This window comes from Chlorocebus sabaeus, chromosome 9, assembly GCF_047675955.1.
Source record: "Chlorocebus sabaeus isolate Y175 chromosome 9, mChlSab1.0.hap1, whole genome shotgun sequence".
In the NCBI taxonomy this organism is placed as follows: domain Eukaryota; kingdom Metazoa; phylum Chordata; class Mammalia; order Primates; family Cercopithecidae; genus Chlorocebus; species Chlorocebus sabaeus.
In genome coordinates, this window is record NC_132912.1 from 71,865,736 (window position 1) to 72,358,150 (window position 492,415).

Genomic DNA, 492,415 nt, shown 5'->3' on the forward strand with positions numbered 1-492,415 from the left:
ATACAAAATTAGCTGGGCGTGGTGGCAGGTGCCTGTAATCCCATCTACTTGGGAGGCTGAGGCAGGAGAATTGCTTGAACCCAGGAGGCGGAGGTTGCAATGAGCTGAGATCGTGCTATTGCACTCCAGCCTGGGCAACAACAGTGAAACTCCGTTCATAATTTAAAAAAAAAAAAATTCTAGTCTTGTTCGTCGTCTTAGAGGTCTATCTGCAGACTGACCTGGATCCTAAATTCTTCTAGTTTCCTTCAGTATCTGGCTATAACTCTCCAAACTATTATTTCCAATTTTTTTTCCACCCTTATGGCTTAGAGTCACAAAATATTAAAACTGCTCATTTTCCCAGAGCCTTGCTAGCCAAAGCTGGAAAATGTGATACAAACTTAAAAGAAATCAACTTTGTGCTTGCTACTGGGTGGACCAATCAGAAACTTCATCAGAAACACCAAATGTCATTACCAGAGACATTCAAACTCTAAACCAGGAAATCCATTGGGTTGCTATCCTCAAGCCCAACATCTAAAAATCTTATTGACTCACTGCCCTCTAGATTCAGAAACTGGGTTTCTATTAATCGTTATTTTTCTTTATTTTCATAGAAGTTCCCCCTTATTAAATTCTTGACCGCTAACAATCCAGTGAATATTCTCTGCTACCAAGGCCCAACAGATGATTCTTTATCCTTAAAGAATAAAAGGCGATTGAATGAAAAAATAGACTTAAATTGTGCAAAGGAAAGAAAAGAGAGGCAACTAGTCTGGGCAACATGGCAAGACCCCGTCTCTACAAAAACAAAAACAAAAACAAAAATTAGCTGGGCGTGGTGGCATGCACCCTGTAGTACCAGCTATTTTGGAGGCTGAGGTGGGAGGATCACTTCAGCCTGGGAGACGGAGGTTGCAGTGAGCCTAGATGGCGTCACTGCACTCTGGTCTGGGTGACAGAGTGAGACCCTGTCTCAAAAAAAAAAAAAGAGGAAGGAAGGAAAAAAGAAAGAGAAAGAAAGGGAGTGAGGGAAAGAAAGAGAGAGGAAGGAAGGAAGGAAGGTTGGCTAGTTGATTGGGAGGCCGAGGTGGGTAGATCACCTGAGGTCAGGAGTTTGAGACTAGCCTGCACAACATGGTGAAACCCCATCTCTACTAAAAATGCAAAAATAAGCCAGGTGTGGTGGCACGCACCTGTAGTTCCAGCTACTCCGGAGGCTGAGGCAGGAGAATCCCTTGAACCCGGGAAGTGGAGGTTGCAGTGTGCTGAGATTATGCCACTGTACTCCAGCCTGGGTGACAGAGCGAGACTCTGTCTCAAGACAGAAAAAAAAAAGAAAAAAAAGAGAAGAGAAGAGACTGATAGAGATTCTCTGCTTGACCAAACTTTAGTCAGGCTCCTGACCTTGACCTAGGCCCACCTGTGCACTTTATTCTAAAACCCAGTTTTACTTGTATTTACTGTTTTTTGAAAGACAGGGTCTTCCCGGGCGGGCGCAGTGGCTCAAGCGTGTAATCCCGGCACTTTGGGAGGCCGAGACGGGCGGATCATGAGGTCAGGAGATCGAGACCATCCTGGCTAACACAGTGAAACCCCATCTCTACTAAAAAATACAAAAAAACTAGCTGGGCGCGGTGGCGGGCGCCTGTAGTCCCAGCTACTGGAGAGGCTGAGGCGGGAGAATGGTGTAAACCCAGGAGGCGGAGCTTGCAGTGAGCTGAGATCCGGCCACTGCACTCCAGCCTAGGCGACAGAGCAAGACTCCGTCCCCAAAAAAAAAAAAAGACAGGGTCTTCCCATGGTGCCCAGGCTGGTGTGCAGTGGCTATTCACAGGTACAATCATAGCACAATGCAGCCTCGAACTCCTGGCCTCAGGCATTCCTCTGGACTTAGCCTCCTGAGTAGCTGGGATTAAAAGTGTGCACCACTATACCCAGCTCAAATCCAGTTTTAGCAAAGAACCCTGTTAAGTAAGTTTGTCAAGAGCCCCTCCAACCCTGGACTTAGCCTCCTGAGTAGCTGGGACTAAAAGTGTGCACCACTATACCCAGCTCAAATCCAGTTTTAGCAAAGAACCCTATTAAGTAAGTTTGTCAAGAGCCCCTCCAACCCCTTTTTTTTGTTTTTATTTTTGAGACATACTGTCACTCTGTAGTCCAGGCTGGAGTGCAGTGGCATGATCTCAGCTCACTGCAACCTCTGCCTCCTGTGTTCAAGCAATTCTCATGTCTCAGCCTCCCGAGTAGCTGGAATTACAGGCACGCACCACCATGCCCAGCTAATTTTTGCATTTTTGGCAGAGACAGGGTTTCACCATTTTGGCCAGGCTAGTCTTGAACTCCTGACCTAAAGAGATCCGCCCACCTCATCAGGCTCCAAAAGTGCTGGGATTACAGGAATGAGACACTGTACCCAGCCCAAGAACCCCCCACACTTGATATCTAATCACCCTCAATATCTGATCAAGTTCCTCATCCTCCACCAACCACCAGAGTGCTGTTTCATCACCTCTACCTGTCTTCAGCAATAATCCTGTTAAATGAGTTTAGTCAGAATTCCTGGACTTTGATGTTACCTGTTAGTAATGTTCTTTTCCTTTCTTTTTTGAGAGAAGGTTTCACTCTGTCACCCAGGCAGCAGTGCTGGAATGCAGTGGCATGGTCACAGCTCATTGCGGCCTTGATCTGCTAGATTCAAGAAATCTGTCCACCTCAGCCTCCCAAGTGGCTGGGACTGCAAGCGTGTGCCACCACGCCTGGCTGATTTTTGCAATAATTTTTTTGTAGAGATGGTCTACTTTGTTCCTCAGGCTGGTCACGAACTCTAGCCTCAAGTGATCTACTTTGTTGCTCAGGCTGGTCACGAACTCTAGCCTCAAGTGATCCTCCTGCCTCAGTCTCCCAAAGTGCTAGGATGACAGATGTGAACCTGGTCCTTAGTAACTTTCTATCCACTGACCCTAACCTGCTCCTTGGCTATAAATTCCCCCCTTGCTCATGTTTTATTCAGAGTTTAGGCCAACTCTCTTTCCCACTGTAAAATCCTATTGTAGTGGTCCCTATACATAATCGTAATGGTCCCAAGTAAAGTCTTCCTTATCGTGCTTCAAAATATGTCATTCTTTTTTTTCTTTTTCTTTTTGAGACGGTGTCTCGCTCTGTCACCCAGGCTGGAGTGCACTGATGCAATCTTGGCTCACTGCAACCTCCACATCCAAGGTTCAAGCGATTCTCCTGCCTCAGGCTCCTGAGTAGCTGGGAATACAGGCGCCTGCCACCACACCTGGCTAATTTTTGTATTTTTAGTAGAGACGGGTTTTCACCATGTTGGTCAGGCTGGTCTCGATGTCCTGACCTCATGATCCGCCTGCCTTGGCCTCCCAAAGTGCTGGGATTACAGGCGTGAGCCACCGCGCCCGGCCCCTTTTTTTTTTTTTTAATGTAATATATGGACATTGTAAAAAGGCTTGAGTGACACACATCTCACACATGAAAACTCAACGATCACAATTATGACTACAAACAGATTTTAAAAACTTCTCTTTAACACAATAGATATACCACGTTTTGCTTATCCACACATTAGTTCATCTATTAAGTTTTTCTACTTTGGGGCTAGTATGAATAATGCTGCTATGAGTTGAAGGAAACCAGAATATGTCATCCCAAAACATGCCTCTTTGACATAACAATTACTTCGAACTGAGGGCAATTAATAGCTTGTAGAAAAGATAATGCTGCCTAGGTGCCGTGGCTCACACCTGTAATCCCAGCACTTTGGGAGGCCGAGGCAGGCGGATCACAAGGTCAGGAGTTTGAGACCAGCCTGACCAACATGGTGAAAACCCATCTCTACTAAAAATACGAAAATTAACTGGACGTGGTGATGCGCACCTGTAATCCCAGTTACTTAGGAGGCTAAGGCAGGAGAATGACTTGAGCGGGGGAGGTGGAGGTTGCAGTGAGCTGAGATCATGCCACTGCACTCCGTTCTGGGCAACAGAATTGAGACTCCGTCTCAAAAAAAAAAAAAAAAAGTTAATACTAAAAAAATTACCAAAATAATAATAAAATTTATTTTATTTATTTTTATTTGTTTTTTTGAGATGGAGTTTCACTCCTGTTGCCCAGGCTGGAGTGCAATGGTGCGATCTCAGATCATTGCAATCTTTGCCTCCCGGGTTCAAGTGATTCTCTTGCCTCAGCATCCAAAGTAGCTGGGATTATAGGCATGTGTGACCAAACTCGGCTAATTTTTTGTATTTTTAGTAGAGATAGGGTTTCACCATGTTCGCCAGGCTGGTCTCCTGCTCTGGACCTCAGGTGATCCACCCGCTTCAGCCTCGAAAAGTGCTAGGATTACAGGCGTGAGCTGCCAAGCCTGGCCAATAATAATAATTTTCTTTTTCTTTTTCTTTTTCTTTTTCTTTTTTGAGTCGGAATCTCGCTGTGTCGCCCAGGCTGGAGTTCAGTGGTGCGATCTCAGCTCACTGCAACCTCTACCTCCCAGGTTCAAGCAGTTCTTCTGCTTCAGCCTCCTGAGCAACTGAGACTACAGGCGTGCACCACCACGCCTGGCTGATTTTTTGTATTTTTAGTAGAGATGGTTTCACCATATTGACCAGGCTGGTCTCAAACTCCTGACCTCGTGATCCACCCACCTCAGCCTCCCAAAGTGCTGGGATTACAGGTATGAGTCACCACCTTGGCAATAATTTTTTAAAAAGGCAATTAAGAATACAAAATTAGCCAGGCGTGCTGCATGTCTGTAATCCCAGCTACTCAGGAGGCTGAGGCAGGAGAATTGCTTGAACCCAGGAGGCGGAGGTTGTGGTGAGCCAAGATCGTGCCATTGCACTCCAGCCTGGGCAACAAGAGCAAAACTCGGTCTCAAAAAAAAAAAAAAAAAGGCAATTAAGAAACAGGAAAATGAGCTAGGTGGAGTGGCTCACACCTGTAATCCCAGTACTCTGGGAGGCTGCGGTGGGTGAATCCCTTGAATCCAGGAGTTTGAGACCAGTGTAAGTGACATAGAGAAACATGTCTCTACAAAAAATACAAAAATGCCAGGCTTGGTGGCTCATGCCTGTAATGCCAGCACTTTGGGAACCCAAGGCGTGTAGATCACTTGAGGTTGGGAGTTCGAGACCAGCCTGACCAACATGGAGAAACCCCATCTGTACTAAACATGCAAAATTAGGGCCGGGTGCGGTGGCTCACACCTGTAATCCCAGCACTTTGGGAGGCCGAGGTGGGTGGATCATAAGGTCAGGAGATCGAAACCATCCTGGCTAACATGTGAAACCCCGTCTCTACTAAAAATACAAAAAATTAGCCGGGCGTGGTGGTGGATGCCTGCAGTCCCAGCTACTCGGGAGGCTGAGGCGGGAGAATGATGTGAACAGAGTGAAACTCCGTCTCAAAAAATAAAATAAAATAAAATAAAAATAAGTGGGGGTGGTGGTGCACGTCTGTAATCCCAGCTACTTGGGAGGCTGAGGCACAAGAATCACTCAAACCTGGGAGGCAGAGGTTGCTGCAGTGAGTGGAGATCACGCCATTGAACTACAGCCTGGGCGACAGTGAGACCAGAGAAAGAAAAAAAGAAAAGAAAAGAAATTGTTCCATATCCAAATAGAAATTGCTTCCCCTCCCCCACCCTTTTTTTTTGTTTTAAACCGTTGAAGTACTTATTCTTGTGTGAATTTGCCATATGATATTTACTCAATCTAAAATGGATGGGTATTTAGGCCCTTTTTTATTCTTTTTTTTTTTTGGAGATGGAGTCTAGTGCAGTGGTTGGATCTTGATCTCAGTTCACTGCAAGCTCCAGCTCTGGGGTTCAAGAAATTCTCCCGTCTCAGGGCCGGGCGCGGTGGCTCAAGCCTGTAATCCCAGCACTTTGGGAGGCCGAGACGGGTGGATCACGAGGTCAGGAGATCGAGACCATTCTAGCTAACTCGGTGAAACCCCGTCTCTACCAAAAAATACAAAAAACTAGCCGGGCGAGGTGGCGGGCGCCTGTAGTCCCAGCTACTCGGGAGGCTGAGGCAGGAGAATGGCGTAAACCCGGGAGGCGGAGCTTGCAGTGAGCTGAGATCCGGCCACTGCACTCCAGCCTGGGCGACAAAGCAAGACTCCGTCTCAAAAAAAAAAAAAAAAAAAAAAGAAATTCTCCCGTCTCAGCCTCCCAAGTAGCTGGGATTACAGGCACATGCCACCATGCCTGGCTAATTTTTGTATTTTTAGTAGAGACGGGGTTTCACCATGTTGGCCAAGCTCGTCTCGAACTCCTGACCTCAGGTGAACTACCTGCTTCGGCCTCCCAAAGTGCTGGGATTACAGGCATGAGCTGCTTATTCTTCTTTACTTTCATAGGCAGTGCTGCAATAAACAACTTTGTGATTATGTGATTTCACTTGTGTATAATTTTATCAATAGAATACCTTCTTAAGGCTGGGAAAAGTGGCTCATGACTATAATCCTAGCATTTTGGGAGGATGAGGTGAGAGAATTGCTTGAGGCCGAGAGTTCAAGACCAACCTCACCAACATAGCAAGACCCCCGTCTCTAAAAAATAAAAACCTTCTTAAAAGGATTGCTTGGTCACAGTTTTCATGCATTTATGATTTTAATAGTTACTGCCAATTCTACATCCATAAGAATTATACCAATTTATGGCTGGCTATGGTGGCTCACACCTATAATCCCAACACTCTGGGAGGCCGAGGCAGGCAGATCATGAGGTCAGGAGTTTGAGACCAGCCTGGCCAACATGGTGAAACCTTGTCTCTACTTAAAATACAAAAATTATTCAGGCATGGTGGCACGCACCTATAATCCCAGCTACTTAGGAGGCTGAGGCAGGAGAATCACTTGAACCTAGGAGGCAGAGGTTGCAGTGAACCAAGATCGCGCCACTGCACTCCAGTCTGGGCAACAGAGCGGGACTCCATCTCAGAAAAAAAAAAAAAAAAAAGAATTATACCAATTTATACTCCACCAGCACTTTATGGGAGCACTGAGTAATGGTGCTTTATGGCATAACAAACCATCACAAAATGTAGTGGCTTAAAATATCAATATCTGCTAACTCTGTGGAATGACTGGGCTCAGCTATCTGGCTATTGCTTAAGGACTCTCATATTCTTGTATTCACATGGCAGCTGGAGCTAGAGTTACCTGATTCTCACATGCCCAGTGTTGTTTCTTAAGTCAGAATCTAGCACTTCAGTACTCCATTACTCTCAGCTTCTCTTTTGCCCAGAGCAACCTGGCCTTCACTCGTAGTACCTTGGGGCTCCAAAGTGAAGAAGGGAACACTGTCAACTCAAATTCCAGAAGGTGGAAGAACAGTTGCCACCACTCCATGGGGATATGTCATGCACAAAAAGAGAGGAAAGGAATGGATGGTGGCCATCGCTGGCATCTTAATGTAGTAATAGTATTTTTCTTACTATGCATGAAGATATCTTTTTATACTTGTAAGAGACATTTGTATTTCCTTTTCTATTAGCCAATTTTTCCTATCCTTTATTCTATTTCCATTAGGCCACTGATCCTTATTCATTCTTGATAGCTCATTATTTTAGTCTTCTGTTATATGAGCTTCAAATTTTTTTTTTTTTTTTTGAGACGGAGATTCGCTCTTGTTGCCCAGGCTGGCGTGCAATAGTGTGATCTCGGCTCACCGCAACCTCCGTCTCCCAGGTTCAAGCAATTCTCCTGCCTCAGCCTCCTGAGTAGCTGGGATTACAGGCATGAGCCTCCACGCCCGGCCAAGCTTCAAATATTTAATGTTAGGTTTTGACTTGTTTTGTTTTTCAAATTCGATTTTGGGAAAATTTTTTGTACAGAAGGTTCCATTTTCACTATTTTTTGTTTTTTTTTTCTGGACAGAGTTTCACTCTTTTTGTCTAGGCTGGAGTGCAATGGCATAATCTCGGCTCACCTCACTGCAATCTCCACCTCCTGGATTCAAGCGGTTCTCCTGCCTTAGCCTCCCGAGTAGCTGGGATTACAGGCCACCACGCCCGGCTAATTTTGTTTTTTTAGTAGAGACAAGGTCTCTCCATGCTGGTCAAACTTCTGACTTCAGGTGATCCACCTGCCTCAGGCTCCCGAAGTGCTGGGATTATAGGCGTGAGCCACCTCGCCCAGCCATTTTTGTATTATTTTAGCAGTGACGGGGTTTCATCATTGTTTGCCAGGCTGGTCTTGAACTCCTTACTTCAAGGGATCTGCTCCCCTCTGCCTGCCAATGTGCTGGGATTGCAGGCGTGAGCCACCATGCCCGGACTATTATTTATTTTTTAAATTTAAAATTTTGTTGAGACAGATTTTCTCTCTGCCACCCAGGCTGAAGTGCAGTGCTGCTATCACAGCTCACTGCAGTCTCAACATCTCCGACTCAAGCAATCAGCAATCCTCCCATCTCAGCCTCTCAAGTAGCTAGGACTACAAGCTCAGCCTACCACGCCCAGACATTTTTATTTTTTATTTATTTATTTTTTTGAGACAGAGTCTCACACTGTTGCCTTGGCTGGAGTGCAATGGCACAATCCTGGCTCACTGCAACCTCCACCTTACAGAATCAAGCAATTCTCCTTGCCTCAGCCTCCGAAGTAGCAGGTATTACAGGCACCCACCACCACACTGGATAATTTTTTTGAATTTTTAGTAGAGACAGAGTTTCACTTTGTTGGCCAGACTGATCTCGAACTCCTGACCTCATGATCCGACTGCCTTGGCCTCCTGAAGTGCTAGGATTACAGGCGTGAGCCACCACACCAGGCCTTAAATTTTTGTAGAGATGAGATCCCACTATGTTGCCTGAAATATTCTCAAACTCCTGGCTTCAAGCAGTCTTCCCCGCTTGCCTCCCAATGTGCTGGGATTATAGGTGTGAGCCACCATGCCCAGCCTTATTATTTTTATATAGTTAAATTGGTAATTTTTTCTTTTATGCCTCTTAAATTTTGTGACATGCTTTTCCCACTCTGAAATTATAAAAAATAAATGTTCCGATTGTTTCTTATACAATTTTTATGTTGTTTGTTTTTATTTAGAGATGGGATCTTGCTATGTTGCCCAGGCTGGCAGGACTTAAACTACTGGGCTAAAGCAGTCCTCCTGCCTCTGCCTTCTTGGTAGCTGAGACTACAGGCATACACCCTCATGCCCAGTAACATATAATTTTTTTTTTTTTTTTTGAGATGCAGTCTCACTGTTGCCCAGGCTGGAGTCCAGTGGCGCAATCTCAGCTCACTGCAACCTCTGCCTCCCAGATTCAAGTGATTCTCCTGCCTCAGCCTCCCGAGTACCTGGGATTATAGGCACCCGCCACCACAACCAGCTAATTTTTTGATAGAGACAGGGTTTCACCATGTTGGCCAGGCTCGTCTTTAACTCCTGACCTCAGGTGATCCACCCGCCTTGGCCTCTCAAAGTGCTGGGATTGTTGTGGGTGTGAGCCACCACACCCAGCCAATCTTTTTTTTTTCTTTTGAGGCAGGGTCTCACTTTGTTACCCAGGCTGGAGTGCAGTGGCTCCATCTCAACTCACTGCAGCCTCAACCTTTTGGGTTAAGTGAGCCTCCCGCCTCAGTCTACCAAGTCGCTGGGACTACATGTGCTTGCCAACACACCCGGCTAATTTTGTTGTACTTTTTGTAGAGATGGGGTTTCCCTACCTTGCCCAGGCTGGTCTCAAACTCTTGAGCTCAAGCAATCCACCACCTCAGCCACCCAAATTGGTAGGATTACAAGCATGAGCCACCACACCTGGCCTGTAATGGAATTTTTATGAAAAGTAAACTAGAGGCCGGGCGTGGTGGCTCAAGCCTGTAATCTCAGCACTTTGGGAGGCTGAGGCAGGTGCATCACCTGAGGTCAGGAGTTCGAGAACAGCCTGGCCAACATGGTGAAATACCGTCTCTACTAAAAACACAAAAATTGCCGGGCGTGGTGGCTCACGCCTATCATCCCAGCACTTTGGGAGGCCGAGGCGGGCAGATCACGAGGTCAGGAGATCAAGACCATCCTGGCTAACACGGTGAAACCCCGTCTCTACTAAAAAGACAAAAAAAAAAAAAAAAAAAAATTACCCTGGCGTGGTGGTGGGATCCTGTAGTCCCAGCTACTTGGGAGGCTGAGGCAGGAGAACGGCGTGAACCTGGGAGGTGGAGCTGGCAGTGAGCCGAGATCGTACCACTGCACTCCAGCCTGGGCAACTGAGCAAGACTCTGTCTCAAAAAAATAAATAAAATAAATAAATAAAATAAAATAAATAAATAAAAAATACAAAAAAATTAGCTGGGCATGGTGGCAGGCACCTGTAGTCCCAGCTACTTGGGAGGCTGAGGCAGGAGATGGCCTGAACCCGGGAGGCAGAGCTTGCAGTGAGCCAAGATCACACCACTGCATTCCAGCCTGGGCAACAGAGCAAGACCCTGTCTCAAAAAAATAAAAATAATACAATAAAATAAATAAAAAATACAAAAAAATTAGCCAGGCATGTTTTTTTGAATTTTTAGTAGAGACAGAGTTTCTACTCTGAGAGCTAATTTTTTCTAAAAAAATTAGCTGGGCATTAGGCGCCTGTAGTCCCAGCTGCTCGAGAGACTGAGGCAGGAGAATGGCGTGGACCCGGGAGGCAGAGCTTGCAGTGAGCCAAGATTGCATCACTGCACTCCAGCCTGGGCAACAGAGCAAGACTCCATCTCAAAAAAAAAAAAAAAAGTTAGCCAGGCGTCGTTTGTGCACACCTGTAATCCTAGCTACTCAGGAAGTTGAGGCAGGAGAATTGGTTGAACCTAGGAGGCAGAGGTTGCAGTGAGCTGAGATCGCCCCACTGCACTCCAGCCTGGGCGACAGAGTGAGACTCTGTCTCAGGGAAAAAAAAAAAAAAAAAAAAAAAAAATTAATATTGTGGTCTTTAAAATACTGTTGGCTTCAAGGCGCATGTAATGCCTGTAATCCCAGCACTTAGGGAGACAGTGGTGGGCGGATCACCCGAGGTCAGGAGTTTGAGACCAGCTTGGCTAACATGGTGAAACCATGTCTCTACTAAAAATACAAAAATTAACCAGACGTGGTAGTGCACCCCTATAATCGCAGCTACTCAGGAGACTGAGGCAGGAGAATCGCTTGAACCAGGAGGCAGAGGTTGCAGTGAGCTAAGATCGTGCCACTGTACCCCAGCCCAGGCGACAAAGTGAGACTGTCTCAAAAAAAAAAAAAAAAAAAACAGTAAAATACTGTTGGCAAACTGCATTCAGAATTAAGTTTAAATTTAGCAGACTTAAGGAAAAGTATTAAGTTTATTGAAACAATTGTAAAGCCAAGTAAGGACATGAGTAACAGCTCTGCCAATTACTAGGGCTGTGAACTTAATAACTTCAAGTTTCAGAATAGATCTATGTAATGAGGTTGATAAGAGTTCTTAATAGAATCACCATGGGAATTACATAATTTACATAAAGTGTAAGATTTCTAGCATGTAGTAAGCATTTCATAAATGCTAGCCATTTTGATTTTATGGTGAGCACATGCATACGTTTAGTCATCTCCAAATACTAAATCTTATAGTCCTTTGTAGTTAAAATGTGTGAATTTTATTGAATATTAAAACTTTTAAATGTGATTTTTAGGAGGAAAGAAAAATTAGACTATCAGGTGCAAAATAGAAGTATAAAATTTATTTAAAACCACCCACAAAGTTCTGTGTAATCAGGAATGATACAATTTGCAATAGTTTTTTTTTAAAAAAACTCATGACAAAGATTTAAAATATATTTTCAATTACAGTATTCATTTAGCCTTATTCAGTTAGAACAATTAAAAAAAACCTTTATGCTCTAAATAAATGACACACAAGGAAAATATAACAATTTCCACAACTACCTTTACATGTATGTTTCAACACTAGTACATTTCAATGCATTTTGCTACATAAACATGAAATCATGTACAACTGCTGTGCACCAAAATTTAGCTTAATTAGATCTTTCAAGTAACATGCAATTCCAACTCACAAGTCTTCAAGTACTGCTAGTAAGTGTTCCCTTGTTTGCAGAGGATTAAATGTTGATCGTGAATTGACATTATCTTAATTAAAATGATCACTTTCCTTTCTACATGGTGAAGTGCTTTTTCTTTTACTGCTTCGCCCATATGTTAAGAATGAAATCGGATATTTGTGAAGTTTTAAAAGCATTTCCTTGCTAAGATATTTCATTGTAAAGGATACTTAATATAGTAGGATGCAATAGGTAAAAGTACCCCAAAGCAAAAATTCAAGGGTAAATAATAAATAGTAAACATATCCTGAAGAGAGAAAGAAGTCAGCTAAAAGACAGGAATATTAGCTTATGAAATTAGTATTTCTGTATTGGGAATTCAGTATTATTCTATTTCACCATGGTAAAGAATCTGCTTATATTTTACTCCCACCAATGATAGACATTCTGGCTTCTCCTTTGAATTAAGGTAATGGTACGCAAGTGAATTTACTTGGTAATTAACCATATAGCATGAGAAAAAGATAAACTAGAAGTTAATGATTTTCTTCCTGCCAAATAGCTTTGCAAGTTTCTTGTTAGGGAACACTTCATGATTTCTTAATAACCTAACTAAATATGACCATCCACCCACACATCACAATGTAAAAACTGCCCTTAGTTTATACTATAAACCACTTCTGGAAAAATATTTATCTTAAAGCACCTATCACAATGTTATTTCATAAAAGTTAAAAAAAATATGAACATACATTGCAATAAAATATTTAATTTTTTTCAGGAGCTATTTTTGTAAAGTCCCAGTTGTCAACTATTTCATCATCACAAACAGGCATTAATGAGGACAGGCAGTTACTGAACTGAATCACCAAAAGGGGAATTTATTTGAATATCTAGAGTTGTTTGGCCTGTTTGTGTGTGTGACTCAGAATGTGCTAATTAGATAGCCAAAACATCCTACCTCTTTATATTTATAAAGATATTTATATTTATAAAGAGGTTATTTTAAAATTTACAAATACATCTCATTTTTCATTATTTAAAACTTTACAAATACATCTTATTATTTTTCTTAACTCTCTGAGCAAATCTCTGGGTTAGCCTTTGACCCACAGATTTTATGTGGCAAGAATCAAAGCAAAGCAAACAAAACGAATTCAATTAAGTGGGAGACACTACTATCTCTTAGAGAGGGAGTCTTGGTCTGTCTTAGAGATACCAACAATTTGGCTTTTTTTTTTTTGAGTTGGAGTCTCACTCTGTCACTCAGGTTGGAGTCCAGTGGCACAATCTCGGCTCACTGCAACTTCCGCCTCCCGGGTTCAAGCAATTCTGTGCCTCAGCCTCCCAAGTAGCTGGGATTACAGGTATCCGTCACCATGTCCGGCTAATTTTTGTGTTTTTAGTAGAGATGGGGGTTTCACCATCTTGGCCAGGCTGGTCTTGAACTCCTGAACTCGTGATCCACCCGCCTTTGTCTCCCAAAGCGCTGGGATTACAGGCGTGAGCCACCACACCTGGCCCAATTTTGCATTTTTACGATCAGGAATTGGGAACTAAATTGTTTACCTACCACATTTCCTTCAAAAACCCCTGCATTTCAAGATAACAAATACATTAAATTTTGATTGTGAGGTGCTTACCCTAGTTTTTAAAAAAAGTAATATTAAAAAATATATTATTTAGGAAATTTCTCCCTGTTTTAGTACTACAGGGATATTTTTTTATAGAAAGAGCTTTTTATAAGGAGGAAAAAATATAAAACTTCATAAATCTAAGCCCTATTGTGGAATTTAGGTAATTTGGGAGACCTTCTTTAGTACACATAAGAAACTAGCTGGCTAAATAAATAATGGAAACAAAATACTTCAGAAGCATGTTTTTTGCAAATGAACAAATTTTATATTCTCAGCTCAGGTGTGACAAAATTTCTACTCAGCAACATCCTTTCTAAGTCATTGTTCATGATGCAGAAATTTAGCAGTCTACCGGTAATAAATATTTTAGTCTCCGATTGATTGACTTGCTGTGTAACTTGGAGCCAGCCATTTACTATTCTTGCCATCTGCACATTCCTCACCTCTAAGATGGGAACAATGTTCTCCGTCTAACCCTCAGTAATGGGCAGAAAAAGCTCCACATAGTAAAGCAGTTTGATAATCTAAAACATTATATAGCATGAGGATTATACCTTTGATTACTACCGTTGCTTTCAAAATGGCTCCTAAATTTTAGCAGCAATTTTTCAGATAAAATTAGTACAGAGTGGAGAGAATATTAAAAATATTTCTTGCTTTTAAGCAGGTAGAGTTAACCCTCAGATTGCTGATAGGAGCACAATGCTTCTTCCGTTCTGTCCCTTAATTTCCCCTTCTTATGGTCAAAAGCGTTTCTGATGGTTTACTTGTGCCTCCTCTTCCAATTACTTTCAGTTCATTTCCTAATCTTTCTCACCCAGATTATAGAATAATTCCTATTCCTGCCAAAAACCAAAGAATTCCAATGGAGTAAATTTACATTAGATGTAGTAAAGCCATACAGAAGAACTTAGAATATTTAACTTCATACACAATTTTTACATAGAACACTCAAAAACTAATAAATAAGAGTTAAACATTGTTGGGATTGGTAAAGTAAGAGAGAGCACTCAATATTAACCTGTGGTCTTATGGCTGCTTAACTATTATTCCTAAAAATGGAATTTGCCTAAAACTGAAAAGAGTTGAATACAAGTTTGTGATTTCTTATGATGTTACACCTAAAAGAACTTGCGGGACACAATGGAAAAGACAGCTTTACCAAGATGGTTGCTATTTTTTAAATGAGCCATGTGTATTTGTGTAGGGGATCAGAAGAATGGAGACAGGACAGAGAAGGGGAAGCAACAGATTTTTAATTTAAAGAAAATCAGAAAAATAACACTGTAAAAAGAATGAAAGTGCGCTTAGTGATATTGCAGCTTCAGTAAAATGAGAAAAAAGAAAAATAACAAGTAGAGTGTCTAGTCAAGTGTTATAAGGTTCATACCTTGCCAAATGGAGAAGAAGCCAAATTAATTTCCAACATTGTTTCTCCTAAAATGAAAATCTGACAGCTGTAAAATTTCTTTCTTATGAACAAGACAAGGGTCATGACTTACATAACAGCTGCCAAGGACAAAATTTCTATTTTTAGGAAACCTAGCTTTATACTGTTAACGAAGGGTTTTCAAAGTTGCACTCAAACATAAATTGGTTAAATCAGCTAATGTTTTACATCTAATAATGACATTCCTACCTTGGACCTAGTTTTGCTCCAACATAAAAGACATCTATAGCTGAACAAACTAGAAGAAAACTCATGACCCAGGCAAGATCATAAGTATTACAGTAAAGGTAGGAAAGAAGTACAGCTGATAAAGAAGTGATTGGTGGGGCGCAGTGGCTCACGCCTGTAATCCCAGCACTTTGGGAAGCTGAGGCGGGCAGATCATTTGAGGTCAGGAATTTGAGACCAGCTTGACCTACATAGTGAAATCCTGTCTCTACTGAAATACAAAAATTAGCTGGGTGTGTTGGCGGGCACCTGTAATCCCAGCTACTCGGGAGGCTGAGGTAGGAGAATCGCTTGAACTCGGGAGGCGGAGGTTGCAGTGAGCCGAGGTCACGCCACTACACTCCAACCTGGGCGACAGCGCAAGACTCCCTCTCAAAAAAAAAAAAAAAAAAAGAAAATAATTAATGATGGAATTTTAGAGCTAGAAATATTAAATGTTGCATACTATCAAATGAGAAATTAGAACATACTATAAAGGCCCTTAAAGAGAAGTGAAAATGAGGAGTGGCAAAATTAGGAATATCTTTGGATTACTTGAGTAAAATATATCCCTTTTGAAGCAAACAATGGTATATGATTGGAAGCCCAGAAGAAACAGAGAATTAAAAAGTCATCCAGACACTGAAAGGTAGAAAATTAAAATTTGTAGCAAAATAATAATAATAATAATAATAATGATATAAAATTTGTAGCTATCAATGTGGAAAAAAATATAGTGATGATATCCTGCATAAAAGTCAGCTCTACCATCTCAGGAAGTAATAAAGGAACTCAGTTTCCATTTTATATATATAGGAAAAGCAAGAACATGCCAATAAATCTCAATACATTCTAAGAAAACACACAAATTTAATTTCTGATGAAGGACATACTGACTCTGACTTTCCGAATTGCATTCCAGAGCAATGGATGACATCATTTTCTAAAGCTGTTAAAACTTAGCTCAACATGGAGCATAATTTGATTTGGATAAATGCAGACTCCTTCAGCAATTATGTATTGATTACATTCACTTGGTTGAGTGTGCCACACAACTGGTGTTCAATATACTTATGGGCAAGTTTAGGAGCTATGTGCAATAAAATAGTATTCCAATACATGTAGACAGCTACATCAAAATAAACTATGCTGGGACTTAATTGTGAGGCTAACTAGGCAAAGGGCATGAATGAACTCTGTAAGCATGGCTGGGTTGTATATACAGTGGAAATACTTTCCTTAATTATTTCAATCATCCACGCTTTTATAACTTCTTGTATATGCTTAACACTAGTTTCAGGGGAATTGAAAGTCTCTACAGTATAAGCATTTGATACTTGTTTATTTCCCAGTGGTAAAATACCCTTTGGGTAAGAAAATCAAGTTTCCCTACAGTTCTCAACACAAAGTGGCCTTCATCAGTTTAAATTCTAATTACAATCTAGCATTAAGATTTACTCTCTGGGCCCCAGTGATTCAACTATGTGATTTCTCAGGTGTCTTCCATTGCTATGAAAGGCCACTACTATATGAACTTATTTCAAAATTCTGTTGACATAAATCTCTATAAAAGATCAAAACTCACAGTTGTATTAAATATAGATAAAAAAGATTTCCATGCATCAAGGTGTGAAATTGAAGGTAATAACTATGTATCTATTAAAGGTTGCATCCAGCTACTGATTTAGTTGGCATATGCAAAGGAAATGCTATGCCCACTGTCAATGGAAGTTTCATGCAATAAAGTCCCACGTCCCAGATAAAAAGTCAATATAATTTTTGTTTTAAAAACTGGTCCAGGGTTATTTTCACACATGCTATTGTGAAATGGTTTCAGTAGAAGTCCACTGTAATAATGTTAGAAAGTAGGTTAGTCATGTGAATTAAATCAGTAGCTTATTTACACAGGGTATGCATTCAATTAAATATGTATTGAGGTTATGTCTTAAGTAAATTACTTATGGATCTCATCTAGTTGAAGTTCTATATTTAATAAATGAAATTATCAACATGCAGACTGAATAACAAAGATGTTGGAATGTTATTTAAGATGTAAACATGTTGCAATAATTTGCCTACAGCTATGCCTTTTCAGATAGCCTCACTTTCCAGTAAGAATGTATTTCAATTATGTTTATGACCTGGTCTATTTGGTACTTCGTAGATGAATTGGAAACAAGAGGTAGGTGAGACTGACAAGCACAAGAAAAAAAAAGGAATTTCAACAATGGCTCAAGAGCCATTAGAAATGGAATTTCAGGCCAGGTAGAGTGGCTCATGCCTACAATCCTTGCACTTTAGGAGGCTGAAGCAGTAGGATCGCTTGGGGCCAAGAGTTTGAGACCAGCCTGGGCAACAGAGCGAGACTCTGTCTCAAAAAAAAAAAAAGGAATATCAAGTACAGCATAATATTTTGTAGGATTCTGCAATAGGCAGGAATTGGAATTATTCTCTCATTAAAGTTGGTAAGTTTGTAGCATATTATGAACTGAGTGGGCTAATGAGGTCATGTATCAGCGAATTCAATGATCATACTATGAACAAACGCAGATTTAAAATCCAATTTAAGTGTTATAAGAGAAGTATAAGAAAAGGTGATCATTACAGTAAAACATAATAGAGGGGTAGAAATAATGTTAGATGACCAGTTTTATGAGAGAAAATGTCATTTCAAACAAATTTATTTCCTTGCTTCATGAGAAAGAGCATTCTAAAAGTGGTGTAGCCAGCATACAATCACAATGCTGCAGAACATCGAATAAGCTTTTTAAAAATCACAGGGCAGAGAATGGGATGGTAAATTGTTAAAATCAGGAAATAGAGTCCAACAAAGTAGGAATCCATTTGGTTCCCACAGTGGGGTAATCAGCTTAGGAAGTCCATTCATGATGTTAACTACAACAATGGAATGGAAACATTTCAGTTGATACTAGATATTTTCAAATACTTGTTTTGATAAACTGCAACAAGCATCACAAATCCCAACAGTTCCAAAAATTAACATTGATGTTTCAAGTTTAGATTGTTAAGAAACCTATTCAGAGACAGATCAATTTGAATTACTGCATACGTTACCATGGATTATATTGAAGATAATTTGTTACTTCTTTTTAAAAAATATTTCTGAGGGTAGTTTTTATTCTTCAAGTTTACTATGTCATAGGTGGTGATTCAAAGAAAAATAAAAGTGATATTTAGATTTTGCAGGCGTTCAATAAGTGTAGACTCGAAGAATGAGTAGATGAGTCAATGCATAAAGAGCCATAAAACTTTATCCATTAAATCTGGTGAAGAAATAATTTCTAGTGGGAGCTAAGGCCTAAAATCTAAAACATAATCTCGCAAGGGTGTATTCCTGATAGTCTAATACTAGTAAATATCTTGCTGAAGCAGCTGAAGCAATAAACAATCACTTATTTATATACTTATATGTATATAAGAAACCTTAGGCTCACAAAAATATACATGTCTTAAAACAGAAATCTAAGGCACACAAAATACTAAAACAAGTCAATGAATTACCCTATTTTACATATTCAACAAGCAGAAATCTACTTGTACACGATGGTCTATCAATGGACATTTTGTTATTTACAATCCCTTCATATTCCTTTGCTTGGATTAGTCAAAAGCTCAAAACAGATACTTTGCACCATATATTATTTTAATAAGTTACAATGAGTTTTTCTTTAGAGAGCCTGCTGGAACTGTTTACTTTTGCACCAAAATTGTAAGTGTTAGCGGTTGTGGGCTTCCTATGGCATTTCCAAGGGAGAAGCACCATTAGGTTTTCCATACTCCCAAGGAATCTGACACTTTGAATGTTTTAGCACCTCTGCATTTTAACAGAATCAAGTATTTCATTGAAAATTCTCCTTGTTCGAAACATGTTGTCCGGGTAATCCTTTTTGTTTTGCAATAAAATGAGTCAATAAAGTAATAGGAAGAAAATGGGAAGACTAAAATAAACTTAATGCCTACTTTCCTGTTACCTAGAACATAGGCAATTATCAGAAAAGATGAGTTATCATTTTCCCAAATCTAGTATGCTAAGATAAACAAACGAATTAGCTCTTAATGGACAAAGCCATGTTTACAGTACCATTCCTTTTGTTTGACTTGGGGTTGGGGAGGCATGTGATGATAGTAGGGAATTTGTTTTCAAAATATTTCAACAAGAATTTGTTTTTTCCTAATTCTGTATCAGACTTCAGTACAAAATATCTGTCTACTTAGTTTTTGTATTTTATCACCTTGAGACATTAGAAGCATTTGACTCTTCTGAAACCTATCCTGTGCCATTATCTCCTTTTGGAAACACCTCTCATGGATTATACTAAGAAAGGTGGGATGAAACTAAATTGAGGTTGTTCAATAAGAAGAGACCACACTTACCTAGTTCCAAAAAAAAAAAAAAAAAAAAAAAAGTTAATCAATATTGGTGATATGCTTCCTAATTCCAATTTTAGAGATAATTAACAACTTCTCATTATCTAACTATTTTATATACTGCAAGTTGCTAATACTTGAATGTGAGAGGACACAGTAAAAGAACACAAACCATATACATGATTAGAATACATACTGCAGTTAACAAGATGGAACTCTACACAGCAAGGATAAATGATTTCTCTTGTATGCAAATATGCACAAACAATAGACAATAGGATTCTTATACTATATTATTTCAAGTTACTTTTAAAAATAGAAAGTGCTTTTAAAATATATATTTACAATTTATGAACAGCCTCCAACCATTACTAACAACAATGATGTATTTTACACAGGAGAAATATTTTAAGAGAGAAAATATTTCATAAGTTTATTTCAAAGGAATATGCCAATTTTCTAGCAATGATTGGAAGATGTTGGAACGATGGCACCATGAAATAATAATTCAGCTTATTTTTAACTGTGTGGATGTGGTTAAGCACCAGAAGCTGTGTAGAGTTAACACTGTGTGTCTTGATTTTACATCATAGAACATGAACCTGTTAAAATCCTCTAAAAATGACTCTTGTTTCATAGTAAACAGACTTAATTTAAAGCACCAAACTGAGTGATTCTATCAAGGTTAATGCCTAACTGAAACATTTCTTTATGTATTTAAAACTATAAAACTTTTATTTTTGCTTAAAATGTGCACCTTCTACCAATTGTCAAAATATAGTCACAGTTAAGAATACCCACCCCGTTTTGTTATCATTATTATTTTTTTACCTCAGACTTGAAATGGGTGAGATGAAGATATAGTAAACGACAACATGACTTTCTTTTAACAGCACCTTGAAAAAATACACTGCACTAGCAAAGGCATTAAGAGGGGGAGAAAAGCCTTCAGACCCAATGGTTATAGGGCCCTGCAACATGTGTGAGAGCATAAGGGGACACGGTGACAACATTGTCATGGGTTAATGTTAATGCTTTATGAGAAGGAATTTGGTTCAATTCATTTACTTCAGAGGACAGTTCTGGACCTTCATTAGCTGCCTGGTCTTTTTGCTCTGAGGCCTTCATTTTCTTATTCTTAGCTTCTTTAGCCTCAAACTTAATCTTGTTTAGTTCAAAACCGTGTTGGGGCTTATTCAGGTTTTTGTGCTGGTAAAAGACAAGGGAGAGGCGGGTTGGATGATTACGGTTGGGGTGCTCAACAGGAGTGGTAGCGTGCAGCTCGCGCCGGGCACACTCAATCAAAACCGAGCCGTGAGCAGGTGCGATGGCCACCCCACCAATATTTGCATCCAAAAAGATGTGCTCACTGTCTGACCAATACTCATCAATGTGGGGCAACTTCTCCTCAGCAGGTGACAGGGGGTCATCAGATAGGGGTTCGTCTGATGGAGGCTCATCTGCTTCAGAATGCTGCTCATCTTCTTCCATTGGAGAAGAGTCAAGGTCTTGAGGAGAGGTGAGGAAGGAGGGCTGGTGGTTTGGCTGATGAGACGTTAGCGGCTCAGTCACACCAGTGGGAGGCTCAGAATTAACGAGGGGCTCCATCACAGGAGCAGACAGGGTGGGGAGAGGAGCAGCTTCGCCAAGCTGTGAAATGCCAGGGCCTTCAACAGCAGCTGCATTGGCACCACTGAGTCTTCCCGAAGACATTGTACAGTGGGGAGTGCTGCTTCTTTCTGAAAACCCACACGAGGCTGCTGTGTCATTCTTCAACAGAGCTGGTGTGGCTGAAGCAGTCTTCGGGGACCAGGAGAAAACTGGAGATGCCTCTTTCACTGGATGAGGAGCGGGTGGCATCAGCGAATAAGTTTTAGTGTTGTCTGAACTTTTTAAGATAAAATGGGGTTCGGTTTCACTTTTTACTTCAGGTTGCACAGTCTCAGTTTTACTCCCTAAACAAGGACACCAAACGTGAAGAAAAATACAAATTACTTTTGGTAGGGGTTGTCTTTTAAAAAGTATTTTCAAAGACAGGTACAGAGAATTTTATAAGAAAACACTGATGTTGTGTTGGTCGGTTTTGTTCTGCTCATTTCAAATCACAAACACGAATTAAAAATTTTATGTAGTTTCGTACACTTTTTCATCTAGTAATTTTCCTTAAAGAACTCTTCCTTTGGGAAAGAGGCACAAATAAGTGCAAAAATCTAGCCAAAAGGATGGCTGGTCATTGTTTGAAATAGTAAAATATTAGAATTGACCTAATTTGGTAGGAAGTAAATAATACAACTAAATGTTGTAATATTGTGCAGGTATTATAATACAATGATATAGAGCAATATTCAACTATTCAAAGAGATATTTAGATACGCTTAAGGCATAGTATGACCCTATATTTTAAAAAGTAAAAATAAGTAATAGTTTATAAATATTTCTAGGTAACAAAACCATCATAACTGTCAAAGTCCAAGATTAGGCAGAGAGAAGTCAAGCAAAACATTGTAGTAGAACATAAATCTTTGTGACCCTCAAAAGCAAGAGTATTTCAGCTTAGTGTCCTTCTCATTAAGGAAGTAGAGCATTACTCTCAAGATGTCAACTGTGGGTTATTTGCTCTGACATATCCACACAAATGTCACATCCAATGGGAATATTTTCCTTGGGGACATTCTCCTTGTTATGAAGTTCTTTTTTTTTTTTTGAGATGGAGTCTCGATCTGTCGCCCAGGCTAGAGTGCAGTGGTGCGATCCCGGCTCACTGCAATCTCTGCCTCCCGGGTTCAAGCGGGTCCCCTATCTCAGCTTCCCAAGTAACTGGGACTATAAGCACACACTGCCACACCCGGCTAATTTTTTGTATTTTAGTACAGACGGGGTTTCCCCATGTTGGCCAGAATAGTCTCAATCTCCACCATGCCTGCCTGGCTAATTTTTTGTATTTTAGTAGAGACAGGGTTTCACCACATTGACCAGGATGGTCTTGAACTCCTGACCCCATGATCTGCCTGCCTCTGCCTCCCAAAGTGATGGGATTACAGGCGTGAGCCACCACGCCTGGCTCCTGTTGTGAACTTCTAAAAAAAATATTTGGAAGTGCAAAACTAGCAAATCTTAGGACCAAGAAAAGGTAAAGCAGCCATGTTTTAAAGTAATTAAAAATATAATACATTGATAATATAATAAACATTGATCAATTTCAGAAGCTCTGCAGTTCTCCTCTCAGATGCTACAACCTGGAGTCATGAGAGCTCTGACTTCTAAAGATAATGCATATATAAGACCCAGCAATGGTACATCAGGAAACCTCTGCTGTTATCAGTGGCACTATTACTATAGAGGTTAAGAAGTCCACAGAAGGTAAATGATGGGAAGGAAAGACTAAATGACCGAGGGGTAGAATTACAAAAGAAACGGACATTATGGCCCAAGTATTGCACATTATGCTTACAAATATCTGGGACTATACATTTCTTCTCAGTATTTGTCTGTATTACATTTCTTTCAGCATTATATAAATGCCTGCACTGCCAACTCTGTGCATGTTATAAAAACAAATAAACAACTACTCATAAATGTAAAAATAAAAGAAGCTAAGGAATATATTATAATGTTAATTTTGAATGTCAGTATGAATTCATGATTTTTTTTGTTCCTTCTATAGGCTCATCAAAGAAACGGCTGATTTTAAATATGGGGCAGAATTATATAGATGAGCCTGGAACAACTTGTTACAGAAGTTAAGAAAGCTATCAAAGACAATTGAGATTGTGGCAAAAGAACTGAGAAGCCAGCCTGGCGTGGTGGCTCACACCTGTAATCTCACCACTTTGGGAGCCTGAGGTGGGTGGATCACTTGAGGTCAGGCGTTTAAGACCTGTCTGGCCAACATGGTGAAACCCCATCTCAACTAAAAATACAAAAATTAGCTGGGCATGGTGGCGGGCACCTGTACTCCCAGCTACTCGGGAGGCTGAGGAAGGAGAATCACCTAAATCAAGGAGGTAGAGGTTGCAGTGAGCCGAGATGGTACCACTGCACTCCAGCCTGGGTGACAGAGTGAAACTCCGTCTCAAAATATATATTAGGTGAAAAGCTGATAAGAGCTGGGTGTGGTGCACACCTATACTTCTAGCTAATAGAGAGGTTCCCATGGGATCCCAGGAGTTTGAGGCAGCATTGTGCTATGATTGTGTCTGTGAATAGCCATTTGTGTTCCAGCTTTGGCAACATAGCAAGACTCTGTCTCTCAAAAAAAAAAAAAAAACCCCAAAATCCAAAACCAAAACTAATGAGACTTTATAATCAACAAATCAAGCCAGGCGTGATGGCTCATGCCTGTAATTACACCAATTTGGGAGGATCATGTGAGTCCAGGAGTTCCAGATCAGCCTGGGAAACAGGTGAAACTCTATCTCTATAAAAAATACAGTAATTAGCTAGGCACAGTGGCACATGCACTACAGTCTCAGCTACTTGGGAGGCTGAGGTGGGAGGACTGCTTGAGCCTGGAAGGTTGAGGCTGTGGTGAACAAAGATCACGCCACTGCATGTATTCCAGCCTGGGCTACAGAGCAAGACCTTGTCTCCACAAACAAAAACAAAACAATTGGCCGGGCGTGGTGGCTCAAGCCTGTAATCCCAGCACTTTGGGAGGCTGAGGCGGGCGGATCATGAGGTCAGGAGATCGAGACCATCCTGGCTAACCCAGTGAAACCCCGTCTCTACTAAAAAATACAAAACATTAGCCGGGCATGGTGGCGGGTGCCTATAGTCCCAGCTACTCGGGAGTCTGAGCTCACAGTGAGCTGAGATCAGGCCACTGCACTCCAGCCTGGGCGACCTAGCAAGACTCCGTCTCAAAACAAACAAACAAACAAACAAAAAAACCCCCAAAACAACAACAACAAGAAAAACAAAAACAGCAACAATAACAACAACCCACAATACCACTGTTGAAAGTGGCGTTTAGTAATATTTGTTTAATTATTGCTTAAATTGAGGGTAAAGGTGATCAAGGAAGGCATCCAGAAAGTCATGTCTCTTATCTATGCCAACAACAATGAGCAGGGCTTCAAATTAGACGGGGAAATTCACAGGAAAAATGATAAGAACATGTTAAAATTAGCTGGACACAGTGGTGTGTGCCTGCAGTTCCAGCTACTCTGGAGGAGGCTGAGGTGGGATTATTGCTTAAGCCAAGGTGTGCCAAACCAGCCTGGGCCATAAAGTGAGACCCCTCCCAATGCCATAAAAAAGAATATGTGAAAGTTTAAAAAAGGATAAGTAGAAAAAATTACCAAGAAATACTGATGGGTCACTTTTTTGTTGACTTTTGGTTCTGGCATATGTAAAAATATATTCAGTGTCTTAGTTTCAACTCTAAACAAATAATGTGCAAGGCAAAATCCAAACGCTTCTATCCATCAAAGTTGTGCAGAGATTAGCAGGTTCCACAGGGCTCACCTAAGGCTGGCAGTGGCGAAGCCTTACTGTTGTTTGTTGTTGTTGAGTTATTCTTCCGCTTGACTCGGGGAATAGGTTTCTTCTCCACTGCCCTTATCTTATGCGCAAGAACCTCCGTCATCATCGCAGCCCTCTTCTTCCCAGAACGGGGAACAGGCTGAGTGAAACACGTTCTTTTTTTGCGGCGGGGTGCCAGGACCTCGATGGCCCCGGATTTGATCTTGGCTTCCATTCCCTCCTTGGAGCCAAACTCATCTGTGTCTGAAAGCTTATAAAGAGGTAGCACATGGAGCTGCTCATCTTGAGGAATAACGCCCAAAGAGCGGTTATCTTCTCGAGTTAAAGTACACACCTGATAGGGAGAAAAACATGAAAGGGGAAAGATATACGGGCCATGCACATTCATTGTGGCTATTCCTACCTTCGTTTTGTTACTTTTGGGAAAGAGATTTGTATTCCCATTTTATATTCAGTTGGTTGATGATGGTATATTATTATTTTATATCAAGCCACCCAACTCTGTTCAATCATAGTAACTTCCTAGCTGTTTGTAGGCAGATCAGAGTAATATTTAGTTAATTTTCTAAGTAAATTATAATATTACAAAATACTTACCTTTTTTTTATATTAAACATTCTTGTTACATTTCATCTTACTTCATTGCCTAAATTAAGGAATGGCTATTGAACTGTGTTTATTGTGTTCATTTTAACTATAACTTTTTTTTTTTTTTTTGAGACGGAGTCTTGCTCTGTCTCCCAGGCTGGAGTGCAGTGGCTCGATCTCCACTCACTGCAAGCTCCGCCTCCCGGGTTCACGCCATTCTCCTGCCTCAGCCTCCCGTGTGGCTGGGACTACAGGCGCCCGCCACCGCGCCCAGCTAATTTTTTTTTGTATTTTTAGTAGAGACGGGGTTTCACCGTGTTAGTCAGGATGGTCTCGATCTCCTGACCTCGTGATCCACCCATCTCGGCCTCCCAAAGTGCTGGGATTACAGGCGTGAGCCACCGGGCCCGGCCCATATTAAATATAACTTGTTAGGAAGATACGATTTTAGCTCACAGAGCACCCTATTTCCGGTATTTCAAGAATGTCACATTCCTTGGATAGTGGGGACATAACTGATTTCTCTTTCCAGAAAGACTTACATGCTAACAGTTTAAAAAAATGTTTTTAATTTTCTGTTCCATTGTTGCTCTATTCCAGTGAGGAGCCATATCAATAAATATCAATAAATTTGCCTTTCTTTGGATATGAAATATTAATAGCCAATTTTTAATCTTAAATGCAACCTATTTTAGCCCTCCTCCTTACATTAAAGGTTATATTTATTATAGAGAAACGAAAATACAGAACTATAGACACTATAGTGATTCCTGACTTTTGATACCTAATATTAATATTCTGCTTTAAAAACTAACATTTTATTATAAAACTATTTTAATTGTAATTAATTTTCCTTAAGTGATCTGCCCACCTCGGCCTCCCAGAGAGCTGGGATTACAGGTGTGAGCCACTAGGCCCAGCTAAATTAATTTTCAAATATTAAAAATCCAGCAGAAACCTATCAAATGTTTTCTTTATTTTATATTAAGAACACATATCCTGGAGCTATAAAACCTTTCAATGATAGCAAAGACTGGAGATAAATGAAATAAACAGATTTTATTTCCAAAGCATTTTTGGATTCATGATAGAACTTGATAGATACCAAGGTAAAGCAAAGTTAAAGGTTAAAAAAATTCAGTTTTTTAAAAAAAATATCTGTAGTCACATTTTTCAGCAAAGTCTAAAATATAAATATATGTTTCAGCTTCAAACTCCTGGGTTTGAGTGTTTCTCCTGCCTCAGTCTCTCGAGTAGCTGGGAATACAGGTGTGTATCATCGCGCATAGCTAATTTTTTTTTTTTTTTTTAATTGTAGAGACAGGGTCTCACAGAGCTGCCCAGGCTACACTCAAGATCCTGGATTCAAGCAATCCTTCCACCTCAGCATCCCAAAGTGCTGGGATTACAGGCATGAAGGCATGAGCCATGGTGCCTGGCCAAAGCCTGTAATATTAAACTGTCATGGTAGTAATCTGTTTATACTTAATAATAGTCATGCTAAAAATCAGAATGTCACATCAATAAATGTTTACTGGAACCAATTTAATTGGCCACAGAGAGACTAAGAAGCACATAAGGAGTTGACATAAGGAGCATAATTAGAAAGGATAGTTACTACAGGAGAAGAAAGTAAACCAATTAAAAAAAAAAAGAAAAAGAAAGAAAGTATGGTAAAACAGGGTGAAGGGAGAGGGAGTGGTAGAATTTCAAGAGTTCACATGTTTGAAGATGGGGGAATTTGGAGTGATGTCAAGTTCTGGATAAGACCCTCATTGCGTGAGTAATTCAGGCACTGGAAGTCAAAGGGCACAGAGAGGAGAAACTGAAACTTAGCTTGACTCTGAACTGACTTCAACCTGATCACAGATATTCTGTAATTCAGGTAAAATGTCCCAGCCAAGTGATGGTGATGAACCACTGCCTGGTTCATATTTACCAGGCTGGATTTACATAACTTCAACACTTGAAAATAACATTGGTCTCAAAGATCTACAAAACATTTTTGTATACAGAAATGATATGCAAAAAAAAAAAAAAAAAGAAGGAAAAAGAAAAAAAAAAAATGGTTATTGTGGCTTAATCTATCACTAATACTCTTCTACAGACCAAGCAAGAAAGAAAGACTGCCTGTTGATACATCCGATCATATACTTTCGATCACACTGTAAGATGTTATAGCTAAATCTAAAAAAAAAAAAAAATTTTTTTTAAATTGTATATTTTAAAGAGACAGGGTCTTATTGCCCAGGCTGGTCTAGAACTCCCGGGACTCAAGCAATCCTCCTATCTTGGCCTCCTAAGTAGGTGGGATTACAGACGTGAGCCAACATGCTCATCCTGCAGCCAAGACTTAATGAAGGTTTCAGAATTATCTGGCAAACCTAAAACACTGGTGCAGCAGAAAAACAAAAGCAATTGCTGATCTCGCTTTACTAGATGACAGGAAGATAATTAGGTGAAGCAAACAGACAAAAAGACTATTACAAGATTTTCCACTGGGTCTTCTGCCTAATTTACGTATTTCTTAATTGACTTCAGGCGATGGACATGTGATGATTTATGTAACTATAAACATAGTAGGCATACCTGAATGCAAATATTGATGATAACTGGCATAGTTGCCTCACAAAAACCCTGAAGTGCAGATGGCAAAAGCAAATATTAAGTAACTTGCTCAACTTCATACCTACTAGTTTGATAGCAGAGAATTGTTACTTTAAAAAATTGGCTGGTCACGGTGGCTCACACCTGTAATCCCAGCACTTTGGGAGACCAAGGCGGGTGGATCACGAGGTTATGAGAACAAGACCATCCTGGCTAACACAGTGAAATCCCGTCTCTACTAAAAATACAAAAAATCGGCTGGGCATAGTGGTGGGTGCCTGTAGTCCCAGCTACTCGGGAGGCTAAAGCAGGAGAATGGTGTGAACCCAGGAGGCAGAGGTTGCAGTGAGATGAGATTGCACCACTGTACTCCAGCCCGGGCAACAGAGTGAGACTCTATCTCAAAAAAAAACAAAAAACAAAAAAAGTACTCCTGCCTCCCAGCAAACACACCACAATTAAATATATAACATAGCCTTTCAACAAAATGTTTGAGGCTGGTCCTGTTACTTTTTAGAAGTACAGAGATAATGTATTTAATGAAGACCTGTACTATACACTTATTTCTTATTTTTAAACTTTTTTTCTTTTTATTTATTTCTAATAGCACATAAATTAAGACTTCTCACAGTAATAATCATCATATTATTAAGGACTGCAGCCTAAGCATATAGTGATGGAGCTTTTAGAATACAAATTCACACAGGTACATACCACAGTGCTTCCATTATTCATGTTGTGAATGTCCCTGTGGGGATGAGCACAGAAGTCCAGGCAAGCAGTGACCCCAGAGAAGGGACGACCTTCCTTACTGCCAAGCCGACATTCTCGGGCAACATTTTCATATTCCACCTAGAAAAGCAAGCATGGAGCACAATCTTAAGAGAGAGAAGGGAATCATCTGCCTTCAGTAAAGAGTAAGAGTAAAAATAATTTCCTCACAAAGTTTCTAATTAATTATACTTCGTAATTTCTGAGACTAAGTGTATTATTGTCGTGAAGGTGTAGTTTAGCAACATTCAGGATAAAGCACTTGACAATACACGGAGTAAAAGGAAAATCAATGACTTTACAAGGGAAGGCAGGGTGAGGATACTAATTGTTGTTGGAGATGAATAAGCAAGTAAAACAGACTCAATCATTCCATTAGAAAGAAAGACCAATAAGGCCAGGCGCAGTGGCTCACGCCTGTAATCCCAGCATTTTGGGAGGCCGAGGCAGGCAGATCATGAGGTCAGGAGATTGAGACCATCCTGGCTAACACGGTGAAACCCCATCTCTACTAAACAAAATACAAAAAATTAGCCGGGCGTGGTGGTGGGCACCTGTAGTCCCAGCTACTCAGGAGGCCGAGATAGGAGAATGGTGTGAACCCGGGAGGCAGAGCTTGCGGTGAGCCAAGATCGCGCCACTGCACTCCAGCCTGGGTGACAGAGCGAGACTCCGTCTAAAAAAAAAAAAAAAAAAGAAAGAGAAAAGAAAAAAAAAAGAAAGACCAATAAAATCGCATTAATCATATACACAGAGTTTTCAATATTCATAAAAAGAAGATACACACACATTTCATGAACATTCTAGAAAGTGAATTTGTAACTCCTTTTAAAATGAAAAGGTGGAGGCTGGGCGGGGTAGCTCACGCCTGTAATCCCCGCAGTTTGGGAGGCTGAGGCGGGCAGATCACTTGAGGCCGGCAGATCACTTGAGGCCAGGAGTTTGAGACCAGCCTGGGAAACATGGTGAAACCCCATCTCTACTAAAAATACAAAAATTAGCCAGGTGGCGCATGCCTGTAGTCCCAGTTACTCGGGAGGCTGAGGCAGGAGAACTGCTTGAACCCACTGGGAAGCGGAGGTTGCAGTGAGCCAAGAGACTGACTCCAGCCTGGGCAACAAGAGCAAGACTCTGTGTCAAAAAAAAAAAAAAAAGAGTAGATCAATATGTCCATTATATATATGTATGTTAGATATATATGCTATGTATGTATATATTTCTTCAAATTTGAAAATTTTTCTATTAACAATGACCTTTTTTTTTTTTAAAAGACAGTTTCGCTCTGTCACCCAGGCTGGAGTGCAGTGGCATGATCTCAGCTCAGTGCAACCTCCGCCTCCTGGGTTCAAGTGATTCTCCTGCCTCAGCCTCTTGATTACCTGGGACTACAGGTGCACATCACCATGCCTGGCTAATTTTTGTATTTTTAGTTGAGATGGGGTTTCACCATGTGGGCCAGGCTAGTCTCAAACTCCTGATCTCAGGTGATCCAAATGCCTTGGCCTCCAAAATTTCTGGGATTAGAGGCGTGAGCTAATGAGCCCGGCTAACAATGACTTTTTAAAATATAAAACAGTCTGGCATATCTGTAATCCCAGCATTTTTGGAGGATGAGGCAGGAGGATCGCTAGGAGTTTGAGCTTAGGAGTTTGCCGTAAGCTTTGATCGTGTCACTGTACTGCTGCCTAGGCAACAAAGCAAGACCCCATCTCAAATTTTATAAACAAACAGCCGGGCACGGTGGCTCAAGCCTGTAATCCCAGCACTTTGGGAGGCCGAGACGGGCGGATCACGAGGTCAGGAGATCGAGACCATCCTGGCTAACACGGTGAAACCCCGTCTCTACTAAAAAGTACAAAAAACTAGCCGGGCGAGGTGGCGGGCGCCTGTAATCCCAGCTACTCCGGAGGCTGAGGCAGGAGAATGGTGTAAACCCGGGAGGCGGAGCTTGCAGTGAGCTGAGATCCGGCCACTGCACTCCAGCCTGGGCGACAGAGCCAGACTCCATCTCAAAAATAAATAAATAAATAAATAATAAAAAAATAAATAAATAAAAAGTTCATACCAATACATACCTGATTTTGGTAAGCTACTGGAGCATACTGCTTATAAATTGGAGCTAATCGTGTAGCCAAACTCTGTAAGTTATCTTCAAGGTTTTTTTCCTATAGGAAAACATAATCCATTAGTTATTTTATAATTGCACCTTTGTGTGTTTAAGGTACAACTGAACCATAAATCATGGGTGATGGTGGTTAATGCACAATTCATTCTTACCCTGATGAAATAGCTACCACAGAAAATCGCATTGCTTCTTTTCTCCATCTAAACTATTAGACATTGTTATGTTTTAATGAAGTCTTTTGAAATGAAAATTCTGTTGTAATTAGAAATTTAAATAGTGTTAGCGATAAATTACAATACTGTTCATGTTGTGAAAAATGAGAGCTATGTTTTATATTTATTCAATAGTATTGGGCACTTGGAATAAATGAAAACAACGTTCCTGTTGGCAAGGGGAAATGGCAAGCAATTTGGTTACAATGTTAACAATTTTCTATAACGAGAAGAGAGAGTACATATATAAAACACCTACTCTGTGTGACATACTGTTTCAAATGGAATCCATATGTCTTTATGAATTAAGCACGTGTCCTTATGGACCATGAAATAGGAATATTATGCATGATCTCAACAAAAGAGCAAGGTCAGGATAACTGAGAGGTTTAGTAAATGCCTGCAGATCAAAGGAAGTAAGTGGGCAAGTGGTTGTCTACAGTTCTCTTTTCTACACTATAATAACTACAAATTGAAGAAGACTTGGAAGGACTATGAGGACCATTAACACTCAAGAAATCTGGATTGCTACTGATAGAGATGTCAGATTTTTTCAAAGGAAAACTACCACAAAAGTCTCTATTAAAAAAATCCATGATGACAGTATGAGAAATGAAACAGAGAAGGGAGCCTTTGGAAACACAGATAGTTGAAAGAACACTGGAAGTGTTTCAGAGATGATTATATTCTGCATCAACTTAGATATCCGGTAAAGGAACAGTCACCTTTTAGGAAATCAATTGGAAGGGTATAGAGGGCCAGGCGTGGTGGCTAATGCCTGTAATCCCAACACTGTGAGAGGCCAAGGTAGGTAGAATACTTGAGCTCAAGAATTTGAGACCAGTCTGGGGAACTTGGTGAAACCCCACACCTCTCCAAGAAGTAAAAAAAAATTAGCCAGTCGTGATGGAGCCTACTTGTAGTCCCAGCTACTTGGGAGGCTGAGATGGGAAGGTTGCTTGAACCTGGGAGGCAGAAGTGGCAGTGAGATGAGATCATACCACTGCACTCCAGCCTGGGTGACAGGGCCAGATCTTGTCTAAAAAAAAACAAAGTATAGAGAACATGGACTAAAAAGTGTGAGTGAGGCTTTTGCCTCATGTGCTCATGTGAGATTTGGTGGAAGGAGATGCCATCAACACAGAAAGGAGACCATTATACGAATCAATTAACCTTTGGTATGCATCAAATTATTATAAAAGCCAAAGTTATACAATAATTTAGACACAACAGTTCAATTATTTAGTGGTTTCTGACAACCCTCAATCTTAGCAACCGTAAAGTGTGACTCATAATCATTTTGGTTTCCTATTGATTTATATTGACTAGATTATACAAAAAAATTCATAGGATCCATTCACAGATTTGTCTGTTAATCAGGCTACTTTTATCCTACCCATTGTAGTTTAAAAACCAGGAAAGTCAGCTGGGCACAGTGGCTCATGCCTGTAATCCCGGCACTTTGGGAGGCTGAAGTGGGCGAATCACCTGAGGTCAGAAGTTCAAGACCAGCCTGGCCAACATGGTGAAACCCAGCCTCTACTAAAAATACAAAAATTAGCAAGGTGTGGTGGCATGTTCCTGTAGTCCCAGATATTTGAGATGCTGAGGCAGGAGAATCTATTGAATCTGAGAGGTGGAGATTGCAGTGAGCCGAGATCATGGCATTGCACTCCAGACTGGGAGAAAGAGGCAGACTCTGTCTCAAAAAACAAAAACAAAAACAAAACAAAAAAAAACCAGGAAAGTCATGACCTTACTTTAAAAACATGCCCTAGCTAAACTCATACACTAATTATTATGTTTATTTGGGAGAAACGTTAGAATTATGATTTAAATACCCATTAAAACAATTCTATTTATGTCTTCAATCATTGGAAGTATCCAGTGGGCTGGGTAACCCCGTTTTACTACCAGTGGAATAATGCAGAGAAATGTTAACAGTTGTGTACTGCTATTGATATGAACACTGTGAAAGTCACATGTAAATTCTATGCTTTTTGTATGCAGCATCAGGTTTAAATTCTTCAATATTCTCACATCACCTTATTCTATTTTGTAATAATATTTATTCTGTTATGGACCACACAGAGTCACAAGTCCTACTGAGGAACAGGTCAACTCAAATTACCTCATTTATTCTGTAGAAGCACTGAAATAAAGTAGACAACCAGAAGCAACTCATAGCTTGTACAGTTCACTGTGATTATTTTTCTTTTTTCTTTTTTTTTTTTGAGACGGAGTCTTGCTCTGTCGCCTGGGCTGGAGTGCAGTGGCTGGATCTCAGCTCACTGCAAGCTCCGCCTCCCAGGTTTGCACCATTCTCCTGCCTCAGCCTCCCGCGTAGCTGGGACTGCAGGCGCCCGCCACCTCGCCCAGCTAGTTTTTTGTATTTTTTAGTAGAGACGGGGTTTCACCGTGTTAGCCAGGATGGTCTCGATCTCCTGACCTCGTGACCCGCCCATCTCGGCCTCCCAAAGTGCTGGGATTACAGGCTTGAGCCACCGCGCCCGGCCCCACTGTGATTATTTTTCATTTTTTAGTTTTTTGAGATGGAGTTTCACTCTGTCGCCCAGGCCGGAGTGCGAGTACAGCAGCACAATCTCGGTTCACTGCATCCTCCACCTCCCAGGTTCAAGCAATTCTCCTGCCTCAGCCTCCTAAGTAGCTGGAATTACAAGCATGTGCCAGCATGCCTGGATATTTTTTTTCATTTTTAGTAGAGACGGGGTTTCACCATGTTGGCCATGCTGGTCTTGAACTCCTGACCTTAAGTTATCCACCTGCCTTGGCCTCCCAAAGTGCTGGGATTACAGGTGTGAGCCACTGTGCCTGGCCCTATTAGTATTATTTTACTATTACAGCCTTATTATTCATCTTGTAAGTTCCTGACTTTCTAATTATTTCATTAGAATGAACGTGCATGTCAGATACAGGGGGAATTACCTATCAGGTATGTTCCTATTGGTGGTCAAGATTAACTCCCTCTCCTACCTTATTTTGTGTGTGTGTGTGTGGTGGCGGGGATACAGTGGTGCAATCTCAGCTCACTGCACCCTCGGCCTCACAGGTTCAAGCAATTCTCCTGCCTTAGGCACTTGAGTAGCTGGAATTACAGGTGCCCACCACCATGCCTAGCTAATTTTTGTATTTTCAGTAGAGACAGAGTTTCACTGTGTTAGCCAGGCTGGTCTCAAACTTCTGACCTCAAGTGATCCACCTGCCTTGGCCTCCCAAAGTACTGGGATTACAGATGTAAGCCACCACACTAGGCCTCTGTTAGCACTCTTGTCTGTATCTAATCTCTAGGAACATCATATCATCATCCATAGCTATAATTACCACTTAGACCATTTCTTAAGTTCCAGATTCCCATTATTATTGACCTGACATTCCCATGTAGATTTCCCTTAGGAATTTCAATACCAGTATATCCAAAGTGAATTACTGATCCCCCGCTCTACAAACCTGGTCCTATTTCCAGTGTGCCTGATGATAAAGATGAAACCCCTCCTTATAATTTAAGTCACCACTACACTATCCCCTCCATGGATTGTGCTCATGGATAGTTGGCTCCTCTTGCTAAATCTACTCTTGGTTACATTTAGTCTATTGTTCAAACAGCATCTAGAGGGATCTCATTCAAGGGCAAGTTTAAGTATGTCACTCTTCTCCTTAAAACTCTTTGATTTTGGCTGGGCGTGGGCCAGGCACAGTGGCTCACATCTATAATCCCAGCACTTTGGGAGGCGGAGGAGGGCAGATCATCTGAGGTCGCGAGTTCAAGACCAGCCTGGCCAATATGATGAAACCCCATCTCTACTTAAAAAAAAAAATACACATCCTGGCTAACATGGTGAAACCTCGTCTCTACTAAAAATACAAAAAAATTGGCCAGGCGTGGTGGCGGGCGCCTGTAGTCCTAGCTACTCGGGAGGCTGAGGCAGGAGAATGGTGTGAACCTGGGAGGTGGAGCTTGCAGTGAGCCGAGATCGCACCACTGCACTCCAGCCTGGACAACAGAGCAAGACTCCATCTCAAAACAAACAAACAAACAAAAAAGGCCAGGCCAGGTGCGGTGACTCACGCCTGTAATCCTAGCACTTTGGGAGGCCAAGGTGGGTGGATCACGAGGTCAGGAGATTGAGACCATCCTGGTGAAACCCCGTCTCTACTAAATATAAAAAAAATTAGCTGGGTGTGGTGTTGGGCACTTGTAATCCCAGCTACTCAGAAGGCTGGGGCAGGTGAATCGCTTGAACCCGGGAGGTGGAGGTTGCAGTAAGCTGAGATCAAGCCATTGCATGCCAGCCTGGGCAATAAGAGTGAAACTTTAAACAACAAAATAGCTTTATAAAATAGCCTAGGTATTAATTGGGCACCTGGCAAGGAGTAGGGACTGTCACTGATCTTGGGCTAAATATTTTTCCTTAAACAGCCAGAGAGGGCCGATTTTATCTTAATTTCTAAAAAGCTGCCTGACCACTGTGTCTCATGCCTGTAATCCCAGCACTTTGAGAGGCTGAGTCAGGCGGATCACTTAAGCTCAGGTCCAGTGAGTGAGCCGAGATCACACCACTGCACTCCAGCCTGGACGACAAAGTGAGACCCAGATTCAAAAAATAAAAATAAAAAAATAAAATAAAAAACTACATTGATAGTTTGCTGCTTTAGCCTTCATCTTCAAAATCGTCCCATCCGTTCTTAAAATGAGCTATCCATTTGTAAACTGCAGATTTCTTTATGACATTGCCCATAAGCTTTTTAGAATGCATCAACAATTTTATCATTCTTCCACCCAAGCTTCACCAGAAATTCGATGTTTTTTCTTGCTTCAATTTTAGCACAATTCATGTTGCTCTGATAGAGGCAGTTTATAAACTGACATGTTATCCTTCTTAGTGCTTCAAACGAGACTCCATTCAGGCATGTTACAAGTTAGGATGAGTTTATTTTGGTAAAAAAAATTACGAAATCCATGCATAGTTTATTCATAATATGCATTTTCCTTGAATGTTTTGAAGATCCTTTTTATTTATAAACTAACAGATACTTCTTTCCCCTCACAAATATGACTTTTTATTTGCCACTATTATAAGTCTGAACTTTAAACAGATTCTTGGACTGGTGGTTCATATCCATCAGCTCGTTCTACTTTAGCACCTGTTTCATCCTCAGCGGCTTTTCCAGAGCTACTACCTTCACAATAAGCTCCATGAGTTTCCCCAATTCAAAGCTAGGCTTCTTCAGCACTTTAACCTTTCTAACAAAGACATCATGGAGAGGACAGATTGGCAAGAATTTTTTCTATGTCTTTTCCAATCCTCAATTTATTGACCACTTCTTTCAAGTAATTTGTCTGCACCTCTTGGGTCATGATTTCCATTATCTTGTTCTGGATTTGGCCGAACCGTTGGTGTTAAGCATAAGAGGTCTTCCATATCTGATTGTTGCATTTTTTAGTAAAACTAACACAGAACACATGAAGCAAGTAAGCACCAGTCGTCTTGATATTGACATGAGCTTCAATCATTGTCTGCCATTTCTTGACCATGGAACACATTTTGTCATGGGTAAGATCCATGCCAGGGAAGCTAATCAGGCAATTATTGCCCTGAACATCTTCAGTAATCAGCTTGAATTTTCTAAATGCAACTTTATCATTCTGCAAATCAGCAAGACTCACTTCAAACACATGACCCTTGAGGCCATCAGATTCAATTATGGTTCCTTGGGTCCTGGTGACTTGTGTCTTCCCAATATTTCTTATATTGAACACGGCAGATGCTTTCACATTATACCAATCTTTCTTAGAAAACGGATCAAGCACTTTCTTCTTGGCTCCTTTTGTGCCACCTTTCATAAGGGGCTTATTCTTGCCAACAACCATGGTGCTGCTCAGAGAGCCAAAAAGAGACAGATACTTTTATCATATAATATTTAGAAAGAAAACTTAGCTGATTGGCTCAAGACAACCTCCCACCTCAGCCTCCTTAGTAGCTGGGACTACAGATCTCACCTGAGATCCAGAGTTCAAGACTAGCCTGGCCAACATGGTGAAACCTCATCTCTACTAAAAATACTAAATTTGTTGGGCATGATGGTGGTGCATGCCTGTAATCTCAGCTATTTGGGAGACTGAGGCAGGAGAACTGCTTGAACCTAGGAAGTGGAGGTTGCAGTGAGCCGAGATCATGCCTTTGCACTCCAGTCTGGGCAACAAGAGTGAAACTCTGTCTCAAAATAAATAAACAAATAAATAAAAATTTAAAAATCTGATAAAAAATGCATCATAGAGACTCTTAGAGTAACTACAATGATATTAACCTTTTAAATATTTTAATGTTACTGTTGTTACATGTAAGAAAGGAAGTATTGTTTTCAGATAGGTCTAATTATTTTCTTATGTCTATGTATGTGTATAGTGGCTTGTAATATAAAATGTTTTTTTACTCTTGGTCACTACTCAAAGATTAAAAGATATCAGTCTTATAGTTAATCAGTATATAAATCCTCACTACACAAACAAAGCATAACACATTAGAATACTTAGTTCCTATTGGTGCCCCACCCCCTCCCACTGCCTACCCACCCACAAGCTGATAAAGGCTTATGGAGTTATAGGTTATTTTTATTTAAAATATATAAGTATTGAACTTATTTAACTTAACACCAAGTTTGACTAATTTCTTTGCTCACCATGGCCTCGTGTCCCGGACTGATTCGTTCCGGTTTCATATATCTTCTTTCTGGATTACGTCCTTTAGTAATTCTTTCATAGTAGGTCTGTGGGTAGTAAACTTTCTGAGTCTTTGAAATTTTGGCAAATGGGCTTTTCCTATTTTGGTTGAGTATAAAATTCTAGGTTCTTTTAATGATGATTTTGCTGGGGTGGGGTAGTAGAGCAGGAGGAGGAAGCCAGGGACAATTGGAATTTGGGGTGATAGCTAAAGTCTTTACCTAATTTGTTTAGAGTCTTAATTAATTTATTTACTTATATAATATAAATATAATTTTACTATTTGATTACTACTTTTCAATATTTAGTTGTTATAGTGTTTCAGAAAATGTTAAAGGAGTGCACTTAAATATTCAATGTGTAATTCAAAAATACATTATTTGAATAAAAAAGAACACTTACATGTAAGGGAGAGCTTGGATCAATTCTAAATCTCCTGGGGCTTGGGCTTCTACCAAACTTACAACCATTAAAGTACATACTCCATGAACAGCCAAAAGAGAATGAAGCTCCACAAGTCTCTGGATCAATTCCTTGACATGTACAGGTACGACTGTAAGATTGGAATTACAAGAGAGTGAATTGATGAAGCATTACAACACCTCAGACACAACATTTCAGGTTTATATAGTTTTAGAAGGTTGGATGGCTAAAGAACCGGTTATAACACTTATCTATTATATTACTTATTTAAAGTAGTTTAATTTTTTTTTTTTTTTTTTGAGATGGAGTCTTGCTCTGTAGCCCAGGCTGGAGTGCAGTGGCCAGATCTCAGCTCACTGCAAGCTCCGCCTCCCGGGTTCACGGCATTCTCCGGCCTCAGCCTCCCGAGTAGCTGGGACTACAGGCGCCCGCCACCTCGCCCGGCTAGTTTTTTGTATTTCTTAGTAGAGACGGGGTTTCACCATGTTAGCCAGGATGGTCTCGATCTCCTGACCTCATGATCCACCCGTCTCGGCCTCCCAAAGTGCTGGGATTACAGGCTTGAGCCACCGCGCCCGGCAAAAGTAGTTTAATGTTAACAATAAAAAGCTAACTTTTGTTTTTTCAAGAAATCTGACTAGGGGACCAGGGCTAACTGTACTTTATTATAACCAAATTTTTAGCAAAAATATTGGTCATGATTGCAATTCCAAATAAATGGAATAAACTATACAGATCTAAAATATCCACAATATTGTTTGATTTGGAGATGTCTGAGATAGGGAAATAAAGAACCTGGGTTTTTCTTTTTTTTTTGTTTTTTGTTTTGTTTTGTTTTGTTTTTGAGATGGGGTCTAGCCCCGTCACCAAGGGTGGATTGCAATGGCACAATCTTGGCTCACTGTAACCTCCGCCTCCCAAGTTCAATCGCTTCTGCTGCTTCAGACTCCCGAGCAGCTGAGATTACAGGTGTGTGCCATCATGCCCAGCTAATTTTTGTATTTTTAGTAGAGACAGGTTTTACCAGGTTGGCCAGGGTGGTCTCAAACTCCTGACCCCAAGTTATCTACCCTCCCGAAGTGCTGGGATTACAGGTGTGAGGCACTGAGCCTGGAAAGAACCTGGTTTTTAAATCTGGGTTTTAAATCCTGGATTTGTTCCATATCACAAATGAGAATTAGAACATTTTATTACCTCTTTGGAATTCAGCTGCTTTATATCTAAAATGAGACTAATTTTCTGAGGATTGAAAAACAATATATATTTTATATAAAAACAGTTTCTTGGCCAGGTGTGGTGGCTCACGACTGTAATCCCAACACCTTGGGAGGGATCATGAGGTCAGAAGTTCAAGACCACCCTGACCAACATGGTGAAACCCCATCTCTACTAAAAGTACAAAAAATAGCCTGGCGTAGTGGCAGGAGAATTGCTTGATCCCAGGAGGCTGAGGTTACAGTGAGCCGAGATTGTGCCACGGAACTCCAGCCTGGGTGACAGAGCAAGACTCCATCTCAAAAAACAAAAACAAAAACAAAACAGTTTCCCAATTTTAAAAACTTTAAAAAGTGCATAATAGAAAAAAATGGAGCAGAAAACCAGTTTCATTTAATTAAATCTTAAGCGTATAACTTTTAGGGCATTTCTAAAGCCTTAAACTAAACTATATGGTAAGAATGACAATGAAAGTGGCATATATTCTTCTTGCAGTTATAAAACTGTATGCTCTTCCAATCCCACTGCTGGGTGTATACCCAAAGGAATATAAATCATTCTACCATAAAGACATATGCATATGAATGTTCACTGCAGTGCTATACACAATACCAAAGACATGTAATCAACCTAAATGCCCATCAATGACAGACTGGATAAAGAAAATGTGGTACACATACACCACAGAATAGTATGGAGCCATAGAAAAGAACATACTCGTGTCTTTTGTGGGAACATGAATAAAGCTAAAGGCCACTATCCTTAGCAAACTAACACAGGAACAAAAAATGAAATACTGTATATTCTCACTTATAAGTAGGAGTTAAGTCTGAGAATTCATGGACAACAGACACTGGGGCCTACCTGAAGATGAAGGGTGGGAAGAAAGAGGATCAGAAAAAATAACCATTGGATACTAGCTTAGTAGTTGACTGGTGAAATAATCTGTACAACAAACCCCTGTGACATGAATTTAGCTAAATAAACAACCTGCAAACGCACTCTTGAACCTAAAATGAAAGTTAAAAAAGGATTGCATGCTTTTAAATTCCTTCAGAAAGAAAGGACAAAAATAACATTAAAAGAATAAGTAAAAAATAAAATAAAATTGCATAATGCTTATAACTTAGTATACATTGTACTTATGTAATGATTAAAATATACAAACAATAAAGAAACCAAATATTTTTAAAAAGTGAAAGTAATATAAAAATTCAGAAAAAAACTATTTTTTATGTTTTCACTATGAAAGTCTGGAAAATGCCTGATATGTAACTTAACATCGCTTATAAGAAAGACTACAATGAGCTGGGCGCGGTGGCTCAAGCCTGTAATCCCAGCACTTTGGGAGGCCGAGACGGGCGGATCATGAGGTCAGGAGATTGACACCATCCTGGCTAACATGGTGAAACCCCGTCTCTACTAAAAAAAAAAAAAAAAAAAAAAAAACCTAGCCGGGCGAGGTGGCGGGTGCCTGTAGTCCCAGCTACTCGGGAGGCTGAGGCAGGAGAATGGCGTAAACCCGGGAGGCGGAGCTTGCAGTGAGCTGAGATCCGGCCACTGCACTCCAGCCTGGGCAACACAGTGCGACTCCGTCTCAAAAAAAAAAAAAAAAAGAAAGAAAGACTTCAATGAAATTCATTAAATGAGATGCAAATGGAATGGTTAAAAAATTTTGAATAGAATAAAATTAAAGTTGTCAACCAAATAGAAAGATATTTATTCATATCATTGAAAAAGACATGGGAGGAGAGAAAAATGTTGTTTTACTATGTACTACTATTTTAAAAATAAAACACAGAGGAAATATGATAAGTTGTGAGATCTAAAAGAGCATCCTCAGATTATTTTAAATGGTCAACAACACCAATAGTGGGACAAATTGCACTCAGTGTAATAGTCCAGGTTACATTTCATTTTTAAAATTTTTTTTCTTTCGTTTCAGCCATCTTTGGCTATAGGTTGTATTTCATAGCCTGGCTTGAGTCAAGAAGAAACAGATAAACCAAATTGATTAACAGTCTACAGAATTAGCCTTTTTGCTTCAAAAATTTCAATGTCATGAAAGACAAAAACTGAGAAAACAAAAAGGATTAAGGGAGCAAAAGGACAAAATAACTAAATGCATTGAATCATGGACAGGGGAAAATTATTGGGAAATAGATGATACTTGAATATGAACTAAGATGAGATCACAGTATTTTATCAAATTTAAATTTCCTGAATTTGATCATTATATAGGAATATACAAGAGAACTATATCCTCATTTTTAGGATAAATACATTCAAGTATTATTTAGGGGAAAAGACAAAGTCTACATCTAGCTCTCAAATGATTAAGAAAGAAATAAGTCAACAACAGTAACGTGTTTATATGTGTACATAAACAAATGTAACATAATGTTAACAGTTGTGGAATCTAAGTAAGGGTATATAAGAGTTCACCGGGCCAGGTGCGGTGGCTCACGCCTGTAATCCCAGCACTTTCGGAGGCTGAGGTGGGTGGATAACGAGGTCAAGAGTTCGAGACCAGCCTGGCCAGCATAGTGAAACCCCATCTCTACTAAAAACACAAAAATAAATAAATAAATAAATAAATAAATAAAATAAAATAAAATAAAAAATTAGGCGGACATGGTAGCTGGCGCCTGTAATCCCAGGTACTTGGGAGGTTGAGGCAAGAAAATTGCTTGAATCCAGGAGGCGGAGGTTGCAGTGAGCCAAGATTGTACCACTGCACTCCAGTCCGGGCTACAATGTGAGAATCTGACTCAAAAAAAAAAAAAAAAAAAGAGTTCACTGGGCTGGACGCAGTGGCTAGCACCTGTAATCCCACCACTTTGGGAGCCTGAGTCGGGCGAATCACAAGGTCAGGAGATCAAGACCATCCTGGCTAACATGGTGAAATTCCGTGTCTACTAAAAATACAAAAATTAGCCAGGCATGGTGGCGGGCGCTTGTAGTCCCAGTTATACTTGGGAGACTGAGATAGGAGAATGGCATGAACCTGGGAGGCAGAGCTTGCAGTGAGCCAAGATTGCATCACTGCAACTAAACCTGGACGACAGAGTGAGACTCCATCTCGAAAAAAAGATTTCACTGGAGTATTCTTACATCTTTCTGTATTTGTGAACTGTTTTTTTTGGGGGGTGGGTTGGGGGAAGACTTGGTCATGCTCTTTCAAGTGCACTGGCAAAATCATAGCTTACTTTAACGGCAAACTCCTGGCCTCAAGCCATCCTCCCTCCTCAGCTTTCAAAGTAGCCAGGAACACAGGCACACATCCCTATGCCTGGTTTTAAAAATGCTGTGTAGGGATAGGTTCTCAAACTCCTGGTTTCAAAAAATCCTCCTGCTTTGATCAGGCATACACTGATCCACTACATCAGGCCCATGAAGTTCAATCTCTCTCTCTCATTTTTTTTTTTTAAAGAGACAAGGTCTTGCCATGTTGCTCAGGTTGGAGTTCAGTGGCATCATCATAGCTCACTGCAGCCTCAAATTCCTGGGCAACAGCTACCTTTCCACCTCAGCCTCCTAATTACCTAGGACTATAGACATGTGCCACCATTCCCAAACAGTGTTTTTTAAAAAATACTTTTGTAGAGATGGAGTCTTACTATGTTGCCTGGTCTGGCTTTTGAACTCTTGGCCTCAAGTGATCCTCCCTTGTCGGCCTCCCAAAGCGCACGCCTGTAGTCCCAGCTACTCAGGAGGCTGAGCCAGGAGAATCACTTGAACCTGGGAGGCAGACGTTGCAGTGAGCCGAGATCGCACCACTGCACTCCAGCATGGTGACAGCAAGACTCTGACTCAAAAAAACAGAACAACAAGAACAACAAAACTTATCTCCTCTTACAACTATTTAACAGTGATTCATGAAATGTATGAGAGATTTAAATTTCAAAAATTTATATTTTAAACAAGTATAGTCATTTCTCACTTGATGCCAATAGGCTGTTGGAAATCGTGATTATAAGTGAAACCACATACAGCAGTTCCCCGAATATCACTCAATATTGCTACAATATTGATGAGAAAAATATTGGTTTCATTATATGTTGCTTTGCTTAAAGTCACCAAAAAAAATGCCTAAATACCACTTGAGATCCAAACCCAAATAAGGAAAAAGATGGGTATGTTTGATTGCATTAAAAACAAAACCTTTTGCGGGAGATAACATAGCCAAAGGAAAAACACAAACTGAGAAAAATATTTGCAAATTATATCACAGAGTAGAGAGAAAATAGATAAACGGAAGAATTCTCTGCAAAAATGGGCTAGGTTATTTAACAGGTGGTTAAAACAAACTAACAAAAAGCCAAATGGTTCTTAATCATATGAAAAAAACACTCTCATTCATAAGAGAAATTCAAGTCAAAATTACCCTGATGTCATTTCTCTTAATAGGCAAAGACTCACATTTGCCAACATAATCATTGGTAAGACTACAGAAAAACAGATACTCTCTTACATTGAATAGAGGAAATGCAAAATGATATGACACTCCTGTGGAAGACCATTCTTTTAAGTCAAAATCCCTTTCCTCCAGACTCTTCCCAAAAAGGGAAGCAATGAAATAATATTCTTTCCTTTTTTGTTTCGAGACAGAGTCTTGCTCTGTCGCCCAGGCTGGAGTGCAGTGGCACCATCTCGACTCACTGCAAGCTCCGCCTACCAGGTTCATGCCATTCTCCTGACTCAGCCCCGCGAGTAGCTGGGACTACAGGCGCCCACCACCTCACCTGGCTAATTTTTTGTATTTTTAGTAGAGACGGGGTTCCACTGTGTTAGCCAGGATGGCCTTGATCTCCTGACCTCATGATCCTCCTGCCTCGGCCTCCCAAAGTTCTGGGATTACAGGCGTGAGCCACTGCACCCGGTCACAGTGAAGTAATATTCTAAAGGAGAATGATTTAAACTGACCTTAACTCACTATAAAATACTCTCTCTGTACAGAAATGTTCATTCTTTTTAATTCCACAATACTCAAATCCTATTCTCCCATATAATATACATAGTTGGTAGCTAAATAACATTTTACCATTATGTAATAGAGATCTGAATGGCAAGGCAGTATACAACAGATTTAATTACTTTTCATTGAGGGTGCATCTTCTGTCGGTAGGGTGCCCATTGTATGACTTTAGATTCTCTGTGAGCTCTGTGTATAACCTGTCAGCCATTGGAAGAGGGATGCCATCCCACACCATGATGAGCACCACCATCACAGCAGTTGGACAGTGGTGGCCTGTACGCTGCCGGACCAAGCAAAGAACTTTTTCTTCATCACTGCTTCTTCTTAAAACCTGAAAAAACAGAATATATTCATCTATGGAAGACAAGTATGCCAAATTTGAATGCAATGGATATTCCTTTTGACGTTCTGCATGATTATATTTTAGTTTATTTACTTAATTTATACAATTTGTTCTACAGATGGGGTCTAACTATGTTACCCAGGCTGGTCCCAAACTCCTAGCTTCAAGCAATCCTCCTTCCTTGGCCTCCCAAAGGTCTGGGATTACAGACATGTGCCTCCATGCCCGGCCATATTTCAGTTTTTTTAAAGTTACTGCTTCTCAAGGGATAAAAGCCTGTAGGACTTTCCACTGCCTCAACAGTTCCCTCTCCACGAGACTCATCACAAGAGTACCTCAGCCTATATGACTAACAAACAACAGGCAGAACAAAAATCTGTGATATGTGGTTATTATTTGTAGAAGTAGTAAAAGGCAGTCTGTGTTTTATTTCACTGCTGTTCTAGTTTGCACAGCAGACAAGAGAGGGCTCGGTAGAAAACTTAACTGCACTGAAATTCCACAAATGTCACAAAGGAACAAATGTGGATGATCGAAAAAACCATCTAATGTAATTAGATGGAAATAACCAAGAACTCTCAACATTAAAAATAAACTTGACAACTGAATTTTGGCCATCTGAGGAATGTCACAGATTTTCCTTTGGGTGACTCATTTTACTATCAAGAATTAATATACACAAAGGAATGCCTCTGTGATTTTTGTGATTTTTACATGCTATTGGAAGGATGCATTATATGCTTTTAATTCATAAGACTAATGTGGTCTAGTTGACTTGGTGAATGCAAAATAGAAAAATTAATTGTAAATATTTATTTATTTATTTAATACTGCATCCAATTATTGGGATGTTAAAAAGACTTCAGCAGTATTTAAAATTTGCTTAGTGGTCCGAGTGTTAACTACAAAAAAAAAAAAAAAGTCTATACAAATGTTGTCACTACATAAAACCATCCAACCATTTAAAACTGCCTCCATGTATCAAAAATTTACAAAGTGCAGAGATTGACCACATTAATCAGCACATAACCAGAACATGATGAAAATGCCCATCCATGTAACCAGAATGGAGCAACCAATAGCATAACTTTTTGTTGCTATAATAATATTACAAAACTTGAGATGAAACTTCTTAAGAAGTTAGTTACCCAATATCACTTTCTTCTGTCACTCCAGATGGTTAACAATCATTGCTACCAAGTCATTCCTTGAGTAGAGTTGGCTTTAGGACCTTCCCCCTAGACACAATTATTTACATTAAATTTTTTTCTGTATTTATATGTCCTCTTACAGCCAAATAATAACACACTGCTTGCAAATAATCTCAAATACAAAATTATATATGTTGTATCAAAATTATATCGGTTAATATTCAAGTTGTCAAAATTAACAACAAATTTATATTAATAAAATTTTTGTATGGGAAATGCTAAAAAGCTTTTTACTGATATTTGTGCCTTTTCTGGATATTCCAAATTTCCATCAGTGTACAATAGAAAATTAAGCACAATGGTTAGGAGTCTTTAAATTCAAATCTGAGTTCAATAAACTGCTTAAATATTAAATCTGTCTGGGCCGGGCGCGGTGGCTCAAGCCTGTAATCCCAGCACTTTGGGAGGCCGAGACAGGCGGATCATGAGGTCAAGAGATCGAGACCATCCTAGCTAACCCGGTGAAACCCCGTCTCTACTAAAAAATACAAAAAATTAGCCGGGCGAGGTGGCGGGCGCCTGTAGTCCCAGCTACTCGGGAGGCTGAGGCAGGAGAATGGCGTAAATCCGGAAGGTGGAGCTCGCAGTGAGCTGAGATCAGGCCACTGCACTCCAGCCTGGGCGACCCAGCGAGACTGTCTCACAAAAAAAAAAAAAAAAAAAACTAGCTGGGCATGGTGGCGGGCGCCTGTAGTCCCAGCTACTCGGGAGGCTGAGGCAGAAGAATGGCATAAACCCAGGAGGCGGAGTGCAGTGAACTGAGATCCGGCCACTGCACTCCAGCCTGGGTGACAGCAAGACTCCGTCTCAAAAAAAAAAAAAAAAAATTTAAATCTGTAAGACCACTGGAAACTAAAAATATTATTAAAATAAACAAAGGACTAACTATATGCAGAGGAGTATAAATTCATGGAATAGACACTATTATAATTATGTCAGTTTTCCCAAAATTGATCTCTAGATTCAATGCAATCCCAATCAAAACCCTATCAGAGGTGTGTGTGTGTGTAAACTGACCAATTGTTCCAACGTTTATGGAAGAAAATGAATCTTGACCCCTACCTCACACTGATCAACTTGAATATAATGTATATCTAAACACAAAAAATAAAGCAATGAAGAATTTTAGAAGAAAACATAGTCATGACCTATGAGTGGGCAAAGCATTTTAAAATGGCTTACCAAATCCGCTAATTGAAAAGATAAAAAAGGCTGGGTGACGCAGCTCACGCTTGTAACGCCAAGATTTTGGAAGGTAGAGGTGAGAGGATTGCTTGAAGCCAAGAGTTCGAGGCCAGCCTGGGCAACATACTGAGACCCAGTCTGCATAAAAAATAAAATAAACCCGGCATAGTGGCATGTACCTGTAGTCCCAGCTACTTGGAAGGCTGAGGTGGGAGGATCCCTTGAACATGGGAAGCCGAGGTTTCAGTGAGCCCAGATGTCACCACTGTGCTCCAGCATGGGCGACAGAAACTCTGTTCCCCCGCAAAAAATATAATAAAAAAATAAAGAAGGCAAGCAGGAGGATCACTTGAGATGGAGAGTTCAAGGCTATCATCATGAACTTCAGCCTAGGCAACAGAGTAAAAAAAAAAAAAAAAAAAGCAGGCCAGGTGCAGTAGCTCACGCATGTAATCCCAGCACTTTGGGAGGTGGTTGGATCACTTGAGGTCGGGAATTTGAGACTAGCTTGGGCAACATGGTGAGACCTTGTCTCTTCAAAAAACACAAAAATGAGACGGGTGTGGACACCTGCCTGCAGTCCCAGCTACTTGGGAGGCTGAGGCGGGAGGATCCCTTGAATCTGGGAAGCCAAGGTTGCATTAAGTCCAAATCTCGCCACTGCACTCATGTGTGACAGAAACTGCCTCAAAAAATAAATAAATAAATAAGGCAAAGCAAACAAATAAACAAAGAAGGCAAAGCAAACAAATAAACAAAGAAGGCAAGCAAAAGGGCAGGAGGAAATATTTACATTACATATACTTGACATAATATATATACACACACATTATATATATTTACATTGTATATATTTGGCATAATATATATGATACAACATACACAGAGAATTGCCCCCATAGAAAATTGGCAGAAAAAAATTGAATAGGCACTTCATAATACAGAATACGGAAATAGATGATGAGCATACGAATATATGCCCAACAATATTTGTCACCTAGCAAAGTAAAACACAGTAAAAAGGAGCTACCCAGGACAGCACCGTGGCTCATGCCTTTAGCACTTTGGGAGGTGGAGGTTGCCGCGAGCCAAGATTGCACCACTGCACTCCAGCCGCACGACGGGAGCAAGACTCCATCTCAAAAAAAAGAAAAAAAGGAAAAAAAAGAAAAAAGAGGTACCTATGTTGGTGGAAAGAAGAAAGTGTTGTTATAAAGATACTATTAAATTTCCAAGAGGCAACTGTAGCTAAGATTATTCTTGAATACTCAATGCTTGGGACAGAAGCAGCTCAAAGCCCCATAGAGGTTTTTGTTATAGCAGGCAAATTTGGCTTCTAGTCATGTCACATGCATATAGGAAACAGAAAAACCAAGTAGTTAAACAGCTTTTTAATTACCCTGCTTACAAAAACCAGGAGAACACTGAAGGTATACACATTCTAGTTGTTTGTACAAAAATACACTATCTATTCCTAATGTCAGTGAATACTGTGGTGACATTTAATTATTTTTCCACTATATTCACTAACTTCTTGCTGGTATACAGACTTCAAAATTGTTCTACAGTCCTATTTGAAACAGACAATATGATATATGACTGGTATTAAAATAATAGGACACAATTATTATAGCTATAATAGTCTTTCTAGAATATTTTTCAAGAGAATCACAGAAAAATCTACTTGATTTTTAAAGAGAGTAAAACAAGTAGATTCCTATATACTGAAGATACAGTAGCTTTACTACATACCAGGAATAACCAGATAGAAGTTTGATTTAAAGGCTGATATCTCAGTAAGTTTGTTAAAAAACAGAAAGATGCCAAAAACATAAGAACAAAACTATAAAAAATATAAAGAGAAGGTTATAAAAGAAAGTTCACTTGGAAGAACATGACAGTGTTCCTAAATGAGAAAGCCAACCCTAAATGTCTAGCCACAAATCTCTCCCGCAATCTATTCAAATTTAGCGTGTTTCTAAGGTTCATATGGAAGGGTAAATGCGCATCATGTCAGGAAAATTTGTTTTTAAAGAATTAGAGGGTACAAGCGCAGTTTTTTAACATGGATATATCGGGCAGTGGTGAAGTCTGGGCTTTTAGTATACTTACTTCCAAAATAGTGAACATTGTACCCAATAGGTAATTCTCCAACCCTCAAGAGAAACATTTTCTAAACAAATAAGGGAATTGCTCTTCTAAATTGAAGTTTGTTCTTTTAAAATTGTTCTTTTTTTGTTTTCTATTCTTTTTCTTTTGGAGGCAGTGTCTATGTCACGGTGGCTGGAGTGCAGTGGCTTGATCATGGCTCACTGTATGCAGCCTTTAACATCATTTAAAAGCTCTCCGGGCTCATGTGATCCTCCCAGCTAACCCTCCCAAGTAGCTAGAACTACAGGCACTTGCCACTGTCCTTGGCTACCATTTTGCATTTTTGGTAGGGACGAGGTCTGGCTATGTTGCCCAGGTTTGTCTCAAACTCCAGGGCTCATGTGATCTGCGCATTTCAGCCTCCCAAAGTGCTGGGATTACAAGTGTGAGGCCCCACGCCCAGCCATGATAAAACCAGCTATGGTCTATTATACATATACATATTATACATATTATACATATGTGGTCTATTATACATATTTACAAAAGTGTAATAGAAGATAACCTAAAAAAAGGTTATGAAGAGTGAATTCATGGAAGAAATAAAAATTAATAATTAGTAAAGACACCTACCTTTGCTAGTTACAATGCAAATTGAATCATGATGTCAAGTTTCACCTTAGGTGTACAATGACAAAAATTATCACTCTTAACTTAGTATTTTGTTTCTATTTTTTTTAACTATTAACAACAGGCCAGGTATGGTGGCTCATGCCTGTAATCTCAGTAATTTGGGAAGTCAAGACAGGTGGATCACTTGAGGTTAGGAGTTTGAGACTGGCCTGGCCAACATGGTGAAACCCTGCCTCTACTAAAAATACAAAAATTAGGGCAGGGCACAGTGGTTCAAGCCGTAATCCCAGCAATTTGTGAGGCCAGGGCAGGCGGACCAGCTGAGGTCAGGAGTTTGAGATCAGCTTGGTCAACATAGTGAAATCCTGTCTCTACCAAAAATACAAAAGTTAGGCAAGGGTGGTGGTGCAACCTATAGTTCCAGCTACTGCGGAGGCTGACGTATGAAAATCACTTGAACCAAGAGGTTGCAGTGAGCTGAAATCGTGCTGCTGCACTCCAGCCTGAGCGACAACAGTGAAACTCCATTGCAAAAAAAAAAGAAAAAAAAATTTTTAAAATTAAAAACCCCACAATACTTGGTATTTTTTTTTTTTTTTAAACAAAGGAATGAAAAGAAAAAAGTTCTGGCTGGGCATAGTGGCTCATGCCTGTAACCCCAACACAGGAGGCTGCGGTAGGATTTCTTGACCCTAGGAGTTAAAGGCTAGCCTGGGCAATGAAATGAGACCCCGTCTCTACAAAAAAACACAGAAAACTAGCTGGCGTGGTAGTGAGTACCTATGGTTTCAGCTCCCTGGTAGGCTGAGGAAGGAGGATTGCGTGAGCCTGGGTTGAGGCTGCAGTGAGTTGCGCCACTGTACTTTAGCCTGGGTGACAGAGCAAGACCCTGTCTCAAAAACCAGAAAATTTTCACAGCCTAACTCTTAGTTTGAGTATACCCAAACTGCTAAAAATTATAATCTCTAAGCACAGGCCAAAATTGTAAGGGCTTTTAAAATTTGAAATATATCCATAATGTGTATATATAATTTTTAAATTTAAAAACTAATATTAGAAAGAACAAGATTACACAATTTAAAAAATTTTTAAGGTTTAAAAAGTAAAAAAGGCCAGCGTGGTGGCACACACATGTAATCCCAGCACTTTGGGAGGCCGAGGCGGGTATATCACCTGAGGTCAGGAGTTCAAGACCAGCATGGCCAACGTGGTGAAACCCCATCTCTACTAAAAATACAAAAAAAATTAGTCGGGCTTGGTGGTGGGCACCTGTAATCCCAGCTACTTGGGAGGCTGAGGCAGGAGAATTCCTTGAACCCGGGAGGCAGAGGTTTCAGTGAGTCGAGATTGCATCATTGCACTCTCGCCTGGGCAACAAGAGTGAAACTCTGTCTCAAAAAAGTAATAATAATTTTTTAAAAAGTAAAGAGAAAAAAAAACTGGCCAGGCACGCCTGTAATCCCAGCTACTTAGGAGGCTGAGACAGAAGAATTGCTTGAAATCAGGAGACGGTGGTTGCAGTAAGCCCAGATTGTGCCATTGCACTCCAGCCTGGGCAACAAGAGTGAAATTCCGTCTCAAAAAAAAAAAAGGAAATAAAAGGTTAAATTAAAAACCAAACTAAGTTCAAGTATACAAGCTGTAAATTATAATTTTTTTAAAAAGGATTATTTTTTAAAAGCAAAAAATAAGTCCCTGTAACACAATCTTATTTGTAAGGTTTCCAAAGGGAATAGGGTGCTTTGTCAGTGCCACAAATGTAGCATACAAATTCCAGATCAGATTCAGATCTAGGAGCAACATTCATGTCAAGTGTAGCGGGATCGTATCTTTCCAAAGAAACGTCACTTTTGAGTTTTATCAATAATCATATGAGACAAAGTAGACTAAATTTTTAAAAAAAAATTATGGTGGCCAACCCCTCCCAAGAAGTCACCAGTTAACATCATTTAAAGCTATCTACATATTACAAGAAAATGAGACTTTTACAATACAATTCAACCTTTGTAAAGGGGTTAATGACTGAGTTCACACAACGGGGTTCTGAAGTTTTGGTAATGTCTTGATCTGGTCAATGGTCACATGGGTATGTTTACTTTGCACAACTTCACTGGGCTGTACCTTATGGTATGCACACTTTTCTGTGTGTATGTTATACTTGAATTAAAATTTCCTTAAAAATGAACTCTATAAGTGAGTAAACAAACTAACATAAAAAGAGTACTAATGGGCCAGGCGCAGTGGCTCATGCCAGTAATCCCAGCACTTTGGGAGGCCAAGGGAGGTGGATCACTAGAGCTTCGGAGTTCAAGACCAGCCTGACCAACATGGAGAAACTACTAAAAATACAAAGTTAGCCAGGCATGGTGGCGCATGGCTGTAGTCCCAGCTACTCGGGAGGCTGAGGCAGGAGAATTGCTTGAACCTGGGAAACAAAGGTTGCAGTGAGCCAAATTCGTGCCATTACACACCAGCCTGGGCAACAAGAGCAAAATTCCCATCTCAAACATAAATAAATAAATAATAATAATAATAGTAAGTCAGTTTAATATTATCGACAGTTAACATTAACTTCTTGCTCACTGACTAAATTTTATCACTGACAAATAAAATGGCTAGCTCACATTAGGAAGATATCGTAGGCACCAAACAAGTAGCCCAGGGTACCACCTCATCTCTTTATCTTCCTGTCATGATAATATACAAGGAGGTGCCTTATTGGGCAGAAACAAGCAGCACTATGGTATAGTTCAAAGATAACCAAGGCACGTAATTAGGTAGAACCTTAGAAGAACTAACAAAGACAACAAAAAAGGGAATGGTTTTGAAGATTGGATAAATGTATAAATCCAAGAAAGACGGTTTGAGGACTTTTGCATATTTTAGCTTCACCCCTAAACTTGGGTCACATCAGACAAGAGGGGTAAATATAACATTCTCTTGCTGGGCGCAGTGGCTCATGCCTGTAATCATAGCACTTTGGGAGGCCAAGGTGGCTGGATCACTTAAGGTCAGGAGTTCAAGACCAGCCTGGATAACACGGTGAAACCCCACCTCCACTAAAAATACAAAAATTAGCTGAGTGTGGTGACACACGCCTGTAATCCCAGCTACTTGAGAGGCTGAAGCTGGAGAATGGCTTGAACCTGGGAGGCAGAGGGCCAAGATCACACCACTGTACTCTGTCCTAGGCAACAGAGAGAAACTTAATCTCAAAAGAAAAAAAAAGAAATCACTTGTAGGTATTCATTGCCACACCTGCTCTATTGACTAATACACAATTCCACAGAGGGGAACTAATCATACGATGCCCAATGTGAAGCACTCAGGCATTGGAGCCAGCGAGGCCATCCACTGTTTGACTCTTCTCCCTACTTCTGCCATTACCCCAGAAGCTTAAGAGGGGAAGTATACAAACAGTTATACTCCTGCCTCAGCCTCCTGAGTAGCTGGGATTACAGGCTCACACCACCACACCTGGCTAATTTTGTATTTTTAGCAAAGACAGGGTTTCACCATGTTGGCCAGCCTGGTCTTGAACTCCTGGTCTCAAGTGATCCACCCGTGTCAGCCTCCCAAAGTGCTGGGTTTACAGGTGTGAGCCACCGCGCCTGGCCAGCTGGGAAATTCTTAAATGTGATTTACTCATGACATCCAGCTAATTTTTAAAATACTATTTTTTCATGTTTTCTTCTTAAGAAAGGCTCTCATGCTATCACCCAGGCTGGAGGGCAGTGGTGCAATCTCAGTTCACCGCAACCTCTGCCTCCCAGGTTCAAGCGATTCTCCTTGAACATCTAAGGTGCATCTAAGAAACTACACTACCCTTTTCTTCAAAATCTACTGAAGTACAAGATAACTTGTTCCTGACAAGATCCAAGGTGACAGCAGAGAAAAAGAGTCAAAAATCTCTACCAAAGACTATAATTATGTGAGAGTATTAATGACCACCTGGCAAGGAAACATTTCAAGAGAAGAATAAAACAGTGTTGAGAACATAGTCAAAACAATGTAAGAATGGCTCAGAAAATGGTGCTAGCCAGTTAGAATTTTCTGTTAGACTTTTTGTGTGTGATCATTAAAAAGAGAAGTAATAGATCTCTCTTTGAAACAAAGAATACAAGAGGGTTGTTGCGGTGGCTCACGCCTGTAATCCCAGCACTTTGGGAGGTAGAGGCCGGTGGATCACTTGAGGTCAGGAGTTTGAGACCAGCCTGGGCAACATGGTGAAAGCTGAGGCAGGAAAATTGGTTGAACCTGGGAGGCAGAGGTTGCAGTGAGCCGAGATTATGCCACTGCACTCAAGCCTAGGCAACAGAGCAAGATTAAAAAAAAAAAAAAAGGAAGACAAAAGAAACACAACTTAAAAACAAAACAAAACAAAACAGGCGGGGGGCAGTTTAGGATAGAACTCTAAAATTACTAACAAATCTAATCGTATACATGAAGATTTTAAAAAATGAAAGCATGAAATGATGCTTGATATAGATTAATGTTTTATAACAAGTACACCAAAAATGTACACTATCCAAGATGAAAAGTAAATTTGGAGCAATGTAATTCACTGACTGCATGTGTGTGTGTATTCCATTGCTTAGTTCAAAATTTTTGACCTTCATTTCCTCCCTCACCCACATATAGTCCACCCAATTGCACTAGTGTCATTCAAAATAACCTCACGGTAAAGTTCTACAAACTATGTAGAATACAGACAGATCTAATTCTCTCTTTTTTTAAATTGTTTTGAAATTTTTCCCACCTTCCTTCATGGACTTTTTTAAATTCCAATTTTCATTCAACCTCTACCTAAAGTTCAAGCGTGGGGTGGACAAATCCAGCAGATTCTCAGCTCTAATCCTCAGTTTCTCATGCCTCAGAAAATAGCTAATGAATACCACAGCCATACTATTTAAAGATACCAATTCAAATTCAAGATACTCAACTTTCCGTTCTCTCTGTAGGCAGGGCTCATTCTTTCACTCAGGCTCGAGTGCAGTGGCCCGATAATGGCTCACTGCAACCTCCTCCTCCCAGGCTCAAGCAATCGTCCCGCCTCCCGAGTAGGTGGGACCACAGGCACACACCACCACAGTCGGCTAATTTAAAAAAATTTTTTGCCAGGCGCAGTGGCTCACGCCTGTAATCCCTGCACTTTGGGAGGCTGAGGTGGGAGGATCATGAGGTGGGGAGATGGAGACCATCCTGGCTAACACGGTGAAACCCCGCCTCTACTAAAAATACAAAAACAGCCGGGTATTGTGGCGGGCATCTGTAGTCCCAGCTACTCCGGAGGCTGAGGCAGGAGAATAACGTGAACCCAGGAGGCGTAGCTTGCAATGAGCAGAGATCGCGCCACTGCACTCCAGCCTCGGTGACAGAGCGAGACTTCGTCTCAAACAAACAAACAAAACAAAAAAATGAAAAAAAACAACCAAAACAACTTACTTTATTTTCATAGAAATGCAATAGTACTGCTTGGTTTTGTTACCAAGATTACACTTTTGAATCGTCATTAGTAGATAGCAAATTTTTCATTACGTTGCTCAGCAGCTGTGCTTTATTTCATTTCTTATCATTGGATTATTTTTGCATTTGTGAAAAGAGCCAGGTATACATTAGTATACACTAAGGTATTCTCATTCTGAGAAGACATATTGCACAAGAGAAAATAAGAGCAATTTAAATACACGTGCTTCACGAAAAATGCCAAATACCTCTTGTACCTAATAACCCTAAGGATTTAAATAGAATGTTGCTGCTGGGCATGGTGGCTCACGCCTATAATCTCATGGCTTTAGGAGCCTGGGGCAGGCAGAGGCTTGGGGCTGGGAGTTCGAGACAAGCTTGGGCAACATAGCAAACCTCGACTCTACAAAAAATAAGAAAAAATTAACCAGGCATGGTGGCACACCCCTATAGTCCTCGCTACTGCACAGGTTGACATAGGAGGATCACTCGAGCCTGGGAGTTCAAGACTGCAGTGAGCTATGATTGTGTTAGTGCAGTGGTCACCAACCTTTTTGACACCAGGGACCCGTTTCATGGAAGACAATTTTTCCACGGAGGTGGGGCCAGGGGCAGAGGTTTTGGGATGATTCAAGTGCATTACATTTATTGTGCACTTTATTTTTATTACTATTATATTGTAATATGTAATAAAGTAACTATACAACTCGTCATAATAAAGAATCAGAGGTAGCCCTGGAGCTTGTTTTCCTAAAACTAGACGGTCCCATCTGGGGGTGAGGGGGGACAGTGACAGATCATCAAGCATCAGATTCGCATAAGGAAAGCACAACCTACATCCCTCACATGTACAGTTGACAAGAGGGTTTGCAGTCCTATAACAATCTAATCTCATTGCTGATCTGACAGGACTCAGAGCTCAGGTGGTAATACTAGCAATGAGGAGTGGCTGAAAATACAGATGAAGCTTCACTTGCTGTCCTGCCGCGAAGTCAGGTTCTTATTGGCCCATGGCCCAGGGGTTGGGGTCCCCTGGGTTAGTGCACTCTAGTTCAGGTAACACAGACAGATGGATATCCAAAACCAACAAATAAAATTTCACTAGGGAAAAATACTAAATAGAAAGTTGCTACCAAAATCTTTAAGCTACAGGGTTTATATTTGCCTTCTTAAGGAAAAAGAAAAACCCAAAAAACTATACATTACAATTATTTATATCACTGTCGTTATTATTATATTAGAAAAGGTTTTAAAGACAGGAAAAAGAAATCACCCCCAATCCCACCAATAAGCCTCGTTGCCTTTCCTTCAGACTCACTGTAGGAGAAGCCAGCTGCCACATCACGAGGACATATTCATTCCTTGCCACTTAATAGACAAAGGAGTGAACAATTCAGAAATAGCTAACAGATACAGCTCAACAAATCTGTAACAACTATCAGCCCCAGATATTGGGAACCAATTGTGTGATTTATTTCAAATATACAAGGTACTATGGATAGGCCAGAAACAAAAGAACAAAACAAAATAAAACTGTACTGTTTGAGAAATATATAACTAGCAGGGAAAGGTGGAGAGCAAGAAAATTATTATCACAAAGCCAGGATGGGAGATTTATAACTGTGGCTTCTGAGAATCTAGTTGATTTTCTTTTGCTTTTTTTCTTTTTTTTTTTTCGTAAAGTGATGTGGGGTCTTGCTATGCTGCTCAGGTTGGAGTGCAGTGGCTGGCTATGGATTCACAGGAGCCACCATAGTACACTGTGACCTTGATCTCCTGGCCTCAACCTCTCGAGGTGATAAAAGACACTGTAGTTTCCTCCTTGCTCTCTTTTGATCCACTCACTCTGGGGGAAACCAAGCTGCTGTGTTATGAAAACATTTAAGATGAGGAGGAACTGAGGCCTCCAGCCAACAGCCATCAAAGAGTTAAGGTCTCCTGTAAGAGAGCTTGGAATTGGGTCCTCTAGCTGCACCACCCTCCCCCCCGTCAAGTTTTCAGATGATTGCATCCTGACAGGAGCCTATGCCAGAGGCAGCACTTGGATTCCTAACCCACTAAAACTGAAGAGATGATACCTGTTTACTATTCAAAGATGCTGAACAGTGACAGATAAAGAATACAGGTTTTATCAGTTAATTCCTTAAATACTATATATAAAACATAAGCCAGATAACACATCTCTATCTAAAATACTTATAAGTTTTCATGTTACTCATGGGCTAAAACCGCAGCTCCTCACTATGGCCTACAAAATCATTCACCTTTTTACCCCCACCCAGTTCTATTAACTATCTCCTTAATTTCGTTTTCCATTTTTGGTTTTTTGGTTTTTTTTGAGACGGAGTCTCGCTGTGTCGCCCAGGCTGGAGTGCAGTGGCCGGATCTCAGCTCACTGCAAGCTATGCCTCCCGGGTTTACACTATTCTCCTGCCTCAGCCTCCCAAGTAGCTGGGACTACAGGTGCCCGCCACCTCTCCCGGCTAGTTTTTTGTATTTTTTTAGTAGAGACGGGGTTTCACCGTGTTAGCCAGGATGGTCTCAATCTCCTGACCTCGTGATCCGCCCATCTTGACCTCCCAAAGTGCTGGGATTACAGGCTTGAGACACCGCGCCCGGCCTATTTTGGGTTTTTTTTGAGAGAGAGTCTTACTCTGTCGCCCAGGCTGGAGTGCAGTGGCTTGACCTAGGCTCACTGCAACCTCCACCTCCTGGTTTCAAGCGATTCTCCTGCCTCAGCCTCCAGAGTATCTGGGACTACAGGCTCGCGCCACCACATCCAGCTATTTTTTTTATTTCAAGTAGACACGAAATAGTTTTACCATGTTAGCCAGGATGGGCTCGATCTCCTGACCTCTGGTGATCTGTGCCCCTCGGCCTCCCAAAGTGCTGGGATTACAGGTGTGAGCCACTGTGCCCAGCCTATCCCCTTAATTTCAAATGACTCTGCTTAGATTTTTTTAATGTACTCTTATTTCTTAACCCAAGACCTTTGTTCGTGCTGTTTTCTCTGCTTAGGAGTGCTACTCCCTGCATATCCTCTGCGTACTTAGCTCCTTTTTGTCACTCCTTTCTCAGTTTAAATGTTACCTTCCCTGAAACGCATTCCCTGACAACCCATGCTTTTTTTTTTTTGGAGAGTTTTGCTCTTGTTGCCCAGGCTAGAGTGCATTGGCCTGATCTTGGCTCGCTGCAACCTCTGCCTCCCGGGTTCAAGCGATTCTCCTGCCTCAGCCTCCCAAGTAGCTGGGACTACAGGTGCCCACCACCATGCCCAGCTATTTTATGTATTTTTAGTAGAGACAGGGTTTCACTATGTTGGCCAGGCTGGTCTCGAACTCCTGACCTCTGGTGATCTGGCTGCCTCAGCCTCCCAAAATGCTGGGATTACAGGCGTGAGCCACCTTTCCGGCCAACAACCCACACTTAATGGGAAAACTCTGGAAACATCCCCATGGGAAGAGAGAAACAAAGTAAGGAGACCATCATTACTAAAGCAATATAAAATTAGAGTTAGTCTGTTGGATTAACTGTATTAGAGGATACACAAGAGAAATATGTACAAAAACAAGAAACATGTAAATTCTACCTTAAATAAATTCTATTTTAAAACAGTCTTCAAGGACAAAAGAAGGCATACGCAAATGGAAAGATGCAATATGTAGAAAAGGAAGACTGAATATGAAAATATATGTAAATTCTCCAAATTCTATTAATATGATTCCAATAAAAATACCAATAGGATTTTATTCTTGTAATGAAACATGGTGTTTATACATTAATATGATAAAATAAACCAGAATGGTCAGACCACTTTTGAAAAATTAAAAGGAATTAGCCTATTAGACATGGAAACATTATAAAATCTAAATAGAGCAATCTCATGCTGATTAAAGACAATGATTTAACACAACAGGGAATCTACACATATAAGCAAATACACATCAATAATGAAGAGATGTACAATTAAATGAGTGGTGTTGGATAATTGAGTAGCCATCTGGAGAAGTGTACATAGCTACCAATACTCTAAACCAGGATAAATATAAAATACTTCAATATAGAAAAATAAAATAAAATCATTAAAATACTACAAAAGGAAATGAGAGATTTATAACCTACAAGTGGTAAAGGTTTTTCTAATTAAGACACAATATCCTAAAGCTATAAAAGATGAAAAAGCTGATTACAGTTTAAAAAAAAAAAAAAAAAAAAAAACTAACTGGTAAAACCACAACAAACTGAGAAAATATATTTGCAACTTTCATCACAAATGACCAATTTTCTTGAAAAATCTATCAAAAAATCTGGCCAAGCACAGTGGCTCACGCCTGTAACCCCAGCACTTTAGGGGACTGAGGCGGGAGGATCACTTGAGCTCAGGTGTTTGAGACCAGCCTGGGCAATGTAGCGAGACCTCCTCTCTACTTAAAAAAAAAAACAAAAAATTGCTGGGTTTGGTGGCAAGTGCCTATAGTCTTAACTACTTGGGAGACCAAGGTGGGAAGATTGCTTGAGCCTGGGAGATCAATGCTGCAGTGAGGTGTGATTGCACCACTGCAATCCAGCTGGGGCAACCAAGACTTTGTCTCAGAAATTAAATAAACAAATGAATAAATAAAATAAAGGTCACTCTGGCTATTGTAAAAGTATAAATATCAGCTCTGGAATAACAAGCTTCAAAAATATATATATAAACAGGAAATACTTACCCACTTAGCAATTGGACACCCATGAGAGCTTTTCCCTTCTTTACCGGTGTACACTACTATTTCTATTCTTATTGCGTTTCCTTTTTGACCATACCTGAGTATAAAACACAGTGAAGGGAATGTACTAATTAATTGCAATCTGTACTTGAAGGCTTTGGCTTTGAAGATCTTAATGTATTTAAGATATAGATGTACAGAAGCTCAAAAATCAAACACTCCTCATAATTTACTTTTGTTAAACATTTGCTTTTGTGTGGCAGGTATTTTAATTTGTTAACCAGTCCTACTCACTTATCCTTAAAGATCACTCTTTAAAAAATAGGCTGACTGCAAGACAAGCAATGGGAATGTAGGGTATGCAGTGTCAAGGGTGGTAATTTGACCTATTTCTACCATTATACAATAATATAAAAAGTACTTCTGAATTTATCAAAGACAATTAGTCTTGTTTTGTGGGTGCTCTTTTATGTGCCCAACAGCTTGTATGATGGGTGGCTCAGTAGGGACATGAGGACACCCCTCTTTTGTTGGGCCCTAAGAAACATCCAACCCATACTCCTGAATGTTTTTCAATCACGGCGTTTGTTCTTAGAGATGATTTATCTCCATTGAGTCAGATTCACAGTAAAAATGATTTTAACAGGGAAGCGTATTTCCTCACCTATTCTCCATGATTTCCCTGACAGCAGCAACACTTGGTCCTGCCCCAAGGTGTGTATAATATGGGCCTTTGTCTTTTTGTATAACTCGATCTGTGGAAGGAATAAGATTATTAGACCCAAAGCTTTACAGAATTGCATAGGGGACAGGAGAAGCTATTTTTATACTTTTTGTTCCCCCTCAATTCAGAACCACGAATCTTGACAAGGTTTTGGTAAGACTTGGTAATTAAAGTCAAGGACAACAGCCCATGGAATTTAACTTTTAATGTTCCTTTCTTCCTGCCCCTAACGAATTCTTTCTTCCTCTGAAAATCAGAGGAGAAAAAAAGTATTTTAAGATGTGGGTCATATTTATACTCCTATCTCCTGCTTAAAAAAAATCTGTATTAATTGAGGTGTAATATTAAAAGTTATCCAAGAACAATGTTAAAGGTTGCCCTCAGAATCCTATTTAAAAATTGAGCAATTTCATTGCAGACAATTTTATTCAACTACACACTTGCACAATTACAAAAGAATGTTCCTTGTTACAAATATTTGTAATATCAAAAAAGCAAAACACTCCTAACATCTGTCAATAACATGTGGTTTAAATAAATTATGGGATGTTTATATAGTGGAATACAATAAATCGATTGAAACAATAATATTTATAAAACATTTAAAAATCCATGATATCATTATATTAGAAAACCAAGTAGAAAGATTGTTTTAAATTTTTGTAAAAATGGAAACAAAATTAAAATCAATAATGTTCTTTTGTATAGAATGGGAGTATGGGAAGATGTTTGCATCATATTTCTGCACCACTTGAATTTTTGTGAGCATGAATTTTGTTTCTTAAAAAATGCTATTTTTAAGTTGGCCCCTTAGACTCATGTGTAACAAGAATTACTGGGGAATTTCTGCATTTCATGAATGTCTAGCCATGAAATTCTACACCAAAAAAAGCTGAGTCCACTGCAGGTACTTATTCAACTCTGAATGCCCAGCTGTCTATTCCTGTATGCTGTGACTAGTTATTTTGCATAAGGAAAGGGTCTTCAAACTAGACAATCATCCTTTTAGAACCATGCACATAGAAAAAGCAGTCTAGCTCAGGTATATAAACTTTAAAGGCTCGTATTTGTTGAACTACAGGCCTTATTTCCATTTGTAAGGATATTTAGAAAAGTGTTCTCTCCCCCAACCTTTTTCTTTTTTTTTTGAGATGGAGTCTTGCTATGTCGCCCAGGCTAGAGTGCAGTGGCGCGATCTCAGCTCACTGCAAGCTCTGCCTCCAAGGTTCACACCATTCTCCTGCCTCAGCCTCCCGATTAGCTGGGACTACAGGCGCCCACCACCATGCCCGGCTAACTTTTTGTATTTTTTAGTAGAGATGGGGTTTCACCGTGTTAGCCAGGATGGTCTCAATCTCCTGATCTCATAACCTGCCCGCCTCAGCCTCCCAAAGTGCTGGGATTACAGGCGTGAGCCACTGCACCCAGCCGAAAAGTGTTCTCTCTTATATAATTCACATTTATTAAGCACCAGAGTGTACGTTATAAGGATTGGTTTTGGAGTTGAGACTGCTGTCTCTGAGTCCCAGTTCAGTTACTGGACAGCTATGAAATTCTCTGTGCCTTGGTTTCTGCATTTGTATAATGGGGATGATAAGCCCTCCCTTTGAAGAGTTGCTGTGAACATTACAAGTCAAGGCAAGGCACAATATCAGACTTGTAGTAAGAACTCCAGAATGGAAGCCATTATCATGATTATATTCTTCTCTCCTTAATTCAAGAACCTTGTTCTCCTAATTCAACTCCACTAGACAGCATTGTCACTCTTTCCAAATTGTGAGATTCTTCTCAGAATAGCCTATCCTTGGTAACTGGCACATGGTAGTTTGTCAAAACTGTGTGTTAGCTGGTGTGGTGGTTCACGCCTGTAATCCCAGCACTTTAGGAAGCTGAAGCACGAGGATCACTTGAGCCCAGGAGTTCAAGACCAGTCTGAGTAACAAAGTGAGACCCTATATCCACAAACAAACAAAACAAAAACCTAAAAAACACTGTGTATTGAACAATGAGCAGAGAAATGGAATGATATTATTTCAGAACAACGTGTACTTTGGAAAAACAAGAATTCAGTATTATTACTACACAACACTATCTTTTCTACTGTTGTTAAAAAATCAGTGTGATGTACTTATCCTTCCCATTGAACCACCCACTTCTAATAAAAACATCACCTTTGGTCAAGGCAAATCTTGAGTCTTTGTGATTTGGAGCCATATTTTAAGTAAGACTTCTAATAACTAAACCTATTTGGATGAGGTTCAAAACAGATTTTTTCACAAAAAATTTATTCTATCATAGTTGTATGGTAAACAAAATAATGGGGCTTCAAGCAACCTAACGAACTTTAATGACACAATCTATTTAATTTCCCTATTTTTTACAGCTATATTAGAGTCAACAGGTTTCTTAGAAGAGTGCTTACTTGAAATTTGACCACACACAGTAACTAATCATTAAGCTTTCATATGTTTCAAATACTGAGGAAATTTCTCATAAGATCTGCCTGAGAATCTTTACCCAGCAAGATTTTCTCAGAGCTTTTAACACACTACTAAAACTAATTGGTTCAGAATGTTCTCTTTCAATGACTCCTAAGGCACAAAAATGTAGAAATATATTGGTTAGGGATCAGTCCATGAGTCAGCTATTAGCACATGACTCATGTTAGCACACTGGTTATTCTTTGATTTTTTGAAATAGGAAATCAGTATTAAACAAATTTGTTAATATGTTAAAATTCAAAAAGGTTTATGAATTCTTCAAGTGGCCAAGATTATGGAATTTCTTTATACGCAGGTACACTTTGTATTGCAGAGAAATAGAAATATATTATTTCAGAATATCAAGTGCTCTTTGGACAAAAAAGACAGTATTAGATCTTGTACTGGATAGAGCATAAAAGCACTAGACACTGAAAAAGACATAAACCAGCTTCAATTCTAGAGTAGGACAGCAACTGCCAGCTATATATTTTATAACTGTTAACTTATACATATGTTTTACATTCTCTATATGTATCTTCTATTTCACACACACAAAAATATAATGAAAGGCTTGTAAGTTGAAATTTGTTTGAATATAGGAAAAATAAATAAGCCGTAATAAACTATTAAGTTATCTCTTTCTTTCTTTCTTTCTTTCTTTCTTTTTTTTTTTTTTTTTGAGACAGGGTCTCGCTCTATTGCCCAAGCTGGAGGGGAGTGGTGCAATCTCGGCTCACTGTAACCTCTGCCTCCTAGGTTCAAGTGATTCTCCTGCTTCGGCCACCTGAGTAGCTGGGATTGCAGGTGTGCACCACTATGCTCAACTAATTTTTGAATTTTAAGTAGATACAGGGTTTCACCATGTTGGCCAGGCTGGTATCGAACTCTTTTTTTTTTTTTTTTTTTTTTTTTGAGACGGAGTCTTGCTCTGTAGCCCGGGCTGGACTGCAGTGGCCGGATCTCAGCTCACTGCAAGCTCCGCCTCCCGGGTTTACGCCATTCTCCTGCCTCAGCCTCCGGAGTAGCTGGGACTACAGGCGCCCGCCACCTCGCCCGGCTAGTTTTTTTTTTTTTTGTATTTTTAGTAGAGACGGGGTTTCACCGGGTTAGCCAGGATGGTCTCGATCTCCTGACCTCGTGATCCGCCCGTCTCGGCCTCCCAAAGTGCTGGGATTACAGGCTTGAGCCACCGCGCCCGGCCTGGTATCGAACTCTTGACCTCGAGTGATCCATCTGACTTGGCCTCCCAAAGTGTTGGGATTACAGGCAAGAGCCACTGTACCTGGCCTAGGAAATTCATTCTTATGCTACGCACAATAAATTGACAGACATTCAGCCTTGAGAGAAATATCAGCCTATTTTTCCACTTCAGCAGGTTTACCTTTTCCAAATTTGTTTTTCCAAATTATGAGTTGAATATTCCATTCTTGTGAGCAGAACCAAAAGGTCCCACAGAAAAATGGTTATAGATTTACTTAATCCATCTTAGTTAGAGTAAGAATGGGGAAAAAATATCACACAAAAAGAGATGAATCAGAATTTGCTTGTCATGATTGAGGTAATTTGTGCAGGTGAAATAAGAATACATCCACACAAGTACTCACCAAGACAGTTGCAGGTGGGCAGTTCAGAATCTTTAGTTACAGACACTAGGTTTTTTGTAGGGTTAGTAAAGAAGTTCATAGCATAATCATTAAAATTTTTCTGTGCACTGTCCACTGTGGAAAACTCTGATGTTCCAACACTGGATGAACACACTTCCTCTTCACTTTTGGTAGAAACCACTGTAATTCCACCTGAACACACTACATTTACATTCCTGAGAGTTAGTGCTGACTCCGGTAAGGGTGTTTCTTGAGAGATATCAGGCAAGGTTGGCAGTCTCTGATCCATGAGTTGCTCCTTAACAACCTGCTGAAACTGTATTTGGTCATCGCCTGCCATCACATTAGCACACTGGTGAGGCGGAGAGGAGGGCTGGGTCAAAGGATGGGCTTTCTGATTGGCATTCACCGTTAACTGTACCTGAGAATTATAAGCTTTATCAGTGAATGCCTTCCCGTTGGATTCCATTTTAAGATGAAATAAACTGAGTGAATCCAATGGTTCAACCTTCATCTTTTCCTCTGCTGATTCAGGATATCTCTGTAATTTTATCTGAGTGAGTGGAGGAAATACTGTTTTGGGTTGCATAATGGACCTCGTTTGAGCCAGTGGTTTCCATATTTTGGTTGAGGAAGAAATTTTCCCAAATACAGTAGGAAAATCATGGGGACAAAATTGCCCAAAATTTTGAAATTTCGATGCTATCCAAATGTCGCATATTGTGCCATACATATAGGACAACTTTTCCCACTTCTGCTGATCATTTTCTTGATAACTTACAACTGTGGGCTTCTTTTTCCGCCGATCTCTTGATGGGGTAGATTTTGTCTTTTTCTGGGTTGGGTTCTTTTGCTTTGTTAATGATGAACCATGATTATTGTGTACACTTGAAGGCGGTTTCTGTTGTATTGTGCCCTTCTCCTGATTGTATTTTTGCTGTGCATTACATGTGACAAGGCTTGTTGGTGTACTTTCAACATTTTTGTCCTCTGATTTTATGTAATTGAACTTAATTATTGAAGCAAGTTGTGTCAACTGTGTTGCAACGTCTTCCTCAATTTGAGTATGGGTTGCATCCTGACATGATAGATCATCTGAGTCCAAATTTTTGCTGCTGTCCAGTAACTGGTTGCAATACTCCACTTCATTATTTCTTGGTGGCAATTGATGCAAATCATTGGAACAATTGTCAAGAGTAATTATCCCTTGAGCAATACTTTTATTGGTGTCAATCTTGGGTGAATTTGATTTTGGTATAAAAAGAGATAATGAATTGGTGACTTTTGAATATTCATGTGACTTTGTGGATGCTTGGTTAGTAGCTGAGCTGATATGTGAGTTGGCTTGCCCATTGAAAACCACCGTGTTGCATGAACTTTGTTTTTCCAAAGATGGACAGTGATGAAGTTTTTGTGGCTCTCCTTGTAAGTTTGGGTCTTGGAGGTCTTTTCTTACAGTGTAAAGGATAGCTTTGCAGCTATTAAGCAAACTGGCTGTTCTCTGCTCTGATTCTTCATCCTTCTCTGACTTTGATGGGGAGGAATTCTCTGACGGGGCTTCTGAGAGTTGAGTCAGGGCCTCTATGGCTACCACTTGCTCCAATGTTAATCTCCTATCTTTCATTAACGATAAGAGACTTGGTTGAACGGGAGATCCATCTTTTGGTTCTTTACTTGGTATATTCTCAGGAGTTTTTGGTTGATCACCTTCATTGTGTATACTAGCATGACGATGTATGTTGGAGTGTGAAGAATGTGGAATGGAATTGCAGTTAAAGCCAGGCTGCTGGAAAACTAAAACGTTACTTCTCCCCTTGAGATGATCACAACTCATATCAGTAGCAACGGAGCTCATAGCGTTATTATGGTTTGCAGTGTCTTTTAGGAATTTATAAGAACTGTTTTCCAATGTCTTGCCGAATTCTTCAATGTTGAATTTTTTAAATGAAACATTTGTTTCAGCTGGTAAATAGTGTACATGTTTAATGCCATTTCTTACGGTTTGTACAAACAATTTTGGAGATTTGGTTCGTTTCTTGTCAACTTCAGAGTTTTTTGATTTTTCAGCTTCTGGGACATTAGCACTAAAATCTCCTTTCACATGATCAGTTAAATGTGATTTCTTGTTTTGTGTCCACTTCTCCACCTCGATGCCTGTCATGCTGTCTTCATTTTTAGTTACATTTTCAACAGGATGTGGGTTCAATTCCAATTTTTGTTCTTCCCCATGACCACATCTACTGTAGTCCATGGATTCTGACTTGGGGCCATTTACTGGTTTGTTGTCAAAATCTGCCTGTAAAATACAGAAATTACTCATGTCATCTACTTAAATATCTGAATAACAGCCATAAGAAGATTAAAATGTAATAGCAATTAAATGTAGCCCCTGTAGATACAGCCTAAAATATTATTTTCACTTTTCACATGTTCAGTGAAGTCATAAAATACCAAAAGGGCATAATATACAAAAAGAAAAGACAACTAGGCTAGGCGTAGTGGCTCACACCTGTAATTCCAGCACTTTGGGAGGACAAGATGCGAGGATCACTTGAGCCCAGGAGTTCAAGACCAGCCTGAGCAAGATGGTGAAACCCAGTCTCTAGCAAAAATACTAAAAAAAAAAAAAAATTAGTCAGGTATGGTGATGCACACCTGCAGCCCCAGCTACTTGGGAGGCTGATGGTGACAGTATCACTTCAGCACAGGAGGTGGAGGTTCCAATGAGCCAGAACTGTGCTACTACACTCCAGCCTGGGTGACAAAGTGAGACTTCTTCTCCAAGAAACAAAAGCAAAGGCCAGGGGTGATGGCTCACACCTGTAATCCCAGCACTTTGGGAGGCCGAGGTGGGCGGATCACTAAGTCAGGAGTTCAAGACCAGCATGGCCAATATGGGGAAACCCTGTCTCTACTAAAAATACAAAAATTAGCAGGACGTGGTGTAGTCCCAGCTTCTTGGGAGGCTAAAACACAAGAATCTCTCGAACCCAGGAAATGGAGGTTGCAGTGAGCCAAGATCATGCCACTGCACTCCAGCCTGGGCGACAGAGCAAGACTCTGTCTCAAACAAACAAACAAACAAACAAAAACAAACCCCACAGAACTATCAAAATATCATACCCGCTAATATTTAGATGTGTTCATTTTTTCCCCCAAATAATATTTTTAAAGTTAAAAAAATTAAAATAAAAAGTTTCTTTGTAGAGACAGGGTCTTACTATGTTGCCCAAGCTGTTCTCTAACTTGTGGGCTCCAGCAATCCACTCACCTTGGCCTCCAAGTAAAAATTTAAACTAGGCCACGTCTGTACTTGACCTAGGAGGCAGAGGTTGCAGTGAGGCAAGATTGCTCTACTGCACTCAGGCCTGGTGACAGAGTAAGACTCCATCTCAAAAAATAAAAAATAAATAATAATTTAAAAATTTTAAACTATAGGCTAGGCACGGTAGCTCACGCCTGTAATCCCAGCACTTTGGGAGGCTGAGGCAGGCAGATCACAAGGTCAGGAGTTTGAGACCACCCTGGCCAATAAGGTGAAACCTCATCTCTACTAAAAATACAAAAAAAATTATCCAGGCATGGTGGTAGGCACCTGTAGTCCCAGCTAATCGGGAGGCTGAGGCAGGAGAATCCCTTGAACCTGAGAGGTGTTGGTTGCAGTGAGCCAAGATTGTGTCATTGCACTCCAGCCTGGGTGACTGAGTGAGACTGTCTCTTAAAAAAACAAAAAACAACAACAACAAAACCCCACAATTTAAACTACTTTTACATCAGTAGTGTTCATTAGACAATATCTATTTTATTTATTTATTTTTATTATATGTTTTAATTAATTAATTTTTTTTTCAGACAGAGTCTTGCTCTGTTGCCCAGGCTGGAGTGCAGTGGTATGATCTCAGACCACTGCAACCTCTGCCTCCTGGGTTCAGGCAATTCTCCTCCTCAGCCTCCCAAGTAGCTGGGATTACAGGTGCCCACCACCACACCCAGCTAATTTTTGTATTTTTAATAGAGATGAGTTTCACCATGTTGGCCAGGTTGACCTCTGGTGATCTGCCCACCTCAGCCTCCCAAAGTGCTGGCATTACAGGTGTGAGCCACCGTGCCCAGACATACCTATTATTTTGACACAAACTGTTTTCAAATAGAACATACACATAGAAAGGTGTACAAATCACAAGTACATAGCTTTTTAAACTTTCACAAAATGAGTTGTTAAGTATACTTGTAGTCCATTCTCATTGTATAATAAGTTCACTGATTAAATACATAACAAGGTTATCATTTTTTCTGCTGGACATGGGCATTGGGTTATTTTTAGTGTTTGGGTCTTTAAAGTAACTGCTATAGTTTCAATTTCCTTCCTTCCTTCCTTCCTTCCTTTCTTCCTTCCTTCCTCCCTCCTTCCCTCCCTCCTTTCTCAGGGTCTCACTCTGTCACTCAGGCTGGAGTGCAGTGGTACAATCATGGTTCACTGCGGCTTCAACCTCCCAGGCTTACATGTTCCTCCTAGCTCAGCCTCCCAAGTAAGCTGGGACCACAGGCACATACCACCATGCCTGGTTAATTTTTTTGTATTTGTTGTAGAGACAGGATAACACCATGTTGCCCAGGCTAGTCTCAAAATTCCTGGATTCAAGTGGTCTGTTCACCTTGACCTCCCAAAGTGCTGGGATTACATGCACGAGCCACTGCACCCAACCTAATTTTTCTTATTGAGATGAATTTACATGACATGAAATCCATCACTTTACAGTTGAAAAGTATACAATTCAGCTGGGCGTGGTAGCTCATAGCTGTAATCCCAGCACTTTGGGAGGCCTAGACAAGCGGATCACCTGAGGTCAGGAGTTCAAGACCAGCCTGGCCAACATGGCAAAACCCTTCTCTACTAAAAATACAAAAATTAGCTGGACGTGGTGGCGGGTGCCTGTAATCCCAGCTACTCAGGAGGCTGAGGCGGGAAAATCGCTTTAACACGGGAGGCAGAGGTTGCAGTGAACCAGGATTGTGCCACTGTACTCCTGCCTGGGCAACAAGAGTGAAACTCCACCTCAAAAAAAAAAAGAAGAAGGAGAAGGAGGAGGAGGAGGAGGAGCAGGAGGAGGAGGAGGAGGAGGAGGAGAAGAAGAAGAAGAGGAGGAAGAAGAAAAGTATACAATTCAGTGGTTTTTAGTTTATTTGTACTGTTGTGCAACCATAGCCATTCTCTACTTCCAGAGCATTTTCAAAACCCCAAAGAGAAATGCTGTGCCCTGTTTAAGCAACAGCTCCCTATTCCTTCCTCTAATCCTTATTTATCTACTGTCTTTTCTTTTTTTTTTCTGAGACAAGGTCTCACTCTGTTCCCCAGGCTGGAGTGCAGTGGCACGATAGCAGCTCACTGTAGCCTCAAAGTCCCAGGCTCAAGTTATCCTTCTACCTCACCCTCCTGAGTAGCTGGGTCTACAGGCGCTTGTAACCACGTCTGGTTAATTTATATTTTTCCTATTTTTTGTAGAGACAGGATCTCTCTATGTTGCCAAGCCTGATTTTGGAGTGCTGGGCTCAAGCAAGTCTCCTGCCTCAGCCTCTAGAGAAGCTGCGACTACAGACTAATTTTGAAAAACCTTGAAACAGCTCATCAGATATACCACAGGAATTGAGACAGTGGAGTGTTTCCATTGATATTAATTGTAAAAAGAATGATAACTCCAATTACACAGTGTATACACATTTGAAAACTTCATATTGTACACGATAAATATATACAATATTTCTTTGTAAATTCAGTAAAAGAATGAATGAAAAAACAATGAGCCGGGTGCAGTGGTATGAACCTGTAGTCCTACCTGCTGGGTAGGCTGAGGTTAGAGGATCCCTTGAGACTGGGAGTTCAAGGCTGCAGTGAGATACTATTATGCCACTGTTCCCCAGCCAGGTTAAAAAAATGAGACACCGTCTCAATAAATAAATAAATACATAGGCCGGAAGCAGTGGCTCATGCCTGTAATCACAGCACTTTGGGAGGCAAATGCAAGTGGATCACGAGGTCAGATAGAGACCATCTTGACCAACATGGTGAAACCCCGTCTCTACTAAAACACACAAAAAAATTAGCCGGGCATGGTGGTGCACGCCTGTAGTCCCAAGTACTCGAGAGGCTGAGGCAGGGGAATCTCTTGAACCTGGGAGGCGGAGACTGCAGTGAGCAGAGATCACACCACTGCACTCCAGCCTGGCGACAGAGCGAGAATCTGTCTCAAAAAAATTTAAAATATTAAAAAATGGTAATCTCTTGGGAATAGGAGACCACTAGACTAGGTTGCCTAAGGAGATGTGAACTGGCCTAGGTCACAAACATAGAAATTCAACACTATAACTGATCAGTGATGGAATCACTGCACTCCAGCCTGAGCAACAAAGTGACACCCTGCCTCTTAGGCAGGAGAATCACTCGAACCCAGGAGGCAGAGGTTGCGGTGAGCCAAGATTATGCCATTACACTCTAGCTTGAGCAGTAAGAGTGAAACTTCATCTCAAAAAAAAAAAAAAAAAAAGAACAAAAATGCCTAAGATTAAACAGATTATCATGTTGCCAAAAGACACATTGTTTACACCAAGGTTCAGCAAACTTTTCTGTAAAGGGTCAGATAGTAAATATTTTAGGCTTCATGTGCCATACAACCTGTCACAATTACTCCTGTTGTATCTAGTAAGCAGCCTCACAAATATTATGCAAACTAATAAATGTGGTAGTATCGCAATAAGTCTATTTATGGACACTAAAATGCAACCATCATATAAATATTACATGTCACACACATACATAAGAGATGTAAGAAAAAGAATATTTAGGCTGGGCCTGGTGGTTCATGCCTGCAATCCCAGCACTTTGGGAGGCCGAGGTGGGCAGATCAGAGGTCAGGAGATCAAGACCATCCTGGCTAACACGGTGAAACCCTGTCTCTCCTAAAATACAAAAAATTAGCCGGGCATGGTGGTGGGTGCCTATAGTCCCAGTTACTCGGGAGGCTGAGGCAGGAGAATGGGGTAAACCCTGGAGGCGGAGCTGGTAGTGAGCCGAGATCGTGCCACTGCACTCCAGCCTGGGCGAGAGAGTGAGACTCTGAGAAGAGGACAGGACAGGACAGGACAGGACAGGACAGGACAGGAAAGGAAGAAGGAAGGAGGGAAGGAAGGAAGGAAGGAAGGAAGGAAGGAAGGAAGGAAGGAAGGAAGGAAGGAAGGGGAAGGGAGGGAAGGAAGGAAGAGGAAGGGAGGGAAGGAAGGAAGGGAAGAAAGAAAGGAACAAAGAAAGAAAAAGAATATTTAGTCCAGGCATGGTGGATCACGAGAGGTCAGGAGTTCAAGACCAGCCTAGCCAAGATGGTGAAACCCCCTCTTTCCTAAAAATATAAAACTTAGCTGGACGCAATAGCAGGTGCCTATAATCCCAGCAACTCGGGAGGCTGAGGCAGGAGAATCACTTGAACCTGGGGGCAGAGGTTGCAATGAGCCAAGATTGAGCCACTGCACTCCAGCCTCAGCGACAGAGTGAGACTCCGTCTCAAAAAAAAACCAAAAAAACAAAAAAACAAAAAAAACTTTAAAGGTAGAGAAAGTCTTCCAAAGCATGAGTAAAGGGTGAGAAGCTATAAAATAAATGACAGGCAGGGCATGTCGGCTTCCGCCTGTAGTATCAGTACTTTGGGAGGTCGAGGCAGGCGGATCATCTGAGGTCAGGAGTTCAAGACCAGCCTGACCAACATGGTGACACCCCCGTTCTACTAAAAAGACAAAAATTACCCGGCGAGGTGGCACATGCCTGTAAATCCCAGCTACTCGGATGGTAAAGCATGAGAATCTCTTGAACTCGGGAGAAGGAGGTGGCAGTGAGCCAAGATAGCACCACTCCACTCCAGCCTGGGCGACAGGCCGAGCCTCCATCTCAAAAAAATAAAAAGTTACTAGTATTTAACACTAATAGGATTGCAAAAAGAAAAGTCTTAGTTTCTGACTCGATACTTTTAATTTTACAGATGTGCATATCCAAGAACACTGAGAATTTCAATGTATGTATTCATCTATAGGAAAGATCTTGAGGTCCTTCTAAGATTTGTGTACGTAAAGGGCGGGACATAGCAGCTCATGCCTGGATTCCCAGCACTTTGGAAGGTCGTGGCAGGTAGACTTGACTCCAGCATGCTTGAAGTTTGAAACCAGCCTGGGTGACATAGTGAAGCTCGGTCTCTACTAAAAATTAGCCAAGCGTGGTTGTGCACGCCTATCGTCCCGAAGCGGGAGGATCACGTGAACCAGGGAGCCGAGGGCGAACCACTGCACTGCAGCCTGGGCGACAGAGACCCTGTCTAAAATAATACTTCTTCTTCTTCTTTTTCTTCTTCTTCTTCTTCTTCTTCTTCTTCTTATTATTATTATTATTATAGTAATCTTCGAGACAGTCTTGCTCTGTATTATTATTATTATAGTAATCTTCGAGACGGTCTTGCTCTGTCGCCCCGGCTGGAGTGCAGTGGTGAGATCTCGGCTCACTGCAACCTCCCTCTCCCAGGTTCAAGCGATTCTCCCACCTCAGCCACCCGTGTAGCTGGGATTACAGGCTCGCACGACCACACCCAGCTAATTTTTGTATTTTTAGTAGGGACTGGGTTTTGCATCTTGGCCAGACTGGTCTCGCACTCCTGACCTCAGGTGATCCGCCTGCCTAGGATCACCACTACACTCTAGGCAGGCAGATCACCACTACACTCTAGCCTGGGCAACAGAGTGAAACTCTGTCTTAAAAAAGAAAAAAATAAAAGAAAAATCTTCATAAGACATTCGCATTAATTAATGAGCTTAATTAAGAACTCTTGAGCTTTGTTATTAGTTATATTTCATATCTTTTTTTTTTTTGAGATGGAGTCTCGCCCTGTCGCCCAGGCTGGAGTGCAGCCGAGGGATCTCAGCTCACTGCAAGCTCCGCCTCCCAGGTTCACGCCATTCTCCTGCCTCAGTAGCTGGGACTACAGGCGCCCGCCGCCATACCCGGCTAAATTTTTGTATTTTTAGTAGAGGCGGGGTTTCACCATGTTAGCCAGGATGGTCTCAATCTCCTGACCTCGTGATCCGCCCACCTCGGCCTCCCAAAGTTCTGGGATTACAGGCACGAGCCACCGAGCCCTGCCTGTTTCATATCACTTTTAAAAATTATCCTAAGAGGAGAACTTGCTCTGGGACTATCCTACCCACTCTGAATCAAGAATAATGCTGAACTCCTTAGATCAAGTCTGGGTCTAGTAGTTCCCAAGCCTGCTCCATTTTCTCATTTTTCCAGATTCCCATTGTCTTGATAATCTTATACCCAGTCTAAAGGAGTAATGTGGTGTTTTATTCTGAAATGACCGAGTCATTTGAACAGAATCTGACTATAGCCCCTCCGCCACGAACACACAGACACAGACACACAGACACACACACACACACACACTCCATACATGCAGTATTTCCTGCTTCAAGAAAAAGCTACTCCAAAAACAACAACAACCAATAAAGAAACAGCTACTCAAATCATATAGAAAAATAAAGCCTTTCAAAGTCTGTTCGTTGACATGGTCAAATAAGATCTTTACTAGAGGTAGCTCAGGGTTTGTTAACTGTTTTTTATCTTCACCCATAACCATTCCCTCCAGCATTTTTTAGACATTTTTTTCCCCTAATAACCCTCCCCATGAAATTTTAATACCACGGACATACCATTTGGGTACTGTGACCCAATTGTAATGTCTCAGATTGTCCTCCACTCACCAACATCCAATTTTCATTTCTCTTGAGAATGCATAAAAATATCAAATTGTTGAGGAAAGACCAAATTATTAACAAAGTATTATGTGAAACACGACCATGGGCAGCCCACAAAGTATTTATGTCTAGTCAGAAGTGACACTGTCAGGACCTATGCTGTCAGCCTGAAAACTGAGTGTTTGTGGAAAAAATTCAGAGACAACCACTGGTGCCTTCATAATGTTGACTTTAAGATACTGTATTCACTTTCTCCCACTGACACTACTAAGAAGTATAGAGGTCAGGGCCTGTTCTGCAACCAATCACTGTACAGTGCCCAGTACGACTGACGGTTTAATTAAACCAAATTTAAATAAAAAGAAAAGATTGGCTGAGCATGGTGGCTCATACCTGTAATCCCAACAGTTTGGAAGCCGCAGTGAGTGTATCACTTGAGGTAAGGAGTTCAAGACCGGCCTGGCCAACATGGCAAAACGGTGGCTCTACAAAAACTACAAAAATTAGCCAGGTGAGGTGGCACATGCCTGTAATCCCAGCTACTTTGGAGGCTGAGGTATGAGAATCTTCTTTTTTTCTTTTGAGACGGAGTCTCACTCTGTCACCCATGCTGAAGTGTAGTGGCGCCATTTTGGCTCACTGCAACCATCCCCCAGTTCAAGTGATTCTCCTGCCTCAGCCTCCTGAGTAGCTGGAATTACAGGTGTGCCCTATCACACCAGGCTAATTTTTGTATTTTTACTAGAGACGGGGTTTGCCATGTTGGCCTTCCAAAATGCTGGGATTACAGGGTGTGCGCCACTGTGCCTGGCCATGAGATCTCTTGAACCTGAAAGGCAGAGGTTGCAGTAAACCGAGATGGCACCACTGCACTCCAGCCTGGGGGCAACAGAATAAGGCTCTGTCTTTAAAAAAAAAAGAAAGAAAGAAAACAACTGGCTACCCACCGAAGATTCACCTAAGGAGAAATCTAAAATGAACATTTAAGGCAAAAACAACAAAAATATCTTCAAAGAAGACCTGTACAACAGTTTTTCCCAAAGAAGTGAAATGAACTAATTTGACTAATTCGGAATTTCAGCCATCAATTTATTTTTCTTTTTTTTGGGATAAAAAGAAAGCTGGCCGGGAGCAGTGAATCATGCCTATAATCCCAGAACTTTGGGAGGCCGAATCACCAGAGGTCAGGAGTTCAAGACCAGCCTGGCCAACACAGTGAAACCCCATCTCTACTAAAAACACAAAAATTAGCTGGATGTGGTGGCATGTGCCTGTAATCCCAGCTACTTGAGAGGCTGAGGCAGGAGAATCACTTGAACACGGGAGGCAGAGGTTGCGGTGAACCGAGATTGTACCACTGCACTCTAGCCTGGGCGACAGAGCGAGACTGTGTCTCATACATACACACACACACACACACACAGAGTAAAATAATAGAAAACAAAAGAAGTCAGCTATTAAACCAAGTGTCGAATACCTAATATTCTTGGAGCTTTGCCTCTGATCTGTTTCCCTACTCTGACTATAGCCATCAGCTGAGAGATTCGAAGTCCATAGAAAGTCAGGGTCAAAGAAAGTGCTGCCCCAAAGGTGGGTCTGAGAAACTGTGTGGCCCTAGACTCCACTCTCCTTACCTTGGTGATACAGGGCCTCATGGCTCCTCCACATCTAGGCTGGATGAGAGTCACAGCAGAGACTTCAGAAGTTTCCAAAATCTCTTCACTAAAGCCAGGCTTCTTTTCTTTTCACTTTATCACCAGGGTGTAGTGCAGTGAGAGGATCCCAGCTCACTGTAACCTCGATCTCTTAGGCTCAAGGGATCCCCTGAAGCTCAGCTACTTTTGCTTTTGTAGAGACAAGGTCTCACTATGTTGCCCAGGCTAGTGGTGTCAAATTCCTGAGCTAAAGATATCCTCCTGCCTTGGCCTCCCAAAGTGCTGGGATTACTTTGATATTCTAATTTTCTCATTCCTAACCCCAACAAGAACTCCACCCTCATCTGGCCAGGGCGTCTTAGAACTCAAAAGAAATCCTTTCAAATCAGGGGTGGGGTGAAGGGCGGAGGGGAAGTTGAGCAGGAGGGGAAGTTGAGCAGGTTGTTAATCGAGGGAGGGATCAAAAACGTCTATTTAATTTTCTTTTAATGTGCAAATTAAAGATTGGCTCCGAATGTGTAGAAAATCATGACTGACCTAAGAGCTAATGCTCTCTGTTCACAAGTATTCCTGGCCATCCTCCTTTTTCTTTGGGGCTATGAGCCAGTATAATTTATTTCCAAAGGAGGAAAAACCTAAGACCATCCAATCTGCCTCAAACTGTCATTCTACTAATTTCCCTCCTTATTCAAATATCTTAAACTTCTACCCAAATTATAATTGAATTATCAGTCAGATTCAATTCTTAAATACCACAGACTTAACTTGCTCATGACCCCTTAAGGGTCTGGTTTGTAGACCTCCAAGGAGAATTTTCACTTAAAACTCTCTAAAATGTAGATCTCCCTTGAAGCTTCACTGTCACACCTCTTGGCCCCTTGATGAGCCTACTCCTGGAGGACTCTACTTTATTTTCACTTTTTTGTTGTTTTGATTTTGGTAGAGACTGAGTCTCAGTTTGTTGCCCAGGCTGGGATTACAGGCATATGCCGCCTTGCCCAGGCCCTAGAGGACTCTAAAGCAAAACCTAACTTCTCATTCTTCACACTTTCCATGAACAATCCTCTACCCATGCTTAAGGTTAATAACCAACTCTGGTGATTAGTATAGTATTCTTTTCAGTATCTTAACTATTTTGTATATTTTTTAAAACATGGGTTTGGCAGGAATCAAACCACAAACTTTGGAGCAGAGCTAGTAATAACATGTATTAAAGAGGTTCATTGTGAGAATTACATGAATCAACATATTCCTATAAACTGTGGGTTGTTGTTGTTAAGAGACAGGGTCTTGCTATATTGCCCAGGCTGATCTCAAACTCCTGGGCTCAAGCAGTCCTCTCACTTCAGCTTCCCAAAATGCTGGGATTACAGGTGTGAAACACCAGACCCAGCCAAATTGCTGGACTTTAGTATATGTTGAAATGAACTGACTTATTTAAAGGAAAAATGCATATTAGATAGTTCTTCCTTTTCTACTTGTCCTCCAACATTTAAGAAAAACCTACTAACTCCGGTCTCAAACTCACAATTAATAAAAGAATATTGGGCCAGGCACGGTGGCCTATGCCTGTAATCCCAGCACTTTGGGAGGCTGAGGTGGGCAGATCACGATGTCAGGTGTTCAAGACCAGCCTGGCCAACATGGTGAAACCCAGTCTCTACTAAAATATACAAAAAATACAGCCAAGTCTCTACTAAAATTACAAAAATTAGCTGGGCGTGGTGGCACACATCTGTAATCCTAGCTACATGGGAGGCTGAGGATGCAGTGAGCTATCACAGCACTGCACTCCAGCCTGGATAACAGAGTGAGACTCCATCTCAAAAACAAACAAACAAAAAAGAATATTTATGAACACCTATTATTATGTACTGAGAATCTACTACTTGCCAGGTATCATTATGAACAGCACCTTCGTAGGAATTCTCTCATTTGCATCTCCTAATAAGTAATATCAATATTTCCACTCACTGAACCTTTCTTATTCAGATCAGCATCAAGAGCCAGGCCTCAAACCAGAGGTCTAACAACAAGGTCCTAATGTCTAGTCCCCAGGCACTGTTCTAAAATTAACAATTCAGTAGCGAATAATAAGTGTTAACATTCACAATGAATTCCACTGGATACTAATGCTAACTAAGATGCACTGAATTAAAGTTACTTTTTTTGGTAGTTTACTTTCTTAGACTGTATGGATTATTAAATTTCCAAATCCACTGGCCTGTTTTATTCATTTGTGTGTGAAAGGATGTTAACTGTGAGTTGTAGGAGTATAGCATTGCTATTCAAAATATTACCATCTTAAGTCCAAAATCAATATTTACAGTAACACTGAGCTCTGAGCAAGCTGTTAGGGAAAACGGGTAAATTTAGAACTCAATTTAGAATCCAATTCTTAACTAGGTGCGGTGGCTCATGCCTGTAATGCCAGCACTTTTGGAGGCCAAGACAAGAGGATTGCTTGACTCCAGGAGATCAAGACCAGCCTAGGCAACATGGCGAAGCCCCATCTCTACAAACAATTTAAAACTCAGCCAGGTGTGGTGGTGTGTGCCTGAAGTCCTAGCTACTCAAGAGGCTGAGGCAGGAGAATCGCTTGAGCCCAGCTGGTCAAAGCTGCAGTGAGCTGAGAATGAGACTGTCTCACAAAAATAATCCGTCCCTTGAGGATGTGGTCAAAGGTCATAGTCCATTTTCCCTCCAAATATTTCTTGGACTACAACCCTCCTCATTTCTGCATAATCCTGATATGTTCTATATTTTTATCTTTTTCTTCATATTTTATAATTTCATATAACTGGGAGACTAAGATCCAGTGAAAATTTATTAGCATTAAAAAATTCCCCAGGGCTGGACATGCCTGCAATCCCAGCACTTTGGGAGGCTGAGGTGAGCAGATCATTTGAGGTCAGGACCAGCCTGGGGTTTCACCTTCAATATGGTGAAACCCTATCTCTAAAAAAATTTTTAAAGTAACAGCAAAAACTGCAGTTACTTTTGCACCAACCTGATACAAAAATTAGCCAGGCAAGGTGGTGCATGCCAGCGGTCCCAGCTACTCAGGAGGCTAAAGTGGAAGGGATCACTTGAGTCTGGGAGGCAGAGGTTGCAGTGAACTGTGGTCACACCACTGCACTCCAGCCTGGATGACAGAGGGAGACCATCTCTCAAAAAACAAAACAAAGCAACAAAAAATCCCCCAGTATAAATTTCCATATTAATTTTTAAAAAACCAAATTAAAAGACCATACAACTGTAGATTAATCAGACAAGATTAAATCACACTAGTTTTACAAATAAGGTTTACGTTCACTCATACTGTAAAGGCTCAATATAGAAGGCAGACTTCAACAACCCTTTGCTTTTTTGAGACGAAGTCTCACTCTGTCACTCAGGGTGGAGTGCTGTGGTGATCTTGGCTCACTGCAACCTCCGCCTCTTGGGTTCAAGTAATTGTCCTGCCTCAGCCTCACTAGTAGCTGGGATTACAGGCGTCGGCCACCATGGCCAGCTAATTTTTGTATTTTTAGTAGAGACGGGGTTTCACCATGTTAGACAGGCTGCTCTCGAACTCCTGAACCTCACGTGATCTGCCCTTTTTTTTTTTTTTAAATTCAAATACCATTTAAATGCCCCTTAAGAGCTCAGGAGATTCTTCTTATGACAAATCTTGTTTTTTTAAGACAATTGTTCTTTCTTTTTTTTTTTTTGAAAGGGAGTCTTGCTCTGTCGCCCAGGCTGGAGTGCAGTGGCTCGATCTCGGCTCACTGTGAGCTCCGCCTCCCGGGTTCCCGCCATTCTCCTGCCTCAACCTCCTGAGTAGCTGGGACTGCAGGCACCCGCCACGACACCCGGCGAATTTTTTGGATTTTTAGTAGAGACGGGGTTTCACCGTGTTAGCCAGTATGGTCTGTATCTCCTGACCTCGTGATCCGCCCGCCTCGGCCTCCCAAAGTGCTAGGATTACAGGCTTGAGCCACCGCGCCGGGCCAGATCCTGTTTTCTACTAGGGTTTAGCCAGTATCAAGTCATCCTTCGTGGAATGCTCCCTCATGATCAAAGATAACTTTAGGGACCTTGCCTAACTCCAAGCAGAAGGCCATCAGATAACTAGTTAATTCATGATCCGACAAGGCACCAATCAAGGTTTAGGCCTTTAGTTCTTTCACTGTTGGCCCTGTGGTCTTGAGGCTCTAGTCAGTTCCTCTAATGTTAACCCTTAAAGAAAAAAGTAGTGTCTATTTATGCCTCAGCTTTCTAAGAACACTAGCTGCAAGAATACTGAGTATTTATTTACCATCAGCACTTAGCTGGTGGTAATATGCACAGAAGTGTTTACACATTCCTAAGAGAAAAATCAGAGAGCTTTCGGGAGCCAAAGTTTGGAGATCTGTAAATCTTCCCCTGCTGGCTCTTTCCCCACAGACAATAACAAGCAAGTCTTTCCTATCTTAAGAAAACAAAACCTGGGTGGTGGTTCACGCCTGTAATCCCAGCACTTCTGGGAGGCTGAAGTGGGCGTATAAGGAGATCCAGACCATCCTGACTAACACGGTGAAAACCAGCTCTACTAAAAATAGAAAAAGAAAAGAAAGAAAGAAAACAAAATCTTCTGGGGATAGTTAGCTAATACTCTACCACATTGTACCATTTTACAACCAAAGTCCTCCAAATAATTGTCTGCAGTCACTGTCTGTCTAACATGCACTCTTTGATCTACTACAATTAGGATTTTGTTCCCACCACTACATTGAAACTATTCAAGATTCACCAACGTAGTCCCCACTGCCAAATTCAATGGAATGCCAGAATCATCACATATATATATATATATATATATTTTTTTTTTTTTTTTTTTTGGAGACAAAGTTTGGCACTGTTGCCTAGGCTGGAATTCAGTGGCAGAATCACAACTCACTGTACCATTGAATTCCTGGGTTTGAGCCTCCTCCTGCCTCAGCCGCCCTAGTAGCTGGGAATACAGGCACGCACCACCATGCCTGGCTAATTTTTAAATTTTTTGTAGAGACAAGGTCTCATTATGTTGCCCACACTGGTCTCAAACTCCTGGGCTCCAGGGATCCTCCTGCCTCAGCCTCCCAAAGTATTGGGAAAAAAGGCTGAGTGCCCCAGCACCTGACTAGAATATATTTTGTTACTATTATCACTTCTTTAGGATCCTCGCTTCAATTCTCCACTCTTTATTTCACTTACCTTTGCTGGCTCCCATGTCCACCTATAAATGATGGTGTTCCCCTTTGCCCTCTGTCCAATCTCTCCACTTGTCCACGTACTTGGCATACACTTATTTGCTGATAACTCCCCTATCAAGACAAGATCTTTCTCCTGAATTCTGAACTCAGTCAACCACCAACTGGATATCTTGGCCAGACACAGTGGCTCATGCCTGTAATCCCAGCACTTTGGGAGGCCGAGGTGAATGGATCACCTGAGGTCAGCAGTTCGAGACCAACCTGGCCAACATGGTGAAACTCCATCTCTACTAATAAAACAAAAATGAGCTGGGCGTGGTGGCAGGCGCCTAAAATTCCAGCTACTCAGGAGGAGGCTGAGGCAGGAGAATATCTTGAACATGGGAGGCAGAGGTCGCAGTGAGCCAAAATAGCGCCACTGCCCTCCAGCCTGGGCAACAGAGCAACACTCCGTATCAAAAAAAAAAAAAACACAAAAAACAAAACAAAACTCAACCATGTCTAAAAGTTATGAGTAATCTCTTTCCCATATCTGCTTTAATCCCAAAACCCACTTAATAATAACCCAAAACACCTCAAAATATCCCCATTCAGCCACCAAGTTCAGCAGAGTCGATCTATTTAGCACCTCTTCCATCCCGCCCATGTCCTCTACTCATACTCCTGCCTCAGTGCCTTCACTCAACAAATGTAGAGTACCTAAAACATGCTCTAGAAACGGTTAAGAAAATAAAAAAGATACCAGATTTATGGAGATCTCACTCTAGTAGTTGTTCTGACAAACATTTTCCGAACCTAATCTTCTATCAACTCACACCCTTTCAGGATTAGTCTCAGAATTGAGTGTGGCTTTAAGTATGTAGCACTTCCAGTCATTCATATTGTTTTAAGTAAGCACTGTCCAACAGAACCAGATGAAATTAATATTAACAATATATTTTTGGCTGGGTGCAGTGACTCATGCCTCTAATCCCAGCACTTTGGGAGGCCAAAGTACAAAAAATTAGCCGGGTGTGGTGGCGGGCGCCTGTAGTCCCAGCTACTTGGGAGGCCGAGGCAGGAGAATCGCTTGAACCCCGGGAGGCAGAAGTTGCAGTGAGCCAAGATCACACCACTGCATTCCAATCTCGTGACAGAGGGAGACTCTGTCTCAAAAAAATAATAATAATAATAAATTAAAAATAATAATATATTTTTATTTAAGGCAATATCAAAAATATCAACATTTCAAAAATACAAACTAAATATTTGATTGTATTTCTATATATATTTTAAAGTATAGGTTACAATTAATACATCTCAATTTGATGCTAAATTTTTATTTATTTTATTATTTTGAGACAAGATATTTCTCTGTCGCCCAGGCTGGTGTGCAGTGGCACAATCTCGGCTCACTGAAACCTCTGTCTCTCAAGTTCAAGCGGTTCTCCTGCCTCAGCCTCCCAAGTAGCTGGGGTTACAGGCACCTGCCACCACACCCAGATAATTTTTGCATTTTTGGTAGAGATGGGGTTTCACCATGTTGCTCAGGATGATCTCAAACTCCTGACCTCAGGTGATCCCCCCCACCTCAGGCTTCCCAAGTGCTGAGATTCCAGGCATGAGCCACCGCACCCCGCATACATACTAAATTTTTAGTGACTAAAATAAAATGCAGTGATACCAAAATGATGAAGTTCTGTTTTAGAGAAAAATGTTTTCTATTGCTTCAGTTTTCAAATTTAAATTGATTGAAATGAAATCACAAATGAAATCACAATTTCTTAGCTGCCCTACCCAAATTTCAAACATTAGACTGCAGTTTTAAGGGGCTCCTTTTAATATGAAACTCTCATTCCTTCAGGCTGCATTCTGCATCTGGCTAAACATCAACATCACCAAGGGGGGCGTTTTAGAAAACCACAGCCTCTGCATGAATTCCTTAGGATTGGAGCCTTGCCAAATGTTATTTCAAGCAGCCTTGCTTCAAGTCCTAGAATGCCCTTGTTATTCGATCCTTCCCCCATCCAACAGCCCCAAAATCACCCATTCATCTCTAAGAACTGGACAAAGGTGACAGTAAACTATGCATTTCTTAACCAGCTTCAGTTAGATTAAGCAACCCTCCCTTTACTATCTCTACACAGCCCTCTATCAAATCCATTGATTGTACTTACTGATTTGATTGCAATGCTATCCCTTCCTGGACTTCAAGGACAGATCTTGGTGCTTGTCCCCCAGGCTCAAAATTGTTTTATTTGGGAAACAACTGGAGAAATCTAAGGATGAACTTTGATAATGTAAAGGAATTGCAATACTGGCATAATCATGTAGAAAACTCTTATTATTAAGATATTTAAACTTAATGATAACACCTTCCAGTCATTCACACAGAGAAAAAGAGTTTTCTTGAGATAAGAGATATAGTGGCCTTTATTGCATTCTTCTCTCAATTTGTTTTATGTTAAAAAACTGTCATTTCAGCCGGGCGCAGTGGTTCATGCCTGTAACCCCAACACTTTGGGAGGCAAAGGCGGGCGGATCACCTAAGATCACAAGTCCGAGACCAGCCTGGCCAACATAGCGAAACCCATCTCTACTAAAACTACAAAAAATTAGCTGGGCGTGGTGGTGGGCGCCTGTAATCCCAGCCGAGTGAGCTAAGATCACACCACTGCACTCCAGCCTGAGCAAAGAGTAAGACTCTGTGCCCCCCAAAATAATAATAGTAATAATAATAATAAATGTTTGTATACTCATAAGAACATAACCAAATGTATGTTATTTGGTAGTGGGGTAATTACCAGGAACTTTGCTTTCTACATCATATATTTTGATGGTGTTTAATTAATTTGTATAATGACACTAAATAATTTTATAATAAACCTGATTAATTTTGTAATCAGATAAAATCAAATACAAATTTTTTGCAAAAAAACAATGTTTTGACTACATGCCCGTGCCTAGGAATCTTTCCTCTGGGAATTTAGCCCAAAGAAATCATAATACTTAAGAACTACATTGTCAAGCATCCACTTAGAAATGGTAAAACGTTATATAGACGACTAAGTGAGACCAGGCGCTGTGGCTCACGCCTGTAATCTCAGCACTCTGGGAGGCCGAGGATGGCAGATCACCAGAGGTCAGGAGTTGGAGACCAGCCTGGCCAACATGGTGAAACTCTGTCTCTACTAAAACTACAAAAATTGGCCGGGTTTGGTGGCAGTGCCTATAATCCCAGCTACTCGGGAGGCTGAAGCAATGAGAATTGCTTGAACCTGGGAGGCGCAGGTTACCTTGAGTCGAGATCAAACCACTGCACTCCAGCCTGAGGGACAAAGTGAGACTCTGTCTCCAAAAAGAAAAAAAAAAAAGAGTAAGAGAATGATTATCCTATCAAGACCAGCCTGCCCAACATGGTAACACCCTGTCTCTACTAAAAATACAAAAAGGAGCCAGGCGTGGTGGCGCACGCCTGTAGTCCCAGCTACTTGGGAGGCTAAGGCAGGAGAATTGCTTGAACCCAGTAGGCAGAGGTTGCAGTGAGTGGAGTTCGCACCACTGCACTCCAGCCTGAGTGAGAGAGTGAGACTCTGTCTCAAAAAAAGAAAAAAAAGAAGTAAGTTTCTTATGAATTAGAAGGAAGACAATATGGGAGGGAGACATACATAGAGGATTCAACAATATTGGCAATGTCCTATTTCTTTTGTGTGTGTTTTATTTTTTGTTTGTTTTAAGACAGGGTCTCACTCTGTGAACCTGGATGGATTGCAGCGGCCAGATCACCGATCGCAGCTCGATGCAACTTCAACCTCCTGGGCTCAAGCCATCCTCACACCTCAGGCTGCAGAGTAGCTGGGACTATAAGCACATGCCACCACACCTGGCTGGCAATGCTTTCTTTCTTTCTTTTTTTTTTTTTTTTTTTTTTGAGACAGAATCTCTCTCAGCCGCCCCGGCTGGAGTGCAGTGGTGCGATCTCAGCTTACTGCCTCCGCCTCTCAGGGGTTCAAGAGATTGTGCCGTCTCAGCCTCCCAAGTAGCTGGGATTACAGGCACCCGCCATCATACCCGGCTAATTTTTGTATTTCTTTTTAGTAGAGACGGGGTTTCACCGTGTTGGCCAGGCTGGTCTTGAACTCCTGACCTCGGGTGATCCATCCGTCTTGGCCTCCCAGAGTACTAGGGTTACAGGTGTGACCCACCGCGCCCGGCCACTTTATTTCTTAACTGCATGGTGATTGAGGGTTCTTTTTACTCTTTATTTTTTGGAGACAGAATCTTGCTCTGTCACCTAGGCTGGAGTACAGTGGCGTGATCTTGGCTCACTAAAACCTCTGCCTCCTGGGTTCAAGTGATTCTCCTGTCTCAGCCTCCTGAGTAGCTAGGATTACAGGCACGGACCACCACACCCAGCTAATTTTTGTATTTTATTAGTAGAGATGGGGTTTCACCATGTTGGCCAGCCTGGTCTTGAACTCCTGACCTCAGGTGATCCAGTTGCCTCGGCCTCCCAAAGTGTTGGGATTACAGGTGTGAGCCAATATACCTATTCAAGTGTTCTTTTTCTAATAATTCTTTTTTTTTTTTTTTTTTTTGAGATGGAGTCTCGGTCTGTCGCCCAGGCTGGAGTGCAGTGGCCAGATCTCAGCTCACTGCAAGTTTCGCCTCCCGGGTTTACGCCATTCTCCTGCCTCAGCCTCTCCAGTAGCTGGGACTACAGGCGCCCGCCCCCTCGCCCGGCTAGTTTTTTTGTATTTTTTAGTAGAGACGGGGTTTCACCGTGTTAGCCAGGATGGCCTCGATCTCCTAACCTCGTGATCCGCCTGTCACGGCCTCCCAAAGTGCTGGGATTACAGGCTTGAGACACTGCGCCCGGCCTTCTAATAATTCTTAACTATACAATGTCTTATAGACAGACTTGCATGAATATTTCACAACCTAAAGTTTAAGCCTCGGCAATAGAATGAGAATATCTCAAAATAAATAAATAAACAAATAATAAAATAATAAGGGGCCAGGCGCGGTAGCTTGCATCTGTAATCCCAGCACTTTGGAAGTCTGAGGGCAGATCACTTGAGTTCAGGAGTTCAAGACCAGCTTGACTAACATGGTGAAACCCCGTCTCTACCAAAAATATAAAAAATTAGCTGGATGTGGTGGCACGTGCCTATAATCCCAGCTACTGGAGAGGCTGAGGCAGGAGCACTGCTTGAACCCAGGAGGCACAGGTTGCAGTGAGCTGAGATCATACCACTGCACCCCAGTCTGGTGACAGAGCGAGACTCTGTCTCAGAAACAAAATAATAATAATAAAATAATTATATATATATATATATATATAAAAGAAAAAGACAAAAATAAATGTCTAGGCCCAGTGCAGTGGCTCACACCTGTTATCCCAGCACTCTGGGAGGCTGAAGCAGGAGGATCCCTTGAGGCCAAGAGTTGGAGACCAGCCTGGGAAACATAGAAAGACTCTATCTACATAAACAAACAAACAAACAAGCAAATAAATAGTATCTAGGTCCCAGCTGCTAATGCCACTGTGCTCCAGCCTGGGAAACAGAATGAGATCCTGTGTCCAAACAAAACAAAACAAAAAACAAAAAAAAACGAGTAAAGAGAAAAAGAGAGAGACAAAGTAAAAAAGAAAGAGTTTTAAAAAGATATTAGACCATACAGAAAAAGACACCGTATTTTTCCTCCCCCTTTAAGTATTTCTTTTTTTTTTTTTTTTCTTTTGAGATAGGATCTCATTCTCACTCTGTTGCCCAGGCTGGAGTGCAGCGGCACAATCTCGATTCACCTCACTCTGGACCTCGTGGGCTGAAGTGATCCTCCTACCTCAACCTTCTGAATCGATGGGACTGCAGGCATGTAGACACCATGCTGGGCTTTTTTGTATTTTGTAGACACCGGGTCTCCTCATGTTTCCCAGGCCGGTCTCAAACTCCTGGGCTCAAGCGATCTACCTGCCTCAGCTTCCCAAAGTGCTGAGATTACAGGTGTGAGGCATTACACTTGGTCCACTCTTAAGTATTTCCTCAAGGATCATAAACAGAGAAATTCAAATCTGGGACTGCATTACTTCAATATTATGAATTCCATAGGCCCAAAAAGATTGGTGTTACAAAACTAAAAACAATTAATCTTAAAATCATACAATCAAAGGAAGGTTGCAAAGACCAACACAGCTGAGTGTAAGGCTTTTTATGAAAATAAGTAAAAATAACACCAGAAAACCATGTGATTTCCTGATATGTGAATACTGAAGGTTTTCTGTTAAAGTTACAGCCTGACCCTAAAATATCTTTAATCTACATCACTGTGGAATGTTGCCAAGTAGCCTTTTGTGACCTGCTTTTAAGTGACTTTGATGCCTGCTAACAAATGAGATGATAGCGGCAAAAACTAATGGGACTTTTGAGAACACAAGTTTCCTGTGTGATGAAGCCTCGGCAGGCATTGTACATTTGAACATTAATAATAAAGCAAGTTCTACAAGGCTTCTTGGTATTTTCTTTGCAAAACTAATTCAAACAAATCTGCTTGAGACAGTGCAATCATAGGGACTAGATATTGGATCAAATACAGTCAACAAAGGACCCTTGCCAGGAGTGGGCAAACTTGGCTAGTAGAAATTCAAATAAAACCTAAGACCTTCTAAATTTAGCAATTAATTGAAAACGAGTAAAATACAAGTGTTGGGCCAATAATAAATGAGACCGATAACTACAGGCTACTAAAAGGGAAGAAAATTTAACCGACGTAGTAAGAGAACATATAGTAAGAAAAAGAAGCCGGGCGCAGTGGCTCACGCCTGTAATCCCAGCACGTTGAGAGGCCGAGGCGGGCGGATCACGAGGTCAGGAGATCCAGAACATCCTGGCTAACACGGTGAAACCCCGTCTCTACTAAAAATACAAAAAATCAGCTGGGCGTGGTGGCTGGCGGGCGCCTGTAGTCCCAGCTACTCGGGAGGCTGAGGCAGGAGAATGACGTAAAGCCGGGAGGCGGAGCTTGCAGTGAGCCGAGATCACGCCGCTGCACTTTAGCCTGGGCGACAGAGCGAGCCTCCGTCTCAAAAAAAAAAAAAAGAAAAAAAGAAAAGAAAAGAAAAGAAAAAAAGAAAAGAAAAGAAAAGAAAAAAAGAAAATAAGGCCAGGCACAGTGGCTCATGCCTGTAATCCCAGCACTTTGGGAGGCCAAAGCGGGCTGACCACCTGAGGTCAGGAGCCCGGGGCTAGCCTGGCCAAAATGGCGAAACCCTGTCTCTACTAAAAATCTAAAAACACAAGAATTAGGCCGGGCGCAGTGGCTCACGCCCGTAATCCCAGAACTTTGGGAGGCTGAGGCGGGCGGATCATCTGAGGCCGGGACCCCAGACCAGCCTGACCAATATGGAGAAACCCCGTCTCCACTAAAAATATAAAATTAGCTGGGTGTGGTGGTGCATGCCTGTAATCCCAGCTACTCGTAAGGCTGAGGCAGGAGAATCGCTTCAACCTGGGAGGCGGAGGTTGTCGTGAGATGTGCCATTGCACTCCAGCCTGGGCAACAAGGGCAAGACTCCGTCTACAAAAAGAAACAAACAAACAAACAAAAACAAAACAAGAAAAACCACAAGAATTAGCCAGGCGTGGTGGCACGCTCCTACAATCCCAGCCACCTGGGAGGCTGAGGCAGGAGAATTGCTTGAACCCGGGAGGGGGAAGTTTCAGTGGGTCGAGATTACGCCATTGCACTCCAGCCTGGGCAATAGATCGAGACTACATCTCAAAAAAAAAAAAAAAAAAAAAAAAAAGGAAAGAAAGAAAATATGTGTGTTAAAACTATTATATTATATTGCTTTATGAAAATATTTCACAAATGGGGATGGCAGGAAACATGTACACAAGTCAGCTGAAAAATATGGAAATGTCTGGGGGAGAATAATCCAAGGCTGAAATTCAAAGGAAAAGTGCTGGAAAAGGATTTGGGGTGGCAGCAGACAACACATCACACAGCAGTGTAGCTGTTATTAGAAAACAACTCCAGAAAATGAAATAATCTTCTTTATACATGCCAAGGAAAAGTCGCTTTGAGTTACTTTGGCATCAGTAATATTGAGTCTTGCAAGTGAGACGTCAGCTAAACGAGTGTGGTGGAATCGTCAGGGATGGTCTGTTTCCATCATTTACACTGAATTTCTACACACCTTACCCATTGCCTGGTGTTCTTGCTGGATTTTACTAATTATGTGACAGATACACCAGAGGCTAACCCTGACTATGCAAGCTTAGTAGTTATGAAGTGGCCATCTGTGTTTTCTGCTTAAGCCGTTGAGAGGATCTCAAAGGTAGAAGAGACCTTCAAGGGCATCGAGTCCATCTACTGATGCCAGGGGTGTACTCTGTTAACTCTATTAAGTGATTCCTCAACCTTTGCAAGTATCCAAAGCGACAGGAAACTAACTACCTCGAAACAGTATGTAATAGGCTGTTTCCTCCTCCCTTCTATCCAACAGTCTTATTTTTATACTTTAGAACCTGAGATGTCAAGTCAAAAACACTTTTCTCTTTAACCTTTCATATATCCGTCAGTAATAGTTTATAGCCCATAGAATAAAATAAATAGCTGTAAGTTTATACTATACTAATATAACAAATACTTGATGAATAAAGAAATGGGAGAAAAAGGACAGCACTTTTTTACTGTAGAATTTCCATTAATAGATGTAGAAGGAATGGTAGAAACAGAAAATTGGCCGGGCGCGGTGGCTCACGCCTGTAATCCCAGCACTTTGGGAGGCCGAGGCGGGCGGATCACGAGGTCAGGAGATCGAGACCATCCTGGCTAACACGGTGAAACCCCGTCTCTACTAAAAATGCAAAAAAATTAGCCGGGCGAGGTGGCGGGCGCCTGTAGTCCCGGCTACCCGGGAGGCTGAGGCAGGAGAATGGCGTGAACCCGGGAGGCGGAGCTTGCAGTGAGCCGAGATCGCGCCACTGCACTCCAGCCTGGGCGACTGAGCCAGACTCCGTCTCAAAAAAAAAAAAAAAGAGAAACAGAAAATGACCATTTGGTGAACACCACATTAATAAGTGTTGGAGGCAAAGTAGATGCTAAATACAATTAAAGGACTTGCATAGTCTCCACATATCTCCCCACAATATATTAATATTTGTTAATTACAAGGGGAAACAGTAATTTTACAGAGGTGAAACCTGGCCAAGGATCTCTGTAAAACCCTTAAGCCAAGAGATCAAAGTTAACTCAGATAATGTGATTTTCTGACATGATACACAGCAGGGCACCTAACTCCTGTGGATTATTGCCAAAAATGCATATCCTAAATTTAATTATGAGGAAGTACCAAACAAGCCCAATTAGAGTAGCCAAGAGCACTAACTCACGCCTGTAATCCTAGCACTCTGGGAGGCTAAGGCGGGAGGGTCCTTTGAGGGAAAGAGTTTTATACCAACCTGGGCAACACGGCGAGACACTGTCTACAAAAATTCTCTTAAAAACCAATTTCAGGGACATTCTACAAAATAACGGACCAAGATTCTTTAAAACTGCCAATGTCATGAAAGGCAAACACTGAGAAAACTATGTTGAAAGAGAACTGTGGAACTGTTCAGCGCTGAGGAACTGTGTGGAACTATGTTGGAGATCAAGGAGAAATGACAACTAAATGCAATGAGGGGCCGGGTGTGGTGGCACACGCCTGTAATCCCAGCACTTTGGGAGGCCGAGGCAGGCAGATCACCTCAGACTAAGAGTTCCAGACCAGCCTGGCCAACATGGTGAAACCGTCTCTACTAAAAAAAAAAATACAAAAATTAGCTGGGCCTGGTGTCAGACACCTATAATCCCATCTACTCTGGAGGCTGAGGCAGGAGAATTGTTAGAACCTGGGAGGTTGAGACTGCAGTGAGCTGAGATCATGCCACTGCACTCCATCCAGACTGGGTGACAGAGCAAGGCCTTGTCCAAAGAGGGAGGGAGGGAGGGAGGGAAGGAAGGAAGGGCATAGGTATCCTACATGGAATCCTGCACCCAAAAGAGGACATTCGAGGGAAAATTGACCAAATTTGAGTTACATCTTTAACATAGTTAATAGCACTGTGTTACTGTTAATATCCTAGTTTTGATTGACAGTGAGGTTATGTAAGATAACATTTGGGGATGTTGGGTAAAGAAATTCTTTGTACTATTTTTGCAATCATTTTATAAATATCAAACAACATCCAAATAAAAAAGAGACAAACATATAACTATCTTAGCTTAGAGCCCATACTCCCGTTCCCACGACCATTTTTCTCCCTCAAGGCTTAGGTTTAAACAGAACTTTTATATATAGGGAATGGATTTTACAATGTACACAATGTTGATCACTCAGTTCTTAATCCCAAGGTTAGCCTTTGTGTTTTTCATTATAATTTGAAATTTCTTTGGTTTTATTAAAATCTCACTACAGAAAAAAATTGAAAATGCAACAGATGTAGAGAAGGTTTAAGAAACACCCCAAATCATCTACTCAGGGGAAACTAGTATTTAATCAGCCAGATTCCTTTTTATTTTATTTTATTTTGCTTATTTTTTTTTTAGATGGAATCTTGCTCTGTCACCCAGGCTGGAGTACAATGGTGCAATCTCAGCTCACTGTAACCTCCGCTTCCTGGGTTCAAGCGATTCTCCTGCCTCAGCCTCCTGAGTAGATGGAACTTCAGGCAAACACCATCAAGCTCAGTTAATTTTTGCATTTTTAGTAAATACGGGGTTTCACCACGTTGCCCAGGCTAGTCTCAAACTCCTGAGCTCAGGAGGTTGAGGCAGGAGAATGACTTGAACCCAGGAGGTGTAGGTTGCTGTGAGCCGAAATCGTGCCATTGAACTCCAGCCTGGGCAACAAGAGTGAAACTCCGTCTCAAAACAACAGCAACAAAAACACAACACAACACCTAGGCTCAAGCAATCCTCCCACCTTGGCTTCCCAAATTGCTGGGATTACAAGCATGAGCCACCATGCCTGGCCAACCATTTTTAACACCAAAACCTTAAGTACCCAAAGAAAAAGATAAACTGAACACCACCAAAATTATGATACCATAACTAACAGAATAAACCATACATTTGCAAACCACACATTTGATATAGGACTTGTGTGTAGGATACATAAAGTACTATTATAATTCAATAATAAACAGTCAAATGGCTCAATTTAAATATGTATAGACAGTTCTCCAAAGAAAACATACAAATGGCCAAGAAGTACATGAAAAGAAGCTAAATACCATTAGCTATTCAAGATACCAGTTTGCCACCCACTAGGAGGCTAAAACTTTTAAGATGGGCATTAACAAGTGTGGGCCAGGATGTAGAGAAACTGAACCTTTCATCCATTGGTAGTGGGAACGTAAAAGGATGAAGCTGCTTTGGAAAGGTCTGGCAGTTCCTCTTAAAGTCAAGCATAGAGTTAACATAGGAACCAGTAATTCCACTCCTTGGTATGTACCCAAGAAGAATGAAAACATGTCCACACAAAAACTTCCACATAAATGACTATAGCAGGATTCTTCATAGTAGTTAAAAAGTGTGTGGGGGGGGGGGTGGGTGGGAGGGGGCGTGGTGTACAAATGGCCAACGACTGGAGGATACAGAAATAAAATGAGTTATATATGTAATACATACATTGAAACATTACTCAAGAAAAGTCGTGATATATGCTATAACATGAGTAAACTTGGAAAGCGAAAGTCTGTCACAAAGTATCATGTACTATGTATGCCATTGTTTGAAATGTCTGGAATAGGCAAATCCAGGGACAGGAAGTATACTAGTGGTTGCCAAGGGCTGGGGTGAATGGAGGGATTGGGGAATGACAGCCAAGGAGAACAGGGTTACTTCGTGTGGTAATGAAAATGTTCTAAAATTGATTGTTGTGATAGATGCACATTGGTGAATGTACTAAAAGCCATTGAATTGTAGACTTCATTTTATTTATTTATTTTTGAGACAAAGTCTCACTCTGTCGCCCAGACTGGAGTGCCTGGATCACTGCAATCTCTGCCTCCTGGGTTCAAGCAATTCTCCCTGCCTCAGCCTCCCAAGTAGCTGAAATTACAGGTCCCTGTCACCATGCGTGACTACTTTTTGTATTTTTAATGGAGACGGGGTTTCACCATATTGACCAGGCTGGTCTCGAACTCCTAAACTCAAGAGATCTGCCCAGCTCGGCCTCCCAAAGTGCTGGGATTACAGGCATGAGCCACCATGCCCAGCCTGAATAGTACACTTTTAATGAGTGAATTGTATGGTATACAAATCATATCTCAATGAGACTGGGGAAACCAGTCATCAAAACTCACTGAGTAATATATGTGTGATCTGAGTATTTCACATTATGTAAAATTCACTTCAAAAACTAATGACACCTGCACAGCATGGTAAATATAACTATCAGTGCATTGTGCACTGCAAACTTGCTGAGAGAGTACATTTCAAATATTCTCACCATAAGTTATTTAAGGTGATAAATATGTTAATTAGATTAATTTTCCACATTGTATTCATAAAAATGCAATGTTGTTTTTTACCCCATAAATATATGCAACTATTGTTTGTCAATTTACAATGAAAATAAACTTTAAAAATAATTCTGCCATTCAAAATGAATGAGTGTGGGTGAGTGCATTTGGCTCACACCCGTAATCCCAGCACTTTGGGAGGCCGAGGTGGGCAGATCACTTGAGCTCAGGGCAAAAAAGTGAGACACCTTTGTCTCTACAAAAAATATTTTAAAAAGCCAGGCGTGATGGCGAGCATGAGTGTTCCCAGCTACTTGGGAGACTGAGGTGGGAGGATCACTTGAGCCCCGGAGGCGGAGGTTACAGTAAGCTGGGCTTCTACCACTGCATACCAGCCTGGGTGATAGAGTGAAACTCTGGCTCAAAAAAAGAGAATAACGGAAGGGGTGGACACATGTGTCTATACTACACATATGTAACTATAGAGATATTTGTATGTATGTAGACTATACCTAGAAGCATACCCACAAAACTATCAAGACTATGCACCTCTGATATATGAGACTAAGATTGAAAGAAGGAACAAGTATACAGGAGAATGTTTACTTTTCCTTTGTACCTTTAATTCCTTTCAACAGTGTTGTCTTCTATAATTTAAAACTACTATTCAATGAATTCATTGAATTTCCTTTTACTTAATTATTTGTTTGCTTTTTAAGAGACAGGGTCTAGTTCTGTCATCCAAGCTGCAGTGAAGTGGCAAGATCATAGCTCATTGCAGCCTTGAAATCCTGGCCTCAAGTAATCCTCCCAGCTCAACTTCTGAAAGTGGTGAGATGACACCATGAGCTACCAGGTCAGGCCCAGATTTTCTTTTCAATCATACTGATTAATCTGCATTTTCTTTCATAACAAATTAACTTTGACTACACTTTGACATGTCGCCCTTGGATCATCAGTTGTACATAGGATTGTACTATACTTATGCTATTATAATAAGCTAAAAGTTTCACTCAGAGGTCATTTTTGTGTTTGTACATGCCCTGAAGGGCATTTTCTGCTATTTGTTTCCTATCTGGTACATAAATAAATCTTTTTTCTTTTGTTCACAGCTAGGTGGTCCCAGATTGGAGGAGTAGGTTGTCACTGATTAATTGGTTATCTTCTATTTTACTTTATCTCCATTGACTTTCAGCATTGGGCTTCTTTTGTTTGTATTAAGGTCCTGGTAAGATAAAGTTGTGTGGAAGATAAGAGCAGGAAGGGCAAGATAAAGAAGGAATGAAGTCTATGTCACATTCCCTTGGAATTCTATGCCTAGTTAGCCTCATTCGCTAAAACCTTTTTTTTTCAACATCCCAGTTACTACAGCCACATTTTACCATACAGTAACCTGACTCCAACTTTCTCAAACCAAATTTAGCCATTTTAACTACACTGTGTAATCGGATATTGATTAAGTGAGGGTATAAACTAGATTTCATGAGTGGAGTGACACAAGAAGCCATAAGCATTTTTCACTATTACTTAAAAGGTTTACTCCTTTACTCTTAAAAACTCAAGAGATACCATTTCTATGCCCTCCCCACCCCCAAAATTCAAAGCCAGGTATGGTGACTAATGCCTGTAATCCCAATACCTCAGGAGGATCACTTGAGCCTCCATAACATTATGTGTCTCCAGATATCATGCTGCAGATATCACAAACACACTTCTGTGATATTCTTGTGAAAATGCATAACTTGAATGTAATCATCAGCAAATGCAAAACTCAACTTGAGGGAAATTCTACAAAATGAGGGAAATTCTTCAAAAATAGCTAACCTATACACTTGGAAAATATCAGATAGAAAGACTAGAGATCTAGGAACTAAAAGCAATGCATAATGAGCATCTGAAGTACAAGGTATTAGGACAATTGGTGACATCTGAATAGGTTCTGATGCGTAAATTAGATAATAGCATTGTATCAATGTTAATTTCCTTATCAGTACATTAGATAATACAGCATTGTATCAATGTTCATTTCCTTAATTTGATGATTGTACAGTAAGCTAAGTAAGATGTCCTTATTTACAGGAAATACTCTAGTAAGGAGTTTAAAAAACACCCTTAGACTCACACCTATAATCCCAGGTGGTGGCTCACACCTATAATCCCAGCACTTTGGGAGCTCGAGGCGGGTGGATCTCCTGAGGTCGGGAGTTTGTAGACCAGCCTGACCAACATGGAGAAACCCAATCTCTACTAAAAATACAAAATAATCTGGGCATAGTGGCACATGCCTGTAATCCCAGCTACTTGGGAGGCTGAAGCAGGAGAATCGCTTGAACCTGGGAGACAGAGGTTCTGGTGGGCCGAGATCGCACCATTGCACTCCAGTTGGGACAATAAGAGCGAAACTCTGTCTCAAAAAAATAAAAAATAAAAAACACCATTCTTGCCCGGATGTGGTGGCTCATGCCTGTAATCCTAGCACTTTGGGAGGCCGAGGCAGGTGGATCGCTTGAGGTCAGAAGTTCATGACCAGCCTGGCCAATATGGCGAAACCCCATCTCTGCTAAAAATACAAAAATTAGCCAGGTGTGGTGGTGGGCGCCTGCAGTCCCAGCTACTTGGGAAGCTGCGGCAGGAGAATTGCTTGAACCTGGAAGGTGGAGGTTACAGTGAGCTGAAATCGTGCCACTGCACTCCAGCTTGAGTGACAGAGCGAGACTCCATCTCAAAAAAAAAAAAAGAAAGAAAAGAAACACCATTCTGAAACTTACTCTCAAAGAATTCAGGATAAAAAACTATGTGTAGAGAGAGAAAAAGAAACCTCAGGGAAGGGTATAAGGGAATACTGTGTACCATGCCAAGAATACTGTGTACTATGCCAGGCTGGGCACGGTGGCTCACACCTGTAATCCCAGCCCTTTGGGAGGCCAAGGCAGGTGGATCACGAGGTCAGGAGTTCGAGACCAGCCTGGCCAACATGGTGAAATCCTGTCTGTAATAAAAATACAAATATCAGCCAGGCATGGTGGCACACGCCTATAATCCCAGCTATTCAGGAGGCTGAGGCACAAGAACTGCTTGAACCCGGGAGGTGGAGAATGCAGTGAGCCGAAATCATACCATGTTGGAGTGCCAACATGGGCAAAAAAGTAAAACTCAAAAAAAAAAAAAAAAAAAAAAGCCATATGAATTTTAAATTTTTAATGAAACACACAAGAAAGAAGTGAGATGAGAACGGCTGGGTGTGATGGCTCACGTCTGTAAGTCCAGGAGTTTAGGAGGCCAAGGTGGGTGGATTGCTTGAGCTCAAGAGTTTGAGACCAGCCTTGGCAACATGACAAAACCCTGTCTCTATAAAATATACAAAAATTAGCCAGGTGTGGTGGCATACGCCTGTAATCCCAGTTACTCGAGAGGCTCAGGCACGAGAACTGCTTGAACCCGGGAGGTGGAGAACGCAGTGAGCACACCTGTAGTCCCAGCTATTCAGGTGGCTGAGGCATGAGAATCGCTTGAACCTAAGAGGCGGAGGTTAGGTCGCAGCGAGCTGAGATCGTGCCACCGCACTCTACCCTGGATAACAGAGCAAGACTCTTGTCTCAAATAATAAAGGAGTGAGAAAACAGGATGCTTTTTCATTTCAGAATTTAGCAAATCACATTTCTTGGGCAGTGAATTTGACTGAGTTTTTTGAAAAGTCAGGACAGAAAAATAAATTTTTTCCTTTCACCACTTTAGAAGGAAAACACAGTATTTATACTGTCTTTTATTTCTGACCATGAATAGCACATAAATTAATCTTTAGTAATTCCCCCTAGAAATTCTATTGAGCAGAAATTAGATGTTAGACCTTATAGTATAATTGTATCATTTGTGATAACGTATAGCATCTTAGAAAATGTGGCCCAACTAAATCAGCATGGTCAGCATGGTCCTAAGCTGTTTTAGTGAAGTGATCAAATATCAGAGGCTTTAAATAAACCCTGGACAGGTGGATTAAATTTCTCATGAAATGTTCCAATCTTCAGTTCAGCTATTTTATACTGTCCATTAAGTGAGAGCATAAACCAGATTTCATGGGTGGAGGGACAAAATTAACATTTTGAAATAACTTCTACTTATCTTAATCAAATAAGGTTCACCAAAATACTTCAACCAGTAATTTTTTTATTTTTATTTTTTTGAGACAAAATCTCGCTCTTGTCCCCTAGTCTGGAGTGCAATGGTATGATCTCGGCTCACTGCAACCTCTGCCTCTGCCTCCGCCTCCCAGGTTCATGCCATTCTCCTGCCTCAGCCTCCCGAGTAGCTGGGTTTACAGGTGTGTACCACCAAGCCCACCTAATTTTTTGTATTTTAAGTAGAGACAGGGTTTCACCATGTTGGCTAGGCTGCTCTCGAGCTCCTGACCTCAGGTGATTCACCCACCTCGGCCTCCCAAAGTGCTAGGATTACAGGCTGAGCCACTGCGCCCAGCCGACCAGTAATGTTTTTGTCAGTGCTTCCCCATTACTTTATCACCACTTTTTTTTTTTCATGTTGTTTTCTCAAATAGGCATTCTTTTATCTTCATTCCCTGAAACCACCTGGGGTGGATGCAGCAGATCAGTTTAATCTCTGAATTTACCCAATTACATTGTTTTTTCCAATCTGCTAATCTCCTGTAATTAGGAACTTTGGACAGTCTCCAACAAAGACTCCAACAGTTAAACATAGATTGGACAACCTACCTGAAACCTACTGAAATTTACTGTCAGTTACCCAAATCAATTGACCTTCAAATCAAAAGATTTTATTACAAAATGGGACAAGTAGTCTATGTAACCATCACGAAAATGAAAGACAACTTTTATGTAGGTTTGGGTCCTTTTAAATGTAACATGTCAGAGAAAAATTAATCACATTAAAATAAATGTATTAAATATGTATCTTGATTTGCCATAGCAATTAATTAGAGACTATCAAGTCTGGAACAATGATTTGAGGAACTAGTTTTTCCTTTATACCAAGATGCCATTACACAAATTTTGTAGTTCTGACTTAACTGACGAAAGTGAAGCTATAATGTGTATGAATTCAATTATTCATTAAAAAGATAAATGCATTGAGTTGTAAACACAAGATATTCTGTTGAAACTATGGAGAACACAAAGGTGAATACTACTCTACCCTTAAAGATTTGTAATGATTAATAAAAGCAGCCAGGTGTGGTGGGTCAGGTCTATAATTCCAGCACTTTGGGAGTCTGAGGTGGCCAGATGAGTTGAGCTCAAGAGTTTGAGACCAGCCTGGGCAACATGGTGTAACCCCGTCTCTATGAAAACTACAAAAATTAGCTGGGCATGGTGGTGTGTACCTGTAGTGCCAGCTACTTGGGGGACTGAGGTGGGAGGATCACTTGAGCCTGAGAGGTGAGGCTACACTGAGCCGAGATCTCGCCACTGCATTGTGGCCTGGGCGACAAAGTGAGACTCTGTCTCATAAACAAAACAAAAACAAAAAAAAACCCACACGCATAAAATAATAAATGCAATTAAAAACCTAAGCAAATTAATAGACTAAAAAGGACTTTATTTTATTTTTTAGTTTTGAAACAGGATCTCAACACGTTGCCCAGGCTGGTCTTAAACTCTGGGTATCAGTGGATTCTCCAAACTTAGCCTCCCACACTGCTGGGATTATAGGACTGGGTCCTAGCATCTGCTGATCACATTAAAACAAATGACTGGCTGGGCCCGGTGGCTCATGCTGGTAATCCCACCACTTTGGGAGGCTGAGGCTGGTGGATCACCTGAGGTCAGGAGTTCGAGACCACCCTGGCCAAAATGGTGAAACCTCATCTATACCAAAAATACAAAAATTAGCTGGGTGTGGTGGTATGCGCTTGTCATCCCAGCTAGTCAGGAGGCTGAAACAGGAGAATCACAAATCACTTGAACCCAGGAGGCGGAGGTTGCAGTGAGCCAAGATAGAGCCACTGCACTTCAGCCTGGGTGACAGAGTGAGACTCCTGGCTCACTGCAAGCTCCGCCTCCCGGGTTCACGCCATTCTCCTGCCTCAGCCGCTGGAGTAGCTGGGACTGCAGGCGTCCGCCACCACGCCTGGCTAAGTTTTTGTATTTTTACTAGAGACAGGGTTTCACCATGTTAGCCAGGATGGTCTCAATCTCTTGACCTACTGATCCGCCTGCCTTGGCCTCTCAAAGTGCTGGGATCACAGGCGTGTGCCATCGCGCCCTGCCGGGAATATTTTCTTTTCTTTTTGTCCCTCCCTCCCTTCCTCCCTTCCTCCCTTCCTTCTTTCCTTCCTTCCCTCCTTCCCTCCCCCGCTCCTCTCCCCACCCCCTCCCCCAGCTACTCAGTAGACTGAGGCAGGAGAATCACTTGAACCCGGGAGGCAGAGGTTGCAGTGAGCCAAGATCACACCATTACACTCCACCCTGAGCAACAGAGTGAGACTCCCTCTCAAAAAAAATAATAAAGAAAGAAAGAAAAGAAAAAAGAAAGAAAGAAAGGATCTCTGACAATTGGCCTAGGCTGGAGTGCAGTGGCATGATTACAACTCACTGCAGCCTGGAACTCCCAAGCTCAAATGATCCTCCCACCCTAGCCTCCTGAGTAGCTGGAATGACAATCATTAAGCCACTATGCCCAAACCACTTGTGTTTTTCTTGAAGAAATGGAGTCTTGCTATGTTGCCCAGGCTGGAGTGCAGTGTCTTTTCACAGGAGCTCTCACAGCATACCACAGTCTTGAGCTCCATAGTTCAAGCAATCACCTTGCTTTAGCCTTCTAAGTAGCTAGGACTACATGAGTGTGCCACTGCACCTGGCTGAAATCCACATTTTTTGGAAATATCCCTTTTTTTTTTTTTTTCCGAGAAGGAGTCTCGCTCTGTCACCCAGGCTAGAGTGCAATGGCATGATCTCGGTTCACTGCAACCTCCGCCTCCTGAAGTCAAGCGATTCTCCTACCTCAGCCTCCTGAGTAGCTGGGATTACAGGGGTCCACCACCATGCCCGGCTAATTTTTGTATTTAGTAGGCGGGGTTTCACCATGCTGGCCAGGCTTGTCTCGAACTCCTGACCTCGTGATCTGCCTCCTTCAGCCTCCCAAAGTGCTGGAATTACAGGCATAAGCCACTGGGCCCAGCCTAGTTCACTTAATATTTTTATGAATATAAATTACACCTTTACTTGTAATTATAATCACTATCAAAAAATTACTAGTTGGGCAAGGTAGCTCATGCCTGTAGTGTTAATACTTTGGGTTTGCTTGAGCCCAGGAGTTTGAGACCAGCCTGGGTAACATGGCAAAATTTCCTCTCTACAAAAAACATAAAAATTAGGCGGGTTTGGTGGTGCACACCTGTGGTCCCAGTTATTTAGGAGGCTGAGGTAAAAGATCAATTGATCCAGGAGGTCAAGGCTGCAGTGAGCCATGATCACACCACTACACTCTAGCCTGGGTGACCGAGCAAGACCTTGTCTCAAAGGAAAAAAAGAATAAAAGTAAAAACAAAGAAAACCACAGAATGCCAAGCTGTTCTAAACATTTTTTTTATTTTTATTTATTTATTTATTTATTTATTTATTTATTTATTTATTTATTTTTTGAGACGGAGTCTCGCTCTGTGGCCCAGGCTGGAGTGCAGTGGCGCGATCTCGGCTCACTGCAAGCTCCGCCTCCCGGGCCCACGCCATTCTCCTGCCTCAGCCTCCCGAGTAGCTGGGACCACAGGCGCCCGCCACTGCGCCCAGCTAATTTTTTGTATTTTTAGTAGAGACGGGGTTTCACCGTGTTAGCCAGGATGGTCTCAATCTCCTGACCTTGTGATCCGCCCGCCTCAGCCTCCCAAAGTTCTAAACATTTAACGTATTTTTATTTTTGTGTTTTTCTTATGTTTTGAGAAGGAATCTCCCTCTGTCACCCAGGCTGGAGTGCAGTGGGTGATCTCAGCTCACTGCAACCTCCAGCCCCTGGGTTCAAGCAATTCTCCCACCTCAGCCTCCCGAGTAGCTGGGACTACAGGCAACCACCACCCTGTCTGGCTAATTTTTGTTAATTTCCTTTTTTTCAGTAGAGATGGGGTTTCACCATGTTGGCCAGGGTGGTTAAGCTCCTGACCTCAAGTGATTCACTGCCTCGGTCTCACAAAGTACTAGGATTACAGGCAATGAACCACCATGCCTGCCCTTTTTTTTTTTTTTTTTTTTTTTTTTTTTTTTTTTTTTTTTAAGACGTAGTTTCACACTGTCGCCCAGGCTGGAGTACAGTGGCGCAATCGGCTTATCGCAAGCTCCGCCTCCCGGGTTCACATCATTCTCCTGCATCATCCTCCCACGTAGCAGGGACTACAGGCGCCCGCCATCCAGCCCGGCTAATTTTTTATATTTTTAGTAGAGATGAGGTATCACTGTGTTAACCAGGATGGTCTGGATCTCCTGACCTCGTGATCCTCCCGCCTCGGCCTCCCAAAATGCTGTGATTATAAGCTTGAGCCATCGTGCCCGGCCTTATTTTTTATAAATATATAAAGATGGAGTTTTGTCATGTTGCCCAGGCTGGTGTCAAACTCCTGAGCTCAGGCAACCCACTAGCCTTAGCCTCCCAAAGTGCTGGGATTACAGGTATGAGCCACTGTGCCCTGCCTAACATATTTTAAATAAGTCACCCAACTCCCCAATGATCCTATGATATGGTGTATATGTACATAAAATATTTAAAAATAAATAAAATATTTTAAAATGCTCTTCACACTGTGTGTATATATATACATATATACACATATACACATATATATACATATATATACACATATATATATAAATAAAATAACCAAACTCCTAGAATAAGTTTACTATTTAATATCTGGTTTCCTAGAATTCTGAAAATGATCTATGCTTTAATCAAATTCATGTGACATCACTAAATTTTACACATAGATGATAAAGACTTCAGAAGTACAGAAAAGGAGTTACTATTTAAAACTATGGGCCAACACTTGAGGAGGCTAAGGCAGGAGGATTGCTTAAGCCCAGAAGTTCAAGATCACCCTGAGCAACACAGTGAAACCTGGGCTCTGCAAAAAAATTTTAAAAATAGTCAGGCTGGGCCAGGCGCGGTGGCTCAAGCCTGTAATCCCAGCACTTTGGGAGGCCGAGACGGGCGGATCACGAGGTCAGGAGATCGAGATCATCCTGGCTAACACGGTGAACCCCCGTCTCTGCTAAAAAATACAAAAAAAAAAAAAAAAAAAAACTAGCCAGGCAAGGTGGCGGGCGCCTGTAGTCCCAGCAACTCGGGAGGCTGAGGCAGGAGAATGGCGTGAACCCGGGAGGCAGAGCTTGCAGTGAGCTGAGATCTGACCACTGCACTCCAGCCTGGGCGACAGAGCTAGACTCCGTCTCAAAAAAAAAAAAAAAAAAAAAAGTCAGGCTTGGCAGGGCACGGTTGCTCATGCCTGTAATCCCAGCACTTTGGGAGGCCGAGGAGGGCAGATCACCTGAGGTCAGGAGTTTGAGACTAGTCTGACCAACATGGAGAAACCCTGTCTCTGCTAAAAATACAAATTAGCCAGGCGTGGTGGCACATGCCTGTAATCCCAGCTACTAGGGAAGGTGAGGCAGGAGAATCGCTTGAACCTGGGAGGCAGAGGTTGTGATGAGCCAAGATCACGCCATTGTACTCCAGCCTGGGCAACAAGAGCAAAACTCCATCTCAAAAACAAAAACAAAAACAATTAGGCTTGGTGGCACACACTTGTCATCCCAGGTACTCAGGAGACTGAGGTGAGAAGATCACAAGAGCCCAGTAGGTTTCTGCTGCAGTGAGCAGAGCCACTGCACTCCAGCCTGGGTGACAGAGTGAGACCCTGTCATAAAAACATATAAACCAACAAACAAAACTATGGGCCAGGGACGGTTGCTGATGCCTGTAATCCCAACACTTTTGGAGGCCAAGGCAGTAGGATCACTTGAATCCAGGAGGTTGAGACCACCCTGGGCAACATTTGAGACCCTTCCTTTATATTACAAAACTTTTTTTTAATTAAAAAATAAATATGGCCACGCATGTTGGCTCATGCCTGTAATCCCAACACACTGGGAGGCCAAGGTAGGCAGATCACCTGATGTCAGGAGTTGGCGGCCAACCTGGCCAACATGGTGAAACCCTGTCTCTACTAAAACTACAAAAAATTAGCTGGGCATGGTAGCACACACCTTTAGTCCCAGCTATTCAGGAGACTGAGGCAGGAGAATCGCTTGAACCCAGGAGGCGGAGGTTACAGTGAGCCAAGATCCCACCACTGCACTCCTCCCTGGGTGACAAACCAAGACTCTATCTCAAAAATAAATGAATAAATAGGCCAGGCGCGGTGGCTCACACCTGTAATCCCAGCACTTAGGGAGGCCAAGGTGGGTGGATCACGAGTCAGGAGTTCGAGACCAGCCTGGCTAAGATGGTGAAACCGCATCTCTACTAAAAATAAAGAAAATTAGCCAGGCGTGGTGGCGGGCACCTGTAATCCCAGCTACTCGGGAGGTTGAGGTAGAAGAATCGCTTGAACCTGGGAGGCGGAAGTTGCCGTGAGCTGAAATCATGCCTGGGCTACAGAGTGAGACTCCATCTCAATAAATAAAATAAATAAATAAGACACTATTGGCTGGGCACGGTGGATCACGCCTATAATCCCAGCACTTTGGGAGGCCGAGGAGGGTGGATCATGAGGTCAAGATATTGAGACCATCATGGTCAACGTGGTGAAACCCCAGTCTCCACTAAAAATACAAAAATTTGCTGGGTGTGGTGGTGTGCACCTGTAGTCCCAGTTACTCCAGAGGCTGAGGCAGGAGAATTGCTTGAACCCAGGAGTTGGAGGTTGCAGTAAGCCGAGATTGCGCCACTGCACTCCAGCCTGGTGACAGAGTGATACTCTGTCCCCCCTCCAAAAAAAAAAAAAAAAGACACTGTTACCTCTGTTACCCACATTCTCTTGCATAGGCCATTTTGGTTGGCAAACCTTACCATCAAATGGTTGAAAATTTATATATATATGTATATATTCTATATATAGAGAGAATATACACATATATATGAATGACATTGAAAGACATTCCATTATTAAAATTATTTCACTTAAAAATGAATTAAGAAGGCCAGGTGCAGTGGTGCATGCCTGTACTTTGTGAGCCTGAGGAGAATGGATCACTTTGAGCTCAGAGTTCTAGACCAGCCTGGCAAAACTGTCTCTACAAAAAATACAAAAATTAGCCGGGCGTGGTGGCGTGTGCCTGTGATCCCAGCTATTTGGGAGGCTGAGGCTACAGAATCTCTTGAACCTGGAAGGCAAAGGTTGCAATGAACCAAGATTGTGCCACTCCGCACCAGCCTGGGCAACAGTGAGACCTGTCCCAAAAATAATAATAATAAATAAATAATTAAGATCCAAACAAAAATTCAATTAAGTTATTAGTTGACTCTTTTTATCTGACTCATGAGAATATATTCTAGTCAGTAAATGGAGAGCTATACAGTAAAGAAAGTACAACTCAGAAACAGTATGAATCCGGCACTATCAAAATACAAACACATACCATATGAGCCTAAGTATTCAAGATACAAGGCATATGCTCTTTTGTGGACTAGGAAGAATTCAAGTCTTTTTTTTTTTTTTTAAATAGCCTGAATGAAATTTTCCTTAAACCCGTCCAACTCCATTTGGCTTTTATTCACTTTGATTCTCGTTTGGGATCATTCCTAGAAATCACAGAATGGACATGAGTCTTGAGTCACTGGAAATATACATGCTCCAGTGATCAACGAATGCCTGTGTTTGAGCTGGCTTAGTGAGAACTCAGCCCTGAAATCCAGTCTGATCTCCGGGCAAAATGCTGTATTACAATTTCTGGGTATACAAACCAGAAGCCCATGTGTGTCTTTGATTGTGTGAATAAACACTGATGGGTGAGCACACGTCCTTAACAGTTTTTGCCAGTTTATGACAAAATGAGTTCAATAAAGACCATGTGTTGTCATAAAACTAAATTATTAAATTTCTATGACCTTCCTGTATTCTGATATTATCTTCTCATTTAAAAAAAATAAAGCTGGTATCCCCTTGTGAATACTTTCAACACCTACTCTGAATTTTTTCCTCACTGGCCCATTAAATCCAGAAGTCTGGGATTAGTTGCCTGGGACTATAAGGAACTATCACAATGACACGGTTTTTCTTTGTTTTGTTTTTTTCCTGAAGGATGGTCAAGCTTAGTATTTGATCTAGTACTTAAATTTGCAACATGTTGCTACAATAGAATGTTGCATTATAACCCTCCCTTTAAAAACTCTAAAGAAATTACTTTACCAGTGACTTATTTTACTAACTGAAACAATGTTATAGACAAATAAGCAGAAGAAAATCATTAGCAACTATGTTATCTTTCATTTGTAAGGTTTTTTTGTTTGTTTGAGAGGGAGTCTCCCTCTGTTGCCCAGGCTGGAGTGCAGTGGCACAATCTCGGCTGACTGCCACCTCCGCCTTCCATGTTCAAGCGATTCTCCTGCCTCAGCCTCCCAATTAGCTGAGATTACAGTCACCTGCTACCACACCTGGTGAATATTTGTATTTTTAGTAGAGACAGGGTTTTACCATGTTGGCCAGGGTGGTCTTGAACTCCTGACCTTAAGTGATCCACTCGTCTCGGCCTCTCAAAGTGTTGGGATTACAGGCATGAGCCACCGCACCTGGCCTATTTATAGCTTAATAGAATTTTAAAATAAACAATGTAACTCAATTGTATCTAATTCAGTAATTTTAGCAGGGGAGGGTAGCTGTAATTCTAGCTACTCAGGAGAATGAGAAAGGACAATAGTTTGAGCCCAGGCGTTGAAAACCAGCCTGGGCAGCACAGCAAGACCTCAGCTCAACAAACAAACAACAAACAAACATAACCAGCATATAATTTAGTCATTTTAAACCAGCACTGGTCTAGTATATATAAAAATAATTTATGGGCTAGGCATGGTTGCTCATGCCTGTAATCCCAGCATTTTGGGAGGCTGAAGTGGGTATATCACTTGAGGCCAGGAGTTTGAGACCAGCCTGGCCAGCCTGGCAAAACCGCGTCTCTACTAAAAATACAAAAAAAAAAAAAAAAAAATGAATTAGCTGGGCGTGGTGGCACATGCGTGTAATCCCAGTTACTCAGTAGGCTGAGGAAGGAGAATCATTTGAACCCAGGTGGCAGAGGTTGCAGTGAGCCAAGATTGCACGACTGCACTCCAGCCTTAGCGACAGATTGAGACTCTGTCTCAAATAAATAAATTCAATAAAAACAATTTATAAATTATTGGAATATTAAGTAACTTTCCCTGGATGATGTTTTCCTTCATCATCTCGGCAATTTTTGCTTGTTTCCTCACTGTAACCTCCACCTCCTGGATTCAAGTGATTCTCCTACCTCAGCCTCCCGAGTAGCTGGGATTGCAGGCATGAGCCACTGTGCCTGGCTAATTTTGTATTTTTAGTAGACATGGGGGCTTCTGTCTGTTGGTCAGGCTGGTCTCGAACACCCCACCTCAGGTGATCTGCCCGCCTCGGCCTCCCAATGTGTTGGGATTACAGGCATGAGCCACTGCGCCCAGCCCCACTTGTTCTTTATCAGCGTTATCAAGGAATGAAGGAAACAGAGAAGAACAAGTCAGTGCCGAACCCTGCAGGAAGATCCCTTAGTTTCCATTTTGCCTTTCTAAAATCAGCCTCTGGAGACATTCTCCTGGTTTAATATCCACTGACATTTCTTCATATTTGTTCACCCAGCTCTTCCAAATACTACTGTGATGATATTTTATAATTAAATAGCTAGAAAATATTCCTTACCAGCCAAAAAGACTAATTACAGAATGTAGAAATGCATCCCCTCAAGGATGCTCATGCTCATTTCGAAATAATTTTAGATTTACAGATGAGTTGCAAAAATAGTATAGAGTTCTTACATACTCTTCAGCCATCTTTGCCTAATGTTACCATCTTACGTAATCATGGTTCTAGTACTATTGTTCACCCTACCATGCTACCCCTGTGGTCAGTAGTCATGCTCAGTATGTTGTTTCCCTTCCAGGCCTACATTCCACCTTCCGGCTGACCAGCATGTACTGCATCAGAAGTCTCCCCTTTCACTCTGGCTCCCCATTGGGATCAACCAATCAAAGCAGCAGGAGACTGGAGAGCAGGGCATTTATCCCACACCCACCCCCTCCTTGACTCCTTGCAAGAGCATCTCTTTACCAAAGGTTCCAGCCCATGCTTCCTCTACTCAGCTGGAGCTACATTACCTGGTTCCCAGTCACCATCCCCCTTCAGGCCTAGGATTAGTAATAGCTCTGGCTTCATTAGACCTGGATTTCTTTGCCATCCTTAGTTCTTTCCTTAACCCTCCCCACACCATTTAAAGTAATTCGTTTATTAAACTCTGTTCAAACCCCCAATCGACTGTGCTGTCTGATTTTCTCCAGGGACAACGACTAACAATCTAACAAAATTAATATCACCTTAAAATCAACTTTCTTAAAGGGAATATACACTCCTACTTACCTGCCCCCACCACACACACACAAAGTAAAAGTTATTTACACAAAGGTTTCTTCCAAGAGGAATTCTAAACCACATCACTTAAGAGGCCAAGTTCATGATTCAAGGACTGGAATTAGACCACATCTCTACCTAGATCAAGAGTCAAGGAAATGCTTGTGTTTCCAATAATAACATTGCTAACAAGATGTCATCTATGTATGAAAATAACTAGTGATCACCAATAGGCTTGAATAGGAAGCTGATGCTGAGCTACCCCCACCCACCACTGGTGCACCATTAGCTGATACCCATTCTGGCCTTTAGAGTGCTTTGGCCAGAACTATCATTTCAGCTACAGGAAGAATCTCTAATCAGGACTTAGATCACTATTTAGTTTTTAATTTTGAAGTACAATAGAATGAATATAGGTATAAATAAGGATAATAGTTTCCTTTTTTTTTTTGGAGACAAGGTCTGATTCTACCGCTGAGGCTGGAGTGCATATAGCTCATGTGATTATAGCTCACTGCAGCCTCCAACTCCTCGGCTCAAGCGATCCTCCCTCCTCAGGCTCATGAGTAGCTATGACTACAAGTGCATGCCATCGCATCCAGCTAATTTTTAAATTTTTCATAGACACAGGATTTTGCTATGTTTTGCGGGCTGGTGTTAAACTCCTGGCCTCAGGCAATCCTCCTGCCTTGGCCTCCCAAAGTTCTGGGATTACACGGATGAGTCATCACACCTGGTGGATAATAGGTATGTTTTTAAGAGGAGAGGGATGTAAGACATTCCAGCCAATTTCAGCCCCACAACTGGATTCAGTAGTTATCAGGTTCAGATCAGTGTAGGATGAAACAAGTCTCAAATTCTATACCCAACTTCTTGAATCACGTTCTTCACCTATCCAACTACTTTCTAATACATGATGAAAATGAAAAGTCAATCAGGATACCTGCAGCATCCACACTGACAAAGAGTAAATGATCCAGGAGATTTCACAGGAAGCAGACTAAATTTCTGGAATAATGCCAAATGTAAAGACAGCAAATTATGACGGAAGATCAAATCATAACCTGTGAGATTCCCATCACTGGTCCCCCAGGAAGCATCCTCCTAGAACGTTGAAGTCCTCACTCATAAAACCTTAAGCTGACAGTTGTATTCCTCTCCCACTCTCCCTCCCAAACACAGGTTTCATTTTCTTATGTCTCCTATAGGATTATATAATATTCTACATTTGCTCTATGAATTTTATACACATCAAGCTAAAATCCAAAAGTTTTTTTTTTTAGCATTTCTACTGTGAAGCAGAGAAACAAAGCTTTCTTTGGATGAGAAAAAAAAATTATGTCTAACAGAAAGTGTAGAAAAACATTTTTAAATGCCAACATCAGAAATTTTTTTCCTTTTAGAATATTTTCCTGCTCTTGTACAACAATTGCTAACTATAGAGGAACGTGAGCAACAATTTGGTTCTGCTTGCTGTTGCAGATGAAATGTGGCCACCCACAGGTACTTTTTTTCTTTTTCTTTTAAGTCAGAGTCCACTACCATGATTCCAAAAAGCAACACAAGGTATATTTACTTTTTAAATTTATTTCAGGTGACAGGACACTCACAATCTAACAAAATAAACATAGAATTAAATTGCATTCTCAAAGTCCAATTCTACTTCCTAGCCAAGGCAGGAGAAGATATAGATACTAGGCTTGGTCTGTATTAGTTTTCTCCACATAGTCTATCCCTTTCTCCTGCTAACCCCCATGGACAACTCCAACGAATGAGAGCCATTTATAAGAGTAAGACTACAACTATTTCTCACAAAATGCCTGAGATGGATATAGCCAAGACAGAAAGTATAGAAGGAGGTTTTAATGATAAACTTCTATCTTTGTTGGAAGGAAAAGGAGAAAAAGGGAGTTGATGGATCAGCACAAAGAAGAAAAACAGAAAAGGGTTTAATTTACCTTGAGAATAACCATGATTCTATTTGTCCAGGCCCAGTGAAAATTTGTGTCAAGCAATTTCATTCATTTCACAGTGCCTAGCACATTGCTGACTATGTGGTAAATATTAAATAAATACTTGTTGGTTGATGAAACTGGTACATGAAAACGCTGTATATACACAGGAAGCAGAAACTCAATGTGGTCAGGCAAATTTGAAAGCAGGGCAAGGTTTGGTTCTCCGTGTCAACATTTTCAAGTTATACACTGGGGCAACAAATGAAATAAAATTCTGCCACATTCATAGTTCAACATGTTGTTCCTCTTTGAGTGCTAAAACTTTATATGTAAAAAAGGAAAGCTAGGATTAGGTAAAACTATTTTAAATTAAATGTACGCAAAATAATTAAAGACAAGTCATTTTATTGCTTAGTATTTCTTCATGAATTTAAAAGGTGGCTTGCAAAGGTTGCTTACATTTGTAATAGCAATACACCACTTGAAATCTTAAACACATAAGCACCTATTTGCTAGACTAAAGCTAGCCTTGAACTTTTAGTGATGCCATATGCTTTTAAATTAACCCTTCTAAACACTGTACAAATCTCATCACACAGACTGTGAGCTTATAACGGAATTAGGTTACCACTAAATACTCATCAGGCAAACTACAGAAAATAAAGAAAACATGCATATTATTATGGCTCCATGAAAGCCAAAATTAAAGATGATATTATGAGAATTTGAGATTAAACAACTATAATTTGGCTGTAAGATCTCCATGACTTACACATTAAGTTTAACTAAAATCTCTAAGGACCTTTTTCTTTGGAAAAGAATCATACATTTTAAAATAGCCTTTAATGGACAGTCTATTAAAATCACAATGGATCATAGATGTCAACTTCAAATAGTGCCTTTCTTCTAAAGGGCTTAAGTTTACACACTGGTGCAACACCACAAATGCAGATGCTACAAAGGGAGCTATAAAGAAAAACAAATTTTATTCACAACCCTCTGCATACAAACTTTTCCTTCTGTAGACTTGTGTGGAGTTGAAAATAAAGGATGCTAATATGCACATTATGCAGCACATCAAAAGAAAAAAAGAGAAAACACTTTAGTTGAGTGGAAATTCATCCATCTACTGAAAATCTGGGAGAATTCACATATACTGTACTCCAGATATACCCAAGTGCAGAAAAATACTATATGAAATGGAAAAATAATGAAATATTATTTAATCAACAGCTGATTACCTTTAAAACTTTGGGCTTCTTTTCCCTCTGGGGCCTCTTGTTTTCCTTTATAACCTAAAAAAAATCAAATTGCAAAATGAGCCTCTGTTTAAGAAATAAAATCAGCTCCCACATCCCCAAAATTTTTGGCTATTTCTCTGTAAAACTATTTACACCATTTAAAATCATCAACATGTTTGCTAGGCAGAACCTAAAGAGCGTATGTAAAATGTATACTTTAAAAGTCACTAAAAAAAATCTTGCATAAAGATTGAGTAGGGAAATACCCTTTTTTCCCCTTAAAGTCTGTCTTAATTAGCCTCTGCATTCTTCACAGCGAAGCCCACGAGGTAGCCATCTTGCTTGCTTCTGCAGAGGAAGCCTCTACAGTGGAACAGTTCTGCAAACTGCTTTTTGGTATTATTATCATGGTGTTTAAAGGCAGCCCTGGCCTGCCAGCACTGTAGACGTGCTGGGCATGCCTTTTGCAAAAACAGCCCCACAAAGAGTGCAGCCAATGGCAATGCAGAGCTTAGCAACTCCAAAGTGATCTTCTCAGCCTAGCCCTTCCTAGACAAAGGATCTCCTGTGCGGCTCGGCTCTCACCACAGGACACAGGCAGCCACAAGCTGCGACATGGAGTTCGCTGCAGAGGATCTGGTCGCGCCGAAATCACAGGAGGCTTCAGCAAAAACAATGCACACAAATCCCCCAGGTCACCACCATTGGATCGATGGCAGAGCCTTCCTGATTAGTAACCTCTTGGCGGCTCCGAGAGCAGGTCTGCATGGGGGAGGGGTGCGCTGCTGTGCCTCCAATGTACAGGAGACATAACTAGCCTAGGGGGGCATTTGGGCTTGCTGAAACTCTGGAAGGTATTGTGCATTTTTACTTTATAAGGCAAGGCTAAATATTGGCGATATTTAAGGCAGGGAGGTTATGTGAGGACAGTGTAGGCTCAGCTGTTGGGCTGCATGTCTCATTCCTCGGGAACCACACCTCTTTGCAGCAGGCGCCTTGCCCAGAAACACAGCAATTTGATTTCTGTCAATAAATGTCCAATGACAATGGCGAATTAAAAAATAACAGTAAAGCCACTGAAAAGGAAAAGGACAGGATGAGGACAAAAAGAAGGGGAGGAGTTTTCAAAATACACTTGCCACTCTGAGTGGCTAGAGAGAAAGGACTTTCTCTCTCTTGCTCTGGGCATTTCTGATGACCTTCATTTCCAAATAAAAATTCTCCCCTACCAGAAGGAAAATTAGGACTCATATCTTTGGGATAAAAGGATACTTTTGGCTCTTCTGTCTCCCAAGATCAACTGTCACTGAGCATCTATATCCGCAGACCTGCCAAGCAAGTCCGTGGGGCCGGTCTGCGCACCAGACTCGTGGTCAGACAGAACCACCCACTTCCTAGGGATCAGGACCTGAGCCAGGGGTAGAACAAGCCACCATCTCCCAACACACACCTGGACTGCCCCCACACACAGTGGGTGGTAGGCAGTGGGACAGCTGGCACCACAGCTGGCACCTGCCAGACACTGGGAAAGCTGGACCAGGAGCCGTGCCCCCCACCACCCCTCTTAACCACCTGGCATTGCAACAGCGGCAGCAGAGCAGGACAGCTGTGGTGAGCTGGCTGGTCTCAAGGTCACTGCCAAAATGCAGTGCAGAGGGCGGTCACAGTCCCATCACAGCCACCTTGACAGCTGCATAGATCTGGGGAAGACAGCCCTAGCTCCAGCCTTGCAGGGCCAAAGTTTCAGCAGCACATTTGGGGGATTGGCAGGAGGGCCTCCCCGGCTGCTCAGCCAAAGATGGGTTTTCCACTTGCAGTTGGATTCAGAACAGATTCCCACAACCAGAAATCGGGAACAGAGTGAGGGCCGGAAGGCCTGCATTTCATCACCCTTGATTCCTAGCCTTTCAGTTTGCCACAAAAGCATGCTTTTCATTTTGGAACGTGAAGTCCAGCATGCGCTGTTTTTCCACTTTTAAATTACCTCTCACTCACCCACTCCTCACCCACATTTTTAACAATCTCATGTAAGAAAAAAACTACTGGCCGGGCACGGTGGCTCATGCCTATAATCCTAACCCTTTGGGAGGCTGAGGCAGGAGGATCATCTGAGGTCAGGCGTTTGAGACCAGCCTGGCCAACATGAAACCCTGTCTCTACTAAAATACAAAAATTAGCCGGGCATGATGGTGGGTGCCTGTAATCCCATCTACTCAGGAGGCTGAGATGGGAGAATCGCTTGAACCCGGGAGACAGTGGTTGCAGTGAGCACCACTGCACTCCAGCCTAGATGGCTGAGCGAGACTCTGTCTCCAAAAAAAAAAAAAAAAAGAAAAAAAAGAAAGAAAAAAAAATAAATAAAGCCTAATGGATAGAATATGGTGTTCTCAACTCTTCCTTCAACACTTGTAACAAAACAAATTGGACTCTGAATTATGCACATTCACCAGTGCAACTTTGAACACACTAAGCCCACACTACCTCTAAGAAGCTCTCTGTGAGGAATAAAGCAGCATTGAAACAGGCAGAAAAATCATCAAATACAGTAAGATTTGAAAATAGGTACAAAATATTTTAGCTGTACATCCCCCCATTTTTGGTGATTAAAAAAAAACTGTGATGAAATATATGTAACATAAAATTTATCATTAACTTTTTTTTTTTTGGAGATAGAGTTTCACTCTTGTCACCCAGGTGCAATGGCATGATCTCAGCTCACTGCAACCTCTGCCTCCCAGGTTCAAATGATTCTCCTGCCTCAGTCTCCTGAGCTGGGATTACAGGCATGCACCATCACACCTGGCTAATTTTTTGTATTTTTAGTAGAGACGGGGTTTCGCCATGTTGGGCAGGCTGGTTTCAATCTCCTGACCTCAGGTGATCCGTCCGCCTCGGCCTCCCAAAAGTGTTGGGATTACAGGAGTAAGCCTCATTTTAACAATTTTTTTTTGAGACGGAGTCTTACTTGGTCACACCGAGGCTGGAGTGCAGTGGTGCGATCTTGGCTCACTGCAACCTCTGTCTCCCAGGTTCAAGCAATTCTCCTGCCTCAGCCTTCCAAGTAGCTGGGATCACAGGCACCCACCATCATGTCTGGCTAATCTTTTGTATTTTTTAGTAGACACGGGATTTCACCATTTTGGTCAGGCTGGTCTCGAACTCCTGACCTCAGGTGATCCACCCACCTTGGCCTTCCAAAGTGCTGGGATTACAGGGGTGAGCCAACATGCCTGGCCCATTTTAACTATTTTTAGGTTTATTGTTCAAGGACATTAAGTACATTCACAATGCTGTGCAACTATCACCTCTCCATTTCCAGAACGTTTTCCTCCTTGTAAACAGAAACTCCATACCCATTAAACAGTAACTCCTCATTTGCCTTCCCCCAGCCCATACTAACTTCCATTCTACTTTCTGTCTATGAAATGGACTACTCTAAGTACCTCCTATAATTGGAATCATATAGTATTTTTCGTATAGTATTTTTCTTTCTGTTTCTCTTTCCTTCACTTATTAATAGCATAATATTTACAAGGTTCATCCATGTTGTAGAATGTATCAGAATTTCATTCATTTTGAAGGCTGAACAATATTTCTTTGTATGTACATAACACGTTTTGTTTTTCCATTATTCTGTTGTTAGACATTTGGATTGTTAGTACTTTTTGGTGATTGTGAATATTACTGCTATGAATACAGGTGTACCAGTAGGTATACAAGTAGTATATACCTCAGAGTGGAATTGCTGGATCATATGATAAGGCTATGTTTAACTTTCTGAGGAACTACCAAATTGTTTACCAGAGCAGCCGCACCGTTTTACATTCCCATCAGCTATGCACAAGGGTAGCCCTACGTTTCTTGAAGTGCCTTGCATTTCAGTTACACATCATGCCTCTTCTCTTGAATGTTTGAATATAACTTTAAAAACATCAACATTTTTTCCAGGTTAGTTGTTCAGCATTTAGTAAAGTGGCCATGGTATATTATGATATAATTGTATAATTTAAATCAATCAGCCAGGTGCAGTGGCTCAGGCCTATAATCCTAGCACTTTGGAAGGCTGAGGCAGGTGGATCACTTCAGGTCAGGAGTTTGAGACCAGCCTGGCCAACATGGTGAAACCCTGTCTCTACTAAAAATACAAAAATTAGCCAGGAGTGGTGGTTCACACCTATAGTCCCAGCTACTCAGGAGACTGAAGCAGGAGGATCACCTGAACCTGGGAGGTGGAGGTTGCAGTGAGCCGAGATCATGCCACTGCACTCCAGCCTGGGCAACAGAACGAGACTCTGTCTCAAAAAAAAAAAAAATCAATCCATTAGCTGTGTGTTCACTAAAATAAAATAAAATGAAATCAGGCTCAGAGGGTTAGGTGTACAGAATATCTATATTGGTGAGAGGTCTGTTTTTTAAAGACCCAAAGACAGGTGTTTTCACTGTATAGAACACTCATGAAGCCATACAACATTGCACTTGACAACCTAAGCAAACATCAAAGGCCTGTGTGCACTCTTCTGTAAAATTAGATAATAAATAAAGCCAAGGCTCATCCTAGCTGTATATGAAAGTTAATTAACGTGACCAGAACTAACATTAACTTCAAATATCAAATTGACGCTTCACCATGAAGATCTATACTTGTTTGAACACAGAATGGATTGGTAATCTCTATCAGGTGTTTCAATTCCTATACTAAGTGATTTGATGGTCTGAGCTCTGGGCGAGTTTTGATGGGAGACAATAGTCAGAAATTCTGAGCAGAGGCCAGGTGGCTCACATCTGCAATTCAAGCACTTGAGGCCAAGGTTGGAGGATCACTTAAGCCCAGGATTTCAAGGCCAGCCTAAGCTACATAGCGGAGACTGCATCTCTACCAAAAAATTAAATATTAGCTATGAAATAATTCCCAGAGGCCCAAAGAGGTAACAATATCTCAGCTTGCATAGCAGGTTAGAACTTGACTTGAGCACGTACCATAAGATGTTTATTAATATACAGAAAAAATATGAAAATATATAGAACTTGAGTTGCTCCCCACTTCTAACCATCTATACAGCTCTCTCTACAAATTCTCTTCATTTTCAATATCCAACAAAACACATTTGTAAATATCCTAAAATAACCTTAAAAGAAATATCTTCGGCTGGGTGTAGTGACATGTGCCTGTAATCTCAGCTACTCGGGAGCCTGAGGCAGGAGAATTGCTGGAACCCAGAAGGCGGAGTTTGTAGTGAGCTGAGATAGCGACACTGCACTGCAGACTGGGCAACAGGGCGAGACTGTCTCAAAAAAAGAAAAGAAGAAGAAAAAAATATATATATATATATATGTATGTTTTGGCCGGGCGCAGTGGCTCACGCCTGTAATACCAACACTTTGGGAGGTCACTGCAGGCCGATCACAAGGTTAGGAGTTCAAGACCAGCCTGACCAACATGCTGAATCCCTAACTCTACTAAACATACAAAAATTAGCCAGACATGGTGGCGCTTGCCTGTAATCCCAGCTACACCGGAAGCTGATGCAAGAGAATTCCTTGAAACCGGCAAGGGGAGTTTCAAGCAATTCGGCAAGTAAGCCGAAATCACGCCAGTGCACTCCAGCCTGGGTGGCTGAGTGAGACTATACCTCAAAAAAAAAAAAAAAAAAAAAAAAAGTGTGGGTTGGGCGCGGTGGCTCACGACTGTAATCCCAGCACTTTGGGAAGCTGAGGCGGGAGGATCACGAGATCAGGAGATCGAGACCACCGTGGCTAACACAGGGAAACCCCGTCTCTACTAAAAATACAAAAAATTAGCCGGGCGAGGTGGCGGGCTCCTGTAGTCCAGCTACTTGGGAGGCTGAGGCAGGAGAATGGCGGGAACCCAGGAGGCGGAGCTTGCAGTGAGCTGAGATAGCGCCACTGCACTCCAGCCTGGACGACAGAGCGAGATTTCGTCTCAAAAAAAAAAAAAAAAGAATAAGTGTGTGTGTGTTGTGCCCTCAGGATTAAAACTATGAATAATTCCAAAACTGTACTTCTCTTTCTGGGTATATGCACCTCTGGATCAACAAGAAACTCGAAGTACAAACTATTTAGATTAAAACAACAGCAGCATACTAGGAGAAATCTTCTTCCAAATTAGTCTCAGGAGTAATTCACCTTTCCTCAAGACTGAAGACCGAAACACAGTATCATTCCAATGTGTCCTGCACTCTCCTCTCCCAAGAAATCCTTTATTTTTCTTCTGATTTTGGGGGCTACAACTTTTGCAGTGATAACTGAAGATATTCCAAGTACCATCTATTATAAACTTCCAATCAATAAGAATAAGTACACACATGTACTATGTACCCATAAAAATTAAAAACTTTAAAATAATTTAAGGAATAAGAAAATAATGTCTCGTACCTTTCAGATTTTTTTTTTTTTTTTTTTTGAGATGGAGTCATCGCTCTGTCGCCCAGGCTGGAGTGCTGTGGCCGGATCTCAGCTCACTGCAAGCTCCGCCTCCCGGGTTTACGCCATTCTCCTGCCTCAGCCTCCCGAGTAGCTGGGACTACAGGCGCCGCCACCTCGCCCAGCTAGTTTTTTGTATTTTTTAGTAGAGACGGGGTTTCACCGTGTTAGCCAGGATGGTCTCGATCTCCTGACCTCGTGATCCGCCCGTCTCGGCCTCCCAAAGTGCTGGGATTACAGGCTTGAGCCACCGCGCCCGGCTTTTTTTTTTTTTTTTTTTTTTTTTTTTTGATAAGGTCTCACTCTCTTGCCCAGGCTGGAGTCCAGTGCTCCAGTCATAGCCCACTGCAACCTCGAACTCCTGGGCTCAAGCGGTCCTCCCATATCAGTGTCCTGAACAGGCCTGTGCTACCATAACAAGCTAATTTTTTTCTTCTTCTTCTTCTTTTTTTTTTTTTTTTTTTTTTGAGGTAGTGTCTTGCACTGTTGCCCAGGCTGGAGTACAATGGTGAGATCTTGGCTTATTGCAACCTCTGCCTCCCGGGTTCAAGCGATTCTCCTGCCTCAGCCTCCTGAGTAGCTTGGATTATGGGCACGTGCCACCATGCCTGACTAATTTTTGTATTTTTAATAGAGATAAGGTTTCACGATGTTGGCCAGAATGGTCTTAAACTCCTGACCTCAAGTGGTCAGCCCACCTCAGCCTCCCAAAGTGCTGGGAGTACAGGCGTTGAGTCACCATGCCCGGCCTCTCTCACAGATTTAAAAAAACTAGTTTGGTTTTATTTCCTGTGACACATAGGAACCCGAAAGACTAACACTGGAGAATCTCCTTGCAAGACTGCGTTGAGTACATAGTCGGAATGTAAGTGGTTGGTCCCCTAGCAGAGCCTTTCCTGATGGATCTCTCCCTGACCCCTTTCCCTGAGGCTACTGTTGCTCTTCCCCCACCCTCCCAAGCGGCCAGATCTACCAATTCCCTCCAGCAGTTCTGCTTACTGCTGGTAAAAATAGCTGTTCCTTGGTGGCTCTTCTAAAGCAAGAATTGAGGAAAAAGTAGGTGAATAATCTTCAACAGTTACCAACTGAGACAAACTGTTGTAAGAATGGGGCTGAAATTATTGCCTCTCCCAAATTTCTCAACTCTTCTTTGTACCAACTAGAAACTGGAAGGCCTACTCCCTGTGTCAGTCTAGATTCAAACTTTGGACAGAAAAATCCAATAACAGGGCTGGGCACGGTGCCTCATGCCTATAATCCCAGTACTTTGGGAGGCCAAGGTGGGAGGATCATGTGAGGTCAGGAGTTTGAGACCAGCCTGGCCAACATGGTGGAACCCCATCTTTACTAAAAATACAAAAATTAGCCAAGTATGGTGGTACATGCCTGTAGTCCCAGCTAGTCAGGAGGCTGAGGCAGGAGAATCGCTTGAACCCAGGAGACACAAGTTCCAGTGAGCTGGAATCTTGCAACTGGACTCCTGCCTGGGCAACAGAGAGACTCTGTCTCAAAAAAAAGAAAAAATAGCTCAGGCGCGGTGACTCATGCCTGTAACCCCAGCACTTTGGGAGGCCAAGGCAGGTGGATTGCCTGAGGTCAGGAGTTTGAGACCAGCCTGGCCAATATAGTGAAACCCCGTCTCTACTAAAAATGCAAAAGATTTACTGGGCGTGGTTGTGGGCGCCTGTAATCCCAGGTACTTAGGAGGCTGAGGCAGGAGAATGACTTGAACCTGAGAGGCAGAGGTTGCAGTGAGCCAAGGTTGCACCATTGCTCTCCAGCCTGTGCAACAAGAGCGAAACTCTGTCTGAAAATACTACTACTACTACAAAAGTTAGCAGGGCATAGTGGCGCACACCTGTAGTCCCAGCTACTCAGGAGCCTGAGGCAAGAGAATCCCTTGAACCCTGGAGGCATAAGTTGGAGTGAGCAGAGATCTCGCCACTGCACTCCAGCCTGGGCAACAGAGCGAGACTCCATCACAAGAAGTGAAAAAATTAAAAATTAAAAAAAAAAAAAAGTAAAACACTTTATTTTTTCCCTACCGTTTCAGAGAACTTAAAATTATTGAAGAACCTTAAAAGACCCCAGGTCCAAAAATGTTTTCTTTAAAATGTATTAATTTGTTTTTGACAATGACCTTCCCCATTTAATAACCAAAACCCCTTAAAACAATGTAATATATGTTGAGCACCTCTTTTTTTTTGAGATGGAGTTTCACTCTGTCGCCAGACTGGAGTGCAGCGGCGCGATCTCAGCTCACTGCAATCTTCACCTTCCAGGTTCAAGCTATTCTGCCTCAGCCTCCCGAGTAGCTAGGGATTACAAGTGCATGCCACAACGCTCAGCTAATTTTTTGTGTGTATTTAGTAGAGACGGAGTTTCACTACGTTAGCCAGGATGGTCTCGATCTCTTGACCTCATGATTCACCCGCCTTGGCCTCCGAAAGTACTGGAATTACAGGCATGAGCCACCGTGCCCGGCCTTGAGCACCTCTCTTATGCAGACATAGTGCTGAGTGTATAACTGGAGGAATGTCATTGTTGCCACCCAACCAGAAACTACCATCTTATAAGAGACACAAACAAATAACCACATATTCATGACGTAATGTAGAATGAGATGAGCCCAGGAGGTATATAGTACCCAGGAGGCTTCCCAGGGGAAGCAACATTTCCCTCTGAAACCCAAGGCTGGGCAGGTAGGAGTTGGCAAGATATAGAGGGATGGAAGAAAGCAGTGTGCCCCACATGGAGGTAACAGCACCCATAAAGACACTGGAGTACTGTGGTTGCTGAGGTAACATTCCAGTGTGGCTGCTAAGGGGCCATGGGGAGATATGCATGTCAATAAATATGCCACCACTTGGGTGGCAAGGTTATTGAGCATGCATATGAAGAGATACCAGCCTTTACTTCTCTACCATTCCCGTTAGAATTATTTTTGTTGTTCTGTCTTTCAGTTGTCCATAATTGTTTCTTTGAGAAGCCAAGAATAATGCACCTGTTAAGATGATTATCAAATATACAAGTTACCTTTTCAAGAGGAGAACTAAAGAGAGGTGATTGGTTTGTCCCAGACCTGAAACTCTTTTGTTTTTAAGCTAGAAAACACCCTTTTATAACTAAGTCTCCTAATCAGAGGAAAGCAATTATTTTGAGAATAGCTATTATGTAGGCTGTTTTTTGTTTTTTGAGAGGGAGTCTCACTCTGTCACCCAGGCTGGAGTGCAGTGGCACGATCTCGCTTCACTGCAAGCCCTGTCTCCCAGTTTCATGCCATTCTCCTGCGTCAGCCTCCCGAGTAGCTGGGACTACAGGCACCTGTCAGCACGCCCGACTAATTTTTTGTATTTTTTAGTGGAGATGGGGTTTCACCGTGTTAGTCAGGATGTTCTTGATCTCCTGATCTCGTGATCCGCCCGCCTCGGCCCCCCAAAGTGCTTGGATAACAGGCGTGAGCCACCGCGCCTGGCCTTTATGTAGGCTGCTTTTGTTGAGATGAGACCAGTTATTCAGAAAGGGTTTACTTCTTTAGTTTCTAAACTCATTTACTCAAGTTTCAAACAATTTATGGAGAAGCAAGATTTGACTGCCGACAAATGAGTTACTCTCTCAGCTGGATGACCCTGTACTGCACAGATGCTTCTGATGCTGGAAGTAGGGGATGCTCTTACTTTGTTCATTCCAGAAATAGAATACAGGACACCAGCTATGTTCAAGGGCACTGCTTAATGGCTGTCATTCTTACTGAATAGCACTTTTCCATGGAACATAACTCAGACAGAAAAAAGAGAGGAACCAAAAAATAAAAAGACCTATCATTGAACTTATAATATTTACAACAGTAGAACTCATAATATCTACAATTAACTTTCTTGCTTGATTTTCCTGATATCCAAATAGTCAATGACACATTAGCTCTTTTTGTTTAAAATGCATAAATGGGATGCGGTGGCTCATGCCTGTAATCCCAGCACTTTGGGAGACCAAGGCAGGTGGATCACCTGAGGTCGGGAGTTTGAGACCAGCTTGACCAACATGGAGAAACCCCATCTCTACTAAAAATACAAAATTGGCTGAAGGTGGTGGTGCATGCCTGTAATCCCAGCTACTTGGGAGGCTGAGGCAGGAGAATCACTCAAACCTGGGAGGCAGAGGTTGCAGTGAGCCAAGGTCATGCCATTGCATTCCAGTCTGGGAAAGAAGAGCAAAACTCTGTCTCAAAAAAATTTTTTTTAAAAAGAAAGAAAATAACTTTATATTTTTAAAAATTATTTATTTATTTAGAAGCAGGGCCTTGCTCTGTCCCCCAGGGTGGTGTACACCAGTGCAGTCATGGCTCAAGGGAGACATGTGGTGAACTCCTGGGCTCAAGTGATCCTTCCGCCTCAGACTCCAATTCTTTTTATGTTTTGTAGAGACAGGGTCTCAATATGTTGCCCAGGCTGGTCTCAAACTCCTGGCCTCAAGTGATCATCCCATCTTGGCCTCTCAAAGTGCTAGGATCTTATACAAGATGAGTATATCCTTGGGGAGATCCAAATCCCAGTGACAGGACCATGAGCAAGTCAACCTCCAGTAGACTCAATGAGGGGAAATGCTAACATTACAGTTATATGCAATATTGGATATGGAAAGCATGTAGTAGCTGGGCGTGGTGTCTCATGCCTGTAATCCCAACAATTTGGGAAGCCAAGGCAGGAGGATTGCTTGAGCCCAGGAGTTTGAGACCAGCCTGGGCAACATAGTGAGACCCACCTCTAAAAAACAAAAACAAACAAACAAAAACACTAGCCGGGCATGTTGGTACATGTCTCTGGTCCCAGTTACTCAGGAGGCTGAGATGGGAGAATCACTTGAGTCTGGGAGGTGGAGGCTGCAGTGAGCCATGATCACACCACTGCACTCCAGACTGGGGAACAGAGCAAGACCCTGTCACTCACACACACACACAAAAGAAAAGCATGTGTATGGCACTTGACTCTCAGTCTGTGCAACTGCAGCTATGGAGAACCATGGCTGTAACTAATTAAGAAAACGATGTACACGTAAACCATACAATGAGCAGTTAAAATTCATTTAATATAAAAATTGGAAGGCTGGGCATGGTGGCTCACACCTGTAATCTCAGCACTTTAGAAAGCCAAGGCAGACAGAAGGCTTGAGGCCAGGAGTACGAGACCAGCCTGGCCAACAAAGTGAAGCCCCATTTCTGCTAAAAATACAAAAAATTAGTGAGCATGGTGGTGCATGCTTGTAGTTCCAGCTACTTGGGAGGTAGAGGCATGAGAATTGCTTGAACTCGGGAGGCAGAGGTTGTAGTAAGCCGAGATGTCATTACTGTATTCCAGCCTGGGTGACAGAGTGAGACACTGTCTCCAAAAAAAAAAAAAAAAAAAAAAAAAATTGGAGATATTAACATTAAATATTACAGCATTTTGGGGCACTGGAACCTCTTCCAGATAAATAGAGTACTAAGGCTGGGCTAGGTGGCTCACTCCTGTAAGCCCAGCACTTTGGGAGGCCGAGGCAGGTGGATCACTTGAGCCCAGGAGTTCAAGACCATCCTGGGCAACATGGTGAAACCCCATCTCTTCTTATAAATTTCTTTTTAAAGTATATATATACACGCATATAGATATATACATCTAAGTATTAAACAAGTTGGCTGCTAGTGTCGGGATAGGCTAGCTCCATGCTAATTGCTTAACATAACCTTACACTTACTAAGTTAAAGAGAATAAGAAACTTTCACTTCTAGTGATAATGAAATTGATAATTTGGGAGAAACCTCCTGCTGAAGACAATTAGAAAAGTTGGACAGGGCCGGGTGCGGCGGCTCAAGCCTGTAATCCCAGCACTTTGGGAGGCCGAGACGGGCGGATCACGAGGTCAGGAGATCGAGACCATCCTGGCTAACACGGTGAAACCCCGTCTCTACTAAAAAATACAAAAAAACTAGCTGGGCGCAGTGGCCGGCGCCTGTAGTCCCAGCTACTCGGGAGGCTGAGGCAGGAGAATGGCGTAAACCTGGGAGGCAGAGCTTGCAGTGAGCTGAGATCCGGCCACTGCACTCCAGCCTGGAGACTCCGTCTCAAAAAAAAAGAAAAGTTGGACAGAACACAAAGCCATCTTCTTGAAGGAATTGGAGAGTGAATCATTACCATGATAGTGAAGAACTACCAGACCATGATTCAGAGGGAAATAAGGTCCAGGGAGTGTAAAAACCTTTTTTTTATTTTTTTTTATTTTTTTGGGACAGGGTCTTCTGCCCAGGTTGCTGTGCAGTGGTGCAATCATAGCCTACTGCAGTCTCCATCTCCTCAGCTCAAGCAATCCTCTCACCTCAGTGTCCCTACTAGCTGGGACTACAGACACCCACCACCATGCCCAGCTAGTTTGTATATTTTTTGTAGAGATGAGGGTCTCAGTTTGTTACCTGGGCTTGTCTCAAACACCAGGGCTCAAGAGATCCTCCTCTCTCAGCCTCCCAAAGTGCCAGGATTATAGGTGTGAGCCACCACACCCGACCTATATATACACATTTGTTTTTTTGAGACAGGGTTTCACTAAAAGTATTTTAAGTAAAATTAAAAATGGAGAGAAAGAGTTAAACACAGTTAAAGGAACACCTTAATATTAAAATACAGCAGCAGTAGAATTGACAAACTCAAAGAGTTCAAGTATTTAAATCATGTTAACATTTTTGGTTTTTTTTTTTGTGAAATGAACCTAGAAGATGCTAACATCTCTCCAAATTTAACAAGTCTAAAATATGACAGCAATAACCTCAGCATGACTTATTCCTTAACCAGTCCACCTCTCAGTCTCACTACTCTCCATCCTCTGGGCCCTTCACATTTTCCTCATTGCTTTAGCTCAGAGATATGGTAACTAAAATGAACACATACCATTCAACCCAGGGATTCTAATCCCAGATCAACTATGTTCTTAAGCAAGTTACCTGACCTCTCTAAGCCTCAGAGTCTTACTTTATAAATTAAAGCAGAATGTATATTTCATAGGATTGTTGTAAGATTGTATGAGACAATGAGCATGTGAGTTCTTAATGCTATACTGCTCACTTAATAAACACTGAATAAGGCTGGGCATGGTGGTGCACACCTGTAATCCCTGCACTTTGTGAGTCTGAAGCGGGTGGATTGCTTGAGTCTAGGGTAACACGATAAAACTCCATTTCTATTTCTACATATAAAAAATAAATAAAAGCTGGGCACAGCGGCTGACGCCTCTAATCTCAGCCCTTGGGAGACCGAGGCGGGTGGATCACTTGAGGTCAGGAGTTCGAGACCAGTCTGACCAACATAGTGAAACCCCATCTCTACTAAATATATAAAAATCAGCCAGGCGTGTAATGGTACGCACCTATACTCCCAGCTACTTGGGAGGCTGAGGCACGAGAATCTCTTGTACCTGGGAGGCGGAGGTTGCGCCATTGCACTCCAGCCTGAGTGATAGAGTGAGACTGTCTCAAAAAACAAAACAAAACCAACAAGATGTGTTTCTATTTCCCATTCTGCATAATAAGAATCCGAATACTTATACCTCATGGGTTAGGGTTACTGTCAGCACTGAATACAGTAATGGAAAGTCTTATCACCGTGTCTGGCCCTCAAAAAAATGTCAGTTTCCTTCCACCTTCCTTTCCTTTGCCAGCTTCCTGTGTGTATTTCAAGCAGTTTCAATTTTGTTAAAATTGCGTGTACCTAATTAGTAATGAAGTAATGTGAATTAGTAATGTACCTAATTAATAATAAAGGTTATTGGTTCTTTAAAAAGAAAGAAAAAAAAGTAGAACACTATTTTGATTTTCGTGTTTTATTAGTCTGTTTGTTTTACCAACTCATAATGCAGTATCAGGGTCTCTAGAAAATGGGAAATAAGGAAAGCAACTTAACTTCTATGTTGCCCAGTAGACAATTCTCTCTGCAATTCTGTAATAACTCCTGTACAAATTACTTACTCCTCCAAGGATAGAAGAAACCAACAGACACCCGCTTTTTTCTCTAAATCTAACCTATATCCACTCCATCCAAAATTCCATGGCTTGGATCAACTCTGGCCTTCCACTGTCTTGTCCTCCCACTTCCTCCTCCCTTGATCCTACTTTTACAGAAAACTCACCACAATATGGTGTTGCGTATGAAATATGATATGAAAATGAGCTGTATAGTGTAACTGTCTAGAACACAGTAGAAACACCAAAACCCTCTTATTATACAAGCACAAGAAAATAACTGTGGCATAGTCATCTCGCTGGAAACCACAACTATAACTCTGCATCACATGGGAACAGTGAAACCAATTCATTCATAAAGTATCTTAATCCTCCAGCAGAAAAATGCTTTTGCAGATACTGAGAAATGGTACATATGGAATACTTAGGAAGACTTAATTACTTTCCTCTACATAACATGAATAAAATGGCAAGATGGAAAACAGGTGAAAGTAATGAAATAAAAACAAAAATCTCTTCAAACATATGTAATACCCACCACTTTTAAGCACCTATTGTATAGCAGACGCACTGCAAGACACTTTACAGAGATCATCTCTGCTCCTCATGGCATCTCTGCTTTGCAATATGACTATCACAATGTTACAAGTAGGTCCACTCTCACACTGATTACCATGTAGGAAATAACTAAATTCTTAGCAAACTGTTTTCTCCTTAACCATAGAAACAATATTCAATTGCATTCCTTCAAATCCGTTAAAAAACTGATGTGAGGCTGGGCACGGTGCCTCATACCTGTAATACCAGCACCTTGGAAAGCTGGAGGAAAGATCATTTGAGGCCAGGAGTTCAAGACCAGCCTGGGCAACATAGTGAGATCACATCTCTACAAAAAAATTAAAACAAAAACAAAAACAAAAAACGTTAGCTGGCTGGGCGCAATGGCACATGCCTGTAATCTCAGCAACTTGGGAGGCCTAGGCGAGCAGATCACCTGAGGTCTGGCGTTTGAAACCAGCCTGACCAACATGGTGAAACCTTGTCTCTGCTAAAAATACAAAAATTAGCTGGGAGTGGTGTTTGGCGCCTGTAATCCCAGCTACAAGGGAGGCTGAGGCAGGAGAATCGCTTAACCCCGGGAGGTACTAATTGCAGCGAGCCGAGATTGCACCACTGCACTCCAGCCTAGGCGACAGAGCAAGACTCCTTCTCAAAACGCAAAAACATAAGCCAGGAATAGTGGCACACACGCATAGTCCTAGCTAGTTAGGAGGCTGAGGCGGAAGGATCCCTTGAGCTCAGAGGTTCAAGGTTACAGTGGGCTATGATCACCACTGTAGCCTAGCCTAGGGACAGAGCAACTCTATCTCAAAAACGAATTTTTTTTTTTTTTTTTTTTTTGAGATGAAGTCTGTGTCGCCAGGGTGGAGTACAGTGGCACGATCTCGGCTCACTGCGACCTCGGCCTCCCAGGTTCACGCCATTCTCCTGCCTTAGCCTCCCGAGTAGCTGGGACTACAGGCGTCTGCCACCATGCCTGGCTAATTTTTGTACTTTTAATAGAGACGGGGTTTCACCACGTTGGCCAGGATGGTCTCGATCTCTTGACCTCGTGATCGCCCACCTCGGCCTCCCAAAGTGCTGAGATTACAGGCGTGAGCCACTGTGCCCAGCCCAAAAAAACTTTTTAAGTGGTCTGATTCTTTCATTTATTTTTATTTCAGGGAGTGGACATACAATTTACTTTCTCTGAAATCTAATACAAGCTATGGGTAATCTCACCATAAAAAATGCATATAAAGGCAATATGCTGCATATAATTCTGAGGGGGTGGGATCACAGACCATTGAAGCCTATCCAGAGTAAGAACCTCTGATGTAGAAGTTGCAGTTTTATGATTTCTAAATCATATGAAAGAATGATGTTGGAATCATTTAAACTAGGATCAAATTCGCCTAGAAATACTTGGCCAGGCACAGTGGCTCACACCTGTAATCCCAGCACGCTGAGAAGCTGAGGCAGGCGGATCACCTGACGGCAGGAGGTCAGGACCACCCTGGTCAACATGGTGAAATCACATCTCTATTGCAAACACAAGACCTGACGCAGCGCCTCACTCCTGTAATCCCAGCACTTCGGGAGGCCGAGATGAGAGGATCACCTGAGGTCAGGGATTCAAGACCAGCCTGACCAACATGAAGAAACCCTGTCTCTACTAAAAATATAAAATTAGCCTGGCATGGTGATGCATGCCTTTGGTCCCAGCTACTCGGGAGGCTGAGGCAGGAGAATCGCTTGAACCCGGGAGGCAGAGGATTCAGTGAGCCAAGATCGCGCCATTGCACTCAAGACTGGGCAACAATAGCAAAACTCCGACTCAAACAAAACAAAACAAAACAAAAACACAAAATAATAAGCTGGGCGTGGTGGCAGATGCCTGTAGTCCCAGCTACTACGGAGGCTGAGGCAGGAAAATTGCTTGAACCCGGGAGGCAGAGGTTGCAGTGAGCTTAGATCTCACCACTGCACCCCAGCCTGAGCAACAGGGCGAGATTTTGCCTCAAAAAAAAAAAAAAAGATAAGAGGGATATGTGTAGAATAAACTAATATAGTGTTGTTTTGGTGTACTAGCTGCTACAGTATACTACATATGGAATAAAATGTATGGTTTACAGTATACTTTTTTTGTTTTTTCCCTGAGATGGAGTCTCACTTTGTCACCCAGGCTGGAGTGCAGAGGCGCGATCTCAGCTCACTGTAACCTTCACCTCCCGGGTTCAAGCAATTCTCCTGCCTCAGCCTCCGGAGAATCTGGGATTACAGGCGCATGCCACCACACCTGGCTAATTTTTGTATTTTTAGTAGAGACGGGGTTTCACCATGTTGGCCAGGCTGGTCTCAAACTCCCGGCTTCAAGTGATCCGCCAGCCTTGGACTCCCAAAGTGTTGGGATTACAGGTGTGAGCCACTGCACCCGGCCTGCTTGCTTTCTTTCTTTCTTTTTTTTTTTTAACAGACATCGTCAAATGAAAAATAGGCTGACTCATGTATTTGTAAGATTTTATTCACTCATGGCCGGGCGCGGTAGCTCACACCTGTAATCCCAGCACTTTGGGAGGCTGAGGCGGGTGGATCACCTGAGGTCAGGAGTTCACGACCAGCCTGGCCAACATGGTGAAACCCTGTCTCTACTAAAAATAAAAAAAAATCAGCTGGGCATCGTGGGGTGTGCCTATAATCCCAGCTACTTGGGAGGCTGAGAGAAGAGAATTGCTTGAACCTGGGAGGCAGAGGTTGCAGTGAGCCAAGATCTCGCCACTGCATTCTAGCCTGGGCGACAGAGCAAGACTGTCTCAAAAAAATTTTACAAAGAGGCTGGGTGCGGTGGCTCACACCTGTAATCCCTGCACTTTGGGAGGCCGAGGCGGGCGGATCACGAGGCCAGGAGATCAAGACCATCCTGGCTAACACGGTGAAACCTCGTTTCTACTAAAAATACAAAAAATTAGCGGGTGCGGTGGTGGGCGCCTGTAGTCCCAGCTACTTGGGAGGTTGAGGCAGGAGAATGGCGTGAACCCAGGAAGCGGAGCTTGCAGTGAGCCGAGATCGCGCCACTGCACTCCAGCCTGGGCGACAGACTGAGACTGCCTCAAAAAAAAAAAAAAAAAAAAGATGTTATGCACTCACTAATTCAATCATTTGTTCGACAAATATTTCTTGAGCACCTGTTATGTGCTGCTAGCACCCCGTAAACCCAAGGCTTGGGCTTTGGAAGTTAACATAAGCATGTCTTTTTCTTTTTTTTTTTTTTGGAGACAGAGTCTCTGTCGCCAGACTGGAGTGCAGTGGTTCAATCTCACCTCACTGCAACCTCCACCTGCCGGGTTCAAGCGACTCTCCTGCCTCAGCCTCCCGAGTAGCTGGGACTACAGGTGCACACCACCACACCCAGCTAATTTTTGTATGTTTAGCAGAGACGAGGTTTCACCATGTTAGCCAGGATGGTCTTGATCTCTTGACCTCGTGATCTACCGGCCTTGGCCTCCCAAAGTGCTGGGATTACAGGTGAGAGCCACTGTGTCCAGCCAGGCATCTCACTTCTAGTGCTCTGTCTGCAGGAGAACATCAGGACCTTCTTTAAAAACAGTGACTTGGTGTTAATGGTACACAATTAAATCAGTAAAAAGCAAAATTTCTCTTTTGTTGCACTCATAGCAGACATGAAAATCTGATGATAATTAGCCAACGCCTTCTGGATATGTCTTGAGCACTGGGTCTCATTGTCAAGGTAGTGCCCTGAATTGTTTAGATTAGTCTGATTCATTTGGAAGTTGTGTCTTATTTTAGTATGATAATAATACAAAAAGAGATGCTTTCTCCTATCCTTCCTCATAACATTTGTGCCATTATCCATCATAGTCCCATAATGGCTGGCTACTTGAAAAGTACTTTTGCAGCTTTGATATAGTCAATTCTTGAAATACCACTCTGGAATAAAAAAACCAAAAGGTTGACCAACAGAAAGAGATCTGAATTTAAGCTCTATAGCAAAATAAACATGTACGATAATAGGGTGCTCAATATTACATCATAGTGTAACTTGGATTATGCTGACACTAGATGAAAATGTTGGGCAGTTTTACAAATTTTTCTTCCTAGAAAAGATAATACATACAAAATGACGGGTAAGATTTGAACTACTGTGACAAAATTTCAAAAATTAACACCCATGGGTCAGAGTCAGTCAACATGCCTTTATATTCACATTCTTGGAGGTTATACACGAGTATCTACTAAACAACAAAAGTTTGGTGTTTTTTATTTTTTTTTCCCGAAGTCCAGTTCTGTGGTGCAGTATGCTACTGAAGTCTCAGTAGTGATACAAAGAGATTCCTTAAAGACATATTTAAGTACATATAACATCTGCCCTCAATTGAAAGAGTTGGTAGCAAAAATTTGTTCCATATGCCATATGTAACATATGCCAAAATGAGATACGGCTGTTTGAAAACTGAGAAAAGCAACGGCCAAGAGAGGCTAGCCCCGCCCCCACTACCACCAAAAGGGATAAAATGATATGAGTGTGTCAAGCAATTTTGAAATGACAGCCCTGGAGCTAGACTATCAACATGTGGAAAGATCCGCACATAAAATAGTGGATAGTCAGTGGTTCAATTTGTATCATACTAACACTACTTAACTTTTTAGCTCCTGAGACACAGCCCACGTAGGTATTACAATTTTTTTTCCAGTGGAATCTGCATTAGTTAAGAGGCTATCATGGTAATGAATATGGCGCATTAGATGACTTAATAGTGTCATCCCAGGTGCAGTGGCTCACCCTGTAATCCCAGCATTTTGTGAGGACAAGGTGGGCGGATCACCTGAGATTAGTTCAAGACCAGCCAGACCAACGAGGAGAAACACTGTCTCTACTAAGAATACAAAATTAGCCAGGCGTGGTGGTGCATGCCTGTAATCCCAGCTACTCGGGGTGGTGCATGCCTGTAATCCCAGCTACTCAGGAGGCTGAGGCAGGAGAATTGCTTGAACCCAGGAGGCGGAGGTTGCGGTGACCAAGATCATGCCATTGCACAATAGCTTGGGCAACAAGAGCGAAACCCCATTTCCAAAAATTAAAAAAAAGTGTCATCTAATATGCTGCTATTTAAACTAACCAAGTACACAATAGCCCTTTAATATTTTAGACAAAAAATACACTAACCAGAGTAAATATGAGAGATTATTTCAGTTTGACTAAACTTGCAAACTAATTGTCCAGTCATTCAATGAAAGTTAATTAAATGCATGATACTACACCAAAATTACCTGGCTAGAGATATATAAAGACCCTGTCTTTAGAGATACACTCTAAAACTTTAGATTGCTTTCCCTTTTTTTTTTTGAGACACAGTTTCTGTCGCCCAGGCTGTAGTATGATCTCAGCTCACTACAACCTCCACCTCCTGAGCTCAAGCTATCCTCCTGCCTCAGCCTCCTGAGAAGCTGAGACTATAGGCACATGCCACAATGCACAGCTAATATTTTTGTATTTTTTTTGGAGAAACAGGGTTTCACTGTGTTGCCTGGGCTGGTCTCCAATGCCAGGGCTCAAGTGATCTGCCTGCCTCGGTCTCCTAAAGTGGTGGGATTACAGGCATGCGCCAGTCCCCCATGGCCAATTTTGTTTTCTTTGGCTTTCACACATACTAAAAATTACTTGTGAAAGTGTAGTCTAGCCAAAGCACCTACTCTCTTTATATATATATATATATATATATATATACTTTTTTTTTTTTTTTTGAGACAAAGTCTTGCTCTGTTGCCCAGGCTGGAGTGCAGTGGCGCAATCTTGGCTCACTGCAAGCTCCGCCTCCCGGGTTCACGCCATTCTCCTGCCTCAGCCTCCTGAGTAGCTGGGACTACAGGTGCCCACCACCATGCCTGGATAATTTTTTTGTATTTTTAGTAAAGATAGGGTTTCATCATGTTAGCCAGGATGGTCTCGATCTCCTGACCTCATGATCTACCTGCCTCAGCCTCCCAAAGTGCAGGGATTACAGGCGTGAGCCCCCGTGCCCAGCCCAAAGCACCTACTCTCTAATGTCTGCGAATAGCTCTACAATCCCCCCTTCCTTTTTTGTAACAATCTCTCACTGTTCAATAAATAGGGTAGTGCATATATTTCAAAATGCTAAATTACAAACGCACAGGAGGAAAACCCCAACTGAAAGCAAATTCCTAGATGACTGAGCATGACAAAGCTAGCAGTTTTAATTATCTGTAATTCTGAATATCAAGAAGAGTAAGCTGAATTAGGCTTGACAGATGACAAATTAAGTTTTTTTCAAGACCAAAAGATACCTCTCAGAAGATTACATAACACGCTGTCATGCAATTAAAGAATGGGAGACTACAATGTAATCTATGTTTAGGGGCTAAACATATTTTATTTCTTACAGGCAACCCTCAAACAAGAATTAATTCAGAGAGACTCCTTCAGAATTTTTCTGTATTTTCTGAGACACAGTCTCACTGTCACCAAGGCTAGAGTGCAGTGGAGTGATCACAGCTCACTGCAGCCTCAACCAATCCGCCACCTCAGCCTCTTGAGTAGTTGGGATCACAAGTGTGGGCCACCACCACGCCATATATATATATATATATATATATATATATATATATTTTTTTTTTTTTTTTTTTGAGATGGAATTTCACTTTTGTTGCCCAGGCTGGAGTGCAATGGCACAATCTTGGCTCACCACAACCTCCATCTGCTGGGCTCACACCATTCTCCTGCCTTAGCCTCCTGAGTTGCTGAGACTACAGGCGTGCCCCACCACACTTGGCTAATTGTTTTTGAATTTTGGGTAGAGATAGGTTTTCACCATGTTGGCCGGGCTGGTCTTGAACTCCTGACCTCAAGTGATTCACCTTCCTTGGCCTCCCGAAGTGCTGGGATTACAGGCAGGACTCACCATGCCCAGCCTTCTACAAAATATTTTTAAGCTGGCCAGGCATGTGCCTGTAGTACCAGCTACTGGGAGGCTAAGGTGGGCGAATGACTTGAGCCTGGAGGTCAGGGCTGCAGTGAGCCATGACCATGCCACCTCACTCTGGCCTGGGTGACAGAGCAAGACTCTGTCTCAAAATAAATAAATAAATAAATAAATAAAATTGAATATAATAAAAATGCATTGGTTCATACTGAAAGATAAGATAAAAATAATAAAATAGGCCAGGTGAAAGAGTGAGACTCAGCCGGGTGCAGTGGCTCATGCCTGTAATCCCGGCACTTTGGGAGGCCGAGGCGGGTGGATCACCTGAGAACAGGAGTTTGAGACCAGCCTGACCAACATGAAGAAACCCCATCTCTATTAAAAATACAAAATTAGCTGGGCGTGGTGGTGTGAGCCTGTAATCCCAGCTACTGGGTAGGCTGAAGCAAGAGAATCACTTGAACCTGGGAGGCAGAGGATCCAGTGAGCTGAGATCGCACCACTGCACTCCAGCCTGGGCAACAAGAGTGAAACTCAGTCTCAAAAAAAAGAAGGAAAGAGTGAGAGTCTGTCTCAAAAAAAGAAGACAGAGAAAGGAAAAAGGGCATGACTAGGGCCTGGAGACTGAGGCAAGAACGTGCACTGGGGGAATGTATGCAGTCGGATACTGCTGCAGCAAGTAGAAGGTGAAGATACACGAAGGCAGAAAAGACAGAAGTGAGTTTTGCAAGAATCTTAAAGGTCCTGTATTCCCTGCTAATGAATCTAGGCTTCATCTAATCATTCGAAGGCCCGGAAGGTTTTGCTCTATTTCTTTTGTTTTATTTTGAGTGAAATATATCACATAAACAGAACACTACATGTAGTTAGATCGAAGAATCATGTTTTTCAGAAGGAAAACTTGAACTACCCTAAGGAGAGCTTATTATTCAGCTTCCTGATTTCCCTGGTGGCTAGAATGCTCATGATTATGTTTCCAGTGCATAGCCTAGAAGAAGTGCAATATATACTTGTTGATAATAAAGATAGCACTGAAATTATTCTGTTTAAGAAATACAGGCCTCGCCGGGCGCGGTGGCTCACGCCTGTAATCCCAGCACTTTGGGAGGCCGAGGCGGGCGGATCACGAGGTCAGGAGATCGAGACCATCCTGGCTAACACGGTGAAACCCCGTCTCTACTGAAAATACAAAAAATTAGCCGGGCGAGATGGCGGACGCCTGTAGTTCCAGCTACTCGGGAGGCTGAGGCAGGAGAATGGCGAGAACCCGGGAGGCGGAGCTTGCAGGGAGCCAAGATCGCGCCACTGCACTCCAGCCTGGGCGACAGAGCAAGACTCCGTCTCAAAAAAAAAAAAAAAAAAAAAAAAAAAAGAAATACAGGCCTCACTATAGCAGTGGCCAAGAAAATGGAGAGGTGGTAGTGTTCAGAACTTGTAGAACAAAAGAATTTAGATGGATGAACGAAGGAGGCGAAGACACTGAATATTCTATTTTGGGTGATCACGTGTTAATGGCACTGAACCAAACATGTAATGCAAGAGAAAGAGCAGGTTTGGGAAAGAATAGAACAAATGTGTTTATATCCATTAGAGATAGAGTGTTTTTTACAATGATGTCATTTGGCAATGCTACAAACCAGTAGCTTACAAGGGAGGTCTCTCTACTAGAGATATTGCTAAATGTTACTTTACCAATATCTTTAGTAAACCATCAGTAACTGGCCACATTTTATCTGTTACCACATGTGTGAAGTGACATGATTTGAGTGAAAGAAGATTATACATTTCAGTAAGGTAATTATTATTATTTTTTTTCAGACAGGGTCTTGCTTGCTATGTCACTCAGGCTGGAGTGCAGTGGCACGATCATAGCTCACTGCAACCTCAGCTTCACAGGTTCATGCAATCTTCTCACCTCAGCATCCCGAGTAGCTGGGACCACAGGCATGAGCCACCACTCTTGGCTAATTTTTTCTTTTTTAAAATTTTGGGGCTGGGCGTGATGGCTCATGTCTGTAGTCCCAGCACCCCAGTTTAGACCAAAAATCAGCAATTAGCAACACTATTCAAAGCAAAAGCATCCCCTCTGTCCCCCAGGTGTATCCATCACTCAGCATCAAATAAGATCTTTCTCTATTTTGCTCCTAAAAATGTCTTAACGGGCGGCTTTGTCCAAATCCCAGCTAAATGTAAAAATTCTTATCAGGACTCGCTAAAAACTTCAAAATCTGTCCTTGCCATGGTCAGGGCTTTAAAAAAAGAATAAAAATATTATAAAGAATCAAAACTCAGCCAGGCGCAGTAATCATAGCACTTTGAGGCTGAGGCAGGCAGATCACCTGAGTCAGGAGTTCATGACCAGGCTGGACAACGTGGTGAAACCTCAACTCTACTAAAAATACAAAACTTAGCTGGGCATGGTGGCAGGCGCCTATAATCCCAGCTACTCAGGAGGCTGAGGCAGGAGAATGGCTTGAACCCGGCAGTTGGAGGTTAAGTGAGCTGAGATCACACCACTGCACTCCAGCCTGGGCGACAGAGCGAGACTCTTTCTCAAAAATAAATTAAATTACTTTAAATTAAATTTTGGTGTAGAGGCATATGTCGCTATGTTGCCCAGTTTATTTATCTCAAAGTCTTGGGCTCAAGCAGTCCTCTTGCCAGCCACCACTCCTGACATGCCTTGGCCTCTCAAAGTGCTGGGATTACAGGCTCAGTAAGCTTTTTGACAAAGTATTTTAGAAACACTTTAAATGCTCATCAATACATGATTTATTAAATGTCTGATCTCTCATTTGCAGTGTCTCAGACAAATAAAAAATCCGCGTTATTTCTTTATTTATTGAGACAGGGTCAGGCTCTGTCCCTGAAGCTGGAATGCAATGGTGCCATCATAGCTCACTGCAGCCTTGAACTCTTGGGCTCAAGCTATCCTCCCACCTCAGACTCTCATGTAACTGGGAATACAGATGCATGCCAACATACCCAGCAATGTTTTTTTTGTTTCTTGTTTTTTGAGACAGTGTCTTGCTCTGTCACCCATGCTGGAGTGCAATTGCGCAATCTCGGCTCACTGCAGCGCGCCCCTCCAAGTTCAAGAGATTCTCCTGCCTCAGCCTCCTGAGTAGCTGGGATTACAGGTGTGCATCACCATGCTCTGCTAATTTTTGTATTTTTAGTAGAGATAGGGTTTTACCATGTTGGCCAGGCTGGTCTCAAACTCCTGACCTCAGGTGATCTGCCCACCTTGGCCTCCCAAAGTTCTGGGATTACAGGCGTGAGTCAACGCACCCGGACCACCTATGTGGTTTTTTTTTTTTTTAAATGAGGTCTTGCTATGTTGCTTATGTTGGTCTCAAACTCCTGGCCTCAAGTAATCCTCTTCCCTCAGCCTCTCGAAGTGCTGGGATTACAGCCGTGAGCCACCATGAGCAGCGAAAGTCAGCTTTTTTTTTTTTTTTTTTTTTTTTGAGACGGAGTCTTGCTCTGTCGCCCAGGCTGGAGTGCAGTGGTGCCATCTTGGCTCACTGCAAGCTCCGCTTCCTGGGTTCACGCCATTCTCCTGCCTCAGCCTCCCGAGTAGCTGGGACTACAGATGCCCGCCACCACGCCCGGCTAAGTTTTCGTATTTTTAAGTAGAGACGGAGTTTCACCGTGTTAATCAGGATGGTCTCGATCTCCTGACCTCGTGATCTGCCTGCATTGGCCTCCCAAAGTGCTGGGATTACAGGCATGAGCCAATGTACCCAGCCAAAGTCAGCATTTTTAAACTGATAATTTAAGTCAAGAGTGAAATACAAGGCCAGGAACAGTGGCTCATGCCTGTAATCGCAGCACTTTGGGAGGCTGATGCAGGCAGATCAACTGAGGTCAGGAGTTGGAGACCAGCCTGGCCAACATGGCAAAACCCTGTCTCCATTAAAAATGCAAAAATTAGCCAGGTATGGTGGCGGGCGCCTGTAATCCCAGCTACGCAAGAGGCTGAAGCAAGAGAGAATCACTTGAACTTGGGAGGCAGAGGTTGCTTGAAATTGGGAGCCGAGATTATGACACTGCACTTCAGCCTGGATGACAGAGTGAGACTCTGTCTCAGAAAAGAAAATGAAAACCAAAAAAGAAATAGAAACAGTTTACTGAATTTTAAGTTCACAACCCTTTTTTTTTCTTTTTTTTTGAGACAGGGTCTTATTGCTGTCACCCAGGCTAGAATGCAGTGGCACCATCACTGTTCACTGCAGCCTTGACTTCCCAGGCTCAGGCGATCCTCTCACTGCAGCCTCCCAAGTAGTTGGGACTACAGGAACGTGCCATCATCCAGAGCTAGTTTTGTATCTTTAGTAGAGATGAGGTCTTGCCATGTTGCCCAGGCTGATTTCAACCTCCTTGGCTTAAGCAGTCCACCTGTCTGAGCCCTCCCAAAGTGCTGGGATTACAGACATGAGCCACCATGCCTGGCATAAACCTCACAATACGTTTTTTTTTGTTGTTTTTTTTTTGTTTTTGAGACAGGGTCTCTCCCTGTTGCCCCTGCTGGAGTGCAGTGGTGCAATCTCCACTCGCTGCAACCTCTGCTTCCCAGGTTCAAGTGATTCTTGTGCCTGAGCCTCCAGAGTAGCTGGGACTACAGGCATGCACCACTACTCCTGGCTAATTTTTATATTGTTAGTAGAGATGGGGTTTCGCCAGGTTGGCCAGGCTGGTCTCGAACTCCTGGCCTCAAGTCATCTGTCCATCTCAGTCTCCCAAAGTTCTGGGATTACGGGTGTGAGCCACCGTGACCAGCCTCACAACATTTTTATTTATTCATTCATTTATTTATTTATTTTTCATTTTTATTTTTTGAGATGGAGTTTCACTCTTGTTGTCCAGGCTGTAGTTCAGTGGTGCGATCATGTCTTACTGAAACCTCCACCTCCTGGGTTCAAGTGATTCTGCTGCCTCAGCCTCCTGAGTAGCTGGGACGACCTGTGCACACCATTATGCCCGGTTAATTTTGTACTTTTAGTAGAGATGGGGTTTCACCCCACGTTGGTCTCGAACTCCTGACCTCAAGTGATCCACCACTTTGGCTTCCCAAAGTCCTGGGATTACAGGTGTAAGTCACCATGCCCGGCCACAATATTTATTTATTTATTTTTGAGACAGAGTTTCGCCTTTGTGGCCTAGGCTGGAATCTTGGCTCACTGTAACCTCTGCCTCCTGGGTTCAACTGATTTTCCTGCCTCAGTCTCCAGAGTAGCTGGGATTACAGGCAACTGCCACCACACCCAGCTAATTTTTGTATTTTTAGTAGAGATGGGGTTTCACCATGTCGGCCAAGCTGGTCCCAAACTCCTGACTTCAAGTGATCTGCCCGCCTTGGCCTTTCAAAGTGTTGGGATTACAGGCATGAGCTACCACACCAGGCCTACAATACTTCTAAGTTCGTCTATTCTACTATACCTGCATTCATAATAGACATAATAAACGTAACTTTAATGTGTAATCTAAAAATCATAAAACATCATATTTGACAGGTGTTTCAAAAGGCCGAAAAAGCAATATTGAGTTTTAACCAAGCTCCCTAAAAGTTTTTTTTTTTTTGAGACGGAGTCTTGCTCTGTCGCCCAGGCTGGAGTGCAGTGGCCGGATCTCAGCTCACTGCAAGCTCCGCCTCCCAGGTTCACGCCATTCTCCTGCCTCAGCCTCCCGAGCAGCTGGGACTACAGGCGCCGGCCACCTCGCCCGGCTATTTTTTTTTTTTGTAGTTTTATTAGAGACGGGGTTTCACTGTGTTAGCCAGGATGGTCTCGATCTTCTGACCTCGTGATCCGCCCGTCTCGGCCTCCCAAAGTGCTGGGATTACAGGCTTGAGCCACCGCGCCCGGCCAAAAGTTTTTAAATAAATTCTAAATCAACAGATCCTTTAACTACCTTAGGTTCATTAACTATAATAAGAACTAATGTTTGTATATTACTTGAGTTTACAAGCCATTTTCCTTTAATCCCAACAACCCTATGCGGTTAGTAGAACAGGTAGAAATCACTCACCAAAAGTTGAGACAAAAGCTGTATTATTGCTATATCTCCAAAGCAAAGTTTCAAGATTAGGGATGCAACTGTATTCTTTGAAAAGGAAAGATGTTTAATTCCTCTGGTTTTTCAGGCTGCTATGGAGTTAATGAATTTGTTCCACTCTTAATTTTTAAATCTGTGACTGCCAAAAAAGACACACAACTAGCCAAAAGAGGCATAGGGGAAATCTTTGCAAAACCACATTTCATACAAGTTCTCTACATTTCCATCAAATCCTGTAATGAGAAAAAACTGTATGTTCTAGTTTTCTGGGACAAATTCTAAAAATAAGCTAGCTAAGGCATCACTGCATAAGACATACTTCAGGTAGGTCCAGGAATTCTTGTATGGATAACTTAAAGTAACATTGTACCAAAGTAAAAATATGTAATAGTGAAACAATTCACTATTACACAGAGACACTAGAGGTGTCTCTGCATATAGATCACTATACCAAGTATCAGCTGTCTCCCCGCCCTTTGACTGTCTGCTTACCTCCAGAGGCACAACGACAGATGGTTTCTTTTTCAGCTCCTCACATTTTCTTTTCTTACAGATCTGATGGCTGTTCTTTCTGTTCTTGCAGTAAGTACATTCACCACAGTTGGTCTTCTGCTGGCAGGGTTCGCAGACCCCACATCGCTTTCTTTTCTTCTTTTCCAAAGTGGGTAGCAAAGTGGTATAGGAAGAAGAGGAGGTACTGACCATTGGCACTGGCATAGTCACCACTGTGGTGTTGACAACATGAACTGTGCTGGTTACACTGACCTGGGAGCTCCCTCTGTCTGATTTGCTGGGACCAGCCTGAGAGAGTTGGGCCACACCCAGTGAAGTATGGAAGAGTCCTCTCTCCGGGGCTAATGGGAACCCCTGAGTGTTAGCTGGCAGGAAGCTTATATGAACCTTCTTCTCATTTTCTACATTGCTTATAGCCATTACTGGAGGTAATGAATTTTTCTCTGAGATTGATGATGATTGAGGAGTGTGTCCTGAGCCCAAAGGCAAAATCTGTATAGCACCCTGGACTGCAAGTCCATATGAGACAGCGCCTTGCGGCTCAGGCCATTTGGAAGGAGCATTAAAGGTAGCAACTGGATTTGGAGAAACAGGAAGGAAGACAGGCAAGTCTGGGACAACACTCCCACTCATACCAAGAGTTTCCTGTTGGTCTAAAATAGTACCAAAGACCTCTCCTTGGACTGGAATAGCACCACGAATCTCTGATAGATCTGGGGTCTCACCCAGGGCCTCACCATGAACTGGGTCAGCACCAGGAAGTTCCCATTGATGTGGGATAGCACCAAAGGCCTGTCCTAGGAAAGAGGTGGTATCAGAAACTTCCTGTTGATTTGCAGTAGCTTTGAAGGCCTCTTGATGATCTGGTTTAGCACCAAGGGTTGCTTGTTTTGAGCCTGCCAAGAGGAATTTTATTACAGAGGTAGGAGACGTAGACCCACCAAGAGCCAAGCAGTTTCTAAGGTTCAATTCAGGTATAACCTTATTAAGACTGGAGGTGGGGTAGCAATTATGTTCACTTTTAATGGGATCCAGGTAAGAATCAGATAACTTAAGAGATTCTACTCGTGAACCCAACTCTTCTAACTGAATGCTGGGGTTTCCTTGAGAGGTAACTTTGGGGGTTGCTCTTTGGGGAAAAGGAGCACACACTGTGTCCTGAGCAAACATTTTTGGGGAACCACTGGTATCATTAAATGTCTCTTCAGAGAATAGTCCTTCATCACAGCATGTCCCTTCCAGTGGCCCAGGAAGGATCTCAGCTGCAGGGCCACTGTGGGTAGGGATATTGATTTTGGAATCCTCAACTCTTTGGGACCAAGACTGAGTTGTCTCTTGGCTCTTACCTTTAAGTAAAGAGGGATTTTGCATACTGATTAGAGTCTCTATATCAGGAAGGACTTGGGTGTCTTGCATTGGAACCGAATCATTTTCTGAGTGCTTTACTCCCAAATCAGGGAGTATCTTATAATCACAATCATGTTGCTTTTCTAAACCCTTAGAAAGTGGAACCTTTTTGGATTTGGCTATGACCAGTGGGGGTTGGGAGAGTCGCCTGCTAAGAGAGGTGCTTCGTAGCGCCATTGTAAACCCATTGCAGGTTAAGGACTCTGGGTTCTGAAAAAGAACCTCAGTCCTATCCGAATTCATGCGTGCTGCTCCAGCTCTTGTCAGAAGGCTTCTGACTGGCATGGGTGGTTTAGGTTCTGTTTTTCTCTTAACATCTCTTTCTTGAATTAATTGCTTTAATTTTCCAGGGCTTAAAGTCTTGACTGATGCCACATTTTTGTTGGCTCCCTTGGTTGTCTTTCGTAGTTGGCTGTTTTTCTTTTTTTTGTTTACATCTTCCTTCCTGACTAATCTGGAAGGCCTTGCATGGCGGGATCGAGACATAGCTACAGAGTAGGAAAAAATGAAAGGGCACAGGAAACAGAGTCATTGGTCCTTTGGAAAGTCTCACTTCTGAGGAGAATCTGGATGCACTGCTCTTGAGCTCAGTCACACAAGGTTTTGGTCTGAAATAACAACAGAAAACACTGAAGTGAGTCTTTTTCCTATGCATTTCCCTATTTGAAATAGAATATTCACTACTAATTGTTTTATTTTATTTTTTTGAGACAAGATCTCATTCTGTTGCCCAGGTTGGAGTGCAGAAGAATGATCACAGCTCACCACAGCCTGGACCTCCCCAGGCTCAAGCAATCTTCCCACTTCAGCCCCCCAAGTAGCTAGGACTGCAGGCTCACACCATCACACCTGGCTAATTTTTGTATTTTTTGTAGAGACTGGTTTTCGCCATGTTGCCCTGGCTGGTCTTTAACTGGGCTCAAGTCATCCACCTACCTTGGCCTCCCCTAGTAATGGGATTACAGGTGTGAGCCAGCATGCCCAGCCACTTAAAAGTAAGGACCAAGAGCGGTGGTTCATGCCTGTGATCCCAGCATTTTAGGAGACTGAGGCAGGAAGATAACTTGAGGCCAGGAGTTCAAGACCAGCTTGGGCAACATAGGCAGACTCCATCTCATAAAAATAAAAATAGCAGCCAGGTGTGGTGGCTTATGCCTGTAACCCCAGCACTTTGGGAGGCCAAGGCAGGTGGATCACGAGGTCAGGAGTTCGAGACCAGTCTGGTGAACACGGTGAAACTCTGTCTCTCCTAACAATACGAATATTGCCAGACGCGGTGGCTCACGCCTGTAATCCCAGCACTATGGGAGGCCGAGGCGGGCAGATCACAAGGTCAGGAGATTGAGACCATCCTGGCTAACGCGGTGAAAACCTGTCTCTACTAAAAATACAAAAAATTAGCCAGGTGTGGTGGTGGGCACCTATAGTCCCAGCTACTCAGCAAGCTGAGGACGAGAACGGCGTGAGCCTGGGAGGCGGAGTTTGCAGTGAGCCGAGATCGTGCCACTGCACTCCAGCATGGGTGACAGAGACAGACTCCGTCTCAAAATAAATAAATAAATAAATAAATAAATAAATAATAAAAATTAAAATAGTGGCCAGGCGCGGTGGCTCACGCCTCTAACCCCAGCACTTTGGGAGGTCAAGGTGGGCGGATCACGAGGTCAGGAGTTTGAGACCAGCCTGGCCAACATAGTGAAACCCCGTGTCCACTAAAAATACAAAAAAAATTAGCCGGGCGTGGTGGTGGGCACCTATAATTCCAGCTACTCGGGAGGCTGAGGCAGGAAAATGGCTTGAACCTGAGAGGTGGAGGCTGCAGTGAGCTGAGATCGTGCCATTGCACTCCAGCTTGGGCAACAAGAGTGAAACTCCATCTCAAAAAAAAAAAAAAAAAAAAAATAGCTGGGCATGGTGGTGTGCACCTATAAACCCAACTACTCAAGAGGCTGAGGTAGGAGAATCGCTTGAACATGAGAGGCAGAGGTTATAGTGAGAGGAGATTGTGCCATTGCACTCCAGCCTTGGAGAACGAGACTCCATCTCAAAAAATGAAATGGAATGAAATGAAATGAAATGAAATAACAGGGCTGAGCGTGGTGGCTCATGCCTCTAATCCCAGCACTTTGGGAGGCCGAGGTGGTTGGAACATGAGGTCAGGAGATCGAGACCATCCTGGCTAACATGGTGAAACCCCGTCTCTACTAAAAATACAAAAAATTAGCTGGGCGTGGTGGTGGGTGCCTGTAGTCCCAGCTACTCCGGAGGCTGAGGCAGGAGAATGGCGTGAACCCGGGAGGCGGTACTTGCAGTGAGCCGAGATCGCGCCACCGCACTCCAGCCTGGGCGACAGAGTGAGACTCTTGTCTCAAAAAGAAAATTTTTTTTTTTTTTAATTTTTGGTAGAGACGGGGTTTCACCATGTTAGCCAGGATGGTCTCAATCTCCTGACCTCGTGATCCGCCCGCCTCGGCCTCCCAAAGTGCTGGGATTACGGGCGTGAGCCACCACTCCCGGCCTAAAATTTTTTTTTAATAATTAAAATCATGGAACTGAGAATTGTTTACTGCAAAAGAAAATACAGTCAACACAGAAAGTACTAAAATATCCCAGGAGAATTAATGCAGGGACAGAAAACCAAATATCTTTTGCTCTCACTTATCAGGTACTCATGGATATAAAGATGGCCATAATAGACACTGAGGACTACTAGAGAAGGAGGGAGGGATGAAGACAAGGGTTGAAAAACTATCTAGTACTGGCTGGATATGGTGGCTAATGCCTGTAATCCCAGCACTTCGGGAGGCCGAGGCAGGTGGATCACTTGAGGTCAGGAGTTCGAGACCAGCCTGGCCAACATGGTGAAACCTCGTCTCTACTAAAAATACAAAAATTAGCTGGGCATGGTGGCGGGCACCTGTAATCCCAGCTACTCGGGAGGCTGAGGCAGGAGAATCACTTGAACCTGGGAAGCAGAGGTTGTAGTGAGCCAAGATCGCACCACAGCACTCCAGCCTGGGTGACAGAGCGAGACTCCATCTCAAAAAAAAAAAAAAGAAAAACTATTGGGTACTATGTTCACTACCTGGGTGACAGGAGCAGTTGCACCCCAAACCACAGCATCACACAATATTCCCATGTAACAAACCTGCACATGTACCCCCGAACCTAAAAGAAGAGTTGAAATTATTAAAAAAAAAGAAAAAATACTAAAGTATCCTTTAAACCTTAGATTCACTATAAAGCTTCTTTAGTTGCTTCAACAAATGATTTAAGTTGATGAAGTTCCTCAAATAAGGTAAGCATGGGGTTTTCTCTGTATTAGAAACCACACCCCTTGTAGTTTCATGCATGATCTTATTGATTTTTATGTATTTATTTTTTTGAGGCAGGTCTCCCTCTGTTGCCCAGGTTGCAGTGCAGTGACATAATCATACCTCACTGTAACCTTGAACTCCTGGCCCCAAGCAACCCTCCCGGCCTCCCAAAGTGCTGGGATTGCGGGTGTGAACCAGCATGCCCAGCCATTATATGTGTTTTAAAGCTTAAATCCCAATCTTTACAAATGTAGATACTTTAAAAATTATCTCTTTCCTGAGCACATCCCTATACAGGGAGAAGTATCATCTGTTTGACAGTAAAGCTGGTTAAACCAGAAGAAGAGGTTTGTATAACGTAAGAAACTCTCCTCCCTGGAGATCCAACACTTCCTACCACATTCCAATTAACAATCCACAAATTTTGAGCTTTTCACATGCACACCAAAACAGCATAAAATCTTAGGAGACAGTATTGACAAATTAGGTTACAGATAAGACACACAGGTCCAATACATCTGTTGAGTACCCGCTATGTCTAAGGAAGGCATTGTGGTGGACACTCCCCAAACCCAGAAATGTCCCTCTTTTCTTTCTCCTGACTCAATTCAAAGACTGCTGGTTCTAAAATCCCTTCTAAAAGATCCCACAAGTCTTTTTCTTTTCTTTTTTTTTTTTTTTGAGAGAGGGTCTCACCTGAACTGGAGTGCGGTAGTGCAAACTCAGCTCACTACAGCCTCAACCTCCTGGGCTCAAGCAATCCTGCCACCTCAGCTGCCTCAATAGCTGGGACCACAGGCATGTGCCACCACGCCTCCTGAGTAGCTGGGACTACAGGTGCCTGCCACCACGCCTGGCTAATTTTTTGTATTTTTAGTAGAGATGGGGTTTCACCGTGTTAGCCAGGATGGTCTCGAGCTCCTGACCTCGTGATCCACCCGCCTCTGCCTCCCAAAGTGCTGGGATTACAGGCATGAGCCACGCGCCCAGCCAGGATTTTCGCTCTTATTGCCCAGGCTGGAGTGCAATGGCACGATCTTGGCATGTTGAGCAGGCTGGTCTCCAATTCGCGACCTCAGGTTATCTACCCACCTCAGCCTCCCAAAGTCTGAGAAAAATTAAAAATAGATTAAAAAAACAAACCCGGTCAGGCACAGTGGCTCACGCCTGTAATTCCAGCACTATGAGAGGCTGAGGCGGACGGATCACCTGGGGTCGGGAGTTTGAGACCAGCGTAACCAACATGGAGAAACTCCATCTCTACTAAAAATACAAAATTAGCCAGTCGTGGTAGTGCATGCCTGTAATCCCAGCTACTTGGGAGGCTGAGGCAGGAGAATCACTGGAACCCTCCCCGGTTCAATCTGTTTAAAAATTACTGATCTGACCCAGGTAATCCTGGGACCCACTGGTTAGTTTCAGGTCTAGAGATGATCTCACATCAAAAAGTCCTGGGTTTGAATCTGTGATCACCAGCTATGTGTCCAGAGAACTACTTAACTGAGTCCATGTTCCTTCATCTAAAATGAGGTAGTTTTGAGGTTTCAATGGGCTCCCACAGGAAAAACCTAGTGGCATTGGTTTCATCCTTGTGGTATCTGTGGTTGAGTGTAAGGGGACATGGGTAGCAGAGTAAAAAGATGGACGTTGGAAGTAGGCTGACCTGGGTTCAGTTTTCAGTTTATAAATATTAGTAGATTGTGACAAGTTTCTTGGTATCTTTATACCTATGTTTCTTCGTGTGTAATACAAAAGAAAGTCTAATAGTGTTGACCTCACTGGGTTATCATGAGAATAAAATGAAATAATATGTGTAAAGGCTTAGCACAGGGCTGGCGCATGATAGGTGTTTCATAAATAGGAGCTAAAAAAAAAAAAAAAAAAGAAGGCTATTTGCAACTTCAAAATACAAAAAAAAAAAAAAAAGAGAGACAAAGAGAAAACAAGTGGTAGTTATCATTATTATGGAACCAGTTTAACCCAGACTTTGCTATATTCTCCAGACCAAGATCTCCTTTTAGTTCTGTTCCCACCTTACGCACTAAGTAGGTTACACACATAAGAGTTCCCAGAGCACACTACATTTAGTCAATGTAATTTGTCTTTAAGACTTTTAAAATAGACATTAGCGATAACATCAAATACACAAAAAATAACATTTTGATAAATCTGTACTAAATACAAACACTAGGCCAGAGAATACTTCACTTGAATTCTTGGCATCTAAGCTTACTGCTTTCCCCTTCTTCCAAAAAAAAAAAAAAAAAAGTTTTGGCTTGCAGTAATTCAGTCTTTGGCTGTGAAAAACTGAAGGATATTTTCTCCAAAGACCACTGCTTTTTGTACAAGATTTTCAGAAAACAAGACATTCCAATTCGAATTTCCAAAAAGTCAACAAATACCTTTATCAGGATGCATTTTTCATTACAAAAAGCAATTCATTTTAACCTCTCAAAATTCAACACTATCATTAAAAGCATGCTTTCTCTCTTGTATCAAGATTATACTGCTAAAAAATTATTAGGAGTATATAATCTAGTCATTGTAATCAGCCACAAAAATTAAAATTCATATATGTAGGCAAGTAATCTGGGTATGCCAGAGGGTGTCATGGGATCTGCTTTGAAAGTGGTTTACAATTTGATCTCTGTCTCTCCTATATTCTTTTATATTTTTAAATTGAAGTGCTTTAGAAATTCAGACTTGTAATTAAGATAATCTTTATCATTCAAACCTTATCTCCTAAAAAACAGCCTGTCAAGGAAATAGAAAAGGTATGAACAACATGGATTGCGAAGATGTGGCCTCTTTAAATGGTAACAACCTTTTTACGAGATCACGAAAGAGGCCAATGACCCCTGAAAAACCCAACTGCAGGGGAGAAAATCACTGAGTACCACCCAGCCAAGGAATCAGAGACAACCAGAAACAAAATAAGGACTCCTTCCGGCAAGACCCTGATTTTTATCACTCTTGGCTCCACTATTGAAACATAAACTTCTTTTGTGACAAACTAAGTTGTCCCAAGAGCCGAACTCATGGAGTAAGGGTAGCAAGCTTATCCTGAAATTTGTGGAGGCAGGGGGAAGAGAATGTAGTCCACTCCATTAAATAGGTCCACATTTAAATATGTAATTACCTCAAAGACCTCTGGGAATTAATTTCTTTTTTGTAAACAGTATTAAATGATTTACTTCCATTTTTAGTGCTTCTATCATAGAGTATTCAATTCATACAAAAATGTGTGTGTGGCTGTGTGTGTGTGTGTGTGCATGCATATATATATATATATATATATATATTTTTTTTTTTTTTTTTTAACAGGGTCTTACTCTGTCGCTCATGTGTATCAAGGATCACTGTAGCCTTGACCTCCTGGGCTTAAGTGATCCTCCCACCTCAGCTTCCCAAGTAGCTGGGACTACAGGCATGTGCCACCACACCAGGTTAATTTTTTCTTTCTTTTGTGAAGACTCACTATGCTGCCCAGGCCACTCTCAAACTCCTAGCTTCAAGTCATCTGCCCTCCTGAGCCTCTTAAAGTGCTGGGACTACAGGTGTGGGCCACCATGTCCAGCAAAAATGTGTATTTTCAAATAAATACTCACATGAACTAAAATATTTCCAGCAGTCAAATCTCCCCTGTGTACACTCTTCCCTAATTCTACTTCCATTTTTCATTTCTGATAAAAATTGATATTTCAATGCTTCTCAATATTCGTGGTTTTTTTTTTTTTTTTTTTTTTGAGACAGGTCTTGCTCTGTTGCCCAGGCTGGAGTGCAGTGCTGTGATCATCACTAACTATAGCCTTAAACTCCTAGACTCAAGTGATCCTCCCATCTCAGCCACCCAACTACAAGCACAGGCCACCATGCCTGGCTAAGTTCTTTTTATTTTTTGTAGAGATGAGGATTGATCTCACTATGTTGCCCAGACTGGTCTCAAACTCCTAGCCTCAAGTGATCCTTCTGCCTCAGCCTCCCAAAACACTGGGATTACAGGCATGAGAAAGTTACTTTTATTCTAACCTGGAATGTCTTCAAGAGTCCATGAAAGTGCTGCAGAGATAGCTTCATGATAAAATGATATGAGAAGAAAATAAGACTGGAGACCCTGTTATTAAGCACATATCATTGGCCCAAGAGGGGAATCATGTGCAATTAATGGACACCATCCTGTGAGTTCTTACTGTCACGGAAGGGAAAAACAAAAAACCATTTCTGTGATGTAAAACATTACTCAATCAACAGATTTTTACACCAGAGAGCACCAAGACCCCCAAACAACAACAGAACATTATTTTGGTCAGGCACGGTGGCTCACGCCTATAATCCCAGCACTTTGGGAAACTGAGGCAGGTGGATCACTTGAAGTCAGAAGTTCGAGACCAGCCTGGCCAACATGGTGAATCCCTGTCTCTACTAAAAATACAAAAATTAGCCGGACATGGTAGTGCATGCCTGTAATCCTAGCTACTTGGGAAGCCGAGGCAGGAGAATCACTTGAACCCAGGAGATGAAGGTTGCAGTGAACTGAGATCACACCACTACACTCCAGCCTGGGCCACAGAGCGAGACTCTGAAAACAAAAACAAAAAAGGAAAACAATAGAACATTTTCCCCCCTAAAATGTCTTTGTGACAAGGGAACTACAGAGTATGCGATCCAAAATTATAGGCCAGGAGATAATAACCCAACTAAATTTTTAAAATAATTACCTTGCGGCCGGGCACGGTGGCTCAAGCCTGTAATCCCAGCACTTTGGGAGGCCGAGACGGGTGGATCACAAGGTCAGGAGATCGAGACCATCCTGGCTAATACGGCGAAACCCCGTCTCTACTAAAAATACAAAAAACTAGCCGGGTGAGTTGGCGGGCGCCTGTAATCCCAGCTACTCGGGAGGCTGAGGCAGGAGAATGGCATAAACCCGGGAGGCGCAGCTTGCAGTGAGCTGAGATCTGGCCACTGCACTACAGCCTGGGCGGCAGAGCAAGACTCCGTCTCAAAAAAAAAAAAAAAAAAAAAATTACCTTGCTTAGAGAATGAAAAGCTGGCTTCTTAAAGTCTAAGGGTTTTCTGTAGAGAACTGGCGGGTGTGGTGGTTCTTGTCTGTAATCTAAGCATTTTGGGAGGCTGAGGCAGGCAGATCACCTGAGGTCAGGAGTTCAAGACCAGCCTGGCCAACACAGTGAAACCCTGTCTCTACTAAAAATACAAAAATTAGTCAGGTGTGGTGGCACATGCCTGTAATCTCAGTTACTCCAGTGGCTGAGGCAGGAGAATTGCTTGAACCCGGGAGGCAGAGGTTGCAGTATGCCAAGATCACACCACTGCACTCTAGCCTGGGAGACAGAGACTCAAAAAACAAACAAACAAAAAACAAACAAACAAAAAAACTAGTATTGATAGCAACATGTCAGAAAGATCCTCTCCCACCTATATCCGTCCTTTTTCTGGATTGCCCCAAAATCCTCTGGGCAAAAATGCTTAATTGATGTAACGATCCAGGCTGCATGTTAATTTAAAGTCATATTTCAATTCTTTCCACTACCAGCAGTGGCCAAAAATGTGGTATTTGCACACATAGAGCTAGTTGCAAGAGACTGATTTCATAGGCCCCTCATTCAGCTCCACAGAACTTAAAGGCTCTTGCACTTGGCTGAGAAAAACAAGATTTAGAACATTTATTTTAAAAAGGCAGCACCTGGCTCAGTTTCCTCCAGCAACTAAGTTCTACCTCGAAAGGAAGAGTAGGCAGGCAACTGCTTGCAGTTCCTAGATAGTTTTCTACCACAGGAAGTGTAAGAGCCCTCGGCACATGTAAAAGCTGTTCAGGGAAACTCACTAGAATGCCAGCACATTTAGTCAATGGCTGCTTCCATATGTAAAACACCCCTCTGCCCTGCAGAGAGGAAGGGGGAAAAGGGGGGGAAAGGGCCAAGAAAAGGGAAGGGAGACGTTAGAATGGACATAGAACGGTCCTTCCGAAGACAAGAAAGGCATAAAACACATTAGGAGGAAGTAGAAGAAAAAGCATGAGAAGGAAGAAAATGCCCAAAAAGAAAACAAAAAAGGCCAAAAACGAAAGAAGGGAAAGAATTTTATAGTAAAAAACTGAGGAAGGGGAAAAATTACTTACAGTAAAAAGTGAGGAGGGGGTTCGACATCTATAGTAATAAATCTAGAATATTAAAAGACAACTGGGATCAAAAGGCCAAAGACTAAAAGACCAAGGGGAGAGGGGAAATCAAGTGTGCAGGAAAGGAAAGATACGGACGCTCAGAAGGTGGGGGAGGGGAGACAAATCAGATGGGAGAAGGAAGAGAAACAAAGGGCAGGGACAGTGGAGACCCAACCCTCCCACCCATCCATTCTGGAAGACCAGCCCGGAGAGCGATAGTTAACTCTCATTAAAATGGAAAGTGGCAGTCCTAGAGTTGTAAGCCTGGACTCCTCATCTTTGCAAAGAGAAAATGACACTGTCTGCCATTTCCCTATATCTTGATTCTGAAATTTGATTGAAACTACAACTTAGCTTTAAAGACAGAGAGGTTGACAAGCTAATTAAAACCCCTTAATTGGGGAAAAGGGGGACCCCTATGACCAATACCGATAAAATCGGGAAACACACCAAAAACCACCTAAGTCTTTTGATTCTCGGTTTGATTCACCTAAGTCTTTTGATTATTAACTCATACTAATCTCCTTATTTCCGTACCTATCTACATGTACCCCTGCCCCTGGTTTAATTGTAGTCATAAATTCGTAATATGCTCCAAATAACCGTTGCCCTAACGGGTTAAGAAGCTCCTTTTCCATATTTTTTCGTATCCTGAGGCCTAATTAAACCATTGCTTTTATTTTACTTTATATTGGGGGTGGGGACGCCGAGCACACTCAGGTCCAGGGGAGACCTGGGGCTGCTGCTATACAGCGCCGCTCTTCCCAGTGGCGCGCGCGGCTCACCCCGCCGGCCCAGGTCTGTGTACCTAATCCTGTTCTCGCTCCAAGGTCTTAAAGCACTTTTCAAACATTTCTTCAAAAACCAGTCATTACTAGGACGTATTGTGCAGCTCGTTTAGTGCCCCAGAGTGGAACCGGGGCGGAGGGGAAGAGGCACCCTAAGAGAGGTATGCAGAAAGGTTGGTTAATTTGGGAGAAGGACGAGTTGGGGGCGCGGGAAAGACTCCGAGGCTGAACATTTAAATGTTCTTTTGGAGACACTTTAGTTTTTAGTGGATCAGAAATGCCCAGCGTGGGTTTCTCGTTCACGTGGAAAGGTTACCAGCGCTGGCCAGTCCCCTTCCAGACCACTTCTTGTAGAGTATATATATATATATATATATATATAGAGAGAGAGAGAGAGAGAGAGAGAGAGAGAGAGAGAAGAGCCCGGGGCGAGCGAGGGGGGACTGGAGCGGGGGAGAGGGAAGGAGGGAAGCACAGAGAGGGGAAGAGCATTTTCTCTCTGGGGGCGGTAGATTGCGCGGCAGCCTCCTCGCCCTGGGGCGAGGACCAGGCCCCTCACGTGCTGCACGACTAGCCCCAGCACCAAGCTCCGCGCACCTCCCACCCTCAGGGCCCGCTCCGGGATCCCGCCAGACGGGGACTGATGGGATCGCAACGCCAGCGCGTCCTGCGACCCAGTGGTGCTCACAAATGAGTTTCTTAAATGCCATTTTGACAGAACACACTCTACTCCGTATTCCCTTCTTCCCTGATCCTTAACAACTCCAAGTCAACTCCTAGCAAGATTCCACCACTGCCTCCACTCCAAACGTTTCATCCCTGGAGCCGTCCTCCCACAACTCTCGGGGAGACAGGCGCCAAAGCGTTTCCCCATCAACCTGTCTCTCATATAAATATGGAGGGAGGAAGAAAACTTGTTTAGGGGGTACCCTTGAGCACGGGACAGCCCGGGCTCCCCACTCACAACTTGCACAGACTCTAGCCTCTCCTTACCCCGAGGAGCCCGGACCTCCGACTCCCCAAAGGGGCCAGGGAACCACTGGCACATTCAGCCATCTGCCCCAAGCCACACTTGCCCTCCCCCAGCCCTTTTTCAGCGCAGCCGGGGGTCAGAGCCCCAGTCGCCCCCGCTGCCCCCTACCCGGCGCTGTGTCGGGGCCTCCCGGGCGGGTGGCCGAGACCTCCGGCCGGGGGCATTGTTTACCTCCAGCAACAAAAGCGCCCCGAGCGTCCCGGGGTGGGGGGGTCGCGGCGGGGAACGAGCCCACCCCTGCGGCCGCGGGAGAGCCAAGGACGCAGAGCCTTGGCCAGTCCAGCCCGCGCCGAGCGCCGCCTCCCGGACCCCCCTCGGGCCTCGGCGTCTGAGTCCTCCCTCCCCGCACCCCTGCCCTCTGCCCCGGCCCCAACTCACCGCTGGCCGGGTCACACTCCCAGGGCAGCGCACGGCCCCCAGCTCCAAGCCTGCATCAGCCCTCGGGCAAACTTTCCAACTCGCGCTCCTCCCCACAACTTTGGAGCCCGGGGCCCCGGCTGGCGCGAGAGGCGCGGGCGGGTAGGGGAGGGCGCCTATCGGCTCCCAGTACAGTCAAAGCCGGAGCCCCCGAGGTGGGGAGTCGGTTCCCAAAGGTCCACAGTGGAGAGGCAGGTAGGGCTGCATGACTTGGGCGGGGCAGGGGGGTGTCCCGGGGGGCAGACCCGGGAGTAGAGGGGCCAGCGGCTGCGCGCACAAAGCGGCGCCGGAGCAGACTGCGCGGCCACTCCCCGCCAGGTCAGCCCCCCGGAGCAGCAGTGTCTCCCCAGGACAGACCTCAGGGAGTGAGGCTGGGGCTCTGCCTTCGCTGGACCCTGCACAGTTGAGCGACAGGCAAAACGCGAGCTGGATTTACCCAAACTGGAGCTGGAATCCCTCCTCGACTCCCTCTCGACCCCCTCCCCTCCCCCTCGTTCTCCACCTCTCTCAACACACACACACTCTCTCTCTCTGTCTCCGAAGAAGTAGTAGAGAGGTGTCAAGATTTTGTCATTACCTTTTTTCCCAGGAGAACTCTAGAAAAAGTTTTTAGGATCTCTAAATTGCATGTTTATAAACGTATGAAGAAGGTGCCAGGTCAGAGATGACACCATTGAGCAATATCTAGGTCGCCAGCAACGGAAAACCGCCCTCAACACCAAAGAGAGAAACCAGATGAGGGCTATGTTCCCTGACTCTGGGCTGGATGTCTGCAAAGTTCATCATAATGTTTCTGTTAGCTATTTGGCCCCGGACCTCAGTGGTGGTCGTATTCACTTTATGAATGAAGAAATGAAAGTGCAAGAAGAGCTAAGTTTTCCGAATGAGGAGGAATAACCAGTGGCATTATGCCAGAATTAAGACTGACTAGGGCATCTGAATTTTTCTCTAAATGTTTGATGGCTATTGCTTCTTCCAGCAGTCATGACACAGACAAGGGAATCCAGGACTTTAATGGGGTCACTGTGGTAAGGAAAATGCTCTTCACGGAATCTTCATTCCTTCCAGGTCAAACTTCAAGTGAAGAGAAAGGATTCAGTCCCTCATTGCCTTTCACAGCATTCTACCCCCATTCTGCACTTAGATTTTATTCTTATACACATAAGCATAACCAGGCTGTTCTCGGAAAGATTCCTAAACTTTTAACCTTCCTCACTGATTGATTCATACAAATGTATTCTTACACTACAATGTAGGCATAGAAGAGAATTTACCTCCTACACAGAAAGAACAGAGATTCCAGGCTGGCAGAGCAAACTGATGACTGCATTCGTGTTTTCAATGGCACAATCAGACAAAGTACCTTGGCTGAATAAAATCAGAAATGTGGCATTTGAAATCAATCTTTTTTTTTTTTTCTTGAGACGGAGTTTCACTCTCGTTGCCCAGGCTGGAGTGCAATGGCGTGATATTGGCTTACTGCAACCTCTCTCCCAGGTTCAAGTGATGCTACTGTCTCAGCCTCCTGAGTAGCTGGGATTACAGGTGTGCGCCACCACACTCAGCTAATATATATATTTTTTTCTTTTTTTTAGTAGAGACAGGGTTTCACCTTGTTGGTCAGGCTGGTCTCAAACTCCTGACCTCAGGTGATCTGCCTGCCTTGGCCTCCCAAAGTACTGGGATTACACGCGTGAGCCACCCCACCAGGCCTGACATAAATTTTTTTTTTTTTTGGAGACGGAGTCTGGCTCTGTCACCCAGGCTGCTGGAGTGCAGTGGCCGGATCTCGGCTCACTGCAAGCTCCGCCTCCTGGGTTTACGCCATTCTCCTGCCTCAGCCTCCGGAGTAGCTGGGACTACAGGTGCCCGCCACCTCGCCCTGCTAGTTTTTGTATTTTTTAATAGAGACGGAGTTTCACCGTGTTAACCGGGATGGTCTTGATCTCTTGACCTGGTGATCCGCCGGTTCTCGGCATCCCAAAGTGCTGGGACTACAGGCTTGAACCACTGCGCCCGGCCTGAAATAAATTTTATATGACCCATTGATGGTATAGTGGTTAGCATAGCTGCCTTCCATGAAATAAATCTTATGGACAAAAATTGACCCTTCTAAATCAATACTTCAAAAAGCTTACTTATTACTACCTTGTTGGAAACATTCTACCTAGGCTGGGCACGGTGGCTCACGCCTGTAATCCCAGCACTTCGGGAGGCCGAGGTGGGTGGATCACGAGGTCAGGAGATCCAGACCATCCTGGTTAACGGTGAAACCCCGTCTCTACTAAAACTTCAAAAAATTAGCCGGGCCAGGTGGTGGGCACCTGTAGTCCCAGCTACTCAGGAGGCTAAGGTAGGAGAAGGGCGTGAACCCGGGAGGTGCAGCTTACAGTGAGCCGAGATCCTGCCACTGCACTCCAGCCTGGGTGACAGAGGGAGACTCCCTCTTAAAAAAAAAAAAAAGAGGCCGGGCGCGGTGGCTCAAGCCTGTAATCCCAGCACTTTGGGAGGCCGAGATGGGCGGATCACGAGCTCAGGAGATCGAAACCATCCTGGCTAACCCGGTGAAACCCCGTCTCTACTAAAAAAAAATACAAAAAACTAGCCGGGCGAGGTGGCGGGCGCCTGTATTCCCAGCTACTCGGGAGGCTGAGGCAGGAGAATGGCGAGAACCCGGGAGGCGGAGCTTGCAGTGAGCTGAGATCTGGCCACTGCACTCCAGCCTGGGCGACAGAGCGAGACTCCGTCTCAAAAAAAAAAAAAAAAAAGAAAAAAAAAAAAAAAGAAACATTCTACCTAGATTTTTAAAAAAAAAAAAGGAATGCAGGGAGAGTTTGACTTAAAAACTTGATTTTCAAGGCTGGGCACACACCTATAATCCTAACACTTTGAGAGGCTGGGGCAGGAGGACTATTTGAGCCCAGGAGTTTCAGGTTGCAGTGAGCTTTGGTAAAGCCACTGCACTCCAGCCTGAGTGACAGGGCAAGACACTGTCTCAAAAAAAATCCTTACTTTCAGGTGGGCATAATAGCGCGCACCATCCCAGCTACTTGGGAGGCTGAGGCAAGAGGATTGCTGAGCCCAAGAGTTTGAGGCCATCCTGGGCAACCATAGCAAGACCCATCTCCCTGCCCCCAAAAGAAGGAAAAGGAAAAATCCAACATAACGTAATTTTCATGAAGAACAAAAGGAAAAGGACTATCATAAAATAGCGATATCATGGCTTTTGTCAATTAACTGGATTAACTTTAAAATGTATTGAAATACGAAAATCATACCACTACATAGAATGATGTCCATGGTAACACTCATTCGCCTAACGTACCTTGAGTCCCTACTTAGTGCCAGACACAGTTCCAAACTCGGGGAAACAAAAGTGAGCAAAAGGAAACCTCGGTCCTTGCAGAGCTTGCATTCCATCGTGTTGCAGGAGTCGGGGCACAGAAAATAAAGAAAACAAATGAGCAGAATATATAGTGTATCAGATAGTGATAGCACCGGGATAAAGTGGGGGAGAAAGGCAGGCAAGAGGACGGGGAATGCTGGGGAAGATTGCAACTAAAAAAAAAAATAGCCAGGTGCGGTGGCTCACGCCTGTAATCTCAGCACTTTGTGAGGCCAAGGTGGGCAGATCATGAGGTCAAGATCAACTCCATCCTGACCAACATGGTGAAACCCAGTTTCTACTAAAAATACAAAACTTAGCTGGGCGTGGTGACACGCACCTGTAGTCCCAGCAACTCGGGAGGCTGAGGTAGGAGAATTGCTTGAACCCGGAAGGCGGAGGTTGCAGTGAGCCAAGATGGCGCCACTGCACTCCAGCCTACAGCCTGGTAACAGAGCAACACTCTGTCACACACACACACACACACACACACACACACACAATACACAGGGTTCAGGGCTCAGTGGCTCATGCCTGTAATTTCATCACTTAGGGAGGCAGAGGCGGGAGGATCACTTGAACCCAGGAGATCGAGACCAGCCTGGGCAACTTAGTGAAATCTCTACTAAAAATATAAAAATTAGCCAGGCATGGTGGTGCATGCCTGTTGTCCCAGCTACTCCGGAAGCTGAGATGGGAGAATCGACTGAGCCTGGGAGGTAGTTGCAGTGAGCGAAGATCGCACCACTTGCATTTCAGCCTGGAAGAAAGATCAAGACCCTGTGTCAAAATAAAATAAAATAAAATAAAATAATAAAATACCCAATGAGTGCTTCTAAAAGGATTCTAATTGCATGTGTGCTTCTAAAAGAATCGTGTGTGTGTGTGTGTTTTGTTTTGGGTTTTTCTTTCGAGATGGAGTCTTGCTCTGTCACCTAGGCTGGAGTGCAGTGGCCTGATCTCGTCTCACTGCAACCTTTGCCTCCCAGGTTCAAGCAATTCTCCTGCTTTAGCCTCCTGAGTAGCTGGGACTACAGGCACGCACCACCACGCCTGGCTAATTTGTGTTTTTTTTAGCAGAGACAGGATTTTACCTTGTTGGTCAGGCTGGTCTTGAACTCCTGACCTCAGGTGATCCACTTGCCTTGGCCTCCCAAAGAGCCAATGCACCTGGCCTGTTTGCTTTTGAGAGGGAGTCTCACTCAGTGGCCCAGGCTGGAGTGCAGTAGTGTAATCTTGTCTCACTGCAACCTTCACTTCCCAAGTTCAAGCGATTCTTGTATCTCATCCTCCCAAGTAGCTGTGATCACAGGCATGAGCCACTGCCCCCGACCAGGATTGTAATTTTGAATTCAGCAATCAAGGAAGACCACATTGAGTAGATCTGTAAAAAGTAAGGGAGGAAGCTGGAGGAAGATTTCAGGCTTAGGAAAAAAGCAAGTGCAAAGGCTCTGAAGGCTCAATTGTGTCTGCGTAAATAAAATATTTTCATCATGTTTCACAATGGTGAAAAACTGGAAACCATCTAAATGTCCATCAGAAAAGGACAGGTCCCTCCCACTGGCCAAGTCTGGGACAATTTCGAGTTTGGGAAAGAGTTATCTTGGAGAAACAAACTGAGAGTCCTCAGCATGTAGATGATATTAAAAATCACCTTGGCAGCCAGCAACCTGATTGGGCTCCTCTATCAGGAAAGGGGCCAGATGTTTCCATAAAGTCTAAAAGGTTTAACAAGTCATGGGAAATTAAACAATAACATGAGGTGTCTACTCAAGGAGAAAAAAATAAAGTGCAATTCTTTCTGGACATCAATAACAAAGAATAAATGTTTAGGCAATTTTCCACTATCTTTTTTTTTCGAGATGGAGTCTTGCTCTGTCACCCAGACTGGAGTGCAGTGGCGCATCTCAGTTCACTGCAGCCTCCACCTCCCGGGTTCACACCATTCTCCTGCCTCAGCCTCCCAAGTAGCTGGGACTACAGGTGCCCGCCACCAAGCCCAGCTAATTTTTTGTATTTTTTAAGTAGAGATGGAGTTTCACCGTGTTAGCCAGGATGGTCTCGATCTCCTGACCTTGTGATCCATCCGCCTTGGCCTCCCAAAGTGCTGGGATTACAGGCGTGAGCCACCGCGCCCGGCCTCTACTATCCTTATAATTAACTTACTCCATTTTCTCCCCCAAGTAACAGCAAGAATTCATGTCTTTTTTCCAGTCACTTCTTTTAAAAAGAGGTGTGAGGCCAGGCGCGATGGCTCAAGCCTGTAATCCCAGCACTTTGGGAGGCCGAGACGGGCGGATCACGAGGTCAAGAGATCGAGACCATCCTGGATAATACGGTGAAACCCCGTCTCTACTAAAAAATACAAAAAAAAAAAAACCTAGCCGGGCAAGGTGGCGGGCGCCTGTAGTCCCAGCTACTTGGGAGGCTGAGGCTGGAGAATGGCGTAAACCCGGGAGGCGGAGCTTGCAGTGAGCTGAGATCCGGCCACTGCACTCCAGCCTGGGCTACAGAGCGAGACTCCATCTCAAAAAAAAAAAAAAAAAAAAAAAAAAACTAGCCGGGCGAGGTGGCAGGCGCCTGTAGTCCCTGCTACTCAGGAGGCTGAGGCAGGAGAATGGTGTGAACCCGGGAGGTGGAGCTTGCAGTGAGCTAAGATCCGGCCACTGCACTCCAGCCTGGGCGACAGAGCAAGACTCCGTCTCAAAAAAAAAAAAAAAAAAAAGAGGTGTGAAAATTATGTCATAAGAGTATTGGAACTGCACTTATCTAACTCATCCAAACCTAACTCAAGTTCCCTCTAAAGTTATTTCTCATTTTACTATTGCTCTATCTCTAAAACAGCTTAGCTACTCTGCTTACTAAATTGTCTTAGTTAGTGACCTGACAGGGGTGGAAATTATATGTATAATATAGCATAACCTCCTCAAACACACATATACACACAGAGATTCTTTCCTAAAGAATATAACCTCAGTGGGGTATCGTGGCTCACACCTGTAATCCCAGCACTTTGGGAGGCCAAGACAGGTGGATCACGAGGTCAGGAGCTCACGACCAGCCTGGCCAAGAAGGTGCAACCCTGTCTCTACTAAAAATACAAAAATTAGCCAGGCATGGTGGTGGGCGCCTGTAATCCCAGCTACTGGGGAGGCTGAGGCAGGAGAATTGCTTGAACCCGGGAGGCAGAGGTTGCAGTGAGCTGAGATCACACCACTACACTCCAGCCTGGGTGACAGACCAAGACTCCGTCTCAAAAAAAAGAATATAATCTCCATTGGACAAAATTTTAAAATTTGGCAATACTAAGTGTTAGGAATCTTATACGGTCCTGGTAGTATAAATTATATAGTAACTAAGGAAGACAGACTCATTATTTCCTATAAGGCGATCAGCATCTGATTAGAGAGAGAGAGAGAGAGAGAGAGAGAAATGAATTGGGGCTAGATGGCCCGTGCCTGGGGACCAGCTACTTAGGATGCTGACATGGGAGGAGTTTGAGACCAACCTGAGCAACATAGGAAGACCCTAACTCAGTAAATAAACAAATAAAATAAAAAATAAAATAGGCTGGGCGCCATGGCTCATGCCTGTAATCCTACCACTTTAGGAGGCTGAGGCGGGTGGATCACGAGGTCAGGAGTTTTGTTTTGTTTTGAGACGGAATCTCCCTCAGTCGCCCAGGCTTGAGTGCAGTGGCGTGATCAGCTCATTACAATCTCCGCCTCCCAGATTCAAGCAGTTCTCCTGCGTCAGCCTCAAGAGTAGCTGGGACTACAGGCGCACATCGCCACGCCCAGCTAATTTTTTTTGTATTTTAGTAGAGACGGGATTTCACCATGTTGTCCAGGCTGGTCTCAAACCCCTGAGCTCAGGCAATCCACCCACCTCAGCCTCCCAAAGTGCTAGGATTACAGGCGTGGGCCACAGCGCCTGGCCACGAGGTCAGGAGTTTGAGACCAAGAATAAAGAAGCAGCAGAAGCCAGCAGTAGCATTGGTAAAGATCTAATGCTGTCACATCGGCTAAGAATCCAAAGGAGAAAGAAAAATGTCAAGTAGAAAAAACTCAAGGAGGCCGGGCGCTGTGGCTTACACCTGTAGTCCCAGTTACCCAGGCGGCTGAGGCAGGAGGATTGCTTGAGCCCAGGAGTTGACGGCTGCAGTGAGCTGTAATGGCATCAGTGGGCTCCAGACTGGGTGACAGAGCATGACTCTGCCAAAAAAATAAAATAAAATGAAATAATTCTTAGAAAAGAGGCCGTGCGTGGTGGCTCAGGCCTATAATCCCAGCACTCTGGGAGGCTGAGGCCAGTTGCTCACCTGAGGTCAGGAGTTCAAAACCAGCCGGCCCAACATGGTGAAACCCCGTCTCTACTAAAAATACAAAATATTACCCGGGCGTGGTGGTGGATGCCTGTAATTCTAGCTACTCGGGAGGCTGAGGCAAGAGAATCGCTTGAATCCAGGAGGTGGATGTTGCAGTGAGCCAAGATTGCACCATTGTACTCCATCCTGGGCAACAGAGTGAAACAACATCTTATGGGGCGGGGGGGGGGGGGGGGGGGGGGGAAGAAAGGACCCAAGGGAATGACCAGAGAACTACCAGAGGAGAGAATTTGCACTGAGCAGATGTTTAAGAATTGGCATTTATTGGTCACAAATTAAGGGAAAAAAGTTTTTTCTCTCCACTCGCACTGAATGCAGCTCAGAATATTTATCAGATTTATGGGGGTTTTCACACACACACACACCCCCCAAAACTCTCCAGCAGACGCCAACTGGGTATCCTCTAACTCAATTCAATTCTGATGGTATCTGGAGCCCACAGATAGGGGCTCAGTCCCACAAGACTGCCGCCATTTTGAGATACCAATTACATGTCCCAGACAGTGACCTGTGCTTCTGACTGCCTATAAATCAGGGGTCCCACTACCCTGCTCCTCGAGTTTGATAATTTGCTAGGATGGTTCACAGAACTCAGGGGAAATGCTCTACTTACGTTTACCAATGTATTATGAAGGACACAGATGATCACTCCAAGAAGACATGCAAAGGGCTTGATTGTCACAAAGCTTCCGTACCCTGACTGCGAACAACAACCTCCCAGCAACTCCAAATGTTCAGCGACTCCCTGTTCAAAAGTCTCTATAGAGCATCCTCTCCGGAACCCCTCCCTTCCCCACCCCCTCTGCCTTTCCAATCCTCTAATCACCCGTTGAGCAGCCCCAGCCTAAGGCTACCTTGGGACCCCACCCTGAATCACTTCTTTAGCATAAACTCTGGTGTGATGAAGGGGTTTGCTAAGACATTCCTAGCACTCAGGAAATTCCTACGGTTTTAGGAGCTGTGTGACAGGAGCTGGGGACTCAGACTAAATGTATTTCATATCACAGTAGTTCACTCCTTACCAGAGGTCGTCGGTGGTCTCATAAGATTCCATGGAAAATTAAAGAAATAAACTATATATATATATATATATATATTTTTTTTTTTTTTGAGATGGAGTCTCACTCTGTTGTCCAGGATGGAGTGCAGTGGTACGATCTTGGCTCACTGCAACCTCTGCCACCCTGGTTCAAGTGATCTCCTGCCTCAGCCTCTTGAGTAGCTGGGATTACAGGGGCCTGCCACCCCGCCTGGCTATTTTTTTTTTTTTTTTTTTTTTTGTAGTTTTAGTAGAGAAGGGATTTCACTATCTTGGCCAGGCTGGTCTCGAACTCCTGACTTCACGATTCACCCGCCTGGGCCCCCCAAAGTGCTGGGATTACAGGCGTGAACCACTATGCCTGGCCAGGAATAGGTTTTAAAATACTTATTTTATCTTATTAAATAATAAATTAAATTTTAAATAAAATAAAATAAAAATTGCTAAAAATCAAGTTTCGGCCGGGTGAGGTGGCTCACACCTAAAAATACAAAAAAATAACTGGGTGTGGCCGGGCATGGTGGCTAACGCCTATAATCTCAGCACTTTGGGAGGCTGAGGCAGGCAGATCACGAGATCAGGAGTTCAAGACCAGACTGACCAACATGGTGAAACCCCATCTCTACTAAAAAAAAAAAATACAAAAATTAGCCAGGCGTGGTGGTGCATGCCTGTAATCCCGGCTCCTCAGGAGGCTGAGGCAGGAGAATTGCTTGAACCTAGGAGGTAGAGGTTGCAGTGAGCTGAGATCGGGCCACCGCACTCCAGCCTGGGCGACAGAGCAAGACTCCGTCTCAAAAAAAAAAAAAATTAGCCAGGTGTGGTGGTGGGTGCCTGTAGTCCCAGCTACTGGGGAGGCTTAGGCAGGAGAATCGCTTGAACCTGGGAGGCAGAGGTTGTGGTGAGCTGAGATCTGGCCACTGCACTCCGGCCTGGGCAACAGAGCAAGACTCCGTCTCAAGAAAAAGCAATAGTTTCTAGCTGTCATCTGGGCTGAAGTACCGTGTGTGATTATAGCTCACTGCAATCTCCACCTCCTGGACTCCAGTGATCCTCCTGCCTCAGCCTTCTGAGTAGTGGGACAACAGAGATTTCTTACTTACCTTTCTTTCCTTTCCTCAGCGTGCAATTTCTTTTCTTACTTGAAGTTTCTTCTCTATGTTATGTGGCTGCCCATTAGCTTGTATCCTTGAACCCATAGCGTGTATGTTACTTTATCTAAGCACCTCTTACTCCATTAATGAGTCCCTGTCTTTCTAGCATTGTCACAGTCTCCTCTTCATTAATTCCTTCTCCTCTGCTGTTTATAGATCTTTTGTGCTTACCATTCCCAGGTGGTCCCTTTACTTGACCTTGTTTTCTTATTTCTTTCCCTGAGAATCTCTCCCGCAGCTCCTCTCCCCACCCCTCCCCTTCCCTTCTCTCTCTTTGACAAGGTCTCTTGTAGCCCAGGCTGGAGTGGACTGGTATGATCACAGCTTATTGCAGCCTCAGCCTCCCTCCCAGTTTCAAGTGATCCCCCGCCTCAGCCTCCCAAGTAGCTAGGACTACAGGCAAGTCTAATGCCCAGCCTAATGTTTGTACTTTTTAGTAGAGACAGGGTTTCAGCAGGGCGAGGTGGCTCACACCTGTAATCCCAACACTTTGGGAGGCCAAGGCAGGCGATCATGAGGTCAGGAATTCAAGACCAGCCTGGCCAACATGGTGAAACCCCGTCTCTACCAAAAATACAAAACTAGCCTGGCATGGTGGGGGCCGCCTGTAGCTGCCACCTCCCCACCCAGCTACTCTGAAACCTGAGGCAGGAGAATCGCTTGAAACCAGGAGGCAGAGGTTGAAGTGAGCCAAGATTGCACCACTGCACTCCAGCCTGGGCAAAAAGAGTGAGACTCATAACAAAAAAAAAAAAAAAAAAAAAGAGACGGGGTTTCCGGGGTTTCACCATGTTGGCCAGGCTCATCTTGAACTTCTGACCTCGTGATCTGCCCGCCTCAGCCTCCCAAAGTGCTGGGATTAGAGGTGTTAGCCACCACACCCGGCGTCTGACAGAGCCAGACTCTATCTCAAAAATAATAATTTTTTTTTTTTAGAGATGGGATCTTGCTCTGTTGCCCAGGCTGGTCATGAACTCCCAGCCCCAAGTGATCCTTCCACCTCAGACTCCCAAAGTGCTGGGATTTACAGCCATGAAGCCATTATGACCAGCCAAGAATTTCTATTTGCTGCTTCTTTTTTCTACAATACTCATTTATTCCTGAGTCCACTGTTGCACTCTCCTAAGGCTATAGTCACCACATCTTCATTCTCCTTTGTTTAAAAATGCTTCCTCCCTGGATCTCTGTGACAGCTAATAGGCCACCTACATGTCCAACCAAATTGTCTTCACCATCTTCTCTCTCTACCTGCTCCCTCCTTTGGAGACTTCCTGGTACTGCAAGCCCTTCAAGAGTCCTGGTCTCAGAAGACTTCTGAAGCTGAATTTCTAGTCCTGGTTTGTAGCTCTGGTATTACCACTAAACTCTGAAGCCATGTCTTGTGTTCCTGCTCTATTTTCCATTCATTTTCACCTGAGTGATGCTGAGACTTCCTCCCCTCTGACGCTTCATTTATGTTGTATGTCGTAACCTCCACACATGCCTATTCAGGCACTAAAAATGACTGAATGAGTGGCCAAGCAATGGCTCACGGCTGAAATTCCAGCACTTTGGGAGGTCCAGGTGGATGGATCGCATAAGCACAGGAGTTCTAGACCAGACTGGCCAACATGGTGAAACCCTTCCTCTACTAAAAATACAAAAGTAGCTGGATATGGTGACAGGCGCTTGTAATCCCAGCTACTTGTTGGCTGAGGCAGGAGAATCACTTGAACCCAGGAGGCAGAAGTGGCAGTGAGCTGAGATCGTGGTACCGCATTCCAGCCTGGGAGACAGACCTTGACAAGACCCTGTCTCAAAAAAAAAAAAAAAAAGTTATCTTAATAAAACCTATCTTAGTTACCTCATGAGTTTCTCCTAACATTTTCTCCGGCTTTGTGAATGGAGATGATGGAAATGTTGGGACAGAGGGATGGATGCAGATCTGCCTAGAATGTCCTTCTTCCTCCTGCCTGTCCTCTTCTTCCCTTATCTAACTTTCTTTTTTTGTCTCTTTTTTTTTTTTTTTTTTTTTTTTTGAGACAGAGTCTCGCTCTGTGGCCAGGGCTGGAGTGCAGTGGTGCGATCTTGGCTCACTGCAACTTCCACCTCCCAGATTCAAGTGATTCTCCTGCCTCAGCCTCCTGAGTAGCTGGGATTACAGGCATGTACCACCATGCCTGGCTAATTTCTGTATTTTTAGTAGAGATGGGTTTCACCGTGTTGGTCAGGCTAATGGCTAATCTCGAACTCCTGACCTCTTGATGCACCTGCTTTGGCCTCTGAAAGCACTGGGATTACGGGCGTGAGCCACCACGCCCAGTCTTCATCTTCTTCTTCTTTCTTTCTTCTTTCTTTTTTTTTTTTGAGACAGAGTCTTGCTTTGTTATCTAGGCTGGAATGCAATGACACAATCTCAGCTCATGGAAACCTCCGCCTCCCCAGTTGAAGTGATTCTCCTGCCTCAGCCTCCTGAGTAGCTACGATTACAGGCACGTACCACCGTACCCAGCTAATTTTTGTGTTCTTAGTAGAGACGAGGTTTCACCATGTTGGCGAGGCTGGTCTTGAACTCCTGACCTCATGATCCACCTGCCTCGGCCTCCTATAGAGCTGGGATTACAGCATAAGCCACCATGTCCAGCCTATTTTTTGTATTTGTAGTACAGACACGGTTTCACCATGTTGCCCAGGCTGGTCTCGAACTCCTGAACTCAGGCAATCTGCCAGCCTCAGCCTCCCAAATTTGCTAGCGCTACAGGCGTGATCCACCATGTCCAGACTAATTTTCGTTCTTATCAACCTGGCAAACTTGTCCTTATTCCTCAAAACCCGACTCACAGAGCTCCAAGTCTGTGAAACCTTATATAATTACTGAGGCAGAATTAGGAGCTCCATAGCCTTATGGATCTCTGAGCTGCTTCTGCAACATTTCTATGTCTCTCTCATTGCAATTCTCACACATTCTACTCCAGTTACTCACCAAATTGTATACGTTGCATGGGGTTGTCTTTTCTTTTTTTTAAGATGGAGTCTTACTCCATCACCCAGGCTACAGTGCAATGTCGATATCTTGGCTCCCTGTAACCTCCACCTCCCAGGTTTAAGCAATCTTCCTGCCTCAGCCTCCCCAGTAACGGGGATTACATGTACATGCCATCACGCCAAGCTAATTTTCATATTTTTAGTGGAGACAGGGTTTCACCAGTTTGGCCAGGCTCACCATGGATCTCACTATGTTGCTCAGATTGGTCTCAAACTCCTGGACTCAAGCAACCCTCCTGACTCAGCCTCCCAAAGTGCTGAGATTAAAGGCTTGAGTCACCATGCCCATTTGTGGTGTTAGATATTTAATGTATAGATTTGGTGGGCTGTAGAAAAAGACTTGACCAAAACATGTCCCGTTTTCATTTCATTTTATTTTTTTTGAGGCAGGGTCTTGCTCTGTCACCCAAGCTGGAGTGCAGTGGTGCAATCTTAGTTTACTGCAATCTTGAACTCATGGGCTCAAGCCATCCCCTCCTACTCAGCCTCCCAAGTAGCTGGGACTACAAGCGCATGCCACCACACCCAAGTTTTTTTTTTTTTTTTTTTTTCAGAGATGGGATCTCAATATGTTGCCTAGGTCAGTCTTGAACATCTGCCCTCAAGGGATACCCCTACCTTAGCCTCCAAGGTGTTGGGATTACATGCATAAGCCACCGTGCCTGGGCAGTTTTCTGTGGTTTTTTTTTTTTTTTTTTTTTTTTCTGAGACGGAGTCTTGCTCTGTTGCCAGGCTGGAGTACAGTGGTGTGATCTCGACTCACTGCAATCTCCGCCTCCTGGGTTCAAACGATTCTCCTGCTTCAGCCTCCCAAGTAGCTGGGACTACAGGCATGCACCACCACACCCAGCTAATTATTTTGTACTTTTAGTAGAGACAGGGTTTCACCATGTTGGCCAGGATGGTCTTGATCTCTGGACCTCATGATCCACCCGCCTTAGCCTCCCAAGTTGCTGGGATTATAGGCGTGATGCACTGCGCCTGGCCTGGGCAATTTTCATGAAAAAAATATAATAATAACCATATTACTCAAGCCAAAATAAAAGATAAATCTGAAACTTTTTTTTTAAGTCCCTGCTTTCAACTGGGTGCAGTGGCTCATGCCTGTAATCCCAGCACTTTGGGAAACTAAAGGCATGTGGATTGCTTGAGCCCTGGAGATTGAACTCACCTGGGTAATATAGTGAGCCCTCCTCTCTACAAAACAAAAAAGGAGTCGGGGCTGGGTGCAGTGGCTCACAGCTGTAATCCCAGCAATTTGGAAGGCCAAGGCAAGTGGGTCACTTGAAGTCAGGGGTTCAAGACCAGCCTGGCCAACATGGTGAAACCCTGTCTCTACTAAAAATAAAAAATTGGCCTGCCATGATGGCTCACGCCTATAATCCCAGCACTTTGGGAGGCCGAGGCAGGTGGATCATGAACAAGGTCAGGAGTTCCAGAGCAGCCAAGTCATGATGGTGAGACCCCGTCTCTACTAAAAATACAAAAATTAGCTGGGTGTGGTGGTGCACGCCTGTAGTCACAGTTACTCAGGAGGCTGAGGCAGAAGAATCATTTGAACACAGGAGGCGAAGGTTGCACTGAGCCAAGATCACGCCACTACACTCAAGCCAGGGTAACAGAGTGAGACTCTGTCTCAAAAACAATGTGCAGCTCCTCATCTTTCATTCATCCCCCTCCTCAGAGATCATCATGGCTGACAAATTCTTGTGTATGCTTCTGGGATTTGTCATGTCATTTCTTCTGATGTACTAAAATCCTGTACTTTATGTGACTATAAAAGAGAATGAAGACATCCTGTTTCTTTATTATTATTATTGAGACAAAAAGTCTCGCTCTGTAGCCCGGGTTGGAGTGCAGTGGTACGATCTTGGCTCACTGCAACCTCTGCCTCCTGGGTTCAAGCGATTCTCCTGCCTCAGCCTCCTGAGTAGCTGGGATTACAGGCGCCCGCCACCATGCCCGGCTAAAACGGAGTTTCCCTCTTGTTGCCCAGGCAGGAGTGGAATGGCAAGATCTTGGCTCACTGCACCCTCTGCTTCCCAGGTTCAAGTGATTCTCCTGCCTCATCCTCCCGAGTAGCTGGGATTACAGGCACTTGCCTCCAAGACGGGCTTTTTTTTTTGTATTATTATTATTTTTTTAAACTAGAGATGGGATTTCCCCATTTGGCCAGGGTGGTGTCGAACTCCTCACCTCAGGTAATCCACCCACCTCAGCCTCCCAAAGTGCTGGGATTACAGGCGTGAGCCACTGTGCCCAGCAGACCCCCAATTTTTTTTTTTTTTGAGACACAGTCTCGCCGTGTTGCCCAGGCTGAGGTGCAATGGTGCGAATTCAGCTCACTGCAACCTCCACTTCCCAGGCTCAAGCAATTCTGCCCCAGCCTCTCCAGTATCTGGGATTACAGGCAGGCAGCACCATACCCAGATAATTTTTTATATCTTTAGTAGACGGGGTTTCACCATGTTGGCCAGGCTGGTCTCGAACTCCAGACCTTATGATCCGCCCGCCTTGACCTCCCAAAGTGCTGGGATTACAGGTGTGAGCCACCGTGCCTGGCTGTTCCCTAAAGTTTTTTAAATGAATAAGGCATCTGTAATATATGATGCTTATTTCTGATAAATATAAATAAATAAAAGTTAATGAGCTGAGCATGGTGTCTCACACCTGTGATTCCATCACTTTGGATGGCTGAGACAGGAGGATTGATTGAGCCCAGGAGTTTTAAACTAACCTGGGTGACATAGAAAGACAATGTCTCTAATTTTTATTTATTTATTTAGGCAGAGTTTCGCTCTTGTTGCTCAAGCTAGAGTGCAATGACACAATCTCGGCTCACTGCAACCTCCACCTCCCGGGTTCAAGCGATTCTCCTGCCTCAGCCTCTCGAGTAGCTGGGATTACAGGCACGTGCCATTATGCCTGGCTAATTTTTTGTATTTTCGGTAGAAATGGGGTTTCACCATGTTAGCCAGGCTGGTCTTGAACTCCTGACCTCAGGTGATCTGCCTGCCTCGGCCTTCCAAAGTGTTGGGATTACAGGTATGAGCCACCATGCCCGGTCGGCTTATTTTTATTTATTTTTTAAGACAGAGTTGGCCAGGCGCAGTGGCTCAAGCCAGTAATCCCAGCACTTTGGGAGGCCAAGACGGGCGGATCACGAGGTCAGGAGATCGAGACCATCCTGGCTAACACGGTGAAACCCCGTCTCTACCAAAAAAATACAAAAAATTAGCTGGGTGCGGTGGCGGGCGCCTGTAGTCCCGGCTACTCGGGAGGCTGAGGCAGGAGAATGGCGTGAACCCGGAAGGCGGAGCTTGCAGTGAGCTGAGATCTGGCCACTGCACTCCAGCCTGGGTGACAGAGCAAGACTCCGTCTCAAAAAAAAAAAAAAAAAAAAGACAGTCTCACTCTGTCACCCAGGCTGGAGTACAGTGGTGCAATCTCAGCTCACCACAACCTCTGCTTCCTGGGTTCAAGCGATTCTCCAGCCTCAGTCTTCTGAGTAGCTGGGACTACAGGCATGCACCACTGCGCCCAGCTAATTTTTAAATTTTTTTTTTTTGAGATGGGGTTTTACCATGTTGGTCAGGCTGGTCTCAAACTCCTGACTTCCTGATCCGCCCACCTCAGCCTCCCAGAATGCTGGGATTACAGGCATGAGGCACTGCGCCCGCCTCTAAATTTTATATTAAAGAAAATGAATTGGCTGGGTGTGGTGGCTCATGCGTATAATCACAGTAATTTGGGAGGCCAGGCAGGGTGGATAATTTGAGGTCAGGAGTTCTAGACCAGCCTGGCCAACATGGGGAAACCCCATGTCTACTAAAAATTTAAAAATTAGCTGGGTGTGCTGTCGCACACTGGTAATCCCAGCTATTCATGAGGTTGTGGCAGGAGAGGCTACTCATGAGGCTGTGGCAGTTGAATTGCCTGAACCCAGGACACGGAGATTGTTGTGAGTTGAGATTGTGCCACTGCACTCCAGCCTGGGCGGCAGAGCAAGACTGTTTCAGAAGAAAACAAAATAAAAGAAAAATTAATGATCTGTGGTCTAAAATAGACTGCATAATAGAAGACAAAGATAGCTAAGATCTGGCCAGGCGCAGTGGCTCACGCCTGTAATCCCAGCATTTTGAGAGGCTGAGGAGGGCGGATCACCTGAGGTCAGGATTTCGAGACCAGCCTAGCCAACATGGCAAAACCCAGTCTCTACTAAAAACACAAAAATTAGCCAGGCGTGTTGGTGGGTGCCTGTAATCCTAGCTACTCAGGAGGTTGAGGCAGGAGAATCGCTTGATCCCGGGCGGCAGAGGTTGCAATGAGCTGAGATTGTGTCACTGAACCCCAGCCTGGGCACCAGAGCAAGACTCCATTTCAATTAAAAAAAACAAAAACAGGCTGATGTGGTGGCTCATGCCTGTAATCCCAGAACTTTGGGAGGCCAAGAAGGGCGGATCACCTGAGGTTGGGAGTTCGAGACCAGTCTGACTAACATGGAGAAACCCCGTCTCTACTAAATATACAAAATTAGCCGGGCATGGTGGCACATGCCTGTAATCCCATCTACTCAGGAGGCTGAGGCAGGAGAATCTCTTGAACCTGGGAGGTGGAGGTTGCAGTGAGCCAGATCGCACCATTGTACTCCAGCCTGGGCAACAAGAGCGAAACTCTGTCGCAAATAAATAACAAACAAACAAAAAAGATAGCTAAGGTGCAAGACAATACTTATTAAAAGATACATAATTTCCCCCCATTTCATAACATGTTGGGGTACGTGTCAAATGAGGGAAAGCTTTCAAAGAAGGCTTTTTAGGTAGTTATTATTATATATGGTCTGTATGGTAATTTTACGTTGTCTGTACTCAAAAGTCGTTTGTCATTTTGGGGATAAGAATAACTTTATCTGAAATGCTAATTCGCTGACTAACCCCGAGTCTGGGAATGCCTCCAAAATGTCTAGGTGATGTATTACTCTTTATATAGGATACCTATTCATTGTAAGTTTCACCTTTCCTTCAAAGCAACCCTTGGTACATCATAGCCACCTACAAATTCCTTCCAGAGCACAGTTACCTTTCCCCAAGATCTAAGCCCTGGACCTGGGGGTTTGAGGTGAAGAGCTCTACCTGTCTGTAGCTGCCCAAGACCATGCTTCTGTCTGTAAATTCTCCCAATAAGTCATCCCGTACTGACAAACTGGATTTATCTGCCCCCTTTTTTAATTTCTCAGCTCTTCTGCATTTGAGGATGGCTTTGCATATATAGCCCTTACATGAAACAAGTGGTGATCCAGTCAGGAGCCAGGAAACCAAAGCATGAGCAAGAAGAAAGAAGCATCCCTGGGGAAATCTTGGGGATTTGTAAAAAGCCATATGACTCACTGTGGTGAGAAAGGTCAGTGAGCTGCTATGACAGTGACTTGGCCACTGTTATGGTCTATTTCAGCGACCATAGAAGTACAGGTAGCGGCCGGGCGCGGTAGCTCAAGCCTGTAATCCCAGCACTTTGGGAGGCCGAGACGGGCGGATCACGAGGTCAGGAGATCGAGACCATCCTGGCTAACACGGTGAAACCCCATCTCTACTAAAAAATACAAAAAAACTAGCCGGGCGAGGTGGCGGGCGCCTGTAGTCCCAGCTACTCGGGAGGCTGAGGCGGGAGAATGGCGTGAACCCAAGAGGCGGAGCTTGCAGTGAGCTGAGATCCGGCCACTGCACTCCAGCCTGGGCGACAGAGCTAGACTCCATCTCAAAAAAAAAAAAAAAAAAAAAGAAGTACAGGTAGCAGCTACAGCAAATATCTGAAAGTTAGAAGAATTGCAATTAGAAAGGGATATAAGAACTTCCAGGCCGGGCACAGTGGCTCCTGCCTGTAATCCCAGAACTTTGGGAGGCTGAGGTGGGTGGGTCACCTGAGATCAGGAGTTTGAGACCAGCCTGGCCAACTTGGTGAAACCTCATCTCTACTAAAAATACAAAAAAATTAGCCAGGCGTGGTGGTGTGAGCCTGTAATCCCAGCTACTCAGGAGGCTGAGGCAGTAGAATCGCTTGAACCCGGGAGGCGGAGGCTGCATTGAACCACCATTGCGCCATTGCACTCCAGTCTGGGCAACAAGAGTGAAACTCCGTCACAAAAAAAAAAAAAAAAAAAAGACTTCCACATCTGTGTTAGTGTCTGGTTTGGCAGATAAGCTTGAAACACAGGAGGCACAGTTGGAAACCTTAGCTTGACACTTTGTACAGTTGGGAGGGAGAAAGCTGTGCTAATGCAGGCTGCCCTTGCCAAACCAGACTGGGATGCAAATATTTGGAATTGTTGGGAACCAGCTAGTGAGCCAGATAAAGACACAGAGGTTATCTGGGAGGTGGAGGATAATTATCATCCCCTTTTGAAGGCATGCAGCAGAAAGCAAAAGCCCAATATGTACATCCTGGCCATAAGCAATAGCCTCTGCAGGAATCTTCGATGATCCAAGATTACTCCTCAGAAGAATCATTAGACCTAGCAAAAATTTCCAAACAGCTGCTGAGAGAAAGCTCAGCCACATGGATGGTGCGGCTATGGGACACTGGTAGGGATGGCATTTCTCTAGCAGAGAACAAAGCTGAAAAAAATGATTAATATAACCAACTCATCTCACTTTGAGACAGTGTTTGTATTATGCTAGAACTGTCTTGGGTAACTGTAGACTTGTGGACTGGGATTATAGTGACCATGAGAGAGGCTCAGTCAAATAAAAGAGACTTCTCTGGACACAGCTCACCATGGGAGTCTTTGGAAGAAGCACAGAGCACTTTAAGAGAGTGGGGCATGCAGTAGGCCCAACAATTTTTTTTTTTTTTTTTTTTTTCCCCTGAGATGGAGTCTCACTCTGTCACCCAGGATGGAGTGCAGTGGTGTGATCTCATCTCACTGCAGTCTCTTGCCTCCCTGGTTCAAGAGATTCTCCTGCTTCAGCCTCCCAAGTAGTTGGGATTACAGGTGCCCACCACCATGCCCTGCTAATTTTTGTATTTTTAGTGGAGATGGGTTTCACCATGTTGGCCAGGTTGGTCCCAAACTCCTGACCTCAAGTAATCCTCCTGCCTCTGCTTCCCAAAGTGCTGGGGTTACAGGCATGAACCACCTTGCTCAGTCAGCCACTGGGTCCAGCCCCGACAATTTGAAGGACCAGAAAAGACTGTGCTTACCACAGGCGTGAAAAGAAAATTGTTACAGAATGCTTCCCAAGAGTGGCATGGCCTTCTCTTATCCCTCTTGAGCCCCCTTATGGGACAAGATATATATAATGTGCGATAAACCATAGCTAATCTTGGAGAGACAGAACAAGGAAAAGATAAAGTCAGATTGGTTACTAGAAAATTAAATTAAATTAAATTTAAAAACCAAGTCTGCTAGACCAAAAAGGGAAGCCAAAAAAGCCCAATTAGGATTACCAGGAAACAAATGTGGTATAATTTGATTTCACCCAAGATAGAAAAAGAGAAAATAGGCTGGGCACAGTGGTGCATGCCTGTAATTCCAGCACTTTGGGAGGCCGAGGTGGGTGGATCATGAGGTCAGGAGTTCAACTAGCCTGGCCAAGATTGTGAATCCCATCTCTACTAAAAATACAAAAATTAGCTGGGCACGGTGGCAGGCGCCTGTAATCCCAGCTACTCAGGAGGCTGAGGCAGGAGAATCACTTGAACCCAGGAGACAGAGACTGCAGTGACCCGAGATCAGGCCACTGCACTCCAGCCTAGGTGACAGAGTGAGACAAAGACAAGACAAAAAAAGGGAAAAAAGAAAAAGAGAAAACAGATCCACAGCCAAATGCAATGTTGGTGGGCCTTTGGAAAGACCTGACTCTTGACCAACAAATTAGGCCCCTCCCTAGTGCCCCACCAGGAAAGGGGAAAGTAACAAAAGAAACTCCATGTAAAAAACCCTAAACTTGGTCAGTCGCGGTAGTTCATGCTTGTAATTCCAGCACTTTGGGAGGTCGAGGCAAGCAAATCACCTGAGGTTAAGAGCTCGAGACCACCCTGGCCAACACGGTGAAACCCTGACTCTACTATAAATACAAAAAACGGCATGGTGGCATGTACCTATAGTCCCAGCTACTCTGGAGGCTGAGGCAGAAGAATTGACTGAACCTAGGAGGTGGAGCCTGCGGTGAGCTGAGGTTGTGCCACTGCACTCCAGCCTGGGCAACAGAGTGAGATTCTGTCTCAAAACAAAATAAACAAAAAAAGAACCATCCTGGCTAACACAGTGAAACCCCGTCTCTACTAAAAATATAAAAAATTAGCCAGGCGTGGTGGCACATGCCTGTAGTCTCAACTACTTGGGAGGCTGAGGCAGGAGAATTGCTTGAACCCGGGAGATGTAGGTTGCAGTGAGCCAAGATCATGCCACCGCACTCCAGCCTGGGTGACAGAGGGAGAATCCGCCTCAAAAAAAAAGAAAAAGAAAAAGAAAAAGAAAATCCTAAACTCTGCATTCCAAGATTCCAAAGGTGGACTCCTCTCCAGCCTGAAGACCAGGGATGGGGCCAAGGTTACCTTCACCTACAAGCAGTAGAGGGCAGCCATAGGTCCCATGTGGAGCTCACAATCTATTAGAGTCCAAAAAACACACAGAGAACCTTGACTTTAGTGGACACAGGTGCAGAATGCAACTAAACCCATGTCATGTTAGATTTCTCTAATGTCTTTTTTTTCTTTGAGACAGAGTTTCACTCTTGTCGCACAGGCTGGTGTGCAATGGCATGATCTTGGCTCACCACAACCTCTGCCTCCTGGGTTCAAGCAATTCTCCTGCCTCAGCCTCCCAAATAGCTGGGATTACAGGCACGCGCCACTACGCCTGGCTAATTTTGTATTTTTAGTAGAAACGGGTTTTCTCCATGTTGGTCAGGCTGGTCTCGAACTCCTGACCTCAGGTGATTTGCCTGCCTTGGCCTCCCAAAGTTCTGGGATTACAGGCGTGAGCCAATGCACCCAGATGCTAATGTCTTCTTCTTCTTCTTCTTCTTCTTCTTTTTTTTTTTTGAGACAGAGTTTCACTCTTGTTGCCCAAGCTGGAGTTCAACGGTACGATCTCGACTCACTGCAACCTCTGCCTCCTGGGTTCAAGCGATTCTAATGCCTCAGCCTTCTGAGTAGCTGGGATTACAGCCGCTGTCACCACGCCCAGCTAATTTTTTGTAGTTTTAGTAGAGACGGGGTTTCATGATGTTGGCCAGGCTGGTCTTGAACTCCTGACCTCAGGTGATCTGCCCACTTCGGCCTCCCAAAGTGCTGGGATTACAGGCGTGAGCCACCACACCTGGCCATTAATGTCTTCTTTAGCATCCCTTTGCATCCTGACTCACAGGACCAATTTGCTAGGGTTTTTTTGTTGTTTGTTGTTGTTGGTGGTTGGTTGTTTCGAGACAGAGTCTCATTCTGTCGCCTAGGCTGGAGTATAGTGGCGTGATCTTGGCTCACTGAAACCTCCACCTCTTGGGTTCAAGCAATTTTCCTGTCTCAGCCTCCTGAGTAGCTGGGACTACAGGCAGGCGCCACCACACCCAGCTAATGCTTGATTTTTAGAGGTGGGGTTTCACCATGTTGGCCAGGCTGTTCTGGAACTCCTGACCTCAGTTGATCCACCCATCTTGGCCTTCCAAAGTGCTGGGATTATAGGTGTGAGCCACCGAAGCCTGGCTGTTTTTGTGTTTTGTTTTTTGAGATAGAGTCTCCCTTTGTGGCCCATGGTAAAGTGCAGTGGCGTGATCTCAGCTCACTGTAACCTCCACCTCCCTTGTTCAAGCGATTCTCCTGCCTCAGCCTCCTGCGTAGCTGGGATTACAGGTGTGTGCCACCATGCCCAGCTAATTTTTGTATTTTAGTAGAGACAGGGTTTCACCATGTTGGCCAGCCTGGTCTCGAACTGCTGACCTCAAGTGATCCTCTGGCCTTTGGCCTCCCAAAGTGCTGGGATTACAGGCATGAGCCTCCATGCCTGGCCAATTTGCTTTTACTTGGGACAGCCGAGATGGACATTTCAAGTGTTGCCCCAAGGTTATTTACATAGACTCACTATTTGTCATGGTATGATTGTTAGAGGTTTGACTCTATCTCCACCACCACTTGCTGTCAGATGGTTTCATTACATTGGCAATATTATGCTAATCTCTGAAGATTTGTCAGTGTTACAGCAACAGCTTGACACTTGTGCACCCTTCTCCAATCCAGAGGATGGGCCATCAACTTGCAAAAGATACAAGGGCCAGGACCATCTGTAAAGTCTTTAGAGTGTCAGTTGATCGGTTAAGACACACCTTATCCCAGGCACAATCATTGGCAAAATATAAAAATTTTCCATGCCTAAAACAGGTAAACAGTTACAAAATTTCCTCAGTCTTTTGGGATACTAGCAGACATCATTCCACATTTAGCTTAATGTTTATATCCCCTACACTGACTAGTAAAGAAGGTATCTAGTTAGTGCTGGTATAGAAAACAAGAGGAAACATTTGAGAAGGCTAAAATGCTAGTGGTTCAGGTAAAAGCCTTAGGTTCCCCTTTTCCAGGATGGCGATGTCTTTAGATGTGACCATAAATGCTGAGGGGACCAGTTGGGCCCTCTGGCAAGTCCAACATGGGAAAGCAGTTCCTCTAGGATTTTGGTCACAGCTCTGGACCAATAGTGCTGAAACCCACTAATTCCCCACTTGAACAACAGATCCTGGGGGATGTAGCAAGTGAAACCCAGAACTGCTGCTTTGCCAATAATAGTAAGGCCGAGTCTCCTCGCCAGGCATGGTAGCTCAAACCTGTAACCCTAGCACTTTGGGAGGCTGAAGGGGAAGGATCACTCGAGGCTGTGAGTTCCAGGCTGCAGAGAGCTTTGATGGTGCCACTGCACTCCAGCCTAGGCGACAGAGCAAGACCGTGTCTCAAAAAACAAAAACAAAAACAAAACACACACACACACACACACACACACACACACACACAAACAGGTTTCCCTATCAAAGGCTGGATGGAAGCGTTGTTTGCCAGGACTGCCTCAGCTATTGCCCAGGCCTCCACTTTACAAAAGTGGCATGCATACCTGCAACAATGTAGTGCCCTCGCCATGAGTCCGTTGAGAGACGAATTGCATGCTATCTTTTTTTTTTTTTGAGACGGAATTTTGCTCTTGTTGCCCAGGCTGGAGTGCAATGGTAAGATCTTGACTCACCGCAACCTCTGCCTCCCAGGTTCAAGTGATTCTCCTGCCTCAGCCTCCCGAGTAGCTGGGATTACAGGGATGCGCTACCACAGCCGGCTAATTTTGTTTTTGGTTTTTTTTTTGGTAGAGACGTGGTTTCACCATGCTGGTCAGGCTGGTCTCAGACTCCCGACCTCAGGTGATCCACCCGCCTTGGCCTCCCAAAATGCTGGGATTACAGGCATGAGCCACTGTGCATGGCTGTGCACGCTATCTTAAAGTTAGTACACTATGAGACCAGGGCTGCCCCTATTGCAGAGTGTGTACATGGAGGCATGACCCTCATTCTTGAAAACACTTGGTACTGAGATGGGTTGAGCAGAGGTAACCTGTATGGATGGACACACAGTAGCTGCAGCTGCCCATACACAGGCAGATACCTTATGGTTTGAGAATGCAGCAAAGCAGTCAATAGGCAGAACTTTGAGCTGCACAATTGGTTTGTACCCATGAACGATGGCCTATAGTTCTCTGTACAAATAGTTGCGCAGTATTCAGTGATCTTTGCCAGGAGTGGTGGTTCATGTCTACAATACCAGCACTTTGTGAGCCAAGATCACTTGAGCTCAGGAGATTGAGACCAGCCTGAGCAAGATAGTGAGGCCCTCGTCTCTACAAAAAGATTAAAAATTGGCTCTGTGTTGGCCGGGCGCGGTGGCTCAAGCCTGTAATCCCAGCACTTTGGGAGGCAGAGGTGGGTGGATCAAGAGGTCAGGAGTTCGAGACCAGCCTGACCAACATAGTGAAACCACGTCTCTACTAAAAATACAAAAATTCGCCAGGCATGGTGATGGGCGCCTATAGTCCCAGCTACTCGGGAGGCTGAGGCAGGAGAATGGCGTGAACCTGGGAGGTGGAGGTTGCAGTGAGCCAAGTCATGCCTCTGCATTCCAGCCTGGGTGACAGAGCGAAACTCTGTTTCAAAAAAAAAAAAAAATTGGCTCGGTGTTGTGGTGCATACCTGTAGTCCCAGCTACTAGGGAGACTGAGGCAGGAGGACTGCTTGGGCCCAGGAAGTTGAGGCTGCAGCGAAACATTATTGTGCCAGTGGACTCTAGCCTAGGTGACAGAGCAAGACCCTGTCTCAGTAAAAAAAAAAAAAAAAAAAAAAAAAAAAAAGGACCTTATAACTTGGCTTGCCCGGTTGGTTGGGATGACTGGCACATACTGTGGGAAGCTGCCATGTGGAAAGATATTTGGGAAAAGCTACAAGAACTCACTGCAAATCTAACTATGTATCACGTTTCTGCACGCCGGTCAGATTCAACCCCCATCCCCCACCCCTGTAACATGGAGGCTGGTACCATGGCAAAAAGTAGAACCCTGGCTCCCTTGAAATTCTCTGAGCTAGCTGATTGGCACATAAATACAGTGGGCATCAGAGTGTATGAGTGGAATGGCGAATAGCAAAGGGAGCAGGATTGCCCCTCTGCTATGCAGACTTAGCAGCAGCAGTAACACACTGTTCGGTTTGATCCCACCTGTGCCCCCACTGCATTCCACATAGATCTGGACACATATATGGGACAGCCACTCCTGTGAGAGGCTTCAGATAGACTACAATGGACCTCCGCCAGTAAGGTTGGGATAGAAGTACATACTAACATGGAGACACCACCACAGGATGGTTACAGGACTTCCCTTGTAAAAGGGCAAACCAAATAGCCACCATTAAGGGCTTGGAACAACTCAGTGTAATATATGGATACTCTTGATGCATTTGTAGTGATGTAGGCACACATTTTACTGGGCATGATGTCCAAGATTGGGCACTTGAAAGGGATATAGACCAGATATTTCATTTGCCATATAATCCCCAAGTGGCAAGGTTTATTGAAACAAAAAATAGCAATCTGAAGGCACACAGTGAATATTTTTGCAACCCAAAACATTGCATGGGTGGGAGAAGGTTTTGCTTCAGGCAAACCTTAATTTGGCCTTAATTAGAAACCTTAATTAGGGCCGGGTAAGATGGCTTATGCCTGTAATCCCAGCACTTTGGGAGGCCAAGGCAGGCGGATAACTTGAGGTCAGGAGTTCGAGACCAGCCTGGCCAACAAGGTGAAACCCCGTCTCGGCCGGGCGCGGTGGCTCAAGCCTGTAATCCCAGCACTTTGGGAGGCCGAGATGGGCGGATCACGAGGTCAGGAGATCAAGACCATCCTGGCTAACCCGGTGAAACCCCGTCTCTACTAAAAAATACAAAAAAAATCTAGCCGGGCGAGGTGGCGGGCGCCTGTAGTCCCAGCTACTCGGGAGGCTGAGGCAGGAGAATGGCGTGAACCTGGGAGGCGGAGCTTGCAGTGAGCTGAGATCCGGCCACTGCACTCCAGCCTGGGCGACAGAGCGAAACTCCGCCTCAAAAAAAAAAAAAAAAAAAAAAAAAGAAACCCCGTCTCTACTAAAAAATACAAAAATTACCCGGGCATGGTAGTGTGCGCCTGTAATCCTAGCTACTCAGGAGGCTGAGGCAGGAGAACTGTTTGAACCTGGGAGGGGGAGGTTGCAGTGAACCGAGATCGTGCCACTGCACTCCAGCCTGGGAGGTAGAGGGAGACAACATCTCAAAAAAATAAAAGAAACCTTAATTTGGGCCAGGGGTGGTGGTTCACATCTGCAATCCCGATGCTTTGGGAGGCCAAGGTGGGAAAATTGTTTGAGGCCAGGAATTGGAGACCAGCCTGCTGGGCAACATAGTGCAATCCTGTCTCTACCACAAAAAAAAAAAAAAAAAAGAGAGAGAGAGCAATCTGGGCATGGTGGTGGCACACAACTGGAGTCCCAGCTACTTATGAGGCTGAGGCAGGAGCATCACTTGAACCCGTGAGGTCTAGGCTGCAGTTAGCTATAATGGCACCACTGCACTCCAGCTTGGGCCACAGAACAAGACCCTATTTCCAAAAAAAAAAAGAAAAAAAAAAGAAATCTTAATTTGGTTGAAATACATTCTGTGCAGGTATCATACCATGGACTCAGTACCACCACTGGGGAGGGTCTATTGACCACACTTACAAAGAAAGTCTGGGCTGGACGTGGTGGCTCATGCCTGTAATCCCAGCACTTTGGGAGGCCAAGGCAGGCAGATCACAATGTCAAGAGATCAAGACCATCTTGCCCGACATGGTGAAACCCTGTCTGTACTAAAAACAGAAAATTTAGCTGGGCATGGTGGTGCACACCTGCAGTCCCAGTTACTTGGGAGGCTGAGGCAGGAGAATCGTTTTAACCTGGGAGGCGGAGGTTGCAGTGAGCTGAGATCATGCCACTGCACTCCATCCTGGGCGACAGAGTGAGACTCTGTCTCAAAAAAAAAAAAGTCTGACCAGATGCATGTCTACCAGTGCTGATAACAGGCCAACAGCAAATGTTATTTAGGACTCCCCAAGACCTTGATCCACGGGAGGAGACACTTTTTTTTCTTTTTTTTTTTGGAGACAGAGTCTCGCTCTGTCGCCCAGGCTGGAGTGCAGTGGCTGGATCTCAGCTCACTGCAAGCTCCGCCTCCTGGATTCACACCATTCTCCTGCCTCAGCCTCCCAAGTAGCTGGGACTACAGGCGCCCGCCACCTCGCCCGGCTAGTTTTTTGTATTTTTTAGTAGAGACAGGGTTTCACCATGTTAGCCAGGGTGGTCTCGATCTCCTGACCTTGTGATCCGCCCGTCTCGGCCTCCCAAAGTGCTGGGATTACAGGCTTGAGCCATCGCGCCCGGCCTCTTTTTTTTTTAAGACGGAGTTTCGCTCTTGTTGTCCAGGCTGGAATGCAATGGCGTGATCTTGGCTCACGGCAACCTCCGCCTCCTGGGTTCAAGCTATTCTCCTGCCTCAGCCTCCCAAGTAGCTGGGATTACAGGCATGTGCCACCACCCCAACTAATTTTGTATTTTTAGTAGAGATGGGGTTTCTCCATGTTCGCCAGGCTGGTCTTGAACTCCTGACCTCAGGTGATCTGCCCGCCTTGGCCTCCCAAAGTCCTGGGATTACAGGTGTTAGCCACAGCGCCCGGCAAGGGGAGGAGACACTTGAATGAGGGTTGGACTGGCAACTTACCCCAGGTTGAATAGGGCCTTTCTTGCCAAAGAGCAAGGGATTTCCTGGCCAGTGTAAGTGGTCTGCATTGATCCTGTTGGAGTCTGGGCCAAAATGCTCCACACGCCAATACATTGGAACAAGGCTTCTTTTAAAGAGAACCTCGGTCAGCCGTCTGACATGGTCTTTTGTTGCTCCTGTAGCCTTACACATAATACTGGCACCTTCGTCCCTTGGGCAACATGTTTGGTATGCACCCTCAGGCCATAATCCTCAGGCTGCCTGTGTCCTCACTAACAGAGATGAAACTACCACAGTCATTCTGCTTGATGGAGAAGAACTCTCCCACCAAGTATCTACTAAGCATTTGTATTTCCACTCATAGTCTTCTGTTCCTCCTGGTGCTCTGCCCTACAGAAGGAGAAATGAACCTCTTTCTAGAGTGTGTTTCTCTACCCTTTCTTTCTCCCAGTGGCTCTCCTCCTGGTTTGGCTACGGGTAAACGTGGTGACAAAGGCATTTTTAATTCTGTGCCTTATATTCAACCTATGATATCTTGTCTGTTGTATTGTTGCTGCAGTCTCTGCTTACAACTAGAAAACAAACTGAGACAACATGTCACCCATGCCATGGAAATAACTTCAGTGTCTCCCACAAAGCTCAGGGGCCATTGCAGAAGTAGGTGCATCAGATTATAATAGATGCATTAGAGGGGTAGAGTGTGGTGACAAGAGTGATTTTATTTTGGCCAGGTGCAGTGGCTTACGCCTATAATCCCAGCACTTTGGGAGGCCAAGACAGGCGGATCATGAGGTCAGGAGATCAAGACCATCCTGGCTAACACAGTGAAACCCCGTCTCTACTAAAAAAAAAAAAAAATACAAAAAATTAGCCAGGCATGGTGGCGGGTGCCTGTAGTCCCAGCTACTTGGGAGGCTGAGGCAGGAGAATGGTGTGAACCTGGGAGGCGGAACTTGCAGTGAGCTGAGATCCGGCCACTGCACTCCAGCCTGGCAACAGAGCGAGACTCCGTCTCAAAAACAAAACAAAACAAAACAAAACAAAATTAGCCAGGCGTGGTGGCGCATGCCTGTAATACCAGCTACTTGGGAGGCTGGGGCAGGAGAATTGCTTGAACCTGGGAGGTGGTGATTGCAGTGAGCCGAGATTGTGTCATTGAACTCCAGCCTGGGCAACACGAGGGAAACTTCATCGAAAAAAAGGAAAGAAAAAAGCCACGAGCTTGGGTGAGATCTCTAAGAGCAAATATAATCATAGAAGAGAAGAGACCCATAGACTAAGCTCTGGAACACTGGAACATCTGCAAATGCACGTTTTGCAGAGGCACATGCACAGAAAAAGAAAGAGATCAGTGTCTGTAAAGGGAAGGCTGGAATAAGTATTTAGTAAAAATATAATAGGTAATTTCTGAAAGGGAAGATAAAAGTTCAGTACAACTTTGGTCACAAAGATTGGGAATGAGTTTTGTCCAGGCTGGAACTGATGTGGGGTCCACAGTGAGAGAGAAATGCTTGTAAATGGTGGTTAATAAATAGAGTCTTGGACGCAGTGGGACCAGGGAGATGAACCTGGAAGGTTCCTCAGAGTTTAGGGCAGAGACTTGAGGTTGGTAGGAAGCAGAACTCAGTGGAATTTGTAAAAAGTAAAATAGAGGTTCCTCTTCAACGACTTTGTCTAATTGGGAATAAATAATAACTTCTCTTTCTTTATTTTGAGACAGAGTCTCACTCTGTTGCCCAGGCTGGAGTGCAGTGGCGTGATCTCGGCTCACTCAAGCTCCGCCTCCTGGGTTCTCACCATTCTCCTGCCTCAGCCTCCCAAGTAGCTGGGACTACATGTTCCTCTTCCTTATTTAAAAGTGTTTTTACCTTTCTCAACATTCTACAAGTTACTTACTCCTTCCTTTGTTCCCCTCTACCTATGCCTCTTTTAAAAAGTTCTAAGTTACTAGCCAATCGAAACAAATACAAAATGTGAGGTCCTGTTCCTGTCAATGGAAACCAGACACAGCAGTAAGGTAGACGGGACAGGTCATAAATGACCCTGTCTCCTTTGTTTGGTGTACTCTCCTGGCAAAACTGCTGGCGAGTGTACCCTTTCTGCAAAAAGTAAAAATGGCCTTACTAAATAAATTAAATTTATATTCAAGTGCTATTTATTTACGGCACCAAAAAACAAACATTTCAAACAAATTGGAGAACTAAGTGGAAGACAGATTCAGGATTGCCTGAAAAGGCAGAACTATTTGTGAAATGTATAGAGCCGAAAAGAAAGAATCACCTGCTTTAGCAAGATATTATATACATATATATATATATATTTTTTTTTTTTTTGAGACAGAGTTTTGCTCTTGTCACCCAGGCTGGAGTGCAACGGTGCGATCTCAGCTCACTGCAACCTCCACCTCCCAGGTTCAAGCGATTCTCCTGCCTCAGGCTCCTGAGTAGCTGGGATTACTGGCACCCACAGGCACCCACAACCACACCCGGCTAATTTTTGTATTTTTAGTAGAGACAGGGTTTCACCATGTTGGCCAGGCTGGTCTCGAACTCCTGGTGGTCTGCCAGCCTTGGCCTCCCAAAGTGCTGGGATTACTGTGTGAGCCACCGCGCCAGGCCTGGTTGTGATATATTTTTAAAAATATTTTGCAGAGGTGGTAGGGGTGGAATGGAAGCTTAGTGGGGATTTAGGGATGGCAGAAACTGATGTTCAGTGAGGAGCTCTGACAAAGCAGAGCTGATTTGGTGGGAGATAAAAGCAAGTCCAAACATGCCTGAAAAAGCGAGAAGCTGGAGGTTAGAAAGGCTGTATCCTAGGGAGGTCAGAATACAGCTGGGAGAGCCGGGCGCAGAGGCTCACGCCTGTAATCCCAGCATTTTGGGAGGCCGAGGAGGGCGGATCCCATGAGGTCAGGAGTTTGAGACCAGCCTTGGCCAATATGTCAAAACCCCTTCTCTATTAAACATACAAAAATTAGCCAGGGGTGGTATCGCATGCCTGTAATCCCACCTACTAGGGAGGCTGAGGCGGGAGAATTGCTTGAACCCAGGGGGTGGAGGTTGCAGTGAGCAGAGATCTCGCCACTGTACTCCAACCTGGGCAATAGAACGAGACTGTCTCAAAAACAAACAAACAAACAAAAAAAACACGATAGGCGATTACCGGATTACTGGTCAGTGGTCAATATAGGTCAAGGGAAGAGATGGGAGATAACTTTCTAAAAAAAGTTGTGGGCTGCCGGGCGCGGTGGCTCAAGCCTGTAATCCCAGCACTTTGGGAGGCCGAGGCGGGCGGATCACGAGGTCAGGAGATCGAGACCATCCTGGCTAACACGGTGAAACCCCGTCTCTACTAAAAATACAAGAAAATTAGCCGGGCGAGGTGGCGGGCGCCTGTAGTCCCAGCTACTCGGGAGGCTGAGGCAGGAGAATGGCGTGAACCTGGGAGGCGGAGCTTGCAGTGAGCCGAGATCGCGCCACTGCACTCCAGCCTGGGGCACAGAGCAAGACTCCGTCTCAAAAAAAAAAAAAAAAAAAAAGTTGTGGGCCTTTTTTTTTTTTTTTCCTGAGACGGAGTCTTGCTCTGTGGTCCAGGCTGGAGTGCAGTGGCGCGATCTTGGCTCACTTGCAAGCTGCGCTTCTCAGGTTCATGCTATTCTCCTGCTTCAGCCTCCTGAGTAGCTGGGACTACAGGCACCCGCCGCCACGCCCGGCGAATTTTTTGTATTTTTAGTAGAGACGGGGTTTCACCGTGTTAGCCAGGATGGTCTCTATCTCCTGACCTTGTGATCCATCCGCCTCGGCCTCCCGAAGTGCTGGGATTACAGGCGTGAGCCACCGCGCCTGGCTGCTGCTGCTGCTTCTTTTTTTTTTTTTTTTTCCCCAAGGCGTAGTCTGGCTGTGTCGCCCAGGCTGGAGTGCAATGGCGTGATCTCGGCTTACTGCAACCTCTGCCTCCTGGGTTCAAGCAATTCTCCTGCCTCAGTCTCCCCAGTATGTGGGATTACGGGCGCCCACCCAACGCCAGGCTAACTTTTTTGTATTTTTAGTAGAGACGGGGTTTCACCATGTTCGCCAGGCTAGTCTTGAACTCTTGACCTCAAGTGATCCGTCCGCCTGGGCCTTCCAAAGTGCTGGGATTACAGGCGTGAGCCACTGCGCCCGGCCAGGTTGTGGGTTTTAATGGGACGGTCTCACTGCCTACGGTTCCCTTTTTCCGTCCGAAAAGAAGGGGCCTGAGCAGTAAACTGACAGTGTCTATGCCGGGTGAGGCGCTATGGGGAAGTTTACGAGCCTGGGTGACGCCCCCTTCCGCGTCCTGGCCCCGCCCCTACCGCTTGAGCCCCTTGGCGCGTGACTCAGGTCCCGCCCCTGCTGTACGCCATCAGCTCGCGCCGTGCCGCCGGGTGTCACTCTGCCCCGCTGGCGGGGCGGTCAGCGTCCTGTCACCGCCTGTTCGGGCTATGGTCCCGTCCGGTGTTTTGTAAGTTGGCAACCTAGGCTGCTGACGCGACCCTGGTCCTGATGGCGGCGGCGGCCGCGGCAGCCCTGGCGGCGGCAGATCCCCCTCCTGCAATGCCGCAGGCGGCAGGGGCCGGAGGGCCCACAGCCCGCAGAGACTTCTACTGGCTGCGCTCCTTTCTGGCCGGAGGTGGGTCCATGCCACGAAGAGCCAGCCGCGCTCTGGGTGGCGGGGTCAGGATTGTGGGCAAGTGGGATGCAAGCGGCCTTTATGACATTCCTGGACTCTGGCTGCTTCAATGCTCTGCTAGACGTCTGCCCTGACCTGCTGTAACCTCTTTCTAGTAATCACTTGACTAATGACAGTCAGGTAATGGGGAGTGGAACCTTTGGCTCTCCGGCAAAGGCTGGGGAGGTGGAAGGTCTGAATCAGGTACCCATTTTTCAGGGCTGGATAACAGGGAAAAGAGGAGGATCCCTTACAGAGACCCTGGGGTTTTAGTGAAACATGCGGGGCACTCCTTTCTTTTATAAAAACCATGAGTGACCCAGTGTAGACTTGGATTTTGCTGTTTGCTTAAAGGAAAACAAATATTGGAGATCAGCTTTTTAATGACGACTGGAAAATTGTGCAAAACTATCTAGAGCCAAAACTGGTTCCAGTGATTCTAGTAAACTGTGCCACAGGCCGGGCTCGGTGGCTCAAGCTTGTAATCCCAGCACTTTGGGAGGCCGAGACGGGCGGATCACGAGGTCAAGAGATCGAGACCATCCTGGATAATACGGTGAAACCCCGTCTCTACTAAAAAATACAAAAAAAAAAACCTAGCCAGGTAAGGTGGCGGGCGCCTGTAGTCTCAGCTACTTGGGAGGCTGAGGCTGGAGAATGGCATAAGCCCGGGAGGCAGAGCTTGCAGTGAGCTGAGATCCGGCCACTGCACTCCAGCCTGGGCTACAGAGCGAGACTCCGTCTCAAAAAAAAAAAAAAAAAAAACCTGTGCCACAGTACTTGACAAGCCCTATTATTGGTGTGACTTTGGGATCAAAAAGTTCATATTGTCGCTTAGGAATTTCCTGGGCCTTCAAGCTCCACCCTTCCTTAATTACTTCTCTGGGTTGTCATTACTTATTTAAGATTCATAAATTTAAAAATTCCACATTGAGTTTGTGTGCAGTGGTGCACTACTGTAGTCCCAGTTACTAGGGAAGCTGAGGCAGGAAGACTGCTTGAGCCCAGGAGATTGAGGCTCCAGTAAGCCATGATCATACCACTATACTCCAGCCTGACCTACAGAGAAAGACCCTTTCCTAAAAGAAGAAAACAAACAAACAAACAAAAAAACGATAAAAATTTGCTGGGCAGAGTGGCTCACACCTGTAATCCCAGCACTTTGGGAGACTGAGGTGGGCAGATCACTTGAAGTCAGGAGTTTGAGACTAGCCCGTCCAACATGGTGAAACCCTGTCTCTACTAAAACTACAAAAATTTGTCAGGCGTGGTGGCACTCAACTACTCAGGAGACTGAGGCAGGAGAATCGCCTAAACTGGGGAGGTGGAGGTTGCAGTGAGCCGAGATCCTGCCATGCACTCCAGTCTGGGCAACAGAGCCACACTCCATCTCAAAAACAAAACAAAACAAAGCAAACACTCACATGAGGATTTGTAGAAAGATCATTTCTGAAGACTGCAGCAGTATTAAGTTTTTGTTGTTGTTGTTGTTGTTTTGAGACAGAGTCTCACTCCCTCACCCAGGCTGGAGTCCAGTGGCATGATCTCGGCTCACTGTAACCTCTGCATCCTGGATTCAAGTGATTCTCCTCACTCACCTTCCCAAGTAGCTGGGATTACCGGGGAATGCCACCAGGCCCGGCTATTTTTTTTTTTTTCTTTTTCTTTTTCCAGATGGAGTCTCACTCTGTCAGCCAGGCTGGAGTGCGCGGCACGATCTCTGCTCACTGTAACCTCTGCATCCGGGTTCAAGTGATTTACCTGCTTCTGCCTTCCAAGTAGCTGGGATTAGAGGCGTGCACTACCATGCCTGGCTAATTTATTTATTTATTTATTTTTGAGATGGTGTCTCACTCTGTCACCCAGGCTGGAGTGCAGTGGTGCCCTCTCAGCTCACTGCAACCTCTGCCTCCTGGGTTCGAGCAATTCTCCTGCCTCAGCTTCCCGAGTATCTAGGACCATAGGTGTGTGCCACCACACCCAGCTAATTGTGTATTTTTAGTAGAGATTGGGTTTTCCACGTTGGCCAGGATTGTCTTGATCTTTTGACTTCGTGATCCACCCGCCTTGGTCTCCCAGAGTGGTGGGATTACAGGTGTGAGCCACCGCGCCTGGCCCTAATTTTTATATTTTTAGTAGAAACAGGGTTTTACTGTGTTGGCCAGGCTGGTCTCGAACTCCTGGCCTCAAGCATTCTGCTCACCTCTGCCTCCCAAAGTGCTGGGATTAAAGGCGTGAGCCACCAATCCAGGCCTCAGAATTTAATTATTTTGTTCTTCTGCTGATGAAATGACATTTAGGCCAGGTGAGGTGTCTCACGCCTGTAATCCCAGCACTTCAGGAGGCTCAGGTGGGGAGATCACCTGAGGTCAGGAGTTCAAGACCAGCCTGGCCAACATGGTGAAACCCCATGTCTACTAAAAATACAAAAAAAAAAAAATGGCCAGGCGTGGTGGCACATACCTATAGTCCCAGCTACCTGGGAAGCTGAGGCATGAGAATTCCTTCAACTTGGGTGGTGGAGGTTGCTGTGAGCCGAGATTGCTCCACTGCACTCCAGCCTGGGCAACAGAGCGAGACTCCCTCTCAATTAAAAGAAAAAAAAAAGAAATGACATTTATTCACATGGAAATGAGTCCCAGCTATGTCCCTCCAACTTGCTTGGTATAAATCAGAGAACAAAATATCTATCGCTGGGTGCAGTGGTTCAGGCCTCTATATCCAGCACTTGGGGAGGCTGAATTGGGTGGATAGCTTGAGCTAAGGAGTTGGAGACCAGCCTGGGCAACATGGTGATACCCAGTCTGTACAAAAAATACAAAAATTAGCCGGGCATGGTGGTGCCCACCTGTTGTAGTCCCAGCTACTTGGGAGACTCAGGAAGGAGAATCACTTGAACGCGGGAGGCGGAGGTTGCAGTAAGCCCAGATTGCACCCCTGCACTCAGCCTGGGCAACAGAGCCAGATTCCATGAAAGGGGAAAGAAAAGAGCTATCATTGTTGGCTAAGTAAAATGCACTTTGACAAACATGTTGTGTAATGACCACCACAGTCAAGATATAGAGTAGTTCCAAAATATTTCCACTTTTCTTTTTTTTTTTTGAGACATTCTCGCTTTGTTGCCTAACCTGGAGTGCAGTGGCCTGATATCACTGCAACCTCCACCTCTCATGTTCAAGTGATCTCCTGTCTCAGCTTCCAGAGTAGCTGGTACTACAGGTGGGTGCCACCACTTCTGGCAATTTTTTTTTTTTTTTTGAGAAGGAGTCTCACTCTGTTGCCCAGGCGGGAGTGCAGTGGTGCAATCTTGGCTCACTGCAACCTCCACCATCCAGGTTCAAGCGATTCTCCTGCCTCAGCCTCCCAAGTAACTGGGACTATAGGCATTTGTCACCACAGCCGGCTAATTTTTTGCATTTTTAGTAAAGATGGGGTTTCACCGTGTTAGCCAGGATGGTCTTGATCTCCTGACCTCGTGATCTGCCCGCCTCGGCCTCCCAAACTGCTGGGATTACAAGTGTGAGCCACCGTGCCTGGCCTAATTCTTGTATTTTCAGTGGAGACTGGGTTTCACCATTCTGGCCAGACTCAAATTCCTGACTTCAAGTTATCCACCTGCCTTGACATCCCAATGTGTTAGAATTACAGGCATGAGCCACTGTGCCAGGCTTTATTTCCACTTTTCTTTGACATCCCTCTCCTCTCATCTGCAACCCCTGTCAACCACTGATCTGTTTTTCTATCTCTATAGTCTTGACTTTTCCAGAAAGATATATAAATCGAGTCATACAGTATGTAGCCTTTTGAGTTTGACTTCCATCACTTACCTTAATGCATTTAAGATTCATTCACATTGCACGTGTAAGTAATATATTTCCTTCTTTTCTTTTTTTTTTTTTTTTTTGAGACAGAGTCTTGCTCTGTTGTCCAGGCTGGAGTGTGGTGGCATGATCTCGGCTCACTGCAACCTCTGGCTCCCGAGTTCAAACGATTTTACTGCCTCAACCTCCCGATTAGCTGGGACTACAGGTGCGTGCCATCACGCCCAGCTAATTTTTGTATTTTTAGTAGAGACGGGTTTCACCGTGTTGGCCAGACTGGTTTCCAACTCCTGACCTCAAGTGATCTGCCTACCTTGGCGTCCCAAAGTGTTGAGATTACAGGCGTGACCCCCCACACCGATCCTCATTGTGTTTATTTTTTATTTATTGAGATGGAGTCTTGGTTTGTCACCCAGGCTGGGTGCAGTGGCACCATCTCCACTCACTGAAATGTCCGCTTTTTGGGTTCAAGCGATTCTGCCACCTCAGACTCCAGAATAGTTGGGATTACAGGCATGTTGCTTGGCTAATTTTTATACTGTTAGTAGAGATGGGGTTTTGCCTTGATGGCCAGGCTGGTCTGGAACTGAGCTCAAATGATCCTCCTGCCTCATCTTGCCAAAGTGCTGGGATTACAGGCATTAATCACCACAACCGGCCCGGTTTTAATTAGAAACTGTCAAAGTATTTATTTATTTATTGAGACAGAGTCTTGCTCTGTTGCCCAGGCTGGAGTGCAGTGGTGCTATCTTGCCTCACTGCAAGCTTCGCCTCACTGCAAGCTTCGCCTCACTGCAAGCTCCGCCTCCTGAGTTCACGCCATTCTCCTGCCTCCACCTCCCAAGTAGCCGGGACTACAGGCGCCCGTCACCACTCCCGGCTAATTTTTTGTGTTTTAATTAGAAACTGTCAAAGTATTTCTAAAGTGTCTATTTCATTTTGTATCCCCACTGCCTTATTGGCACTTGATATTAAATGTCAGTATGTGTGTGTCTGTGTGTTCCTTTTTTTTTTTTTTTTTTTGTTTTTGGAGACAGAGTCTCACTTTGTCACCAGGCTGGAGTGCAGTGGCGTGATCTTGGCTCACTGCAACCTCTGCCTCCCAAGTTCAAGCGATTCTCCTGGCTCAGCCTCCTGAGTAGCAAGGACTGCAGGCACATGCTACCACGCTGGCTAATTTTTTGTAGTTTTAGTGGAGACGGGGTTTCACCTTGTTAGCCAGGATGGTCTCAATCTCCTGACCTCACCATCAGCCCGCCTCAACCTCCCAAAGTGCTGGGATTACAGATGTGAGTCACCATGCCTGGCCCTTTGCCTGGCTATTTTTTTTTTTTTTTTTTTTCTTTGAGACTGAGTCTCCCTCTGTCTCCTAGGCTGGAGTGCAGTGGCGCGATCTCAGCTCACTGCAAGCTCTGCCTCCCGGGTTCACGCCATTCTCCTGCCTCAGCCTCCCGAGTAGCTGGGACTACAGGCACCCACCACCGCGCCTGGCTAATTTTTTGAAGTTTTTAGTAGAGATGGGGTTTCACTATTAGCCAGGATGGTCTTGATCTCCTGACCTCGTGATCCGCCCGCCTCAGCCTCCCAAAACTGGGATTACAGGCGTGAGCCACCTCGCCCGACCTTTTATTTATTTATTTATTTTTTTGAGACAGAGTTTTGCTCTTGTCACCCAGGCTGGAGTGCAATTGTGCGATCTTGAATCACTGCAACCTCTGCCTCCTGGATTCAAGCGATTCTCCTACCTCAGCCTCCCGAGTAGCTGGGACTACAGGCATTCGCCACCACGCCCAGCTAATTTTTGTATTTTTAGTAGAGATGGTGTTTCTCCATGTTGGTTAGGCTGGTTTCGAACTTCCGACCTCAGGTGATCCGCCTGTTTCGGACTCCCAAAGTGCTGGAATTACAGGTGTGGGCCACTACGCCCAGCCTAATTTTTCTATTTTTAGTAGAGACAGGGTTTCGCCAAGTTGGCCAGGCTAGCCTTGAAATCCTTACCTCAAGTGATCCTCCCACCTAGGCCTCCCAAAGTGCTGGGATTATAGGTGTGAGCCATTGTGCCCGGGTGAATTGCTTATTACAGATTGTCTATCTAATATTTTTTGAACATGGATGACTGGTGGTAACTGAAACTGCAGAAAGTGAAATTGCAGATAAGGGGGTTCTACTGTAGTGTGAAAGCAAGGTAAGATACTATTAAATAGGCTGGGTGTGGTGGCTCATGCCTGTAATCCCAGTACTTTGGGAGGCCGAGGCAGGCAGATCACGAGGTCAGGGGTTCAAGAACAGCCTGGCCAACATGGTGAAACCTCGTCTCTACTAAAGGTACAAAAAAAAAATTAGCTGGGCGTGGCAGCAGGTCCCTGTAATCCCACCTACTCAGGAGGCTGGGGCAGGAGAATCACTTGAACCTGGGAGGCGGAGGTGGTAGTGAGCCGAGATCATGCCATTGCACTCCAGCCTGGAAAAAAAAAAAAAAAAGATACTATTAAATAAAACTACTTATTGAATACATTCTAAACAATTTCTCTCTCTTTTTTTTTTTTTTTGAGACGGAGTTTCATTCTTGTCACCTAGGCTGGAGTGCAGTGGTGTGATCTCAACTCACTGTGACCTATGCCTCCCGGGTTCAAGCGATTCTCCTGCCCCAGCTTTCTAAGTATCTGAGATTATAAGCATGTGCCACCACACCCAGCTAATTTTTGTATTTTTAGTAGAGATGGGGTTTCACCATGTTGGCTAGGCTGGTCTTGAACTCCTGACCTCAGGTGATCTGCCTGCCTCGGCCTCCCAAAGTGCTGGGAGTACAGGCGTGAGCCACTGCACCTGGCCTAAATAATTCATTATACAGTTAATTCGTACACAACTGAGAAGATAATATATAATATTCTAAAACCAAATGCATATTATTTTTAGTTTATCCACAATTTTGGATAGCCATTATTATGATTTACTCTTTTTTTTTGAGACAGAGTCTCACTCTGTCACCCAGGCTGGAGTGCAGTGGCGCAATCTGAGCTCACTGAGACCTCTGCCTCCTGAGTTCAAGCACTTTTCTGCCTCAGTCTCCTGAGTAGCTGGGATTACAGGTGCCCACCACCACACCTGGCTAATTTTTGTATTTTTAGTAGAGACAAGGTTTCACCATTATGGCCAGGCTGGTCTTGAACTTCTGACCTCGTGATCCACCTGCCTCAGCCTCCCAAAGTGCTGGGATTACAGGCATGAGCCACTGTACCCAGCCTTTTTTTGTTTTTTGAGACGGAGTTTCGCTCTTGTTGCCCAGGCTGGAGTGCAATGGCGTGATCTCGGCTCACCACAACCTCTGCCTCCCAGGTTCAAGTGATTATCCTGCCTCACCCTTCCGAGTAGCAGGGATTACAGGCATGCGCCACCACGCCAGGCTAATTTTGTATTTTTAGTAGAGACAGGGTTTCTCCATATTGGTCGGGCTGGTCTCGAACTCCTGACTTCAGGTGATCCGCCCGCCTCGGCCTCCCAAAGTGCTGGGATTACAGGTATGAGTCACTGCGCCTGACCAACTATTATTTTCATTAGTTCGGATAAGAGAGCTTTGATATGGAAACATAGTAGATATAATATTTGAGTATAAATATACATTTTATTTATTTATTTATTTTGTTTGTTTGTTTTTTTAGACAGAGACCCACTCTGTCGCTCAGGCTGGAGTGCAGTGGTGTGATCTCAGCTCACTGTTACCTCTGCCTCCTGGGTTTACGCAATTCTCCTGCCTCAGCCTCGCAAGTAGCTGGGACTACAGGCATGCACCACCATGCCCGGCTAATTTTTGTGTTTTTAGTGGAGGTGGGGTTTTACCATGTTGGCCAGGCTGGTCTTGAACTCCAGACCTCGTTGTCTGCCCGCCTCAGCCTTCCAAACTGCTGCAATAACAGGCGTGAGCCACCGCTCCCAGCCACAATTTATTTTTGGATATCTCAGAATGTGGATTTTTAAAGTTAAAATTTTATTTGTGTCTGTGTGTGTGTTTTTTTTTTTTTTTTTTTTTTTTTTTTCCCCCTTTTTTAAGATATAGTCTCTGTAACCCAGGCTGGAGTGCAATGGCGTGATCTCAGCTCACTGCAACCTCCGCCTCCCGGGTTCAAGAGATTCTCCTGCCTCAGCCTCCCGAGTAGTTGGGATTACAGGCAGCCGCCACCATGCCTGGCTAATTTTTGTATTTTTAGTAGAGATGGGATTTCACCATGTCGGCCAGGCTGGTTTCGAATTCCTGACCTCAAGTGATCCGCCTGCCTTGGCCTCCCAAATTGCTGGGTTACAGGCATGAGCCACCGTGCCTGGACTTGTTGTTTTTTAAAGACTGGATCTTGCTCTGTTACCCAGGCTGGAGCCAAGCCGCGCAATTATAGCTCTCTGCGACTTCCAACTGTGGGCTCAAGTGATCCTCCAGCCTTAGCCTCTGAGTATTGAGGCATACCACCATGTCTCGCTAATTTTTTTTCTTCTTCTTCGAGACAGTCTCACTTTGCTGCCCAGACTGGAGTGCAATGGCGTGATCTTGGTGCACTGCAACCTCGGCCTCCTGGGTTCAAGGGATTCTCCTGCCTTAACCTCCCAAATAGCTGGGACTACAGGTGCCTGCCACCATGCCTCACTAATTTTTTTTGTATATTTGATAGAGACGGGATTTTACCATGTTGGCCAGGCTGGTATCGAGCTCCTGACCCCAGGAGATCTGCCCGCCCCAACCTGCCAAAGTGCTGGGATTATAGGCATGAACTACTGCGCCCGGCCGATTTTTAAAAATTTTTTTATAGAGATGAGGTCTCACTGTGTTTCCCAGGCTGGTCTCAAACTCCTAGTCTCAAGTAATTTTTCCACCTCGACCTCCCAAAGTGCTGGGATTACAGGTGTGAGCTACTGGGCCTGGCTTATTTTTCACCTTTTTATAAGAGGAGGCACCCATTTTATCAAGTCATTACTAGATGTACAATATTGTAGAGAAGTCTATATAGTTGATTTAGAAGCATGCCAAGCTCGAGGGGCTGGCCTGGACTCTGACCTATGCTAAAGCCCATGTATGCACTTTATTCTACTTTCATCTATACTTTTTCCCAGTGGCATATGGTAGGGTCAAAATACATATTTGCTGAATGTATAAATGAATGACTAATTTTATGGGTAAAAGTTGGTTGTTTCAATGAAAAAATGATCCAGAAGAAGAGGAGGTTACTTCAAACAGAACCTGGCAATCGGATAAATACCTTCAAGTGTCTGTCTCCATAAAAATCTTCCAGAAGAAGAGGAGGTTACTTCAAACAGGACCTGGCAGTTGGATAAATACCTTCAAGTGTCTGTCTCCATAATCACATTTTAGCAAGATTCCCAGTGTTCCTCAGGTATTAGATGCTGATTTACACAATAAAACTTACTAAAGTAGTGTAATCATGCTCACTTATTAAGTTACAGGGAGTGGGGACCAGGCATCTGCATGTCCATGCTGTAGGCAGATTTACTCATGGAGACTAAATTAGAGATTAGAGGGTTTGCTGGCTGAACAACTAATGATTTCTATCTGGAAAGAAATGGTACGCAATTTCTTCCTGACCTTTTGAAAAATTTTTAGGTATTGCTGGATGCTGTGCCAAAACAACAGTTGCTCCATTGGATCGAGTAAAGGTTTTATTACAAGCTCACAATCGCCATTACAAGCATTTTGGTGAGTTAATAGATGCTAAAGATAAAAATGAATGAAAATATTGTGGAAAGTGGGCAAAAAAGGGAATTTAAGTTTGGGGATGCAAAAAGTAAAGTAGAGGTTCCTCTTTAAAGACTTTTTCCCCATTTAATTAGGAATAAATACTAACTTCTTTTAAAAAGCAAAATTTATTCAAAGACTTGTGCTAACATTCTTAAATATCTGCTAGCCATGATAAAAAAAAATCAAAGTACTTTATTTTCTTAGCTCCCACAATTTAGTGTAAATATTTGCCCTGGCATGCTTATTCTGCTCCAAGCAAGCATTAGGTCATAGCCTGTTCCTCTTCCTTATTTGAAGGTGTTTTGCAAGCATTAGTCACAGCCTGTTCCACTTCCTTATTTAAAGGTGTTTTTTGACCTTTCACAGGATTCCACACGTTAATTTCTCCTTCCTTTGTTCTCCTTTGCCTCTTTTAAAAAGTTCTAAATTGCTAGCCAATCGGGACAAACATAGGATGTGAGGTCCCATTCCAGTCAATGGAAACAGGACACAACAGTAGGGTGGACAAGTCAGGTTATAAATGACCCTGTTTCTCCTTTGTTCGGTGTACTCTCATGGCAAAACTGCTGGTGAGTGTACCCTTTCTGCGAAAAATAAAAATGACCTTGCTAAGTACTTTAAATATATGTTCAAGAATTGTTTCTTTACGGCACCAGGAAACAAGCATTTCAAACGGGCAAATTTGCTCTTTGTTTTTTCTCTGTAGATTCAGGAACTTGAAAGGGGGCAATTAAAAAAAAAAGGAAAGGGGGCAAATTTTCCAAAGAATATTTTTCTTATCCATTATAATCCTTTCATTTGCAGTAGTGGTTATATATATTATCATTTTAGGATGCTGATATTTTCCTAGCCCAAATCTTGGAATAATTGAAGTAAATGTTACGTGTTTATTGGGATTAATTAGTCACATTGTTCGCAGGCACACATAACAACTCAGTCTGATTTTTTATTATTTATTTATTTATTTATTTATTTATTGAGACGGAGTTTTGCTCTTGTTGCCCAGGCTGGAGTGCAATGGCGCGACCTTGGCTCACTGCAACCTCTGCCTCCCAGGTTCAAGTGATTCTCCTGCCTCAGCCTCCTTACTAGCTGGGATTACAGGCATGTGCCACCATGCCCGGCTAATTTTGTATTTTTTTTTTTTTTTTTTTTTGAGATGGAGTCTCGCTCTGTCGCCCAGGCTGGAGTGCAGTGGCCAGATCTCAGCTCACTGCAAGCTCTGCCTTCTGGGTTTACGCCATTCTCCTGCCTCAGCCTCCCAAGTAGCTGGGACTACAGGCGCCTGCCAGCTCGCCCAGCTATTTTTTTGTATTTTTTAGTAGAGACGGGGTTTCACTGTGTTAGCCAGGATGGTCTCGATCTCCTGACCTCGTGATCCACCTGTCTTGGCCTCCCAAAGTGCTGGGATTACAGGCTTGAGCCACCGCGCCCGGCCTAATTTTGTATTTTTAGTAGAGACGGGGTTTCTTCATGTTGGTCAGGCTGGTCTCTAACTCCTGACCTCAGGTGATCTACCTGCCGTGGCCTCCCAAAGTACTGGGATTACAGGCGTGACCCACTGCACCTGGCTTCAGTCCGATTTTTTAAATGCAATAAGAGATAGGAGATGAGATTTAAAAATGTAAAACTGAAATAATTACTCCTTTTTTTTTTTTTTTTTTTTTTTTTTGAGACGGAGTCTCTTGCTGTCGCCCAGGCTGGAGTGCAGTGGCCGGATCTCAGCTCACTGCAAGCTCCGCCTCCCAGGTTCACGCCATTCTCCTGCCTCAGCCTCCCGAGTAGCTGGGACTACAGGCGCCCGCCACCTCGCCCGGCTAGTTTTTTGTATTTTTTAGTAGAGACGGGGTTTCACTGTGTTAGCCAGGATGGTCTCGATCTCCTGACCTCATGATCCGCCCGTCTCGGCCTCCCAAAGTGCTGGGATTACAGGCTTGAGCCACCGCGCCCGGCCAATTACTCCTTTTTAACACTTAATTAAAAAAAGCATTCTAGAAATCTTTGTGCAAGAAGAATCCAGTGCTTGCTTTTTTTTTTTCTCTTCTTGTTTTTTTGGAGACGGAGTTTCTCTCTTGTGGCCCAGGCTAGAGTGCAATGGCACCATCTCGGCTCATCACAACCTCCACCTCCTGGGTTGCAGTGCTTCTCCTGCCTCAGCCTCCCAAGTAGCTAGGATTACAGGCGTGCACCACCACGCCCAGCTAATTTTTGTATTTTTAGTAGAGACAGGGTTTCTCTATGTTGGTCAGACTGATCTCGAACTCCCAACCTCAGGTGATCTGCCCGCCTCGGCCTCCCAAAGTGCTGGGATTACAGGTGTGAGCCACTGTGCCCAGCCGCTTGCTTGGTTAAAAATTAAAAAATGAAGACTTTAGGCCGGGCTCAGTGGCTCATGCCTGTAATCCCAGCACTTTGGGAGGCTGAGGCAGGAGGATCACTTGAGGTCAGGAGTTCGAGATCAGCTTGGCCAACATGGTGAAACCCTGTCTCTATTTAAAATACGGAAATTAGCCGGGCATGGTGGCAGGCACCTGTAATCCTAGTTAATCGGGAGACTGAGGCAGGAGAATTGCTTGAATTCGGGAGGTGGAGGTTGCCGTGAGCTGAGATTGAGCCATTGCATTCCAGCCTGGGGGACAAGAGCGAGACTTCATCTGAAAAAAAAAAAAAAAAACAAGACCTTAGTTGTTCCTTTAAAACCAGCCATTCGATTAACATGGACACTTTAATAACTTGTCATTGGTGAGAATAAGAATTGTTTAGTCTTTTGGAGGGCATTTTGGTAATATACGTAAAAGTCTCAAGAAGTATCTATTCTTTGACCTTGCGGTTCCAGTTTTAGGAGATTATTCTAAGGAAGTAAACAGAAATGTGGTCAATAATCATATGCAAGGATCAAAACATTAATTATTATTATTATTATTATTATTTTGAGATGGAGTTTCAGTCTGTTGCCCAGGCTGGAGTGCAGTGGTGTGATCTCTGCTCACTGCAACCTCTGCCCCCTGGGTTCAAGCGATTCTCCTGCCTCAGCTTCCTGAGTGGCTGGGACTACAGGTGTGCGCCACCATGCCCGGCTAACTTTTATATTTTTTAGTAGGTATGGGGTTTCACCATATTGGCCAGGCTGGTCTGGAACTCGTGACCTCATGATCTGCCCATCTCAGCCTCTCAGAGTGCTGGGATTACAGGTGTAAGCCACCACACCCAGCTTGTTATTGTTACTATTTTTTTGAGACAAAGTCTTGCTCTGTTGCCCAGAGGCTGGAGTACTGTGGCATGATCTTGGCTCACTGAAACCTCCTCCTCCAGGGTTCAAGCCATTCTCATGCCTCAGCCTCACGAGTAGCTGGGATTACAGGTACCCGCCGCCATGACTGGCTAATTTTTGTATTTTCAGTAGAGACAGGGCTTCGCCATGTTGGCTGGCCTCGAACCCCTAACCTCAAATAATCTGCCTGTCTTGGCCTCCCAAAGTATTGAAATTATAGGCATACGCCACTGCTCCCGGCCAAAACATTATTTGTGTTAGTTTTTTTCTTTCTTTCTGAGATGGAGTCTTGTTCTGTTGCCCAGGCTGGCTCAGTCTCAGCTTACTGCAACCTCTGCCTCCTGGGTTCAAGCTATTCTCCTGCCTCAGCCTCCTGACTAGCTGGGATTACAGGCGTGTGCCACCATGTCCGGTTAATTTTTGTATTTTTACTAGAGATGGGATTTCACTGTGTTTACCAGGCTGGTCTCGAATTCCCAACCTCAGGTGATCTGCCCGCCTTATCCTCCCTAAGTACTGGGATTAAAGGCATGAGTCACCATGCGTGGCCACTGTGCTTGATTTTTATAATATCGTTTTATAGAAAGATGTTTAACAGGGTGAATAACAATCAGTTATTTTTCCAACTGCATTTTAAAAGTGTCATTCTTACAATCCTGAATGGATATTTATGTAGTATATTAATTGTAACTCATTTTCTTGTCAGTATTTTTTCTTTTCTTTTTTTCTCTCTCTCTCCTTTTTTTTCTTTTTTTGAGATGGTCTTGCTCTATTGCCCAGGCTGGAGTGCAGTGGCGCGGTCTCAGCTCATGGTATCGTCTGCCTCCTGGGTTCAAGCAATTCTCCTGTGTCAGCCTTCTATGTATCTGGGATTACAGGCATGCATCACTGCACCCAGCTAATTTTTGTATTTTTGGTAAAGACAGGGTTTCATTATGTTTGACCAGGCTGGTTTCTTATTTTTTATTAAAAAAAAAAAAATAGAGAGTAGGTCTCACTTTTTCCCCAGGCTGGTCTTCAACTCATGACTTCAAGTGATCCTCCTGCCTTGGCCTCCCAAAGTGCTAGGATTACTGCGTGGGACCTTACTGCCCAGCCAAAAAAAATTTTTTTTGAGATGGAGTCTCGCTCTTGTTGCCTAGGCTGGAGTGCAATGGCGTGATCTCAGCTCGCTGCAAACTCCGCCTCCCAGGTTCAAGCGATTCTCCTGCCTCAGCCTCCCGAATAGCTGGGATTATAGGTACCTGCCACCATGCCCAGCTAATTTTTTGTATAGTTAGTAGAGATGGGGCTTCACTATGTTGGCCAGGCTGGTCTTGAACTCCTGACCTCAGTTGATCCACCTGCCTCGGCCTCTCAAAGTGCTGGGATTACAGGCATGAGTCACCACTTCCAGCCCCAGCTGACATTTTTAATACTGAGGAAGTCTGTACTTTGAAATAGGAAAATTGCAACTATCTTCATATCCAGGAGTGAATTATCATTTATCTTTAATTTAGTTTTTTATTAGACTTATTTATGTATTTATATATGTATGTATGTATTTATTTGCGACAGGATGTCTTAAATTTTTTGTAGAGACAAGATCTCTCTATATTGCCACGGCTGGTCTCAAACTTCTGGGCTCAAGCTGTTTGACCCACCTGCCTTGGCCTCCCAAAGTGCTTTGATTACTGGCATGAGCCACTGTGCCCTGCCTCTGCAATGAATTCTTCCTCACACAGTTTATTGCTCATATATATAAAGAATCAAAATTAAATATGTGTAAGCCTAGCCAATACGGTGAAACCCTGTCTCTACTAAAAATACAAAAATTGTCCAGGCATGGTGGCGCAGACCTGTAATCCCAGCTACTGAGGAGGCTGAGGCAGGAGAATTGCTTCAACCCAGGAAGTAGAGGTTGCAGTGAGCCAAGATTGTGCCACTGTACTCCAGCCTGGGCGATAGAGTGAGACTCCATCTTAAAAAAAAAAAAAAAAATTAAATGTGTGTGGTTGCATGTGCCTGTAGTCCCAGTACTCTTGGGAGGCTGAGGTGGGAGACTTGCTTGATCCCAAGCATTTGAGGCTGCAGTGAGCTGTGATTGTGCCACTGCACTCCAGCCTGGGCAACAGAGTGAGACTCTGTCTCCAAAAAAGAAAGAAAGAATTAGACCTGTGAACTTGTTGAGAGATTATAAAAAACTGGAAAGGAAGGAAATTATTTTATTTTGTTGTCTAAATTGAGGATAAAATGGAGAAGAATGATATTACCCAGTGTCTTGGGGTGTTTTACAATGACCCTGGGTATCAGTGTCTGAACAGGATTCTTTTATTCCTTTAACCTCCTCCCTGTGCTGATGTGTGTTGTTTTGTTTCCTGATTTGCAGTCATTAGGTTACATATTCATATTAGATTTCACGCTCTATAGGGCTACATGCTGTGGGTTACAGTGTACCCTGGTTACAGTATACCCTACAGGGCGTATAAAATTTGGAGTGAATTCCTGGAGTGCAACAGTGAACTATTATAGTAGTCTTTGGAATGTCCTCTATTTTTAATATATACAAGCCCCCTCAAAAAAATAAATCTGTTTTGGTGGCTTTTAATTTAATTTAATTTTTCATTTTTGAAACAGAGTTTCACCCTTGTTGCCCAGGCTGGAGTTCAATGACATAATCTTGGCTCACTGCAACCTCTGCCTCCCAGGTTCAAGGCCAGATTCTCCTGCCTCAGTCTCCCAAGTAGCTCAAATTACAAGTGCCTGCCACCAAGCCTTAGTATGTTTTGTACAGATGGGGTTTCACTATGTTGACCAGGCTAGTCTCAACTTCCTGACCTCATGATCTGCTGGCTTCGGTCTCCCAAAGTGCTGGGATTATAGGAGTGAGCCACTGCACCCAACCTTATTATTATTTTTTTAAATGCTTTTAAGCATTTTATTTCAGGTACCTCTCCACTTTTTGTAGGTATAAGATGGTTTTTTTTAATTTTGCTTTTTTCGAAAATTTTTTTCATGTGTTTATTTATTTTGAGACGGAGTCTTGCTCTGTCGCCCAGGCTGGAGTGCAGTGGCATGATACCGGCTCACTGCAACCTCTGCCTCCCAGATTCAAGCAATTCTCCTGCCTCAGCCTCTCGAGTAGCTAGGACTACAGGCACATGCCACTATGCCTGGCTGATCTTTTGTGTTTTTAGTAGAGATGGAGTTTCACCGTGTTAGCCAGGATGGTCTCGATCTCCTGACCTGGTGATCTGCCCACTTCGGCCTCCCAAAGTACTGGAATTACAGGCGTGAGCCATTGCGCCCTGTCCATTTTTTTATTTTTTGAGATGTAGTTTCACTCTTGTCACCCAGGCTGGAGTGCAACAGTGCGATCTTGGCTCACTGTAACCTTGGCCTTCCAGGTTCAAGCAATTCTCCTGCCTCAGCCTCCCGAGTAGCTGGGAGTATAGGTGCTCACCACCACACCTGGCTAATTTTTTGTTTTTTTGGTATTTTTAGTAGAGACAGGGTTTCATCATGTTAGCCAGACTGGTCTCGAACTCCTGACCTCAGATGATCCACCCACTTTGGCCTCCCAAAGTGCTGGGATTACAGGCGTGAGCCACTGCACCCAGCCCCTAAAATTTTGCTTTTTTTTTTTTTTTTTTTTTTGAGACGGAGTCTGGCTCTGTTGCCCAGGCTGGAGTGCAGTGGCCGGATCTCAGCTCACTGCAAGCCCTGCCTCCCGGGTTCACGCCATTCTCCTGCCTCAGCCTCCCGAGTAGCTGGGAGTACAGGCGCCCGCCACCTCGCCCGGCTAATTTTTTTTGTATTTTAGTAGAGACAGGGTTTCACCGTGTTAGCCAGGATGGTCTCGATCTCCTGACCTCGTGATCCACCCGTCTCGGCCTCCCAAAGTGCTGGGATTACAGGCTTGAGCCACCGCGCCTGGCCAAATTTTGCTTTTTTAAACATGATTTTTCACAGATGATAAAGATATGTTATCGGACAAAACTATTACTTCTACTCCAACTTCTTATAAAAAGTGTGACATTACTTCCAAGGCATCAAAGACGTGTTTTTATTTTATATGTCTTTTATTTATGTATTTATTATTTTTTGAGATGGAGTCTTGCTCTGTTACCCAGGCTAGAGAGCAGTAGTGTGATCTTGGCTCACTGCAACCTCTGCCTCCTGGTTTCAACCTTAGCCTCCCAGGTAGCTGGGATTACAGGTGCGTGCCACCATGCTGGGCTAATTTTTGTATTTTTAGTAGTGACGAGGTTTCACCATGTTGGTCAGGCTGGTCTCATGGTGGCGCTTGCCTTTAGTCCCAGCAATTCAGGAGGCTGAGGCAGGAAGATTGCTTGGGCCCAGGAGGTAGAGGCTGCTGTGAACTGTGATCACACCACTGCACTCCAGCCTGGGTGACAGAATAAGACCATGTCTCAAAAAAAAAAAAAAAACTGTATTAAAAAAGACAAAGGCCAGGTGCAGTGGCTCACGCCTGTAATCCCAGCACTTTGGGAGGCTGAGTTAGGCTGGTTGGTGTCAAATTCCTGGGCTCAAGCGATCCTCTCACCTTGGCCCCACAAAGTGCTCAGGCTATTGGCATGAGCCACTGTGCCTGGTTGTACTTCTTATTTTATATTAAAATTATTTTCCTCAAATTATAAGGAAGGAGTATATTTAAAATTTCTCCTTATCCCAATTTGTTTTGTTTTTTTGAGACAGAGTTTCACTGATTGCCCAGGCTGGAGTGCAGTGTCACAATCTTGGCTCACTGCAACCTCCGCCTCCCGGGTTCAAAAAGTTCTCCTGCTTCAGACTCCCTAGTAGCTGGGATTACAGGCACCTGCCACCACTTCCAGCTAATTGTTGTATTTTTAGTAGAGACAGAGTTTCATCATGTAGGTCAGACTGCCTTAGCCTCCTGAGTACCTGGGATTACAGGCGCAGGACACCATGCCTGCCTAATTTTTGTATTTTTAGTAGAGACGAGGTTTCACCATATTGCTCAGGCTGGTCTCAAACTCCTGACCTCAGGTGATCCACCTGCCTTGTTCTCCCAAAGTGCTGGGATTACAGGCATGAGCCACCACGCAACGCCAGGATTCTTCTTAACAGGATGTTAGTACATTTAGATATCTGCTTATTGTGAGATACTTTTGGGATATATCTTTTGGATGTTAATAAGTACCTACAATTTTAATTACTGAGAAGGGCTGAAAAGGTTATTTGCAGTCTAAAATTTGAAATGAGCCTGGTGATTTACTTTCATATTTGATCAAAAGTTTGCTTGAAAAATTTGAAAGGGAACTTGAATTTAAATTGTTGAATAATGGAAGTAGTCATGTGTTTTTGAGAAGTCTGTATACTGCTTGTAGGATTAGTGACTGATGTTAATAAAGTAATAAAGATATAACTATATATAGATGTATCTATATCTATATTTTTTACTTGTCAGTTAGAAAGCTCAGAATATCACTGTATATAGATTACAACTCAGCCCTTTGTTTATCATTATTCCTAAAGTGTCCTAATAATGAAAATTTGCCCCCACACTTAAAGAGTATTAATAGGTAGTCTTTTTATTTGCTTGTTTTATTTAAAAGTCTCTTTATGTAAACAAACAAAACACATGTATCTGGGTAGGCCTCTGAAACTTGCCTTCATCCTTCCAGATAAGAGTAGATCATCTTCAGGGCCAGGCATGGTGGGTCACGCCTGTAATCCCAGCACTTTGGGAGACCGAGACGGGTGGATCACGAGGTCAGGAGTTCGAGACCAGCCTGGCCAACATGGTGAAACCCCGTTTCTACTAAAAATGCAAAAATTAGCAGAGCGTGGTGGCGGGCACCTGTAATCCCAGCTACTTGGGAGGCTGAGGCAGGAGAATCATTTGAACCTGGGAGGCGGAGAGTGCAGGGAGGCGGAGGTTGCAGGGAGCCCAGACCACACCGCTGCACTCCAGCTGGGGCAACATGAATGAAACTGTCTCAAAAAAAAAAAAAAAAAAAAAAGAGTAGATCATCTTTAGTGCAAACCCAGACCTTGCATATATTTCTTTTGTTAATATTTTTTAGATTGCTATAGTTTAATATAATTTGCTATTATTATAAATAGAATTGGTTGTAATTTGTAGCTGTTTCTACAGTAGGTTTTATATTATATGGGGTGTGCTTATTTATATTATTTGGATATATTTTGTATTTTTAGTAGGTTTAGCTGTTTTATAGAAATTACTATTCATGTAATCCCTTAAGCAAAATTATGTCCCAAGTGATGGCACATTAATCTATATCTGTGGTTGTCATGAAAATTTAGATTTAGGTAGTTTTCTCTGTTTTAACAGCATTTTTCCTCTAAAAATAGGAGTATTTTCTGCATTGTGTGCTGTTCCTCAAAAAGAAGGATTCCTTGGATTGTATAAAGGAAATGGTGCAATGATGATTCGAATCTTTCCCTATGGTGCAATCCAGTTTATGGCATTTGAGCATTATAAAACGGTAGTTAAACTTTGATCTTTTCTCTTTTGCATTCTTGAATATCATGCATGCTTGACCAGGCATTTGCTTTGGACATTTAAAAATATGTAAAAGTTTCATATTTTAAAATTTTAATTTTTTTTTTTTTTTTTAAATTTTTGAGACAGAGTCTCGCTGCCCAGGCTGGAGTACAGTGACACTATTTTGAAAGGCTCACTGCAACCTCCACCTCCTAAGTTCAAGCAGTTCTCCTGCCTCAGCCTCCTGAGTGGCTGGGATTACAGGCCTGTGCCACCATGCCTGGCCAATTTTTGTATTTTTAGTAGAGACAGGGCTTTGCCATTTTGGCCAGGCTTGTCTCGAACTCCTGGCCTCCCAAAGTGTTGGTCTTGCAGGCATGAGCCATGATACCGGGCCAAAAAGTTATTTTTGATATAGCAATGCCTTTTTAAAGGAGTAAGACTTGTGATAGCTTAAGCTTTTAAATATAAATTGTCTTTGGAGTTACTGATTCCATAATTGTTAGTCAGTTATGAGTTATTTATTTATTTATTTTTTGAGACGGAGTTTCACTTTTGTTCCCTAGGCTGGAGTGCAATGACATGATCTTGGCTCACTGCAATCTCTGCCTCCTACATTCTTACAGGCATGCACCACCATGCCTGGCTAATTTTTTATTTTTAGTAGAGGCGGGGTTTCACCATGTTGGTCAGGCTGGTCTGGAACTCCTGATGTCAGGTGATCCCTCGCCTTGGCCTCCCAAAGTCTTGGGATTACAGGCATAGCCACTGCACCCGGCCAAGTAAATTCTTTATGTTCACTCCTCATGAATGAAAGCTAGAGTATCTTTAAAGAAGATAATAAATCCATAAAATATTAATATATTTTTAATGTGTTTCCCTTTCCTCCTTCCCTCCTTCTAGTCTAGTCTAGTCTAGTCTAGTCTAGTCTAGTCTATTCTTTCTTTCTTTTTTGAGATAGTTTCTCTGTCTCCTAGACTGGAGTGCAGTGACGTGGTCATGGTTTACTGCAGCCTCAACCTCATGGGCTCAAGCAGTTCTCCCACTTCAGCCTCCTAAGTAACTGGCACTAGAGGCATGTGCCACCACCCCCAGCTAATTTTTCTTTCTTTCTTTCTTTCTTTTTCAGTGGTGGAGAGGAGGCCTGGCTAATTTTTTAAAAAACATTTTGTAGAGGTGGGGTCTCACTGTGTTGCCCATGCTAATCCGGAACTCCTGGGTCCAAGCCATCCGTGGGCTCCAGCCTTTAGTGTGCTTTTTGTTACTCAATTGTAGGAGAGGAACACTGTGACTTTGGATTTTCTTATTAAATAAAATAGTGCAACTGGCTGGGCGCAGTGGCTCACACTTGTAATCGTAGCACTTTGGGAGGCTGAGGTGGGAGGATCAGCTGAGGTCAGAAGTTCGAGACCAGCCTGACCAATATGGAGAAACCCCTTCTCTACTAAAAATACAAAATTAGCCAGATGTGGTGGCGCATGCCTGTAATCTCAGCTACTCAGGAGGCTGAGGCAGGAGAATCGCTTGAACCCAGGATATGGAGGTTGCAGTGAGCCAAGATTGTGCCATTGCACTCCAGCCTGGGTGCATCACGAGGTCAGGAGATCGAGACCATCCTGGCTAACATGGTGGAACCCAGCTACTCAGGAGGCTGAGGCAGGAGAATGGTGTGAACCCAGGAGGTGGAGCTTGCAGTGAGTGGAGATCCCGCCACTGCACTCCAGCCTGGGCGACAGAGTGAGACTCCATCTCAAAAAAAAAAAAAAAAAAAAAAGAACAAGCAGCAGAGATCAGAGCAACACTCTAAGCTTCTAAGCTAGTCAGCCAGAGAGAATTGATACCATTTGTATATCAGGACTTCATTGTCTATAGAGCATTAAAAAAAATAAAAATAAAAAATTAGGCCAGGTACGGTGGCTTACGCCTATAATCCCAGCACTTTGGGAGGCCGACGTGGGTGGATCACCTGAGGTCAGGAGTTCAAGACCAGCCTGACCAATATGGTGAAACCCCGTCTCTACTAAAAAATAAAAATTTAGCCAGGCATAGTGGCATGTGGCTGTAGTCCCAGCTGCTTGAGAGACTGAGGCAGGAGAATCTCTTGAACCTAGGAGGCGAAGGTTGCAGTGAGCTGAGATTGCACCACTGCAATCCAGCCTGGGACACAGAGCAAGACTCCGTCTCAAAAAAAAAAAAAAAAAAAAAAGTAGCAATTTATTCCTACTACCTTCAGTCACTTGTTAAGGGCTTGTGTTCCTTAATACACAATATCATATATTTAGCAATTCTAAGCTAGTTTGCTTCTGCAGAAACGCAAAAAATTAAAGCAGAGACTGCAGAGGAAACATCCCCTTTGCTGTGATATAATACTGCCAAGTTGTATTTAATTGTGCTCATTTCGTTCACATTTATTATTAATTTTCTTTTTATTAGTCCTGTAACTCTTGAAATAAATCTTCATTATTAAACAGTAAAATGGGCAGCATTTAAAAAATATCTCATTTAATTCAGTGTTCTTGTTTTCTAGTTAATTACTACGAAGCTGGGAATTTCGGGTCATGTGCACAGATTAATGGCTGGATCTATGGCAGGTAAGAGGAGTTAGGTATATTTTATTTCTGACAAATTAATTTTCTGTTAAAATACTTAATTTGGTTTAGATTATATGAGTGGCATTGAGGAAAGCACAGGTTGCAGGTGTCCTGTGACTTGTATTTTTTCCTGGGTGCATCCTCAAAAAAAGTTATGTATTAAAATAAAAAGTGTGACATTGATTTAGTAGCACACATTTGTTGTTTTTCTATATTCAGTTATATATATGAAATTATCATACGCCAACTGAAAAATAGTCCTTTTACAGTAGAGGATAAGGAATAGTCTCAACTTGTAACTACGTGAAAAGCTTGCATTCTCTTTGACAGTTCTACTTTTGGAAATGTTTAAAAATTAAAAAAAATTTTTTTGAAGGCTAGTCATGTAATGCAGTGTGAATGGAGAAAAAACAAAGAAAACTGTAACTGATTGTGATCAATGAGTTTTAAACATCACTGCACTTCACTTGGACCAGCCATTACTTTTCAAAATTTATCTTTTTTCTTTAAAAAAATTGTAACGAATTATGACTATAGTAATAACTACTCCTATACGTAAAAATAGTTGTATTCCCTAGAGACAACCATGATTAGCAATTCCTTTCCTTCTCCTTTCCTTTCCTTCTCTTCCCTCTCCTCTTTCCTCTCCTCTCACTTCTCTTACCCCCTCCCCCTCCCCTCCCCTCCCCTCCCCTCCCCTTCCCTCCTCTCCTCTTCTCTCCTTTTTTGAGGCAGGGTCTGGCTCTGTCTCCTAGGCTGGAGTACAGTGGCGTGATCACAACTCACTGCAGTCTTCACCTTCTAGGCTCAAGCCATCCTCCTCTCTCAGCCTCCCAAAAGTAGCTGGGACTACAGGCACATGCCACCATATCCAGGTAATTTTTGTATTTTCTTTTTTTTTTTTTTTTTTGAGACGGAGTCTCGCTCTGTCGCCCAGGCTGGAGTGCAGTGGCCGGATCTCAGCTCACTGCAAGCTCCGCCTCCCGGGTTTACGCCATTCTCCTGCCTCAGCCTCCCGAGTAGCTGGGACTACAGACGCCCGCCACCTCGCCCGGCTAGTTTTTTGTATTTTTTATTTTTTTATTTTTTATTTTTTATTTTTTATTTTGTGTGTGTGTGTGTGTGTGTGTGTTTTTTTTTTTTTTTTTTTTTTTTTGAGGCGGAGTCTCGCTCTGTCGCCCAGGCTGGAGTGCAGTGGCCGGATCTCAGCTCACTGCAAGCTCCGCCTCCCGGGTTCCCGCCATTCTCCTGCCTCAGCCTCCCGAGTAGCTGGGACTACAGGCGCCGGCCGCCTCGCCCAGCTTGTTTTTTGTATTTTTTTTAGTAGAGACAGGGTTTCACCGTGTTAGCCAGGATGGTCTCGATCTCCTGACCTCGTGATCCGCCCGTCTCGGCCTCCCAAAGTGCTGGGATTACAGGCTTGAGCCACCGCGCCCGGCCCTTTTGTATTTTCTTTATTTTTATTTTTTAATTTTTTTGAGACCTAGTCTTGCTCTTACCCAGGCTGGAGCGCAGTGGTGCGATCTCGGCTCACTGCAAGCTCCGCCTCCCGAGTTCACGCCATTCTCCTGCCTCAGCCTCCCAGTAGCTGGGACTACAGGCCCCCGCCACCACGACCGGCTAGTTTTTTGGATTTTTAGTAGAGATGGGGTTTTCCCGTGTTAGCCAGGATGGTCTCGATCTCCTGACCTCGTGATCTGCCTGCCTTGGCCTCCCAAAGTGCTGGGATTACAGGCGTGAGTCACTGCACCCGGCCAATTTTTGTATTTTCTGTAGAGACGGTTGTCATGTTGCCCAGGCTGATCTCAAACTCCTCAAATTCTCACCTGGCCTATTTCTGTTTTTTAAATATTCATTTTTATGAGTTTGGGAGGTGGGACGTTAGTTCTTTTTCTTTGAGATATTGCTAATATTTTATTTCCCAGTTTTAGATTTGACCTTTGGTTCTATGATTTTTTTAAAAAAATCATCTAAGATTTTTTTTCCCTATACAGACGTTTTACATGGCCAAACATGTTAGTTTTTTTCCTCTGTTAAACTTCTAAATTTTGTGTTCTGTGTAGAGATTCCCTCCCCATTCTAAGTTAAAGACATTTAGTCATGTTTTTCTTTTTCTTTTTCTTTTTTTTTTTTTGAGACAGAGTCTTGCTCTGTTGCCCAGGCTGGGGTGCAGTGGCACGATCTCAGCTCACTGCAACCTCTGACTCCCAGGTTCAAGCGATTCTTCTGCCTCAGCCCCCCAGTAGCTGGGATTACAGGCTCACGCCACCATGCCTGGCTGATTTTTGTATTTTTAGTAGAGATGGGGTTTCGCCACGCTGGCCAGGCTGGTCTTGAACTCCTGATTTCATTTTACCCACCCGCTTTGGCCTCCCAAAGTGTAGGATTATAGGTGTGAGCCACTGTGCCCAGCCCTAGTCATGTTTCTTTACTAAAACTATTTGTTTTGGCATGTTGATCTTATGTTTACTTTTATAGAGGGAGTGAGGGATGGATGGAATAAGTTTTACATATGACTTGTCAGTTGTGCCAACATTATTCACTCACATAACTTTTTTGCCAAAAGAAGGTTATTTTAGAGATGGAGTCTTGCTCTGTTGCCCAGGATGGCTTAAACTCCTGGATTCCAGTGATCTTCCTGCCTCAGCCTCCCAAAGTGCTGGGACCAGAGGCACACACTACTGCACCCATTTGAAAATTCAAATTTTGAGTCAAATTCTCCCAACATTCCTTTCCTTTCCTTTACCTTCCCTTCCCTTCCGTTCCCTTCCCTTTCCTTCCCTTCCCTCCACTTCCCTTCGCTCCACTTCCCTTCCCTCCCCCCCTTCCCTTCACTTCCCTTCCCTCCCCTCCCCTCCCCTCTTTCTCTCCTCTCCTCTTCTCCTCTTTCTCTCCTTTTTCTCTCTTTCCTTTTTTTTTTTTTTTTTTTTTTTGAGATAGGCTCTTGTTCTGTCACCCAGGCTGAGTGGTGGAATGAGTTTGCACTCAGCCTGGCTGATAGAACTCTTGACATATAATATTTGGACACTCGACATGGAGTCCACAGGACAACATTATTAGGAAAGCTCTATGATTTCTCTTCAGTTTACAGAAGAGCAATGTTAGAAAGTTTCCAAATTTTACGATGTGTTATTTTGTATATCACTTCTTTTTTTTTTGAGATGGAGTCCCTCCCTGTTGCCCAGGCTGTAGTATAGTGGCGCAATCTTGGCTCACTGCAACCCTCGCCTCCTGGGTTCAAGCCATTCTCCAGCCTCAGCTTTCCGAGTAGCTGGGATTACAGTAACGTGCCACATGCCTGGCTAATTTTTGTATTTTTAGTAGAGACACGGGGTTTCACCATATTGGCCAGGCTGGTCTCGAACTCCTGATCTCAGGTGATTTGCCCACCTTGGCTCTCCAAAGTGCTGGGATTACAGGCGTGAGCCACCGCGCGCATCCTGTATATCGCTTTGTAATTCTCGTTTTTCTTGTTTTTTTTTTTGAGACGGAGTCTCCCTCTGTTGCCCAGGCTGGAGTGCAGTGGTACAATCGCAGCTCACTGCAACCTCTGCTTCCTGGGTTCATGAGATTCTTCTGCCTCAGCCTCCCGAGTAGTTGGGATTACGGGCATGTGCCACATGCCTGGCTAATTTTTGTATTTTTAGTAGAGACGGGGTTTCAATATTTTGGCCAGGCTGGTCTCAAACTCCTGACCTCAGGTGATCTGCCTGCTTCGGCCTCCCGAAATGCTGGGATTACAGGTGTGAGCCTCCGCGCCTGGCCTGGTTTCGAGCTTCTGCCCTCAGGTGATCCACCCGCCTCAGCCTCCCAAACTGCTAGGATTACAGGCATGAGCCATGGTGCCTGGCCTATAATCAGGTTATAATCCTCCTGTTAAAAATTTAATTCAGGGCCAGGCACGGTAGCTCTTGCTTGTAATCCCAACACTTTGGGAGACCAAGGCGGGTGAATCACCTGAGGTCAGGAGTTTGAGACCAGCCTAGCCAACATGGTAAAACCCTGTCTGTGGTAAAAATAAATAAAATTAGCCAGGCATGGTGGTCGGCGCCTGTAATCCCAGCTATTTGGTAAGCTGAGGCAGGAGGATCGCTTGAACCTGGGAGGTAGAGGTTTCAGTGAGCCCAGATCGCGCCACTGCACTCCAGCCTTGGCAATAGAGCTAGACTTTGTATAAATTACAATTTATAGTTTTCTCCTGTGATTGAAATGCTTGAACTGGATCTTATGATTAATTTATGTCTGGTATCTTTGCTCCTCTACTTTTGATAAGGCTTCTAAATGTAACCTCGGAAATTTTATATTTGCTAAAGTAAAAAGTTGTGTTTTTTATGATCATTTTAATGTAGCTTATTTTAAAGCTTTTTAAAACCTTTTTTCCTGTCCCTCGTCCTACAACTACAATCCAATACATACTAAATCTCAGTTGGCCAGCAAAAGGAAACCTATAGATTGAGATCAAGGTTTGTATTTTTTTTGTTTCAAGTTTTTACCAAAGCTTGTATATAAGATTACTTTATTCCTGCATCTTCTCAATTGTTTCTTCCTTGTATTTGCCCTTTTCCTTTCCTACTTGGCGAGATTTGGCTTTCTGTTCGAGAATCTTTTTGCCATCTTTGTCCCGTTTTAGCCTAGTGAGAACCACCTTGCTGTGGTGAACGTCTACGTGGACAGTTGTGCCATTAGCCTTTTCCCGTTGCACCCATTCATTGTAGATGACATGTTTCTTCCTGTAAGCTTGGACTACTTTGCCAATTTGCTGACTTTTATAGTGTCCTCATACAACCTGACCTTCATCAAAACCTTTCAGATAGGCATGGATCACACATTGTACTTCTGTCTCAGCTCTTTGGAAAGAGGGGAAGACATAATCTTCCTGCTAATGTTGGAAGTTGCATTGAAATGCCTTTTGCAGTTCTTGCCTCGATTGGAAGTCACAGAGGGATTGAATTTCATTTTGGCTGCTCCTGCTTCGGTGATGGCTGCAGAAGGGAAGAGAAGGGTTTGTATTTTTAAGGAAGGTCTCCTTCTTTCCCCACATATGTTTTAGTTGTCTGAAATCCATCTGGCTCTGCCAGTTTCCATGGAACTAAACGTGACAAGATAAAGAGTAGAGAAAAAAGAAGGAAAGTGTTACAACCTAGAAGTGATGAGCTGAGTTCCGCTTGTTGCGCTCTTTGGTCTGCTCCTACTTGATGTTCCAGTCCAAAGCTTGGTGGTTGAGTGGACAGAACACTTGCTGGGATCCTGCCTGGCCTCCATTACTCACCTTCCCTTTGACCATGGGCAGATCACCCAAAACCTCTGTAACTTGCCTCTATGTTTGTTAAAGTGGAGCTTGTGGTTTCTCTCGCTCTCTCTCCCACAACCCTCCTTTTTCCCATTCTTTCTCCTCTATCTCAGTTGTTCTGAGGGTCAGTGTAAAGAATTGCTGTAAAAACAGTCTAAGAGATCTGAAGTCCTCCATGAACACAAGGGAATGTTATTAATCCTTCCATACCAGTGCATGCTTTTAAGTCAGCAACCTGAACTCTTTATTCTCCTTTTTGTTTCATTTGTAATGTAGGGAATATTTTAGTTGTAAATAATGGTGATATTCAAAATATTTAACAACGACTATGACAAAGGCAGTAGCCGATCACAGCAGAGGCTGGACATCTGCAATCAGATGACTGTACGGTATACTCCAATGATTATTAGAACCACGTGCTCACCGGACTTTGAGAATCTCAAAGAGGCTTGGAGGCACCTTTCCCAAATAAATTTTGTTTTCTTTTTTTCAGAGACAGGGTTTTGCTCTGTTGCCCAGGCTGGAGTGCAGTGGTGAGATGCTAGTTCACTGCAACCTCTAACTCCTGGGCTCAAGCAGTCCTCCCCGCTCAGCCTCCTGGGTAGCCGGGACTGCAGGCACATGCCATCGTGCCTGGCTAATTTTAACTTTTTTTGTAGAGACAGAAAAAAAAAGAGGTTATGTGGCTCACACTGGTCTTGAACTCCTGACCTGAAGCATTCCTGGCATCTCAACCTCCCAAGTAGCTAGGACTACAGACACATGCCACTGCACCTGGCCTTCCAGATACTTTTATATTTAAAAGGGAATTCTAGCCGGGCACGGTGGCTCAAGCCTGTAATCCCAGCACTTTGGGAAGCCGAGACGGGTGGATCACGAGGTCAGGAGATCGAGACCATCCTGGCTAACACGGTGAAACTCCGTCTCTACTAAAAAGTACAAAAAACTAGCCGGGTGAGTTGGCGGGCGCCTGTAGTCCCGGCTATTCGGGAGGCTGAGGCAGGAGAATGGCGTAAACCCGGGAGGCGGAGCTTGCAGTGAGCTGAGATCCGGCCACTGCACTCCAGCCTGGGCGACAGAGCGAGACTCCGTCTCAGAAAAAAAAAAAAAAAAAAAAAGGGAATTCTAGGTTGGGCACAGTGACAAAATGAGACTGTCTCAAAAAAAAAAAAAAAAAAAAAGAAAAAGTTAAAAAAAAAAAGGGGGGGAATTCTATCTTCCTTGAGCTCTGATCCAGAATTCAAAAGCAACAAGCTTCCTACATGTTTGGGAAAATTGCTCTTCTGAGCTGGTAGTCCAATTCTTGAATTTTTGAAAATCAGAATGTAGGTAAGTTCCAATTAATAGAATTTGAGTCCTGATTTGTGGGAGTGGGGGAGTGGCATGATGCTTAGACCTCTACTCTTAAGCCCTTTGGGTTTTTGACTTACATTGTACAGGTATTAGAGATCTGTGATTTCTATGTGAGAATCCTGTACAAAAGGCATATACTCTATAAACCCAGTTCTTTGGGAGGCTAAGGAGGGAGGATTGCTTGAGCCCAGGAATTCAAGACCAGCCTGAGCAACACAATGAGACCCCATTTCCTCAAAAATAAAAATAAAGGCAGGACACGGTGGGTAATCCCAGAACTTTGGGAGGCCAAGGTGGGGTGGATCATGAGAGCAGGTGTTCAAGACCAGCCTGGCCAACATGGTGAAACTCCATCTCTACTAAAAATACAAAAATTAGCCAGGTGTCTTGGTGCACGCCTATAATCCCAACTACTTGGGAGGCTGAGGCAGGAGAATTGCTTGTACCCAGGAGGTGGAGGTTTCAATGAGCCGAGATCACATCACTGCATTCCAGCTTGGGTAACAGAACAAGACTCCATCTCGGGAAAAAAAAAATGTTAGAAGTAAGAAGAAAAAGATGTACAGTTATTCTTTTGTGTTATAATGGTTTCTATTGTGGCTCATGAGTGTCATAACTGAATTTTTTCTACCTAGAACCTACTCTAAGAACATAATTTTAGTTGTCATACTCATCAGAGATTGCACACAACTATCGACAGGTGTATTTCGGTTGTTCATAACTGATATTTAAGTCAACCTCAAAGTAGTAACGTGTTTCCAAGGGACAAACTATTGTAGAATTGGACTTCCTTGGACTCCTACTCTAGACCAATTTGCTTAGCTTTGTGGCTTAGCTTTTGTATCTATGATGCTTGGAGCCCTTCTTTTGTCTAAAGTATGTATTTAGAATCTATGTATTTTTGTTATACTTTAATCTCTTTGAATATGTACATGGACCCTGGATGCTGCTCCCACTATGTCAGCCTCAGATGGGGATGGAGGGTGGTGAGAAACCATCTTTGAAAACAAATCCACTACCGTATTCATTGAGAAGTTGCAGAAGAGGATGAATTGATGAGGGTCTGTAAATGTCCTGTATTATGCAATTTCTAATATTGATTTCTTCTTTCCCTTTACTCTCTCTTTGTAATGTTAGTTCCTTTTTTAAGAAATCCTTTGTAGCTGGGTGGGGTGATGCACACCTGTGATCCCAGCAACTTGGGAGGCTGAGGTAGGAGGAACATTTGAGCCCAGGAGTTTGAGGCTGCAGTGTGCAGTGATCACACCACTGCATTCCAGCCTGGGTGACAGAGCGAGACACTATCTCAACAAAAAGAAGAAAAAAAGTGTTTTGTGTTTCTTTCTGGAATGCACTAAATAATTCATATTTACCATACTTTCTAAATATGATCCCTAATGTAATTGCTGGTTAAAATATATTCTCAGGTTTCCCATAACTCCTGGGATTCTAGACTATGGAGACAGTAAGATGATGAGAATTTAGAGAAAAAAGTCTGACTTTGTTTAGATTCATCTTTATGTCCTCAGTTTCTTGACTTAAGGGAGGGAAAGAGAAGAGTTTGCACATTCATAAAAATTGAAAGCAAGTCTCAGCTTGATTGAGTCTCATTGCTTCCTGGTAGGTAAAGATATTCTACTGTTTGTATTGGATTGTAGTTGTAAACTGAGGGAAGAAGAAAGCTGTTACCATCACTATTCAAGGTAAGTAGTTTCTGATTTGCCTTATTTGTTCATCGAGGGCTTTTTTGGCCTTCTTAAAAGAACTGTTAGATAGAATAGTAAGGAGTGTGTGAATGGAGAAAAGAGGCCCAATGGGAGACCGTAGCTTCATGAATTGAAAACCTCAGTCACCCTCTGAATGATTGTTATGGATGTCAGTCTGAATACTAGCACCAGGCAAGCTGAATTCCCACGTTGTTACATATTCTTCTTCAGTAATTCTCTGATTGTGCTTCCCTTTTAATTCAAATTTGTACGCTTTGATATGCAGGAAACAGATGGGGGGCAAGGGGATGCAAGAAGAGGAGACAAATAAATTGGTTCTCAAAGGAAAGGATAAAAAAGTACATAGTTTCAATAGAATACACTGGAGAATAATAGCTAACACTTATATGTAACCTTTACTATGTACCAGGAATTATTTTAAGCATTTACATATGTTAGCTCACCTAATCTTTACGAAACCCTGATTTAGGTACCCACTTATTATAATACTCATTTGACAGAAAACAGGATTGAAACCCAGATTAAGTAACTTGATCAGGGTTGTATATCTAGTTAGTGGTAGAGTCTAATTTGAAGCAAGGAGGTACACTCTAGAGTTTATACTCTTCTCTTTTTTTTTGAGACATAGTCTCACTCTGTTGTCTAGGCTGGAGTGCAGTGGCATGATCTTGGCTCACTGCAGTCTCCGCCTCCCGGGTTCAAGGATTCCCTGCCTCAACCTTCTGAGTAGCTGGGAGTACAGGTACCCACCACCACGCCTGGCTAATTTTTTTTTTTTTTTTTTTTTTTTTGAGACGGAGTCTTGCTGTGTCACCCAGGCTGGAGTGCAGTGGCATGATCTTGGCTCACTGCAAGCTCAGTCTCCCAGGTTTATGCTATTTTCCTACCTCGCCTCCCCAGTTTTTGGTAGAGACAGGGTTTCATTGTGTTAACCAGGATGGTCTCGATCTCCTGACCTCGTGATCCGCCCGTGTCAGCTTCCCAAAGTGCTGGGATTACAGGCGTGAGCCACTGCACCCAGCAATTTTTGTGTTTTTATTAGAGACAGGGTTTCACCATGTTGCCCAGACTGGTCTCCAACTCCTGGTCTCAAGTGATCCACCTGCTTCAGCCTCCCAAAGTGCTGGGATTACAGGCGTGAGCCACTGTGTCTGTCCCTAGACTATATACTCTTTTAACTTTTGACCGTTTTGGTCAATTTTGATTATAAGTCAAAAGTTAATAGTTTATTATTATTATTATTTTTTGAGACAGAGTCTGGCTCTGTCACCCAGGGTGGAGTGCAGTGGTATGATCTTGGCTCACTGCAACCTCTGCCTTCCAGGTTCAAGGATTCTCCTGTCTCAGCCTCCCAAGAAGAGTAGCTGAGATTACAGGTGCCCACCACCACGCCTGGCTAATTTTTGTATTTTTAGTAGAGATGAGGTTTCACCATATTGGCCAGGCTGGTCTGGAACTTCTGACTTCAAGTGATCCTCCCACCTCAGTCTCCCAAAGTGCTGGGATTATAGGCGTGAGCCACCGCACCCGGCCTATTTTTTAAATAAATACTAAGTTTTGCTATGTTGCCCAGGCTGTTCTCAAACTTTTGGACTCAAGCGATCCATTTACCTCAGCCTCCCAAAGTGCTGGGATTAAAAGGATTGAGCCACGGTACCCACCCACTTCCTTTACCTTTACAAATTTCTGGATATTCTTGTTTCCTACCAATTCATTATTTAACCACTACATTAACTCCCACAGTGACCTCCCCTCCCCTCCCCCCTCCCCTCCCCTCCCCTCCCCTCCCCCCTTCCCTCCCCTCCCCTCCCCTACCCCCTCCCCTCCCCTCCCCTGCCCCCTCCCCTCCCTTCCCCTCTCTCCTCTCCTCCCCTCCCCCTCCCCTCCCCTCCCCCTCCCCCCTTCCCTCCCCTCCCCTCCCTTCCCCTCTCTCCTCTCCTCCCCTCCCCCTCCCCTCCCCTCCCCCTCCCCCCTTCCCTCCCCTCCCCTCCCCTACCCCCTCCCCTCCCCTCCCCTCCCCTACCCCCTCCCCTCCCCTCCCTACCCCCTCCCCTCCCTTCCCCTCTCTCCTCTCCTTCCCTCCCCCTCCTCTCCCCTCCCCTCTCTCCTTCCTTCCCCCTCCCCTTCCCTCTCTCCTCCCCTCCCCTCCCCCTCCCCTCCCCCTCCCCTCCCCCTCCCCTCCCCCTCCCCTCCCTTCCCCCTTCCCTCCCTTCCCCCTCCCCTCCTCTCCCCTCCCCTCCCCTCCCCTCCCCTCCCCTTCCCTTCCCTTCCCCTTCCCTTCCCTTCCCTTCCTTTCCTTTCCTTTCCTTTTTAGATGCAGTTTTACTCTTGTCACCCAGGCTGGAGTGCAGTGGCACGATCTCGGCTCACTGTAACCTCCGCCTCCTGGGTTCAAGTGATTCTCTTGCCTCAGCCTCCCAAGTTGCTGGATTACATGTGCTCGCTACCATGTCCGGCTAATTTTTGTATTTTCAGTAGAGATGGGTTTTCACCATGTTGGCCAGGCTGGTCTTCAACTCCTGACCTCAGGTGATCTGTCCACCTCAGCCTCCCAAAGTGCTGGGACTACAGGCGTGAGCATGCCCAGCTCCCACAGTGATTTGCCATTAAACCTCCTTTTCTTTTCTTTCCTTTTCTTTTCTTTTTTCTTTCTTTTCTTTCTTTCTCTCTTTCTCTCTCTCCTTCTTTCCTTCCTTCCTTCCTTCCTTTCTTCTCTCTTCTCTCTTCTTTTCTTTTCTTTCATGGACTCTCGCTCTGTTGCCAGGCTGGACTGTAGTGGTGCCATCTTGGCATACTGCAACCTCTGCCTCCTGGGCTCGAGTGATTCTCCTGCCTCACTACAGGCATGTGTTGCCACGCCCAGCTAGTTTTTGTATTATTAATATTATTAAAATTATTAAATTATTAAATTATAAAATTATTAAATTAAAATTATTCACCGTGTTGGCCAGGATGGTCTCGATCTCTTGACCAGTCCACCCGCCTCGGCCTCCCAAAGTGCTGGGATTACAGGCGTGAGCCACCACGCCTGAAAGGGGTTTAATAGACCCCTTTCAGCCAGTGACCAGAAAACTTGGAACATGGGAAAAGGAATTAAGAAATAGATGGAGTTGGGCTGGGTGTAGATTACTTATAATACCTAATATAATGTAAATGCTATGTATATATTTGTTATACTACATGGTTTAGGAAACAGTGACCAAAAAATCTGTACGTGTTCAGTACAGATGCAACCATTGTAGACCTCACTACATTTTCCATCAATGGTTGCTTGAATCCGTGGATGTGGAAACGATGGATCAGGAGGACCTACTGTGTTTCCTTTCTGATGTCTTAACTGGGAATACATAAATAGTAGAATAATTGTTTTTAAAAAAATCTCATGATTCCCTTACACTGTACACTGTACCATTTTGGTGCTGACAGTATAACTTCACAGTGAGAACTTGAAAATATTTTTTGCAAACCTTCACTTACTAGGTTGTTTTTGCATCTAATGATATGGTATAATTCTATCAGTAATATCACCTTTGATTTTATTGGGTTTTCACCATTGCCATAATATTTAGAATAATACTAATGATAGAGGAATACATGTATACATCAAATTTTTTTTTTTACCTTTAAGTTTCTACTTTCTTTTCAGGTATGACAGCAGTTATCTGTACTTACCCTCTTGACATGGTTAGGGTCCGCCTAGCATTCCAGGTGAAAGGGGAACACACCTATACAGGAATTATTCATGCATTCAAAACAATTTATGCACAGGTATTTCATATTTACCTTCCTCATCTATAACATGCCCTTTTATACTTAGGAAAACATTTTGAATGTCATATAAATAATTATTCTTTTACTTATTGATGTTAATAACAATAATTATGAAAGCACATCTTTGTGTTTCAGGGTGGATCCCAGAATAATTTTTCTGTTATAAAGTGTGATTTTGTTCTTTGATGTTTATGATAATAAGCACAATGTAATCTCACTTGCAATTTTCCTTCACTCAAAAGGAAGGTGGTTTCTTTGGATTTTACAGAGGTCTGATGCCTACTATTTTAGGAATGGCTCCATATGCAGGTATGTTTCAAATTTGCCAGAATCCTAATTTGCATGTTTAAAATATTACCTTTTTTTTCTTTTTTTTTTCTGAAATGGTAATATAAAAAGATGCTGTCTGTTAAGTACTTTTAATAGGAAATGATTTATGCATGGTCACATAATATTAATGTCTTGGATATAAAGATGACTATTCGTATACGATAAGTAGAAAATTACTTTACATCTTTTTCTTAATATCTGAGCCAGCTGTAGTCTTATTAACACACACGTTAGATGATGTTAAACATTTAGTTTTTATGAACATGTTAATTAAAAATAGGAATTGAAAAGTGGTTTTTGTCTCATTATAAATAATGAAGACTTATGGGAAATTTTGACAATATAGAAAAGTAGAAAGAAGAAAAATAAGGATACCTGTAGTTCTCTAGTCTCCATTATTACCTTGTTTACAGTCCTGTTTTTTTTTTTTTTTTTTTTTTGAGGCGGAGTTTCGCTCTTGTTGCCCAAGCTGGAGTGCAATGGCATGATCTCGGCTCACCGCAACCTCTGCCTGCTGGGTTCAAGCGATTCTCCTGCCCATGGTCAGGCTGGTCTCGAACTCCTGACCTCAGGTGATCTACCTGCCTTGGCCTCCCAAAGTGCTGGGATTATAGGTGTGAGCCACTGTGCCCGGCAGTCCTGTTTTTTTTTTTAACTAAACTTTTTATCTTGAGGTAATTGTGGATTTACATACAGTTGTGTTACAAGACAAAATTGCAGCCAGTTTAGTTTAAACATCTCAGTTGGCTTTATTTGCAATTCTAGAATTGGGCAATACTTTATTTCATAAAAATAGAGTAAGAGTTGGAATGACTAGACCCGAAGGAGTTGATTTTATATAGAGAAAGGGTTGAAGAAAGCAGAAACAATGAACAAGCAGGTTGCTCAGTTCAAAGTTACTATCCTTGTAAGTTGGGGACAGGAAGAATAAAATAGAAAAATCACTAGTTAACTTCAGGTTATATTAGGCTACCTTTTTTGTGTAAGTATTAAAGCAAAAGGAGCCGAGTGTGGTGGCTCAAGCCTGTAATCCCAGCACTTTTGGAGGCCAAGGCGGGTGGATCACCTGAAGTCACGAGTTCGAGACTGGCCTGGCCAACATGGTGAAACCCCGTCTCTACTAAAAATACAAAAATTAGCTGGCTTGGTGGCGTGTGCCTGTAATCCCAGCTACTCGGGAGGTTGAGGCAGGAGAATCATTTGAACCCAGGAGGCGGAGGGTGAGCCAAGATCCCGCCACTGCACTCTAGCCTGGGCAAAAGAGTGAGACTCCATTTATAAATCAGTCAGTCAATCAATCAATCAAGCAGAGGGAAGTTTACTATCAAGCTTATTCAAGATTGAAACTGGCCTGTTAGTGAAAGTAGCTGTCACTTCTTTCTCCTAATTTCTCAGGAGATCAGGTAACAACTAGTTTTAGTTTGGTAGTGTGGAACTTAAGCATGGGTGACTCTGTTTTGATTTTTAGTCTGGTCTGTTAGGGCCTAGTGTAGGAGCTTCGTCCAAAAGAATGGACACTCTCCTGGGTGACAGAGTGAAACCTTGTCTCTAAAAATCAAACAAACAAAAAAGCAACAAGGGCCGGGTGCGGTGACTCATGCCTGTAATCCCAGCACTTTGTGAGGCCAAGGCAGACAGATCACCTGAGGTCAGGAGTTTGAGACCAGCCTGACTAACATGGAAAAATCCTATCTCTACTAAAAATATAAAATTAGCCGGGCGTGGTTGCGCATGCCTGTAATCCCAGCTACTTGGGAGGCTGAGGCAGGAAAACTGCTTGAACCCAGAAGGCGGAGGTTGCAGTGAGCCGAGATTGCGCCATTGCACTCCAGTCTGGGCCACAAGAGCAAAACTCCATCTCAAAAAAAAAAAAAAAAAAAAAAAGCAGCAGCAACAACAACAACAAAAAAACAGTGCACTAATAGCAAACTAAAATGTGCTGTGGCCAGACATGGTGGCTCACACCTATAATCCCAGAACTTTGGGAGGCTGAGGCAGGAGGATTACTTGAGCCTAGGAATTTGAGACCAGCTTTGGCAACATGGGGAGAATCTGTCTCTACAAATAATTTTCTAAAATTAGCCAGGCTTGGTGTGAGGCGAGAGGATTGCCTGAGCCCAGAAGGTTGAGGCTTCAGTGAGCTGTGATCATGCCACTGTACTCCAGTCTGAATGACAGAGTAAGACCCTGTCCCAGTTTGAAAAAAAAAATTGTTTTTTAAGCTGTTCTAGTGGTTCAGAAATTCCAATTTTAAGGTAGTTGAATGTATCAATCTATTCTTTTATGGATAGTCTTTATTGTGTCAAGAAATATTTTCTTCTGATAATGATTTTTAACATTTAGCATTTTATATATATGCCACTAATCTCTCTGGAAGTATTTATTTTCTTTGTTAAGGAAGTTTTTTTTTTTTTTTTAAATCCCCTTCAGTTTTGACTTGGCACCATTTTATAGTATCTTCTTGGCCGGGTGCAGTGGCTCACGCCTGTAATCCGAGCAGTTTGGGAGGCCCAGGGGGAGTGGCACGAGGTCTGGAGTTCGAGACCAACCTGACCAACATGGTGAAATGCCGTCTCTACTAAAAATACAAAAATTAGCCAGGCGTGGTGGAGCACATCTGTAATCCCAGCTACTCAGGAGGCTGAGGCAAGAGAATCACTTGAACCCGCGAGGTGGAGTCTGCAGTGAGCCAAGATCATACCATTGCATTCCAGCCTGGGTGACAAGAATAAAACTGTTTCAAAAAAAAAAAAAAAGTATCTTCTTTTCCCAGTCATCTTAAAAAAATAACATAATGCAGAGTTGTTTTTTTTTTTTTTCTTTTTTTCTTTGACGTAGAGTCTTGCTGTGTTGCCCAGGCTGGAGTGCAGTGGTGCAATCATAGCTGAGTGCAGTGGTGCAATCATGGCTCACTACAGCCTTGACCTCCCTTGGCTCAGGTTATCCTCCCACATCAGCGGCCTGAGTAACTGGGACTACAGACATGTAACACACTGCATCTACCTCCTTTTAAAAATTTTTTGCAGTGATGAGTTCTCACTGTATTACCCAGGCTGGTCTCAAACTCTGGAGCTTGAGCAGTCCTCCCACCTTAGCCTCCATTAGTGTTAGGATTAGAAGGATGAGCTGCCACATGGGCTAGGGCAGTTTCACAATGAGTCTTTATATTTCGTAAGAGAAATCCCTTATGAATCTTTTTTTTTTTTGAGACAGAGTCTCGCTGTTGCCCCGGCTGGAGTACAGTGTTGTGATCTCGGCTCACTGCATCCTCTGCCTCCTGGGTTCAAGCAATTCTCTTGTCTCAGCCTCCTGAGTAGCTGGGACTACAGGCGCACACCAACACACCCGGCTAATATTTGTATTTTTTGTAGAGACGGGGTTTCACCATGTTGGCCAGGCTGGTCTCAAACTCCTGACCTTGTGATCTGCCCGCCTCAGCCTCCCAAAGTGCTGGGATTACAGGCATGAGCCACCGAGCCTGGCCAATTCAATAAACATCACAATATCTTGAGTAAGGCTTAGTTGGGAGGAATGCTTGAATTTCATATCTATTTACTTTTTCCCCTCCCTGAATTTCATTCCTAATTTTATTAATAAATAACCTTAATGGTTCTAGTAAAATCATGTAATGTTTAACAAGCACTATCTGCATACTATTTTTATTAGATTCTACGTGTTTTGTGAATTAACATAAACGCTTCTGTCATGGTCACAATTCTTCCTTGAAGACAAACTTAGACACTTAATTAAAATAAAAATGCTTTTTCACTTCTTAATTTTTGCCTGTATCTTACATTATCACCATCACTGTTTTTTTGTTTTGTTTTGTTTTGTGTTTGAGACGGAGTTTCGCTCTTGTTGCCCAGGCTGGAGTGCAATGGTGTGGTCTCGGCACACTGCAAACTCCGCCTCCTGGGTTCAAATGATTCTCCTGCCTCAGCCTCCTAAGTAGCTGGGATTACAGGCGTGCACCACCACACCCGACTACTTTTGTATTTTTAGTAGAGACAGGGTTTCTCCATGTTGGTCAGGCTGGTCTGGAACTCCTGACCTCAGGTAATCCACCCACCTCAGCCTCCCAAAGTGTTGGGATTACAGGCGTGAGCCACCGTGCCTGGCCATCATTGTTATTTAAATGTAAGTTGTCACATTTCCTTGTAATTAATAGTCATGAATTTAATGTTTCTCATGTGAAACCTTGGAAAACATTATTTTTTTCACATATAAAGTGGCATTATATCCACTATAGCCTCCGTCAGTGCAGTAAACTGCAGTGGTGCATGAAAACCAAAGGTATAATTTTTTATTGGTGGTAATTTTGTCATCTTTCGGTTATTTATGTACACAAATATTTCTATTTTAAATTAAGCCAAACACCAGAAATTAGGAAATGTGTTTATTATTTAAGAATGGTGTCTCTTTCACAGCTCATGTTACGTTAAGCATCATGGTGAATTTATTATTTTTTTTCAGGTGTTTCATTTTTTACTTTTGGTACCTTAAAGAGTGTTGGGCTTTCCCATGCTCCTACCCTTCTTGGCAGACCTTCATCAGACAATCCTAATGTCTTAGTGTTGAAAACTCACGTAAACTTACTTTGTGGTGGTGTTGCTGGAGCAATAGCGCAGACAATATCGTAAGTTTCTTCACCAACTTGATTTATTCAAATTATGGTTACCCAATGCTGATTTTCACCATTGGTTAATCATTTATTTTTTCTAATAGATTATTCAAAAAGAGGATCCCTTGCAAAATATAAGTATCAATTTAATACATTTTTTCAGATGTGTGTGCACTTTAAGCATATTATAAATAATTACATGTTTGGATGGAGTAGTGCTGCCTGTTGTCTCAACTACTTGGGAGACTGTGGCAGGAGGATTGCTTGAGCCCAGGAGTTTGAGGCCAGTCTGGGAGACATAGTGAGACCTTGCCCCTAAGAAAAAAAGAAAGAGAGCGGGTGCGGTGGCTCACGCCTGTAATCCCAGCAGTTTGGAAGGCCGAGGCGGGTTGGGTGGATCACGAGGTCAAGAGACCATCTGGCCAACATGGTGAAAACCCGTCTTTACTGAAAACACAAAAATTAGCCGGGTGTGGTGGCGGCCACCTGTAATCCCAGCTACTTGGGAGGTCAAGGCAGAGAATTGCTTGAACCTGGGAGGTGGAGGTTGCAGTGAGCCAAGATTGCATTACTGCACTCCAGCCTGGGCGACAGAGTGAGACTCCATCTCAAAAAACAAAAAAAGAGAGATTGCATTTGTATATTGTGTATTTAATTTCAGGCAGTTATCTGTATTATTAGTTTTAGGCCTTATGGAAAATTTTGTATTCGTCTACTGTATTCAAGGGGACTTGCTGCATAACAGTAGAGCAATTCTCAACTGGGGGTGGTTTTACCACCAGTGGACATTTGTTAATGTCTGGAGACATTTTTGGTTGTCACAGCTGGGAGAGTGCTACTGGCATCTAGTGGGCAGAGGTCAGGGAAGTGCTTAAATATCTCTAGTGCACAGGACAGTTTCCCACAACAAAGGAAGATCCAACCCAAAATGTCAGTAGTGCCAATGTTGAGAAACTGTATATTAGTATTCAACAGTGAAAAGCAACCAGTTTGTTTCTTCAGGAACTGGCATTTCATTTGGCCTTTAGAAATGAACAGAACTTGATATTACGGTGATGGGAGAGAAGAATCCTCTAATCGGAGGGATCACATAAGCGAAGATCTCTATATTGTTAATTGATTTTATTCATATGCCTATATCCTGACTCCTAGGTTAGACAGAACAATAAGAGCAGTAACACATTATTTCTTTGAGTTTATAGGGCTTTGTATTCAATAGTTGTTGAGTAGAAAACCAAAAATTTTTAATTCTTTATGCCTTTTTTCTTATTTTAGCTACCCATTTGATGTGACACGTCGGCGAATGCAATTAGGAACTGTTCTGCCAGAATTTGAAAAGTGCCTGTAAGTTCATCATATGTCATTGTTCATTTTCTTTAGGAAATGTAACATTAAACTCAGTAAGGAGGTATGACTCTAGTTTGACCAATAGTCTGTATCTTCCATTTTATCTCCCAAAGTTTATTTTGGTAACTTTGTAAGATTACAATCAGGCGGCAATCAGTTTCTTTTTCTTTTTTTTTTTGAGATGCAGTCTTACTCTGTCATCTGGGCTGGAGTGTAGTGGCATGGTCTTGGCTAACTGTAACCTCTGCCTCCCGGGTTCAAGTGATTCTCCTGCCTCAGTCTTCCAAGCAGCTGGGATTACAGGCACACACCACCATGACTGGCTAATTTTTGTATTTTTAGTAGAAATAAGGTTTCACCATGTTGGCCAGGCTGGTCTTGAACTCCTGACCTCAAGTGATCTGCCTACGTGCCTGCTCTATAATCAGGTTCTAATCCCCCTGTTAAAAATTGAATTTAGGGCCAGGCACGATAGCTCATGCCTGTAATCCTAGCACTTTGGGAAGCCAAGGAGGGCATATCACCTGAGGTCCGGAGTTTGAGACCAGCCTGGCCAACATGATGAAATCCCGTCTGTACTAAAAATAGAAAAATTAGCCAGACGTAGTGTTGGGTGCCTGTAATCCCATCTACTAGGGAGGTGGAGGTTGCAGTGAGCCAATTAGGCGACAGAGCGAGACTCCGTCTCAATAAAACAAAACAAACAAACAAAAACAAAGAAAAGATTAAATTTAGGCTAGTCATAGTAGCTCATGCCTGTAATCTGAGCAATTTGGGAGGCCAAGGTGAAAGGATCACTTGACCTCAGGAGTCCAAGACCAGCCCAGGCAACCCAGTGAGACCTTGTCTCTTAAAAAAAAAAAAATTGAGAGCTGTTTTTTTTTTTTTTTTTTTTTTTTTTGAGACAAAGTCTCACTTTTGTCCCCCAGGCTGGAGTGCAATGGCATGATGTCGGCTCACTGCAACCTCTGCCTCCTGGGTTAAAGCGATTCTCCTGCCTCAGCTTCCCTAGTAGCTGGGATTATAGGTACCTGCCACCATGCCTGGCTAATTTTTTTATTTTTAGGAGAGACAGGGTTTCACCATGTTGTCCAGGCTGGTCTGGTACTCCTGACCTCAGGTGATCTGCCTGCCGTGGCCTGCCAAAGTGCTGGGATTACAGGCGTGAGCCTCCATGCCCAGCCAGTTTTTAAAAATAGTAATATAATGTGAGCTACATGTTTAACATTTTTGGTAGCCAAATTTTTAAAAAGTATAAAAAGAAATATTGCTCGGGAGGCTGAGGCATGATAATTGCTTGAACCCAGGAGGCAGAGGTTGCAGTGAGCCGAGATGGTGCCACTGTACTCCAGCCTAGGTGACAGAGTGAGACTCTGCCTCAAAAAAAAACCAAAAGAGGCCTGGAGCAGTGGCTCACACCTGTAATCCCAGCACTTTGGGAGGCAGAGGTGGGTGGATCATGAGGTCAGGAGTTCAAGACCAACATGGCCAAGATGGTGAAACCTGTCTCTACTAAAAATACAAAAACAATTAGCTGGGCATGGTGGCAGGCATCTGTCATGCCAGCTACTCAGGAGGCTGAGGCAGGGAGTTGCCTCAACCCGGGAGGCGGAAGTTGCAGTTAGCCAAGATCATGCTGCTTCACTCCAGCCGGGGCGACAGAGCGAGATTCTTGTCTAAAAAAGGAAAAGGGCCAGGCACGGTGGCTCACACCTGTAATCCCAGCACTTTGGGAGGCCAAGGCGGGAGGATCACAAGGTCAGGAGATCGAGACCATCCTGGTCAACATGGTGAAACCCTGTCTCTACTAAAAATACAAAAAAATTAGCTGGGTGTGGTGGGGCGTGCCTATAGTCGCAGCTACTCGGGAGACTGAGGCACAAGAATCACTTGAGCCCAGGAGACAGAGGTTGCAGTGAGCCGAGATCGTGCCACTGCACTCCAGCCTGGCAGCGAGACTGCGTCTCAAAAAAAAAAAAAAGAAAAGAAAAGAAAAAAAAATAATTGTGAAAAGTATTTTTTGTTAAACCTAAAATGTTATCACCTCAACATTTCGTTGTTTTGTTTCCTTTTTTTTTTTATATGAAGTATTTGAAATCCAGGATGTATTTTACACTCACAGCACATCTTGATTTGGACTGCCACATTTCAAGTGCTTAATAGCCATATGTGGCTAGTGGCTGCTGTGATTGTATAGCACAGCTCCAGAGTTTTCTTTATAGTGATTTAAAATCATTCCATTTGATTGGTGATATGTTGTCTCTCAGGGGAAGAGCAGAACATTTGTTCATGAATTTGGATTGCCTTATTTACCCAAAAGATTTTTTTGGCCATGAGCATTGCCCTGTGCTTGTAGTAGTCAGCTACTTGAGAGGCTGAGGTGGGAGGACATTGTAAGACCTTGTCTCTAAAAAAATTTTTTTTAACTAAAAATAAAATTAATGAGGCATGGTGGTGGTATGTGCCTATAGTCCCAGCTACTCAAGAGGCTGAGGTGGGAGGATTGCTTGTGCCCAGGAGTTGCAGGCTGTCGTGAGCAATGATTGCCACTGCACTCCAGCCTGGGCAACAGAGTGAGAACCTGTCTCTTTAAAAAAAAAAAAAAAAAAAATACTGGCCGGGCGCGGTGGCTCAAGCCTGTAATCCCAGCACTTTGGGAGGCCTAGACGGGCAGATCACTAGGTCAGGAGATCGAGACCATCCTGGCTAACACGGTGAAACCCCGTCTCTACTAAAAAATACAAAAAACTAGTCGGGCGAGGTGGCGGGCGCCTGTGGTCCCAGCTACTCGGGAAGCTGAGGCAGGAGAATGGCGGGAACCCGGGAGGCGGAGCTTGCAGTGAGCTGAGATCCGGCCACTGCACTCCAGCCTGGGCGACAGAGCCAGACTTAGTCTCAAAAAAAAAGATTTTTGAAAAGATTTCAGTCCAGATTGCCTGTTGAAAGGGGAAGGCCAAGCCCAAATTATTGGTTTAAAAGGAAAGGAACAACTCTGAAACAGGAAAGTCTTCTTTGCTGAAATCTGAAAGATAGTCCTTCAAGCTTTAGTTCTATAACCACCTGCTGTTGGTATTGTGCAACTTCAGCTATAATAAAGGCTTAAAGGGCAACTGGACATACATCCTTTAAAAGGATTGCATTAATATTTCAAATATAAGTATGAAATAGTGTTGTCCAATACATGTCATAGACATAGTACAAACAAAATATGTTGTACTAATGAGTCCTGAAATTTGATGCATAATGCTTGTACTTGTTTGGAATGATTTGCCTTTTTATTATGAAAAAAGTTTCGCTTATTATAACATTTGTCTTCCTAAAGCTATTCAAGATGGCATTTAATCTTCTTTAAAAATTGATATTATGGCCTGGGCGCGGTGGCTCACATCTGTAATCCCAGCACTTTGGGAGGCCGAGGTGGGTGGATCACCTGAGGTCAGGAGTTCGAGACTGCCCTGGGCAACATGGAGAAACCCCATCTCTACTAAAAATTACAAAAATTAGCTGGGCATGGTGGCATGCGCCTGTAATCCCAGCTACTCAGGAGGCTGAGTCAGGAGAATCACTTGAACCTGGGAGGCAGAGACTGCAGTGAGCTGAGATCGTACCACTGCAATCCACACTCCCACCTGGGTGACAGAGCGAGAGTCCATTTAAAAAAAAAAAAAAAAATTGATATTATGGATCCTGAAATTGTTTCTTCATGAGTGGGCATAGAGGTGTCATCATTTAATCATTGTCTTTCAGTACCATGCGGGATACTATGAAGTATGTCTATGGACACCATGGAATTCGAAAAGGACTCTATCGTGGTTTATCTCTTAATTACATTCGCTGTATTCCCTCTCAAGCAGTGGCTTTTACAACATATGAACTTATGAAGCAGGTTTTTCACCTCAACTAAAAAAAAAAATTATGGTTGGTTTTTCTTAATACATTCTCAGAGGGAGAAATGAAACGTTACTTTAATTGTTGGGGGAACATTACTTGAATGGGGATATTTACACTGTCACAGGAGCCACTGGTATTTTAGTACTTGATTATTTTTTCTTTAGTCACAAATCAGAAGTGCTTACCATACTTTTTGATGCCAAACATTATACCTTAGAACATTGAAAAAAATATTCCTAAGCTGATGCTGGCTAAACCGCTTTAAAGTTTTATTTGGAAGTAGAACTAGCTTTAAAACGGGGTTCAAGAGGTTGCCATTAGCTTTGTCATGCTGTTCAAAGTTTTTAATTGTTATCATGGTTTTTAAAAGACTGACAGTGTTTATTATTATTAAAATAAGCAGGGTTGGTTATATTGCAGTAGAATAATGAGAACTGAATTTTTAAGTTCTATAAAACAGCCAGCATTGACATTTTATTTTTGTTATCTCTCTTCTCACAATTATGCTCCACTGGATAATAGGAAAAACACTTCTTTCCTTCATTTTTTAAATAAAATTAATGTTGTATTTAAAAAGTAGCCATGTAGAGACACAAAAATAAATGGAGAAGCTGGGCATGGTAGGATGGGCATGTGGTCCCAGCTACTCTGGAAGCTGAGGTGAGAGGATCACTTGAGCCCTGGAATTCCATGCCAGCCTGTGCAACATCATGAGACCCCGTTTAATAAATGAATGAACGACTAAGTCTTGCTCAATTGTTATTACTAGGTACTATGAGTGACTTACATGTGTTTGAAAATGTCAGTGTGTTTCCCAGAGGCAGAAATAAAAATAGTGAATATCTTTGCTCTCAAAAACAAAGTAGCACTGTAGATTTGTTTTTGTTAGACGATTCGCTCTATACTAGAATATTTATTTAAGTAGACTGTGAAATATTTATTAATGTAGATGTGAATATCAAAAAATGTTTCTAAGGTATTATGATGCATCAACTAGTTCTTCCATGTAAAATAATTTTAGTGCAATATGAAGACATAGAAATGTAAAATATGATTTGAATTGTTATCCTTTATATTAAGAAAATGTTTTAAAATGTAAGAATTCCATTTATTCTCTTTAGAGTGCTTTTATGATTTATTATAAGCATGTCAGAAATGGGAAGGGAATATTTAAAGTTCTGTCTTCAGAAACAGTAATTTGTAGAATTGATCTGACTTTTTTTTTTTTGAGACAGAGTCTCGCTTTATTGCCCAGGCTGGAGTGCAGTGGTGTGATCTTGGCTCACTGCAACCTCTGCCTCCCGGGTTCAAGTGATTCTCCTGCCTCAGTCTCCCAAGTAGCTGGGACTACAGGTGCCCACTACCACGCCAGGCTAATTTTTGTGTTTTTAGTAGGATGGGATTTCACTGTGTTAGCCGGGATGACCTCGATCTCCTGACATCATGATCTGCCCACTTTGGTCTCCCAAAGTGCTGGGATTACTGGCATGAGCCATGGCGCCTGGCCCTTTGATATGACTTTAAAGACATTAGAAGTCTAGGCGTGGTGGCTCACGCTTTTATTCCCAGCACTTTGGGAGGCCGAGTTGGGTGGATCACCTGAAATCAGGAGTTTAAGATCAACATGGTGAAACTCCACCTCTACTAAAAATACAAAAATTAGCCAGTGTGGTGGCTCGTGCCTGTAGTCCCAGCTACTCACGAGGCTGAGAATTGCTTGAGCCCGGGAAGCGGAGGTTGCAGTGAGCTGAGATTATACCACTGCACTCCAGCCTGGGTGACAGAGTGAGACTCAGTCTCAAAAAAAATAAATAAATAAATAAAAGACATTAGAAAACTAAGTTGAGGCCGGGCATGGTGGCTCTTGCCTGTAACCCTAGCACTTTGGGAGGCTGAGGCAGGAGGATATCTTGACCTCAGGAGTTCGAGACCAGCCTGGGCAACATAGTGAGACCCCGTTTCTTTCAAACAAAAGAAGGAAAACTAAGTTGAAAGTGTTATTTTTGCTTCAATTTTTATTTCTTTACATAAAAGGTTTCTTGTGATACCTTGGTAAAAATTTGATGAGCTGGTTTCATTTTGAAAATCTTTATTTTAAAAATAAGTATGTATCTTTGTATGATTTATAAGTGTACCAGTAGGTAGAAATACATGTGTTCTTGGCCAGATGTGGTGGCACACTCCTGTAATTCCAGCATTTTGGGAGGCTAAGGTGAGTGGATCACCTGAGGTCAGGAGTTGGAGACGAAACTGGCCAACGTGGAGAAACCCCGTCTCTACTAAAAATACAAAAATTAGCCAGGCATGGTGGCAGGTGCCTGTAATCCCAGCTACTTGGGAGGCTGAGGCAGGGAGAACTGCTTGAACCCGGGAGGCACAGGTTGCAGTGAGCCGAGACTGCGCCATTGCACTCCAACCTGGGCGGCAGAGTGAGACTGTATAAAAAAAAAAAAAAGAAAAGAAAAAAGAAATACATGTGTTCTTAAAACCATTTGTATTTGTATATTTTCATTTGTAGACCACACTGTAGCTAATTATTGTTATTAAATCTTAAGATTTAAGTATATAAAATAAGTATCAGGCTGGGCACGGTGGCTCACGCCTGTAATCTCAGCACTTTGGGAGGCCGAGGTGGGTAGATCACGAGGTCAGGAGATCGAGACCATCCTGGCTAACACGGTGAAAACCCATCTCTACTAAAAATACAAAAAATTAGCCGGGTGTGGTGGCACGCACCTGTAAAGTCCCAGCTACTCAGGAGGCTGAGACAGGAGAATCGCTTGAACCTGGGAGGTGGAGGTTGCAGTGAGCCGAGATCGTGCCACTGCATTCCAGCCTGGGCGACAGAGCAAGACTCCATCTCAAAAAAAAAAGAGATACCTCAGTTACGTTATCAGTAAAAGGGCATTGCAAATATTCTTTTAAATAAAAATTTGCATTCTATATGTTATAGAATACAGAGGATATTAAAAATAAATTTTATCCATGTTTTGGCAATTTCTTTCTTTTAATTGTTTACATATTAAAGCACAAATGCTAAACATAAGTCAGAATGGAAGAATATTTAAAATAATGACTGTGTTTATATCTGATTTATTTCAGATAGATTACCCAAAGTGCATCTTGCCAGGTTATCTTCCACTTGAAGATTGACATTTTATTTCTTTTTTGATCTTTATTGTTCCTGTCTTCCACCTCTCAGTGGGTATAGCTCTCTGGTCTATAGAATGGGACAGTGATCTGGTTTCCAGATTGATAAGTGAGGTATACCTCCTAGTCTTCAATGATTACCTGTAGAAGGTGGAGAAGTTACTGGATATGTTTAATAATATCTCATTACGTTCTTTTTTTTTTTTTTTTTTTTAACGACAGAGTCTTAACTCTGTTGCTCAAGCTGGAGTGCAGTGGTGCGACCTCAACTCACTGCAATCTCCACTTCTGGGTTCAAGCGATTCTCCTGAGTCATCTTTCCAAGTAACTGGGATTGCAGCCATGTGCTACCATGCCCGGCTAAGTTTTGTATTTTTCCTTCTTTTCTTTTCTTTTTTTTTTTTTTTTTGAGACAGAGCCTCACTCTGTTCCCGAGGCTCGAGTGCAGTGGTGTGATCTCAGCTCACTGCAACCTCCATCTCCTGGGTTCTAGCGATTCTCCTGCTTCAACCTCCCAAGTAGCTGGGATTACAAGCACCCGCCACCACGCCCAGCTAATTTTTGTATATTTAGTAGAGCTGGGTTTTGCCCTGTTGTCCAGGCTGGTCTTGAATACCTGACCTCAAGTGATCTGCCCACCTTGGCTTCCCAAAATGCTGGGATTACAGGCATGAGCCAGTACTCCTGTTCTCATTCCATTCTTCACCATGGTACTGACCATCCATTTATTCAGCACCAATTGTGTGCCAGACCTTGTGTCAGCATTATGGAGGACTTCCCTTGGTAGGCTTGTTAGCTGTACTTGCAATCTGATTTGGATTCCCAAATCAGCATATAACACCAGGTATTTCTCTAATAGAGTATGTGCCACACTTTATAACTGCCTGTTTATCAATGTCCCCACCTCCCAACATCTGGTTCTTTCAAGGGCAGGGAGCACTGGGTATGGTGTCAGAGTGGTACTCAGTGATGTTTACTGGTGAGTAGAAAGAAGGGTTAGTCCCTGTTTTTGAAGACTTTATGTTCTAGCAGGGAGAAATGAAGCACAAATAGTTCAATCAATAAACAATTTAGAAATAAAGTCATTTGGTTTGTTTCGCAGAAATGTCTTATTGCTGATTTGCCAGCTTGAGTGGCAAATATATAATAAAACCTGTCTGGGCATGGTGGCTCACGCCTGTAATCCCAGCACTTTGGGAGGCCGAGGTGGGCGGGTCACGTGGTCAGGAGATCAAGACCATCCTGGCTAACATGGTAAAACCCCATCTCTTCTAAAAATACAAAAATTAGCCAGGTGTGGTGGCGGGCACCTGTAGTCCCAGCTACTTGGGAGGCTGAGGTAGGAGAATTGCTTGAACCCAGGAGGCAGAGGTTGCAGTGAGCCAAGATCGCGCCACTGCACTCCAGCCTGGGCGACAGAGTGAGACTCTGTCTCAAAAATAAATAAATAAATAAATAATATACATAAAATAAAAATATATGTGTATATATATCATTAAAAATATATATATTAATAAAACCTATGAATAGTTTTTATGGTTGGGTGAAGTGACTCATGTCTGTAATTCTAGCCCTTTGGAAGGCTGAGCAGGGAGGATCACTTGAGCCTAGGCATTTGAGCCTAGCCTGGGCAACATTACAAGACTCTGTCTCATTTTTTTATATAAATTTTTTTTAAAAATCCTATGTACAGTTATTTATTTATTTTCCCAAGGATTATTCCCAAACTACGTACAATTAATGGATTGCCTTGCAGAGTTGGATCAATAATACCTGACACACTTGTATAGCAAGCATACACTTTACATAGTTCCTCGTATCTATTCCTTGAATCCCAGACACCGTATTGGGCACTAGAAACTGGTGATAAATAATAACAGTTATGTATATTTCCTGAAGAATTATGTGGCATTCTTTGTTTTAAGCACTTTTGATGCCTTAACTCAATCTCTATTACAATACTATGATATGAGTACCATTTAATATTTCTTTTTGGCAGATGGGAATAATCGAGGCCTAGGGAGATTCCTAGGGAGATTAAACTACTTGGCCAGGTTCACGTAAGTGGTGGATCTAGGATTCAAATTCAGCCGGTCTGAATCTAGAGCCTATTCTTTTAGGTATGATGCTATACTTTTATACAGTAATACACTGTTCAAATGAAACTATAACGTGTCATTAAATTTGAACATGTCAATAAACATACCAAGCAATAAAATAATTACAGCTTGTGGAAAGTGCTTATGAAAACAGTAAATAAGCTACTTGAGAATGGTCAAGGAAAGGTTTCTTTGATGTGCTATATATACATTCAACAGACACATGGAGGATAAAAAGTAAACAGCCATGCAAAGAGTTCTGGGGAAAGACTGGCCCAGGTGAAGAGAAAGCCAGGTACAAAAACCCCAAAACAGGAAAAAGTTTGGTTTGACAATGGAATTACCAAAAGACCAGTGTGACTGAAGTATTGTGCATGAAGGAGTAGCAATAGATGGGGTTAAATTAATAGACAAAGGCGGCGGGGCATGGTGGCTCACACCTATAATCCCAGCACTTTGGGAGACCGAGGTAGGCGAATCTCGAGGTCAAGAGATCGAGACCAGGCCAGGCACGGTGGCTCACCTGTATTCCCAGCACTTTGGGAGGCCGAGGTGGGCGGATCACAAGGTCAGGAGTTCAAGACCAGCCTGGCCAACATAGTGAAACTCCGTCTCTACTAAAAATACAAAAATTAGCTGGGTGTGGTGGCATGGGCCTGTAGTCCCAGCTACTTGGGAGGCTGAGGCAGTAAAATCACTTGAACCTGGGAGGCGGAGGTGGCAGTGAGCTGAGACCATGCCATTGTACTTTAGCCTAGGTGACGGAGTGAGACTCTTATCTCAAAAAAAAAAAAAAAAAAAAGATCACGACCATTCAGGCTAACATGGTGAAACCCCGTCTCTACTAAAAATACAAAAATTAGCTGAGCATGGTGGTGTGCCCCTGTAGTCCCAGCTATTCGGGAGGCTGAGGCAGGAGAGTCGCGTGAACCCAGGAGGCGGAGATTGCAGTGAGCTGAGATCGCGCCACTGCACTCCAGCCTGGTGACAGAGTGAGACTCCATCTCAAAAAAAAAAAAAAAAAAAAAAAGAAATAGACAAAGGCCAGATCATGTAGCCGTCTACAGGAGATGGTAATGATTTTGTCTTTTATTCTAAATGCAATGGGAAGGCCAGGTGCCGTGGCTCACGCCTGTAATCCCAGCACTTTGGGAGGCTGAAGCGGGTGAATCACCTAAGGTCAGGAGTTTGATACCAGACTGGCCAATATGGTGAAACCCCATCTCTACTTAAAATACAAAAAATAGCTGGGCATGGTGGTGCATGTCTATAATCCCAGCTACTTGGGAGGCCGAGGGAGGACAATTGCTTGAACCCAGGAGGCAGAGGTTGCAGTGAGCTGAGATCACGCCACTGTACTCCAGACTGAGTAACAGAGTGACACTCCGTATCAAAAAAAAAAAAAAAAGAAAAAGAAAAAAGAATACAATGGGAAACTATTGAAGATTTTCAGCTGGTGAGTATCATTGTCTGATTATGTTTTTACAAAGATCACTGCTTTGTCAGTGATGGTTTGCAGTTAAAACAAAAATAAAAGGCTGGGTGCGGTGGCTCACACCTGTAATCCCAGCACTTTGGGAGGCCGAGGCAGGTGGATCACCCAAGGTCGGGAGTTCAAGACCAGCCTGACCAACATGGAGAAACCCCATCTCTACTGAAAATACAAAAATTAGCCAGGTGCGGTAGTGCATGCCTGTTATCCCAGCTACTCAGGAGGCCGAGGCAGGAGAATTCCTTGAACCCAGGAGGCGAAGTTTGCGGCGAGCCGATATTGCACCATTTCACTCCAGCCTGGGCAATAAGAACGAAACTCTGTCTCAAAAACAAACAAAACCAGAAATGAAAATAAAAAAGACAATAGAGAAAATAAACCCCAAATCTCAAGAATGAGAAAGAGGACATCATTGTGGATTCTACAGATGTTTAAAAGATATTAAGGGCCAGGCGTGTGTGGTGGCTTATGCCTGTAATCCCAGAATTTTGGGAGGCCAAGGTGGGTAGGCAGCTTGAGCTCAGGAGTTGGAGTCCAGCCTGGCCAATATAGCTAAACACCATCTCTACAAAAAATACAAAAATTAGCTAGGTGTGTTCACACGCACCTGTGGTCCCAACTACCTGGGAGGCTGAGGTGGGAGGATGGCTTGAGCCTGGGAGGGGAAAGTTGCAGTGAGCCAAGATTAGGCTGCACTCTAGCCTAGATAGTAGAGCCAGAACCTGTCTCAAAAAAGAAAAAAAAAAAAAAAAAAAGGAAAAAGAGAAATTTGACACTTTAGATGAAATGGAAAAATACTTTGAAAAATTCAACCAAGACTGACATAGATGAAACAGAAAATCTGCATAGCCAATTAAAGAAAGTGAGGCCAGGCATGGTGGTTCATGCCTGTAATCCCAGCACTTTGGGAGGCCAAAATGGGAGGATCACTTGAGCCCAGGATTTTGAGACCAGCCCAAACAACATAGTGAGACCCTGTGTCTGTTTTTAAAAATATACCTGGGCATAGTGATGTGCACCTATAGTCTCAGCTACTTGGGAGGCTGAGGTAGGAGGATCAACTGAGTCTAGGGAGGTCAAGGCTACAGTGAGTTGTGATCGCAGTACTGCACTCCAGTCTGGTTGACAGAGTGAGACCCTGTTTCAAAAAATTAAGAAATTCAGGGCCGGGCGTGGTAGCTCACACCTGTAATCCCAGCACTTTGGGAGGCTGAGGCAGGTGGATCACCTGAGGTTGGGAGTTTGACAGCAGTCTGACCAACATAGAGAAACCTCATCTCTACTAAAAATACAAAGTTAGCCGGGCGTGGTGGCACATGCCTGTAATCCCAGCTACTTGAGAGGCTGAGGTAGGAGAATTGCTTGAACCTGGGAGGCAGATGTTGTGGTAAGCCGTGATCGTGCCATTGCACTCTAACCTGGGCAACAAGCGCAAAAATCCGTCTAAAAAAAAAAAAATTCATAATCAAAAACCTTTCCACAGGGCTGGGCGCGGTGGCGCATGCCTGTAATCCCAGCACTTTGGGAGGTCGAGGCGGGTGGATCACAAGGTCAGGAGATTAAGACCATCCTGGCTAATATGGTGAAACCCCATCTCTACTAAAAATACAAAAAATTAGCTGGGTGTGGTGGCGGGCGCCTGCAGTCCCAGCATCTTGGGAGGCTGAGGCAGGAGAATGGGGTGAACCCGGGAGGGGAGCTTGCAGTGAGCCGAGATAGCGCCACTGCACTCCAGCCTGGGCGACAGAGCAAGACTCCGTCTCAAACAAACAAACAAACAAAAAAACGTTTTCATGAAGAAAACTCCAGGGCTAGGTAGTGTATTGTACTAAATAGCTAAGGAATAATCTCACACACTTCTAGAAATTAGAAGAGAGCACTTCCCAACTCATTTTATGATGCCAGTATAACCCTGATACCCAAACCTGACAATGTTGTTACAAAACAGAAAATTACAAATCAGTATCCTTCAAGAACATAGATGGGCTGGGTTTGGTGGTTCACAGCCGTAATCCCAGCACTTCGGGAGGCTAAGTTGAGAGGATTGCTTGAGCTTAGGAGTTCAAGACCAGTTTGGGCAACACAGCAAGAGCTTGTGTCTACTAGAAATAAAAAAATATATATATTAACTGGGTGTGATGGCACACTACTGTAGTCCCAGCTACTTGAGAGGCTGATACGGGAGAATCACTTGAGCCTGGCAGATTGAGGCTGCAGTGAGCTGTCATTGTGCCAATACACTACAGCCTGGGTGACAGAGCAAGATCCCGTGTCTAGAAACAAAAACAAAACAACCAAAAAACCAACATAGATGGAAAAATTCTTAACAGCAGAGCAAATCAAATCCAACAATACCCAAAATGTTTATTGTATGACCAATTTGGGTTTATCTTAGGAATTGAAAGTTTTTTTAACATTGTGAAATCAACGGTAAAGCTTCTCATAATAGCAGAATAAAGGAGAAAAACCATACAGTCCTTCTATGGATGCAATAACTGCTTGACAAAATCCAGCATTGATTCGTTATCAAAATGAATCATATTTAGAACAGAAGAGGTCTTTCTCAATCTAATAAAGGACATCTTGGCAGATTATATCTTTATACTTTCCAACAGTGACCAGAACACATCCCAATTCATATGGTTTTTTTTTTTTTTTGTTTTTTTGTTTTTTTGTTTTTTTGTTTTTTTGTTTTGAGACGGAGTCTCGCTGTGTCGCCCAGGCTGGAGTGCAATGGTGCGATCTCGGCTCACTGCAAGCTCCGCCTCCCGGGTTCACGCCATTCTCCTGCCTCAGCCTCCCTAGAAGCTGGGACCACAGGCGCCGCCACCTCGCCCGGCTAGTTTTTTGTATTTTTCAGTAGAGACGGGGTTTCACCGTGTTAGCCAGGATGGTCTCGATCTCCTGACCTCATGATCCGCCCGTCTCGGCCTCCCAAAGTGCTGGGATTACAGGCGTGAGCCACCGCACCCGGCCATATGGTTTTATTTTATTTTGAGATGGGAGTTTCGCTGTTGCCCAGGCTGGAGTGCAGTGGCACAATCTTGGCTCACTGTAACCTCTGCCTCGCAGGTTCAAGCGATTCTCCTGCCTTAGCTTCCCAAGTAGCTGAGATCACAGGCATGTGCTACCATGCCTGGCTAATTTTTGTATTTTTAGTAGAGATGGGGTTTCGCCATGTTGGCCAGGCTAGTCTCAAACTCCTGACCTCAGATGATCCATCTGCCGCAGCCTCCCAAAGTGATGGGATTTCAGGTGTGAGCCACCAGGCCCCATATGCTTTTCTTATGTGTCATTGACACTCATCCCATCAAGAGGTAGGAACTGTGTCCCCCTTCCCTTGAATCTGACTGAGTGGGCCTGTGACTACTGTGATGTTATGTCACTTGCAAAGGTAGGTCATAAAGCTAAAACAAGGTCCATGTGGTCTTCTTGGAACACTTGCTCTTGGAATCCAGATACCATGCTGTAAGAACACTAAGCAGCTCCTATCCAGGAATTATCAACTTGCTAGCCATCTGAGTAAATCACCTTCAAATTAGATCCTTCAACCCTTAAACTTGCTTCATGGAACAGAGACCAGCCTTCCCCACTGAGTCTTGCCTATATTGCAGATTCATAAGCTAAATGAATGATTGTTATTTTAAGTCACTAAATTTTTGAGTTTTGTTGTGTTCTGTTTTTTTTTTTGTTTGTTTTTTGAAATGGAGTCTTGCTCTGTTGCTCAGGCTGGAGTGCAGTGGCACAATCTTGGCTCACTGCAAGCTCCGCCTCCCGTGTTCACCCCATTCTCTTGCCTTATCCTCCTGTGGAGCTGGGATTACAGGCACCCACCACCACACCCTGCTAATTTTTTGTATTTTTAGTAGAGACGGGGTTTCACCGTGTTAGCCAGGATGGTCTTGATCCCCTGACCTGGTGATCCACCCGCCTCGGCCTCCCAAAGTGCTGGGATTACAGGTGTGAGCCACCGTGCCCAGCCTGTTGTGTTGTTAGTTTTGCTTTTGTTTTTATAAAGCATTGGGTAACCATAAAAGGCATCCATGAAAAACCTTCAGCTAGTATCATACTTATTGTTGTAATAATGAATTCTTCCTAAGGTCATGTAGAAAGTAAGGATGTCCAGTGTTACAACTTCTATTTAACCAGTGAACCTAGGCAAAATAAAATAAAATAAAATAAAAATAAAAATATAAAGATAAGTAGAAACAAATTTTTTTTTATTTTTTATTTTATTTTATTGTTTTTTTGAGACGGAGTCTCGCTCTGTGGCCCAGGCTGGAGTGCAGTGGCCGGATCTCAGCTCACTGCAAGCTCCGCCTCTCGGGTTCACGCCATTCTCCTGCCTCAGCCTCCCGAGTAGCTGGGACTACAGGCGCCCACCACCTCGCCCGGCTAGTTTTTTGTATTTTTTAGTAGAGACGGGGTTTCACTGTGTTAGCCAGGATGGTCTCGATCTCCTGACCTTGTGATTCGCCCGTCTCGGCCTCCCAAAGTGCTGGGATTACAGGCTTGAGCCACCGCGCCCGGCCAGTAGAAACAAATTTTATAAATTTTATTCAAATAAAACTGTAAAACTAAATAGAAAATAAAATTTTAAAATGAAAAAGTAAAACTGCTTCTTTTCACAGATGACACATTTACACAGAAAGTCTTAATGGAGCTACAAACCAACTATTAGAAATTATAGGTGGTGCTTGCTATGGCAGCACATACACTAAAATTGGAACAATGCAGAAAAGATTAGCATGACATAAATATTCATGAAGTGATAAGTCAAAGATAGCAAAATGAGGCCAGGTGCAGTGGCTCAAGCCTGTAATCCCAGCACTTTGGGAGGCTGAGGTGGGTGGATCACCTGAGGTTAGGAGTTTGAGAGCAGCCTGGCCAACATGGCAAAACCCCATCTCTACTAACAATACAAAAAAATTAGCCGGTGTGGTGGCAAGTGCCTGTAATCCTAGCTACTGGGGAGGATGAGGCAGGAGAATTGCCTGAACCCAGGAGGTGGAGATTGCAGTGAGCTGAGTGTGCGCCACTGCACTCCAACCTGTGAGACCCTGTTTCACACACACACACACACAAACACACACACAAGAGAAAAAAGGATGGGCCGGGTGTGGAAGCTCACACTGTTCATCCGAGCACTTTGGAAAGCCGAGGATGGCAGATTTCTTGAGCCCAGGAGTTCTTTGCCTCAGCCTCCCGAGTAGCTGGGACTACAGGCTACTCCTTGTTTTGTTGAAACAGCTCATAAAACATTGTACCACAGGTATTGAGACAGTAGAGGTATTTCTGTTGATATCAGGGACAAATACTAATAGAATAACTCCCATTCCAGTGTGTACATATTTGAAAGCCCATGTACTTGATAAATATATTAATCTTTTGCCAATTTTTTTTTTTTTTTTTCAGACCGAGTCACTCTTTCACCCAGGCTGGCGTGATCTCAGCTCACTGCAACCTCCGCCTCTCAGGCTCAAGTGATTCTCCTGCCTCGGTCTCCTGAGTAGCTGGGATTACAGGTGTGCACCATCACACCCGGCTAATTTTTATATTTTAGTAGAGACTGGGTTTCACCATGTTGGCCAGGCTGGTCTTGACCTCCTGACCTCAAGTGATCACCCACCTCAGCCTCCCAAGGTGTTGGGATTACAGGCCTGAGCCACCGCATGCGGCCCCTTTTGTCCATTTATTTATTTATTTATTTATTTATTTATTTATTTATTTATATATATATTTTTTGAGACGGAGTCTTGCTCTGTAGCCCGGGCTGGAGTGCAGTGGCCGGATCTCAGCTCACTGCAAGCTCCGCCTCCCGGGTTTACGCCATTCTCCTGCCTCAGCCTCCGGAGTAACTGGGACTACAGGCGCCCGCCACCTCGCCCGGCTAGTTTTTTGTATTTTTAGTTGAGACGGAGTTTCACCGTGTTAGCCAGGATGGTCTCGATCTCCTGACCTCGTGATCCGCCCGTCTCGGCCTCCCAAAGTGCTGGGATTACAGGCTTGAGCCACCGCGCCCGGCCCTTTTGTCCATTTAAAAAATGAATAACAAAAATAAGGATAACCGTTATAGCACTGACATTTAACATGGCTCTGGATGTTCTAGTCAATGCCTCCAGAACAGAGAAGTATATAAATATGAAAAATCGGTGCATACCACCGCGCCCAGCAAGGAAACATCTTTTAAAAATGGGAGACACCAGGCCATATTAGAGGCTCAATCCAATAGTGAGGGTGAGGCCGATGATACAAGAGAATGAGGCAATAATTGAAGAAGCGATGCCCTTGAGAATGTTTGAAGCCCTGGGATGCCAAGTGCAAGTGGAGCGATTGCCCTTTAACCAGAACACTTTGTCTGCTATTGAAAAAAAGTGGAAAGAGGTTATGAAGAGTGGTTCAGATATCAGAAGTTTTGTAGAATTTATTTTTTTTTTTATGTTTTTGAGGCTGATTTTTTTATTTTTAGTAGAGACGGGGTTTCACCATGTTGGCCAGGCTGGTCTTGAACTGCTGACCTCGTGGTCCTCCCACGTCAGCCTCCGGAAGTGCTGGGATTACAGGCGTGAGCCACCATGCCTGGCCAGAAGTTTTGTAGATTTAGCCGTGGCATGATCAAGGAGTTCCTATCTGACAGTTTCTATTTTCTCAATGAGTTTTCCGAAGAAAAGGGGAGAGGCTGTTTCCCAGGGAGCGCGCAGTTCTGAAGGCTAACCAGGGACGCCTGGTTTTGGGCAACTACAAATGGTTGTGTTCAAACTAAGCGTGTGTCAGACACGGGTTGGAGTGTCAAGAGAGAAGGCAGGAGCGTTTAGTCTGCTTCAGATACGAAGACTTCCTGTATCCCCAAGGCGGCGGCGGCCAGATCCCTGCTGCTCACGAGAGGCGCCCCACGTGGAACGTGGCAGCGCAGGAGGGGCGGCTTGGCGCAGGTCATTTGGGACCTCGGCGGGTTGGCGCATGCGCGCGAGGCGCTTCGCGCCCCTTTCCCTTTTCTGAGTTGTCGGTGTTACCCCTGGTTCCGCTGGTTTTTCTGGCTATAGTTCACCGGTTTTTCTGGCCATAGTCCCCGCGTCCAGCATGGAGCAGCTGGACGAACTGGAGCTGCTGATGGAGAAGAGTTTTTGGGAGGAGGCGGAGCTGCCGGCGGAGCTGTGAGCGGAGCGCGGGGAGGGTGTGGGAACAAAGCGGGAGATTTGAAAGAAGGAGCAGGAGAGGCCGCGTCCGCACCTCCGCAGACTGACCGGGCCCAGGGCCCAGGGGCCCAGGGCAGCTCCCTGGGCACCCGACGAGCCTCCGGAGTCGGGGCCCGCCTCCCAAGGTGTTCTTTGGGGCCACCCTCAGCCAGAGCCTGGACTTTCCCTCGCCCAGCAGTTCATTGTTTCCCTTGATTTCACCCGTTTCCCTAGTTTGAGGAGCTTCGGCCACTGAAATGTTTTTATAATAGGAAATTGCGACCGCCCTAGGCTTTTCTCGATGTTTAGTTGGATTACCTTATCCTTGGGAGATCTCTGCACCCTCAGCCTGGTGTATATAAATGATCAGAGGAAGTTAACCACGGTCATAATGTGGAATTACTTTCAATATAATAGCAATAATGCTAATTAGCGTTGAGGGATTTTTGCGTTTGGGCTTTTGATCAGCAATACCTTTTGAGAAACATCTTTAAGGCATCATAGCCAATCATGGGAAATTCATGGCCTGAGGCTAGGTGGAGTACATGAATAAAGCGTTTGCAAAATAATAGAACGGTCACATAACAAAAGATAACTTGTAGGGTAATGTGAAAGGCATTTGGTGTTATCACTGGAGAGGTAATGACTTTGGACTCTCGGTTGGTCCCTCACTGATGCCGCAGTCAAACGGGGAAGACTTAAGAGGTACTTAATAGGAGAAGGGCTGTTTTCTTGAGGAGAGATTATTATTTTGCATAATTTTAGACGGCTTGGACCGATGGATGAAAGTATTGAGAAATTGACTTACCCACTTTAAATATAAGTAATAAAGTTCTGAATTACTATGTAAAGGATTGAGCTAATTCGATACGTATTAAGCTTGCGTTCTGTCCAGTGAGATTTTATCGAAAGATTTCCGGCATTACGTTAGCAGGTTGGACTAAATTATTTCTAAGTACAATTCTGTGGCTCATGGTAGGACTTTCACTGAACCACGGACACTACCCTTTTCCATAACATAAGACTCATATTTACAAAAAGGATCTTGTCCAAAACATCTCCTTTTACTTGTACTTTGGGAAAGCTTGCACCAATGGTAGAAATTTCTTGTTTAATAATATCCAATTTATACTTTCCTTTCTTTTTCTTTCCCCCCCCCCCAGAAACGGGGACTTTTTCTGTTGCTCAGGAAGGGGCGCAGTGGCATGATTGTATCTCACTGCAGCCTCAAACTCCTGGGCTCAAGCAATCCTTCCTCCTCAGCCTCTTGAGTAACTGGGACTACAGGTGTGCATCATCATGCCTGGCTTCCAGTGTATTCTTAATCCTCATTGTAATGGGTATCCCACAGAACTCCTTACAGAAATTAAAATGGGAAATCTCATATCATGAGCATGTTTGAAATGGCATTACTTCTGGGAAGTTTTTATAATAGGAATTGTGTGTCTTTGCTCTCTTAATTTTACCTATTTTGGCTAAATGTTATTGCAATAAGCTTTTCAGAAGAAAGAAAGCTAGAAAACTGGAAGATTGGTTTGTAGATAAAACAGATTGGATGGCTTCTTATTTCATGGTTGTGCTAAAATAGTTTTGTATGTGTGTGCTTTAGATTTCAGAAGAAAGCGGTAGCTTCCTTTCCCAGAACAGTTCTGAGCCGAGGAATGGATAACCGGTACCTGGTGTTGGCAGTCAGTACTGTACAGAACAAAGAGGGAAACTCTGAAAAGCACCTGGTCATCACTGCGTCACAGTCACTAGAAAACAAAGAACTATGCATCCTTAGGAATGACTGGTAATTTTTATGTGACTTTGAGCACTGATTCGAGTCTTAAGGGTACCATCATAAAACTCATCAAATGGCTTCTGTGAATGTTACTATAATTTAATTGTTTAAAAGGGAGTAGATTTGATCCTAGCCTAATTCTGCATGAAAATTGTAACTATTACTCTTGTATCTCAAGTATCATATTCCAAAAATTGACTTTTGTTGTCATTTGAAGATCATGTGGGCCAGACATGGTGGCTCACACCTGTAATCCCAGCACTTTGGAAGGCCAAGGTGGGCGGATCACCTCAGGTCAGGAGTTTGAGACCAGCCTGACCAACATGGAGAAACCCCATCTCTACTAAAAATAAAAAAAATTAGCGGGGCATGGTGGCGCATGCCTGTAATCACATCTACTCTGGAGGCTGAGGCAGTAGAATCGCTTGAACCCGGGAGATAGAGGTTGCGGTGAGCCGAGATCGTGCCATTGCACTCCAGCCTGGGTAACAAGAGCAAAACTTGGTCTCAAAAAATAAAAAGAAAAGAAAAGAAAATCACGTACAAAGAGCCTTATTAATGACTACTTCCTATTTCCCAGTACATTCTAAGATTGCAGCTTAAACGCATGTTAGTGTTAACTAAGAGCAAAATTAATTAACACATATGAACATTCTTAGGCCTTAGATTTCTCTACTCAGAATGTGGTATGTGAGGGGTGGAGTGTAGATGCAGAAAAGCTAGAGGTCTAACTTTGGCTCTTCGTTTAAGCTGTGAATTAGTTTGTTTTTGTTGTTGTTGTTGTTGTTTTTGGAGATGGAGTCTTGCTCTGTTGCCCAGGCTGGAGTGCAGTGGCGCGATCTCGGTTCACTGCACCCTCCACCTCCCAGGTTCAAGTGATTTTCCTGCCTTAGCCTCACAAGTAGCTGAGATTACAGGCGTCCGCCACCACGCCCGGCTAATTTTTGTATTTTTAGTAGAGACAGGGTTTCACTATGTTGGCCAGGCTAGTCTTGAACTCCTGACCTCAGGTTATCCACCCGCCTCGGCATCCGAAAGTGCTGGGATTACAGGCATGAGCCACCGCGCCTGGCCTAGTTTGAACTAGTTCAGTATGATTTTATTCTTGCTACACTGGGTTTGGCTTCATGCTTCAAGACTTATAGAAGCTGTAGATTTCCTATAAGTCTTAAGAAAGAATTATTAAAACAACCCAATTCATAATTGGAGCTATATATATTACATTAGCAAAGGTTTTTTGATAGCTTTTGCAATAGACTTTACTGGCACTAAGTTGTTTTTCTCTTTGGGATTTATAGAAGACTGTTGAGTATTCTCAGATGTGTTTGGCACATAGAAAGGGATAGAGTGACTAGGAGTTGTTTTAGAAGACTTTATCCTGGTATTTTATTTTATTTTTTTGAAGACCCAGAAATTTAGAAATATTTTTTTCTTCTTCAGATAAAATACTCATTTATTTTTTTGAAGCCTCCCTAATGTGTTTAAATGTAGGAACCTAAGCAATGTATTTATACTTTAACTTTGCTTTATTTTCAGGTGTTCTGTTCCAGTAGAGCCAGGAGATATCATTCATTTGGAGGGAGACTGCACATCTGATACTTGGATAATAGATAAAGATTTTGGGTATTTGATTCTGTATCCAGACATTCTGATTTCTGGCACAAGCATAGCCAGTAGTATTCGATGTATGAGAAGAGCTGTCCTGAGTGAAACTTTTAGGGTAAATAATAGTAACAGTTAATGTTTCTGCAGGGTCTGAGAGTGTTACAGAGCACTTTTACATTTATTATTTCAGTTAATCCTCCCAGCAACCCTATAAAATAAATGGTATTAATCAGCTGCATTTTATAGATGAGGAAAAATGGGCTCAGAGAGGTTAAGTGACTTGCCCCGCAGCCACATAACTACGAGGTGGCAGTGCTAGGACCAAAGGCCAGGTGCCTGAGTCCTTCAAATCTTGTTCAGGGCTTAATAAGTAATTATAGTAAGAAAATTAATTTAAATGATAAACTTTTAAATTTAAACACAGCTAGACATTTCCAAACTTGGCTTCATGTGATTCCCACTAAACTAAAAAAAAATGTGTAAATCACTGTTTAAAAATGTATTTTGGTAGAAAAATTAACCAGGTGTGGTGGCATGCACCTGTAGTCCCAGCTACTCAGGAGACCGAGGCAGGAGAATCGTTTGAACCCGGGAGGCGGAGGTTGCAGTGAGCCGAGATCAGGCTACTGCATTCTAGCCTGGGCGACAGAGTGAGACTCTGTCTCAAAACGAATAACAAACAAATTGTATTTTGGGCTATTTCAAACATACTAAGAGATGATTGTAATAAACTCCCATGTACTCAACACCCAGCTTTTAATTTATTTTTCTTGAAACATGCAGTTTCATTTTAAAATAAAATAAGTCTCAAAAAAAAGTGTATTTGGGGGCTGGGCGCAGTGGCTCACGCCTGTAATCCCATCACTTTGACAGGCCGAGGTGGGAGGATCACGAGGTCAGGAGTTCAAGACCAGCCTGACCAACATGGTGAAACCCGTCTCTACTAAAAATACAAAAATTAGCCAGGCATTGGGGCGCGTGCCTGTAATCCCAGCTACTTGGGAGACTGAGGCAGGAGAATCACCTGAACTCCGGAGGCGGAGGTGCAGTGAGCGGAGATCCTACCACTGCACTTCATTCAGCCTAGGGGACAGAGTGAGACTCCATCTCAAAACAAACAAAAATGTATTTTGGGCTATTTCAAACATACAAAGAGATTATTGTAATAAACTCCCATGTACCCAACACCCAGCTTTTTATTTATTTTTCTTGAAACATGTACTTTTATTTTATTTTGAGTCTCACTGTGTCACCCAGGCTGGAGTGCAGTAGGTCACCAAAGCCTTGACCTCCCAGGCTCAAGCAGTCCTCCCACCTCAGCCTCCCGAGTAGCTGGAGCTATAGGCATGAGCTACTGTGCTTGGCCTGAATATTAAGTTTTAAAAAACTTTTTGGACCAGGCGCAGTGGCTCACGCCTGTAATCCTAGCACTTTGGGAGACCGAGGTGGGCGGATCACGAGGTCAGGAGATCGAGACCATCCTGGCTAACACGGTGAAACCCCATCTTCACTAAAAATACAAAAAATTAGCCGGGTGTGGTGGCAGGCGCCTGTAGTCCCAGCTACTCAGGAGGCTGAAGCGGGAGAATGGCGTGAACCTGGGAGGTGGAGCTTGCAGTGAGCCGAGAGCGGGCCACTGCACTCCAACCTGGGCGACAGAGGGAGACTCCGTCTCAAAAAAAAAAAAAGGGTCTAGCCTAATACAAGAGTTAATCAAGAAATGAAGTATGAAGTAGTTTTTCTTTTTGAGTAGAGAAAAATTCTTTGCCAAAAATCTCTGCTGTAGGTTAAAAAATATTTTTTTCTTCCCAAACATTACTGTTCAGTAGGTTTAACTTTTATGTTTGAATGGTATCTTTTACCTACATGAGTTTATCAGCTATGCCTTTATTGACTTTTCTATTGGGTGGATTATCAAGTGAAATTAGAGTACAATACTTTAAATATTATTTGAGAATATTTTGAATTTTTAAATATTGGTTAATTTTTTTTCAAAATGGAGAACATTGATTTTAAAAGTAACTCATACTCAGCCTAGCCAACATGGTGAAACCCTGCCTCTACTAAAAATACAAAAAATAAAAGTTAGCTGGACATGATGGCACACACCTGTAATTCCAGTTACTTGGGAGGTTGAGGCATGAGAATCATTTGAACCTGGGAGGTGAAGGTTGCAGTGAGCTGAGATTGTGCCACTGTGCTTCAGCCTGGGTGTCAGAGCAAGAGTGTGTCTCAAAAAAAAAAAAAGTAACTCATGCAATAATAATTCAGACAATTCTGAATAGAAGAAAGTGAAAGTCACTTATAATTCCACCCACCAGAAAAAAAATTGTTTAATATTTTGGCATTTGTCTTACCAGTGCATTTTGGCTATGGTGGTTTAATAGATTAGATAATAAATATATACAATTGTGTCTGTTAATATGTTGTGAAATAAATTGTGTGATTTGTTTTTGTAGAGCTCTGATCCAGCCACTCGCCAAATGCTAATTGGTACGGTTCTCCATGAGGTGTTTCAAAAAGCAATAAATAATAGCTTTGCCCCAGAAAAGCTGCAAGAACTTGCTTTTCAAACAATTCAAGAAATAAGACATTTGAAGGAAATGTAAGTAGTTATAAGAGGAACTGCAGGTATAATTTTATTATATAACTTCTGTCCTAGAAACTATGAAGTATTTGTATAGACTATCCAATATAAATTAGTGTAATCTAAAATGCAGATTTCACAGTTCCAGTACACTGTTGGAACTCTGTGTAGAGTTTTTGAAATTGCCCAACAGGATCTTTTTGGGTAAAAATATCTAAATATTTTGTACATGTGCGTAACAGATTCCTTAACTACTTTCAGAGAATGTATAAAGAACTTTTTTTGCATTAGTTCTAGAAACAGTGTGATATACTGAGAATTATATGGGGTTGGGAATAAGATGAAACTAGTTTCAAAATACAGCTTTATGACCAGGTGCAGTGGCTCACGCCTATAATCCCAGCACTTTGGGAGGCTGAGGCAGGCGGATCACCAAGTCTGGAGATTGAGACCATTCTGGCTAACACGGTTAGACCCTGTCTCTACTAAAAATACAAAAAATTAGCTGGGTGTGGTGGCGGATACCTGTAGTCCCATCTTCTCGGGAGGCTGAGGAAGGAGAATGGTGTGAACCCGGGAGGCGGAGCTTGGAGTGAGCTGAAATCACACCACTGCACTCCAGCCTGGGTGACAGAGTGAGACTCTGTCTCAAAAATAAAAAAATAAATAAATAAAAATAAAAAATGTAGCTTTACAGTATTTTTTGGTGGGGGGAGATAGGGGTCTTGCTATGTTGTCCAGGCCTTACTCAAACGACTGGGCTCATGTGTTTCTCCCCACCTCAGTCTCCTGTGTATCTGAAACAACAGGTACATGCCACCATGTCTGGCCTGCCTTACCAGTTTTTGTTTTGTTTTCGAGACGGAGTCTTGCTCTGTCGCCCAGGGTGGTGTGCAGTGGCTTGCTCTCGGCTCACTGCAGCCTCCACCTCCCAGATTCAAGCAATTCTCCTGCCTCAACCTCCCGAGTAGCTGGGATTACAGGCATAAGCCACCACACCTGGCTAATTTTTTTGTATTTTTAGTGAAGACGGGGTTCCGCCATGTTGGCCAGGGTGGTCTTGAACTCATGACCTCCAGTGATCAACCCACCTCAGTGTCCCAAAGTGCTGGGATTACAGGCATGAGCCACCATGCCTGGCCTAAAATTTTGATACATATTACCAAATTGCTCTCTATAGACATTGTCCCAGTTTACATTTGTACTGGCAATATATGAGACTGTGAGACCGTATGGTCATCTATATCATTTTTAATCAACTGGAAACTGCCTGATTTCAAACAGCCTTTTGCAAGGATAACCTTCACTTTCAGTAGTCTAACTGTGTGTTTCTCTAGATCTTTTTGGATGCTTTGGTATTAGCAGTTGCTTCCTGGCTTGAGGAATTTCAGCTTCTCTTTCAACCTGCGGCTGCTGTTTTGCTTAAGACAATTTTGGCAGAGCTAGCATTGTTAATTTTGTTTTCTCTATTGGACTGGCTCTCTCAGAGGGCTGACACAACTCTGCTCTCTCAGTCTTGGTAAGCTGGAGGTGGCAGAAACCTAGGAAAGTAACAGCTTATTAAATTTGGTATTAGAAATATTGCACAGTTATATATGGTAAATGTGTAGTGTCCTAAAGTCTCAATGTCTGATGAATGTGTTATTATGCTGCTCCCTTGAGCAAGTGAGAAAAATTATAAGTTGTATCTTTTTTTTTTTTTGAGACAGAGTCTCGCTGTGTTGCCCAGGCTGGAGTGCAATGGCTCACTAGGCTCACTGCAAGCTCCGCCTTCTGGGTTCACGCCATTCTCCTGCCTCAGCCTCCTGAGTATCTGGGACTACAGGCGCCTGTCACCATGCCTGGAACAGTGCTGACCTATAGTTAGCACTGTATTTGTTGTTATCATCATGGTCTTTATACCTTAATGATTTTCTTTTTTCATTTTGAATCTCGCTCTGCCGCCCAGGCTGGAGTACAGCACCGCGATATCCTCTCATTACAACCTCTGCCTCCCAGGTTCAAGCGAGTCTCCTGCCTCATCCTCCTGATTAGCTGGGATTACAGGTGTGCGCCACCGCGCCCGACTACTTTTTTTGCATTTTTTAGTAGGATGGGGTTTCACCATGTTTGCCAGGCTGGTCTCGAACTCCTGACCTCAGGTGATCCACCCTCCTCAGCCTCCCACAGTGCTGGGATTACGGGTGTGAGCCACCATGCCCAGCCTATATTTTAATGAGTTCTTATCATCAGCTAAGTGCTTTACATACATTGTTCTATAATCCTCAGACTAACTATGTAAGATGGTTATTATCTCCTCCTTACAGATGAGGAAACAGGCTTAATTAACAGTGACTTGCTCTTAGTCATACATCTGGTAGTGCAGAGTTAGGATTCAAACCTAGGTGTAGTTTTTATATACAAACTGATATGCCCCTACCACCCTAGAGTAGTTATTAAGATTGGGGAGCTTAAATATAAAGAAGGAACTGGAATAATCATCCTGGGAGGGTAAGTTTATAACAGCAGTTCTCAAAACTTTTGCTCTCAGGACCCCTTTACACTAAAAAATTATTGAGGACTGGAAAGAGCTTCTGTTTATGTGGGCTATATCTATGATTAATTACTGTACTAGAAATTAGAACAGATGTTTATTAATTCATTTGAAATTAACATGTATATTCATTTATTTTGTTGTTGTTATTGAGATAGTCTTGCTCTGTTGCCCAGGCTGGATTGCAATGGCATGACCTCAGCTCACTGCAACCTCCGCCTCCTGGGTCAGTCGATTTTCCTGCCTCAGCCTTCTGAGTAGCTGGGATTACAGGTGCCTGCCACTATGCCTGGCTAATTTTTGTGTTTTTAAGTAGAGAGGGGGTTTCACCATGTTGGCCAGGCTGGTCTTGAACTGACCTCAAGTGATCCACTCCTCTCGGCTTCCCAAAGTGTTGGGATTACAGGCATGAGCCACTGCACCTAGCCTAAAATATATATTCATTTAAAAATATCAATCTATGCTTGTTAACATAACATTGTAATGAAAAAAACTATTGTAAAAAATACATAATGCATGTCATTGTTTTTACGTTTTTTCAGTTTCTTTTTTCTTCTTCCTTATTTATTTTTTTTTGAAGTAAGGTCTCTCTCTGTTGCGCAGGCTGGAGTGCTGTGATGAAATTATCACCCACTATAGCCTCAAACAATCCTCCAGCCTCTATTTTTTTTTTTTTTCTTTCTTTCTTTTTTTTTTGACATGGAGTTTTGCTCTTGTTGCCCAGGCTGGAGTGCAATGGCATGATCTCAGCTCACCGAAAACCTCCGCCTCCTAGGTTTAAGCAATTCTCTTGTCTCAGCCTCCCGAGTAGCTGGGATTACAGGCATGTACCACCATGCCCGGCTAATTTTGTATTTTTGGTAGAGACGGGGTTTCTCCATGTTGGTCAGGCTGGTCTTGAACTCCCCACCTCAGGTGATCCACTCGCCTCGGCCTCCCAAAGTCTTGAGATTACAGATGTGAGCCACAGAACCTGGCCGTTTTTCTTTTTTTTTTTCTTAAAGCTACAGAACCCAATATTCCCAGGTGGTCTCCCATCCAAGTAGTAACCAAGCTCAACCCTGCATAGCTTCTGAGATAAGATGAGATCAGCTGCGTTCTGGGTGGTAGGGGTGTAAACCAAGCCTCTATTTTTGCAAATGTTTTAAAGTATGACTTCATAGAAGATCGTGGATTCTTGTATCTGCTTCTGCATTCAAAATATTTCTATATTTTATGTCATGTAGCCTCAGAAAATTCAACTGTACTGTCATGAAAGGAAAATGATAAATAATGTATTCATATTGTTATGACATAATTTTGACCTTGTAAGAACCCTGAAAAATTGATACTTGGGTTTTTTTGTTTCTGCAGGTTTCTCACGTAAGAAGTTAACATTCCTATATACTGTCCTTTGATGTCGTAAGACTTACTGCCTTTCTGTCCATATGACCCTTTTTCCTCTTTAACGTTTCTTCTTTCCATTGCTTGGTTTCAGGAGCAATATCTCAATTTTTTTTTAATATCCCAAAGGTATAACTGGGACTCTTCCAATTAGACCATGGTATGAATTAGAGCAAATTATCTGAAATTTGATGTCATGTCACTGTTTCAGTGTTATTTGGATTTTTTTTTTTTTCAGACAGGGTCTCACTGTCACCCAGGCTGGAGTACAGTGGTGAGATCACAGCTCACTGTAACCTCAAACTCTTGGGCTGAAACGATCCTTCCGCTTCAGCCTACTGAAGAGCTGGGACTATAGTTCCACACCACCATGCTTGTTGTTATTTGGATGTTTTTTAAAAATTGTGGTTAAATACATATAAAAATCACTGTGTTAGGCTGGGCGTGATGGCTCACCCCTGTGATCCCAGCACTTTCTGAGGCCGAGGCGGGCAGATCATGTGAGGTCAGGGGTTCAAGACCAGGCTGGCCAACATGGTGAAACCCCATCTTTACTAAAAATACAAAAATTAGCTGGGCATGGTGTCGTATGCCTGTGGTCTCATACAGGCATACGACATACAGGCATAGTCACTGAGGGGACTGAGGCAGGAGAATCACTTGAACCTGGGAGGTGAAGATTGCAGTGAGCCGAGATTGCGCCAGCTTGGGCAACAAGAGCGAAACTCCATCTAAAAAAAAAAAAAAGATTACCTTATTAGGTCACGTGTGGTGGCTCATGCCTGTCATCCCAGCACTTTGGGAGGCCAAAGTGGGCAGATTGCTTGAGCCCAGGAGTTTGAGACCAGCCTAGCCAACATGATGAAACCCCATCTCTACTGAAAATACAAAAAAATTAGCTGAGCCTGGTGGTGTGTGCCTGTAATTCCAGCTACTCTGAAGGCTGAGGGAGGAGAATCACTTGAGCCTAGAAGGCAGAGGTTGCAGTGAGGCAAGATCGCGCTACTCCACTCCAGCCTGGGTGACAGCGTGAGACCCTATCTCAAAAAATAAGAAAGAAAAGAGATAAAGAAAAAGAAGAAAAAAATTACAATTTTAACTTTTTGTGGGGATGTGTGTGTGTGATGGAGTCTCGCTCTCTTGCCCAGGCTGGAGTGCAATGGCATGATCTCGGCTCACTGCGACCTCTGCCTCCTGGGTTCAAGCAATTCTCCTGCCTCAGCCTCCCAAGTAGCTGGGATTACAGGCATGCACCACCACGTCTGGCTAATTTTTGTATTTTTAGTAGAGAAAGCGTTTCACCATGTTGGCCAGGCTAGTCTCCAACTGCTGACCTCGGCCTCCTAAGGTGCTGGAATTACAGATGTGAGCCACCGTGCTCTGCCTGTGTTAACCATTTTTAAGGGTACAGTTCAGAGGCAAAGTACATTCACCTTGTTGTGCAACCATCACCTGTCTATCTCCAGAACTCTTTGCATCTTCCCAAACTGAAGCTCTGTGCCCTTGAAACAATAACTTCTCCTTCTTTCCTCCTCCCAGCCTCTGGCAACCCCCATTCTACTTTCTGTCTCTGTGATTTTCACTGCTGTAGGTGCCTTATATGAATGTTAGTCCTTTTGTGACTGGCCTATTTCACTTAGCATAATGTCCTGAAGGTTCTTCAATGTTGTAGCATATGTCAGAATTTTCTTTCTTTTTATAGCTGAATAATACTGCATTGTATGGAATATGCCACATTTTGCTTATCCATTTATTGGCTGATGAACAGTTGGGTTGCTTATTTGTGTTTTTGTCCTCATTTACTTTTCTAATATTTATACTTTCATATTTACTATCATATTTTTGGCAGGTACCGCTTAAATCTAAGTCAAGATGAAATAAAACAAGAAGTAGAGGACTATCTTCCTGCGTTTTGTAAATGGGCAGGAGATTTCATGCATAAAAACGCTTCGACTGACTTCCCTCAGATGCAGCTCTCTCTGTAAGAAACATATTTTGTTTATATAGTCTTCTTATTTTTAGACCAGGATGCTATTCTGTATGTTGAATCAAAGTTTTTAAAAGATTGAGCAATTACAATTAGCTGTTTTGCTTGCTTACTTTATAAATTACTGTCCTAAGTATCTTTACATGACAAAAAAGAAACCAGTGAATAGAAAATTTTATTTTCATTATTATAAGATAGCTTATTTTTTATACATAGATATGTATTTTCTTTTTCTTTCTTTCTTTTTTTTTTTTGAAATGGAGTTTTGCTGTGTCACCCAGGCTGGAGTACAGTGGCACTGATCTTGGCTCCCTGCAACCTCTGCCTCCCACGTTCAAGAGATTCTCCTGCCTCAGCCTCCCAAGTAGCTGGGATTACAGGCGCCTGCCACCATGCCTGGCTAATTGTGTATTTTTAGTAGAGACGGTGTTTCACCGTGTTGGCCAGGCCGGCCTCGAACTCCTAACCTCAGGTGATCCACCCGCCTCGGCCTCCCAAAGTGCTGGGATTATAGGCATGAGCCACTGCGCCCAGCCTTTCTTCTTTTTTTTTTTTTTCTTTTTTGAGACAGAGTCTTGCTTTGTTGCCCGGGCTGGAGTACAATGGCATGATTTCAGCTTACTGCAACCTCCGCCTCCCGGGTTCAAGCAATTCTCCTGCCTCAGCCTCCCAAGTACCTGGGATTATAGGTGCCCACCACCACACCTGGCTAATTTTTTGTATTTTTAGTAGAGACGGGGTTTTGCCATAATGACCAGGCTGGTCTTGAACGCCTGACCTCAGGTGATCCACACACCTTGGCCTTCCAAAGTACTGGGATTACAGGTGTGAGCCACTATGCTCAGCCTGTATTTTCTTATAAAGTAATCAATTTTTGGCATCCTAATTTTTTTCATTTGATTCTTTTTTTTTTTTTGAGACGGAGTCTCATTCTCTTCCCCAGGCTGGAGTGCAATGGTGTGGTCTTGGCTTACTGCAACCTCCACCTCCCGGGTTCAAGCTATTCTCCTGCCTCAACCTCCTGAGTAGCTGGGATTACAGGTGTGTGCCACCACACCTGGCTAATTTTTGCATTTTTATTAGAGATGGGGTTTCATCATGTTGGCCAGGCTGGTCTCGAGCTCCTGACCTCAACTGATCCTCCCACCTCGACCTCCCAACGTGCTGGGATTACAGGCATGAGGTACTATGTCTGGCCTCATTTGATTTTTTCATGTGTATTTCTCTGTGTTACTAGCATATAGTCTGTGTCATGTGTTGACTGTCATATGGATGTGCTATATATTTACTGTGTTTACCCATTTAATGCTGTTTGGTGTTACGTGTATTTTCAAGTTTTTTTTTTTTCCCTCAAAGTGGCATTATTATAATTTTATAGGGGAAGTATGTTTTTTTCTGTTATTCATTCAGCAAATATTTATTGGGTGTCTAATATGTGCCAAGTAATGTTTTAGGTGCTGGGATCATGGTAGCAAAAAGAAAACAAAACATACAACCACCTACTTTCTGGAGTTTCTATACTACTGCACAAGTAAACAGCAGGGGACTAGACTGTGATTAATGTAGTGCCAAACAATGAGGAGGGTAAGAAGAAAGGGAGAATAGGTAGGTAGTGATGGCAGGGGTATTCCATAGAATGTTCATGGAAGGCCTTTCTCGTAAGGTAGCATTTGAGCAGAAGCTTAAAGGAAATGAAGTAGTGAGACATACAGCTGTCTGTCGGAGGAATGTTCCAGGTAGAGGAAACAGGGCAAAAGCCCTGTGGCTGACACATACTAGCTGTGTGTGCAGTATTTCAGCGAGTCAGTGTGGTGGCTAGAGCAAAGTGCAGTAGGTGGGAGAAGAGCAGCAGTAGTTGCCCTGGAGCCTCATCATCCTGGTCAGGACTTGGATGCTGCTCTGATTAGAATGGAAGCCATTGGAGGGTTTTTCTCTGATTTCCTTTTTTTTTTTTTTTTAAACAGGCGCATTTTATTTTTCTTTAAATGGGCACAACTTCCATGTATACTAATATTCTCAATGTTCTCTCAATATTTTCAATATTTTGTAACATTTTGTGATCTAAAAAGTTTGCTTTAAGGGTATCCAGGCATGGTGGCTCATGCCTGTAATCCCTGTACTTTTGGAGGTCAAGGCGCTGTGGCAGCTGAGCTCAGGAGTTTGAGACCAGCCTGGCCAACATGGTGGAACACCATCTCTACTAAAAATATGAAAATTACACAGGCGTGGTGGTGGGTGCCTGTAATCCCAGCTACTCGGGAGGCTGAGGCAGGAGGATCGCTTGAACCAGGAGACAGAGGTTGCAGTGAGCTGAGATCATGCCACTGCACTCTAGCCTGGGCAACAAAGCGAGACTCCGTCTCAGAAACAAAAGAAAAGCTTTAAGATTTGTGAGTCAGAAAGATTTGGAGTAGTTAGTTCTTTGGACCTATTCCCTGTGGTTCGAAGGATATAATGAGCCTGGATGTGAATCCCAGTTTGGCCATAATTTGGCCGTATAACTACAGCAAGCTCCGTAAGTTGTGTGTGCTAGTTTCTGCTTTGATCTCATTTACAATTTTTTTTTTCTCTCTCTTTTTTTTTGAGACAAGGTCTCACTCTGTTGCCTAGACTGGAGTGCAGTGGTGCAATTTAGGCTCACTGCAACCTCTGCTTCCTCCTGAGTTCAAACAGTCCTTCCACCTCAGTCTTCTGAGTAGCCGAGACTTCAGGTGCACACTACACTGCCTGGTAATTTTCGTATTTTTTGTAGAGATGGTGTTTCGCCATGTCACCCAGGATGGCTAGTCTTGAACTCCTGGACTCAAATGATACTCCTGCCTTGGCCTCCCAAAGTGCTAGGGTTATAGGCATGAGCCACCATGCCTGGCCCTCTAATGGGATTTTCATATGTATTTAAAAAATATTTAGTAGTTTAAAAAAAGTCTTGTCTTGATGTTAGAGTTGAGTTTGTTTTTTGTTTTGTTTTGTTTTGTTTTGTTTTTGAGATGAGTCTCACTCACTCAGGCTGGAGTACAGTGGCGCAATCTTGGCTCACTGCAACCTCTGCTTCTCGAGTTCAAATGATTCTTGTGACACAGCCTCCTGAGTGGCTGGGACTATTGACATGAGCCACCACGCCTGGCTAATTTTTGTATTTTTAGTAGAGACAAGGTTTCACCATATTGGCCAGGCTGGTCTCGAACTTCTGACCTCAAGTGATCCGCCTGCCTCGGCCTCCCAAAATGTTGGGATTACAGGCATGAGCCACTGTGCCTGACTGAGTTTGTTTTTCATATTTTTTATTTCTGTAGTGGTCGTAAATTTTTCACCAGCTTCCTACACTTAGAAAAAAGCTAGAGTGAGTAGATTGTTTAGCTTTTCTTGTGTTTTAAAAATAAATTTACAGCCGGGTGCGTTGGCTCACGCCTGTAATCCCAGCACTTTGGGCGGCTGAGGCAGGCGGATCACAAGGTCAGGAGTTCGAGACCAGCCTGGCCAACATGGTGAAACCCCATCTCTACTGAAAATACAAAAATTGGGTGTGGTGGCACGTGCCTGTAATCCCAGCTACTCAGGAGGCTGAGGCAGGAGAACTGCTTGAACCGGGACCCGGGAGGTGGAGGTTGCAGTAAGCCAAGGAGATCACGCCATTGCACTCCAGCCCGGGCAACAAGCGTGAAACTCTGTCTCAAAAAAAAAAAAAAAAAATATATATATATATATATATAAAATATATATATGTATGTATATACGTATGTTTCATTCTTTTCATTCTTTGTTATTTCTTTGGAACAGATTGACATAGGGGATGGATATTGGGCTTCACTATGATAAACTATGTTTATCAAGTAGTCATCCTTCACCTAGTTCCTTGCTTTGCTTTATAATATTTCTGTCATTCTGGTCTCTATCAATGTTCTGTGACACTAAGAAAGTCGATTTTATTGGCTGGGCGCAGTGGCTGATGCCTGTAATCCCAGCACTTTGGGTGGCCGAGGCGGGCAGATCATGAGGTCAGGAGTTCGAGACCAGCCTGGTCAAGACGGTGAAACCCCATCTCTACTAAAAATATAAAAATTAGTTGGGCATGGTGGTGGGCACCTGTAATCCCAGATATTCGTGAGGCCGAGGCAGGAGAATCGCTGGAACCTGGGAGGCAGAGGTTGCAGTGAGCCGAGATCGCACCACTGCACTCTAGCCTGGGTGACCGAGCAAGATCCCATTTCAAAAAAAAAAAAATGTTAATTTTATCTTCAACTGCTCCTAATTATTTATCCTCATTTACCCTCCTTCCTCCTCCCTCCCCTTTTTCCCCTTCCTTCCTCTATTTCTTTTTGTCATTTATATTTGCTTGAAAATTTTTTTTTTTTGAGATGGAGCCTCACGTTGTCGCCTAGTCTAGAGAGCAGTGGCGCAGTCTTGGCTCACTGTATCCTCTGCCTCCCAGGTTCAAGCGATTCTCTTGCCTCAGCTTCCTGAGTAGCTGGGATTACAGGCGCCTGCCACCATGCCCCGCTAATTTTGGCATTTTTAGTAGAGACGGGGTTTCACCATGCTGGCCAGGCTGGTCTCGAACTCCTGTCCTTAGGCGATCACCCACCTCAGCCTCCCAAAGTGCTGGGATTACAGGTGTGAGCCACTGCACCCAGCTGCTTGACATTTTAAATTACGGTAGATGTCTATTTTTGTAGTTTTTTTGGACATAAGCTTTTCTTTTACTTTTTGTTAATTGTTTTAGCATCCTGTCTGCATGTTTGCTTGTTTGTTTGTTTGTTTGTTTTCCTTTGGTAGAGTCTTAACCCAAATGTGTTTTTTTCTTTTTGGTTAAAATTAACCCATTGTTTTTACAATGATAAGCATGATTCTCAGAATTCTGGGTTAATAAATTCTGCAAACATTTATTCAATGCTATCTATGTGCCAAGGATTATATCAGGTACTGTTGTTGTAGGGATAACCAAAGCCCTCAGGAACTCAGTGTATTGGTGGTAGATGAAAATAATAAAAGTGAAGGGGTTTGCTGGTGGAGAAAATGTAGGTGACAAAAGCAGCATGGAACCCTTGGAGGTAACAGCATATAAGGGACAGAAGGAGAGAATAGTATCTGTTGAAGGAGGCTTAGGATAGGTCAGCAAGGGATTTGCAGCCTGGAAGAAGGGCATCATAGATGCTAGGGAAAGAGGGTGGAATTCAGACTCATCTTTGAGTTGCAAAGAATCTTTGAAATAAAATCCTACATTTTTTTGTCAAAACACAAAATTATATACATTTTATATACAATGCACTCATGCTGGCTTAATGATGGGGATATGTTTTGAGAAATGTGGTATTAGGCAATGTCATCATTGTGTGAATGTCGGAGTGTACTTGTGCAAACCTAGATGGTGGAGCCTACTACACACCTAGGCCATATGGTATAGCCCGTTGCTTCTAGGCTACACACTTGTACAACATGTTACTGTACTGAATACTGTAGGCAGTTGTAACAACGGTTAGTATTTGTGTATCTAAACATATCTAAATATAGAAAAGATAGTGTGTTGCATTACCACCATAGCTAGATGTCACTAGGCAATGGAATTTTTTAGCTACATTATAATCTTATGGGACCACCATCCTATGTTGATGAAATCATTGTTATACAATGGATGACTGTATATATAATTTTTCAAGTCACACAGCACTTTTATTGAAATAGATGATACATTATGCCATAAGGGAAACACCAATAAATTTTAAAGGATCAGTAGTATCTTAGAGACGATATTCTGCAACTGTACTGTAACAAAGTTAGAATAACTTTGATTCAAAGTTAGATAACAAAAGGATATCTAAAATTCTCATGGTTTGTAAACTAAGGAAATGTTGATAAATGTTTTAAAAGGTCAGTCATAAAGGAAATTAACACATTTAGAATAGGTGGTTACATACCAAATTTTGTAGACTATAGCTAAAGTAGTACTTAGAAATTAATTTTTGTTAACCATTTAAAAAAATTGTGGTGGCTGGGTGTGGCGGCTTACGTCTGTAATCCCAGCACTTTGGGAGGCTGAGATGGATAGATCACTTGAGGTCAGGAGTTAGAGACCATCCTGGCCAACATGGTGAAACCTTATCTCTACTAATAAATACAAAAATTAGCAAGGCGTGGTGGTGCACGCCTGTAATCCCAGCTACTTGGGAGCCTGAGACAGGAGAGTTGCTTGAACCGGGGAGGTGGAGGTTGCAGTGAGCCGAAATTGCACTACTATACTCCAGCCTCTGCGACAGAGTGATACTCCATCTCAAAAAAAAAAAAAAACTGTGGTAATAAACATATAGTGGCCATGCATGGTTGCTCATAACTGTAATCCCAGCGCTTTGGGAGGCCAAAGCAGGAGGATTGCTTGAGACCAGGAGTTCAAGATCAGCCTGGGAAACATGGTGAGAACTTAGCTCTACCAAAAAAAAAAAAAAAAAATTAGCTGGGCCTAACGACTGACGCCTGTAGTTTCAACTACTTGAAAGGGTGAGGCGAGAGGATCTCTTGAGCCCAGGAGGTCAAAGCTGCAGTAAACTGTGTTCGTGCTGCTGCATTCCAGCCTGGGTGACAGAGTGAGACTCTGTCTCAGAATAATAATAATAGTAAAGCCACATTGCTTCTTTTTCCAGGGCATTGAATTTTAGTAACAACTTTAAAAGTTTTTTTTTTCCTGTATTCTATTAGGTATAGATGTGACATTTCATAAATAATAAGTTTTGCCTTATTTATAAGAGCATATCTGAATACACACCATGAACAAATAACAGTGAGAGAAGATAAATATTTAAGAAATTTCAGACCAAGTGCAGTGGATCATGCTTGTAATTCCAGCACTTTGGGAGACCAAGACAAGAGGATTGGTTGAGTTCACCATGTTGCCCCTCCTTTTGTATAATCTGTCTCTACAAATTTGAAAATAATTAACAGGGTGTGGTGGTGCACACCTCTCATCCCAGCTACTTGGGAGGCTGAAACAGAAGGATTGCTTGAGCCCAGGAGGTCAAGGCTACAGTGAGCCATGTTCATGCCACTGTTCATGCTTGGGCCACAGAGAGAGACCTTGTCTCACTAAGACAGAAAAAAAAAAGAAATTTTAGATAAATTATGACTTCTCTGAATTTCACTATTGTGTTCAACGATTCTGGAAGGATGCATATCTTCCATGAAATTATATTTGAAGCATCTTGAAATAGTTTTTTTTTAATGAAAAATTGTATGGGGAGGGGGTAAGGGGGAGGGATAGCATTAGGAGATATACCTAATGTATAATGGCTACAGCACACCAACATGGCACATGTATATATATGTAACAAACCTGCATGTTGTACACATGTACCCTAGAACTTAAAGTATAATAAAAAAAAAAAAAAGAAAAATTATTTAAGACAGCATTTTTTTTTTCTTGGAAAATATTCTCATTTGTTAAAAAATTGCTGTCCATGGCCAAGTGTGGTGGCTCATGCCTGTAATCCAGCACTCTAGGAGGCCAAAGCAGGTGGATCATTTGAGGTCAGGAATTTGAGACCAGCTAGGACAACATGGCGAAAGCCTGTCTCTATTAAACAAAAAAAGGAAGAAACAGCTGTCCAAAAAAAGAAATAGGGGTTGACCATAATAATATGAACTAAACAAAAATCAACTAAATCATCTATTCTAACAACTAGAATTATTCTATTTTTAAAAATCTTCATTTTGATATGATAGGAAATGTTTTATTACTAGAAAAGTCATCTTTTTCATGTAAGATTTCCACTAGATTTAGTATTTTATGTGGCTGGCTTTGAATCTAAAAGTGTAAAATATTTTCCCAGTAGATAGGATTAATAAGAGGTAACACTTATCTTTCTTTTCTTCTAATCTCTTCTGCAGAATAACTGTAACTGCTCTGAAAATGAGTAAATCTTAGATAAGAGAGGAGATTTGTAAGTTATTTCCACCTCTTCTCATTCCTTCAACATTTATATATTCCCTTTTTTTCTCCTTCCTGTGCTCATGGGTTATTTACCAATTAAGAGATTAAAGTCAGAACCTTTTTATAATTAAAAAAGTTGAGTACTTACTTTAAATATTGATAGTGGTAGACATGGTTTCATTTAGTTATTAAGTAAAGAAAATGGGACACTTGGAAGTGACCATGAGCTCCTTTGAAGATTGTCACCTGGGGGTGTGTGGATGAAGTGTTGGGTGAATGAGCCCCAGACTTCATAGATGATAGAGATAGCCGATTTTTTTTTTTTTTTTTTTGCTACTGAGTCTTGCTCTGTCACTCAGGCTGGAGTGCTGGAGTGCAGTGGCACGATTTTGGTTCACTGCAGCTTCTGCCTCCTGGGTTCAAGCGATTCTTCTGCCTTAGCCTCCCGAGTAGCTGGGATTACAGGCATGTGCCACTCTGCCTGGCTAATTCTTGTATTTTTTTTTAATAGTGATAGGGTTTTGCCATGTTGGCCAGGCTGATCTTGAACTCCTGAACTCAAGTGATCTGCCTGCCTCAGCATGAGCCACCAGGCCCAGCCGACAACTCATTCTTAATCAGTGTAATCTAGTGTTATGTGAAGGAATACATCTCTCATTTTTTAGGGTGCAACCACATGCAAGCCATTATATACTAATTTGCATAATAATTGTATATCAAAATACTCAGATTGGAATTGTGGCTCTAGCAATTTAAGTAGCAAGACTGTTGTAATCTAGGCCTGAGAAAATAAGGGCCTGAGTTAAGATTATAGTAGGAATGACTGAAAGGAACAGATGATAAATACTGAGAAAGACTAAATTCCATGAGCAGAACCTGTAGGACAGTGGTTCTTAAACTTGAGCATGCATCAGAATTGTGGAGGGTTGGTTAAACAGATTGCTAGGCCTCACCCCTAGAGTTTGTGTTTGAGTAGGTTTGGAGTGGGTCTTTGAGGATTTACTTTTATAGCAAGTTCTCAGGTGATGCTGATGCTACTGGTCAAGGGATCACAGTTTGAAAATCACTGCTGTAAAAGTAGGTAGACTCTTTCCCCTCCCCACATTCTCTGTGTGTAATAGACAGTCAGAGCCAGCAGATGTGAAATGAGCTAAGTGTTCTAATTAAGTGTTTTTGTGCTTTTTTTTTTTCCAGGCCAAGTGATAGTAGTAAGGATAATTCAACATGTAACATTGAAGTCGTGAAATCAATGGATATTGAAGAAAGCATTTGGTCCCCTAGATTTGGATTGAAAGGCAAAATAGATGTTACAGTTGGTGTGAAAATACATCGAGGGTATAAAACAAAATACAAGATAATGCCGCTGGAACTTAAAACTGGCAAAGAATCAAATTCTATTGAACACCGTAGTCAGGTATAAATGTTAATAAGAACATTGTCTGTTTTATACTTTTAAAGATGCAGTCTGCTTTGTATATTTTGGTTCAATTCAGGTCATTTTTATTTCAGTTTCATGTACTTTTCCATTTACATACATTTAGGGTACTCAACTTGTTTTATAAATATATACATGCTACAGTAGAAATGTTTATCAGCCAAGTAATGAAACAACTGAATTTGTAAGCCAGTGTTGCCAGATTTAGGCTGCCAAACGAATCTAAGCAGATGCTCCTAAGAAAAATAATTATTGGCTCAGTGTGGTGTTGGGAGGATCAGCTGAGCCCAGGAGTTCAATACCAGCTTGGACAACATAGCAAGACCCTGTCTCTACAAAAAAAAAAAAAAACAAAAAAAAAATTAGCCAGGCATGGTGGTGCACACCTGTAGTCCTAGCTACTCGGGAGTCTGAGGCTGGAGGATAGCTTGATCCTAGAAGGTTGAGGCTGTAGTGAGCCGTGATTGCCCCAAAGCACTTCCGCCTGGGCAAAAGAACAAGACCCTGACTCAAAAGAAAAAAAAAGATAGAAAATTAGCTGGACATGGTGGCGCATGCCTGTAATCCCAGCTACTTGGGAGGCTGGGGCAGGAGAATCATTTGAACTCGGGAGGCGGAGGTTGCGGTGAGCTGAGATCGTGCCATTGCACTCTAGCCTGGGCAACAGGAGTGAAACTCTGTCTCAAAAAAAAAAAGAAAGAAAAATTGATGTAAATTTATTCTTTTATTTCCAACCTTTATGTGATTTTATATTGATTTTTATCTGAGATGAAATACAGAGATCTGTCTTACCATTATGTTAAATTCAAGTTTTAAAAATTATTTTAGGCCAGGCGTGGTGGCTCACCTCTGTAATCCCAGCACTTTGGGAGGCTGAGGCGGGAGGATCACTAGGTCAAGAGTTGGAGACCAGCCTGGCCACCATGGTGAAACCCCTTCTCTATTATAAAATACAAAAATTAGCCACGCATGGTGACTCATGCTTGTAGTCCTAGCTACTCTGTAGGCTGAGGTAGGAGGATCACTTGAACCCAGGAGGTGGGGGTTGCAGTGAGCCAAGATCATACCTCTGCATTCCAGCGTAGGCGACAGTGAGAATCCGTCTCAAAAAAAAAAAAAAAAAATTATTTAAAAAATTATGGTGGCTGCCGGGCGCGGTGGCTGAAGCCTGTAATCCCAGCACTTTGGGAGGCCGAGATGGGCGGATCACGAGGTCAGGAGATCGAGACCATCCTGGCTAACACGGTGAAACCCCATCTCCACTAAAAAATACAAAAAACTAGCCGGGCGAGGTGGCGGGCGCCTGTAGTCCCAGCTACTCGGGAGGCTGAGGCAGGAGAATGGCGTAAACCCGGGAGGCGGAGCTTGCAGTGAGCTGAGATCCGGCCACTGCACTCCAGCCTGGGCGACAGAGCAAGACTCCGTCTCAAAAAAAAAAAAAAAAAAAATTACGGTGGCTCACGCCTGTAATCCCAGCACTTTGGGAGGCTGAGGCGGGAGGATCACAAGGTCAAGAGGTCGAGACCATCCTGGCCAACCAATATGGTGAAACCTCTTCTCTACTAAAAATACAAAAATTAGCTGGGGTAGTGGCACACGCCTGTAGTCCCAGCCCCATGGGAGATGGAGGCAGGAGAATCGCTTGAACCCGGGAGGTGGAAGTTACAGTGAGCTGAGATCGCGCCACTGCACTCTAGCCCAGGCGACAGAGTGAGACTCTGTCTCATAAAAACAAAACAAAACAAAATTGGCTGGGTGCAGTGGCTCACGCCTGTGATTCCCAGCACTTTGGGAGGCCAAGGCGAGTAGATCATGAGGTCAAGAGTTCGAGACCATCTTGGCTAACACAGTGAAACCCCGACTCTACTAAAAATCCAAAAAAATTAGCCGAGTGTGGTGGCAGGCGCCTGTAGTCCCAGCTACTCGGGAGGCTGAGGCAGGAGAATGGCGTGAACCCAGGAGGCAGAGCTTGCAGTGAGCTGAGATTGTGCCACTGCACTCCTGCCTGGGTGACAGAGCAAGACTCCGTCTCAAAAAGAAAAAAAAAAATTATATTTCTCCTTGATAAACAATTTTCTGTTGTCCTTCAAAATTATTTTTAATTTACATTAATTATAGTGATTTAACAAATCAATTAACACTAAGTTGTGTTTTATTTTCTGATTATTGTTATCCCCTCTGCCGATCTCTGCTTTGGCTATCTGTAGTATGTCTTCATAGAAACTTTTTTATTTTTTATTTTTGAGATGGAGTCTTGCTTTGTCTCCCAGGCTGGAGTGCAGTGACGGATCTCGGCTCACTGCAACCTCCACCTCCTAGGTTCAGGTGATTCTCCTGCATCAGCCTCCCAAGTAGCTGGTACTACAGGCATAGGCCGCCATGCCCAGCTAATTTTTTTGTATTTTAATAGAGATGGGGTTTCACCATATTGCTCAGGCTGGTATCAAACTCCTGAGCTCAGGCAGTCCATCTACCTCGGCCTCCCAAAGTGCTAGGATTACAGGCGTGAGCCACCAAGCCTGGCCTGTAGAAGCTTTTGTTTTTTTTATTTTGTTTTATTTATTTATTTATTTTGAGATGGAGTTGCACTCTTGTTGTCCAGGCTGGAGTCCAATGGCACAATCTCGGCTCTCCACTACCTCTGCCTCCTGGGTTCCAGCGATTCTCTTGCTTCAGCCTCCCGAGTAGCTGGGATTACAGGCATGGGCCACCACACCTGGCTAATTATGTGTTTTTAGTAGAGATGGGGTTTCTCCATGCTGGTCAGGCTGGTCTTGAACTCCTGACCTCAGGTGATCTGCCTGCCTCGGCCTCCCAAAGTGTTGGGATTACAGGCGTGAGCCACCGCGCCCGGCCTATAGAAGCTTTTAAATCAGCAAAGATAAAACTAAAAGTAACATTATTATATTTTTATGATATAATATTTGCTAAGGGAATAAATAATAAAACAAGAGTTGATAATATAACTTAAATTTCCATTGCCCTTACAATTTTGCATATTATTTGAACATATATAAAATAAGGTTCAAAATACTGACTTTTTTTTTTTTTTTTTTTTTTTTTTTTGAGACGGAGTCTCGCTCTGTCGCCCAGGCTGGAGTGCAGTGGCCGGATCTCAGCTCACTGCAAGCTCCGCCTCCCGGGTTCGCGCCATTCTCCCGCCTCAGCCTCCCGAGTAGCTGGGACTACAGGCGTCCGCCACATCACCCGGCTAGTTTTTTGTATTTTTTAGTAGAGACGGGGTTTCATCGTGTTAGCCAGGATGGTCTCGATCTCCTGACCTCGTGATCCACCCGTCTCGGCCTCCCAAAGTGCTGGGATTACAGGCTTGAGCCACCGCGCCCGGCCTCAAAATACTGACTTGTATAATCAGATATTATAGAGACTTTCTCTATTTTTTTTTTTTTTTTTTTTTTTTTTTTTTGAGACGGAGTCTAGCTCTGTCGCCCGGGCAGGAGTGCAGTGGCCGGATCTCAGCTCACTGCAAGCTCCGCCTCTCGGGTTCAGGCCATTCTTCCGCCTCAGCCTCCCGAGTAGCTGGGACTACAGGCGCCTGCCATCTCGCCCGGCTAGTTTTTTTTGTATTTTTTTAGTAGAGACAGGGTTTCACCGGGTTAGCCAGGATGGTCTCGATCTCCTGACCTCGTGATCCGCCCGTCTCGGCCTCCCAAAGTGCTGGGATTACAGGCTTGAGCCACCGCGCCCGGCCGAGACTTTCTCTATTAAATCTTTCTTGCAGGCTGGGCGCGTTGGCTCATGACTAACCCAACACTTTGGGAGGCCGAGGCGGGCGGATCACCTGAGGTCAGGAGTTTGAGACCAGCCTGGCTAATGGAGAAACCCTGTCCGTACTAAAAATACAAAAATTAGCCAGGTGTGGCAGCGGGTACCTGTAATCCCAGCTATTTGGGAGGCTGAGGCAGGAGAATCACTTAAACCACCTGGGATGCAGAGGTTGCAGTGAGCTGAGGTTGCGGTACTGCACTCCAGCCGGGCAGCCTGGGTGACAGAGGGAGACTTTGTCTCAAAAAAAAGAAAAAAAAAAAGTCTGTCTTTCTCTTCTTTTTTTTTTTTTTTTTTTTTTCTGAGACAAGGTTTGGTTCTGTCATCTAGGCTGGAGTGCAGTGGCTCGATCTTAGCTTTGCAACCTCCGCCACCCGGACTCAAGCCATCTTCCCACTTCAGCCTCCCAAGTAGCTGGGACTAGAGGTGCACACCACTACGCCTAATTTTTTTTTTGAGACTGAGTCTCGCACTGTTGCCTAGGCTGGAGTGCAGTGGCACGATCTCAGCTCATTGCAACCTCTGCCTCCCCGGTTCAAGCGATTCTCCTGCCTCAGCCTCCTGAGTAGCTGGGATTACAGGCCCGTGCTACCATGCCCAGCTAATTTTTTGTATTTTTAGTAGAGATGGGTTTCACTATGTTGGCCAGGCTGGTCTCGAACTCCTGACCTCGTGATCTGCCTTCCTCAACCTCCCAAAGTGCTGGGATTACAGGCGTGCGCCACCGTGCCGGCCTTATGCCTGACTAATTTTTGTATTTTTTGTAGAAATTGAGTTTTGCCCTGTTGCCCAGCCTGGTCTCGAACTTGTGACATCACGTGATACTCCCACCTCGGCCTCCCAAAGTTCTGGAATTACAGGCATGAGCCACTGCACCCAGCCTTTTGCCATTAATTGTGTACCAAATATTGAAGGTTTTCACAAGAACTTTACATTTGGGAATGAAAAGTAGAGTAACTTTGTTTCACCTATTATTAGATTTTGTGTAGATGTTGGAAGTGGAAGAAAAAATGTTTCCCCTTTTTAAAGACTTGAAATTTTTACTTTGATAATACAGAAATAACTGAAATTACAAACTTAAATACTTGGCTAAATTACAACCCTCTTGAGAAAGGAAAATTATGCCAATAGAAGAAAGGCTGTTTTTGAAGTCAAAGATCAGAAGGAATGTGTTTTGTATATGAGACTGACATTTTTAAATTGATTTTTAAAATCACAAGTTTGAATGAAATCACTTTATAATGCTAAACAGGAGCTAAATATAAAAGCATTTTAGACCAGCGCAGTGGCTCACGCCTATAATCCCAGCACTTTGGAAGGCCGAGGTGGGTAGATCACTTGAGGTCAGGAGTTTGAGACCAACCTCGCCAACATGGTGAAACCCCATCTCTACTAAAAAAAAAAAAAAATTAGCTGGGTGTGGTGACATGTGCCTGTGGTCCCAGCTACTTGGGGGGCTGAGAATTGCTCAAACCAGGGAGGCAGAGGTGGTAGTGAGCTGAGATCGCACCACTGCACTCCAGCCTGGGTGACAGAGCCGGACTCCATCTCAAAAATAAATAAAAGCATTTCAATATCTCTTTTTTTTGTTTTTTTTTTTTGAGACGGAGTCTTGCTCTTGTAGCCCAGGCTGGAGTGCAGTGGCCGGATCTCAGCTCACTGCAAACTCCGCCTCCCGGGTCCACGCCATTCTCCTGCCTCAGCCTCCCGAGTAGCTGGGACTACAGGTGCCTGCCGCCTCGCCCGGCTAGTGTTTTTTGTATTTTTTAGTAGAGACGGGGTTTCACTGTGTTAGCCAGGATGGTCTCGATCTCCTGACCTCGTGATCCACCCGTCTCGGCCTCCCAAAGTGCTGGGATTACAGGCTTGAGCCACCGCGCCCAGCCGCATTTCAATATCTTAAGTGATCTAGATTCCAAGACTTTTTTCCATTGAGATTGTTGCTCTAATTTGCCGTTGCTTCAAGGTAAAGAATATTACTGTATTTAATTTTGTTCAGTTGGAGATTTTATTTTTGCAAGAAGTGCAAGAAAATTTTAATAATAAAGTAGTAATTCTTGTTTTAAAAAAATGAGGAAATTTGCTAGAACAAGGCTTAAAAAAGTGGAATTTATATTGCATATTTATTATGCAAGAGACAAGACATTGAAAAATTAATTATGATAGTTCATTATTATGTTGGGCATAAGGAAAAAACCAAGGTTCCCTGCTTAAAAGATTTGACTTTTTAATTTTGATAATAAGAAAAGGTTTAAGAAAGTTTTTTTTTTTAGATAGGGTCTTGCTATGTTGACTTGCAGCTAAAGCTGTTACATGAGGTAAAAGGACTATTTTTAACTTGTCTTAGATGGTTTCTCCCAAGAATTTCATGAAACCTCAGGTGGTTAATGACATTTCATACTCTGGAGAAACAAACTGTAGAGTTAGTATTACTTGTCATAGTAGCTATCATGTAAATGATAGTCATTTTTGTTTTGGTTCATTTATTTTAAATGGAGAAAATAGTGTCTACAGACTGTTAACTTCAAAATGTAAATCATAGTTTGATTAATTTCCTTCTTCAATTTATTGGATATGTAAATATTTGCTTTCTAAGAAAATTCTCATAGATTCTTGGTAATCCAAGTAAAACTGAGAAGCAGAACTATGTTTGTTTTGTGTAAATTAAATTTTTATTTTTTTTTAAGACAATCTCCTTCTGTTACCCAGGCTGAAATGCAGTGGCACGATCTCGGCTCACTGCAGCCTTTACTTCTCAGGGTCAATCAATCCTCCCACCTCAGCCTCCTGAGTAGCTGGGACTATGGACGCACATCACCATGCCCGGCTAAGTTTTTTTTTTGTTTTTGAGATGTAGTCTCCTTCTGTCCCCCAGGCTGGAGTGCAGTGGTGTGATCTCAACTCACTACAATCTCCGCCTCCCGGGTTCAAGCAATTCTCCTGCCTTAGCCTCTCAAGTAACTGGATTACAAGCATGTGCCATCATACCTGGCTAATTTTTGTATTTTTAGTAGAGACAGGGTTTCACTATGTTGGCCAGGCTGGTCTCAAACTCCTGACCTTAAGTAATCTGCCCGCCTCGGCCTTCCAAAGTGCTGAGAGTTTAGTTATGAACCACCACGCCCAGCCGTACCTGGCTAATTTTTAAATTTTTCTACGTACATCTCTTTTTGTAGAAATGGGAGTCTCACTATGTTTTTGTTTTTATGCTTTTAAATTTTTGTTGGCACTTAGTAGGTGTATACATTCATGGATTACATGAGATATTTTAATACAGGCATGCAATACGTAATAATCATATAATGGTAAATGGGGTATCCATCCCCTCAAACATTTATTATTTGTGTTACAAATAACCCAGTTATACTCCTTTAGTGATTTAAAAATGCACAGTTAAATTATTTTTGACTATAGTCACTCTGTTGTGCTAGCAAATACTAAGTCTTATTCATTACTCTTTTTTTTTTTGGTACCCATTAACCACCCCCCATTAACCACCCCCACTTCTCCCCCTGACCACCCTCACTATCATTCCCAGCCTCTGGTAACCAACCTTCTACTCTCTGTCTCCATGAATTCAATTGTTTTAATGTTTTGCTCCCACAAGTAAATGAGAACATACAAAGTTTTCTGTGTCTGGCTTTTTTTACTTAACATAATGACCATCAGTTGGTCTCACTATATTGCCCAGGCTGGTCTCAAACTCCTGGGCTCACGTGATCCTCCTGCCTTGGCCTCCTGAAGTGTTGGGATTGCAGGCCTGAGCCACCATGCCTGGCCTACATTAAATGTTTGACATCAAATTTGTCGTGTTATCTTTACCAGTTTGGCGCATGTTACTTTTTAAATAGAAATAGCTTTATTGATCTTTTGACTTTAAAATTATGTGTTGGTTGCAAGACAATGTAGGGAAATACAAGAAGTTATAGTTTTGTTTGAGCAAATGTCAATGTTTGCACAGGTTGTTCTGTACACTCTCCTAAGCCAAGAGAGAAGAGCTGATCCAGAGGCTGGCTTGCTTCTCTACCTCAAGACTGGTCAGATGTACCCTGTGCCTGCCAACCATCTAGATAAAAGAGGTTGAGCTGTTTTCTTTTAGTTGTACTTCTTTGCCCACCCCCCACTTCAGCTTCTGGTGATACATATTTATACCTGACAATCTACTCACAGGACTTACTAGGCTATAATTTGTAGCTGTGGGTTTTTTTGTTGTTGTTTTGTATGTGTGTATTTTTGTTTTTGTTTTTTGAGATAGAGTCTCACTCTGTTGCCCAGGCTGGAGTGAAGTGGCACAATCTTTTCTCACTGCAACCTCCACCTTCTGGGTTGAAGCAATTCTCCTGCCTCAGTCTCTTGAATAGCTGGGATTATAGGCATGTGCCACCATGCCTGGCTAATTATACTTTTAGTAGAGATGGGGTTTCGCCATGTTGGCCAGGCTAGTCTTGAACTCTTGGCCTCAAGTGATCTGCCCGCCTTGGTCTCTGAAAGTGCCGGGATTATAGGCATGAGCCATTGTACCTGGCTAATTGTGGTATTTTTTAAAAAGAAGTTTAATAATATACTTCATAGTTGAAAACATTATTAATCTTTTAAAATTTTATTATGCAAAACTTTATTTCAAACTTTCTGTTTTATATTAAAGAAAGATATTCTAGATAGCTGTATTTATCCTCAGCATTCAGCTAATACCAACTTCACGATGCTTACTAGTTATGAAATACATAGTTTAAAGAACTTATAAAGTGAACAGAAACTTAAAGGAAATGTACCAACATGTTGTTATTCTAGTATAGTGGGAAATATGAATACTGTTTTCTCCTTTTTAAAATATTTTTATTTTTATTTATTTATTTATTTTTTTGAGACCGAGTTTTGCTCTTGTTACCCAGGCTGGAGTGCAACGGTGTGATCTCAGCTCACCACAACCTCTACCTCCTGGGTTCAGGTGATTCTCCTGCCTCAGCCTCCTGATTAGCTGTAACACAGTCATTCGCCACCAGTCCTGGCTAATTGTGTGTTTTTAGTAGAGACGGGGTTTCACCATGTTAGTTAGGCTGGTCTCGAACCCCTGACCTCTGGTGATCTGCCCTCCTCGGCCTCCCAAAGTGTTGAGATTGCAGGCGTAATCCACTGCGCCCAGCCCTGAAATGTTCTTAAATCTGAAAGTTTTACATATGTAGTGAAAAATACATAATAAACTTTATTTAATTCTTAAAAAGACATTAACCTTTTTTTCATAGAATTATTAAAGCTAAGAAACCAGATGGCATTCTCATTGTTTCACCGTATTAGCAAATCTGCTACTAGACAGAAGACACAGCTTGCTTCTTTGCCACAAATAATTGATGAAGAGAAAACTTGTAAATATTGTTCACAAATTGGCAACTGTGCTCTTTATAGCAGGTAAGTATTGTCTACCAAAAGCATTATTTCTAGTTGAGTATGAACTCAACTAAATGTTTAAAATTGGTTGCCAGTCCAGCATTGATAACATCATTTTCGTTATTTTTCCTTTATATTTTCCTTTGTGTGTATTATTTCTAAAATTAAGATAATAGGGGAAAAAAGAAAACCCACAGTACTTTTTTGTTTTTGTTTTTGAGACGGAGTTTTGCTCTTGTTGCCCATGCTGCAGTGCGATGGTACGATCTCGGCTCACCGCAACCTCTGCCTCTCCGGTTCCAGCGATTCTCCTGCCTCAGCCTCCTGCGTAGCTGGGATTACAGGCATGCGCTACCATTCCTAGCTAATTTTGTATTTTTAGTAGAGAAGAGGTTTCATCATGTTGGTCAGGCTGGTCTCGAACTCTTGACCTCAGGTGATCCACCCATCTCAGCCTCCTGAAGTGCTGGGATTACAGGCATGAGCCACTACGCCCAGCTAAATTTTTTGTATTTTTAATAGAGATAGGGTTTCACCATGTTGGCCAGGCTGGTCTTGAACTCCTGACCTCAAGTGATCTGCCTTGGCCTCCCAAAGTGCTGGGATTTTAGGCTTGAGCCACTGTGCTAGGCCAAAGTTCACATAAATACTTTTTTTTTTTTTTTTTTTTTTTTTTTTGTGACAGAGTCTCACACTGTTGCCTGGGCTGAAGTGCAGTGGTATAATCTTGGCTCACTGCAGCCTCTTCCTCCTAGGTTCAAGCAATTCTCCTGCTTCAGCCTCCCGAGTAGCTGGGACTACAGGTGTCCACCACCACTCCTGGCTAATTTTTTGTATTTTAATAGAGACGGAGTTTCACTGTGTTGCCCAGGTTGGTCTCGAACTCCTGAGCTCTGTCAATCTGCCCACTTCGGCCTCCCAAAATGCCAGAATTACAGGCGTGAGCCTCTGCGCTCGGCCTTACATAAACACTCTTTAAGGTGTTTTTTCAAGGGATCTCTTAATGGCAGAGGACTGTGAACCGTAGGAAGTCTGGGCACATTTCTTTGAAATCTTATGTTTATTGGAAGTGTTTTGTATGCTGTCCTATAGCATGTTTGTTTCTATAGAAAATATTTTAATTTGGTATTAAGCAAAATCCAAATGATTCTCCATGTTTTTATGTGTACTTACGTCACTGAACTGGATGTACAGATTGTGATTTTTGAGAAATGAAGTTGTATTAAAAGCCAAAACTTGTTGCATATGGGAATGAAGATTACAGTATACCCAACCTGAGTTGTTTGGGGGATAGTCACTGAAGGCAAAATAATGCAGTATTGAGTTTCTTACACATTTTGTTTTATAAAAAGCCATATGGCTTATAAAATGTTGAAATGACTTTTAAGGAAAATTAGGGGCTGTGGTTATGAGTTATGATGATCATATATGTGTTCTTATTTTAGAATTATCTCACTTCATGCCCAGCCAGGGAAATGGTTTATAAGCATCTCTAACTTGGAACTTTATATTTAGAGCAGTTGAACAACAGATGGATGGTAGTTCAGTCCCAATTGTGATGCTGCCCAAAATAGAAGAAGAAACCCAGCATCTGAAGCAAACACACTTAGAATATTTCAGCCTTTGGTGTCTAATGTTAACCCTGGAGTCACAATCAAAGGATAATAAAAAGAATCACCAAAATATCTGGCTAATGCCTGCTTCAGAAATGTAAGTAGTCCATTTACTACAGTTAGATTTCAGTAGTTTGGATTAGTTAGTGAGGTGGCATTTGGAATTTATGACAAATACAGCTTACATAGCATGTTATAGATAAGTGATTTCATTTATTCATGACAACTGCAGATAGCTCTTAGTTGTTGCTAAGAAGAGCACCATTCCTGTGTATCCTATGTGCTACAAAGATTACTAGTTAATAATAAAGTTTCAGTAGGCTAGATATGCCTCAAGAAATATTGTGTTTTTTTCTTTTTCTTTTTTTTTTTTTTGAGACAGAGTATCGCTCAGTCGCCCAGGCTGGAGTGCAGTGGCGCGATCTCAGCTCACTGCAAGCTCCGCCTCCAGGTTCATGCTATTCTCCTGCCTCAGTCTCCCAAGTAGCTGGGACTACAGGCACCCGCTGCCATGCCTGGCTAATTTTTTGCGTTTTTAGTAGAGACAGGGTTTCACCATGTTAGCCAGGATGGTCTCGATCTCCTGACCTCGTGATCCACCCGCCTTGGCCTCCCAAAGTGCTGGGATTACAGGCGTGAGCCACCTTGCCCAGCCAAGAAATAATGTTTTAAAAATTACTTTTCTTTGGGAGGCCGAGGTGGGTGGATCACCTGAGGTCAAGAGTTTGAGACCAGCCTGGCCAACATGGCGAAACCCCATCTTTACTAAAAATACAAAAATTAGCCGGGCGTGGGGGCGAGTGCCTGTAATCCCAGCTACTCTGGAGGCTGAAGCAGGAGAATTGCTTGAACCTGGGAGGCGGTGGCTGCAGTCAACCAAGATCGTGCCATTGTACTCCAGCCTGGGCAACAAGAGCAAAACTATCTCAGAAAAACAAAAAAAATTAGCTGGGCGTGGTGGCAGGCGCCTATAATTCCAGCTACTTGGGAGGCTGAGGCAGGAGAATTGCTTGAACCTGAGAGGCGGACGTTACAGTGAACCAACATTGCACCACTGCACTCCAGCCTGGGTGACAGAGCGAGACTCTGTCTCAAAAAAAAAAAAAAAATAATTACTTTTGTCGGGGCGGTGGGTCATGCCTGTAATCCCAACACTTTGGGATGCTGAAGCAGGTGGATTGCTTGAGCTTTGAGTTTGAGACCAACCTGGGCAACATGGCAAAACCCTGTCTCGACCGGGCACGGTGGCTCACGCCTGTAATCCCAGCATTTTGGGAGGCCGAGGCGGGCGGATCACAAGGTCAGGAGATCGAGACCACCCTGGCGAACACGGTGAAACTCCATCTCTACTAAAAACACAAAAAAATTAGCCAGGCGTGGTGGTGGGTGCCTGTAGTCCCAGCTTCTCGGGAGGCTGAGGCAGGAGAATGGTGTGAACCCGGGAGGCGGAGCTTGCAGTGAGCCGAGATCGCGCCGCCTCGCTCCAGACTGGGAGACAGAGCAAGACTCCGTCTCAAAAAAAAAAAAACCAAAAAACCCTGTCTGTACAAAAAATACAAAAATTACCTGGGTGTGGTGGTACATGCATGCCTGTAGTCCTAGGCTGAGGTGGGAGGGTGGCTTGAGCCAGAGGTGAAGGTTGCAGTGAGCTGAGATCGCACCAGTGCACTCCAGCATGGGTGATAGATCCAGACCTTGACTCAAAAAAAAAAAAAAATTATTCAAAATCCTGTTAAAAGTTTTCAGTATGTACTTTTTCATTGGTGATAACATTATAAACTTGAGTATATTTTAAAGTGAATTGTTATATAGTGTTTATATTGGTATAATGCAAATTAGTGTGGCATTAACTTGATTTTGTAAATACTCGCTTTTTAAAAAAATTTTTTTTAACTTTTTTGAGATGGAGTCTCACTCTGTCACCCAGGCTGGAGTGCAGTGGCACGATCTCAGCTCATTGTAACCTCTGCTGTCTGGATTCAAGCTATTCTCCTGCCTCAGCCTCCAAGTAGCTGGGATTACAGGTGCCTGCCACCGCACCCGGCTAATTTTTGTAGTTTTAGTGGAGATGGGGTTTCACCATCTTGGTCAGGCTGGTCTTGAAGTTCTGACCTAGTGATCCACCCACCTTGGCCTCCCAAAGTGATGGGATTACAGGCGTGAGCCACCTTGCCTGGCCTAAATACTCGTATTTTAAATGTTTATATTTTCAGTAACTTTTGATACAGATGCAAATTTTCTAAAGGTCCATTTCATAGTCCTTGTGGGATTCACTTAAAAAAAAAATAAGTCACTTGTAAAATTAGAATTTTTTTTTTTTTTCTTAAAGAGACAGGGTCACAGTCTACTGCCCTGGCTGGAGTATAGTGGTGCAATCATGGCTCACTGTAGCCTTGAACTTCTGGGATAAAGTTCACAGTCTTCCTGTCTTAACCTGAGTAGCTAGGACCATAGGTGTGCACCACCAAACTTGGCTAACTTTTTTTTTAGAGATGGGGTCTTGCTGTGTGCCCCAGGCTGGTCGTGAACTCCTGGCCTCAAGTGATCTTGATCACCCAAAGTGCTGTTATTACAGCTGCGAGCCACTGTGCCATGGCTAATTTTTTTGTTTTATTTTATTTTACATTATTGTAGAAACAGGGTCTTGCTATGTTGCCCAGTACAGTCTTAAATTCCTGAGCTCAAGTGATCCTCCCATCTTGGCCTCCCAAAGTGTTGAGACTATAGGTATAAGCCACTATGCCTGGCCTAGAATTTATCTTTGCATAGTATTTTTCTCTATGTAAAATTGCATTGCTTTAGCTTCATTTTTTCTTTGCAGAATGAATATTAATGATGTGACTTTAGAAATAATTGGATCATTATTTCCCTAATATTAGACTTTAACACAAGGAAACATTGCAGTGGAGAAAGTTTATGTAATTTTGGATAGACTGCATATGTGTAGTGAGTATACTATACATATGTAACATTTATGCAAAATTTAATTGCTTTCATTTTTTTAATCTCAGGCCTTTTGTAGTATGTAAAACTTTTTTTTTTTTTTTTTTTTAGACAAAGTCTTGCTCTGGGCCGGGTGCAGTGGCTCACGCCTGTAATCCCAGCACTTTGGGAGACTTAGGGGGGCAGATCACGAGGTCAGGAGATCGAGACCATGCTGGCTAACACAGTGAAACCCCGTCTCTACTAAAGATACAAAATATTAACTGGGCATGGTGGCAGGTGCCTGTAGTCCCAGCTACTCTGGAGGCTGAGGCAGGAGAATCCCATGAACCCGGGAGGCGGAGCTTGCGGTGAGCCAAGATTGCGCCACTGCAATCCAGCCTAGTCAACAGAGTGAGACTCTGTCTCAAAAAAACAACAAAAAAATAATAAAAAAGTCTTGCTCTGTCATCCAGGCTGGAGTGTCTCGGCTCACTGCAACCTCTGCCTCCTGGGTTCCAGTAATTCTCATGCCTCAGCCTCCCAAGAAGCTGTGATTACAGGCACGTGCCACCACGCCTTACTAATTTTTGTATTTTTAGTAGAGACAGGGTTTTGCCATGTTGACCAGGCTAGTCTCGAACTCCTGGCCTCAAGCAGTCTGCCCACCTCAGCCTCCCAGAGTGCTGGGATTACAAGTGTGAGCCACTGCACCCAGCCACATTTTTCTTTTTTTTTGAGATGGAATCTCACTCTGTCGCCTAGGCTGGAGTGCAGTGGCACAGTCTTGGCTCACGGCAACCTCTGCCTCTGAGATTCAAGCGATTCTCCTGCCTCAACCTCCCAAGTAGCTGGGATTACAGGCATGTGCCACCACGCCTGGCTAATTTTGTATTTTTAGTAGGGATGGGGCTTCTCCATGTTGGTCAGGCTGGTGTTGAACTCTCAGCCTCACGTGATCTGCCCACCTCGGCCTCCCAAAGTGCTGACATTACAGGTGTGAGCCACCGCACCCAGCCTCAAGATTTTTTTAATGTAAAACTTAGTTGTTTTAGTTTCATTTTTTTCTTTCCAGAATGAATTTTTTTTTTTTTTTTTGGTGCAGGATGAATTCTTGCTCTGCTGCCCAGGCTGGAGTGCAATGGCGTGATCTCAACTCACCGCAACTTCTGCCTCCCAGGTTCAAGTGATTCTCCTGCCTCAGCCTCCTGAATAGCTGGGATTACAGGTGCCCACCACCATGCCTGGCTAATTTTGTATTTTTGGTAGGGATGGGGCTTCTCCATGTTGGTCAGGCTGGCGTTGAACTCTCAGCCTTACGTGATCTGCCCACCTCAGCCTCCCAAAGTGCCGAGATTACAGGCATGAGCCACTGTGCCTGGTATAAATTTTTTTATATTACATTTGGGAGCAGGTTATTATGTTTTGTTTTCTGTAGCAGGTTATTATGTTTTTGTTTTCTGACTTTCTGTATCAGCCCAAGAAGTCAGGGTATCTACCCTTCAGGGATCAAAGTGCCAATAAAACACCGTGTTTGGAGATCCCAGCCTATGGGTGCAACAAAGGTGGGGTGCTCCCTAACACTTTCTTGCAAGACTGTTGTTGAGCAATTCATGAAAAACTAATAGAGGGCTGAGCATGGTGCCTCAGGCTTGTAATCCCAGCAACTTGGGAGGCCGAGTCTTGTGGGTCACTTGAGGCCAGGGTTTCGAAAGCAGTCTGGCCAACATGGTGAAACCCTGTCTCTACTAAAAACATAAAAAATTATCTTGACGTGGTGGTGTCTGCTTGCAATCCCAGCTACTCAGGAGACTGAGGCATGAGAATCACTTGAATGGGGCAGGGGTCGGAGGGTGTCTCAAAAAAACCCAGAAACTAATAGAATGTTTACTTAACTTTTCTAACATTTTTACTGTAGGTTGTGGAAAATGTAAAAATGACAGGCTCAATATTAGTTTTTTTAATTTTTTTGTTTTTTTGAGATGTAGTTTTGCTCTTGTTGCCCAGATTGTTGAGCAATAGCGCGATCTTGGCTCACTGCAACTTCCACCTCCCAGGTTCAAGTAATTCTCCTGCCTCAGCCTCCTGAGTAGCTGGGATTACAGGTGAGCACCACCACACCTGGCTAATTTTTTGTATTTTTTATTTTAGTAGAGATGAGGTTTCACCATGTTGGCCAGGCTGGTCTTGAACTTCTGACCTCAGGTAATCCACCTGCCTCATCCTCCCGAAGTGTTGGGATTACAGGCATGAGCCACCACACCCGGCCTCAGTAATACTTTTTGGGAGTCAGATGAACAAATAAGTTGTTGGAAAATGCAGACACATTACTTATGTATGTAATATAAACGAAAGTTTTTTCTCTTTGGTCTTTTCATAGGGAGAAGAGTGGCAGTTGCATTGGACACCTGATTAGAACTGAACATGTAAAGGCAATTTGTGATGGACAATATTTACATAATTTCCAACGTAAACATGGTGCCATCCCAGTCACAAATCTACTGGCAGGTGACAGAGTTATTGTAAGTGGAGAAGAAAGGTCACTGTTTGCTTTGTCTAGAGGATATGTGAAGGAGATTAACACGACAACAGTAACTTGTTTATTAGACAGGTAATGAAATGTTACTTTTTTTTGAGAATGTCTTTATTGATATATAATTCACATCCATGTAGTTCATCCATTTAAAATGTACAATTCACTGGTTTTTATTATATTCACAGCATTGTGCAGCCATCACCATAATTAACTTTGAGAATTTTCATTACCCCAAAAAGAAACCCCCAAGGAAGAAGCCCTATACCCTTTAGTAGTCGCTTCTCATTTTCCTCCAATTTCCCCAGCCCAAGGCAACCACTAACCTGCTTTCTGTCTCTGTAGATTTGCCCAGACATTTTATATAAATGGAATCATGCAATATGTGGTCTTTGGTGACTGACTTTTTTCACACAGGATGCTGTTTTTGAAATTCATCTTCATGTTTTAACATGTATCAGCATTTCATTCTTTTTTTAAAAATAAATTGAGGTAAAATTCATATAACATAAAATTGATCATTAACCATTTTAATGTGTATTATTGAGTGGTGTTTAGTATATTTCCAATATTGTGTCGCCATCATTTCTATTTCTAAGACACTTTTATCACCCTAAAAGGAAACCTCATTCCTATTACGCAGTCACTTCCCACTCTCTCCTCCCTGAAGTCTCTGGCAAACACTAAATTGGCTTTGTTTCTGTATGGATTCATCCATTCTGGATATATGATATAAGTGGAACCATATAATATGTGACCTTTTATGTCTTGCTTCTTTCACTTCACCTAATGTTGGAAAGTTTATTCATGTTTTAGCATATATGAGACCCTCATTTTTTTTATGGCTGAATATATTCTGTTGTATGGATATACCACATTTTGTTCATCCGTTCACCAGCTGATGGACATTTGAGTTGTTTCCACTTTTTTGCTGTAATGATTAATATTGCTATGAACATTCACATGCATAGTTTTAGGTAGACATATTTTCATTTCTTTCATTTTCTTTGTAGTTACCTAGGCATGGGTCATGTGCTAATTTCACATTTAACCTTTCGAGGAACTACCAAACTGCTAAAGTTTTGTTTAGTACGTTATATTCCATAGTGATGATGTGGACGTAATCTTATCTAATTCTTACAACTGCATGTATAGCAGACAGCATAGATGCCATCCTGTGTTAGCTATAATGCTTATTTCTCCTTGCGTGCTGGGCACTTACTATTTTGTTCTCTCCTTTTTTTTTTTTTTTTTTTTTTTTTTTTTTTTGAGACAGAGTCTCGCTCTGTCGCCCAGGCTAGAGTGCAGTGGCCGGATCTCAGCTCACCGCAAGCTCCGCCTCCCGGGTTTACGCCATTCTCCTGCCTCAGCCTCCCAAGTAGCTGGGACTACAGGCACCCGCCACATCGCCCGGCTAGTTTTTTTTGTATTTTTTTAGTAGAGACGGGGTTTCACCGTGTTAGCCAGGATGGTCTCGATCTCCTGACCTCGTGATCCGCCCGCCTCGGCCTCCCAGAGTGCTGGGATTACAGGCTTGAGCCACCGCGCCCGGCCTGTTCTCTCCTTTTTTAAATAAAAATGTTTATTTTTGCCATTTATAGTTTTGATATAAGTATACCCATTTCAGTTACAACAAAGTGGCTGGTTTAAATAAAAATATGTAGGTGGGGCGCAGTGGCTCATGCCTGTAATCCCAGCACTTTGGAAGGCCGAGGTGGGCGGATCACAAGGTCAGGAGATCAAGACCATCCTGGCTAACATGGTGAAACCCGGTCTCTACTAAAAATACAAACAACTGGCTGGGTGTGGTAGCATGTGCCTGTAGTCCTAGCTACTCGGGAGGCTGAGGCAGGAGAATCACTTGAACCTGGGAAGCAGAGGTTTCGGTGAGCTGAGATCACACCACTGTACTCCAGCCTGGGCAACAAGAGCGAGACTCAATCTCAAAAAAAAAAAAAAAAAAGAGGTTGAGGCTGCAGTGAGCTGAGATCACACCTCTGCACTGCACATAGCCCGAGTGACAGAGTGAGACCCTGTCTTAAAGAAAAAAAAAATTGTGGCAGAGAACAATATCCAATTCACTAATAATCCATATTCCCTCTTCTTTCACAGTCAGCTGGATTGTGTTTTCCAGCATTTCTTACAGTTAATACAGGCATGCCTGACCATTTCTTAATGGATAGAGGTCAGCAATTGGGACTCAGTGACATCTGAGTAACTGTAATGGAAATGTCCAGGCTTGTTCCCTACTGATCAGTAATCTTAGTTGAGTCATAACCGCCCCTTGTCTAGATGTTATGATATATTCCAGTTGTCTGCTCAGATTTGTGTATCCTTTGCAGTATTTATTTAGCGTCTACCATGTATTAAGTACTTTGCAAATCCTTGAGGAATTTACGGTCTTGCATGTAGACATACATATTTTCTTTTTTTTTTTTTTTGAGACACGGTCTCACTCCAGCCCAGGCTGGAGTACAGTGGCATGGTCATAGTTCACTGCAGCCTGGACTTCCTGGGATCAAGCAATCCTTCTGCCTCAGCCTCCTGCATAGCTGGGACCACACATGCATGCCACCATACCCGGCTAATTTTTAAATTTTTTGTAGAGATGGGGGGGGTCTCATGATGTTGCCCAGGCTGGTCTTGAACTCATGGGCTCAAATGATCCTTTTACCTCAGCCTCCTGAAGTGCTAGCATTATAGGCGTGAGCTACTACACCCAGCTTATTTTCAATCTAATATGATATGTGTTCAAATTGATAGGAACACAGAGGAGAGGTATTTAATTCAATTTTAGGAGGCTCAGGGAAGGCTTTTTTTTTTTTTTTTTTTTTGGAGATAGTATCACTGTTGTCCAGACTGGAGTGAAGTAGCGCAATCTCAGTTCACTGCAGTCTCTGCCTCCTGGGCTCAAGCGATTCTCCTGCCTCAGCCTCCCGAGTAGCTGGGATTATAGGCTTGTGCCACCATGACCGACTAATTTTTATATTTTTAGTAGACATGGGGTTTTACCATGTTGGCCAATGATCTCAAGTGATCCTCCCATCTCAGCTTCCTGAAGTGTTGGGATTACAGGCGTGAGCCACCGTCCCTGGCCAAGGGAAGCCTTTTCGAAGAGCTAATTCTGAATCTTCATCCTGTGGATTAATAAATTAGTCTGGTGAAACAGTGTGAGAAGAGAATACTATACTGGGCAAACCTGTTGCACAAAGGTGTGATGTAGTGTGACATGAAGCATTCAGGAAAATGCAGGTGATTATGTTATTTCTGGAATATAAAATATAAGGAAGAGAGTTATTAGAGAGATCAGGTCATAGAATGTCTTGTATACCATGTTAAAAAGTTTGCCATTCTGGGCCACATAGTGAGACCCCCGTCTCTCCAAAAAATTAAAAAATTAGCCAGGTGTGGTAGTGTACATGTATAGTCCCAGCTACTCAGGGGACTGAGGTGAGATAATTGCTTGAGCCCAGGAGTTCAAGGCTGCAATGAGCCATGATCATGCCACTGCACACTAGCCTAGGCAATAGAGCAAGACCCTCTTTCAAAAAAAAAAACAAAAAAAACTTTAGATTTTATTTATTCTGATGTATTGAAAAGTTTTAAACAGAAGAGTAGAAATCATTGGATTTGCATTTTCCTTTGGCTACGTTGTAGAGAATTAAGTTAATTAATGGAAGAAAAACTAAAAGCAAACCTGGAAGTTGTTGCAGTGACCCAGGCTAGAGGCAACTGAGGCAGGGTAGTGTTGGCAGAGCGAATGGAATGACTTTGAGAAGTATTTAGAAAGTAAAATTGGCTGACGTTTGGATACTGATTGGGTATGCGGGTTGGGGAGAGAATGAGGGAGAGGGAAGGATCAAGACAGCAGTGCAAATGCAAATGCCATTAATTGTGATCAGGACCAGAGAAGGAGCATGGGGTTCAGCAGTGATGAGGAGGAGTTCTGCTTTGAATGTACTGTGCTTTCATAGCCTGGGTTTAGCTAAGTGGAGAGATCTCGCTGCCTACCAAATATCCAAACCCAAAGCTTGGGTGAGGAACCAGGTGGGAGAGGAGTGTGAAGTCAGGCCTAAAGATGGAATTTGGAATTTGGAGGTACGTGAGGGCCTGGGACCCTGGAGAAAACAATGAGAAAGAGTAGTACAATGAACCAGGGAAGGGATTCTAGGGAATACCAGGGATTAAGGGACAGATAGAAGAGTGGGAGAAGGTGGCAGGAAAGAAGCCTGCACTCCAGGTTAGAGGAGGGAAGAGCCATGCATTCAGGATCCCTCTTGGGATGGTGAACCCATGTTTGATTGCAAGGGTAAGTGAATTTTCAGCAAATGTTGCAGGTTCCCAATTATTAATTGCTTTGACCTTGGTGCCTTGTACCTTCCCCTTCCCTCTGCCTTTTCCCACCAATCCAGGGCCTCATGCTCTCCTTGATTGGCAAGTGTGACTGAGGACTGGTAGCTATTTTAATAGCTATTCTGGCCCATTTATTATTTTAGCAGATAGCAGCATATTTCTTATACAGACTATGTGAAACAGAAAACATTCATGTATATTTGTTTTGTTGTTTTAGAAACTTGTCGGTCCTTCCAGAATCAATTTTGTTCAGATTAGACCAGGAAGAAAAAAGTTGTGATATAGAGACCCCATTAGGAAATCTTTCTAAATTGATGGAAAACACATTTGTCAGGTTTGTAACAATGAGCAAATTTGAATTTCACTCCACTTTTCTAAGGAATATTACTAAAAGTGCTTTTTCACTTTTCAGCAAAAAACTTCGAGATTTAATTATTGACTTTCGTGAACCTCAGTTTACATCCTACCTTAGTTCTGTTCTTCCACATGATGCAAAGGATACAGTTGCCTGCATTCTAAAGGGTATGCTAAAATCACCGTGTCTGCTTTGATTAATTTTTCTTGTTTCTATTTGATTTATACTGTGGTCTAATATCTTGATTAGACTTGCAATTACAATGTTTAGACCAAGACTCTTTGGAAATGGTTTTGTATTGAAGAATAGACTCGAATAGAGACTGCTTTTCTGATAAAATAATTAACTTTTCCTTTGAAATTCAACACTCTTTTTCCTGTTATTTTTGAATTTAAACGTAGGTTTGAATAAGCCTCAGAGGCAAGCGATGAAAAAGGTACTTCTTTCAAAAGACTACACACTCATCGTGGGAATGCCTGGGACAGGAAAAACAACTACGATATGTACTCTTGTAAGGTTATTATTCTTCTGCTTAGAAACGAAATATTTGTATCAGCTTCTCCTCAGTTCAGAGGATGTAATATTTAATATCAAAAGGGCTGAATTTTAATTCAAACTGTCATTGTTTCAAATGAACTTTTTAGAATGACATGAGAAATAGTAAAGCTGAATCACAAACAGTTGTAATCATGTTGTAGATTTCTTGCATTTAGAATTTTCTAAGATCTCTTTCCGTTAGTGGTATGTGATATATATCACTGTATGTTTTCCTTTCCCTTTAAAGATGATGTTAGAGGCTGGGCATGGTGGCTCACGCCTGTAATCCCAGCGCTTTCGGAGGCTGAGGCAGGCAGATCACTTGAGGTCAGGAGTTCGAGACCAGCCTGGCCAACACGGTGAAACCCCATCTCTACTAAAAATACAAAAATTGGCTGGACGTAGTGGCGGGCGCCTATAGTCCTAGCTTTACTGGGGAGGCTGAGGCAGGAGAATCACTTGAACCCCAGGAGGCGGAGATTGCAGTGAGCCAAGATCATGCCATTGCACTCCAACCTGGGCAACAAGAGCAAAGCTCTGTCCTAAAGAAGAAAAAAAAAAAAAAAAAAGAGATTTTTCTTGGATTTTTTTTCCATGTCAGTAAATTTCTTTTTTTTTCTTTTTTTTTTTTTTGAGACGGAGTCTTGTTATGTAGGCCAGGCGAGGTGGATCATACCTGTAATCCCAGCACTTTGGGAGTCTGAGTCAGGAGGGTTGATATTTGAGACCAGGTTGGAATGCAGTGGCATGATCACAGTTCATGCAGCCTCAACCTCCTGGGCTGAAACAGTCCTCGTTCCCGAGCCTCCCAAGTAGTTGGGACCACAGGGGTGCACCACCTCACCTGGCTAATTAAAAAAGAATTTTTAAAAAAGAGATGGGATCTCACTTTGTTGCCCAGGCTAGTCTTGAATTTCTGGGTTCAAGTGATCCACTTGCCTCAGCCTCCCAAAGTGCTGGAATTATGAGCGTGAGCCACCATGCCTGGCCTATGATGTATTATTGATGTATTATTAATAACGTATAATATTGTCATGTGATTTTTGTAAAATGTTTTGGCTTCATAATTTTTTTAAAATCAGCTCTTAGATATGGTTCTTGTTAAATTTATAAACATGTTAAAATTTATCTGGAATTAAAAGTAAGGCTGTTTTTTCTTTTTTCTCTTACCCATTATTAGGTAAGAATTCTCTATGCCTGTGGTTTTAGCGTTTTGTTGACCAGCTATACACATTCTGCTGTTGACAATATTCTTTTGAAGTTAGCCAAGTTTAAAATAGGATTTTTGCGTTTGGGTCAGACTCAGAAGGTTCATCCAGCTATCCAGCAATTTACAGAGCAAGAAATTTGCAGATCAAAGTCCATTAAATCCTTAGCTCTTCTAGAAGAACTCTACAATAGTCAAGTAAGCACAATTATTGTATAATAATACTAACAGTTAATGTCCATAGCCAGAATGAGGGGAGAAACTCTGGTGATTTTAGTCACATTGACTGAATTTGCACATGATTGATTTATATGTACTATATGACCAGTTTATTACCTTATAGTTTGCTGTTTCCTTCTGAACTGAAATAAGATTTTGGGTTTATTATTTAGGGCTCTCGAATAGTTTCAAATATCCTAGAAAACTGGTAATTATCAGGATTTCAGCCAGGCGTGGTGGCTCACGCTTGTAATCCCAGCACTTTGGGAGTCCGAGGTGGGCGGATCACGACGTCAAGAGTTCGAGACCAGCCTGGCCAACATAGTGAAACCCTGTCTGTACTAAAAATACAAAAAAAAATTACCCGGGTGTGGTGGCGGGTGCCTGTAATTCCAGCTACTTGGGAGGCTGAGGCAAGGATAATCGCTTGAACCTGGGAGGCAGAGGTTGAAGTGAGCCGAAATGGCGCCACTGCACTCCAGCCCAGGCGACAATGCGAGACTCCAGCTCAAAAAAAAAAAAAAAAATCAGGGTTTCTTTGCAAGTTTGAATTAGAAGCAATGGTACTTAATAGTCTTGTGATGACTGTCTCTAAGCTTTTATATAGAACCTAACTTTTATTTTATTTTGTTATTTTAATGTTTATTTATACTGGCAGTTCTTTTTTTTTTTTTTTTTTTTGAGACGGAGTCTGGCTCTGCCGCCCAGGCTGGAATGCAGTGGCCGGATCTCAGCTCACTGCAAGCTCCGCCTCCCGGGTTCACGCCATTCTCCTGCCTCAGCCTCCTGAGTAGCTGGGACTACAGGCGCCCGCCACCTCGCCCGGCTAGTTTTTTGTATTTTTTAGTAGAGACGGAGTTTCACTGGGTTAGCCAGGATGGTCTCAATCTCCTGACCTTGTGATCCGCCCATCTCGGCCTCCCAAAGTGCTGGGATTACAGGCTTGAGCCACCGCGCCCGGCCTATACTGGGAGTTCTTTTTTTTGTTTTGTTTTTTTGAGACGGAGTCTCGCTCTGTCGCCCAGGCTGGAGTGCACCAGCGCAATCTCGGCTCACTGCAAGGTTTGCCTCCCGGGTTCACGCCATTCTCCTGCTTCAGCCTCCTGAGTAGCTGGGACTACAGGTGCCCGCCACCACGCCCGGCTAATTTTTTCTTTTTTTTTTTAGATGGAGTTTCGCCCTTGTTGCCCAGGCTGGGCAATGGCGCCATCTCAGCTCACCGCAGCCTCCGCCTCCTGGGTTCAAGTGATTCTCCTGCTTCAGCCTCCCAAGTAGCTGGGATTTACAGGCATGCGTGACCACACTGTGCTAATTTTATATTTTCAGTAGAGGTGTGGTTTCTCCATGTTGATCAGGCTAATCTCGCACTCCCGCCTCAGGTTACCCTCCTGCCTCGGCCTCCCAAAGCGCTGGGATTACAGGCGTGAACTACCTCGCCCGGCTTTTTTGTTTTGTTTTGTTTTGTTTTAAGCGAACCTTCCATCAAGTAGCTGGGATTATGGGTGCGGCTGTAGTACCTGGTTTAACTGATATTTTTGTCTTTAAAAAATTTCCCAAGAATTAGATTTAATAGATTGTTCCTTTACCTTTACCTCCTTTGTCTAATGCTAGCATATTTTTGTCTAATATCTGTCCTGTTATTTATAAATTTAGAACTGGCTAAGATGTATATCGGGTTAACATTTTTATTAAATTAAACATTTCATTTTAAGGTAATTGTAGATTCACATGCAGTTGTAAGAAATACTAGAGAGAGCCTGTGTCGCCTTTATCCAGTGGTGACATCTTGCAAATCTGTAGTACAATGTCACACCCAGGATGTTGACATTGATACAGTCCCTATTCTATTACCACAAGATTCCTCATGTTGCACTTTTATAGTTGTATCCACTTCTGTCTTGCCTTGCCCCTCTTTAAACTCTGACAGCCATAACTCTGAGACTCTGATCTCCATTTTGATAATTTGGTCGTTGGAGAATGTTACCTAAATGCAGTAGCCTTTTGGGATTGGTGTTTTTCACTCAGCCTGATTCTCCGGAGCTTCCCCTAGATAGTTGTATCTATTAATAGTTTGTTCCTTTTTGTTGCCAAGTATTTTTCCAAAATATGGATGTACTGCATTGTGTTTAACCATTCACCCTCTGAAAATCTGGATTGTTTCCAGTTTTCAGATATTATGAATAAAGCTGCTGTAAACACTCATGTTACAGGTTTTTGTGTAACGTAAGTCTTCATTTCCCTGGGATAAATTCCCAGTAGTACAATTTCTGAATTGATTAGTAGTTGCGTGTTCTTTTTTTTTTTTAATCTACCAAACTGTTTTTCTAAGTAGGAACATTTTACATGTTTGAGTGATCTCCTCAGCATTTGGTGGCGATACTATTTTTTTTAAATTTTTTTCTGAGATGGAATCTCGCTCTGGCACCCAGGCTGGAGTGCAGTGGTGCAATCTGAGGTCACTGCAACCTTCGCCTCCCGGATTCAAGCAATTCTGCTGCCTCAGCCTCCTGAGTAGCTAGGATTATAGGCATGTGCCACCACGCCTGGCTAATTTTGTTGTATTTTTAGTAGAGATGAGGTTTCACCATGTTGGCCAGGCTGGTCTTGAACTCCTGACCTCATGATCCACCTGCTTTGACCTCCCAAAGTGCTGGGATTAGAGGCGTGAGCCACCGTTCCCAACTGATACTATTTTTAATTTTAGCCATTTTGGTAGGTGTTTGGAGATTTTAATTTGCATTTACCCAGTAGTTAAAATGTGTGTGTGTGTGTATGTATGTGTGTATGTATGTTTGAGACAAGGTCGTGCTCTGTTGCCCAGGCTGGAGTGCACTGGTGAGACCACGGCTCACTGCTGCCCTGACTTATTGGGCTCAAGTGATCTTTCTGCCTCAGCCTCCTGAGTAGCTGGAACTATACAGGCATGTACCACCATGCCTGCCTAAATATTTTAAATTTTTTTATGTTGTCGAGGCTGATCTTGAACTCCTGGGCTCAAGTGATCCTCCTACCTCTCTCTGCCTCCCAAAGTGTTGGAATTACAGGTGTGAGCCAGTGTATCCAGCCATAATGTGGTGGGTTTTTTTTTTGTTTTGTTTTTGAGACGGAGTTTCCCTGTTACTGCCGAGGCTGGAGTGCAGTGGCGTGATCTTGGCTCACTGCAACCTCTGCCTCCCAGGTTCAAGTGATTCTCCTGCCTCAGCCTCCCAAGTAACTGGGATTACAGGCATGCGCCACATGTTTGTTTTTTTTTTTTTTTAGTAGAGACAGAGTTTCACCATGTTGGCCAGGCTGGTCTCGAACTCCTGACCTCAGGTGATCCACCCGCCTCAGGCTCCCAAAGTGCTGGGATTATAGGCTTGAGCCACTACACCCGGCCCATAATGAGGTTTTCATGTGCTTATTTGTCATCTGTATCTCCTCTTCATGTTTTTGCCCATTTTGGATTATATGCTTTGTAGTGTTGAGTTTTGAGAATTTTTAAGATGTATATTCTAATAGTAGCCCTTTAATGGATATGTGGTTTGCAGGTATTTTCTCTCACTCTATCACTTGCTTTTTATCCTCCTCATAGGGTCTTATGCAGAGCAAAAGGTGGTTTTATTTATTTATTTATTTTTTGATACAGACTCTTACTGTGTCACCCAGGCTGGAGTGCAGTGGTGTGATCTCCACTCACTGCAGCCTCTGCCTCCCAGGTTCAAGCAATTCTCCTGCCTCAGCCTTTCAAGTAACTGGAACTACAGGCATGAGCCACCATGCCTGGCTAATTTTTGTATTTTTAGTAGAGATGAGGTTTCGCTGTGTTGGCCAGGCTGGTCTCAAGCTCCTGACCTCTCAGGTGATCCTCCTGCCTCAGCCTCCCAAAGTGCTGGGATTACAGGCATGAGCCACTGTACCTGGCTACAAAAGGTTTTTTTGAGGAAGTCCGGTATATAAATTTTTTCCTTTTATAGATTATACTTTTGGTCTCAAGTCTAAGAACTCTGTCTGGCCCTAGATGCTGAAGGTTTTCTTTTTTGAGACAGAATCTTCCTCTGTCACCCAGGATGGAGTGCAATGGCCCGATCTTGGCTTGCTGTAACCTCTGCCTCCCAGGTTCAAATGATTCTCATGCCTCAGCTTCCCAAGTAGCTAGGACTACAGGCGTGCACTACCATGCCTGGTTAATTTTTTGTATTTTTATTAAATACAAAATATAACCACCTTGCTCGGATGAGTACCCACATGAGCGGTTGTGCTGTTGGCCTACTCATGCTGCACCTGCTTGATGTAGATGACATATTTCTTTCTGTACACCTGGACTACCTTGCCAATTTGCTGACCTTTGTAGTGTCCTTGAACTACCTGGACCTCGTCATCCTTGCGGATGGACATGGAGTGGACATTGTACTTCTGCCACAGCTCCTTGGAGAGTGGGATGACATGATCTTCCTGTGCACGTGCAAGGAGGCATTGAAGTGACGTTTGTGGTTTTTGCTGCAGTCCAAGGTCACAAAGGGATTGAACTTCATGGTGACCCTCTGGCTACCAGCGGCCTCAGGCCTGTTTTGTTTTGTTTGTTTTGAGACAGTGACTCACTTTGTCACCCAGGCTGGAGCGCAGTGGCATGATCATGGCTCACTGCAGCCTCGACCTCCTTGGCTCAAGTGATCCTCCTGCCTCAGCCCTCCAAGTAGGTGGGACTATAGATGTATGCCACCATGCTCAGCTTATTTTAGTATTTTTTGTAGAGACAGGTTTTCACCGTGTTGCTCGGGTTGGTCTCAAACTCCTGAGCTCCAGCAGTCTGCCCACCTTGGTCTCCCAAAGTATTGGGATTACAGGCGTGAGCCACTGCGCCTGCCCCAGTTATCATATTTTTAGTTCTAAAATTTCCATTTGGCTCCTTTTATCTTCTATTTATTGACCGAGACTTTGTTTTTTGATTCATATTCAAGTGTGTTCATAATCACTCATTAAAATGTTATTACCATGCCTACTTTAAAATCTTGGTCAGATAGTTCTGACATCTCTGTCATTCTGGTGTTGGCATTTATAGATTGTCATCTTTTTTCATTGAGTTTGAGATTTTCCTGGTTCGTCTTATAATGATTGATTTTTTTATTGAAACATAAGCATATTTTATTGTTACTGAAAACTTCTGTTTTAGCTGGCTTCCTCTCACAGTGCCGTGGTGGGGGAAGAGGGGGTACCATTTCATTACTGCCAGGTGGGAATCAGAGTCTGGGTTCCCCACTCAGCCCTCTTTGACCAAAATGGGAGGTTCCTCATTACTGCTGGGTCTGCTTGGTAGGGGTGGAAGTCTAGGCTTCTGATGTGGTCTCTACTAACATGTGGGGTTGGTACCAGTTACCAGTCATCAGGGATGAAAGACCTGACTCTACTTGGCTTTCTCTGATACCAGCCTGGTGGGGTGTGGGGCACCTTGTTACAGCCTTGAGAAGGGCAGAGATCTACCCTCCTCAGTGTTTGCTGGTGTCTGTGGTTGTGGGGCTGTACTTTTTTTCCTGCGATATGTGGCTAGAGTGGTTATTGTGTGAAAATTTTCTGTCTAGCTAGGCTTTCCCTTTCCTGTTCCTTCAGCTAAAGAGAGCAGACTTTGGTTGCAGCTGTTTTTAGTCAGCACCCACTGGTGTTTTTGGGTTGTGGCTCTCTCAGTTCCAAATCTGGGATCTATGAGGCAAAAAGAAAGCCCAGGGAATCAACTACCGTGTTGTTTCTTTGGTCCTAAGCTCCCTAGCTAGTCTGCCTTCTGTCCACCTTTCAGAGTCTTCTTTTGTTTGTTTTATACACATAATGCATAAGGAGTTTAGTTGTGTTTGTGGAAAGAATAAGGCAAAGTACTCCATTTTCCCAGAAGCAAAGTCCTGGTTGACATTAAGAAAAAAAAAAACAACCTAACTAACTTACTGCCTCTTGAATGTTCCAGATTTCCACAGGGAAATATCCGAATGTGAGCATTGGAATTAAATGATATCGAAGAATTCCTGATGCCATAGAACAAAAACCTTTTGATCTTTTCATTTCAAAAATGAGAGAAACAAAACAACATTTCTTTTACATATTAAATAACTGATCTGTTTTCCTTGTTTTTAGCTTATAGTTGCAACAACATGTATGGGAATAAACCATCCAATATTCTCCCGTAAAATTTTTGATTTTTGTATTGTGGATGAAGCCTCTCAAATCAGCCAACCAATTTGTCTGGGCCCCCTTTTTTTTTCACGGAGATTTGTGTTAGTGGGGGACCATCAGCAGCTTCCTCCCCTGGTGCTAAACCGTGAAGCAAGGTAGGCAGACATTTAAGTGTTAATTTTGAACCAGATTCATTTCAAGGAGCATATTTAGTACACTGATAAACCTGAATCTGATTTGTTGACAGAGCTCTTGGCATGAGTGAAAGCTTATTCAAGAGGCTGGAGCAGAGTAAAAATGCTGTTGTACAGTTAACCGTGCAGTACAGAATGAACAGGTATTTGTAACAGTGTTAGCTGGGAGTGGTTTTCATATTTGTTTCCGCCTGCCAAAACTAACATTATCTTTTGTAATTCCCTTAGTAAAATTATGTCCTTAAGTAATAAACTGACCTATGAGGGCAAGCTGGAGTGTGGATCAGACAAAGTGGCCAATGCAGTGATAAACCTACCTCACTTTAAAGATGTGAAGCTGGACCTGGAATTTTATGCTGACTATTCTGATAATCCTTGGCTGATGGGAGTATTTGAACCCAATAATCCTGTTTGTTTTCTTAATACAGACAAGGTAAAAAAAAATTTTTTCTCTTTAGTTTTTCTCATTTTGTCTTATTATTTAAATTTCTCAGTTTGCATTACCATATGCCCTGATTAGAGCTTATCAGTTAAAAGGCAAAACTAGGCCGGGCACAGTGGCTCACACCTGTAATCCCAGCACTTTGGAAGGCCAAGGTGGGTGGATCACAAGGTCAGGAGTTCAAGACCAGCCTGGCCAACATGGTGAAACTCTGTCTCTACTAAAAATACAAAAATTAGCTGGACATGGTGGCAGGCGCCTGTAATCCCAGCTACTCAGGAGACTGAGGTATGAGAATTGCTTCAACCTGGGAGGCAGAGGTTGCAGTGAGCTGAGATTGTGCCAGTGAACTCCAGCCTGGGTGACAGAGTGAGACTCCATCTCGGGGGGGGGGGGGGAAAGGCAAAACTAATGTACTTCTCACACTTTAACGCAAAATAGTCTTTTCTTTCTTTTTCCTTTCTTTTTCTTTTTTTGAGACACAGTCTTGCTCTGTTGCCCAAGTGGCACGATCTTGGCTCACTGCAACTTCCTCCTCCCAGATTCAAGCAATTCTCCTGCCTCAGCCACCCAGGTAGCTGGGATTACAGGCACCCACCACCACACTGGCTAATTTTGTATTTTTACTGTTTCATCATGTTGGCCAGGTTGGTCTTGAACTCCCGGTTTCAAATGATCCACCTGCTTCGGCCTCCCAGAGTGCTGGGATTATAGGTGTGAGCCAATGTGCCTGGCCCAAAATAGTCTTTCTTTCTATAGGTTGAATATTTTTGGGGGGAGGTTTATTCTGGAGGTCAGTAGATGTCAAAATCGACTTTTGAAGAAGGAAAGCCACAAAGTGAACTCAAGGGTATAATTCTATTTCCTAGAAAAGGAATTTGCACTGATACTATCAAAGGGCTGGGTTTACAAATGGACAGTGAGTATAATAAATCGATGTCCTTTTAAAGACTTTTTAAAAATAGACTTTAAGGTCGGGCACAGTGGCTCATGCCTGTAATCCCAGCACTTTGGGAGGCCGAGGTGGGTGGATCACCTGGGGTCAGGAGTTCGAGACCAGTCTGGCCAACATGACGAAACCCCATCTCTACTAAAAATACAAAACTTAGTTGGGTGTGGGGCGCCTGTAGTCCCAGCTACTTGGGAGGCTGAGGCAGGAGAATTGCTTGAACCTGGGAGGCGGAGGTTGTGGTGAGCTGAGATCACACCACTGCACTCCAGCCTGGGTGACAGAGTGAAACTCCGTCTCAAAAAAAAAAAAAAAAAAAACAAAAGGTTTTATTTTCTTTTGGAGCAGTTTTAGGTTCATAGCAAAATTATGTGGAAGGTACAGAGGTTTCTTATAACCTCCCTCCCCAACAAATGCACATGAAGACCTTTTTACAAACCAATCATTAAACAGAAATCTGCAGAAGGACTTTTTTTTTTTTTTTTTTTTTTGAGACAGAGTCTTGCTCTGTCACCCAGGCTGGAGTGCAGTGGTGCAATCTCAGCTCACTGCAACGTCCACCTCCCAGGTTGAAGCAATTCTGCCTCAGCCTCCCAAGCAGCTGGGATTACAGGCAAACACGACCACACCCAGCCAATTTTTTGTATTTTTATTAGAGACAGGGTTTCACCATGTTGGCCAGGCTGGTGTCAAACTCCTGGCCTCAAGTGATATGCCCTCTTCCGCTTCCCCAAGTGCTGGGATTATAGCCGTGAGCCACGGCGCCTGGCTTTTCACAAGGACTTTAAATGACTTGATTCTTATTTCTGGGAACTAAGAATTAAGTTTTTACCCTATATTTCTACATTTTGCTTTATGTAGTGTTTCTCAGCATTGAGTTGGAAGTCTTTACATAAGTTCAAATAAAAATATAGTAACCATCTGGGCTTGGTGGCTCATGCCTATAATCCTGCAACTTTGGGAGGCTAAGGCAGGAGGATCACTTGAGGCCAGGAGTTCAGGGCCAGCCTGGGCAACATAGTGAGACCCTGTTCCTAAAAAAAAGAAAAAAAATTTCTTTATAAAATTATCTAGATGTGCCTGGGCATGGTGGCTCATGCCTGTAATCCCAGCACTTTGGGAGGCTGAGGCAGGCGGATGATTTGAGTTCAGGAGTTCAAGACCAGCCTGACCAACATGGTGAAACCCCGTCTCTACTAAAAATATAAAAAAAATTATCCAGGTATGGTGCTTGCCTGTAGTCCCAGCTACTCAGGGGGCTTGAGGTAGGAGAATCGCTTGAACCCGGGAGACAGAGGTTGCAATGAGCCAAGATCACGCCGCTGCACTCTAGCCTGGGCGACAGAGCGAGACTCTGTCTCCAAACTTAAAAAAAAAAATTATCTGGTGTGGCAGTGTGCAACTGCAGTCCTAGCTACTTAGGAGGCTGAAGCAGGAGGATCACTGAATTCCAGAGGTTGAAGCTGCCGTGGGCTATGATTGCACCACTGCAATCCAGCTTGGACAACAGAGCAAGACCCTGTCTCAAGAAAATAAAATAAGGATATAGCAACCAATTATATGAGCATATTACTCTAAAATCATTGTCTCCTGTTATTAAGATGGATGGCTTGCCGGGCGCGGTGGCTCAAGCCTGTAATCCCAGCACTTTGGGAGGCCGAGACGGGCGAATCATGAGGTCAGGAGATCGAGACCATCCTGGCTAACATGGTGAAACCCCGTCTCTACTAAACATACAAAAAACTAGCCGGGCGAAGTGGTGGGTGCCTGTAGTCCCAGCTACTCGGGAGGCTGAGGCAGGAGAATGGCGTGAACCCGAGAGGAGGAGCTTGCAGTGAGCTGAGATCCAGCCACTGCACTCCAGCCTGGGTGACACAGCAAGACTCCGTCTCAAAAAAAAAAAAAAAAAAAAAAAAAAGATGGATGGCTGGCGGCTGGGCTCGGTGACTCATGCTTATAATCCCAGCACTTTGGGAGGCCAGGGCGGGCAGATCACCTGAGGTCGGGAGTTTGAGACCAGCCTGACCAACGTGGAGAAACCCCGTCTCTACTAAAATTAGCCAGGTGTGGTGGCACATGCCTGTAATCCCAGTTACTTGGGAGGGTGATACAGGAGAATTGCTTGAACCCAGGAGGCGGAGGTTGCAGAGAACTGAGATTGCGCCATTGTACTCTGGCCTGGGCAACAAGAGTGAAACTGTCTCAAAAAAAAAAAAAAAAAGATGGATGGCCAGATTGGGTGGCTCATGCCTGTAATCCCAGCACTTTGGAGGCTGAGGCAGGCAGATCACCTGAGTTCAGGAGTTTGAGACCAGCCTGACCAACATGTTGAAACCTCGTCTCTACTAAAAATACAAAAATTAGCTGGGCCTGGTGGCGCACGCCTGTAATCCCAACTACTCAGGATGCTGAGGCAGGAGAATCGCTTGAACCCAGGAGGCGGAGGTTGCAGTGAGCCGAGATCACGCCACTGCCCTTCAGCCTGGGCGACAGAGCGAGACTCCATCTCAAAAATATAAAAATAAAATAAATAAAAAAGATGGATGGATGGAGCCAGCTTGATTTGTGTGTGTGTGTGTGTGTGTGTGTGTGTGTGTGTGTTTAATGCCCTTGTCTGCATTTCTCAAAGCTGGTTGTTAAAAAAGGGCTCTACTACATGTCTGTGATGGAATTTTCATCTCATAGATACTACCCTTAGCAAACTCAGGTTGAAGAATTTTATTTTATCTTAACACCTAGGCGCAGGCAGACTTTGGAAAACTGATCCAGATAAACTCATTTCACAAATGACTGCTTTTTTTTTTTTTTTTTTTTTTTTTGGAGACAGAGTCTTGCTCTGTCGCCCAGGCTGGTGCGATCTTGGCTCACTGCAAGCTCCGCCTCCCAGGTTTACGCCATCCTGCTGCCTCAGCCTCCCAGGTAGCTGGGACTACAGGCGCCCGCCACCACGCCTGGCTAATTTTTTGTATTTTTGGTAGAGGCGGGGTTTCACCTTGTTAGCCAGATGGTCTCGATCTCCTGACCTTGTGATCTGCCTGCCTCAGCCTCCCAAAGTGCTGGGATTACAGGGGTGAGCCACCACACCCGGCCGCAAATGACAGCTTTCATAAACCATGATTCTAGCTTACTAATTGTAAGTTGCATTTATTTCCTTCACCAGCGATTGCTCAGAATCTTTATTTTTGCTACTTGGATTTTCTCTTTTTTACCATTAGGATTCCAAGTAAGTTGTATTAAAAATAATCAAGTTTGCTTAGGGATGATGTAGGAGGAAAGTAGTCTTTGAAGAGATGTATCAGGTATGGCAGCAGTTTTATCTGCTCCGTTATTTGTATAAAAGGGGACAAGAAAATGGAAAGAGCATAGATATGAGACCCTGATCTAAGTTTGTTTGTTTGTTTCTGAGACAGAGTCTCACTCTGACTCCCAGGCTGGACTCCCAACCTCCGACTCCCAGATTCAAGCGATTTTCCTTCCTCAACCTCCCGAGTAGCTGAGATTACAGGCACGCGCCACCACGTCCAGCTAATTTTTGTATTTTTAGTAGAGACGGGGTTTCACCATGTTGGCCAGGCTGGTCTCGAATTCCTGACCTTGTGATCCGCCTGCCTCGGTCTCCCAAAGTGCTGGGATTACAGGCATGAGCCATTGTGCCCAGCCACCCTAAGTTCAAATACTAGTGCCACAGTTTATTGTGAGGCCTTGGGAAAGTTACTTATTCTTTTCCGCCTTTGATTCCTGTAAAATGGGGGATAACAAAGTATATTTGAAGTTCAGTGTGTGATCAGCTTTCGTAGGTATTTTAGCCTCAGTCATAGCATGTTTAAGATAGATGGCCTCTGTGTAGCTTTCTGAAAGTGACTAATATTAATATAATTTGTTTTTGTTGATTCTTTCACCTTCATCTTTTAGACAAAGATTTTTTCATCTCCAAATCAGTAGTACAGTCTTTATGGCCACTTGCTTACTTATAGTACTCTTTACTTTAGAGATTGTATTATCAGCAGACTGTATATTTTTCTACTTAGGTTCCTGCACCAGAACAAGTTGAAAAAGGTGGTGTGAGCAATATAACAGAAGCCAAAGTCATAGTTTTCCTAACCTCCATTTTTATTAAGGTAATTTAGAATTTTCAAGGCTAATAAATATTAAAGTACAGAATAATAGAATATTAGACTGTAAGAAACTTCTGATCTGACATTAACTCTCATTTATTAAGATAAAGGGATTGAAGCCCCATTGTTTTTCTTTTGAGAAAATGTATCTAAGACATGTAATATTTTATAATGACATTTGGAGTTTTCATTTACGATAATAACTTTTTGTAATGTCAGCTGATTCTAATTGAGACAATACTGTGACGTAGGGATTGGGGATTGGAAACTTTTCTGTGAAATGAATAGCAGAAGGTGAAATGTATTTCTTTGTACTGTGTGTGTGAGCACTGTTTTAGTGGCATATAATCCATTACATTGCCATGAAACTCTCAAAATTAAGGGAGCAATGTCTAAGGAATTATTTCATCATGGGAAATATGGACAAATTTAGAGCAAATTCAGTAATTGTATTCAGTCTTTGAGATAGGAAAGTGTTATAAACATCAGTTGGGCATATAATGTAAGCATTTAATTATTAAATTCAGACAAGTTTAACTTAATCAGGATTTCTTTCTTTTAAATTGTGTCTTTTTTTATTTAGGCTGGATGCAATCCCTCTGATATTGGTATTATTGCACCGTACAGGCAGCAGTTAAAGATCATCAATGATTTATTGGCACATTCTTCTATTGGAATGGTCGAAGTTAATACAGTAGACAAATACCAAGGAAGGGACAAAAGTATTGTCCTAGTATCTTTTGTTAGAAGTAATAAGGATGGAACTGTGAGTTAATTGTGTTTGCTACCGATTGATTTGGGGCATTTCTCTCTCTTTAAAAAATTGTGGGCTGGGCGCGGTGGCTCACACCTGTAATCCCAGCCCCCTGGGAGGCCGAGGTGGGTGGATCACCTGAGGTCAGGCGTTTGAGACCAGCCTGACCAACATGGCGACACCCCATCTCTACTAAAAATAAAAAAATTAGCTGGGCGTGGTGGTGTGCGCCTGTATTCCCAGCTACTTGGGAGACTAAGGCAGGAGAATTACTTGAACCCAGGAGGTGGAGGTTGCAGTGAGCAGAAATTGCACCATTGTACTCCAGCCTGGGCAACAGAGCAAGACTGTCTCTAAAAAAATAAAAAATTAAAAAATAAATAAAAATTGTGGTTTAACATTGAGAACACGTGGACACAGAGAGGGAACAACATATACCATGGCCTTTAGGGGCTTGGGGGTGAGGGGAGGGAACTTAACCAATGGGTCAATAGGTGCTGCAAACCGCCATGGCACATGTATACCTATGTAACAAAATTGCACATTCTGCAGATGTATTCCATTTTTTTTTAAAAGATAAAATTGTGGTTTAAAAGAACACATAAAATGTATATCTTACCATTTTTTTCTTTTCTTTTTTCTTTCTTTCTTTGTTTTTTTTTTGAGACAGCGTTTCCTCTTGTCACCCAGGCTGGAGTGCAGTAGTGCGATCTCGGCTCACTGCAACCTTTGCCTCCCAGGTGCAAGTGATTCTCCCGTCTCAGCTTCCCGAGTAGCTGGGATTACAGGCATCCGCCATCATGCCTGGCTAATTTTTGTACTTTTGTAGAGACAGGGTTTCACCATGTTGTCCAGGCTGGTCTTGAATCCCTGACCTCAGGTGATCCACCCGCCTCGGCCTCCCAAAGTGCTGGGATTCCAGGCCTGAGCCACCGTGCCCGGCCCATCTTACCATTTTTAGGTGTACGGTTTAATTAGTGTTAAGTACATTCACACTGTTGTTCAACAGATCTCTGGAACTTTTTCATTTTCAAATCTAACTCTGTATTCATGATTAACCACCCATTTTCTTCTTCCCCAAGCCCCTGTAACCACCATTCTACATTCTCTCTCTGAATTTGACTAATCTAAGTACCTCATATAAGTAGAATCGTACAGTATTTATCTTTTTGTGACTAACTTATTTCACTTAGCCAGCTAGTTCATCCTGTTGTAGTATGTGACAGGATTTCTTTCCTTTTTAAGAATGAATAATACTCCATTGTCTCTATGTACCACATTTTATTTATCCATTCATCTGTTAAATGGAATGGTTGCTTCCACCCCTTGGCTGTTGTATTTGAGGCCTGTTTCATATAAGATCTTCCTTGTATACTTTCAAATTTATAGATAATTGAGGTTTGATTTTTTTTTTTTTTTTCTGAGACAGGATCTGCCTCTGTCACCCAGACTGGAGTGCAATGGCACAATCTCGGCTCACTGTAATGTCCACCTCCCTGGCTCAGTGATTCTCCCATCTCAGCCTCCTGAGTAGCTGGGATTACAGGCATGCACCACCACACCCAGTTAATTTTTTAATTTTTTTGTAAAGATGGCATTTCGCCATGTTGTGCAGGCTGGTGGGCGACTCCCGAGCTCTAGCAATCCTCCTACGTTCATCTCCCAAAATAGTTGTTTTTGTTTGTTTGTTTTCTTATTTTTACCTCTCCTTAGTTCATTTTTCTCAACTGTATAGTGTATCCATATTGTTTTAAAATATACATAATAAAAGGTTTCCTTTGTATTCCATCCCTCATCTACTCAGTTCTTACCTCAGATAGTCTCCTTTTTTTTTTTTTTTTGAGATAGTTTCCCTTTGTCACCCAGGCTGGAGTGTGGAGGCATGGTTATGGCCCACTGCGTCCTTGCCTTGACTTCCTGGGCTCAAGCAGCCCTGGCTCAGTGATCCTCTCATCTCAGCCTCCTGAGTAGCTGGGACCACAGGTGCGCACCACCACGCCTGGCTAATTTTTGTTTACTTTGTAGAGATGGGGTCTCACTGTGTTGCACAGGCTGGTCTTGAACTTCTGGTCTCCAGTGATCTACCTGCCTCAGCCTCACAAAGTGCTGGGATTACAGGCATGAGCCACCATACCTGGCCTCATTCTATTCTTAAATTTGCACAGTTGTCCATTGTATAGGGATGTGTTATAATATATTCAGCCATTCCTTTGAACTTGAATAATTGAAAATTATATTTCTTACAGGTTGGTGAACTCTTGAAAGACTGGCGACGTCTTAATGTTGCTATAACCAGAGCCAAGCATAAACTGATTCTCCTGGGGTGCGTGCCCTCACTAAACTGCTATCCTCCTTTGGAGAAGCTGCTTAATCATTTAAATTCAGAAAAATTAATATCCTTTTTGTTTTGTATATGGTCACATTTGATTGCACTGTTGTGGTATTTATATACTTGTTTAAATTAAAACTCTTACTATATTGCATAAGCTGGTCTTGAACTCCTAAGCTCAAGCAATCCCCCCGCCTATGCCTCCCAAAGTGCTGTGATTACAGATGTGAGCCACGGCTCCCGGCCTATAACCTTTTTTTAACCCGGAACAAATGATTAGATTAAAATGGAGTATTATTTATTTTTTAAGATTTTTTTGTTTGTTTGTTTTTGTTTTTTAAATACAGGGCCTTGCTTTGCCACCCAGGCTGCAGTGCAGTGATATGATCAGAGCTCACTGAAGCCTCAATCTCCCAGGCTCAAGTGATCTTCCTACCTCAGCCTCCCCAGTAGCTGGGCCCACAGGTGCATGCCACCATGCCAGATAATTTTTGTATTTGTTTTGTAAAGACAGTGTTTCACCATGTTGCCCAGGCTGGTTTTGAACACCTGGGCTTAAGTGATTCACTCGCCTCCTCCCAAAGTGCCGGGACTACAGGTGTCAGCCACCACACTCAGCCTTTTTTTTCCCCAAGAAGTGGTGCCTAACTTCACTCAGGCTGGAGTGTAGTGGTGGGATCACTGCTCACTGCAGCCTTGACCTCCTGGACTCCCACCTTAGCCTTCCCAGTAGCTGGGACCACAGGTATGTACCACCATGCCTGGCTAATTTTTTAAATTTTTAGTAGAGAGGAGGTGAGCCACTGCACCTGGCCTTAAGATAAATCATTTTTTAAAAATGTGTATGGGCTGGGCACGGTGACTCACGCCTGTAATCCCAGCACTTTGGGAGGCCAAAGCAGGTGGATCGCAAGGTTGAGATTGAGATCATCCTGGCTAACACAGTGAAATCCTGTCTGTACTAAAAATACAAAAATTAGTTGGTCATGGTGACGTGCGCCTGTAGTCCCAGCTACTCAGGAGGCTGAGGCAGGAGAATCGCTTGCACCCGGGAGGCGGAGGTTGCAGTGAGCTGAGATCACGCCATTGCATTCTAGCCTGACAACAGGGCAAGACTCCATCACAAACAAACAAACAAACAAAAAAAGTGTATGAAGTTCTTAGGCTTCATAAGAACTTCGTACTTCTTATGAAGGTATGAATTAGGCTAAGATAAATAACTCTGAGGCCAGGTGCAGTGGCTCACGCTTGTAATCCCAGCACTTTGGGAGGCCAAGACAGGCAGATTACCTGAGGTTGGGAGTTTGAGACTAGCCTGACCAACATGGAGAAACCCTGTCTCTACTAAAAATACAAAATTAGCCGGGCATGGTGGCACATGCCTGTAATCCCAGCTACTCGGGAGGCTGAGGCAGGAGAATCGCTTGAACTCAGGAGGCAGAGGTTGCGGTGAGCGGAAATCGCACCATTGTACTCCAGCCTGGGCAATAAGAGCAAAACTCTGTCTCAAAAAAAAAAAAAAAAAAAAAAGATAAATAACTCTTATTGCTTAAGGGCGTAATTATTCATAGAATGCCATAAAGATCTGTATTTTTTTTTTTTGTGGTCCTGTAAATCAGATTACAAAATATTAAATAATAACGTCATAAATTTATGCCATTCTGTATTGTGCTAAATATTTCTTCCTTAATTTATTTTACGTCATTGATCTTCCATCAAGAGAACATGGAAGTCTTTGCCACGTATTGGGTGACTTTCAAAGAGAATAAAACACTATTTCCCTTGCCTTTTCATACTAGGGCAGTATCTCCTCTAGCTCGTGCCTATACAGAAAATTCTATCACCATACAAAATTTCATGCAGTATTTATGTTTTTAAGCACAGGTGTACCCAAAACTGTGAAAAGTCTAAATTTATGGGTTCTATACATGTATTTTTGCCTGACCTAAAGAGTTTGATAAATTTTTACCAGCTTTGAAGATGGATTAACTTTTGACTTTGGGCTTTAAACTTTTAAGTCAGACATTTCAGGACTAATTTGATTTTGTAGATATCATTGTAAGAACTTTATTTGAAAGACTTGATAAAGGGATTTGATTTGTTTTCATCATTTAAGCACAGTCTTGTGATGATGAGAACGTAAGTGTGATTCTTTTCTGTATTTTGAGGTCCCTAATCCAAAGGCCATTTTGCTTGGATTTTTTCTGCTATCAGATGTGTTTTCACTCTAAACCTAGTCTTTTATGACATGGATTGATTACTTCCTGTTAATTTTCTATCCTCCCTTACTATCCCCCTTTTTTGTTTTCAGTATTCAATATTTCGGTATTCTAGAGTAGATTTTGATATAAAAGAAAATTCTTACATTGTCTTTTGCAACAAATATTGTTTTCTGAATTGATAACAAATTTAAAAAGTAGATTCCTATTTTCACATATGTTCATATGCCCCTATGTTTTGGGGCATCACTCAGTTTTCCCTTTTTGTGTAAAGATGTTTTGTAAAACAAAATAGCCTCAAGATGATTAATTATTTATATGGTAACAGATCTTCTGGGGGTTGGAAATCTTCCATTTCTCTTGAGGGTTTTTTTTTAATGAATGCTAAATATGTTAAAATTTTTGTTTCTACCTCATGTGTTTTCTTAAATTATTACTTGAAGTTTTTTAATAAATTTTTTTACTAATGGATCTTACTGTGTCAATTATTAATACTGAATAGTAATTAAACTCAGGGTTATCATAGTGACAAGTGAATAGTTTAATAGTAATTAAACTCAGGGTTCTAATAGTGACAAGTGAAGTATTGATCATGCTGGAAAGCTGAAACCAAGCAGCGCTGATATTATTAAGAGATTTATGAAGGGCACCCAGGATGGGCTTGTTCATGGAGAGGTTATAGATCAGATAGGACAAACGGGAGAGGTTGCTGTGAGGAAACTTAAATATTGGTTAGATATAATGAGAGTATAAATCAGGAAGGAATCTGATAGTAATTTCAGTTTCTGGGAATGAAATGAATAAGAAAGTCCTTTTGCTTCATTACAGGTTCATATGGCTGGAAAAGTAAAGCTCCATAGAAGAGAACCTGGGGATGTGTTCTGTGTTTCCTTTTTTTGTTGTTGTTGTTGATCTGTCTTTGTGATAAGAGTCTAGCCATTTAATTGTTTAAAAGAGTTAGGAAGCTGGGCATGGTGGCTCACGCCTGTAATCCCAGCACCTCGGGAGGCTGCGGCAGGTGGATCACCTGAGGTCAGGAGTTCGAGACCAGCCTGGCCAACATGGTGAAACCGTGTCTCTACTAATAACACAAAAAAATTAGCCAGGTGTGGTGGCGGGCGCTTGTAATCCCAGTTACTCAGGAGGCTGAGGCAGGAGAATTGCTTGAACCGGGGAGGCGGAGGTTGCAGTGAGCTGAGATCACGCCACTACACTCCAGCCTGGGTGAGAAGAGCAAGACTCCATCTCAAAAGAAAAAAAAAAAGTATAAAGCCACAATGCAAAGACAATGTGGCTGTTCCAGTGGCCCCTCTCCTGAATCAGTTCAGAGTTCCTGTCCCCCTCCCCCTGACTTCCCTTTTGCTGCTGTCTCCAATTCCTTTCTTTTCTCCTTATTCCTGGCTCTCTAACAGCGGGTTTTCCCCAGAGCTCCAAGTCTCGTTTGGTCCTTTTCTTTCTCCTTGGACAGTTACTGGCTTCACCCATCACCCATGTGGCTGTTTACTAAACCTGTACTACACCCTGTCTTCCAAGTTCTAGTTATATAGCTGCCTTCCAGCCAATGCCTTCAGAATATTCTGTGAACATTTTAGACTTAGTACAGAGAAATTGGAAATTTCCATCTTCATTTAATGCCTTCCTCCTGTGATCCCTATTTCTGTAAATGACATCATCTCACAGTTCTCTGTGCTTAAAGATCTTGGCATAATTTTTCTTTCTTTAAAACATTTTTGGCTTGGGTGTGGTGGCTCATGCCTGTATTCCCAGCATTTTGGGAGACCGAGGCAGGTGGATCAGCTGAGGTCAGGAGTTCGAGACCAGCCTGGCCAACACGGTGAAACCCCGTCTCTACTAAAAATACAAAAATTAGCTGGGTGCGGTGGCGGGAGCCTGTAATCCCAGCTACTTGGGAGACTGAGGCAGGAGAATCACTTGAGCCTGGGAGGCGGAGGTCGAAGTGAGCCGAGATTGCGCCATTGCACTCCAGCCTGGGCAGTAAGAGTGAAACTCCGTCTCAAAACAAAACAAAACAAAACAAAACATTTTCCCCCCTCAAATTACGGAGCAGTACATATTTTAGTAAGAATTTCAAACACTACATATTTTAGAAAATTTCTTTTTTTTTTTTTTGAGATGGAATCTAGCTCTGTCACTCAGGTTGGAGTGCAATGGCAAAATCTCAGCTCATTGCAACCTCCGCTTCCCAGGTTCAAGCGATTCTCTTGCCTTAGACTCCCGAGTAGCTGGGATTACAGGCATCTGCCACCATGCCAGCTAATTTTTGTGTTTTTAGTAGAGTCGGCGTTTCACTGTGTTGGCTATGCTGGTCTCGAACTTCTGACCTCATGATTTGCCTGCCTCGGCCTCCCAAGGTGCTGGGATTACAAGCATGAGCCACTGTGCCCAGCCAGAAAATGAAATTTATTTGTAATCTCATCCTTTAGTAATTACATAGTTTGGTCTATGATGATCTAGGCTAGTATTTCAACCAAAAATACCATACCCGCAATAAGAAATCCATTTTACATCATGACTCAATGTAAATTTGTGTATGCATATGCATCTGAAACAATACTGCCATAAGACAATATTTACCCTTTCTGTATGTGATATACCCTGGTATGTTCCACTCTATTCCATTAAAAACAAAGTGTGGCTGGGCGCGGTAGCTCACGCCTGTAATTCCAGCACTTTGCGAGGTTAAGGTGGGCGGATCACTTGAGGTCAAGAGTTCGAGACCAGCCTGGCCAACATGGTAAAACCCTGTCTCTACTAAAAATAGAAAAGTTAGCTGGGCATGGTGGTGCACGCCTGTAATCCCAGCTACTCGGGAAGCTGAGGCACAAAAATCACTTGAACCCGATTCAAGCAGGTGGAGGTGGAGGTTGCAGTAAGCCAAGATCATGCCATTGCACTCCAGCCTGGGTGACAGAGTGAGACTCTGTCTCAAATAAAATAAAATAAAAAATAAAAACAAAGCTAATTGCAACCTGTTAAAATTGCTTTCATGTCCCACTAGTAGGTCGGAACCCATGGTTTGTAACAGTGATTATTCTTTAATGGGGTCTTTCTGTATTGGTTGTAACCATATGAAACTATTTTTGCTGTTCCTGTGCATGCCTATTCTGTTTCCCATTTGATCTGCTCTCTAGATTTGTCTGTTCTTCCATCACCATTTAGGCATCTCTACCCACTTAGAAAGACGTTAAGATGCCACCTTCTCCAAAAAGCCTTTTCTGATTTTTCTCCCAGCCAAAAGAATTATCTTCATAGGCTGGGCGCGGTGGCTCAAGTCTGTAATCCCAGCACTTTGGGAGGCCGAGACGGGCGGATCACGAGGTCAGGAGATCGAGACCATCCTGGCTAACTCGGTGAAACCTCGTCTCTACTAAAAAAATACAAAAAAAACTAGCCGGGCGAGATGGCGGGCGCCTGTAGTCCCAGCTACTCGGGAGGCTGAGGCAGGAGAATGGCGTAAACCCGGGAGGCGGAGCTTGCAGTGAGCTGAGATCCGGCCACTGCACTCCAGCCTGGGCCACAGAGCCAGACTCCGTCTCAAAAAAAAAAAAAAAAAAAAAGAATTATCTTCATCTGCATACAGTACTATGATAGTACCTATATGGAGCTTCATAGTATTTACTGCTTTTATTTATTTATTTATTTATTTATTTATTAAGAGATGGAGTCTCTGTTGGCCAGGCTAGAGTGCATGGCAGGATCATAGTTCACTGCAACCTCAGACGCCTGGCCTCAAGTGGTCCTTCTGTCACAGCCTCCTGAGTAGCTGGGACTACCAGTGCACACCACTACACCCCGCTAACTAGAAAAAATTTGTTTTTAGAAACAGGGTCTTGCTATGTTGGCCAGGGTAGTCTGCAACTTTAGGCCTCACGCAATCCTCCTGCCTCAGCCTCTCAAAGTACTTGGATTACAGGCATGAGGTACCACATCTGGCTGTTTACTGCTTTTTTTCTTTTTCTTTTTTTTTTGAGATGGAGTCTCACTCTGTTGCCCAGGCTGGAGTGCAGTGGTGAGATCTTGGATCACTATAGCCTCTGCCTCCTGGGTTCCAGTGATTCTCCTGCCTTAGCCTTCCAGGTAGCTGGGATTACAGGCATGCACCACCTTGCCTGGCTAAGTTTTGTATTTTTAGTAGAGACGAGGTTTCACTGTATTAGCCAGACTGGTCTCGAACTCCTGACCAGGTGATCCTCCCACCTTGGCCTCCCAAAGTGCTGGGATTACAGGCATGAGCTACCACACCCGGCCTGTTTACTGCTTTTTTTGTTGTTGTTGTTTACTGCTTTTTTAAGCAGCAGTTGTAATTAGTAGGATACTTTAATATTTATCAATATTTTTCATGGATATTTTCTCAAACCCTATAGAGAACCTAGCATAGATAGTCTGTGTTAGCATGTGACCCCATGGCAAGTCATTGCCAGAACCCACGTTTTCTGATTAGGAATTCCGCAATTTTCCCGGCCACTATGTGTATCTCCCTTCCCCTGCACCGCTCGGCGTGGTAACATCTTCCAGGTGCTATACAAATGTTCAAAGCGTTTGTAAGAAAATCATGTCTTGAGCCAGCTAAGGCTAAGGCTGAAAGCTCTGTGGCATGATGTGACAAGGTGGTCCATCTGGATTCAGTGGACCATATTGTTCATGAAAAAGATGACTTGTAGGCTGGGTGTGGTGGCTCATGCCTATAATCCCAGCACTTTGGACGGTTGAGACAGGAGGATCACTAGAGGCCAGGAGTTTGAGACCAGCCTGGGCAACATAGTGAGACCCCATCTCTACAAAAAATAAAATAAAAATTAATGGTAGCTAAATAACTCATGAAACACAAAGATGGGAAAAGAAAGGCCAGGTGCGGTTGCTCGTGCCTGTAATCCCAACACTTTGGGAGGCTGAGGTGGGTGGATCACTTGAGCTGAGGAGTTCGAGAGCAGCCTGGCCAACATGATGAAACCCTGTCTTAAAAAAAAAGGGGGGAACAACAGACACTGGGGTCTACTTGAAAGACGAAGATGGGAGGAGGGAGAGGAGTAGAAAAGATAACCATCGGATACTGGACTTAACTGGGTGATGAAATAATCTGTACAACAAACCCCCATGACATGAGTTCACCTATGCAACCAACCTTCACATATACCCTCAAACCTAAAAGTTTAAACACACACACACACACACACAATAGTTTAGGGAAAAAAGTAATCACAATGCCCCCACCCACACATTGTAACTATTAACATTTTCAAGTACTTTACTCAGTCTCTTACCTATGCGTTTATTTTTCTAACTATATATATACGTATATAGGTATATATTCATATTGCTGTATTTATTGATAAACTAAAACTGGGATCATAAGATATATATATATGTAACTTTTTTTTTTTTTAAATAAAAAGCACAAAAATACAAAAAATTAGCTGGGTGTGGTGATGAGCGTCTGTGGTCCCAGCTACTAGGGAGGCTGAGGTGGGAGGATCACTTGAGCCTGGGAGGTGGAAGTTGCAGTGAGCTGAGATCTTGCCACTGTACTCCAGCATGAGTGACAGAGTGAGACCCTGTCTCAAAAAAAAAAAAAAAAAAAAAAAAAAAAAGAAAAATCTCTTGTAGCTAATAGGATATGCCTATCTAATTCTACTGGAGTCACTACTGGCCCTTAAGGTGACTAGAGCTCATAATCCTGGGAAATGTGAACCAAGATGGATCCAGGGATGAAGTCTGATTTTTTTTTTTTTTTTTTTTTTTTTTTTCTGAGAGGTAATCTTGGGATTACAGGCATGCGCCACCACGCCCAGCTAATTTTTGTATTTTTTTTTTTTTTTTTTTTTTTTTGAGACGGAGTCTCGCTCTGTCGCCCAGGCTGGAGTGCAGTGGCCGGATCTCAGCTCACTGCAAGCTCCGCCTCCCAAGTTCACGCCATTCTCCTGGCTCAGCCTCCCGAGTAGCTGGGACTACAGGCGCCCGCCACCTCGCCCGGCTAGTTTTTTGTATTTTTAGTAGAGACGGCGTTTCACCATGTTAGCCAGGATGGTCTCGATCTCCTGACCTCGTGATCCGCCCGTCTCGGCCTCCCAAAGTGCTGGGATTACAGGCTTGAGCCACCGCGCCCGGCCAATTTTTGTATTTTTAGTAGAGATCAGGTTTCACCATGTTAGCCAGACTGGTCTCGAACTTCTGACCGGGTGATCCGCCCACCTTGGCCTCCCGAGTAGCTGGGACTACAGGCGCGTGCCACCACATCTGCCTAAATTTTGTATTTTTAGTAGAGACGGAGTTTCACCATGTTGGTCAGGCTGGTTTCGAACTCCTGACTTCGTGATCTATCCAATTTAGCCTCTCAAAGTGCTGGGATTACAGGCATGAGCCACTGCACCCAGCCGAGGTCTGAATTTTAGTGCTTGTGTGGATATTGCTGTAGCACATAATGAAATATTTTTGAATTGTTTTCTTTCTTTTTTCACTTTAGCTTTTTGTAATGAGTTATCAACTTGCTTTAGTACGGGCTCTGTGGCTCGGGCCTGTAATCCTAGCACTTTGGGAGGCCGAGATGGGCAGATCCCCAGGTCAAAAGATCAAGACCATTCTGGGCAAAATGGTGAAACCCCGTCTTTACTAAAAATATAAACATTAGCTGGGCGGGGTGGCGCTCGCCTGTCATCCCAGCTACTCGGGAGGCTAAGGCAGAAGAATCCCTTGAACCTGGGAGGCAGAGGTTGCAGTGAGCTGAGATCGCGCCACTGCACTCCAACCTGGTGACAGAGCGAGACTCCATCTCAAAAAAAAAAAACAAAAAAACAAAAAAACAAAAAAAAACAAAACCCAAAAACAAAAAAAGTCGTAATTTGGGGCTAGTTTTAGTAGGTTTCTGCCTGCTGTTAATTGCTTCAGATTTTCTAAATTCTTTTGGTCCCCTTTGTGTTTGTGAAGGTGAAAGGGCAGTAGTCAGGCGTGTTATTAGATCAGGCCCCGCCAGCCCGGTGGAAGCAACATTTGCGTGTGGCCGGCAGCCCCTTGAAATCCGGCCTTCGCGCTCCGGCGAAGCCCCCGGGGCACGGGACCGAGGGCCCAGCACTCTGGCTCCTCACACCCGTGGTTTCTATCACGTTCCTTTCCTTCTTGCGGTCCCAGCGGATGCGAGGAGGCTTAGAGACAGCGAGCTTGCTCTCCCGTCCGCCAAAGGCTCCGCGGGTCCCCGCCCGACCTGGGGCGCCGCTTCCCCTGGGGCCGCCCGGGCGCCCTCCCGCCGCCGGGGGCGCTGTGGGCCGCAGCGGGCCTGGCTGCAGATGCGGTGGTGGCCGCCGAGCGCCTGGAGGGAGCTGCTAGCCAGGCCAAGGAAGCCCCCGCCCGAGATCGCGCAGCCGCCGCCGCCGCCATGGGTAAGGCGAGCGGGCCGAGACCGAACGCTCGGCCCTCAGTCCCGGGCCGAGGGCTCCGGCCAGGCGGGGTGGACTGTGAGCTGTGGGAGACGCCGAGGCCGCCAGTCGGAACTGGGGCCCGAACCTGGGATGGGCGGGGACTGCCTGGGACTCGGGGGCTCCCGGGGTCGTCATGGCAACGTGCCCCCTCCCTTGTTCCGGCCCGTTCCCGCCCAGGTTCTGAGGCATAGTGGCCGAGGGCTCGAGGTGCCACGGCGTCCAGGAGCGAGGACTGGGCCGGGCAGGGTGTCACTCCGGAGTCGGGGAGCAGTCAGGGAGGGGCGATGACTTTTCAGGTTTGGGGGTGGCGGAGGGAAGACGCATCTCAGGTTTTGGCCTGGGTGCCTGACGCCGAGGGCGGGAGACGGGGAGTGCTGACGCGCAGGAGCCTGGGTGAGCCCGCCGCGATGGTCCTGGGGGGCCCCAGGCCTCTGGGCAGCCTTGCTGGGGGGAAGGGGCAGGAAGAGAAGCAGGGAAGGGGTTGGTCCTGGCAAGGTGCAGGCACTGGCCCTGGGAGTCCTCGCGCGCCTGCGGCCGGGTTTGGGGGTCGTGTCCCGGCCGGAGGAGTCCTGGAGCGCAGCTGGGGCGTGGCCGCGGTGTGAGCGCCCCTCGGCGTGGGAACTGCCAGTGCCCAGCACCGATCTGCCTCCCAGCAGCTGCAAAACACCCTTTGTGTGGTTGTGGCATCGCATGTTAGGAATTGTGATGGGCTGTGTTAAAAATGAGAGTTGCCACGGATTATGAAACATCAAGTGGTTTCACTCCCGAAAAGTAGTGGGAGTCAGACCACGATGCAGATTTAAAGGAATGTCGTGTGTGGACATTTTTCCACCAGGCAGTTTGGCCATAGCAGTTGTGGCTGTTTGCATTTTAGGTTGCTTAGGATTCAGTGTCAGGCTTCATGCCTAGCTATCCAGAAATCAGAGCTAGAATACTAAATCTTTGGAGACTCTGGGTTTTGTTGTTGTTGTTGTTCAGTGAAGGAAAAACGGACACATTGATGACTTGTACATTTGTCAGAGATTATGAAGTGTTATATTAAGTGCTTCGTTTTTCCACACCTTAGTTTTGTCATCTGTGTTTGTTGAAGGTATTTCCACCAGTCACAACAGTGACGAGATGATGGAGAAGCGTCTGAATTTCTAAGTAAACTGAGAATAAAATTTGTGGGAAGGAGGACAATATTTTTGTGAATTGAAAACATCTTGCTTGATGATACTGTGTCTTAAAAATATCAATTAAAAATCAGGCCTTTTGGAATATGCATGTATTAACTTGGTACTCAGCCTGGCGCTGTGGCCTTCCTCAACTGTGTGGATGGCTGAGAAGCATTAATGTAAAACTGGTCTCTGCTTTTCTCTTTGAAAATAAAACAGTCATGCAATAGTCATGCAAACAGTCATGCATAGAACTACAGTCAGAATGAAGAAGCCAGACAGAAAGAGGATAGACTGAAAGAAGTGGACGGCTTCTCCTGTCTCCCCTTACTTGTCAGTGTATTTTACCTATCATGTTTGTTGTGGGTGACAGTGGAATCCTAGAATTTTAACTACCTTTATTTTATTGCCAGTTTATTCTGAACGTTTTTGCCTTGGAATTCATCCTTAGATGGTACCTGCTATTCACCTTTTGCATGAGGCCCTTAAACATGTTGTCTTTCAGCCCAAATTTATCTCCACAGAAGATCATTTTAAAAACTCATTCTCTATGAAGAGGTACCAGGAAAGTTAAATAAATACAGGAGAATGACAGATTCGCAGGATCTTGAGAATAATTCATAAACTTTTGCTAGAGTGGTCATGGAGATTTTCTGTTTTCTTTTCTTTTTTTTTTTTTTTGTGAGACGGAGTCTTGCTCTGTCACCAGGTTGGAGCGCAGTGGCGCGATCTCGTCTCGCTGCAACCTCTGCCTCCTGGGTTCCAGTGACTCTCCTGCCTCAGCCTCCCAAGTAGCTGAGATGACAGGTGCACACCACCACGCCCAGCTAATTTTTGTATTTTTAGTAGAGACAAGGTTTCACCATGTTGGCCAGGATGGTCTCGATCTCTTGACCTCGTGATCTGCCTGCCTCGGCCTCCCAAAGTGCTGGGATTACAGGCGTGAGCTACCGCACCTGGCTGGAAATTTTTTACAGTATATGTGAGAGACATAAAGAGAAGTTAATCAAGGGTGTAGTTTAGCTGGGGAGAATTTGTCAACCAAGGAACAGCAAACTACTGTTGGTTTTTATAGGAGAAGGGAAGGGTTTGTGTATTTTTTTCATTGTCGTGTCTTGCAAATGATGTTGGATTCCTTTCTTGTGTTTTCAGCTACAAAAGACCCCACCGCTGTAGAGAGAGCAAACTTGTTAAACATGGCTAAACTGAGTATCAAAGGACTCATTGAATCTGCCCTGAGCTTTGGCCGCACTTTGGATTCTGATTATCCCCCCTTGCAGCAATTCTTTGTTGTTATGGAACATTGCCTGAAACACGGTCTTAAAGGTATTGTGAGATTTTAAAAAATTAATTCATTTTAGAATTTCCCTTTTTCCATTTTAAGTGCCCTTGAGAATGGGTTATTTTTTGAGGCCATAATTACTATTACTATGCACTAAAAAATATTGAGTGGATTGATTTTGGGAGAAAATATCTCTTTATGTTTTCTAATAATGGTCTAATAATGATCTTCAGAAAATGCTTAGTTGTTAATGTTTTGTAAACAGAATATTTGATTTTTAAATTTTTTAAACTTACATAATCTGAACTGGTTTCTGTTTTCTAGGACAATTATAGAGTTATATTTTAAAGCTGATGATACTGTTATGAGCTCATTAACACTTCAAACCCTGTTGAAAAGTGCATTGAAATAGTAGATTGTTGAAATAGAAACCTCCTAGATACATACACGAACATATGTAGAAATATCTTCTGGATGGAGTTATTGTAGAAATATGAGCCATCCCTGAAGATGATAACAGCAGATATTGTATTCTACTATCGGTACATATTGAATTATTGTTACATATAAAATGTTTGTTTTATATTTACTTTAAAATATTAATTGCATAATAACTGTGCTTTTACTTATAATAATTGTTCACAGTTTTGGCCTCTAGTTCATATGATGAGTATCTATGTAGAGGGCTGTGTAAGAGTTGTACACTAGAGTGACTATTATAGAGTAAAAGAAGCTTGACTGGCCGGACATCGTGGCTCATGCCTGTAATCCCAGCATATGCCTGTGGTCCCAGCTATTCGGGAGGCTGAAGTGGGAGGATCACCTGAGCCTGAGAAGGTCGAGGCTTCAGTGAGCTGTGATTTTACCACTGTACTCCAGCCTGGGCAACAGAGACCCTGTCTCAAAACAAAAAACAAACAAACAAAAAACCCCAAAGATTTACCTAAACCTTGTTTTAATAAAAAGTACTTCAAAACAAGAAGGAAGCCTTGACATCAAAATTTGAGAAAATCCTATGTGATGTTATTAGCATACTCGTTTCTTTTTCTTTAAAGACTTAAAGCAATTTCTTAAAATATATAAACACTAGCAAAATATACTCTTTTTGTACGTGAATCAAACAACAGAGAAGTACACAGAGCAAAACACGGTTTTTAGTCATTCTCTTTTATTAATTTATCTAAAGGAAATTGGGCACCTGTAATCCCAGCACTTTGGGAGGCTGAGGCGGGTGGATCACTTTGAGGTCAGGAGTTTAAGACCAACCTCCCCAGCATGGTGAAAACCCGTCTCTACCAAAATATACAAAAATTAGCCAGACTGGTGATGTTCACCTGTAATCCCAGCTACTCAGGAGGCTGAGGCAAGAGAATCGTTTGAACCTGGGAGGCGGAGGTTGCAGTGAGCTGAGATCGTGCCACTACCCTCCAGCCTGGGGCTACAGAGTGAGACTCTGTCTCGAAAGAAAGAAAATGGGAGAATTAGATATTCTCTTATCCCTTTTCTGTTTTTTTTTTCTTTTACTCTAATTGTACTCATGCTATTATTCTGTGACTTCCTTCTTTTAAAAAAAAAAAAATGGCTGGGTGCAATGGCTCATGTCTGTAATCTCAGCACTTTGGGAGGCTGAGGCCGGCAGATCACTTGAGGTCAGGAGTTCGAGATCAGCCTGGCCAGCATGGTGAAACCCCGTGTCTACTAAAAATACAAAAATTAGCTGGATGTGGCACTGCTTGCCTGTAGCCCCAGCTACTTGGGGGGGCTGAGCAGGAGAATTGTTTGAACCTGGGAGGCAGAGGTTACAGTGAGCTGAGATCGTGCCACTGCACTCTAGTCTGGGAGAGAGAGTGAGACTCTGTCTCAAAAAAAATAAAAAAAAATAATGATATAGCTTGGAGATCTTTCCATTTACATAGATGTCTATATCAGAATTATATCAGGTATATATATGGCATATTTTATTTAACCATAACCATGCTCCTCTTTTTTTTCTTTTTTGAGATAGGGGTCTCACTCTGTCACCCAGGAGTGCATCTTGATTTTCCCCAAGCCTACTGAAATATAGTTTGCCAAATTATAGCCAAAATAGTTAAATTTAAAACTGTTTTTAGACTGTATTATCCTTTACTTCACAATATATGTTGAACCATGTCCTAGCAGTTATAGGCTTATCTGGATAAATCATTGTAAAGCTACTTTGTGTGTGTGATTTTTCTACCCCCGGGAAAAATTGCCTATCTTGGTTATCCTTGGGTGGTGTATATGATAGGCACCCTTTTTTGCAGGAGATCTGGTCAGTAATAACAAATAAATGTATGGCAATTTCATGGTTTTATATTGACTAAATCTCAGAATAAAATACAAGGAAAAGGAAATTAACAATTTTTCATATTTAAAATTAAAATAACTTCTTAGGCCGGGTGTGGTGGCTCATGCTTGTAATCCTAGCACTTTGGGAGGCTGAGATGGGAGGAATACTTGAGGCCAGGAGTTCAAGACCAGCCAGGTCAACATAGCAAAACTCCATCTCTACTTACTAAAAAAACAAAAAGCAAAAGCATTATTATAAAAAATAAAATAACTTTTTATTTGTGCTATGTTTATTTAATAAACTTATAAAGATCAATCAGCTAGGGCCACTAGCCTTTATTTTGGTAATGGTAGAGAATGAGTGCAGTCATTTTTCACTTTAATTGCCTGACTGCCTATTTGATATGAAAGAATGGTCACTGTGCCTTTTTATCATGCAGGAAAAAAATAGCAGGATGGGCAACAGGATCCTACTTGCACAGGCTCCGTATCCACTGGGATATGTAGTGGATAAAAGAGAGGAAAGGTCTCTGAATAATTGTATGTTAAGTTAGAAATGTTGAAACTAAATATTTAAAAATAAGTTAACTACAGTTTTATATGTTGACGTTGTGTGCATTATGTGTTCTTTTTTTCAGTAAGAAAATCATTTTTGAGTTATAACAAAACCATCTGGGGCCCTTTGGAACTGGTGGAGAAGTTGTACCCAGAAGCAGAGGAAATAGGAGCCAGTGTCCGGGATCTGCCTGGTCTGAAGTAAGGAGGCCTATTACTTGTTCATCCCTAGCCACAGAAGTGTATTCATTGTTCCTCCAAAGTACCTCACACTCTAGCTTATTGTCTTCTCTTAGTCTTAAGTCCCCTTTTTCTAATCCTCTTCTAATAAAATTATGTTCATTCTTTATGGCTCAACTCAAATCCCATTTCCTTTATGAAGTTTTTCTTAGCCCCTTCAATCAGAATTAACCACTCACTGTTCTGCCTTGTATTGTAGGAAATTGAAAGTCCTTTTAAGATAGGATATATCAATTATGCATCTTTGTTTTCTGAGTGTTAAATTAGTTTGACTGTAGTAGAAAGTCAGTAAGTATTTGATAAAAGACTGATTTAGGCTGAATCCAGGGCACAGACTCAGGAGATTCCAGTTCTCAGATAAGCCACTTATATACCCTAGGACTGGTGTAAATTACTGTGCTTCCTCTGAAAATTGGTACCTATAATGTCACCAGCCTGTTTCATCAGACAAATGTATGTAAAATATCCTAAAAGTTGGAGTATGTTAGCTAAGAACTCATAAGTATTGAAAATTTTTGGTAGGTGTAAAGTGTTAAGACTCAATTCTTATATTCTTTTTTTTTTTTTTGGAGATGGAGCCTTGCTCTGTCGCCCAGGCTGGAGTGCAGTGGTGCGATCTTGGCTCACTGTAACCTCAGCCTCCTGGGTTCAAGTGATTCTCCTGCCTTAGCCTCCTGAGTAGCTGGGACTACAGGCACCCGCCACCACGCCGGGCTAATGTTTTTATATTTTTAGTAGAGATTGGGTTTCACCATGTTAGCCAGGATGGTCTCGATCTCCTGACCTCTTGATCCGCCCACCTTGGCCTCCCAAAGTGCTGGGATTACAGGCGTGGGCCACTGCACCGGGCTTACCTGGCTAATTTTTGTATTTTTAGTGGAGACAGCATTTCACCATGTTGGCCAGGCTGGTCACGAACTCCTGACCTCAAGTGATCCACCTGCCTTGGCCTCCCAAAGTTCTGGGATTGCAAGCGTGAGCCACCACGCCAGGCTGCTTTTGTTTTTAATAACAGATAGAACTCTGGTAAGAGAGGTATGAGATTTAATTTCCTAAATTCAACCGGATTAAAGAAACATTTGAAAACCAGTAAGCAGCACATTAAATTTCTCTTTAATTACTAGCCTGGCACCCTCTTAGCTTTGTTATGATTTCTAGAATTCAGATATAATGTTACCTATGTTTTTGAAGACATTATGGTGCCTTATTGTTGAAACAATTTTTTTTTTTTTGAGACTGAGTGTTGCCTTGTTGCCCAGGCTGGAATGCAATGGTGCAATCTTGCCTCACTGTAACCTCCGCCTCCTGGGTTCAAGTGATTCTCCTGCCTCAGCCTCCTGAGTAGCTGGTATTATAGACACCCACCACCAAGTCCAGCTATTTTTTTGTTATTTTTTAGTAGAGATGGGGTTTCACCATGTTGGCCAGACTTCTTTCGAACTCCTGACCTTGTGATCTGCTCGCCTTGGCCTCCCAAAGTGCTGGGATTACAGGCGAGCCACTGGGCCCAGCCTGGTGAAGTTTTAATATTTATTTTTAGAAGGCTAAGTCCATTCAGGCTAAATATTTCTTTTCTTTTTTCTGAGACAGTGTCTCACTCTGTCGTCCAGGCTTGAGTACAGTGAATCACTGTTCAATACAGCCGGTGCCTACTGGGCTTAAACAGCCCTCCTGCTTCAGCCTCCTGAGTAGCTGGGACTACAGGCACATACTTGGCATTTTGATTTTTTAATTTAAATTTTTTTGACCTAATTTTTTTTTTTTTTTTATAGAGACAGGGTCTCTCTATGTTGTCCAGGCTGTCCTCTAACTCCTGGACTCAAGTGATCCTCCCACCTTAACCTCTCAAAGTGTAGGGATGACAGGTGTCAGCCACCATGTCCACCTAAACATTTCTTATAGAAGTATTCTCACCACAGTCCTGCACTGCATAACATTTCATTCAATGATAGTGGTTCCATAAGATTATAATACTCTATTTTTACTTTACCATTTCCATGTTTAGATATACAAATACTTAACAATTGTGTAGCAATTGCCTACAGCATTCAGTACAGTAGCACGCTATATAGTTTTGCAACCTAGGAACAATAGGGTATACTATATAGTGTGGGCGTGTATACCATCTAGGTTTGCAAATATACACTCCATGATGAAATCACCTAACAACGCATTTTTCTGAACGTATCCCTGTCATTAAGCGACACACTACTGTGTTTAGAGTCATTTCTTCCAAGACATTAAATAGTACCTACATGTCCTACAGGAGGAACAGATTTACCCAGCTCTCAGGGATTGGTCTGTGTGCTCAAAAAGATAAACCTATGAAAATGAAAACAAAACCATTATAAAAATGCCCTTCTTCCTTGTTAATGTATACCTCTCAAGATAGAAGATGTGATCTTTGGGCTAGGGCTGTTTTCTGATCAATTGGTTCTTCTCTTTAGGACCCCTCTGGGTCGAGCAAGAGCATGGCTTCGATTAGCCCTTATGCAAAAAAAAATGGCCGATTACTTACGTTGCTTGATTATTCAGAGGGATCTCTTAAGGTTAGTACTATTAAGTCGTGATCTTTTCATTTTTAATTTTATTTATATGCTGTCTTCCAAAAAGGATTTAAGATGTAATATGAAAGGATATATAACATATAATAAAATGATATAAAATAAAAGGAGGAGCAAAATGAGACAGAAAAACATGATGGAGGCATAACATGGATCAGGAACTAGCCTTATATATGAATACCGTAAACTTGTTATCAGCCAGGATGGGGAAATTTATATATATTACATTTCTTCCTCTTTGTTTAAAATTTTTTTCTTTTCCCCTGCCTGGAAAGTGCTATATATAGTACATTTCTCAATTAGTTTTATTTTTCTGAATATGGTTAATTCTATGGATAAAAATTTGTGTTGGAATTTGGGGCTTTAATTTCATAGGCTTTTTGTTTTTCGGGTTTTTTTAGAATTTGAATATCCATATTATTGCTTCAGCTGTATTGTGGGCACACTTTAAATTGAAGGCCAAACATTTATTTTGGCTGGGTGTGGTGGCTCATGCCTGTAATCCCAGCACTGTGGGAGGCCAAGGCGGGTGGATCATTTGAGGTCAGGAGTTCAAGACCAACGTGGTGAAACCCCGTCTCTACTAAACACAAAAATTAGCTGGGTGTGGTGGCACATGCCTGTAATCTTAGCTACTTGGGAGGCTGAGGCAGGAGAACTGCTTGAACCCAGTAGAGGAAGGTTGCAGTGACCTGAGATTGTGCCACTGCACTCCAGCCTGGGTGATAGAGTGAGGCCCTGTCTCAAAAAAATAAAATAAAATGAAGGCCAAACATTTATTTAAGACAGACTTTTAGAGCAAGGCAATCAGTTCTCCAAGGGAGTGGGCCCATGGTGGCCCTCCATTCATTCTTGTTCTGTTAGAGTGCCTCTCTGATGTTGTGGAGAATTTAGTCCTGGTTTTGGTTTTACTTGTGACTCTGATTTTACATTGTGGTTTTCCCAGTTGTTAAACGAGAATGACCATACGTTAAGTACCCACAGCTTCTCAGTATTCTGAAGGATAATAAAAGTGATTAAATAATGTACATGGGACTTATTAACGAAGGCGTGAGACAGTGATAACTACTTCCCTGAATGTATGTTGATGAGACTTAGTTTTTGGACTATCGTATTTCTTTTACAACTCTCTTTTTGAACAGTTTTTAGAATGTAGATATCCCAAAGTGTCTTTAATTTATAATTATCTATTAAGATTTATAATCACCTATCAAATGCATTGACTTGAACATGGGCTTTGAAATGTTGCATATGTTCATTTTCCTCCTTAGTCTTTATCCCAAGGTCTTAATAAATCTGAGGATTGAAAGTTCAACTTTAATAAAATATATCATAATCAGATTAGCAGCAGTCACTATATCCGCCTGAGTCAGAAATATCCCAGGGCTTAGTGTTGCCTCTCTTTATTTTTATTTTTTTGAGACGGAGTCTTGTTCTATTGCCCAGGCTGGAGTGCGGTGGCGTGATCTTGGCTCACTGCAACCTCTGCCTCTTGGGTTCAGGCAATTCTCCTGCCTCAGTATCCTGAGTAGCTGAAATTACAGGCGTGTGCCACTACGCCTGGCTAATTTTTGTATTTTTAGTAGAGGTGGTGTTTCACCATGTTGGCCAGGTTGGTCTTGAACTCCTGACCTCAAGTGATCTTCCTGCCTTGGCCTCACAAAGTGCTGGGATTACAGGCGTGAGGCACCGTGTCTGGTGCCACTTTTTCTTTTCATCCCTTTTTGCTCCTCTTTTCTCTCTCTCAAAACATTTTTTCCTCTTTTATCTCCTTCAGTCCTTTTGATTTTTCAATAGAGACATTTAAATTTAAAAAATATAAAAAGTTATTCACATGTGTAAAGCCTAATTTGAAGGTACCTAACTGAGATGGCTTCCATTTCTGTAAGGTAGAAGATTAGGAAGATAATGGTGGTTTTAAATTTTAGTTTTTGAAATAAATTTGTGATTTAAAGTCCTTATTTTTTAAATTCACAGTGAGTTTTATGAGTATCATGCACTAATGATGGAAGAAGAAGGAGCAGTAATTGTTGGGCTGCTGGTTGGCCTGAATGTGATCGATGCTAATCTGTGTGTGAAGGGAGAGGATTTAGACTCACAAGTAAGTGAAAGTGATTAGTGCCAAATGCAGAGTGTTTTCAGTTTGCACAGTTCCTCCTTGATCAGGTGTCATTTGAAGTTGTAAACAGGACTGTTAAACACTAAAGGAATATTAAGAGTAACATTCAGTAAAGGTACTTCTGATAAAGTATTTTCTCCCCTTTAAATAAAAAAAAATCTTTATTTACTTCAGGTTGGAGTGATTGATTTTTCTATGTATTTAAAGAATGAAGAAGATATTGGAAATAAAGAAAGGTATGCTTTTCATAACTTATTTCGCATATTGGGTTTTTTATATAGCTCTTTACAAATCATTATAAGATCCATCTATCTACAGTGTGGTTTTATTTTGTTGTTTTCCCCCCTGTGACTTCTTCATTTCATTTTCACTTCCATTACAAGCTTTACAAAGCAGATTATGGAAAATCACTTAGGAGAAGGAGATTTTATTAATTGTATGAAGTGGGACCTTTGGTTATAACTGTAGTTTCTGAGACCCATTTTAATAACTGTTTTTTGGAATAAAAAAGATGAAAGCTTATTATTCACAAGTTTGCAAATACTGGTTTACTTCAAGATCGAACTATGTTTTTTTTTGTTTGTTTGTTTTTTGTTTCTTTTTTGAGACAGTCTTGTTCTGTTGCCTTGGCTGGAATGCAGTGGTTCGATCTTGGCTCACTGCAACCTCCGCCTCCTGGGTTCAAGTGATTCTCCTACCTCAGCCTCCCCAGTAGCTGGGATTACAGGCACCCGCCACCATGCCTGGCTAATTTTTGTTATTTTTAGTAGAGACAGGTTTTTACCACATTGGCCAGACTAGTTTTGAACTCCTGGACTCAAGTGACCTACCTGCCTTGGCCTCCCAAAGTGCTGGGATTACAGGGGTGAGCCACTGTGCCTGGCCCTAATTATGTTTAAATTTAAAATACACTAATGGTATTGTTAAGTCTATTATTGACAAGTGATTTATTCAACAAAGGTTATAGATTCTTAGTACATAGCCTACTGTTATTCTTATGTTTTATTTTAAAGGCAAGACACTTTTATTATTTTAGTTTTATAATAATTTTAGATGATTTAGATTTTTTTTACTTAATAAATACCTTTTAAACTAGCACAAAGCTACTTTTTTCCTCATTTAGGAATGTTCAAATTGCTGCCATATTGGACCAAAAGAATTATGTTGAAGAATTAAATAGACAACTGAAGTAAGTATTATGGATACTTAGCACATTGATGAATATTGTCAGGTTTTTGTTTTTGTTTTTTTCCCTTCAGTTCAGCTTACCCTATTCCTTTCTTCTAAGAGTCTTTGAGAAGGGGTTGAGGGGATAGAGAGAAAATGGAAAGTAAAAATACAAATAGGAGATAATTCATTTTAAGCAGAAAATGAGAGTCAGTTTTTTTTTTTTTTTTTTTTTTTTTTTGAGATGAAGTCTCACTCTCTTGCCAGGCTGGAGTGCAGTGGCGTGATCCCGGCACTGCAACCTCTGCCTCCCAGGTTCGAGTGATTCTCCTGCCTCAGCCTCCTGAGTAGCTGGGACTATAGGCGTGCACCACCACGCCTGGCTAATTTTTTTTTTTTTTTTTTTTGTATTTTAGTAGAGATGGGGTTTCACCATGTTGGCCAGGATGGTCTCAATCTCCTGACCTCATGGTCTGCCCACCTTGGCCTCCCAAAGTGCTGAGATTACAGGCGTGAACCACCACGCCCGGCCCGAGAGTCAGATTTTAAAAAAGAATCTTCATCGGATTTAAATAGAACTTAAAACTTATTGCTGTACCCTTACAAAAAAGGCTAGATAAGGTAAAAGTTTGTATCATTTTGATGGTTCAAAAATTCATTTTTCCTACTTCAGAAGACTTCATATGTAAATGTGGCTGTCTGTCATGATTCTATGGTGGAAGTTTTTGCCTTCTTACATTGTCAACTGGTCATTGAAGCCATCAGTGGATACTCTTGTTGAGAATTTTTGAGACCTGTATGTAAAATAGTAAAATGCAATTCTAATAGAAATATACGAGATGCGGCCAGGTGCAGTGGCTCATGCCTGTAATCCCACTTTGGGAGGCCGAGGCAGGTGGATCACCTGAGGTCAGGAGTTCGACCTGTCTGACCAGTATGGTGAAACCTCGTCTCTACTAAAAAATAGAAAAAATAGCCAGGTGTGGTGGCAGGCACCTGTAATCCCAGCTATTCTGGAGGATGAGGCAGGAGAATCGCTTGAATCCGGGAGGTGGAGGTTGCAGTGAGTCAAGGTTGTGCCATCGCACTCCAGCTTGGGCAACAAGAGTGAAATGTGAAACTCCGTCTCAAAAAAAAAAAAAAGAAAGAAAGAAAGAAAGAAATACATGAGACGCATAGGTTTTTTTTTGTTGTTGTTGTTGTTGTTTTTGAGGCAGAGTTTTGCTCTGTCGCACAAGCTGGAGTGCAATGGCACCATCTCAGCTCACTGCAACCTCTGCCTGCCCTCAGGGTTCTAGCTACCCCCAGGATTCTCCTACCTCACCTTCCCGAGTAGCTGGGATTACCATGCCCACTACCACGCCTGGCTAATTTTTTTGTATTCTTAGTAGAAACGGGGTTTCTCCATGTTGACCAGGCTGGTCTCAAACTCCTGACCTCAGGTGATCCACTCGCCTCTGCCTCACAAAGTCCTAGGATTACAGGCATGAGCTACCACGCCTGGCCTTTTTTTTTTTTTTTTTTTTTGAGACAGGGTCTCACCCTGTTGCCCAGGCTGGAGGGTGGAGGGCAGTGGCACAATCAGGTTCACCACAGCCTTGACCTTTCAGGCTCAAGCGGTCCTCCTGCCTCAGCCTCCAAAGTAGCTGGGACGACAAGTGTGCACCACCATGCCTGGTAATTTTAGATTTTTTCATAGAGATGAGGTCTCACTGTGTTGCTCAGGCTGGTCTTCAACTCCTGGGTTAAAGCAGTCCTCCCATCTCAGGCTCCCAAAGTACTGAAATTATAGGCATGAGCCATTTTGCCCAGCCACATAGGTAATTTAAAATTTCTGGTAACTACAATAAAAATGTAAAAAAAAAAAACCCAAAAGTTAAAAATATATTTTATTTTACCCAGTATTCCCCAAATATTATTCCAACATGCAATCAATATAAAAAATTAGGGAACAGGCACAGTGTCTCACTCCTGTAATCCCAGCACTTTGGGAGGCCGAAGTTTGTGGATCACTTGAGATCAGGAGTTTGAGACCAGCCTGGCCAATATGGTAAAACCCTGTCTCTACTAAAAAATACAAAAATTAGCCAGGCATGGTGGCATGTGCCTGTAGTTCCAGCTATTCGGGAGACTGAGGTAGGAGAATCACTTGAACCTGGGAGGTGGAGATTGCAGTGAACCGAGATCACGCCATTGTACTCCAGCCTGGTGACATAATGAGACTCTATCTCAAAAAAAAAAAAAAAAAAAATAGACCAGATGTGATGGCTCACACATGTAATCCCAGCACTTTGGGAGGCTAAGGCAAGAGGATCTCTTGAGCCCCGGACTTCAAGGCAGTAGTGAACTATGATCGCACCACTGCATTCCAGCCTCGGTGACACAGTGAGACCTTGTCTCAAAAAAAAAAAAAAATTATTATTAGCCTGGCATGGTGGTGCATGTCTGTAGTCCTAGCTACTTTGAGGCTGAGGCGAGAGGATCACCTGAGCCCAGGAGTTTGAGATCAGCCTGGGCAACATAATGAGACCCCCATCTCTTAAAAAACAATTATTATTAACAACATATTTTACACTCTTTTTTTTTGGCACTGTATACAAAGTCCAATATGTATTTTACCCTTACAGCACATTTCAATTTGGACTAGCCACATTTTAAGTGTTTAGTAGCCACATGTGGCTCATGGCGGCCATACTGGACAGCACAGGTATAGTGAGTAATATGTGCTATCTAATTAGAAATGAACTGTTCTCAGTAATTACATTTAATGATTAGTAAAATATCTTTCTTTGGGTGATAGGATTATGAATAATTTTTATTTTATTCTTTGTACTTTTCTATATTTTCTGAGTACTACTCAATGAATACGTATTATAATCAGAAAATACAATTAAACATTTTCCCATTTTAGGACAAGAAACTAATAAGCTGTGACTCTTGCTTTTCTTCTAAAATTGTAGAAATAGGAAAGACTTCATATCGATCTTTTTTAAATGGAGTTTTAATAGAAATCATAGGAAATACACGTATATTTTGTAATTTGTGTTTCTGAGATTGTATTTCTAAATGCAAACTTGTAGTTGCTTAATTATGTTAAAACTTCTAATCATTTTTTGGTAACAGGTAATATTAATATATTCATATGGCTCAAACTTCAAAAGGCACAAAAGGAACATAAAACAAAAGTCTCCCTCTCCCTGATCTTCATCCATCTAGTTTCCCTCTTCACGAGTAATTAATATATTAAGTTCTTGTGTATACAGAGATACTTTATGCTCATAGCAATAATATGTATACATATTCTCATATCTCTTCCCCCTCCCTCTTCTTGCGTATTAGGTAGCACACTTTCACACTACTCTATACCTTACTATTTTCACTTAACTTTTTTTTTTTTGAGACAAAATCTCTTTGTGTTGTCCCTGGCTTGGGTGCAGTGGTGTAGTCTCAGCTCGCTGCAACCTCCACCTTACTGGGCTTAAGCGATCCGCCCGCCTGGGCCTCCCAAAGTTCTGGGATTACAGGTGTGAGCCACCATGCCTGGCCAACAATTTATCTTGGGGTTATTCCACTCAGTTCAAAAGAATTTTCTTTTTTTTTTTTTGAGACAGTTTCACTCTTTCACCCAGGCTGGAGTGCAGTGGCGTGATCTCGGCTCACTGCAACCTCCGCCTTCCAGTTTTACATGATTCTTCTGCCTCAGGCTTCCGAGTAGGTGGGATTACAGGTACCTGCCACCATGCCCGGCTAATTTTTGTATGTTTAGTAGAGATGGGGTTTCACCATATTGGCCAGGCTGGTCTTGAACTCCTAACCTCGTGATCCACCCGCCTTGGCCTCCCAAAGTGCTGGGATTACAGTGTGAGCCACCACGGCTGGTCCAGTTCAAAAGAATTTTCTCATTCTCAGCTGTTTAAATCATGTGTGTTAATCAGTTACAGCAATACTGGTGTCTGACTTTTGTATACCTTATGTTTTATAAATGTTTCATTGCACCGGGAGCAGTGGCCCATGCTGTAATCCAGCATGTTAGGAGGCTGAGATAGGAGGATTACTTGAGCTCAGGAGTCTGAGACCAGCCTGGGCAACATGGTGAGACCTTGTCTCTATACACCCAAAACAGTACAAAAAATTAGCTCGTCATGGTGTTGTGCGCCTGTAGTGTCAGCTACTCATGAGGCTGAGGTGGGAAGATCTCTTGAACTTTGGAGGTTGAGGCTACACTGAGCTGAGATTGTGCCACTGCACTCCAGCCTGGGTGACAGATGAGACCCTGTTTCAAAATAAATAAATAAATAAATAAATAAAGATAAAAGTGTTTCATTGCTTTTTCTTTTTCTTTTTTTTTTTTTCTTTCTTTCTTTTTTTTTTTGAGACAGGGTTCTCACTCTGTCAACGCAGGCTGGAGTGCAGTGGCCTGATCTTGGCTCACTGCAACCTCTGCCTCCAGGCTCAAGCGATCCTCCTGCCTCGGCCTACCAAGTAGCTGGGAGCACAGGCTCGCTCCACGACACCCAGCTAATTTTTTGTATTTTTGATAGAGCTGGAGCTTCACCATGTTGCCCAGGCTGGTTCAAACTTCTGAGCTAGGCCATCTGCCCACTTGGTCTCCTAAAGTGCTGGTATTATAGATGTTAGCCACTGCTCCCGGCTTTTCATTGTTTTTCTAATAAAGAGTAGTTATTGTACATTTAGACTATTTCAGAAGTACAGAAAACACATAGAAAAAAAGTAGAATTCACTTTTTTACAGAGTCTTGGTCTTGTCGCCCAGGCTGAAATGCAATGGCGCGATCTCAGCTCATTGCAACCTCCACCTTCCAGGTTCAAGCAATTCTCCTGCCTCAGCCTTCCAAGTAGCTGGGATTACAGACATGCACCACCACACTGGGCTAATTTTTGTAATTTTAGTAGAAACAGGGTTTCACCATGTTGGTCAGGCTGGTCTCAAACTCCTGACCTCGTGATCCACCAGCCTCAGCCTCCCAAAGTGCTGGGATTACATATGTGAGCCACCATGCCTGGCCTGAATTCACGTATTATTCCTCACTCAAAACTACTATTGAGGGTTTGTTTTCAAAGTGCTTTTATTGATGATTATTGTATCCTCACATAAAGGCAGGGTGAATATTATTGTCCAATTTTGTAGAAAAGAAACTGAAGCTCAGGAAGGTTTTGCAACTTACTTTTATTATTATTATTATTTTTTGAGAGGGAGTCTACCCCTGTCACCCAGGCTGGAGTGCAATGGTGCGATCTCAGTTCACTGCAACCTCGGCCTCCTGGGTTCAAGCGATTCTCCTGCCTCAGCCTCCCAAGTAGCTGGGATTACAGGCGTGTGCCACCACGCCCAGCTAATTTTTGTATTTTTAGTAGAGAGGGAGTTTCATTATGTTGGCCAGGCTAGTTTTGAATTCCTGACCTCGTGATCTGCCTGCCTCGGTCTCCCAAAGTGCTGGGATTATGGGTGTGAGCCACTGTGCCTGGCCAGTTTTACAACTTTCAAGGTGACACAATTAGGAAGTAGAAAAGCAGGGCCCTTAGTCTTACGTCTCCTAGACCTGTGTTTGTCTGTCGTACCATCAGGACATCCTGGTGCTATTTGTGAAAAACTCAAGTTGTCTACCTAAGAATGATTATGTCTTAAAAGTGATTTAATATGATTGGAAAAACATTTTTCTTGTTTCACTAGTAAAATTAAAATACCAATACTTGTTTCCGAGGCTGGTATAAAATTTATTGTATCTATTATTGATTTTCCTGAAACATACTATATATAGAACGTTACATTTTATTAGAGAAGGTTTTGAGATGGTAGTATCAAGCAGGCCTTGGACAACATTCTTGTTTTTTTGAGATGGAGTTTCGCCCTTGTTGTCCAGGCTGGATTACAGTGGCATGATCTCAGCTCACTGCACCTCTGCCTCCCAGGTTCAAGTGATTCTCCTGCCTCAGCCTCCCAAGTAGCTGGGATTACAGGCTCCCGCCACCACGCTTGGCTAATTTTTGTATTTTTAGTAGAGATGGAGTTTCACTACGTTGGCCAGGCTGGTCTCCAACTCCCGACTTCAGGCAATCCGCCTGTCTCAGCCTCCCAAAGTGCTGAGATTACAGGTGTGAGCTACCACGCCTGGCCAACATTCTTAATAAAATATACAATAACGTCCAGTCTTGATTCATTTAAACAAAAATGCAAGAAACAAGTGTGTTCATCTGGCATAATCTGACCTTCGACTATTTCCTTTGAAAGACACCGTGTTTAGCTGCCAGATACTTGTTACTAAGAACCTGATGCTGGGTATCTTGTCTTCATATTTCTCAAACCATGGTTGACTTTGGACGTCTCTAAGTTCTCATGAAAATGGATAGGGGAAACAAAATGGAACTTGAATTAAAGGCCATTGTTTATATGCTTCATCAAACCACATAATTATAAAGTAGACATTTAAAGTTCATCCTTTTAAATATAATTTTAACAATACTTAGTAATCTTTGTGTGAAATTTTTATTCCCAAATATTTTCAGTTAAATTTAAGAAGGACCCTAAGAAGACAATGTAAAAAAATGAGTAGGCCGGGTGCTGTTGCTCACGCCTGTAATCCCAGCACTTTGGGAGGCTGAGGTGGGTGGGTCACGAGGTTAGGAGTTTGAGAACAGCCTGACCAACATGGTGAAACCCCGTCTCTACTAAAAATACAAAAATTAGCCGGGCATGGTGGCATACGCCTGTCAACCCATAGGCTGAGGCAGAAGAATTGTTTGAACCTGGGAGGCAGAGGTTGCAGTGAACCGAGATTGCGCCACTGTACTCCAGCCTGGGCAACAGAGCGAGACTCCGTCTCAAAAAAAAAAAAAAAAAAAAAGAATCAGTAGCACCAAATGGAATTTTAATAGAAATATTATTTTGCTACACTCTTTGTTGCCCTCCTAGCTAAATCAAGTTATCAAGTTAATGAAATTTTCCACACCCAGAAATGTGGACAGGGCAGTTGGTGCCTGTCGGTAAACATAGTAAGTCTAGGATAACATATTTTTTCGTGCTTTTTTGAGTTTGTGTGATTTTGAATGAGTTTTTTTCTTTCTTAATTTCAGCAGCACAGTCAGCAGCCTCCATTCAAGAGTTGATTCATTAGAAAAGTCAAATACTAAGCTGATTGAAGAGGTATTGTCTAATGGATAAATGTATTTCATGGAACTAGTGTTTGTGATCCTTTTCCATTTTAAGTATGAGTGCATTAAACATACGCACACACGAACATACACTCATCATTGTGATGCGATACTTGTAATACAGTTGTAACTGATGATTATAAGTTCTAGAGAAACTGTATATTCTTAGGCAAATTCACAGTTATAAGAATCTGTGAGATACTACATTTGAAATACTCAACTTCTAAAAATGAGCCTCAGAGATGAAACTCACAGAAACTCTTCAGTAGATAAGCTGTGATTTTCATTTTAAAATCTGGATGACCTATATTTACCTAGTGTAATCACCTATAGTTAGAAATTCTTGTTAAGTGCAGTAAACCACCATGGCACATGTATACCTGTGTAACAAACCTGCACGTTCTGCGCATGTATCCCAGAACTTATAGTACAAAAAAATAATGATACACATTAAAAAAAAGAAATTCTTATTAAAATGATACCGTCCCTCTCTTCCACTGTTCCACTAGTCAGATTACTTTTCTTCACAGGCATCACTGCGTGATCATGGTGACCTTTTTTCCACCATCCCATGTGTAAAACTCATCCCATGTGCTCTGGTTTCTTATGTTGTGAAAGTAGCTATCTGGCGATCCCAGAGTGCATTTGAAGCAGACCCAGAAATTTATCTCAGCTCTCTTTTTTGTAGAGTTGCTTCTAGGTGTGTTGTTTTTTTTTTTAATCTATTAAACCAAAGAATTATTACTTAACATATTTTCAGAAATATTTAGGCTTCTGTTATTTGTATTGTGAACCCTATTTTCCGTGTTAATTAACATTCTCACTTCTTTTAAAATTGGCCCAATTTTTCCAAACCAAGGAACACATGATAGCTTACATGAGTGCAGTTAAGAATGCATCTTTATTTTGATGGTTGGGCTCCTGATCGGGACCATTATAGAGCTGCTCACTAGTTTGTGCCTCTTATTGACTTTAGTAGAACTGTGAAGTTCAGGTTGATCCCTGATAAAGTGTTCAGAAATGTGTTAATTGCAAACCATCATTAGGGAATAGTCTCTGCTTTGCTTTCATAGGATCTCTCTTTCCATTCTGGGCCTCAGAGTCCCACCACTTAATCATGCATGTTTAACTCATGGTGAGAATTGTCTCTTGTTTGTCATAGTCACTTAAGTTCCTCTTACATGTCCAGATTTCATGGGGTGTCCTACTCAGTTACCACAAATGTCTGTATTACATTTTTCAATGATAGCACAACCTCCTTTCCTTATACGTGTTTTTATCTTTACACAAGTCTTTAAAGCCTTTGTTATTTAATGCATAATTCTCTATTTGTTTACTCAGAAACTTTGTATTCTGGACATACTGTAAATCATACAGTAAGCATAATATGTTTATTGTAAGCATAACAAATTAGCCTAATGTGTTTCAACTATAAAAGAAAATAGGAATAGTTCAAAAGGAAATAAGAGTTTAATTTTTAAAATTGGTATCTTGGGATAATAACGAGCATATTTTTCTTATGAACGTTTCTTTGAATGTGACAGACCTTTTGCTAGTTGTGAGATTTTATTTTCTGTTGTTTATGGCCATGCACATAACCTGGAAAGCAAGTATAAGGGTGTTTAAAATCTTTTTTCTTGCCCGTTTCATAATTTTTAGTTAGCAATAGCAAAGAATAACATCATTAAACTCCAAGAAGAAAATCATCAATTACGAAGTGAAAATAAATTGATTTTAATGAAAACACAGCAGCACCTAGAGGTAAGTATAGACTGCTTTCAAGCAGACAATCTCATGTTAGAAATTACTATTTTTAGGGACTTTTGCATGAAGTAGGTATTTCTGTGCTGTATTAATAGTAGTGATTATAGAATGAAAAATTTTGTTTTCTTCCTAGGTTACCAAAGTAGATGTGGAAACTGAGCTTCAAACATATAAGCATTCTCGTCAGGGGCTAGATGAAATGTACAATGAAGCCAGAAGGCAGCTTCGAGATGAATCTCAGTTACGACAAGTAGGTTATATTGAAAATTATATTAGCAAAATCATCCTGGGAGTAATTTACTCTCTAGCAAGCACCATTTAAAATGTCTTTCAGCCTTATCCTTTTTGGTGTGGTATATAGCAAGTTCACCCCTTAATCTTCTCAAATTTTCTAAGCTTCCACTATATCAATGTTTTGTTGTTGTTTTGAGATGGAGTCTCACTCTGTCGCCCAGGCTGGAGTGCAGTGGTGCGATCTTGGCTCACTGCAGCCTCTGCCCTCCGGGTTCAAGTGATTCTTGTACCTCAGCCTCTCAAGTAACTGGGACTACAAGGCATGTGCCACCATGCCCGGCTAATTTTTGTATTTTTTGTAGAGACGGGATTTCACCATGTTGGCCAGGCTGGTCTCGAACTCCTGGCCTCGAGTGATCTGCCTGCCTTGGCTTCCCAAAGTGTTGGGATTATAGGCATGAGCCACTGCGCCCGGCGTATTATTGTTTTGAGACAGAGTCTCGCTCTGTCACCCAGGTTGGAGTGCAGTGGTGCGATCTTGGCTCACTGCAGCCTCTGCCTCCCAGGTTTAAGCAATTCTTGTACCTCAGCCTCCCAAGTAGCGGGACTACAGGCATGTGCCACCATGCCTGGCTAATTTTTGTATTTTTTATAGAGATGGGGTTTTGCCATGTTGGCCAGGCTGGGCTGGAACTCCTGGCCTCAAGTGATCCACCTGCCTTGGCCTCCCAAAGTGCTGATATTATAGGCATAAGCCACTGTGCCTGACCTGTATCAGTGTTTTTTAAACTGTAAGTTACAATATGATTGTGAATGAATGGGTTGTGACCAACATTATAGTAAATGAAACAGAACAACATATTCAAATGTTAGGAAAGTTATATTTAAAATTAACTTTTTTTTAACCTTTGAAATTGTGAAATATAATGCCAACAGAAAAATATGAATATACAGCTTAATGAATTATAACGCAAATAACTGTGTAACCACCACCCAGGTCAAGAAGAGAATATTGCCCATCTTTTTAATCATCTTTTCTGTTTGTCTTTAATGTTAATAAATTTCTTTTTCTTTCTTTCTTTTTTTTTTTTTTTTTGAGATGGAGTCTCCCTCTGTCGCCCAGGCTGGAGTGCAGTAGTGCGATCTCGGCTCACTGCAAGCTCTACCTTCCGGGTTCACGCCATTCTCCTGCCTCAGCCTCCCGAGTAGCTGGGACTACAGGTGCCTGCTACCACGCCTGGCTAATTTTTTGTATTTTTAGTAGAGATGGGTTTTCACCATGTTAGCCCGAATGGTCTGGATCTCTTGACCTTGTGATCTGCCCGCCTCGGGCTCCCAAAGTGCTGGGATTACTGGCATGAGCCACCTTGGCAGGCCAATAAATTTCTTAAGATAAATCATAAGAAACTTTTTAATTCTTCTGGTAAAAAATTCTTAAGAAATTAAACTAGTTGCCCGGGTGCGGTGGCTCACACCTGTAATCCCAGCACTTTGGGAGGCCGAGACTGGTGGATCACAAGTCAGGAAATCGAGACCATCCTGGCTAACATGGTGAAACTGTGTCTCTACTAAAAATATATATATATAAAAAAAAAATTAGCCAGTCGTAGTGGCAGGCCCTTGTAGTCCCTCCTACTCAGGAGGCTGAGGCAGAGAATGGCGTGAACCTGGGAGACGGAGCTTGCAGTGAGCCAAGAATGCGCCACTGCACTCCAGCCTGGGTGACAGAGCGAGACTCCATCTCAAAAAAAAAAAAAAAAAGAAATTAAACTGTGTTTTGAGTTACTTTGGCCTTTACTTGTATAGACCACTTCATTTCCTTTTGTTTAAGGAAAATTAATATTCAATTTATGAAGCACAAAAATGATTAATTCTTGTACCAGTAAAAGAGTAATGATTAACAGAATATAGAAAATGCTTTCATTTTAGCAAAAACTGCATTTGAAAATATTTACTTATTTTTTGAGACAGGGTCTTACTCTGTTGCCCAGGTTGGAGTGCAGTGGTGTGATTTCGGCTCACTGCAACCTTTGCCTCCTGGGTTCAAGTGATTCTCTCACCTCAGTCTCCCTAGTAGCTGGGACTACAGGTGTGTGCCACCACACCTGCCTAAGTTTTTGTATTTTTTTGGTAGAGATGGAGTTTCGCCATGTTGGTCAGGCTGGTCTCGAACTCCTGACCTCAAGTGATCCACCCACCTCGGCCTCCCAAAGTGCTGGATTAATAGGTATGAGTCACTGCACCTGGCCCTGCATTTCAAAATGTTTATTGTGTTGTTAGAGGACCTAGTTGATTCCCTTTAGTGGACTTAAAAAGTGTAGTCTGTATATTGAATGGACAATCTTTCTTAAAGTATATCTAATTTTTACATCCTGAAGTGGCATGTGAATTGAGGATATATTGAAATTGCAGGATGTAGAGAATGAGCTAGCAGTACAAGTTAGTATGAAGCATGAGATTGAACTTGCCATGAAGTTGCTGGAGAAAGATATCCATGAGAAACAAGATACTCTGATAGGCCTTCGACAACAGCTAGAGGAAGTTAAAGCAATTAACATAGAGATGTATCAGAAGTTGCAGGTAAGGATTGTTCTTAAATTTCATTTTATGGAAATTGAAAGTGAATATTTGTAGAAAGGTTTTGATTTTTAAGAGATGAGCCCATTTTAACTGTGCCGTATTAGTTATGAAGGCCAATGTCTTTTTTTTCTAAATGAAAGCTCTTAAATGTAATGAAAAAGGTATCAACAAACAAAATATCCCCTGTCTAAATTTTTAATGTTGAAAGGTTAAGAGTATGAAGATTAAATCTTTTGGGAAAACTCTCAATTTAAACTACAAAACATTTTTGTGAACTTCCTTTTACAGTGTAGTCCTAAGAAATATTTAATTTTGGTTGAAATGCTACACTATCATAATAGTAAATTTTCTTTTTCTTTTTTTTTTGAGACAGAGTCTCGCCCTGTTGCCCAGGCTGGAGTCCAGTGGTGCGATCTTGGCGCACTGCAACCTCTGCCTCCCAGGTTCAAGCGATTCTCCTGCCTCAGCCTCCCTAGTAGCTGGGACTACAGGCATGTACCAATACACCTGGCTGATTTTTGTGTTTTTAGTAGAGATGGGGTTTCACAGTGTTGGCCGGGCTGGTCTCGAACTCCTGACCTCAGGTGATCCGCCCACCTTGGCCTCCCAAAGTGCTGGGATTACAGGCGTGAGCCACCACGCCTGGCCCATAATTGTAAATTTTCTAAGATGATATTGCTATTAAGTAGACTTGTTGCCAAAATCCTTTATTTAATTAATTTAAAAAATATCATATTTTACAAGAATGTATTCTGTCATCTTCCAAAAATATTGAAGGTGGAGTTTTTTTCTTTATTTTCTTTTTTAAATTTTTTCTTTTTTTCTTTTATTTTCTGTAGAGATGAGGTCTCACTATATTGCCCAGGCTGGTCTCAAGAGATCCTCCCACCTTGGCCTCCCAAAGAGCTGGGATTACAGGTGTGAGCCACCACACCTGGCCTATTACATTTTAAATGAAGACTAATAGAGGCCAGGTGCCATGGCTCATGCTGTAATCCTGGCACTTAGGGAGGCCAAGATGGGAGGATTGCTTGAGGCCAGGAGTTTGAGACCAGCCTGGTGAACATAGCAAGACCCCCATCTTAAAAAAAAACAGAAACAAAAACAACTAATAGCACTAATACACAAAAATGACTAATACACAATTATTTTATGTATAAAGTAACTCTGTTCATTTCAAAGTAACAGTCCCATAGCAAAATGGTGTAAGAAACTTATAAATACTCAGTTTAAAAGATGAGAACTCTACTTGGGAGGCTGAGAGGTGGGATAGCTTGAGCCCAGGAGTTCAAACCCAAACTGGGCAGCATAGTGATACCCTGTCTATTAAAAAAAACCACACACACAGAAAAAAAAAAAAATCAAAAGCACTGTAGCTTTTGTTTTTATAAATAGGGTTCTGAAGATGGCTTGAAAGAAAAAAATGAAATAATTGCCCGACTAGAAGAAAAAACCAACAAAATTACTGCAGCCATGAGGCAGCTGGAACAAAGGTACAGCATTTCCAGTCTTAGTTTCTTTTTTTCTTTTCTTCTCCCCTTTTTCTTTATTCAGTTCCGACACCTGCCACAAAAACCATTAGGAAGATATAGATTAGGACACGTTTTTTGTTTAAGCCCAGCAGGATTTTGTGTTTTTGTTTTGGTTGTTGCATGGAATCAAGTTGCTTTATATTATGCTGAATCATTTGAAGTTGTCATATTGTAGATTTTTCTTAGAGGCCTAATATCAGTAGTTTCATGTTATTCAATTACATAAAACAAATACACAAATAAAAATGTCAAAAAAAATAAAAATGAACAAACAGAGTGAGATTATCCCTAATTGATTTCCATGCATGTTAATTACTGTATTCTTTGCCATTCGCCATCTGTTTATATGAAATCAAGCATTCCGAATTGGTGGTTTAGTTTTGTTTCTTTGAGCTAGGACCCTCAACCCAACCGAAGATATAATTTTGTTTGAATTGAATTGTTTTATATTGGCATTTTTCACTTTTATTGTTGGAAAATGTAATGTATTTCCATTGCCCTGTCATGTTGGTGTCAACATATGTCTTTTATCATTGCTTTCTTTGAATCTATTTATGAAAAACATAACTATTAATGCTTTATTGACATGAATATTCTTTTATTGACATCCTCTTTCTTCTTTTTTCTTTTTTGTTTTCTTTATCCCCATTTTTACATTTTGGACATCTTTATTACCTTTTTCTGTCTTTGATTTCTTTCCATTCCATTATGAAGTGATAACGATTTGTTAACTCAAACTAGGACAATTGCAATGTCATTGGTGAAATGTGCCAGCAGTGACACGCAGGACCAGTACAAGCTGGTCAAAGATATATCTTTCTGAAGACCACTTATATTTAAACAGACTAAACGAAAAGAGAATCAACAATTTTATAATACATTAAATAGAAAGGAGTCTATGCTACTAAATATTCTAAAAGGGTGTTAGGAACCCTGTACATTTCTTGGTCAGCTGCTATGGTAATACACTGCCATTAAGCAGAGTGGGTGCACTTGGATTTCTAGACATACATTCCTCAAACCTTGTGCACAAAGGGTGATTTGAGTATTGACCCTTTGGAGGTCAGGATTTTCAAATGCAGTTTTATCTTTTTAGCTACTTTTTGATGAAAAATATAAAGATTGTTTAAAAATAACTTAACCTTTGGTTTTATACTACGTTGGCACAGATATTTTTTTCTCATTGGCCTACTCTTTGCCCAACGGTTCCCTTACTGATTTTTACATATGCTTCAAAATAACTTATAACCCAGACTGGCCAACATCCTGTGCTTCAGCTTCTCAGTTTTCCAGTTCCTCCTTGCCCTCTTCTGTGATAGCACAACTTCAAGGCCTACCTCACTCTTTTATTTTCCTTTTTGTAATCTTAGAGAAAAGCTTGGGTCCATCCCCAGCACCTGAATATTTTAATTTAATCTTAGATTTGGAGATAACTTGAATGATAACTCTCCTTTCCTTGGAAGCAGCATTTATACCCCTGAAATATGTGAGAGTTGCTCCATTGGTATGGTTTTAAGGAAGAAAGGAAGAGGAAGAGTTTTTTTGGTTAGTTGAACCGAAATTTCTCTTGTGATTTCCTGCAAGGAGTTAATATCCTTTGAATCTTGGTAAACATTTTCTTATAAAAATATTGAAGTTAAATATAAGAAATCCTAGACAGCCAAAGAAGGCAGGGAGTGGAGCTAAGCACAGGAAAATGCAACGGCTTACAAATAAAAACAGGAAAGATGAAAATCACAATATTTTAGCTAATTTTTAATATTAAATGGTGAGGAACAAAAATGATCTCTAGTGAATGATGCCAACTGGCACCAAATTCTTTTTGAATCTTAAACATGTATGCACACGTGCACACACACACGCGTAGAGCTTCGGCATAATTTAGTAAATGCATAAAGATGCTGTAAGAAGGAGTTGGCTCTCATTTGGAGTAATTGTGGGTCTTTGCTCTTGGCCTTGTAGCACACTTGATTCCTGGCATACACATCCTAGCTTAACATATAACAGTATGGCTTCTTCACCTAGTGTAGGCATAAATCCTTTACTTTTCATGGTTTTGAAAAAAGGTAGTAACATACCTATTATGCTTTGAAATTTGATTCATTATGCTCTGCATAAGTGGTAAAGGCTGTATTGCTTTGCACTGTTAATTATGAACAAGAAATAAAACAAATTTGAAGATAGTATTCTGGGCATACTACATGTTATATTGACAAAAAAATCACAGAACAACTTCTAGACATCGTGTGACTCTTTCACATTTGAGTTTGTGAGTTTTTCCCCAAACTTTGTTTTCATTTAGAAATGTTTCTATTTCCCCATTTTTCTTTTATTTGTCTTCTTCACCCTTTTACACCCTAGTTCTAGCCTCAGTTTTACCCAAAGTTGATTTGAATTACACCAGATTGCAGCAAGCAGAGAAGGCGCAAATGGAAGCTGAAGATGAGGATGAGAAATATCTACAAGAATGTCTCAGTAAATCTGACAGTCTGCAGAAACAAATCTCCCAAAAGGAGAAACAGCTGTGAGTATTTCACTCTTAGAAACAAATACTTGTGTTAACATAACCCCCTCATTTTTTTGCACATGATGATAGAATGCCAATATTTTTATTTATCTAATGATACCAGCTAGCTTTTAGTGTTTACTTTAAAAAACAAAAAAAAGGCCAGGCGTGGTGGCTCACACCTGTAATCCCAGCACTTTGGGAGGCCGAGACAGGCAGATCACGAGGTCAGGAGATCGAGACCATCCTGGCTAACATGGTGAAACCCCGTCTCTACTAAAAATACAAAAAAAAATTAGCCGGGCGTGGTGGTGGGCACCTGTAGTCCCAGCTTCACGGGAGGCTGAGGCAGGTGAATGGCGTGAACCTGGGGGGGCGGAGCTTGCAGTGAGCCGAGATCGCGCCACTGCACTCCAGCCTGGGCGACAGAGCGAGACTTCAACTCGAAAAAAAAAAAAGAAAATATAATTGTAATAATACTTATGTTTTTACTCCCTTTATGATTTACAAAGTACTTTCAACTCTGTTTTGCTGTCTTCTTGCTCTAGGAGAGTTTTATTCATTCTTCTGTTATTTAACATTAATCTAATGGTCATTATATTTCTAGGTGCTGAGTATAATAGGCTTTTGTAACTACAAGAAACTTATATTATTAAAGGACATGCTGTTTTCTGAGAATATATATGTATATATTTTTGAGATGGAGTTTCACTCTTGTTGCCCAGGCTGGAGTGCAATGGCATGTGACCTCAGCTCACTGCAACCTCCACCTCCCAGGTTGAAGTGATTCTCCTGTCTCAGCCTCCTGAGTAGCTGTGATTACAGGTGCCTGCCACCATGCCCAGCTAATTTTTTGCATTTTTTTTTTTTTTTTTTTTTTTTTGAGACGGAGTCTTGCTCAGTCACCCGGGCTGGAGTGCAGTGGCCGGATCTCAGCTCACTGCAAGCTCCGCCTCCCGGGTTTATGCCATTCTCCTGCCTCGCCTCCCGAGTAGCGGGGACTACAGGCGCCCGCCACCTCACCCGGCTAGTTTTTTGTGTTTTTAGTAGAGACGGGGTTTCACTGTGTTAGCCAGGATGGTCTCGATCTCCTGACCTCGTGATCCGCCCGTCTCGGCCTCCCAAAGTGCTGGGATTACAGGCTTGAGCCACCGCGCCCGGCCAATTTTTTGCATTTTTAGTAGAGACAGGGTTTCACCATTTTGGCCAGCCTGGTCTCAAACTCCTAACCTCAGGTGATCCACCTACCTCGGCCTCCAAAGTGCTGGGATTACAGGCATGAGCCACAGCACCCGGCCGAGAACATTTTTTTAAAATCAACTTTGTTTTTTTTTTCCTTTGAGTTGCCCAGGCTAGGATGCAGTGGCATGACCTTGGTGGCTCACTGCAGCCTCTGCCTCCTGGGTTCAAGCAATTCTCCTGTCTTAGCCTCCTGAATAGCTGGGACTACAGGCTTATGCCACCACACCCAGCTAATTTTTTGTATTTTTTAGTAGAGATAAAGTTTCATGACGTTGGCCAGGCTGGTCTCATACTCCTGACCTCAGGTGATCTGCCCACCTTGGCCTCCCAGAGTGCTAGAATTATAGGCATGAGCCCCTGTGTCTGGCCAACTTTTTTTTTTTTTTTAATTTTCTCTGATTTTTTTTTTTTTTTTTTTTGAGACAGTCTTGCTCTGTCCCCTGGGCTGGAGTGCAGTGGCGCGATCTCGGCTCATGGCAAGCTCTGCCTCCTGGGTTCATGCCATTCTCCTGCCTCCGCCTCCTGAGTAGCTGGGATTACAGGCGCCCTCCACCACTCTTGGCTAATTTTTTTTGTATTTTTAGTAGAGACGGGGTTTCACTGTGTTAGCCAAGATGGTCTCGATCTCTTAACCTCGTGATCCATCTGCCTCAGCCTCCCAAAGTGCTGGGATTACAGGTGTGAGACACCGTGCCTGGCCAGTTGTCTTTAATTTTTTTTTTAACTTTTATTTTAGGTTTGGGGGTACATGTGAAGGCTTGTTACTAGGTAAACACGTGTCATGGGGGTTTGTTGTGTATATTATTTTATCACCCAGGTATTAAGCCCAGTACCCAATAGCTATCTTTTCTGCTCCTTTTCTTCCCCCCATCCTCCCCACTCAGATAGAAACCTGTATCTGTTATTTCCTTCTCTGTGTTCATAAGTTCTTATCATTTAGCTCCTGAACATTTTTTTTAAATTGTGGAAATGGAGTCTTGCTATATTGTTCAGACTGATCTCTAACTCTTGGCCTCAAGCGATTTGCCTGCCTCAACTCTCAAAGTGTTGGGATTACAGAAGTGAGCCACCATGCCCAGCTTCTGATAACATTTTTATTAGTACTTTATATGATCTATATATCACCAACCAGGAAGGATGTTAGTATATGTCATTGTGCTGAAAAAAAGCAAGTTGCAGACAGTATGCCAAATGTGATTCAATTTTAAAAACAAAATTAAAACCATGTATGCATATATACTTATACATAGAAAAGATTTTAAAGAATACAGATTCTGGGGAGTGGTTATTTCAGGTGAATGCTGGCAGGTTGAGGTTGAGGTTGACAGGGACATTTTAGTTTTATTTTATAAACATCAGTGTTTTTCCCCCAGTTAATATGTACCAATTCTGTTATTAAAAGAAAACAACAGTAAGAACAAACAAACAAAAAAAGCAACAATGGAAAATAGTTATTTATTATATTAACAGATCATTAAAACAAGACCACATGCCATGTATGAAGTATAAGTTGCTAAGCTGTGTTTATACCCATCGAAGTGTTTGTTAAGTTCTTCTCTATCCTTGGTGATTTTCTGTCTAGTAGTTTTTAATTATTGAGAGAGAATTTGTTGAAATATCAAACTGTGATTGTAGATTGGTATATGTATTTTTTCAATTCTGTTTTTGCTTATTGTATTCTAAAGCTCTGTTATTTGGTGCCTGCATATTCAGGACTGTTCTTGGTAGAGTGACCCTTTTGTCATTATATGATGTACTTCTTTGGTAATTATTTTTTGCTCTGAAGTTAATTTTTCTGATATTAATATAGTTACTCCTGCTTTCTGTTGATTAATGTTTGTATTTTTCCTTTCTTTTTTTTTTACTTTCAGTGTACCTTTATAATGTTTGAAGTTTCTTTTTTTTTTTTTTTTGGAGAGACAGGATCTTGCTGTGTTGCCCAGGCTAGCCTTGCACTCCTAGCCTCAAGTGATCCTCCCGCCTTTGCCTCCCAAAGTGTTGGGATTACAGGTGTGAGCCACCATCCCTGGCTTGAAGTTTCCTTTCCTTTTTTTTTAAGACAGAGTCTCACTCTGTTGCCCAGGCTGGAGTGCAGTGGCATGATCATAGCTCACTGCAGCTATGACTCAAGCAATCCTAGGCTCAAGCAATCCTAGGCTCAAGCAATCCTCCCAACCTCAGCTTGCAGAGTAGCTGGGACCTTAGGCGTTGTGCCATCATACCCAGCTAATTTATTTTTATTTTTATTTTTTAGTAGAGAAAAGGTCTTGGTATGTTGCCCATACTGATCTTGAACTCCTGAGCTCAAGTGATCCTCCCACCTTGGCCTCCCAAAGTGTGGGATTACAGGCATGAGCCACTGCTCCCAGCCTGAATTTTCTTATAGACAGCATATAGTTCATGTTTTATTGTTGTTGTTATTTGTTTTTTAGAGACAGGGTCTTGCTTTGTTGCTTTTGTTGTTGTTATTATTTGTTTTTTAGTTAGTTGAACCGAAATTTCTCTTGTGATTTCCTGCAAGGAGTTAATATCCTTTGAATCTTTGTTGCCCAGGTTGGAGTATAGTGGTACCATTATAGGTCATTGCAGCCTCTAATTCTGGGCTCAAGAGATCCTCCTGCCTCAGCCTCCTGAGTAGCTAGGACAACAAGCATGTGCCACTGCACCTGGCTAATAAAACAATTTTTTTTTTAAGAGATGGAGGTCTTGCTATGTATCCTAAGCTGGTCTGGAACTCCTGGCCTCAAGTGATCTCTCTGCCTCAGCCTCCTAAAGCATTTGGATTACAGGCATGAGCCATCGTGCTTGGCCTGCTTCATGCTTTTAAAATCAATTCTCCCAACTCTGTCTTTTCATAGTATGTTTAGTCCATGTATATATATTGTAATTATTGATATAGTAGAGCTTAAGTCTGCCATTTTGTTGTTTAATTTATTTTTCCTATTTGTTTTTCCTCTGTTTAATTTTTCCTGCCTTCCCATAAGTTACATGAACATTATTTAGAATTCCGTTTTGATTTATCTGTAGCACTTTTGAATGCATCTCTTTGTATAGATTTTTGGTGTTTGCTGTGGACATTATATTACACACATGCTATTTTTCCACAGTCTGTTGGCATTAACATTTTACCACTTTGGATGAAGTGTGAAAACCTTACCTCTATTTAAGTATTCATACTTTCTCCCCTCTTTAATATAATTTGCTTAATGATCTCTTTTACATATATTGGGAATCATGTTAGACAATGTTGTAATATGTTGTGCAACCATAAACAGAATTTAATGTTTAAATTTAATCTAATTTATAAAACTTCATTATTCTTTTTTATTCCTGAAGCTCCAGGTTTTTTTGTGTGTGTCTGAACTTTCTGTAAACATTTTTTTTTTTTTTTGATACAGGGTCTTGCTCTGTCAGCCAGGCTGGAGTGCAGTGGTGTGATCACAGCTCACTGCAGCCTTGATTTCCTGGGCTTAGTAGTCTTCCCATCTCAGGCTCCTGAGTAGCTGAGACTACAGGTGCATATCACCACACCTGGCTAATTTTTGTATTATTTTTTTTTTTGGTAGAGACGGGGTTTCTCCATGTTGTCAAGAATGATCCCGAACTCCTGGGCTCAAGTGATCGGCCCACCTTGGCCTCCAAAAGTGCTAGGATTATAGCCGTGAGCCACCGTGCCTGGCCTCTTTTTTTTTTTTAAAGAGAGAGGCATCTCACTGTGTCACTGAGGCTGGAATACAGTAGTGTGATCATGGCTCACTGCAACCTCGGGCTCCTAGGCTCAAGCAATGCTCTTGCCTTTACCTCCCAAGTAGCTGGGACTATAGGCATTAGCCATCATGCCAACTAATTAAAAAACTTATTTGATTTTATTTTTTTGAGATAGGGTCTTATTTCTCTCTCGCCCAGGCTGGGGTATAGTGGCGTGATCATAACTCATTGCAGCTTTGAACTCATGGGCGCAAAGGATCCTCTCGCCTTAGCCTCCTGAGTAGCTAGGATGGTAGAGCATACCACCACACCTGGCTAATTTTTATAGGGACAGGATGTTGCTATGTTGCCCAGGCTGGTCTTGAACTCCTGGCCTCAAGCAGTCCCCCTGCCATGATCTTCCAAAGTGTTAGGATTACAGGCGTGAGCCACTGCACATGGCCTTAAATTTTTTTTTTTTTTTTTTTTTTGAGACGGAGTTTCGCTCTGTCACCCAGGCTGGAGTGCAGTGGCCGGATCTCAGCTCACTGCAAGCTCTGCCTCCCGGGTTCACGGCATTCTCCTGCTTCAGCCTCCCGAGTAGCTGGGACTACAGGCGTCTGCCACCACGCCTGGCTAATTTTTTGTATTTTTTAGTAGAGACGGGGTTTCACCGTGTTAGCCAGGATGGTCTCGATCTCCTGACCTTGTGATCCACCCATCTTGGCCTCCCAAAGTACTGGGATTACAGGCTTGAGCCACCGCGCCCGGCCAAATTTTTTTTTAGAGATGAGGTCTTATTATGTTGCTCAGGCTAGTCTTGAATGCCTGGCCTCAAATAATCCTCTGGCGTCAGCCTTCTGAGTAGGTGGGATTACAGGTGTGAGCCACCATGCCAAGCTCTTTAGCCATTCTTTTAGGGTATGTCTGTTGGCAATAAATTCTATTTTACCTTCATTTCTGAAGGATATTTTCATTGGGTATAGAATTCTGGCCGGGCGCGGTGGCTCACGCCTGTAATCCCAGCACTTTGGGAGGCCGAGGCGGGCGGATCACAAGGTCAGGAGATCGAGACCATGGTGAAACCCCGTCTCTACTAAAAATACAAAAAATTAGCCGGGCGCAGTGGCGGGCGCCTGTAGTCCCAGCTACTCGGGAGGCTGAGGCAGGAGAATGGCGTGAACCCGGGAGGCGGAGCTTGCAGTGAGCTGAGATTGCGCCACTGCACTCCAGCCTGGGCGACAGAGCGAGACTCCGTCTCAAAAAAAAAAAAAAAAAAAAAAAAAAAAAAAAAAAAAAAAAGAATTCTGGGTTGGCAGTTCTTTTAGCACTAGAGAAATCTTACACCACTTTCTCTTGGCCTTTATGGTTTTCTGATTAAAAATACACTGTCATTTGAATTGTTTCTCTTTAGGCGTTAATGTCATTTCTGTCTTACTGCTTTCAAAAAAAATTTTTTTTGGGATTTAACCTATTTAGGATTTGGTCAGCTTCTTATGTCTGTAGGTTTATGTCTTTGTCAAATTTGGGAAATTTTCAGCCATTACTTTTTCAGATATATTTTTTTTAGTGTCAGTTGCCTTCTCCTTCCCTTCAGAGACTCTTGATACCATGAATGTTGGGTCTTTTTTTTTTTTTGAGATGGAGTCTTGTTCTGTTACCAGGCTGGAGTGCTGTGGTGCGATCTTGGCTCTCTGCAACTTCCTGGATTCAAGTGGTTCTTCTGCCTCAGCCTCCTGGGTAGCTGGGACTACAGGCACGTGCCACCATGCCCAGCTAATTTTTTTTTTTTTTGAGATGAGGTCTCAGCCTGTCACCCAGGCTGGAGTACAGTGGTGCGATCTCAGCCCACTGCAACCTCTGCTGCCTGGTTCAAGCGATTCTCCTGCCTCACCCTCCTGAGTAGCTAGAATTACAGGTGCCTGCCACCACGCCCAGCTAATTTTTTTTTTGTATTTTTAGTAGAGACGGGGTTTCACCATCTTAGCCAGGTTGGTCTAAAATTCCTGACCTTGTGATTCACCCGCCTTGGCCTCCCAAAGTGCTGGTATTACAGGCGTGAGCCACTGCGCCTGGCCTTTTTTTTTTTTCCCCGAGATGGAGTCTCATACTGTTGCCCAGGCTGGAGTGCAGTGGCATGATCTTGGCTCACTGCAAGCTCCGCCTCCCGGGTTCATGCCATTCTCCTGCCTCAGCCTCCTTAGTAGCTGGGACTACAGGTGTCCGCCACCACACCTGGCTAATTTTTTGTAGTTTTAGTAGAGACAGGGTTTCTATGTTAGCCAGGATGGTCTCGATCTCTTGACCTCGTGATCCGCTCACCTTGGCCTCCCAAAGTGCCGGGATTTTATAGGCGTGAGCCACTGTGCCCAGGTGATCTTTTTTTTTTTTTTTTTTTTAGTAGTCCCACCAGTTCCTGTTCAGATTGGATTATTTCTGTTGTTATATTTTCAAATTCATTCATTCTTCCCTCACCATCTTCATTCTTCTCTTGAGCCCTTTCAGCAAGATTATTGTATTTTTCAGTCCTAAGATTTCCATTTGATCTATTTTCTTTTGTTGTTTGTTTTGTTTTTGTTTAGTTTTGAGATAGGATCTTGCTGTTGACCAGGCTGTAGGGCAGTGGCATGATCATGGCTCACTGTGAACTTGAACTTCTGGACTCAAGTGATCCTTCTGCCCAAGCTTCCTAGGACTACAGGCATACACCCCTATGCTTGGCTAATTTATTTATTTTTTTATTTTTTGTAGAGATGAGGGCTATGGTATGTTGTCCAGGCTGGTCTTGAACTCCTGGTCTCAAGTGATCCTCCTATATTGGGCTCCCAAAGTGTGGGAATTATAGATGTGAGCCATGGTGCCTGGCCAGGCTCTTTTTTATGTTTATTTCCTTTCTTCTTTCTTTCCTCATGATTTTTCAGATGTGTCTTAATTGGTAGTGGGAGCATTTTAATGGTGGCTGCTTTAAAATTCTTGACAGATAATTCCACCATCTGGAACTATGATGTTAGCATCTGTTGATTGATGTTTCTCACCTAACTTGAGACCTTCCTGGGCCTTAGTATAACAGATGTTTTTCAGTCGCATCCAGGATACTTTGGGTAGAATAAGACTCTGGATTTTATATATTGTTTTGGCAGGCCTCCACTGAAACCACACTAGTAGGGGGATGTGGACAGTAACCCTTTATGTCAAATGGAGTTGGAAGCCCAAGACCATTCCAGGTGGGATGGAATAGGGTGCCTAATAACTGCAGGGATTGAAATCTGAATCTTTCAGTCAGCTTCCACTGATACTGTGGAGAAGGGGAGTGGTGCCATGTTACTGTTGGCGGGTAGTGGAAGTCCAGGCTCTCCTCTTGGTTTCTGCTGAAACCATCTTGGAGGAGAGAGGACAAGAAGCCTCATTACCACTGGGTGGAGGTAATCCAGGCTCTCAACTGGCTTTCGCTGATACTGTGGGGGTGGTTAAGAAATGCCTTGTTAGGCCAGGCATGGTGGCTCACGCCTGTAATCCCAGCACTTTGGGAGGCAGAGACGGGTGGATCACCTGAGGTCAGGAGTTCGAGGCCAGCCTGGCCAACATGGCGAAACCCCATCTCTACTAAAAATAGAAAAATTAGTGAGGCGTAGTGGCTGGTGCCTGTAATCCCAGTTACTCGGGAGGCTGAGGTGAGAGAATCACTTGAACCTGGGAGGCAGAGGTTGCAGTGAGCCAAGATTGTGCCACTGCACTCCTGCCTGGGTGACAGAGCAAGACTATCTCAAAAAAAAAAAAAAAAAAAGGAAAAAGAAAAAAGAAATGCCTTTTTATTGCTGCATGCAGATTCAAGTCCCAGGTTACTCTTCCATTGTTACCAGTGAGGTTGCTTGAGAGACACTTTGTTTTATTTTTTCTTTGTTTTTTCCCTTAGATCCAGGGATAGACTGCATTCGTTTACTTTCTGTTTTTCTGAGACAGAGTTTTCGCTCTGTTGCCCAGGCTGGAGTGCAGTGGCTCAATCTCGACTCACTGCAACCTCTGCCTCTCGGGTTCAAGCGATTCTTGTGCCTCAGCCTCTTTAGCAGCTGGGATTACAGGCGCGTACCGCCATGCCTGGCTAATTTTTTGTAGAGATGAGGTTTTGCCATGTTGGTCAGGCTGGTCTCGAGCTCCTGACCTCAGGTGACCCACCTACCTTGTCCTCCCAAAGTGATGGGTTTACAGGCATGAGCCACTGTGCCTGGCCCAGATTAGTTTACTTTCTGTTGATATAACTGGGTACCTGAGATTGGGTAATTTAAAAAGAAAACAGGCTTATTTCTTACAATTCTGGAATCTGGGAAGTCCAAGATTGGGCAGCCACATTTGGTCATCTTCTGGTGAGGGCTTTGTGCTGCATCCTAACATGGCAGAAGACATCACAGGGCAAGAGGAGTGTACTGAGAGTCAAACTGGCTTTTGTTTATTATTTTTATTTATTATTTTTCTTATAGAGATGTGGTCTCACTATATTGCCCAGGCTGGTCTTGAACTCCTAGACTAAAGTGATCCTCCTACCTTGGCCTCCCAAAGTGCTTGGATTACAGGTGTGAGCCACCATTCCTGGCCTACCAAACTGACTTTTATAACAGACCCATTCTTGTGATAACCCATTAGTCCATTAACCTGTTAATTCATTCATGAAGGCAGAGACCTCATGAGCCAATTACCTCTTAAAGGCCTCACCTGTTTGTTGTTTTTTTTTTTTTTGAGACAAGGTCTGGCTCTGTTGCCCAGGCTGGAGTACAGTGATACGATCTCAGCTTACTGCAGCCTTGACCTCCCCAGTTCAGGCAATCCTCCTGCCTCAGCACCCCTAGTAGCTGGGACTATAGGCACACACCACCACACCTGGCTAATTGTGTTTTTTGTAGAGATGAGGTTTCACCATGTTGACCAGGCTGGTCTCAAACTCATGACCTCAAGTGATCCGCTTGCCTTGGCCTCCGAGAGTGCTGGGATTACTGGCGTGAGCCACTGTGCCGGCAAGGCCTTACCTCTTATGTTGTTAAACTGGGCATTAAGTTTCAATGTGAGTTTTGAAGAGGACAACCATTCAAACCATACCAGATGCCTTATTACTGCTGGGGGTTAGGAAGTTTCAGGCTCCCACTTGGCATTTTCTGATACTACCACAGCAGGGTGCAAGAAGGTTACCTCATCATTGCCAGGCAAGAGTAGAAATCCAGGCTCCTCACTCAGCTTTTGCTGACTGAGGTTTGTTGCGGGGGCATGGGTTTTTTCTCAGGTGTTTTGCTGGAATAGGACATTTATTGTCCAAAGTTTTCTGTCTTGCTAGGCTATTTCCTGGCCCTTTGGCATGGGAACAGCTCTTCTTGGGGCTTTTTTTTGGTCTATGCCCATTAGTATTTAATGGGTTGAGGGCTTCATCAACACCTAATCTGACCTATATGTGAGACAAAAAGAAACCTGAGGTAACTCATCACCATGTTCTTTGATTCCTGGAGTTCCTAGCTGATCAAACATCTTCTCTTTACTTTCTGAAGTCTTCTTTTGTTGTTGTTTTGAGGTGGAGTTTCACTCTTGTTGCCCAGGCTGGAGTGCAATGGCACGATCGCGGCTCACTGCAACCTCCGCCTCCCGGGTTCAAGCGATTCTCCTGCCTCAGCCTCCCAAGTAGCTGGGATTACAGGCATGTGCCACCATGCTTGGCTAATTTTGTATTTTTAGTGGAGACGGGGTTTCTCCATGTTGGCCAGGCAGGTCTTGAACTCCCGACCTCAGGTGATCCGCCTATCTGGGCCTCCCAGAGTGCTGGGATTACAGGCGTGAGCCACTGTACTTGGCCTTGGAGTCTTCTTATGTATGTTTTACGTATAATGTCCAGAGTTTTTAACTGTACTTAGTTGGAGGGATAGGGAATAATGTGCTTACTTCATCTTTTCCAGAACCAGAATTCTGTATTCCATTTAAATCTACCACAAATATAATAATTTGAGGAATTAATATGTAGAATTCCCTGGCTTTAGTCCAGGGAATATTACTGTGGTTAAAAACCTACAGGCCGAGCCTGGTGGCTCACGCCTGTAATCCTAGAACTTTTGAGAGGCTGAGGCAGGTGGATCATGAGGTCAGGAGTTCGAGACCAGCCTGACTAACATGGTAAAACCCCGTCTCTACTAAAAATTTTTAAAAAATTAGCCAGTCGTGGTGGCGGGCGCCTGTAATCCCAGCTACTCAGAAGGCTGAGGCAGGAGAATCGCTTGAACCCGGGAGGCGGAGGTTGCAGTGTGTCGAGGTCGCGCCACTGCACTCCAGCCTAGGCGACAGAGCACGACTCCACCTCAAAAAAAGAAAAGAAAAGAAAAGAAAATCCATATTATTTCTACACTGTGAAAACTGTGAAACTGAAATCCACTCCCAAAGCCAAAAGCAGGGCCGGGCGTGGTGGCACATGGTTGTAATCCCAGTGCTTTAGGAGGCTGAGGCGAGAGGATTGCTTGACGCCAGGAGTTTAAGACCAGCCTGAGCAACATAATGAGACCCTGTCTCTACAAAAAGAAAGAAAGAAAGAAAAAATTAGCTGGGTGTTTTGGCACACACCTGTAGCCCCAGCTGCTCGGCAGGCTGAGGCAAAAGGATTGCTTGAGCCCAGGAGTTCAAGGTTGCTGTGAGCTGATTGTGCCACTAAACTTCAGCCTGCTGGGTGACAGAGTGAGTTCTTGTCTCTAAAAACAGAACAAAACAAAAACCCCAAAACATTCAGAAAAAAAAAATTCCTCTTAATTTTAAGTTTCAAGGAGCATTTAAGTCATCAGATTTATTAATGGTGCCCTGGGTTTGTTGTGTAAGTCTCTGTGCCTTGTCAAATGAAGCACATGAAGAACACGACTGGGATACCTGGCCCATCAGTAGAATAGTCTTGAAACTCTGGTACTCTGTTACTGAATTACCTTTCTAGTGTTTGACAAAAGCATGGGCAAGACAATCTGATATTCTGCAGTAATGCAACTTATTCTGTAGTGATAACCCAATTTTTTTTTTTTTTTTTGGTCACCCGGGCTGGAGTACAGTGGCGCGATCTCAGCTCACTGCAACCTCCACCTCCTGGGTGCAAGCAATTCTCATGCTTCAGCCTCCCGAGTAGATGAGATTACAGGCGCCCGCCACCATGCCCAGATAGTTTTTGTGTTTTTAGTAGAGACAGGTTTCACCATGTTGGCCAGGCTGGTCTCAAATTCCTGACCCCAGGTGATCCACCCGCCTCAGCCTCCCAAAGTGCTGGGATTACAGGCATGAACCATAAATATATATATTTTAGAGTCTCACTCTGTTGCCTAGGCTGGAGTGCAGTGGTGCGATTTTAGCTCACTGCAACCCCTGCCTCCAAGGTTCAAGCGATTCTCATGCTTCAGCCTCCTGAATAGCTGGGATTAAATGTGTATGCCACCACGCCTGGCTAATTTTTGTATTTTTAGTACAGACAGGGTTTCACCATGTTGGCCAGGCTGTTCTCGAACTCTTGACCTCAGGTGATCCACCTGCCTCGGCCTCCCAAAGTGCTGGAGTTACAGGCATAAGCCACTGTGCCCAGCCTGAAAATGTTTTCTAAGTTTATTGTTTAGTTTAAAATTTTGATTATAGTGGTTTTTATTTAGACATTTTAATTCTTTATGTACTTTCATCTTCCTTTTTCTTTTTCTTTTTTTTTTTGAGATGGAATCTTGCTCTGTCACCCAGGCTGGAGTGCAGTGGTGAGGTCTTGGCTTACTACAACCTCCGCCTCCCGGGTCCAAGCGATTCTCCTGCCTCAGCCTCCCAAGTAGTAGAATTACAGGCGGGCACCAGCACACCCGGCTAAATTTTGTATTTTAGTAGAGAGGGGGTTTCACCCTGTTGGGCAGGCTGGTCTTGAACTCCTGGCCTCAAGAGATCTGCCCGCTTTGGCCTCCCAAAATTTTGGGATTACAGGCATGAGCCACCATGCCTGGTACATCTTCCGTTTTTCCTTTTATGGTTTTTGCTTTCAGTATTCAACATGTATTCTGACAATATATTTATATAACTTAAAAACAAAATTTTCCTTTTTCATTCACTTTTTTTTTGATTCTGGATGATGAGGCCATTCAACAGGGTACTGTGTGCTTTGGTTACTTCAGTGTTTGTAACATACACAGTAAGTCCTCACATTATGTAACATACACAGTAAATTCTCACTTAATGTCATTGACAGGTTCTTGGAAACTCTGACTGAGTGAAGTGATGCTAACTGAAACCAGTTTTATCATAGGCTACTTGGTGTGAAGAAGAGTTAAGTTTCTACTGCATAATTATTTTCACAAAAAATCACTAAACTGCTAACTAAAGACCTTCTGGTCTTCTAGTATTAAATATTGAAGTAAACGTGAGTTATACATACATTTAAGGAAAGATGAATAAAAACGAGTAAGCTCATTCTTTGCCCAATTATTACAGTTCAGGCTCACTGGTGGCCGGAGCCTATCCTGGCAAGTTGGGCACCCAGTGGGAACCAGTCTTCCACAGGACACTATTCCATCACAGGATGTACCCAAACACACCCACACTCAGGCTGGGACAATGTAGATAATGCCAGTTCATCTAATGTGCACATCTTTGGGATCTGGGAGGAAACTGGAGTACCTGGAGAAGACTTACACAGACATGGAGAGAATGTGCAGACTTCACACAGACAGTGGCCCCAGTGGGAGTCAGTTTTTTTTTTCTTGTCAGTGTTATAAGGAAGTAACAGTTGAAGAGATGCTGTTCAAATTTTAAATTTGTAGTAAAATAGTATTTATCAATAATTTTGTAAATTCCATTTTCAGGTACTCTTCTCTTCAACCTGAATTACAAAATCTAAAATTTATTCCACTGGAAAATATATGGCTGTATATGGAAATGCTAACTATGAGGAAATAAAAACTAATCTAAATATTAACACAAAAATATTAAAATAATGTACTCAACATTATAATGTTGCAATTAAAATATAAAGTATTAGTAACTGTAGTATTGTTAGTAGATAAATGCCTCACTTGTTATAACTGTTTATGAGAAATAATCATGGAAGTGATTTGTGTTCTTTTTTTAGTCAGCTTAAAATGTGGAAATTCAACTATGTTTGCTTTGCCAGCTAGCACCTTTAGAATAATTCAGGAGTTTTAGTGGCAGGCCTGTAGTCTCAGATGCTGAGAGGCTGAGGTGGGAGGATCACTTGAGCCCAGGAGTTGAGTCCAGCCTGGCAACATAGCAAGACCCTGTCTCCAAAAAAAAAAAAAAGAAGAAGAAGAAGATTGCAGGAATGCTTTCAGAATTGGCATTTCCAGGCAGTGTGGACTTTCCCCCAATGTCTGCTTGGTTTTAGGTCTTTCATGTGATTGGTCAGCTTCCAACAGTAATTTGCAAATTAGCACTCTGCAACAGGGCTGATTTTGCCGTTACTGAAGTTAAACTGATTTAGCAATTGCTATAATTCTTATATTGGAATAAAGTTTTTTTGTAAAATTTTTCACATGGCATAGAAGTGTAAGACAATTAGAATCTTACGTTCCTCCTGTTAGTTCCATTCCCAAGATGTAACCAGTTTTAATATTATGGTGTTTGCCTTTCCAAGGCATTTTCTATGCTTATGCAATATTTATGTCTATGGAATTAATGATGTAAATGGTTTAGCAAGGATTGTTTCATGGCTGGCAAATGAGTCAGTATTTTGTGGTTGGAAAACCCTGTGCTGCTGAACTTGTTTACCGAAAAATATTTGTGAAAGAAAATGTCTGAAAAATGCATTACAAAGGCCAAAGTAGTAAACCAAAAGGGTGATTTTAGTAAAGAATACATAACAACTGTCATGTGAGAAATAGCACTGAGCTTCTGTGTGTTATTTGTCATTCAAGGGTGCAACTGGAAACTGACTTGAAGATTGAGAAGGAATGGAGGCAAACTTTGCAGGAAGATCTTCAAAAGGAGAAAGATGCCTTATCTCATCTTAGAAATGAGACTCAACAAATCATTAGTCTTAAAAAAGTAAATAGTGGTAAAACTTCAAAAATTCTATCTTGACAAATGTTAACTTATTTAAAAAGATAAATTATAATTTACATTATACCAAGGAAACGGATATACTAGTCATCTTAAAAAATATCAGTGAAGAGATTAAGTAAATGGAAAATAGTTGATACATACAGCAGCTAGGAAAGAGCTTTGGACACCATTTGTTTCTTTTAAAAAGCTAAAGGATGTTTGTTTCTGATTAATGGTATATATACATTCTGGAGTTTCTTGTTTCTTTCTTTTAAATTGCATTTTCTGTCTTTTATTGTTCTGAAGGAGTTCCTTAACCTCCAGGATGAAAATCAGCAGTTGAAAAAAATATATCATGAACAAGAGCAAGCTCTTCAAGAACTCGGCAACAAACTTAGCGAGTAATTTCTTTTTTCCTTCAACTAAGTAGTCATTATTGACTTTTATAAAAGATATAAGTGTGCCAGATCTATTAGGGAGAAAAGTTTAACACAGGAAAGATATGAACTAGGCAGGGCGCGGTGGCTCACGCCTGTAATCCCAGCGTTATGTAATTCTGGGCCAAGGCGGGCGGATCATGAGGTCAGGAGTTCACCCAGACTCGCCAATATGGTGAAACCCTGTCTTTACTAAAAATACAAAAATTAGCTGCTTGTGGTGGCGTGTGTCTGTAATCCCAGCTACTTGGGAGGCTGAGACACAAGAATCACTTGAACCCAGGAGGTGGAGGTTGCAGTGAGCTGACTCCAGCCTGGCGACAGAGCAAGACTCTGTCTCAAAAGAAAAAAAAAAAAAAAAAAGAGAAAGATGTGAACTATTAAACAAAACAAAAACTATAAAGATTAAAAAATGAGACTAGACTAGAGAGATTTTATTTAAAGTTTTACTCATTTTAGTAGACTTAGCTTTGAATATTTCCCAATAGATGAAAACTAACACTCTTGTTCAATTTCTTCAGTATCAGAGAATTCAGAAGTTATTAATATATTTTTCTTAGAAAAACAGAAGCTGAGGTTTCAAAATATCCAGGGAGCTGTCTTTCAGATTGTTTTGAGAAGAAGCCAGCATCATGAGAAGTGGAGGTTGTTTCATGCCTCCTGGAGACAGGGCTTAACTTCATACAGTTTGGCTTTGTTGAAGTAAAATGTCATTGGGATCCTGTAAAGACAAGATGGAGAAGTGGTGTTCTGCCTTTCTCACATTTCGTTTTTTTTTTCAAAGACAGGGTCTCGCCTAGGCTGGAGTATAGTGGTATAATCATAACTCACTGCAGCCTTGACCTCCTGGGCTCAAGCAACCCTTTTACCTTTCAGCTTACCAAGTAGCTGAGACTACAGGCATGCACCATCATGCCCTACTAATTTTTATTTTTTATAGAGATGGATGGGGTCTTGCATGTTGCCCAGGCTGGTCTCAAACTCCTGACCTCAAGCAGTCTTCCGACCTCAGCCTCCCAAAATGCTGGGATCACAGGTGTGAGTCACTGTTCCCAGCCACATTTTCCTTTTGTTCCCCATGGTCTGTGTTTTGGGTTAGCAGCTTTTTTTTTTTTTTTTTTTTTTTTTTATTTGCTTTATTTTTATTTAAGGCCTGGTAATGACATTCAGCAAAGTTTTCCTGAAAGATTTCTCTCTCCCTGAGAATAATTTTTCCTATTATTTACATGTACATGGCCCGTGTGCCTTTGATTTCTATTTTTTAAATTAATTTATTATTATTATTATACTTTAAGTTCTAGGGTACATGTGCATAACGTGCAGGTTTGTTACATATGTATACTTTGCCTGATTGAACATACTACCGGATATTTGGAATAAGCTCAAGGAGGTTTAATTTAGTATTGAATGTACCACTGCCACATTTAAAAAATATAGTCACTTTAAATTTTTTTTATTTATTTTTATTTGTTTTGAAACAAGTCTTTCAAGTTGCCCAGGCTGGAGTGCAGTGACGCAGTCACAGCTCACTGCATCCTTGATCTCTGAGACTCACGCTGTTCTCTTATCTCAAGCCTCCGGAGTAGCTGGGACCACAGACGCACACCACCTTGCCCGGCTAATTTTTTAAAAATTTTTTGTAGAGTTAGGATCTTGCTATGTTGCCCAGGCTGAACTCCTGGGCTCAAGACATCATCCTGCCTCAACCTCTCAGAGTGCTGAGATTACAGGTGTGAGCTACTGTGCCCAACCCACTTTTTTAAATACGGAAAAGTAAAAATAAGAAAGCTACAGTGTCTCATAATCTCATTACCGATATAAATCTCTTTGATGTTTTATGTGATTAGAACATTCAAATAGCACATAAAGGTTTAAGATAAAAAAGCAAGTACTTCCCTTCTCCTGAGTATTAATCCCCAAAGTTTAGCTAACCTCAAACAATTCTATATGTAAACATCTTGTCATCGATTTAGATAAAATTAGTTATATGGACATATATGTCATTTGTATATATTCAATTAAGTAGAAATCATACTAGAATGGAGACTGAGTTGCTAAAGGTGGGATTCCATTAAAAGATAATGCAACCAATTTCCAAGGACATAAGAAGGAGTAATTCACTAGAACCACAAAAGGAAATATTAGATCTCAAAAAGATAAAGCTGTTTTTGTCTTTACAGCTTTTCAAAGAACAATTCGCATTGTGGTTCTGATAAGCAAGATTTCAATTCCAATCTAACGTCTATTTATTGAGCACTTTGAGGCAGACCCTGTGCAAAGTGCTTATTACCTTATTTTCCATTTATTTATTGACAGACACTGAGCTTCTACTATGTGCCAGGCACTATACTAAGTGCTAGACACTAAACAGTGAGCCATCCTCACAATAAAAAATAAGCATCTTTGCATTTACTAAGATCATAACGGTTTAATATTAAAACCATGGAATAGTAAACCTAGGAATATGTGTTACTTTTCACCCATTCCCCAACTAATACTTTTTTGTGTGTGTGTGAGAGGGAGTTTTGCTCTTGTCACCTAGGCTGGAATGCAGTGGTGCTATCTCAGCTCACTGCAACCTCTGCCTCCTGGGTTCAAGTGATTCTTCTGCCCCAGCCTCCTGAGTAGCTGGGATTATAGGTGCCCGCCACCACACCTGGCTAATTTTTAGTAGAGACAGCATTTTACCATGTTGGCCAGGCTAGTCTTGAACTCCTGACCTCAGTGATCTGCCCACCTTGGCCTCCCAAAGTGCTGGGATTACAGGCATGAGCCACCACGCCCAGCGCCTCACTTCATACGTAATAGAGACTTTATAGTTGTATTACAGGCATGATCATATAAATGTCTAGATGTTGCCTTTATTTATTTATTTGAGGCAGGGTCTCACTCTGTCACCCAGGCTGGAGTACAGTGGTGTGATCTGGGCTCACTGCAACCTCTACTTACTGGGTTTGAAAATTGAAATATTTACTCTTATCAGCTTATTATTGAAAGATTATTATTGTTATTGTTTTTTTGTTTTTTTTTTTTTCTGAGATGGAGTCTTGCTCTGTTGTCCAGGCTGGAGTGCAGTGGTGCTGTCTCGGCTCACTGCAAGTGCCGCCTCCTGGGTTCACACCATTCTCCTGCCTCAGCCTCCACAGGCGCCTGCCACCACACCCGGCTAATTTTTTTTGTATTTTGGTAGTAGAGATGGGATTTCATCGTTTTAGCCAGGACGGTCTTGATCTCCTGACTTTGTGATCCTCCCGCCTTGGCCTCCCAAACTGCTGGGATTACAGGTGTGAGCCACCGCGCCTGGCCTGAAAGATTATTTTTTTAAAAAAATTAAATAGAGACAGTCTCAGTATGTTGCCTAAGGCTGGTCTCAAACTCTGGCCTCAAGCAGTCCTCTCGCTTTGGCTTCCAAAAGCATTGATATTACAGGTGTCAGCCACTGATTCTTTTTTACATTTTTATTTATATATTTTATATGGAGGTGGGGTCTCACTCTGTTGCCCAGGCTAATCTCAAACTCCTGGGCTCAAATGATCCTCCCGCCTCCTCAGCCTCACAAAGTGTTGGGATTACAGGTGTGAGCCACCACACCTGGCCTGAAGAATTCTTATAAAAAGATAGATTTGGGCCAGGTGTTGTGGCTCACGCCCGTAATCCCAGCACTTTGGGAGGCTGAGGTGGGCAGATCACTTGAGGTCAGGAGTTCGAGGGCAGCCTGGCCAACATGGCGAAACCTCATCTCTACTAAAAATACAAAATTAGATGGGCATGGTGGCATGTGCCTGTAGTCCCAGCTACTTCGGAGGCTGAGACAGGAGAATATGTATATATGTATACACATGCATACATACATACATATATGTATATACATATATACGTATATACATGTATTTATATATGTGTGTGTGTATATATATGCATATATGTATATATTTCCTTTCAGGCTTATTTTCATTTCCTTAATTATTAAATTAGTCTACTGTAATTATATAGAAGAATAGTAATTAGAAGAATAGTCAATGTTTAAAGCATTCCAAATCTATCTTTTTTTTTGGAGACAGAGTTGCTCTGTCACCTAGGCTGGAGTGCAGTGGCGCAATCTCGGCTCTCTGCAACCTCCGCCTCCTGGGTTCAAGCAATTCTCCTGTCTCAGCCTCCTGAGTAGCTGGTACTACTACTATATATATTTATATATACTATATATATGTAAATATATATTTATAGATACTATATATATGTAAATATATATTTATATATATTTATATGTATATATATACACACACACGTATATATAAATATATATAGTAGTAGTACCAGCTATATATGTAAAATCAAAATCTCCTGCCTCAGCCTCCCGAGTAGCTGGGATTACGGATGTGCGCCACCACATCTGGCTGATTTTGTATTTTTAGTAGAGGTGGGATTTCACGATGTTGATCAGGCTAGTCTCGAACTCCTGACCTCAGGTGATCTACCCACCTTGGCCTCCCAAAGTGCTGGGATTACAGGTGTGAGCCACCGTGCCTGGCTGAGAAAGGTATTCTTGTACATTATGGTTATTGGAATTGTAGCTGATGCTCCTTTCTTTAGGACACTTAGGCCATATGTATCATAGAGAGGCTTTTTTGAGTCCATATTTATGAATAAGGGCATTTAAATCAGAAATCTATCAATATCAGTAAATTTTCATAAAAAAGTATTTCCCAGGCCGGGCACGAGACCAAGTGTCGCTCTGTCATCCAGGCTGGCATGCAGTGGCATGATCTTGGCTCACTGCAACCTCTGCCTCCTGGATTCAAGTGTTTCTCCTGCCTCAGCCTCCAGAGTAGCTGGGATTACAGGTGTGTGCCATCACTCCCGGCTAATTTTTGTATTTTTAGTAGAGACAGGGTTTTACCATGTTGGCTAGGCTGATCTCGAACTCCTGACCTCAGGTTATCTGCCTGCCTTGGCCTCCCAAAGTGCTGGAATTACAGGCGTGAGCCACTGTGCCCAGCCAAGAAAACATTTTCTGTGGTGAATACCATTAAGCCATTTTAATTCCGTATTCAATTTTTCTGTACAGCACAATTAAATCATCACTGTTGTGGCCACTATTCCCAACAGAGTCAGTTTTCCTGAGGCACATTTTGTAGATGTGAGTTTAGCCAAGAAAATGTGATTATTATGTCAGTATTTTTACAATGTGTAGTTTTACATTGATTATTTCCACCATAAGAGTCAATATGAGATGGGTGAAAGACTCACACTTCATTTTTATGTCTTGGAATGAAGAGCATTTTATAGGGCAAAGCAGATTTTTAATGTTCTGCTTCAGTAGTAGAGGCTTTAGTATCTGATGTATCATTTGATTCAGGAATTTCATTTATAAGAGAATTAATACTGATGTTTTAGTCATTCCAATTTTGTTGTTGTTGTTTGGTTTTTTTTTTTTTTGGAGACAAGAGTCTCGCTCTGTTGCCCAAGCTGGAAGGCAGTGGTGTGATCTTGGCTCATTGCAACCTACACCTTCCAGGTTCAAGCGATTTTCCTGCCTCAGCCACCTGAGTAGCTGGGAGTACAGGTGCATACCACCATGCCTGGCTAATTTTTGTATTTTTGGTAGAGATGAGGTTTCACTATGTTGGCCAGGCTGGTCTGGAACTCCTGACCTCAAGTGATCTGCCCACCTCGGCATCCCAAAGTGCTGGGATTACAGGTAGGAGCCACCGTGCCTGAACTAGTCATTGTAATTTTAATAAACAACTTTTGTGGTGAAAAATTTGAAACATGTTGAAAGATTAACAGTAGATAATAATTATATAAACTATTTTATATTCTTTTTCATTGTATATACCAAGTAACCATTTACTATAATGATGTGGCAGACACTCAGTAACAAGTCAGTAGCTGCAAGCTGTTCAGGATATATTGTGAAAATAGCTGGTTATGGAAAACTATGTAGATAATTATTCCATTTAAAATATATACACAGATGTATAGAGAAGATTACCTCTGGGTAATGGGATCACAGGTAATTAAATATTGTTTTTTATAATTTGCATTTTCATTAACATATGTATTTTCTTTTTAAAAGAAGAAACAAAATTAAATTATACCAATTGGGGCTGGGCACGGTGGCTCACGTGTAATCCTAGCACTTTGGGAGGCCGAGGCGGGTGGATCACCTGAGGTCAGGAGTTTGAGACCAGCTTAGCCAACATGGCAAAACCCCATCTCTACTAAAAATACAAAAATTAGCTGGGTGTGGTGGCGGGTGCCTACAATCCCAGCTGGTCGGGAGGTTGAGGCAGGAGAATCGCTTGAACCTTGGGGGCAGAGGTTGCAGTGAGTCGAGATCATGCTATTTCACTCCAGCCTGAGTAAAAGAGCAAAACTCCGTCTAAAAAAAAAAAAGTTATACCACTTGGTAGTAAGTTGATTCCAATACATGTATTTTCTTTTTTCTTTTTCTTGTTTTTTGAGGTGGTGTCTTGCTCTGTTGCCCAGGCTGGAGCTCATTGGCACAATCTTGGCTCAGTGCAACCTCTGCTTCCCCGGTCCAAGTGATTCTCCCTGCCTCAGCCTCCCAAGTAGCTGGGATTACAGACGCCCCTCACCACGCCCAGCTAATTTTTTTGGTATTTTTAGTAGAGATGGGGTTTCACCCATGTTGGCCAGGCTGGTCTTGAACTCCTTCCTGACCTCAGGCGGTCTGCTCACCTCCGTCTCCCAAAGTGCTGGGATTACAGGCATGAGCGATGGCACCTGGCCCAACATACATATTTTCAAAAGTGGAAAAGTGCCAGGCTTGGTGGCTCACACCTGTAGTCCCAGCACTTTGGGAGACCAAGATGGGCGGATCACTTGAAGTCAGGAGTTCAAGACCAGCCTGGCCAACATGGTGAAGCCCTGTCTCTACTAAAAATACAAAAATTAGCCTGGGAGTGGTGGCGGGTGCCTCTGATCCCAGCTACTCAAGAAACTGCGGCAGGAGAATCACTTGAACCTACGAGGTGGAGGTTGCAGTGAGTTGAGATCGTGCCACTGTACTGCAGCCTGGGTAACAGAACGAGACTTCATCAAAAAAGTGGAAAAGTATTTGCAGCTATGTCTTTCACAGTATTTTCTTTTTTGTTGCTTTTTTTGAGAGATGGCGTCTCGCTCTGTCACCCTGGCTGGAGTGCAGTGGTGTGATCTTGGTTCACTGAAACCTCTGCCTCCTGGGTTCGAGCGATTCTCCTGCCTCACCTTCCCAAGTAGCTGGGACTACAGGCGTGTACCACTATTTCCAGCTAATTTTTGTATTTTTAGTAGAGATGGAGTTTCACTGTATATTGACCAGGCTGGTCTCGAACTCCTGAACTCAGATGATTCACCCTCCTTGGCCCCACAAAGTGCTGAGCCACCACGCCTGGCTCACAGTATTTTCTTCCTTAGCTCTTCTGTATTTGCTAGAGAAATAGCGTGCATAATGGTTAGCATGTGCCCTTTGGGGTCACAGACAAGGGTTTGAATCCTGGCTCCCCCGGTTGCCAGCTCTGTGACCTCTTACAAGTGACTAAACTTCATCAGACATTTCTTCATCTTTAAAATAGGTTTTTGTATAGATTACGTGAGATTATGCATGCAAAGGCACAGAGTAAACCTACAATAAATGATAGCTATTAATATTGTCATGATCACATGAAAATGCCAGTATTTCTTAAAAAGCAAGTTTTAAACCTAAAATATTTTTGCTTTAGGACATTTAGAAAATATAGGAGAATATGAAATATTCCACTAGCCAGAGAAGACCATAAAGATCATATACTATACATAATTTTGTATCCTATGAAATACCAATACCTACTGAAATACTGAATGTTCTATATTTAAATATGTGTACTGAAATTTGGACCTATTTGTAATCTTTTTAGATCAAAACTTAAAATTGAAGACATAAAAGAAGCCAACAAAGCATTGCAGGTGAGTAGAACGTTTTCCTAAACTGGGAAGGTATGTGAAAGTCTCTAATGGAAGGTAAAGCCCTGTGTGAATCTAATGTATTATTGATGAATCCCAGGATATAAAGAGGCCAAAGCACTGAATGAGGAGCTTGGATGCTGGGAGTTCATCTCTTCCCTGTACCCCTAGAGTCACATTATTAATAACATTCCTTTAGAAACTGACCTTAGAGGCTGGGTGCAGTGGCTCACGCCTGTAATCTCAGCTCTTTGGGAGGCCGAGGCAGGTGGATCATTTGAGGTCAGGAGTTTGATACCAGCCTGGCTAACGTGGTGAAACCCCCTCTCTACTAAAAATACAAAAATTAGCCAGGTATGGTAGTGGGCGCCTGTAATCCCAGCTACTCAGGAGGCTGAGGCAGGAGAATTGCTTGAGCCCAGATGGTGGAGGTTGCAATGAGCAGAGATCACGCCATTGCACTCCAGCCTGAGCAACAGAACAAGACTCTATCTCAAAAAAAAAAAAAAGAAAGAAAGAAAGAAACTGACCTTAGAAATAATTTTACTTTCCTACAAAGTATGGCTTGATAGAGTGAAATTGCCTATGAACCTGAGAATCTTGAGTTCCTATGCCAGTCTATTACTTACTAGTTCTTTTACTTTCAGCAAGTCGTGTATCCTCATTGAGCCTCAGCTTCCTCTTCTGAAATAGGCTGATGATTCTGCATAGGGTTGCTCTGAATATTGAGTAGGTTAATGCATGTGAGTGAAAGTGGTTGGTACAGCTTACCAGTATGGTTGTGAATGTGTCTGAATCCTTGCTACAACATAGAAGAAAGGACAGTGTCTGTGTGATCACTTCAGTGACAGTTGTTCCTACCCAACAACTTCATTTTTTAAAATCAAGAAGTGTCACACCAGTAATCCCAGCACTTGGAGGGGCCGAGGCAGGAGGATTGCCTGTGGCCAGGTGTTCAAGACTAGCCTGGGCAACATAGACCTTGTTTCTACTAAATAATAAGAAAAAATTAGCCAGGTGTGGTGGTGCAGGTCTGTAGTCTCAGCTACTTGGGAGGCTGAGGTGGGAGGATTACTTGAACCTGGGAGGTTGAGGCTACAGGGAGCCTTGATCGCGCTACTGCACGCCAGCCTGGGTGACAAAAAAATGTTACATGAAAATCATTTAAAAAAAATAATACTGGCCGGGCGCGGTGGCTCAAGCCTGTAATCCCAGCACTTTGGGAGGCCGAGACGGGTGGATCACGAGGTCAGGAGATCGAGACCATCCTGGCTAACACGGTGAAACCCCGTCTCTACTAAAAAATACAAAAAACTAGCCGGGCGAGGTGGCGGGCGCCTGTAGTCCCAGCTACTCAGGAGGCTGAGGCAGGAGAATGACGTGAACCCGGGAGGCGGAGCTTGCAGTGAGCTGAGATCCGGCCACTGCACTCCAGCCCGGGTGACAGAGCGAGACTCCGTCTCAAAAAAAAAAAAAAAAAATAATAATAATAATAATACTAAGAAGATTTAACACCAAATAATATAAATAATAATAACGATGATGGTAGCAGTCTCTTGTTCTTCACTCCCTTGTCCTTTATCTGCCCTAGCTCCTGCCACCCAAAGGGAGCTACTTTCAGTTTTTTAGCTGTTTCTTCTGGCATTTATCCCTGTATTTCTAACTAATGTTCAGTATGTACTATTTGCTGTTGATTCAGCAGTTTTAGACTTATATATTAACTTCTTCATATGGTGGATGTAGAGTTTTGCTCACTCTCATTTTGGTCTTTCCGGTCTCCCAGTATAATTAAGTAAAGTTTTTTGTGGCATTCATTTACTTTATATATATATTTTATTTATGTTATTTTATTTATTATTTTGTTTGAGATGGGGTCTTGCTGTGTTGCCCAGGCTGGAGTACACTGGCACAATCATAGTTCACTGCAGTCTCACACTCTTGGGCTTAAGCTGTCCTCTTGCCTCAGCCTCCTGAGTAGCTGGGATCACAGGTGCGTGTCACCTCGCCTGGCTAATTTTTACATTTTTTGTAGAGACAGTATCTGCTGTGTTGTCTAGAGTGGTCTTGAACTCCTGTCCTCAGGCAGTCCTCCGGTCTTGGCCTCCTGAAGTGCTGGGATTACAAGCATGATCCACCATACCTGTCTTATTCTATATATTTTTTTGAGACGGAGTCTTGCGTCTTCACCCAGGCTGGAGTGCAATGGCATGATCTCAGCTCACTGCAACCTCTGCCTCCAGGGTTCGGTGATTCCCAGGCTGGAGTGCAATGGCATGATCTCAGCTCACTGCAACCTCTGCCTCCAGGGTTCGGTGATTCTCCTGCCTCAGCCTCCCCAGCAGTTAGAATTACAGGCACCTGCCACCAAGGCCAGCTATTTTTTTTCTTTTCTTTTTTTTTTTTTTTTTTTTTTGAGACGGGGTCTCGCTCTGTTACCCAGGCTGGAGTGCAGTGGCACGATCTCAGCTCACTGCAACCTCTGCCTCCTGGGTTCAAGCGATTCTCCTGCTTCAGCCTCCCGAGTAGCTGGGACTACAGGTGCGTCCTACCACACCCGGCTAATTTTTGTATTTTTAGTAGAGACAGTTTCGCCATGTTGGCGAGGCTGGTCGCAAACTCCTGACCTCAGGTGATTCACCTGCTTCGGCCTCCCAAAGTGCTGGGATTACAGGTGTGAGCCACCGTGTCTAGCCCCTACTCTGAATTTTTTATTATGACTATTTAAATGTTGTTCCTTGCTGAGCCAGGTACTGTGATTATGTTTTCTTACTTGAACTACTTTATTCTTCCTGTGGAGTTAATAATTGCCCTCTTTTTTTTTTTTTTTTTTGAGATGGAGTCTGCCTCTGTTGCCCAGGCTGAAGTGCAGTGGCATGATCTCAACTCACTGCAGCCTCCACCTCCCAGGTTCAAGTGATTCTTCTGCCTCAGCCTCCTGAGTAGCTGAGATTACAGGCACGTGCCACCTGATTTTTGTATTTTTAGTAGAGATGGGGTTTCACCATATTGACTAGGCTTGTCTAGAACTCCTGACTTCGTGATCCGCCCACCTCAGCCTCCCGAAGTGCTGGGATTACAGACGTGAGCCACCGCACCCAGCCGCCCCTCTCTTTTTAAAAACAAATTAGTTGTATAACATTTGAGTTTTCTCATACCTTGAAACACCTCTATTAAAAAAAACTTCTTGATAAAGTTTTCCACATGGTAAAATATATCAGGTAATTGGTTAGGTCATTACTTTTTCTTTGATGCCTTGCCTCCAACTTCAGGAGTTCTCCACTTTACTGCTCATGTTTCCCTTTGCTGGTATTCTCAGAATTTCCTTTACCTTCCCTCTTTGTGGGAGCTCCTCTTGCCTGAATTCTGTAACTTCTCTCTTGGTATACTCCCTTATTTTGGGCAACACATCTTTCAGTAGCTTCCTGAAAATGGTGAATGAAGATAGAGGTTGTAAGAATTTACACATCTGGAGACTGGGCATGGTAGCTCATACCTGTAACCCCAGTACTTTAAGAGCCTGTGGTGGGAGAATTGCTTTAGGCCAGGAGTTTGAGACCAGCCTGGGTAGTATAGCAAGCCCTTGTCTCTACCAAAATTTAAAAAAAGAAAAAAATAATAATTTGTGTATCTGAATATACCTTTATTTTATCCTCACGTGTTTTTTTTTTTTTTTTTTTTTTTTGGAGACAGTCTTCCTCTGCCACCAAGGCTGGAGTACAATGGCGTGATCTCGGCTCACTGCAACCTCCCCCTCCTGGGTTCAAGCGATTCTCCTGCCTCAGCCTCCCAAGTAGCTGGGATTACAGGCACCCACCACCATGCCCAGCTAATTTTTATATATTTAGTAGAGATAGGGTTTCACCATGTTAGCAAAGCTGGTCTCTAACTCCTGACCTCAGGTGATCTGCCTGTCTCAGCCTCCCAAAGTGCTGGGATTACAGGTGTGAGCCACCTCGCCAGGCTGTATCCTCACACTTTTTAAGAAGCTGGCCGGGCGCGGTGGCTCAAGCCTGTAATCCCAGCACTTTGGGAGGCCGAGACGGGCGGATCACGAGGTCAGGAGATCGAGACCATCCTGGCTAACACGGTGAAACCCCGTCTCTACTAAAAAATACAAAAAAACTAGCCGGGCGAGGTGGCGGGCGCCTGTAGTCCCAGCTACTCGGGAGGCTGAGGCAGGAGAATGGCGTAAACCCGGGAGGCGGAGCTTGCAGTGAGCTGAGATCCAGCCACTGCACTCCAGCGTGGGCGACAGAGCCAGACTCCATCTCAAAAAAAAAAAAAAAAAAAAGAAGATGGGGCCGGACGCAGTGGTTCACACCTGTAATCCCAGCACTTTGGGAGGCCAAGGCGGGTGGATCACAAGGTCAAGAGATTGAGACCATCCTGGGCAACATGGTGAAACGCCGCCTCTATTAAAAATACAAAAATTAGCTGAGCGTGGTGGCACGCACCTTTAGTCCCAGTTACTTGGGAGGCTGAGGCAGGAGAATCACTTGAACCTGGGAGGTGGAGGTTGCAGTGAGCTGAGATCATGCCACCGCATTTCAGCCTGGGTGACAGAGCAAGATTCTGTCTCAAAAAAAAAAAAAAAAAAAGATGGGTGGAGGCTGGGCGCAGTGGCTTATGCCTGTAATCCCAGCACTTTGGGAGGCCAAGGCAGGTGGACCACAAGGTCAGGAGTTAGAGACTAGCTTGGCCAACATGGTGAAACCTCATCTCTACTAAAGATACAAAAGAAAAAATTAGCCGGGCGTGGTGGGACATGCCTGTAATTCCAGCTACTTGGGAGGCTGAGGCAGGAGAATTGCTTGAACCCGGGAGGCGGAGGTTACAGTGAGCCAAGATCGCACCATTGCGCTCCAGTCTGGGCAACAGGGTGAGACTCTGCCTCAAAAAACAAACAAACAAACAAAAAAGATGTGTGGATACATGGATATTTGCCAAAACCATCATTATGTAAACTCTAAAAAAAGTTTTGTGAAATATGCATATGAGAGTGCATATATAGTACAACTTAAAAACACTTGTGGGGTCAGGCACGGTGGCTCACGCACTTTAGGAGGCCGAGACGGGCAGATCACCTGAGGTCAGTAGTTCGAGACCAGCCTGACCAACATGGAGAAACCTGTTTCTACTAAAAATACAAAATTAGCCAGGCATAGTGGCACATGCCTATAACCCCAGCTACTCAGGAGCCTGAGGCAGGAGAATCGCTTGAACCCGGGAGGCGGAGGTTCTGGTGAGCTGAGATCATGCCATTGCACTGCAGCCTGGGCAACAAGAACAAAATTCTATCTCTAAAAAAACAAAACAAAACAAAACAAAAACTTGTGTATTCTCTGCTTAGGTTAGCGATAATAGAACACGACCAGTACCTTAGAAGCCCCATCTGCTTCTCAATTGCACTCTCCTCTTTATAGTATCTCTCCTGTATTTTGTGTTATTACTTTGTTTTGCCTTATACTTATTACTCACATCTATCTTTAACAGAATATTATCTGCTTTTCCCAGTTTTTTTATGTGGAAACTGGATTCATATGTGAGTTGATTTTTTTCTTTTCCATGCTATTGACCAGCTGAAGAGTCTGGAACAGCCATCCTAAACAGTTTTTCACATTCTGGATTTTCTCTGAATGTTTGTAGTGTTTACTTATTCCTGTCTACTTGTTGCCTATGAACTGGAAGTTAAATCTAAAGCCTTGATTAGGCCAAGCACGGTGACTCATGGCTGTAATCCCAGCACTTTGGGAGGCTGAGCCAGGTGGATCGACCTGAGGTCAGGAGTTCGAGATCAACCTGGCCAACATGGTGAAACCCCATCTCTACTAAAAATGTAAAAATTAGCCAGGCGGCCGGGCGCGGTGGCTCACGCCTGTAATCCCAGCACTTTGGGAGGCCGAGACAGGCGGATCACAAGGTCAGGAGATCGAGACCATCCTGGCTAACATGGTTAAACCCCGTCTCTACTAAAAATACAAAAAATTAGCCGGGTGTGGTAGCGGGCACCTGTAGTCCCAGCTACTCGGGAGGCTGAGGCAGGAGAATGGCATAAACCCGGGAGGCGGAGCTTGCAGTGAGCCAAGATCATGCCACTGCACTCCAGCCTGGGTGACAAAGCAAAGACTCCATCTCAAAAAAAAAAAAAAAAAAAATAGCCAGGCATGGTGGTGTGCGCCTGTAGCCCCACCTACTTGGGAGGCTGAGGTAAGAGGATCATTTGAACCCGGGAGGCGGATGTTGTAGTGAGCCGAGATCCTACTACTGCATTCCAGCCTGGGCGACAGAGCGAGACTCCATCTAAATAATAAAATAAAATAAAGCCTTGGTTAGATTCAGGTGTAACCTTCTGTGGGATATTTTTTCTGCAGGCATATTTTTAACATTCAATGGACTATTATTTGCTAATTTTTCCTTTAAAAAATAGCATCCTGTCATATTTTGTGTTTGATATTATCATTAAAAAATGTTTTTCTTTAATTAAAAAAATTTTTTTTAGAGAAAGTGTCTCTGTTGCCCAGGCTGGAGTGCAGTGACTCCATCATAGTTCACTGTAAGCTTGAACTTCTGGATTCAAGCAATCCTCCCTCCTCAGCCTCCTGAGTTGTAGGACCACAGGTATACATCACCATACCCCACTAATTTTTATTTTTTAGAGATGGTGGGAGTCTCACTGTGTTGCCCAGGCTGGTCTCAAACTCCTGGGCTCAAGTGATCCTCCCACCTCAGTCTCCCAAAGTGGTGGGATTACAGGTGTAAGCCACTGTACCCGGCCTCATTATCGAGTCTCTGAAGTTTTCTCAAATGTTGTGATATCCCCCAATTTCACTAGAAGGCACAAATAAGGGTTATTGGAAACCTTGTGTGTATGTTGGTTGGGTGGGTTGTTGTAGACTAGTAGGCCTCACCATAGAGAAATCTGCTGTGATTAGTGAACTATTGGGTACCCTCTGCTTATGTTTAGTATTTACAGTACTTTTCTCTGTAGCAGTGAGTTTCTCCAGAGAAGAATCCCATAGTATCCTATCTAGGGGGTGTAAGTCTAGCAGCTAACATCCTGGAATTGGGCAGAGAAAAATTGCTGTTTATTTGCAGAGCAAGAGGTTGTTCTGTTCTAGTCTTAGCTCTTCTGGTAAACGGCTGTTTCCTTGAGCAGGCAGCGTCAGCTCTCTAGGCTTTAAATTTTCTCATGTGTAAAATGAGAGGGCTACAGGTGCTCATGTCTGAGATCCCTTCACAGGGACACACTAGGCTTAGCTTAAAGTGAGCTTCTCTCCCTGGGAGGGCGGCAGGTAAGTTCAATGAAAAGAAGTCTCCAAAGGCCTAGTCTCAAGGTCTAGTCTCCAAAGTCCTAGTCTCAAAATCAGCAAGGTTGTTTCAGAACCTAACGCCCTTACAAGCTGCTTCCACTAGGTGGCTTTGGGACATTTGGCAAATCACTTTCCTTTGTATGGTTTTCATCAAGTTAGATTATCTTTTAGGGTCCCTTCCTGCTGCTGCCTTTTTTTTTTTTACCCTCAGAGACAGAGTTTCCTCTGTTTCCCAAGCTGGAGTGCAGTGGCGTAATCATAGCTCACTGTAACCTTGAACATCTGGGTTGAAGCAATCCTCCCACCTCAGCCTCCCAAGTAGCTGGGACTACAGGTGCATGCCACCACACTTGGCTAATTTTTTTTTTTTTTTTTTAGAGATGGGGTCTTGCTATGTTGCCCAGGTTGGTCTTGAACTCCTGGTCTAAAGAGAGCCTCTCACCTTGGCCTTTCAAAGTCTCCAAAGTGCTGGGATTACAGGTGTGAGCCACTGCACCTGGCCCCCATCCTGCATTAAAAAAAAAAAAAAATTCTATGGTTCAAGCCATCTGACTCTTTGCTGGTGTTTGTCTGATATGAACTATCTAGTTTAAAAAAAAAAAAGCCCTTATAATCCTGTGTTCTAAGGAGACTTAGACTTCCTCACATGCAGTGGCCAACACTGTATTAGCTCTGCTGTACAATAAGTGCTAGTTATTAAGACTGTGAATGAAACAAAAAGACCTGAAATTAACCTTGTGATCTTGATCTGTGAATGTTTAGTCTTTTTTTTTCTTCAAAGAATTCTGCTTTTGGAAGTCTTTTAAGAAAACTCATGTTTTTAGAAATGTGCCTATGGGCCTTTCTTTCTTAGAGAATTTTTCTCTCTAAGGTAATAGGGTTCCTGTGATAGGTAATAAAGGTTCCTGTGCTTCAGTAGTAATTTATAGGTTGCAGTTGCTCCATGTCCAAGTTGGAATCTTCTGTTATACTTGGGTTCTTTGGTCTGGGCTGTTTTAGGAACATGTTCTAGGAAATCAATCAGTATTGAGTCTCCTCCTTCATCTGGGTCTTCTCATTGTAAAGCTGATAATCATCTAACAAAGTTGCCTTCATAGGGGAAAAAAGGTCTTTCTAGCCAAGATTGGTTAAGCAAGCTGGTTAACAATGGGTCAAGTAGGCTGGGCGTGGTGGCTTATGCCTGTAATCCCAGCACTTTGGGAGGCCGAGGTGGGCGGATCACCTGAGATCAGGAGTTTGAGACTATCCTGGCCAACATTTTGAAACCCCATCTCTACTAAAAATATAAAAATTAGCCGGGCATGGTGGCGTGTGCCTGTAATCCCAGCTACAGGGAGGCGGAGGCAGGAGAATCACTTGAACTCGGGAGACAGAGGTTGCGGTGAGCTGAGATTGCATCACTGCACTACAGCCTGGGCAACAGAGTGAGACTCTGTCTCTTTTCAAAAAAAAAAAAAAAGAAAAAAAAAAGGTCAAGTTGTTATAAATACTGCCTAAGACTACTTACATCCATTTTTTACTAACGTTTACATAGCAGCTATTAAATATGTTATAAAAGTTGAGGGAAATAGCCATGTAAAACTTCTTAAGGTGAGGTCCTTTTTTCCCCCCCCTTTTTTCTGGAGACAGGGTCTCACTCTGTTGCTCAGGCTCTAGTGCAGTGGCACAATCATAGTTCACTGCAGCCTCAAACTCCTGGGCTTAAGCGATTCTCCCTTCTCAGCTTCCAGAGTAGCTGCAACTATAGGCTTATGCCACGCAGCCTGGTTAATTTTTTTGTAAAGATGGAGTTTGTGTTCCTCAGGGCAGTCTTCCTGGCTTCAAGCAATCCTCCTGCCTCGGCCTCCTAAAGAGGTCTTATAAAATAATGAACTCCAATATCTGATTTCCCTAATTTCCTTCAAATTTTAGGGTCTTAAGGTATAAGTTATACATAGTGCCAACCTATTGCATTTCACACAGTGAGAATTTATCTTTAACATTGTTGGACTAGGATACCCCATTCTCCATGATGTGCTTATTTCACATCGCATGCCTGTATCAAAACATCCCATGTACCCCATAAATATGTAACTACTATGTACCCACAAACATTTAAAAAATAAAATGCTGTTGGAGTACTTTTAAGGTTCTTTTAATCTTTAAGTTTCTTTTCCTGAAGAGAATTCCCATCAGTAACAGATTTTTACCTCTTTAAAGCATTTTTACATGTGTATATTCTAACATACACAATTGTATAGAAAGAGTAAAATGAACCATTGCCTATATTCAATATTTATCATGTGCAGTCCTGATTTTTCATTTTTTCAATTTTTATTTTTTAAGAGACAGACTCTATGTCGCCCAGCTTGGTCTCGAACTCTAGACCACAAGTGATCCTCTCACCTCAGCCTCCCGAGTAGCTGGAATTACTGGTGTGAGCCATCGTCGCCTGGCTGCAATCTTGTTTTTATACTTAATCCACATCCCCGTCCCCCACCAAGAATATTTTGAGGCTAATTCCATACATATTTTATCTACAAATATATATATCTCTCAAAGAAAATAACTTATTTTCCATTCTTCATATATCCCTATAAATAATGTTCTTGGGGGAAAAGTTTTCACATATAATTTTTAGTGTTACCAATTTGAGCATTAATATTTTCTTCCTACTAGGGACTGGTTTGGCTGAAAGACAAAGAAGCAACACATTGTAAACTTTGTGAAAAGGAATTCTCACTCTCTAAGAGAAAGGTAAGGGAGGTAGGAAGTGAGTCTCAAAATTTGGGGTGCAAAAATGCTTCTTATTAAAGTTTTATTTTTTCCCCTCTGATTTATTTAATAGCACCACTGTAGAAACTGTGGGGAAATTTTCTGTAATGCCTGCTCTGACAACGAACTACCTTTGCCTTCTTCACCAAAACCAGTACGGGTTTGTGATTCCTGTCATGCATTGCTGATTCAGAGATGTTCATCTAACTTGCCCTGAGACTCCAGAACTAAATCCTTATGTATGAAATTACCTACAATGAATGTTATGATGTTGTATACAAAGGTAACCAGACAGCTCTTCTTAAGCAGCTTTCGGTCAGTATTTGGTACCAGTTTATCTTCTACATATTCAGATCATGGAAATTACAAGTTATATGATATTTCCTTCCCCATTGTTATTCAAAATTAATTTTCAACACAGCATGCTTAAAAATCATGTAGCTCATTAAAAGGCCAGATAGCAGAGTTAACATAACTTGCCTTATCTTGTAAAGGCCTTCTTAAAAATAAGGCTTCAGATTGTTTTTTTCTTCTGAATTCTGTCAATTTGGTGGTGCCTGCAATTCTCTTAATGCACTTTAAAGCTTCAGAGTTCTGAGACTGGAAATGCATAAAACTTTTTAGAAGTATTAATATTCTAATTCAACAGATTTTCATTATCTTTGTAAGATTTCAACTATATTTATTTGCCCTTTCTTCTCCCCCTCTCCCATTGCTTCTTTTGCATTAGACAGGGCCAATATTTTGTCCTACAAAATTTCCTCTTGGTCTTTTTAAAAATCAGTTATTGTTGTGCTTGCTGCTGATTTTCAGCTACAGTGGATTAAATTAAGAGAGGCATTATTTGGCCTCGGCCCCAACTTTTTTCCTTCTAATCTTGAAAGGAAGTTACATATAACCATCTTTTTTTTTTTTTTTTTTTTTTTTTTAGACGGAGTCTCTGTTGCCCAGGCTAGAGTGAAGTGGCGAGATCTTGGCTCACTGCAACCTCTACCTCCTGGGTTCAAGTGATTCTCCTGCCTCAGCCTCCTGAATAGCTGGGATTACAGGCACACACCACCACGCCCGGCTGATTTTTTTTAATTTTTAGTAGAGATGGGGTTTCACCATGTTGGCCAGGCTGATGTTGAACTCTTGACCTCAAGTGATCTGCCCGCCTCAGCCTCCCACATATAACCATCTTTCTTTCCCTGATTTATAGATCTTCCCATATGCTGTTTCACTAAATTGCTATTTTTTAAGGGGTGACTCAGACCCCAATTCAAAGATGAAAACACAAATCCCTCCTCAGAAAAAAAAGTATGTAATAATAGGAGATATTACAGGCTCCTTATGAAGATCCTCTCCTCTAAGCGTTAGAAGTGAGAAAAAAAATCAGAACTTTGCTTTGCTAATGTATTAGAGTTCGGTTCAAAAAATTTTGTATTAACATTTTCATTGGAGTAAATTTTAGGAAGCATCACATTGTAGTGGCCTACCTGTATACATCCACAGTAAAATTTCACCATGTCCATTGAGCACCTCTATGCCAAGGGCATTGAGATGATGAAATATACGTACTTGAGCTATTTCTTTTTTTCGAGATGGAGTTTCACTCTTGTTGCGTAGGTTGGAGTGCTACGCAACAAGATGGCACGATCTCCACCTCCCGGATTCAAGCAGTTCTCCTTCCTCAGCCTCCCAAGTAGCTGGGATTAGACATGTGCCACCATACCCAGCTAATTTTGTATTTTTGGTAGAAAAAGGGTTTCACCATGTTGGCCGGGCTGGTCTCGAACTCCTGACCTCAGGTGATCCACCTGCCTCGGCCTCCCAAAATACTGGGATTACAGGAATGAGCCACCGCACCTGGCCAGTACACTTGACCTATTTCAAGCTGACTACTGAACACTAATCCAAGTTATATTGCTTATGGCATACCAAGAATTTAACTTGTATAAATTACCTCTGAATAGTCACATAACACTATCACCATTCAGTATCCTATTTTTTACATTAATTTTTAACTGTGCACTTTAAGTTTGTGAGCCTATAAAAAATACATAGGAAATTTATGGATTAAGAGCATTGTATTTAGTGGTTAATCCTAGGTACCTCCCTGCCCACAAAGGAGTTGCTTATTAATACTGCAGGATCTTTTCCTCATGAATATATACTTCTATGAAATTTAAAATTTTCTGAATAGCCTAAGTATACTTGAAGATCTATTTTCTCCAAAACCCGTAAATTTCCAGTCAGCTTTTGAGGTGTCAGATGTGACACAGATTTTTAGATGGTCTTTCTTGAATACTGATAGAAATGTCCTCAAGACAGGAATTATATTCTTGAACCATTTTATATTGATAGGTGGGATGGGCTAACATTTTTATGATTATTGAATAAGCAAAAATGAAAATTTTCAAATAGGCTTTTTTATTACTGTGCTTAGAACAAATTTTTAAATGTGACTTAAGTTGCTTAAATTCCAAGGCTGATTTCATTCACCAAACCATGATTTTTAGTCACCCTTTAAGTTTCTCACTTTTCAAAACTCATGTATCACCACTGACTTTTTTTTTTTTTAGGCAGCTTTTATGACAGCAACTTGCTCCATGTAGTTTTGGCTTATTTAAAAACTATGCTGACTTTGGATTTTTTGGTTACAGAACTTTTAACAATCTGTTTTTTTTTTGTGATTGTGAACTCGTATTCGTTTTACTTTTCAAAACAGACTTAACATACCATTCCCTCACCTAGCAGTACCACCACAATAATGCTATCATGGTGCCAAGGAATTACAATTGTAATTCTTCTAACCTATGTTTAAAAAATAAAATGTGAATTTTATGAATTAAATAAAGATTTGGAAAATTAGCCTGCTTTAAAAGGGCAACTTTGGTTTCATTAATACTGTATATACCTTTACTGCTTATGTTAAGAGGGTAATCCTGGGAAAATAAAACACATGTAACTTTCAAAAAAGACAAGTGGTGTATGCCCTATTATTTAAATTGCTCATTAAAGGAAGTGGGTACAAGCATTAAGATGAATCATAGCTTCCATCAAGAGGCTCCACACATATAGGCTGCCCCAGGGCTCCCTCTCCTAAATCGTAGACATCGTATGTAGTACCTTCTACCAATCTGATTTTTGAATTAGTAACTGACACAAAGCATTCTAGGACAGACGCCATACTATTATTATCTCCCACATTGACATTTATTAATAACATTTCTGGCAAAAACAAGTAACAAGTTCAAGAACTGATTTCACATCAACAGGTTTCATTTTGATCCATTAGCCAATTTGGAAAAAAGCCATACTGATCAAAGGGATTAAAATTAAAAAGCACCTTTTCCTTGCTACATATAGATTCTTTAAACTAAAACTCCAAGCAGATATCAGATACAAAACCCAACTGCAGGATTGTTTTAATTGACTATGACATGGACTTGTTGCTTACATTTTTTAAAAGTCATCATTTATACAGTTATTTAAAAACCATATGCTCTATTGGGCAGAAAACTTAAAATACATTTGTGAGAATTATACTCCATAGTAAATACCTATGTACTTATACTGAATTCTTGTGTCACTGAGAACCTTAACCCTACTCTTAAGACATCTTGCAATAACCTGCAACTATCAATTTTTTGGAGACATTTTTGGTATTTCGGTCAAGTGCTGAAGGGATTTTACTCCAAAATTTAGGGCTAGAACAAACTTCCAACACTCCCATACCCAGGTAACACAATTATGAATATTCAGAAATCAATACCTCTTAAATCGTTTCAGAGCTATGCCTGATAAATGACATTTGAAAAATAATAATATAGAAATAATTAGCTGAATTTATACTCCTGAAGCCACTTCATCTTTAGGCTTTATATTTACAGTGTTGTCCAGAAGGAATTAAAGAAAAAAGTTACACTAATTATTTGTCAAGCTCTATTCCAGATGTCTGCTTAAGACTTGCAGTTTATGCAAAGGTGAACCATTATCTTCTAAAATTACACCACACTACGTCTTGTAGAACTAATAGTAAAATACATCAACCCAAATCTTATGAAGGCAGCACATCTTTAGGAGTAACTAGTATATAAAAAGTATCAACATCAGTGGTTTGAATATAAAAATTTATTTTTAAGTCAAAGTATGCAACAAATAAACCTACAGAAAACAGATTTTCCCATCACAATCTGTTGCTTTACCAAATAATATTTTGAAAACACATTCCTTCAGTCATTATAAAGTTCTTAAAATACAAAAGAAATTAAATCTGTAAGAAAGTCTAGTAGACCAGATGCTGTTGTCAAGACTTGTATGTTGGTGTTTTTGCTTTCAGTACATCCCACGCCATCCACCTCCACTCATGCCACCTTGCCCGTAGTAACCTCCACTGCCTCCACCACCACGGCCTTAAGAAAAAGATATTAAGAATCACTCAGCAGGAGATATCTGTGCATAAAGTAATAAAAGTAATACCTGCACTTTAAAGTTTGCACTACATATGGGGACTAACACAAACTGAACTAGAGATACTTACCATAACCACCCAAGCCATCAGGAGTACCATATCCTCCACTGTAATTGTTTCCCATTCCCATTCTTCCAACTGATCCATAGCCTCCCTGATTATCTTTAAAAAAAAAAAAAAGAAAAGAAAAAAAATTGAGACTCATTGATAAGTAGCTAACCCTGCATATTTTAAAAACTTTACATACCCATTCCATCTCTTCCGTAGCCTCCCATTCCAGAACCTCCCATGCCAGAGCCGCCTCCAGGAGTAGAATTCAAGAAGAGTTCAATATATCGATGTTCTTTAAGAAAAAAAGAGTAACGGGAGAAAGGAATGATGGATCAAATTCATCAATACAAGCTTTCTAAAAAAGATCAGTTAAGTAATATTAAACAAAGTATGCTTATCAATTACTAGTACAGCAATATATAAAGCCCACAAAAAGCCATTATAGAGGTCAAATGGTTTTAGATCCCAACAATTGCCAAGCGTTGCCTACACACCTTAGAGCCTCTTACTTTGTAAATTCACATGGAGGAAATAAACGTGCCAAAGACATCACTTACGCATGTTATTTTTATCTTTAGACATGGCAGCTACTGCATCTTCATGTGTCACAAACTCTACATCTGCTTCTCCTGTGGCTCTGCCATCAGCTCCAATATCAATATGAACTCGTATTGGATTTAGTGGTGAGAAGAACTAAATAAAAGAAAACACCTGTTACTTACTTTTCTATTGAGAATATTAAAAGTAAATTACGACATACTTTGATTTTTCCTCATCAATTAGGAAATTGCCCTGCCAGACTAATAACTTAAGTCAACTACAGAGCTTCTGTGAATGTATACAGAGTATACACTTAGGGATAATGTAAAGAATTTACTGCTTTTAAAATAAGGAGATAGGCGGGATGCAGTGGCTCACGCCTGTAATCCCAGCTACTCAGAAGGCTGAGACAGAGAATCGCTTGAACCCGGGAGGAGCCTGCAGTAAGCCAAGATCACGCCACTGCATTCCAGCCTTGGGGAGACAGAGTGGGAGACTCCGTCTCAAAAAAATACAGAGAGAGAGAGAGAGAGAAATGGGGATATCATGATTTGGAACCATGGGGTTTGAATAAACCTACTATTTAAAACTATATGAAATTGTTCCCCAAAAGGTACCATTTGGTTCTAATCACAAGATAGCCAGGTTTTAAACTATCATTAAAAGCACTTGGAACTCAGGCCAATTGATTCCCAGTAAGATCTAGAGCAAACTATTGCATTTAAAGCCAGATAGTACTTTTGGTCTGAATGGCCATTGGGTCTCTAATGTAACTACTCAACAGGTAGAGGAATGGTGTGACCGGATTCAGCCTGTCAACTGAAGTTTGCTGACTTCCTAACAAATCTGAAACCAACCAGTTTCACATCAATGACAACAGCAGTATCTATTTCTGTTATTTTCAACTCCTCAGTTTCTAATCACTATCTAGCCTAGAAAGCAAAACCAAATCATTAATACTTATATATTCACTCTTTCAAAATCTAATACAGACCAGGCGTGGTGGCTCACGCCTGTAATCCCAGCACTTTGGGAGGCTGGGGCAGGCAGATAACAAGGTCAGGAACAGTCTGATCAACATGGCGAAACCCCGTCTCTACTAAAAGTACAAAAAAAATCAGCCAGGCACGGTGGAGTGTGCCTGTAATCCCAGCTACTCAGGAGGCTGAGGCAGGAGAATAACTTGAACCCGGGAGGCAGAGGTTGCAGTGAGCCGAGATCACGCCACTGCACTCTAGCCTGGGCGACAGAGCAAGACTCCGTCTCAAAAAACAAAACAAAAAAAACAGTACAACAAAAGACACCAGCACAACATGGTATACAGTCATCACCATTCTATGCGGATCAGTCTTTCATTATATTCTTAACTGGACTTCATGAATGTCGCTTTTTACTTGCTTGAATCCTATGTAGGTTAACACACAATGGATACAAAAATATCCATCAGTGATTAGAGTTAAAGGTAGATCTATTTTTATATTCAAGGGATTTTGGTATTAAGCTATAAACACGAGACCATTAAGAATGCTTAAAAATGTAGATACCAGGATAAGTATAAAACCACTAATAGTTATTAAAAATTACTCACATTAGCAATGTCATTTTCAGTTGCACGAAAAGGCAACCCTCTCATATGTACGAAATGACCACCATGAAAACCTGAACTTGCATCACCAGCTCCACCATAGCCATGTCCTCCCATACCTAGAAAACACAATTTGCCAAGATTATAAACTCTTACAGATCTAGGTAGGGAAGTATACATACATACTATACAAGGTATAAAGCTCTGTATAGGAATGCACTGAAATTTGTCTGAATTACTTTTCTTATACAAGTTTCCTATATTACCACTAAGAGCTTGCAAAGCAAATACTAAAATTTACCTATGAATAAAAATGTCTAATATTTATTTTACCTCTTCCATCTCTCATTCTGTCATCAAAGCCATCATTCCCATAGCCGTAATTATTATAGCCACCATAGTCATCAAAACCTCCATAACCTGTGTAATTTAAGGAGAAATACATGACTACACACTTTCCAGAGATAAATTTTATAATCCAGTTTACAAAAACATTTTGTGGTAAACAGTATGTGTAACTTGATTGCAAGTTTGCAATTCCCAACTTAAAGTCTATGAAAAAAGCAGTCAACATGTGATGGAAATTTAAACTCTCAAAAGGTTAAGTTCAGACATGTAAATTAAATTTCATCCTTAAGCAAAAAAAGGTCAAAATATGCCAACATCTAAATTTTAATTTCTGTGTAAGTTTTCTAGGTGCCAATATGTGCATCAATCAAGTCCCACAGCTAGCCATGGGAATCCATATTTTCATGAACAGGTTTTAAAACCTAACAGGTACTGAAATTACTGCCATTTCTGTATTTCTTGACAAAGTGTCAGGAACATTAAGAAAATGACAACAGAACCTTTGTTCATTAGATACACATACCACCATCATATCCATCACCTCCTCGTCGCATTCTGTCATACATACTTCCACGCCCAGCTCCATAATAACCCCCTCTTCCTCCTATTGGTCTATCATATGGTCCCGGTCGCTGTCCCAGCAATCTTCTTGGTGGATCATAAAATCCTTTGATTTCACTCCTGCTACTTCTGAAGATCTCAATATACCTATTTAAAAATGTTTTAAGGTACAGGTTTCAGCATAAATGTATTAGTGTAAATTAGATACTGGGCAAAATGCAGTAAGTTTTTCTACATCTAGATACATAACCCAATTTAAATTGCCTAAATACACCGTAAGTTAACAGTTTAAACCTACAAACTTAGTTAAATATTTAAGTTTTACAAAAAAATTAGTCACTGAAAACAATTCATAAAGTATATTTTTACTTTGTCTCTTTTAGTAAATAGGTGTTTTAAAGGAAATAGGTGATTATACAAAAGCATTTATCAACAACATCCTACAGAGAAATGGAAACAATCTACTTTTAATTTAACTATTAGCATTAATTCCCCACCCAAATCTGTAGTTTCCAAGTTAAATTTAGATTAATTATCAATTCTTTTAAACTACCCCAGAAAAATGTTATGGCTACCCCCCCATTTAAGCAATAGTGACCCACAACCCCCAAAAATAAAAATTTAACACCATCCCAAACTCTCCATCCCCACCTGTGCCCTATTCTTTCCTTGTGTTTCCCCAGAGCATTTTCTGCTATCTCCTTTGAAGCAAACTGCACGAAGGCCTCCCCTGTGCTTCTCCCCTGGTAGTCCATCGTCAATGTTATCCCATTTGGCACGATTTCCAACCCTTTAACCCAAGGACAAATAACCCCATCAAGGGGAACAGTGTTAAAGGCTGAAACATTCCCATCTGAATCAAATATTTAAAACAAGTCTAAACAAAACAAAACAAAACAAAAAAGCTTAGTTTCCCATCACCCCATAAATACAAATGAAAGATTTTTTTCAAATAATACTGGATTAAATAAATCTTTTTTTGCGACCAGTGTAAAAACACTGTGTAATTACACACACTCTAAAAGCCCACCTATATTACATGAAAAAAGGCTACAAATCGAATATATGCTCCATATACTAATTCACGGTTCATTTCATCACAATTCTCAAATATGTTACTGCACATTAATTAGGTTTTACATATTCTACACATTCTGTATTGAATATTAATTGGAGCATATTATTTTAATACATTAACCAAGACTATCATAGTTAAACTTCAAAGTTCCAAAATCAAAATGGGTTTTACAAATTAAAAACAGTGAAACAATACAAATATAAAATTACAATATTACTAAACTTTGACTAATACTAGAGGTACCTTGAAAGAACTGAACTATTTCCTCTTTGCTGCAACCAAATGGTAGTCCACGAAGTCGTACTGTCCCATCACTAGCGTCATTTGGACCATTATGTTTCATAACCCAATCCATCTCAATACCGTTTGATTTAAATGCTATAAAAAATAAACAAGCACATAGAGCAGTCAATCAAAATATACTCTTGTCAAGAGGTAATGAAGAAACACCTCTCAGAGGTGCCACAAGAGGAAATGTAACATGGCACCAACTCCCCTGACAATGCCATGACAAAACTGTAGACCACCTTTCATATTTTGGGGTAGGGAGAAGGCAATGAGACCTGAGCCCTCCTACGGAAAAGTACTGAATTTCTTAGTATCAATATTATATATTGCCTAATTTTAAGAAAACTTGCATAATTCTACTACCAGAGTCTTCAAACTATTTGACTGTGTCCCCTGAATGCCAACTCTAGCCTTTCCTTATCTCTCAACTTTTGATTCACCACTTTTCAGGTTTTTATTCACCTGCTTATTCAAATTCTTTAAAACTTATTCAGAAGTTGCATATAATACCAGTATCCACTAACATCAAGAGCCTAAGTAAAAAATGCAATGAGTACTGACTCATGTTGGAAAAATATCACATAAGTCTAACCCTTTTAAATGCACTACAATTTTGAACACATCAAACTGTCTTTGAAGGGCCAACACTCTCACCTCTATTTTAGCCAAATCTAGTTTAAACTCACCAAGAGTAAAATTATAAAATGACTGAATTAATTAGATTAAAACTGAGGTCAAAGGCTGCTCAAAAGTGAATGCCTCCCAACAGTACCTGTGTTTTTGAAGCCACTGGACAGTGTATAGAAACCAGTTTACTCAAGTTTTTAATCAAATAGATTTAAACACAAACTTTAAAAAATATGTAATATACTTTTTAATAAAGCATAAAAGGTACATCTAGAAGCCCCCCTTCCCCTCCAAAATGACTTCAGTTCCCAGTTCCCTTCCCCAGAGGCAACCATCCTTCCGTTTAAAATACATAGTATTTACAAAAGAGGCGAATGCAGAAGTCCTTCAGCTGCAGAAACTTACCAGAACCTTACAAATTTCACTATGCAGCTGTAGGAATCCTACTCACCTGAGTATTTCAAACCTTTCCCTCACCACCTCCTCCCCTGTAAACAAAACAATTTGTTCATTTGATTCCTTTATGTTTGAAGATCATATTTCGTATCAACAGCATTCACTAATGCTTAATTTCATGTCATCTATTTGTTGGTGCAACTCTTAGGGGTGGCATCTGCAAAGGGTAAAGTTTTTTTTCCCTAGAATTCATGCATTTAAAATATGCACACAAATAAATAGTATGAATCCCTATTCTGCCGTTCACTGGTTACCTAAACCACTTAACCTCTGAGCCTCTTCAATTGTAAACTATAGCAGTGGTATCTATACCTCACTGCACTATTCAAGTGCTTGGTCTGCCTCATGTTAAGCATTTACTGATGGCAACTGTTACTGGATTTTAAGGGGCCCTGCAAAAGCCAACAAGATATACCATACACAAAATATGTGAACCTTAAAGGACAGAAAACAATTCAAACCTCGAAGAGAACTGAGAATTGTTAAAAATTTTATTTCCCAAAGCCAGCGAAGGCTTTTAAAAGTTTAATACTAAAGACTAGCTCTGAGAGGAGGCGGCCCCAACCCAGTTTGAAAAAAAAAAGTTCAGAGATGTTTTGAAAACGCCTACCGTTTTATTTTTTTTTTAATAGCACCAACCTAAAAAATAAGTGTTTCCCATAAAGGGTGATTTACACAGAACGGAAAAAGTGGTACAGATCTACCCTCACTGCTTCATGAAAAATTTAAGAACTCTGCAAATTCAACCTTAATCTGTTGTGAAAGGATCTTAGGAGTTTGCATTTAAGGAGCAAATGCTTTAAAAAAAAAAAAAAAAAAAAAAAAAAAAATTATTTTACTCATAAATCTTAGCAATTCACAAGAAAAAAATACCAGCAAGCCAATTGGATTTTTGGATCGGTCTGTACCAATGATAAGACGCAATGAAAACAAAAAAGTGTTATCGATGTTATCTATAATAAACACTAAACTGTTAACACAATTTTTAATTGCGTAAAACCCAACCAAATTCGGAACACAATCTATTTTACAGGGTGACCCTGTATGCAAAGCACATACAATAATGAGAGCCTCACTCTACCAACCCCTTCAAAACTAAAAATCCTACCTACAAAACAAAAACAAAAAAAACTCTAAGGGCACAGGAAGAAGCAATCCGCTCTAATAAAGCTGTCAGAAACTACTTAAAACATTTTACTTATTCAGGATAATCCACCTCAACCTTTCTTTGCAACAATGTCATGGCTAATCACTACTCTGCTTTAAGAATTCTAGGTGCTAGTACCAATAAAATATACCACAGTTAAAATATGAAGATGGCTTTGGTCAGTTTTATGAGACTTTAAATACAATTTTTTAAACATTACACCAAGTGAAACAAGCCAGTCACAAAAGACTACATATTGTATAACTCCATTTGTATTCATGATTGTCTGAGGCTTGACGGGAGGGAGAATGCCAGCAAGAGGAATGACCAGTAAAGGGTATTGGTATCTTTTTGGAGTGACAAAAATGTTATAAAATTAAATTGTAGTGACGGTCACACAACGCTGTCAATGTACTAAAATCCACTAAAATGTACATTTAAAATTGGTGAAGTTTATGGTATGTGAATTATATTAAAGAAAAAACATCCACTAGAGAACAAATGAAATAGAGAATCCTCTTAACACGGAGGCACAGCCTATCTTCTGAAGTAATGCATAAACGATTTGATGCATTCAATAAATAACTTTCTAAATGGCAGCCCAGTGGTCAAGAAATGAGAATGAATTTTATTTTTTGGAAAAAGTGCTGATGATCTAAGTTTAACAGAAAATGTACATCATTCCTTCCCAATGGGGTTGCTCTTTAAAAAAACAACACTAGACACACCCCTAACAGCTAAAGGAGGTAAGGTCTCTAAAATGTTAGTTTACTATGAACCGTGTTTTTATCTACTGCAATTTAGTCAGTTGTTTACCAATACAACGAAATCAAAGATAATATTATTTTAAAAAGGCAGTAGGATGGACTTCCAGATAATGGCATAAATGAAAAAGAGGACAGAAAAAAGGTGTGTGTGTGTAGTCCAATCCAATTAGTAAAGCTATTTGCTATAGCATATATAACTTTATAGGACAGTCTGGACTATCTTTTCAAAGGGCCACTCAAAGCTACTGTTTCAAGGTAAGATTTTCGTAAACTTTTCCTTGGCAATCTTGACAAAGCATCACTGAACATCTTCAACAATAGTAAGTTTTTGTTTTTAGAGCTGGAAAAGTAGGTACAATATTCTTACAAAGTTTTACATGAATTATCAGAAATTCTTACTCTCAGGCCTTTCCCGTCCCTTTTGTACTGTGTCTTCAATGAAAATTACGGATCCAGTTCTCAGGACCCTCATCCGAATCACACCATCACCACGTGACTGGGTTTACAATTTGTTTTTCTGTTTAATAGGCTTATTCCCTTGTTTAGAATACGATTACAGTGTACTATACTCCTACATTTAAAAAAAAAAAAAATGCCTAGACACCAAAAGAAAATAAGCCATAACCGTATTTTGAAGTATTTTACTTCTAGAGCCTTAATGCCAAGAAAAAAAAAAACTGCACAAAATACAACTCTTGGAAGATTTAATATCGAAAGGAACTCAATTCCAATACATACACATCTACCATCACTGGGTTGTTTTAACTGTTTCCCAAAAGTGAAACTTAAAAGCAAAGTCTAATATATATGCCAAACTACGCAAAACAATTGCTACATCACCCACCCCCACCCCCAAAGTTCAAAAAGCAACAATCACAGTTCACTGGGCCCAGACGACCTACTTGAAACATGCCCATTTCACATTCCTATTTGATAAATCACCCACTTTTCTGCTTACAAAATCACCCCCGAAGTCCTTATTAACGTTTAAACATGAAAAAAAAAAAAAAAAAAACCCCTTTGGAAAATCAGTACGTACTCTTTTCGAAGTTCCAAATCTGGAATATAAGGGCCGGCTAAGCGTCCTTTATTCCTCCCAGGAGACTTTCCGTTTATCTAGCTGCCCTAGAGACCAGAGAGCTAGGGAGAGTACGCCCCTTCCCCCTCCCGCCAGCAGCCAAGCCTGGCTTAAAACCCTTCGCCACCGGGCGGCGGAATTACAAAGGAGGCCGTCTGCCTCCTTTGTCCTGGATTTGAGAGTTGAGCACCTTCGTCGCCATTGGCTTTCCTCCCCCAGCTCCAGCCTCTCTCATCTTGGGAATCTGCGTCAGAAGTCACTCGCAGTCCCGTCAGCCCAGGTAGCCCTGCCGAGACTGCGGAGGAAGGGAGGCCGCGGTGGGAGGCCAGGCCCATCCGGCGCCATTTCCATCGGGAGCGCGCCCGGCAACCCAGGTCCTCCCTCCACCCAACTGCCCGGTTTTTCCCTGCTCGCTTCACTACCCACCCTCATCCCTTCCAGGGAGCTTTGACCACCCCCTCCCCTGGCCTTCTAGATCAGTTTTCGGAAGCTGGGGTACAAAAAGTAAAAAGAGCGGGGAAGGGCGGGAAGCCGAGGTGGCCGCGCCACTGTACCCAAAATGGCGGAGGCCAAGCCAGCAGGGAAAGGGGGAAATGCTGGATGTCCCCTACTTCGGGCCTCGGCGTCGTCCACTGAGTTCCACCTGAGCAAGTCCTCCCATCGGCAGGCTGCCCTCTTTGAAGTGGGAGATGGTCCGGGAGGCGCAGCCCCGCCGCTTCCAAGCGGCGGCCTCCGAGCGGCGACCACCCCACCACCCCCCAACCCAGCCCCTCCCGGCCTCTTTCGTCCTTCTCCCGACTCCGCTCTGGAAACCACCAGCCCAACCTACCCCCTTTTACTTCAGATACCCTGTCAGGCGATAGTTACGCCGACTCTGCTGCTCGCGGGGTCCAGTCGAGAGAAGGGAGAAGTCGTTTGCCTCGTGTAGCGCTCACCACAACGGTTCTCCCAACCGTCTCCAACGGTGACAACCGCTTAGGGAGCTGCGCAGCACAGCAACTGGCTTGGGGGGATGGGAGGGAGCGAGCAAGAAGTGGGGGGCGGAGCGAGAACTGCGAAGGCGGCCGGCCCCACTCTCGCGAGACGGGAAAGGTTCGCCTGGCGCTGGCAGCACGAAGCGCGCCTGCGCGGTGCTGGGCTGCCCAGCTGTTGGGGGCGAGGTAGACAGAGCAGAGGCTGGTCCAGTTAAAGAGCTGCCCCGTGTGCAGTCTTTCTTGCTTACGGTAGAACCATCCAGTTTTCAGAGCATACCATTCTGCCGCCTCGGGGCGATGGCAATGACAGTTCTGCCAGTGTGTAGAAGGAACCGTGCTGTCGCGGTCTGGAGAAGTTCTCCGGTGATCTGCCCCCACCGTGAACAAATTCCGTGAGGGCCCCGCCCTTGCTCGGCATCGAAGGCGCGGAAAGGGCGCCACATGGTTCGGCCAAAGACGCGGGGCGGATTTTCTGGTCCACCATGTTTGCATTGTGCAGTGAAAAATAGGAGTGTTTCTGGGCCGCGAAGATAAAAACGTCCACCGGGGCCGATTTCGGCTCTCGGGCTGGGTGTCCGCCTCCTTCTGGCCCGGAGCTGCTGGCCGTCCCCCAGCGCGCTTCGTCCCGGTGCGCCGCGCGGGACCCGGGTTTCTTGGGTGAATTCCTGTCCACGTTTCCGTTCTCTCTGCAAATCCTTCCTCTCTTTCTCCTCTAGCCTTCGCGTTTTCATCTCTCCCGCCGTCAGTGCCTCGGGGACTGATTAGCCTGTGGAGGCCGACGTTGGGTTGTTTTCTGTAGTTTTGCGTTGTTGAAAATTGCGGTTTCAAGTGACACCTAGTAAGTACATTTTGGTTTTGCAGTCATGCCACTAAGGTTCTTAATGACACATTATGGCCTTTTTTTTAAGTTCCAAAAAAGGCCGGCCGCGGTGGCTCACGCCTTTGAGAGGCCGAAGCGGGAGGATCGCTTGAGCCTAAGGGTTGGCGACCAGCCTGGGCAACATAGTGAGGCGCTGTCTCTACAAAAAATACAAAGATTAGCTGGGCGTGATGGCAGCGCACGGGAGTAGATGGGACTCCCGAGTAGTCCCAGCTACTCGGGAGGCTGGGCAAGAGGATGGTTTGTGCCCTGGAGGTTGAGGCTGCAGTGAGTCGTGATTGCACCAGTGCGCTCCAGCCCGGGCGACCTTGTCTCACAAACAACAACAACAAAAAAAACCGAATTTCTGCGCGAAGAGTTAAGGGGAAGCCTGGTAAAGAGATCAGTGCAAGTTCATCCTGGCTAACACGGTGAAATCCTGTCTCTACTTAAAAAAAAAAAAATTAGCCGAGTGTGGTGGCTTGTCCCTGTAGTCTTAGCTACTCAGGAGGCTGAGGCAGGAGAATGGAGTGGACCCAGGAGGTGGAGCTTGTAGTGAGCCGAGATCACGCCACTGCACTCCAGCCTTGGTGACAGAGCGAGACTCCGTCCCACACCCTCCCACAAAAAAAAAAAAAATCAGTGCAAGTTCCAGTGCAAAGCTTCAGGAAGATGGCGTAATGTTAGAAATGTGGGTGAAGCTAGATTGTAGATAGTCTTCAATGTCTGGCCAAAAGACTTTGAACTTTGTGGTACAGACATTGGGAAGTCTGTTGGAGGTAGGTTGAGAGGTGTTAGCAACGTAGGAGGATGTATAATTTTTTCTCCCATGAGATCTGCAGTGTGTAGGATGTAAGACATTTTAAGGCTTTAATTCATCCTCAAACCTGCCTAAGATGAGTGTGGGGCGGTAAGAACATGGTGCTCACATACCCACAATGGCCCACTCCCTAAAAGTACTGAGTGGAAGGCAGAAAGGAGAGTGTTACCATCATTAAAAGAGATGGAAAACCAAACAATGATGCTGTAATAACAATGGCTCATATTTATTTTTCAGAGTTGTAAATAGTCAGCAAATTGAATACAGTGTGTAGCATAACCTACACACTGTACTCTTACAACCCTGAAAAATAAGTATCTTCATTTTATAGATGAAGTGCCTAAGTCCTAGAGAAGTGAAAATAGTTGCCCAAGGTCACACAGTTGAGTGATAGAGCTAGAATTGGAGCCCATATGGTTTTACCCAAGGGCCAGGGTCTTAAAACACTATGAATCTTCGCGAGGTTACAAGTATCTATAACTTAAGGAAACAGACATCATTTTTGGAAAATTGAGGTTATGTCACCTAATTAACACTGGAGTTACCATTTCAGGAGACCTGTGGTTACTAGCTTATTGGCTGGAGACTTTTTGAACAGGCCTGAAACTTTATAGTCCCATTATCACTGACACTGTGAGTCCCAACCCCTCTCCGTCCTTTTAAAAAAATAATTGCTGTATTAATAAGACTCTTAAGCTCCCACAATTCTGATGGAGTTCTTCCCTTGGTCCTCCTGGGTTCAAGTTACATGGCTATTTTTATCCTTTCGGTCTTTCAAACTGATTTGGTAGATGGAATTCTGTAATCTCCTTCACTCCTTGCTTGCATTCAATTTGTTTTACTGCCTGATTGAATTTGGCATTCCTTCCGCATATTTTGTGTGGTTATGGGTCACAATCTGAAAATCATTCTAATGACATGAATGATTTTTCACTACCAAACTGCTGCTTGCTTGCTTGCCATAATTTCTTTGCATTAGGCACTCTTTGCCAATGTGCATGCTCAGGAAGGACTTGAAATTGGTTTACACATTCCTTTTGCCTTTTTATTGTTACAGTAGGAAGTTTTGAGTTAAAAAATACACTATATAGGCTGGGTGTGGTGGCTCATGCCTGTAATCCCAGCACTTTGGGAGGCCAAGGCAGGTGGATCATGTGAGGTCAGGAGTTTGAGACCAACCTGACCAACATAGTGAAACTCTGTCTCTACTAAAACTACGAAAATTAGCTGGGCGTGGTGGCACATGCCTGTAATCTCAGCTACTTGGGAGACTGAGGCGCAAGAATTGCTTGAACCTGGTGGGGCAGAGGTTGCAGTGAGCCGAGATCGTGCCACTGCACTCCAGCCTGGGTGACAGAACGAGTCTCCGTCTCAAAACAAAAAACGCTACATAGTCATAAATGTACATTTTATTTGGCTTCCTATTTTACTACTTCTCTTAAAACAACAACAACAACAACAACAACAACATCTTGTCAACTATTCCCATTTGCAAGTTGTATCCTGTAAATAAGGCTTGGTGAGACTGGCTCACCACTGCTCCAGTGATCCCTACAGAATTGTTTCCAGACCTATCTCTGTGGAATTGTTTCCATAGAGATGGTTTGAACCAAGGACTCCCAGCTGCTTTTGGGACTTTCTTTGTCTTCTTTTCCATCATTCCAGTGCTTTCCTGTTAGCACAGAGATCAGAGGGACCCTGGAGAGGATCTTGTTAGAGACCATAATGAGAGAAAAGATGAAAAAGGAAAAGGAAATAGAAGTACCCCTGCGACCCAGAGGAAAACAAGACAACGAACACGTGATCATGTGTTACACCATCAGGTTGAAGAGCAGAGGAAAATTCCATGCAGAGCCTGAGAGAAAAAAAGAAAGAGAAATGGAAAGAGATTACACCCTTGGAGGGGAGGGAAGGCACATAAACTAAAATTTGGTTAAGATATTTGTTCACATATCCCCAATGGCATTGTAAAGTACCATAAAAACTGGATTATCATAATCTTTTGCCTATATGAAAAGCAAATAAGCTAAAAAATGTAACAAAATCCACTAAATCTCATCTAATTAAGGTAGTTAATACCTTGTAAACACTAAGTTTGTGTAAGACTGTGAAATGCTTATTCTTTGGTTTACATCCTATATATCTATTGTCTTTAGAAAGCACTGATCTCCTTTACTATGGTTCAACATTGTTTCTAAAGACAAGGCTGAGTTACACAGTTTATATTCTTGATATTATTTTGTTTCTCTGAGTCACCTAAGTGTTCTTTGTGAATCTGGCAACCAAAAGACCTATTCAATCTTAATAATTATACTAAGTAAACAAATGAAAACTCAAAAGGAAGAAAGCACCTAAACACTTTCTTTCTCTAATTTTTGAAAATAAACATTCTTTTTGTTCCAGTGAATTGCTGTGAAGGCTAGGGAAAGAGGCTTAAAAAGATAGCTACTTAAATAATTTAAATCAAATTATTGTACTGCTTTTCGTATGTCATAAGCACATTAGTAGCTTCAAAAATACAGCATTGATAATACGGTAATAGACCATTTCCCCCAACGTGATTTTTTTTTTTTTTTTTTTTTTTTTTTGAGGTGGAATCTTGCTCTGTCGCCCAGGCTGGAGTGCAGTGGCGAGATCTCGGCTCCCTGCAACCTCCACCTCCTGGGTTCAAGCGATTCTCCTGCCTCAGCCTCCTGAGTAGCTGGGATTACAAGCATGCGTGACCACGCCCAGCTAATTTTTGTATGTTTAGTAGAGACGGGGTTTCACCATGTTGGTCAGGCTGGTCTTGAACTCCTGACCTCGTGATCCACCCGCCTCAGCCTCCCCAAAATGCTGGGATTACAGGTGTGAGCCAGAGCGCCCGGCCCCAACCAGATTTTAAACTTCTTGGTGGTAGATAAAAATATAGCTCTTGTTATTCATATACCTATGTTTTTCAGTCTACAAACAATAACGATGGTCACACTGGGGGCAGGGACACTTTAAGTAATTCATTTTCACTGCAGTCTTGCAAAGTTATTGTTTCATGGACCAAGAAATTAAAAAGCCAGGAGATAAAGTAATGCTTCAAAGTTTACCAAAAAAGTAAATGGCAAAACTTGGACTTGACTTCGTAACCAGGGAGTCCCAGTTCTGACACTAGCTACCAGTGAATTGATTCTGAACCAGTTAACTTTTCTGAACCCCAGTCTTTTTTTTTTTTTTTTTTTTTGAGGTGGAGTCTTGCTCTGTTGCCAGTGGCGCGATCTCGGCTCACTGCAACTCTCGACTCCCTGGTTCAAGCGATTCTCTTGCCTCAGCCTCCCGAGTAGCTGGGATTACAGGCATGTGCCACCACACCCAGCTAATTTTTATAGTTTTGGTAGAGACGGGGTTTCACCATGTGGCCAGGATGGTCTCGATCTCCTGACCTCGTGATCTGCCCACCTCGGCTTCCCAAAGTGCTGGGATTACAGGCATGAGCCACCATGTCTGGCTACCTCAGTTTCTTAATCTCTAAAATGGGTTGTTAGGTTATTATATAGGGGGTGGAGGTTAGTAATTGAAATAATGTTAATTCTAGTTCCATGCTGTTTTATTTATTTGTGTTTGTCAGAGCATTGTTAATGAATCTGGTTCATTCCTGCTAAACTCATTTAGTAACAGTGAATTTAATAGAATTTTTAAAGTAAGTACAGTATCCTAAGAACTATATTGGGAGCTAGGAAATTATTTCAGTGAAATCTGTAACTCATATGAACTATTCTGTGGGCAGAATAAATAATATTTCACATGTAATGTACTGCTGATTTTCCAATATAGACAGATGCAGCTGTTATTAATAAATGGAAATTGATTTGAGAGCATTACTGAATTCCTAGTAGGTCAGCATATGTTTCCATCCATCCACAAAAACTACAAGTACAGCTTGGCACAGCGGCTCATGCCTGTAATCCCAGCACTCTAGGAGGCCGAAACTGGCGGATCACTTGAGGTCAGGAGTTCAAGATCAGCCTGGGCAACATGGTGAGACCACGTCTCTACTAAAAATACAGAAATAATTAATCGGGCATGATGCTGCATGCCTGTAGTCCCAGCTACTTGGGAGGCAGAAGTTGTAGTGAGCTGAGATCGCACCACTGCACTCCAACCTCTGCAACAACAAGACTCTGTCTCAAAAAACAAAAACAAAACAAAACAAAAAACCAAGTACATTCTATAATGTTGGATGAGCTAAAAAAAAAAAAAAAAGAAAAAAAGAAAAAATGCAAGTACATAAAGCGAACCTGTCCCTGACTTTCAAGAGCATACAGATACATTCCATTACATTAAACTATAGCAAGTGATAAAATAGGGTAAGCACAGAGTATTTGGGGAGCGTAGAATCTGGCCATTCACACAGTCTAGGGTTTCAGAGAAAGCTTTCTGAAGGAGACAACTCCTGAGCTAAGTGTTGGAGGATAAGTAATATTTAGCTGGGCAATGAAAAATAGGAAAAGCATTTACAGTTGAGGATGCAGTAAGATCTAAGGCGTGGATGTACAAAATAACTTGGCAGAAGTGGAAACTCTAAGCAGGTGAAACATTGTAAAATAAGGAAGTAGATATGAACCAGATCTTGGAGAAATTTGTGTGCTACCCTATGGAGCTTGAATTTTAAGATTGATGATCAATGTAGTGTTTTTTGGGGTTTTTTTGGTATTGTTTTTGAGATGGAGTCTCACTGTGTTTCCCAAGCTTGAGTGCAGTGGCATGATCTCAGCTCATTGCAACCTTTGCCTCCCAGGTTCAAGTAATTCTCCTGCCTTAGCCTCCTGAGTAGCAGGGATTACAGGCATACACCACCACGCCTGGCTAATTTTTGTATCTTTAGGTAGACACGGGGTTTCACCATGTTGGCCAGGCTGGTCTCAAACTCCTCACCTCAAGTGATCCACCTGCCTTGGCCACACAAAGTGCTGGGATTATAGGCATGAGCCACCACGCCTGGCCAATGTAGTGGGTTTTTGTTTTGTTTTGTTTTGTTTTTTCCCCCGAGACGGAGTCTTGCTTTGTCATCCAGGCTGGAGTGCAGCGGCACAATCTTGGCTCACTGCAGCTTCCGCCTCCCAGGTTCAAGCAATTCTCCTGCCTCAGCCTCCTGAGTAGCTGGGATTATAGGTTCCTGCCACCACACCCAGCTAATTTTTGTATTTTCAGTAGAAACAGGGTTTCACGATGTTGGCTAAGCTGGTCTTGAACTCCTGACCTCGTGATCTGCCTGTCTGGGCCTCCCAAAGTGCTGGGATTACAGGCGTGAGCAACTGCGCCTAACCCAATGTAGTGTTTTAATTAGATAGTTCTGATTAAAGTGTGGAGAGTTGGCTGGGCGTGATGGCTCACGCCTGTAATCCCAGCACTTTGGGAGGCCAAGGCAGGTGGATCATTTGAGGTCAGGAGTTCAAGACCAGCCTGGCCAACATGGTGAGACCCTGTCTGTACTAAAAATACAAAAATTAGCCGGGCAGTAGTGGCACATGCCTGTAATCCCAGCTGCTTGGGAGGCTAAGGCAGGAGAATTGCTTGAGCCTGTGAGGCGGAGGCTGCGGTGAGCCGAGATTGTGCCACTGCACTCCAGTCTGAGCAGGTGAGACCCTTGTCTCTAAATAAATAAATAAATAAAGTGTGGAGGGCAGATATTGGGAGGGTAAGAAGAGAGAAGGCTAGGAGAAGGACCAGTAGAGATGATAAGCGGAGGCTGCAGTGAGCCAAGATTGTGCCACTGCACTCCAGTCTGGGCAAGTGAGACCCTGTCTCTAAATAAATAAATAAATAAATAAATAAAGTGTGGAGGGTAGATACTGGGAGGATAAGAAGAGAGGAGACTAGGAGAAGGACCAGTAGATGATAAGCACTTAAACTAGAGCAATGGTATTAGGGATAGATACAGGAGGCTCTCTTTAAGAAATATTTGGCTGGGCACAGTGGCTCACACCTGTAATCCCAGCACTTTGGGAGGCCAAGGCGGGTGGATCACGAGGTCAAGAGATCAAGATCATCCTGGCCAACATGGTGAAACCCCATTTCTACAAAAAATACAAAAATTAGCTGGGCATGGTGGCACGCACCTGTTACACAGGCACCTGTTATCCTAGGTACTTGGGAGGCTGAGGCAGGAGAATTGCTTGAACCCGGGAGGCAGAGGTTGCAGTGAGCCGAGATTGCACCACTGCACTCTAGCCTGGCAACAGAGCAAGGCATGGTGGCACACACCTGTAGTTCCAGCTCCATCTCAAAAAAAAGAAAAGAAAAAAAGAAAAATTTAGGAGCTATTTATCAGCAGGGTTTAGTGCTTGAGTAGAGAGCCTGTGCATGGGTGAGTAAAAAGAGGTCAAGGATGAATTATTTTTGGCTTAGGGTTGGATGCTGAGAATTGTAACTGACATAGGAAATATAGGAATATTGGGTGTGTTGATTTTGAGATGCCATGTACTGTCCGAGTGAATGTGTCTAGTAGGAAATTAATCTGGGATAGGAATGTAGATTTGGCATTCATTGACATATATTTTGCTTTTATACTTCAAAATAAGTTTTTTGGGATGGCCTCAGGCTAAGTAAATTTGCTGTGGAATCTGTTGTAAAAACCAGAATGAGAATTTATTATTTACAATGAAAAATATAACTGTCAAACAAACGGAATGCAAATTGTCCCACTGTTTTTCTGGGGGATACTTCTGCATATTCTGTGTGAAAGGAAGTATATTCTATTAGTTATTATTGCTGTGTAACAAATTGCTCCAAAACTTAACAGCTTAAAACAACAAACTTTTATTATTTCACAATTTCTGTGGATCAGAAATCTTGAGGCAGCTTAGCTGAATGCTTCTAGCCCAGGATCTCTTTTTCTTCTTTTTTGAGATGGAGTCTCCCTCTGTCCCTCAGGCTGGGGTGCAGTGGTATCATCTCAGCTCACTGCAGTCTCTGCCTCATGGGTTCAAGCTGTTCTCCTGCCTCAGCCTCCTGAGTAGCTGGGATTACAGGCATGCTCCACGAAGCCTGGCTAATTTTTGTATTTTTAGTAGAGATGGGTTTTCCGCATGTTGGCCCAGCTGGTCTTGAACCCCTGACCTCATGTGATCCACCCACTTTGGTCTCCCAAAGTGCTAGGATTACATGCGTGAGCCACCCCATGCCCAGCCTAGGGTCTCTTATAAAGGTGTAAATAAAGTGTCAGCTGGACCTACAGTTATCTCAAGGGTCAACTAGGGTAGGATCTGCTTAAAAACTCATTCCCATGGCTATTGGCAGGCCTCAGATCATTAAAAATAAAATAAAATTTTAGATTTTGGAATAGTAGATTTACAGAAAAATTGCAAAGATATTACATAGAGTTCCTATATGTGGCTCACTCAGTTTCCTCTGTTAACATCTTATATTTGGCTGGCACAGTGGCTCACACCTATAATCCCAGCACTTTGGGAGGCCAAGGAGGGAGGATTGCTTGAGACCAGGAGTTTGAGACTAGACTGAGCAACATAGTGAGATCTCATTTCTGCTAACAATTTTTTTTTTTTTTTTTAATTAGCCAGATGTGGTGGTGTGTGCCTCTAGTCCCAGTTAACAGAGAGGCTCACTTGAGCCTGTCCAAGGTTGCAGTGAGCTGTGATTCTACTGCTGCACTCCAGCCTGGGCAACAGAGTGAGGCCCTGTCTCAAAAACAAAAAACAAAACAAAACAAATCTTACATTGATGGTAGTAGCTTTGCTACATTTGTCACAAGTTATGAAATTACACTGGTCCATTACTTTTTTTTTTTTTTTTTTTGAGACAGGGTCTCACTGTGTCACCCAGTCTGGAGTGCAGTGGTACAATCATGGTTCATTGCAGCCTCGACCTCCCAGGCTCAAGCAATCCTCCTGCCTTAGCCTTCCAAGTAGCTGGGACTGCAGGTGTGTGCCACCAAGCCTGTTTTGTTTTTTTTTTTTAATTTTTTGTCGAGACGAGATCTCTGTATGTTGCCCAGCCTAGTCTCGAACTCCTGGACTCCAGTGATCCTTCTACCTCAGCCTCCCGAAGTGCTAGGATTACAGTTGTGAGCCACCATGCCCAGCTCTGATCCATTGCTATTAACTAAACTCCAAATTTTATGTAGAGCTCAGTAGTTTTCCCCTAATGTCCTTTTTCTGTTCCAGGATCCCATCCAGGATACCACATTACATTAATCATCATGTCTCCTTAGCATCTGTTGGTCAGGTATTTTGTGGAATATCCTTCAATTTGGGGTTTTTCTGATGTTTTTCTCAGAATTAGACAGGGGTTATAGGTTCTTGGGAGGAAAACCACAGAGGTAAAGTGCCATCCTCTTCACATGGTAATAACATGACTCTTCACCTTGATCACCTGGCTGAGGTAGTGTTTGCTAGGTTTCTCCACTGTAAAGTTACTCTTTACTGTCTTTCCATACTGTGTTATTTGGAAGTAAGTTACTGAGTGCAGCGCATACTCAGGGTCCAGGGGAAGTTAAGCTCCATCTCCTGGAAAGGAGATTAGGTAGTTTGCTAGATAAGCTATTTGGAATTCTGTAAGGAAGTTTCTCTCTTCTCCTCCATTTATTTATGTAGTTTTTCATTTATGTGAGTATGGGTTATGGATATTAATTTTATCTTTGGGTTATAATCCAATACTATGTTGCTTATTTTGTTATTCAAATTGTTCTTGCTGAGGCCATTGGGAGCTCTTCCAGGTTGACTCCTGTATTCCTTTTTATTTATTTTTTTGAGTACTGGCTTGCTTTCTAGTACTAGAAGAGATTCCAGCCTCACCTGGTCTTTTCCCTGCACTTATGCTACAATCAGTCATGTCTCTAGGAAGCTCCAGGTCTTTTTACTATTGGAGAATGTTGTTTAATTTCCACATTTTTTTGAATTTCCCAAATTTCCTTTCCCATCTGTTATGTAATTTCATTCTATTGTGGTTGAGGGACATGCTTTTTATTATTTCAGCCCTTTACATTTATTGAGACTTCTTTTATGGGCTAACGAATGGCCTACTCTGGAGAATGTTTCATGTGCTCTTGAGGAGAAGTGTTGTCTGCTGTTGTTGTGGAGTGTTCTGTAGGCGTCTGTTGGGTCTAGTTGGTTTATAGTGTTACTCAAGTCTTCTGTTTCCTTGATGATCTTCTGTCTAGCTGTTTCATCCACTGTTGAAAGTAGGCATTGAAATCTCCAGCTACAGTCGGTTCTCTGTACCTGTGGATCCTGTATCTGTGGAGTTAATCAACCATTGATCAAAAATACTAAAAGAAGAAAGAAAAGAAAAAAAAAAAACTAAAAATATTAAAAGGGGTCGGGGCTGGGGTCGGTGTCTCATGTCTGTAATCCCAGCACTTTGGGAGGCCGAGGTGGGCGGATCACCTGAGGTCAGGAGTTCCAGACCAGCCTGGCCAACATGGTGAAACTCCATTTCTGCTAAAAGTACAAAAGTTAGCTGGGCGTAGTGGTGCGTGCCTGTAGTCCCAGCTACTCGGGAGGCTGAGGCAGGAGAATTGCTCAAACACCAGAGGCAGAGGTTGCAGTGAGCTGAGATCGTGCCTTTGCACGCCAACCTGGGCAACAGAGTAAGACTCTGTCTCAAAGAAAAAAAGGGGGTAGATAGAGCACAATGGCTCACGCCTGTAATCCCAGCACTTTGGGAGGCTGAGGCGGGCAGATCACCTGAGGTCAGGAGTTTGAAACCAGCCTGACCAACATGGAGAAACCTCGTCAATACTAAAAGTACAAAATTAGCCAGGCATGATGCCACATGCCTGTAATCCTAGCTACTTGAGAGGCTGAGGCAGGAGAATTGCTTGAACCCTGGAGGTGGAGGTTGCTGTGAGCCGAGATTGTGCCACTGCATTCCAGCCACTGCATTCCAGCCGGGGCAGCAAGAGCGAAACTCTGTCTCAAAATAAATAAATACATAAAAATAAATAAATAGCTGGGCACGGTGGCTCAAGCCTGTAATCCCAGCACTTTGGGAGGCCAAGACGGGCAGATCACGAGGTCAGGAGATCAAGACCATCCTGGCTAACACAGTGAAACCCCGTCTCTACTAAAAAATCCAACAAACTAGCCGGGCGAGGTGGCGGGCACCTGTAGTCCCAGCTACTTGGGAGACTGAGGCAGGAGAATGGGGTAAACCTGGGAGGTGGAGCTTGCAGTGAGCTGAGATCCGGCCACTGCACTCCAGCCTGGGAGACAGAGCGAGACTCCGTCTCAAAATAAATAAATAAATAAATAATAAAAATAAAAAAGTTTGTCTCTTGTGGAAAGCATTTAGTTAGTTTTTTGTTTCATTTTGTCTTTTTCTTTTTTTTGAGACGGAGTCGTCCTCTGTCACCCAGGCCATAGTGCAGCGTTGTGATCTCAACTCACTGCAAGCTCCGCCTCCCAGGTTCAAGTGATTCTCCTGCCTCAGCCTCCTGAGTAGCTAGGTTTACTGGCACACACCGCCACACCTGGCTAATTTTTTTTTTTTTTTTTGAGACGGAGTCTCGCTGTCTTCCAGGCTGGAGTGCAGTGGTGCCATCTCGGTTCACTGCAAGCTCTGCCTCCCGGGTTTACGCCATTCTTCTCCTGCCTCAGCCTCCCGAGTAACTGGGACTACAGGCGCCCGCCAGAACGCCCAGCTAATTTTTTGTATTTTTAGTAGAAACGGGGTTTCACTGTGTTAGCCAGGATGGTCTCGATCTCCTGACCTCGTGATCCACCCGCCTTGGCCTCCCAAAGTGCTGGGATTACAGGCATGAGCCACCGCGCCTGGCCAATTTTTGTATTTTTAATAGAGACAGGGTTTCACCATGTTGGCCAGACTGGTCTCGAACTCCTGGCCTCAAGCAGTCTACCTGCCTTGGCCTCCCAAAGTGCTGGGATTACAGGCCTGAGTCAACATGCCCAGCAAATTAGATTACTTTTTAAAATGCAGTGTACTGATCTTTGCCCTTTGTTTGGAGAGTTTAAGCACTTAAACGTAACTACGGATAAGGTAGAGTTCCTGACTGCTATTTTGATGTTTGTTTTCTGTATGTCTCATGTCTTTGTTGTTCCTTTTACTTCTGCATTACTGCCTTTTTTATGGTAACTTGATATTTTCATCCTATTTTTTTCCACTCTCCATCAGTTTAGTCCCAACTAGATATTTTCTTTTGTACCATTGTTATTTCTCTTTCCTTCTCCTCCCTCCCTCCCTTCCTTCCTTCCTTCCTTCCTTCCTTCCTTCCTTCCTTCCTTCCTTCCTTCCTTCCTTCCTTCCTTCCTTCCTTCCTTCCTCCATTTCTTTTTTCCTCTTTCTTTCTTCTTCTTTGAGACAAAGTCTCACTCTGTTGCTTAGGCTGGAGTGCAGTGGTATGATCATACCTCACTGCAGCTGTGAACTTCTGGACTCAAGCAGTCCTCTTGCCTCATCCTCCCACAGTGTTGGGATTATAGATGTGAGCCACTGTACCCAACTCACTTCATTTTCTATATATTTTGAGTCATTTTCTAACGGTTGCCTGGAGAATTATATTTAACATTTAAGTTTATAATAATCTAGTTTAGATTGACAGAAACTTAATAGTATTAAAAAACTGCACTTATATAGCTCCATTCCCACCTCACCTGTTTGTGATTTTCTTGCCATTCAAATATATCTTTTTACATTTTATGGGCATCAATACAGATTTATGACTGTTGCTTTATGCAGTTGTCCATTTTTTTTTTTTTTTTTTTGAGACAGGATCTCACTCTGTTACCAAGGCTACGATGCAGTGGCATGGTCATATCTCACTGCAGCCTCCAACTCCTGAGCTCAAGGGAACCTCCAGCCTCAACCTTTCATGCCACCCTCCCTGGCTTTTTTTTTTTTTTTTTTTTTTTTTTTTAAATAAAGGCAGAGTCTTGCTGTGTTTCCTAGACTGGTTTTGAACTTCTGGCCTCAAGCAGTTCTCTCACCTTTCTCCCAAAGGGCTGGGATTATGGGCACTAGCCACCTTGTCTGGTCTACTGGTCCTCTTTATTTACTTTATTTTTTTATTGTGGTAAAAACTACATAACATTATATTTACCCTCTTAACCATTTTGAAGTTAAACTCAATAGTAATAAGTATATTCATATCATTGTGCAACAAATCTCTAAACTTTTTGTTTTTTTGTTTTTTATGGGACAGGGTCTTACTCTGTCACTGCCCAGGCTGGAGTGCAGTGGTGTGATCTCAGCTCACTGCAACCCCCGCCTCCTGGGCTCAACCGATTCTCATGCCTCAACCTCCCGAGTAGCTGGAATAGCAGGCACACACCACCATGCTCAGCTGATTTTTGTGTTTTTAGTAGAGACGGGGTTTCACCATGTTGGCCAGGCTAGTCTTGAACTCTTGACCTCAAGTCATGCACCCTTCTAGGCCTCCCAAAGTGCTAGGATTACAGGTGCAAGCCACCATGCCTGGCCATCAGAGCTTTTCAAAACCCCTTCTGGACATCTCATTCCCTTGCTATTCCTTATCAACTTTTGATTAGCCTATCATTTGCGTTAGCTATTATCCACTGACTTAGGCAGTCATGGTGCTATTAAACAGTTGCTGTTTGTTTTTGACAAACAACCCTGGAGGAGAGGCAGTTTGTGTTGGGTGAGCTTTGACTCAGGTCAATAAAGATAAGCCACAACTGGGCGCGGTAGCTCATGCCTGTGATCCCAGCACTTTGGGAGGCTGAGGCAGGTGGATCACCTGAGGTCAGGAGTTCGAGACCAGCCTGACCAACATGGCAAAACCCCGTCTCAACTAAAAATACAAAAACTAGCTGGGCATGGTGGCAGGTGCCAGTAATCCCAACTACTTGGGAAGTTGAGGCAGGAAAATCGCTTGAACTCGGGAGGTGGAGGTTGCAGTGAACCAAGACCATACCATTGCATTCCATCCTGGGCAACAGAGTGAGACTCTTGTCTCAAATAATTAATTAATTAATTAATTAATTAAAATTAAAAATAATAAAAATCAACCTGGTGTGGTGTCGCGCTCCTGTAATTCCAGCTACTTAGGAGGCTGAGGCAAGAGAATCGCTTGAACCTGGCAGGCGGAGGTTGCAGTGAGTCGAGATTGCGCCACTGCACTCCAGCCTGGGTGACAGAGTGAGATTCTGTCTCAAAAAAAAAAAAAGGCAAACCTTGTTAGTGAGGGTCTTCCAGGAAACTACCAGATGAGTCAAATGACAATTCTCTATGAATGCAGCTTTGGAGAGACTTCAACCACATCCTGTCCCTTCTAGTAGCTATCAGGTGATTGCAGGATGGTGGTTCTCAAGGCTATCATGTAGTTGGGGAGAGAGGATCAACTAGGGGAAGAGTGACAGATAATATCTTTTCCTAAAGAATATGTGGACCCAGTTTTCTCCATTAATTTCAAGATAGAGCAAAACTCCACCAGTGCTTTATAAAAAAATTCGTAAGTCTTTAACTGTGAAACTGCAAATTCTAAGTTTAGGCTGGGTATGGTGGCTCATGCCTGTAATCCCAGCACTTTGGGAGGCTGAGGTGGGTGGATCACCTGAGGTAAGGAGTTTGAGACCAGCCTGGCCAACATAGTGAAACCGGATCTCTACTAAAAATACAAAGATTAGCTGGGCGCAGTAGTGCATGCCTGTAGTCCCAGCTACTTGGGAGGCTGAGGCAGGAGAATCGCTTGAACCTGGGAGGCAGAGGTTGCAGTGAGCCAAGATTGTGTCCCTACACTCCAGCCTGGGTGACAGGGTGAGACTTTGTCTCCACAAATAAATAAATAAATAAGTAAAAATACAAATACAAATTAAGTTCAAAATATAAACCTCCAGTTCAATTGGATTGTCAAGTACAGCTTCCTTAATAGAGCAGCAGAAAGAACCTAAACAATTTGTGGCATATGGAAAAGGGCTTTTTTGTTGTTGTTGTCTTTTTTTGGCATGTGGTAAAGGTTTTACCACTGCAAACAAATAACTGCACCATGTTTTCTTATTTAGAAAGCATCTTAATATCAATTTATAATCTATTTTCTGAAGTCCCTTCCAGACCCTTGAGCTTTTGAGGAGCAAGAATGTGGATCTTAACACCAAAGTGTTTTCATAAAATTTGTTTGGTAAATGGTAAATCATGATGATAATATGAGAATCCTAAATTTTAGCAGAAAAGTGAAAAAATTCCCAAACATCAGGTGTTTGAACATAAATCCGGTTGAGGAATTCAGAACTAACCTATGAACATTTTAACAAAGGTGGTGTTCGGAGCTTCTGTGACATCCAGGAAATATGCATAAAAGTAAACACAAAGTAGTTGAACACTACATATATAGTATTTGAATAGATCTATAGTAGTAGCTAGGTGAAACTAATTTAGAAGTTAATTTTCGGCCGGGCGCGGTGGCTCAAGCCTGTAATCCCAGCACTTTGGGAGGCCGAGACGGGCGGATCACGAGGTCAGGAGATCGAGACCATCCTGGCTAACACGGTGAAACCCCGTCTCTACTAAAAATACAAAAAACTAGCCGGGCGAGGTGGCGGGCGCCTGTAGTCCCAGCTACTCCGGAGGCTGAGGCAGGAGAATGGCGTAAACCCGGGAGGCGGAGCTTGCAGTGAGCTGAGATCCGGCCACTGCACTCCAGCCCGGGCGACAGAGCCAGACTCCGTCTCAAAAAAAAAATAAAATAAAAAAATAAATAGAAGTTAATTTTCTTCAGGCAACAAAACAAAAAGTAGACAAATGGGATTACATTAAACTAAAAAGCTTCTGTACAGAAAAGGAAACAACAGAATGAAGAGACAAAGTATGGAATGGGAGAAAATATTTGCAAATTATACATCTGATAAGGGATTAATATTCAAAAAATATAAGAAACTCAGCCAGGCACGTTGGCTCATGCCTGTAATCCTAGCACTTTGGCAGGCCAAAGCAGGCAGATCGCTTGAGCCCAGGAGTTTGAGACCAGCCTGGGCAACATGGCGAGACCCCCTCTCTACAATAAATATAAAAATCAGTCAGGCGTGATGGTGCATGCCTGTAGTCCAGCTACTCAGGAGGCTGAGGTGGGAGAATCACCTGAGCCTGGGGAGGTCGAGGCTGCAGTGAACTATGATTGATTGCACCACTGCACTCCAGCCTGGGTGACAGAGTGAGACCCTGTCTAAAAAAAACGGCTGGGCCTGGTGGCTCACGCCTGTAATCCAGCACTTTGGGGGGCTGAGGTGGGCAGATCATGAGGTCAGGAGATCAAGACCATCCTGGCTAACATGGTGAAACCCCGTCTCTACTAAAAATACAAAAAAAAATAGCCAGGCGTGGTGGCGGGCCCCTGTAGTCCCAGCTACTCGGGAGGCTGAGGCAGGAGACTGGCATGAGCCCGGGAGGTGGAGCTTGCAGTGAGCCGAGATTGGGCCACCGCACTCCAGCCTGGGGGACCGAGCGAGATTCCATCTCAAAAAAAAAAAAAAAAGAAAAAAAGAAAAAAGAGAGAGAAAATAAAGAAACTCAATAACAGAAAGAAACTCAGTAACTACTGTTTAGAAGAGACGGGGTTTCACCATGTTGGCCAGGCTAATCTGGAACTCCTGACCTCAGGTGATCCATCTGCCTCGGTCTCCCAAAGTGCTGGTATTATAGGCGTGAGCCACCGCGCCTGGCCAATTTTAGTTCAGTGCTTCAAACTGAAAACACACTGAAAGCCCAGTGTGCTTTCAGCGGTATACGTTAATGGTGTGTACCCATATAACCATTTCGCTTTTTATTTTCAGTATTCAATAAATTACATGAGATATTCAGCACTTTATTATAAAATAGGCTGTGTGTTAGATGATTGCCCAACTGAAAACCAATTTAAGTGTTCTGAGCATGTTTAAGGTGGGCTAGGCTAAGCTATATTGTTTGGTAGGTTGGGTATATTAAATGCAGTTTCAATTTATGATATTTTTAACTTACAATGGGTTTATTGAGATGTAACCCCATCAAAAGTAGAGGAGTGTCTATATTTATGCAATAGAATATTATTCAGCCATAAAAAGAAGGAAATCCCATCATTTGCATCAACATGGGTGAACCTGGAAGGCATTATGCTAAGTGAAGTAAGCTAAATGCAGAAAGACAAATACTGCATAATCTCACTCATTGAGGAATCTAAGAAAGTTGACATCATACAAGTAGAGAGTAGAATGGTGGTTGTCAGAGGCAGGGGTGGTTGGAGGAGGGGAGTGGTTGGGGAAATCTGGCCAAAGGATACATAATTACAGCAGATAGGAGGAATAAGTTCAAGAGATCTATTGTATAGCACCATGACTATAGTTAATAAGACAATATACTGTATTCTTGAAAATTGCAGAGTGGATGTTAAGTGTTTTAATCACAAAAATAATAATTATGTGAGGTGATACATTTCTTAATTAGCTAGATTTAACCATTTCACAATGTGTGTGTGTATATATATATACTTAAAAACATTATATTGTACATGATAAATATTATTTTATCTGTCAATTAAAAGAAACCATAAAGTAAAAAGAAAATTTTTCTTTCAAATTTTGATTTAAAACTTACTTACACTTTGTAATGCTTTTTGATACTTACTTTCTTTTCATCAACTGAAAAAAAATGGATGGTGTTTGGATACACTTTGAATGCCAGTACTCTATTATTAAATGTATTTTCTTTCTTTTTTTCTCTTTCTTTTTTTTTGAGACAGAGTCTCTCTCTGTCACCTAGGCTGGAGTGCAGTGGTACAATCTCAGCTCACTGCAACCTCAGCCTCCCGGGTTCAAGCGATTCTCCTGCCTCAGCCTCGTGAGTAAGTGGGATTACAGGCGCCTGCTATCATGCCTGGCTAATTTTTGTATTTTTAATAGAGACGGGGTTTCACCATGTTGGCCAGGCTGGTCTCGAACTCCTGACCTCAAGTGATCCACCCACCTCAGTCTCCCAAAGTGTTGGGATGACAGGTGTGAGCCACCTTGCCCGGCCTACATATTTATATTTTCTTTTTCTTTCCTTTTTTTTGAGACGGAGTCTCGTTCTGTCACCAGGCTGGAGTGCAGTGGCGTGATCTCGGCTCACCGCAACCTCCAACTCCCTGTTCAAGTGATTCTCCTGCCTCAGCCTCCCTAGTAGCTGGGATTACAGGCATGCACCACCACGCCCAGCTAATTTTTGTATATTTAGTAGAGACGGCATTTCACCATGTTGGCCAGGATGGTCTTGATATCCTGACCTCATGATCTGCCTGCCTCGGCCTCCCAAAGTGCTGGGATTACAGGCATAAGCCACCACGCCTGGCCGATATTTATTTTTGTCAAAGAACTCAACTGATATTTATTAATGAGTAGCCTAGTTTTGAGGGGGAAGTCATAAGCAATAGCAATAGTGAAGTGGGTTCTTTTTTTTTTTTTTGAGACAGAATCTCACTCTATTGTCCAGGCTGGAGTACAGTGGCATGATCTCAGCTCACTGCAACTTCCGCCTCCCAAGTTCAAGCAATTCTCCTGCCTTGGCTTCCCAAGTAGCTGGGATTATAGGCATGAGCCACCACACCTGGCTAATTTTTTAATATTTTTGGTAGAGATGGGTTTCACCACATTGGCCAGGCTGGTCTCGAACTCCTGACCTCAAGTGATCTGCCTACCTCGGCCTCCCAAAGTGCTGGGATTACAGGCTTGAGCCACTGCGCCAGGCCGTGAAGTGGGCTCTTTTGTGCTAACAGCTACAGAATAACAGGAATTTGCAGTGACAGGAAAACTGTAAACAAACTAAGACTATTACAGAGGGACAAATATGTCTCACTCTCCCCAGGAACATCCATAGGTAGGTTTAATGACTAAGCTATTCGGACAAGGGATTTTCCTACATTTACATGGCACATGGAACCAAGATTAAAATTCAAGAGAATGGTCTCAAAACACACACACACACACACATGCCCCATGCAGGCCAGGTGCAGTGGGGCACGCCTGTAATCCCAGCACTTTGGGAGGCCTAGGTGGGAGGATCACTTAAGTCAGGAGTTCTAGACCAGCCTGGCCAACATGGCAAAACCCCGTCTCTACAAAAAATACCAAAAGATTAGCCAGGCATGGTGGCACATGCCTGTAATCCCAGCTACTTGGAAGGCTGAAGCAGGAGAATCGCTTGAACCCAGGAGGCAGAGGTTGCAGTGAATGGAGATTGTGCCACTGCAATCCAGCCTGGGTGACAGAGTAAGACTCTGTCTCAAAAAAAAAAAAAAAAAAAAAAAAAAAAAAGAATACTCTAAGAAATGCAAATGAAAACAAGATATTTTATTTTATTTATTTTATTTTTTTTGAGACGGAGTCTCGCTCTGTCGCCCAGGCTGGAGTGCAGTGGCCAGATCTCAGCTCACTGCAAGCTCCGCCTCTCGGGTTTACGCCATTCTCCTGCCTCAGCCTCCCGGGTAGCTGGGACTACAGGCGCCCACCACCTCGCCCGGCTAGTTTATTTTTTTTTTGTATTTTTCAGTAGAGACGGGGTTTCACCGTGTTAGCCAGGATGGTCTCGATCTCCTGACCTCGTGATCCGCCCGTCTCGGCCTCCCAAAGTGCTGGGATTACAGGCTTGAGCCACCGCACCCGGCCAACAAGATATTTTAAAATCTATCAGATTGGCCAGGTGCCATGGCTCACGCCTGTGATCCTAGCACTTTGGGAGGCCAAGGCGGGCGGATCAGGAGGTCAGGTGATCGAGACCATCCTGACGAACACGGTGAAACCCCATCTCTACTGAAAATACAAAAAAATTTAGCTGGGCGTGGTGGCGGGCGCCTGTACTCCCAGCTTCTAGGGAGGCTGAGGCAGGAGAATGGCGTTAACCCGGGAGGAGGCAGAGCTTGCAGTGAGCGGAGATCACGCCATTGCACTCTAGCCTGGGCGACAGAGCGAGACTCCATCTCAAAAAAAAAAAAAACAAAAAAACAAAGAACTATCAGATTAGCAATTAGTCAGACACTCTCATATGCTGTCTAAATTGGGTACTTTTTCTGCAGATAAACTTAACTGTTTAAGTTAAAACATCTGTACACTTTGACCCAGGGATTTCACTTTTAGGAATATATATAAAATAATCAGGAACATAGAACAAAATTTACATTCAGCAGGTTTGATCACTGCATTATCTTTATAAGTGAAAAATTAGAAACAACTTAAATATTCACCCAAAGGGATATAGTTAAACAACTTAGAGCATATCCATAAACATATTGTAAATCATTAAAATGATGTTTTTGAAGTATTTGGTGTGGTTGGAAAATACTCATGCTATACAGTATTTTCCAATTGTATTGGAATGGCCCTCCAATTATGCTATTTTATATAAGGGACTTGAGCATCTGTGGGACTATGGTATCTTCAGGGAGTCCTGGGATCTATCCCCTGTGAATACAGAGGGGCAATTTACTGTTAAGTGGGTAAAAATTCTGATAAAAGCTGTACATCCAGAACATTCATAATGTTATTGCTAATTTGTGCACTTATGGGTCTTTATTTTCTAAGTGTATTATAATGAGCATATTTTAAAATTAAAAAATGCATTCTTTTAGAAAAGGGTAATAATATTCATTGGGAGACTGTAAGCAACATACATGCCTCTTGGACGTTTCATGGACTTCATTAAAAACAGCCTAAGCTAGTTCTGGCTACTCTAAGAAAGACTATGATTGTGCGGCTAAGTTCTATGTATAATATGAAAAGTCAATACAAAATATGGGAAAAAATCAATTTAGCCAGTATTTTAAAATGAATTTCATTTTAGAGGTTTTAAGAAGTTAGGGTATTGGCTGGGCACAGTGACTCACGCCTGTAATCTCTGCACTTTTGGAGGCCGAGGAGGGCAGATCACCTGAGGTCAGGAGTTTGAGACCAGCCTGGCCTACACTGTGAAACCCTGATGCTACTAAAAACACAGAAATTAGCCAGGTATGGTGGCGGGTGCCTGTAATTCCAGCTACTCGAGAGGCCGAGGCAGGAAAATTGCTTGAACTGGGGAGGCAGAGGTTTCAGTGAGCCGAGATCAGTGCTACGGCACTCCCGCCTGGGCAACAGAGAAAAACTTCGTCTCAAAAAAAAAAAAGAAGTTAGGGGATTATATGACTTTAAATATAGTATGTTTGAATAATTGCTTGACCTTGTGTCTGGGAACTGTTCTTTGCATCTGGACACCAAGTAAAACATTAACTTTTTGATTTTTTTTTTTCCCAAGAAGAAGACATAAAGCAGGCTACCAGCAATTTTGAGAACTTGCAAAAACAACTTGCAAGGAAAATGAAGCTTCCTATTTTCATAGCAGATGCATTCACAGCAAGAGCATTTCGTGGGAATCCTGCTGCTGTTTGCCTCCTAGAAAATGTAAGTGCTTGGTTTTGAATTACAGTACCTGCAATTCTAGATTCCTGTAGAAACAATTACTTATTTTAAAAGACTAGTTTCACCCGTTCGTTTACCAATTTGGTTTGTGTTCTTTGCCATCATATCAGTAATGTTCATGTATGCAAGTTGATTTTGACCAAAGTATTTGATAAAAATGCCTATGCCTCAGGTATGTCCAGTGAAATGAAGATTCAGATAAAGAGGAACTAGAGCCAATTTTAAAAAAGAAGAGCTACAGCTCCCTTTTAGCCATCAGGTTTTCATTTAGTTAGCACCAAGTATTGAGGAGAATGAAATTAGATGAGTTCTATGTGACTAGACATAGCCGATTTCACATTTAGCATAACAGATCCTAGCTGAGTATCTTTAACCTTACCTATAGCTCAGGCAATTAGAAATTCTTTTCAGGATCAAGAAAATGAGACATTTTGCAAGGAATTAAGTAGTTAAGTAGAGAGGTAGAAGGAATTAAGCTATAATATATACATAACTTATTGAAAGACTCATTTTTAAAGTGGCTTTTTGATTAGGGTAAATATTAATGGATAGTTAAATATTAATGGAATAGTTAAATATTAATGGAATAGTTAAATAGATAAATATTAATGGAATAAATAGTTAAATATTGTTAATAGTTAATATTTAAATATTGACCCTCAAGGTCAAGGAATATTGACCTTGTGTTGGTCCCTAAGTAGTAAGAAACAAGGTAAGGTGTCCTTTCACTCAGAGCAGTTAGCACAAAAGTAGATTATCTGAAAATTACTTCAAGAGGACAGTTAGCAATTGATGATCTTAAATAAGTCATATTAAGTTGGGCAAAGTGTGTGTTGGGGCCTTTAAGGACAGTGAATCTCAAGCTGGCTATACATGAAAATTACCCAAGGAACTTTGAAAATGCTGTCTTCTAGACCAATTACAGCAGACTCTGGGAGTGGGGGCAGCAGTGTTGTGTTTTGTTTTGTTTTGTTTTGTTTTGTTTTGTTTTTGAGATGGAGTTCTGCTCTTGTTGCCCAGGCTGGAGTGCAATGGCGTGATCTGAGCTTACTGCAACATCTGCCTCCCAGGTTCAAATGATTCTCTTGCCTTAGCCTCCCGAGTAGCTGAGATTATAGGTGCTCGCCACCATGCACAGCTAATTTTTTGTATTTTTAATAGAGACGGGGTTTCGTTATGTTGGCCAGGCTGATCTCGAACTCCTGACCTCAGATGATCCACCCACCTCAGCCTCCCAAAGTGCTGGGATTACAGGCATGAGCACTGTGCCCGGCCAGCAGTGTTTTTTTAAAGTTTCCCAAGTGATTCCAGTGTGCAATCATGATGGAGAACTGGGCTGGGTACGATGGCTCTTGCCTATAATCCTAGTACTTTGGGAGGCTGAGGCAGGATTGCTTGGGGCCAGGAGTTTGAGACCAACCTGGCCAACATAGTGAGACCCTGTCTCTGAGAAAAAAGAAAAAAAAAAAAGGAGGACTGCTGAGGTGAACATTGTTTTCTTATTGCTGTGTGTTGTGTTTTTTAATTTTTTAAAAAATTTTTTTATAGGCCGGGCGCGGTGGCTCAAGCTTGTAATCCCAGCACTTTGGGAGGCCGAGACGGGTGGATCATGAGGTCAGGAGATCGAGACCATCCTGGCTAACACGGTGAAACCCCGTCTCTACTAAAAAAATACAAAAAACTAGCCGGGCGAGGTGGCGGGCGCCTGTAGTCCCAGCTACTCGGGAGGCTGAGGCAGGAGAATGGCGTAAACCCGGGAGGCGGAGCTTGCAGTGAGCTGAGATCTGGCCACTGCACTCCAGCCTGGGCGACAGAGAGAGACTCCGTCTCAAAAGAAAAAAAAAAAAAAAAAAAATTTTTATAAAACAGAAATGGGGTCTCGGTATGTTGACCAGGCTGGTCTCAAACTCCTGGATTCAAGTGATTCTCCCATCTTGGCCTTCCTAAGTGCTCGGATTACAGGCCTGAGCCACTGCACCTGGTGGAATATTATTAATTGAGTCCTTTTCACACTTCTCCCTCATGTGGAGCAGTAAGATGGCCATCAAGAGTCCTTGTCTTACCTTAACGCTACATTCATTACGCAGACTTGAGCTGGCGTTTTCTCTCCACAAAATGCAGAAGGTAATAAAGTTAATAAACTTTGTCCATTATTACAAGTGCTTGGGAAGATTAGTATGAAAACAATTAACAACCACATTCCAAATCATGACCTTTCTTTAGAAACAATCTGGCAGACACAACTTCCTGTCCAGGAATTGTGGAATTGACTATAACTGCTTGTCAAAAGTCTTAATACACTTGCCCCATGTCCCCATGTAATATCCTTGAAGAGTTTTGACAGTAGTTTATATTGAATAGAATATATTCCATTTTTATCAGATAACAAGAATTGGATTATTCTCCAACTTACTCCTTGTATTTCCAGTAAATTCACCAAACATCAGATTTATAGGATTGATATCTCTCTCTCTTTCTTTCTTTTTTCTTCTCTCTTTCTACCTATCTCTCCATTAAAACATATTTTGTATGTTAATTATATATTTGGAAAAACTAGGAAATAAAAATTTAAGCAAGGAACTTGTAGTTTAAAACAACATGCTTTAGTATGAATGGAAGAAGGAAAAAGAAGATAAGGAAGTCCATGATTTGGGGTCGCTCTCTAAAAAGTTTTCCAATTCACTTCTTTTGAGGCTTTTGGGCCTGTGAGACCAGGATAATTTCATGGCCTGTCAGGGACACCTGAATAGGTATCTAAAGATTAGTTTGCTAGGCCTCTTAGTCATGCTTTTCCACTCTTTGGATGTGAGAATCTTGTCCTCCTGGAGGCGAAGGTAGCACTTTTCCTAATTCATAATCAATAAAAATTATAATAGAAGTATAAATGGTGGTGTCTGCCCTTGGGTTTGTTGTCCTAAGATGGTGGAGAGAATACAGGTGGCCACAGGAAAATGTCAGAGATAAATAAACGCTAAACCTTATAATATTGACCACAATTCATTCAGCCAGGTTCTGGGCTAGGAGCCAGAGGTACAAAGGTTAACAAGTTCACCCGCCCTTGAGGTGCTCAGAGTCTAGTGTGGAAAATGGGCATGTAAACTGATCGTTATTCAGTAGTCACCACAGAGGCTAAAAGACCTGAAGGTACCAGGTACAAAGGTACCAGGACTCAGAGAATGGAATAATGTTAGGTTTTATGAGGTAAAAACACTTCAGATTTTAAGTGCAGGGCTTCAGAGGAATTTTTTTTTTTTTTTTTTTTTTGTAGCTTTGTTTTAAATTATTCAAAATTTGACCAGGATGAGACTAACCACAGGAAAACCTGCTGGATAGACTAAAGACTAGGTCATGGTGCCTTGAGCTTTTTGAACATTTGATAAAAGACTACTAAAAGTAAAGTAAAAACTTCTGAGTAATAAAGTTCAAGAGCTTCTATAATATTCTAAAGGATTTTTTGTTTGTTTTCAAGACAAGTCCATTTTTCAACTTTTTTTATTTTTATTTTTTTGAGATAAGCAATCTTCCCACCTCAGCCTCCCAAAGTGCTGGGATTACAGGTGTGAGTCACCATGCCCAGTTGACATTTTTAAATTTTTAAATTTTTCACATGAGAAACGTATAACACTATATATTAGGTGAAAACAAAAACAGATTAAGGTCTAAGTGGAACATAAAACAAATATTTGAAAAAAATTTAATAAAAATTGTCTGGGTGCTGTGGCTCACACCTGTAATCCCAGCACTTTGGGAGGCTGAGGCAAGCAGATCACCTGAGGTCAGGAGTTTGAGACCACCCTGGCCAACATAGTGAAACCCCGTCAAATTAGCCAAGGTTAAAGACCAGCCAAAAATTAGCCAGGTGTGGTGATGTATGCCTGAAGTCCCAGCTACTCCAGAGGCTGAGGCAGTAGAATTACTTGAACCTGGGAGGCGGAGGTTGCAGTGAGCTGAGAAAGCACCACTGCACTCCAGCCTGGGTGACAGAGTGAGACTCTGTCTCAAACATAAATACATAAATAAATAAATAATAAAAAAAATTGATGGTGTCCTCAGATGCCTGACAATCCGTTTGACAATAGAGACCTTGTAGAAGCATGGAAAATGTGTAGAAGCAATGTAAAAACGAAAACAGACACATTATGATGACAGCTGGTAAAAAACTAGAGGGACCCATGACTAGCTGCTGGTTGTGGTGGTAATAACCAGTGGTGCTTTTCTTTTTAATTGTATTTTTTTTTTTTTTTTTTTTTTTTCAGAGACAGGACCTTGCTCTCTCCCCTAGACTGGAGTATAGTGGCACGATTATAGCTCACGGCAGCCTTGAACTCCTGGGCTCAAGCTATCCTCCTGCTTCAGCCTCCTGAGTAGCTGAGACAACAGGTGTGCACCACCACGCTCAGCTAATTTTTATTTTTTGTAGAGACAGGGTCTTGCTCTGTTGCCCAGGCTGGTCTCTAACTTCTGGCCTCAGGGGATCCTCTTACCTCAGCCTCCCAAAGTGCTTGGTCAAGAGCCACTGCACCCAGCCTAGTGTTTTGTAGATTTTAGTTTACAAGTTTTCCACTTCCTTGATGGTTTTAGAACTTTCTCCATCCAGGTGTGTTGACTTTACTGGAATCTTGTCTACAGCAGAGGGATAAATGAACAATAAGGACTGATAAGTCAGGGCTGTCATATTCAGGCTGCCATATTTCAAAACTGCCACAAGATGGGAGTATTTTAAACCTTTACTCTGATTTTCTGATCGTTCATCTTTGTGGGTCATAGGGTGATGGAGCCTCAGTATCCCAAAGCAGTGCACTGGAACTCAGAAAGACAAACATCACTCTGTTTTTGCCGTTGGAAATTTGATTCACATGAGACGGCCAAAGGGAAATGGTTATTAAAGCAAGGGAATTCATAACTGTTGGTTTGCGACTGTTTTGTGCAGTGTTTGAAAAGAAGCTCCTAGTGTAAAATGGAAAAAATTGTTGGAAAGAAAAGCCAATATTTTGAACGAATGCATCCTCTCTCTTTTGTTTGTAAGGCTTTCAAAGTTGAAGTCTTTCCATGATTCACCATTGTCTTGACCTTTGGTTGCAGTGTAGAAATTCAGTGAAATTCCAGCTGACAGTGGTACATGTTGTGGGCTGCTACTGTTAAACTTTCCACGTGTCTCTGGTCCCTCAGGCAAATAGCAGGTGCATTTTTCAGTGTCCTGAAATAGAAGTTACAGTTATATAAATTCAAATTGCAAGAAATGTAGTATACCAAGGTAGAGAGGATTAAAGGGCTGGTGGGCAGTGGAGTTTGCATCCTAGCTAATGTGTGAAAGGGCGCATTTGCAAAGAAATCTATTACCAATAGATGGTGAGCTTGGCTACAATGTAGATGTTTTAATACTTTTAAAGACTTATCCTAAAGGTCACAGGGAGCTATAGACAAAGAAAGTAAGGACAAAGATGGGAAATTTGGCCAGATCAGATAGAGGAAGGACTGGCAGGCACTTTAGGTTTCTGCAGGCAAGGAGGCAAGTCCAGGAAGGCCAGCAAAGGCTTTTCTTGATCACCTTTCAATTACCACTGAGACCTGTGATTGCAGACTCTGCACTAAGGGGCTAAAATACCTCCCAGTTTCTATCAGGTGTCGTGTGCATGGGCATCTGGACCAGTTTCCACAGAAAACATTCAACAGGCCATGGGAAGTGCTTGAGTTCAGTTGTTAACATTGTTGTCTTGTTGACTGGCACTTTCCAGCGGCCCCCTCTACTCCTCTACTTAGGTGGGATTTCTCACTTATCCAGGCCCATAGGTGCCCACAGGTGGGACAGGTACTCATCCCACTACATTTTCATCATCCTATTTCTAGAATTCTAGAGTGTCCGTTATGTTAAAGTTTAATCTCTGATTTAACAAGAGAATAGGCGGGTGCGGTGGCTTATGCCTGTAATCTCAGCACTTTGGGAGGCTGAGGTGGGCAGATCACCTGAGGTCAGGAGTTTGAGACCAGCCTGGCCAACATGGTGAAATCCCATCTCTAATAAAAATACAAAAATCAGCTGGGTGTGGTGGCACGCACTTGTAATCCCAGCTACTCAGGATGCCGAGGCAAGAGAATCACTTGAACCCGGGAGGCGGAGCTTGCAGTGAGCTGGATCGCACCACTGCGCTCCAGCCTGGGTGACAGAGCGAGATTCCCTCTCAAAAAAAAAAAAAAAGAGAGAACAGAAGTGAGATCAAGAAACTTGCCTAAGAAGCTATCCTAATACAAAGCTCTTTGCACACACTTTTCTGTCCAAATCACTGAAATCCCCCCTCTTTTCTAGGTTCACCACAAGGCCTTGTCTTTAAAGTTTTAGAGTATTTATTGTCAAAATCTATGTGTCTCAATTACATATTCTCTAGTATTGTTCACAGTTGCTGTCTGTGGCTGTCTTGACTCCCCACCTAGATGCTAGATCCATGGCTTATACACGAGGGTTTCTCAAACTTTAATGTGTACATGATCACCTGGGGAGCTTGTAAAAATGGAGATACTGATTCAGAAGGTCAGAGGCCCAAGACAGGGGGCCTTGGACTCTGCATTTCTAACAAATCCCCTTAGTTGTGGTGCCGTGCTCCTGGCCCACACAGCACTCATTAATTGGTTGATTGCTGTTCTGTCTTAGAAACCTTTTGGAGGTCCATTTTCTCTGCCAGACATTGGTTTTCCCTGTCTGTAGCATGTTAAAGGGTTAATAATCGTTTGTCTTTGTGATGGGCAGGCCATGTAGTATGGCTGGTTAAAGCATGACTTTGAGCCACTCAAATAAAAAGCTAACATGTATCAAGTACCTACTATGTGTTGGGCACTGGAATGAGTTATTTCTCTTTCTCTCTCTCTCTCTCTCTGTCTGTTTCTTTCAGTCTCTCTGGGTGAGCCGGGGCGTAGAGGCGCACACCTGTAATCCTAGCACTTTGGGAGGCCTATATGGGCGCATTGCCTGAGCTCAGGAGTTCAAGACCAGCCTGGGCAACATGGCGAAACCCCATCTCTACTAAAATACAAAAAATTAGCCGGGCATGGTGGTCTGCACCTGTAGTCCCAGCTACTCAGGAGGCTAAGGTGGGAGAATCACTTGAACCCAGGAAGCATAGGTTGCAGTGAGCTGAGACAGTGCCACTGTACTCTAGCTGGGGCAACAGAGTCAGACTCCGTCTCAAAAAAAAAAAAAAAAAAAGAGGGCTTATTATGTTTCCTGCCATGATTTATTTATCTATCTATCTATCTATCTATCTATCTATCTATCTATCTATCTATCTTTCAGACGGAGTCTCGCTCTGTTACCCAGGCTGGAGTGCAATGGCATGATCTCAGCTCACTGCAGCCTCTGCCTCCCGGGTTCAAGCGACTACTGCCTCAGCCTCCTGAGTAGCTGGGATTACAGACGTGCACCACCACGCCTGGCTAATTTTTGTATTTTTAGTAGCGATGGGGTTTTGCCATGTTGGCCAGGCTGGTCTCTAACTCGTGATCTCAGGTGATCCACCCACCTCGCCCTCCCAAAGTGCTGGGATTAGAGGCATAAGCTACCACACCTGGCCCCTGCTAGGATTTTTGTATCAGCTGGTAGTTTTAAAATCATGACTGATTTTTCACAATAATCACAGTTTTATGCCCTATACAATTATATGGAACATATTTCAAAAGATTTTGAATCAAAGACAAAGAGTGTTTAATTTGCATAACTCAGAGAAGTGAATTATGAATTTATTAATATAAAATTATAATTTTTCTGGGTTTCAGGAGATCAAGAGCAACAAATCTGGCCAAAATAAAAATGCATTTGTCTTGAAACTTCTTTAAAATTCTAAATCTAACTAGTAGATTTCAGTTAGAAAGAGTTTCAGGAGATCAAGAGCAATAAATTTGACCAAAACAAAAACGCGTTGTCTTGAAACTTCTTTAAAATTCAAAATCTAACTAGTAAGCCTTTTATTGATTAAAAATGGATTTTTCTTCTCAAAACAAAAACATATTTCAAGTCCACTTTTGTTTTTTGTTTTTGTTTTTGTTTTTGTTTTGAGACGGAATCTCGCTTTGTCACCCAGGCTGGAGTGCAGTGGCGTGATCTCGGCTTACTGCAACCTCCACCTCCCGGGTTCAAGCAACTCTCCTGCCTTAGTCTCCCAAGTAGCTGGGATTACAGGCATGTGCTACCACTCTCGGCAATTTTTTTGTATTTTTAGTAGAGACGGGGTTTCTCCATATTGGCCAGGCTGGTCTTGAACTCCTGACCTCGTGATCTACCTGCCTTGGCCTCCTAAGGAGCTGGGATTACAGGCGTGAGCCGACGCACCCAGCCGGGTCCACTTTTTTCTTGAGTTGAGGAATGTGTGTGTGTGTGTATGTTTGTATGCATGTATATATCTTCACAATAAACCTTGACTTAAGTGCTATTATTCCCATCTTAAAGGTGTGGAAACTGAGGCCATAAGATTAAATGACTTGCCCACTTTTACACTGCTACTAGGGGCTCACCCAGGATAGAAATTCAATTCTGTTTTCAAACCCACATAATTTTTAAAAACATTTTATTTTGAAAAATTAAAAACCTACAGAAAAGTTTCAAGAATGGTACAGTGAACATGCATATTCCCTTCCCCTAGATTCACTAGTTGTTACTATGTAAAAAATATTTTTTTAGAGTCAGGTTCTCATGATGTTGCGCAGGCTGGTCTTCAACTCCTAGGCTCAAGCGATCCACTCTCCGTGGCCTCCCAAAGTGCTGGGATTATAGGCATGTGCCTGGCCAGTTGTTACTATTGTCCACATTTGCAAAGCCCTCATTCTTTTTCTTCTTCTTTTCTTTTTTGTTTTTGAGACAGGATCTTGCTCTGTCACCCAGGCTGGAGTACAGTGGCACAGTCATGGCTCACTGCAGCGTTGACTTCTGGGCTCAAGTGATCCTCCCACCTCCGCCTCCCACATAGCCTGGACCATAGGCAAGCACCACCATGCCCGGCTAAATTTTTTATTTTTATTTTTTATAGAGACTGGGGGGTGGTCTTGAACTCCTAGTCTCAAGCAATCTTCCTGCCTTGGCCTCCCAAAGTGCTGGGATTACAGGCATAAGCCACCATGCCCAGCTAAAGCCCTTGTTCTTTTTTTTTTTTTTTTTTTTTTTAATTTTTTTACAGAGACAGGGTCTTACTATGTTACCCAGGCTGGTCTTGAACTCCTGGACTCAAGCTATCCTCCCCGCTCAGCCTCCCAAAGTGCTGGGATTACAGGCGTGAGCCACCACGCCTAACTAAGCTCTCATTCTTAATCACTGTAGTGTTTATTAGGTATATTGTGGTCTTAGGATATTATATGATCTCTCTGTTTAATTTATTCATTTGTAAGGGTATAAAAATATTTACATTGAGGGTTTTAAAAATGAGATTAAGTGAAATAATGTACTTAGTTTTTCAACAAATGTTTGTTGACCTCCTACTGTGCTGGGGTGAATACCAGGCATTGTTCCAGGTCGGGACAAAGCAAGACAGCACAGTCTGTACTCCAACAGAACTTAGAATCAGAGGTGGGGAGGCCAGACAGTAAAGGGCATACTAGGCAATTTCAGGACATCTAAGCACTGGTGAGGAGACAACACCTTTAGACACAGTGGTCTGGGAAGGCTTACTGGAGGAGGTGATCCCTGGCCTGAAGTCCTTCCCACGAAAGGGAGTAAACCATGCAAAGACGGGAGGAGCGGTCCAGCCTGCCCAGAGTGAGTGCTGAACCTCTTTTTCACCAACAAAGCAAGGGAGATTGGGGTACTTCCTTGCATGGCGTTTGTTTTTAGAAGAGAGCACACTCTGTCAGCTAGACTAGATCTTAATGTGACAAAAGACAGGCCAGGCCAGCCAGTTTTTCACAGTCTATTCCAGCTTGTACATTTATAACTCTTCTTCACAGGGTACTGCAAACATGGGTTTCTGAGAACCAATCTTTATAAAAGTGTCTTGAATTCCTTGGTAATTATTTCCTTTTAAGCATATAACTTTTATTATTAATAAACTGCTTTTAAATTAATGGTAGTTGTTGTCCAAAGGAAGTCTGATCTGTGTTACTGAAACCTCAATGATCTTATGTTTCTAATTAAGGAACTGGAAGAAGACATGCATCAGAAAATTGCAAGGGAGATGAACCTCTCTGAAACTGCTTTTATCCGAAAACTACACCCGACAGACAACTTTGCACAAAGTAAATATGCTTTTTTTTTTTTTTTAAAGAACTGCTCTGTCGCCCAGGCTGGAGGGCAGTGGCATGATCTTGGCTCACTGCAACCTCCACTTCCTGGATTCAAGCAATTGTGCCTCAGCCTCCCGAAGTGCTGGGATTATAGGCGTGAGCCACCGCTTTACAATCATTCTTGAATGACACCAGAAATTATTTGTAGGTGGGGGGATGATCTTTAAGGAAAATGCCCCCTTATTATTTGCATGCAGACAGTAGATAGAGCGGGAGATTCTGATTTGGTTTTCACTTCATCTGGGGGAGAGGGTGTTGGTGAACCTGAATGTTTCCATTCCAGATCTAGCACTGGGGAGCCCTACAATGCTTGCCTAGCCATCATTCCTCCTTTTACAACATGTTTTGGCTATTCATCATTCTAGAGAAATATTTAGGAAAGAAGAAAATGAGAAATCTGTGACCTGCTTGCATGGGAATGATCTCATCTCTCTTTGGCTTTTCCTACCCTCAGGTTCCTGCTTTGGACTAAGATGGTTTACACCAGCAAGTGAGGTTCCGCTCTGTGGCCACGCCACCCTGGCTTCTGCAGCTGTGCTGTTTTACAAAATAAGTAATGTGATTTTCTTTAATGAATCTAACACTTAGCAAATGGCATTTTTTTTTTTTTTTAAGTTCTCACACAGACTTATTCTGATGGTCCAAAGTGACTGCTATAAAGACTTTGCAGAGTTTACTTCATGCTATTCGTAATGCAGAAACAAAACTAGCGACCTTCAATAGCACTTTTGCCTTTCTGGGTATGTGCCCACCATCACTGGAAAGCTGCAGTCAGAATGCTATTTTTTAAACCGGAGATCTCTGGTCTTTGTGAAGTTTGCATGGGCAGAATTGTCATCTCATACGATATGAGACTGGGGACCAACAGGAACATTTCACTCCAATTATTTCCCCTCCCACACTGAAATTCATTTCACAGTAAGAGATTCTTCAATAAACTTTTTTTTTTTTTTTTTTTTGAGATGGGGCCTGGCTCGATTGCCCAGGCTGGAGTGCAGAGTTGGGATATCAGTTCACTGCAACCTCTGACTCCTGGGCTCAAGCCATCCTCCCACTTCAACCTCCAAAGTAACTGAGACCACAGGTGCACACCACCACACCTGGCTAATTTTTGTATTTTTGGTAGAGACAGGGTTTTGCTGTGTTGCCCAGGCTGGTCTCAAATTCCTGAGCTCAATTGATCCACCCACCTTGGCCTCCCAAAGTGCTGGGATTACAGGCATGAGCCACCACGCCCAGCCAATAAGAGCTTCTTTGCTCTGAATTTTAAAGATTCCTGGGCCCCCACTGTATATATACATTCACCTTAAGAGGAGTTGCAGCACCTTAATTCTGCCAGTTTCTATCTTAGCTGCATTTAGTTTAATGGACAAAAATCAGGGCCTTGTGGGGATGGGACAGAGGAGAGATTCCTGGGAAATGCCCTAAAACAGGAGATGGAAGCAGCCAGAAACAAGCGTAGACAGCAAACAGAAATGGAAACAAGGAAAGAAACAGGATAATACGACAGAAGGTCACTGTGGGGGTTGGGCAAAACCCCGTCTCTACTAAAAATACAAAAATTAGCCAAGTGTGGTGGCGCATGCCTGTAGTCCCAGCTACTCAGGAGACTGAGGCAGGAGAATCACTTGAATCTGGAAGGCGGCGGTTGCAGTGAGCCGAGATTATGCCATTGCACTCCAGCCTGGGTGACAGAGCAAGACTCCGCCTCAAGGAAAAGAAAAAAAAGAAAGCAGGATTGAATAGAGGGAGAAATTGAACTGCAGAGTAGTAGCAACAAAGAAAGGCCTAGGCCAAATCCATGGGGAGCTCTAAAGCTGGACATTTTTTCAAGTAGTATAGTTCCAAGTAGAGGCAGAGATTCAGGCCTTTTTACCCTCCATGGACCAGTCCCCAAAACCTGGAAAAGATGTATGACTTTGGGCAAGGTAGCTCTACTCAGCCAAGGGTAACTCCAAGAGAGTGACTCAGTTGAGAGCTGTAGGCCACCAGCACTCTGGGCAAGCAGGGTCAGGGCTGGGTGTAGGCAGAGCCAACAAGGCCCCAGGTTGCAGCTGAGAGCAGGTGCCTTCTTACATTTTGTACCCTATGGTACTTCCTTGCCTCATGGAGTCCCAGTCCTGAGGCCATGGGTCAGACATAGAATCTGGATCAGCACCCACTAGAGAAGGGGAATTTTGGGCTAAAGGATAAGATGAAGCATCTGTGGGACGAGCTAGAGTGAGAGGAGGAGCATCCCAGGCAGAGGCTAGCAAGTACAAAGCCCCTGGGACCTGTCTATATGATTGGCAGGGATAAAGTTGAGAGGCCATATAATATAATTCAATATACATTTCAAAAAGATGATTTTGGTGTCTGTGGATAGGGGACACGTGCAAAGGCAAGCAGACATTCTGAAATGTTTAGGAATTGAGTCTTGAAAAATAAGATTTACTGAAATTAAATTGAGTGTCTTTTGTTTTTTTGCTTTTGTCTTTTTCGAGATGGAGTTTTGCTCTTGTAACCCAGGCTGGAGTGCAATGGCAAGATCTCGACTCACTGCAACCTCTGCCTCCTGTGTTTAAGCGATTCTCCTGCCTCAGCCTCCCAAGTAGCTGGGATTACAGGCGCCTGCCACCACACCTGGCTAATTTTTGTATTTTTAGTAGAGATGGGGTTTCACCATGTTGGCCAGGCTGGTCTCAAACTCCTGACTTCAGGTGAACCACCTGCCTCGACCTCCCAAAGCAAGATTGAGTGTCTTTTGAAAACTGGACTCTACATGGGTTGGTTTGATGCTGAGGTTTGGAATAACACCACCCTGGAACCACCCATAGGGCAGTCTTAAGGTTAGATAAGATATGAAAAAATGCTTTGTAAATAGTAATGTCTTACATCGATCGTAATGAGAAAAATTAAGCTTTGTGTTTCCAAATGTCAATTTTATACTCAATGAAAGTTAATAAGTCAAAGTTCTTCACCTTTGACATGTGATTTAAGTTTTACAGAAATACTAAGAGAGAGAAAAGAATTAGGTCACCATTCTTTGTTTTCACGAAAAATGTTATACACACTGATAAGTAGCCCAAGCTGTATCAGTAACAGGGGATGGCAGTATTTGTGGTGCATTCTTTAAATCACATTGCTGTGTAAAAAGTTTGGTTTATTTAGGATAAACCACATTTATTTCATATAAGACTGATATTTACAACTTAAATGTTTTGTTATTCCCTTGGCATATCTTAGACTAGAAGAAGTTATGACTCTATGGTTGTTGCTGCAGGATATTTTAAAATATGTATTAGAAATATTTTAGACTAGGTGCAGTGGTTCACGCCTGTAATCCCAACACTTTGGGAGCCAAGGCAGGAGGATCGCTTCAGTCTAGAACTTAGAGACCAGCCTGGGCAACATAGTGAGACCCTGTCTTTACAAAATATTTAAAAATTATCCAGGCATTATGGCTCATGCCTGTAGTCCCAGCTACTCGGGAGGCTGAGGATTGCTTGAGCTCAGGAGGTTAAGGCTGCAGTGAGCCAGTCCCCAGCCTGGGCAACACAGTGAGACAGTTCCTCAAAGAAAGAGAAAACATTATAAAAGGTAGGTTTAATGTATTAACCTCATTTTATAGATGAGGAAACTGAGATTTAAGGAGGCTGGCCAGGTGTGGTGGCTCACGCCTATAATCTCAGCACTTTGGGAGGCTGAGGCAGGTGGATCACTTGTGGTCAGGAGTTTGAGACCAGCCTGACCAACATGATAAAACCTCGTCTCTACTAAAAATACAAAAATTAGCTGGGTGTGATGGTGCACACCTGTAATTCCAGCTTCTTGGGAGGCTGAGGTGGGAGAATCACTTGAACATGGGAGGCAGAGGGTACAGTGAGCTGAGATCGCGCCACTGTACTCCAGCCTGGGCAACACAGTGAGACCCTGTCTCAAGAAAAAAAAAAAAAGGCTAAGTTAGTAAGGGCACAGTAAGCAGTAAAGAGCTGGGATCTGAAGACTTGAAGTATGACGCCATATCCAATCAGTTTTGTTCTTGGTTCTCAAGTTAGAATCTAGTGAGAGTTTTCTCCATTCTAGACCCCAGCAACCCAAACCTCGCTCCATCATAGAAAAGGATGGCATTGCCAGAAAATCTAAGACAATGCAAAGGTGTTTGAAATGGACATGCACATATATGACAAAGTTGATTTCCTATTTCTTGATTCCTATTTTGGCCAGAAAACGTGAATAGCACACTTACGTTTGTCACTCTGAGTGGAGAACTAAGGGCCAGACAAGCAGAGGATGGCATCGTCCTGGACTTGCCTCTTTATCCAGTCTACCCCCAGGTCAGCTCTTTGTGATTATTGTCCTAAGCCGTGTACTACTGACAGCTTTCCTGTTTTATAATAATTTTGTTTTTTCCCCCCCATCTAGGACTTCCATGAAGTAGAGGACTTGATAAAGGTTGGTAAAAAGAATCAAACCTGAGCCTAGTTATTTGTTATTGTTTGCACACAAAGATTTGGTACCGTTTGATCCCTAAAGATAGGCATTCTACCAATATAAATGTTACAGTGTTTCAGGTTTGAATTTTAATATTCAGTCTATTTGGTGAGAAGGTTGACCAGTTTTCCTTGGCTCCTGATTGTCAGTGCTGGCCCCATGGTAGGATGGAGGGAAGAGACACTGTTATGTGACAGGCTGAAAGGCACAAAAGAACCAATGGAGGTGGTGAAGAAGAGAGAGAATGGGATGTCTTAAGGAAATGTAAGTTTCTGGGAGGAGACCAGCCTTTAGGGAAATTAAGGGATGTTGAATTTCTGTACTTTTCTAGCTAGAAGGAGAGGAATGGGCCCCGAGCATGGCCATGCTAGTTCAGGTATGAAAGTTTTGGAGACAAGACAAATTTAAAAACAAACTGCTTTAAACATACTGGTAAGAAAGTGGAAAAAACCTTATAATGGTAGACCTTGTTCATGGTAGAAAGAACTTAACTTATCCTCAGTCAGCATTTATTAAATGGGATAACAAAGGGTTGTAAGTATTGCCATTTTGTGTTCTTCCCTAGAAACTGGCAGTAAGATTCCCAGCCGAGAATTAAACTTTTTTTTTTTTGAGATGGAGTTTACTCTTGTTGCCCAGGTTGGAGTGCAATGGTGTGATCTTGGCTCACCACAACCTCCACCTCCTGGGTTCTAGCAATTCTCATGCCTCAGCCTCCCAAGTAGCTGGGATTACAGGCATGCACCACCATGCCTGGCTAATTTTGTGTTTTTAGTAGAGATGGGGTGTCTCCATGTTGGTCAGGCTGGTCTCGAACTCCTGAGCTCAGGTGATCCACCCGCCTCAGCCTCCCACAGTGCTGGGATTATAGGCGTGAGCCACCGTGCACACCCTTAAACTTTCAAATCAACATGTGAACCCATGCAGATAAGGGCAGGGTTCAGAGACTAAGGCTCTGGAGAACAGATGGGATCTGGCTGTAGGAGTTCCCATTTCTTAAGGAAGTGATGTTGATCAGCCCATAGTCACAGAGGCAGAAAGCCCAAGTGCCACCCAAGGCAGAAGGAATTCTGGATGTGGGAACTGGAGTGTCTTGGCCTCTAACAAGGATTAGAGAACCTGAAGCCACCTAGTGACTGCCATACAACTACCATGTAATTACCATCTGCTGGGCCTGGCAGCTAGGGCTGGTGCCAAAGGATGGCTTGGTGGTGTGGGAAGGGGTTATCTCCTCATAATCCCCCTCAATGCCCCAAGCCACCCTCAAACAAACATACAAACAAATGATGTTCCTGGATTTCAGCAAGATTATGTGCAGTCAGGTAGAGTGAACCAGGGTATCTTGAGAACAGGTTATGTTATTGATCTGTCACATACAATCTAGTGAAAGTGGTGTGCTTGCCAAACAGAGCAGCGTAAGACGAGCCCTCTAGTCCCTACTACCAATCAAACTGCTAGCCCTGAGTCCTTGCCACGTGGAATGTTCTAATTGCTGCTGCAGATACTCCACATATATGATTTTATTTAATCCTCATAGCTCTAAGAGGTGGACATGAAGCCATCTCTAAAGATGGTGGACAGTAGGGATTTAGAGCTTTTTCTCTGACCTTCTCAGACCTGGGCCAAGATATGTGTGTGTGTGTGTGTGAGAGAGATCTTTGGCCTTTCTAAGTCTCTTTCCCCTTCTCTGTGGGGAGAATACCTACTTGAAGGAGTTGTGCATTGAGGCACATAGTAGGCACTTGTGAGCAATGCCTATCTTTTTTTTTTTTTTTTTTTTTGAGACGGAGTCTCACTCTGTCTCTCAGGCTGGAGTGCAGTGGTGCGATCTCAGCCAAGTGATTCTTGGCTCCAAGTGATTCTTGGTTCACCAGGTTCAAGTGATTCTCTTGCCTCAGCCTCCCGAGTAGCTGGGATTACAGGAGTGCATCACCATGCCCGACTAATTTTTGTATTTTAGTAGAGATGGGGTTTTGCCATGCTGGCCAGCCTGGTCTCGAGCTCCTGACTTCAGGTGATCCACCTACCTCAGCCTCCCAAAGTGCTGGGATTATAGGTGTGAGCCACTGCACCCGGCCGCAATGCCTGTTTTGAGGCTCACGGAGGCCTGTTTGGTAGCCAGGAGACTGACCATCCTTGGGGAACACCTTAAGCTCTGAAACTGCACTAACACTCTTGGGGACTGGAGACGATGGGTGTGCTTGGCTCACAGTGGATGTTCAATGAGAGGTCACTTCCTATTTCAGGGGATCAAAGGCTTGGCCCAGGGCATGCCCCTGAGGAGTTTTTGGTCTGTCTCCACAGACTGCCATAGGCAACACACTGGTCCAGGACATCTGTTATTCTCCAGATACCCGAAAGCTCCTCCTCCGCCTCAGTGACACTTACAACAGGTAAGATTTTTGGTCGTATCAGCACTTTGGGGAGGGCTGAGTGCCCAGATTTATAGCTCTGCCTTGGTCTGGCTGTGCTGTGTCCAGTCAAACCATGATTTACGCCGCCAGAGCGTTTCTTTCCCCAGTAGGAAGACATTCCCACTTGTTCTTCCCTGCTTTCCTGCTGAGCTGTTTGAGCAAGCTGCACCCTGGCCTGTTTTACAGAATCTGTGTGGTGAGTGGGCTGTGAAATGGGTTTGTCCTAATCCGTCTCATTTATGAACCAGGTCATTTCTGGAGAACCTGAAAGTGAACACAGAGAATCTGCTGCAAGTTGAAAACACAGGGAAGGTGAAAGGGCTTATTCTTACCCTTAAAGGAGAGCCTGGTGGGCAGAGCCAGTCGTTTGACTTTTACTCCAGATATTTTGCACCGTGGGTTGGTGTGGCTGAAGACCCAGTGACAGGTACTTTTTACTTGAGCCCAGGCGAGGGTTAAACAATGGAAGAGGAGGATCACACATAGTTATTAAATGCACTTCATATGACCTTTCAGTTGGCTTGGGTTTTGAGCTGCCTTATTCCTCTATCTTTCCCCATTCCTGCCATCCCTTCACTGAAGTCTCACATGAAAAACGTGAAATAGAGCAGGCAGATAGCAGGGTTAAACCCGAGTGTCAGGCAGCCTGGGTTTACACTCCGAGCTTCCTAGCTCTTGACCTTGGGTAAGTGACTTGACTTTTAAAGTTCTCAGTTCCCTGCTCTATAAATTGTATGTAATACCTGATAGGGGTATAACAACACAGTGCCTGTTAAGGGCTTAACACAGTGCCTGGCACATGGTAAGCGCCCAATAACTACTAGCTATTATATTGTATTCTGTTTTTTTGAGATAGGGTCTCATTCCATCACCCAGGCTGGAATGGAGTGGCACGATCTCAGCTCACTGCAACCTCGGCCTCCCAGGTTCAAGTGATTCTCCTGCCTCAGCCTCCCGAGTAGCTGGGACTACAGACGTCCGCCACCACACCTGGCAATTTTTTGTATTTTTAGTAGAGTTAGGGTTTCACCATGTTGGCCAGGATTGTCCTGAACTCCTGACCAGGAGTTCAAATGGTCCCTCCTTGGCCTTCCAAAGTGCTGGGATTACAGGCATGAGCCACTGCACCTAGCCAACTACTAGCTATTTTAATGTTAACAACAAAACTAGCTCCTTGAGCCAACACTTCTAGATTGTCTGCCACCTGGGAGCAGAGGGATGAGTCAAAGATGGGGAGAAATGTCATGACTCCTACTCTCACCCTCTTTGGGAACAGTGGGCTACACTGCAAAGGACGAGAAAGCTTGATGTGGGAGGATGTGGGTGGGATGGTGAAGGGGCCACAGGGGGCTGGGCAGAGCCTTCAAGGCTCCGTTCTGGTAAGATGACAGGGCCTGGATGGCTCAGTCACTCTGCGAGGAACAAAACATGAAATTCAAAACTCAGCAAACAAGCACTTTTAAAGACTCAGGAAAATGCCCAACAATATCCAAACAGTCCATCTTCCCCATGGAAGAAAAGTTCTGAGCAGATCTGCACGTGCACAGCTGCTTCACAAAGATTTTAATTGGCACAGAGTGCAAGTTTTTTTTTTTTTTTTTTTTTCCTGTAATAATGCTTTTCTAGAGTGTAAAGGCCCTTGGACTTGGATTTTGATGACCAACCATCTGGGTTTGCTTGGGACTGAGGGGTTTCTCAGGATACAGAACTTTCAGTGCTAAAACCAGAACAGTCTCGTGCAAACCAGGATGGTTGGTTGCCTTACTTGAACATCCCATAACACCTTTTTTTTTTTTTTTGAGAAGGACTCTCTCTCTGTTGCCCAGGCTGGAGTGCAATGGCATGATCTCAACTCTGCACCCTCCGCCTCCCGGGTTCAAGAGATTCTCCTGCCTCAGCCTCCCGAGTAGCTGGGATTACAGGCACCTGCCACCATGCCAGGTTAATTTTTTGTATTTAAGTAGAAAGAGGGTTTTGCCATGTTGGCCAGGCTGGTCTTGAACTCCTAGCCTCAGGTGATCCACCCGCCTCGGCCTCCGAAAGTGCTGGGATTACAGGCGTGAGCCACCGCGCCCGGCCCCATAACACTTAATAGGTTTTCCTAAATGAGAGGCTTTTCCTCCCCATCTTTTTCTCTGCAAAATATTTTTCTGTCAGTTATTGCTGTATATTTTGTTATTTCATTTTAATATCTAATCTCTGATCTAAATCTAGAGTACAAACATGAAAAAATACCTCACTAAAAAAGAAGTTCTTTTGGCACCAAAAGCTCAGGAATGTTAGCTTGGTGGAAAATCTAGCCTTTTGGCCAGGTGCAGTGACTCATGCCTGTAATCCCATCACTTTGGGAGGCCGAGGTGGGAGGACTGCATGAGGCCAGGAGTTTCAGAGCAGCCTGAGCAACATAGGGAGACCCCATCTCTACAAAAAAATTAAAGATGTAGAAAGACTTATGCAAGGCTGGGCACAGTGGCTCATGCCTGTAATCCCAGCCCTTTGGGAGGCTGAAATGGGTGAATCACTTGAGGTTAGGAGTTCAAGAACAGCCTGTCCAACATGGTAAAACTCTGTCTCCACTAAAAATACAAAAATCAGCTGGGCGTGACGGCGCATGCCTGTAATCCCAGCTACATAGGAGGCTGAGGCAGGAGAATCACTTCAGCCTGGGAGGCGGAGGTTGCAGTGAGCCAAGATTGTGCCACTACACTCCAGCCTGGGCGACAGAGCGAGACTCCATCTCAAAAAAAAAAAAAAAAAAAAAAAAAAAGAAAAGAAAAGAAAAAAAAATTATGCAAAGGCCTTGATTCTCCTACCAAGGGCTAACAATTAGCTGGTAGACAAGACAAGAATTAAAACCTGCAGTCTAATTCAGCCTTAAGAAACTGTAACGACCAGTCACAGTGGCTCATACCTGTAATCCCAGCACTTTGGGAAGCTGAGGCAGGTGGATGTCTTGAGATCAGGAATTCGAGACCAGGCTGGGCAACATGGCGAAACCTCATCTCTACAAAAAATACAAAAATTAGCCAGGCATGGTGACATGCACCTGTAGTTCCAGCTACCTGTGGGGGGCTAAGGTAGGAGGATGACTTGAGAATGGGATGTCCACACTGCAGTGAGCCATGATGGTGCCACTGCACTCCAGGCTGGACAACAGAGCATGACTCTGTCTCAAAAAATAAATAAAATAAATAAAAATTAAATAAAAGAAAAAGACAAAAGGAAAGAAAAGAAACTGTAAGACCATTTGATACATAATTTGGCAGAGTTTATCCATAAATTCTATGTCTTCTTTCTATCTCCATTCATAATTCTATACCCTGCGGTGGCCTGGCCAACATAATGATTTAGGTGATCTAGGGTTTAGTCAAACTGGATAATTGATTGTAATTGCTTAGAAATTTACCACAAAATTACCTGTTTTCTTTGGGATTATCTCCTAACTTTTCACTTCTTTTGAGGGTCTGCACACGCTGTTCTCAGCAGCTACTGGTCCCAGCAGCTGGGGAAGAAAGAAATGCATGGTAGGACAGCTCTTTACCAATTTCTTTTTATTTGCCTAATTCAAAGCTAGTGTTCCTTCTCATATGTACTATCCCTTTGAAAATGTAATAAAATGTTACGTATCACCCATGTGAAAATGAAGGGTTTTAAAATTCCTTCACTCTTAAAGATCCTCCACCCCAAACATCCTTCGCCTCTGTCTCCCCCAACATACAGAGACTGTACAGACACAGACACAGTAACTGCCCAATAAGTGTTTGTCGAATAAAATTAGCTGTATAACTTTGGCCCAGAGAGGTTATTGATAATGTGATGGGTTGAGACTGGATGATCACCAAGGTTCCTTACTGCTTTTGCTCATCACAGGATTGAATCAAACAAATTACTTTGAAACCAAGTCCCCTAGTGATTAATGTATTGCTTAGAGGCAAAGAAAAATGATGGCAGCCAATGGAGGCTGTACTGCCCTGATCATCCAAGGAGGAGTCTGTGACCCTGATTTGGAGAGAACAGGGTGGCTATTCATTTTCCTTGGAGAGTCTAATTATTCTCCTAAGTACTGAGCTCCTGGAAGATTGAGGCTATGCCTCAATCTTCCAGGCACACGTGGTTGCTTGAATATGTTATGAGTGAATGAACTCCCTCTGTCCTATTCAGTGCTGAGAAGATGGGGGCCTTCTCAGGAGAACTGAGACCACCCTTCTTCATCTTCTTAGAGTTATAGGCCTGCCTCTATTGTTTCAAACATCTTTGCTTACTCCTAGAGAGAGCTGGGGAAGAAGTGATGAGTGGGTTGTGTCTGGGCCATTACAGGAATTAGTAGAGGAGGTGGCCCAGGAAAAGGCTCAGGACTGGAGTATGTGGAGCTGTGTGTTTTGTAGATCAAATTGAGTTTGTGGCTCTCTCAGTCTGCAGGAGAATGGGGATGGGAGTGGGCCGTACCATAAACAGATGAAGGAGTTTATTCTTGAAACTGATCTGAGAGGACTCTAAGATTTGTAATAAGTCTTTCACTATGCTTTGTTAATTTAAAAGGGTGAAAATACTCTTAATTTGACTTGTTTGTTTTCTTTAGCGTTTCAGTGTTCCCAACGAGGAGGAGAGCTGGGAATTTCACTTCGTCCAGATGGAAGGGTTGACATTAGAGGAGGTGCAGCTATTGTTTTAGAGGGCACGCTGACAGCCTAGAGGTGCACTGACTGCTGCTGTCTCTAACCACCAAGTATTTTCTGCATAAAAAGAAATGTAAGGGACTGCCATTAGCAAATGTGCATAGTAGTCTACTTAATCCTCATGTTTAAAATTGAAAAATGGGCCAGGCACAGTGGCTCACGCCTGTAATCCTAACACTTTGGGAGGCCGAGGTGGGCGGATCACCTTAGGTCAGGGGTTTGATACCAGCCTGGCCAACATGGTGAAACCCCGTCTCTACTAAAAATACAAAAATGAGCTGGGTGTGGTGCCGTATGCCTGTAATCCCAGCTACTCGGGAGGCTGAGGCAAGGGGAATCGCTTGAACCCAGGAGGCAGAGGTTGCAGTGAGCCAAGATCGCACCACTGCACTCCAGCCTGGGCGACAGAGTGAGACTCCATCCCCACAAAAATAAATAAATAAATAAATAAATAAAAATAAAAATTGAAAAATGAAGACATTTTAATGGAGATTTAATAATGCTTCCAGACTAATGAACTAATGGAGTTTTGGCTCCACTCATGAGTGTATTTGAAATGTAAGTAACCAGCTACAAAGAATAATGTCTCTTCATTTGATTAAGACTACCAATCAAGAGAAGGAGGAATACATTTCTGAGGAGTGAAGCTAAACCATTTGAACTTAAATGAGTACCTGATTTTGCAGCCATTAAAATGAATCAATAACTATGTGGAAATAAAGGAAAAATATTTTATAATATAATACTAAGAAAGAAAGAGGACAGTAGCCCATAAAATGTTAGCAATGTTATGCTATGTCTATGTAGATAAGCATGGGCCATTAAAAATAGCAAACTGGAAACAGTTCATGTGTGGGGGGCAAGTTTGGAAGTAATTTTAATGTATCTAAGAAGTGATTTCCTTTATTGTTGTACTCATGTACAAAGACTAAAAATCAGGACGAATCCAGAAAATAAAAACAAAACAGTATGTATTAGGCTACTTCCTGTCGTAGTGAAATTAAACACTAAAAGTAATGTAATCTCAGCTGGGTGTGGAGGCTCATGCCTGTAATCCCAGCACTTTGGCAGGATGAGGCAGGAGAATCGTTTGAGCCTAGGAGTTCAAGACCAGCCTGGGCAACACAGCGAGACCCTGTCTCTATTAAAAAAAAGAAGTAATGTAATTTCAATCTTTTTCTTGATATATGACTTGAGAATGATATTGTAAAAGGAATTCTTCTCTTCAATAAAATGGGTTTTAACATAACTTTAAATTCAGTTAAATCTACAATATTGAACACCTATAGTTGACTTAGGGATGGGGACTTTTTCACGTCCTTAAGAGTGTTTGTTTAAGGTGATCTCACTGATGGTAGTCCTCAGCCATCTCAAAAACTGCAAGCTAATCAGTTAGACATTCTTTAATGACCCCAATTTTTTCACTTTAATTGCTACCATGTTTTCTGTTTTTACTGATTTTTGCTAAAGCATGTAAGAATGAATTTATTATAGCAGTAATCTTGTGTTTCTCCTGATTTGCAATAAAGTCAATCGTTCACCAGCTTTAATGCCTTAACTTAATGAGTAACCAGTGCCCCCTGCCCCCCCAGACCTCACAACTGATCACAATACTCCCATGGGTCATGATACCAAGGGTGAGAATCACAGAGGGTTTTCCCCCAATTTTGGATTTTCCCAACCTGAGACTGAACTATATGAATAAGTTTATATAAATGCATAGTTGAGAGGGCCTGAATTTGATCAGATCTGAATCTGATCTTTCAAATGTGTGCTAAATTCTTTTTTTTTTTTTTTTTTTTTGAGACAGAGTCTTGCTCTGTTGCACAGGCCGGTGCCATCTTGGCTCACTGCAACCTCTGCCTTCCAGGTTCAAATGATTCTCATGACACAGCCTCCAAAGTGGCTGGGATTACAGGCACCCACCACCATGCCTGGCTAATTTTTGTATTTTTAGTAGAGATGGGATTTTGCCATGTTGACCAGCATGGTGTTCTCAAACTCCTAGCCTCAAGTGATCCACCTGCCTTGGCTTCCCAAAGTGCTGGGATTACAGGCGTGAGCCACTGTGCCCGGTGGTGCTATATTCTTAATAGATATTTTTGGGAAAGAAATCTCTGAGATAACTCTGGATTCCTTTTCGCATGAAAGTTGTTATTTGTAGCACCTGACTTGACTTTTCATCCTATATTTTCAAACCACATATTCGCTTGTGTGATTTTTGTTTGAAATTGTCCAATGGATAGTTGAGTCCAAATAGTCAGAATACTGATTATGCTGTTTTCTGTACAGATGCTATTTATGTAAGAACACTGATTATGTTTACTGTGTTTCCTCAGCCTGCTGAAAATGGACTCAGGGGCTGCAGCACACATGTGTGTGGGAAGTAGCCACCAGAGAAGCAGGGACCAGGGCAGGACAAGCACACCTGAATAGATAAACAAAACATCTATTTATCTTTATATAAATATGCCTACTTGTATATAAAAATAAACATATTTAAACACTAAGGCCAGGCATGGTGGCTCATGCCTGTAATCCTAGCATTTTGGGAGGCCGAGGTGGGTGGATCACTTGAGGTCAGGAGTTCGAGACCAGCCTGGCTAACATGGGGAGACCCCGTCTCTATTAAAAATACAAAATTAGCCGGATGCGATGGCAGGTGCCTGTAATCGCAGCTACACAGGACGCTGAGGCAGGAGAATCACTTGAACCCAGGAGGCAGAAGTTTCAGTGAGCTGAGATCACACCCTGCACTCCAGCCTGGGCAACAAAGCAAGACTGTCTAAAAAGAAATAAATAAACACTAAAATCACATTTGGTCTTGACCTGTGCATGTGTAGTCAAATTCTACTAAATAAATACATTTATGATGGGATTTTAATTCATCAAGCTGGGAAGCTTATCATGTCTTGATGATATCTATGATTTAAGTCCATTTTGCCATTTTGCTGACTCTTCTTATTTTGGCTTTTTAGTCACTATGCAGCTTTGTAATGTTTGTTTGTTTCTTTGTTTTTAAGAGAAAAGGTCTTGCTCTTTTGCCCTTGCTTGTTGCCCAGGCTGGAGCGCAGTGGGGTGATCATAGCTCATCGCAGCCTTGAACTCCTGGGCTCAAGTGATCCTCCCACCCCAGCCTCCTGAGTAGCTAGGACTACAGGCATGTGCCTCCATGCCTAGCTAATTTTTGAATTGTTTGTAGAGACAGGGTCCTGTTATGTTGCCCAGTCTGGTCGTGAACTCTTGGCTTCAAGTGATCCTCCTGCCTTGGCCTCCCAAATGATTGGCATTACAGGCATGAGCCACTGTGCCTGGCCAGCTTTTTATGTTTTTATACAAATATAAAAAGTGACATCTCTGGGTAGCAACAGCAAAGAGCCTCTAGGGTATACAGTGTACAGTGAGTTATCTGCTGATATGAGCAGGGCAGGTTTGAGAGCCCTAGTTCCAGATAGGTTTGTTCCTGCCTCTTCCACCTCTGCCCACCTCTTGCCTACCTGATCTTACTGAGAATGGCCAGAGGTGAATGCAGAGGGAGGTTGTGAGAGCTGTTTCTGCTTGTATTAGTCCTTTTTCACACTGCTGACAAAGACATACCTAAGACTAGGTAATTTATAAAGAAAAAGAGTTCAGTGGACTCACAGTTTTACATGGCTGGGGAGGCCTCATGATCATGGCAAAGGTGAAAGGCATATTTTACATGGTGGCAGGCAAGAGAGAATGAGAACCAAGCAAAAGGGGGAGACCCCTTATAAAACCAGCAGATCTAGTGAGACTTATTCAATACCACAAGAACAGTATGAGAGAAACTGGCCCCATGATTCAATTATTTCCCACCACCAGGTTTCTCCTACAACATATGGGAGCTACAATTCAAGGTGAGATTTGGGTGGGGACATAGGCAAACTGTATCATTCCATTCTTGGTCCCTCCCAAATCTCATGTTCTCACATTTCAAAGCCAATCATGCCTTCCCAACAGTCTCCCAAAGTATTAACTCATTTCAGCATTAACTCAAAAGTCCACAGTCCAAGCCTCATCTGAGACAAGGCAAGTCCCTTCCACCTATGAGCCTGTAAAATGAAAAGCAAGTTAGTTACTTCCCACATGCAGTGGGGGTACAGGCATTGAGTAAATACAACTGTTACAAATGGGAGAAATTGGCCAAAACAAAGTGGCTACATACAGGTCCCAGACAAGTCTGAAATCCACTGGGGCAGTCAAATCTTAAAGCTCCAAAATGATCTCTTTTGACTCCATGTCTTAATCCAGGCCGCACTGATGAAACAGATGGGCTCCCACAGCCTCAGGCAGCTCTACCCCTGTGGCTTTGCAGGGTATAGCCCCCCTCATGGCTGCTTTCACAGGCTGATATTGAGTGTCTGTGGATTTTCCAGGTGCATGGTGCAAGCTGTTGGTTGATCTACCATTATGGGGTCTGGAGGACAGTGGCCCTCCTCTTATAGCTCCACTAGGCAGTGGCCCAGTGGGGACTCTGTGTGAGGGCTTGCACCCCACATTTCCCTTCCACAGTGCCTTAGAGGTTCTCCACGAGGGCTCCATCCCTGCAGCACACTTATGCCTGGACAACCAGGCATTTCCATAAATCCTCTGAAATCTAGGCAGAGGTTCCTAAACCTTGATTCTTGACTTCTGTGCTCCTGCAGGCTCAACACTATGTGGAAGCTGCCAAGGCTTGGGGCTTGCACACTCTGAAGTAATGGCCTGAGCTATACCTTGGCCCCTTTTAGCCATGGCTAGAACAGCTGGGATGCAGGGCACCAAGTCCCTAGGCTGCACACAGCAGGAGGGTCCTGGACCTGGCCCACAAAACCATTTTTTCTCTCCTAGGCCTTTGGGCCTATAGTGGGAGGAGCTGCCACAAGGTCTCTGACATTCCCTGGAGATATTTTCCCCATTGTGTTGGTGATAAACATTTGTCTACTTGTTATGCAAATTTCTGCAGCTGGCTTGAATTTCTCCTCAGAAAATGGGTTTTTCTTTTTCTATCGCATCCTCAGACTGCAATTTTTTTGGACTTTTATGCTTTGTTTCCCTTAAAACTGAATGCTTTTAACAGCACCCAAGTCACATCTTGAATGCTTTGCTGCTTAGAAATTTTTTGGCCAGATACTCTAAATCATCTCCTTCAAGTTAAAAGTTCCACAGATCTCTAGGGCAGGGGCAAAATGTTGCTAGTCTCTTTGCTAAAACATAGCAAGAATCATCTTTACTCCAGTTCCCAACAAGTTCTTCATCCCTGAGACCACCTCAGCCTGGATTTCATTGTCCATATCATTATCAGCATTTTGGTCAAAGCTGTTCAACAAGTGTCTAGGAAGTTCCAAACTTTCCCACATTTTCGTGTCTTCTTTTGAGCCCTCCAACTGTTCCAACCTATGCCTGTTACCTTGTTCCAAATTTGCTTCCACATTATTGGGTATCTTTACAGCAGTGCCCCACTCCTGGTACCAATTTACTGTATTAGTCCGTTTTCATGCTGCTGATAAAGGCATACCTGAGACTGGATAATTTACAAAGAAAAAGAGGTTTAATGGACTTACAGTTCCACATGGCTGGGGAGGCCTCACAATTATGGCAGAAGGTGAAAGCATGTCTTACATGGTGGCATGCAAGAGAGAATGAGAGCCAAGAAAAAGGAGAAACCCTTTATAAAACCAGCAGATGTCGTGAGACTTATTCACTATCATGAGAACAGTATGGGGGAAACCGCCCCCATGATTTAGTTATCTCCCACCAGGTCCCTCACACAAGTTGCGGAAATTATGGGAGCTACAATTCAAGATCAGATTTGGGTGGGGACACAGCCAAACCATATACTGCTTTCAAGTTTAATGTTGCTATTGGTTGAAAAAAGTGCTCCCAGTAAAGTTGGCATCCTATCTCTGGTGTATTGAATGAGACTAGGTCATGCTAAAGTATAAAATATCTACAAAATCACAGTGGCTTAAAATAACAAACATTTGATTTGACCTCAGTTGTCTAGTACAGGTCAGGAGGGGTGCTGTTCCTTGTGATCATGCAGGGGCTCAGGCTGATTTTTCATTCTGCCATCTCAATATGTGGTCTCTGTGGTTGTGGCAGCAGGAGGAAAGAGTGTATGGATACCTTCCTGTGCTTTGGCTCAGAAGTGATAGGTTTCAATTCAGTTCACAGCCTTTGGCCAGAACTGGTCACATATCTCCACCTACCAGCCAGAAAGCTGAGAAATGTGAGAGCTCGTGGATGTATTCTGTGTACAGTAAATATAATTGCTATGCCTGGGAAAGATTTTCAGGCCACTCAGATGGTTCCCTCTAGGATGACATTACATGGGTAAACATAGCCCAGGAGATTAGGGGTACAGTCTCAAAAGCCTATTAGGTAAATGCACCAAGAGTAAATCTATCTTTCAGGGGCAAACTCACATTAACCTAGCACATAGAGACTGACATAAAGCCAGAACACCAATTTGTTATTTTACAATGAGAAATGTAACCACAGAATAGATTAGATCAGAGCATTTTCTCCCTATTTGCATATCTGTTTGGGAAACCAAATTGTAATCAGAAAGCTGCTTGGTGACCAGGGAGCCAAAACAAGGAGCAAAATGGACTTAAATGGCAGATGTCATCAAGACCTGATAAGCTTCCCCACTTTGACAACACAATAGAATCCCATCACACTGCACTTACTTTAGTCGAATTTGACTACATGTGCTCAGGTCAAGGCCAAATGTGGTTTTAGTGTTGATTAATTGATTGATTGATTGAGATAGGGTGTTTCTCTGTCACCCAGGCTGAAGTGCAGTGGCGTGATCATAGCTCATTGCAGCCTTGACTTCTTGAGCTCAAGCCATCCTCCTACCCCAGCCTCCTGAGTAGCTGGGACCACAGGCACGTGCCACCACTCCTGGCTAATTTTTTGATTTTTTTGTAGAGATGAAGTCTCACTATGTTGCGCAGGCTGGTCTCAAACTCCTGGGCACAAGTGACCTTCCTGCCTTGGCCTCCCAAAATGCTGAGATTATAGGTGTAAGCCGCCACACTTGGCCTAAATATATTCATTTTTGATACAACTATGGTCCCTAGTTCAAGCAAACATCTCTGTTGAACACTCAACAAAACAGTGATTTGTTCTAGCACTGTAGAAAAAAAACTGGTAGTGCTATGCTTGTGAACTGGTGTATTTGTCTACTATGCTTTACAGGTTATTCATGGCACTTTCTTTCTTTCTCTTTCTTTCTTTCTTTCTTTCTTTCTTTCTTTCTTTCTTTCTTTCTTTCTTTCTTTCTTTCTTTCTTTCTTTCCTTCCTTCCTTCCTTCCTTCCCTCCTTCCTTCCTTCTTTCCCTCCTTCCCTCCCTCCCTCCCTCCCTCTCTCTCTTTCTTTCTTTCTTTCTTTCTTTCTTTCTTTCTTTCTTTCTTTCTTTCTTTCTTTCTTTCTTTCTTTCTTTCTTTCTTTCTTTCTTCTCTCTTCTTCTCTTTCTTTCTTTCTTTCTTTCTTTCTTTCTTTCTTTCTTTCTTTCTTTCTCTTTCTTTCTTTCTCTCTCTCTCTCTCTCTCTCTCTTCTTTCTTTCTTTTTCCCTCCCTCCCTCCCTCCCTCCCTCCCTCCCTCCCTCCCTCCCTCCCTTCCTTCCTTCCTTCCTTCCTTCCTTCCTTCCTTCCTTCCTTCCTTCCTTCCTTCCTTTTTGAGACAAAGTCTCACTCTGTGGCCCAGGCTGGAGTGCAGTGTCGTGATATTGGCTTACTGCTACCTCTGCTTCATGGTTTCCAGTGATTCTCTTGCCTCAGCCTCCCGAGTTGCTGGGACTACAGGCGCCCACCACCACACCTGGCTGATTTTCATATTTTTAGTAGAAACAGAGTTTTACCATATTGGCCAGGCTGGTGTTGAACTCTTGACCTCAGAAGATCTGCCTGCCTTGGCCTCCCAAAGTGTTGGGATTACAGGTGTAAGCCACCACACCCGGCCTATTTGTGGGATTTTCAAGGATAATCTTGGAAAACTTAATTTTTGCCTTATACACTATGGTAGCCTGCTTCCAAAATGGTTTCCAGTGATCCCCATCTTCTGCTATCAGGCCCTTAGGCAGTCCCCTCCCATATTGCACTAGGATTGGTCTGTGAGACCAGTGGAATATCCAGAGGTAAAGCAGTTAGGTTATAAAAGGCTGCACGTTCTGTTTTGGTCAGTTTCTGTCCGTCTACTGCCCTCTCTTGAATACCTTTCCCTGTGGGAAGCCAGCTGCCTCATCATGAGCAGCCTTAAGAAGAAGCCCATGTAGCAACGAACTGAAACCTTTGACCAACAGCCACATAAATGAGCTTAAAAGTGGACCTTCCCCGCTCTGGTCATCCTCAGATGATGCCATCCCACTGACACCTTGACAGTAGCCTTGTGAGAGACCCTGAACCAGAGGTACCCAGCTATGCTGCTCCAGATCGTTAACCCACAGAGACTGAGATAATAAATGTTCGTAGTTTTAAGTAGCTAAATTTGACGTAATTTGTTTTGCAGCAAAAGAAAACAAATGCACATGCTGTCTTTATCTTTTATTTTTATTTTTTATTTACTTTTTTGAGACAGAGTTTCACTCTTGTTGCCCAGGCTGGAGTGCAATGGCACGATCTTGGCTCACTGCAACCTCTGCCTCCTGTGTTCAAGCAATTCTCCTGCCTCAGCCTCCCAAGTAGGTGGGATTACAAGTATGTACCGCCACGCCTGGCTAATTTTGTATTTTTTAGTAGAGACGGGGTTTCTCCATGTTAGTCAGGCTGGTCTTGAACTCCTGACCTCAAGTGATCCACCTCCCTCGGCCTCCCAAAGTTCTGGGATTACAGGTGTGAGCCACCGCGCCCAGCCTTTTATCTTCTTTTTTAGAGACATAGTCTTGCTCTGTCTTTATCTTTTTAATTTTATTATGAAAATTTCAAACATATGCAAAAGTAAAGAATAGTGTGATGAGCCCCCATGAACCTATCCCTTGGGTTCAACAGTTTTAGTGCATGGCCAGTCATCTATACCCCACTTCAGAGCCCACTTCTTTTCTCCCCTGGATTATTTTGAAGAAATCATACACTCTCATCAGCAAATATTTAAGTATTTATCTTTTAAATATAAGTACTCTTAAAAAAAAAGTAACCTTAACACTAGTATCACTTCTGTGATAGACCATTAAGGTGGTCTGGTGTTCATGCCGTTACGTGATCACCTCCCCTTGAGAGTGACTTGCTCATAACCAATAAGTACAACAAAGATGACGGAATGTATATGATTACATATATGTATTGCATGGTTATGTTATATAAGATTGTAGCATGGTCGTGTTGGAGACTCCTTCTTCCTTGCTGGCTATGAGGATGCAAGTTACCATGTTGGGGAATATAAACCAAAAACTATCTGAGACAAGTTTCAATCAATTTAGGAAACTTATTTTGCCAAAGTTAAGGACATGCCTGTGACAGTCTCAGGATGTCCTGATGACATGTGCCAAGGTAGTCCGGCTACAGTTGGTTTTGTACATTTTAGAGAAGACACAAGGCATCAATCAATCAATACATGTAAGATGTCCATTGATTCAGTCTGGAAAGGTGAGACAACTGGGAGCAGGGGCTTCCAGGTCATAGGTGGATTCAAAGATGTTCTGATTGGCAATTAGTTGAAAGGGTTATTATCAATAGAAAGGAATATCTGGGTTATGATAAGGGGTTGTGGAGACCAAGGTTTTATTGTTTTTGATTTTGTTTTTTTTTTTAATTTTATTTTAAGTTTCGGGATACATGTGCAGAATGTGCAGGTTTGTTACATAGGTATACATGGGCCATGGTGGTTTGCTGCACCTATCAACAATCTAGGTTTTAAGCCCTGCATGCATTAGGTATTTGTCCTAATGCTCTCCCTCTCCTTGCCAAGGTTTTATCATGCAGTTGAAGCCTCCAGGAGCAGGCTTCAGAGAGAAAGATTGTAATTGTTTCTTATCAGACTTAAAGAGTCTGTTCTATCAGTAATTCCAAAAGGGAGGAGGGTATAACGAGGCATGTCCCCTTCCCATCATGGCCTGAGCTAGTTTTTCAGGTTAAGTTTGGAATGCCCTTGCCAAGAAGAGGGGTCCATTCAGATGGCTGAGGGGCTTAGAATTTTATTTTTGGTTTACAGGAACCCAAAAGGAACTCAGGGTGGTCTCTCAAAGCTGAAGGCAGCCTGTAGACAATAGCCAGCAGGAAAATGAAGCTCTCAGTCCTATGAAAGCAAGGACCTGAATTTTGCCAACAACCTGAGTAAATTTGGAAGCAGGTCTTTCCCCAGTTGAGCATTCTTATGAGACTGAGACCCCAACCCTCACTAATACCTTGATTGCAGCTTTGAAGAGAACTCAGTTGTGCCTGGACTTCTGATCCACAGAAACTGTGAAATAATAGATGTGTGTTGTTTTCAGTTACTAAGTTTGTGGTAATATTGGTGCAGTAATAGAAAACTACTATCCAAAACATTGGAAGCAATTACTTAATATTATTGAATATCCAGTTAATGTTCCAATTCCCCAATTGCCTTATATATTTTTTTCTGCAGTTTTGTTTTGTTTTGTTTTGAGACAGAGTCTGACTCTGTCACCCAGGCTGGAGTGCAATGGCACAATCTTGCCTCACTGCAACCTCCACCTCCCAGGTTCAAATGATTCTCTTGCTTCAGCCTCCCAAGTAACTGGGACAACAGGCATGCGCCATCAGGCCTGGCTAATTTTTGTATTTTTTTTTTTTTTTGAGATGGAGTCTCACTCTGTCACCAGGCTGGAGTACAGTGGCCCGATCTTGGCTCACTGCAGCCTCCGCCTCCCGGATTCAAGCGATTCTCCTACCTCATCCTCCTGAGTAGCTGGGACTACAGGTGTGTGCCACCACACCTGGCTAATTTTTGTATTTTTAGTAGAGATGGGGTCTCACCATGTTGGCCAGGCAGGTCTCAAACTCCTGACCTCAAGTGATCCGCCTGCCTTGGCCTCCCAAAGTGCTGAGATTACAGACATGAGCCACTGCGCCCGGCCTTCTCACAGTGTTTTTCTAAGACATGCTGACTTTAGCCTGCACTTGCATGAGGTGTGAGTCCACTGTATGTAACCTGCCTCATAGCACAGTCTGGATTCTCCTTTCCATGTCTTAGCCTTTCTCTCAGATAAGAACTGCCTGGGCCCTGCCAAAGCTTGACTCCCTGAGCAAGATTTTCCAGAGCTTCCATGCTAACCAGTGCTGTCCTTCCACATGGATCAGATTATAGTCAAGCCATTCTGTTCCTTTAATGTTGCTAGACATTGCCCAATGTCCCAGGGAGGTGGGGGTGAGGGGGAAAATTCATTATTCTGCTGAGAACCACTGTTTTAAGTTTATCTCCCTTTTTTTCTTTCATTTCTTTGTTTGTTTTGTGGCTTAACTCTCAGAGGGTGAATTGTTTTCCTCTTTCCAAGTTCTTTTCAGGAAGGGAATCCCCCCTGCTGTCCATCCCTGTATCCTGCGAGTTAGGTACCCAGCTGGGATCTGATTTCACAGCCTGGGGTCAGATGTGTTGTAAAGCAATCTTACATGGTTGGTAAAAAGCAATGTGAGACACCCTGCTAGAAGCTGGCAGGGCAGAGAGCTGGGGGGCAGGCTGCAAACGTGATTAGAGAGGGAGCTTACTGGGCTCTCAAGGGACTCACGCTAACTGTGGAGACCAGGCTCATCCTTTTATGAAAAGATAATGAGCTCTTGTGTGGGTCTGTGATTAAGGCCCACATATGGCACAGACACCAAGGGCGAAAGCAGGGGAGTATTGAAGAAAAGGGCTTAGAGAGATGAGGGTATGAGCAAAGATTCAGAGATGAACGCTCAGGGCATGTGTGGGTTTTGTCTAGGGTTTCTACATCTAGAAAGTAGTTGTTAGGTTCTGGGGGCACACAGAGAGAAATTTTGAAAAACAGCAATTTTTAAACTAACAATCCAGTTGAATAGATAACATGTAAACACAAGGACAGATAAACAATACTGAAAGTTATTCTTACTGGTTTTTTTTTTTGGAAACTATTAAAATCTATAAAAAGAACTTAGAAATCATAGCAATGGTGAGTCATTCCCAGTATATGAGTAAATTGTAGAACCGTAGTTCTCTCGACGATCAGCATCAGCACCACCTGGGAGCTTGTTAGAAATGTGCATTCACAGCTGGGTGTGGTGGCTCACGCCTATAATCCCAGCACTTGGAGAGGCTGAGGCAGGCAGATCACTTGAGATCAGGAGTTCGAGACTCGCCTGGCCAACATGGTGAGACCCCATCTCTACGAAAAATATAAAAGTTAGCTGGGCATGGTGGCACTCACCTGTAATCCCAGTTACTCAGGGGGCTGAAGCAGGAGAATCACTTGAACCCAGGAGGCAGAGGTTGCAGTGGGCCGAGATCGTGCCACTGCACTCCAGCTTAGGTGACAGAGCGAGACTCTGTCTCCGAAAAAAAAAAAAAGAAAGAAAGAAAAAGAAAAAAAGAAAAGAGAAATGCACATTCACAGGCCCTGTCCTAGACCAACTGAATTAGAAGCTCCGGGGAGGAGACCCAGTGATCTGTGTTGTAACAAGCCATCCAGGTGATTTTGGAGTATGTTTAAATTCGAGAACCGTTAGGTGTTTAGGCTTTCAGACTTAGCCACCATTTTCTTCACTCCTGAGTGACAATTGTCTGTGCAGTTCAATAAATTTTAAATGTATATTGCCCCATGATCTCCCTAACTATACCAACACACTTGCTACTTAATGCACTTTTAGAGAAGCTTTTATTTTTTTAAATTTTTTATTAGCTTCTAGCTCTGTTCAGCATAGAAAAATTAGCTGTGCTCAGGTGGGAGCTGTTCAGTAATGTGTTGGTAATAAACAGATTAATCAGCGATGATTTATTAATGATGAATTAATTATACCTGATTGTACAGTTCTGCTAGCTAAATGGAGCTTTAAAGGAGTTGTTTTATTAATCATCACGGTGCTAATTGCAGAGTCTTACAGAAAGATCACTAATTAAACATGCAGCCATATGCAGAACAAGTTGGGTTGCTGAGACCTGCAAGAATAGAACATACTCATTTTTAAGGGAGCCAAAACAAACTTTATTTTATGCAATATTAGGGAATTGACTTGGCAATGTTAATTAATCACTGTACATTAATATTGTACTTTTTTCCAGCAGGAATTGATCCATATATCAAAACTCATGTAGTATTCTCGTGAGATCTGTCATAGTGGAAGTATTGCTCGATATTTTCTGTTTACACATACGCAATCTACTATAACAAAGATCATTGGTTAATGGGATGGGACTTAGAGAAGAAAGAGTGAAAAATTACATACCAGGCCTTTGTACTTTATTCAGAGCATCAGGTGAGTGGGAGACGGTGAACTCCTAGAGACCAGAAACACTCCTGCGTGTTGAATCACAAAAAGAGGATTCACAGCCTTGTGCTATTGGAGCAAAGAAAGAAATGAGACCGTCCAGTTGAAAAGGTATCAGATAAACTCAAAGACAGATAAATAACAGGGAAAGTGTTTTCAAATTTTAGCTCAAGGTAGATTAAAGGCAGTTCATGACTTTTTCTTGGTAACGCACATTTGTCACTTGGGGTTATTCAGCATCCAAACACCATTGTCCTGGCACCTGAAATTGGGAAATTCTCATTGTGAGTAGTCTAAGGAGGTAGTACCCAACTTCTATCATGGAAGCCAAAGTGGCCAGATGCCATCTCTTCCTGCAAATCAGAGACTGGGCATGCTACTCACACTCAACCAAATCAGAGACATTGTCCTGGGAATTTGGTAGCTTCTCAGAATAATGGCTGCAGAAACAGTATTTGTTTAATTTTGGTCTAGTAGGTAATGGAATCAAGTCTGTTGTATGAACATATGATAAATGTGTGATGATGATGAGGATGATGATAGCGATGACAAACGATGACAAACTTCAAGCTTGTCTTAATTTTTCTGGATTCCTCCATCTTGGACATTTCCTATCCTGTTCATTGGTTTAGGAATGAATATGTGATACAATTCTGGCCAATGAGACAGGAGGGTAAGTTTTCAGTTCAGGGAGTCAAGTGAGGAAAAAGGTGGGATGAAGCAGCATTTGACATGCATAGGTTTACTTAACCGCCTGATTTTCAGTAAGGTATCCCTCCTTCAGCTGTGCTTGTCTTGAGATCTTCTGTTTTATATTCTCCAAAGAAAAAACCTCTAGTCTTTTTTCCCATGGTGGGGCAAGGAAATTGCCCAATGTGTAGGAGCTGTTCAGCATGTATGTATTATTTTAATCTATCATCTATCTATCTATCTATCTATCTATCTATCTATCTATCTATCTATCTGTCTGTCATTTTTTTTAGACAGTTTCACTCTTGTGGCCCAGACTGGAGTGCAAAGGCACGATCTTAGCTCACTGCAACCTCCTTCTCCTGGGTTGAAGTGATTCTCCTGTTTCAGCCTCCCAAGTAGCTGGGATTACAAGCATGCACCATCATGCCCAGCTAATTTTTGTATTTTTAGTAGAGATGGGAGTTTCACCGTGTTGGTCAGGCTGGTCTTGAACTCCTGACCTCAAGTGATCACGCCTGCCTCAGCCTCCCAAAGTGCTGTCCCCAGCCGATATTATATGTGTTTTAACATAAGTATACAATGTCTATCAGTCATTGAGATCAAGATATAGAATGTTCCCGTCACTCTAAAAGGTTCTCTCATGCTCTTTCTTGGCAAAATAAAACAAAGCAAAACAACTCTCCATATCTCACTCCCTAAAATTATCACTATTCTGAAACTTCTATCACTAAAAATTGCTTGCCTTTTTTTTTTTTTTTTTTTTTTTTTGAGACAGGGTCTTGCTCTGTCGCCCAGGCTAGAGTACCGTGGCTGAATCATGGCTCACTGCAACCTCAACCTTCCAGACTCAAGCAATTCTTCCACCTCAGCCTCTCGAATAGCTGGGACTATAGTAGGTGCACGCCATCACACCTGGCTAATTTTAGTATTCTTTGTAGAGATGAGGTTTTACCATGTTGCTTAGACTGGTCTTAAGCAATCTGCCTACCTTGGCCTCCCAATGTGCTGAGATTACAGATGTGAGCCACTGTGCCCAGCCTATTCTTTGGCTTTTATAAATAGATTCATAAAGTATATACTGTCTGGTTTTGGTTTCTTTCATTCAACATGTTTTTTAGATTTATACATGATGGCGAGTTTATTCTTTTTTATTGCTATGTAGCATTTCATTGTGTAACTATATTACTCTTTATTTTTACCGTTTTTTGGTGATCATTTGGGTTGTTTCCAGTTTTCGGTTACAAATACATTCTTGTATATGTCTTCTGGTAGACATATACACGCATTTACTTTGAAGAGCATACTTAGGAGTATAATTGAGTAATAGGTTTATTATATGTTTAACTTTGATACTGCCAAGTGGTTTTCTAATGCAGTTGAATGAATGTACACTTTTCACCAGTAACATGTGAGAGTTCTACTTGCTCTACATTCTCACCAGCATTTGACAGTGTCACTCTTTAATTGTAATCATTTTGGGAGAGTGTAGTGCTATCTCATTGTGGGCTTTAAATTGCATACCCCAGCGAGTTCTGGTGTTGAACAGCTTCATCATAGGTTTGTTAGACTTTTGGGATCTTCTTTTGTGAAAATGCTGGTTCAAATTTTTGTCTACTTCACAATTGAGTTGTCTTTTTTATTGATTTGTAGGGGTTCTTTATATTTTTCAGACAGGAATCCTTCATCAGATGTATATACTGTGAATATTTTGTCCTAGTTTGTGGCATGTTCATTCACTTTTTTAATGGTATCTTTTAATAACGAATTATTTTAATAAAGCCTAATTTATCAATTTGATCTTTTATGATTAGTGTTTTTTGTGTTTAGTCTAAGAAATCTTTGCCTTCCCCAAGAATATGAAAATTTCTCTCTATGTTTTCTTTTAGAAATTATTTTACTTTTCACATGTAGATCTATGACTTACCTCAAAGTTATTATTATTTTTTTTTTTGAGACAGAGTCTTGCTCTGTGGCCCAGGCTGGAATGCAGTGGTGTGATCTCAGCTCACTGCAACCTCCACCTCCTGGATTCAAGCGATTCTCCTGTCTCAGCCCCCTGCATAGCTGGGATTACAGGCATGTACCACCATGCCCTGCTAATTTTGTATTTTTTGTAGGGAAGAGGTTTCACCATGTTAGTCAGGCTGGTCTTGAACTCCTGACCTCAGGTGATCTGCCTGCCTTGACCTTCCAAAGTGCTGGGATTTCATGCGTGAACCACCACACCTGGCCCCTCAAATTAATTTTTGTGTATTGTAAAGTAGGGGTCAAGTTTCATTCTTTTTCTATGTGGATAACCAACTGCTCTGGCACTACATACTAAAAAAACCACTTTCCCTCACTAAATTCAGTTCTTAAATCAACTAACTGTATCTGTGGGGTATTTTTCTGGATTTTCTATTGTGTTCCACTGGCCTATTTATCTTTGCACCAACATGCAGTCTTAATTTAATGTAACATTATAGTAAATTTTGATAGCCGAAAATGTAAGTTAGCCAACTTTTGAGGATGATAAAGTCTTTAGAATCTTGCTGGGAATTTTATTTGGATTGCATTGACTCTATAGATCCATCTATAGAGAGCTGACATCTTAACAAGATTTAGTCTTCTAATCAATGAATTCTTCTTCCACAAGTTTTTTATTTCTCTTAGGAATATTTTGTAATTTTCAGTGTAGGACTTACACATCTTTCACTAGATTTATTTCTAGGTTTGTGATTTTTAAAAATGTTATAAATGGTAGTTTAAAATTTCAGGCTGGGTGTGGTGGCTCATACCTGTAATCCAGCACTGTGGGAGGCTGAGGTGGGAGGATTGCTAGAGCTCAGGAGTTTGAGATCAGCCTGGGCAATAGAGGGAGACCTCATCTCTACTTAAAGAAAAAAAAAAAAAATTAGCTAGGCCTGGTGGCATGTGCCTGTAGTCTCAGCCTGGGAGATTAAGGCTGCGAAACTGCAGCAACCTATGATTTTGCCACTGCACTCCAGCCTGAGTGACAACATGAGACCTAGTCTCAAAAAAAAAAAAAAAAAAAAAGAGAAAGAAAAAGAAAATTTCATCTTCCAGTAATTTATTATAAATATATATGCAACTGATTTTATATGTTTAGCTTCTTTTCAGTGACCTTAATAGAATTTATTAATTCTAATTGCTCATACATTCTTTTTTTTGAGACAGAGTCTCACTTTGCCGCCCAAGCTGGAGTGCAGTGTGGTGATCTGGTTTGCTGTAATCTCCGTCTCTTGGGTTCAAGCAATTCCCCTGCCTCAGCCTCCCAAGTAGCTGGGATTACAGGCACACACCACCATGCTCAGCTAATTTTTGTATTTTTAGTAGAGACAGGTTTTCACCATGTTAACCAGACTGGTCTTGAACTACTGACCTCAAGCGATCTGTCCACCTCAGTCTCCCAAAGTGCTGGGATTACAAGCGTGAGCCACTGCACCTGGCTGCTTATAGATTCTTTTGGTTTTTCTACATAAACAGCCATGACATTTATGAATAACAAAGGCATTTTTACTTCTTCCTTTCTACCTTTTAGTAACCTTTATTTCCTTTTCTTGCCTTATTGCACTGGCTGAGACCTCTGGTACAATAGTGAATAGAAGTGATAAGAGTGAACATCGTGCCAGGTGCAGTGGCTTACACTTGTAATCCCAGCACTTTGGGAGGCTGAGGCGGGTGGATCATGAAGTCAAGAGATTGAGACCATCCTGGCCAACATGGTGAAACATGGTCTCTACTAAAAGTACAAAAATTAGCCGGGTGTGGTGGCACACGCCTGTAGTCCCAGCTGCTCTGGAGGCTGAGGCAGGAGAATCACTTGAACCTGGGATGTGGAGGTTGCAGTGAGCTGACATTGTGCCACTGTGCTCCAGCCTGGCGACAGAGTGAGACTCTGTCTCAACAACAACAAAAAAAGAGTGAACATCCTTGACCTTGAGGAAAAATGTTCAATATTTCACCATTGAATATGACATTAGCTGTAGCTTTCTTGTAGATATTCTATGTCAGATTAAGAAATTTTTCTTCTGTTTAGTCTGCTGAGAACTCTACTTCCTTTTTCCCTTCCTTCCTTCCTTCCTTCCTCTTTCTCTCTCTCTCTCTCTTTCTCTCTCTTTCTCTCTTTCTTTCTTTTTTCTCTCTTTCTCTCTTTTCCTTCCTTCCTTCCTTCCTTCCTTCCTTCCTTCCTTCCTTCCTTCCTTCCTTCCTTTCTTTCTTTCTTTCTTTCTTTCTTTCTTTCTTTCTTTCTTTCTTTCTTTCTTTCTTTCTTTCTTTCTTTCTTTCTTTCTTTCTTTCTTCTTTCTTTCTTTCTCCCTTCCTGCCTGCCTTCTTTCCTTCTTTCTTTCTTTCTTTCTTTCTTTCTTTCTTTCTTTCTTTCTTTCTTTCTTTCTTTCTTTCTTTCTTTCTTTTTCTTTCTTTCTTTCAACAGGGTCTTGCTCTGTCACTCAGGCTAGAGTTTACTAGTGGGATCATAGCTTAACAGCCTTGAACTCCTGGGATCAAGCGATCCTCCCACCTCAGCCTCCTGAGTAGCTGAGATTACAGGTGCATAACATCATGCCCGGTTAATTTTTTTTTTTTTAAATTTTGTAGTGATGGAGTCTTGCTATGTTGCCCAGGCTGGCCTCAAACTCCTGGCTTCAAGTGATTTCCCCACCTCAGAAGCCCAAAGTGTTGGGATTACAGGTGTGAGCCACCTTGCCCCACTGAACATTTTCTTTTGGTGTGAATAGATGTTGCATATTGTAAAATGTTTTTCCTTCTTTATTGAAATTATCCTATGGATTTTCTCCTTTATTTTGTTAGTGAGGACGAAATACCTTAATTTCAGATGTTAAACCAACCTTATATGCCTGAAATACATACTAATTGATAATAATATTTTCTTATTTTTAAGCATTGTTAGATTCTATTTGTTTATATTTTATTTAGGATATTGAATATATGTTCATAAGTGATATTGACCTATAATTTTCCTTTCTCCTAATGTCCTTGTTAAGTTTTAGTGTCAGGTTATGTTGACCTCATAAAATGAGTTGAGAATTGATTCCTCTTTTCCTATTCTCTGAAGAGTTTGTGTAAGATTTTATTCCTTAAATGTTTGGAAAAATCACCAGTGCAACCTTATTGGATACTCTGGTACTCAACCTAAATCTCTTCTAAGGTTTAATGCACCCTGTCTCCAACTGCTCAATTGTCTGATGCTGACAGCTCACAGCATGCTCCTCCTTGGGAGCTACCTTCAGCTGCAGGGAACTGCCTCACCCAAGATTAAGCTTATTTCCAGGGTGCTAAGATAGGAATACTGAAGCCTAGCCCCTTTCCTGAAATTGATTCAATTCTCAATGGTTATCTCAGCTCTAGGGCTTGCCTGAGGTCTAGGTTGCAACTGCATTGTGAATCAGTTTTTATTTCTGGCCAATCCTGCTTTCAGTTTCCTACAGATGTGTCTCCCACTCCTGCATGAAATTCAACATCTAAGAATCTGTTTCCAGGGAAACCAATCTAAGACCAAACCATATGGGCTGGTGTTTTCTTGGTAGAAGCTTTTTAATAATTGATTCAATTTATTTGACAGTTGACCAGTTAATTTATTTAACTATTGAATAGTTAATAGTTGTATAACCATTCAAATTTTCTATTTCTTGTATCAGTTTTGGTAAATTGTGCTTTCCAAGGACTTTTTCCTTGGAAAGTCTCTGTTTTTAGTTTATTGACATAAGGTTGTTCATAGTATCCTTTCATATTTTTAATGTCTGTAGGATATGTAGTGATATCCCTTATTTTATTCATAGAGATGGCAATTTGTGTTTTCTTTATTACAGATTAGTTGCTAGGAGTTTATCAATTTTATTATTATTCTCAAAAAATCAATTTTTGGCTTTGTGGATTTTTTCCAGCATAGATTTATTTTTTATTTAATTCATTTTTGCTTTTATCTTGTTGTTTTCTTTCTTCTCCTTTCTTTTGAGTTTATTTTTCTATCCCACAATGTTTAGAGAACACATACCGTTTGATTTCAATCCCTTGAAATTTGTGAAGACTTGTTTGTGGCCCAAAACATGGTCTACTTGGATAAATGTTCTGTGTGTATGTATTAGTCTGTTCTTGCATTGCTATAAAGAACTACCTGAGACTGGGTAATTTATAAAGAAAAGAGGTTTAATTGGCTCATAGTTCCACAAGGAGTACAGGAAACATGGGTGGGGAGGCCACAGGAAACTTACGATCATAGTGGAAGGTGAAGAGGAAGGAGTCACATCTTACATGACTGGAGCAAGAGGAAGAGAGAGAGAAGGGGGAGGTGCTACACACTTTTAAGCAACCAGGTCTCATAAGAACTCATTCATTATCGTGAGCAAGGGGGAAGTCCACCTCCATGATTCAATCACCTCCTACCAGGCCCCTCCCCCAACAATGGTGATTACAATTTGACATGAGATTTGGGTGGGGACACAAATCCAAATCATATTAGTGTACTTGAAAGAATGTGTATTCTATATTGTTGGTGCAATATTTTATGGACCAAGTTAGTTAATCATGTTTTTCATATTCTATATCTTACTGATTTTTTTTTTTTTTTTTTTTGAGACAGAGCCTCACTCTGTCACACAGGCTGGAGTGCAGTGGTGCGATCTCGGCTCACTGCAAGCTTCGTCTCCTGGGTTCATGCCATTCTCCTGCCTCAGCCTCCCGAGTAGCTGGGACTACAGGCACCTGCCACCACGCCTGGCTAATTTTTTGTATTTTTTTTTTAGTAGAGATGGGGTTTCACCATGTTGCCCAGGATGGTCTCGATCTCCTGACCTTGTGATCTGCCCACCTTGGCCTCCCAAAGTGCTGGGATTATAGGCGTAAGCCACTGCTCCCAGCCTTACTGATGTTTTTGTATGCTTTTGCTATCAATTACTCATAGAAGTTGTTAAAATCTCTAACTATGAAGATGGATGTTATCCTTGTTTTTAGTGCTGTCAAGTTCTCCTTTATCTATTTTGAACCTGTATTATCAGGTACATATTAATTTTTTAATGTATACGATTGTGTTAGCCCTCTTAATAAGGTATAATATCTCTTGTAATATTTCTTGTGTTAGGGTCTACTTTGCTTTATATTAATAAAGCACAACTGTTTTCTTTTGGATAGTGTTTGCAGAGTTTATCCTTTTCATCTTTTTACTTTCAACCCATCTGTGTAATTTGCTAGGGTCTCAACTGAATGTTGGGTGTTCACTGAAGTTTCTCCACTTTGGCTGGATCCAAATCCCAATGTCTCCCAGCACTGTGAAAACTCCAGATCTCCACCCAGCACTCAGTCTTCTAGTCACTGTTCTTGCATGGCCCAGGAATTGGCCAAGACCTGAAAGAGGTTTCCACACAGACTTCTTGGTTTCCTTTTTTGTAGCACTGCTTCCGGCACCCTGCACCACCTTTAATCTCAATTGACTCCTCAGCCTTCAACTATGAAATCTACCTCTCCTCCCTACACCCCTACACCCACCTTAGGCCATAAAACTTTATTGGCTGACCAGGAAAAGAGACAGGGGTAAGTGTCACTCCCATTCCCCCACCCAGGGGAACCCCTCTTCTGGAGGATGGAAGCCCAGAAGCCAGTGGACTCAGAGGACCTTGGAGGCAGGTGGGTTGTTTTTGGGCATCCTGGCCCAAGGACAGGCTTCAATAAATGGTAATCTCCTCCTCCAGCTGTGACTTGATGTCCATGAACCTCTCGTGCTGGTTCTGCTGCTGGCTGTCAGCACCCACGTCGCCCTGCTGGGCTTCAACACTCCTGACCAGTGCCTGGATCTGTGCCAGCTTGGCTCCAAAGAGGGTCCTTGCTTCTTCCAATGTGCCTTCCAGGGCAGCCTTCATGCTGAGCTGCAACTGCAGCTCAATGTCAAAACCTGGGGGGTTCACCACAGGTCAGTGACCTTGAATTTGCTCATCTGGAGTTGCTCACGTGGCTGGCAACCTCGTGATTCAGCTCCTGGGACTGGCTGGTTAACCAGGCTTCAGAACCCTCCTGGTTCTGCTCAACCATGACCTCCTATTTGCTTCTCAAGTCATTCAGGATCTAGGCTGGGTTGATGCCTGGAGTGGAATCTATCACCACACTGACTAGGCCTCCCACCTGGCCCCTTAGGGCACCAATTCCTTTCTGGTAATTTTTCTTCAGGTAGGCCAGCTCCTCTTTCAGGCTTTCCAACATCCCCATCTCCAGGTCAGTCCTGGCCAGGCTCACCTCACCCAGCACCCTGCATAGAACGTTGATGTAGATCTCAAGGCTCAGACCCAGGGCCAGCTCCTTAAACTTGGTTCGGAAGTCATCTGCAGCCAGATGGGTGCTGTTGATCATCAGGACAATCCTGAAGTTCTCAGTGGTGGCAGTGAGAATCTTGTCCTGTAGGTCCTTGATGGTCTTAAAGTAGTGGGTGTAGTCACAGGAGGGCCCAGGCCCTTGCTTCTGGTACCAGCCACGGGCCTTCACCTCCAGCTCTCAGGTGACCTCTTCCAGGGCGTTCACCTTGGCCAGGTAGGAGGCCAGGCAGGTGGTTGTTGAGGGTCTACATGGTGATCTTCTCATTGCCTGCCAACAGCCCATTGGACCTGGCTAGGGCATTAGCACAGCTGCCACTATAGCCCCCATTGTCCCCACCATAGCCCACAGAGAAGGATGAGGACAAGAAGCCAGCAGAGGATACTGACACACTGCGGCCTGTTGGATGCTGGGCATGTAGAAGGTGTCCCCTGCCTCAAAATGCATGGAGCTGCCACTCAAGCCCCAGGAGGACGAGGCTGGTCTGTGACTGGTGACAGCTGCAGGAAGGCATGGCAAGGCAGCAGACGTGAGCGACTCTGGTCTGAGGAGCTTTGATGACAGGAGGAGCCTGAAGTCTACTCCTAACCCGTGAGACGCTCTTCTCCCCTGGCTGTGTTCCATCGCCCCACAGCTTGGCCCAGAAAATGGGAGAAAGCCAGGGTGAATGTGGAACTCACCTGTGTGAGTTCCTCTATGATCACAGCCCCTTCCATCTGTGATCACAGCTTGGTATTGCTAACTGCTTAATGTCTGCAACCCTGGGTTTTCACATTTTGTCCAGGTTTTTTATTTTAATTTTATTTTTAACAGTCGGAGGTTAAGTTAAGTCTGATACCAGTTACTTTATGATGGCCCAAATTGAGCATTTTAATACCACTTTTTTTTTTTTTTTTGGAGACAGAATCTTGTTCTGTTGCCCAGGCTGGAGTGCAGTGGCCTGATCTCAGCTCACTGCAACCTCTGCCTTCTGGGTTCAAGCAATTCCCCTGCTTCAGGCTCTGAAGTAGCTGAGACTACAGGTGCCCGCCATCACACTTGGCTAATTTTGTATTTTTAGTAGAAATGGGGGTTCACCATGTTGGCCAGGCTGGTCTTGAACTCCTGACCTCAAGTGATCCGCCAACCTCAGCCTCGCAAAGTGCTAGGATTACAGGGACGAGCCACTGTGCCCAGCTTAATACCACTTCTTAAAGAACCTTCAAACAAGCCTGTTCTTCTCCACTGTCTAGAACTTTCTCGGGTAACTAGTGCTACCAATTCCTGAGCCTTTTCAGAATTCAATCATGGAAATTCTATTGGTTCCTGTGTTGCTCCACGGTCAGTGTAGCCTTGCTCCTCAGATCACTCGGTCAGCTACCACTTGTTCATGCCTTTACCTTCTACGGTTTTATTGTTGTTACCTCTCACTGTTCTCTCAATCTTGTGGACTATGTTTTCTAAAACATCTTTACCACATGACCCAGTAGTTATACTTCTAGGTATAAACCTAAAATAATAGAAAACAGTGGCTCAAAGGGCCAGGCGTGGTGGCTCATGCCTGTAATCCCAGCACTTTGGGAGACTGGGGTGGGCAGATCACCTGAGGTCAGGAGTTGGAGACCAGCCTGGCCAACATGGTGAAACCCCGTCTCTGCTAAAAGTACAAAAATTAGCCAGTTGTGGCAGTGCACATCTGTAATCACAACTACTCAGGAGACTGAAGCAGGAGAATCTCTTGAACATGGGAGGCAGAGGTTGCAATGGGCTGAGATTGCGCCACTGCACTCCAGCCTGGGCGACATAGCAAAACCCTGTCTAAAAAAATAAAAAAGAAAACAGTGACTCAACACACACTTATATGCCAATGTTCATAGAGCATTATTCACAATAGTTAAAAGATGGAAAGAAGCCAAGTGCCCATCAGTAGAGGAATGGTATATACATACAATGAAATACCATTTAGCTATAAAAAGGAATGATGTTTTGATATGTGCTACAACATGGACGGATCTCGAAAACACACTAAATGAAAGAACCCAGACACAAAAGGACACATATTGCATGATTCCGCTTATATAAAGTGTTTAGAATAGGCAAATCCAGAGAACAGAAAGTAGATTTCAAGTTACCAGGAGCTAGGAAAAGGTGAGAAGAGGAGTTACTGCTTGATGGTGACAGAATTGACAGAATTGCTGTTTGGGGTAATGAAAGGGTTTTGGAAATAGTGGCGATAGTTGCACAACATTGTGAAGTAATTTAATGCCACTGAGTCGTACGATTAAAATTTGTTAAATGGAGAGGTTACTGGAGGCTGAGAAGGGCACAAGGTTGAGGGGATATCAGAAGAGATTTGTTAAAGGACACAAAATTACAGTTAGAGAGGAGGAATAAGTTCTAATGTTCTATAGCACTGTAGGTAACGATAACTCAGTTGATAATACATTATATATTTTCAAATAGCTGGAAGAAAGAATATTGAGTGTTCCCAACACAAAGAAATGATAACTGGGTGCAGTGGCTCACATCTGTAATCCCAACACTTTGGGAGGCTGAGGTGGGTGGACTGCTTGAGGCCAGGAGTTTGAGAACAGCCTAGGCAACATGGTGAAACCCCATCTCTACTAAAAACATAAAAATTAGCTGGGCATGGTGATGCATGCCTGTAGTCCCAGCTACTCAGGAGGTTGAGGCATGAGAATTGCTTGATCCCAGGAGGTGGAGGTTGCAGTGGGCCAAGATCGTACCACTGCACTCCAGCCTGGGCAACAAAGCAAAACTCTATATCAAAAAAAAAAAAAGAAAAGATAAATGTTTGAGATTATGGATATGTTAAGTACCCCGATCTGATCACTATATATTATACATATCAAAACATCAATATGTAGTCTGTAATATATACAATTTTTATGTATCAATTTAAAAAATTAAAAAATGTGTTAAATGGAAAAGTGTCAATGAAGTGTCAATAAACATTCAGAAAAAAGATAAAAATGGCTTCAATGGCAAATGTTATATATGTTACCACAATAATGTATTTTTTAAAATTATGTTTATTCTCATTTTAGTGGATTTTAAGACTGAGCTAAATTAGATGCTTGTGTTTATTTATCATCTTTTCCTCTCTCTGTTATTATCATTTTTTCTTTTAAAATAATCATAAACAACAGACATGTTTACAGAATAGGACAAAAACTTTTCTCACTAAACAATTTAAAAATTCAGTTGCTAACCTAATGCCCCATCATCCCCAACTACATTAGTGTGTATTTCCTGTGAACAAGAGCATTCTCCCACACATATGAAATAAAACCATCAAACTCTGGAAATCAACTTGGACACATTATTGCTCACTTATCTTCAGACCTGATTCATGTTTTTAGCAATAGTCCTTAATGGCAATATGCCCTTTATAGCAAAAGGATTCAGTCCCAAATTACACATGCTATTCAATTTTTCATATCTCTTCACTTTCCAATCTGAAATAGTTGCTCAGTCTTTCCTTGACATTCATGACATTGGCACTATTAAAGATTACAGGCCAGTTTGGTGTGGCGTGTCTCTCAATTCGAGTTTGTCTGGTGTGTCCTTGTGGTTAGATTCAGGATATGCACCTTTGGCAGGTCTATCAGAGGTGATACTGTGACCTTGTTGCATCCTATTAGGTGGCACATGATTTTGATGAGCCCCTGGTGCTGCTGATGACCTTTACTCTGATTTCTTTTCCTTTTTTTTTTTAGAGGCAAGTCTTGTTGTATTGCCTAGGCTGGAGTGCAGTGGTGTGATCATAGCTCACTGCAGCTGCCTCAAACTCCTGAGCTCAAGCAATCTTCCCACCTTGACCCCAAAAGTGCTGGAATTTCAAGCGTCAGGCACCATCCCTGGCCCACTCTGATTTCTTGATGAAGGTGGTGTCTACTAGCTTTCTTTACTGTAAATTGCCTATTTCCCCTTTATAATTAATAAATATTTTGTGGGGAGGTACTTTGAAACAATTTAAATATCTTTTTCCTCATCAAACTTTGAATTTATAATTTATATTTCTCCGGATTCATGGTTTTCTATATTATACAATGAACTATAATGTATTACTATTGATTTTTATTTTGATGTTCAAATTATCTCAAATTTGTTCAGGGAAAGCCTATTAAAGCTGACTTTTGTCCACATCATTCTTTGAGCACTTCTTTGCTTTTGGAATGATAAGATAGGTATTCCAGTGTATCTTGTATTTTTCAAGTACCAGCCCCGGAATCAGCCATTTCTACAAGGAGCCCTGATTCCTTCTAGTGCAAAATGGCAGCTTAGATGCCAGGATCTAGTTGTCAGATCTACTCATTGCTGTTGGATGTTGCTGCTCCATCCTCTCTCAGTGGACAGAGTTAGGAAATATGTGTTTTACACACACACATGCACTCCTTTATATTTATTTCTATATCTATCTATATATGTTGAAAGCCATGAATTCAAATGAATACCTCCAATTCTAATTCAACATGACCAGTCCTTTCTGCATTTGTAACTCCCTTCACCATCAGTGAGAAACCTAATTTCCATTATCCTTAATATATTTACTTATTTGATCAGTCTTCCTATACCTAACCCATCTCACATCTCTGCACCCCATACTCTGCAAGAGAGCTGTCTTATCCCTGCCTGGACTCTGATTCCCATTCCAAGCTACCACCATGCTTGCTTGCACAGATAGTCTCCTCTCCCTGATTGGTTTCTGTCACCTTGGATCCCTTCTGTGTCTGTGTGTCCACAGTGAGGCATATTCCACTTGTGTACTGATTTGCCTCCTTATCTCAGGGCTTTTATTGAATGCTGAGTGCTTAGTTTTCTACTCCTGTATTTGCTCAGAGATCCATCTGCAAATAATGAGTCTTTTTCCTCTTCCCCCCAACTCTCACTTCTTCCTTCCCCAACCAGTCCTCCTCCCTCCCCATCCTCTACCCCATGAAATTGTTGTTGGCAATGTGGTACATTCTTCCATTCTCTTCTCCATGTTCATATAATAATATATCAGCTTATGAACACACTTACATGTGATTTTTGTTTTATATATGTTTGTTTTAAAGTAATGGTGTCATGTTCTATAACCTTCTCTGCACCTCCTTTTTTTCTGATGTAACAGTCAACTGACATGACTCTTTAGCTCTTACTCTAGCTTATTCTTTCTAATGTTTGAACTTTATTCCAAAGTATAGCTGTACCACAATTTATTCAACCAATCCCCTCAATCTCCTATTGAAAATCTTTTTTTCTTTCTTTCTTTCCTTCCTTCTTTCTTTCTCTTTCTTTCTTTCTTTCTTTCTTTCTTTCTTTCTTTCTTTCTTTCTTTCTTTCTTTCTTTCTTTCTTTCTTTCTTTCTTTCTTCTCTCTTTCTTTCTTTCTTTCTTTCTTTCTTTCTTTCTTTCTTCTCTCTTTCTTTCTTTCTTTTTCTTTTTTTCTTCCTTTCTTTCTCTCTTTCTCTTTTTTTCTTTCTTTCTTTTTTTTTTTTTTGAGATGGAGTCTCTCTCTGTCACCCAGGCTGGAGTGTAATGGCACGATCTCAGCTTACTGCAACCTCCACCTCCCAGGTTCAAGCAATTCTCCTGCCTCAGCCTCCCAAGTAGGCTTGGGAGGGAACAAACAAACAAACATGCGCCACCATGCCCGTCTAGTTTTTGCATTTTTAGTAGAGAAGGGATTTCACCATGTTGGTCAGACTGGTCTTGAATTCCCGACCTCAAGTGATCTACCCGCCTTAGCCTCCCAAAGTGCTAGGATTATAGGCATGAGCCACTGCACCCAGCCTTAAGTATTATTTTTATTAAACATTTTAATACTTGTTACACAAAATTTGCTATACAATTTACAAAATTTTATTTATTTTAATTTTATAATTGTTTCAAAATTATTAGTGCAAACATTTGATAGATGATTCAAGTAATGCAAAAGTATACACAGTGATAAGTAAGTCTCCCTCCCAGCTCTGATCCCTAATCTACCATTCCCTTCCTCAGAGGCAACCACTCTCAGATTTTTATTCTCCTAGTTAAGTTTATACATGTACAAATGTATCAATGCGGGTATGTTTGTCTATGTACATATGTCTCTGTGCATATACATAGGTCTAACATTAATGGTGGCCTACTAATCACATTGTTTTGCATCTTAATTTTTAAATTTGATATATATTTGGGTAACGATTTAAAAAAAATTTTTTTTGATGGAGTCTTGCTCTGTCACCCAGGCTGGAGTGCAGTGGTGCAATCTCAGCTCACAGCACCCGCTGCTTCCCAGGCTCAAGTGATTCTCCTGCTTCTGCCTCCTGAGTAGCTGGGATTATAGGCATCTGCCACTGCAACCGGCTAATTTTTGTATTTTTATTAGAGATGGGGTTTCACCATGTTGGCTAGGATGGTCTTGAACTCCTGACCTCAAGTGATCTGCCTGCCTTAGCCTCCCAAATTGCTGGGATTGCAGGCATCAGCCACTGTGCCCGGCGTGGGTAGCCATTATTAACCCCATTTTATAGATGAGGAAAGCAATGCTCAGAAAGGAAACTGACCTTCTTAAGGTCACTCAGTAAAGTGTTAGGTCTGGATTGAAAACCAGGCTATATGACTGCAAACCTAATGCCCTTTCACACTTCAAGGAATACCCCTCAAGTATTGTTCTGGTTACTATTCTGTGTAACAAATTACTCCCACAATTTAGAGGCATAAAACAACCATTTATTACACATACAGATTCTGTGGGTTGGGAATTTGTACAGGACATAATGGGGAAAGCTTGTCTCTACTCATCTTGGTTTCACCTGGTTGACTCAAAGGCAGAGGTTGTGGTCATCCGAAGGCTTGTTTGCTCACATGTTTGGAGCCTGGGTTGGGAACACTCAAATAGCCGGGAGCTGGAACAATTAGAGCTCCTTGGGCATCTTTAATTCTGTGTGGTCTCTTCACATGATGTTTCTAGCATGGAAGGTTTAGGATCACTGGACTCCCTCCCCATTGGCTTAGCTCATAAGGCACATGCCCTGAGGGAGCCAAGTGGAAGCTGTGTCACCTTTTGTGACTTAGACTCACATCGTTTCGCTTCTGCTACATTCTACTGTTGGAGACATTTACAAAGTTCTATCGAGGCTCAAGGGACAGGAACCATGAATCCAACCTCTTGATAGAGAAGCATCAATATCACATTGTAAGAAGAGCATATAGGATGAGATATATTTAACTGCAGCTACCTTTGGAAAATAGAATCTACCACATGAGTTTTGGGAAGTTTCTTATATTCTTGGGAAGATGGGAGCATAACTGGTTAGCAGGAACAAGGATACCTTCACTAAAAAGAAAACTTGGCCAGGTGTAGTGGCTCACACCTGTAATCCCAGTACTTTGAGAGGCCGAGGCAGGTGGATCACCTGAGGTCAGGAGTTTGAGACCAGACTAGCCAACATGATGAAACCCTGTCTCTACTAAAAATACAAAAATTAGCCAGCCGTGGTGGTGGGCGCCTGCAATCCCAGCTACTCAGGAGGCTGAGGCAGGAGAATCGCTTGAAGCCAGGAGGCGGAGATTGCAATGAGCTGAGATCGCGCCATTGCACTCCAGCCTGGGTGACAGAGCAAGACTCTCTCTCTAAAAAAAGAGGAAGAAGAAGAAAACCTGATGTAAATCTTGAACCTTTTTTATACTGAACCAAGGCACCTCCTGTCATTGAACCATCATCACCAAACATATAGATGTGCTTACAGTTCATCATCAAAGACTTTTGAAAATGTTCTCAGACTATTGAGCCAGAAGATACTTTCAAGGAACCAGCAACATTTAAGTGTCAGCTTTCAAGGACTTTATGGCTCTTGAGCATGCTTTGCAAAGTAGATGGGCCAAATTGGATCCGTTCCACAGTCCTGCGTCATTCTGAGGATGAAACAGTGTTCCTTGGCTTCATCTTCTTGGGGCAGTGACTTCTAGTCACTGTTTCCTGATGCTGCCAAATACTTCTGGGGAGGCCAGAGTGGCCACTGTCAGGGATGCATGGCCTATGACTTTGGGTAATAGTCAGCTGAAGTTATCTCAATACCTTTGGGCCACGTTATTTTAAGTTACAATAGACAGTTTGTGTATTTCATCAACCAACTGGAGGTACTTTCTAACTAAAAATCACGATTTCAGCATAAACGAAAAGAAGAGGTAAGTTAAAAGTGAACACCTGTTCTTCTAAAATTGCTCTACTGCAGATACCAGCCCTAGAGAGTTGGCAGATGGTTTTGTGTTTCTAAGCCTGACCTTAGCAGCCCTTCATCAATCTTGAGCTGATTGATTCTCAGGAAAGAGAAGACTCTGGCTTCCCAGGGTACCCAAGACATCTTTGATTTAGTTACTACCTGAGACCAATTAATTAGGCCACACTGATTCTCTCAAGTTTTTCTAACAAAGCTAGGAAACATTGGGCACAGCCTGGTTGGAGCAGTTTTTTATGAGCTCATTAATTACCCCAGTCATGGATACTCCTAAAAGATAAAGAAAAAAAGCATCATGCTGCACCAGGGAAGATGAGTGATCTCCAAGGCTGGCAGCTATCCGGTGGTATGATTCCTATAGCCAAGGGGCTCCCAGATTTAAAAACTTCCACCTACAGAACTGAAACTATCAACTGCTTCTCCCTCAGCATCCTTACTCATTGCTGTCCCGGGAAGCTTGTTACTCTGTAGAGAGTTTGCCCCTTGGTTTTCTGGAACTTTTAATTTTTTTAATTTAGGGGCTTTACAGAAATTATTTTTCTTTTAAAGTCAGATAGGATGGTATTGGGTTTTTATGGTATAGAAGTAATTCACAGTCAGCTCTCAGTTATCCTCTGGTTGGATTACCTGGGGATCTCTCTTGCTTTTCTCCCCCACATAGAGCTCTTCTGCCTCTCACTTGGCTTGGTTTCTTTCCTAGCCATTCAGTCTTTGTTCTTCCAAGCTTAGGGCTAAACTGAGAAGAGTAAGGGCCAGATCTGGGCATGTGTTGTTGACGTAATGAGAGGTGATTAAGGAGAAGTAATAGAACAGTATACCCACTTTTAAAGATTAGTATCTCCAGAACTCTGCCCCATTAAAAGATAACCAAAAGTTAACTTTTGCTAATAAGAACTTTCTCTCCATAACAGATGTTATTTTTGGCAGTGCATGCATTAATTTTTAAAAATTAATATATTAAACATATACAAAAGCAAAGCAAATTACTATACTTACCCTACCCTGCCACCAACCAACCAAGTACATGTTATGCCGTTTCAACACTTATCAACTCATGATCAATTTCATTTCATAGGTGCCCCCAAACTCAGGTGCTCTGTGCTCTGTGTTTGGGTTCACCCCCCAACCCTGTTTCCTCAGCTAACATGCCCAGAAGGAGGTGACCTAGGTGTGCTGGACTCCTGCTGTCCCGTCCTCCACTCCACTCATGAGGACTGAGGCTTGAGAACACCTCGAGTGTCACATTCTATTATACTTGATGGGGAAACTCGAGGCGTCCTGGTGGCAGGCAGGACAAAAGGACAGCTGTGCTGGGCTGCCCACAAATTAGGGCATCTTTGGAGGTTGTCCTCCGATTCTCAATTAATTTTTAGGAGAGCTTTAATTACGCCACCAACAGTCCTCACTTGAACAATCACAAGCACTTCAGCTGGGGGGGAAAAGAGCGACTGACTGGATTTGCATAATCATTTACCCTAATTAGAATGTCAAAAGTTGGTGGCAAAGAGGCCTAGTTGTGCTGTGACTTAGGATCATTTTAATTTAGTCCAATTTCCCATTATTACAACTGCCTTCCTCTTTGCACCTCAGATCCTCTTTCCTTCTAAATGATTTGTAGCTAAACCAAAACTGAAACAATTAGTAACGCGCTTGTTAGGCTGAACTGAAAAAGTCTAAGGGGTTTCTTTCCTTAATTGGAAACACAATTTTAGTTTCCATCTAAATTTATAATTGCATGGATATCATTCAGAAGCCTACTCTCTTTGTGTGTGCGTGCGGGTGGGCGTGTGTGTGGAAGGGGGTAGAATCATCTTCAGGTTGTACTACAAGAAACAAATAATGTCTTTGAATAGTCACTTTATTCTAATGTTTGAACACAAGGATTGGTGTGTAATAATAGCTGTATAAGATATACTCATTAATAGAACAATATTATTTTAAATAATTTTTAAAGCTTCCATGATGAATGTTTTGGACTACAGGTTTGAAAGTACAAAGGCAGCTGAGAATAAGCAGAACTCCAGATCTCAGGCATAGAACCACCCTGACCCATTAGAGACTGCTTAGGCACGCATGGGTGATTTCTGGGTCCGGCTGGTGAGCTACTTACCCAGGTCCTAGTTAAATCAGGCATCCTCTGTTTTTCCGCCCTCATTCCCTTTTAACAGCAGGAGGCCACCTATTTAATTAGTTGGGGGTGGGAGCGTCTGTAATCTCCTGGGGGTGGCTTCAGCCCCAGGGTTGGATAAGAGGGTGAATCCATTGCCGGGTGTGGCTGGCCTCTCCCCTGCAACATATGGGGAACCCACCACGTCTTCAGCCCAAGTTCCAGCAGCAAGCATTAGTGGAGAGGCCTTCCCTGCTGGGAACACACCCTGCAAAGCCAAGGGCAGGCGGCGTCACTACTAGAGGTCAAGGCAGTTCTTAGACCAAACAGCATCTGGCGAACTGTGCCAATTGGAAATCAATGGCCCTCCCTGGGTGGGTTTAATTTTATGGTTATTTGCACAAACTTACAGCCCCTAACGGGCAGGGGAGAGCTCCGAGCATCCTCCCAGGATTGTTGCAATGGAGTCGGACGTCTTCACAGTGCATCGATAAGTTGAATTGAAGAGTCTGTTTACTAGGGGTTAGTGTTGGAGCCTAGCTGTCATGCTAAGACAGAGTAAGGATGAGGTTAGCCATCATTTATCCAGGGCCTGGAGATTTGATCCTCAGTGCAATATGTGCAAGCCCCCAATGACTTACCACATTGTCTCTAGCCTGAAGAAGACATGGAGGTTCCTCTGCATGTAGCAACATTGAATCATTATGTTCAATTATGTTCAAAGTGCCAACTCCATTTTAAGCAGACCAGTTTTTCTTTATATAAGATTTTGTAGTAGTTACATATAAGATTTTGTAGTAGTCACATAAGATTTTCTTTATATAAGATTTTAGAGCAGTTAAGAGGTTGTCTACTGCAGTCAGGCAAATCCAGGTTCCACCACTCGCCTGCAAAAGGTACGTAGGGCAAGTTTCTTAACCTCCCTGGAGCTCGCTTTCCTCATCTGTAAATGGGGATGATAATATACCCCCATCACTGAGCTGCTGAAAGGATGAGGTAAGATGATATGTTGAAGGGGCTTAATATAGTGCCTGGTACATTAATGCACTTTTTAATAAATCTTGGGTGTTAAAGATGACAATAATGATAATAATAATAATCCCAGCCATAGGATAGGCCTGTTAACATAGGCAGGAACAGTGGCGTTGAAGTAGTAGGGCTAGTTTAAAAACCTTCAACTTTTAACATTTTTACCGTTGAACTCCATAGTCTTAAAGTTGTATGAAAATTCTTCAACTTGTTTCTTTCTCCCTTGCTCCGACTTGTTAAACTTACTTGTTTCTCATCAAAGAGATGAGGATCCAGCCAGCATGCTGTATTTTGATTCACCCTGAGATGAACGGGTTATTGCTCTGGAAGCACTTCATGCCAGTTCCCGGGTCCCATCCGAACCAGAACTTGGGGTACCTAGCAACAGCTATGGCAATGGCTGCTGTCATGTTTCTCAGGTGGATCATTCCCAGGTGAGAGATGGATAAGGAAGATCAAGTGATAGTCCAGTGGGAGAAAAGCTTTCATGTAGCTGGGGATGGGGTTGCTTTTTTCAGGGCCAGACATTGATGGAGTGTGGACTGCCTGGCCATATGTACCTGAAGCTATCCTCTCTCCCATCAGAGGCAGTTTCATTGCAATGGATGCCAAGAGAATAGGAGCTCTTGAAGACCTCTGCCTCTGCATGGGGCTGGGTGAGGAGCATGGGAGAGGAAGGGCCAGATCTACCAGATGAGTAGAGAGCAGCGGCGGTGGGGAGGACTGTGCTACAAACCAGAATCATAGCTTCTGCAAGATGCTTGATTACTTTTTTTTTTTTTTAATTAATCTACAGCTTCAGCTGGCTTCCATCATTGGGGCAGGATCCCTCTTTCTCTAGCAGGTCCTTCTTTCTCTAGTAGACACAACCTGCAGTGGCTTCTGGCTCACAACTGATCTCCCAGTGATTATGTTGGTGCTCCCTATCCTGTTCTCTGGCCAAAGCTAGAGACACCTGTCAAGCTGGCCAGCTATATTCTCTCTCCTGGCTATTTGAAAACGTGACTGAAATAGACAAGTCAGTTTGAGCAGAGTCGTCTCATGATAGTGCTCCAGTGCCAGGAGCAATAGCTCCCAAGGTTACCTTCATTTACGTCCTGACAGAGAATTGATGGTTTAAGCTTCACTTGATTTAGTGAGCTACTCCCAGTATCTTTCTCATAAATCCCTTTTTTTTGCTTACATTAACCAAAGAGGCCGGGCGTGGTGACTCACGCCTGTAATCCCAGCACTTTGGGAAGCCGAGGCAGGTGGATCAACTGAGGTCAGGAATTCGAGACTAGCCTGGCCAACATGGTGAAACCCTGTCTCTACTAAAAATACAAAATTAGCCAGGCGTGGTGTCGTGTGCCTGTAATGCCAGCTACTCTGGAGGCTGAAGCAGGAGAATCGCTTGAACCTGGGAGACGGTGGCTGCAGTGAGCCGAGATCAAGCCATTGCACTCCAGCTTGGGTGACAGAGTAAGACTCCGTCTCAAACAAAATAAGAAATAAAAATAAATAAATAAATAAATACATTAACCAAAGAATAGTTGTTTTCTTTTTTTCTTTTTGCTTCTGAAAGATGCTTGAGTGATACTATTTCCCAACAAAAATTAAAAAAAAAAAAAACCCAAACAGAGTGAGAACGAGTTTTGTACAGTAGGCTTGTGATGTTTGTAAATGGTTTAACCCAAAACCTCTGGATTTTCTTTTTTTCTTTTTTCTTTTCTTTTTTTTTGAAACAGTCTCGCTGTGTCACCCAGGCTGGAGTGTAGTGGTGTGATCTCGGCTCACTGCAACCTCCACCTCCTGGGTTCAAGGGATTCTCCTGCCTCAGCCTCCCAAGTAGCTGGGACTACAGGCCGCCACCATGCCCAGCTAATTTTTGTATTTTTAGTAGAGACAAGGTTTCACTATGTTGGCCAGGCTGATCTTGAACTCCTGGGCTCGTGATCCATCCACTTCGGCCTCCCAAAGTGTTGGGATTACAGGCGTGAGCCACCGTGCCTGGCAGATCACCTGAGGTTGGGAGTTTGAGACCAGCCTGACCAACATGAAAAAACTCTGTTTCTACTAAAAATACAAAGTTAGCCAGGCGTGGTGTCACATTATTGTAAACCCAGCTACTCGGGAGGCTGAGGCAGGAGAATCACTTGAACCAGGGAGGTAGAGGTCGAGGTGAGCTGAGATCACGCCATTACACTCCAACCTGGGTAACAAGAGTGAAACTCAGTCTCAAAAAAAAAAAAAAAAAAAAAGAAATCATAATGTAACATTTTCCCCATAAAGGGCACATAAGCTGTAAGGCACAGGCGTGTAAGGCTGCACGGTGGTGCAGGTGCCAGGTGGTTAGCCAGCTGGATCTGTTCCTTGGCTAAGTGATTTGCATCCATGTCTGGTAACCTGGGATTCAAATTTATGCCTACCCAAAATGCCCAAGTGGATTTCCTCGAGAAGAGGTGACTCTGGAATGTTAATTCTTCAAATACCAAGGTCCACTGTATCAGAAAAAAGGCTTCGGGCTCATCCAAGCTGCACAAACTTGTACAGCTAAGTACCTTCCTTTTCTCTATGAACCACAATGCCTTCAGTGATGAGCTGGAAATGAGTCTTGGCTATGTTACTCCTACAGTGAGGCAGGCCACGGATTTCCCACAGTTATCACTGGGAATGGCTTCTTCCATAATATCCATCATTGTAATTCATGTTTAGGCACTGATTTGAACTTGGAGGGCTCTGGCTTTGACTTCTCCAGAAAGCTTCATCTGAGGATCTGAATGTGAGGTTGGGTTCGTTTATCTCTGACAGCTCTGGAGCTGGGCAAAATTCTGACCAAGAGACTGAAATCTTTCTCCTCCCTCCCTCAAATAGGGAGGCGTTCTATATGAGGTCATCGAAGGCTGGGTAACTTTGTAGCTGAGCTGAAGCTAGAATTCCTTGTAAGGGCCAGTTCATTTCCTTCTCTTCTCTGGCATGGAACTCATCCCCCCTGGGTAGCCATGACATAACCTATCCTCACTTCTGCAGGAGTTAGCATCGGCAGCACTGCTTTAGATTATCACACATATCACAGGATCTACCAAAACCTCCTCTAAGCTTCCAAGGGTTTTCATGCTTCCATGTCAGGAATTAGCAGTTACAACCTTCTCATGCCCTCCTGTCTTGAGGGCTCCTGTACCTTACATTTATCTCTCTAAGTCTCCTTTCCTTTCCCCTCCCCGCAACACACATGGTACGTAACATCAGGACTGGGACCAGTCCAGCAGGGAGCAGCTAGGGATGTCTCCAGGCAGGTTGTGAAATCAGCAAAGAGTTGGAAGAATATCTGGGATCCCAGAGGGAGGCTCTGTGAGATTCACTGACCTGTAAGTAGGCCACCTCCTTGAGGCCAAGGCACTGATGGTGACCACCAGCACCTGAAGACACACACTGCTCCTCTTCTGAATTCTGTGCCCATTTCTGAAGCATCGCCAAATACAACCTTGAAATGGAAATTTTCTGCAGACTGATTTTTTTTCCCCCTAATTTCAGGAGCCCACATGATGATGATCGACTCATTCACCCCAATCCTAGCACACAATTTTAAAATTTGGTGTAATGGCCGGGCACGGTGGCTCACACCTGTAATCTTGACATTTTGGGAGGCTAAGGCAGGTGGATCAGCTGAGGTCAGGAGTTTGAGACCAGCCTGACCAACATGGTGAAACCCTGTCTTTACTAAAAATACAAAAATTAGCTGGATGTGGTGGCGCATGCCTGTAATCCCAGCTACTCAGGAGGCTGAGGCAGAAGAATCGCTTGCACCCAGGAGGCAGAGGTTGCAGTGAGCTGAGATCGCACCACTGCACTCCAACCTGGGCGACAGAGCGAGACTCCATCTCAATAAATAAATAAATAATAAATAAATAAATGTGGTGTAATGGAGAATTCCAAATAGAGAGACTAGTACCATATAATGAACCACAATGTGTCCATAAACAGCTTTGACAATTATTAACTAGTAGCCGTCTGATTTTGTTCCACCAATACCTTCACCTATTTCCCCCTACCCTGAGTTATTTTAGAGTAAATCCTACACATTACTGTATACAGTTTCATTTATGTTTTAGTATGTACCCCTAACATATAAGGCCTTAAACAATGTAACCATGATATCTTTATTACATCTAAAATAATAATAATTCTTTTTGTTTTAGAGATAGGGTCTCGCTGTGTCACCCGGCTTGAGTGCTATAGAGTGATCATAGCTCACTGTAAGTTTGACCTCTTGCGTTGAAGCAATCCTCCTGCCTCAGCCTCCCAAGTAGCTGGGACTACAGGTGCATGCAACCTCACCTGGCTAATATTTAAATTTTTTGTAGCATCAGGGTCTTGCTATGTTGCCCAGATTGGTCTCGAACTCCTGGCTTCAAGTGATCCTCCTGCCCCAGCCTCCCAAAGTGCTGTGATTACAGGTGTGACAGGTGTGAACCACGATGTGCAACCTAATAAATCTTTTTTTTTTTTTTTTAGACAGAGTCCTGCTCTGTTACCCAGGCTGGAGTGCAATGGCATGATCTTGGCTCACTGCAACCTCTGCCTCCTGGGTTCAAATGATCCTCCTGCCTCAACCTCCTGACTAGCTGGGACTACAGATGTGTGCCATCACACCCAGTTAACTTTTGTATTTTTAGTAGAGACAGGGCTTCACTGTGTTGGCCAGACAGGTCTTGAACTCCTGACTTCAGGTGATCCTCCTGCCTTGTTCTCCCTAAGTGCTGGGATTATAGGCATGAGCCACTGTGCCCAGCCAATAATTCTTTATTATTACCAGCTATTTAGTCAGGGCTTAAATCTCCCTGATAGCTTCAAAAATATTTTTAGAGTTGGTTTATTTGAATCAGGATCAAACAAGACTCACACATTGCATTTGGTTGATATGGTTCTAGTCTCTTATTCTAATTCTACACATTTCCCTCCTTTAAAAAAAAATGCAGTATATTTGTTGGAGAAACCAACCAATTGTCTTATTCAGTTTCTTAATTCTGGATTTTGCTGATTGCCTCCCCATGGTCTCTCTTAACATAATTCTCTCTCCCCTGAATTTCATACAAATTAATCATTAGATACGGAGACCTAATGAAATTCAGGTTCGATTTTTTAGTAAGTATGCTAGATGCTGTGTTTTTCCATTGTGAGGCACATGATGTCTGATTCTGTTTTTCTTTTTAGTGGGTTAACTGAACAACAGTTAGAAGCATTCACATAGCAGAGGCAGGTTATTCATCGACATGTGCATACCACCAGGCCTTGGGTAATACACTATGGGGTAGGCTCAGAGTTTGAATCTGACCCTGCCACCACTTCCCATCTCTCTGTTGGCACTTCCTTCATTTCCTGGGTTCCTGTATACACAGCCAAATTCTAGGCTGGCTGCAGACTGGATTCAGGGCACGATTCCCAAAATAATTGAGAAAACAGCAGAAGCAGGAAGGTCACTCTCACCTTTTCCCTGCCCTTCTCCCCTGAAGCAGGTCAAATGACTGGTGGTCAGGCCACCTGAGGTTGGGAGTTCGAGGCCAGCCTGGCCAACATGGTGAAACCCCATCTCTACTAAAAATACAAAAAAGTTAGCCAGACTTGGTGGTGCACATGTGTGGTACCAGCTACTTGGGAGGCTGAGGTGGGGGAATCACTTGAACCTGGGAGGTGATGGTTGTAGTGAGCCAGGATCGGGCCACTGCACTCTAGCCTGGGCGACAGAGTGAGACTCCATCTCAAAAAAAGACAGGTGACCCCCTTATACCTGGAGGAAAGGAATATCCTTTTCTTTGAAGACACAAGGAAGAATCTGAACAAACAGGCTTTGCTAAGTTCCCCCAGTTTATCACCATTAGATCATACCACTTTGTGCAATCACACTTCTCCACAACTATCCACTTCTTCAAACCTGGCACACAAAATATGCAGGTTTACCTATATATATGGTTTTGAGAAAAACCATAATCATAGTAAAGGCTCTAAAAAGCTCTGCAGTTAAGAAAAAACAAAAACAGTCATTGAGTTGGCTCTCCCTATCCATGGATTTTACATCCATGGATTCAATCAACTGTGGATCAAAAATATTTGAGAAGGCCGGGTGCGGTGACTCATGCCTGTAATCCTAGCACTTTGCGAGGCCAAGGCGGGTGGATCACCTGAGGTCAGGAGTTCGAGACCAGCCTGGCCAACATGGTGAAACCCCATATCTACTAAAAATACAAAAATTTTCTGGGTGTGGTGGTGCATGCCTATAATCCCAGCTACTCAGGAGGCTGAGGAAGGAGAATCGCTTGAACCCGGGAGGCAGAGGTGGCAGTGAACCGAGATTGCACCACTGAACTCCATCCTGCCCGACAGAAGCGAGACTCCATCTTAAAAAAAAAAATTTTTTTTTGAGAAAAAAAATTGTGTTTGTATTCAACATGCACAGACTTTTTTCTTGTCATTATTCCCTAAACAATATGGTACAACAATAATTTCCATAGCATTTACTTTGTGTTAACTATCACAAGTAATCTGTGGATGATTTAAGGCATATGGGAGGATGTGCATAGGTTATATGCAAATACAACATCATTTTCTATCAGGGGCTTGAGCATCCATAAATTTTGGTGTCCAAAGAAGGTCCTGAAGCCAATCCCAACAGGAACCAAAAGATGACTGTATAGCTTTGTCTAAGCCAGAATTTTCTTTTCTTAGTTGAAGGGTAGCAGTTTCAGGACACAATTTGGGAAACACACTTCGGAGGACCAACAAAGCCGAGCTGGATAAAGTGAGCAATGGGAAAAAGGAGGGACTGGGGTTTGAGTCAGCACTCTGGAATTACTCTGAACCACTTGATTCTGGGGACATGTTGGGGATCCTGTCAGTAAGAGGTTCTTTTGATGGGCTTCTGCAGAAAACTTACAGGAGCGTTTCTTAGCCTGAAGTGGTTAAGTATATAAGCCAACTTTGGCTTCTGTCCTAGATGACTTACCTGAATTATGCGTGCCACCAAGGAGCATGGAGGCATGGAACCAGTGTTACCTGGGACTCAATTCAGTGTTCCTCCGATAGTAGCAAAGCAAGCTTGCTAAAGTGAATCAAGTGACCTACAGTGACAAATTTTATAGCAATTGGGAGTAGCCACTAGGGAACAGGACACATGTGCTGAAAAGAAAGGTCATGAGTGTCACTTGTCACCTGAGCACTGCAGTCAGCAGGGATGTCATGACTGTCAAAGTGCTGGGTGCTCAGGTCCACCCCTGGTCCACCAAAGCCTCAAGAGCAGGCAGTCCCAGGGAGGTGAACATGCAAATAATGGCAGCCAGGGCTGGAGGAACTGACTTGGGGGTAAAATTGGCCTGTGAGCAGGATGGTCAGATGCTCAGTGGCAGAGTGACAAGGCAAACTGAGACTCTTTGTTTTGGCACCAATGTGCAAAGATTTGATTTTATGTGAAGAGATGCAGAGGCTCCAGGTAGGGTGCAGTGTGGGAGTAATCCAGTGGTGGGTGCCGGGGCTGGGAAGGTGCGTGTAGGTTAGGCAGGCCCCTAGTCCTCTGCTGAGAGAAGAGCAAGAGTCCAGGTCCTCAGAGGAGAGATCTCATGGTGGATGAGGGACCCCATTACCCAAGCTGACGGGAACTTTGGGAACCTAAGGAGGAGGGCCTATGGGGGAAGGAGTTTTGCAGGAAGGTCCAAAGAAGAAGGTGAGGTTTATGCATCTTCAGGAGCCTTCGGCTCACTCCCAGGTACATCAGACAACACCTAGTGGGAAATGGGGCTCCAAGGAACCCTTGGACTTGGTTCACAGAATGAGACTCATCTGTGCCTGCAGATTGCTAGATCCTGTGCCTACAGTTTAGCAGAATGGGGACCAGCTGGGCCTGACACAGCGACTGCTTACAAATCTCAGCATATTTAATGAGCGCAACCGGGTCCCAGCTCCTTTTCTAGGAACTGGGTTGGGTGCACAGTGAAGAAGAAGGCCATGTTCCTGCCACCGAAGCTCTTACAGACAAGGGCCAGTGCAGCACAGAGCATGAGCTCTGTGGAGAAAGAGAGCTGGGTTCAAATCTGGCTGCTGTGTTGCTTAGTTTAACTAGGGCCTTGGTTTTCTTGGCCATGAAATGGGATTTTAACTATCCTCACTCAAAGACGGTTATGAGAATTGGAGTTAATACTGGGTGAGCCTTTAGTATTTCCTGAAGGTGCAAATATTGTTGTGGTGATGATAACACCATTATTTTTTTTTTTAAGTTTAAGGTCAGCCTGAATAAGTAAGAACTTTAGTCAGCCAAGCAGCAAATACGTATTTATTGAACATTCTAGCAAGAACCAGACATCGAAAATTTGTCCCTTCTCTCAGAGAATTTCTAGTCTATTGGGAGAAGCAGGAAATAAACATATAAGAAGATATCAACAATACCAGTTTTAAATATTCATGAGGGGAGAGATTTTTGCAGTTTGTTTAGCACTATCTCTAGGGCCTAAAACAATCCCTGGTGCATAGTAAGTACAATAAATATTTGTCAAACCTGGCACAGTGGCACACGCCTGTAATCCCAACACTTTGGGAGGCTGAGGCAGGTGGATTGCCTGAGCTCAGGAGTTCGAAACCAGCCTGGGCAACATGGTGAAACCCCGTCTCAAAAAAAAGAAAAAATTAGCTGGGCATGGTGGGCACGTGCCTGTTGTCTCAGCTATTCTGGAGGCTGAAGTGAGAGGATCACCTGAGCCCAGGGAAGTTGAGGCTGCAGTGAGCCATGATGTGCCACTATACTCCAGCCTGGGTGACAGTAAAACCCTGTCTCAAAAAATAAAATAAAATAAAATAAGATTAAAAATTTGTTGAATAAATGAACAAATGAAAATCAGTTTGAAACAATGAAACAAGTTGGTATATAGTTACCACAGGAATAGAAAAGGCTATACACTCATATGGCTTCCAGTTTGCGGTTCTACTTAACGATTGCCTAGGAATCTGATTGGGACAGATGTCTGGCTAGCTAGCCATGGTGTCTTTTTGCTTCCCTCTCAGTGGAGGTCAGTAGGAGGCAGGCACACAGCCAAGAAGTAAGAGTCAAAAACAATGATAAGGAGCGATGGGAATACAACCTCAGAATCAGAAGACCTGGGTGTCTGGACACTTAGAATAACTTGTTTAGCCAAGCTGCTGAAATTGCACAAGGAAACAAAAAAGGCTAAACCAACTAAAATAAACAGAAAACCACTTCCCACGGGGCAGGGAGCCGACATCAGCGGCTGGCCTGGGCAAGCGAAGCCTCTGGGCTTTAACTCTGAGCTGACTCAGGTACCGCCTGAAACCTGGATGTAATGAGAGCCATCCTTTGGGGAAGAAAGCCACCTGCTCACTGTGAAATAGCAAATGCCACCATTTCAGAGCAGAAACAAAGCAGCAGGTCTGTTGCCATTGCTTTTGGAGGGCATGATCTCTCTCGAAAGGGGCCATTAGCAAAAGGAAAAAGAGCTGTGTTGCTGGGGGCTGGGAGGGGCAATGTCTACTCTCTCCCTGTGTGTGAGGTCCCTCCACCCCAAGACAGAAATTAAAAGAATGATGTAAAACAAATATCAGTAACATTTATATTATTTTCCCATACTCTAATGGGTTGTCTTATGCACCTGTCGAGGAGCAAGACCCTGGTTTACTGCTCAGGGTAGGATTTTAATATCTGTTAAATGGGTCTTACCTGCAGAATTAGATTATGAATTCCAATAGGCTAAAGGCTGTCTTACCACTGATGTTGCCTGGCACAGGTCTGAACAGATAGAAATAGTAATCCCTGTTCAAGAGACAAAGTCTCGAATCCTAGTGGACACATGGACACTGTGCAGAGGGTCTCTCTCCACTGGGAAGTAGGGATAGGTCTTGTGGCCTTACTGCGGTCTCGATGAAATATCCCTTGCTCCAGTCAGGGTCCAGTCAGGAAAGCAGAGCTACACTGAGCATAATGGAAAAAGGAATTTCTTAGAAGGACAAGGCCTTACACAATTGGGAGAGGAACTAGGGACATAAAGGTCCAAAAAAGAAGTTGCTGGCCGGGCACAGTGGCTCACGCCTGTAATCCCAGCACTTTGGGAGGCCCAGTTGGGCGGAACATCTGAGGTCAGGAGTTAGAGACCAGCCTGGCCAACACAGTGAAATTCCATCTCTACTAAAAATACAAAAATTAGCAGGACGTGATGGTGCACACTTGTAATTCCAGTTACTCGGGAGACTGAGACAGGAGAGTTGCTTGAACTCGGAAGTGGAGGTTGCTGTGAGCCGAGATCGCACCACTGCACTCCAGCCTGGCGACAGCAAGTCTCCATCTCCAACAAAACAACAACAACAACAACAACAACAACAAACAAACAAAAAAAGAAGTTGTTGAAGGATTGGATGAGAGTCCCTAAGCAGCACTGGCTTGGGTGAATGAATCCGAGCATGCAAGGACTCCAGAAGCCAGGGATGTCCAGCTGCTGAAGCAAGGGCAGGGAGGTGACAGAGAAGTCAGGTGCTCTGTGGCTGCCACCTCCTTGAGTTCACATGAAGCATCTGGTGGGGGCCTGGGGCTGCTGTTGCTCAGCAGGGCCAACAGTCGAGAGGGTGTGTGCTGGATGTGGAATAAGAGAAGACAAGCACAAACGGCTCCATCTGCATCTCTGTGTCTGTCTCTCCTGTCCCTCAACCTGCCGTCATCTCCAGAGTTTGGTGACTTTACTTATGCCTCCCATAGCTCATGCAACTGCTCGTTTGCCCAACTCAAATCTGGAGCCACACAGGGAAAAGCATTCTGAGGAATGTAGCTTTCAGCCTAAGTATGTCACAAAAAGCTTAGCACATCCTTAAGACCCATTCCCTTTGTTCTGGTTCTATATGCATAAAGCAACATCATGATTGTCAATTTGTCTTCTCAAATACCTCAGTACCAGGAAGGAAGGGGCCTGGATGGTAAATGCAGATATTTCAGTCACTGGACAATTAGAGCATCCCCTGAAAATGAACACTTTTAAATATATGTGTACAACTGTAAAACTGAACCTCAAACTCTAACGAAATCACTAAACTTACTAACAAGTAAGGCTTTCCCTGAGCAGCCTTTTGGCTTCTGTCACTGACTTTTTTTTTTTTTTTTTTTTTTTTTTGAGACAGAATCGTGCTCTGTCACCCAGGCTGGAGTGCAGTGGCATGATCTCGGCTCACTGCAACCTCTGCTTTCCAGGTTCATGCGATTCTCCCGCCTCAGCCTCCCGAGTAGTGGGGACTACAGGCCTGTGCCACCATGCCCCCTTAATTTTTGTAGTTTTTTTGTAGAGACAGGGTTTCGCCATGTTGGCCAGGCTGGTCTCGAACTCCTGACCTCAGGTGATCTACCCGTATCAGCCTCCCAAAGTGCTTGGATTACAGGCGTGAGCCACGGCACCTGGCCAGTCTCCAACATTTCAAACCAGATTGCTCCAATATCAAAGGCAAAATGAACTTATTTGAATTTTCCCTTCTCTCCCTGTCCCTGTTCTCCTTAAGTTACCTGCATTCAAGAGCAGAAAATTGAAGCAAAAATGAGCAGGAGTGGGTGGCTATTCCATATCCTGGAAAATTGCACCAGGTTATTTTGTTTATTTAAGCAAGCAGCTATATTACATTTAATTGTATGCCAGGCATAGATCTAAGTGCTTTACAAAGAGAAACTAATTTAATCCTATTGTATGAGATTGATTATACTATTACTATTCCTCTTTTACATATAATATGAGAGGCACAGAGAAGTTAAGTTGGCCAAGATCATACAACCGAGATTCATATCATGACTTTATAGTTCGATGTATAAAAGTTTCAAAAATTATTCATTTAATTCAAAATCTTCAGAAACTGATGCCAAGTTCATTTTTATTATCTTTTTTTTTAAAAAAATAATATTCATAATATGTAATCCTCACTGTCATTTAAAAGGTGACTTTCTTAGGGACCAGGCAGGGTCCTTTGCAGGCCCAGTCTTATTTAATGCGATCTCCCCTATGAGGTAGGTATTATGACTCCTGCCTTGCAGGTGGAGAAACAGGAGAAGTGACTTGTGTAAGAGCATACAGCTCAGCTAGTTGCTGGGGGGTCCAGGATTCAAAATGGACTCCAAAGATGGTGTTATGTTTAGCCACAGTGCCAACAGGACTCTAAGATCCACTAGCAAGAAGAGTGAAGGCAGAGGGCAAACTGTGCAAGTCAGTCTGGCTCATGGCAACTAGAGTCTAAATCAAAGTGCCTAGCCAGAATTCACCAGCAGTGTGCCAAGTGACTGGAAGCTGGAGAACCTCCTGGGGTCCTTTGGTGAGCTTGGATTTTTCTGATGATTGATCACTGCAGAGACCTGGGACAGGGCCCCCCATTGCTGTCATCTTTCTCTTGACCTCATGATTAGTCCCTGTCCCTTCTTTCTGTCCTTCACTGGCTTTTCTCTTCCCTGGACCTTTGAGTGGCAGGGAGCAGAGGTACAAGATTTGGCCTCTCCCTTCCTCTCTCTAAGCATATCAGTCCTTCAATCCTTTTGTGGGTTTTTCTCCTCCTAGTAACTACGCAGGACATTATAAAGCTACAGGAACTTGGCTGGGCGCAGTGGCTCATGCCTGTAATCTCAGAACTTTGGGTGGCCGAGGCGGGCAGATCACTGAAGTCAGGAGTTTGAGACCAGCCTGGTCAACATGGTAAAACCCCATCTCTACTAAAAATACAAAAATTAGCTGGGTGTGGTAGAGCACGCATGTAACCCCAGCTACTCAGGAGGCTGAAGCAGGAGAACTGCTGGAACCCAGGAGGCAGAGATTGCAATGAGCCAAGATCGTACCACTGCACTCCAGCCCAGAAGACAGAGTCAGATTCCACCTTTAAATAAATAAACAAATAAGTAAATAAAGATACAGGAACTGTTAACACACTGCACTTTTGGTTTTCAATAAAACAGGAGTGGACCTCAGCTTCATTGTTCCTTTGTCCTTTGTTGGCTTTCCTCTTAGTCTCTAGGGGACCCAGAGTCTCCTGACTGCTACACTCTCCATAATGAAGTCTCAGTCTTCAATGTCCATAGTTTTCTCTGCAAATTTCAGAATTAATATTTTTTGCCAAGTGTTTTCCTTTCTCTCTTTTAATTGTGTGTGTGTGTGTTTGAGAGCTTTCATCTTAAAAATTAAACACAGTTTTGGATAATAAAGGAATGTTTACCCTTAAACCTATTCTACACATTTTATGTAATAATTTCTAACCATGGATCTTTTACCTCTAAAATAATATTTTCTATTTTTCTATTCCTTCTGCATGTGTAAACTCCTTCTTCCCTGGGCCCACCCCCAATTCCTGCCATCTCCTTATCTCCATCTGCCAGTTTTGATTTCTGGCCAACCACCAGATGTATGGTAACCACCAATTGAACTGGTAGGATCATATATCCAGTATGGAAACACTGTGGAAATTAGTCTGACATACATATTCTTCTGGCCCAAAAAGCTATGGAATTTTTTTTTTTTTTTTTTTTTTTTTTTGAGACAGGGTCTTGCTCTGCCTCCCAGGCTGGAGCCAGTGGTGCAATCACAGTTCACTGCAGTCTTGACCTTGACCTCCTACACTCAAGCTATCCTCCCTTACTTAGCCTCCCAAGTAACTGGTACTACAGGGATTCTCCATTACTCCCAGCTAATTAATTTTATTTCTGTAGAGACAGGGCCTTACATGTTGCATAGGCTGGTCTCGAATTCCTGTGCTCAAAGGATGGTGTGGGCCACTGCACCCAGCCTGTTTTTTAAGAAGTCATTCTGCATTCGAAATGTGCAGCTAGCTCCCGTTCCCTACAGGTGAGGGAACACGAATCATTGTCTGGGTTATTCACGAGGAATGTGTTCATTCTGGCCAGCATCTATCATTTATCTAGTTTATTGTTCCAGTCACTCATTCCAGGTTATTTACTGACTAATTATTTTCTAGTGTCTAGTGTGCTAGACACTAGGGTTATAAAATAACTGATACTGTGCTTTATGCACAAAATTGCTAATCCTATTACTGAAAATTTTATTAGTGACTTGTCTGACTGGGAAGTCACTGGTAGATATCAGTTGGCCCATTGCAAAATGAGGGGCTTGTATTAAGTGATCTTATAATTTTAAAGCCTCTAAAATGAAGGTATACAGGAGATTTGACTTCTTGCCTTAATCTAATCATTAAATTCCTCAGTGCCTTTTAGTACAATGTTCAGTCTCTAGATTTCAGTCTCCTTCTCCTCTGTAAAATGAATGATGGCCGAGCATGGTGGCTCATGCCTGTAATTCCAGCACTTTGGGAGGCCGAGGCGGGTGGATCACCTGAGGTCAAGAGTTTGAGACCAGCCTGGCCAACATGGTGAAACCCCGTCTCTACTAAAAATACAAAATTAGCCAGGTGTGGTGGCGCACGCCTGTAAGTTCAGCTATCTGGGAGGCTGAGGCAGGAGAATCACTTGAACTTGGGAGGTGGAGGTTGCAGTGAGCTGAGATCACACCACTGCACTCTAGCCTGGGCAAAAAGAGTGAAACTCCATCGCAATAAATAAATAAATAAATACATAAAGTAAAATAAAATAAAATAAATTAAATGTACTAGAACAGGTTAGAAAAACTGTCCAAGGAACTTTGTTTTGAGACAGGGTCATACTTTGTTGCCCAGGCTGGAGTGCAGTGGTGATCACTGCTCACTGCAGCCTCCATCTCCCAGACTCAAGTGATTCTCACACTTCAGCCTCCCAAGTAGCTGGGACTACAGGTGCATGCCACCACACCTGGCTAATATTTTTACAACATCTTTCACAGAGATAGGGTCTCACTATACTGCCTAGGCTGGTCTGAAGCAATCCTCCTGCCTTGGCCTCCCAAAGTGCTAGGATTATAGGCATGAGCCACTGCACTCAGCCAAGGAACTTTGTCAATAGATCTTTCTAGGATAAGAGGGTTCTGTGTTCAAGGAGGTCTCAGAAATGCTGGAGTCAATAGGTTTCTTTACTCCAGGATTTCTCAGAAACTTTACTGTGCCAATTTTGCTTCACGACTCTCCAAGAGGAAGACAGCAGATCATGTTTCCCAAATTTATTTGACAATGGAACCCTTTCCCCCAGAAGCATCTTTTTCATACTAATAATGTCTTTCAGAATACATTTGGGAAATGTCTTAAACATGACCTCTAAAACCCTTTATTGCAGCAATTCTCTCTACCCTTGGATCAACTTCATATCACAGGTATCTGCTAGTTTATGTTCTAATATAACTGTTGTGTGCACAGTACTATTTCCTGTTTCTCTTCAAGTTATGCTTTCATTGTCTTTGGTACTCGGGCTACAATCTCATCAATCCTGGGTACGTGGCCTGCAAAATCATACATCTCATTAGCACTTTGGACAATAACGTCCAGAACAAATGTACAGTCCATTTTGCAGAGAAACATTCCACAGAGCAGCACAGAGGGAGCTCTTTGGAGGAAAGGGATGAAGTAAATGAATATGAAGAACAACAGCATTAATAGGGCAGAATTCCTCAGAAACACAGAAAAATATATTTGACATCTTGATGACTATATAACATAGTTTTTTCTGTCCCAGGACTGCTGTTCCCAACCAAGACTGTTATGACTCAAAGTAACAGAGCTGAGTGGCTCCATGCAAAAGTCTGTGTTCAACATCTGTCATGCTGGAGATCATTAATGTTCAATTGCTTCCTATTGTCTTCCTGTCATTCAACTTCATTTCATTGTCATTGCTTCAGCTGGGGGATTAATCAACTATTTATGGGAAGACAGGACTTGGAGTCAGGGCAGTCACAATGGGGTTATAGTCTGAGCAATGGTGGGGAAAGCAAGTCACGGTTAAAAGACTCCTGGTTTGTGACAGTTTGTTGATACTTTAATTAAATAAACATATTTGAGAATAATGCTGACATGTCCAAATCTCAAAAGGAGAAAGAGCATACTTGCTCTTCCTAAAGAATCCAGTAAGGATTCTGGATTGAACCTATTTGGAGGTAGTTTTCTGGCTCATTATCCAGAGTACCCAGGATTGATGAGATTGTAACCTGAGTACCAAAGGCAATGAAAGCATAACTTGAAGAGAAACAGGAAATAGTACTGTGCACACAACAGTTACATTAGAACATACACTAGCAGATCGTCATTATCAATAGCAGAAATCATGCTTTGCTATTATTCCAGGGGGCAGTTGACACAACTGAAATGTTCAAACATACAAACTATTTTCAAAAATTGTGCTTTAGGAACTATTTTTTAAAACCTCACAAGTTACTTAGATGTTCTCATTTTGCACAAAAATGTGCATTATGATTAGTTTTCTTTGATTTAAATGTTAAATGATTAAATGATTAGTTATCATCTCAGTGCATTTCCCACAAACATTTATGAACCTGTGGCATGGGAAATGAAGTATAAATACTGAATTAATTTGCCTAAGTATCTGAACTCAAGCAACCCAATTATATAATTAGAATAATATAAAGTGTTATACACACGTTAATATCTTTTGATATGTTATAATAATTATTTCATAGAAAACAGCCAAATTATTTGCACAGTAAAATTCCATGTCTGCAATAATATTGGAACCTGCTAATTTGTTCCAATTTACTTAATAACTAAAATTAAAATGTCAGTATATTAGATTAGCGTTATGCAAAATTGTCACACTTCTCAACAAAGCTACATCATCTTATGCTACAGTCCCGATGTATCTTATAATGCCAAAACCGACATCTTCACACAGATGATTTCTAATAATTTACAAATCCTCGGTTAAGTTTTTGACACGTAAGCTGCCCACTGATATGGGAAAAGATAGACCAAGCTCTGCCCCAACCCCCACCTTGTTATTCTTTTGGGGACAGCCAGGCCACTCCAGATGGTGTGTTAGTTAGTGTTGGACATAGCTTTGGAGAAACTTCAACAGACTAAGGCTGTAATGTCAGGATTTTGCTGTGAGTCGCCCCCTCCCCCCCGCAGTTCCCAGGGTAGGAAGGTGCTGAGATAGAAGCCGAGGGACGCCCGCCCACCTGCCACCACCTGTTCCCTCCTTCAGCTCTCTGCTATAAATTCTCCTCCCTCCAAGACTCATCCCGCACTCTCCGACAGCTACAGCGCTAAAAGCGCTCCTTCCCTGAGCTTCGGGGAAGAGTTCATCTTCCTGCAAAGGAGTCTCAGGCTTTCCCAGAGGACTTGAAAGGCCTTCCTCGAACCAGCCATACCAAACTCTGCTGCAGAAGGTTTCCTTCTCTTTTTCAACTTCACGTTGAGAAAATGACTTTCTCTTGAGCATCTCAATTTCCCTTAAATTTGGGCAAGTGAAGAGATATCAGCCTGGCCATCCAGTAGGACAGAAGGCCGAGTCCCGCACTCCGCCCTGTAAACTATTTGATTGCACGTGAGTTGCTTTGTTTATGACTTATTTGCTCAGAAGAGCCACGTTGGGAAGCGGCTCGAGAAACCAGCCCACGCGCAGGTCCTGAGCGGGCGTGCGTGCGAGGTTGGCGCCTCGCTGCTTGGGGCCAGGTATGAAGTCCTGCAAACCCGGCGGCCCGCCGGCGGGAGCGCGCGTTGCACCCCCGTGCGCGGGCGGCGCCGAGTGCGCGGGCACGTGCTCCGGGGCCGGGCGGCTGGAGAGCGCGGCGCGCAGGCGCCTGGCGGCCAACGCGCGCGAGCGCCGCCGCATGCAGGGGCTCAACACGGCCTTCGACCGCTTGCGGAGGGTGGTTCCCCAGTGGGGCCAGGATAAAAAGCTGTCCAAGTACGAGACCCTGCAGATGGCGCTGAGCTACATCATGGCTCTGACCCGGATCCTGGCCGAGGCCGAGCGATTCGGCTCGGAGCGGGACTGGGTGGGTCTCCACTGTGAGCACTTCGGCCGCGACCACTACCTCCAGTTCCCGGGCGCGAAGCTGCCTGGCGAGAGCGAGCTGTACAGCCAGAGACTCTTCGGCTTCCAGCCCGAGCCCTTCCAGATGGCCACCTAGGGCGCGCGCCTCCGCGGCGGTGGATGCCCGGCAGCCGCTCCGAGCCGCGGCCCTGCCCCAAGTAGCCCAGAAGCCTCCGGCAGCCCCGGATTCTAAGAATGCGTTCCTCGAGGAAAATCAGTCAATTCTCAGATTACCTTTATTTGCATCATCAGACCTATGGACGCAATAATTTAATTGCCTTTCTTTTCCCCTCCTCCTATTTTGTAGATTTCATTAATGGATCTTGTGAATGGGTTGATTGCTGTGGAAATAATGCCCCCTTTCCCCTTTTCTGGGCTACTCTGAGGGAAAACAATCTTAGGAAAAAAAATAGGATTAGGCTATTCTGTTCCAGTCCTCAGAGAAATAATCACTTTCTTAAACTTTGTGAGTTTGTCCTGTTCAGGTGAAGTTACGGTATCCATTACTTGTGTTTGCTCACAATAGAGCTACCTTCCTGTTGTGTAAATGCGTTTTTGCTTTAGTGCATTGTGTGTGCATGCATGAAGTAGAAACACTTTTTTTTTTTCGGGGTACAGTACATGGGTATCGGTGCTCTGTATTTTTTTAAACTGTGTACACATTATTAAATATAGATTTTATAAAATATAAATAAAAACGTGGATTTGTTTTTCATGCTAACTACCTTGCCAGTTTCCTGATGGCGCTAAAGAACTCTTTGGAGGTGATGATATAGAATGCTTCCCTGAGCAAAGATGTGGAATGTTTAAACCTAATACGACCAATAAACGAATGTGCTGCTTTGTAGTACTTCCTCAAAAAGCTGATGAGAGTACATGTAATTAATTTGAACATTTTCTCTGTCAACTTGTAAATTTTTTGTTGATTTTTTAAAAGATTAAAGTGAAATATTTAGCTTTTAAGTAACTAGATACACAGTTCCTCAATATTTTATTACCCACATTGAGCAGATTACTAAGTCCTTACAAGTACCCAAATGTATGTAGTTATATGTATACAGTAATGTATATATACACATATATACAGGAATACGCACATGTATTTCTAAAACTAACACATAAATTAAAAATATTGCCTTTGGAAGTGATTTTCTTTTATTTTTTTCAGACAGAATCTCGCTCTGTCGCCCAGGCTGGAGTGCAGTGGCGCGATCGCGGCTCACTGCAAGCTCCGCCTCCCGGGTCCACGCCTCCCGAGTAGCTGGGACTACAGGCGCCCGCCACCGCGCCCGGCTAATTTTTTTTTTTTTTTTTTTTTTTTTTTTTTTTTTTGCGGTATTTTTAGTAGAGACAGGGTTTCACCGTGTTAGCCAGGATGGTCTCGATCTCCTGACCTTGTGATCTGCCCGCCTTGGCCTCCCAAAGTGCTGGGATTACAGGCATGAGTCACTGCGCCCGGCCGGAAGTGATTTCCTTTTAATCAGTACAAGTTGGACAATAAGGGCTTCACTACCATCAAGAGCAATCAAAATGGGAGCAAAATAATAAACATGGTATTGATCCGAATTACTTTTATTAATTTGCTTAACCATTGCATGAATAAACCATGCCCTTCATGTAAAGAGTGACTTGATGAAGAGTGGTACGTGCATTTGGGAGAATGTGTTACTCATAATTAGGAAAAGCAGGACTCTAAGTTATCTATGCATTTGGAATTTGTCTTGTCACAAATCAACAAAAAACACCAATCACTCCCAAAACTCTTTTATTTTGGATTCCAAAGTCTAATCTCAGACACAACTGCCTCTTCGCAGTTTATCTACAGACTTTATTACAATTTTTATTTTCTTAGTTATCCCTATCAAAATCCATTTGGTTTGTAATGAGGGAAAGTGTCTTCCCCAGCCCATACATCATTGCACTCAAAAAAAAAAAGAAAAGAAAGAAGCACACATTAACCTGGGCCTACACAGGGCCAGAGTCATCAGTGTCACTGTCTTCCTCCTCCACATTTTGTCACACTGGAAGGTCTTCAGGGGTGGTATCAGGCCTGGAGCCATCTCCTATGATAACAATGCCTTCTAGAATACCATCTGAAGAACGTGTCTGAGTCTGTTTTACAGTTACCCATTCTTGTTACAAGTAGAAGTATACTTTAAAAGTATGTTATAATAGATACATAAACCAGTAAGATAGTTGTTTATTTTCATTATAAAGTATTATGTACTGTACCTAGTTGTGTGTGCAGTTGTTTGAATATATATGAGTGGCAGAGCAGTTGGTTTGTTTATAGTAGCATCGCTACAGACATGTTGAGTCATGTGTTGTGCTATGATGTTATGTTACTGTATTAGTCCATTCTCACACTGCTATGAAGAAATACCAGAGACCGGGTAACTTATAAAAAGAGGTTTAATTGACTCACAGTTCCACATGGCTGGGGAGGCCTCAAGAAATTTACAATCATGGCAGAAGGCACCTCTTCACAGGGTGGCAGGAGAGAGAATGAGTGCCAGTAGGGGAAAAGCCAGACTCTTATAAAACCATCACATCTCGGGAGACTCACTCATTTTCAAGAGAACAGCATGGGGGAAGTTGCTCCCATGATTCAATTACCTCCACCTGGTCCCGCCCTAAACACGTGGGGATTATGGGGATTACAATTCAAAGTGAGATTTGGGAGGGGACACAGAGCCAAACCGTATCAGTTACCTGCGAATTCACTAGGTGATAGGAATTTTTCAGCTCTGTTATAAGCTTAACAGACCACTGTCATATGGGTGATTGACTAAAACATTGTTATGCAGCAAAGTACTGTTCTGGAAAACAAGAATTTACCCATCTCATATACTAAGTATATTGTTTAATTTTAAAATTTTCTGTATATTATGCTGTTTTAACACTTTAAAACACCTTTCTGGGCTGGGTGTGGTGGCTCCTTCCTGTAATCCCAGAACTTTGGGAGGCTGAGGCAGGAGAATCACTTGAGCCTGGGATTTGAGACCAGTCTGGGCAACATAGTGAGACCCTGTCCCTACAAAAAAATTTAAAAGTTAGCTGGGTGTGGTGGTGTGCGCCTGTAATCCTAGCTACTTGGGAGACTGAAGTGGGAGGATTGCTTGAGCCTGGAAGTTTGATGTTACGAGTACCACTGCACTCCAGCCTGGGTGAAAGAATGAGACTGCTTCTTAAAACAAAACAAAACAAAACAACAACAAAAAACTTTTCTGGTTGGAGAGAGCTGCCCCTCTTAAGGCTGGCCAGTTTTTAAGGAGAGCAAAGGACTCAGAGGAAAGCTTGCCTTTAGTATGCAGACTAACCAATCCAGAGATCTGGCCTGTACACACCAGGAGGTAATATTCACCTGCCTTAATTATCTCAGGGCCAGATACCAGGTAGCTAGGGACCTCTCCTTAGAGCCTGTCCAAATTATTTAAAAAAGCCAGTTCTGCTCTGCCTTGCCTTCCTCACAGGAACTCCAATAAGGGCCGTGGCCTAGGCTCTCACCCTGCTCCAGCCCCTTCTGCCTCCTGATCGAAGCTGGTGCTTCCCCATGTGGCCCTGGATGGTGTGATATGCCTCCTGTTTCTAGGATCTGTGAATACAATAAAGTTTGTTTTCTTGAGCCTTTCCTATGACTCCTCTCATGGGCACAACTTACTGACCATCACATAACAGAACACAGAATACTAAGAGAGTGGGAGAAAAAAAAAAAAAAGCAAAACAAGTCCAACAATTAATTGAGAATAAATAAAATTTTATTTAATGAATAAACAGTCCACCACATCCTCTAAATTGCCTTTAAAAACATGCAGCTTATATTAAATTCTGATTCATAAATTTAATTTTTATTCTTCTAATTGCAAAATTTCCAAACCAAACACAATCCCAGCAAATCCTTAAGAAAGCACGACTAGGGAACAGCAACGGGTGTCATGTAGATGACGTGTTCTACCAGAATACAATACCATGTGCCTTCTCAGGAAGGACGTGATTTATGCTCGCAGACATTTTGGCTCAAATGATCACTGGTTTTCAGTTCCACAGAAGGTCTTCACATGCATGATGTGGAGGAACAGGGATAAAAGCCAAGATCTGTTAATTGCTTTCTAGTAATAGAGGCGAAATGTACAGTTTATACAATGCACACATTTCAAAATAGCCACTATAATGGCTTTTGCATTAAGATTTCAACAATCAAAAAAAGTACTCTAGAAAATAAGTTGACTCCAGCTTCCTAAGATGGAAGCATACCATATTTGCGAGCCTTCTGGGGCCTGATGTGTTTTCAAGTGGGAAGAACTCATGCAAGGAAAGGGAGAAAAAGTGTTACAAGGTGTCACTTGATTTGGATTGAATTAAGTCAGCTGTGGGTGCTCCACGACTCCTTACTTGAAGTGTGTGTGTGTTTGTGTGTGTGTGGGTGTGCAAGCACCCATACATCATTTGTCAGTCTTTATGTGAATCAACAGGATTAAGTTCAGACTTGATGTAGCTGACAATGCAAAAACAGAGACCAAAGGATATGCTTATTTTTGAGGGTCCACGTATACTAGGTATTCTAAAGCTGATTCATTTCAGTGTAAGGCCACTGAGACGCTGGCATGGGATGTTTCTTCATTAGGGTTGGGACAGCACTGTGGAGCTGTCCTGAACTACTTACGCCAGAAAGGAATACAGAAACTCCCTTGCTGCACGGTGGAGTCATCATTTCCACTAGCTTCAATCATAGATGCAGGAGTCAAAATTCCCCTAGGCTATTCTGCCTACGCTAAAGTAAATTTCCTTGGAATCTCCCTACAGAAAGCAGACAGGATATTTCTTGAAATCCATTTGATTTTTCTTTAGGTTTGTCCATTTATTTCTTTGCTGCATGCCATCTTGGAAGACAAAATCCCATCACTGTGTACTACCCTTCTAAGGAAGGACAAAGTAGTGGGCAGGAAAGAAATGTGAACTTTTTTGTTTGTTGTTTTGTTTTGAGACGGAGTCCCGCTCTGTTGCCAGACTGGAGTGCAGTGCTGCGATTTTGGGTCACTGCAACATCTGCCTCTGGGGCCAAGCGATTCTCCTGCCTCAGCCTCCCAAGTCATTGGGACCACAGGCATGTGCCACCACATCCAGCTAATTTTTGTATTTTTAGTAGAGATGGGGTTTTGCCATGTTGGCCAGAATGGTCTCTATCTCTTGACCTCATGATCTGCCTGCCTCGGCCTCCCAAAGTGCTGGGATTACAGGCATAAGCTGCCACCCCCAGCCAGAAATGTGAACTTTTTAAATAAGTTAACTATTTACTTTGGAGAAAAATATTTTAAACATTAAAAACATTTTTAAAAATATATATTTTAAAAAACTGCGACCACATTTTTTGCAGGGAAGTTGTCTAAACTCTTCATAAATATTTATTTATGCATTTATCCTACCCTCCATCCTCAGAAAACCTCAGTACTTTGCTTATTTTACAGGTAAAGAAACAGAGACCCCAGAGTTATGAAAATATTAGAGAATCTATCTAAACTCATTTGAATGACTAAAATCCTCCTTAGAATTCACCTAAGAATTTACAAACTAAGAAGCTTTCCCAATGCTATTAAATATTCTACAAATTTTTATCTGGACAAGGAGATAATGAAAAGAGAAGATTAGGTCAACAAATTTAATGCTAATAGTTGCAAAAACTACGTGAAAATCATAAAAGAGGATAAAGTGTCTCTGAAATCAGAATACTGGAAACATTTTTTACCAATATTGTGTTAATATATATAGTAGTATATATAGTAATATATATAGTATATATAACTATAATAAATATAGTTGCATTCATATCTTCTCATTTGAATTATTTTAGGATTTTTACTGCCCTTAAAACATGCAGTAAAACTTTTATACTGTATATGCATTTAGTCATCTTTTGGCAGTGACGATTATAGTCAATACTAGTATACATTCACTGGATTCTTACAACAGTAATTGTGTGGAAAGTACAGGAATCTGTCTCTTGTTTGCTGATAACTCATTGAATCTGTGTAGAAACATTGGATTTTTTTGAGTTTTGGAATATTGTGCAATTAACTTTTACCATGCTAGCTATATAAAAATAATTTATGTTTCTTGTGAGTATAAAAACACCTTTTATTGTAACAAGACTATATTCATATCTCTATGAATTTCCAGTTCAAACTGTACTTCCCCATCTTTAAATCCCATTTTTCAACGTGTCTTTGTTTTTAGTTAAGAAGCATTTAAGAATGAAAATCAAAATCCAGTTATCTTTCTGCTGCTCCAGAAATATTTTAACCAGGTTATAACACATGTAGTAATTTATGCAATATAAATAAGAATTGTTTATAAAAATTACTTTTAAATGTCAAAAAAGGCCCAGGGCAGTGGCTCACACCTGTAATCCCAGAACTTTGGGAGGCCAAGGCGGGTGGATCACCTGAGGTCAGGAGTTGGAGACCAGCCTGGCCAACATGGCAAAACCCCGTCTCTACCAAAAAAACAAAAAAAAATTAGAAGGGCGTGGTGGCATATCCCTGTAATCCCAGCTACTTGGGAGGCTGAGGCACGAGAATCTCTTGAACCCAAGAGGCAGAGGTTGCAGTGAGTTGAGACTGTGCCATTGCACTGCAGCCTGGGCAATACAGCGAGACACTGTCTCAAAAAAAAAAAAAAAAAAAAAAAAAACCAGAAAAAGAATTGGTCCAATTGCTTCTTAACCTTTTAGCTAAGACCAAGTGTAGTATCTGCTCTTATCAGTTCTACGAAAAAAAAAAAAAATTTGGTTCATTCATTATCAAAAAGTAATCTTTAAACCTGGAAACTATAACTACTTTTTACATTTTAAAGAAAAATGTACATTTATTTCAGCCTTAAAATACTATTGTCAAATAATGTTGAAATATTTTAATTTTTTTATTAGAGAAACAGTTTCTATTCACTTATATGTTAAAATCATCTAGCAAATTAGTGTTTATAGCAGTACAGCCATTTTCAATACTCTCAGCATTTATGACACAATTCTCAGAGGATTGAAAAGTGTGCTCTTTATTTCTTTCAAGTTCAAGGCTATTTCTCTTTGGAATTTGAAGTGGCTATTATGTACATATTAACCAAAGGCAGCTTGTTTACGGCTCTATAATACCAAGTATGCTAACTAATATAATTAGACAGAAGTAAGAGGCAAACATATTTTTAGCAAATAGGCAATTTTTTTTGCACTGCACAGATTTTTAAAAACATGATATTAGCAACTTTTTAGCATACTGATGACCACTGCATTGTCAAAGTTTAGAAGATACTTGGCATTCTTCAAGCAATGCTTCAGTAATGAACTTTCTGAAATATTGATCCACTTAAAACAAGAAAAAGCTATTAGTGATTAAAAGGACTTTGACTCTATTGAAGTCTAAGTAACTGTTCATCTACTGGTAAGGCATGTTGATTTTCAACTCAACCATTAGTGGAAATATTTTCAATGCAGGTTACCCAAGGACCCTGGAAGGGACCCTGAATAAAGGTTATTATGAGTAAATTTGCCTACATTTACGGTTTCCCTGGCAGTTTTGAGTTTACAACCAACTTATTAATAGCCCATATGCAAATAAACTCAAGGTCCCAGCTTGGAAGGTACTTTGGGAGCACGTGGAGGAGAAGGAAGAAAGGAAGAGGCTATGATCAGCAGGAACACTTCGGGTGTCTGAGTCAGTTTCCTCTATTTCCCCTCACAGCTTGATTTTCTAAAAAATTCTGCCAGCAATTTTATTAAACAGAAGTTGATGGGAGGGAGAAAGCAATTGATTTTAAAAATTTAGCACCTCTGTGAAGTTAAAAGATTCTTGGGCATTTAGAATTTGTTCAGTTGGACTGCTTTCTTCTGGATACCAAGCCAAGATGCATGGAACTGGAGTTAGGTCATTGTGGAGCAGGAAGGACCCTGGCAGGCCTTGGGGAAGGGATGAGATGGGACAAGTTAGAGCAGTGAGATTATAGAACATGGGGCACAGGGCACCTGGGAGAAAAACACAGAATGAAGGCTAGATGCAGAAAGGATCACAGACGCTCTAGCTTTGACACATCACAGGCACCAAAAAGGAGGAGGAAGTAGTCTTTCTTCTCTTATTCACTGCTTTGTCTGGGTCCCTGTTCTGGGGACCATAACCCAATCTAGTGTAATAGGTACAGGTATGCCTCGGAGATACTGAGAGCTCTGCTCCAGACAATAAAGCAAGTCACATAACTTTATTGCTTTCCCAGGGCATATAAAAGTTACGTTTATACTGTAGTCTATTAAGTGTGCAATAGCACTGTGTCTAAAAAACAATGTACATACCCTAATTAAAGAATACTTTGACAGGGCACGGTGGCTCACACCTGTAATCCCAGCACTCTGAGAGGCCCAAGCGGGAGGATCGCTTGAGCCCAGGAGTTTGAGACCAGCTTGGGCAACACAGTGAGACCCTGGATCTACAAAAACTTAAAAAATTTAGCTAGGTACTGTGGTGAGAGCCTGTAGTCCCAGCTACTCGAGAGGCTGAGGTGGGAGGATGGCTTGAGCCTGGGACGCAGAGGTTGCAGTGAGCAGAGATGACACCACGGCACTCCGACCTGGGTGACAGAGCCAGACTCTGTCTCAACAACAATAGCAACAACAACAATGAACCAACCAAAAAACTTTACTGCTAAAAAAAATGCTAA

General features: G+C 42.7%; 7 protein-coding genes and 2 pseudogenes across 41 annotated transcripts; 5 read left to right on the plus strand and 4 right to left on the minus strand.

The window, feature by feature from the left end:
• Positions 1-11,669: 11,669 nt before the first annotated feature.
• Positions 11,670-154,211, minus strand: TET1 (tet methylcytosine dioxygenase 1). 7 transcript variants are annotated; one of them, XM_038009144.2, is made up of 13 exons: positions 153,806-154,211; positions 140,681-142,716; positions 112,211-112,264; positions 65,280-67,575; positions 61,133-61,223; positions 60,472-60,565; positions 44,950-45,161; positions 38,617-38,767; positions 38,175-38,261; positions 31,214-31,303; positions 29,082-29,219; positions 25,155-25,506; positions 11,670-21,643 (listed from the first exon to the last, which is right to left on the minus strand). In XM_038009144.2, the coding sequence occupies exons 2-13, from the start codon at positions 142,592-142,594 to the stop codon at positions 20,637-20,639; spliced, it is 6,486 nt and encodes a 2,161-aa protein (XP_037865072.2). In that variant the 5' UTR covers positions 142,595-142,716; positions 153,806-154,211; the 3' UTR covers positions 11,670-20,636. The 7 variants fall into 7 exon arrangements, with proteins under 7 accessions (XP_037865072.2, XP_007961446.3, XP_072875185.1 ...); XM_007963255.3 differs by lacking the exon at positions 38,175-38,261; XM_073019084.1 differs by lacking the exon at positions 153,806-154,211 and having other exon boundaries at positions 140,681-143,025.
• LOC140712400 (small ribosomal subunit protein eS1-like) lies at positions 33,028-38,164 on the minus strand (annotated as a pseudogene).
• A 32,294-nt stretch (positions 154,212-186,505) lies between the features above and the next one.
• SLC25A16 (solute carrier family 25 member 16) lies at positions 186,506-231,908 on the plus strand. Of its 5 annotated transcripts, XM_038009163.2 has the most exons (10): positions 186,764-186,782; positions 195,919-196,020; positions 196,248-196,340; positions 205,993-206,126; positions 208,653-208,716; positions 220,733-220,854; positions 221,100-221,166; positions 225,661-225,823; positions 227,084-227,152; positions 230,903-231,908. In XM_038009163.2, exons 4-10 carry the CDS (start codon positions 206,064-206,066, stop codon positions 231,057-231,059), a joined length of 705 nt encoding a protein of 234 aa, XP_037865091.1. In that variant the 5' UTR covers positions 186,764-186,782; positions 195,919-196,020; positions 196,248-196,340; positions 205,993-206,063; the 3' UTR covers positions 231,060-231,908. The 5 variants fall into 5 exon arrangements, with proteins under 5 accessions (XP_037865094.2, XP_037865090.2, XP_037865091.1 ...); XM_038009166.2 differs by lacking the exon at positions 195,919-196,020 and having other exon boundaries at positions 186,506-186,782; positions 230,875-231,908; XM_038009162.2 differs by lacking the exon at positions 195,919-196,020 and having other exon boundaries at positions 186,507-186,782.
• On the minus strand, positions 212,383-213,672 carry LOC119627927 (large ribosomal subunit protein uL24-like; annotated as a pseudogene).
• Positions 231,909-243,197: 11,289 nt separating the features above from the next.
• On the plus strand, positions 243,198-306,709 carry DNA2 (DNA replication helicase/nuclease 2). 4 transcript variants are annotated; one of them, XM_073019083.1, is made up of 21 exons: positions 243,198-243,312; positions 246,572-246,754; positions 248,282-248,465; positions 250,810-250,955; positions 256,703-256,834; positions 265,950-266,169; positions 273,935-274,052; positions 275,217-275,379; positions 276,874-277,068; positions 282,274-282,504; positions 286,997-287,113; positions 287,192-287,301; positions 287,536-287,645; positions 288,852-289,076; positions 295,197-295,390; positions 295,483-295,572; positions 295,658-295,862; positions 300,849-300,938; positions 301,519-301,701; positions 303,936-304,082; positions 305,719-306,709. In XM_073019083.1, exons 2-21 carry the CDS (start codon positions 246,624-246,626, stop codon positions 305,785-305,787), a joined length of 3,060 nt encoding a protein of 1,019 aa, XP_072875184.1. In that variant the 5' UTR covers positions 243,198-243,312; positions 246,572-246,623; the 3' UTR covers positions 305,788-306,709. The 4 variants fall into 4 exon arrangements, with proteins under 4 accessions (XP_072875184.1, XP_007961448.2, XP_037865077.2 ...); XM_007963257.3 differs by lacking the exon at positions 243,198-243,312 and adding an exon at positions 244,728-244,941; XM_007963258.3 differs by lacking the exon at positions 243,198-243,312 and adding an exon at positions 245,117-245,667.
• Positions 306,710-313,475: 6,766 nt separating this feature from the next.
• On the plus strand, positions 313,476-377,856 carry RUFY2 (RUN and FYVE domain containing 2). Of its 9 annotated transcripts, none has more exons than XM_007963261.3 (18): positions 313,476-313,628; positions 315,977-316,150; positions 319,055-319,172; positions 321,659-321,760; positions 323,753-323,876; positions 324,069-324,130; positions 325,018-325,083; positions 332,153-332,222; positions 333,890-333,991; positions 334,128-334,244; positions 336,641-336,808; positions 338,204-338,301; positions 340,745-340,864; positions 355,672-355,801; positions 356,105-356,199; positions 364,134-364,182; positions 374,148-374,225; positions 374,317-377,856. In XM_007963261.3, the coding sequence occupies exons 1-18, from the start codon at positions 313,625-313,627 to the stop codon at positions 374,458-374,460; spliced, it is 1,821 nt and encodes a 606-aa protein (XP_007961452.1). In that variant the 5' UTR covers positions 313,476-313,624; the 3' UTR covers positions 374,461-377,856. The 9 variants fall into 9 exon arrangements, with proteins under 9 accessions (XP_007961452.1, XP_072875190.1, XP_037865080.1 ...); XM_038009153.2 differs by lacking the exon at positions 313,476-313,628 and adding an exon at positions 313,646-313,908; XM_073019091.1 differs by lacking the exon at positions 313,476-313,628 and adding an exon at positions 313,896-313,963.
• On the minus strand, positions 377,420-388,532 carry HNRNPH3 (heterogeneous nuclear ribonucleoprotein H3). 8 transcript variants are annotated; one of them, XM_007963280.3, is made up of 10 exons: positions 388,074-388,532; positions 383,106-383,240; positions 382,436-382,574; positions 381,792-381,931; positions 381,209-381,295; positions 380,879-380,994; positions 379,308-379,443; positions 378,947-379,042; positions 378,769-378,861; positions 377,420-378,640 (listed from the first exon to the last, which is right to left on the minus strand). In XM_007963280.3, the coding sequence occupies exons 2-10, from the start codon at positions 383,215-383,217 to the stop codon at positions 378,564-378,566; spliced, it is 996 nt and encodes a 331-aa protein (XP_007961471.1). In that variant the 5' UTR covers positions 383,218-383,240; positions 388,074-388,532; the 3' UTR covers positions 377,420-378,563. The 8 variants fall into 8 exon arrangements, with proteins under 8 accessions (XP_007961471.1, XP_037865083.1, XP_007961470.1 ...); XM_038009155.2 differs by having other exon boundaries at positions 388,055-388,532; XM_007963279.3 differs by having other exon boundaries at positions 381,747-381,931; positions 388,074-388,530.
• PBLD (phenazine biosynthesis like protein domain containing) lies at positions 387,221-433,597 on the plus strand. Of its 7 annotated transcripts, none has more exons than XM_073019094.1 (11): positions 387,222-387,505; positions 388,916-389,037; positions 410,069-410,214; positions 420,342-420,441; positions 420,944-421,042; positions 424,696-424,805; positions 424,894-424,923; positions 427,267-427,355; positions 427,625-427,803; positions 430,838-430,900; positions 431,956-433,597. In XM_073019094.1, exons 3-11 carry the CDS (start codon positions 410,131-410,133, stop codon positions 432,066-432,068), a joined length of 867 nt encoding a protein of 288 aa, XP_072875195.1. In that variant the 5' UTR covers positions 387,222-387,505; positions 388,916-389,037; positions 410,069-410,130; the 3' UTR covers positions 432,069-433,597. The 7 variants fall into 7 exon arrangements, with proteins under 7 accessions (XP_072875196.1, XP_072875198.1, XP_072875195.1 ...); XM_073019096.1 differs by having other exon boundaries at positions 410,072-410,214; XM_073019095.1 differs by lacking the exon at positions 388,916-389,037 and having other exon boundaries at positions 387,221-387,599.
• Positions 433,598-482,687: 49,090 nt separating this feature from the next.
• On the plus strand, positions 482,688-484,409 carry ATOH7 (atonal bHLH transcription factor 7). The gene has a single exon (XM_007963281.3). It carries the CDS (start codon positions 483,357-483,359, stop codon positions 483,813-483,815), a length of 459 nt encoding a protein of 152 aa, XP_007961472.1. The 5' UTR covers positions 482,688-483,356; the 3' UTR covers positions 483,816-484,409.
• Positions 484,410-492,415: the final 8,006 nt, after the last annotated feature.

Coding starts and splice junctions, on each gene's coding strand:
- TET1 (XM_038009144.2), bottom strand. CDS start 142,594: ATGTCTCGATCCCGCCATGCAAGGCCTTCCAGATTAGTCAGGAAGGAA. Junction 112,265..140,680: donor CTGTCGTTGTGCCTCTGGAG/GTAAGCAGACAG, acceptor GATTTTTTTTAG/GTTATAAAGGAAAACAAGAG. Junction 67,576..112,210: donor AGAAGCCCAAAGTTTTAAAG/GTAATCAGCTGT, acceptor TGTATTTTACAG/GCAGATTTTGACAACAAACC.
- SLC25A16 (XM_038009162.2), top strand. CDS start 186,656: ATGGCGGCGGCGGCCGCGGCAGCCCTGGCGGCGGCAGATCCCCCTCCT. Junction 220,855..221,099: donor TCAAAACAATTTATGCACAG/GTATTTCATATT, acceptor TTCACTCAAAAG/GAAGGTGGTTTCTTTGGATT. Junction 221,167..225,660: donor AGGAATGGCTCCATATGCAG/GTATGTTTCAAA, acceptor ATTTTTTTTCAG/GTGTTTCATTTTTTACTTTT.
- DNA2 (XM_007963257.3), top strand. CDS start 244,868: ATGGAGCAGCTGGACGAACTGGAGCTGCTGATGGAGAAGAGTTTTTGG. Junction 277,069..282,273: donor CTAATGCCTGCTTCAGAAAT/GTAAGTAGTCCA, acceptor GTCTTTTCATAG/GGAGAAGAGTGGCAGTTGCA. Junction 287,114..287,191: donor ATGGAAAACACATTTGTCAG/GTTTGTAACAAT, acceptor TTCACTTTTCAG/CAAAAAACTTCGAGATTTAA.
- RUFY2 (XM_038009153.2), top strand. CDS start 313,758: ATGGGCGGGGACTGCCTGGGACTCGGGGGCTCCCGGGGTCGTCATGGC. Junction 323,877..324,068: donor GAGAGGATTTAGACTCACAA/GTAAGTGAAAGT, acceptor TATTTACTTCAG/GTTGGAGTGATTGATTTTTC. Junction 340,865..355,671: donor TCCCAAAAGGAGAAACAGCT/GTGAGTATTTCA, acceptor TTGTCATTCAAG/GGTGCAACTGGAAACTGACT.
- HNRNPH3 (XM_007963279.3), bottom strand. CDS start 383,217: ATGGATTGGGTTATGAAACATAATGGTCCAAATGACGCTAGTGATGGG. Junction 379,444..380,878: donor CTGAAAATGACATTGCTAAT/GTGAGTAATTTT, acceptor TCTTTTATTTAG/TTCTTCTCACCACTAAATCC. Junction 379,043..379,307: donor TAAAGATAAAAATAACATGC/GTAAGTGATGTC, acceptor TTTTTCTTAAAG/AACATCGATATATTGAACTC.
- PBLD (XM_073019095.1), top strand. CDS start 410,131: ATGAAGCTTCCTATTTTCATAGCAGATGCATTCACAGCAAGAGCATTT. Junction 427,804..430,837: donor GGCTGAAGACCCAGTGACAG/GTACTTTTTACT, acceptor ACTTCTTTTGAG/GGTCTGCACACGCTGTTCTC. Junction 430,901..431,955: donor GGGGAAGAAAGAAATGCATG/GTAGGACAGCTC, acceptor TGTTTTCTTTAG/CGTTTCAGTGTTCCCAACGA.
- ATOH7 (XM_007963281.3), top strand. CDS start 483,357: ATGAAGTCCTGCAAACCCGGCGGCCCGCCGGCGGGAGCGCGCGTTGCA.